We start from the raw sequence: 576,716 nt of genomic DNA on the forward strand, positions 1-576,716 counted from the left end.
CAAAATAATTGTTAAATTTGGACGAAGACATTTTCAACAAATTGTCGGCACTGTGGGAACGAATTGTGCACCTCTCATTGCTGACCTCTTCTTACTTTCATATGAATTGGAGTTCCTTCAGACACACGTCAAAAACAAGAAGACCAAAGAAGCCAGGTTATTTAATTTCACTTTCCGATATATTGATGATGTTCTTTCCATTAACAATCCGAACTTTTCTGATTGGGTTCTATTAATATGTCCCCCTGAAGTGCAAATTAAAGAAACAAATGACACGGCTCCCGTCACCTCCTTTTGAGAATTATACCTCGAATTTGACCTGCAGTCATCTCAGTACCGGAATCTATGACAAACGAGACGATTTTATTTTGAAATTATCAATTTCCCCGTCCTTAGTAGCAATATACCAACTTCACTTGCATATGGGATATACATTTCCCAACATATTAGGTATTTAAAAGCTTGCAGCTCCTACTCAGACTTTGTAAAACGTCACCAGTGTATAAGCAGAAAGCAAGTTGATGAACAAGGGGTATGTCAAAGAACGTCTCGTCCTTTTCCTAAAAATAAATTAATCGGAAGGTACCATGACCGTGTTTAAGAAATAATTGATGCAAGCTATACTTTAATGTAGTTTTAACATGGGTAGGCATTATATTCGTGATTATTTTTGCCCAAGCGATAGTGGTAATGCCTACCCATGTTAAAACTACAATAAACTATAGCTTGCAACAATTATTTTGATTCTGATTAGGACAATAAAGACAATTTCTATGTCCGATGTGTATAAGTGTAGAAGGTTGGTGCAGGCTCTTCCATGAACCTCCCGTTTTTGTTTGTAAAGAAGCAAACTACTGGCACTGTGATTTTTCAGAGGGAGGAGTTTTGAACAGCCGGCATGAACGGTTGTCGTAAATATGTCAATTTCGAAATGCAACACATTATATTCATGATAAATGAATTAGTAACAACATGTGCATCATTTAAGAGTTTGGAAGGGGTTTTTAGCTAATAAAATATATTAAATGCATGCCAATTTGATCAAATTCATTATTCTGCAGTAGCCAATATGATACGCATGTGCAAACAAATTTTATTGGATTTAGAGCATGCGTTTATTCACAAAGCGAAAAAAGGCACGTTATATTAGAATGATTAATGTTCCGTATGAATTTCACAAATATAATTATAAAACAAGATGGTCTTGGAGTATTGATTCTGAGTACTGACGTTGTTTATCACCTTAATAACGTGTTATAGTGTTCTTTTATTTGTTTTTATTAATATTACGTTAACTGTTTGGTCTGTTTTTGGTGATATCCATTTGATCTGTACTTATGTATCCCGTCGTTGTGTTGTTTGTATTAATCATCTTTCATTTTTTCTTATGTGATTTGTCCGTATGACTTTTTGTATTCAGTCTTTCATACATGTAACGTGGCTCAGTACCTAAACATCCCGCCATTGTGTTATTGTTCTATTATATTTTTTGTATACTCTGAATGACAAACTAATTTTCGATCTCTACCTGTGTAAAGTTTACATTCTGACGTCAAACGCGCGGTTCTGCGTCGTAGTTGACGTTCATCTAACCATTCGGTTCCAGTGCTTGAAATATTCCAATCCTTTCAGGAATATGACATTTGTTATCCATTCGTTTAATGTGTTTGAGCTTTTTAATTTGCCTTAGGGATTATTTGATTAGGGACTCTTCATTTTAAATTTTCCTCGGAGTTCAGTATTTTTGTGATTATACTTTTTATGTGTGGATATAAAATACAAAAATAAGTCAGCAATGAATAAGGTTGTTAAATTTGATATATATATAAACTAGATGTGTCAAAGCGACACGAATGGCCCCGTCCCAATAAAAATGAAAAATCTGCCATTTCAATATAAACACATGTGGATGCAAACATGATGGTAGTGTCACATATAAAAAAATCCGCTCAAAATCTGGAGGCGTATAGAAAAAAAATCTGTATAACTGTGATTTTCAATAATTTATCAAAGTCCAAAGCCCGTAATTTCAGCAAAAATTAGCGGAGCGGAATGAAACTTGAACTTGATCTGTAACTCATCATGGTTAACTCACACACCAAAAAATCAGCCCAATATCTGAAGGCGTTTAGAAAAATAGTCCGTATAACTGTGATTTTCAACAATTTCTCAAAGTCCAAAGCCCGTAATTTCGGGAAAAAAAATAATGGAGCGGAACAAAACTTAAACATGATCTGTAACTCATCATGGTTAACTCGCATACCAAAAATCAACCCATTGTCTGAAGGCGTTTAGAAAAAAAATACGTATAATGGTTTGTTGTGGAATGACGGAATGACGGAATTTCGGAATTACTGAATTTCGGACAAGGGTAAAACTATATGGCACCGACAACTTCGTTGCGGGGCCATAAAAAAGAAGATGTGGTATGATTGCCAATGAGACAACTCTCCACAAGATACCAAAATGACACAGAAATTAACAACTATAGGTCACCATACAGCCTTTAATAATGAGCAAAGCCCATACCGCATAGTCAGCTATAAAAAGTCCCGAAATGACAATGTAAAACAATTCAAACGAGAAAACTTACGGCCAAATTATTTATAAAGAAATGAACGAAAAGCAAATGTATAACCCATAAACAAACGACAACCACTGAATTACAGGCTCCTGACTTGGGACAGGCACATACATACAGAATGTGACGGACTTAAATATGTTAGCGGGATCCAAACCTTCCCTTAACCTGGAACAGTGGTATAATAGTACAACATAAGAACGAACTATAAAAATCATTTGAAAAAGGATTAACTCATCAGATGGATATAAATACAATATGCCTTTTGTGCTTCTTTGTTAAATACTTTTTTTGTTTTTATTGTGATTAAGATTATAACACAATAGTTACTGTTGTACCCCTATTTGTTGCATTTTTACCTATAGTGTGTCTCTTTGTTTTGTTCACACATCGTTTTAAATACAATGGATTTTGATGCGACTGTCATACAAGTGAGAGCTTTGGCTAGCTTTCAAACCAGGTTGAATCCACCATTTCTTACTTAAGAAAATGCCTGTACCAGGTCAGTAATATGACAGTTGTTATCCCTTCGGTTGATGTGGTTGAACCTTTGCTTTTGTCATTTGATTAGGGACTTTCCTGTTTGAATTTTCCTCTGAGCTACGTATTTTTGTGATTTTACTTTTTAAACCCGCTGCATTTGTACATCTGTTCTAAGTCAGGAACCTGATGTTCAGTAGTTGTCGTTTGTTCATATGTTTCATAAGTGTTTCCCGTTTCTCCTTTTTGATATAGATTAGACAGTTTGTTTTCCCGTTTGCATGGTTTTACACTAGTACTTTTGGGGGCCCTTTACAGCTTACAAGTCGATGTCGATGTGTTGAAGACCGTACTTTGACCTATAATGGTTTACTTTCACAAATTGTGACTTGTCTCATTGGCACTCATACCACATCTTCTTATATCTTTGTCAGAAACCTGCTTTGTCAAATATGTCATTAGAATCCAAATTCAGAGCTGTATCAAGCTTGCTTGTTGTGTCCATAGTTGTTTGTGATTATTATATGAATTGCACAATTGATAGAAATTGTAAGTAGATTCATAGTTCAAAATAGATACAGCATCAATTTCTAATTTTAAAGAAGAAACTGTGGTATATTGTTTAATTTTGTGAATATAATATGAATAGCACAAATTAAATTGTAAGAAGTATCATAGTTTAAAAATTTACATGGCCAGGATCATATATAGATATACTGTTCCCAGATAAGGCAAGGCATCAAATTATTATTTTCCAAAACAAACAACATATATATAAACATAGTTTGAAATATACTAATAATAAGATCCATTTGGTTTCATCTGGTGATCCGTTTATTTGACAAACACCAATGGCAGTCAGCAGGTTAAAAGAAATTTTGAACATCAGTTGTCCGACCTGCTAGTTAAATGCGTTTTGTTAAAAGATACTTTTCCACTTTTTTGTTCTTTTTTAAAAATGATATAAAATGTTTGTGGTGTATTTAGACCCCATTACCAAGAAATTTGTTAAGCATGCACACGTATAAAAAAGTGCAGTTTTTATCCAACACAATCATAGGTTTGAACATTGTTTTCAATTTAGATGTATATATATATATATATATACAACTCGTTTAAGAATCAACCCAACAATGTTAGATCCGTAAATTTGCTTTTGCAAATTTTTTGTTCTTCCCTCGCCGGGATTCGAACCCATGCAATATCGCGACACCAAATCGCCTGCACTGTAGCCGTCCCGCTAGACCACACGACCACCTGGGCTTCAGCCATGTATCACCATCACTGCTGGTGATCCGATGGATAAATCTGTTGTAGAGTTGTTACTGGCTCAGACGTACTTATATATATACAAGTCTAAATTGAAAACTACGTTCAAACCTATGATTGCGTTGGATAAAAACCGCAATTTTTATACGTGTGCATGTAAAACAAATTTCGTTGTTAAAGGGTCTAAATACAGCACAAACAACATTTTCCAAAAGACCAAAAAAGTGAAAAAGTATATTTAAACAAAACGCATTTGACTAACAGGTCGAAGATACATCAATATATACATATATATTGTTGGGTTGATGTTTAGACGAGTTGTATACACAGAATGTACACAGCCATGTATCACTATTACTGCTGGTGATCCGATTGATAAATCTGTTGTAGAATTGTCACTGGTTCAGACGTACTTATAAATATAATTATTTCTGTGACTGTATCTTACATTAATTTGTAGGATCCTTTACTCTAAATAATTTAGCTGATCTGTAAAAATAAATTCTTCATGCTTTATATATCATGTACTGTAGTACGACCCTAGATAAAAACTGACGTGGAAAGGTAACACCCGGCCACCGAAAGCTTCATTTTTATGAAGCCCAGGCCTCACGGTCATAAAACTTTCGAGCATGATTTTTGTACTCAGACTCGAAAATCAACCAATCAAATTGCTGGATTTCATGTTTCGAGCATGATTTTTGTGCTCCGAGCACTGAGCAAAGTTTTATGCCTTCAAGGCCAGGTGATCGTTGGTCTGGCACGCCGGTTACAATGCAGGCGATGGGTTCGAATCCCGACGAGGGAACAACACCAAAGGAGTAGGGGCATTAGGCCTGGTTTTGGCCCAAGAAAATAAAATGTTTGATAACTTTTTCAAATTGGCACATAATATTTGAAATGCATAGTGTCAAGAAATATCAATGAAAAACATTAAGATTTTTATGTGATGACGTCACAATTACGTCATAATATGTACTATTTTCACAAAAAACGATAAAAAATACAGAATTTATGCAGTTTTCAATCTTTATTTCTGTTGTGGAAACATCATGCGCAGCCAAGAAACAACAAACTAATTTAACAGAAGCTTTATTATAACTATTGACAAAATCTCACCAAATATAAAGTTGTTTCTTGGGTGCGCATATACTTTTTTATAATCTAAAATATACTTAAAAATTTGATGAAAAACATCGACAATCACGAAATTTTACAAAATATGCAAATTAAGTCATGATTTGTTGCCATGGTTACTTGTTCAATGTCCAAAATTGTTTTGTTTTTCTGAATACCTTGTACCTTAAATACTGTACAGTAATTTAAAAATATGTATGATAACTTTTAAATTTGCAGTTTCGAATTCCTAGTAAAAAATGACTTTGCTCTACATGGACACATTCTAAGATACATATTATCACAGACATAGGGACCATAATCAGACTGTAAAGGAATTTGAAAGCTGTCCTAAAATAATCATAGCTATTAAGATTTCAGGACTGTCCTAGACATTTTTTATTCTAGTGTCACTGGTCTCTTGTAGACGAAATGCACGTCTGGCTAACTTATTTATTTACCTTGAGTTTATCTACATGTACACACACAAAAACATTAAGAATGTATCATAAGATTAAACACTAAAGAAATTGACGAAATGGATTTTTAAGCAGAAGAATATAATGCAATAACAATATTAATGTCAATTTAGTCAGTAAGATGTCGTAATACCGTGTTGATTTTGACTGGCCTGCTTGGTGTCAGTAGTAATTTCACTACTTGATCCATTTCAGCATCATCCGTAGAAAATTCAAACTGTTGGCAAAACTAAAATATCAAAGTATTTTTTAAAAGTAAAATCACAAAAATACAGAACTCCGAGGAAAATTCAAAACGGAATGTCCATTATCAAATGGCAAAATCAAATGGTAAAACACATCAAACGAATGGACAACTATCATATTCCTGACTTGGTACACGCATTTTCAAATGTAGAAATTGGTGGATTAAACCTGGTTTTATAGCGCTAAACCTCTCACTTGTATGACAGTCACGTCATATTCTATTATATTTACAACGATGCGTGAACAAAACAGACATAATAGGTAAATTTGTCAAAATATGAGTACAGCAGTCATCACCGTGTCACGATTTCAATCAGAACAATAAAGTTTATGTTTAATGGATAAATAATTTGGATCAAGTTTGGTAATATGAAATTAGAATGTTCTGAGTTTTTTTTAGTTCTTTGTGACCATTGCAATGAATATTTGCTTAACTTATATATAAGCAAACATAACATAAGGAAAACTTACATTCTTTTGTTTTAAAATGAAATGATTTATTTGGTCGACGAAACTACTCATTTTCTTTTCATTTTCCCATTTCTAAAATAGATCATTTGATCAGGTATGTCAACACTAAATCCATTTTTAATTGACTAGAATTGTCAATTTTCTACAAAAGTCGGTGTTTCTATGGCAAACCCGCTTCCAAAGTACTAGAATTTGCTTCTTGGCTAGTGATACCCGAGAGAATAAGAATCCACACTCAGAGGAATAGACCCAGTGGTAGTAACTAGCTGTAACGAGGACAATTTCCCACTGATTTGTATTTGGTTTTTTTCTTCAGAAACAAGTGCATGTGAACGAAACGCACGTCTGGCGTACAAACATATAAGTAAGCCCGGTATTTTCGGTGAGTTAAAAACGAGCTCAATTCTACGAAAATAGACACAAAACACAAAGAATCATCGATTAAGGAGAAAATACAACTGTGGAATCTTTACGCGAAAGCATGCAGAATGAACTAGAAGGTTGTCGAAGTTGATTTAGACACAGCCAGAGGTTATCAATCGACAGTGACCACGGTTCCAAAAAGATAGAACTTTTTATGGGGATAATGCTAAGAGATATGTATCACCTTGTTAGGATAGCTGACATCGTTGATAACCAGATGGTTGAATGCAAAGACGTTGTTTTCGCCATTTACACAAATCCAGAGAGGCTGTTTCCTTGAAAATGACATACTTGCAGCATCAGTCAATTCATAAACTCTGTACTAACACCCTACCCCCTATTTGCCGAATCAGGTTGACCGTGTCTTAAAAAATTACGCGACACAAGTTATATCAAAGCGATACTGTTAACAGATAAAGCCTTACGCGCCCTACTGATTGTAAATTGTATATCAAATGTATGCCATATAGGTCATTGGTGGCTATATTATTTCTCCTTTTAGCATTCGACGAAAGTCGCGGAAAGCAAGACATGTGTTTTGCTCTTCTGGCGAGGTGAGCAACTATTTTTTTTTTCTGTTTGAGTCAGTTTAATAGGAACTACTTGTGATAGATCGATGATATAGATTTAATTACTATCAGTTTGACGACTGTTTATAGGCCATGTCCTCTAGGGCATGATCCAGTGACTTTAGATTACCGTAATTTACAACTATCAATGTTAAGTTTTCTGCCTAAATCAGGTTATTAGGAACTACTTGTGATTGATCAATGATATTTTCTATACAGTTGCATTACTATCAGTTTGATGTCTATTCCAAGGCCCTGTTCCCTAGGTCATGGTCCAGTGATGTTCATTTAATGAGCAATTTTAATGTAATGTTATCTGTCTAAGTCAGTTACGACAAACGAGACATATTTCTCTGTGTAAACAGTTTATGATATATTATAAGCTTATTTGTAAATCTAAATACTGGATTGATAAAGGAAAAACCCCGACGTTAAACGCTGACATAAAAAATGACATAACGTCATAAAATCATCAACAATGTTATCAATACCAACGTGTCAGTCTTTACAAGTCCTTATTCAAGATGAACAAAAAAATGAAAAAATACTGAACGCCGAGGAAAATTATCAACGGAAAGTCAATAAGCAACTGAAATAATATTTTCCCATGAAAATAATTATGTTGTGTATTAGTTTTAGTTATATATACAACATAAATACCATTAAACTTTGAAAGTCTTACTTTGAGGATAAAGAGCTTCATTTCCATTTCAGCCATTTTTTTACCTGAAAAGAACATTCATAAATAGTGGAAAACAAAATCTACAGACTTTGACATGCCTCAATTAAAAATGATGGCATCATTCCGTTTATATTGGTTGGTAACATTGGTATAAGGTTGCATCAAACAAAATTGTTTGCATACACTATTGGACAAGATGTTTTTAAATGTGTATCAAGCCAAAATGTACCTTTCTTTTAAGACTTTAATGAAGTCGATGTGCTGTGATTTTCATATGGTATTTGACATTTCAAAGAGGGGAGAAATATACCAGAGGGACTGTCAAACTCATAGATCGAAAATTAACTGACAACACCAAGGAACACGAATCCCACCAAAAACTGGGAGTGATCTCATGTGCTCCGGGAGGGTGAGCAAATCCTGTTCCACATGTCGCACCCGTCGTGTTGCTCATGTTATTACAAACCCGGTAAATAGTGTAATTCTATAGGTCACATTCATTAAAAGGGATGAAGATTGTAGTTACGACATAAGGAAAATATCCGATATCATCTGTGCAACGGTTATTCCAAAACGGTCGATCAACTCGTGATGGCGTCCGTAAAATTTACGAAAGGATGATTTCAACTTCACCATTTGGAACTCTTGGTTTAATAGTTTTCTTGTGAGCAACAACCTTCTATCAAGGAAAACATGATAGGAAAAACAAGCTCGGAAATATCGTATCAATTAGGATATATATATTCCGTATGCAGGCGCTGCTGGAATGTTGCTACATAGAGATGGAAAGTTCACAATTTCGAAGCTGAAATCATCTCTTTTGTCGTAAAGTTTTGTTTTCAACCGACTCTCAATGACAATTTCTATATGTAAGTCAAGGTATGAGACAGACTTAATTATATCTCTTGTTTCCTTTCCCTCTAGTTGGGTTAGATGCGTTCAAAATAGTCACCTATTTTTTAATTGTTTAACGAGAGAACATCATTTTATAGCGGAAAGTAAAGTTAAAGGATATTGCTAACTTCTTATTCTTCTTCCTAAGAAGTTCATGTATGAAGTCAGCCTCATCATAATAATCAAGGAACAAGTCGGAAAGAAGAAGGACACAATTGGTTCCTATTGGAATGACGACAGGCTGCTGAAAAAACATGTCCTCCAAACGTAACAAATATGTTGTCAATCAAGAAATCAAGCATCCGATAATGTCAGTTTCAGAGAATTTTTCGTTTGAATCAGAGTGATTCTTTACAAAGTAGGATTTATCCCTCCCTAATACAAGAAACTTGTATCTACGTTTGCAATTTTTTTTACGAAACAAATCTATACCAACTCTTTCAATTTGTCTTTTATTTTGGAATGGGGAACACTTATGTAAAGTGTAGAGAAGTCAAATGTTTTAATATTATTGCAAGGTAAAACAGTCTTAGAGTGCAAAAATTGTGTATCTAACTTTGCATAATTTGTTTATATTGTAAATATTGGTTAATAAGTGAGCTATGACATAACTTAAGATTTAGTTCTCTCTAAGGACTCTCTTGTCATACTCCTTTGCAGTTTGATAATCCATAAAAGTACACAAGTACTTACAGCACAATTGCCTGAATTTCAGGAGTTATGATAGGGATATAACGTATTATACTTGTAAACTGTAGGTAAATAATCTATATAGTTCCATACTTTATAGTCACTCTCCCACCAAATATCAATCCTGTATTGCTATTATAAAAGTCCAGGAACATTCTCATTTAAAACATTAAACGTATTACGAACCTCTCCGTTTGAAAAGGGTATTTTCGTAAATATTTTTTCGGCAATGGGCATGTGAATTTTACAGTTTGTTATTTGATATTAAACATATTATAATATATACCTAAGCACATTCTTGGTCCAAAACCGAAGAAAACATCACGATTAAGCTTTTTTATTTTGGCATTATCAGTCATCCATCTCTCTGGTACAAATTTGTCTGGGTTTGGGAAAAGAACCGAATTTCTTGCCATTACGTACATTGAAATAGCAACATTGGTCTGAAATGAAGCACATGCTTTTCACAATTAATGTATCACATGCACAAATATGAATAATATCATAAGACGATTAGATTTGTGTAAACTAAGACCGCTCTTTTTATGTATTAACAAATGGCATTTGTCCATTTTTGAAAGCTGCACGGTGACATATAACTTCTTAAATGCACGTCGTTTGGACAATGTTATTTATTTTTTCAATTGGAATCATACCACATCTGCTTATTTCATATTATTAATTTGCTGCGTCTAAAGCACTTTTCATGTTCTATCTACTATTAGAAATGCCCAAACCAGAATATTTGAAGCCAAGGATGTATAAATGCATTAATGCATGGTATATAACAAAAAGAGATATAAAATGAATCGACAAAATCTATCTTCGGCCATCTATCACATAAAGGGATGGAATCCAAAAACTCTAATAACTTCTAAATTTATCTACAATACAATTGAATAAACAAGAGCACAATGGTAAAGTATTTATAATTGATGATTTGAAGTTTTACTAGTAGTTGCGTATGCCTAGTGCTGATGATAAACGAATGAACAAACAATCGATTTGAAGGACGACAGAAAGCAATTGTGAATAAAACGGACAAAAATTTAGCTCAACATTTCCCGCATTACTAAGATCTACTAAGCTTGTTTCTTGCAACTGAAATTCTAAACTGTTTTTGATTCAGCAAACCAGAGCACAATTTGTTGTTTTGACTAAAGAGGCTTAGAAAAATTTCTTCCCCATGCAATCTTAGCAAACATATGGAATGTATAGACATATAACAATTAGTTCTCATTGACATGTCATAATTAAACAATAAATGTGTATATAAATTTGAATTTTATTGCACCATGTTAAATCTTGTATCTGTGATTTGTAAAAGACAACTGGACCATCATAGATTCATCATATTATGACATGGATATCAGGCTTGTCGATAATCCTACTGGAATGTTTAACCAGACAGAACTAAACGAGGTTACAGGTTTTTCATATGAAAATGATTGGCAGACGGGCATTATGGCATAAGGCACCATCAAATTACAATTATAAACAGATGAGTACATTTACCAACTTTGAGCCATTGCTTATTTTGAAATACTTCTTGTATTAGGGTATGATTAAATGTAGAATAATCGCTGTGTGTATTTTGTCCTCTAGCATCACTAAAGAGACACGATTGTCGAAATGCGCATCTGTAGCAGAAACAAATGTATCGTTAATGTTAAACTGTGGAATGTCAGTTAATAGTTAAATATTTTGCTTGAATAAATATCAATTCACAATCAAGTGACATAATACCCCCTCCTTCTCGTTCCAACCCTTAAAGTAAAATCTTTATTCATTTACAACCGAATAAGAAACAACCATATTCTTGACAATGTGTATACCAAACATTATAACTGAGATAATTTATGCCAATAATGCGGAACTGGAATATCCAATTATCTAAAATCTAGTAAACGTTCCCCTGATAATTTGCACATGTCCTGTCTTTTAAAATCAATGATTGGTGAGTTAATAGTTATCAAAGGTACCAGGATTATAATTTAATACGCCAGACGCGCGTTTTGTCTACATAACACTCATCAGTGAGCAGATCAAAATAGTTATAAAGCCAAAATTGAACAAAGTTGAAGAGAATTGAGGACCCACAATTCCTAAAAGTTGTGCCAAATACGGCTAAGATCATCTATTCCTGGGACAAGAAAATCCTTAGTTTTTCGAAAAATTCAAAGTTTTGTAACAGGAAATTTATAAATAAAGGCGACAGTAGTATACCGCTGTTCAAACTCATAAATCCATGGGCAAAAAACAAAATCGGGGTAACAAACTAAAACTGAGGGAAACGCATAAATATAAGAGAACAACGACACAATACTACAACGTAACACACACAGAAACGGACCAAGCATCAGACAAAATCCCACGAGAATAACAAATATAACATCAAAACCAAATACAAGAATTTGGGATAGACAAGTACCGTGACACGGTGATATAAAAATGACCATATAATTGATATCCATGTCAACACCGGAGTGCTGCCTTCTGGCCTGGTAATACCATTGGGGACGAAAAGTTAAATCCCGAGTTTCATATAATTTCACAAATTTAAACGGACAATTTCTAAAAGTTTTGTAATCAATCATATCAATACAGAAGAACTGACTGCTGAAAAGTAAAATTACTAAAATGCTGAACTCTGAGGAGAATTTAAAACAGAAAGTCCTAAACAAAAGACAATATCAAAAGCTTAAACACACCAAACGAATGCGATAATGCTCCAGAGGAGCCCCGCGCAGTATAGAAAGAAGAATGGATAACAACTGTCATATTTCTGACTTGGTACAGGCATTTTCTTATGTAAAAAATGGTGGATTAAACCTGGTTATATAGCTAGCTAAACCTCTCACTTGTATGAAAGAGGGACGAAAGATACCAGAGGGACGGCCAAACTCATAGATCTAAAATAAACTGAAATTGCCATGGCTAAAAAAGAAAAAGACAAACAGACAAATAATAGAACACAAAACACAACATAGAAAACTAAAGACTTAGCAACACGAACCCTACCAAAACTTGAATCGATCTCAGATGCTCCGGAAGGGTAAGCAGATCCTGCTCCACATGTGGCACCCTTCGTGTTGATCATTTTATTACAAACCAGGTAAATAGTCTAATTAGGTAAGTCACATTGGTGAGAAGGGAACTGGATTGGAGTTACGACATAAGGAAAATATCTGATATCATCTGTGAAACGGATATTCCATAACAGTTAACCAACTCGTGATGGCGTCCGTAAAATTTACCATTTTGAACTCTTGGTTATGGCAGTAGCATCAAATTCTGAGCCGTGATACCCTCGGGGACTGATAGTGGTATCGATCCAGTACTGTAAATTATGAAAACAACACATTATAAATTGCATGCGTCTGAGGCGCTTTTCTGGATTTACCTTTATCAGGAGCGGTCAAAGTCAAATATTTGTAAAGGCAAGAATATATAATCACCTGAACGATATCAATCAGATTTTTTTTTCATTTACTATGTCGAAAACGACAAAGTATCCGAGAGAAGCCCGTTATAATATATAAACAGTAATCAACAATACATCTCCAAGTCAGTCTAGAAATGACTGAATAACATGTCAGAGGTTAAATAGTGCCGGGTCTGGAAATATTGTAAATACATTTAACGTTTGAAGATTCTTTAATAACAAAAAAATCATCACGGATGGGTTCTCAGGATTACACTGGTAGTATTATATAAACTGTAAAAGATAGTTCAGTAGAACAACAATATATTTACCTGAGGTGGTATCATAATACCTTTCACTTCCATGCAGTCTTTTATTATGCGACTTGTAAAGAATCCAACCGGGTGCAATCTACGAGCAAAAGTAGGTTCGATTTAAAAGGTAAAGTACTATTTAAAGAAATAAAGAAGTTATTTTTAAAACAAAATGCATCTAGAAAAGTAAACAAAACGTTATTAAGGATATTGTTACCTTTAAGATAAAAGAAATTATATAAATAGACATAACTCATCGAAATTAGTAACCAGCATTTGTATTATATTTTTTTTTTACACATAATGGCATACGAAAACAAGAAAATCACATTGAATGAGAACTTTTAACATTTTTATTATATTTTTCATAGATTGTAACGATGCTTTATAGGTGACACATTATCACTTGACGTAGAATTATTACAGCAAAATGTATCGAGTGTGTAGGTAAATGCAATTCTTTTGGTTGGCTTGCTTGCTAGCTAAACAATGAAGTCATTATTATGTTTGATATATTACCCTCTTTTAAAAGAAGACTGCCTGATAGATAGACAATCTATCTGTCTAAAGGACTAGACAACTCCGAAAGGACGGTAGTAAAGTTAACCTAGTAATGACCTGACGGTTCAGCTAACTAGCAAGGTATACAAGTCATTACCTTTATATTCAGAATCAATGCATTTTGCTGTAAGTAAATTTTAATTTAAATGCATGGAAGTAAGAATAGCTATAAAAGTTCTCACTGGCGATGTATTGACCTATCATTCACCGGGGAATAACCTTTTATGGTTTTTGATTTATAAACGAGTTTTCTATCATAAAAATGACGACAGAGAAGAATTAAAACAAACTGGTAACGACCAGGTTAGAACCCTATCAAGTGACGAAGAAACAATGCTTGGAAAGTAATCTAGTAGAGATGACGATAGCTCTAACGAAAAGTAAAATAACAGAAAAAAGAGCTACGAGGAAAATTAAACGGAAAGTCCGTAAGCAAATGGCAAATTCAAAAGCTCAAACATATTCAACGAATGGATAACAACTGTCACATATCGCACTTTCAAGGTCATTAATATTTCACAGACAAAGACTACCTGAACATACGAGACTAATACAAGCAAGATGTTTAGGTGGCTAAAAAACCCAGGTTTAATCCACTATTTTCTACATAAGGAAATACCTTTACCAAGTGCAGAATATGAATGTTGTTTCATATTCGTATGATGTGTTTGAACTTTTGATTTTGCAAATAATTAAGAGACTTTCCGTCGGAGTTTGGTATCTTTATTATCACTTATGATTTGTTATGAAAAAATAAGAAACAGAAATCTTACTATTTGGCTAAGATGAGAAATGTTTACATCTCGAACATGTCATCAAATCTGATCGATTTCGGAAATTTAAATAGTAGAATTTATTAGCTATATCAATACATAATTCGCTGTTTATCCTATAGCATTTTGGGTGTTTGATACTAAACAATAAAGGAAAGGGTAATCAAACATGACCCCTTTTGTAATATTATCAGCTTTTAGATAAGTTACAAGCAAAGCTAAAAGAATAAATTGAAAGTACTTGTTTTAATCAGATGGCAAGAAACCAGAAAACAATACTGCTTTAGTGTCCAGTTTAAAAGTTAAAACAAAATTCAACACATTTCTTTTCAGTTATTTTCTTGTTTTGCAGATTCTATAAAAAGGTAATACCACGCTGTATTGTTTTATACTTTTATAGCTATGACGTTAGAGAAAACAAATTCCTTACAGATAGCATTATAGTACACATAGAATTGTCATACTTGCGCCTATCAATAGAAGTGTCTGGCATTTTATACTGTGAGTTTCAATTGTATACTTTAGATAACGGCTCGAAATGTATGACGTTAATGAAGAATCGATATTATATGAAGCATAACAAATTTCGTTTTAGTTTTATATTTGTCTTAATTCAAAATGAATAAATTCGAAAGTTTGAGTTTCAACCTTAACGTTTCCCAAAGAACAGCACTGAGGAATTCTAGTTTATCCAAGTCGGTCTTCTCCAAACTTGGTCGTCCTTCCAATATCATTTCAACTTCAGATATAATTGTATCCTGTGCAGCAGGATGACATGCTAGTTCATAGAGACACCATTGTAAGGTTGTATTTGTCTGAAACAGAAAAGAAGAAAAATAAAGGCCTTATGTCACTCACATTTACAATATCCTTAATGTCTGAATATAAAAAAGATAAGATGTGGTTGCAAATAATACATCTCTTCCAAAGACTGAAACAGTTATTGACAAATATAGGTCACCAAATAGCCTTTAACAATGAGCAAAGCCCATACTGCATATTCAGTTATAAGAGGCCCCGAAATGACAAACGTAAAACAATTCAAACGTGAAAACAAACGGCCAAATTAATTTATGTACAAAAAAAATGAACGAAAAACAAATATGTAACCTAGTAACAAACAATAATCACTGAATTACAGGCTCTTGACCTTGGAAAGGTACATACACACATAATGGGGTGGTGTTAAACATGTTTAGCGCTATTTCAATCCTCTCTATATCCTTGGACAATAGTGTAACAGTATAACATAAGAACAAACTATACAAATCAGTTTAGAAAAACCTCATCAGTTGGGTACACATAGAAATACATCTAACAAAAACACATTGTGGACGTGACCGGGTAAAGAAGTTAAGAAAGTAAAAACATTGGTTGGATGGTTCCATTATTTTAAACTTACTGTGTCTATGCTGGCAACAAGTAAATCTGTCAAGTTAATGTAGATTTCTTTATCGTTAAGTTTTCTGTTCTGCAACAAATGTGACAGAATACTACAATCAGATGTGTCGTTTGAATGCCTTTCAATCATATCCATAGCTGTAATGAAAAGTTTTTATTTGCATTAATCAACGATGATCTCGGGTTAGCCTATGGAATAAAAAGAGAAAACGAATTTTTCTTCAACATCAAAAAACATTATTTGCAATAAACTTAGTTCGCAAATTCATCGAGTATTATTTATTATGTGGCGAACAGAACCTTCAACATTGTCGTCTTAACGCAGCCGGTTCAATTGAATTAAAATTAAACTAAGTATATAATATTTCAGTTTGTCCTGTAGTGTTACATTGAGGGAAAACAAATGAAGATTATTCATATCAAATTATGTCGAATCTTCTTGTTAAGTTGAAAAAGACCCAAAATATAATAAAAAGTTATTAATTAGTTTATTCTTTAACTCTTCCATTTTCTTATTTTATTTACGGTGAGAGAAACCTTACCTAAAAAGATTTTTCCCTCGAAACACATTATACCATGTGAAAGAGAGCCAAAAGATACCACTGTGATATTTCCATGGTTGGCATAAACAATAGGAACATGATGTATATTCGTTCTCAAAAACAAGAAACATTATGGCTCGTTCCCACGGACATTTAATTCGAATTGAATTCGAATCGAATGCGAATCGAATTCGCTTATCGCGTTCACACACTTTCTTTTTTTAATTCGAATTGATTCGAATTAACTAGTTCGAATTAGTCAATTCGCATTAGAAATACGTTTTTGTAAATGCGAATTAAGAGGCTGTCCAAGTAAATATCAGGCTAATCCTATGATATGGGTGGCACAACATAATTTTTTCCCAACTGAATTTTTGGTTCCAATACAATGTTTATATCATACAAAGGATATATATGTCAAAGATATTTTTGAATCAACAGTGGATGGCTCAGAAAATGATTTTAAAGTTCACTAACAATGCAACAAAATGTTATACAAAATGAAGAGTTATCTCCCCTTTTCAATAAATTATCAGTGCTTTCTATGTATTTTTTTTTCTCTTAATTTGTTGCAGTTAATAAAAAAACAAAATTTTACTTTGAGAAAGAATGAATTTGTGATATGAAATAGATGAACAAAATTTTGAAAACAAAGTATGTCATGTGCCATCCACTGCCTGGTTTTTCCATGGACACTCTCTAAAAAGGCTAACGTCGTTTGGACAGTAAAGCGAATTTGACGCGCATTGCAATTCGAATTAGAATTGACGTTAGGACGTTAAACGTTTCGAATTCGAATTAAACTAATTCGAATTAGTTAATGCGAATCGAATTCGAATTACGTGTGAACTCAGCATTAGATCATACAGTTTCATTGGTTGAGAGCACTTTCTATATTCTAAATAAATACACTTTGAACTATGCTATAAACCTCATTAGAATGGAAAATTCAATGAAAGAAATAATGTTTTAACAAATCTTTTTTGCATAACTGGTGTTTTTTTTTCTTCTTCAATAAATGATTCAGTTATACTGTTTGTCCTTGTTTTGTTTTGTCAGCTCTTCAATTTTGTGATAAGCTATGAAATTCTTAAAAAAATATTTTTGCCTCCGTCATCACAGAAGATACATTATTTGTCGAAATGTGCATCGAGTACAGTAAAACCATATCATTAATGTTATCACTAATATGCATGTAAGAATGACTTATTATCGTATCAATTTTCTTCTGTTGATCGTCTGTATTTGGAAAGACATAATATGAAACACTGAATATATATTGATTTTTAATGTTTACATTATTTCATGTTTGAATTTCTGTTTAAAGCAACTTGATCAATGGTGCAATGTTAGCTTCACATGGAGTAAGATAAGATTGATACCAACTTGTTTTCAGCAGAAAATTCCATCTATTGTTGTGACGTTTCCATGCTGGGTGCATCTTCATTATGCATTCTGGTGTCATTAATAACTTCTTAGCATCGTCAAAGTTATTTCTAAAAGAGTAGACAAACAAGAATAGTTTTTTCTCCAAATTATATAATATCAAAAGGAATGAAATGATGAAAGATGATACAGAATGTTTAATTTTTAAATACAAAAATGACGCACTAATAATTCTTGATAGTACGCCCAAATCTCTATTTCATCTCTTCACTGACTGCAAAAAAAGTCTGGTAGCAAAAACAACCTGGAGAAAACAGAGGTGCTGTATAAGCTAAAAGAGATAAACTTAAGACGTAATGTGTGAAAATTGTGAATTATAATTGGATTCCTGAAGGTTAATATAACTAGGTATAAACATTTCAGTCAATATGCACGAAATTTTATTTTTAAACTATTATCCAAGAATGAAAGAAACTGAAAGTATAATCAAATTTGGTAAAACAAACCAACACTAACAACAGATGGAAAAAATAAAAATCATCGAACATATAATTGTTGGAGGAACACTTTTATCTGACATGAATGCAGAATTCTTCTTTTCTTAATCGGTTCCCAAACTAAAAATAGGTAAAAATACCATACTTTGCCTTCTTTGCAAATTCCTGCATTGTCTTCCCATTCTGTGTAAATGTTGATTCAAAAGAATTTCCATACAAAACACTTCCGAATGCTAAAAATCAAAAAAAAAATTATAAACGGTTGAAAAATGACAGAATTGAGTTTTATTTTATTTTCATAGAAAAGACAATACTAGAGCCTGGAAGACCAGTCAGTCTTTCAAGCATACCTGTAACTGATACGAGAAATGATTTTTCCCATATTTAAATTATGTTTCCGAAGTAACTGCATAAAGAATAGTGAGGTGCAAAAGTAAAACATTAAAACAAAAACATAAACATAAACAATATACATACAGTATAATAATTATCTTCGGATATTTTAAAACAATTAAATCCATATTTAGTTCATTTTGATAGAGTCGTCATCATATTGAAATCCACTATAGGTCTAAGACCAGATGTCGATTCAGAATCTTAGATTTGCAATTTATTTGATGTAAGTTAAAAAAAAATAGGTCATCTTAAATTTGTTGATGTTGTCTGTTTCTGTAATAGAATAATCCTTTTCGTTCAATTCAATAACGTTTGTCAGTTTCTGAAAGTACTATAATAGTAATATATTGTAGGCATGTAAATGGCTATTACCACTGAACACTTACAAAACACAACCGACACTTAGAAACACAACTGAACACAACTTTGCAAAGCTTCAAACATATGTCTTATGATGCATTTGCTAAATTAAATTCAAAGGGTTGTTATTGAACACGTCTTGTGTTGTAAAAGTACATTTAAGTTAAGTTCCAATCTTTAAACTCCATGACCAAGAAAAAGCCTTCCACAAATAACCCGGTAAAACAAACAAAAAATGAAAAATCGTACTCAAAAATAGTTTAACTAAAATTATGAAAATTTGCACAGTGAATAGTCTTAGGAATATTCTTTGTTTTTCCATAGCAGTATACTATAGCTGCATGACTATACTGTTACACATATCCTTACTATTAATAAAAGGGACAAACATATCTATAACGACATGTTAAAACTTCTTGAAATTGTATTGTCGATGCACATAGCATGCAACGGTTTTATATATTGCCATGTGTGCATTGGTCGTATTTTTTTCTTAAAGGGGCACTAGTTGTCAAATTAATGTTCACCGATTTGACTCAAATTCTCATATTTGATTTACAACAATGTAAAACATTTATTCAAATAATAAAAAGTCTTAAATAAGCAATAATCCGCGAATGAGCTCGATAAAATGTTGCTCCGTTTCGTGTGTATTTTAGTCTCGACGCCATCTACGAGTAATTAACTGTCGAGTTTACCTCCGATTACCATATAAGCGATATAAACATAAATATAGATATAAATAGATAAGTGAATAATTCATCATCAATGTTTCTTAGCTTATTTTGACAAAATTGAACTATTCTAGCTGCTAAAAGCGATATTTTATTTCACTATTTCACTTCCATTAATGATTGAAAAAAAATCATACTTTAGATTTTTTATATAAATGTATGTCGTAGCTATAGTGCTTCTTTCATGTGGTATTTGAGTATAAACAAAAAATGATGTTATATATGAGGTTCACAAAATACTTGTTCGTAAATACTTGTCTAACCGTCTAATGAGTCGTTATGAAGACGAAAGCGCGCGTCTGGCGTATCAAATTACAAGTCTGATACCTTTGATAACTATTGTACACAACTGATTCTATATAAATTATCATTTCACAATATTACAATTTGTACACAACATATGCATTTTACTCTGTATTAATCTGATATAAACTGAGATATTTTATTTAGTAAAATTGAGAATAGAAATGGGGAATGTGGCAAAGTGACAACATCCCGACCATAGAGCAGACAACAACCGAAGGTCACTAATTGGTCTTCAATGTAGCGAGAAACTCCCGCACCCGGAGGCGTCTTTCAGCTGTCTGCCGACATTCACTGTGCTTTGTTATAGTATCAAATTATAGATCTGGTACCTTTGAACATTATTGGTTTTTTTCCCCGATCTTAATGGAAATAGTTGAAAAATATTTTTTTTTTATTTAATTTACCATTTATTGCAAAATCTCTTGTGATTGGTTCAACTTCAAATCTCCCAAATCCATTTACGGTATAGTCTTCTACTGCATTTGCCAATGTTTTTAATGTAATCTGAAACATTGCACAATTTTGAAAATGATTAGCTCAACAATCATTGGTAAGTGCTTATCTCCCAGATGAAACGATATTCCAGAGCTTGTATTTCCTATCATGATTTTCTTGATAAAGGATTGCTACTCACAAGGAAGCATTATACCAAGAATTCCAAGGGGTGAAGATGAAGTTTTCACCAAAACTAGCAATAGAAGGGGATATCGGATGGCTACCTTCTAAAGAACGACGATGTCGTAACATGATAAGGTACTGGAATAGACTATTGAAAATGGATAATTCTAGGGTTTGAAAACGTATCTTTCAATGGGACTATAGCATATGCTCAAACAATTGGTCAGCAGAAAAACTATAATGACAAACATTGGAGTAATGGAAACTTTTCAGAATAGGAAGAGTTGTGATACAAATAACGCAAAATCAGCACTACTTGAACAGCATAGTCTTGATTGGTTTAAAAACTTAGATAAATATCCAAAACTGTAAAAATATAAAACTTTCCAAAAATAGTTTCTCTGCTGAAGCATACGTGAACCTTAACCTACAACGCAACGAACGGTCGATGTTAGCTCAAGTTAGATGTAGCATTCTACCTCTAAGAATTGATGCAGGACTGTTTAGTGGCGAATCTGAGGACAGCAGACTTTGTAAAATGTGTAGCAAAAATGAAATTGAAAGGGAAATTCATTCCTTATTAACTGTGATCTATATAATGAACTTCGAAATGAACTTTACTCAACCATACCAGGCAAAGAAACATTTTTATCACTGCCACAATGTGAACAATTAATACAATTTTTAATTTATTTTCCAAGAAGAACAGTTATATATATTTTACAAGCATTTACCAAACGCAGACAAGTCATTTGTGTAAATAACTGAACTAAAGGACTCTAATATGAAATGATTTTAAGATTTATATTTTTTAAGTGACTTATAGGTCCAATGTGCCGGGTGTACAAACATTGTATTGACAAATATTATTATTATACTGTATATATACACAATGTCACGTCACTATAATAAACAAATTCGTATTCGTATTCGTATTCCTTTGTAAATTTTCTCTGACTGTTAATGATGTATTTCCACTAAATCCATTGTTGGAAGTGTACTGATTGATATTTTAGTTTTAGATACATATTTTTTTTTATTAGTTGTGTTTGACTTTGAACTTGTTTGTGAGTACTTTCAGATCTGTACGTTGCGGTTTTTTTTTTTTGTTGCTGTTGTAACGAATGAGGAATGAATAAATCAGACGTCCGATATGTTTTATTGTTTGATGTTTTTTTCATCAATGTCAGCCGCTCTTTTTACAAACATATATCGTCCATTTAATCACTGGTAATAATTTTCTCGGAATATTACTCTGAAATGTCTTTTACATGCGAATTAGTTTCTCGTCAGGAATTTTGACCGATAAACTTTAATAATTAAAGTGAAACAGTTTCACCATTATTGAACTATTATCTCACGATTTTACAACAGATGACATACTTCTTCTAAATGCTTAGTTTGATGACCAATCTTCAGCATCATTGGGTTACTTAAAATCCTCCTTTGACATAACCATTCATTATCATTACTAAAATGAAATACCAATAAGATTTAAGATAAATAGCAATGGCATGTTATAGAGATGTGTATATTAACCTAAGGGTTTCAAGTGTTGAAGTTGAAGTCACCTCGTCGAAAAAATTTACGGACGCTATCACGCGTTGGGTGATCATAATATAATATTAGTTTCACCGATGACAACGAATATGTTCCATTTATGGTACTCACAATCAGTTTTCACATCCTCTTTTCCACGAATGTGACTTAATACCAAGTTATAAATTACATGAGCAACACGACTGGTACCACATGTTAAGTAGGATCGTTTTACCCTTCCGGAGGGCATGAACTCACAGGTAAGTTTTTGTGGGGTTTGCATTTGCTCAGTCTCAAGTTTAAAATATTGTGATTGTACACTGTTGGTTTTTTTTCTTTCTTTTTTGTTCTCTGATTAGATCGGTAACAAACATCATTAAAGGGCAATTAATCTGAAAAATAAAAAAAATCGAGCTGATGCAAACTGGTTTGCCTCTTCATTCCTTATGCGTAGATGTTGAACATTTGATGGTGTTTTCCTTAAATAATTTGTTGTGATAATTGTCTCTGAAATGTTTGAAATGTTTGAATTGATATATTTAAGTAGAATAACAAAAATACCGAACTCCAAGGAAAATTGAATTTTTTTTAAACATTTTGAACCTAATGAATTCATTTGGTCTTTTGCGTTAAGATGGTTAATGTAAAAATAAAGAGATATTTAGGAAACTTGGTGTTACTAAAGGGATACTCCAACTCAAAGAAAAACTGACTACACAATGACAAAGCAACTTAGAAAAAAATAGATTGAGTAACGTAAACCCCTACAAAAACAACAAGGGGTTATCTTAGCTGCTTCGGAAGGATAAACTTCTGCTCCACATGCGTCACGCGTCGTGTTGTTCGTGTAAGTTTAACTTCGGTAATATTCGACGATGTAATCATCGATGAAAAGAGGACGAAATTGTGGTTGCAACAATTGGAATGTATAAGTCGACATATTCCATAATGGTTAACCCAAACTCCTGATGTCGTCCGTAAAATTTTTGAAGGGATGATTTAACGTTACAAATTGGAACTCTTGGTTAAAAAGATTCCTTGTAAGACACAATTCTCTATCAATGAAATCACGAATGGGAATATTCTAAACTAGGAGATATGAATATTTATACGCAGGCGTGGCAGCAATGGTGCGACAAAGAAATCATACCACATTTCATAATTTTATATCAGCATAACAAAAAAAAACAAGCAGATAAGAAACAACCCACAAGAAAACGCTACACAGAATACAAAAGAATGTGCAACACGAAACCCCCCTTTTCAGATACTCCAGAGGGCTAAACAGTTCTTTACGCTGGTCGCAACCATCATATTTATTTTGTTTTGTTATCATATTTTATTGAAATCTGTACATTTGTTAGCTCAATACATCGAATACCGGTACCTTATCCCGGCCTCGTTAACATTAGTAAATAACATATATATGCAGATATTAGTATGTGTTGGTAATTTACACATTATAATGACATAATAAAATAAAAATATATACCATAACATAAATAACAATTTGGATGTTCCTTAACAATCTAAATAGCTTAAAATTTACTTTATTTTAAATAACAAAACATACAGATTTATATATAAAAAAAATATGTTTGAAGTAGAAAAAGAAAAAAATCGATACAAAAATCATAGTGAGTTCTGCATTATAGACCCGATATTTAAGAGAACTGATAATTAGAGAGAAAAAAAAAGAAAAAAGAAAAAAAGTTTTGCCTAGATGAATTTTAATTTAAACATCCTATCCTATTTCTGTCATATTTAAACATAAAAGTTTGCTTCTATATGTTTGTACATTTATTTATTTAAGTGTCAAATAATATAGTGAAAGTACTCCACATTTTATCAAAAATTTCAAGTTTCTTGTTTTGTAACAGCAATGTGTTTCTCAATACAGTAAAGATCCTGTATTTTCTTTTGCACTCCAAATAATGTAAGTCTTCTTGTAAGCATTTACAACTAAACATATAATGTCTGATATGCAGAAAAATCAGGTTGGTCACATTTCTACTAAAAGCTTTTGAGACATCTCCAAAAATACAATTTTGAATAGTATAGAGAATACTGAGAAAAATCCTGTCAAATTCATATAAAATATTTCAAAATGCGAGTTTAAATTATTGCGTTTACAACTCAGTCGCATTTTTCGCAATAATAAAAACCTCGCATTAATTTCTGAATTTACAGTACTTATACTTTTGAAAAAAACCAATGTTTAGTTTCATTTAAAAATATTTGTACATTCACATTGCGATAAGACGTGTCACGGTACTTGTCTATCCCAAATTCATGTATTTGGTTTTGATGTTATATTTGTTATTCTCGTGGGATTTTGTCTGATGCTTGGTCCGTTTCTGTGTGTGTTACATTGTAGTGTTATGTCGTTGTTCTCCTCTTATATTTAATGCGTTTCCCTCAGTTTTAGTTTGTTAGCCCGATTTTGTTTTTTGTCCATGGATTTATGAGTTTGAACAGCGGTATACTACTGTTGCCTTTATTTGTACAATCTCACAATTCCAAAACAAGTGTTCAATTGTTTCATCTTCTTTTTGACAAAATGTACAATTTGGGTTATCCGTTATTTTTATTTTATACAATAGTTTGTTTGTGCCTAAATACGCTGATTGATTCTATACTGTAACCATTGCAATTTGGTATTATTTGTCACTACAAAAGGTATTCTATAAAAAAAAATTCCATTCCCCTTTTTCACAATTTATAATTTATCCCATTTTCTTGGCCCATTTGATATAATATTATTCTTGATTAGTATTGAATACATATCTTTTGTTCCTCTTGAGCTTCTCAACAGAATTTTCAAAAAGGATGGAATAAATGGAGTCAATAACTTATAATCATCAACAGCATAATTTTTGCTGCTTTTTTAACAGCAGAAATAATACTGTTATATTTTATTGCATTTTCTTCAATATCAAAATTTTCTTTTAACTGGGCAATGGAGAGAAATTTTCCAGTTTCAGACATAATGTCATTTATGGAACAAAAACCTTTGTTAAACCATTCTACATAAAAAGCTGGTTTATTACCAATTTTTATACATCTATTGAACCACAATGATCATGACAAAAAATAATCCCATGTATGGGTTTCTTCTTTAGTAACAATCATATCCCATGCATCAATAACATCCTTCCAAAATTTGTTTTTTACATTATTCTTAATTTGGGATAAATATTCGTTTCCACATTTGAATAGTCTATCTCTATTTACTGTTGACAAAAATACATTTTTCCATTTACATTCTGAACGAAATAGTTTTCTAACCCATGTTGACTTCAAAGCTATGATAAATAGGTTAAGATTGATCATTTTTAAACCTCCCTCACAATATTTTTTTGTAATATTTCTTTCTTTATCCTGTGCACAGGTGAATCCCAAATAAAGGTGTAACAAAAAGTAAAATCACAAAAAAACTGAACTCAGAGGAAAATCCAATCGGAAAGTCCATAATCACATGGCAAAATCAAATGACAAAACACATCAAAAACGAATGGACAAGAACTGTCATATTCCTGACTTGGTACAGGCATTTTCAAATGTAGAAAATGGTGGATTAAACCTGGTTTTAAAGCGCCAAACCTCTCACTTTGATGACAGTCTCATCAAATTCCGTTATATTTACAATGATGCGTGAACTAAACAGACATAATAAATAAAATAGTCAAAATATGGGTACAGCTGTCATCATCGTGTAACAATTTTAAAAGGAACAATTTAACAGAACACAAAAACATCTATCTACAAACACATTCATTGATTCGCGTGTCTGACGTCAGAAAATTGTATACGTCACATATATTTCTCGTTCAATGTATATACAAACAAATTTAATTCATCTTTTTTATAATCACATCACTAAGATTTTGTAATGAGATTATTAAATGATTTAAGACAGGTAGAATTAAAGTTTTTACCACAGTTATTTTACCAATAACAGTAAGATTTCTTCTTGACCAAGTTTTAATTAATTTCTTTATGACCAGAAGTCTCTGCTCAATTATATCAACAATTTTATCTCAATCTACATCAAAATGGATTCCCAGTAAAGTAAAATCTGTTTTACCCCAGGATAATTTTTTTTCAGGACATAAAACATCATTACTATACTTTTTGTTCCCAATCCAAACTACTTGCATTTTTGTGAAATTAATATTAAGCCCTGAAAGTTTAGCATACCATTCTAATTCAATTAATGAGACTTCACTTCCGTCTAAAATTAATGATGTATCATCGGCAAACTGTGACAACTTATGTTCTACTCTCGTCATGTTCGGTGGGCGGGCGGCCGGGCGGGCGGCCGGGCGGCTATCAAATGTTGTCCGTGCATTAACTCATGAACCATTCAACCAAAGCTTTTAAAATTTTAATATGTTATTACTGACAACTATACGAAGGTCAAGTTCAATAATGGCGATTTTGACTTTTACCGTTCAGGAGTTATGGTTCTTGAAAGATTGAAAAATGGAGTTTCCAGTCGTGTCCTTGAATTTACGCATGAACTGTTCTACCAAAGCATCCCAAATTTTAATATGTTGTTACTGATGACAGAATGGAGGTCAAGTTCAATAATGACGATTTTGACTTTTACCGTTCAGGAGTTATGGTTCTTGAAAGATTGAAAAATGGAGTTTCCAATCGTGTCCGTGCATTTATGCATGAACTGTTCTACCAAAGCTTCTGAAATTTTAATATGCTGTTACTGATGACAAAATGGAGGTCAAGTTCAATAATGACGATTTTGACTTTTACCGTTCAGGAGTTATGGTTCTTGAAAGATTGAAAAATGGTGTTTCCCGTCGTGTCCGTGTATTTTCTCATGAACCATTCAACCAAAGCTTTTGAAATTTTAATATGTTGTTACTGATGACAAAATAGAGGTCAAGTTCAATAATGACGATTTTGACATTTACTGTTCAGGATTTATGGTTCTTGAAAGATCGTAAAATGGCGTTTCCATTCATTTGATATTGACGATTTTCACTTTCACCATCCATCAGTAATGGTTCTAGTGATATTGCCAGGACACAAATAAATGTTAATAAATCCGGTTTGCTGTCGTTGTGACAGCCTCTTGTTTTTATTTCCACGAATTCTGATTTCTAAAAATTCTGCACACAGTAAAAATAGATAAGGTGATAAAGGATCACCTTGACGGCAACCACGTCCTACCTTAAAAAAATCTGAAAGATTACCTCCTTGATTAACAGCAAATGAAATATTTTTGTAGAACACTTTAACCCAGTTTATAATGTATTCTCCAAAATTTTGAAAATCTAAAACACTATAAAGAAAATCCCAAGAAATACTATCAAAAGCTTTTTCAAAGTCAATCAAAAGTAATAAAACAGGTATGTCATTTTCTTCAGTAAATTGTAAAATGTCATAGATTAATCTGATATTATCCCCAATATAGCACCCACTAATAAAACCAGTCTGATCAAGATCAATCAGTTTACATAACACTTTTTTAAATCTACTAGCTATAACTCCTGAAGGTGTAATACCACCAAATTATGGTACGTCACATCCGGTTGTATACGAAAGTAGGTCGAAAAAAATATTCCCTTGATTTTGACAGTTGTAGGTAATTAATCCTACATTTTATTGCAGTAAAACCATTTCTGTGTCATAAACATATGTCTTGGGTATTTCAAAACACCATTATTTTTTATTTGGGATTTCTATAGAAAATTTTGTAATCTTGAGGTTACATGGTGACTAAACCTTGTACACAGATACAATAAGGGGAGAAATTTGATTGGTTAACTTCCAATGATGGTTATTTTCTTATATGCAATGAAATGTTATGTGAATTTTTTTCTATAGAACTGGACAGGATAAAACTTTACTCATGCCAAGTATTTCTTTATTTAAAACAAGGATAAATTCTGCACATTTTTTTGAAGAGTGCAAATTTAACAAAGACTAATAGGGGAAAATCTATGGTGGTATTACACCTGAACCAATTTTGTAAACAGTATTTAATAATGATATAGGTCGCCAGTTTTTAAGAAAATGTCTTGGTTTATTATCTTTTGGCAAACATGTTATAATCCCTTGTTTTTGAGTAACCGATAATTCCCCAATAATATATCCATAATGTAATGCTTTTGCAACAAATGACTTTAAATCTCTCCAGAAAAACTTAAAAAATTCAGTTGAAAAAAAACCATCAGATCCCGGTGATTAATCATTATTCATCTTTTGTAAAACACAACTTACTTCATCAATAGTTATTCCCCTTCTAGACTCGTCTATATCTCTACAGATAATTTATTAAAATTAAAATCCTTTAGGTCCCTTTCCAAATCACTGGCTTTACAACAATTGACCTCCCTTTTCTTGTATAAATTTTCATAAAATGTTGTAACCTCAGTCAAGATATCAAACTGGTTAACAACAACTTTTCCATCTTCTAACTCTACTCTTGGGATAAGTTTGTTTTTGAATTTTTTTTTATTCAAGCCCACAAATATTTTGATGGTTTTTCACCTTCCTCGACCTACTTAACTCTAGACCGTTTAATTCTACTTCTCAATTTTTCTTGTCTTATCATTTCTAATTCTTGCTTCTTACTTTCTAATATTTGCCACGATTTTTTATTTAAAGCAGCTTTTAAAACTTTAATTTCTTGTAAAAGTTTTTTTTCCTTTATATCCCTTTGTTTTCTCTTGTAACTAGAATACGAGATAGTTTTACCTCTAATTTCTAATAACAATATCTCAAGAAACAATTGGTTATCAATAGTTAAATGGAGATCATCATTACAAATTTCTGCATACTTTCAAAATTATAGACCAATGCACCAAATTGTTTTTTTCACTTCTAATTTTTTTTCTTTAACAATATCAATATATTCCTTGTCATATAGTAGAGAATTGTTGAACTTCCACAGTCCTTTACCACGTATAAAAGGGTTAAATTCTAGATCTAGAACCACAATGCAGTGGTCTGAACGGTAGCTAGACTCTATTTTACAATTTGATAAATTTGATAACAGAGAATCTGAAATTAGAAAAAAATCTAGTCTAGCTTGTTTAAAAGGTATATCTTCTTAATTCTGGAAAACTTCTCTGAAAGGATCTACAAGTGACCATTGTTTATAAATCGTCTATGATTTCTAACAATTTATCTCTAGCATTAGAATAATTTTCCTAATGCTTTCTCTGAAAGTATCTACAAGTGACCATTGGTCTATAATTTCTACATTTTATCTCTAGCATTAGGATTATTTACATGTAAATAATTATAACAATCAATATTTGGATACAATACTAAATTAAAATCGCCACAAAGTATAAATAGTTATCAAAGGTACCAGGATTATAATTTTGTACGCCAGACGCGCGTTTCGTCTACATAAGACTCATCAGTGACGCTCATATCAAAATATTTATAAAGCCAAACAAGTACAAAGTTGAAGAGCATTGAGGATCCAAAATTCCAAAAAGTTGTGCCAAATACGGCTAAGGTAATCTATGCCTGGAATAAGAAAATCCTTAGTTTTTTCAAAAATTTATAAAACTTTCATTTCCAAAATCTTCAACAGTGTTCATAATCTTGTCATAAAAATTAGGACTGTCTGTATTAGGACCATAAACTGAGACAAGAGTTATCTTTTGTTCACCAATCACAATATATAGTGCTATGTAATTACCATTTAAATCTCCCTTTTCTTTAAATACTTTAAATTCAAAATTATTATTCAATAAAATTGGAACTCCTCTTGAATTTGATAGGTAAGACGAGAATGAAATTGTAGAAAGGTCTTGACCAGATCTTTTGTTACCTCATTTAGGGCATACGATACAGTTTTGATCCCGTATTTAAAGTTTGATGAAAATTTGCATACAGGCTATTGTTTTGCCTGATTAAATCAAATATCTAATAAAAAATATACCTTCATGTGTTACTTTTTGAGTTAAATGAGGTCGAAATTTTGTATATTTGCTCAAAATTCGGATTTGTTGCCGTATTTTTCCTTTCGAAAGAAAGACATAACTTTTTTGTTTAAAAAGATAAACACAAATTGTTTTTGTTAAATAATTTGTTATTTCTGTATTTTATAAGTATCCTAAAAATTTATGCAATTTTTATTCAGAAATAACTCATATTAATCAAATGGTTATGAATTGAGAATTTTTTTTGCTGTATATTTATCAAAATTAAAAAAATTGCACTATTTACAATTTTATCAAATTTGGTCCACATAATCTCCCTGCAAAATGAAACAAAATGTCGTTTTAAAATATTGGGGTCCATGCACTCGTTTTCAAATTATATCAGTTTGAATGATAAAAATCAATCGAAAAATGCATCTTTTCCCGATATGTCACAGTTTGACGTCGCAACGTTAGCAACGTCATTACCTCCCCTGTAACTGTATCGTATGCCCTTAAGGTCATCTTTGGTTGTTACATCTCTCAATGAAAACTTAATCTCTTAGAACATCCTCACCCCTTCTCGTCCAATGAAAAGTCAGGTTTTTTTCCTCTAATTTTCATATTACATGGCTTTCCATGCACTATGAAATGCTATACATGAATGACTTTTTATTGTAGGTTATCTATGAAAGTGAACTCTTTTATAACTGCACTAACGAAGTGTACAATCCCCTGAGGCATTTTCCTTTATGAAAAAAGTTTACTGATTAAAGATGAAAGAGAAAAGATTAAAACAAAAACATTTTGAATTTTGCAATTTTTCATACATTTTCTAATGGAACACATATATAGAATATGATTCCAAAAAAAAAATGAAATGGGGATAACGATGTAGGTACAATAATATTTATATACTTGACATTTGAGTGAATTTTTTTTTTTTTTTAGTCTTTCAAGAAAACAATGCCAGACTGCTGGTAAATAAAGCAAAGGATTTTTTTTTCTCCAAAAAAACACAATACATGTAAATTTATCATTAAAAAGTAACCATCTAATGTTGAATGGTTTGAATTCAAATATTTATACAGTGAGTTTAATAAATTAAAAAAAAATCAAATTTCAAAAAGGGGATTCATATAACATTGTGTGCTTTTTTGAAATAAAAAATCTCAAGATATAAAGTATTTTACCTGAAACAGAAGAAAAACAATTTATCCTTTTGGTCCTCATAAACTATGTCAGAGCTCATTACCTATGTTTTACATTCTCTTCATATAAAAAGTGAACTCTTATTTAGGTTTGAATATAACATTAAGAAAGGATCATTTTGTAACGTCATTCGAAAGTGTGAATTTGTTCTAAATTGATCAGCCAATACTTGATCATGTTTCACGATGGGCTTAAATCTTCATAAAACATGACCAAGTATTGTCTAACCTATAAATCAAGGTCTTTTTAAAAGTTAATTAAACCATTGATATCAAAACTACTGTTGGATTCATTTGAAACTTCTGAGTGAGTTCTTTTTGCTGAAGGTTCTCTAATAACTTTACTCTCTTTATTAGCGTCCCTGTTAGCTTGCAGCAGGGTTTGAACACTTTTTACTGGCTTTGTCTGACTAGAAGGTCTATGTGAAATTCTATTTCCGCCAAGCATTTTGTCAATATACTTTTACTTTACCTCAGTTGTGAGTTCTGTTCAATTCTTTATCTAGTTGTAATATTGAGAATTATAAATTCAAGATTCTTATCCATATCTAGAACTAACCTTTAATTATAATGGTTCATTTGCAACAGCGAAGAAACGTCTCAGCGAACAAGCACAGAAAGCTCTTTTTAGTCTCTATACAAAGATACGCAACCTCTCAATACCTGTCGACTTACAATTACAACTGTTTGATGCACTTGTACTTCCGATTCTGACATATGGATGTGAAATATGGGGACTCGGAAACAATTACATGTTGGAAAAAATCCATCTACAGTTTTGCCGGAATGTGTTGAAAATTAGATCGTCGACACCAAATTTTATGACATATGGAGAACTTGGTCGTACACCAATAGATACCGTAATAAAATGTAGAATTGTGTGTTTTTGGAACAAACTTCTCACCAATGAAAATAAACTTAGCAGTATACTTTATCAAATTATGTTCAACTTAAAATATTATCACACTTTCAAATGGATGGATTATATTAAATCGATCCTAGACAATGCCGGACTAAGCTATGTTTGGACTCAGCAATCACCATTAAATATAAATCAACTAAAAATCGTACTGACAGAAAAACTAAAAGATTCATTCATTCAACAATGGCATAGCCAAATTGACCACTTATCCAGAGGAGAATTTTATGGACTTTTTAAAACAATCTTTGGCTTAGAAAACTATCTTTTAAAATTAACACCATTCGAACGTAAATATATTTCAAAATTAAGATGCTGCAATGTAAAAATGCCAGTAGAGCTGGGAAGATAGTATAACATTCCAAAAGAAGAGAGGACATGTAATTTGTGTTTAACTGCAATTGGCAATGAATACCATTATTTATTTGAATGCAATTCTATATTAGTAAAACATATCAGAAATCAGCATATTCCAGAGTACTATGTGAAATATCCGAGTGAAGCAAAAATGAAAGGACTACTGGCATTGACTAATATTAACGTACTTAAAAATGTGTCTTTATTCATTTCAAAGTTAACTAAAATATTATAATATTAAAATATTACAATGTGAAGTAAAGTAATTTTCTATATATTTCATTTCTAAGTTGTTTTATTTATTTCTTTAATTGTATGTGATTGTATTTTGTAATTTACCTCTTGTTTCACATGTCAATGTGACGGAGTGTTTTTGAAATAAAGCATATTGTATTGTACTGAGAATATCACAAAACTTTTAGGTCAAATAATTAATAAATTCCAAAATCTTCGTACATGAAAATTTCACAAAGTATAGTCCATTCTCATATGTATCAATTTCTCACCAAAATATGTAAATCTACATCTAAAAAACATAAACTTTTGCAAAAATTGTAGGAGCTGAAAATTAGTGTGTCATCAGCTCGGCAGCCATCTTAATCCTCTCCGCAACCATCATATTGTTCATGGCAAGTACAAATCAGGTAATAAATCCCATTCGATGTTATACCATTTAAAAATACTGAACAACCATATATATATATTTGTCATCATCATAAAGAAAGCTGAATTAATATTTTGTTAACAGAAAATAGTTTATTATCCAATATTTCATTAATCAAAGTTCATTTTTGAATTGTTGTCAAGTGACAGTCCAATGACGGAAAGAAACTGCATAAACTGGGAGTAACCAATTTCAATTTTTTTTTTTATATATAGCACCAAAAGCCTCACAGTTGAGATCACGAGTAAGCCTCACAATTTAGAACATGAGTAACTCTCACAATTTAGATCATGACTTGTTACTTGTATAACAACAACATTTTCTGTTTCGTATTTAATAAAAACAAAATCAACTGATTGTTTTGCATAGTTTCAGCTCATTTAGACGGGCCGATTTAGACGTAATTATGAATAATTTTGAACTCGAAGGTGGAAAATTTTGGATAGTTCTTCGAACAAATGATGTTGATTTCGTTGGTTTTTTTTTATCTATTTCCTAATTTAAAAGGAAGATGTTTTTTTACATTAGAGTTTCATAATCTAACAATTCTATGTTGTATAGTCAATGGTGAGATTTCGGAAGCGTTTAGTATGTTACTTTTTTTTTTAGATTTAATACATTTTCCTTTCTTACGCCAGTATTCGGTTAGCTTTTTAGATTATGCCTATTAACTGAGTAGCTAGATAAATGAAATGTTCGCAGCTTACCTTATTAAGAGTCCCTTTGGGTATCCTTGGTCCTCTCTGTGTCGCCTTAAATGTTTGAAGTCAACATGTTGTGGGTATCTACCTTCAGCAGCTTTCAATTTCTCAACATCATCTGCCTCAAATAAAAATACCATTTTCTTTCCAAAAGCTGAAAATGTGTAAACTGGACCAAATGCCTTATATTTTTTCATCAACATTTCATGGGCATTTGAACCAAATATACTGATAAACTCACAAACATCACCAGTTGTATTTCTTAAAAGCTTGGTCGTTAATGATTCCTTTCTCTGTCTTTTGCATGGGGGTGAATTTGCTTGAAATCGTGTAATATTTTTTGATGAAGATTTCATTCCATTTCTTTCTTGATGGGTTTCTATCTGGACTAATGAAGAGATGGCAGTCCTATATTCCGTTATATTGTGGTAAGGTTTTTCTTCGTAGGTTTTAATTATAAGAAAAGAAAATAAGTTGTTCACGATTCTCAAAAAAGTATAACTCATCAATTCGAATATCTTTTGATGAAAAAAGTTGAGTCCAGACTTCAAAACAAGTACAAGTAGTATTATTGCAATACTTCCTCGAATTATATCGAAGTTAATCATTATAGAACTTTACAAACCATGTATACATGTGAAATATGTTGCATCTAACTAAACTTGATATTTTGTTATTTTTCACATTTATGCGGGTTTAATCAAATCCTTTCAATTCGAAGGCCACCAATATGTCATCAACATAGCGAGAAAATCCCGCACTTGTAGGCGGGCTTAAGATAGCCTTAAAAACTGTGAACTAGTTCATTGAAAATGGAAGTCACATTAACTCCAAAACATATAAATGAACTAGAATTAAAAAACACAACATGTGTATCCGATCGATTCATTATCTACACTGTCTACTTTTTAATGTTTGATTACGTTTTTCTCTGATCCTGATTCAAATATTAGGGGCTTTGTCAGTTTGAATTCTTTTGTTTATAATACTGTACTTATACTCATTTTAAAAAAATGTCGAGTTTTTAGTTCACCCATGCTAATTTTTTTGGTATTTATCATGTATATTGCAGCTGTAAGGGTTTAAATGAACGTTTGTAGCATTTACGAGTCAGGACATTAATAATAAACACGATTTAGATCTACTTTGATAAGATTAAAGTAGATTTAAGTCCGATTTTTGCGTAATTCATGTGCGTACAGTGTCAGAATAACACATTTCAAATGATTTTTTTGTTAATTTCTGATCGCCTTGGTATCGGCATAAGGTATTTTCTTAGAATGTTAATAATAACTCGAATGAAAAATCGTAGCTTTGCTATTATTATATGTAACATTTTTTTTTCTACAAACTAGATGCAATCCTGTTACCGCTACTTAAATCAGCCGTTGAATTGTTCTCCCTGTGAATATTGAACTAGTCAGTAATGATTTCAAAAGTGCAAAGTAAACTAAACATTGAACACAGCACGTTCCTTGCATAACAGGGAAGATAAAAGAAATTTTAAGACATTAGGTGAAAAAAATGGGGGTACTTTTTTTGTCATGTCTCTGCTGGTACCAACATATTGATTAATTAAACCAATGTTATACTTATAAAAACTGCAATAACGTGTTGTCAGAGACATATACTACATTTACAGTTTAGCATTTACAGGTGCAATACTGCTAACGGTAACAGGATAGACAAAAAAGGTGACAGGAAAGAACTCACTATATAGTGATATATCATTAACGTACGTTCCTGGTAGCAACAAAATAAAGACAAAAATAACCAAAATGCGAGTGCTTTACATGATGTTGGGTTTATTTGAAAGAAAGAGAAAATGCGGAACATTATATATTGCTATCTTATACTTGCATAACTGGTTGCTATTTTTATAGAATTTGAAAACCAATTTTTAGAGGCATTTTTCAGTACAACATGGAAAAATGGCAGACAATATATTATTTCACAGAGTGAATATATATAGAAGTTTTTACTCCCTATCAAAAAACTGTTTCAAAATATTCTTGTATGACATAATCAAGATTGCATCTTTTTATATGTTGTTCTATAAGTATTGTTTGTTTTTATTTGCCAGTGATGAGGGTTGTTTAAATAAGAAACTTAAAATCAATTTTGCAATTTCTAAATCGACATTTTTTGAAAATGACCCACTTGTTTTCACACAGTCCTTAAAATTATAAGCAGAATTTAAAATAAAATCAGTGGGTTCAATAATAAGCAACTCTAGATGTTTTTTTGTTCCACAATTGCATTTGTAAAGTGACACATTTGCAATGAAGATGATGGTGTATCCTGAAATTAATATTGTATGCTGGCGACGGCAGATTAATGACATTAAATTGATTTCATGAAGTTTTTCAGTGCATAAAGAATCGCATAGGCTAGATTTATAAAAAGATATTCACGAGTACTTACCAATTAAATAAAGGCAACTACCAACTGAATTCTATAGTTACGAAGTGGTACATTGAAACTTAATGTTGATGTTGGTCGTTTCTCTGATTTACCAAGAGAAATGCGGATTTGTGTATGTTGTAATATGCAATGTGTTGAGAATGAATTCCATTTTGTATTGGTATGTCCTGCATATTCCATTAGAATATTTTTTTTGCCACGCTATTCATGGCCTAATATTTTTAAATTATCTTGTTTGTTGAAAGCAAATTCTAGATCTCTAACAATTAAGCTCTGTAACTATTTGAAGAGTGCATGGAAAATTTATTGTTAGCGAGATCTCAACCCTCCCCAACCTGGGATATTGGTGTTACAGTACAACAGAAAAACGAACTATGAAAATCAGTTGGATGGATACAAATAGAAATACATTAACAAAAACGCAGAGCTTTGACTACCACGAAGTTATTGTGTCGCATGTATCAACTACTACTGAGCATGCATGATGATGGACTTTGTAATTCTATAAGTAGTTGAATCACATCAGGTGTACTCTGATAATATAGGTTTTAGTTACATATGGAATTGTCAACAAATATTGAGAAGATATTAAGAAAAATATTTAAGATAGAATATATGATCAATATGTGCAGAAGTGGCATAGTGGTATTCAAAATTCATCTAGAGATATTTATTACTTCTTTTTTAAATAAAAATATTATGTCCTTAGAAAGCTACCTTATACGCATACTAACGTAAGTAAACTCCGTATTTGCACATGATATTATGTTTCCTATAAAAACTAATGGAACAATTGCTAGAATTTTACACAATTAAATTAGGTATAATATACATGCCCTTATCAAATAACTAGGCTCATCATCTCTTGCTATTTATCTCAATACTTTATAAGCTTTCAAATTTTTTCTTGGATTTAACTATTCCTCTGTTGTTTTTTTTCCCCTGTTAACATGTGATATACTATATACAGCATGCAGATGAACAAAAATAACCCAAAAGAAACGATTTAAATTATTTGTGTTGCCATTTTCCGTTATCGTTCAATAATCCGTGCTGTTTTCCGTTTCCCTCTTTTAACAACACAAAATCGAAAGGGAATTACAATATCTATTGTTTCTTTGAAATGCAAATATGAGCAGTCTCCGATCGTTAAAATACATTCCTGAATACTACATGAAACCTCAACTGAAATCAAATTCAGTTGTGTAACTACATGCAGCGTGGGATATACTATATTGACTGAGTAAAATAGTCCCAGATGCAACTTAAGTTGTAACATTTGTAATTTTGTTAAGTAATTGTTTGTATACTATGTATTCGTTCATCGCTGCTCTGTTAGTCATCGTAATGTGTATAGCATTCATTTGTCTTTCTGTTGTTATAGTGTAAACTGTCTTTAAGAAAAAAATAAACTTCAAAATGAAGACATATTGTATAATAAATATGTCACTGATGAAAACTTGATACACGAAAAGCTAAATGTGTTTATATATATATATATACATATATACATATACATACATATATACATTGTATACATATCTAAAGATTCCAACATGCACAGTTTTGTATGTTCTCGTAGTAAAAGCAATGAATGTAGTCTAATGTTATAATTATTGGCTAAGAAATTTAAAATACTTTAATAGCCTTGCATCTCAAAGTCTAAAGAATTTTGTCACCTAAGAAATCAAACAGCAGGTAAATTACATATATAGTTTATATATGTAAAAGTGGAAATGCCGTACATTAAAGCAAGTACTTATTGTGGAAAAAAGTTCTGTCTGATATGCCACACCCAAATCATGGAACTCACTGCCCGGAAATTTCAAAAATGAAACTAATTTTAATCAATTTTATATTAGAAAGCTGATTTAAATTAGAATTGGAATGCCTGCAAATGTGCCTGTTATAGTAGAAAATATGTTTGTTTCATTTTTCCGTTACCTTTAAGTTTGTTTTTTTTTTAAACCTGTACCCGCACATCTTTAATGCGATGATTTTTTGGGGGATATTTTTCTAAAGTCTGTCATCTTGATTCTGTTGTTAACTTTGCATGAATTGCTTAACCGCAATTCATTGTCTTGTGAGCTTCTGTTCTATGTTTTACAAACCCGACGTCACTCAATAATGATAATTTAATTTATCTTATCGTTATGATGAGCCACGAGCATCACTGAAGAGACATTATTTGTCGAAATGCACATCTGGTGCAGAAAAATTGGTACCGTTAATGTTATTACTACCACTGGGTCGATGCCTCTGCTGGTGGACTGTTAGTCCCCGAGGGTATCACCAGCCCAGTAGCCAGTACTCCGGTACTGGCATGAAAATACGGATTTTTTTGTGTTATTAAATTTGCTGTTAGAAAGTGTTTAAAATTACTGTTAGTTAAGGAATGTATCTCCCTCATGCAAAGCTCCGATTCCTTTCACTGATTTGGCTATACTTTTTGGAACTTTTGGATTATAGCTCTACATCTTTTATATAAGCTTTGGATTTTACATATTTTGGCCACGAGCATCACTGGCGACATTATTTGTCGAAATGCGCATCTGGTGCAGAAAAATTGGTACCGTTATTGTTATTATGAATTGTCAATCATAACATGAATATAACTGTTGTCCCCTGCTTAGGAGGAGGTGAAAGAAGGCCTACAAGATACATCTCCAGACTTTTTCCTTGACCGTACCCGTAGTTCTCTGTCTTTCGATCATCTGCCACATTGGTATGCTCGTTCTGTGGGTTGACAAGTAGTCAGACCATCAGCTGAATCCGCGGTGACTCTAGCTTTTCACGATTTTATGGTACTACAGTGAGATATGTTTTTTTATGTTTCAGTACACTGACCTTCCGATATGTATTACTGTCGATGATTAAAGTCATAAGAAATGTTCTTCTAATTCTTGAACCAATGCATACACACATCATAAACTTAGTCTTCTGTGCATTTTTTTCGTGTAAATTTCGTATAATGGTCAATTTTTTTTTCAATCGGTCAGTGTTGTTGTGAAAATATGGCAGGTAATTAAAGTTCGTATTTTGAGGCCGAAGTTTAACGATTGTCACCTGTTTGTCAACAATCGACAAAAAATCAAAACAAAAAAGCACGGAAATTGAGCACGTGTTTAACATGTAAATTCAAATAATAGTTTATTTTAAGGACATCCATACGTATTGTGATCACCGGATTTTTACGAAATGGGTCACACTGAGGTCACTTTCTTATGACTTTAACGAATTGACTCCTCGGCTCGTTTTAGTGTGCAATCAAAATTAACTTATTTATTAAACTTAAGTGAACAATATTAATAACCAAATTTTACCAATGGTATATAGTACTTGTGCAAGTATTAACTTACCTGTAAATCTAATTAGGACCAAATATAAAATCGGCGCAAATGAAAAAGTGAAAATTTTAAAAATCGGCGCAAATGTCATACGCCCTATTAATAGACATGTTACGAAAAAGTATATTCTCGACGCTGAGGTTGACAAATTAGACTTCAAATTAAGAGACGGTGTCAAAACATTGATTATAATTTAAACAGGTAAAATTCAAATCTTGTGCGTCTTGGTCATTCAAATCACATTTATCTAGAACATCATAATGTAACATCCTATATGGTAATTGCTTTTGTAATATCATTGCTGGCTATCATAAGACATGAAAAGTGTATTCGTACAGGAGTGGGTGGGCTAGAAAAAGGAGGACTGAGAGCTATACAAGTTCTATGATTCTAGATTGATAATATATACATATTAAGCTAAATAGATATTAGTTTTATTGTTGTATTACAGTTCCTGAAAAAGTTCATTCTGTCGCTTCACTAATCATACACTGAGCTCTATAGTCTGGTTGATTTTTTTCTCTCGGGTGTCTTCATATTATAAGCTTCCAATGATTTAAAGTTTTTAAGTGCTTTATAGCGTGTTCGACATTGTCGTTGTACATATATCCGACACTCTGATATAGACAAATTCATTTGTTTACATTTTCTTCTTTCTACTCGTAGTTAAGCTCTTAGTTGGTGGCGTCTGTAGGGATAAACATTTGGAAGAACACATATGACAGACAGTAGCTAACGACCACCACTGAACTACAGGCCCGTGACTAAGGACAGGCTATTGAAAAGTATTGCGGGCTGTAACATTTTTGATTTCCTGCCTTTTTATCGCCCTATTCTGTCCGGACTTTTATTAGTTTATTCGGCTTTTTTTTATATGAATTTTTCATCAGCTTTTTTTGTGTAAATTTGCTCATTCTGCCATTTTTTTACACTCGAAACTACTGTCTGGCCTTTTTTTAAATTGAATCATAGCCCTTCCCCTCCCTGAAAAAGGTACCTCCGTAGAGTAGTAATAGGTACACATCCAACGGATTTTATATAAAAACCCCATAAATATTTTTAAAGAACCCCCTAGCATTGTTATCTTAAATAGAGAAAAGACCCATCGATCATCGGTGTTAATTTTCCTATTGTTATTTTTTTTAAGAAACGGTTGGCGAATTTCCTCGAAACATTTCAGGAATTTATAATTACATTAGATGTATGTGTCATTATAATACGATATTCTGATTGGCTAACTGCACATCACGTGTTATTCCGTAAGCAATTGCATTACACAATAAAACTTATCATTCATGATGACACGAGGTCCCTTTATAAAGTGCACAGGAAAATTTAATAAAAACATGATGTAAGTCGTGTTTTCATTATCCTAGCTAAAAAATGTAATTATAAGTATTGAATGCTTCTTTTTGTAACTACATAGGATTGTAAAAGCGTTGACCGTGCGCACATTTTAAGAATGAAGCGCTTCCGCGCTTCATACAAAATGTACTTCGGTCAACGCTTTTACACATCAATAAAGTTACAAAAAGAAGCATTCAATTCTTAAATAAAATACAAAATATCTGCATAAAATGATGTTATGGTGTAAATGCAAAGTCATTATGCAATGCATTTGAAACGCTGCAGGGATATTCAACCAGTGAGTAGTGGGTCATGTATTACACTAACCTCTTACCGTTCAGAACGCGCATGAAATATTTGCCATTGGATGTTAAGCAACCAACAATCAATAAATCACAAACCCCTTATTAAGAAAATACAAATTGAGCTGAAACTGTTTAAGTTAGGACAAAGTTGTAAGGAAATAAAGGGAAAAAATACATGTCTTCGAAGCTATATATACGCGAGTAGATTTCCTAAAACTATAATTCAAATGATGTTTCAAGTTGAAAGTGTAAAAAAAAAATCCTGTTTAAGGTGTTTTAAAACAGACCCCGTTAAATAAAAAAAAAATAGGTGGTAAACAAGTGGATCGAAAATGCATACACTCATTTTTCATAACTTCATAAAGTTACCGTAACATTCATATTCACGAGTAGGTATACAATAGATTATAATACCAGATTATTTGAAAGACCTGTTAAGGTCTCGCCGAAGAATTCACACACGTATATACCCCGTGTCTCCTATGTCCCGTACATCTACTGTGTTTACATGAACGTCCCCCCTCGCCCATTTTTTGCATTCTTATCTATTTCTCATATTTCTTATGGTAAAAATGTTATTGAATATTCGTTCCATACGTAATTGCCTCCAAAAGGATTAATGCAGGTTTTTAAATTTTATCCAGCAATTGGGTGTCCTACTATACAGATACAGCCCTACAAATATCGCTATGCTGTATCTGTATACTATACAGATATCGCTTTAAAGCTCCGCCCACTGCCGGACTGAGTATTGTTTGAACCTGTGTGACCTCATAATGTGTATTTCAGTTGCATTCCAATGACGATGACAATTGTCGATTTCAAAACTTGAATGTGTATGATTGTGTTACAAAATCAATTTCAGCATGCATGTTTAGTGAATGTCAAGTCTGAAGCGTAGGACAACTCGTACATTTCTTTTTCAAATTTGACAATGTTTTGTTATTTGTTTTTACTGTTGATATTTAAGAATTGAATGCTTCTTTTTGTAACTTCATTGGGGTGTAAAAGCGTTGACCGAAGTACATTTTGTATGAAGCGCGGAAGCGCTTCATACTAAAAATGTGCGCACGGTCAACGCTTTTACAACCCTAAGAAGTTACAAAAAGAAGCATTCAATACTTATAATTACATTTTTTTAGCAATGATCATGAAAACACGAATTTTATTATTGTTTTATTTAATTAACCGGTGCACTTTATTGTGGGACCACGTGTTATCATGAATGAAAAGTTTTAATGAGCAATGCAATTGCTTACGGAATAACACGTGATGTGCAGTTAGCCAATCAGAATAAGGTATCATAATGAAACATACATCTAATGTAATTATTAGTTGTTATGTTAAAATTGATAATTATTCACCTTGAGCAATGTATTATTGTTGACATTCGAGATTCTCTTTTGAGAACCCGTCTTCAGCGTAATGTGTGATTTTGATATTACTACGCGGGCCTCAGGGGATTACAAATCGAAAATAAATGCTAAATATGTTAGTTTTTTGTCTTTCAAAACACAAACAATATACAGAATTAATTGCAGGATAAAGACAATAACTGTTTAGTGTCTTTAAATATCAGCTGTATTTGTACTCGGCTCGAAACAGGTGTAGTAGCTCGCTAAAAGCTCGCATACACCTTGTTTCCAAGCCTCGTACAAATACAGCTGATATTTAAAGACACTAAACAGTTATTGTCTATATATTCAATGTATACACAGGTAATCGTTTGTGTTTTGACACAACCCCACATTTAAAGTGTAATTTGTCAACATCAGCGTCATGAATATTTCTTTTCGTATCATGTCTATTGATACACATCAGTCCCCCTTGTAAATTAAGCGTGGGACAATCGATGCAGGATTTTATTCAGTTCCAATATAATTGGTAAGTGGACTATATGCTTTAAGAATATGTATATATAGAAACGTTTCTATTCACACTGCTAGCTTTACGTTTTTAGCAACTAAATATATAAATGTACGAATTATCGTGAACCGTTTAAATATAATTATGGATGAAAAGTATGTGTTTACTTATATACATTAGTATATATTACTCATTCAAAGTACACAAAATATTCTTAAAAGTTAAGAGATAAAGGAAGATGTTTCTAAAGAATAAAAACATCAGGAAAACCTGTTTAAAAGTGTGATTCAACAGGTTGGGAACAACCCCTCACCCCTCAATGCAATGGCTATCGCTTTCATAAGGGGTACATTTCAAGTGATAAAAAAATATATATTTTTGGAAAAAACACTTCTTAGTACAAAAGGGCACATATTTATATTATTTGAAGAAACTTTCCCAATAGAACTATATACATCTATGTGGTATTATATTGTCAATACATGTCCAAGAATTTTGTATTATTCACGGACTTGTTTCTTCGCTATTATAAAAAAAAAGTGGTTCCCTCCTTTAGCAAAATTGTTCTAAATATAACGAAATATGATTCGTCACAATGTGGTCATATTCTTAAATCTCAGGAGAATTCTCTTGTAAATTTGCTACTGTGGATTCATTATTATTCGTTGGATTCCAATTTTCGTGGTTTTCGTTTCTTCCAAATATACTGGTTTGTCGGTACTCCAGAGTAAATTATGTGTTGTAAGTACGGACATAAAAAGGTTAAATGTTATGATTAAAATTTTTGATTAAGATATCAAAACTAGAAAAGGGGCGAAAAGAGTGGTACCTGTAAACTGCAAAACGAAATAAAAGCGGAACGAAACGAAACAAAATAAAACGAAAACATACTGATACTTAAAAGTTAATGTTTAAAATAAAACCACAGCCAGACAGTTGTAAGCGGGGGAAAATTGGATGACAAAATAAATTTGTTTTAGAACAAGACTCACGGCTCTGATAATTGGATATAGGAAGATGTGGTGTGAGTGCCAATGAGACAATTCTCCATCCAAATAACAATTTATAATGACCATTTTACTTGCTGGTTTTCCCAGCACCAATATTTTAGGAGTAACAGTAAAACTGATCAACTCGCAGTAGCCTAGGTCAAATAGTATGGTTAGATTGAGTATGTATTTATATATTTTCTACTGAACTTTAAGCAATAAAATGGCTCAATACATGTTGTATTATATTTGATTTCAATATTTTTTCTGTTTTGCTCTACGAATCCTTACTTTCTGCAATCATGTCGGCTGATGAATATATCCTTCAATGTACATTTTGAACTATCCCATCTTTAACGTTTAAATCAACTATTTCTGTTCTCTATAAATGGTTGGCCATAAATATTTAGCTTTGAGTGTTCCTGAAGAAGGTACGGATCCAGAACAGCCCTTCGGTCGTAACTTTTAACGTTATGTTTTCATTTTTTATCGATTGCATGACGATCTTTTAAATATTGCTTTGTATCAATGATTTCAGTTCCAAGTATTGGTACGGTAGGAACACTGAATTCATGATGTCACAATGAACGTTGTGCTAGTCTGGAATGTGGGAGGTTTTTGATATCCTTTTTTATGCTGAAATTAAGAGTAAGATCACACATAAGTAGCTTGGAGCTAGGATACTGTTATAAAGTATCTACATAAACTCATCATAGATAAATAACAGGATGTAAATTTTGTATTTGCGCCAGACGCGCGTTTCGTATGTAATAGTTGCCGCTGTATCTATCTATCCATTTGTAGGTGGCGGCATTTTGAAAAATATTTTCAAAAGTTTATATCAGCGATAAATGGTAATCTTTTTGGGAATCTGATATATAAATATTGTCACTTAGGTGACACTTTTTTTTAACCTTTTTTTTTGGCCGGATACTTCCACGAGAGGCTTCAATAATGGTACATAAACTATTCTTATCCCCAATTCGATAAGAAAAAATATCCTGTGCACGCATAGGACAAAATAAAATATTTTGAATTCAGATTTTCCCCATGCCTTATAGTGTTGAACATTTGATTATTAATAGTGATGAAAAACTTTATAAAATTATTAGCGCTTAGCGCGAAAATTTTTTTTCTTTTCGCCCATATCCCTATTTTTGAAGTTAAATGGTTGCTCCCTTAGACAACGTTTTACTGTGCTTATTGCTGTGTGTTTGTTTATTCTACATTGGTTAGAGGTAGAGGGGTAGGTTTGTGCGCCTGTCCCAATTCAGGTGCATCTGACCTTTTTAGTCTTGTAGGATTTTAATTTTATTTCATTGTTATATTTCGGAGTTTAGTAGGACGTCTATTATCACTGAATCATCACTGAACAAGTACACTTATTTGTCTAGGGACCAGCAGAAGCAGGCCTAGCACAACGTTCATTGCGACACCATAAATTTAGTATTCTTCCGTATCAGTACTTGGAACTGATATCAATCATAAAAGGCAGTGCAATTGATAAAAAAGAAAACAAAACGTTTAAAGTTGCATGCGACTGAGCGCTTTTTCTGGATCTCCCTTCATCAGGAACGTCAAAAGGGCGAATAATACTAGTCAGTTGGCTTACTGCGAGTTGGTCAGTTTTCACTGTTACTTCTAAATGTTTGGCACTGGGGACACCAAATAGCTCTGAATTATATTTGTTTCAAACTCTCACCTTGTATTAGAGATTTAAATCAACTTATTTAATGCCGGTTCAAAAAGGTTTGAATATTTTTTTTAATAAATGCACAACCTAAAAATTTCTGGACACTGTTATCCCATGTGATGGCTAATATGTTTTATAAAAAAACAACTTCTTTTTATTATTCATTTTGTAATAAAAATGATTTGATATATTTCGTGCTATTTATTCCAAACTAAGAATGATTATAATCAGAGCCGTGTTTACAGGTACCCCTCTTCTTTAGCCCCTTTTCTATTTTTGATATTTTAATCAAAAATTTAAAAAATCCAACTTTCAAAAAGTGAAAAAATCAAAATTGCACATTAGGTTTAATATGTTAAAAGTTTTATCAAATTTCTAAACTATCAAATTTAAAAACGATATTTAAAATTTTAATTATTTGGTTAAAATTTCAAAATTTCAAAACTTTTACACAATTTGGAATTTTGATATTTTAAAACTTTGATCAAATTTCCAAAAATCTAAAATTTGAAAACTTTTTAAAACTTTAAATTGATAAGTGTTACACGGACCGGGTTTAATCAAATCCTTTCAATTTGAAGGCCACCAATATGTCATCAACACAGCGAGAAAATCCAGCACCTGTATGCGGGTTAAAAACCTATGTACGAATTCAGTAAATTAACTCCAAAACATAAATGAACTAGAATTAAAATACATAACATGTTTATCAGCTCGATTAATTATCTACACTGTCTATATGCTTTTTAATGTTTGATTATGTCTTTCTCTGAACCCTGATTTGTGCATTCAAATATTAGGATAAAATTGAGAAAGGAAATGGGGAATGTGTCAAAGCGACAACAACCCGACCATAGAGCAGACAACAGCCGAAGGCCACCAAGGAGACAATGGCAATGACAATTAAAACCAAGGAGTAAACAAAGACTCACAAAACCAAAGGATATTTACATCACCAGTTATAAATAATAATTAAGAAACAACACGAACTCCACTAAAAACTGGGAGTGAAATCAAGTGCTCCGGAAGGGTAAGCATTTCCTGCACCATATACGGCACCCGTCGTGTTATTTCTTTGTTCAGTTCGGTAATGATGGAAGGTTATTATGACTGAGGAAGAATATCAGATATGATTTCTGACACACTTTTGTCATAATTGCCAATCAGCTAATGATGGCGACCGTAAAATTTCGTGATAACCTTAATTTGATTGATTCATAGCCCTGTCTTAGTAACTTTTGAGAAATCAGTATTCCTCGTTCAACAAAATCAACGTACTTTGAGCTAGCCCTAGAATAACGTATCAATTGAGACACATATACGGTGGAGATCACTTCTAACCTCTCATTAAATCTGTCAGGAGAACTGTTCTAGAACAGTACGTAGAACTGTCAGCCTGACACCTTTTAGTCAGTTCTAGGTTAGAACTGTTCTAGCTAGAACTGATTTGGTCAGTTCTACCTAGAACTGATATTGGACAGTTCTACCTAGAACTGATCCTGACAGTTCTACCCTAGAACAGTTTTAGACAGTTCTAGCTAGAACTGACCAAATATTTGGTCAGTTCTACGGTTAGAATTGATTTCTAATTCTACGGCTAGAATTGATTTTTATAAATTCTACGGCCAAAATTGATTTATAAGTTCTACGGCTAAAATTGATTTATAAATTCTACGGCTAAAATTGATTTATAAATTCTACGGCTAAAATTGATTTATAAATTCTACGGCTAGAGTTGATTTATAAGTTTTAAGAACTAGAGGGACTGTAATATACAAGTTACAGCAATTTTGGAAAAAATAATTGTTCGCATCAATTTATAGCGCCAGCATGCAGGGGCCGATCCAGCCATTTTCAAAAGGCTGGAAAAAGGGGGGGGGGGTTTCCAACTATATGCTCCCATTCAAATGCATTGATGTTAAAAAAAGGTGGGGTTCCAACCCTTGGACCCCCTCCCCTTGATCCTAAATATTGAATCATAAACAAATATCAGTAGTTTTTATACTTCAGACTGAGTCGTGTAATAAAATCTTTTGACTGCATCAACCAAAACTTACCTTATTTGCTTTTTATTATGTAAATCTATATAGCTGCACAGCAATTCAGTTATAATTTTAGGTCGAGAGGGACTGTATATAAATAACTGCAATATTGGAAATCAATGACCACAAATTTTTTTTCGCATCAATTGAGGGTGCCAGCATTTCCTATTTTTATTCGAAATATTGCATCAGAAACAAATATCAGTAGTTTTCATACCTCAGACTGACTCATGTAACAAAATTATTTGTCTGCATCAATCAAAACTGACCATATTTGACAGCATCAACCAAAACTGACCATATTTGACCACATCAACCAAAACTGACCATATTTGCTCTTTTTTATGTAACTCTTATAGTCGCATAGTAAATCTGTAATATTTTTATGTAAGGATGGGGTGTATAATCATGATAATACAAATGGTCTATATTATAGGGTTATTGCATGAATATTGGGGAATATTGTTCCGAGTAGAATTTTATATTGCACGAGCTTATATTTTTATAGCAGGATGGATTGTTTTATATAAATGAAAGCAATATTGGAAAACAAAATTATGCTAGCATCAGTTTATAGTGCCAGCATGTCCTCTTTTTAATCAAAATTTTGAATCGTAAACTAATTTCAGTAGTTTTGATATCTCAGACTGACTCATGGATATAACAAAATTATTTGTCCGCATCACCCAAAACCATGAAAACTGACCATATTTATAGCTTACTATGCGGTATGGGCTTTGTTCATTGTTGAAGGCCGTACAGTGACCTATAGTTGTTAATGTCTGTGTCATTTTGGTCTTTTGTGGATAGTTGTCTCATTGGCAATCATACCACATCTTCTTTTTTATATTTGACAGCATCAACCAAAACTGACCATATGTGTCAGCATCAACCAAAACTGACCATATTTACACTTTATAATGTAAATCTTAATATATATATATAGCCGCATAGTAAATCACTTATAGTTACATATCACGATGGATTGTATAATTCAAATGACAGCAATATTGTAACACATTGGCTACAAAAAAATTTCCACATCAATTTAGAGTACCAGCAATTTTCTGCAAGTCCTCTTTTTATTCAAAATATTGAATTGTAAACAAATTTCAGTAGTTTCGATATACATACATGTATCAGACCGAGTTGTTTTAACAAAATTATTAGACTACATCAACCAAAACTGAACTTATTTACACTTATCATGTAAATTTATATGGCCTCAGTCATTGTAAACCAATATTATTTCTATGTCAGGACGGATCGTATGTCAGATAAAAATGACACCAACTTTGGAACACAATACACCTTATTGCTAATCCTGTCTGACCCGGCCTCTTGAACTTTTGAAGCATACAACAATCACTTTTCCATTGTGGCGTCAGATATTTTGTTTTATGACGTCAAATTTTTACGGGAACCTGTGTGATATCCAGTAAATGGCAGACAAATAGCGATAAGGTGTATTTATACCATATCTAAAAATTTAGCGCGCCGTTATTTCCTCTCTGTATCCATAATAATGAACCGTCACTAAAGTGACTTTTTAAGTCCGTTAGTTTGTGCTGAGACTACAATATAGTAGTAAACGTATAGTAGTCTCAGGTTTGTAATGTTTTTTTTTTTTTTAAACAAAACTATTTTACAGCATCATCCAACACCCACATGACTGATTCATATACTTTATTTTAAAATAAAAAGTATATGTATGGGAAGTTCTCTTCTTGGAATAGTATACTGTTGATATAATTTGAAGAAGGCAAAGAAAAATGCATGATTTTGTTTGTAGCCGAACGTCCAGGAGCAAATGTTTCATTCATGTTCAGATGAGTATATTTTTCTGAGTTCCAGACTCCCTGATATCATTTATAATTGTTATGGATAAGTCTGGCTAAATTGACGAGATGGTGCAAATGTATATAGTTTTTTTACGTTATAATACAACACTTTTTTCATTAATATCCCATAATTCATCCACTGTACAATTTTCGTTTGAACATTTGTCAAAACAGAATCTTAAATTAATGTAAATCCAAGGCAAACAAGGTAAATTCCGATTAAAATTCCATGAATTAAATGCAGAGTTATATTTATGAAGAGATTTAATGTGTTACTTGGCCTGTCTAGCTGGGCTCGACGTATACCCCTAGGGTTATGTATGTAACAGGTGTAAATATGTGTAGATATTTACCTTATGGTTTAGCTTCCTACAGGGATTTATCTCGTCTATTTGTAGATAGGTTTATTCCGTGATCATCCAGGTCAAGAAGAGGCTGCATCCGGTCAAGCGTGACTCTTGTGTCATGTCTCCATTCGGGGCTCTCCAGTCTCTACCAGGCCATACACGTCACCATTCGGATCTCTCCGCTCTTTACCAGTAGATCACACCAGACAGAGGAAACCCCCTAGAACTACTGGGCAATTACACAACACCCCCCTCCATCTTAAAAAGGAGGAACTTTAGTTCCGACAAGGGACACTAGAGAACTTATAACTCCCCTGGATAAGACTGGCAACGTCTTTTACTAACTCAAGCATGACACAAGATATATTTAAAAAATAACCCCCCCTGAATCTAGGATATGGATTCAAAAATCATTTAACTTCCCTAAAAAATGAAGGAACTAAACAGCAAAACTTAATAGATTCGTAACCTTTCCACAATATGGGAACAATGGGTAAACCTACAACTTAACAGCTTATTAAAAAAAATAAAAAATTATCCTACTCTGACTTTCTTAGCCAAAAGAAATACTAAATACTACCAGTTAAAAAACACAAAATTTTCAATCAACTACTGTCCTCAAGACAAATTCATTAATACCGCCCTAAATTTCCAATTAACTACTGCTTCACAGATTATTTCCCCTTTAAAGACATCAACCCGACAAGGAAGGACAAAATATACAAAGAAGGCAATACTCCAAATTGGGATAACAACCCATGACCATTAAAAGTTGACCTATGGTCCAAATCCCACCATCACCAAATTAACTCCTACACTACTTATACTAATATTTACATTGGTCATGCTGGTAATACCAAGTCCTGTCGGTTGATCTACTTCCAACGAATTTTACACTGTACATGGGATGTGAGGCGAACATTTAAAATTTCTAATTGTTATAACTATATACTTCCAACAGTCATTTCACTGAATATAATTGTCCATATTTCACACTGTCCAATCACGGTGTTATCTGTATATTTATAAATCCACACATCATCTATTAATCCATAGTTCCATATACATAATTAACTGTTCCTTCACATGAAGATATATAAAAATAATGTCACATATAAAATAAATGTTCGATACTAACACAGAAATGTTCCTCATTTTTGTTATGATCATATAATTCATTAGGTTAATCCGACCTCACATCCCGTAGCTGTTACACATAGTAACGCCCATCAAGGGCCAGCTGTTGAGCTGTTGAGCTGTCCTAGATTTATCTTTACAACTTGGTTGAATCTAGGAAACGGACCTCTATGGTTGGTCTAGGCGGCTCCATCTCCACTATGTCTTGTAACATTATCAATGGATCAATCATAATGTCCTTGAAGAAAAGTGTTGCAGCCCCATTACCCGGGAACCGCTCCACTGCCAGAGTCCTCAAATTGTCCAAAGAGTGAACCGGCAGTATTCTCCTGATGCTTCCCCAGACTAGGAACACGATACACCTATCCCCAGGATTCTGTCTGACTTCCTTCTCCTGAAGATGCTGTTCCTTGGACGATACATTTCCCTCTAATATCTCTGCCTTAGAGGATGTAGCTACCTCTAGGGCTTTCTCCTGAGGTATTTTCTCTGCCTCCTGGGCTTCTTCTTGAATAGTGGCCACTGCCACGGCGGCACATAGCTGTGCAACCACAGGGGCATCTGGGATGATGCTTTTCTTGTGCACAGATGCCGAACTATTGGACTCAGCTCCTGCAGGTACCAAATTACTCACTACAGGTGAGGCCATGAACAGCTTGTTCATGTGCTGCAATACCTCAAGGCTGAGGTTGTCCTCCCTCTGGTTATACCTCTCCGTGAACATCATGTCTTGATGTGTAGGAGTTAAGAAGTGCAACACACTTGACATCACCCGCCAGTGTAGGATGCACACAGGGCTGCTGATCTTGCACACAGGCGCTATTTTAAACCATGCCTGGGTAGGCCACCCCATCTCCCTACAAACTGTGCAGAACACAGGCATATCCTCTCCCGCCTGGGGATATCCAATGGGAACTCTAGCATTTCTTCTAAGGAACTGCACCATGTCATCATAAGTGGCAGAGGTAATACCGGTTTACCACTGGGCCAAGACCATGACCATATGACCCCTGTATCGATGGAAGGAAGGGTCCCTCATATGGTGAGGCTCCTGAGTGGGGGCAAACATAAATGATAGGTGTTCCCCCAAGACATGACTCTTGACGCTCCTAGCCATCACTGGACACCCACGCACCGGGCATCTCTGGTTCCGTTGACTAATCAGGTAGGATCTCTCCATCTTGCCGCTTCTAGGGCACTTGTAGTCATAGAACTCATCTGCCTTCTGGTCCTCTTTTGACATAGACAAGGCTGTCTCTTGGGCTGGAGTCAAGGGTGCCTGTTCTACTTGAACTTTTAAATTGCTTGTAGAGGAGGCCTCCTCCACTAGCACGAAGCCAACACCAGACACTAATTCATAGGTACCACCAATACCCTCTATGGTGGTACCTCTGCCTTTCTTTGGGGTTATGGCTAATGTTTGCAAATTATTATTTACATCCGACATACCTCCCAACTTGGGATCTTCCTCTACTTTGCTTCCCTTGCACGACATTCTGGAAAGACAAAGATAAAAAACATTAACATTCACATATAATAAGTTACGTCCCCGTTGTTACAGGGGGTAACTGTCTATCAATTAAAGAACAGTTTGGGCAAGTCTAGATGTTTATCTCTTCCACTTCACTGACAGATATGCCTACGCAGGTAAGATGGAACCATTCCTTACACTGGTCACATTGGATCATGGTTTCACCCGTGTCAGGGCCCCTACATATACAATACTGCTTAATGTTTGTCTTTGTTTTTGGGGCAAGAACATCTATGCCTAGATTAAACTGTTCATGACAGGTTTTTAGCCATGCAGGAATATTTCTGTCTTTGCAGAGCTTTAACCGGTCATGATTTGTGTTAAAGACCACCCTCTGTAGTTTTACCTTGTATACAAAGGGAGTAATTTTACCAATAATTATACCGGGCCTCTTCCAAGGTGAGCTTAATTTTTTACTTTTCCCCTTAATTTGGGCAGTATCTAAAACATACACGAGGTCACCGGGCGCGTATTGCCGTTCTAACACGCGAAGGTCATAATCTTTCTTCATCCTAGCCTGAGTAGTCTTTAATGTTTTCCAAGCTATTTCATGTGATGTCTTCATAGCCTTTTCAAGGCCTATTATGTACTCTTCAGTCCCAGTGTACTTGTGATCTTCAGTAGTACCAAACATTAATTCAGCAGGCTGATTGGTCTCCCTTCCTAGCATTAACTTGTTAGGAGTGTATCCAACACTCCTGTTTACACTAGCCATTAAAGCCCCTGCTAACTGAGCTAAGTGTTCATCCCAGCTATCTTGCTGTTGGTCCACAAAGCATCTTACAGCATCCATTAAACTTCTGTTCTGGCGTTCTACCTGGCCATTAGCTGAGGGTCTGTATGGTGTAGTCCTGGCTTTATGTATCTGTAGGAGATCACAGACTGCCTTAAACAGGGAACTCTCAAAATTTCGACCTTGATCTGAAAAAATTTCGAACGGATATCCAAATCTCGAGAAAAATTCATTGATAGCCGCCTGTGCTGTAACTTCAGCTGTTTGCGAAGGCACAGGAATGCACTCGGTCCATTTCGTAAATTGGTCAACTAACATTAGTATATTCTCATGTCCATTTTTGGTCTTAGGTAGTGGTCCCATAAAATCTAAATGTACTCTCTCCATAGGTGAACCAGCACGATAATTTTTCATAGGACATCTGCCATACCTGTTAGGTTTCTTGTTCTTGTTACAAACTGAACATGTTGCAACAAAGGCTTTAATATCAGATATCATTCTATACCATTGGTATCTTGTTTTAACCTTAGCCATTGTCTTAACCATACCCTGATGCCCTGCGCTAGGTAGCTCATGACAGAGCTCCATCACGGTGTCCTTTAGGCTGGACGGAATTACTAACCGAACACTTGCTCCTTCATCTTTTGGATAACTTTTTAGGATGCCATTATCGTCCAAAAAGAATTTCTCTTTATTTTTCCAATAGCTCTTGACTGCTGGTGAGGCTGAAAACAAGGTGTTCTGACTTGGCTCTACTTGATCTTTTAACCAATTTAGTAACAATAGCAGGTCAGGATCTTCTGACTGTTTAGTCTTAATTTCTTCATTTGTGAAACCTTTAAAACTTATCCCCTCAGATTGTGATATGGATGCCACATGGCAAGCTGTATCATCATGGATAACGATATGTGCAGTTGTTGGTAGACATATCAAATCGATATGAGTCGAGAACCATGTATCGTCTTCCTTCAGTTGATCAAGAATAGGTGCTGAGGCCGTAAGGTCGAGGTTGCAGTCCACATTAGGAGAATCAGGGACTGTCTGAGATTCAGTTGTTTCAATAGCTTGTGGTGTAGCCAAGGTCTCACTTGTTGTTCCAAACAATTGTAACATGGCACTAGACACATTTTTGAACTGTTTCTGTCTTTTTCTGGGTTTTACCAATGGTATTACTTCGTCTATATCTGTCAAGAATCTGGCCCAGTTCCTATGAGCACGTTGACAATACACCCTCCACAAGGTAATTGCTTAAGGCTGATATTTGGTTTGTAGTGTAAACACTCCTTTAATGTGTCTGATGGTCGAGACAGAGCATCCGCGTTTGCATGGAAACGCACTGGTCGATGTTTTAATCATATCATATTGACTTAGTTCTTCTAGCCATCTGGCTAATTGTCCTTGTGGCTCTTTGAAATTTATAAGCCATGTGAGACTGCTGTGGTCAGTTCTCACGGTAAATTCTTTGCCTAACAAATAGTGTCGAAACTGACAGGTGAATCTTATTACAGCCAGTAATTCCTTTCGTGTAGTGCAATAATTTTTCTGCTCGGGTGTCATAATAAAACTACCATAGGCTATGGTTCTCTCCCTTCCCTTTTGGACTTGTATTAGCTCAGCTCCTATAGCATTCTGGGAGGCATCTGTATCCAAAATGAATCTATCTGTGTTATTGGGTAAAGCCAACACTGGAGCTACTGTTAATTTATGCTTTAAGGTGTCAAAAGCTAATTGTCTCTGATGTGTCCAAAAAAATGTTTTTTTACCTGTAACTTCATACAAGGGTGCTGAAATCTTTGCATAATCCTTGATAAACGAACGGTGATAATTCACAAATCCAAGGAACCGTTCAACATCTTTAGTACAGGTAGGCACAGCCCAGCCGCTAACTGGTTGTAAATGTTGCTGTCCTATTTTAAGTCCTTTGGTGCTGACACTCCGTCCCAAAAATTCAACGGAGGTTTTAAACAAGGCACATTTCTTTGGTTTAAGTTTCAGGCCATAGTCCCTGAATCTTTTAAGTACGTCTTCTAGATTGTGAAGATGTTCCTCAAAGGAAGCTCCTAAGACTAAGATGTCATCCAAAAGGCAAGGACTGTTTTCCATGTTAGTCCCCTAAGGACAAGGTTCATTACTCGGGCATAGGTCCCTGGTGCATTACATAAGCCAAACGCCATTTTAACACATTCAAACAAGCCATACTTGGTAACAAAGGCTGTTTTCTTCCTGTCTTCCAGCTTGATGTTGATTTGCCAATACGCACTATTAGCGTCCAGTTTAGAGTACCAATTGTTTCCAGACAAGGTGTCCAGGCACTCGTCTATGAGAGGCAAAGGAAATAAATCACGAGACGTAACTGAGTTCAATTTTCTATAGTCTATGCACCAGCGTACTCCCCCGTCCTTCTTCCTTATTAACACTGGAGCTGAGGCCCATTCTGACATGGAAGGTTGTATGACTCCAGCGTCTAACATTTTTTGTAAATGAGCTTCTTCCTCATCCACGAAACAAGCAGGGGTTCTCCTCATTCGGTGTTGAATAGGCTTAGCCTCCCCTGTATCAATGGTATGTTCAATGGCGCTGAAGCTTCCAAGATCAAAATCTTCTTTGGCGAAAACATCTTTATACTTTATAAGCAATTGTCTTAGTTGTGATTTTTGTGAAGTTGACAATACAGAACAGGAGTCTTCGTACAAATCTTTTAAATGACTTGGTATTCCCGACTTGGGACTGCCTTTTTCCAAGGTACTAGGGGTAGTGCAAGTACCAACACTTGGCACAGGTTCTTCGTCCATTGATTGTATGACCCTGACCTCTTGTGTATATCCTACCTCATCACCCTTTGGAATTTTAACAGGATTATCTGTTATGTTTAGAAAACATAAACTTGGTTTTTGACCTTTTGCACATACTGTTCTAGGGACCAGTAAAGTTGTATTGCCTTTAGGTTCAATAAGGTAATCTGTGGCCATGTCGGCTGACTCTAGGTCAATACGAAGAGCTGAATTTGGTGGTACTATCACAGTGTGTTGAACTGTAACTCTGTTTACTATTGGAGAATTAGTTGTAGTAGTTTCTCCTCCTAATTTCAAATTAACTTGTGTATTTCTTAAATTCATCTTTTTAGGAGGTACATCCAGAATAGCTCCATGTTTAATTAAGAAATCTGCTCCTATCAGCATATTACAATCTATCGGTGCTACGTGTAATGTTTCTTTGAATGATAGGAGTTTAATTGAAAAATCAGTAGGGTTAGTTATCCTACATGTTATCTGCATGTCTCTTCCTGCACCATGCATGGTTGTTTCTCTTATAATATAAGGTTTCTGAGTCAAGGTGTCAAAAACACTGTCCTTTAAGATGGTTACTTCTGATCCAGTATCAATCAAGGCATTAACTTCCTTGTTTTGAATTCTAACTACACATCTGAACAAGTGTGCAGAGCCTAAAGTACCGACAGACGTACCTCCAGTTGAGGTCTTTTCTTCCTCATCATGCACTAGGTTGTCGTCATCAAACTCTACTCTCCTTTCATCTTGATTATTCTTTTTAGGCGTCAATTGTTTTGTTTGTTGACGATTATTATTCCTCCATAGATCTGGACAATTTCTTTTGTAATGGCCTTGCTTATGGCAGTAAAAGCATTCACCGGTATCATAGCCCCTTCCATTTTGTCGTCTGTCCGTGGAGTTATTTCTACGCCCACTACCTCGGCCATAATTACGTCTTGGTGAATAATTGGAAGATCTGTTGTCTTGGTTTGGTGACCTAGAAGTTGTACCAATTTCTTGCCTGGCAGATTTTTCCTGTACTAAGCTGGTTACTGTCGACATCATTTTCTCCATATATTCTTCCATACGAGAGAGACGATTATCCATATTGGACTTAGTGCTTCCAACACCAAGGACTACCGGTGAATTATTAGATTTTTCTGAAGTAGACTCAGGCTTACCAGGCTTTTGAATCGCGCTGACTGCCTTTCTGGTATGCTGACACCATCGTATCATGTCCAAGGCTGCATCCATAGATTTGGGTTTTGAAATGCAGGCTTCTGTTCCTGCAACAGTATCATTACACCCCTGGCAGAATCTCAAGATTGCTTGTTCCGTCATTAATTGTTCGCTATACCTGCTATAGGCTCTTGTGGCGAGAGACAGGACTCTTTCTGCCCACTCCTCCAAGGTCTCCTTTTCACCTTGAGCACTGGTCTGAAATTGAACTTGTGAGGTTTCTGGCAGTTCTTGGTGACCAAATCTTTTATTCATGTTTGAAATGATGTCGGAAAAACTGGCTGTTTTGTTATTTTCTAGAAGTAAGGTGTAGTACTCACTAGCAGCATCCTCTAAACACCAGCAGAGCTGTTCACGTTTTTGATCATATGTCCACTCGGCAATTTTAGCATAGCCAGCAAACTTTGTATAAAAGGTTTCCAGTTACCTTCCCCGTTGTACCGTAGTGTTTTAGGGATGGAAGACAAAAATTGTCTTTTCTCTATTTTATCTTTCTTCTTCCTACTACCCCGACTGTGTCTAGAACGTCGCCCATCTGTGTCCGATTCTGATGGTGACTCAGTAAACCGTCTAGGACTATTACGAGTACGGTGTAAAGGAGAACTCCTTATACTCCTAATTGTTGAAAAATCTTCTCTGTTGTACTCAGGCTCTGACCTCCGCTTATTTCTTGTATGGCGGAAGGCTGACACATCTGACGTGTCAGAATCATCTGTATACTTATATCCAGGATCACTTCTTCGTTGTCTCCCATAGTAATCGCTGTTATACTCCTTAGGTCTCGCCGAAGGTTGGTTGTAATATGGTTGAGGCTCTCCTGATCGTAGAGGTTGTTGTTGAACGCCAGGAATAGGTAATTGTTGGTAAGGCGCCTGTAATGGTTGTCGCTGAAAGCCTGTAGGGTTAGACTGACCTAAACCAGAATAGGTAACACTAGGTATGTATTGTTGGTTGTAAGGCGTAAAATTTGATGGTGCCTGTTGAGGCGGTCCACCTCTAGGAGCTTGAAACATTGATGTTGGGTGACCAATCATCTTAGGTTGTTGAATGGTGGGTGCAGAACTGGGTGGTTGGAACCTGGATTCTTGATAATTTTGTTGTTGATGGACAATTGCACTAACCTGATGTTGTTGAGGCTGCTGTTGAGGCAAAGAAACTGGTGGTGCAGCTCGATGTTGTTGTTTTTCAGGTTGGACAGAATTTTTTACCCCTAGTTGAAGCTGATCTAGCCTTTGTTGTAGGCCTTGCACTTGATGTTGAATTTGTACATTTCGTTGAATATGCGACAAAGGTTGTTGTACTCTGTTGACACCTTGTTGTTGGTTGGTAGGATAACTCCCGTGCTGTTGAAAAGATGGTAATGTATGATGATTGTAGACATCATCAGGATTTTTCATGCTTGGTAGTTGACTTTGGTTGGCTTCTAGTCGGTGTGGACTGTTGTAGCAATGTTGATATTGGTTGACGTCTTGTTGACTGTGGTCAAATATTGGTTGATGAAGTTGTGCAAATTGTGGTGATGTTGTTGGTTGACGGTCAACAAGGAATGATTGGTCAAGAGGACTGTTGAAATCTTGTTGAGGTTAATGTTATCATGTTGAACCGGTGGTTGAAACGGTTGGACACGTTCAACTGTTGGCGTGTCAGGTCTGTATATATTTCTATATTGTATCATATTCTCACCAGTTGACAACCTATGATATTCCGGTGAAGCCTGTTGAAGATGGCTGGCTACTCGTTGATCTTGTTGAAGATGGCGCTCCTGTTGAACACTTGATGAAAAGTGAACCTGTTCAGGTGTAGGCGTATGTAAAAACCTTGGTTGTTGGTGGTAATTAATAAGTGGTTCAGGACTATATCTCGGTGGCCTCTGTTGCACCTCTTGTTGACGGTGGCAATCCTCGACTACAGGGTGTGGAATATTCCAGTCAAGGGTAAGCGGTGAGAACACTCTGTCATCTGGTTGTTTTTGAGCATCACGGTCATGTTGACTGTCTGGTTGAGGGCGAACAACCATGTTGGTTCTAGGTGATGGAGTACGATAGTCGCTTCGACAAACATTTCTATCTGAGTTTAAACTTTCCGAAGATAAGCTTTCTTGTGGTGGTTCACAAAGCGACTGCTCGGACAAGGTTGAATATGTCGAAAGGTGTAATTGTCGTTGTAAAGGACATTGTTCAAAGCTAAGGCAAGTTACTTCCTCTGAGCAATATGATGTTTCATCATCTTGTGTATCGCATTCTTCCAACCATCGAATGTTCGCGTTGAAATCTTGCAGATGTGCTATCTGTTTCTGATCTTCTGTCCGTGTATCTCTAGGGCAGGGCAATAAGGTGGTGCCTCATCCTGTAGGATGCATGAAATATTTGTACCCATTAGATCTGTACCGTAACACTCCTCTGGGTCTATATCAATAATTACGTGGTCAGACTTTTCAGTGGACATACTCACAGATCCTGGTCTACCACCATTTAACTCACTAACTTCTGCCTGAGGTCGCGGTGAGAAATCTATAAGGCCTAGGGTACCTTCTGTTACTTTCATGTACGGAATTTGGGACAAAACCTCTTGGTCAATATGTGTCCTTTTTTCCCTGATGTCCATGATTCTTGTTGCTATAGCCTCCCCTATGCCAGGTATGCAGGTAAGGATAACTCTAGGACAAGTGTTAATATTGATCATATACCCCTTACGACTCTGCATAATGACTTATGGTTTATATACTCAGTTTAATAAATTTATTTGACTTTATTTCAATATAAATCAGAAACAAGTATATATATACAAAACAATAATAGTTTTTATTCAATAAAAAGTCAAGTCAGTATTAAAATACACAACGGAACAATGTAAAGACACTCGCTCTTCTGTTTGTTTACATCCGTTTGTTTACATCCGTTTATTTACATCCGTTTAGTACAAGATGGCGTCCAAATCTCGCGGCAAAACACCTCGCGTGACCTCGCTATAAACTTAGAAACTTTTCAAAAAGTTTTTCCCGGCCCAAAAAGTACTCTAAAACGATGTATCTATCTAGCTTTTAACCCAAAAAGTTAAACATAGGACCTGACGATACCCCCCCAAGATAAAACTACAATTCTCAGGATTGACTGTCGGCACTCCAAATTTTGGAGATGCCAAGATGGCGTCCAAATCCTCTGCAGGACCAAAATTTAAACCACCCGCAACTACCAGTAAAGTGTTACTTGGCCTGTCTAGCTGGGCTCTACGTATACCCCTAGGGTTATGTATGTAACAGGTGTAAATATGTGTAGATATTTACGTTATGGTTTAGCTTCCTACAGGGATTTATCTCGTCTATTTGTAGATAGGTTTATTCCGTGATCATCCAGGTCAAGAAGAGGCTGCATCCGGTCAAGCGTGACTCTTGTGTCATGTCTCCATTCGGGGCTCTCCAGTCTCTACCAGGCCATACACGTCACCATTCGGGTCTCTCCGCTCTTTACCAGTAGATCACACCAGACAGAGGAAACCCCCTAGAACTACTGGGCAATTACACAACAGACTGTTAAAAACGGGGAACGAAGAAACGTAAAAAATGATGTTTCCTATGCAATCTTATAAAAATATTTCTCCGATGAGTTGGATAACCTTCTATTCACTTCGATATTTGTACATATAACGTTTGATCAGTAAAAAATGTAGAAAATCTGCTATAGCAAAGTAATTGGAAGTGATTTATTTCTTCTAAATTCTAAAGTGCCCTTACTGCAGTGACGTCATTTAGAACTGTTCTACAGTCCTGACTGATTTAGTCAGTTCTGCTGACAGTTCTACGGTTAGAACTGATTTGGACAGTTCTACCTAGAACTGATTTAGACAGTTCTACCCTAGAACTGATCCTGACAGTTCTACCTAGAACTGATTTAGCCAGTTCTACCTAGAACTGATTCTGACAGTTCTACTTAGAACAGTTCTAGGGTAGAACTGTTCTAGGTAGAACTGTTCTAGGACGGGTTAGAACAGTTCTATGACAGATATTCTGACAGTTCTAATGAGAGGTTAGAAGTGATCTCCACTGTACTCCATATGCTGGTGCCGCTGGATGTTGCTACACAGAAATGGAAAGTTGACTACAGGAAAATTAAAATCATCTCGTTTGTCGTAAATTTTGGTATTCAACCTACCATCAGTAGTCATTTCGAGAAAAAGGTCTTCATATGAAGCAGATTTATCTGTGTCGGTAGCATCTTTAATTTCAAGTTCACTTTGATATATTAAATGTAAGTGACCACTGAATCTATTATTATTAAGAGACAATACATCATCAATATACCGAAAGGTGAAATTTAAAGACTGGGCTAATTTATTTTCTCCTTTCTGTACAAGCCCTTGGATTAATTCTGATTCTTTTTCTCCTTTCTGTACAAGCCCTTGGATTTAATTCTGATTCTTAGTAATATAAAAACAAATCTGCAAATTAGAGGAGCGCAATTGGTACCCATTGGGATTCCAATAGTCTGTTGGAAGACCAAACCTCCAAATTCAACAAATATGTTGTCAATTAAAAAGTCCAGCATGGCAGTGATATCCTCGTCGGTATATGTTTTCCTTGACTGTATGATTTTTTCACAAAGTAAGCTGAATTCCAGCCCAAAACTAGATATTTAAAACGTCTAGTGCCCTTTTTGTTAAAGAAACATAAGCTGACGAGTTCTTTCAGTCGAGCTTAAAGTTTAGTATGAGGAATAGTGGTATAAAGAGTTGCAAAATCAAAGCTTTTAATGTTGGTACAATGTTTTAATGATTGAGATTGTAAATTCACCAATAACTCTTTTGAATTTTTCAGTATCCACATCTAATTAACACTACTTCTTGAATATGCCGTTTCGGAATATTTCTGAAGTCCTTCTTTGACTGCAGTGAGTATGGCAGTAAGAACTTTAGAAATGGGTTTAGTGGAACACTTGAAAGAACCTGCAATATACCTTTCCTTTTAAGGATTCTTGTGAAGCTTAGGAATCCAATATAAAGATGGAAGATCCTGGTCTTCATCCTTTGGATTAACACCAAAGGAGATTAGAACCGATTTGTGGGTTTCCAGGATCTCCTGCTTCGTAAGCGTACTTAGTGTATATGTAGGATTTCCAAGTGTGTTATTTATCCCCAGTTCTTTAATCAGGCAATCAATGTAGTGTTTCTTGCATACAAAAACAATATTGTTTGAGGATTTGTCATGGAGGCAAGACAACTCCTCTATGACGTGAGGGTCTTTAAAGATGGAAGGAGCTTTGGTGCTCATTGACCCTTTGAATTCTTTTGTATAAAAAAATGTACTTGATTTTACCTTAAAATCGTAAACAGGATTTAAAACTAGAGGCTCAAAGGAGCCTGTGTAGCTCACATGATATTTTTATTTACAATTGATGCGATTTGTGCAAGCAAATATTAGTGGCTTTGTCAGTTTGAATTCTTTTTGTATAAAAAACTACTTTATTTTATCTTTAAATCGTAAACAGGATTTAAAACTAGAAACTCAAAGGAGCCTGTGTCGCTCACATGATATTTTCATTTACAATTGATGCATGAAATAATGCAACCGTTAATAGATAAAAAAAATTATTACCCGTTATAGTTACAAACGTTCAACCCTGAAATCGTCATTCAAACGCCAAAAAGGAATCCTATCAGTAATTCATTTTGTTATCAATTTTGTTTTTATTATTTTTTTATTTTGATTAAAGATAAACGAATACGTATAAGTTATATTCTGTAATGAAAACCAGTAAAAGGGGTTCCTTTTTGACGTTTGAATGACGATTTCAGGGTTGAATGTTTGTAACTATAACGAGAAATAATTTATCATTATCTTGTCTGCTGAAAACTAGTTCGTGTTTTAAATAAAATATGGAAAGATACAGTTGTCTTCACGAAAACGTTTCAGAAATGTGTTATCACAATATAACAATTTCTAAATGTAACAGTTAAAAAAAAAAAGATGTAATTGTTTATGATGGTGATTTTTCCCATGTGAGATTCCGATATTCAGAATCATTTTGTTTATTGCTATAAAAAATAAGCTGACATTTTTGTTTCTTAATGTACGTTGTAACTTAAAACATTTTTCCGTCTATGCAATGCCATAACAATGTATGGCATAAAGCACATATATCAATAAATCAAATACTTTGAAATAATCCATTAAAGCTCAGAATAAAGGTTTATAGACTGTCATACAAGTAAGAGGTATAATTATAAAAAAACGGGGTATCTACTTCATTGTCAAAATACGGAAACGCCTGTACAAAATCAGGAATTCGTTTGGTGTATTTGAGCTTCTGATTTTCCCATTTGATAAAGGACTTTCCGTTTTGAATTTGCCTCGGAGTTCAGTTTTTTTATTATTCAACTATTTATTACAGCGTAAGTTGTAACTATAAATATAAAGTTAAAGATATATTCAGGAGAGCCATATAATATTTTTTAAAACATTCTTATTTAATCCGAGATTAAAACAGTTTATCAACAACATGAAGTTATAATGCCTTCAGTCAACGTTTCAATAATACATCCAGAATGAAACACAACCTTAAACTGTTGTACAAAATATGCAATCATAAAATTGAGAATATAAATGGGGAATGTGTCACAGAGACAACAACCCGACCGAATGACAGAAAATAGCCGAAGTCCGCCAATAGGTCTTCAACATAGCGAGAAAATCCCGCACCTGAAGGCGGGCTTGAGATAGCCCTAAAACTGTGTACTAGTTCAGTGAGAATGGAAGTCACACTAACTCCAAAACATATAAATGAACTAAAATTAAAAAAAACTTAGTTCATGTTTATCAGCTTGATTCATTATCTACACTGTCTCGTTTTAAAATGTTTGATTATGTCTTTCTCTGATCCTGATTTGTGAATTCAGGAGCTTTGTCAGTTTGAATTGTTTTGTTTATAATACTGTACTTGATTTTTCACACAGCCCTTAAAATCGTAAGCAGAATTATAATAAAATCATTGGGTTCAATAATAAGCAACTCTAGATGTTTGTTGTTCCACAATTGCATTTGTAAAGTGACATATTTGCAATGAAGATGATGGTGTATCCTGAAATTGATATTGTATGCTGGCGGCGGCAGATTAATGATATTAAATTTATTTCATGAAGTTTTTCACTGCATAAAAAAATCGCATGTGGTAGATTAAAAATATATATTCACGAGTATTAAACAATTAAATAAAGGCACCTCCCTACTAAATTATATAGTTTGCTTTTATGATGTGCTTTCGCCAAGGTTGAAATCGGTCTAACTAAAACCAGTCCCCGTATCCACTTGCGTGCTTAACCTTCAATAACTTCTGGATAATCTTTCTGAAACTAAAACTTTTGAATTTCCAACCCTGTATACCCCCATTTCCCATTGAAATCAGTAAAACGTCGTATAAAAGAAATTATCCATATATAATGCTTTTCAACATAAAAATGGTAGCATACGCTATAAAGCTATTACTTTGGGATACCTTATGGCATATTTGTAAATAGTGAAAGAAAAAGTAAGACATGCCACACAGAGGAATAAGTGAATAGTAAGGTAAAGATTCTTATTGACAACATCTTTGTGGAATTTGGAGGTAGATTTTTTCATCATATTTTCGGCATTCCTAAGATCACGAACTATGTGACTCACCTTGCCGACCTCTTCTTTTTTCCATACGAGTCAGAGTTCCTTCAGACACTTGAAAAAAGGCAATATGATTAAAGAAGCCAGATCATTTAACTAAAATTACATTCAAATATATTGATGATATTCTTTCCATTAACAATCCAAACTTTTCTGATTGGGTTCCATGGAGTCTTCATTAAGCAGTCTTTAGAACTGAGGGAGTCGGACAAGCTTATGATGGTGTTTTTTTACATAAATTTATAATTGAACTCTTAAAATATTTTATGAAATCCCTAGGTGCGTCTTTTAACGAATTTCATATCCCGACATCCCGAAATTAAAAAAAAAAATATTCCCGCATCCCGTAAAGATCACTCCCGAAATCCCGAGCTTAAAAAAACCCGATCCCGACGTCCGAATAAGTCCTGCCTCCCTCTAATCTCTACCCTACTTTCATTTTGGCCAAACCACTACTTTCACTTTCAAAAATATTTTTTTTATGCCCCCATTTATGGGAATTATGTTTTCTAGTCTGTTCGTCCGTTCGTTCGATCGTCCGTCTTTCTGTCCGGCTCCAGGTTAAAGTTTTTACTTTCAACAATAAATTTTGATGTCTCATTTATGGGAATTATGTTTTCCAGTCTGTTCGTCCGTTGGTTCGTTCGTCCGTCCTTTTGTCCGGCTTCAGGTTAAAGTTTTCACTTTCAACAATAAATTTTTTTGCCCCATTTATGGGAATTATGTTTTCTAGTCTGTTAGTCCGTCCGTCGGTCCCGCTTCAGGTTAAAGATTTTGTCGAGGTAGTTTTTGATGAAGTTGAAGTCCAACCAACTCGAAACTTAGTAAATATGTTCCCTCTGATATGATCTGTCTAATTTTAATGCCAAATTAGAGATTTTACACCATTTTACGGTCCACTAAACATAGTAAATGATAGTGCCGATGTGGCATCCGTATACTATGAACACATTCTTGTTTCCACATGTTTTACTTATTTCAATATATATGCAACTGGTATGACCCCTTAGATAGTAAATATTTCAGAAAAAGTAGACAGAATACAGAAACAACAGACACATCCTCGTTTTTAGACTTAATTTTACCTCCAACTTTATATAAGCGGTCATCTTAGTTCCATAATCTCTGACAAACGGGACGATTTTAATTTTGAAATTATCAATTTTTCCCACTTTAATAGAAAAAAAACAGTAGACCAACTTCACCTGGGATATACATTTACCAACTCATTCTGTATTCAAGGGCTTGAGCTGCTACTCATACTTTATAAAACGTCATTAGTGTTTAAGCAAAACAAAAGGTATGTCCTAAAAGGATTCGTCGGAAGATACCAAGACCTGGCTAATAAGTATTCCATATCAACTTCACAAATAGTACACGATGGTCTTGAAGTCTAAATTATAGGAACTGACGTTGTTTGTCATTCTAATTACGTGTTATAGTAGTGTTCTTTATTTGTCTTTGTTTACTTTTACTGTTTAGTCCAATTTTGATGATATCCATTTGACGAGTCTCGATACTTATACATCCCGTCATTGTGTTATTGTGCTACAGTAATTTTTTGTATTCGATTTTGCTTATGTGCTTCGTCTATATGCCTTTTTGTTTTTCTTGTTGACATATTTTTTTGTTTTTATAGTGATTAAGATTATTAAACAATTTTGCCTGCTGTACAATGTACCCCTACTTTTGACATATTTACCTATTGTGTGTTTGTTTTGTTCCCACATTGTTGTCAATGTAGTTGAATTTTGTGCGACTGCCGTACAAGTGAGAGGTTCTGCTAGCTCTAGAACCAGGTTTGGTCCACCTTTTTATACATAGAGAGTGCTTGTGCATAGTCAAGAGTATGGCGGTTGCTGTCCATTTGATTGATGTGTTTGAGATTTTGATTCAGCCAATGGGATAGGGACTTTCCGTTTCGATTCCTTCGGAGTTCGGTATTTTTGTTATTTTACTTTCAAAGCTGAAAAATCATAATAAAAAAAAAACATCCATGTTAATCGATTCAAAGAGATACTTGAAAAAATTCTGAACATTTTCATTAAAAATAAATATTTAATTATGTTTAAAACATTTTCATTTGAAATACATATTCAATTATGTTAAAAAAAAAAAAGTCGGACAAAGATCTTTGTCTGTAAAATTGATGTTCCATAGGTTTGGTTTTTTTTTTTATTAAATCAAAATAACGATGTTGAGGATACTTCACATGCAGATTTGTTATTCCGGAGTGTGGTGATGAGATACTGTAACTATATAATATATTAAACGGTAGAATTAATGAAGAGTTATTAAATGTGTTTGTAAAATAAATTGTCCTTTTTTATGCAGATACCCCCACCGCTACTTCATTTGAACCGCATTTAAAAAGTCAGAATGCGAATATATATGTTCAAACTCTTTAAGTCATTTTTACAGGAACAACAAACAAAAGTACTATGTCCATTGGACCTGCTCTGATACAATAACTGCCCTTGATTGTTTTACTAGGTTGCATTTGTGTTTGCTATAAAGATTCCGTTATCGTCAAGTTATCGTAATTCCAATGGGGACTACCTGTGCACCACCTATTGCTGACCTGTTTCTGTATTTTTTATGAGTTACAATCTATGACTGAAATCAGCAAAGTCCCATCGGCACAACATCTCTTACAAAAATTTAATGACACTTTTACATATTATGATGATATATAGGCTCTCGATACTGACGACTTCAATATGTACACTACAGTGAGTTATCCTGCCGAACTGACTTTAAATAAAGCTGATACAATAAAATAGACCCTGCCCTTTCCTAGATCTTGATATCTACATCTTTAATAACCTTTATACCAAACTTTATGATAAAAGAGATGAGTTTTTATCTTCTATTGTAATAAAATTAACGGTACCAATTTTCTTGCACCAGATGCGCATTTTCGACAATATATGTCTCTTCTTGTAAATTATCCATCTTTATATGGGGACCTTCCCTTATCACCATCTTATGGTGTTATATCTAAATCAATTCGCTCGTGTATGTAAGAACGTATTTAATCTTAACGAAAGAAATCTCTTTATTACTTACAAATTATTTCACCACGGTTTACAATTTCACAAACTAGTCAAAACATTTTACTAAATTTTATCATCGGTACAAGGACATCATTCGTAAATATACATCAACATGCAGACAGCTTATTCACATCCAATCTTTTATTGTAATATTCTTCACAAAGCACACAAATGTTGGCATTCATCTTAAAAGCTAACCAAACTTTTAAACAGACTTATTGAGAATGGATATAGCTACGATACTGTTGTCAGGTCATTAAGGACGGCATATATTTGTATTACTTAAACGTAATATTGGTTCCCTCATAGGGTCTTTGCATTGGGAATAAATACATTAATTCTACAAATCAGTTGTTGGCATGATATGGTTTATGTTCATCTCATGTATTTTATGATGGTATGATATTTAACCCCTACCGTGAGGGGTTGTGCTTGATTCTAATATGTTGAAGCCGTTATCTGTCAATCAGTTTAAGTTAGGTCTGGAGGTGGCATGTCAGTACCTGCTAGTAGTCCTTTGTTGATTTATGTATCATTGTCATTTTGCTTATTTTCTATTTTTAACCTATTCTAACATCGGGCTCGAACCTCTTTTTTACTGAGTGTTACTGTGAGTTTTACTATGTGTTTCTTTATTCTACATTGCTAGCTAGAGTATAGGGGAGGTTTGAGATTTCACAAAACATGTTTAACCCCGTCACATTTTTGCACCTGTCCCTAGTTTATCTATATGTTTTCGAGTTTAGTATGACGTCCATATTTACTGAACTAGCGCACATTTTTGTTTAGGGGCCAGCTGAGGCCAACCTCCGGGTACGAGATTTTCTCGCTGCGTTGAAGACCCATTGGTGGCCGTCGGCTATTATCTGGTCTTTGGTCGGGTTGTCTATTTTAAATATTCTCCATTTACATTCTCAATTTCATGTAATAATTAGAAACTGAAAGTCACTGTCGATCAAATTTGTTATATGGCTGTGAAAGTTTAGATTTGTATATATCGATGTTTAAGAAAGGGTCAATCGCAATTATTTTAAAAATTTCTTTCAGTTAAATCAAGTATACAAAACTACATAGTTGTGTGACGAGACAGATTATACCTTTAGTATATAAATGTTCAGTTGAAGATGTTGGTCAAAAGTACTGATAAAAACAAGAATGTGTCCAAAATACACGGATGCCCCACTTGCACTATCATTTTCCATGTTCAATTGACCGTGAAATTGGGTATAAAATCTAACTTGGCATTACAATTGGAAAGATCATACCATAGGGAACATGTGTACTAAGTTTCAAGTTGATTGGACTTTAACTTCATCAAAAACTACCTTGACCAAAAACTTTAACCTGAAACTCTCGCTTTCATTTTCTATGTTCATTGGACCCTGAAATTGGGGTCAAAAGTCTTATTTGGCTATAAAATCCAAAAGATCATATCATAAGGAACATGTGTACTAAGTTTCATGTTCATTGGACTTCAGCTTCATCAAAAACTACCTTGACCAAAAACTTTAACTTGAAGCGGGACAGACGGACGAACGAACGGACGAGAACAAGGTAGTAGACATTTTGAATATTTTGGATGTATCAAAAGCATCGGGACCAGATCGTATAAGCCCACGACTTCTAAAGGAAGCATATGGAATTATGAGATACCCTTTGTGCAGGTTATTTAACCTATCTTTATCAGTTGGCAAATTTCCTTCCGACTGGAAAGGTGCTAATGTTACCCCTGTATTTAAGAAGGACTATCCAAGTGACTATAGAAACTATAGACCGATCTCATTGATAAGCGTTATCGGGAAAGTCATGGAAAGATGTGTTTTTAAGCATATTCATAATTATTTCATAGCTAACCAGATAATCACACCCAACCAATCAGGATTCACACAAGGGGACTCAGCCATTAATCAATTGCTGAATATCAAAAAATGAGTTTGGGAAGGCATTAGATGACGGGAAAGAAATTAGAGTATTTTTTTGTGGTATAAGTAAGGCATTTGACAGAGTTTGGCATAAGGGGTTGTTACGGAAATTAGAAGCTATTGACATTAAAGGTTCTGTTTTGGCATGGGTAAAAAAATTATCTATCTGATAGAAAGCAAAGGGTTGTAATTAATAGTGTATCATCCGAGTGAGGCAATATAAGGGCTGGAGTACCCTAGGGGTCGATCCTTGATCCTCTTTTATTTTTGATATTTATCAACGATATCATATCTGATATACAGTCTACTATTAAGTTGTTTGCTGATGATACAAATTTATATTTGATAGTAGATGACCCCCGAGAATCAGCAAACAATTTGAATAGTGATCTCGCAAAAATCCATAGATGGTCTTTAGATTGGCTAGTGACCTTTAACCCTCAGAAAACCGAGACCATGACAATTTCACGGAAACTTCACAAATCCTTAACATGGACAAAGTAACTGTAACTGAGGTATCAACACATAAACACCTTGGATTACATATTTCAAACGATGGCACTTGGCATAAACATATTGATGTAATAACCGAAAAGGCATACAAACGACTGAATGTTCTACGGAAATTTAAATTCATCCTTGACAGACAAACACTCGAGACAATATACCTAACATATATAAGACCATTATTAGAATATGCTGATGTCATCTGGGACAACAACACATATCTCTGATTGATAAGATTGAAAAAGTACAAACAGAGACTGCCAGGATCGTAACTGGGGGTACTAGGTTGGTGTCCCTAGAGAGATTATATCTCGAAACGGGTTGGGAAAAGCTTAAAGATCGAAGGGATTATTAATTTATTTTTACAAGATGAAAAATAATATTACTCCGGAATATTTATCAACCTTAATCCAGAATCCCATGCAACCATACATAATCATAATACGAGAAACTCGTTCCTAATCCCCCCTGTTCGAACAAGAACAACTCTGTATTCAAATTATTTTTTACCGGCAACTGTACGTTCATGGAATTTCCTCCCTGAGAATGCTAAGACCAGTATTTCGGTGGGGCATTCAGGAATTGTGTCCAGTCTCGGGCGATTAAACCTCCAAATTATTTTTACATTGGTAAACGATTAGGTCAAATTTATCACACAAGACTTCCGTATGCAATGCAGTTCTCTAAATCATCATCTTTTTGTTAAAAATATAGTGGCTTCGCCACTTTGTTTATGTGGTGCTATAGAAACTACAGCGCACTACTTGTTGCACTGCCCCCGTTTTCACATTATGCGTGAACAGCATTTTTATAATTTCAATATAATACATTTTTTGTCGGAAGAAATCTTGCTACACGGTTCAACGGATTTCAGCTACGAACAAAACATCGCAATATTCTTGGCAGTTTAAACATTTATACTCAGAAGCAAAAGATTTGTCATATGATAGCACACATTTTGTTCAACAAGTAATACTTATATCTTAAATAATTGTGTCCGTTCAGAAACATACACTTTATTATTGAATTTCCGATGTATATTTTTTTCTTCTTTCTTGTGTGTCACAACCTTATTATATGTTTTTTTTTCTTCTTTCCATCTAGTGTAACATTGTTATTTTTTGTTTAAACATTTTACTCCCTGAGTATTACAATATGAAGTGTTCTTATGAGGAAACGGATTAATATAAGCTAACAGCTTGTTTCTGGATCCTATTAATTATTTCACATGTATTATTATGTAAATGCCTATTTGTGTACATTACTGAATTTAATTAATAAAATATGTTTACACTAACGAACGGACGAACGAACGGACGCACAGACCAGAAAACATAATGCCCCTCTACTATCGTAGGTGGGGCATAAAAAGATGTGTTATGATTGCCAACAAGACAACTGTTCACAAGATACCAAATAACACAGAAATTAACAACTACAGATCACCGTACGGCCTTCAACAATTAGTAAAGCCCATAGTTCAGCTTTTATAAAGGCCCCGAAATCACAAATGTAAAAAACATTTCATACGAGAAACTAACAGCCAAATTTATATAAAAAAATAACGAAAAACAAATATGTAACAATCACTGAATTACAGGCTCCTTGAGACAGGCACATACGCATAGAATGTGGCGGGGTTGAACATGTTAGAGAGATCTTAAGCCTCCCTTAACCTGGTATAGTGGTGTAACAGTACAACAGAAAAATAAACTATGAAAAATCATTAACAAAACACACAGAGCTTTGACTACCACGAAGTTATTGGGTCGCATGTATCAACTACTACTGAGCATGCATAATGATGGACTGTGTAATTCTAAGTACTAGTTGTTGGATTGCGTCAGGTAAACTCTGGTAATATAGTCTAAATATTTGTCGACAATTCCATATGTAACTAAAACCTATAATAGGTTTTAGTTACATATGGAATTGTCGACAAATATTTAGAAGATAATAAAAATAGTTTGTCCTTAGAAAGCTACCCTATACGCATATTAACGTAAGTAAACTCCGTTATTGCAATATGCAGTTTCTTATAGAAACTAATGGAACAATTGCTAGTAGTTTACGCAATTAAATTAGGTATAGTATCCATGCCCTTATCAAATAACCAGGCTGTACGTAGTGAGTAGGCTCATTATCTCTTGCTATTTATCTCAATACTTTAAGCTTTCAAATTATTTCTTGATTTTGATTATTCCTCTGATTTTTTTTCCTGTTAACATATGATATACTATATACAACATGCATGTGAACAAAAATAGCCCAAAAGAAACGATTTAAATTATATTTGTTGCCGTTTTCCGTTTCCGTTCCATATTCCGTTCTGTTTTCCGTTTCCGTCTTTTAGCAACACCAAACCGAAAGGAATTACAATATCCATTGTTTCTTTCAAATGAAAATATTAACAGTCTCCGATTGTTAAAATACACTCCTGAATATTACATAAAACCTCAATTGAAATCAAATTCGGTGTAACTACATGCAGTGTGGGATATAATATATTGACCGAGTAAAATAGTCCCAGTTGAATAAATGTAGTCTAATGTTATGGGGTAAGATACTTTAAAAATCTTTAACGGCCTTGCATCTCAAAGTCTAAAGAATTTTGTCACCTAAGAAATCAAACAGCAAGTAAATTACATATATTATTTTATATATGTTTATTTGAAAATTCGGTAAATTAAAGCAAGTACTTATGGTGGAAAAAAGTTCTGTCTAATATGCCACACCCAAATCATGGAACTCACTGCCCGGAAATTTCAAAAATGAAACCGTGAAATTTTAATCAAAAGTAAAATCACAAAAATACTGAACTGACTTTGAGGAAAATCTAATCGGAAAGTCTATACACGCCTGGTAAACCATCTAATCTCAACCAAATGTTGAGACGGTAAAAAGTATTCTGGCACTTCCTGTTGAGCTTTTCTGGTTAAAAATATCCAAAATAAACATAGGGTAGGTCGACTTTTCATCAATTTACTGAAAATCAATGATTGTTTTGTAAAATAGTAGAATGTCATGCCATAGATATATGATAATTGTAACTAATATGTCTCTTCTTGGTTCAAAATATCTGAAATTGAAGTCACAATCACTTTTCTCCTACGGATTATCATGTTTACTTTCTTTGAATCCGATAGAACTGCTATGATATTAATGATTTAGCAAGAAAATATGTCAATTATTTGTGGGTTTTTTAATGCTTTACGATAACCACTTCTGTAAATTACAAGAATATTTGATTGTCAAGCATAGTCTTAGCAGAGAAATGAAAAATTCTAAATGGTTGTGATATAAAGGTATTGGTTGAGTCTTTCTGTCACAATGTTGAGACTTTCTGGTTACTTTGTGTCATGAAATATGTTACTGTTAAAAACATTGGCACTTAGGTTTCGAAGTTTAAATCAACTATGACTGACCCAACACGCGTGCATTATTATTATATAAAGATAAAAACTATCAAAATAGCTATACTAGAGTTTATTACAACTAATCAAAATGTAATTTCTATTGTAAAAATATAGTTATTTCCCAAAATGAACAAAGAAACTTTATCAGTGGGCGGTACTATTCGAGTTTACCTTTTTAACGGTTAACTTGATTTATGTTTTCTGTCTGTGGTAAGTAAAAATCTAAATACAGATACAATTTTAAGAATTGCTGATAGAAAAATGCATGCCTTTCAAGTATAAATAAGATTAGTTTATAATATATATATATATCAATATTATTTGGAAGAATTCGATTTCCAACAGACATTGTTCAATGCCGAAAATGCGTACCTTTTTCCATCGGACAAAACGGACGTCGACTGATAAAGCAGACAGTCCGACACTGAGCGAAATGAAATAGATATCGACAGACGTCTAACGGATAACAACATGCGGCTTACGAACATGAACGAATTAAAAAAAAAAAAAAAAAAAATCGGTTCGGCGTCCGTTCGCGCTATCTGGTAAGGTGTGACCGGAGTTTTAAGCACAAGTCACACCTTATTGGATAGCGCAAACGGACGCCGAAAGGATAACTTTTTTTTCAATCCTTTCATGTCCGTTAGACATCCCTTAGTTTTCGTTTCATGTCCGTTCAGCATTCGATTTATCCATCAATGTCCCTTCTGTCGGCGGAAAATTTTGAGCATGTTCAAAACTTTGAATTAAGGGACGTTCAACGGATGAAGTATCCGTTGTACATCCGGTAGGCGTCCATTTTTTACGGTATGTGTCCGTTCCGTTTCCGTTTTTAATCCGTATCTTCATTAACGGACTCCCAACGGATATCAATTTTGTCAACGGATATCCTTTTCTTTTATCCGTTAGGCGTCCGTTCGTGCTATCCCGTACGGTGTGATCACAGCTGAAGTGAGAAGTAAACACTTCTAGGCTTAGATTTAGAATAATGTGTTCTTAAAAAGGGACAAATATTAACTGTGGAACAATACCTTGTGTATACTATAAATATAGATATAAAAGAAGATGTGGTATGATTGCCAATGAGAGTACATGGTCCTAACTTAGGACAGGCACATACATACATAATGTGACGGGGTTAAACATGTTATAGCGGGATCCCAACCCTCCCCTAACCTGGGACAGTGGAATAACAGTACAACATAAGAACGAATCATAATCAAAGTGATGGAAATCACTCATGGAAAGATTAGAAGAGTAGTTTGAATTATTTCATATTAAGGTATTGTGGGGAAAAATGAACATTTATAAAGTACATGAAGTACTAATATCTATTGCTGAAAATTGCATTAACAGCAGGTCTTTAGAAGGAAACTTGCTTTTCCAGTATGAGAATAAAATGAGCTCAAATTAAATAATACTAGAACACACCGGTGATATCGCGGGTCTGTGGCTGAATTAAAGAATATAACTAAGCGTAAGCCTCATTTTAGTATTGATATTGTCATCTGATAAAGTCATGCCGATTATAAGATGCACAGTTTTCTCTGCTTTCAACATCTTTCTGTTTGAAACCGTCGACCTGGAACTTATCAATTATTGGTATTATTAATTTTATTTGGAAAACAAAAGTCCCTGGAAAGGAGTATTTTTTAATCAACAGCATTGTCCTTAATGAGTTATAATTAAAGTTGAATTCTTTGATTCGCTGTTTTACGTCATTCCGGCTTACAAATTGAAAACTGTACATGCTGTACCTATACGCCTTAAGTCCAGAATTATATTATTCGTATTGCCATCTTAAAAAGTCATACTGATTAAAATACTACAATCGGGAACAATGTGACAATGATTGAATTTAGTAGTGTCAACCCTGTGATTACGACCCGTGTATATAGCAAAATCCTAAATACAACGTTTGGTGGTGCGCCTGTCAGATGCGGAACGTACAGATAAGGTAATAGGTAACAAAGGGGTCTGGAGTGGTGTAATTTTTAATCAACAGCATTGTACTATATTAGTAAGATATAAAGTTGAATTCTTTGATTCATCGTTTTTACGTGATGACGGCTGATAAATTGGACCTCGTAATTTTAGTATTATAGATGGGTCTCTTAATTTGAACAATTTTATTTAAACTGCAGTTTATATCTTATCGAAATTATGTTACCTGTTCTGAACATGTTTCAAAAAAACAATAAAATGCAAATCAAAAATTCTTCTAGTAAATGTTACCAACTATCCTTGTAAGACATAAATCTAGACCAACAGCTAAACACTTTAAAGTGTCAACAAAAATAATATAAAAATGTTGTTTTGGGGCATTTTGTTAGTTGAAACAGAGGTTTTATGACACTGAAGATTAAAGTTTTAGAATGTCTTTTGATTAATTTTTCAGCACAGGGCATTGAAAATGTACTTTTTCAAAGTAAACCAATTAAAAAACTTATTTCATTGAAATGTGGATTCTTTCTTGATTGCAAATATATATTTTTCACTTCTAACATGTCTAATAAAAATTCAAATGACTAAAATAGACATATGATTGATGGGAAATAAACTAATAAACAAAGGTTTGTTAATTAAAAATTAAAATTTTTTAAACTGTTTCAATACAATTCCTGATAAAAAAAAAAACAGTGAACTAATCTAAATTGTTGATTAATTACAGATGATTATTGGAAATTTATCAAGTAAATTATAGGCCTTACTTGAATACATTTTATATATTCATATTTATATTCATATTTCATTTTTATACGACCGCAAAAATTTAAATTTTTTGGTCGTATATTGCTATCACGTTGGCGTCGTCGTCTGCGTCGTCGTCGTCGTCGTCCGAATACTTTTAGTTTTCGCACTCTAACTTTAGTAAAAGTGAATAGAAATCAATGAAATTTTAACACAAGGTTTATGACCACAAAAGGAAGGTTGGGATTGATTTTGGGAGTTTTGGTCCCAACATTTTAGGAATTAGGGGCCAAAAAGGGCCCAAATAAGCATTTTCTTGGTTTTCGCACTATAACTTTAGTTTAAGTGAATAGAAATCTATGAAATTTTGACACAAGGTTTATGACCACAAAAGGAAGGTTGGGATTGATTTTGGGAGTTTTGGTTCCAACAGTTTAGGAAATAAGGGCCAAAAAAGGGCCCAAATAAGCATTATTCTTGGTTTTCGCACAATAACTTTAGTATAAGTAAATAGAAATCAATGAAATTTTAACATAAGGTTTATGACCACAAAAGGAAGGTTGGGATTGACTTTTGGAGTTGAGGTCACAACAGTTTATGAATTAGGGGCCAAAAAGGGGCCCAAATAAGCATTATTTTTGGTTTTTGCACCATAACTTTAGTATAAGTAAATAGAAATCTATGAAATTTAAACACAAGGTGTATGACCATAAAAGGAAGGTTGGGTTTGATTTTGGGAGTTTTGGTCCTAACTGTTTAGGAATAAGGGGCCCAAAGGGTCCAAAATTGAACTTTGTGTGATTTCATCAAAAATTGAATAATTGGGGTTCTTTGATATGCCGAATCTAACTATGTATGTAGATTCTTAATTTTTGGTCCCGTTTTCAAATTGGTCTACATTAAGGTCCAAAGGGTCCAAAATTAAACTTAGTTTGATTTTAACAAAAATTGAATCCTTGGGGTTCTTTGATATGCTGAATTTAAAAATGTACTTAGATTTTTAATTATTGGCCTAGTTTTCAAGTTGGTCCAAATGGGGGTCCAAAATTAAACTTTGTTTGATTTCATCAAAAATTGAATAAATGGGTTCTCTGATATGCCAAATCTAACTGTGTATGTAGATTCTTAATTTTTGGTCCCGTTTTCAAATTGGTTTACATTAAGGTCCAAAGGGTCCAAAATTAAACTAAGTTTGATTTTAACAAAAAATTAAATTCTTGGGCTTATTTGATATGCTTTATCTAAATATGTACTTTGATTTTTGATTATGGGCCCAGTTTTCAAGTTGGTCCAAATCAGGATTCCATATCAAGTATTGTGCAATAGCAAGAAATTTTCAATTGCACAGTATTGCACAATAGCAAGAAATATCTAATTGCACAATATTGTGCAATAGCAATTAATTTTCAATTGGAGTTATCTTTCTTTGTATAGAATAGTAGTTGATAATATATGTTGGAAATTTGCCAGACATGACTATGATGTCATTTTCTATTTTTATTTGCCAATAACTTTATGTAAATAACTTCACTGGAAATTTGCCAATATAAAATGTTGCTGATGAAGCTTTTTTTCCTTATCTTATCTAAAATGTTTTTAGATAATGTATGTTGGACATTTGCCAGACATGACTAGCTGTCATTTTCTATTTTTATTTGCCAATAACTTTATGTTAATAACTTCATTGGAAATTTGCCAATATAAAATGTTGCTGATGAAGTTTTTTTTATTGTTTTATACAATAAACAATGTATATTCACTTTTACTACTAACCAATCTTTACCATTCAGTGATAACAAGCACTTTATTTTACATTTTAATATTTTATGATGTATTTAAAAGAGTAGTTATTGTTGCAAACTCCATTAGAAATTTGAATTGATATCAGTTTTGGAAAAAAGGAAACGGGGATGTGAAAAAAAGGGGGGGGGGTTAAATTTTTCTCATTTCAGATTTCATAAATAAAAAGAAAATTTCTTCAAACATTTTTTTGAGAGGATTAATATTCAACAGCATAGTGAATTGCTCTAAGGCAAAAAAAAACTTTTAAGTTCATTAGACCACATTCGTTCTGTGTCAGAAACCTATGCTGTGTCATGATCAACTATTTAATTTTAGATTTAAAAAGTTTGAAGAAGAAATCTTTAATTGATTTGTAAAATCTTGACATTTGTTTTGTGTAAAAAAAAAACCATGTAATGTAAAAAATTTGATCACAATCCAAATTCAGAGCTGTATCACGCTTGAATGTTTTGTCCATACTTGCCCCAACTGTTCAGGGTTCGACCTCTGCGGTCGTATAAAGCTGCGCCCTGCGGAGCACCTGGTTTAAAGATCTTGTTAATCCATTAATCATTTATCTTTTAGCTTTAATTTTCAGAATCACTTTATGTTAAGTAGATCAAAAGTAAAAGGCAATAAATAAATCTATCATCCTTATATATATCAAACATATAATATACACATTTGTGTATTCAATTATGAGGTCAAATACTTGTGTATTATGAATTAGATGTATATTATGTATAATTATGTAAGACTGAGGTTGATAGGTAATGTGGTCAATTTGATTGGCAGTTTAGGAGGTGGGGTATTGTAATTAAAGGTCCACCTTGGGTCTGATTGTTTAGTGATAATGACAGTTGTCAATCATACTAGTATTGAATCAATACCCACTTACCTAATAAAAATGTTTTTTAAAAAAGCCTGCACATCAACAAACTTTAATGACATACATTCTTGAATGAACTGCTCCAATAATATACTATTTTTTTTAAGTTTATATGTGTATTATGTGTACATACATGATAACCATAGGGAACTATATTTCAGTGTGAATACATTTAGTAACAGTAGCTAACCTGTCCTGTTGTTAGGGAGGCCGGTGCCTAAGTACAGATTTAGAACAAGTTCTAATCTTTCCAAAAATCAGTTGAAAAAGGCTTAACTCATCAGAAGCACACAAATACAAGTGGACGTGTATATCAATTTCATTTCAAAAGCACACACGGCGTGTCAATCTAGTACAAAGGAGGGTTTATATTCATGCAACATTTTCATGTACTCGTCTTGAATATGCATGTAGTTAGACAATTGGCTTTAATGACTCTTCAAACATCAATACTACAATCTTTGCAGTTTTACTCCTGTTCATGTTGATTATAAACATAGAAAAAAAACGTAATAAAAAATAACTGACCCACTGACATTTACTTTGGTGAAATTGTTACCCGTTGATATATAATTTGACAATGAAAAAGAGACCCATTCCTGTGGCACGTCCATGTATTCTTTATAAAGAAGAAACCCCATACCACGATATGAGGCTGTCAGAATAAAGGTCTAGTGTTGAAGATTCACAGTTAAGCACTGATTATGTAAATATAGCGAAGGGGATGCAAATTGTCCCGTGCTAACGATTTTTAAAACCAAGTTCTGTAGATAATGTGTAGTGTTGATGTTAACACCACTGTCCAGCACTGCAAATGTAAAGTATAGCAATGTAGATATCGAAAAGCTAGCTATTGAGATGTCAAGATAAGTTATGTAGAAATAAATTCTAGCTTTTGGAGATGTCAATTACATCATTATTGACTTTAGGGGACGACCATTTGATATTCTGGGAGGGGGGGGGGGGGGGGGGGCAGGAGGATTTTGAAAATAGATAACTCAGCCTTGATAATCACAAAAATAAATGGTTTGTTCTGTGGTAGTTTGAAAATAAATTACCTGACTTGCTATGTATAGAAAATAAATAACTCAGCAGGTCTAATCGAAAGTATGAGATGGCACCAGATTTTTCATAAATTCATCTTTTTTCCCAAAAAAAAATCGGGAAACACTTCCCAAATTTTTTAATAACAAAAGTATAAATATTATTTAAATATACTTGAAATGTCTGAAAATTGGTTTCATTTAACTTGAGGTATATTGTCTCAGGAAACCTTACCTCACCTTTATTTTAACAGGGCCGTAACTACATGTAGGAAATTTCAAAACCAAACGCTTGTCTCTATATCAAATTGTGTTCACGGCCTTGCAAGAAGAAAGTTCTGTTTTCCCTCAGACTTATAGCCCTGATTTTTCGGGATCAATGTTTCTTATTTATTTGTCTTTTGTTCATTGATTGCCCTTCTGTATTCTGTTAGTGTTGCATTCCTTTTGTAATCTAGTAATTTTGTTATGAACTTTATCATGAGTTTAAAAAAAAAACAGCAGCCACAGGCCTAACTATGTGAATTCCATTTTTGCTTTATCATGCACATTGATCTTTTGATGTTGTCCCTAGAAACTTCAGTCTTGCACTGAATTTATACATTTTGCTTTGAGACCAAAATATTGTCAAAAAATTATTAAAACAAAACTTCATTTTCAGATTATGAAAGGGTCTTCGGAACACCCAGAAAGCATGATTTTGCATCATTTGATATATATCAAATGGTCATCCCCTATAATAGCTTCTGTGCAAAACTGCATCTCAAACGCTAGATTAATCTCCAGCGGTAGAACTTTAATATTTCTAAAAAAACACACAGTTGTTTACTATTTAGACTCTATTACAACCAAAGGTCTCTTTAGAAGCTGCTGTCATAACTACAGACAAGATTTAAATAACAGTTGGAATGTTTTGACGGATGTATATGTAATAGATACTAAGCTATAGATGAAAGTTTCATTCACCAGAAGATCTCAACATTGTTCCAGAATATCACAACCGATACCAGAAAATCTCAACATGACATACTTTATAGCATATTTTGCTCAATGCAATTATATAAGTAAAGAAAAAGAACAAATTGTAATTTTATGTTTATAAGGTTTCAGAAAAATACTAATTCACTGATATATACGTTAGTTTATCAATGATATCGCTGTCATTTTGTCAATAGCTGGCCACATTTTCCTGCTGGGGAAATGGGTGGTCGGTAAAAGTGGTAACCCGAATTCGGACCCGAACCGGAATTTGCCGGAAATTTGCCGAACCGGAAATCTATTTTACATATATTATGATCTTTGCGTTGCGATTTTTTCTACTAACGTTTATGCATTTGATGTATAATTTAATTCTATCTCATGTTTGAAAAGATTTTTGTCCAAACATCACTATCAAACAAAAATTTAAGGTTTATTAATTTCCACCTTGGTAAAAGTGGTAACCCGAACTCGGCAACCTATTTTTCTTTATATCTCTGTATTATATGAATTCTTGAATGGACACTCAGACTTCGTTTGAAGAAAATCATCTTTCATATTAAAAACACAAAGATTGTTTTCAAGCTGTATAAAACATAACGATTTATTTCATTTCTAAGCGAATAGGGAGTGGAAAACTGAACCCGAAAGGGAGACCACTCTTTTTTTAATAGAATGCGCAGGTAAAATGACGGAATAAAACTGTATCGGATTCCGGATGGACTTTGGTATAAACCTGGGCTCTTGAAAAATTTTACAACGTCGATGGTAATAGGACTATTGTCCGAAAAAAACAGTAAAAATAACAAAAAGACAAACAATTAAACTTTTAAATATATAATCAATCAAACAAACAAACAAACAATTAAATAAAGAAATAAAGAAAGAAAGAAAGAAAGAAAGAAAGAAAGACAGAAAGAAAGAAAGAAAGAAAGAAAGAAGTAATTAAATTAAATAAACAAACAAACAAACAAACAAACAAACAAACAAACAAATAAATAAATAAATAAATAAGTAAATTAATAAATAAATATTTATGATAAATATTCCGCCGAATTGTATATTGTGTATAATTATGAATTACTGGAATTACTGGAAATAACAATATAAGAAAAAAAGTTTAAAGAAATTCATAACGGAAAGCTTTCCACCCCTACACTATTTTATTTTACTTTTTTATCCTACATCGATCTCAGTTTGGTGTTTTCCCTAATGGAAAGTATAAGCATGCATATCGAGGCTATCTTATGATTATATAAGCTGTAATTTAAAAATTTAAACAAATCTTCTGAATTTTTATGGCTCTTGACAAAAGAAAATGTAACTCTTCTGGAAAAACTGAGCTGTTATATTTGTTACTGTTTTGAATTGAGGAGATCAGGTTGGAATATTGAGACTAAGTCAAGTAAATGTTTTGAGAATGAATGCATATTATGTAATTTTATTGTCGAGTCTGTGACAAAAGTCGCAGAAAGCTCGACATAGGGATCGTGGTCCGGCGGCGGCGGCGGCGTTAGCTAACTTCTTAAAAGCTTTATATTTTAGAAGTTGGAAGACATGGATGCCTCATGTTACGAAGATTCTGTCAGTCACGTGTCCAATGTCCTTGACCTCATTTTCATGGTTCAGTGACTACTTGAAAAAAGTAAAGATTTTTTGTAACGTTAAATTCTCTCTTATTATAAGTAAAAGGAATTCTTTATTTGGTATGTGCATACCTTGCAAGGTTCTTATTTCAGGTCTGTTGTGGACAGTTGTGTCATTGGCATTCATATCACATCTTCTTTATTTATATGTAAGATGAAACTGGGGCCTATAGTGTTGCATTGGTAAAATAAGAGTTTTATCTTTGCTCATATTCAAACGTATGTTATTTGCAGCAATAAAATAAAATAGTTGAAGTATTCAGTATTGATATGAAAGATGCAAGAGATTTTCCTATGAACTTTTAAGTATAAAACCGTGATACTTCGAATTAGCTCCATCAAAGCATATAATGATTTTACCGATTACATATTTAATTTTAACTATTTACAGTTAGTTAGTTCAATTCTAATATAAAACGTTGTTTTATTTTTTTACTTATGTTTTTTTTTTCCAAATAGTTTACAATGTACAATTATAATATCAAAATTATTTATTACCCTCTAATCTAAAACTATAATAATTATTTTCGACGTTTAGAGAAGGATATCTGTTGAGTTGCGTTGTTTCTGCTTCATTCATTATCTTCGATTTAATATTTCGAACCATCATTTTTTTCGGAAATAAAACTGTCCTAAATTCGTCAAAACATATTAAATCATCGAGATAAAAATATATGCCCACAAAGTTATAACAACATTAGCAAAATTCCACTGTTTATGATCTTCACACTAAATCCTTCGGATGTTGGATGTGTTATAAATAATAACTTAGTCTTAGATGCATGATTATTTATTATTCTTCAATAGCTTTTAGCTAGCTTTCAGTACTTTACTCCCTGATCTGTATTTACTATTTAGTGTCTGTTTGTTTTCGAGATGTACAAGGACCCTTCAACGTTCACTTTGTGTAAAATTTATTTTTATTTGTATCCACCTGATGAGTTGAGCCTTTCAAACTGATATTTTAGCCTGCTCTTATGTTGTACAGTTACACCACTGTCCCAGGTTAAGGGAGGGTTTGACGCCAGCTAACATGTTTAACATCGCCATATTCTGTATATGCCTAGGCCTAACCAAAATTATGTGCCTGCAATCCAGTGGATGTCGTTTTAAAGAAAAACTTTCATGTTCGGTTACCACTTTTACCGAGGTGGAAATGAATACACCTTAATTTTATCTTTGTTAGTGATGTTTTGACAAAAATCTTTTCATACATGAGATAGAATTTAATTATACATCAAATGCATAAACGTTAGTAGAAAAAATCGAAACGCAAAGAGCATAAAATTCGTAAAATAGATTTCCGGTTCGGCAAATTTCCGGCAAATTCCGGTTCGGGTCCGGGTTCGGGTTACCACTTTTACCGACTACCGGGGAAATGTCAGTCCGATGTCATTTTAAATCATATTGGTCCATGTTATAAATGAGAGAAACCCTAATTCAATTATCTATGGCATGACATTCTCCTATTTTACAAAAAACGCATTGATTTTCAGTAAATTGACGAAAAGTCGACCTACCCTATGTTTATTTAGAAAAGCTCAACAGGAAGTGCCAGAATACTTTTTACCGTCTCAACATTTGGTTGAGATTAGATGGTTTACCAGGCGTGTATAATCACATGGCAAAATCAAATCATTTTATATTAGAAAGCTGATTTAAATTAGAATTGCCTGTTATGGCAGAAAATATTTTTTCTTCATTTTTCTTACCTTTTAATATTTTTTTAAATACCTGTTTCCGCAAATCTTTAATGCGCGATGATTTTTTGGGGATTTTTTTTAAAAGTCTGTCATCTTGATTCTGCTGTTAACTCTGCATGCATTTGTTAACTGTAATTCATTGTCTTGTGAGCTTCAGATCTGTTCTATGTTTTACACACCCGACGTCACTATAATTTACCTTATCTACAAAGACAAATTAAATTGTAAACAAGAGCCATAATTATGTTATTTTAATGAAAAGAAAAATGCCTGGGGTAAAATCAAACGTCCAATCCCGTTAAAAAAATCTTTACAAACAAAACATCGTACTTTACCTCAGGGAATTTATATCCTAAATCTAATTGTGACACATCGTTGGTTACGAGAATTTCATGCTCTGAAAATTAGGTAATGTATTATTGATACACATCAGTCCCCCATGTAAATTAAGCGTGGGACAATCGATGCAGGATTTTATTTAGTTTCAGTATAATTGGTAAGTGGACTATACGTATTAAGAATATGTTTAGAAACGTTTCTATTCACATGACATTGCTAGCTTTACGTTTTCAGCGACTAGATATATAAATGTACGAATTAATCGTGAACCGTTTAAATATAATTTAATGATGAAAACTATGTGTTTACTTATATTCAAGGATATGTTAGTCATTAAAAGTACACAACATATTTTTAAAAGTTAAGAGATAAAGGAAGATGGTTCTAAAGAATAACAAACGATCAAGAATATCTGTTTAAATTTGTGATTCAACAGGTTGGGAACAATCCCTCGATGTAATGGCTTTATGGGGGTACATTTCACTGATTGATAAACAAAAATACTTTTGGAAAAAATACTTTTTAGTACAAAAGGGCACATATTTATATTATTTGAAGAAACTTTCCCAACACAACTATACATCTATCTGGTATTATATGGTCAAAACATGTCCAAGAATTTTGTATTATACACGGACTTGTATCATCGCTATTATCAAAAATAGTGGTTCCCTCCTTTAGAAAAGTTATTCCAAATACAATGAACTTTCCCCTTTTAAGTTGTAAATGTTAACTTTTTTCTTTTTCTTTTTAACAAACCCGTTATCTGGGGACAGTCCCTAATTTAAGGATTGTCCCTCATTTTGGAGGGGGATCCAACCTGTTCAAAGATTTTCAAAGAAATAGGATTCGTTACAATGTGTTCATATTCTTAAATCTCAGGAGAATTCTCTTGTAAATTTGCTACTGTGGATTCATTATTATTCGTTGGATTCAAATTTTTGAGGAGTTCGTGCCTAAAAACTTTTCCAAGTATAATAATCGATAATGGTTTGTCGGTACTTCAGAGTGAAATATGTGTTGTAAGTATGGACATAAAAAGGTTAAAGGTTAGGATAAACCTTTTAAACAGTTCAATTGGTGTCCTAATGAATCCTTTAGAAAAGTTTTTAGTAACGTTTCAATAAAGCTCATTACAGTAATGATTAATGAATCTGTTAGTCAAAAATGATGTTTTTATGTTATTAAATTGTATTCATCGAACCGTACGGGGCAAAGCCGTATTCACAGTAGCCGTCCTGTTATAAACAAGATACGCATGAGAAATATCACATACCAAGTCCGTTTCGTTATGTTCTTACTTTAAATAGATGTTTATCAGTTTGGGGAAGATCCTCTTAAAAGGGTACTGTCCCCATTTATGACTTTTATACCCCAAATTAGGTACCAATTTACAGTAATCAGTCAAAGTACTGAATTACTGAACATTGGATGACCGCAAGTTCTGGTGAATGGTCAAAAACACATGTCTCAGAAATAGATCACATCTCTGTACCTGAAACTGAGATTAATGTTCAGAGATGTATTTTTTTGAGACAAGTTCGTGCGTGGATGATGAATAAATGACAGGAAATTCAACCGCACCATAATAACTATTATATTGTAGTGATACAAATCAGTATACCTTGGACTATTATACTAATATAATAATAGTCCCAGAGTAAAAACTGGTTTGTTGTTATATATTATATTAATATAACAGTCACATGTATATATAATTTTCATCCATTTGTATATCATTCTATTCTACTATTCTAATAATAGTGTAGTGCAAGTGCATGGTGGATACTCTTCTATAAAAAAAAAAAAGATTTTTCTAAAAGATTGGATTTGAGAAGCCATTCATATTTCCCAGCAAAAACAATTACAGAGTTACCGGTCCTTGTCGGGAGTGTCGCAAAACGATCTTGAGATATTCTTCCGCAAGCTTAAACACAATTTTTCGGTACGTGTGCATAGATATTACCAATGATTTTTTTACTTTTATATATATATATCAAAACATTTTCATATTATTAATTTGTGTTTTAAAAAAAATATTTATAGGAGTATCCAGTGAAAAAATGAATTTACTAGAACACGCGATAAGGAATGTTATTTTGCACTAGATTTATGTCTGCGGATCTATAATTTTGATAGATCGGTTAAAAACCCAAAACTAATTTGCATAATGGAAATTTAGGCGATAGCAATACATCGGAATGACCTCAGGGTCATCTCAATATAAAAATCATTTTTTTATTGCATCGTTATCATGTCGCAAATATTCATTTCAATGGCATAATTTCTCCACTTTTAAATCATATTTCAAATCACGAAACCACAGCTGAAAACAAAGATAATGGCCTCTAAAAATCCTACTTTTGGAAAAGGAAACCGCTTGCATAACAATTATGTGAAATTTGACCAGCAAATGATATACACCGTTTCTTTTTCTTTACAATTTCAGTTATACCACTAATTTGTATTCGTCCTGAAAATGCATAAACTATTTTTTAAACAGTTAAAGAAACATTATGTTCACAAGGCTAGTAGTAAGACTTATAATACTTTTCCCGGGGGACATGTCAATGAAATTAAGAGCGTCTACCTTTTTAGCTCACCTGGCCCGACGGGCCAAGTGAGCTTTTCCCATCACTTTGCGTCCGTCGTCCGTCGTCGTTAACTTTTACAAAAATCTTCTCCTCTGAAACTACTGGGCCAAATTAAACCAAACTTGGCCACAATCATCATTGGGGTATCTAGTTTAACAAATATGTCCGTTGACCCGGTCAACCAACCAAGATGGCCGCCATGGCTAAAAATAGAACAAAGGGGTAAAATGCAGTTTTTGGCTTATAACTCAAAAAACCAAAGCATTTAAAGCAAATCTGACATGGAGTAAAATTGTTTATCAGGTCAAGATCTATCTGCCCTGAAATTTTCAGATGAATCGGACAACCCGTTCTTGGGTTGCTGTCCCTGAACTGGTAATCTTCAGGAAATTTTGCTGTTTTTTGGTTATTATCTTGAATATTATTATAGATAGAGATAAACTGTAAACTGCAATAATGTTCAGCAAATTAAGATCTACAAATAAGTCAAGTGACCGAAATGGTCAGTTGACCCCTTTAGGAGTTATTGCCCTTTATAGTCAATTTTTAACCATTTTTCGTAAATCTTAGTAATCTTTTACAAAAATCTTCTCCTCTAAAACTACTATGCCAAATTAATCCAAACTTGGCCACAATCATCTTTGGGGTATCTAGTTTTAAAAATGTGTCCGGTGACCCGGCCATCAAATCAAAATGGCCACCACGGCTAAAAATAGAACATAGGGGTAAAATGCAGTTTTTGGCTTATAACTCAAAAACCAAAGCATTTAGAGCAAATCTGACACGGTGGTAAAATTGTTTATCAGGTCAAGATCTATCTGCCCTGAAATTTTCAGATGAATCGTACAATCTGTTGTTTGGTACTGCCCCTGAATCGGTAATTTTAAGGAAATTTTACTGTTTTTGGTTATTATCTTGAATATTATTATAGATAGAGATAAACTGTAAACAGCAATAATGTTCAGCAAAGTAAGATTTACAAATAAGTCAACATGACCGAAATGGTCAATTGACCCCCTAAGGAGTTATTGTCTTTTATAGTTAATTTTTAACAATTTTTATAAAATTTGTAAATTTTTATTAACATTTTCCCCTGAAACTACTGGGCCAAGTTCATTATAGATAGAGATAATTGTAAGCAGCAAGATGTACAAACACATCACCATCCCCAAAACACAATTTTGTCATGAATCCACCTGCATCCTTTGTTTAATATTCATATAGACCAAGGTGAGCGACACGGGCTCTTATAGCCTCTAGTTCTTTTATTGATTGTATCTCCTCTATTTATAGCTTCATAGAAAGATGAATGAATATCCGTGTATCATATTTCACTATCATAGGTGAATAAAAGTTCTATTAATGGGATAATTTTAAATCTACAAAGGGTGCGTTTTAGCAAAGACATTATAGCCCTTGTTAGTGCCGGATTAACCTGGTTACCTTTTTTTTTTCGTTGGCTCATTTTTGCCGAAAACTCACGTCATGAATGAGAAGTTGCTTTATAATATATGTGGCCAATAGAAGAATATTTCTGTTATATTGTTTCTCATGGGAAAACATATTGGAAGTATTTGTTTATAACGAAATGAAGGATTGTTACAAAATTAAAAACCCGATATATTATGGCATTGATCATTTGAAAGGACTTTTCAATTAACAGTTATAGACATAACGGTTGTAACAATCTTATCTTTCGGAGTAAATGAACATTTTCCTCATGAAGTTGTGAAAATCCGTAAAGAGCTACTACCAATACACAAAGAAGCACGCAAGCAAAATCTCAAATCAGTACTTAAACGTGATAAATTGTATATTGATGGTGAACTTTTTGACAAATCCAAACACAGTCACTTAATAAAACAGCCTGATGCTATGGATGAAGGGGGCGCTCAAGGTGTTGGAAACGGGAACTAGGACAGACGGGAAGTTTTCTTACCAGATAGTAATATTAAATTCCTAGCATGGAATGTCAACGGTGGTTTGCAGAATAAACTGGATGATGAAGCTTTTGTTAGTTATTTAAAAACTTACGATATTGTTATACTTTCGGAATGTTGGATAAGTAATGATTTTACTTTTGACATAGAAGGGTTTATGTGTAAACCAGTTCCGAGAAATAAATCAAAATGTACTCAAGGCGGTGGATTATGTGTGATGATAAATACCATATACAGTCCGTATATTTCCTTTATTGAATCTATAGCTGATACATTCGTGTGGTTAAAATTCGACAAAGTGCTATTTGATTTTGGTCAGGACTTATATGTATGTGGTGCCTACATACCCCCAATTAACTCAAAGTACCATACATTATACGAGTGTGATATTTTTCGATTAATGGAAGACAACATAATTTCATATTCATCCAAAGGAAAAATATGTCTTGTTGGTGATTTGAACTGCAGAACGTCAAATGCCTCTGACTTCATTGAAGATGATTCAGTCCATATAACGTTACAAAATCAACTACCGAATCTATTTAATTATAGTAATGACCATTCGTTATCTACACGCATAAATCCAGATACTATATCCAATGATTATGGATCGAAACTAATAAAATTATGTAAATCGACAGGATTAAGGATATTAAATGGTCGTCATAAAGATGGATTATCAAATGACTACACATATTGCGGCCCAAAGTCATTTTCAGTTATTGATTATTTTTTAACAACTGTTGATTTATTCAGCACTATTGACAAATTTATTATATCCAGCTTTACGCAGTTTTCTGATCACGCAAGTTTGCACCTAGAAATAAAAATAAAGAATGTGAATTTTACGGATGAATTAATTACTGATTGTGAACCTGATTATGGAGTTGAAAGGAAAACTTTTAAATGGAGGGATGAATACAAATCTCAATGCAAAGAAACACTGGCTAATAATATTGACAATCTCAACTCATTGTGTGAAAATTTAAATTTTGAATCACAGGATGGCATAGATAAAACTGTTTCCGACTTCAGTGAATTTTTAAATGGAATCATGTCTCCTTACTTTAAAGTTAGGCCAAAAGTGAGTACGTCTAGGAAGAAACAGGACAGAATTATGCCCGTAATTGAAGACAAACCATGGTTTAATGATGAATGTAAACGTCGGTATAATCTTTATAAAAAATTTCTAAATGTGTTTAACCATAGCAAGTGTAGTACACATCATCTGAACTTAGTAACAGCAAAACGAAATTATAAATTACTTGAAGCAAAACTGAAACGGAACTATAAAAAGCAACAAGGAAATATGTTAGAAGGCTTAAAGAGACACAATCCTAAATTATTCTATAGAAAATTTTCATCTAAGCGTAAAGTTAAACCTAAAGCTACGGGGAAAGAATTTTTTGATCATTTTAAACGAATAGCGTCCGAAATTAATTCAGAGGAAAATTCAAGAAATGGAAATTCAAATAATGATGAAATACCGGTATATGAGGAATTAGATTGTGTTATTACCAATAAAGAAATACTATGTGCTATATCTAGTTTAAAGAGAAGTAAGAGTCATGGTATTGATGGATTGTTAAATGAATATTTCATCGAATTCCAGGATATGTTGATGCCAGTGTTTAGTAAATTATTTAATGGTATATTGGTTTCAGGACTTTTTCCAGAATCATGGTCTATTGCAGTTATGGTACCAGTCTTCAAACGCGGTGACCCAAGTGACCCGAATAACTTTCGAGGCATAAGCCTAGTCAGTTGCTTAGCCAAACTTTTTACACACATTATAAACAATAGACTAATTAAATGGGCAAACACATATGATACAATAACTGATGCTCAATTTGGATTTAGAAACGGACTTTCCACTGTTGATGCAATTTTTGCTCTGCAAAGTATTATTTCAAAAACATTGTCGGAAAAGAAGAAACTGTATTGCTGTTTTGTTGACTATACAAAAGCTTTTGACACTATTGATCGAATGAATTTATGGTTTAAATTGTCTAAAATTGGTATACAAGGAAAATTACTGTCTGTTATTAAGTCTATGTATTTAAATGTCAAATCATGTGTTACAATAAATGGGTTTTATACAGATTTTTTCAAAAATAATGTTGGTTTAATGCAAGGGGAGGTATTATCGCCCATTTTGTTTGCTTTGTATGTTAATGATTGTGAAATGGAGTTTATAAACAATAATTGTAAAGCTGTAGAGTTGAAAGAATTAAGTTTATTTTTATTAATGTATGCAGATGACATGGTCATTTTTTCGGAAACCAAAGATGGTTTGCAAGAGATGTTAAATGCATTGTATATTTATACCAAGAAATGGAAATTAACTGTAAATATTGATAAAACCAAAATTGTAATTTTTAGAAATGGTGGCGTAGTAAAGGATGAAGATAAATGGTTTTATGATGATGTACAAATAGATATTGTTAACAAATTTACTTATCTAGGTATTGTTCTTAATTTTAATGGAAAATTTGCTGTTGCACAAAAAAAAGTTGCAGAACAAGGTAGAAAAGCTATGTTTTGTTTATTTAGTAATATTAGACAATTTTCATTTAATTATGCCACGTTATTGTCATTATTTGATACATATGTGAGTAGTATTCTATGTTATGGTTCTGAAATATGGGGTTTTCATAAAGCGCAAGACGTAGAAAAGATACATATTGATTTTTGTAAAAGAATTTTGAATGTTAAAACAAGTACACCGAATGTCATGGTCTATTGTGAACTTGGAAGATTTCCAATGTTAGTAACCAGGAAATTACGTATATTTAAATATTGGATAAAAGTATTGAATAATAACAATTGTATATTACATGGTTGTTACAATTATTTATATGATATGTGTTTAAAGAATCCAAATGACAAAAATAACTGGGTTTGTAATATACGAAAGGAATTGTTCCATCTTGGTTTAAATGATTTGTGGTATTCACAAAATTCTTTATGTAAAGATCATATTATTGTTATTAAACAGAGACTTTGTGATATTGTCAAACAAGAGTTTGATGCTACTTTAGAAAGTTCATCAAAATGTTTTTTGTATAGATATATGATATCCAATTTTTCTTTGCAGTCATATTTGTGTAAACCCATACCCGATATTTATAAAAAGTGTATTGTTAAATTTAGATTGTCATCACATAATCTAGCTATAGAGAAGGGAAGGTATTCCAATGTTAATAGAAACCTTAGAACCTGTACATTGTGTATTGATGATATTGAGGATGAAATGCATTTTATTTTATCATGTCCATTATATTCTAATCTGCGTGAATGTTTGATTAAACCATATTATTGGCGTAAGCCATCTGTTTATAAACTGTTACAATTATTTAGCACTACTAATGTAAAAGACTTGTGCAACTTGGGAAAATATATATTTAGAGCACTGAAGCTCAGAAATGACTGTTTTTAGTAAAATGATTTGTAATTCATTTGTTACAAATATTTGCTATTTGGAATTATATTTATATGTATTTATTTTTTGTGTATTTAAAACTTCTGTCTGTTTTGTCATGATCGTATATTTTTGTAATATATATTTAGTATATATTGATTATACATGTACCTATATGTTGTAAAACATTTGGTTAATAAAGAATTTTTTTTTTTTTTTTTTTTGGAAAGATGGTAACTGGCTCGTTTTATATTCTCATCCTCGGGCGTCCTTTTGTTCGTCTTTCCGTCAATCCACAAATGTAACACAGAGACCATACACGCATTTGTAAATTGTTTATTTCATTAAAATGGTGCAATGCTAGACATATTATGGTCTTGGATCCGACTAGTACTACAAGAATTAATAAATTGCTTATACTTTATAGAATAGATATATTCCTTTTCCATGTTATTCATGTTTATGAATGTCAAAAGGATTAAAAAAACTTTTCGGCTATAATTAAACCATTTATCTATAATGATTACACTCACTAAAAGTGATGTTTATTTTCTTGCAGATGAAAATGCTTTTTATCAGTTTGGTATTATGTAAGTATTTTTAAATCATATATTACTTGTTCCATGGAAGTAATATTACAGCAAAAATTAAAACAAACCGACAAATTTTAATCGATTTGACGCAGATGAAGCCTTTGAAGTGACGACGTTGTTATTCCTTTTAAATGTTACTTCCATCAAGGAATTGTATATTTAAATATATACAATTCCTTGGATTAATAGATAAATATAATGTGTAAGTCCTAGCTGAGCAGTTAAAAATAATGATGTTAATTGGAAATAGTGCATCGACAAAATAATACACATGAAAATGAATAACCTGGCCTGGTCAGAAACTGAAAATTACTAACTTTGTACAAGACAACTTACGATAATGGTGCGTGTAACACTTACCAATTCAACGTTTTTAAAAAAATTTTAGATTCTTGGAATTTTGATCAAAGTTTTAAAATTTGAAATTTTGAAATTTTAACCAAATAATTTTGAAAAAAGTTTTAATACGATGTTTAGAATTTTAATATTTTAATTATTTGGACTCCCCTAATCAAATGGTTGTCTTCTTATCGTGAAAGAACATTTGTGTTTCGTTTATCTAATAAATTATTCATATTGCCAGTGTTAGTAGCAGTTGAAGCTCAATACTGCCCAAGTTCATGGGATAAAGTCTACAGATCATATAGTCGGTTTGGAATATGTGTAAAACGTCTACCGAGAGTCGTCACTTGGCAGGAAGGAGAACAAATGTGTAAAGATTTGATTGGTACACCCTTGGCATGGAATGAAAGTTTATTATATGAACCACAAACCCAGGGAACATTTACATTTACAGAGAAAGGTTTGTGTTTTTTTAAAACTGCTTAAATTAAGGAACAAAATGAGGACTAAAAACAAACTTATTCACGAAAATGCAGGTTTTTTTTAATGGTTATAGAATGGTTTAATTTTCAGGCGGGAAAAAATATTGCTTTAAATTGATTGAGAGATATTTTTCACTACATCTATTGAAAATTTGTTTTATTCTGCTAGATAACTGTTGAAGTAACATAGCTTTTTGTGGATAAAGAAATATTATCAAAATATTAAATTTAATATACCCTCAACCATATAGTGTCGACTGAGTGAAGGGAAGTCACCAATCCATAGTCACTACGAAGGCTGGTTTTTTACTATAAGACATAATGATCAGCAAGACAAGATCTACAAAGAAGTTAAATTTCCAAAATAGTTGACAGAATTTTTATAGGATTGATTGTCCTTAAATGTCGACTTTTTTTATCCTCTTTTGTGTTTTGGTAAAAAAACTTCAGGAAGGTAGAAACTGTCAACAGAGAAATGCCAAGTAATACAAGATCAACAAATAATGATGACTAAGATACACAAAGACATAAGTGAGCGTTCATATGCTCTTTTGCACCTCTAGTGTCTGTTCGTCATAAGATTGTCATTTTAAAGATGTTGTTATATGTACCCGATAACTTGTCTTTCTTCATTTAATTAATTAAACTCAAATACTTGGAAGTCGTATACTATTACCAAATTTCATTGTTAAAATACATTTTTGTTTAAAAATCTTTTTTTAAAAGGTAATTACAATCTGAACGCGGGTAGGCCGGCAAAAAGCTGCAAGTTATCTAGTTGACTCATTGGATTGCTAATTTTTAACATTTTTTAATCATTCATCTTTTCAGAGATTTGGAGTTCATTGGTACTGAAAAAAATGAAGTTATTTCATAGTGGAGCACCAATGACATCCATTGGACTGTCCCCTTTTAACACGTAAGGTTATTTGATAACTTTAATAACTGACAGTGATAATAACACCCGAAAAAGCAATCACACATTTAGTTTAACCGTTACTACGCAAAAATGGTAACTGTACCGAGTTTCTCCGTATAATCTGCAATATCCACTGAACTTTGTATTATTCCATGTTTAATAGGTTTCAATAAGCTTTTGGGTGTTTGTCTTGTCTATACTAAGCAGTGGAGCCGAAACTTAACGGTTTCCGGTGGCGTCGTTATCGATTTGTGTACTTTAGTGACAAGGTTAGTTTAAGGGGGTATTGGTGTTTTTCACCATCTTGGATTTCAAAATAGCAGAACACAATAGATCTAGAATTTCTTAGTTTTATCGCTCATTGTTTTACAGAAGTAGAATACTTTTGCTTGATTTCATTTTTTTTTTCAAACATTGTGTATTTAGGACGGTGAACTCAGAAATATTATTAAAATATTATGATTAAAAAAAACTTTTGGAATTATTTTTGTTGTGTTGTAGCAGGAAAAAACGTACTGTGACCCCATTAACTTTGATATTCAGAAAGCCTTTCATAAGATCTATACCTTCTATTCCCATTATGATTTTTTTTATTCCATCTGACCACTTTATGTACTAAGAGTCATACCAAGTTGCAACATGCAAGTATATTATTTGGTAACGATGTCAAAATGGCGACTTTGAAATGTTTGTCTCAGTTTCAATTTTCATAACCACGTGTAAAATAATTTGTACCGATCACAGACCTGTACATGTCTCAAATTTACCTTATTTTAAAGCCTCGGTCACACCTTTATGGATAGTACGAACGGACGCCTAATGGATGAAAATAAAAGTTGTCCGTTGACAAAATTGTTATCCGTTGGGAGTCCGTTGATGTACTGACCGAATAAAACGGACGTGTAACGGATGCATAACGGACACACACCGGATATGCAACATACGAGAAACGGACACGTACCTGACAGAACGGATGTCGAACGTACATCCAACGGACGAGTACCGAATAAAACGGACACCTAACGGAAGCGTACTGGATAAAACGGATGAACAAGATATACGGAAAAATCAAAGGCGACAATAATAAAACATGTAAATCGCATAAATATTCAAAATGTTTCTGTGTTACTGGTTTTGGTTTGTTCTTCAAAATTCCGCCAAAGGGCAGTGTCTACCCTGAATATGAACTGCTTGATTGTGAAGACGTGCCTATACTCTACGATCGATTATGAATAATAAGAATTCATGAACCTTAACTCAGTAAGAAATTTGACATACCAATAATTGGCATTTCTGACGCAAAATTTTCAATTGGCATTTATCCGTTTCAGATCCGTTCATCTGTTTTATCCGTTATACGTCCGGTAGAAGTCCGTTTCTCATCCGTTCAACATCCATTTTATCCGTTAAACGTCCGGTAGAAGTCCGTTCAATGGTGAATTTGTCTTCCAGACCTCCAACGGATGTATAACGGACACGTAACGGATACAAAACGGAAACGAAACGGACGAGTACCGTACAAAACGGACGTCTTACGGACATCTTATCCGTTGGACGTCCGTTCAAAGTTTTGAACATGCTCAAAATTTTCCACCGGACAGAACGGACGTCGACGGATAAAACGTACGCTTAACGGACATGCAACGGATATGGACGGACGTCTAACGGATAAGAGCGGACGTCTAACGGACATGAACGGATTGAAAAAAAGTTATCCGTTAGGCGTCCGTTCGAGCTATCCGGTAAGGTGTGACCGAGTCTTAAGGGACCTCCACCATTCTGTATCCTTGGGGGACTTTTGTATATTAAGGACACATATAATAACGAATAAGATAGTTTTTGCTGTAATATTTTGCACTCAAATAAAAATAACGTCTGCCACCTCATCGACAAGAAAAAGAGAGAGTTAATATCAGTCCGGATACGGAATAACCCTTTCCGAGTCCCGAGTGATACAGATACCAGACTGTGAACTAGCAACCATTATTTATAACTAAAATATGTATATAACAAGGACACAGAAGCATGATGATTTATTTATCGTGGAAGGAAGAGAAGCGACACACAAAATGAGGTCTTCTCGTTTAAAATAGTATAGATAGGATAACTATATTTGGTATGTGCATACCTTGCAAGGTCCTCATGCACGTCAGACAGTTTTTACTTGACCTCGACCTCATTTCATGGATCAGTGAAGAAGGTTAAGTTTTAGTGGTCAAGTCCATATCTCAGATACTATAAGCAATAGGTCTAGCATATTCGGTGTATGAAAACATTTTATGATCTATATGTCAGTCGCGAAGGTTTTATTTGACCTTGAACTCATTTTCATGGTTTATTGCTAAGTGTTAAGTATTTGTGTTTTGGGTCTGTTTTTCTTAAACTATAAGCAATAGGTCGGCTATATTTGTTGTATGGAAGAATTGTTAGCTGTACATGTCTTCCTGGCATGGTTCATCTGACCCTGACCTCATTTTCATGGTTCATTGATCAATGTTTTTGTTTTCTTGGTTAAAGTTGAGTTTATGTGACAGTTGTAATAATGCTTTATATTTGGGACTATCAACATAATATCAATAATTAGTAAAGAAGGCGAGACAATTCAGCGTGTGCACTCTTGTTTATATTGGTACTATTCTATTCTTTTCACAGTCCTAACTCACAGTCAAAAGCCATACAGTGGGATACTGACCAACCAACTTTGAACTCAGGAGAATGTGTCAGTATCAATTCGAACAAAACTGCACGTTTTAGTTCCTGCAGTGAGCAAAAGTTCATGTACTGTCAAAGATACCGCGTCAATCCAACAGTTAGTCAAAGTATGTTGAATTCATTTTTAAAATATATCTGCTTGATCTTAAAACTGAAAACCGCTTATTTATGAGTTTTTTTTTTTCTGCCTCTGACGAATGCCGCAGACATTCTACCTCTATGAAGCAACATTCCAGCAACACATAACTTTTTAATGATCTATTTTCCATTTGATAATATTTCTCAGAGCATTCGTTTCTTGTTAGGATTTCATTGACAGAATGCTGTATATATAATAAAAAAGCTTTTTTCACGTTCATGATTTATCTTCGAATGCAAATTTTTCCAGATCTTCCTCGTGATTGATCGAGTGTGATTAATACTAAATAGATTTGACGAAGGCGTGGGTCACTGCTGTGTTTCTTTTTTGAAATATTATGTTTCAAGCTTTGATAAATTATAACTTTCATCTCCGATTTTTTGATTTTCAATGACGAATCATCAACAGTGGAATTGAATGGTAAAATGATGTAGAATAAATCAGTTAAAGGGGCACTAGCTGTCAAATTCATGTTCACGGATTGTGCATAAATATTCAAAAAAGTTTCCGTGTAACTGGGGTTGGTTTGATCTTTAAAATGCCGCCAAATGGTAGTGTCTGGCCTGAATAAGAGCTGCTTGATATTGAAGACGTGCGTTTACTCTAAGATCATTTATGAATAACAAGCATTCATGATACTCAAAAAATCTGACATACCAATAATTGGCATTTCTTACGCGAAATTTTCAATTGGCCGATTATCCGTTTCATATGTGACCGTTTTATCCGTTAAACGTCCAGTAGAAGTCCGTTTCACATCCGTTCAACATCCGTTTTATCCGTTAAACGTCCGGTAGAAGTCCTTTGGTGAAACGGACCTCTAACGGATGAATAACGGACAAGTAACATTTACAAAACGGAAACGGGAAGGACGAGTACCGTAAAAACAAACGCCTACTGAATGTACAACGGACAACTCATCTGTTGAACGTTCGTTTAAAGTTTTGAACATACTCAAAATTTTCCACCGGACAGAACAGGATTCGATGGATAAAACGAACGGTGAAAGGACATGGAACGGAAATGAACGGACTTCTAACGGATAAGAACGGACGTCTAACGGACATAAACGGATTAAAAAAACAAGTTATCCGTACGGCGACCGATCGTAAATTTAGTATAAATGTATTCAAGTAAAATATCGCGAATTTTTCCTTTAAACGAATTGATAACAACTGTCATATTCCTTACTTTGTACAGGCTTTTTGTCTATGTAGGAAATGGTTGATGGAACTTATTATATAGCTAGCTAAATTTCTCACTTGTAAAAGTAATTTAAATTGACCGGGGCCTATCATATGCATATTCAAATTATAACTCTAAATAAAAACTCTAAAATGAACAATTTACAACTTTTTTGGCTTGAGAATTTGTGTCAGCTTTTTATGTGTATTTAAGTCCTAGACACCATCTAAATAACCGTCGATGTGACCTCCAAAGACTGCCGACGGTCATATAACCTGATAAAAACTTTAATATAGATATAAATCATCGATAGTGAACTCGTGCAATTGATTTTTTCATGGTCTGTTTGATTTTATATTATAGGTAAAAATATATGTTTATCATCTTTTTACCTGTATAAGAATGAGGTTTCTTTTTTATGGATCGAATAAGTCAATCAAATGTTTACCCTTGTATTGCTTTTAATGTTGACATTCTTTTCGTTTTAATAAATGAATACGCATTATTCATGTATAACCCAACTTTAGCAAAGATGTTTAATTGCAGGTCACATATACAAACGGATTCAATGAGGTCGAGGTATTATCACTTGCAAGTGAATAATTAATCAGCGATGTTTTTTGTTAGCCTATTTTGACAAATTGGACCAAACTGGCTGATAAAAGCGAATTTTATTTCACTATTTCACGATTATTAATGATTTTTTATAAATATTTCGCAGCTAATATGCCTCTTTAATAGGCTCCTCTAAAACACCTAGCTCGGAGATCAAATGAAGGTGTACCATACATGTTACGATTCACCTTAATTTCCGAATGAGCCTTTGCTTGCTTCACGCAGATGTTTCTACATAAAGGCGCATTATTATATTATAACACAAAAGAATAAATAAAATTTGATATTAAACTAGCTTCACAAAAATAAAATTTTCCAACAGATTTTGCAAAATTGAGTTCTTGCCCACAAATAACCACTTGTACCAATTTTAATAAAAATAAGAATAAGAATAGTTATTAAATCCAATGAAAGATCCCGTTTCCGAGCATAATATATATATATATATATATATATATATATATATATATATATATATATATATATATATATATATATATATATATAATATTAATTATACAGTAATTTAAAAAAATATATTACATTAAATATAAATGATTAGATAACTATACTCCATACTAGATGGTGTTTGAAAATAGATAAAACAGAAAAGGTTGTCTCTCTAATACATAAAAATAAACTACATCCTTTCTACATGTATATTTAGTTACATTTAATACATTTACCTGAAATATGTCTCAGTTATATGCAATACTTGAAAAAAGTATTGCGACAACTTTTAGCTTTTAGTAAGATATATTATTACATCGATTCATTAAATATACACTTAGTGTGTAACCTCAACTAATCAGACATATAAAAAAAAACAATGTTATACACAAGTAATTAAAATACGTTTATAAAATTTGATTTATAACTGGCTTTGTGCGTCTTTACATTTCTTTTTGTGTGTTAAACATCTATTCATTTGACTCTTATTTTAGTATCAAGATTTTGTCCTGATGGCTTCATTGGAAATATATATTGGGAGTCATGTTACAAATTTATGAACGAATATTCAACCTTCTTCGAGGCAAAGGCGAGTTGCGAGTCAAGAGGAGCAACACTAGTGAATGTACCTGAGAGCATTCTAGTAAATAAGACTTCGTCCAATTATCGTTTCCTGGTAGCTGCAGAAGAGTATTATTACAATATCTTTTTTGCTAATACCGACATGAATTGTAAGTACTGAAATAAAATATTATGATACATGTTTTCCCTAGTCAAATTCATCAATGAATTATTATTAAAGGAAGATTGTAAATGTAAACTTTTTGAACTTCCTTAAAAAAGAAGACTGCGATCCATGGAGGAGGTGCGAAACCTCAGCTCGTATGGTCCTTGTGCTATTGTTTTTTACAATTTGCTTATTCTTTAGTTTTCTATGTTGTGTCATGTGTCTGTTTATATTTTTCATTTTTAGCCATGGCGTTGTCAGTTTATTTTCGATTTATGAGTTTGACTGTCCATCTGGTATCTTTCGTCCCTCTTTTGCAACATGTCAAAAAATATCAAGAGTAAAAGAGCTATGATTCCGAATTTACTCTTGAAGTTACTGTTTCCGGCTGGTGTAAATCAATAAATATAAACTGTACTGTATACGTTTACTTTCATGATTGGATATTTATATAAAAAAAATATTAGTTAGAGCACTATTTTGACAAATTTACATTTGGTGTGAAAAATCATATTCATTATTAAATTATTGTACAATTCACCCGAAGTTGGGTGACAATAATTTACTATGTTGATAAATTCAGCTTTGTTTTAAAGCATCTTCTTGTTTGACTTGATAAGCTTGTTTTTGATTTATTACTGCAAGTTTGCCAAGAGAATTCAAATAATTAAACGTTTTTTTTTAATTTAAATATACATCTTAAATATGTGCTCCAGATTTTGTCGTGCAAGGCAATACAATTTGTTTCTGTCATTATTTCTATGGTCAATTTTTCTTTTGTCAGAATTTGTTGCAATTAAAAAATGTAATGTTCTAAGGCTAGAGATTTCAAATGTAATAAACATGATCTTTTAATGTCTTTTTCACTGTGTATTCATACTTTGACCTTGACAAATACCTTGCTTACGTAATGTGCGTCGAAAAAAAAAAATTCTCCGTTTTTTGGTGAAGGAGTTCGAGACAAAAAAAAAAATTTACTTAAACAACGTATGAAATGGTGGAAAAAACACATTTTTAGTAATTCATTCACATTGCTACAACGCAATGACGCCCAATGACATCTTCACTACATCTAAAACTAAGAAAATTGCCAAAACCAGCAGGAAAATTACATGTGAGTGTTTTTGAAGTTACATTATTTTGGTAATAATTACACCTTATATAAGAATCCGGGGTTTTGATTGGTTGATAACCAGTATATTTTTCACCAATTTACTGTTATCAAATGAATATCGTTTATTTTTTAACGCAGCCGTGGTATTTGCGAAAAGGATATGCCTTTTTTACCCTCTTTGTCGTGGTATTTGCCAAAAAATACTCTATCCGACTGGACGCTTGTAACGTCACGATCATCAATGCGTTTTTGAACATTAACATTCCGTGTAATTAAACAGATATAGCATGTTCTTGGGGGGTATTTGCGAAAAATACCAGTCGAGAGAATGTTAAATTTCACGAGCCGTAAGACGAGGGAAATTCATTTTTAAGACTGGTATGTTTCGCAAATACCCCTCCTTAACATGATATATCTGTTTAAAAGAATATGGCTTCGTAATAATGTACATGTACAAATAGCATCCCAGATTTCATTCACACGTTCTTATTCGTAATTGGATACGCAAACGTCAAGTTATTTGATTAGAGATTTCTTTTGACAAACAACAAGATTACAATAAGATGTAGGCTATTTTTTTTAATGAGATATACCAATACCACAAGGCAGAATCCTAGAATTTAAACAATAAAATACTGCAGATACAGGTTTCATTTCTGTAAATATTGACAATGCAATTTCTCATAGGAACTCCTTTTACTGCTAAAACTGTACCACTTTTACTATGAAGTTTTGAAAAAAAAATCTTATCCTAGAATTGAAAGTTCATATGCACCACATTTTGTTTTCAAAGGTCAAAATATAGGGCTGTGCGGCATATTTTCCACGTTTATATGCCCTGAACTTCTCATAGTTTAAACTAACACTAATTTTCTTAACTATCCCTACCTCGAATGAAAGGTTACAACAGATTTCAATGTAAACAATATGCGCATGTATATTTACTGGTAACATTCCCAAGTTATGTCTCTGTGAGATGGAACACAGAGAGCATAACTGGGAACCAGTAGGTAAACAATATTAATTTTCTATGAATATTCAAGATCTCCCCAAAAGAGGCGTGTTTTGAGAAACAGCTGTATTTACAAAGTGCAACCTATAATAGATTAACAATTTATGTCTACCCCTTTGAACCGTAAACTGTACTTTATAAAATTCATAAAAAAAAAAATGTGCATCCTTCAGACCATATATAATGCATTTAAATTAAAAAAAAAAAACCTCTTACAGGTTTCAGTTTCATAGACCAACGAAAATTAGGCTTAAAAGATGGACGAAAGCTACCAGAGGGACAGTCAAACTCATTAATCTAAAATATACTGACAACGCCATTGCTAAAAATGAAAAAGACAAACAGACAAACAATAGTACACATGATACAACACAGTTAATAGTTTCTGTTACTGATTGGAAAGTCAAAGTTAAATCTTCAAAATTCTATTCTTTAGTTATAGGGTGACAAACTCAAGATATTATTCGAAGTATAGTACTTAGTTGCTATTTTTTTTAATGTACTGCAGCGTTCGTTCTCGATTTTTAATGCCTTCAGTAATTATAAAATTTCGATGTATAGCTATATTTATACTAAAACATATTTTACAGGGATGAACTTTTGGTATAAAGATCCGTTGGCAGACTCAAACACTTGTGATAAAATCGCTTATAATGACGGAGGCACATTTAGCTCAAGTGAAGACTGCAATACGAAATTGCCGTACATGTGTGAAGTAAAAGGAAAGGTTGAAACAGGTAAATATGACTTTTGTCAAACCCAAATAAAATCACAAAAAGTTCTTAAACGAATTTTATAGGTAAAACTTTTTGACTCGTTAGAAAAAATACGTGTATGTGAACATGGCATCACCCCAAGACTCATTTTTTTATTCGTTGTTTGACTCTAAAGAATTAATTTTTTTTTAGTTGAAATCATATTTTATGATTTGTATGTGTATTATGATTTTTTTAAATTCGTTTTATTTTTACATTTTAGACAAGCAGATGTTTATAAGTATAAGTGTGATACCCTGGACGGATGACAGAATCATGCACACGTTATGTAATCTTTCAAGACCATTATTACCAGGAGAGAATATATATATTTCCATTAATTATAGACCCATTTCTAGAGATCGCATAATTGCGCTGGACGATACAGGATTAAAATATTTAGGCGACCTCTCCTCTATTTATCCACGCGTGGTTCGAAATGGAATTCATCTATGTGAAGTCACAGGATTGCATAACAAACAAACATGGTCGGCAGAATTTTTGTACCAGGAACCAGGTATGTTTAAAAATCCAAAACCAAAACCAAAATATGTTTTTATATCCATTTTTTTTCCACTTTTTGCTCTTATTCTCTTTTTGCACACTGAGACAAAAATGCTACAATAAAATATTACAGTAAAGAAAATGCCAACAATTTGTGTTTGCACTTTAGTTTCAGTTTTATTTCAGACAGTGCGCAAATGTCCATCTCCCCAAGTGGTTTGAATATTTTCTATGCTGTGCTGTCAAAATTATAATTATTATTATTATTATTATTATTATTTTTTTTTATTATTTTTTCCTAAAGTATATACGTCATTGGTTTTATTGCCTATCTTTACAATATAAATGATATATCTTTTTTTATTTATTGATAACAAAATTAGTGTTTAGATCGAAAACTAAACAATATTAAAAGGTCATATAGTCTTGGGACCGTTCTTTCACTTATAATTGTTAACGTTTTTACATTTTGACTTGGATGGAGAGTTTTCTCATTGGCACTCATACCACATGTGCTTTTTAATATCAAATTGGTAACCTTCAGGAAGAAGTTTACTTAAATGATCGAGCGGATTAAACGGTTCGTATCTGCTTTATATTTAGAATGTGATATCCCGTTTGTAATGAGTTATTAGGTACAGCCGTAATTCAACTTCTAACTGTATTTGGATTTTTAAAGTTTTTTTATTCGAGCATCACTTGACTGATGTGTCTTTTGTATCCTGGTATCTATGATGAGTTTATTCGAAACTAAATCTTTGTATCTTTTAACGAATAGAACGCCCGCTACTAAGATGTGAGATATGACAGTATTTGTCTCTCCCTTTCAACTACAACTAAAATATAGTACTTGGAGTTTATTAAGTTGGTCACCTCTGTAATACTTCTGCCGTTGGAAGACACCATATTATATGACCATGTGATGTATTCACTATAAAATTGAGAATAGAAATGAGGAATGTGTCAAAGATACAACAACCCAACCATTCTGGCCACCAATTCATCGAGAAACTCCCGCACCCGGAGGCGTCATTCAGTTGGCCCCTATTCAAATATGTATACTAGCTCAGTTATAATTGACGTCATACTAAACTCCGAATTATACACAAGAAACTTAAATTAAAAATCATACAAGACTAACAAAGGCCGAAGGCTCCTGACTTGGGACAGGCGCTAAATTGCGGCGGGGTAAAACATGTTTTTTTAGATCTTAACCCTCCCCCTATACCTCTAGCTAATGTAGAAAAAAACTCATAACAATATGCACAGTAAAACTCAGTTTTAGAGAAATCCGCAACCGATGTCAAAATACGAAACAAAAGAAAATAAAGACAATGACAATGATACATAAATAACAACAGACTACTAGCAGTTACTGACATGCCAGCTCCAGACCTCAATTAAGCTGATTGAAAGATTACGTCTTCATCATATGAATATCAGGCACAATCCCTTCTGTTAGGGGTTTAGTATCATATAATCATGAGATATATGAGAAGAACATAACCCGTGTCATGCCAACAACTGGTTTTAGAATAAATGTGTTAAATTCCGATGCAAAGACCCTATATAGTTATCAAAGGTTCCAGAATTATAATTTAGTACGCGCGTTTCGTCTACACAAGACTCATCAATGACGCTCATATCAAGATATTTATAAAGCCAAACAAGTACAAAGTTGAAGAGTTTTAAGTGAATCAATATTAAAGCCAAAATATGCAATCTTTAATGACCTGACAACAGTATCGTAACTATATTCTTTTTTAATAAGTCTGTTTGAAGGTTTTGTTAGCTTTGAGGTGAATACTGACATTTTTTTTGCTTTGTAAAGAATATTACCATAAAAGATTGGTTGTGAAATACCTGAACGTATAAGATGTCTGCATGTTGATTTATATTTACGAATGATTTCCTTATACTGATGATAAACCATAGTTGACAGTTTGTTCGATCTTTTTGCATTTTAATGAAGATGATACGGCATTTGACACAAAATATGTTTCACTTGGTAACTGTGGCAGGGCATCAAATTAAGCAGCCATTTTAAAATATGTAACCTCCAGTTCATTATTTGGGTTAACGTTAGTTAACGTTTATTTTGAATTATAAACGTCTTATTGTTTACCAAAGACTTTTTGTTGCGATAAATTCCTTATTTTTTAGCTCACCTGGCCCGAAGGGCCAAGTGAGCTTTTCTCATCACTTGGCGTCCGGCGTCCGTCGTCGTCCGTCGTCGTCCGTCGTCCTGCGTCCGTCGTCGTTAACTTTTACAAAAATCTTCTCCTCTGAAACTGTTGGGCCAAATTAATCCAAACTTGGCCATAATCATCATTGGGGTATCTAGTTTAGAAATTGTGTGGCGTGACCCCGCCAACCAACCAAGATGGCCGCCACGGCTAAAAATAGAACATAGGGGTAAAATGCAGTTTTTGGCTTATAACTCAAAAACCAAAACATTTAGAGCAAATCTGACATGGGGTAAAAATGTTCATCAGGTCAAGATCTATCTGCCCTGAAATTTTCAGATGAATCAGACAACCAGTTGTTGGGTTGCTGCCCCTAAATTGGTAATTTTAAGGAAATTTTGCTGTTTTTGGTTATTATCTTGAATATTATTATAGATAGAGATAAACTGTAAACAGCAATAATGTTCAGCAAAGTAAGATTTACAAATAAGTTAACATGACGGAAATGGTCAAATGACCCCTTTAAGAGTTATTGCCCTTTATAGTCAATTTTTAACCATTTTTTGTAGATCTTAGTTATCTTTTACAAAAATCTTCTCCTCTGAAACTGCTGGGCCAAATTTAACCAAACTTGGCCATAATCATCATTGGGGTATCTAGTTTAGAAATTGTGTGGCGTGACCCCGCCAACCAACCAAGATGGCCGCCACGGCTAAAAATAGAACATAGGGGTAAAATGCAGTTTTTGGCCTATAACTCAAAAACCAAAGCATTTAGAGCAAATCTGACATGGGGTAAAAATGTTCATCAGGTCAAGATCTATCTGCCCTGAATTTTTCAGGTGAATCGGACAACCTGTTGTTGGGTTGCTGCCCCTAAATTGGTAATTTTAAGGAAATTTTCCCGTTTTTGGTTATTATCTTGAATATTATTATAGATAGAGATAAACTGTAAACAGCAATAATGTTCAGCAAAGTAAGATTTACAAATAAGTTAACATGACCGAAATGGTCAGTTGACCCCTTTAGGAGTTATTTCCTTTTATAGTCAATTTTTAACAATTTTTTGTAAATCTTAGTTATCTTTTACAAAAATCTTCTCCTCTGATAATACGTGGCCAAATTAAACCAAACTTGGCCACAATCATCATTTGGGTATTTAGTTTTAAAAATGTGTGGCGTGACCCGGTCAACTTACCATGATGGCCGCCATGGCTAAAAGTAGAACATAGGGGTAAAATTCAGTTTTTGGCTTATAACTCAAAAACCAAAGCATTTAGAGCAAATCTGACATGGGGTAAATGTTCATCAGGTCCAGATCTATCTGCCCTGAATTTTTCAGGTGAATCGGACAACCTGTTGTTGGGTTTTACAAAAATCTTCTCTGAAACTACTAAGCCAAGTTAATTATAGATAGAGATAATTGTAAGCAGTTAGAATGTTCAGTAAAGTAAGATGAACAAACACATCACCATCACCAAAACACAATTTTGTCATGAATCCATCTACGTCCTTTGTTTAATATTCACAAAAACCAAGGTGAGCGACACAGGCTCTTTAGAGCCTCTAGTTTCCAAATCCTTCTGTTCTGTTTACCAATGAAATGATTTGCAGATAACTAATCGTTGCATTATCATCTTCTTTGACCCGTCTCCACTGCCCCAACCCAAGTCTAGGTGGTAATACATCTTATTCTGTTCATTCATTTTGTTCTGATTATCAGGTCTCTCCAATTTTCAGTAGAAAAAAAAAACACATTTGATTTTGTTCTCACTATCATAATTTGGGTTTTTTTTGTGTTTTTTTTTTGTTTCGTCTGAGATGGGTTTTTCTTTACTACAAAATAAAGGATTTTAGGCACATGACAGCATACATTGATTACGGTTTTAACATCAACCCAGCGTAAAGTACCAAAGATTATAATAAGAATTATCTCTCGTGACCTTCTTTTATCACTATTTCTCAATAAAGAAATTGATCCATTTTGACCAAAATAATCTAAAAGTCATCTGATGGGAATTATTTTCCTTTTCAAATGTGGCATGTCAAATAACTCGTACACTGTACGTCATAGAGATCTCAAGTATTTGAATATGTCGTCTTTGATTTAATAGAAGATTCAGAAGAATGTCAAGGTTATGCTCTTAATTTTTAGTTTTCTCCCATTCTAATTACATATAAAAAAAACTCTTCAACCATACTAGAGTCTTTTGATTTGATATCCATGTCATTTGACCTTTGCTGTCACTTAATACTAGTACATGGTAAATCCATAGAGTCTTTCCATTAGATTTGGAGACGTATGACCTGTTGAAATATCAACGTAAATGATCTTGTATAAACTTACACTTTTTCATGGTAAAGTATCTAAAACAACTTTTTAATCAGCATACCTAGACCTTATCATTTCAAACCTTCTGTAAAACCGGAAGTAGCTTATCTCTTATATCTGACAAAAGCATGAAAACATGAAGACGTGGTTTCTTATCAATGGTTAAGAAAGTTGATGATGAACAGACCTTGTTAGATCAAGTGGTTTTTGATAGGCACTTATATGTCATATAACTAATGTTAATACATAGTTCGATTTTCATTAAACTCAGTAGGCGTTATTTAAGGATTTTCTAAGCATTTGTGTTTTCTTTACTAATTAAACAAGTTTCTTATCATTTCTCAATCAGCTAGTTGTGAAGTTTATCAAATGTTCTGAGCAAGAGGTTTAATTACATCAGCTCCAATACAAATATATATATATATGTCTTGTTAATTTGTGACCACTTGTGGTATTAGAGTTCCTGTGTCCTTCGTTAGTATGTACATAAACCTAGGTGCAGTTTAGCTCCTCCAATTTATGAGTATGTATACCATTAAAAAGTTGTTTACTACAATGCAGTGTATGCTGCCTTGAATATCCTGTTATTTCAATGCAAATTCAAAAGTTGTTAGACTTAATTTTGATCATAAAATTGAGAATGGAAATGGGAAATGTGTCAAAGAGACAACAACCCGACCATAGAACAGACAACAGCAGAAAGTCACCAACAGGTCTTAAATGCTGTGAGAAATTCCCGCACCCGGAAGCGTCCTTCAGTTGTCCCCTAAATATATATATATACTAGTTCAGTGAAAATGAACGCCATGCTAAACTCCAAATTAAACACAAGAAACTAAAATTAAAAATCATACACGACTAACAAAGACCAGAGGCTCCTGACTTGGGACAGGCGCAAAAATACGGCGGGGTTAAACATGTTTATGAGATATCAACCCTCTCCATACCTCTAGCCAATGTAGAAAAGTAAACGCATAACAATACGCACATTAAAATTCAGTCCAAGAGAAGTCCGAGTCTGATGTCAGAAGATATAACCAAAGAAAATAAACAAAATTACAATAATACATAAATAACAACAGACTACTATTGTATTAGTTAAAACTTGACATCCACCAACCCCCTCCTTGCACAAATAATATTGCAATGACAAGGGATTTATTATCAGCACAGTTTACAGCAGACTTTATTTATTTCCCTTATGAAATTTTACCACTGTTTGTTTAAAAGTTGTTTTAAAAATTTCACTCATCCAAAAAGAAATTCTGGGGATGAATTCTTAAATTTTATACACCAATTCAACATCAGCACTGATAGGTGTCCTTATCGCCTTTTTATAGCCTTCCTTATAGCCTCATGAACACGATAGCCTCATGAAATGATAGTCTCCCGCGTTTATTCAGAACTTTCTATCCAGTTTGATTAATGTGATGTCAAGCCAGGGGCCTTAACTATGCTATCACTATGTTTAAGTACACACATTGCTAGGCTCTTGGTTTAAGCATGGAGCAAAAAATCTGATATTTTAGGTGATTCACAAGGACCAAATTACTTATGAATATATATAAAGTAAAGGGTTATTTGAGTCTTTTGTAGACTGGTATCTATGATGAGTTTATTCACTACACAGAATTTTTCAAGGAATTTATTTTCAATACTGAATAAGATATGACAGGACTTTGAATTAGGTTGATCATAAGGTTGATATGAACACGTAATCTTTAATTTTACAGATCATGTGTTCAAATGGTGAGTTTTGAAAGAAATCAGGGATAATTTAATTATCATCTAAATTACTAGAAACTCATTATATGTGTGACTTTGAGAATTTTGTTAATTGACATATTTTTAATCAAAAAGTTAAAATATAGGAACTTTTTTAAGGAAAGAATCTGCAAGGAGGTATCAGTTTTATTGGATGTTTACTCAGTTGCTATCACATATTACCTATTACGTAACAGACAACATCACAGCACATTATAACTGTAATTTACACTAGTAAATTCACAATCAACAATTATGAACAATACTGTTAAGGAAAACATGGAACAAATGACAGTAAAACATATTCAAGACTATTTCTGAGAGTTTTGTATAAATAAGGTCTTAACACATTTTTTGATTTTGTTCCGATTATTAATAAAAAAAAAAAAAAAAAATTAAAGCCCTTTATAATTTGTGTGGAGAAACCTTCAATTTTCTTCCTGAACAATTTGAATTCAATATTGCTATAACATATCTTCTCGGAAAATTTTGACCCAATTCTAGTTGTTAGTGCTCCTCTGAAACTTGTTCAATTAACATCAAAATTTGTAGCCATAATAAGTCAACTTGTTCGATATATATTGGGAGAGTAAATTTCATTTGGGACGAGAGCGAAGCTGAAACTAGTTTATCTTACCGATGATCTAAAAATTTGGTATCATGTATAAAAGTGATCAAGTCCTCAATACAGTAAGTATCAAGAACCTACTTCAATTGGTTTATACAAAAACAAATGACAGCAATAACAAACTGTTAGCTTTAAATGTGTTTTAGGAATTTATTTCAATCACCCTCAATTAAATCGTATATTAAAACCTTTAGATGTAATGATTCATCAACACTGTTGTTTTTATAAAGGGACGTAACACCACTACTAATGGTGTATTGAAATAAGCCCCACATACTAACCTAATATGGAATATATACGGTATTCACGCGGTTGCTTTTAACCAATTATATTTCTAGAAATATATAAGAGGTAAGATAATAGATTATACATGTATAAATATCAGTGGTCTGAAAATACATAGGACAAAATTGTTGATGTTTGATATATATTCGTAGACATGTGATCATTGCATTCTTCGAAAAATTCCAATGAGCACGAATTTGTATTCCGCCCCTTTTCACAATTAAGTTTGGCATTTATTACCTCTTAAAAAAGTATCAATTATTAAAGTTGATTTTACTCAAATATAGACCATTTATTTTGTTGCTATTAGTATTACTTTTTGTATGTTTGCCAGAATATGTATAATCAGAAATAGTCGGATTCTTAAACGACAAGAAAAAGGCATATGCAAGACATATCAATTTTTATTTTGCAGTGACAAAGTCAATTTGGTTTATGGGATCAATAGACTATGCACCGTCCATGCCACCTACTGAAATTGTTAAGTATAATTTAGCAACAGAACCTGAGCTTCAACAACAAAAGGAATTAACCTCACCTACTGACTATTTAAATCAAGAGTGGATGAATATAGTTCAGTCTTTGGGAGAAACCTCATCAGGGTACTATAATACAAGGGTTGTTGGGTTCAGGTATATACATTTATGCTACAGTCAGTATGAAATTTAGCAAAACAAGGTCTGAAGAAAAATTTAAATCAATGATTTAACATCGGGACAATTCCACCTGCAGTTTGTCCCGCCACATAGACTACTCGGTCATCTCGGTTATATGCATATCTAGACGTATGGAATAGTGCTGTAGCAAGTGCTAGTAAAAACAAATATCAATGAATTCAGATGTATAATGAAATTATTCAATCTATTCACTGAGTTTAGAGATCATTCCTTTTGACGAATTAGTATTTCGAACGTGCATCTGCTAGAATAGTGACCTTCCCTTCTATGTGGGGTGCTTTTAACTGAATTTGACTTTTAGGGATGATTACCAAAGGTCCCAAAATTTGGAAAATAGTTATCATGACCGAGTTCCCCCTTGTTTGAATATATACTGAACCATAGTTTAACCGGTCGAAGAATATTCTGATCCCTAATGTCTATGGATGGCAGAAAATTTTTACTGACCGTATAACTGCCTCTATTTCTAAGTAGTTGCTGTGTGATTGTTGTTCTTGATTTGTTCAGGTCTCTTGAGCAAATTTGGATTCCAGATGACCCTCTCCCCCGAAAAACCATGAGTGACGAAGCGTCTGTTATTATGTTTTTTCTGGCTTTCCAAGTGTTGACTACACCTGCCCTTTGCTGTATGTAATCTTATTCTTAATCTTAATGTTTTAGATCTAGTGTAAAGGGAATAACTGTATTCATTGATTGAGTCCAAACGTTTAGAAGATGTAACTGAATTATCCTCATATAAAGACGGGTACTCGGAAGCGGTTACTTGTGAATTGTTTTTTTTTTAATTTTTTATTCCTGTCTTCTATAGGCATTACTATATCTTAATCAAGAATTAAAGATCTCCTATGTACATATTTTTTTTTATTTGGGACCAGAGCCGATTTCTTACGTAATATAATGAAAAGAGGGATGAAAGATACCAGAAGGAGAGTCAAACTCATAGATAGAAAATAAACTGACAACGCCATGGCTAAAAATAAAAAGACAACCCTAGTTTGATAAGAAGATTAAGCACTGTCCCTCGATCTAAAACTAACACAATGAACCAATCGTCTAAGTATGCAATTAATCAAATACTCATTAAAATCAGGTATTATGTTACTACAGACACCACCTTTGTAAACACTCGGTGCTGATTTTTAATCGAAATATGCGCATCCACACCTTTTAGATGAAGGGAAATTGCACAATCTCTTTGTTTTATTTAACTAATCAACGTTTTCAGTGTTTCCCTTTCGAAATGTTGTTTGCTGAGATACCTGTTTAGGGGTTTTGTGTTTATCACTGCCCCGTTTTTGGGGGTACACGAATATAGGTGCTGTTAAAACCGTTCATTATACTATCCTTTGATACAGTATAGTGTCTTTTTTAATTATTTCTTTCACTTGTGTGACTTAAATTCCAAAAATTTGTATGATTAAAATTCTAGACAATAATCTTCTTTGATCAAGTTTATAACCCACTGATCGTTTGTTATCTTGATTCATTCTGTTGAAAAATGGCTAAGCAGCCCACCCCTTTACAGGTATCTCCGGAAACAATAACGTACCCTGACTGTTGCTTACCTTCGAGTCATCTCTTTTGATTGGTATGAGAAGATGAGTTTGTTATTTTGTCCTGTTTTATTCGGACCTTGTAAATATAATGCTCTTGTAACCACGATTTTTTTTTATATTTTCAAAACCCCTCAGCGGTTCTCTAGCTGGTTCTCTTTTCTGTCTCTTTACTCAGTTATTATTAGAACTGTGATTAATGACTGAAAAAAATCCTTTATAAGATTGTTTCTTCTGGGTAGTACAAACAATTCAAGTATCAAGCTTTCATTGTTTTGCTCTGTTCCATCTTTCAAGGTCTGTTCAAGGTCTTTACCGAACATTTCCGCACAAGATAATGGTAAATTAGTAAGTCGAGTACTTTATTCTTTTATTGGTCCTAAACGAGTGTCTTCCATTACAGCTTTGAATAATTGAATATTGAAAGCTCTACTATGAGTTACCTGATTAAAGGATTTGGTAGACATAGCAAAAATATTCCTTAATTGTCAAGTGGTAATCAATTGTCCTGAGATAATGATTTTCATAGAGTACCTAAGGCTTGTTGCACATACGATGCGGACATAATTCCAATCTTTGAAGCTATCTGTCCCTGATATGAAAGTTTTTCTATCCCTTTCAATAAAGGGGTATGTAAGCTACTTTTTTTGCCACTTTAAAACAAAGCTTCCGTTCCATGGAGCAAAGTAGACACCATATCATCTAAAACTGGTGCCTGTTCGACAGATTTGAATAGTTTGAATAATTGAATTTTGAAAGCTCCACTATGAGTTACCTGATTACAGGATTTGGTAGACATAGCAAAAATATCCTTTACTTGTCAAGTGGTGAATCAATTGTCCTGAGATAATGATTCTCATAGAGAACCTAAGGCTTGTTGCACATACGATGCGGACACAATTCCTATCGTTGAAGCTATCTGTCTCTGATATAAAAGTTTTTCTATCCCCTTCACCAAAGGCGTATGCAAACTATTTTTTTGCCACTTTAAAACAAATCTTCCGTTCCATGGAGCAAAGTAGACACAATATCATCTAAACCTGGTACCTGTAAATGTTCGACAGATTTGTCATGAAAAGGGAAACACGTTTTATATTAATCATTGTAAACAGTCAGTTTACCTGGATTATAATAATGCCAAATTAGATAAGATTTCAATCTGACTTTTATCTAATATAATACAAACAGACTAATTTTCTGTTTTTGTTTTAGCATTTTGTCCTGACAAAGAAACTAAATTCTTAATTTTCAGAAGCATAATTTTCAGCAACTTTGATTTTATTAAAGATTAAATATTTACAAAATCTATCTGACTTGGGTGTATTGTTATTAATAAGGCAACAGTAGTATACCGCTGTTCAAAATTCAAAAATCGAAAGAGAAAAAACAAATCCTGGTTACAAACTAGAACTGAAGGAAACGTATCAAATATTATAAGAGAACTACGACACAACAGAGACACAACACCGAAATGTAACACACACAGAAGCGAACTATAATGTAACAATGGCCATATTCCTAACTTGGAGTTGAACCTGGTTTTGTGGCATGCCAAACCTCCCGCTTTAATGGCAGTGTTAATTATAACATTAAATTGACTATATTACACGACAGGATTACAATAAATAAACAGGTAAATGGGAGAAAATATAGGACAGAGAAACAAACAAATAATAGCCACCAAAAGGTAGCAGGTTAAAAAATATTTTTATACGCCAGACGCGCACTACGTCCACACAAAACTATGCTCAGATGTAAAAAGTTTGAAGGCCATAACAACTTCAAATTTGAAGATCGCCGAGGACCAAAAGTTTCAAAAAGTTGTGAGGCCAGTGTTATCCGCCTGGGACAAAAACGTCATTATTATCAAGAATAATACATAGTTTTGCAAACAGTAAATTTTATAAAATTACTATAAAATAGATATTCATGATTAAATTTAAGTGGTGACTAGCTATAGAATAAAAACGAGTACATTACAAAATCACAGCCCTGTTAGCCATAGTCAATGCAACGCCCAAAGTGACGTCACATTTAAACTTCTAAAACGTGTTCCGAAAATTAAGAAAGTTTTGAATGAAATTCAAGATTAGATTTGTATGACTTATCTAACTTATATTAATAACAGTGAAAATTATAATACTATAGGGTTATTGCATGAATATTGGGGAATATTGTCCCGAGTAGAATTCTATATTGCACGAGCTTGCGAGTGCAATATATGTTCTACAAGGGACAATATTCCCCAATATTCATGCAATAACCCTTTTATTGTAAAGCAATATAATATTTGACAGTAAAAATTGGTTTAAACTAAGATTTAAACGTTGATGACGTCATGAATTTTGAAAAATTATTGGACTAGTGCAATATTATAGGGTTATTGCATGAATATTGGGGAATATTGTCCCGAGTAGAATTTTATATTGCACGAGCTTGCGAGTGCAATATATGTTCTACGAGAGACAATATTCCCCAATATTCATGCAATAACCCTTTTATTGTATAGCAATATAATATTTAAAAGTAAAAATTGGTTTAAACTAAGATTTTGTCGTTGATGACGTCATGAATTTTGAAGACTTATTGCACTAGTGCAATATTAGAATTTATTGCACGCTAACTTTTGGTAACGTTCTGTGGGAAATATTATATTTCTATACAATAATAGAATTTATTGCACGCTAACTTTTGGTTACGTTCTGTGGGAAATATTATATTGCTATACAATAATAATTAATATTTAATTGTAGTAGTAATTAGATAATTAATTGTATTATTTAGCTTTGTGGGTGTTTCTTTTGATCAAACTGCAAACCAATAAAATAGTGTAAATTTCGTTGATCCAAAATTAAATCTACGAAATGAACTGCATGAGTAGTTGTCCCCGACACAACACACGAATACAACAGAATCACGTATTAACATCAGCATGACTAACAAATCCAAGACGATTGACAAAAAATTATGTTTCGTTTTTTTCGAGGGGTTAATGCAATTTAAAATTATTGGCCTGAATATACCACTGCAACAGTTTGTCATCGCAATTCCTCTGAAACCACACAAGTGAATTTAAAGAATCTTAAGGACATACTGCGTAGTTGTACATATCGACAAGAACTTATGATTCAGGTTTTTTTTCTCGGAGATATGCCCCTTTGAACTTTCGGTTTAGATATACTACGGCAACTGTTTGTAATCGCAACTCCGCTGAAACCACACAACATAATTTCATGAGACTTAGTAGTTATATACATAAGGATATAATATGTTAATGTGCATCCACAAGAAAATTTGTATCAGTTGATTTTGTATAGTTATGAGTCTTGAGCTTAGGAATCTGGTGAGTTTTTGTTTGTTCAGTGACAATGTGGGGTATGTGAGCGTACTCACAGAGGTTCTTTAATGATGTTATGAAATGAAATTCATGGTAGGCGTACAAGAGGGTTAACCTGAATTATATATGATATAATGTTATACCATACTTGAATTAACCATTTATGTTAAAGACATTCAATATTGATTCAATCATGATCAGTAAATCAAGCGAGACATGGCAGCAATCTTATGATTCTTGGTGTCTTTCAACCTTAAGTAAGTATTCATGATATGAGTACTGTTAAGACGAAAACGTATGACAACCTCAAAAAGAGTCTTTCTATTTGTAGTGACAGTGGAAATTCAATGAATTTTGAGATCATGCTTCAACTTTTTAAACCGTATTCGATGGCTTTAGAACAAGTTATTATTTTCGACCTAAGAGAGAGAATCGTGCAATATTTCCAGCTAACAAGACGTCGTAGAGAAGTCTCAAATTTTGGTTTTGTTCCATCTTCTTTGATTATCCAGAGCACACGTAAGTTTGTAAATTGAAATATTGTCAGGGAGACATTTCTATCGTCGTTTAACTTTCGTAGTGATTATAATGTCATTCTTTTCTTGACAAGTTTGTTTCGTTAAACACTGCTTTCTGAGTTAAATTCAGGTTATTTAAATTTATCACAGAAAACTCGATTTTGACCCATTCTTCTTTATAGGTGAATCTCTTTTTTAACTGATAACTTGACGAATCGAAACTTCGTACGATCTTGAAAATGTCTTTCTTTTGCCTTTTCCATTTTTGGTCGTAGTATACCTGTTTGGCCACCATTACTTTGTGATTGTTTGTTTAAAGATATTTTTTCTGAAAAATGTGTTATGGACCATTATTGGATAGTATGTTAAAAACTGTTCTTTAACACTAAACATACCAGACATATAATTTGGTATGCCGTTCGTGCTTGTCGACTACAAATGACTGATCATTGGCGCTCGAAACAATGCAGTTGGAAGCCAGTTTAAATATGCATAAAGTGATTACACAGAAAAAATATAACAAAAGTATTATATTTTTAGATACCTAAATGTATATGCCTGGCCGAAAGTAAAAATAACAAACATATCGAACTCCGAGGAAAATTGAAAACGGCCAAATCAAAACATCAAACACACGTTAAACGAATGGATAACAACTGTTATATTTCTTAATTTGTACAGGCTTTTTGTTGATGTAGGAAAGGTTTGGATGGAACCTGGTTTTAGAGCTAGCTAAACTTATCACTTGCAAAAGTAATTTAAAGTAACCGTTGCACCTTTTATAAATGAGATAACCTATCTAACCTTTTCAATTCCAATGTATTTTTTGTACTACATTTCACTATTTTGTTTTGTTATTTATTACAGAAATTTGCGGTGGAAAGGTATTTATACCTGATTTGGGCACTACAGTTAATTTTTTACCAGTTAAGTTTGGATTAATAGCTATATCTTCAGAAATTTGCATAACAGGTTTGAATATTTTATAGGAATTCATGATACTGATTAGTGTCCACAATATTTTATCGATAAAACGCCATTATAATGCATTTGAAGAAACTTATTGACAACATGAATATTCATAACATATAAAAATAAAAGTATATAATTAGTTATCAAAGGTATATAAAGTTAGCCTGAATGTTAGTTAACACATCATAGAGACCATGATAAAAATTGTGTAATCCAGACACGCGATCGTTTATAAAAGTCTGATTAGTGACCTCGAATAAAAAAGTTAACATTTTGTTAATTTTTATACTCCCGTTTACGGTATACTGTTGTCCGTCCGTTAATTAAAAAACGGGTAATATTCCAGGTTTCAGAAACTAACACACAAAAGCTTTTAGCTGTTTTATGAAACTTTGATGAATTATCTATACCTATTGGAATGAGTGCTTTTCGATGTGTTAGATTTTACGTTTCCAAGTTTTCCAAGACTTATCAATAACGCTCGAATTTAACGAAGTTAAAGAATGAATTTAAGAAATTAAGTAAAACATAATAAAAAATAAGAACATTCAAACTGTAAAGCTCCTTATTCCAAAACACCCGATAACCTACGGAACAGCATAATAACCATCCCTTGTCTTTTTGCGTTCCAAAGTGAAACTCTTACTAAAGTTGGGCTTTTGTTTAGTTGTGAGGGATTTATAATACAATGCTAAGTCTGGTCGTAATTGGGGCGTTACTTTCGATACCTGGTGTAAAGAGAGTGCCACTCGACTGAACCCTTGAATCAAGGCCTGTTGCTAGGTAAACTATCTGTTTCTATAAATGAAACTAGTATTCCAGTGATAGATAAAATTTCCCGCACTTCACCTGGCCAATCTCTACCTGGCAGGACGTACCTATTTTATTGTTTAATTGTTCTTGTGATAAGTATGCATGCTATATAAAAGATGTCTTATGATTGCTAATCAGTCAGCTCTCCACAAGAGACCAAATAACTCAGAAATTACTAGCTAAAAATCACCGTACGACCTTGAACAATAAGTAAAGACCATACCGCATAGTTGGCTATAAAAGGCCCAAAATTACAAATGTAATACAATTCAAACGCGAAAACTAACGGCCTAATTGATGTACAAAAAATGAACGAAAATCAAATATGTTACACAGCAACACACGACAACCACTGAATTACAAGATCCTGAGTTGGATCAGGCACATACGTACAGAATGTGGCCGGGTTAAACATGTAAGCGGTATCCCTAACCCTCTAACTTTGGACAGTGGTGTAACAACACAAAATAAGAATGACTAATAAAATCAGTTGAAAAATGCTTAGCTAATAAGATGTAAAAATAGAAATGCATCCAGCAAAAACATAAAGTGGACGTGGCTGTGGACGTCCCATCAATAAAAAGACACCGAGTACAGATCTGAGAGTATTCGCAGTTACTGACTGCTAGTTTAAAGCCAATAACATCTAATAAAATCAATCATGCATCTATAAGACTAAAATTTAATTACCAATCACTACACATCCAACATTCAATGAATTGAGTGTAAATAAACAGTCAGAGAAAAAAATATGATATGTTTGCTTCTTGGCGTTAAGCAAGCAACAATCATCAATCGACCTTTACAGCTGGTCAATGCGTATTTATTTAGTTATTTGTTAAAATTTGGTTTTGATGTAATTGTGAGGTGGTTATATCCTCATCTGTTTGTCTCTGATGGATATTTATCACCTTGTGTATTATACTATATCTCCTTAATTTTATATCATACTAGAAGAGGAGCACGAAATCGCGGTACAATTGGGCAAGTGTTGAAACAAAGAGTTTTTAAATTTCGCGGGCAATACGTCGACTAAGCATTTGTGAAAGCGTATAAGACACGAATCGATAACGGTCTCCGAATTAGGTTATCCTCAAACAATTGGCGTTTTCTGTAGAAAAATTATGTTTCCAAGACAAATGTAGGCAGTAAAAACGCTACATTTATACCTCATATCATACCACAAATATTTCCAACTTTGTATGGATTCAGAGAACATGCTGCTCAATGATATCGGTATCTTCCTTTAGTAGTATAGATTCTTTAGATTATGGTATTCTTTTAAATCAAAAACTCCCGTACACTGTAGATGGCTTTGGTACTAATGACATAGGCAATGTTGATATATCGTTTCAGATAAGCAACCCCTTGCTACATCCAGATGTGTTGGTGGTATTGGAATTACTACAACATTTGTTGATATACAAGTCAACCAAAAATGTTTATTTGGAGATCTTTCAACGTCTGCAGTTACAGATACTCTCAGGAATTTGACTGAGGTATTTATACTAGTTTATACGAGTGTAAGAGCAGAAAATAGCCACTATAAATGGTTGTTCAACGCAGCGAAAAAATTTCGCATTAGATCCCAGGCTCCACCCCTAAACAAAATGTCGAAATTATGAAAATATAGATTTACGTCTTTACATTAAAAAAAAACATGTAATGATGTAAAATATCTCTAAATAAACTATTCCTTCTGCTAGAAAAAATACATCAAATAATCAACGATAATTCCTGCATTTACAGAACAATGCATTTGGTGTCCTCTAAAATCTCGTTTGTAGGACTGCTGAAATATAGAGACGAATGATTTTCACCCTAGGGGTGAATGGGGAAAAAACTTTCCGGCAAGTTGGGCATCCGTTTAAAGGTGCGGGATGTATGAATAAGCAGACACATGGAAAGTCATTTTATTTACTTGTACATGTAGTTTCAGCAGATGATTGTTAGCAGTTTTTCAAGAACTTTTGAAATGAGACTATTGTTTGAAGTTTGCACATGTTGATTGCAATTTAGTTTGTTGCATTTTTAGTACTTAGCAGCTTGTCAGAAGATAAAAACCGAATGAAGCCAATATGTTTGTAATGGTATATGCCAAAACTCACGAAGTTTTACTTTAACTTTATATAAGGTATGAATACTCATTTAAAGGGACCCGTGATCGAGGTTAAGTTTTCCTTACCATGCCCATATTCCATATTCTATCAGAAATAGGTTATCTTTGACAAGAGTATGGAAATATTGGATTTTCTTTCAGTAGGATTCAACTGATCTTGAATTAATTTTCTGGGTTTATTGGTCAACATTTTTTTTGCATGATTATGTCCTTATCTCGTATGCTCTAAGAAAAAAATCAACTATTATAATTGGTATATTGAATATTAAATATCTGTCTGGCAGGCTTCATCTTTTCTGGACTTCATTTTCATGGTTTATTGGTCCTGTTAATTTTTTGTTGTTAAATCTCTTTGTTCGATGCTATTAGCAATAGGTTTACTGCAGTTCAAAAACGGAATGATTGTCAAGTGTTCATGGTCGTTTTGAAGGGTCATATGAAATTGAACTCATTGACATGAATCATTTGTCTTAATGAATTCAACTATGAATTCATGAGTTCATGAATGTCAGATCAATGATGTGTATTTCCAAAATTTCAGTACAATTTATTTATGATTGAGTAGTCTTAATTACTCAGCTAGAAATGTATTTTATTAATTAGAAAAAAGTGATAATTACTGACCAGGAAAATGAAGTTTTCTTTTTATTTTGTGTTGGTGTTGTTTTTTGATTGTTTGTTTGTTGATAGTTTTTTTTTGTGTTTCTTTTTTGTTGGTGTTTTTTAGGTCTTTTTTCATATGACAGTAAAAAGTAAAATAACAAAAAAATACAGAACTCCAAGGAATATTCAAAACGGCAAGTCCTTTGACAAGTGGCAAAATGAAAAGCTCAAACACAACAAACGAAGTCATATTTTTGACTAGATACAGGTGTTATCTTATGTTTTTGACTTGGTGGATTAAACCTAGTTTCATATCTAGATCAACATCTCACACGAATGACAGTCGCATATTATTCCATTAAATTGACAACGAGTGAAACAAACATACAAACATACATAATTGCAAGTTAATTCTGTTTTCATTTGACCCATATTAATGCTAAATAAAGGAATTCTTCGACATAACGTTTACGTAAAGGTATGAGTGCTTTCTTAGAGACTTGTGCTTCAAATGTATTATTTTTAAGTTTTTGAATCCGTTCATTTTTCTTCTTTGCAGGTTAATATTGATGAAAACACCGTAAACAAAGTTCTAGAAACTGTTAAGAATTTGACATCTGACCCAACTCCACTTACAAGTATTGATATCATAAACACTGCTGAGATATTAGTGAAGGCATCTAATGTTTCAAATTTGAATGAAAGGGTAAAGTATGATTAAATTTACAATGAGTGTTATTTTCGTTTATTATAATTGAACATAATATTCTAGATTGTAGTGCACATATATTTTTTTATATGATCAATAAATGTGGTCCATGTATTTTTTTCTTATTATTCCGTATCAATATTAACATGCAAACAAACTCTATAACCGTTACACATATACACAATCTTTCACTGGCTTCCTCCTTTATTTTCCGTTTAGCTTTTACGTTTGACGCCATTGATTGATTTTGATTTGAAAATTACAGAAAAACATGACATATACGAATGATACAAATTTGTCGTTTAGATAGAAAGTTCACAAATATTTTTGGAAATATGCTTAATTTTGTTACGATAGTTGTCATACATTTATCCCCTCTGAAAATAAACATGTTTCCCTTGTTACATATCAAGAGTCATTATTTTCTAAAGTAAAACCAGCGTTAAGCAGTCAAAATAAATGCTCTTGGAGAGTAAAAGATAAACGTGTAAAAACTTTACTTATTGGAATTTTGGGTCCCCAATGCTCTTCAACTTTATAAGCAAGACCTTCATTTAACTTTGATATAATACAATCAGAACTTGAGACACATCAAATGCAAATGAAAGATATTCTTTTTCTTCAATAAACATGAAAAGTATGTGTATATATAAAATCAAAGCTTTATAACTATTTTGATCTGAGCATCACTGATGAGTCTTATGTAGACGGAACGCGCGTCTGGCGTATTAAATTATAATCCTGGTACCTGGATAAATTTTTGTATGAGGTATTTTTTTCAAATTTGAAAGATGCTATATTAAAGATGAAACAAATACCATAGCTGAGTATTTAGCCCATTCATTCGAGTATTATTTTTTTTTATGGAATATTTCATATAAAAAAAAGATGTGGTATGATTGAACATTAGAAAACTATCCACCAGAGAACAAATCACGTAGATTTAAGCAATCAAATGAACAAATTCTGTTTAGTTTATTTGCACAGCTTTCGATTTAATGGAAGTTCTGTTGGAAACCATTTTATAGATTTCTCACAATTATAACCTCAATAAAGAGGGTCAACGAAAACCGTATAATAATTCAATTAAACAAGTCGATTATGATTTTTCGAAGATAACTCAAGATCTAGTTACAGAATGATGTGACCATCCTAGGTTGTCAGCTTACAATTTGCTGAATTTTAATTAATTGTTAGTTATTCCATATAATGGTTGACTTTTTATCATTTTAAGAAAATATCATAAAAATACTAAGGAAAATTCAAAAGGGGAGTTCCAGAAGTCCACAAAAATGACAAAATTAGGCATTTTCAATCAATTAAACGAGTGACAAATTATTTGCTCAGTGCCTTAATTCTTAAGTAAGAGGTAAAAACAGACATAACATTCATTGTGACTTTGGGTTTAGTAGTTAGAGATCATTTGTTACTTTGAGATTTTAAAAACATTATTATCTTACATAAACGTAGTTTGACTAATTTCACAAAACCTCCAGAAGAAAAAAGTAAAATCGAGGGCTAAAGATGGAAACAAAGAAAAATGTATAAACAGTAGATCATTTATAGATAGTTTTAAAGATAAATTTTAAAGATATTTTAAATAGATATAACGTTATTGTTCGGTTTTAATTCAAAAACTGCAATATACCAATTCAATTTGTTTTCCAAGTGCCCATCACACCAATTAGTTCTCTAAAATAATGGTGAATTATTTTTTAATCAAAGCAATCTGATATTTAATATTGCTGCAAAAATGGATCATTTCAGTATTTAATATTGACACAGTTTAGAACGGTCTATTTTTAAAGAGGATTTAATTTATAAAAAAAAAATAGTGACAAGGGTACAATGTATCAATTTACCTGTGAAATATAAACGGCATTCGGGATAAATATATAGTTAAAAAAATATGTGCATTAAATGTCATTCTCTAGGTCTTCTCTAAACGAAATGAGATAGAGTTTTTATAAGACAAGTTCCCTACAAGCACCATTAAAAAATCAAATGACCCGCTCTTTTTTCGTTGTCCTTCATTTAAAAAAAACCTTTCCCATCGCACAATTTACATAAATTTAAAGACAGAGATATGTTATCTGGTAAACATGTACATCAATTATCGACAACTGTAATTTAAAAATGAAACCATATGATCCGTATTCAACTGTAACTTTCTTGGATTAACGACATTAGAGTTTCCTTATTCTTATTAAATTGAACATCCGAATTCCTATCAATTTGATACCAAAGGTGCAAATTTGTCTGCACCAGTTGTGCATTTCGATAATAAATGTCTGTTTACTTTTGCATGAGGCCAGAATATGATAAAATCCAAAACTTGAAGAGTTGTTAAACCAAAAAGGAGAATCAGTATAGCTTAAACCCATCAAGGAATCAGAGTTTTGTATGAGGGAGATATATTTCTTAATTTATAATAGTTTCCAACATTTTGTAACAGATAATTTTAACATATAATAATCAGTATTTTCATGCCAATACAAAAGTAATGTATATTGGACTGGTGATATCATCAATGAAACTTTTAATAAATAAAAATTAAAAACAATACATAATTCAAGCAGTTTTCCTGTTCAGGACTTGCAGTAAATAACTGGGCATATGCATATTTGAAATGACAGACACTAAAAATACTGCTTTTTTAATTATTTCTCTATGGTTTCAAATTTGCTTGTGTTCCAAAGCAAATAGATATTGATGAGCTGTCTTTTTTTCTAGGCTTTGACAGACATCCTTGATACAATAAATAGTGTTTTGAGTGTCGAACCAGAAACAATTAAACTTGCCCAAGAAGATGGCAGTGCAACAAACAGGTACTATCTATAAAAAAGAACAACCAATATATTAATCATGTTTTAGAACTTACAGTATGACTTTCAGTACAGGGTAATCGCATTTAATAATAATCAAGTTATTTTATTTAAATAATATTGCATTCACCTTTTATCAAAATCCAGAATTTAAGTTCACACTATCTGTGAGTCATGGTATCCATAACTTTTTTCTTTTTTTTTTATTTTAGAGATTATACTATTTGAATTATTACTCGACCGGTATGAACAAATTTGTACTCATTTTCATAATGCAGTTTGAGGGACAGATTATTTAATTTCATCCTGTTTTGGACTAGATCATTAATTTTTCAGTTTTCAACCGGAAATAAACTCACCAAAGGTACCAGGATTAAATTTTGTATTTACGCCAGACGCATGTTTCGTCTAAAAAAGACTCATCAGTGACGCCCAAATAGAGTACAAATTTGAATCTTTTTATCCGATCTTTATATTATTTTTTGTATTATTTAAATTAAATCTAACTAGAACACACCCGCGAAATCGCTGGCATATGCAACTTGTGAACTATTGTAGGATGATTTCTTGTCAAAGATATTATGTATGGAGAATTTCGTAAAAGGTATGAAAAGCTCTCTCACTTTTTCCAAAGTCCGATATTTGTTTCCTTTCTGTTAAATTCAATTATTTCGTGTTTCTGGCCTCAGACCACAATTAATATTCTCCTTTGCTATAAATGCTTCTTTTGGTAAAAGTCAAATGAAATAAAAAATTTGCATCGTTTCAAACATGAAATAAATGTAACTGCTTATATATAGACCATAATTAGTCTAATAACGCTTCAGGTTAAAGTTTTTGGTCGAAGTAGTTTTAGATGAAGTTGAACATGTTTTACTTATTTATGCAAGTGGTATGACCCCTTAAATAGTAAACATTGTAAAGAAAACAGAAGATAGAATCAGGGACTTTCTATACTAACATAGAAAGTCCCTGACAGAATACAGAGAGTCTCTCTATATATATTAAAGTAGTATAATCGTAGTTTACATGTAGATAAACGCGAAAAATAATTGTCTTCTCTAAGGAGGTATAATAATTGTGATTCTTGCGATCTAAACACCATGATATGGAGAACGCTCTGAATGGCTTATTTATTATTCATTTTTATGCCCCACCTACGATAGTAGAGGGGCATTATGTTTTCTGGTCTGTGGCTCTAATTTTAATTTAATGCCAAATTAGATAATTACCCAATTTCACGGTCCATGGAACATGGAAAAGGATAGTAAGAGTGGGGCATCCGTGTACTTTGGTACTTTGGACACATTCTTGTTGTTATCTATCATACGATTGTTTGTACTTGTGTCACGTGTTTTACTTATTAAGTCTCCCAAACAAAGTTTGGAGACTTATTGTTTTTGCTCAGTTCTTATTATTTTTATTATTCTTCTTCTTTTTCTTTTTCTTTTTCTTTTTTCGCCACTTTAAAAAATGAACTTGTCCGCAGTGTTTCTCCAAAACCAATTAAGATAAATAGATTAACAAAGTCGGTTGTCAATTAAAAGATTTTTACTTTTTCTTGTACAATTTTAAGTGAAGATCTTCTACATTTATCAACACAATACGCACGGCATGCCATATAAAAACTGCATAGTAAAACATTTTTAACCATATTAAATGATTTCTTTTCAAACTTTGGTTGTACATTTGGATATTTTGGAACTGTATAAATGTTTTCATATCATTTTGAAGTTGGCTTATTGGATTAGTAAAAATATTTTGCGTTGTGCTACATAGATAGATACTGACATTACAATTTCCGTTACGTTGATCATATTTTTGCTGAAATTATCAAGAATACAAAAATATACTTTCGAAATTTACCACATGGCACTGACTCAGAATACATCTTATATGAACAGCCACTAACAATCAATGTTTGTCCATTTCTTGGTTTGAATATTTTCTTTTAACACAAAACTATATAAACCATTTACGACTAATGACATGATTTACAAATGCAAGTTAAATGAAAAAGTCTTCAACAAAATCAGTCATTGCCCACTATAACATATCTTTATAACTAACTTACATATGATGATTTTGTATGCCATTTATACTTGTTTATTCGTATCAAGCAATGTATCTTAATAACATTAACGGTACCATTTGTCTGCGCTCTATGCGGGTTTCGACAATAAAAGTATTTTCACTGCTGCACGAGGACTTTATTGGAAAAATCCAAAACCTATTTAAAATATGAAGAGCTAATAAACCAAAAAAAAGAAAAAAATATAGCCAAAGCAGGGCATGGAATAAAAGCTATGCATGGCGGGTATACATTCCCTAATTTCAAATAAATTTTTCAAACAGCAAATTTAATTAACACAATATATTTAGTGTCTTGCATGAACCGAATTACTGGCGTGACATCCTCGGGGACTAACAGTTCACCAGCAGACTCTACCCAGTGATAGTAATAACACTCGAGCATCACCGATTCTGAAGAGATTTTTATTGTAAAAATGCACATCTGGTGCAATTAAATTTGGAATCGTAAATTTTATCATTATATTTTTTTTTCTTTGAATAGAATATTAGAAGTTATCAACACCATTCCCCGTTTCCTTGATTTACAAGGACAGCCTGGAATTAGATGGGTGAGGGAAAATATTCTGATGGAGGTGTACGATATATCTGCACTATCTTCCACAATCGTTGGTATACAAATCGAAGGAGAAGGTTTTCCGTTAGCATTGACCAACAGTACAATACAGAACTTGATAAACGGATCAAATGTTAACTTAGAAACAGTTGACGCTGCTATTATTCTCCCAGTTGAATTAATTAATAGTGAGTTTATTTAACGGAATACATGTTCAGAACAAATTAAGATTTTTTTTATGAATAAGCTAAAGTACTGAAGTATTATTGTGGAACCAATTCAGTGTTTTTTCCAAAAGTATTTTCCGAAATAAATTCAACCAATAAGCAGTAAAGGTATAAACGTTGTATGTTTTAGAGAAAAATGATGCATTAGACATTACATTGATTGAGTTGGAATAGTTCTATACAAATGTTGCTTTGAATATAAATTTTAAAATCGTCATTATACTGTTTTTCAAAAAAAAAATGTTTCTCTGGTATCTTTCGCCCCTCTTTTACACAATCCGTTTTTTGTCACGACTGTTCAAATTGTTACATGATTGAATGTGTATGTGTTGGCTTTAAACTAGTTATATAAAGCTTTATCTTCAATAAGGTAGAAAAGCTTGGTATTCATGCATTTCTTGATGGAAATTTGTCTCATTAGTCTTCTTATTCTTCTACTTATTACTTTGGCAAAAGTTTAACTCACTGTGTATTATTATATTTATTTATTTATTTTTTTTGTGTGAGAACAATTATAGTCATAGTAAGAATTTGAATGAATCTGTTATGAAAAATTTTTCCCATTGGTTTACACACAAGATAAACAGTAAACTTACATTTTCCAATAATTGAAGTTTCTTTTATCATTTATCATGCTGGGCGTCGCTATAAGTCAAGATGTTGTATCTACTTGCAACTTTTCTAACCTAAGAACAAAAACTGAATATTCATTTTTAAAAGACCGATTATAGCAAATCAAATTGCTTCTCGTTCTTTTTTGCAAGATTTGTTTTCAACCGCATAAAATTCGTCATCTCATGTCGTCAAAATTGGCTTTTGATGTATCAAATTCATTTTGTACCTGGATTATTGACTAGCATCTCCTTTCCTTGCAAATGTTCGGTACTGATACTTGTTTGTTATAATAAATTTAAAGACATTGTAATTCTTTGTGCTCTTTTGATTAATTAAATGACTTCTGTAATTTTTTGCCTTGAAGTACTTGACTCTAAATACTGGAACTGTGACGTGCAGTACTTTATTTTTGTAAAAACGCAAATTGCGCATTAACCATAGTCTTTATTTATACATTATTGTGTAAGGTATTATATTCCTCTTAAATTACAGAATTTCCAAATGCCACAAGAATATCTTTCAATATATACAGAAATTGGAATTTGTTTTCTGTACGATCAGATGTCCGACAGTACCTACCAAACAGCAGAGTCATTGCATCAAGTATTTTTATAGATGGAATTCCTGTTCGTTCTCTCGACGAATACGAAGTTCAAACTCTGTTTTATCCGACTGCAGTAAGTAAATTTTCAGAATTTAATGTTCTGTTACTATAGAATTAAACTGATTTGTCGATTATATTTGTTCAATTTAGTCTATTTTTAAATTTCAATTGATGCTGCTTTTATTTATGTCCAATTGTAATATAACGTTTCGTCCCCAAGAGAATCACCAGCCCAGTAGTCAGCACTTCGGTGTTGACATGAATATCATTATTTGGTCATTTTTTTATAAATTAACTGTTTGCAAAAGTAGGGTAAATTCGAAATACTAATGATTTTCTTATCCAAAGCATAGATTACCTTCGCTGTATTTGGCACAACGTTTTGGAATTTCGTTCCTCAATAGTTTTAAACTTTATACTTGTTTGACTTTTTAAGCTACTTTGATCTGAGCGTCACTGATGAGTCTTATGTAGACGAAACGCGCGTCTGGTGTATCAGATTATAATCATGGTACATTTGATAACTATTGTATATTAAACAAAACGTTGCGCAAATGTTTGACAAGTTTTTGACCATTTATTATTTTTAAGTAAAAACACTGTATACCAACACCATCTGCATGTCTTTATATAGCATGAGTAACGCTACAAAAAAATATTAAGCCGGCTTGAAATTTTTCAATCGACTATATGTAAGAAAGCAATACCTTTACTGATGTGAAACCTATGACCATTAAAAATAGCCATCCTTCAAATTTATCAGGTCTCTGATCGTCTCAAAACGACAACATAACACATAAGAAAAATATATATAAAAGTCTACGATCTGTGCTAGTTCAGCGGCTAAGTCCAATATGGCACAATTGATCACTTTGTGGTGAAAACATGAAACTTTGCAGATTGTGAGTTATGATGATGATAACCATTTTTGGATATGGAGCCATCTAAAAAGAATTCACAATAGATGCATGACTTTTTCATTAGTTGTTAGTGGCTTTGAACTAGCTGTCCGATAACTGCGAGTACTCTCAGATCTGTTCCTAGTCTCTTTTTGTTGTCGGGATGTACAAGTACCCGGCCACGTCCACTTGTATTGTTGTCCATCTGATGAGTTGAGCCGTTTTCAACTGATTTTTATAGTTCGTTCTTATGTTGTACTGCTATACCACTGCCCCAGGTTAGGGGGAGGGTTGGGATCCCGCTAACATGTTTAACCCCGCCACATTATTTATGTATGTGCCTGTCCCAAGTCAGGAGCCTGTAATTCAGTGGTTGTCGTTTGTTTATGTGTTACATATTTGTTTTTCGTTCCTTTTTTATATAAATAAGGCCGTTAGTTTTCTCGTTTGAATTGTTTTTACATTGTCATATCGGAGCCTTTTATAGCTGACTATGCGGTATGGGCTTTGCTCATTGTTGAAGGCCGTACGGTGACCTATAGTTGTTAATGTTTGTGTCATTTTGGTCTCTTGTGGACAGTTGTCTCATTAGCAATCATACTTCATTTCCTTTTTAGCTCACCTGGCCGAAAGGCCAAGTGAGCTTTTCTCATCACTTGGCGTCCGGCGTCCGTCGTCCGTCGTCGTCCGTCGTCGTCGTCGTCCTGCGTTAACTTTTACAAAAATCTTCTCCTCTGAAACTACTGGGCCAAATTTAACCAAACTTGGCCACAATCATCATTGGGGTATCTAGTTTAAAAAATGTGTCCGGTGCCCCGCCCAACCAACCAAGATGGCCGCCATGGCTAAAAATAGAACATAGGGGTAAGATGCAGTTTTTGGCTTATAACTCAAAAACCAAAGCATTTAGAGCAAATCTGACATGGGGGTAATATTGTTCATCAGGTCAAGATCTATCTGCCCTGAAATTTTCAGATGAATCGGACATTTCGTTGTTGGGTTGCTGCCCCTGAAATGGTAATTTTAAGGAAATTTTGCTGTTTTTGGTTATTATCTTGAATATTATTATAGATAGAGATAAACTGTAAACAGCAATAATGTTCAGCAAAGTAAGATCTACAAATAAGTCACATGACCAAAATGGTCAGTTGACCACTTTAGGAGTTATTGCCCTTTATAGTCAATTTTTAACCATTTTTCATAAATCTTAGTAATCTTTTAGAAAAATCTTCTCATCTGAAACTACTAAGCCAAATTTAACCAAACTTGGCCATAATCATCATTGGAGTATCTAGTTTAAAAAATGTGTCCGGTGACCCGGCTAACCAACCAAGATGTCCGCCATGGCTAAAAATAGAACATAGGGGTAAAATGCAGTTTTTGGCTTATAACTCAAAAACCAAAGCATTTAGAGCAAATCTGACAGGAAGTCAAATTGTTGATCAGGTCACGATCTATCTGCCCTGAAATTTTCAGATGAATCGGACATTCTGTTGTTGGGTTGCTGCCCCTGAAATGGTAATTTTAAGGAAATTTTGCTGTTTTTGGTTATTATCTTGAATATTATTATAGATAAGAGATAAACTGTAACCAGCAATAATGTTCAGCAAAGTGAGATCTACAAATAAGTCAACATGACCAAAATGGTCAAGTGATCACTTTAGGAGTTATTGCCCTTTATAGTCAATTTTTAACCATTTTACGTAAATCTTAGTAATCTTTTAGAAAAATCTTCTCCTCTGAAACTACTGGGCCAAATTAAAACAAACTTGGCCATAATCATCATTGGGGTATGTAGTTAAAAAAATGTGTCCGGTAACTCGGCCAACAAACCAAGATGGCCGCCATGGCTAAAAATAGAACATGGGGGTAAAATGCAGTTTTTGGCTTATAACTCAAAAACCAAAGCGTTAAGAGCAAATCTGACAGGAAGTAAAATTGTTGATCAGGTCAAGATCTATCTGCCCTGGAATTTTCAGATGAATCGGAAAATCGGTTGTTAGGTTGCTGCCCCTGAATTGGTAATTTTGAGGAAATTTTGCTGTTTTTTTGTTATTATCTTGAATATTATTATAGATAGAGATAAACTGTAAACAGCAATAATGTACAGCAAAGTAAGAACTAAAAATAAGTCAGTGCTACCAAAACAGTCAATTGACCCCCTAAGGAGTTATTGCCCTTCATAGTCAATTTTTAACAATTTTCTTAAAATTTGAAGATTTTCAATAACATTTTCCACAGAAAGTACTGTTATAGATAGAGATAATTGTAAGGAGCAAGAATGTTTAGTAAAGTAAGATCTACAAACACATCACCATCACCAAAACACAATTTTGTCATGAATCCATCTGTGTCCATTGTTTAATATTCACATAGACCAAGGTGAGCGACACAGGCTCTTTAGAGCCTCTAGTTTATATTCACTTCACGGATTTTTTTTTTTAAATTTAGACAGAAACTTGTCAATATCCTAAATATATGCTATCCAGAGAAAAGTTTTGAATATTTTGTGTGTGGTACTGATAAATGGACTGTTAACAATGAGATACAGTCTTAGATTAAAGTTAGTTGCACATCAATTACTTTGACCAACCTTCATAGAACTTTTATGAATATTTTATATTATTTTATGATTAATATTATGTCTGATGCAAACTATAAAAAAACATATTTCTTTCATTTCCAGTACTTTTCTGAAAAATATACTTTTTTTTACTGCTAATATATAGACAGCTTTTTTTCTTCATTAATTTGTAACCGTTTATGGATTGCGAGAAGTGAATTTCTTTATAGCATCTAACGAAAAATATTTTTTTCTAAATTTTAAACTTTCTTCTTGGGTAATTTGGCATAACTGGAAGCATTAGAAAAAGGGACGCTAAAAATGTTTTTTTAATATATTTTTCAAAAATGTATGATACAATCTATATTTAGAAAAATTAAAACAAAAAAAAAAAAACACTATTTGATGAAACATATAGTCACGGTACTTGTCTATCCCAAATTCATGTATTTGGTTTTGATGTTATATTTGTTATTCTCGTGGGATTTTGTCTGTTGCTTGGTCCGTTTCTGTGTGTGTTACATTGTAGTGTTGTGTCGTTGTTCTCTCTTATATTTAATGCGTTTCCCTCAGTTTTAGTTTGTTACCCCGATTTTGTTTTTTGTCCATGGATTTATGAGTTTGAACATCGGTATACTACTGTTGCCTTTATATAGTGACAATAAAATTAAATGGTCGCATCTGTGATACTTTTGCATTTAATTGTTGTATTCATTAGAAACGTCGCACGATACTGGTGTCACCTAACGTTACACACTCAAAGACGTAAGCCAAAATAAAAACGTTGGAATGCATGTTGTTCAGATGGCTTTTTACAATAAATTTTAAAGGATTGATTTGTTTTTCCTAAGAAAGAATCAATTGTTTTTTCTTAGATAAAAGATGTTGAGCTTTAGTTTTATTAACAAATTAAAAATAAAAAAAATAACTTGAATTGAAACCATTTGTTTTATATACATTTTAATTATAAAGGCAATCGATTGCTTTTTTATGGATAAACTATGCACTGCAAATGCACTCATCTTTGCACTCCAGAATGTCAAGGTGAAAGGACTACGGCATATCTAGCATGTCAGTTCTGCACAAATATATGCAAGGGAATTAGCGGGAACAATTATTATTGCTGGGTTTTTTCCTATTAATTTGTATTATGGCAGATCCGACTATTATAGTCCGGAAAACACGTCAGTTCCGCGAGAAAATCTCTCCCAACCCCTTCTCTATGAATCGGTAGAGCTTCAACATAAAACATTTTTTAAAGTGTTCTTATTAAGCAACAAAATGAAATAGCCGTATTCCAAATCGTCTGTGAAAACCGCAATAATGACAATTAGACGGAACGTTAGAAGTATATAATTTTATTAAATAACGTCAAAACTGTATGTGGGAACATTGTATCGGACATTTTAGTTTTATCTGATATCTCGTATATTAGATTTAATTTATGGGAATTTAATATCAAAATAGAGATAATTTTTTGTACTTTTATCCATTATAAATTTTTTTATGTAGCAAATGCCACTGTATTAAATAAACATCATGAAAAAACAGAAAACGTAACCCTACGTTTAATTTGGTTTGAAGGGGACAAAATGTCGGACATTGCTATTCAATTCGAATAATAAGAATTTATTTTAAAAATTCCTGATTATTGCATGAGGCGAAAGTGTGATCTTTGTACAAAATACTAGTATAAGAATTATTTACTTTCGCCATGGGGATTGCTCTGGGATTCCCTTTTTTTGGGACAATTTAACAAAATTTACGGCAACCTTTCGTGCATGGGACACATAATTTGTATCATCTTGATCCCTTTTTTTATATTTCCGTCTTTTCGAGAGAAAAAAATCGACATTACGTCATCGCCCAATTATGAATTGCTTGTTCTAGACAAACTTTTATATCGTTTGGTAATAAAATTTATATGTTTTTTACGGTATTCAGAATTTCACAAAACTAAAAGTGTAACGCGGGACAAGGAAATCATATTGCAAAATAAAGGTTTTATTGAGTTTTAATTAATGAAAATGGTCTGTTACATATACAAAATTGCAATAATCTGAAAGAATTGCAATAATCTGAAAGAGTTAAAAAGCTTTAAAATGATATACAACACTTTATAATATCAATTTTTATGTTTAAAAATTAATAAGATGAATGTGTCTTGTCCGTGATTTTACCAAAGTAACACCAGTAGCGTGCGACGATTCTTAGCATATGATACCAATTCGTATACTGCATATTCTTTTATATCAATAGTTATGTAAACAAAATTGAATAACTGTGATCACAAATTGTATACAACTGTTGTGTGTTCTCGTTTGGCAAGAATGTTAGCTTTATTTATTGGTTGAAAAATGATAACTAATCTTCGCTTGCAGGACGTCGAATCTTCCGTATGTGGATATTGGAACTACGACCTCTATGAAACATCTGGTGGATGGGCCACCGACGGTTGTCAGTTGAATAAAACAGAATATGGACGATATGTTTGTGTTTGTGATCATTTGACAAATTTTGCAGTGATTGTGGTAATATTAAATGAATTCTAAAAACTTGTTTTCGATCATTGTACTTAAGGGCATACGATACAGTTACAGGGAAGGTAATGACGTTGCTAACGTAAAATGATATTTTCGCGACGTCAAACTATGACATATCGGGAAAAGATGCATTTTTCGACTGATTTTTATCATTCAAACTGATTTAATTTGAAAACGAGTGCATGGACCCCTATTTTTTAAAACAGCAATTTGTTTCATTTTGGAAGGAGATTATGTGACCCAAATTTTATAAAACTGTAATTAGCGCAATTTTTTTAATTTTGATAAACATGCAGCAAAAAATGACGTTTTTTCCTCTATTCATGAACATTTGATAAAGATAGAGTTATTTCGGAATAAAAATTGCATAATTTTTAATGATACTTATAAAATACAGAAATTACCGATTATTTAACAAAAAACAATTTGTGTTTATCTTTTAAAACAAAAAAGTTATGTCTTTCTTTCGAAAAAGAAAATACGGACACAAATCTGAATTTTGAGCAAATATACAAAATTTCGACCTCATTTTACTCAAAAAGTAGCACATGAAGGTATATTTTTTATTACATATTTGATTTAATCAGGTAAAAAGTAGCCTATATGCAAATTTTCATCAACTTGTAAATACAGGTTCGAAACTGTATCGTATGCCCTTAATATTCTATCCTCATCTACATTTAAACGACTAATGTAAAGCGTTTCGTATTTAAAAGAACTTTTACATTCCTTTCGACTTATATCCTCATAATGTTTTAATTTTTTCAAAACTTCCCTATTCAACAAAAAAGAAGTATCGATAATTTTACACGTTAATAAGCTAACGTGAATGATCAATTGTTTGTTTTAAGGTTTATGACCCCTTCTGTAGCCATTTGGTATGAACTTTTTAAACTTCAATATTATCAAAACTACAGATATAATGAATAAAAGAGATCGGCCATTTTGTACATATACCAAGGGGAAACTTGATGCAAAGCATTATTATTTAACTGTTTTATTGCATTTAATAGAAAAAGACGACTTTTTGGCAAATAAACCAAGATTTTTATAGAAAATCCACAGCCGTTACTATAGAGATTTTTGTTATAAAATTTTAAACATGCATTACTCACTTTCTATGATGTGCTAGCGTTTATTGTTTACAAACGTTCTAAGCAACCTGTAAATTCCAAAACACTTCGTGCTGAGTCACTAAAGTCAAACGCACCCTAAAAGGTGAACTTGATTTGGTCCATATTTATATTTGTTTTTACCAATAACTACATTGCTAAACTTGTTTTAAGGAAATCAATGATAGCACTGCATGCAATAATCCTATATCTATCAGTAATAACTACATTGCTAAACTTGTTTTAAGGAAATCAATGATAGCACTGCATGCAATAATCCTATATCTATCAGTCACCAAATTGCCAAATATGAGAGTACAAGGATTAAAAGCTGTGGATTTTCTATAAAATTTCCATATGTTTAGCATTGAATCAACACAAGGGTTAATAATCCTTAAGAAAATGTATTTCACAGAACTGAATTAGACAAAAACGTGTTTTAAATCAGTATGACCATATAGTTGTCTGAATATATGATATTGAAGTCAATTTTGAAGTGTCACAAATAATGTCTCTGTTCTTTTATATTTTCAGAATATTGGTGGCCAAGATAATTTAGTGGAATCACTAGCCATGGACATTATATCTTGGATTGGCCTGATACTTTCCATAATTGGATTATTGCTTACTATAGTTTCATTCATTGTTTTTAAGTAAGAAATTTGCAATCTTAAATTTTCGGTAATCAGATTTTTGCAAACTTTTTCATAGCTGAATGAATGTTAGCAAGTAATTTGTATTCAAGGATATCAAAATTGAATAATGCGTAAGTAATCGATTTATGATTTTCGTCTTAAAAAAAACTCATCAAAAATACCAGCTAACATCAGCCTCAGCCGTTCACAATATTATGATTTTAAAACTATAATGGAAAATTTATGGATGAGTTATCAAAAAGGCCAAGAACGTAGTTACGGAGCGATAAGTGATCACCACTTTTACTGTAGTACTAAATGTTTAGTTGTTGCTCAGATGAGATTATTTGAGTTGTTTTAGTTTTCTGTCCTGTTGTGTTAGATCAATAGATACTTAGGTGTGTGTGTGTGTGGATTTTTTACATCTCCTATGTTTTAACAGTTTCTAGTATATCTTCATTCCCATAAAGCCAATGCATTAAATCGGTACAGAGACAACAAATACAGACATTTAATATTTAAAATATGCACAAACAATTGAGAGAGGTTACATTAGTTACAAAAAAAGGAGAAAAGCTTCTTCACAATTGTCTTCTTGTACTTGACATAATTTCAGAGAATTTAACTGTATTTTGACTTTTTGTAAAATATGCAGTCATTGTTTTTGATGGAAAAATTGCATTCAAATATATAATTGTATTCGTCACCAATCTACACTTACTACCAATTTAAACACAAAAAAAAACGAAAATGAGGAAGGTATCTATCGTGGATAGACGAAAATAAGTTAATGCTCTCAAATATTCAACAGGATCATACAGTCACTCTGTATTTGCGAAGTCTTGTTCTGTGTATTATATAACAGTAATTTTTTTAACGGTGATCATGATTCTTGTCATATTTTTCTTATGATATTGCTGTAACAAGTTATGCATATCATCAAAGAAAACACTAACGTATTTGCTACATCATTGTAATGTTCAACAATGACTTGAATAGAAGGAGCAGACAACTTCCGGTGTTTCTGGTTATTTCGGAACTAATAATGATGATGTTAACAAACACATGGCATACTTTTTAAATACGAAAACGAAATAAAAGTAATATCATTCCATTGGTAACTGAAAAAAAATATAAGTGTATTTATTTAAAGTCAGAACATTTAAAAGCATATAGTAACCTAAAACAGTATGGTGAAATAAAAATAGTTCTGTTTGAACCGCCACTAACAACACTTTCCGTATTAATATTGCAGCTTGGATAAATCAGTAATAAGATGAATAATATTGCACCACAACAATTATTAGTTGCCTAAAGATGTCATTTTAACTGACTATTTGGTACTGAAATATTTAGAATATCAGCAATGTGATTAAAGGTTTAAAACGGTTAAACAGATTTCCTTCTACGTTATATTTGCTTTCAAACCATAACGTTGCTTAGTGTAGACTAAACAGATTGTCCAACTTCCTTTTGATTTTCAAGTGATACTATTTTGTAGTGACTTTTGTTTTGCTACTTAAGTGTTAAATACCACAAGCTACAATGTTAAGGACAATACCACGTTCGATTTTATCAGGTTTTAATGGGATGAGTTGGTACTTCCAAAAGTTTTCTATTCTTATCATGTTGTTTTTGTAAAAGAAATCGGAATTCCAACATATCCATATATAGTAAGGACAATCAGTTTCAAATGAATTAATTTTTTATCACCTACATTCAGTGCTGCATATTTTCAACAAGTCGTGTTTTTACTTTAATCTTTCGTTTTAGCATATTGAAGATCATTTTTTGAAATATTTTAATATTTTAAAGTACACGTCTTTGTATATGCCCTCATTGTGGTGTCGCCTTTTTTCTTCTAAAACAGTATTAACTATTACTAATGAGTCCATCATTGTTTTCTACGACCCGGCATCCCTCTTTTAGTCAACTTCTCTGACTTGTACCCCTCCGAAATGAATGTCTCTTTAAACAAAGAGATATCGAAAGGAGAAAGGATTCGTGAACAATGGTTATTCATATAAAGAAATATTTAATTCGTTCATTGTTTCTCCACCTAGTTTCAAACAAACTGAGAAATAGTAATTGCCTTGTTATGAAACCTGTTATTTATTTTTCTCGTTATATGTGTTTGTGAATTGGAACCGACTCCGCAACAAACATGTTCAGATGTAACGCATGTGGATTTAGTTTCGCGGAGAATCAAGGAGCCAAAATTAATAATTATTAGATTGGTCATCAATTATTACAGAAAATTAACAAATGTCCCTTAACAGAATTTTGGAGAAGACGTTACTATGTTGAAAAACTTGTGTCTAATCAATTTGTCATTTTTGAACAATAAAATATGTTTAAACTAAACTAAAAGAATTTACTTACATTAGAACCTGATCCTTAAAAGCATTTGACTTCAATCAAACCTTATATTACATTTTTAAACAAAAGTTTAAACTTTTGAACAGATTGGCTTTGGGGGCTTATGAATTTACAAATTTACAATACCAAACATACAAAAATTAGACAAGATGTTTTCGCAGACTTTTTCATGTGTATTTTTTACTGTATATAGTAGTGCATTATTTCTTTTCCGTTCCATTTTTTTCTCAAATGTATAACATAGTCTCCCTATCAACGTGGGCAACAGTAGTTTATCCGCTGTTCAAATGTTGAAAATCGATTGATAGAAAACTAATCTGGGTAACATAGTAAAACTGACGGAAACACATCAACTGTAAAAGCAAGAAATTGACTATTGTATTTCTTAAAAGGGTTATCCCATTGAAATAAGTATATTATCATTTTTACTTACTAATTGAGACCCATTGTGAAATTTATTATTCATCATGTTTTACTGATACGCTTTTTATCTCTATTTTCAGACAACTTCGTAAAGGCCGAGCACAACAAACTCTTTTCAACCTTGCTTTATCATTGCTCTGTTTTTTAATAATATTTATAGTGGGAATTGGACAAACGCAAGACTTAAAAGGGTGTATAGCAGTTGCTGTGTTGCTTCATTATTTCATTCTTGTTGCATTTATGTGGATGTTGATGGAAGGGATTCTCCAATATTTGAGATTTGTTAAGGTTCTTGGAACCTATATTCCAAACTTTATTCTTAAAACAGCTGTTCCTGCATGGGGTATGTCTAAAATGAATGATAGATAATGTAGTGCTTATATTTAGTTATATAGATGCAAATACAACTATCTTTTTCGTTTCGCAGAACAGCAGATACATTTGCTGGACGGTTCCTCTAGTATGAGTGCAAACGTAATTATCAATGGCGAAGATAAACGAAACGCTTTTCATTCCGCTAATGTTCAATTGTAAACAACAAAATAAATGAGTGGGTTATTAAACTGTTAAATTAACTAATCAAAGATATCAGGATTAAAATTGTGTGCCCCTGACACGATTTTCATTTACAAAAGACTCATTTAAGACACTCGAAGAAACAAAAGTTAAAGAAAACGGAATAAATAACAAAGTTTATAGCAAACGAAATTTACGTTAATGTGTTCTGCAGATGATCTGTGTAATGTCACGTACAGACTTTCTAACTACTGATAACCCTCAATGTTAATGCTTGTTGTTTGTTTTTCTTCATATTTCCAGTTACAATTTTGCGTGAAATCATTACCCTTTAAAGAGATGTTAAAAATATAGGTGTTTTGATGTTTTGTTTTTAAATTTTGACAATTCAACGTATGTTATTTCTTTTTAAGGGATTCCTTTGATACCTGTGATCATTGTATTAGCTTATGATCATGAATTATATATTGGTGGAAACAAGGCGTAAGTACAAATTTCATCATTGTCTGACATTGACATGTATTGGGTTATAATCATGAACTATATATTGGCGGAAACAAGGCGTAAGCACAAAATTTATCATTGTCTGCCATAGACATGCATTAGCTTATGATCATGAATTATATATTGGTGGAAACAAGGCGTAAGTACAAATCTTATCATTGTCTGCCATTGACATGGGTAAGCTTATGATCATAAATTATAAATTGGCGAAAACAAGGAATAATTTAAATTTTTATCATTGTCTGCCATAGACATGCATTAGCTTGTGATCATGGATTACATATAGGTGGAAACAAGGCGCAAGTACAACTTTTATCATTGTCTGCCATTGACTGTAGTAGGTTATGATCATGAACTATACATTGGCGGAAACAAGGCGTCAGCACAAATTTTAAAATTGTCTGCCGTAGACATGTATTAGCTTATGATCATGGATTATATATTGGTGGAAACAAGGCGTAAGTACAAGTTTTATCATTGTCTGCCATTGACATGTATTAGCTTATGATCACGAATTATATTTTGGTGGAAAGAAGGCGTAAGTACAAATTTTATCATTGTCTGCCATAGACATGTAGTAGTTTAGGATAATGAACTATATATTTACACGTTTTCCTGAATATAACACCCAACATAAAAAAATGATAAGAATATGATCAAAACCGAGATAAAAAATATATTTCATAGATGTTATTTGGTTTTCATATTTTTACTTTATCTTTGTAGGTGTTGGATGTCGCTTTCTGCATTCTATTATGCATTTATAATACCAGTTGGAGTTATAATTTTGGCCAATATTATTATTTTCATAATGATACTTAAAAACTTATGGGGCCGATCAAAAGGACTTCAGTCAAATCAGTCAGAGAAAAAGAGAGCAATGATGAATCTTCGTGCTTCATTGACAGTATTAGTTCTTCTAGGTAAGAACAAATGTAATTTATACTACATTGTATTATGCAATTATGAGAAGGGAGAAAAAAACTAGTAAAATCGATAAATGCAAAATGGCAAAGCATCTGTCACTCTAAAATCGTCCGCAGATTTTTAACTTTAAAATTATATTAGATAAACACTTATATTTCGATTATATATCAACCTATTGTGTTGTTTTTACGTTTCGAAACTCATGTTTTAAAACTACCGATGTTATTTTTCTGGTTTCAATCCTTTTGTGTCATTCTCACATTCACTTAAATATATTATGTGTAAATATTCTCTCGTCTCATTTTGATTGATTTGTATTCATAGTATTATCATGTAATGGCAAGAAAATACCGTCACACCAATTGCCTATGTTTAGCGTAAAGAAAATCGAATCCATCAGATGTGTTTCTGTTCCAGACCGTATGAGTATTTGGACCGTACGCGTACGGTCTGGACCGTATGCGTACTTTTTCAAAATACTCATACGGTCTGACTAATATTAATAAGTTGGTCAATTTTATTAAATACAAATGCATATTACAGATCAACATAACTGAACTCTCAAATTAATATAAAAAAGTTCAATTGTTATTGAAATAAAAACTCTATATTCTAACTATTTAAAAAAAAATCACGCTGAAATTGAAGACATCTGAAGTAAACACTATGGGAGGACAGTTGTTTAAGAATGTTTAGCAACTTTACAAAAAAATGCAAATGCAAAGGAACTTGCATGAACTGCAAACATGTACATTTTTAAATGTAAAAAATATTATAATACTTGTTGTAGCAAGTGTCACTTTGGGCGAGTGCACCAAAATAGGATTCAGATAAATTAAATGTTTAATTGCATTTGTACGTTTGTTCAGTTCAGTTTATCCATCTAATTGTAATAATAACAATTTGTAAATCTAAAAATAAAGATTGTGATAAATTGTTTAAATATAACCCATATGATCCAATCACATGTATGGTCAGCTCTTACTGGACCATACGCGTATATTCATACGGTCCCACCGTACGCATATGGTCGGACGTACGAGTATACCTATACGGTCCGGACCGTACGCGTACGGTCCAAATACTCATATGGTCTGGAACATTAACAAGTACAAATCTGGATACAGCAAATGTTCCTTTGCTTTACATCATTAATATTCAGTGATGGAAATAATTATCCAACAATTTTTAAATAGAAGTAAAATTCGATACAGATTGTCCAATTGGAATTATCGAAATATATTGTTTATATAATTTTCTGAGTATGTTTTTTGAGAAGTCGCAAACGATTCATTACTGATTTCTTTCATATTGCTTTTTGGACTTTACTTATCACTTGATGTCCTTCGTCCATCGTCGTCCGTAAAATGCAAGATTTGTCTCTTATCATGAAAACAGCTACATGCAGACAAAATTCTACATGGACGAAACTTTTCAGATTGTTAAGAACTACCACCTGTCTAGTCATATCAAACATGTCAGACGACTCCTAATAGGAGTTATTGTCCTGAATGATGAAATTTACTTTGTATACATGTTTGTCCATATCTTGAAAACAATCAGAGATAAGATAGAGACCTTAATAAGCAAAAAAGATCAGCAAGACAATATTAATAAATAGGTCAGCCGATATCGACAGTCAACTCCCTAATATGAGTTATTGTCCTTTATTGTTGATGTTTTCCAAAGTTTTGTGTGTTTTGTTTATTTACTTGAAACTATGATAAACAGATAAAACTATAAAAGCAAAAATGGTCAGCAAGACATAATCTACAAATAAGGAAATAAAATATTATTGCTGAAATTGTCAGTTGACTATTTTACAGGGGTTATATATGTCCTTTAAATAACGATTTTTTTCCATTTGTATGTGTGTTTGACAACTATGTTGAAAACTGTTAACATATATATTGAAAATATGAATACCAAGAGTGGTAGGTGAAATTAGATCTACCAGTAAGTCTATATTGCTGAAATTGTTTGACTCAAATCACCTTAAATGATGTTAACTAATTTGTTTGGTATTTTTGCCTATTATCTTAACGAAACTATAACAGATGGAGAAAATTAAATGATCAACAAGACGATCTACAAATAAGCCAACAAATCCTCGCAATATGCAATGATTGTTTACCATGTGTTGCCTAGTGTCATGAAAACTAAAATATAGAGAAGTAGAAACTTTAAAATGTAAAAATGATCAGCAGAACAATTTCTACAAATACATTTACATTACTGCATCCTTTATGAGAATTTTACACAAAATAAAGGCATCAGTAATATACTGTATACCACTGTTCAAAAAGTTGAGATTGTTGAAGACACTGGCTCTCTATAAAAATCATAGGTACTGTAAATTCAGAAATTATTGCGTGCATTTATTATTGCGATTCTGTCAATTTACACTTGAATGCGATTTTAATTTTTACGATTTTGAGAAAAGTCATGCTTAATTCAGTTAAAATATTACAATATGCGAGTTTTAATTATTGCGTTTACAACTTAGACGCATTATTCGCAATAATAAAAACCTCGCAATAATTTCTGAATTTACAGTACTTAAAAACTAAATCTCATTTAGTTGTCTCTCTCGATCAAACGAACGATAGATTCATCGCGTCGTAAAACTCGATGGTTAATTAATTGCGTAGTATGTAAAATGTAGAGTATCTATATTTTTCAGGATTAACATGGATTTTTGGATTTTTTACAATAGAGAAAGCAAGTATAGTCTTCCAGTACATTTTTACTATTTTGAATGTCTTACAAGGATTTATTATTTTCATTCTTTTCACTGCAAGAGAAAAGAGAGTTCGTCAAAATTGGCAGAAACTTTGTTGTAAACGAACAACAAAAGAAAAATATTTGCAGAGCGACACAAATACTGACCGCAATAGAAGCAAAGATAGAATCTTAACAAGCAGTACAAATGACGATACAAAGTTTAGTGGGGAAGATCAGAATACTAGTAGTTGTATTTAGTAGTATAAACGAACTGGCATTTGCAAAAGAAAAAAATACTTGAATCTGAGATGTAGCAGAGTGTCATGATTTTTTTTCGTTGAGAAAAAACTACCACATTATCCAACGACAATTATATTTTTGGTTTATAGTTTGAATAAAGCTATAAAACATAATGTACTATATAATTACATAACTTGTACTTTTTGTTACATTCTATTGTAACTGAACGTTTAGAAGTTTTTTGTTTCGATGATGATTGTTCTGTGCATACAAATGTATATATTTTTTTAAAATACATTCCTTTTCTAGATTGTTGTCTCTCAATTGGCCAAATAGTATAATATCTTATTTATAGAAATGTTTAATGAACCAAACATGCTTTTAGTTTTTTAGCTTGATTTGTAAATAAAAAAATATTATTATGGGCTCTTTTTTATATAGCTAAGCGGTATGGTTTGATAATGGTTGGAAAATGTACATATCTGTCTGGCCGGTTTCATTAAAAAAAAGTTTAATTGTTTCAATTATAGGTTTTTGTAGTTTTTCAGTTAATCAATAACAGTACGAAATTGCGTTGTCAGTTTGTTTTCGACTTGTGAGGTAGAGGTTCCCTCTTGTACTATTATATTATTCATTTATGTATTCTTGCATTTATTTGTACTGTATTCCTCTCATACAATGTTGTCATTTTAGCGTTATATTTAAAATTGCCATAAGTCGTGAGGTTAAGCTAGCCACATAACCAGGTTCAGCCCACCATTTTTTCTTTAAATGTCCTTACCAAGTCGGGAATATGACAGTTGTTATCTAATAGTTCGTTCCCATGTATGTTGCATTGTCGTTTTTAGCTCACTTAGCCCAAAGGGCCAAGTGAGCTTTTCCCATCACTTGGCGTCCGGCGTCCGACGTCGTCGTAAACTTTTACAAAAATCTTCTCCTCTGAAACTACTGGACCAAATTTAACCAAACTTGTCCACAATCATCATTGGGGTATCTAGTTTAAAAAATGTGTGGCGTGACCCCGCCAACCAACCAAGATGGCTGCCATGGCTAAAAATAGAACATAGGGGTAAAATGCAGTTTTTGGTTTATAACTCAAAAACCTGGCAGGGGTAAAATTGTTTATCAGGTCAAGATCTCTCTGCCCTGAAATTTTCAGATGAATTGGACAACCGGTTGTTGGGTTGCTGCCCCTGAATTGGTAATTTTAAGGAAATTTTGCTGTTTTTGAATATTATTACAGATAGAGATTAACTGTAAACAGCAATAATGTTAAAAAAAGTAAGATGTACTAATAAGTCAACATGACCGAAATAGTCAGTTGACCCCTTTAGGAGTTATTGCCCTTTATAGTCAATTTTTAACCATTTTTCGTAAATCTTAGTAATCTATTACAAAAATCTTCTCCTCTGAAACTACTGGGCCAAATTAATCCAAACTTGGCCACAATCATCTTTGGGGTCTCTAGTTTAAAAAATGTGTGGCGTGACCCGGCTAACCAACCAAGATGGCTGTCATGGCTAAAAATAGAACATAGGGGTGAAATGTAGATTTTGACTTATATCTCTGAAACCAAAGCATTTAGAGCAAATCTGACATGGAGTAAAATCATTCATCAAGTAAAAATCTATCTGCCCTGAAACTTTCAGACAAATCGGACAACCTGTTGTTGGGTTGCTGCCCCGGAACTAGTAATTTTAAGGAAATTTTGCAGATTTGGGTTATTATCTTGGATATTATTATAGATAGAGATAAACTGTAAACAGCAATAATGTTCAGCAAAATAAGATCTACAAATAAGTCAACAAGACCAAAATTGTCAATTGACCCCTTAAGGAGTTATTGCTCTTTATAGTCAATTGTTAACAATTTTCATAAATTTTTGTTAATTTTTGTAAATTTTTAGGAAATAGTTTCCACTGTTATTACTGGGCCAAGTTCATTATAGATAGAGATAATTGTAGCAACAAGAATATTCAGTAAAGAAAGATCTACAAACACATCACCATCACCAAAACTCAATTTTGTCATGAATTTATCTATGTTTATTGTTAATATGCACATAGACCAAGGTGAGCGACACAGGTTCTTGAGAGCCTCTAGTTTTTTGTAGCACTTCAGTGTTCTGTTGTGTCGTTATTTCCCTGTAACACAGCAACCTGTTGATTTTCTATGGATTTTTTTTCCAGATTTTGAAGAAACAAATATATTGTTTTTGACCCTGAGAAAAAATGTTTGTTTCACCCTCAGCTGCCACTATATAAAATTGAGAATGGAAATGGAGAATGTGTCAAAGCGACAACAACCCGACCATAGAGCAGACAACAGCCGAAGGTCACCAATGGGTCTTCAATGTAGCGAGAAACTCCCGCACCCGGAGGCGTCCTTCTGCTGGCCCCTAAACAAATATTTATACTCCTTCGGTTATAATGGACGTCATACTTAATTCCGAATTATACACAAGAAACTAAATTTAAAAATCATTCAAGATTAATTAGTTATCAAAGGTACCAGGATTATAATTTAGTACGCCAGACGCGTGTTTCGTCTACATAAGACTCATCAGTGACGCTCATATCGAAATATTTATAAAGCCAAACAAGTACAAAGTTGAAGAGCATTGAGGATCCAAAAATCCAGTTGTGCCAAATACGGCTAAGTTAATATATGCCTGGAATAAGAAAATCATTAGGTTTTCGAAAAATTCAAAGTCCAGACGCTGTGGGGTTAAACATGTTTTTTTTTAGATTTCAACCCTCCCCTATAACTCTAGCCAATGTAGAAAAACAAACTTACTAATACGCACAGTAAAACTCAGTTCAAGAGAAGTCCGAGTCCGATATCAGAATATGAAACATAAGAAAATAAACAAAATGACAATAATACATATTAAATAACAACAGAGCAGTTACTGACATGCCAGCTCCAGACCTCAATTAAACTGATTTAAAGATTATGTCTTCATCTTATGAATATCAGGCACAATCCTTCTTGTTAGGTGTTTAGTATTATACCATCATGAAATGTATGAGAAGAACATAACCAGTGTCATGCCAACAACTGGTATTAAAATACAGGTGTTTAATTCCGATTCAAAGACCCTATAAAAGAGGGACGAAAGATACCAAAGGGACAGTCAAACTCATAAATCTAAAATAAACTGATAACGCCAAGGCTAAAAATGAAAAAGACAAACAGACAAACAATAGTACACATGACACAACATAGAAAACTAAAGAATAAACAACACGAACCCCAAACAAAAACTAGGGGTGATCTCAGGTGATCCGGAAGGGTAAGCAGATCCTGCTCCACATGTGGCACCCGTCGTGTTGTTAATGTGATAACAAATCTGGTAAGTAGTCTTATTCGGTAGGTCACATTCATGAAAGGGAAGGGGATTGTAGTTACGACGTAAGGAACATATCCGATATCATTTGTGAAACGGTTATTCGATAACGGTCAACCAACTCGTGATGGTGTCCGTAAAATTTACGAAGGGATGATTTCAACTTCACCATTTGGAACTCTTGATTTAATAGCTTCTTGTGAAAATCAAACCTCTATCAAGAAAATTATGATAGTAAATGCAAGTACGGGAATATCGTATCAATTGGGAGATATATACCCCATATGGAGGTGCTGCTGGAATATTGGAATATAAGTGAATCAATATTAAAGCCAAAACCCGCATTTTTAATGACCTAACAACAGTATCGTAACTATATCCCTTCTTTTTTGAAAAATAAGTCTGTTTAAAGGTTTTGTTAGCTTTTGAGGTGAATACTGACATTTTTGTGCTTTGTAAAGAATATTACCATAAAAAATTGGATGTGAAATACCTGAACGTATAAGATGTCTGCATGTTGAGCGTCACTGATGAGTCTTTTGTAGACGAAACGCGCGTCTGACGTATATACAATATTTAGTCCTGGTATTTTTGATGAGTTTATTTACAACCACTGGGTCGATGCCACTGCTGGTGGAGATTTATTTCCCCGAGGGTATCACAAGCCCAGTAGTCAGCACTTTTGTGGTGACATGAAATATCATTGATATGGTTATATTTATAAATTAACTGTTTACAAAATTTAGAATTTTTGAAATAATAAGGCTTTTTTTACCTCAGGCATAGATTACCTTAGCTGTATTTGGCAAAACTTTTAGGAATTTTGATCCGCAATGCTCTTGAACTTCGTACTATATTTGGTCTTTTAACCTTTTTGGATTCGAGCGTCACTGATGAGTCTTTTGTAGACGAAACGCGCGTCTGGCATATATGCACAATTTAGTCCTGGTATCTTTGATGAGTTTATTTGAGTTATATGTAATGCTAAAATTGAAAGAAAAAATTGTTTTCGACTTGTCGCCAGAAAATTTGATTGTTTTCGCCGAAAGCGAATAAAAAAAGTTTGTCCGAAAAAAATTCATAGCCCCCCCGTCCCCCCTTTCCCAAGAAAATCAAATGGTTGCTGTCTTATAGTTGATATGTTTCCCTTGGTTTAAGTTTGTAACCCAGATTTGTTTTCTCTCAGTCAATTTATGACTTTTGAACAGGGATATACTCAACTACTGTTGCCTTTATTTGTATCTTTCGTCTCTCTTTTACAGTTACTATAAGCAATAGGTCAAAAACATTTGGTGTATGGGATGATTGTGAGGTGTACGTGTCTGTATGGGAGGGACCATATAAAGTTAACCTCATTTTCATGGTTCATTCTTCAATGATAGGTTTTTGTGGTTTAATATGCCAGTTTATCAGAAACTACAAGCGATATGCACTATATTTCGTCATATGAATCTCATTTTCAGTAGTTGTCGTTTATTGATGTGGTTCATAAGTGTTTCTCGTTTCTTGTTTTTACGTTTACAAATGTGACTTGGATGGAAAGTATCTCATTGACACTCATACCATATCTACTTATACCCATCTATGTTATAATGATAGTTATGTGTATGGAATGATTGTAAGCAGTACATGCCTGTCTGGCATGGTTCATCTGACCGTGACTTTCATAGCTTATTGATAACAGGGGCGGATCCAGTCATTTTGAAAAGGGGGTTCCAAACCCAGGACAAAAAGGGGGGATGTTCCAACCATATGTCCCCATTGATTTCAAACGCATTGATTGTACAAAAAGGGGGGTTCCAACCCCGGACCCCCCCCCCCCCACCCCACCTGAATCGGCCGCTGTGATAATGTTAAGTTTATGTGATACTTGTGATTAAACCTTCATAGTACAGACTAACTTTCAACACTAATTCAATCAAAAGTAAACGTGTGGTTCTGAAAGAGTTTTACTATAGTGCTGAAAGTGGCGTCAAACACCAACAATCAATTCATAGTATCTCTCAAATACGCAGCTAACTCCCATATTCGTTAGAAGTGGCAAACAGTCACCCTAGTTCAATACACACTAAATGTACTGAAATGTCAATAGGCTTAAACCTACATTGTAGTTATAAACAACAGCACAACATAACGCACCTCGTTAATATCAGTGACCTAGAAATCATACATTCTTTGAACTTGTTTAACATCTACTGACGACAGAGAAGACAAACGGTCGTATCCGTGACAATGGTATTCATATACAATTATTAAGGACGCGCCATATTAGAAAAAAAATGAACAGAGTATTCTTTTCCCCATGATTTCATTGTTTTGAGCTATCAGTAAACCTTGATTTGAGTCGTCTGGATACTAGCCTTTTTTATTTTTAATGTTCTATCGAATACATGATCTATAGTTTTCCATTCCCTCGTCATAAAATCAGACATTTAAAGTATTTCATGCCAAAGATGATATTGTTGTAAAAGCTATCAATTATACATATTACTAGTAATTGTTTATCCATTTATTTTTGCTATTAGCATACAATTTCATTATTTTTACATGTGTTCCGTGCGCAACAAAACCCAAACTGATCATAATAGTAAGGCTCAAGACAGTTATCACTGTTAGTCAGGGCAGTATCTGGACAAACGCATTTGTAATCCTGACTACCAACAGCTTGACATTTGGCTGGTTCGTTACAAACGGAAGCCTTGGCACATGGATCAGGATACGTGACTGTACTTTGTGGTTGAATCGTTGTTGGTATTGTTGTTGGTTTGGCTGTCGAAAGAGATGTTCCTTGCTGTCCGGTTGAATGTTCACAAGTTGAACCATCGTATCCGTGTTCACACTGACAACTAAAGGAGTTTCCGTGTAACAAGCAAGTTCCATGTTTACAGGGATTTGAGTCGCATGCGTTTATTTTTACTTCACAGTATGGTCCTGTGAACCCGATAACGCAGTTACATACATGACCAAGGATATTAGAGGAGCAAGAACCGCCATTTTTGCAAGGCGATGATGAGCAATGGTCTGTGTACTGGCACCTTTCTCCTGTAAATCCGATAGTGCATACACATTGAAAATCCTTCGACAATTCTAAACACTTTCCTATAAATTATATAGTCAATAAAATGTTAGTACTCAAATAGATTTCCATAATAATCAAAATTAAGTAACACTATTTATTTATTCAAACAGCAAAAAACAATCATGCACGATCTACAAATTCCAATAAAACCATCCATTAACCCCTAATGATTTTTCTTTTAATGGTCTGACGCGGTTTAAAGCACATACTAATCTCTGACAAGTACTGCTGATTTCAATTAATAAATCTTATTCTTAAACTTTATTTATGAATGATGTTTCTTTCTTTAGTGGCAGTATTCAACCAACTGTCAGTGTTACCTAAGCTAGCTTCTAGAAGTAGGGAGTAATTTTAAGTTGCAAGTTACGAAGGAGTCTGGCCAGTGGTGTTGGTGTATGGTATGATCTGTTTCGATATATTGTTGTGATTTATCCTTTATTTCTTGTGTAATACCTTATTTTAAATAATTGACCTTAAATGGGTACTTTTTGCTTATTAAAACTGTTTTGCATTTTCAAACTATAACGTATAAACGGAAAGAAAAAACTGTAAACAGTGATAATGATAAGAAAATCGAATTCTTCAAAAATGTCAATGATTTTTACTTTTTCTAATTGCCTTTTCTACCCTTTAAACAAGAATCATCATTCCAAACTAAAAGACAAATTGAAAGAATTTGTCTTGTTTTGTTTCATAAAATAGATAAAAAACAAAAAGATTAAAAAAAAAGGATTGCCATAGGAAGTGATAACTTCACTTTATTTCAAACAAAATATTCTCTGAAACTGACACTATCAAGAAGCTTCATATATGTTTGACAGATGCTTAATAGGAAACACCGATATTCATTATAAGTAATATACTAGTACATCAGACTTACCTCCGTTACTACAAGGGTTTTGTGAGCAAGGATGATTTACACTACCGTTGCTACCGCAAACTTTACATTTCACTACAAGTAAAAGGCAAGCAAGTATTTACATACATATCTTATCGGTTGTTGTACATGACTGTACTAGTTTGTATTCTTTCATTTAACAATGCGGTATACAAAAAAGTAATACAACGAGACGAATAACTCATTCAGATAAGTTTATTTTTATCTTATTTGAAATATTATCTATCCATCTTGTGAATTTTGTAATTTGATACGTCTATCCTCCAAAACATCAAAAGTGAAATGTGTTTTTATCTTCTTTAAAAATTTTCTATGTGTATATGTGCATACTGTATGTTATTTACTCATTTAGTCATTATATGGTTAATTGGTAGATATACATGTACTAAATGGTTTAAAATTACGTGTACCTTCTAAGTGATCTAGTCGATCTTGCACATCCTTGAACATTTTCAACAATTTATCCATTTTATCATTTAAATCTGATGTGTTCGTTGACATATTATTCACAGATATCTGAAAATACAAGAAATTGGGAGTTTATGGGGTATTACAATTACCATTGATATTCTTGTCTTCATAGGTTACGTATTAAATATAACCTTTTCAATACCTACTTCCGTAAATCATAGATCACATGAATTTTTATGAAAACCAATTTGGCCTTGAAAATAATTATGTACCTTGTAGATTACTTCAGTTATTCATTTCTAGCATAATTTTTGGGGTTTTTGTTTGCTAACTCTCGGTCGCGGTAGGTCTAGTCATTGTTCTCAGTTCCTGGTGATATTGTCGGTACAGATTCAGGCTGAGAAAAGTAATGATACGGTGTAACACCACTAATTCGGGCCCGGCCAGGAAGCACATACCAGAAAGAAGTACATATTTAACACAAAATAGTTCCTACGAATGGACATAACTTTCAAAATATTTAGAGTATTTTATTAATTTTGGTATCAAATGAAAGCTGCATGACTGGTGATCATTGTAGAACAATTTTTGACTGATAAATTTGAATAATAAAAAAATGGCATGAAATTTAAAAAGGAGGGTACATTTTGCCTTTTTGTCAGATCGGAAGTACCTGTTTTGGTACATCCGAAGTTCCGGGAACCAGTTCTTTCTTATATGCTATGTAAGGTATGTTGATTTTTTCAGTACAGGATACCAGAAGGTGTTGCTTTGACATGCAATGATTGTCACTTTATTTGAACTTAATATAAAAGAGCTGTGACCACTCGAAATTGAGGAATTTAACATAGAAAGCAATGGGGCCATTAATTAGTGGTGTACTTCCATACGGACATTAGTACTGTATGTGTAGCTGGAATAAGCGATATGTATGATTTGACAATCAAGTAAAGGAAACATAATTTAATGTTGCTAAAAACTTTTAAAGTATTAAAGCTTACTGTAATAGCTTGAATTAATAATATAGTATGAATAACACCTCCACGCAATGTAGATATAAAATATGTATCTCTTATTATTGAGATTTTTTTTTTTTTTTATGTTTATTTTTGTGTTTGTATTTTGTAAATGTCAGTTGGTATCATTTCTGTATAGGAATTTACACCATTAAAAATATTTGATTTGATTAGATTTATAAAAAATGAATTTGGTCTAAAAATGTCGTTTTCAATGCAATAAAAAGATTTTTTTTAAAGTGTCTGTATATATAAAGTCCATGGTTGTATTTCCTTCGACAGTTGCATTGGTATGTGTACATACACATGGCTTTATTCTGTATTTTTTAATAACAGAATTGTAAGTCGAAATTTAACTTTTTTAACGAAAGAATAATGTCAGATTGATTATATCTTTTTATCTGAAATACTGTCTGTTTGTTTACATTTTTGAACATATTCACTCGAAAAAAAGTTGTCACATTCGAAAAAAACCGATCAAACCACTATAAAAACCACGATCCTAGCCAGACACTATACCTACCGTGATGTTAGAAAGTTATTATACAAATAACTATTGAGTATTTTCAGTCATAATATTGAATATACCCTTTAAATTCTTGTATATAAAAATATAGAACAAAGCCCTGTTTTTAGACATAAAAATGCAAAATTCAAAAAAATACATTTATAAAATATATATTTCCTTACAGTGTCAGGCTCTTGAAACTTGTTTTTCTAAATGTTTTTTTTTGTTGCCTTTTTTATTCACGATCGATAGTTATTCCTAAGCTGTTGCTCGCATTAAAATTAAACGATTTAAAAGAGTTGTTTTTCTTAACCTTTTCGTACATTTTTACATCAAGAAATAATCAAAGGGGATATTTAATTTAATTAATATTTTTTCTAAGTTATGATTTTATCTCGATTTGTATTTTAATTTCTGTTAAGTTTCTTAATTAATACTAATATAAGTATGAAAATCTTGCAATCGTTGTGAACCATGACGGTACTTACTGCATCAGAAATGTTTTTCTGTATGTCTCGTATCAGGTCTTGGTTATCTTTAAGTTCCGCAGTTTCGACTTGAACATTGTGTTTCAGTGTTAACAGTTCGTGTTCTGTATTAGATATTCTAGAGTCAAACTGCTTCACAGCTTCTATTTCTTGTTTAATTGTACAAAATTCAGTTTCAAACGCTGGAAAAAAACAACCCACAAAGACTTAAGATACTAAAATGATCGTACGATAGATTGCTTCATGCCGCTTTCACACTAAAATGCTATATATGGCATCGAGTCTGACTTATATGCTGTAAATATAAACCAATGTTATAAATTATATTCATAATAATTACGCCTAAAATAAATAGTATGCAGAGCTTTAGTAGCGATTATGACACAACTTTAGGTTTGTGCAACCATCGAAACCTTGGAAACTGCAGGTTCACTTCGTGGGTATAAAAGAGGGACGAAAGATACCAAAGGGACAGTCAAACTCATAAATCTAAAACAAACTGACAACGCCATGGCTAATAATGAAAAGGACAAACAAACAAAAGCACACACGACACAACATAGAAAACTAAAGAATAAACAACACGAACCCCACCAAAAAACTAGGGGTGATCTCAGGTGCTCCGGAAGGGTAAGCAGATCCTGCTCCACATGTGGCACCCGTCGTGTTGATTATGTGATAACAAATCCGGTAAATAGTCTAATTCGGTAGGTTACATTCGTGAAAGGGAAGGGGATTGTAGTTACGACGTAAGGAACATATCCGATATCATTTGTGAAACGGTTATTCCATAACGGTCAACCAACTCGTGAAAGCGTCCGTAAAATTTAGGAAGGGATGATTTCAACTTCACCATTTGGAACTCTTGGTTTAATAGCTTCCTTGTGAGCAGCAACCCTCTATCAAGAAAATCATGATAGGAAATGCAAGCACGGGAATATCGTATCAGTTGGGAGATATACCCCGTATGCAGGTGCTGCTGGAATGTTGCTACTTAGAAATGGAAAGTTCACAATTGGAAAGCTGAAATCATCTCTTTTGTCGAAAAGTTTTGTTTTCAACCGACCCTCATTGTCAATTTCTAGATGTAAGTCAAGATATGGGGCCGACTTAACTGTATTTGTAGTATCCTTTATCTCTAGCTCGATTGGATAGACGCGTTCCACATAGTCACCAAATTTTGAATTATTTAGTGAAAGAACATCATCTATGTAGCGAAAAGTAGAGTTAAAGGATATTGCTAACTTCTTATCTTTCTTCCTAAGAAGTTCCTGCAAGAAGTCAGCCTCATAATAATAAAGAAACAAGTCGGCAATTAGAGGGGCACAGTTTGTTCCCATTGGAATACCGACAGTCTGTTGAAAAACACGTCCTCCGAACGTAACAAATATGTTGTCAATCAAGAAATCAAGTATAAGACAGTCGTTACATTCGATTTTTATCTCGAGCATAATCGATTTATAACAGGACATATAATTATGTTAATTTTCAACAAAAAAATGAACCAAAGATAATTGTGCTGTGTCTGTTCTGTTTTGTCCACTGGAATATAAAGCTAAAGATCAATACATGTATGTCCATGGTTTGCATGAATTATTCCTTAAAATAACCTCTGACTAGCAAAAATGTGAGTCATCCCATAAATTCTCAATCCAAACTTTTTCACTTTTAATTTACAATTTCTGTTTTTGTGAACTAGTCAAATCCACAGTTGGATGATATCTGAGTCTAAGGAGTGGGCCGCCATGTTGACGTGGTGACATTTATAGATATAATGATTCAATATAGACGAGATCTATCTCAAAACCCAGTCTGTTTATACTGTTACCAAATTATTTTAGCGACGTTTGCGAGTACAAAAAAGACTCGTCACGAATAGGAATAATTTTAACAAATCGACACAAAGTCAACTAAACAAAGTATCCGTAAAATAAGTTGGTTTACAGTGTGACATCAACATAAGTTAACTGAATTCCTAGGGTATTGTAGATCTAAGATATATATTCTTTTATTGTGGTAAATAACTATTATATCAAGGACGACTAGCTTTGAATAAAACTGCTAGAGTCTCGCTAGAGTATGAAACTTCCATTGTTGAACCCTTTCAGACTAGTAACTGTCACCTTCAGTCTACTATAAACAGACAAAATGCAAATAAACTTAACTTACAAGATGCAGTTATTGAGCACTTGGCTGTTTCACCATAATATATTTCCAAAACGATTACAAGTAGTAAACAAATTATATGAAAGGTTTTCATGATAGCTGTTTACGATCAGACTATAAGTGATAAGGTTTATCTAAGTGTATGTAGAGCTACTAGATAAGGAATTAAATTATGTCACTTATCTAGATCTAAAAATCCATTCAACGAAAGGCAGTACAATAGTCATTTTGTGAAATTTTGAATTTTATGTCACGTGCTTTTGAATATTCTCTGAATGATGAAAAATGTTCTTATTAGACGTTGGTTGTAGGTATAGGCGAAAGACCTTTAGATTTTGTTCTGATAAGTCACCTGCTTCTCCCTTCACTTCTTTTAGTCAAAATTAACTTTTGTTCCTCCTTCTCCCTTCACTTCTTTTAGTCAAAATTAACTTTTGTTCCTCCTTCTCCCTTCACTTCTTTTAGTCAAAATTAACTTTTGTTCCTCCTTCTCCCTTCACTTCTTTTAGTCAAAATTAACTTTTGTTCCTCCTTCTCCCTTCACTTCTTTTAGTCAAAATTAACCTTTGTTCCCCACCATTTTAATATGTTATTTGGTATATTACAAAAAAAAGTATACCAAACAGTTATTGCGCTTTTTGGAACTCTCACTGTTTAATTGAATATTTCTCGGTTATCAATCTGAACATTGTTGTCCTGTTATTGTATTACCTTCATAACCAAAAAAGATATGTACATTCTGATTTTCAAATAATGCTGTATATATCCTCAATTTTGGCAGACAACTTATAGGAGTTAATTCCCCTTCCTTTTTAATATGCATAAATGTCAAGGTCAATGGTCAAGGTTATGTTCTTAATTTAAACCTCTGCATGTTATCGTATCTCATTTGCATTTTCTTTTCTCAACGATACCAGGTACAAATGACTTGCTTTTGTAATCACGTAGGAGTACCCAAATCAGTGGCATTAATGCTTGAATTCACATCCTTAAAAATCGTATAACTGATGTTATGGTCGGTTGAAAAACTTTACGACAAAAGAGATGATTTCAGCTTTCCAATTGTGAACTTTCCATTTCTAAGTAGCAACATTCCAGCAGCACCTGCATACGAGGTATCTCCCAGATGATACGATATTCCCGTGCTTCTTTTCCTATCATGATTTTCTTGATAGAGGGCTGCTGCTCACAAGGAAGCTATTAAACCAAGAGTTCCAAATGGTGAAGTTGAAATCATCACTTCGTAAATTTTACGGACGCCATCACGAGTTGGTTGACCGTTTCACAAATGATATCGGTTGGTTCCTTAAGTCGTACATTGTAACTACAATCCCCTTCACTTTCATGAATGTGACCTACTGAATAAGACTATTTACCGGATATGTTATCACATAAGCAACACGATGTGTGCCACATGTGGAGCAGGATCTGCTTACCCTTCCGGAGCACCTGAGATCACCCCTAGTTTTTTGGTGGGGTTCGTGTTGCTTATTCTTTAGTTTTCTATGTTGTGTCATGTGTGCTTTTGTTTGTTTGTCCTTTTCATTTTTAGCCATGGCGTTGTCAGTTTATTTTCGATTTATGAGTTTGACTGTCCCTTTGGTACCTTTCCTCCCTCTTTTCTATTAAGAGACAATGATCGCTTTAATAATGCTAGTAATACCAATTATGAACACTTTCCTGGATCTTGATATATGTTTTTAACGTAAAGCTTAATGCTAAAATTTATGATAAGAGAGGTGATCATCCTATTGCTCCCTTGTCACCACCTTATGGTGTTTATATATCCCAACTTGTTCGATTCACTCGTGTAAATAACAGCGTATTTGATTTTAATGAAAGAAATCTCTGAAGTAAAAAAAATATTACATCCGGGATTTTGACATCACAAACTGGTTAAAACATTTAATAAAGTATATCATCTGTACAAGGACATCATTTGTAAATATAAATCAACATGCAGACATATTATACGTTCAGGTCTTTCACATCCAATCATTTATGATAATATTCTACACAAAGCACAAAAATGTCGGTATTCGCCTCAAATGCATGATAGGCAATGCAAGCTCTGGAATATCGTATCAGTTGGAAGATATAACAGGCGCTGCTCAAATGTTTCTACATACAAATGAAAAGTTCAAAATGGGAAAACTGAAATCTATCTCTTTTGTTGTGAAGATTTGTTCTCACCCTTACCTCATTTTCAATTTCTTTAGGTGTAAGTCAAGATATGAGGCAGATGTTAAAAGTTTTGTGAGACAGACGTGTTGAACTTTTGAATTATTTAGTGTGGACTATTTAGTGAGTGAATCTATATAACACAAGTATAAAGTTAGCTTCCATTCATTCTTTCTTAGACGGTCCTGTATGACAATTGCCTCACATAAATAAATGAACAAGTCGACAAGAATTGGTGTACAGTTAGTGGCTTCCAAAATGTGTTGAGAAAATATGATTTGACAAGATAGACCATTCTTGGTAGAAATAAATTGTTCTGGATTTAGAAAAAAAATATTGGTCAACCATATTACACATACTGATCTAGCAAAAATGCAAAAAAAATTAAGTTTTTGGAGGATGGTTCCTGGCTGAAGTGGATGTTCCCCATTACTAGGTGCTGTTTAGGAATTTGGAGGATGGTTCCTGGCTGAAGTGGATGTTCCCTATTCCTAGGTGCTGTTTATGAAATTAGAGGATGGCTCCTGGCTGAAGTGGATGTTCCCCATTACTAGGTGCTGTTTAGGAAAGTAGAGGATGGTTCCTGGCTGAAGTTGATGTTCCCCGTTACTAGGTCCTGTGTAGGAAATTAGAGGATGGTTCCTGGCTGAAATGGATGTTCCCCATTACTAGGTGCTGTTTAGGAAATTAGAGGATGGTTCCTGGCTGAAGTGGATGTTCCCCATAATTTACTAGGTCCTGTTTAGGAAATTAGAGGATGGTTCCTGGCTGAAATGGATGTTCCCCATTACTAGGTCCTGTTTAGGAAATTAGAGGATGGTTCCTGGCTGAAATGGATGTTCCCCATTACTAGGTCCTGTTTAGGAAATTAGAGGATGGTTCCTGGCTGAAATGGATGTTCCCTAATACTAGGTGCTGTTTAGGAAATTAGAGGATGGTTGCTGGCTGAAGTGGATGTTCCCCATTACTATGTCCTGTTTAGGAATTTGGAGGATGTTTTCTGGCTGAAGTGGATGTTCCCTATTACTATGTGCTGTTTAGGAAGTTTTTGTTTTGAAGAAGATAAATGAAAGTAATTATGTTTATTTGTTTCAGTAGCCAGTTTGATAAACTGTTATCACAGAGATATGTCTCCCTTTTTGGTAATTTCGATAATGCAAATGTTGAAATAAAAAATAGCAACACTTTAACATGTAAGTTTATCAAATATTCAAAGTCAATGAACTATGACTGAAGGTACATGGCTAAACAATCTCCATGGAAATGAGATGGGCCAATGCTAATACAACTGCACACCAAATACCATTGACTTATTATAAGTTGTTCTCTTTAAACAAACCTAAACACAAACTAATACATGTAAACTAAGCAAAATTTTAAAGTCAATAAAAAAAAAACTGAGGGGAAGGGTAAAAAAATATCCATGGTAATGAGATGTGCCAAATTTATTTCAACTCCATACCAAGTATCAATGACCTACCACTACTGGTTCCCCATAAACTGACCTAATCACAAACCAACACATGAAAACTAAGCAAAAGTTTCAAAGTCAATAGACCATGACTGAGGGGGCAGGGCCAAATAATCTCCATGGAAATGAGGTATGCCAATGCTTATAATATACAACTGCATACCAATCATCATTAACCTATGACTAGTGGTCCCCATAAACTAACCTAATTACAAACTAATACATGAAAACTAAGCAAAATTTTCAAAGTCAGTAGACCATGAATGAGGGGGCGGGGCCAAATAATCTCCATGGAAATGAGATATGCTGATCCTTATACAACTGCATACCAAGTATCATTACTTTACCACTAGTGGTTCCCCATAAACTGACCTAATCACAAACTAATACATGAAAACTAAGCAAAAGTTTCAAAGTCAATAGACCATGAATGAGGAGGGGCCAAATAATCCCCATGGAAATGAGATATGCTGATGATTATACAACTGCATACCAATTATCATTACTTTACCACTAGTGGTTCCCCATAAACTGACCTAATCACAAACTAATACATGAAAACTAAGCAAAAGTTTCAAAGTCAATAGACCATAACTGAGGGGGCAGGGTCAAATAATCTACATGGTAATGAGATGTCCCAAATACTTATACAACAGCATACCAAATATCTTTGAATTACCACTAGTGGTTAACCATAAACTAGACCTAATCACAAACTAAAACATTGTTGCCGCCGCCTTTGGAAACAGCATGCCTATGTCTCGCTTTTTGACTCCGTCAAGCGAGACAAAAACTAAGCAAAAGTTTCAAAGTCAATAGACCATGACTGATGGTGCAGGCCCAAATAATCTCCATGAAAATGAGATATGCCAATACTTATACAACTGCATACCAATTATAATTCACTTACCACTAGTGGTTCCCCATGAACTGACCTAATCACAAACTAATACATGAAAACTAAGCAAAAGTTTTAAAGTCAATAGACCATAACTGAGGGGGAGGGCCAAATAATCTTCATGGAAATGAGATATGCCAATGCTTATACAACTGCATATCAATTATAGTTCACTTACCACTAGTGGTTCCCCATGAACTGACCTAATCACAAACTAATACATGAAAACTAAGCAAAAGTTTTAAAGTCAATAGACCATAACTGAGGGGGACGGTAAAATAATCTCCATGGTAATGAGATGGGTCAATACTAATATAACTGCATACCAAATATCTTTGACTTACCACTAGTGGTTCACCATAAACTAGACCTAATCACAAACTAATACATTGTTGATGCCGCTGCCGTCTTTGTCGCAGACGCAGGAATCACCATACCTATGTCTCACTTTTTGAAGCGAGACAAAAATAGTTCAAACCATAGGCTGTATTCTTATTAGTTAATCACAAACTGAATACTAATCACACTGGCTTAAATGATGTGAACATTGGCCATCATATTTAAGGTAGTTTTTATCTCGATAATCTTAACCACAAGTTACAAGCTTCTGAGAATTACATGATTTTTACATAGAAATGATGCACATACCAAAGCACTGGATACATGTTGGGTTGTAGTCTTGTCCATTAGAAATTGCAACTTCAATTAAATAAAAATATTCATATAATTATCTTATAAATTTAATATTCAAATGCAAGTTTTCTGCATAAAGATAAATTAACAGAAACTCATTAATTATCAAATACACAAAACATCATATCATTATCAATAAACTCACATTTCCCTTACCTAATTGATCCTAAACATTCCAAAGCACTATTATTCTGCTTTAGTCCAAGTATTGGTTTGAGCTTAAATCTATCAGCATATATGTAATAAGATTAAAAAAAAGAAGCAAATCTGCATATTAATTGTGTAATTTCTTTGTTGTTTGTTAAATAAAAATGTGTTATGTTAAGATCAAATTACTTCCATAAGTTATTAGTTGTCTTATTCAAGTTTCAAAGTTATTTCACCATTTTAAATTGTGTAGTATTTGATGTTATACAGCAAGTCACTAGGTTTTATACAGCAACCTACTGAAAGTAGGAATTTTCTCCATTTTTTGTATACAACTAAATCTGTCAAAATTTGTTTATGTATTTAAAACTTTTATTGGAGGGATTTCAATAAGTTTTAAATAACAAAACCTATTTTAATGTGTTTCTTTCTGTCAGCTTAACTAGAAAATAAAGATTTATTTACACTACATAATTCTATACTGTGATAAAAATAGTTGTCCCACTCATTTACATATACTAGCAACTTTACCTGACCATATAGGAAAATAGGTATTTAGTCGGATCTTAACACGTACTTGTGATTTGGTTAAAACCGGTTTTGTTCCAAAATATACGAAGAAATGTCGAAATGTTCAGGACTTAATTAAATCTGTATTTCGGAAGGATGGTGCAAGCATACGATTTTTATTGCGTCTTACACTTTGAGAAGCGAATAATCTTCAACTACTTTATTCAAATATTGTATAAAAACGTTAATTTTGAGCTATGAAAGTCAAGTGGCTCGAGTATTTTTCTGAGGAAAATTTAAAAAATTGCAAAGAAATATTTTTACATTGGGTTAGCTTTCATTAGTCTTAACTATCTATAGATTAACAACTTTTGCTTATATTTATAATTTAGAATCATCATTGAAGGTGGGGGACGATTTCGCAGATAATTAATTACATTGATGTGCCATTTGTATGCAAGAGTGACATTTCCTTGTATTATGTGCCAATTCGAAAAAGTTATGCGAGTATTCTCTCCCCTTAACAGGTTCATTATTTTATAATTAAGTTTAGGTTTCTGATATAATTTTGAATAATTACAAAATGTATCAATTCAATATATTTCAGTTTTTGTTATTGGTGTATCAAAAACATTGATGTACGAATATAATTTCATAAATTTGAAACGTTTAAAATGATTACATACCAATATAAAGAACCGTTCATCATTTTTGAAAAAGACTATGAACGAAAATCGATTTATTTATCTTCCCTTGGTGACAGATTGATTGGGAAATGAACCAGCGTAATATAATGGTAATCACAGAGAGGGACCAGCAAGCAATTTTTAATTGTAGCTTATTCAACGTTAAAACAATTTTCCACTATAAACGAATGTTACTTTATACAAATATAAGGACTTTGTTAGCTAAATCTACAAATTTTATTAGATATTATGATTTTTTATTGCAATAGATTAATATGCTACATATACATTTATGAAAATAATTTTTATTCTTGATTCAGTAAGTTCAGAAATTATTGTGAGCTGTTATAAATGCCAATAATGCAAGTGGGTGAGTATCGCAGTAATAAGAACTCGCATATTGATATCTGCTACATATATCTGAATGCGGATTTTCCTTAAATCGCAATAATAAATCCACGCAATAATGTCTGCATTTAAAAAACCCAACATTAGCAATATTACACTTTCAAACAGATATGAAAGTATTATACATAACATTTTTTCTGATGATTTCCAGATGATGTTCAAGAAAAAACAAATAAAACATAGCAAAATGTCATGTTAAAATCATTCTTTTTTAAGAACTAATTAATTAAGTACACCACTTTTAAACTACCATTGAGGATTATTATTGTATCCAAAATAAATATAGTACGCCAGACTGCTCGTTTTGTGGTAGGATGAAAAGTTAAAATTGTTTTAAACCGTTTGACATTTTGAACCTATAAAAGTCCCTCTCATTGGGCACAAAGAAATTCCTTACAACCTTGAACACTGATTGTCTGAAAAAGGGCATAAAATGACAAGTTATCTAATAAACATTTTAAAGAAAAATCTTACCATAACAATAATACATAACCTATCAATATATTTGATGGATTTTGGGGAAAACAAAGTGAAGTTACTGTTAAACAGCAATAAATATGATGCAGTACTAGGACTTAGTCAGAACATTTAGCCAAAGCTACTATTTATTTAAAATGGCTTCCAGGCCATATAATGATAGAAATTAAGACAAGAAAAAAACAAAATTCCAAAAGCAGGAGGATTCCTGTTCTTTAACAAATCTAAACAAGACTATTTAGCAATATATTGCACTCTTTATCTATAAGACTAGAACATAAATATGTCTGTTTTCTTGCATCCCTACTGACCTTTAGTCTGATCACTGACTCTAACAGAGTAGATTACAAATCCATTTTTCACTGGATTCTTCATAATAAGTTTGACCAAAAATTGATTGAAAAGTTGCCAAACGTTTCAAAAATTACAAATATACCATCATACATTGTACGTGCTGCAATTATATTTGTGAAAATCAAGATTGGACTTATAGAAAACAATTCACATTTTCCAGATTTTGTTGATAAACAAATAAAATAGAATTTCAAATTACTGATGTTTTTTAAGACAGGAGGCAGGAAACCGGACATATTAGTTGTTGTCTAATATCATTTTAATAACATCTACAAATGTACTAAAAATATCAAATATTTATACTTGAAAAAAAAAATGACTTATAAAAAATAGCTTACAAATTGTATATCACACAAATTATGTGCCTATTCAACTGAAAGACATTGCAATTTGTTAAATGAAGCTAAAATCCAGTATTATCAAACTTCTGTCTTTAGTAAAGTTATTTTAACATTGTCATGCACTCCTTGTAGCAGTAGTTCACCATCATAAGTAATAATCTTCTTTCTCTTAGCTGCCCGTAATGTTCCTACCATTGCTTCAAAAAGGTTGGCACAATCATCATCATTAAACAATGTACCAAAGGTTACTTCATGTTGTTTGTCAGAATCTGAAATAGAACAGAATTAATCAAAATGATAGGCAGTCTCTCTAAAGCTGTAAAGAAACTTAATTTCAAGAACATAGTAAATCATGCATTAAACAAAATTTGCGCGATAGTCCTTAAAATATAAAAAATTTATCAGTTTATGTTGAAACCTATTAACATACAGATAAACACTGCCATATGAATATGTATGTAAACAAGGCTGTGTTGATGGTCATACTTTGACCTATAATTGTTTACTTTTTACACTTTGTGACTTGGATGGCGAGTTGTCTCATTGCCACTCATACCACTTCTTCTTATCTATATATTTATATATATGTACTCTCAGACTAAATGACAAAACATTAAAATTAATAATGATTATCAAATGCAACGCTTAAACTATATGCTTACATGAATATTTTACACATGCATGTATAATATTGTTAAACAAGAATGTGTCCATAGTACACGGATGCCCCAATCGCACTATCATTTTCTATGTTCATTGGAGTGTGAAATTGGGGTCAAAATTATAATTTGGAATTATAATTAGAAAGATCATATCATAGGGAACATGTGTACTAAGTTTCAAGTTGATGTAACTTTAACTTCATCAAAAACTACCTTGACCAAAAACTTTAACCTGGACTTCGCACTATCATTTTCTATGTTCAGTGGACCATGAAATTGGGGTCAAAACTATAATTTGGCATTAAAATTAGAAAGATCATATCATGGGGAACATGTGTACTAAGTTTCAAGTTGATTGGACTTCAATTTCTTCAAAAACTACCTTGACCAAAAACTTTAACCTGAAGTGAACGGAAGCACAGATGAACAGACGCACAGACGGACGAACGGACGCACAGACGAACAGAGGCACAAACCAGAAAACAAAATGCCCCTCTACTATCGTAGGTGGGGCATAAAAATATTATGATGAAATGTAATGTGTAATTTAATGAATTACTTTAGTAAAGTAATTGTAATTTAATTAATTACATTTCAAAAACTGTGTAATGTGTAATTAGTGTAATTGATCATTTTTGCAATGGAATGTGTAATTTAATTAATTACATTCCAATGTAATTGACCCCAAGTCTGTTCAATATAAAAGTCAGGGTAAACTAAAACTTTGTTAAAGCCTGTTTTCAAATCTTTGTTCTACTTTAACAAATGCAGTACATGAATTAATTTGTGATCTTATACATGTAACCTACAAAACCATTATCAAGGTCAATGATGGACAAACAGTGTGACAGCTGCATACCCCCTTAGATGCATCCTGAAAGAGTCACTAATTTTCAAGGATACTTTTATTCTAGTTTAGACTTTCTTTTGCTAAATAAAATTGTCATTTACAATGTATAAATGGAATGACATTAACAGAAACAAAAATAGCAGATAAACCTTAAAGAAACTGAATGTTGAATGATCAGAATCAGGAACAAAAATTTACATAATTAATTATTTCATGACCTTACAATAGCAACAATTGGGAAGAAATTGAAAAAAAAACAATGGGGAATGTGTCATTGTGGGCACGAACATCAAAAAGACCAGTAGGGCTGGATGCAAAAAAAAGTTAATTAATCCAGTAAAAAATAAATTACAAAAGAAAACCAGATGCTCTGCAGGGCGCAGCTTTATACGACCGCAGAGGTTGAACCCTGAACGGTTGGGGCAAGTATGGACACAACATTCAAGCTGGATTCAGCTCTAAATTTGGATTGTGATTAAATAGTTGACACAGCATAGGTTTCTGACACAGAATGAATGTGGTCTAATGAACTTAAAAAAATTTGTTTGCCTTTGAGCAATTCACTATGCTGTTGAATATTAATCCTCTCGAAAAAATGTTTGAAGAAATTTTCTTTTTATTTATGAAATCTGAAATAAAAAAATTGACCCCCCAATTGTTTTTCACATCCCCCTTTCCCTTATTTCAAAACTGATCTCAATTCAAATTTCTAATGAAGTTTGCAACAATAACTACTCATTTAAATACATCATAAAATATTAAAATGTAAAAAAAAGTGCTTGCTATCACTGAATGGTAAAGATTGTTTTAATCTATCAGTTGGTAGTAAAAGTGAATATACATTGTATATTGTATAAAACAATGATTTAAGTTGATTCAACTACTATTCTGGACAAAGAAAGATAACTCCAATTGAAATCGAATTGGAATTTCTTGCTATTGCACAATATTGTGCAATTATATATTTCTTGCTATTGTGCAATACTGTGCAATTGAAAATATTTGCTATTGCACAATACTGTGCAATTGAAGATTTCTTGCTATTGCACAATACTGTGCAATTGAAGATTTCTTGCTATTGCTGAATACTGTGCAATTGAAAATTTCTTGCTATTGCACAATACTTAATATAATAATTTTGGATCCTGATTTGGACCAACTTGAAAACTGGGCCCATAATCAAAAATCTAAGTACATGTTTAGATTCAGCATATCAAAGAGGCCCAAGAATTCAATTTTTGTTAAAATCAAACTTAGTTTAATTTTGGACCCTTTGGACTTTAATGTAGATCAATTTTAAAACGGGACCAAAAATTAAGAATCTACATACACAGTTAGATTTGGCATATCAAAGAACCCCAATTATTCAATTTTTGATGAAATCAAACAAAGTTTAATTTTGGACCCCGATTTGGACCAACTTGAAAACTGGGCCAATAATCAAAAATCTAAGTACATTTTTAGATTCAGCATATCAAAGAACCCCAAGGATTCAATTTTTGTTAAAATCAAACTAAGTTTAATTTTGGACCCTTTAAACCTTAATGTAGACCAATTTGAAAACGGGACCAAAAATTAAGAATCTACATACACAGTTAGATTCAGCATATCAAAGAACCCCAATTATTCAATTTTTGAAGAAATCAAACAAAGTTTAATTTTGGACCCTTTGGGCCCTTTATTCCTAAACTGTTGGGACCAAAACTCCCAAAATCAATACCAACCTTCCTTTTATGGTCATAAACCTTGTGTTTAAATTTCATAGATTTCTATTTACTTATACTAAAGTTATGGTGCGAAAACCAAGAAAAATGCTTATTTGGGTCCCTTTTTGGCCCCTAAGTCCTAAACTGTTGGGACCTAAACTCCCAAAATCAATACCAACCTTCCTTTTGTGGTCATAAACATTGTGTTTAAATTTCATTGATTTCTATTTACTTAAACTAAATTTATTGTGCGAAAACCAAGAATAATGCTTATTTGGGCCCTTTGGCAGACGAGACAGTAATCATAATTTGAGTGGTTACATAATTCAAGCAAGGTTAACCCTGCTCTGCAAAGGAGTAGGTGCATTAAGGACCGATTTTGGCCTCAAATTTCAGGTTCATCTGACGAAAGATTTTGACCACTTTTTAAACACTTAAGTGTCTATTCCATTTGAATCAATTAGTTTATGTAGAAGATTTTAACTGATTTAGTCATTAAAAACGATCCAATTCAAGCTCTAATATGAAAAATCTACCAAATATGCCGAAAATTTTTTCAGATGGTTTTTGTCAAAAATGAAAGTGGCCGCATCGGTGTTCATCCTCAACCTTTATATATGTTATATATTACCATCAAATACAACTTACATTTCAATATTAAGGATGAACACGAATGTGACCACATTCGTTTTACACGAAAACTGTCTAAAATTTAACTAAAATGCTAGAATAGTGAAGATTTCAGTAATTTAGCAAGACTTAGCGGTGCTAGTACCAGATATATGTGCATTGTATTGTCAAAAACAGGCTGTATTTATGTAGCAGAATCATTCTAATAAATAACTAAAAGTTCACATTTTAACAATTTTGTAAAACTGCTATATTTTGGGGCCAAAAAGGGGTCTTACTGGACCTACTCCTTTTATCTATTATTTATACAAATGACTTACTTTCTGTACCTAATCTCTGAATAGCATCAATTAAATGTCCAATCTCTTTGTTTACATCCATTTTTTTGGACCTGAAAAATAGAAAGAGAATTCAACATGTTTTATAAAACTTTGGAATTCCAATAACACACCTTTAAAGGGCACTAACTGTCAAATTCATGGTCACCGATTTGACTCAAATTCAAGTATTTGATTAAAGTCATAAGAAACCTAAAGTGTAAAAAAAAATATGATGCATATGTTTTTTATAACTCAATGGATAGTTTTCCTTATAAAACTTATGTACATATACTTTTTTCTGAAGAAAATTCTTTAGTTAGTTCATATTTAGAAGAAGTTTACTTTATTTTCATTGCTTCCAGGAAGCAATTCCCCGACATATTTTCCGTATGCAAAGTGACCTCAGCGTGACCCACCTCGTAAACCGGTGATTGTATGTCCTTAAAATAAACTATCATCTGATTGTACATGTTAAACACGTGCTCAACATGCATGCTTTTTTTTGTTTGTTGACAATCGTTAAACTTTGGCTTCAAAACACGAACTTTAATTACCTGCCATATTTTCACAACAACACTGACCGATTGAAAAAAAACTGACGATTATATACGTCATTTATGTCGTCAAGTTTTACCCGCCCAGGAATTCCCGGTCCCAGGTTTTCCCGGGCTAGGCAATACTCCCAGATATGGGTAATACTGGGCATTACTTGGCAATATGATTTTTTAAGCTTATTTTAACACAAAATAGTTAGACTTGGAGTAATTTGTAAACAGTTTGCATGCATTTGTTCAAGAATTGGAATGACATTATTTTCACCAGTCACTCGTTTATTATGACTTTAATAACATTGTAAAACATTTATCCAAATCATAAAAAGTATACAATAAACAATTTACATGGCATAGTGTGAGACTATGTAGCTTCGTTTCGTGTGTTTTTAGCCTAGACGCCATCTAATTAATTATCGAGTTGGCCTCTGAATACTTCCGATGACCATATAAGTGATATAAACATAAATAAAGATATAAATAGAAAAAGCAAACTCATGTAATATCATTTTTCTATGTCTGTTTAATTCTATATTATAGATTAAAAATATATGTTAATCATTGTTTTTATCAGTGTTTGTATAAGAATGAGTATTTGTGAATCGAATAAGTCAATTAAATGATTTACCTTCTTTTCCTTTAAATAATTACTAGAACACACCCGCGAAATCGCGGGCATTCAGAGCGTAGTTTAAAGTATGTAAAGTGTTGTTGGAAGAATTTTGTAAAATACAGAATGACTGGAGAATTTCAGCAAAAGTATCATAAGTCATATGTTATTGGGGACAGGAAAATGTTTTTTTACCCTCCACCTTTATTTCCAAAGTTCCCAATTTTTGGTTTTCTATCAATTTCAATATGAACATACATTTAGTATGTTATGAACATACATTTAGTATGTTATGAACATTTATTTAAGTAAGGAGCCTGTAATTCAGTGGTTGTCGTTTGTTTATGTGTTACATATTTGTTTTTCGTTCAATTTTTGTACATAAATAAGGCCGCTAGTTTTCTCGTTTGCATTGTTAGACATTGTCATTTCGGGCCTTTTGAAGCTGAGTATGCGGTATGGGCTTTGTTCTTTGTTGAAGGCCGTACGGTGACCTATAGTTGTTAATATCTGTGTCATTTTGGTCTCTTGTGGAGAGTTGTCTTAACATGGCAATCATACCACATCTTCTTTTTTTTTATGTAATCAATGAATTTTGTAAAAGATTTAATGACTGGAGAATTTCAGAAAAAGTATCAAAAGTTCACATGAATAATTTTAGCGCTGATCTGTATATTATGAACATTCATTACTATATAAATAAAGCGTATTTACTTTCAATTCTAAGTTTACTAATCGATCCATGGTGATCATTGATATAGTATACAGACCCTCTCTATTTAATAAACTCTGTGACCGCCGTGGATAGTAAACTTGAAAATGATAGCAGATAAAATTCTGAAAATACACTTTATTCGTAGTATATGTATGTTCAAAGTATACAGAAAAACGCAAACCGGAAGTCTAATCTGACTTAAAATTTCGTACAATGACGGGACAATATCCGGATGCCTTTTTTCTCGTTTTTCTCCTAAAATAACTCAATCTGAATAATCATATGAATGGATGACAAATGCGACTATGCACTGTACCTATAGGACACAGAGGCGTGTTGATTAATTTATTCTGGAAAGAAGAGAAGCGACACCAAAAATGAGGTCTTCTCGTTTAATAGTATAGATACATACTCAATTCACGTGTTATCCATCACTAGCTAAGGGGTTAGATTGAAGTTCACATGAATACGGATTTAATACATTATCAATGTTTCTTCGCTTATTTTGACAAAATTAACCCATTAACCATGTAGCTAGTGCCCCTTTAATGGCTAAATAGATAGCATATTGATTATTTAAATCTTTTCTAGATTGGACTTTATTACAAAGATAATAAATTGTATTTAATAACCATGTCCTGAGTAGGCCCGTCACATTTTCAAAGATTAAAATTTAAAGTTCAATATCTTTTCGATGTCATAATCACACGTAATTTTTTTTTCTGAGACAAGTGCATATGACCATCCACAAGAACTTGCGGTCATCCGATGTTCAGAACTTTGATTCAGAATTGGCACCCTGCCCTGATGAAACCTAGATGCACTGGCTGTTCTGGAAATTTATATAAGTGGGGGCCCACTAACGGCCTAAGAGGGGGCCCGCTTCAGTCACGCTTCAGTGATTCCCTATATACATGTAAGCAGCCAATTTTTTTCCTAAAATCTGCCTCTTAGCTGGAACACTGTATTTTAGTATATTACAAATCAATTATGAGTATTTTAGTCTTAATCAATGAATATGAATTTGACAGCTAGTGCTATTTCTATGACTATCTTGTCTCATGAGTTTTCATGCTACATATATATATATATGAAGAATGAATTGTGACGTCTCTATCATTATGCTTTTGAAAAGTAATTGTTGAGAAATACGTACCATTCAAGAGAACTGTAAAATGGCAATACTTGGCAGAATGCAAGCTTAGACACTAGTCTGATGTCCCAGATTAGTAACATTTTATTTCGGACTAGAAAGTTTCAAATGTTTGTTTCGACACACAAGGAAAATGGTAGAATATTGTCCCTGGGATTATAGTAGTTTGAAAAGATTTTGTTGCTGACTACAAGAGCCAAGCTGAGTTCACTTTGTGAAAAAAAGTATGGCAGAATGGAAAAATATAGTTGATAACGACCTGTGGACGAAATGGCAATGTGGCCGAAATGTCTCTTCAGATCAATGAAACTTTTTGAGACTACTGCAGTCGTGTGGAGCAGGGACTTGTGTTAGTCCTATAACATATGACCTCGGGGGCATCATTTACCGGTACCTCGATTGACCGAGTAACACTGTTAAAGTCATAAGAAACGAGTGACCGGTGAAAAATAATGTCCTTCCAATTCTTGAACCAATGCATACAAACATCATAAACTTAGTCTTCTGTTCAAGAATTTTTCATTTTTTTCGCATAAATTTCGTATAATCATCAATATTTTTTCAATCGGTCAGTGTTGTTGTGAAAATATGGCAGGTAATTAAAGTTAGTGTTTTGAAGCCGAAGTTTAACCATTGTCACCAATCAACAACAAATCAACAAAAAAGTATGGAAATTGAACACGTGTTTAAAATGTAAATTCAGATAATAGTTTATTTTAAGGACATCCATGCGTATTGCGATCACCGGATTTTTACGAGATGGGTCACTCTGAGTTCACTTTGCATACGGAAAATATGTCGGTGGAATTGCTTCCTGGAAGGAAGCAATTAAAATAAAGTAAACTCCTTCTAAATATGAATAAATTAAAGAATTTTCTTCAGAAAAAAGTATATGTACATACGTTTTATAATGTAAACTATGCATTGAGTTATAAAAAACACATGCATTATTTTTTTTATTTTGAGGTTTCTTATGACTTTAATATCCGAATAACACTTTAGATTTTAATATTAGCACATATTGGTAACTTTTAAACATTGATTATTAAATAAGAGTACATTATCGATGTATTTTATAACTTATAAATGATTTACAGAAAGAAGATAAGTTCATAAAAAACTTTTTAAATTTAGCGTGTACATCCAATATGGTGACCACGGAAATCACAATGGCCACCATATTTGATTTATACGCTAAATTTAAAATGATCTTTATGAACTTATCTGCTTTCTGTAAATCATTTTAAGTTATAAAATACATCGATAATATATTATTCTTTAATAATCAATGTTTAAAAGTTACCAATATGTGCTAATATTAAAATCTAAAGTGTTATTCGGTCATTACAAGTGTTATTCGGATAATAAAAGTGTTATTCGGATAATAACAGTGTTATTCGGTCATTCGTGTTACCCTTATTTACTAATTTCTATTTGCTGTTCTGATATTTTATTTTTACTATCAATAGTCCTATAACATATATGACCTCCGGGGCATTATTTACTGTTTCTATTTGCTGTTCTGATATTTTATTTTTACTATCAATGTGCCACCAAAAAAAATAAAATATCAGTATAAAAACGATAAAAATTGAATAAGAATGCGAAGTCATATGTTATAGGACTAGGACTTGTGTCTTCGGTCAGTACTGAAAATTATCTTAGTAAAGAAGATTGGATTCTTTATTAAATCAATCGGTGTACGTAGAAGCTCATGTTCTATGTTAAATTATTTTTGATATATTTGAACCTGAGTTAAAGATTACTTTACACACTAACTTACTTTACTTAAGTTTACTTAAAAACAATGTGTACCAAACTGTGTGCGATACACCCTAAACCGGAAATTTACAGCGGAAATTGAACGCATGCGTAAAATCGGCGAGAGCGCATGCGCTACAATTAAGGCCATTTTGGTAAAAAATTGTTATTGATGGATTTTGTGCATTTTTATACCTAACCCCATGAAATAATTAATTAAATGACGAATTTTGTGTGTAAACGATGATCTTAGATTTGCAGAAAAATGAATTCAAGGGGACCGATGCAGCCGTATTTAAGTAATTCACTGGCAATCAGACAGGAAATTCAGCGATTTGAGTCGGTGCACCCGAGTATTTATGCCATCTATGATCTTATAGATGCTATTCCAGACCCTTTGATTCAACAACAGATACGAGAACATGTAGTATGCATTGAAGGTAGGTTTTGGAGTTTATTGAAGAGTTCATGGCATGATAGTACTACCAATTTTAATTAAATTATGCAAATTAATGTGGATTTAACTAGCCCGTAGGAGCTATTTATTTTGTAAACAAACGACGGTGAAATCTACATTATGTTGACATGTTGTTTGTAAATTGCCATGCACACCGACTTGGACAATCAATTGATGTAACTCACCTCTTAGTCCTATATGTACATCAATGTACATTTCAAAATGGTTTACCCTCATATAAAGATATTGGCAGTGTACGATGTACATGTAGTGACATTCATTTTGCTCATGTAAGGTTTATGCACCCTCTAGTCTAGCAGGCGAATACAAAAGTTTTATTTTGATTCGGTTAACAACTAAACATATAACATTAATACTAACAGGCGGGTTTAAGACACCTTAGACTCAAAACTTACAAGACATTTCAGACTGTCTATGAAGACAAATTATACATTTGTATCTTCAATAAGTCACCTGCAAGGGACTATAATGCCTACATGTACAAAACGTACTCTGTCAAAGTATATAAGTGAGTTTTGACTATGCAAATGATACATATGCACATCTTATCGCTAATTGTCTGCCATTACTGAACATCTACATCAGGGTTGGCAAAGTATTACCCACCCGGGAATTCCCGGGCGGGAAAACCCGGGTTTTCCCGGGCTGGGCAATACTCCCAGAAATGGGTAATAGTGGGCATTACTGGGCAATATGATTTTTTAAGCTTATTTTAACACATACATGTAATAGTAAAGACTTGTTATAGTTTCATAGTATAACAGCTAAATATATACTTTTTATACAGATAACCATTGACAGTCATTTCTAGAAAATTCAATTTCATTCTCTTCTCTATTAATTTTATATGTAGGCAGAATACAAGATTTGAACATTTAAAGATACCTTTTAATTACTAAGTATTGTTTCAATAATCCAAACTTTGAAAAATGCATTTTATTGCAGTGTTTAAGTGAATTGTTAATTTTAATTGTTATACATTCATATTGCTAAATAAACACCCTACAGGGTCATGCCATTAACACTTATAAAATTGAAAGGACTGATTATTGTTACATAAACAAATCTGTGTTCTAATCTGAATAATTACTTATTAATTAGTGACAGTACATATTTATTATTTTATATGTGATGTTTTTTTAATACATGTAATTGTTAATTCTTAATAGGAGCTATATTCATTTGAAAAAAATGATTTATTTGCTTTCTATTTACAGTTTGCCAATCTAGACAAATGCTAAAGAAACAAAATAGGGTATAAATATTTTACTAAATGTATTGCATTTGTGTTTATCACTGAATCCTCTTTAAAATTCTGACCAATTTTTTATTACCCAGTATTGCCCAGTATTACCCACTAAAACCCAGTAAAACCCGGGTTTTCCCAGTATTTCCCACTGGGCTGGGCAATACTCATAAAACCCGGGTTTTTGCCAACCCTGATCTACATTGTACATTTAACTGTCAAACTTTACATGTACCAATAAGGGCGCAAGAAATAGAGTAATTTTGTAAGATAATGTGAATTGTTTATACATTTTTGTAGCTTTTGATGTACATTTAAGCTCCCTTTCTTTTTTTTAAAATTTAAGGTTTTATGTTTCAGATTTATGGGGGTTTATTAACTAAAAAAGATGTTGTTTTTTTTCAGTTTTCAGACAATAACTCATTACTATTACTATTACAATGTACATGTACTCAAAAATGCTTCAAGCAGGTCTCATTTTCTTTTGGGTAATAGAATATGTCTAGTGAAGTAAGCTCCCTTTCGATTTTATAAATTTAAGATTTTTTGTCTCCCAGTTACAAAAATGTGAGGTTTTATTCATCAAAAAAGGGGGGATTTTCCCGTTTTTGAATTAGATCTGAAAAAAGTTTTAAGCAGATCTCATGAAACTTTTAGTTCCATATACATGTACTACAAAGGGAAGGCTTGTATTGAGTTTGGTGGTATTTGATCAAAATCCAAGTAAGTTCAGACAGTATCAAGCTTGAATATTGTGTCCAAATTTGCCCCAACTGTACTGTCTGTACAGTGTTTGACTTCTGTAGTCTTATCAGGCAAAGCCTTTTATTTTCACCTATAACGTGAAATCAAACTGACCAAAAAATTTCAATTGCACGAGGTGGCAATTTATTTATATCGCAGAGTTCACGAAAATGGTTGGTCCTGTCGGTCAAAATGAGGCTCGGACCAGTATTTTGAAAGCTAGTGCCGGTCCTGATGACCGATGTAAAAATGGCTGTTGCAGTGTCTTTTTTTATCGGTAATTAGTTGTACCGCAATACATATTTACCTCGGTCATCAGATGTACCTGCTGGTAATTTCCAGTACTGGTTTCCTATTATAAACAAATGGAAACCTACGGAAACCAAAGCACCGATCTACACGTGGCCTGCTAAATTTGTTCATTAAGCCATCCCAGGCAAACAATCGATGATGGAGATAACAAATACTGAGAAATTGATTCAGATGATGAAATAGATAGTGAAGATGACTTTAAATAAGACCAATCAGAAAAAAAGAATTGGTTATTCATTGTTTATTTGCTGGTGGCTGTGAAAAATCAAACTAACAATAAGGCCACACCAATTTGATTCCTTGTTCGACGGACCCGCCCGCACCTATTTTTCTCAAAACAGAATTTTTTTATTTTTTTTATATTCCCGCTTCCCGCATCCGGAAATGTAATCATGTCCATTTCCCGCACCGTTTTTTTTTGTTGTAAATATTATAAAAATATATCAACATTTGTTTTTAAAATCACAGTCTAACCTGTATATAACGATTTTTAACATAAAAGCACACCACCACACTTCTTAAATATCTGTGAGAATATTTGTTTCAGCATGAAACCTATTTATCCAAAGAAGGAGTGCTCCGATATAAATTTATAAAAGCGGAAATATATACCAGTAAAGAACAAAAAAATGGTTTCTTTCCCCCTTACTTATATTCCCTATCAAAATATGTTCGTTGTTAGAATAAAGTACAAAGAACTTCTGAAGGATTTGCCTTCAACGGCAATTATATTGTATGCTGCCGAAACAAAACTATCCATAGCCTCTGCATGTTTATGCACCTGTCCTGATTGATTCAGGGGCCTGCCGTTCAGCAGTTATCGTTTATTGATGTTGTTCATTGGTATTTTCCCGTTTGGATATATAAATTAGATCGTTGGTTTTCCTGTTTGAATGCTAATAATTTTGGGGCCCTGTATAGCTTGATGTTTGATCTGTATCAAATCCCCGTGTAAAAGGTCGTACTTTTACCTGTGTTTGTTATTATCAGGTTAAGAACAACCCTCCCTCAGACAAGGGGTCATTTTACTGATGTAGAAAAGAAAATAGAAATACCGAGGATTTGTATAGTTCTTCTATTCAAAACCTTTGAAAACTTAGAATTTTGTACTCAAAAAGAGGAGAGTTACATCATATTTTAAACAACTTTTTCTAAAAGAGGGGTCCACTTATTTTGAATAATATTAAACTGTTAAAGTAAATGTGTTAACATGGTTAAAGTCCAGGAATATTACAAAATTCTTGGACATGTTTTGACCATTTAATACGAGATAGATGTATAGTTCTTTAAGAAAATATGAGCCCTTTTGTACAAACAAATATATTATAACTTATATTGATCACTCATAAAACATGAAAAAAAGGATATTTATAATATTAAGGGGTTGCCCCAAACTGTATATGACTTAGATGGAGAATTGTCTCATTGTCAGTCACACAAACAAAGACCAGATTTAAATATTTCTTGGTGAACAGGGAAAAAATACTTCAGAAATTAAAGAAATGTCAAAGTACAAGTTTTAATATTGTTGAAACCTACTATTTTATGTTTACAAAAAAAAATTATAATCGCTCGCCTTTACTTTTCCAGCTTCGCCTCAAGAATTTGCAAAATAAATATTTTTTTATTTGAATTTTCAAATCGCTCGCTCGCCCCAAATTTTGGAGTCCAAAAATCCGTAGAACAAGAAATTAAATTGGTGTGGCCTAATAAAGTTATTTTAGATAAAATATGTTATTATTTTTATTTTAGGATAAAATTGACAGATTTTTTTGGACTGGCTAAAATTTTGTAGGACTGACAAATAATCTTGCTTTATCGGTCCCATGATCGACGGGTCAAAACAAGTTTTCGCGAAACTCTGATATCGGGTTATGTGACCATTGGAAGTATCTGAGGTCATCTTGACTGTTAATTAGTTGGCGTCTGCACTAAAAAAATACACACAAAATTCTGATATAAAGTAACAGTACATGCTTTAATTTGTTGATGTTTATTTGGATACCCTTTATATTATGTAAAAAAAATTAAATATATGTATGGTATTTGAGTCAAGTTGGTGAATATGAATTTGATACATTGTAGCTACAACTGTAGTCACTAGTGCAAGCTAATTTTATGCCACATTTATGGGCATTATGTTTTCTGGTCTGTGCGTCTGATCTTTCGTCCATTCATCCGTCTGTCCCGCTTCAGGTTAAAGGTTTTTGGTCGAGGTAGTTTTTGTTATACGACCGCAAAAATTTTAATTTTTATACGACCGCAAATTTTGAAAAAATTTTCGTCGTATATTGCTATCACGTTGGCGTCGGCGTCGTCGTCGTCGTCGTCGTCGTCGTCCGGCGTCCGAATACTTTTAGTTTTCGCACTCTAACTTTAGTAAAAGTGAATAGAAATCTATGAAATTTTAACACAAGGTTTATGACCACAAAAGGAAGGTTGGTATTGATTTTGGGAGTTTTGGTCCCAACATTTTAGGAATTAGGGGCCAAAAAAGGGCCCAAATAAGCATTATTCTTGGTTTTCGCACAATAACATTAGTTTAAGTAAATAGAAATCAATGAAATTTAAACACAATGTTAATGACTAGAAAAGGAAGGTTGGTATTGATTTTGGGAGTTTAGGTCCCAACAGTTTAGGAATTAGGGGCCAAAAAGGGACCCAAATAAGCATTTTTCTTGGTTTTCGCACCATAACGTTAGTATAAGTAAATAGAAATCTATGAAATTTAAACACAAGGTTTATGACCATAAAAGAAAGGTTGGGTTTGATTTTGGGAGTTTTGGTCCCAACATAATAAGGGGCCCAAAGGGTCCAAAATTAAACTTTTGTTTGATTTCATCAAAATTGAATAATTGGGGTTCTTTGATATGCTGAATCTAACTGTCATGACTGTGTATGTAGATTCTTAACTTTTGGTCCCGTTTTCAAATTGGTCTACATTAAGGTCCAAAGGGTCCAAAATTAAACTTAGTTTGATTTTGACAAAAAATGAATCAGTTAGGTTCTTTGATATGCTGAATCTAAAAATGTACTTAGATTCTTGATTATTGGCCCAGTTTTCAAGTTGGTCCAAATCGGGGTCCAAAATTAAACTTTGTTTGATTTCATCAAAAATTGAATAAATGGGGTTCTTTGATATACCAAATCTAACTGTGTATGTAGATTCTTCATTTTTGGTCCTGTTTTCAAATTGGTCTACACTAAAGTCCAAAGGGTCCAAAATTAAACTTAGTCTGATTTTAACAAAAATTGAAATCTTGAAGTTCTTTGATATGCTGAATCCAAAAATGTACTTAGATTTTTTATTATGGGCCCAGTTTTCAAGTTGGTCCAAATCAGGATCTAAAATTATTATATTAAGTATTGTGCAATAGCAAGTCTTTTCAATTGCACAGTATTGCGCAATGGCAAGAAATATCTAATTGCACAATATTGTGAAATATCAAATTTTTTTTAATTAGAGTTATCTTTCTTTGTCCAGAATCAACTTAAATCTTTGTTATATACAATATACAATGTATATTCACTTTTTACTACCAACTGATAAATTAAATAATCTTTACCATTCAGTGATAACAAGCAGTTTTTTTACATCTTAATATTTTATGATGTATTTAAATGAGTAGTTATTGTTGCAAACTCCATTAGAAATTTTAATTGAGATTAGTTTTGGAATAAGGGAAAGGGGGATGTGATTAAAAAAATTGGGTTCAATTTTTCTCATTTGAAATTTCATAAATAAAAAAGAAAATTTCTTCAAACATTTTTTTGAGAGGATTAATATTCAACAGCATAGTGAATTGCTCTAAGAGAAACAAAAATTTTAAGTTCATTAGAACACATTCATTCTGTGTCAGAAACCTATGCTGTGTCAACTATTTAATCACAATCCAAATTTAGAGCTGAATCCAGCTTGAATGTTGTGTCCATACTTGCCCTAACCGTTCAGGGTTCAACCTCTGCGGTCGTATAAAGCTACGCCCTGCGGAGCATCTGGTTTGGTCGTATATTGCTATCACGTTGGCAGCGGCGTCGTCGTCGTCCGAATACTTTTAGTTTTCGCACTCTAACTTTAGTAAAAGTGAATAGAAATCAATGAAATTTTAACACAAGGTTTATGACCACAAAAGGAAGGTTGGGATTGATTTTGGGAGTTTTGGTCCCAACATTTTAGGAATTAGGGGCCAAAAAGGGCCCAAATAAGCATTTTCTTGGTTTTCGCACTATAATTTTAGTTTAAGTGAATAGAAATCTATGAAATTTTGACACAAGGTTTATGACCACAAAAGGAAGGTTGGGATTGATTTTGGGAGTTTTGGTTCCAACAGTTTAGGAATTAAGGGCCAAAAAAGGGCCCAAATAAGCATTATTCTTGGTTTTCGCACAATAACTTTAGTATAAGTCAATAGAAATCAATGAAATTTTAACACAAGGTTTATGACCACAAAAGGAAGGTTGGGATTGATTTTTGGAGTTGAGGTCACAACAGTTTATGAACTAGGGGCCAAAAAGGGGCCCAAATAAGCATTATTTTTGGTTTTTGCACCATAACTTTAGTATAAGTAAATAGAAATCTATGAAATTTAAACACAAGGTTTATGACCATAAAAGGAAGATTGGGTTTGATTTTGGGAGTTTTGGTCCTAACAGTTTAGAAATAAGGGGCCCAAAGGGTCCAAAATTGAACTTTGTGTGATTTCATCAAAAATTGAATAATTGAATTGGGGTTCTTTGATATGCCGAATCTAACTATGTATGTAGATTCTTAATTTTTGGTCCCGTTTTCAAATTGGTCTACATTAAGGTCCAAAGGGTCCAAAATTAAACTTAGTTTGATTTTAACAAAAATTGAATCCTTGGGGTTCTTTGATATGCTGAATTTAAAAATGTACTTAGATTTTTAATTATTGGCCTAGTTTTCAAGTTGGTCCAAATGGGGGTCCAAAATTAAACTTTGTTTGATTTCATCAAAAATTGAATAAATGGGTTCTTTGATATGCCAAATCTAACTGTGTATGTAGATTTTTAATTTTTGGTCCAGTTTTCAAATTGGTCTACATTAAGGTCCAAAGGGTCCAAAATTAAATTAAGTTTGATTTTAACAAAAATTAAATTCTTGGGCTTATTTGATATGCTTTATCTAAATATGTACTTTGATTTTTGATTATTGGCCCAGTTTTCAAGTTGGTCCAAATCAGGATTCCATATCAAGTATTGTGCAATAGCAAGAAATTTTCAATTGCACAGTATTGCACAATAGCAAGAAATATCTAATTGCACAATATTGTGCAATAGCAATTAATTTTCAATTGGAGTTATCTTTCTTTGTATAGAATAGTAGTTGATAATATATGTTGGAAATTTGCCAGACATGACTATGATGTCATTTTCTATTTTTATTTGCCAATAACTTTATGTAAATAACTTCATTGGAAATTTGCCAATATAAAATGTTGCTGATGAAGCTTTTTTTCCTTATCTTATCTAAAATGTTTTTAGATAATGTATGTTGGACATTTGCCAGACATGACTATGATGTCATTTTCTATTTTTATTTGCCAATAACTTTATGTAAATAACTTCATTGGAAATTTCCCAATATAAAATGTTGCTGATGAAGTTTTTTTTATTGTTTTATACAATAAACAATGTATATTCACTTTTACTACCAACCAATCTTTACCATTTAGTGATAACAAGCACTTTATTTTACATTTTAATATTTTATGATGTATTTAAAAGAGTAGTTATTGTTGCAAACTCCATTAGAAATTTGAATTGATATCAGTTTTGGAAAAAGGGAAACGGGGATGTGAAAAAAAGGGAAACGGGGATGTGAAAAAAGGGGGGGGGGGGGTTAAATTTTTCTCATTTCAGATTTCATAAATAAAAAGAAAATTTCTTAAAACATTTTTTTGAGAGGATTAATATTCAACAGCATAGTGAATTGCTCAAAGGCAAAAAAAACCTTTTAAGTTCATTAGACCACATTCATTCTGTGTCAGAAACCTATGCTGTGTCAACTATTTAATTTTAGATTTAAATAAGAAGAAATCTTTAATTGATTTGTAAAATCTTGACATTTGTTTTGTGTAAAAAAACCCATGTAATGTCAAAAATTTGATCACAATCCAAATTCAGAGCTGTATCACGCTTGAATGTTTTGTCCATACTTGCCCCAACTGTTCAGGGTTCGACCTCTGCGGTCGTATAAAGCTGCGCCCTGCGGAGCACCTGGTTATCAAATATATATATGTACATCTTTAAATTGTGAATATATGTACAATATCTTTTACTAAGACCTTCATAGGCTAATGATGACTTTTTATACGACCGCAAATTTTGAAAAAATTTTCATCGTATATTGCTATCACGTTGGCGTCGGCGTTGGCGTCGTCGTCGTCGTCGTCGTCGGCGTCCGAATACTTTTAGTTTTCGCACTCTAACTTTAGTAAAAGTGAATAGAAATCTATGAAATTTTAACACAAGGTTTATGACCATAAAAGGAAGGTTGGTATTGATTTTGGGAGTTTTGGTCCCAACATTTTAGGAATAAGGGGCCAAAAAGGGCCCAAATAAGCATTTTCTTGGTTTTCGCACCATAACTTTAGTTTAAGTTAATAGAAATCTATGAAATTTTAACACAAGGTTTATGACCACAAAAGAAAGATTGGGATTGATTTTGGTAGTTTTGGTTTCAATAGTTTAGGAATAAGGGGCCAATAAAGGGCCCAAATAAGCATTTTTCTTGGTTTATGCACAATAACTTTAGTTTAAGTAAATAGAAATCTATGAAATTTAAACACAATGTTTATGACCACAAAAGGAAGGTTGGTATTGATTTTGGGAGTTTAGGACCCAACAGTTTAGGAATTAGGGGCCAAAAAGGGACCCAAATAAGCATTTTTCTTGGTTTTCGCACCATAACGTTAGTATAAGTAAATACAAATCTATGAAATTTAAACACAAGGCTTATGACCATAAAAGGAAGGTTGGTATTGATTTTGGGAGTTTTGGTCCCAACAGTTTAGGAAAAAGCGGCCCAAAGGGTCCAAAATTAAACTTTGTTTGATTTCATCAAAATTGAATAATTGGGGTTCTTTGATATGCCGAATCTAACTGTATATGTAGATTCTCAACTTTTGGTCCCGTTTTCAAATTGGTCTACATTAAGGTCCAAAGGGTCCAAAATTAAACTTAGTTTGATTTTGACAAAAAATGAATCGGTTGGGTTCTTTGATATGTTGAATCTAAAAATGTACTTAGATTCTTGATTATTGAAGTTTTTTGGTCCAGTTTTCAAATTGGTCTACATTAAGGTCCAAAGGGTCCAAAATTAAACTTTGTTTGATTTCATCAAAAATTGAATCCTTGGGGTTCTTTGATATGCCAAATCTAACTGTGTATGTAGATTCTTCATTTTTGGTCCTGTTTTCAAATTTCAAATTCTACATTAAAGTCCAAAGGGTCCAAAATTAAACTAAGTTTGATTTTAACAAAAATTGAATTCTTGGGCCTCTTTGATATGCTGAATCTAAACATGTACTTAGATTTTTGATTATGGGCCCAGTTTTCAAGTTGGTCCAAATCAGGATCTAAAATTATTATATTAAGTATTGTGCAATAGCAAGTCTTTTCAATTGCACAGTATTGTGCAATGGCAAGAAATATCTAATTGCACAATATTGTGAAATAGCAATTTTTTTTTTAATTAGAGTTATCTTTCTTTGTCCAGAATAGTAAGCAAGAAATATCCTATTGCACAATATTGTACAATAGCAAGAATTTTTTTTAATTGGAGTTATCTTTCTTTGTCCAGAATCAACTTAAATCTTTGTTATATACAATATACAATGTATATACACTTTTTACTACCAACTGATAAATTTAAATGATCTTTACCATTCAGTGATAACAAGCAGTTTTTTTACATCTTAATATTTTATGATGTATTTAAATGAGTAGTTATTGTTGCAAACTCCATTAGAAATTTGAATTGATATCAGTTTTGAAAAAGGGAAACGGGGATGTGAAAAAAAAGGGGGGGGGGGGGTTAAATTTTTCTCATTTCAGATTTCATAAATAAAAAGAAAATTTCTTCAAACATTTTTTTGAGAGGATTAATATTCAACAGCATAGTGAATTGCTCAAAGGCAAAAAAAACCTTTTAAGTTCATTAGACCACATTCATTCTGTGTCAGAAACCTATGCTGTGTCAACTATTTAATTCTAGATTTAAAAAGTTTGAAGAAGAAATCTTTAATTGATTTGTAAAATCTTGGCATTTGTTTTGTGTAAAAAAAAACCATGTTATGTCAAAAATTTGATCACAATCCAAATTCAGAGCTGTATCATGCTTGAATGTTTTGTCCATACTTGCCCCAACTGTTCAGGGTTCGACCTCTGCGGTCGTATAAAGCTGCGCCCTGCGGAGCACCTGGTTAATATTGTAACAGATTATTTTTTACTGAAGTATACAAATGCATGCTTGATAAAGTAAACCAAACTATCTTAACTTGTTAGATATTTATTAAATAAGAATAACAAAAAGATTCATTTATTGACCATAAAAACAGTTCAAGATTTTTATACGACCGCAAAATTTGAAAATTTTTTTGTCGTATATTGCTATCACGTTGGCGTCGTCGTCTGCGTCGTCGTCGTCGTCGTCGTCCGAATACTTTTAGTTTTCGCACTCTAACTTTAGTAAAAGTAAATAGAAATCTATGAAATTTTGACACAAGGTTTATGACCACAAAAGAAAGGTTGGGATTGATTTTGGGAGTTTTGGTTTCAACAGTTTAAGAATTAGGGGCCAAAAAAGGGCCAAAATAAGCATTATTCTTGGTTTTCGCACAATAACTTTAGTATAAGTAAATAGAAATCAATGAAATTTAAACACAAGGTCTATGACCACAAAAGGAAGATTGGGATTGATTTTGGGAATTGAGGTCCAAAAAGTTTAGGAATAAGGGGCCAAAAAGGGGCCCAAATAAGCATTTTTCTTGGTTTTCGCACCATAACTTTAGTATAAGTAAATAGAAATCTATGAAATTTAAACTCAAGGTTTATAACCATAAAAGGAAGGTTGGGATTGATTTTGGGAGTTTTGGTCCCAACAGTTTAGGAATAAGGGGCCCAAAGGGTTCAACATTAAACTTTGTTTGATTTAATCAAAAATTGAATAATTGGGGTCCTTTGATATGCTGAATCTAACTGTGTATATAGATTCTTAATTTTTGGTCCCGTTTTCAAAGTGGTCTACATTAAGGTCCAAAGGGTCCAAAATGAAACTTAGTTTGATTTTAACAAAAATTGAATCCTTGGGGTTCTTTGATATGCTGAATCTAAAAATGTACTTAGATTTTTAATTATTGGCCCAGTTTTCAAGTTGGTCCAAATCGGGGTCCAGAATTAAACTTTGTTTGATTTCATCAAAAATTGAATAATTGGGGTTCTTTGATATGCCAAATCTAACTGTGTATGTAGATTCTTAATTTTTGGTCCCGTTTTCAAATTGGTCTACATTAAAGTCCAAAGGGTCCAAAATTAAACTAAGTTTGATTTTAACAAAAATTTAATTCTTGGGCTTCTTTGATATGCTGAATCTAAACATGTACTTTGATTTTTTATTATGGGCCCAGTTTTCAAGTTGGTCCAAATCAGGATCCAAAATTATTATATTAAGTATTGTGCAATAGCAAGAAATTTTCAATTGCACAGTATTCAGTAATAGCAAGAAATCTTCAATTGCACAGTATTGTGCAATAGCAAGAAATTTTCCATTGCACAGTATTGCGCAATAGCAAGAAATCTTCAATTGCACAGTATTGTGCAATAGCAAGTATTTTCAATTGCACAGTATTGCGCAATAGCAAGAAATATCTAATTGCACAATATTGTGCAATAGCAAGAAATTTTTTAATTGGAGTTATCTTTCTTTGTCCAGAATAGTAGTTGAATCAACTTAAATCATTGTTTTATACAATATACAATGTATATTCACTTTTACTACCAACTGATAAATTAAAACAATCTTTACCATTCAGTGATAACAAGCACTTTTTTTACATTTTAATATTTTATGATGTATTTAAATGAGTAGTTATTGTTGCAAACTCCATTAGAAATTTGAATTGAGATCAGTTTTGGAATAAGGGAAAGGGGGATGTGAAAAATATATTCAACAGCATAGTGAATTGCTCAAAGGCAAAACAAAAATTTTAAGTTCATTAGAACACATTCATTCTGTGTCAGAAACCTATGCTGTGTCAACTATTTAATCACAATCCAAATTTAGAGTTGAATCCAGCTTGAATGTTGTGTCCATACTTGCCCCAACCGTTCAGGGTTCAACCTCTGCGGTCGAATAAAGCTGCGCCCTGCGGAGCATCTGGTTTTCATTGTAATCAGAATGTAATCAAAATGTAATCAGGATTACAGGTCATTTTGAAAAGTAATTGATTAAATTTTATAAATTACATGTAATCAGATTTTTTGCTGATTAATGATTACAATGATTACTTGAAAAATTGTAATCAATTACAGCTGATTAACGATTACAATTACAATTACCTCAAGTCTGAGTCAGGAGCCTCTGGCCTTTGTTAGTCTTGTATGATTTTTAATTTTAGTTTCTTGTGTATAATTCAGAGTTTAGTAATAATAAAAATAATAATAATAATTCTTTATTTAAAGAGGGTTACACAGTTAGCTGTAAAGCTAATCTTCCCTGAGGCCCTCATGAAATACATTGAAATATAACAAACAATTACAAAATATCAAACAGACTCACATACATGAATAATGAAATAAAAAATTGTTATGAAATGTATATATACAATTTTCAAAACAGGTAAAAGTTACAAATTCATATATGACATTGGCATCAACAATATCATAAGTTTGAGTAAGTGTGTGACAATTATTTATATGTATATAAAAAATGCACAGCTTCTTAATGTTCCATCAAGTAATTTTTTTAATCTTTTTTGAATGAGCTTGTACTTGAGGTGGATTTTTTCAGGGATATTGGTAAGTTATTCCATAAAATAGATCCTGAATATATAAAAGATTTCTTATAAAGCTCTGTTTTGGCTTTTGGAACTTGTAAATTTTTGCAAGAGGCATTTCTCAAACAATATTGGTTTATTTCTGGCATTGACTTTTCAGTGAGATATACAGGGGCTTCATTCTTTAGGCATTTATGCATCAAAACTGATTTGTGGTATGAGATTCAGTTCTCTACTGTCATCCATCCAAGCTGTTTAAACAGTGGAGCTGATGATGAAAGTGGATCAGCATCTAAATTAAGTCTTGCAGCCCTTTTCTGCAATTTTATTATTCTGACTAGCTCATTTTTAGCACAACCACTCCAAATAATACAACAATAATACTTATAATTACTACAAACTCAGATCAATTACAAATTTGGGTAGTGTCAATTTTGATGTTCTTCAGTTATGTTCCTATATAACTTTATATGACATGCAAGCAGGGGCATCATCTGTGCCGCATGGACACATTCCCCATTTATTTTAACCTATTATTAATAAACATGTTAGCTTCAGCAGCAGCAACCTACAATCAAAAAAGTTCTGTAATCAAAATTTGCCAATTCAAGGTTTATCTAGAATCCCTATAGCTAGTCTCAACAATATTCTAAGGAAGGGGTTGTTGCTCAAGTAAACTTTTGTGATAACTGTTATGATTTATAGAATCACACAAATAATGCTTAATCAAGTGGTTGTCACTAAATTTATAATGTAAAACAAATTTATTTTGGTCAAAAAGCATCAATAGTTAGCTTATATCATCACAACTGACTCTGTTTATGTAGATAAGATTTGTACAAATGTTACTTCAGTAAGTCAGATTAAGAAAATTAAAAATCTTAAATCCATTTGTAACCCTTTGTGAACTTACTCCTTTAGAAAGTGTACTATGCAATTTTTGTGCATGTGCATGTAATATATTTACATGCACTTTCCACACTAAGGACTTAGACCCCGTTTACACTTGTACGAAATTGAATGGATCTTGAAAAGACCAGTTGACACCTTTCTATTGCACAAGCAAGATCTATCGAGAAGATCGATCTTATTTAAAGGGGGACTATCTGTCAAATTCATGTTCACCTATTTTAATCAAATTCTAATATTTGATCGATTACAATGTTAAACATTTATCCAAACTTTTAAAAGTCTAAAATAAACAATTAACAGGGCATGGACATGAAAATACATAGCTTTTTTTGTGTGTATTTTAGGCTAGACGCCATCTAATTAACTATCAAGTTGACCTCTAAAGTCTTTCCATGACCATAAAAGCGATGTAAACATAAATATAGATATAAATAGATTAAGCAAACTTGTGCTGTTGGATTTTTCTATGACTACATATTATAGGTGAAAAAAAAAATTTATTATCGTTTTTACCAGTATAAGAAAAAAATGTTGTGGATCAAATCAGTCAATCAAATGATTTACCTTTGTTTCACTTTTAATGTTTACATTCTTTTCCTTAAAATAACTTTACACATACAATTCACGTGTTATCCATCTCAAGCTAAGGGGTTACATTGAAGTTCACATGAATACGGATTAAATGAGGTAGAATTATTCACTGGCAAGTAAATAATTCATAATCAATGTTTTTTTAGCTAATTTTGACAAAATTGAACCATACTGGCTGCTAAAAGCGAATGATCATTTCTCTATTTGCATTTCATTAATGATTGAGCCCAAAAAAATTTGTATTTTTTATATATCTCGTAGCTAGTGCCCCTTTAATCCAGTGGGTTTACACAACAACATAAAAAGAACTGGTCTGACATTATTACTTTATATTTCGTAAACAAATAATCCTAAAAATAGAATATTAAAAAAATTTCTACATCTCGCACATACTTCATAATGATGTAAAAACTAATTTGCTCATTGGGATTTCCTATGGATTTGATAATTATTATTTTGGTTCATACATGACAAGTCATTAAACAAAGATATGTGTGTAGACTATCGCTAGAAAACGAACGGTCAATGCTTTAGAAGATGAGGATTTGCAGAAATAGAACTTATCTATTGAGAAGATAATCCCAAAACAGCGGGATCTGTGTTTACTTTTCTTATTCCATTCATTGTTTTCAAACACTTGTGTTTTTGCTGCCAAACATGCACAGATTTATTTTCATATATAATAAATATAACATTCACCTGAAAAAAGATCTAAGTTTTACACCTGTTTACTTTGACCAAAGATCGATCTTAAAAGGATTGATCTCAGTAAAGATTGACCTTTTTAGCTAGTGTAAATGGGGTCTTAGTCTCTATATACATTTTTGTATGTGCAGGATGATAACTGTTTGTGGATTATTTAAAAGTTGAGCACCAACATGACTAAGGTTAAAAATTAAAATTGTCTTCTACATACACCTTTTTATTAATAAAAAAATACATTGACTTGAACTAGTCTGCCTAGATTAAGTCTTGATAATTACATCAGAAGTTGAGAACTATGACTGAAATATGCACATCATTATCCAAGTTGTCATTCATAGTCTTTGAATTGTCTCCCCTGCATTAGTTTCTGAATAATGATAGTGTTTGCAGTTTTTTAAATCCTAATAAATTCATGGCATTTTTGCTTCCCTCAAGTTGAAAATATGCTGAAATGCAATATTTACAGAATTTATTTTGACTGAACAATACAAGTAGATTTTTATGTTCATTTAAATCTGTTTTGGTGGAGACATAAGTAAGTTAGTTTTCATTTTTAGCTCACCTGGCCCTCATCACTTGGCATCCGTCTTCCGTCGTCGTCGTCATTAACATTTTACATTTATGTTCCTTATGAGGTGCTGACCAAGTGTTGTTACTTTGTAGCCGATCCATCATCCAAGATGGCCGCCAGCGGGGAACTGAGTTTAATATAGGACCCTATGGGAAATGCATACAAATGACTTCTTTTAGAGAACCACTGAATGGAATGAAACCAAACATGGCATGAATGTTCCTTATGAGGTGCTGACAAAGTGTTGTTGCTTTGTAGCCGATCCATCATCCAAGATGGCCGCCAGAGTGGGGCTTAGTTTAACATAGGACCCTATGGGAAATGCATACAAATGACTTCTTTTAGAGAACCATTGAATGGAATGAAACCAAACATGGCATGAATGTTCCTTATGAGGTGCTGACCAAGTGTTGTTACTTTGTAGCTGATCCATCATCCAAGATGGCCGCCAGCTGGGGACTTAGTTTAACATAGGACCCTGTGGGAAATACATACAAATGTCTTCTTGTAGAGAACCACTGAATGGAATGAAACCAAACATAGCATGAATGTTCCTTATGAGGTGCTGACAAAGTGTTGTTACTTTATAGCGGATCCATCATCCAAGATGGCCGCCAGCAGGGGACTTAGTTTAACATAGGACCCTAAGGGAAATACATACAAATGACTTCTTTTAGTGAACCACTAGTACTGAATGGAATGAAACAAAACATAGCATGAATGTTCCTAATGAGATGTTGACCAAGTGTTGTTACTTTGTTGCAAATCAAACATCCAAGATGGCTGCAGTAGGGGGACTTAGTTTAACATAGAACCCTATGGGAAATACATTCAAATTTCTTCTTTTAGAGAACCACTGAATGAAATGAAATCAAACATAGCATTAATGTTTCTTATGAGATGCTGACCAAGTGTTGTTACTTTGTTGCCAATCAAACATCCAAGATGGCTGCAGTAGGGGGACTTAGTTTAACATAGGACCCTATGGGAAATACATTCAAATTTCTTCTTTTAGAGAACCACTGAATTGAATGAAATCAAACATAGCATTAATGTTTCTTATGACATGCTGACCAAGTGTTGTTACTTTGTAACCGATCCATCATCCAAAATGGCCACCGGGGGGGGGGGGGGGGGGGGGGGGGGGGTGTAGTTTAACATAGGACCCTATGGGAAATGCATACAAAAGTCTTCTTTTAGAGAACCACTGAATGGAATGAAACCCAAGTTAGCATGAATGTTCCTTATTAGGTGCTGACCAAGTTTTGTATCTTTGTAGCCAAATTTTATCTTTTTTATATGATTTCAAAACCCCCAGTAGAGCCAGGTGAGCGATACAGGCTCTTCAGAGCCTCTAGTTTTGGAAACAAAATAAATTTGAAAGCAACAAATGGCACATAGCAAGCAGGGTTGGTGCATTCATTGAAATACATACATGATATTTCAAATTTTCCCCCCTGATAATCACGAATAATTGGTCAATGCATAAATGTTTGAAAAAAAAACACTCTTAAAAACTCTTGCCCAATATTTTACGCCAAAAATATCTTTATATGAAGTAGCTTATTAACCAATCATGCATTCCCCTTTGCACACATTATCTTCCTAAACAATGCTTTAATTTGTCAATGGTCTGCTACCTGATCTTACACATGAAAGATTATGGTCAAGCTTTTGGACAGGTTTATTTGATTCTGTCATTTTTCACTAGCAGAAGTTGCTTGACGTTTCTTAATTAAATTGCTTTGTCCTGAACACACATGCAATAATTACCACTGGTCTTTACACAATCAATTTAATATAGTACAGTTATGCCCTATTGAAATGTTATGCAAAAGTGAACTTTCAAGCATTTATAACACATGACAGTTATTTATATATTTACAATGTATACTGTATACATGTATAATGTGTACATGTATGTGAATTGTAATTATATATAATGGTTTATAATTACATGTTAATCAATCTGTGTGTGTACTGATTATGTGAATTGTGTAACAGCATTAAGTGGTGACAAATCATACATGTCACAGATGCTAGAAGTTTTATTTAAGTAAGCAATGTAGAAATCAATACATAAAGCTATTATGTGTAATTTACAATACTACCAACATTTTTAGCCAATATTGGAGGAGGATTATAATTGATTGGCCATGGAAAATTCATACTGGAAATCTAGACACAAAATATATATTATATCTTACTATTGAAGTAAATTTGAAAAAAAATGTATGTCAGATTGATTCACTTAGTCTGGAAAACTATGAGATGAACAATGTTTGTCTGCTGAATTTATTTAAAGGCTTAAGGAGGCAGAAAATAGAGATATTTTGCCACCTGTAATAACTATAATCTTAAAAGGAATGATAATGATTATATGTATATATACAATGTATAAATGGTATACGAAGTGTATACAACTAGGGAAACTAGAAAAAAAGATATGGAAATGTTCACATTTGTATATTATTGACTTTTAGACAGTTTAACATTAATTATCTTAGAAAATATTCTGTAATATGGATTTCCACTATTTAATTCTGAAACAGATGCTGTATATTTCGATTTCTATCATGAAAAGCTGATGGATTAAATTTATACACAAAAAAACAACAGAAATTGTAAAAGAAAAATGAAAAAATTGCAGCATTTTTTAGTTTTCTACTTCTCAGGAACTAGACCATGTTATTGTTTATGGATATAATTAAGCTTAATAAAAGCAAGTTGACTAGATGTTCAGAAAGAAACAAGTGTACATGTCCTAATGAAGATTATAAAACCATTGATTAATCTAGGGAAAAAAACCATGTGTATTCAGTCTAAATATTGATAGAATTATTATTCTAAAAAATTTAAACTCTCAGGAAGCTAAAAGTACACAAGCTGTGGTCAAACTAGAATGTATAGAGTTTGTTGTTGGAATGATTTTTTTGGGGGACGATGATAAATATGTGAATACTCATGTTTTTCAATATCGGCATGTTTGGAAAAATTTGTGGAGTTTATATGAAAGCAATAATTAACTCTGGTGAGTAAAATATATTGTTTGTACTGTCCATTAGCTTTTTTCTGGAACTTCTAGGATCAGTATACAAAATATTTAGCATTGAATATGACCAGTATTTTTATGAGATAAAGTTACCAAACTTGCATTGTACCAGTATTATACACACATGCCCATATATATATGTCGTGTACATGTTATGATTTTGTACAGGTTATTACTTGTACAAACTTTTTATACAAGTAATTACTTGTATGAAGCCATCATACAAGTTATTACTTGTATAAATACAATTGTACAAGTAATTACTAGTACAATTTTTACTGAGAAAAAGATAATAAACTTGTACAAATTATTATTCTTACTTGGCCTATTTGATGTTCTCATCAAATCAATTTAGGGCTAAGACTTTAAACTTTCAACATTGTGTATAATTTGTATACTAAATATATAAGCAAAACTTTCAAAAAATTCAAAAGTAAAGTGTAAAGATTGGAAACAATAATATAATGTAAAGGACACCAAATTAATTACCTAAAAGACAGCACTTCAAAGATGTATCTTATTCCAGTATGGTGTTTTTAATGTAGCAGAAATTGAAAAACTCATTCGCAAAGGAGACGAAATTATTTAGTATTGTACAGTTGATGAACTTTACCTTTTGATTAAAACAGCACATTCCAAAAGATGATTTAAAGATTTAGAAATTGGAGACTATGTTATAATACCAGTGCAAACAGTAGACCGAGGTCCGAATTGGACTGTTGAAATATCAAAGGAGTTGTTCTGAACATTGCCGAAAATGGATAAAAAGTAGGAACAAAATTTGGAATAATGATTGGTTTAATAAGTCAATCAAATCGAAAATATTCAGAGAAAGGATTTGACAATATTGGATATACCAGAGAATACTGAGGTTAACGTCATCCAAGCAGTACAATTGCTTTTTTTAAGTGGTGACCAAGGCCATGTTCAATGCAGCTGTTGGGATGGCTTTACGACAGGCACATGTAAATGCAATAAATTGAGCTTATTGTGTATTTTCAGATGTCTTGCTTCCTTGTCTAATCTTGTGCAAACAAATTATAGGTTATTTGATCTATTAGGCTTTACTGTTGTTTCCAAAATATGATATTACATATGCAATTTTTATACGACCGCAAAATTTGAAAAATTTTTCGTCGTATATTGCTATCACGTTGGCGTCGTCGGCGTCGTCGTCGTCCGAATACTTTTAGTTTTCGCACTCTAACTTTAGTAAAAGTGAATAGAAATCAATGAAATTTTAACACAAGGTTTATGACCACAAAAGGAAGGTTGGGATTGATTTTGGGAGTTTTGGTCCCAACATTTTAGGAATTAGGGGCCAAAAAGGGCCCAAATATGCATTTTCTTGGTTTTCGCACTATAACTTTAGTTTAAGTGAATAGAAATCTATGAAATTTTGACACAAGGTTTATGACCACAAAAGGAAGGTTGGGATTGATTTTGGGAGTTTTGGTTCCAACAGTTTAGGAATTAAGGGCCAAAAAAGGGCCCAAATAAGCATTATTCTTGGTTTTCGCACAATAACTTTAGTATAAGTAAATAGAAATCAATGAAATTTTAACACAAGGTTTATGACCACAAAAGGAAGGTTGGGATTGATTTTTGGAGTTGAGGTCACAACAGTTTATGAATTAGGGGCCAAAAAGGGGCCCAAATAAGCATTATTTTTGGTTTTTGCACCATAACTTTAGTATAAGTAAATAGAAATCTATGAAATTTAAATACAAGGTTTATGACCATAAAAGGAAGGTTGGGTTTGATTTTGGGAGTTTTGGTCCTAACAGTTTAGGAATAAGGGGCCCAAAGGGTCCAAAATTGAACTTTGTGTGATTTCATCAAAAATTGAATAATTGGGGTTCTTTGATATGCCGAATCTAACTATGTATGTAGATTCTTAATTTTTGGTCCCGTTTTCAAATTGGTCTACATTAAGGTCCAAAGGGTCCAAAATTAAACTTAGTTTGATTTTAACAAAAATTGAATCCTTGGGGTTCTTTGATATGCTGAATTTAAAAATGTACTTAGATTTTTAATTATTGGCCTAGTTTTCAAGTTGGTCCAAATGGGGGTCCAAAATTAAACTTTGTTTGATTTCATCAAAAATTGAATAAATGTGTTCTTTGATATGCCAAATCTAACTGTGTATGTAGATTCTTAATTTTTGGTCCAGTTTTCAAATTGGTCTACATTAAGGTCCAAAGGGTCCAAAATTAAACTAAGTTTGATTTTAACAAAAATTAAATTCTTGGGCTTATTTGATATGCTTTATCTAAATATGTACTTTGATTTTTGATTATGGGCCCAGTTTTCAAGTTGGTCCAAATCAGGATTCCATATCAAGTATTGTGCAATAGCAAGACATTTTCAATTCCACAGTATTGCACAATAGCAAGAAATATCTAATTGCACAATATTGTGCAATAGCAATTAATTTTCAATTGGAGTTATCTTTCTTTGTATAGAATAGTAGTTGATAATATATGTTGGAAATTTGCCAGACATGACTATGATGTCATTTTCTATTTTTATTTGCCAATAACTTTATGTAAATAACTTCATTGGAAATTTGCCAATATAAAATGTTGCTGATGAAGCTTTTTTTCCTTATCTTATCTAAAATGTTTTTAGATAATGTATGTTGGACATTTGCCAGACATGACTATGATGTCATTTTCTATTTTTATTTGCCAATAACTTTATGTAAATAACTTCATTGGAAATTTGCCAATATAAAATGTTGCTGATGAAGTTTTTTTTATTGTTTTATACAATAAACAATGTATATTCACTTTTACTACCAACCAATCTTTACCATTCAGTGATAACAAGCACTTTATTTTACATTTTAATATTTTATGATGTATTTAAAAGAGTAGTTATTGTTGCAAACTCCATTAGAAATTTGAATTGATATCAGTTTTGGAGAAAGGGAAACGGGGATGTGAAAAAAAAGGGGGGGGGGGGGTTTAAATTTTTCTCATTTCAGATTTCATAAATAAAAAGAAAATTTCTTCAAACATTTTTTTGAGAGGATTAATATTCAACAGCATAGTGAATTGCTCAAAGGCAAAAAAAAACTTTTAAGTTCATTAGACCACATTCATTCTGTGTCAGAAACCTATGCTGTGTCAACTATTTAATTTTAGATTTAAAAAGTTTGAAGAAGAAATCTTTAATTGATTTGTAAAATCTTGACATTTGTTTTGTGTAAAAAAAACCCATGTAATGTCAAAAATTTGATCACAATCCAAATTCAGAGCTGTATCACGCTTGAATGTTTTGTCCATACTTGCCCCAACTGTTCAGGGTTCGACCTCTGCGGTCGTATAAAGCTGCGCCCTGCGGAGCACCTGGTTTATAATGATTTATGTTTGAAAATATATGGTACAAGGGTTTTATTTTATTTTTGCCCTTAACGACTTTGTCACTGTGCACCAGTAGTCCAAATCTAAGTGGCAACAAGCTGTTGAGCTTAATTCTCTCAAGGTGTCATGTTAGCTTAGGTTGTTAATTTGATTCCGTCGTTTGTCTGGATTTTTCTAACATTTCAAAATTGATGCTTATACACACTTGAAAAACGAAAAGAAAAACAAACACAGTATAGATTAAATCTGATTTCAAAATGCATTCGCTAAATGAGACGAAAAAAATAAATAAATAAGAGAAAATATTTAAAGAAATAAAATACTGGACAGTTGACAAAAAAATCCCAGACTTACAAACTCAAAGAATGGTGGTTTTTAATAAAAACATTTAAAGCAAAAGAAGAAACACATACAACTCAAAGATATTGTGTTGTACAAGTTATTATATTTTTCTCAACAAAAATTGTACGAGTAATTACTGGTACAATTTTATTTGTACAAGTAATAACTTGTATGGCATCATACAAGTAATTACTCGTACAAAGTTTTTGTACAAGTAATAACCTGTACAAAATAATAAAATGTACACGACATATATATATGTTATATAGAGGGGTCTAAATACAGCACAAACAACATTTTCCAAAAGACCATAAGAGTGAAAAAGTATATTTTAACAAAATGCATTTGACTAACAGGTCGAACAACTGATGTTCTTAAACCCTGCTGACTGCAGTTGACAATCACAAGATGTAACAAAATGGATCTTAATACTAATTCTATACCAAAAGAAAACAATAAACTTGCGGTAAAGATATTATACCACAAACATGAGGTGCAAAAATTTGTACACCGTATCCAGATTTCGACAATTAATGTCTCATCGGATCAGTGATGTTAGGAATAGAAAGAGTATTTGGAAGGTCATATAATTTACCTGTTTTTAACCAGATTTTTATGACAAAAATGTCAGTTCTTGATTTGGGGATGTATGGCGGCGGTTGGGCGATCCGGCGGGCGGCAACCAAATGTTGTCCGTGCATTCACTCATGAAACGATCAACCAAAAGCTTTTAAAATTTTAATATGCTGTTACTGACAACAAGTTCAATAATGGCGATTTTAACTTTTACCGTTCAGGAGTTATTATTCTTGAAAGATTGAAAAATGGCGTTTCCAGTCATGTCTGTGCATTTACGCATGAACTGTTCAACCTAAGCTTTCCAAATTTTAATATGTTTTTACTGATGACAAAATTGAGATCAAGTTTAATAATGACGATTTTGACTTTTACCGTTCAGGAGTTATGGTTCTTGAAAGATTGAAAAATGGCTTTTCCAGTCATGTCCGTGCATTTTCGCATGAACTGTTCAACCAAAGCTTTCCAAATTTTAATATGTTGATACTGATGACAAAATTGAGATCAAGTTCAATAATGACGATTTTCACTTTCACCATTCATCAGTTACGGTTCTTGTGATATTGCCAGGACATAAATAAATGTTAATAAATTCCGGTTTGCTGTCGTTGTGACAGCCTCTTGTTAGGATAGACATGAATTTCAAATTTCAGAATATAAATTCAATTCATATAACCAATTTCTAGTTCTTTGACTACTTTTATTCAGAAACCTATAATGTGTCAAATATTTAATAACAATCCAAATTCAGACCTGTATCAAGCTTGAACATTGTGTCCATTTTTGCCCCAACTGTTCAGAGTTGGACAGACCTCTGCGGGCTCACTCAGCCAAGCATTTTATTGAAATAGACATATGCATTCGAGGGAAAAATTCATAAACTTTGACTTATCATCTAAATATGTTTATCCTACCATAAAATTCACATTCATCCAGTTTCATCGATATATGCAGTTATAAAGAAGAAAAAGATAAATTAATAATTTTATTTATTGACTTTTTACAGTGAGTCAGTATGACATATTTTATTGCTGGCATGCTGGGAGTGGAACTAAAATCCTAAAAGTCTTTTTTGTTATGTTATGTTAAAAATGTAATTTAAAGCATGTTGATTATCATTTTTCCAAGGTAACTGTAACCACCTGACTATCCAACAATAAAAATTCCTTAGGTAAATTTAATAAAGTTGTTATATTTTTGAATTTTGACACAATTTTTGTCTGTTATATATATTGGGATGGAGATTGTATAAATAATGATTTTATTCCTCCCCCCACCCCACCCCACTAGTTATGTTTAAAAAATATTTGTACCAAAGCTTAATTTTCTTTTGTGGTCACTAATTTTCATTAAATTGGAAAAAAATGTATTTCTGTGGATGTACATTTTTATACGACCGCAAAATTTGAAAAATTTTTCGTCGTATATTGCTATCACGTTGGCGTCGTCGTCTGCGTCGTCGTCGTCGTCGTCCAATACTTTTAGTTTCTGCACTCTAACTTTAGTAAAAGTGAATGGAAATCTATGAAATTTTAACACAAGGTTTATGACCACAAAAGGAAGGTTGGTATTGATTTTGGGAGTTTTGGTCCCAACATTTTAGGAATTAGGGGCCAAAAAGGGCCCAAATAAGCATTTTCTTGGTTTTCGCACTATAACTTTAGTTTAAGTGAATAGAAATCTATGAAATTTTGACACAAGGTTTATGACCACAAAAGAACGGTTGGGATTGATTTTGGGAGTTTTTGTTTCAACAGTTTAGGAATTAGGGGCCAAAAAAGGGCCCAAATAAGCATTATTCTTGGTTTTCGCACAATAACTTTAGTTTAAGTAAATAGAAATCAATGAAATTTAAACACAATGTTAATGACTACAAAAGGAAGGTTGGTATTGATTTTGGGAGTTTAGGTCCCAACAGTTTAGGAATTAGGGGCCAAAAAGGGACCCAAATAAGCATTTTTCTTGGTTTTCGCACCATAACGTTAGTATAAGTAAATAGAAATCTATGAAATTTAAACACAAGGTTTATGACCATAAAAGGAAGGTTGGTATTGATTTTGGGAGTTTTGGTCCCAACAGAATAAGGGGCCCAAAGGGTCCAAAATTAAACTTTGTTTGATTTCATCAAAATTGAATAATTGGGGTTCTTTGATATGCCGAATCTAACTATGTATGTAGATTCTTAATTTTTGGTCCCGTTTTCAAATTGGTCTACATTAAGGTCCACAGGGTCCAAAATTAAACTTAGTTTGATTTTAACAAAAATTGAATCCTTGGGGTTCTTTGATATGCTGAATTTAAAAATGTACTTAGATTTTTAATTATTGGCCTAGTTTTCAAGTTGGTCCAAATGGGGGTCCAAAATTAAACTTTGTTTGATTTCATCAAAAATTGAATAAATGTGTTCTTTGATATGCCAAATCTAACTGTGTATGTAGATTCTTAATTTTTGGTCCAGTTTTCAAATTGGTCTACATTATAAGGTCCAAAGGGTCCAAAATTAAACTAAGTTTGATTTTAACAAAAATTAAATTCTTGGGCTTATTTGATATGCTTTATCTAAATATGTACTTTGATTTTTGATTATGGGCCCAGTTTTCAAGTTGGTCCAAATCAGGATTCCATATCAAGTATTGTGCAATAGCAAGAAATTTTCAATTGCACAGTATTGCACAATAGCAAGAAATATCTAATTGCACAATATTGTGCAATAGCAATTAATTTTCAATTGGAGTTATCTTTCTTTGTATAGAATAGTAGTTGATAATATATGTTGGAAATTTGCCAGACATGACTATGATGTCATTTTCTATTTTTATTTGCCAATAACTTTATGTAAATAACTACATTGGAAATTTGCCAATATAAAATGTTGCTGATGAAGCTTTTTTTCCTTATCTTATCTAAAATGTTTTTAGATGATGTATGTTGGACATTTGCCAGACATGACTTTGATGTCATTTTCTATTTTTATTTGCCAATAACTTTATGTAAATAACTTCATTGGAAATTTGCCAATATAAAATGTTGCTGATGAAGTTTTTTTTATTGTTTTATACAATAAACAATGTATATTCACTTTTACTACCAACCAATCTTTACCATTCAGTGATAACAAGCACTTTATTTTACATTTTAATATTTTATGATGTATTTAAAAGAGTAGTTATTGTTGCAAACTCCATTAGAAATTTGAATTGATATCAGTTTTGGAAAAAGGGAAACAGGGATGTGAAAAAAAAGGGGGGGGTTTAAATTTTTCTCATTTCAGATTTCATAAATAAAAAGAAAATTTCTTCAAACATTTTTTTGAGAGGATTAATATTCAACAGCATAGTGAATTGCTCAAAGGCAAAAAAAAAAAAGTTCATTAGACCACATTCATTCTGTGTCAGAAACCTATGCTGTGTCAACTATTTAATTTTAGATTTAAAAAGTTTGAAGAAGAAATCTTTAATTGATTTGTAAAATCTTGACATTTGTTTTGTGTAAAAAAAAACCATGTAATGTCAAAAATTTGATCACAATCCAAATTCAGAGCTCTATCACGCTTGAATGTTTTGTCCATACTTTCCCCAACTGTTCAGGGTTCGACCTCTGCGGTCGTATAAAGCTGCGCCCTGCGGAGCACCTGGTTTCCCCTTGTAACTAACATTTCACAAATATTTAGTGTAATAATGTATTTTTCTCTTGAAATACCTTGTGTAGGTGGGGTCAAATTCAGACTAATTAACAGATCAGCAGTATGTAAATTATTGTTTAATAAACACCCCATTACATTTAAAACTGTATAGAGTATATAAGCTGTTCCAGGTTTGTTTGTTATTTGGAATTGATTATAAGACTGAACTAGGATTTTTATACACAAAGATTAGAAAATTATTTTCATTATTTACAAACAGCCAATATAAAATTTATACTTTTTAAATATCTAAATGATTAAAATCCATGGTTCACCTAAATCGACTAATGAATCTACATGTACAGTACTCTGAAGAAGAACAAAAAGCCTAAGAATTTGACAAATGACATTATGACAAACACAATTTTTCAAAATGTTTATTACAAAGTTCTTGCTTATTTTTAAAGTCCATGAAGTGGGCTAGAATCATTTACAAAAATTTTTACATTCTGCTTGATGATAGTACACAGGTTTTTCCAAGAAAATGCTGCAAACTATCAAACATAACTTTGAGTTACAAGAGTTTCACTAAACATGAATTTTTAACCGGATTTTTGTGACAAAAATGTCGGTTATTGATTTGGGGATGTACGGCGGGTGGGCGGGCGGGCGGCAATCAAATGTTGTCCGTGCATTAACTCATGAACCGTTCAACCAAAGCTTTTAAAATTTTAATATGTTATTACTGACAACTATACGAAGGTCAAGTTCAATAATGGCGATTTTGACTTTTACCGTTCAGGAGTTATGGTTCTTGAAAGATTGAAAAATGGAGTTTCCAGTTGTGTCCGTGCATTTATGCATGAACTGTTCTACCAAAGCTTCCCAAATTTTAATATGTTATTACTGACAACTATACGAAGGTCAAGTTCAATAATGACGATTTTGACTTTTACCGTTCAGGAGTTATGGTTCTTGAAAGATTGAAAAATGGAGTTTCCAGTTGTGTGCGTGCATTTATGCATGAACTGTTCTACCAAAGCTTCCCAAATTTTAATATGTTGTTACTGATGACAAAATGGATGTCAAGTTCAATAATGACGATTTTGACTTTTACCGATCAGGAGTTATGGTTCTTGAAAGATTGAAAAATGGAATTTCCAGTCGTGTCCGTGCATTTATGCATGAACTGTTGTACCAAAGCTTCCCAAATTTTAATATGTTGTTACTGATGACAAAATGGATGTCAAGTTCAATAATGACAAAATTGACTTTTACCGTTCAGGAGTTATGGTTCTTGAAAGATTGAAATATGGTGTTTCCCGTCGTGTCAGTGCATTTTCTCATGAACCATTCAACCAAAGGTTTTTGAAATTTTAATATGTTGTTACTGATGTCAAAATAGAGGTCAAGTTCAATAATGACGATTTTGACTTTTACCGTTCAGGAGTTATGGTTCTTGAAAGATCGTAAAATGGCGTTTCCATTCACGTTGTTGCATTTACTCATGAACCATTCAATCTAAGCTTTTCAAATTTTAATATGTTGATACTGATGACAAAATGGAGGACAAATTTGATATTGACGATTTTCACTTTCACCATTCATCAGTAATGGTTCTTGTGATATTGCCAGGACACAAATAAATGTTAATAAATCCGGTTTGCTGTCGTTGTGACAGCCTCTTGTTACAAGTGGCAAGGTTTGTTTTCCTGAATTTCTTTGGCAGAACCGATGTGTGGATTATATAACCTATATGTAACGATTTAGTTTATACAAGGCAGATTAAGATAGTAGTTATTTTGAAATGAGAACACACATCAGTGTCAAAGATCTTATGTTTTACCTGATCTTATGTTGTATACTAAGATGTTGTATGTTTATCAATGATACAGTTATCCAACAGATTCTAAATGACATGAATGTACTTGTATGTTGAACTGTCATCTAAGAATTAATAGAACCATGCTATACTGTTGAGGCCAATTATGACAGAAATGTGCCCTTTGAGTAACTAATGTACAAAATCTTTTAGGGTGGCATTACTGTTACATCTTGATACTTTCATCATGTTAAAATACACACAAAAATTGTGTATATTTTAGTAAAATAAAATAAATTGTTTCAGAATTGCTACACAAATTAAATCAAATATTACGAGGGGAAAAACATGCAAAGTACATGACGTATTGAGTGTTGTATTTTTAAAAATAAAGTGTTTCTTCAAAACATAAGAATTTGATTTTGTGTGATCTCTGTATACACAGTAAAGGCTCATGGGAGTTTGTAGTATGAGCAACAGGTGAAACCTAAATTTATCTGTTGATAAGCAGTGGTGTACAGGTGATTAGGGAAGGAATTCACTTTTTTTTATTTCAGTCTGCTTCAGAGGGAAAATGACTATCTTATTATAATCTTTTAGATACAAAAAGATACTTTAAAGCATGTGCAAAAGTGAACTTTTAATGCAGTTTCAAATACAGATACAAGTAAAACTAGATTGTTGATTGAAATAAATTAAACTTAATTATAAAAAGTGATTAAATTAGCCTTTGATTGAGAACAAGAAAATTGTTGGATTAACTTTTGAATACCCTGGATCCTAACATGTAGAAGTTGGACTGTTGATCACTTGGAAAATGCAGGAATGCAATTATTTCAGGATTCAGTTATCAGTGGAATAGTTTTTTGCAAAGTTAGATAAATCATTAAATTGATAAGATATGATGAGCAAAAGGAAATTAAATGTGAGGTGTATGATACAAGTCTTGGTGAATTTTGTGGATTGGATACCCTTACTGTTAATGATGACACAAGTGAGGTTCAAAGAGGTTAAAGTTGTATGTGCTCAAAGCTAGTTCGAGAAGTTGATGTTTTGGCATAGATTTCTTGCTAAGATTTAGACCGTTTAATTCTCAAAGTGAAAGGAAACCACAATGTTTGTGATCAATAATGTTTGATAAGAAATGGATAATTAGTTAACTGTAATGTTTGGTTCCTTTAAACGTTTGACTTTACCCTATCGTAGAACAAAAACTGATGGAGCAATAGTTACGCATAAGTATAGGTCACGTAAGTAAATACAATTTGGCAAACAAACTAACAAACTTCAAGTGATTAAAAACACTGGGCCAATTTTCACTTGATTTTTTATACGCCCGTCGTCTTTTAGACGGGACGTATTATGGTATACCGTTGTCCGTCCGTCCGTCCGTCCGTCCGTCTGTCCGTCCGTCGTCCACACTTCGGACAATAACTCAAAAACACTTTCACCAATTTCCATGAAACTTAAGTGAATTGTTTATATCTATTGACGTAAGCTCCCTTTCGTTTTTTTTTAATTTCAGATTTTAAGTTTTGGATTTATGGGGCTTTATTCATAAAAAAAGGGGGATTTTCAACACTTCGGACAATAACTCAAAAAGGCTTTCACCAATGTCCATGAAACTTTGGTGAATTGTTTATATCTATTGATGTAAGCTCCCTTTCAATTTTTATAAATTTCAGATTTTAAGTTTTGGATTTATGGGGCTTTATTCATAAAAAAAGGGGGATTTTCAACACTTCGGACAATAACTCAAAAAGGCTTTCACCAATGTCCATGAAACTTTGGTGAATTGTTTATATTTATTAATGTAAGCTCCCTTTCAATTTTTATAAATTTCAGATTTTAAGTTTTGGATTTATGGGGCTTTATTCATAAAAAAAGGGGGATTTTCAACACTTCGGACAATAACTCAAAAAGGCTTTCACCAATGTCCATGAAACTTTGGTGAATTGTTTATATCTATTGATGTAAGCTCCCTTTCAATTTTTATAAATTTTAAATTTTAAGTTTTGGATTTATGGGGCTTTATTCATAAAAAAAGGGGGATTTTCAACACTTCGGACAATAACTCAAAAAGGCTTTCACCAATGTCCATGAAACTTTGGTGAATTGTTTATATCTATTGATGTAAGCTCCCTTTCAATTTTTATAAATTTCAGATTTTAAGTTTTGGATTTATGGGGCTTTATTCATAAAAAAAAGGGGGATTTTCAACACTTCGGACAATAACTCAAAAAGGCTTTCACCAATGTCCATGAAACTTTGGTGAATTGTTTATATCTATTGATGTAAGCTCCCTTTCAATTTTTATAAATTTCAGATTTTACATTTCCGTGTTATGAATTTTTATGCTTAAAAAAGGGGGGATTTTCCAATTTTGGGACAATAATTAACACTTTCACAAAATTTTATGCAACTTTGATAAATTGTTTATATCTATTGACATAAGCTCCCTTTCCATTTTTATAAATTTTAGATTTTACGTTTTCTTAAGTAATGAATTTTTATACTTAAAAAAGGGGGATTTTATGAAACTTTGGTGAATATATTAATGTAACATCCCTTTTGATTTGTATATATATTTCTAGTTGATCATATAAATTCATTTAAAGCATAAAAGACAAGTTAAAAGAGCAACGGGCGTATCATGCGCTAAAGCGCAGCCCTTTATTTTCTTTCAAAAACATCAGCAGTTGAATGAGAAACCATTGTTGCCTGAATTTCAAGCAATAACTGATTCAAGAAAGATAAAATGAAAAAAGTGTATAGAAATTAACTATATATTCATTATTTTTTTTTTAACTACATAGGAATCCCTGTGTCAGTCCGTCTGTCACACTTTTAAAACTGAACTTATCTGTCTTAAATTAAAGTAGATCATAAGTCAGAGAAAACTGTTGCCAGAACTTTGTTCGACCTTTAACTTTAAGAAGTTAATTGTTTCTATTTTCAGATTCATTTGTAAACAGCCAGGAATGGACATTGAGCAGATCAGTACCAGACCTCAAATTGGTATGTACAAATTAACAATTGATAAATCTTTTTTCAAATGTCTTATCAAATGAATGTTTGCAAAGAATTTTTTAAAAAGGTATGCACAGTTAAACTAAGTTGAATGCAGAAGAGAACATTATTTCTTAATAACACTCTTGAAATCAAAAAGTATTTTAAGTTTCACTGTCTTAATTTTTGTCTCGTCTGTGACTTGTGAAACATAGGGATTAGTCCCGGATTACTATAAGCATCTAGCAGCAGCTGTGACAACAGTGTAATCTAATTATAAATGCTTTATATATCATTAAGACCTCGATGCTAAGACTTTTATCCAAAATTAAGTTATAAGTAAAGCATTGAAGACATTTGAGAGTGTGCACTCTTACAATAAATTTACTTAGTATTTACCTGTGTTCCTATAAAAGCAAAATCCCAAATGTGATGTGGCGGATTAACAGGTTATTACAAATGTATAAGTTTTACCTGTTGATCTGACATTGTACAGTACTAGTACCAGAAATTGGTCAATCTTTTTGAAGAATACAAGGCAGACAACTTATGTTTTCGATTTCCTTTTTATTCAAAGATATTTGATAAGGTTAGTAAAATGGGATTAATCACCTAAAATTTATTCTATAATTAGGTCTTTCCACCTTTCCGTGGAAAGACCTATTGGATTTCTTCTGATTATTAGGTCTTTCCACCTTTCCGTGGAAAGACCTATAGGTTTTGTTCTGATTATTAGGTCTTTCCACCTTTCCGTGGAAAGACCTATTGAATTTGTTCTGATTATTATTATTATTATTTTTTTTTTTTTTCTTCCGCCTAATTTTTTTTCTTGCGTATTATTGATGTTTCAAAAGATGTCCCTTAGATATTTGGAATATGGTATCGTATAGTTTATACGCTTTAAAAATTTACAACTGTGTAACAAAATACTTTACGTTGTAAGAGTTATCTCCCCAAACACTGTTTTTCTTGTGGCCACTACTCCTTCGCAACCGTTAAAGATTACGACAAATTTATTTTACCAAATTGCTCGTTACATCTTCAGGATTAGGATATTCATTTGGACCGAAGCTTTACGGAGACTCCATATGAGAGTTATTCCCCCTTTTCCCTTAAATTAAGTGATATGCATTTCTAAATGGTAAACCATAAGTGATAAAGACATAGGGTCTTTAGATTTGGGGTCCTTGGTCGAAAATAATAAAAATGAGGTCAAGATCAAAGGTCAAGGTCATATTCTAAATTTTGATTTTGGCTTATTTTCATTTATTTTCAAATACCTTATGACATATCGACAAATAATTTTTCATAAATTGTTAGTTGCGACATGTCCTTACTTGTATATTTTGATTGAAAGGGTGCGCAGACAATAAATAGGAGTTTTTGCCCATCTTACATTTAGAATTACGCGTAAAGTGATATTACTAATAAACCAAACATATTAAAGACCTTGGGTCTTTTGGTTTAAGGTCCTTGGTTTGTGAACTTGAAATTGAGGTCAAGGTCATAGGTTAATATGACGTTCTAGATTTTGACCTTTGCTTTAAATTCATATAAATACATCATACAGCCATAGGAACTAACATTTTAAACTGATTTTTAATATTTCAATATCAAAAAAGATCTTTTCTAGTGGAAAGACCTACAATTGTTCTCTGAACAATTGGTTTTTAATTATTATTATTATTTTTTTTTTTTTTTTTCTTCCGCCTAATTTTTTTTCTTGCGTATTATTGATGTTTCAAAAGATGTCGCTTAGATATTTGGAATATGGTATCGTATAGTTTATACGCTTTAAAACTTTACAACTGTGTAACAAAATACTTTACGTTGTAAGAGTTATCTCCCCAAACACTGTTTTTCTTGTGGCCACTACTCCTTCGCAACCGTTAAAGATTACGACAAATTTATTTTACCAAATTGCTCGTTACATCTTCAAGATTAGGATACTCATTTGGACCGAAGCTTTACGGAGACTCCATATGAGAGTTATTCCCCCTTTTCCATTTAAATTAAGTGATATGCATTTCTAAATGGTAAACCATAAGTGATAAAGACATAGGGTCTTTAGATTTGGGGTCCTTGGTCGAAAATAATAAAAATGAGGTCAAGGTCAAAGGTCAAGGTCATATTCTAAATTTTGATTTTGGCTTATTTTCATTTATTTTCAAATATCTTATGACATATCGACAAATAATTTTTCATAAATTGTTAGTTGCGACATGTCCTTACTTGTATATTTTGATTGAAAGGGTGCGCAGACAATAAATGGGAGTTTTTGCCCATCTTACATTTAGAATTACGCGTAAAGTGATATTACTAATAAACCAAACATATTAAAGACCTTGGGTCTTTTGATTTAAGGTCCTTGGTTTGTGAACTTGAAATTGAGGTCAAGGTCATAGGTTGATATGACGTTCTAGATTTTGACCTTTGCTTTAAATTCATATAAATACATCATAAAGCCATAGGAACTAACATTTTAAACTGATTTTTAATATTTCAATATCAAAATAGATCTTTACTAGTGGAAAGACCTACAATTGTTCTCTGAACAATTGGTTTTTAATTATTATTATTTTTTTTCTTCCGCCTAATTTTTTTCTTGCATAGTATTGATGTTTCAAAAGATGTCGCTTAGATATTTGGACTATGATATCGTATAGTTTATACGCTTTAAAAATTTACAACCGCGTAACAAAATACTTTACGTTGTAAGAGTTATCTCCCCAAACTCTGTTTTTCTTGTGGCCACTACTCCTTCGCAACCGTTAAAGATTGCGACAAATTTATTTTACCAAATTGCTCGTTACATCTTCAGGATTAGGATATTCATTTGGACCGAAGCTTTACGGAGACTCCATATGAGAGTTATTCCCCCTTTTCCATTTAATTAAGTGATATCCATTTCCAACTGGTAAACCATAAGTGATAGAGACCTAGGGTCTTCAGATTTAAGGTCCTTGGTCCAAAAAAATGAAAATGAGGTCAAGGTCAAAGGTCAAGGTCATATTCTAAATTTTGATTTTGGCTTATTTTCACTTCTTTTCAAATACTGTATGACATATTGACAAATAATTTTTCATAAATTGTTAGTTGCGACATGTCCTTACTTGTATATTTTGGTTGAAAGGGTGCGCATACAATAAATGGGAGTTTTTGTCCATCTTACATTTAGAATTATGCGTAAAGTGGTATTACTCATTAACCAAACATATTAAAGACCTAGGGTCTTTTGATTTAAGGTCCTTGGTTTGTGACCTTGAAATTGAGGTCAAGGTCATAGGTTAATAAGACGTTCTAGATTTTGACCTTTGCTTTAAATTCATATAAATACACCATAAAGCCATAGGAACTAACATTTTAAACTGATTTTCATATTTCAATATCAAAATAGATCTTTACTAGTGGAAAGACCTACAATTGTTCTCTGAACAATTGGTTTTTAATTATTATTATTATTATTTTTTTTTTTATTCTTCCGCCTAATTCTTTTCTTGCGTAGTATTGATGTTTCAAAAGATGTCGCTTAGATATTTGGAATATGATATCGTAAAGCGTATGCACTTTTAAAACTAACCACTGCGTAACCAAATACTTTACGTTGTAAGAGTTATCTCCCCAAACACTGTTTTTCTTGTGGCCACTACTCCTTCGCAACCATAAAAGATTACGACAAATTTATTTTACCAAATTGCTCGTTACATCCTCAGGATGTTCTGTTTTATTTTGACCGAAGCCGTATAGAGACTCCATATGAGAGTTAGTTCCCCTTTTGTATTTGAAATTTTGAAATGTATTTTAAACTGGAAAACCATAAGTGATAGAGACCTAGGGTCTTTTGTTTTGAGATCATTGGTCCAAAAAAATGAAAATTAGGTAAAGGTCAAAGGTCAAGGTCATATTCTAAATTTTGATTTTGGCCTATTTTCACTAATTTTCATTAACCTTATAAGATACCGACAAATTATTTTTACTAAATTGTTAGTTGCGACATGTCGTAACTTATATATTTTGGTTAAAAGGGTGTGTAGACATAAAATGGGAGTTTTTGCCCCTCCTATATTAAGAATTAAACGTAAAGTGATATAACTCATTAACTATACATATTACAGACCTAGGGTCTTTTTATTTGGGGTCCCTGGTTTATGACCTTGAAATATAGGTCAAGGTCATCAGTAAATTTGACGTTCTAGATTTTGACCTTTGCTCAAAATTCATATTTATACATCATTAAGCCATAGGAACTGACATTTTCAACTGAATTTTAATATTTTCATATCAAAATAGATCCTTATTGGTGGAAAGACCTTATTATAAATGACATTTTTCAGGGAATATTGGGCAGTGTTCATAGTGGGAAGTCAGCATTGGTGCACAGATATCTAACTGGTTCCTACATGCAAGAAGAATCTCCAGAAGGTGGGTTCCAGAATTTTCCATTAAAGTCAGATGGATTTATTAATGTCTCCACTGAGACAAATTATTAAGAATTAAAGATGGACAGTCTGCGGGCTAAATGCTTCTTACTACTTGATTGGAAGATATAACTGAGACATTAATAATTAAAGTTTGTTGATTGGTTGGGACAATCTAAATCTAGTATATGTCTTTCAATCCTGTAGAGTATCGGATTTGTACTCTGTATTTTAGCAATTAGATTTTGCCTGGTCACCAATAATGCATATCAGTACACAGGTTACATTTATCTATAATTATCCGAATCTCCTGAAGTTTTGTAAACACACACATTATTGTTTCACATTTAATCCAGTCGCTCACTGTTATGTACATTTTATACACGAAAAACATAAGAAAACTTGAACATGGTTGTGACTCTTCACGTTGAGAGAATAAATTGTTTGACAAATATGTTAAACATTTACAACCATGACAATGTACGATAAGGACCTTATTTGACACACAACATTACACAATATACTGCTTCATAACGTGTGGTAAAATTTGTTGATTGATATGCAAGGCTATTCTGAATGAATTAGTCCACAAAGCAAGAACACTTTCCACTTTCGTCAGCTAAGAGACGGCTAGCTTTTTTCGAAAAGCTATTACTTGTAGTTTTTACCAGTCCATAATTATCTGACACTCAGTATTTTTTGTAAGCAAATACATGTACTTATAAATAAACAACCTCCTCAATTTCATTTGACACTGATGGATGTAGTTTCAATCACCTAATGATAGGGCAGACATCTTTTGTCCATCTTTTGTTTATGCCACTCAAAACAATCCACTAATATTATTACTTAGGGAAACATTTTTACAAAAATTATTGATTTTGGCACCTTCTGTCATGTCTGTGCAGGGAACGAAAAAAAAAAGGAAAAAAAAGTTTATTATATTGGGTGACATGAAGTGTGTTTAAATTTAATTATTATTTTTTAAGAATTGCAGTACATGCAACTGTCTACATTAGTAATACATATTAAGTTTTTTTGGTCCACATCATTTCTAGTTAAACTACTCTTCTTATCTTTCCACCAGTGATTTTGATTACTTTGATTATATGTTACAATTAGTGTTGTCAACGGTTAGTTAACCGTTTGAACGACCGAATACCGAATACCATGTCTCTCAGCTCAGGGCAAGATCTTTATAAGAAAACATAATTAGTATATATATGTTTTGTTAACAGTAACTTTAAATCAGTAATATAATTATGTTTTACAATTAACTTTATTATTTCATTTTTGTTCTTATATTGTGTAGACCTACATCTGAATGTGCAATCTCCGTCGTGCAAGGCTTTGTCATACTTTAAACGAAATGCTTACTCAAAAATGGTGAATTGCAAACCTATGTGAATGTAATCAGTGTATAATTGATAGTATGAGTAACAAGCTTTGTCTTTATCATTTCAAATCGAAACACTTCACATTATTTTCGAAGACAACAAGAGCAAATGAAAGAATCATCGGTTTCAGACATATTAAATTCTACGAGATCAAGAAAGTTTTTTTTTATTTTTCAATCTGAATTTAGTACAAACGCCATAGTTGATACGGTGTATTTGATTATAAAAAGTCAAATCGCCAGAAATCTTCACAAACAAGCCTTATAATAATACCAAAGGACACTGAACTTCAATTCAGCTTATTATAAAAACGTAAATGTATGACTTGGATGGAAGGTTGTCACATTAAGACTCATACCACATCTTCTATATATACGCGTATGGTACTATAGATAAGGCCTTCAAACATCAACATAAACTACCTGTTAACCGGTTAATCAGTTGAACGATTATCCGAGTAACCCATTAAGCAAAAGTGTACTATTTGACAACACTAGGCCACAATTAAAAATATTTTGGTTTGCCCAAACCCTACCCAAAGGTTGAGACCGTGGGTAGGTATGTAGGCATTTTCTTTTTTTTTTTCTAAAAGAGAAATTGAAGTATTGGGTGTTTATAAGTCTTCATGCCTATCTGATTAAAAAAAAACTTCTTCAAATCAGGACAATAAAAGAATTTGAGTAGGCAGCTTTTTCCTGGGTAGGTAGCGTTTTGGCAAACAAACCTATTCTTTTTTATAGCCTTAGTTACAATGCAAATATTGAAATCCAGATTAATTAATCTTTTGATAGGTGGTCGTTTCAAAAAAGAAGTAATCATAGATGGTCAGAGTTACCTACTCTTGATAAGGGATGAAGGAGGATCACCCGAAATGCAGGTTTGTATTATAATCAATACTATAATCAATACTAAAGAGTTATTGAGATTGGATGGCAGGTTGTTTGAAAAAAGGATGTTATTTATTCCTTATTTTTTCTGTAGTGCTACCATGTCGTCGTCGTCATCCGAAGACATTTGGTATGGAATTGTATGGATCTCTTTGAAATTTAAGCAAAAGGTTCTTTACCATAAAAGGAAGGTTTTTTGGGGGTGATGGTCCCAACCGCTTAGTAATAAGGGACCTAAAAGTAGCCTCAAACAAGCATTTTTTTGGGGGGTGGGCCATTTTTGTCCCCCTTTGACGGTGTCAGCGCCAACATAAATGGAGTCAGCAATGTATTAGTTTGTTATTAGGTCTAGTTTATGATGAACTACAAGTGTTAGGTCAATTATATTTGGTATGCAGTTGTATTAGCATTGGCACATCTCATTTCCATGGAGTTTATTCGGCCCTGCCCCCTCTGTCATGGTCTATTGACTTTGAAACTTTTGATTATTTTACATGTATTAGTTTGTGATTAGGTCAGTTTATGGGGAACCACTAGTGGTAGGTCAATGATATTTGGTATGCAGTGGTATAAGCATTGGCATATCTCATTTCTTTGGAGATTATTTGACTCAGCCCCCTTAGTCATTGTCAATTGACTTTGAAAATTTTGCTAAGTTAACATGTATTAGTTTGTGATTAGATCAGTTTAAGGGGTACCATTAGTGATAGGCTAATGTTAATTGGTATTTAGTTGCATAAGCATTGGCACATCTCATTTCTAGGAAGAAGATTTGGCCCTGTCCACTCAGTCATGGTCAATTGACTTTGAAACTTTTGCTCAATTTACATGTATTAGTTTGTGAGTATATACAATTAGATCAGCTTATGTTAAGTCAATGATATTTGGTATGCAATTATCATTTTTATGGAAATTATATAGCACCCCCATCTCTTCATGGTTCTTTGACTTTGAAACTTTTACAATGTTTACAAGTTAATGTTTGTGTTTTGGTTTGTTTAAAGGGAGTGACTTATAATAAGTCAATGGTATTTGGTATGCAGTTGTATTAGCATTGGCAAATCTCATTTACATGGAGATTGTTTAGCCATGTACCTGTCATGGTTCATTGACTTTGAATATTTTTAAAACTTTTGTAACATGATATTTTAATTTCAACATTCGTTGGCTGTATAAATATTTTGATATGAGCGTCACTGATGAGTCTTATGTAGACGAAACACATGTCTGGCGTACTGAATTATAATCCTTGTACCTTTGATAACTATTTGCTTAATCAAAATTACAAAAAGGCAAAACATATCTCTGTGTTAACAGTTTATTTATTTCAAGATTCAAGAATTTTATTTATTTTTTTAAAAAGGGGGGTCAAATTTTTTATCTGTAAGAAATAACCAATTTTCAAAAGAAAAATTGGGGGTCACAATTGCTAAATCTTTGTATATAGCCTGAAAACTTGTTTACTTAGTAATTATGTGTTCAATATTTAATTACTATCCAAATTCAGACCGGCAACAAAATTGAATATTGTTTTCATTTTTGCCCCAACTGTTCAGGGTTGGACCTCTGACGTTGTATCCAATTGGGATCGGTGATGCAGTTTATTTTACCTATATGTAATTTAGTATGTATTATACTGGAACCAAATAAAGCAACAACGGTTTATGTTTAAACTTGAGATTTTCAACCTGATTTACAAAGGAAAAATAGGTTAGTGATTTGGGGATGTACTGCAGGAATGCAGGCAAGCGGCTTCCAAATAGTGTCCTTCATTAACATGAAAACACTTTGACAGTTTTTTTTCAAATTAAGATATGTTGTTTCCTGCAACTAAATGAAGATCAAGTCCAATATTCACTATTTTAGCTTTTCTAGTTGATGCTATATAGCTCTTTCCTAAAAATTCACCTTTACTAAAGTTTGTCTCAACCAAATGTTATGAAACTTATACACAAGGCTTATTACCACAAAAAAAAAAAAAAAAAACAAGATTGAATTTTGGTGGCATCATTTTAGAGTTTACAAATGGAAAAATTGTTGTGTTTTTATATTTTAAATGTAAAAAAAAAACGTATTCACTTTGCTAACTACCACAAAACTCAGATCCAGAACAAATTTGTGTAGAATCACATTTACAGTTCTTGAGTTATGTCCCTTTATAACTTTATATGCAAGCAGGGGCATCATCTGTGTCCCATGGATACATTCCCAATTTATTTTTGTTATTGATTTATTACAGTTTACACACTGGGTTGATGCTGTGATATTTGTGTTCAGTCTTGAGAATGAGATGAGTTTCCAAACAGTGTACAGTTATTTTGCCAAAATGGCCCATTACCGCAATGCTGCAGAAATCCCTCTGATACTAGTTGGCACTCAAGGTATGTTGCTATGATTTTCACACCATGCAATCTACTAGAATTAACATGATCAAACCCTGTAGGTTTTTAGCTGTTATTGTATTAAATCAATAATCTACTCCCCGCATAATCTACTCCCTGCAGCTTTTGCTTTATTTAATAATTCGTCAAATATTTTTTTTATACATCTACAAAAAATGTTTAGGATAGTATATTGCTATAACATCATCTTCGTCGTCCTTGTCCAAAGACATTTGGTTTCCAGACAATAACTTTATTTTAAGTGTATGGATTTCTATGAACAGTTGACAATATTTTTCCTTACAAGATTTAAGAAATTTTCAATTTTCCAAAGAAAAATTAGGGGTCACAATTGAGTTTTCTAGCTTTTTGTCGAGCCTTCGACTTTAGTCGAAAAAGCGAGACTAAGCGATCCTACATTCCGTCGTCGTCGTCGGCGGCGGCGGCGGCGTCCACAAATATTCACTCTGTGGTTAAAGTTTTTGAAATTTTAATAACTTTCTTAAACTATACTGAATTTCCACCAAACTTGGACAGAAGCTTGTTTATGATCATAAGAAAGTATCCAGAAGTAAATTTTGTAAAAATAAAATTCCATTTTTTCCGTATTTTACTTATAAATGGACTTAGTTTTTCTGCGAGGAAACATTACATTCACTCTGTGGTTAAAGTTTTTAAAATTTTAATAACTTTCATAAACTATCCTTGATATGTACCAAACTAGGACAGAAGCTTGTTTATGATCATAAGATAGTATCAAGAAGAAAATGTTGTGAAAATAAATTTCCACTTTTCCGTATTTTACTTATTAATGGACTTAGTTTTTCTGCGAGGAAACATTACATTCACTCTGTGGTTAAAGTTTTTGAAATTTTAATAACTTTGATAAACTATCCTTGATTTGTACCAAACTTGGACAGAAGCTTGTTTATGATCATAAGATAGTATCTGACAAGAAGAAAATTTTGTAAAAATAAATTTTCACTTTTCCGTATTTTACTTATAAATGGACTTAGTTTTTTTGCCAGAAACAAAACATTCACTCTGTGGTTTAAGTTTTTTAAATTTTTATAATGTTCTTAAACTATCCTGGATTTCTACCAAACTTGGACAGAAGCTTGTTTATGATCATAAGATAGTATCAAGAAGAAAATTTTGTAAAAATAAATTTTCACTTTTCCGTATTTTACTTATAAATGGACTTAGTTTTTTTGCCAGAAACAAAACATTCACTCTGTGGTTTAAGTTTTTAAAATTTTTATAATGTTCTTAAACTATCCTGGATTTCTACAAAACTTAGACAAAAAGTTATTTCTGATCATAAGATATTATTCAGAAGTAAATTTTGTAAAAAAAAAATTCACTTTTTCCGTATTTTACTTATAAATGGACTTAGTTTTTCTTCCAGTTAACATTACATACAGTCTGCAGTTAAAGTTTATAAAACATTTATTAGATTCATAAACTATCCTGGATTTTTTTACCAAACTTGGAAGCTTCTTTCAATCAAAAGACAGTATCGTGAGGGAAATTTTTATTGATGTTTTTCCTCATTTTTGTTGTGTCTGCGATTAACAGAAAAAGTAGGCGAGACACCGGGTTCCGTGGAACCCTTACGAATTTTTTTAATGAGCTGACAATATTTTTTAATGAGTTGACAATATTTTTCCTCACAAGATTGAAGAAATTTTCATGAAGCTGAAATTTTAATGAGCTGACAATATTTTTTAATGAGTTGACAATATTTTTCCTCACAAGATTTAAGAAATTTTCAATTTTCCAAAGAAAAATTAGGGGTCACAATTGAGTTTTCTAGCTTTGTATATAGTGTGAAAACAAATTATTTTGCAACAGCACAGTGTTTTGCACCAATGCAAGAAATCTTAAATTGAATATGAATTCAAATCATATAACCAATGTCAAGTTCTTTGACTACATTTATGCTGTGTCAGAAACCTATAATGTGTCCAACATTTAATTACAATCCAAATTCAGACCTGTATCAAGCTTGAATATTGTGTCCAAATTTGCCCCAACTGTTCAGGTTGTACCTCTGCTGTTGGTATCCAGCTCCTTGGCGTAGCAGTTTATTTATTGTATAAAATTTTAAGTGGTCTTATAAGCTTTTGGAAAGAAATGAGATCACAGGGTAAAAACACTTGCCAAAGCCTGTAATTTCAGCAAAAATTAGCGAAGCAGAACAAAACTTATACTTGATCTGTAACTCATCATGGTTAATTCACATATAAAAAATCAGCCCAATATCTGAAGACATTTAGAAAAAAAATACAAGTAACTTTTAGTTTTTGTAGTGGGTAGGTAGGTAGGCATTTTCTTTTTTTTTCAAAAAAAGAAATTGAAGCATCAGGTGTTTATTAGTCCTCATGCTTATCTGATTAAAAAAAAAACTTCTTCAAATCAGGACAATAAAAGAATTTGAGTAGGCAGCTTTTTTCTTGGTAGGTAGGGTTTGGGCAAACAAACCTTTTCTTTTTTTATGGCCTGATTGTCAACATTGTCATTTGTAGTTTAGATGTTAAACTCTGATTGTTTAGGTGTGCTTTAACTTGACCCAGCCTTATTTTGAAAATGGTACTAAAAAGTCTTCAATTAAACTATATAAGGTTTTATATTCAACTTCACTCTTTAAGTTTGTTGTCTTTACTTTTTTTGTCCCCTGGGCAACAAGTTGAGGGGAACATGAAATTAACCCCTGTCTGCCTGTCCCTCCATCTGTCCATCCGTCCATCCAGTCATGTTACCACTCTCATGTGTATTGAATAGATGAAATGTGTGCAACACAGGGGACAGTGGAATTCTGTTCTATTATTTAGCTTGGGGAAACATTTCAGGCCTTGAGATTTTTATACTAGTCTAGGGGCTTCCACACGTTTTTTTCCCTGGTCAATAACCTGTCTTTAGAAGGTCTTTCAGACTTTTTCTTAGCACTTGCATATTGCACATGATGTCTTCATTACTCAGTACTATAATTCTTAAAGTTAGAGTGACAAGATTGTTGTGTTTATCTTAGATAATTATGTTGTACTCTCTATTTGAAATTATATAATTTGTGTTGTGTTACAGCCTTAGAAAGATATTAGGCTTCGGATAAGGTTATTGTACACAGGTGACTGGTTTTGTCTACATGATAAAATCACTCAACTGTAAAAAAAAATCACTACACATTATTTTAAAAAGAAAACAAGCTGGTTGATGTTATACTTAAAACAACTACTAAAGTTTCTATTATTCTTCACATATTCTACATAGGCAGATTAAGAGGGTAGACAGGGGGCCCAGGCCCCCCTTTTCTGGGAAAAAAATTGGTTGCTTATATAGGGAATCACTGAAGCATGACTGTGGTGGACCCCACTTATGAAAAATTCTGGATCCTTCACTGTTCTAGTGGTGCAAGCTGGCAAGGAAAGCTGAAATTTAACTCAACTTAACTTTACATTCAATTTCAAAAAGGAAACTAAATACATGCAAAAGTCAGCATAGGATTTATGATTATTTCTTAAAGAATTGGTATGCCACCCCTCTGTTGCTGTATTGCTTTAGTCCTTGGTGAGCCAAATAACTAAGTTATAATGAGAAATTTATTGAATCTTCCCTTGTAAACTTATGTGTATTGCTTGAATAAACAATATTTAGACAGAAAGTTGTGTTAGGGATTTGATTTGGATGAACAAAGCTGTTATTTTGGAAGCTACATGCATTTACATTTCAAGGCATATTTCTTTCTTCCCTTTCTACCATAGATAATATGACCACTTGTCTGTTCCTAAAAGACTTAGATCATGGATTTTGTACCAAAATTATGACCTATTGTGGCACCAATATGTCTACTTTGACCTTTTATGGCACCAATATGTCTATTATACTTTTCAAATTGAATTTAATATATTTTTTCTCTCACATTTACCAGAAATCACTTGGCTTTTTGAGATGACAAAACATTTTTTTTTATATTCAGGAATAATCAATCAATTATCTTTACATGAGTCCATTTTGGCCTTTATATCAGCTTGGGTGCAAATAGTCTGGGATAGTGTTTATCTAATAAGTGAAAAATTTTAGCCAGAAAGGGAAAGGGTTAATGTCTCAAAAAATCAAATTTAATTCCCATTGCAGAGAGAGAAATTGATGAATTAAATCCTGTAGAATAAAAAGTAATGTTGTGCATGTGTTGGGAGAAATCATATGTTGATTAGCAAAAGATAAACGAAAATACATTCCAAAATCTGCATTGCATAAAATGATAGGTATCAAGCTGTGACATGCTTATGTCAAATCTTCAATCAATTTTGATTATGCATCATGAAAACTGTAATCATTAAAATGAGAGGGCAGCTAAATTCTTGGTGAAATTTGAACCATTCTTCTAACTGATTGATAAAGTTATCTATGTATCCAGGGGTTTTTGTAGTACAACTGTTTAGTATGAAGGTTACTGTGTTCTTTCATGTCATTTCCAAAAAAACGTTTTAACCAGCAACAGGAAATACTTAATGCTTGAATCAGTAGACGCCTCATTGTATGGAATTGTAAGTTGTTTTATTGTTATTTGTTCTAGAGATTCTTAGATGGCATTTATCTTTACACAGGACAAGATTTATGTTATAAGATTTGTATCACAAGTTTTTGTATTAAAAGACATTTGTACACATACAAAGATTAATCTGATAAGATTGTAAACAAACAATAATATTGCTCATAGTTTTCCTTGTTCAATGGAGAAAGACGTAGTTCTAACAGTCTCTACTATATTGTTTCTTCCTCTAATGAAGTTGTTGAAGAAAAAAACTGTTACTAACAGTATTCTGTCTGCATATTGGACTTTATTTTAACATTCTGGGCAACTAGATCGAAGGAAATTATATGTCCATTTAACCAACTATAAATGCAATTTATAATAAGCACATTTTTTTTTTCTGACATCTGATTTTTGATTTCCAGCTGTATGTTGGTGTTTATTTATTAAAAAGATCTGTGTATAAGATTTTTAAAATGAAATTAGATATAAACTTGATTTCAGTTGTCCTGTGTTAGAGAAAAAATATAAAAAGCAAAGCAGTTATAAAAGAAGATATCATTATGCAATTTATTAATTGAGTGCATACATTTTGTTTTAGAAATAAATCCCTTGAATCTGGATATTTTTCTAAAGCTCTTGAATATTAAAGTGAAGCAATGCATTAAATTCATGCCTGGCTTATTGATTGAATTACACATGTTGTCACTCACTATAATTGAAATCAAAATCTATGCATTGTCATTTGATATTGCAACACATATATATTAAATTGAACTGTCTTAAAAGTATTCTAATTAGATTATGTATTATATTTCTCTCACCCGACCTAAAAGCCAATGTGAGCTTTTTATATGAATTGGCATGTATTTAAAACTTTTTCAAAGTTCTTCTCCTCTTAAACTACTGAACCAATGTCAACAAAACTTTGGAGTGAATGATCCTATCTAGTTTAAACTTTTGTGTTTTATCTCAGTTTAAGCTTATTTTTAGCTCACCTGGCCCGAAGGGCCAAGTGAGCTTTTCCCATCAATTTGCGTCCGTCGTCCGTCGTCGTCCGTCGTCGTTAACTTTTACAAAAATCTTCTCCTCTGAAACTACTGGGCCAAATTAAACCAAACTCGGCCACAATCATCATTGGGGTATCTAGTTTAAAAAATGTGTGGCGTGACCTGGCCAACCAACCAAGATGGCCACCATGGCTAAAAATAGAACATAGGGGTAAAATGGGGTTTTTGGCTTATAACTCAAAAACCAAAGCATTTAGAGCAAATCTGACATGAGGGTAAAATTGTTTATCAGGTCAAGATCTATCTGCCCTGAAATTTTCAGATGAATCGAACAACCTGTTGTTGGGTTGCTGCCCCTGAATTGATAATTTTAAGGAAATGTTGCTGTTTTTGGTTATTATCTTGAATATTATTATAGATAGAGATAAACTGTAAACAGCAATAATGTTCAGCAAAGTAAGATTTACAAATAAGTCAACGTGACCGAAATGGTCAGTTGACCCCTTTAGGAGTTATTGCCCTTTTTAGTCCATTTTTAACCATTTTTCGTAAATCTTAGTTATCTTTTACAAAAATCTTCTCCTCTGAAACTACTGGGACAAATTAATCCAAACTTGGCCACAATCATGTTGGGGGTATCTATTTTAAAAAATGTGTCCGATGACACGGCCATCAAATCAAGATGGCCACCACGGCTAAAAATAGAACATAGGGGTAAAATGCAGTTTTTGGCTTATAACTCAAAAACCAAAGCATTTAGAGCAAATCTGACATGGGTAAAATTGTTTATCAGGTCAAGATCTATCTGCCCTGAAATTTTCAGATGAATCACACAACCCGTTATTGGGTTACTGCCCCTGAATCAGTAATTTTAAGGAAATTTTGCTGTTTTTGGTTATTATCTTGAATATTATTATAGATATAGATAAACTGTAAACAGCAATAATGTTCAGCAAAGTAAGATTTACAAATAAGTATTTCGGTCAGTTGACCCCTTTAGGAGTTATTGCCCTTTATAGTCAATTTTTAACCATTTTTCGTAAATCTTAGTTATCTTTGACAGAAATCTTCTCCTCTGAAACTACTGGGCCAAATTAATCCAAACTTGGGCACAATCATCTTTTGGGTATATAATTTTGTCCGGTGACCCGGCCATCAAATCAAGATGGCCGCCACAGCTAAAAATAGAACATAGGGGTAAAATGCAGTTTTTGGCTTATAACTCCATGGATTTCTCTAGCATTCTACAGGGTCCGGTTTTCGGACCCATTCCCAACGACAAAAACCCTACATTTTTCCCAATTTTGGGAGCAAAATTCCCAAATGATCACAAAATTCATTTCCATCTTTATTATTAATGACAGAGATGTTTATTGTATTCAACCGCAAGCTTTATGTCAAAAATCGCCAACAAGTAATGTGTAAATCCAAGTTGAAACATATTGAACATTTTTAGACAAACAATATTGACAAACAATGGCTGCCATAAATAAACAGGAAGTGTGGGAAAATACTAAAACCAGATCAAATCGGGAAACGGACAAGTATATAATTCCGGGTTTGTCAATCAAAAACAGTAAATAAAAAAATTAAAAGAACGTAACATGTGACAGCTGACTTAGCAACACTAAAATTGAAAACTAAAAGATATATAAAAAAAGAAAATAGAAACAGGATATATTTTATACAGAACTCAAAATATTTCAGTTCACAAATTTTCAAGTCAAATCAAAAAAATGTAACAATCCTCAAGAAGTTAGAACTCATTATTTTGATACTCAAATGTCATGTTGTTATATTTAAAAACAAAGAAGGTGTAGTCCTTACTTTATTTTCACCAACAAAAAAATGTTTAATGAATTAAACACACTAAAACTAACATCTGGTATATTGGTTGTTTTTCCCAATCTCATTGAAAACCGCATTAAAAAATTCCCAAAACTGGCCAGGGTCCTTTTTCCCAAAAACCCAGATAAACCCCTGAACTCAAAAACCAAAGCATTTAGAGCAAATCTGACATGGGATAAAATTGTTTATCGGGTCAAGATCTATCTGCCCTGAAATTTTTAGATGAATCAGACAACCCGTTGTTGGGTTGCTGCCCCTGAATAGGTATTTTAAGGAAATTTTGCTGTTTTTGGTTATTATCTTGAATATTATTAGCTCACCTGGCCCAAAGGGCCAAGTGAGCTTTTCTCATCACTTTGCGTCCGTCGTCCGTCGTCGTCCGGCGTCGTCTGTTAACTTTTACAAAAATCTTCTCCTCTGAAACTACTGGGCCAAATTAAACCAAACTTTGCCACAATCATCATTGGGGTATCTAGTTTAAAAAATGTGTGGCGTGACCATAGGGGTAAAATGCAGTTTTTGGCTTATAACTCAAAAACCAAAGCATTTAGAGCAAATCTGACTGGAGTAAAACTGTTCATCAGGTCAACATCTATCTGCCCTTAAATTTTCAGATGAATCGGACAACCCATTGTTGGGTTGCTGCCCCTAAATTGGTAATTTTTAAGGAAATTTTGCGGTTTTTGGTTATTATCTTGAATACTATTATAGATAGAGATAACCTGTAAACAGCAATAATGTTCAGAAAAGTAAGATTTACAAATAAGTCAACATGACTGAACTGGTCAATTGACCCCCTAAGGAGTTATTGTCCTTTATAGTCAATTTTTAACAATTTTCATAAAATTTGTAAATTTTTACTAATATTTTCCACTGAAACTACTGGGCCAAGTTCATTATAGATAGAGATAATTGTAAGCAGCAAGAATGTTCAGTAAAGTAAGATGTACAAACACATCACCATCACCAAAACACAATTTTGTCATGAATCTATCTGCTTCTTTTGTTAAATATTCACATAGACCAAGGTGAGCGACACAGGCTCTTTAGAGCCTCTAGTTCTCATTAATGTAATTAGATGTAACAATAGACACTACATATATTAAGTTGAAAGTTTATCATTAGAATGTTCAATAAATCTATCAATGGCTTATGATGTTATGTGTGTATATAGATGATCCAGTTTATTCTTTTGTATTTTGCAGATGCCATCAGTGAAAGCAATCCCCGTGTTATAGATGATACCAGAGCCAGAAAACTCGCCAATGACCTTAAAAGATGTTCATATTATGAGACATGTGCAACATATGGTTTAAATGTTGAAAGAGTGTTTCAAGATGGTACTCTATTAATTTTATGCCCTGCCTAAAGTGTTGGTTTTTTTTTTTTGGGGGGGGGAGGGGGTGATAGTATTTTTTCTTGTCTACATCTGTCTATTTTTCATGATACAGTATTACCTTTCAGATTATAACCCATATTACAGTTCTTCCCATTTTTCATGGTTCACTTAACATAGAAATAGGAAATCGGTACATTCTAAGGATGATATTTTTGGTTAAAGGGGCACTAGCTGTCAAATTCATGGTAACCGATTTGACTCAAATTCTCATATTTGGTTTATAACAATGTAAAACATTTATCCAAACTATCAAAAGTCTAAAATAAACAGTTTACAGAGCATGGGGTAGATAATATATAGGTTCGTTTCGTGTGTATTTTAGTCCAGACGCCATCTAATTAACTATCGATTTGACCTCAGATGACCATATAAGCGATGTAAACAAAAATAAAGATACGAATAGATTAAACCAACACATGCAATTGGATTTTTATAGGTCTGTTTGATTTTATTTTATAGATTAAAAATAAATGTTTCTCATTGCGTTTACCCGTATAAGAATGATTTATGTGCATCGAATTAGTAATTAAATGATTTACCGTAGTTTCACTTTCATTGTTGACATTCTTTTTCTTTAAATAACCAGTACACGTACAATGCATGCGTTGTCAATCTCTAGCTAGGGGTTAACTTGAAGTTCACATGAATACGGATTTAAAGAGGTCGACTCATTCACTTGCAAGTGAATTACTAATTATCAATGTTTCTTAGCGTAATTTGACAAAATTGAACCTTTTTGGCTGCAAAAGGTGAATTGTTCTTTCACTATTTCACTTTCATTATTGATTGAACAGAAAAAAATCAAACTTTAGATTTTTTATATATTTCGTAGCTAGTGCCCCTTTAAGGTAAAATGAAGATCTGTCATACATCTTCTTCCTGTTTTTTGCTACATTGAATGAGTTGAGTATGCTTAACAGAACAAAGCTTGCTATCTTGTAAATACTGTTTAAGTTTATATGATACCTTTAGTAAAACTTTCATCTAAAACTTTGACCATGGAATTCAATCATTATCATTAAAACAGGCAAGAAAGACACTTACTTCCATGTCTGGAGTCTAGCATTTTCACAGGTTATATTTTTGTTTTATTAAATATATTAAACTGATCAAATTTGTAAAGCATTTCGTATTTTTTGCCTCTTCTAGCACACGGTTTGTAGTTACTTGATTTCTATATTCACTTATGATGTAAGGTCAAATTTTTCATTAATAAATTTGCCATCTTTGTATTTCAGCTTGCCAGAGAATAGTCCAAACTCGTTACCCATCACTTTCATCATCACCAATGCCAAGTGTTCCTATGACCCCAGTTCATTCTCATAGAGCCTACTTCATATCCCAATCTAATGCTAGCAAACCATTCGATACACACAGTACCAGTAGTCAGTCAACATCAAGTTCTGGTACCCTTGTCACAGTAACACCTACCAGCAGTACCAGTAGTATTGTACAGGTATTCAATTACACATGATTTGAAATCCAAAGACTTCATACAGAAAATTAAGATATATCACTGAGTTAATGACAGATAATTTGTTCATGTTATACGTACAATAAGCCTCAATTTAACTTTTGACGCTAGATACAATACAAATAAAAAGATGTGGCATGATTGCCACTGAGACAGCTCTTCACTGGAGACCAAATGTTTTAGATTTTATCAGAGGTAGCCATATGACCTTCACAGATCAAGTTCAATTTAGATGGTGTCACTTAAGCGGTTCTTGAGTTATTTTCTTTGTTAATCAAAAAATAGCAGAATTTGATCTATATTTACAAGCGAGGCATCTGTGTCCTATGGGCACACTCTTCACTTATTTTGAAACATTTTGGTAGCAGGGGAGATGGTATTAATCTGTGAGATCTTCTTAAAGGCTCTGTTTGGTGATTATTTTAACCTAATCTGTAAATGTTTTTGTAGAGCCAAAGTAACTTAAAAGAAGAAAAAAGTAAGGAAAAAGAAGGAAAGTCAGAGAAACAAGATAAAATTGATAGAAAGAAAGAAAAACAAATGAAGCAAGAACAGAATCAGTTAGATGAGGTAGTCATAATAATATGTTCAATATTTCCAATCTACTCATTAACAGTCAAAATATTACTTGCAAAGTTGCATTTGCATTGTTAATGTTACAAAACATATTTTGGAAGTTCTTTATTTTTTTAAACAAGAACTTCATCGCAATATCTAAAGATTAAAATAAAGAATGGAGTTAGGTATTAAACTCATTTTCTCAGCATGTTTAGTTATTTAATAAGAAAGAATGTCAATATTGAAAGGTGAAACACAGGACCCAAACAAAGGACCCATGTTGTTGACTGATTCTAGTATTTGTTTATCACTTGGCTTCCATCGTTTCTTCTCTGTACCTGTGAAATAAATAGGCTTATTAAAACAAAGATAATTTCGAAGGTAGAGACTGGAGTGATTGCCAACTTCAGGTTTTCATGTGACAAGTAAATGGGGGGTATGAATATGATGCGTTAAAAACCTTTTCTGAAAAGCTTTTATAGTCAATGTTAGTGGGACAACAAAAAACACTTTGTTAATCACTATAACAAATATTTTTTATCTCAAGACTTTTTGTGAAACGAGGAGTTGAACTTATTTTTTATGTCTGAAATATTTTTAATAGGATAAATGGATTGATACAAGTTTATAAATGAAGTAATGTCATCTCCAATTTTTTTAATGTATTCATGAGGTTATAAATAGTGCTTATATTGTCATTTAGTAATAATATCATTTACTTCATTAATTGGTTTGCCATGGTTTTGGACTATATTTCATAAAAACAGAAAAATGTTATGACTACCTTTACTTTAAATCAGGTCCTGTCTACACATAAGTAGTCATAATACGTGTACATTTCTAAGAGTTGCAACTGTTCGTTTTAAAGATTTTTTTTCTGTTGTTTGGATAATGTGTAACTTTAGGGTACTATGCCCGCTTTAAAATGAACTTAAATAGCTGGGAAACAGTTTCAATTTTCTTCAATAAAATCATGCAGGAAGTTTTTCACCTTAAACCAATTGTGCTCATTACTCAATACTTTTAATTGAAAGCAAGCTAAAAACTTTTTTAAATAAGAAAAAAAACCATTAAATGTGTGAATTTACAGGACATTTCCTATTAAATGTGTTAATTTACAGGACATTTCCTAAATAACTTTTTTGAGGGTTGGAAAATACAAGATTTTTGTAAATGAAATTTAGAAGCCTCCTTTTGATAGCCACAGTTGTTTATAAACATCTGACCCCCTTGTTGAACTTTACCTAATTCAAGTAACTCATAATTCAAATATTCAAGTAACTCATAATTCAAATATTTTTTCCTCTGAATTTTTTTGATGGCACATTATATTTTATCATGCATAGTTATTTTTAGACATATTTTCAAATAACAGGTCACATCAAATCATTATGTTATTAAAAATTTGGTTTATATATAAGGAATTTATCATTGATTTTATTGCAAGAAAAGCTTTAGGAAAAGCAAGGAAAAGAATTTTCTTTATTTTATTCTGTTTGTACAATTTTTTTTTATTTATTCTACAATTCTTGTCTCGAAATTCAAATCTGTATCTTAGATACTGTAAACAATAAGTCAACTATATTTGGTAAATGGAATGCTTGTAAGATGTACCCATTTGTCTGGCAGGTTTCATCTGACTTTGTTTTCTTTTCCATGGTTTATTGGTCAATTTTAAGTTTCCACGATTTTTGGGGTTCGATTAGATTCTATAAGCAATAACAATTTTTAACCTATTAACTATTTTTTTGGTGTAGAAAATGATTTTTAGGTGTACATATCTGTCTGGCAGGATTCATTTGACATTGACCTCATTTTAATTGTTCATTGGTCAATGCTCAATTTTTACAGCAAGATCTGTTTCTCATATACTATAAACAAAAGGCTAAATATGGTATGTTTGTTGTGTGAATATGGCAATCATTGATAATGTAAAGGTTATATGATACTTGAAGTAAAATCTTCATATTACACAATTTTAACATAAATTTAATCATGATAGGTAAAGCAGGCAAGCCATTTTAGTGTGATCACTCTAGCAAATATTGTGGATAGAAAACATTATATTTGATTCCCCTGATGCTAACCATATGACAATTTTAAAGGTTTGCCCTATTTAATCTGTATGTAGGAACCGTTCTCTAACTTAACTTTGCCTCTACCAAATGAAATTAAACTTGTACACAATGCTTATTACTGCCAAACTCAGATCAAGTTTCAAATTTAAGGTGTTTTCAAGTTATGTCCCTTTATAAATGTAAAAAATGCTGAATGTGCCTTTACCATATTCTGACTTTAGTGTTGCCAAATGTTTTGAAAATTATCACCATTTAAGATCATTTACAGTAATTGGCTAGCCAAACAACAAATGAGATGCATGACTGGCAATCTTGCAAGACCACTGCAAACACAACTTTTTATTAAAATTGAAATTTCCAATATCATTTTCACTTTCTTTCATTTAAAGACATGGAATACTAAATCACATTAACTTAATTTTATGTTCAAAAAATTTGAAAGTTCTTATTGTTTTAGTGTTATTCTAACATTAACAATCAAGGTACACATTCACTTCCTAGAAAGACAAGTTTTTTTTTGAAATATGTTAAACAGATAGTTTGGCAGAATTTAACATACATGTATGCTTAGCAATACATTTTATTAAGAAACCAGGTTGGTGCAAAAAGTTTTTAAGAATTTCAATCTTAAGGTTGAGACAAAAGTCTTTTGAAAGGAAAAGTGATAAATAAGGTTTAAAAAAGATTCATCTTACATACTCCATATTCATATCAAAACCCCTCAGTTTAGTTTTTTGTTTTTTTTTACTTCTGGACTTCATAAACTAGAATACACATTGTAATTGTGGTTTGTGTAAAGCTTTATCTGTTGTACTTGGCTTTTCAATCTACCCATTTATTTGCCATTGCACCTTTTGAATTTATATTGCAGAGCTAGGTTACTCCTTTTCCCCAAAAAAATATCAACTTTGATGAAAGGGGAGTAGGGACTGGTGCAGGGAAGAAGATTTTTTAACTTTTTCGATTAATTTGTAAATATTCATGGACTATGTTTTGATTTAAATGTTATAAACTGACAATCCTAAAAGGATCATTTATATAACAGTCTAATTTGATTTCACTCTAAACAAAAACAAAACAAAGTAATTACTTTCTGACAGATATCAGCATACAATGGCATTATACTTCATTGTTTCAGAATCTAATGCATTCTAGACAGGTTTTTGAAGAAAAAAAACATATACCAAAACTGGATTGGTTAACTGCCTAAAAAACAATGGAAATTCAATCAATGAGTTAATGCTAGTTTCATTTCAGTCTGATTAAATCAAACCTGTCAGCGCTCCCGTTTTCTGATATGTCCCGCCATATATAAATAAACGATAGCAAGTGAGATGTTTGATTTTAATCAGACTGGTTTCACTTAAGTGTACAAAGAAACTTATGACAGCCCTTTAGGTTCTGAAACAGTGCATTATAGTGCCTGCCTCCTACTCCCTGCAAATTCATATTTAAAAAAGAACTGGCAGCTTAAACAGAAAATATAAAGATCAACAATTTTGTTACAGGTTAAAACACTTACATCAATGTTGTAAAAAAAAATTCTGTGTGGTGAATTTATTACAATTTATTTTTATGCTTCACATTTATTTTCTTCCCATTAGACTAATGCATGTTGCATGTTTTGTGGATTTTGTCATTGTAGGCTGACAGATGGGAAATAAATGATATATCTACCTCAACACCACTATCCTCACGTAAAAACAAGAAAATGTCTGTTATACAGAAGTCCAATTCATTCAGTGTAAGTCCACATTTGCTTGTGAAGTAACACATCTTCCTGTGATAATTAGAGATTAGATTGTTTAATACAGCATGTTAACCTGCATATAAAGATTACCTCTGTATAGTGTTCTATAGGAGTTATCTAGGAATTCAGTCAGAATGTCACTTTCCATTTTTATCATGCTTTTGTTACATGTGTGTGAAAAATAGCACAAATATTCATGAAAATACTCATTTCAACACAAATTGTCTTGGTAGCATTTTCCCATCACTAATTATTGATAAGTACTGAAGTATTGAAATTTTTTGGCAGTCTATGATATGAATATTGTCTTATTTTATCTGTATGTGGCCTTGCAGAGGTGATCTTTGTTATACAGAGTGTTGTTGCTGTCCTGCCCCAACAAATGGCTATAGCTCTGTTAGTATGTGTTGCTCTTTGTGGTGTTAGTAAGAAAGAATGGAAGACTTTTGAAAGCTAGATTAAAAAATTCTTTTTAAAAAGTAACATAATATTTAAAAAATTTTTTTTTTAACATTTACAACATTGCAGGAACAGGTTCTAGATTCTAGATTCTTGATTTAAACTATGTTCTTGTTTAAAACCAGTGGATTTGGATATATTTGTTTATGCCCCATCAATGGAAGGGGGCATTGTGGTCTGCTTGTTCGTTAGGTTATTAGGTTAAAGGTAGTTTTCCTTTTGTAATTTTGGTTACAAGTAACACTTTTTATGCCCCACCTACGATAGTAGAGGGGCATTATGTTTTCTGGTCTGTGCGTCCGTTCGTTCGTTCGTCCGTCTGTGCGTCCGACTGTGCGTCCGTTCGCTTCAGGTTAAAGTTTTTGGTCAAGGTAGTTTTTGATAAAGTTGAAATCCAATCAACTTCAAACTTAGTACACATGTTCCCTGTGATATGATCTTTCTAATTTTAATGCCAAATTATAGTTTTGACCCCAATTTCATGGTCCACTGAACATAGAAAATGATAGTGCGAAATTCAGGTTAAAGTTTTTGGTCAAGGTAGTTTTTGATGAAGTTAAAGTTACATCAACTTGAAACTTAGTACACATGTTCCATATAATATGATATTTCTAATTTTTATTCCAAATTAAAGTTTTTACCCAATTCCACGGTCCACTGAACATAGAAAATGATAGTGCGAGTGGGGCATCCGTGTACTATGGACACATTCTTGTTTTACACAATAACACATGAATGTAACTCCTTGGAGAAGTTATGGCAAACTGCTCTCTTATTTGGCAAGATTGTTTGTAATCATTTGTAGTAGACATGTAAAAAATATCATTTCATTATAAAAGCATTGGTAGGCCATACTATTTTGCCATAATGATTTCATAAATTTTACAGGAGCTATATTGACTTTATCATTTTGATTTTACTTTTTAAATGTTTTGAAACTTATACACAATGCTTATTACCACAAAACACAGATCAAGTTGAATTTTGGTTGCTTCACTTTAACCTTTCTAGAGTTATGCCCCTTTATAAATCAAAAAATTGCAACATACAACATTTTAAAAGGACATAACTCAAGAAAGAGAGAAGTGACGCTATCCAATTTTGTACTTCTCTCGTTCTTGAGTTTTGTCCCTTTTAAATGTTGTATGTAAGCTGGGGCATCATCTGTGTCCATGGGGACACATTCTCCATTTATGTACTATAGTAATACAATGCCATCTTGTGAAAAAAGAATTCTCTGAGCCTGTTTGAAAGAAAGCTTTCATACATGTTAAGATTTTAAGTCATGATTAGTTGTATACCATACTTTACAGTCATTTCGAGTTTATAAGGGAGTTAAGGATTTTAACCCATTTTATTCTTTTTTCTTTTATAACAACTAAAAATGAACTCAGCACCTCTAAAAGTATTTGCCAGTGACTAATACCTTTTTGGATAAGGGTGCATTGTACAAGGGACTAATGATAAAAATCAGAATATATTATTTCATTTTAAGAAAGACCTCTCTGACAAAGACTTTTATCTTTGGGTGTTTTTTTCATTCCTATTAAAAAGTAAACGACACTCAAATCAGCCAAGACAAGGAAACCCTCCTAGATCTTTTTAGAAATTGGTTCCAAAGCATCAAAACATGTTGTTTAGTGTTAGCTAATGAAGTGTTAATTGTATGAAAGGTTAATCTAGATGAATATTTGTTAGGTATATAGAAGAGAAGTTAAAAAGCTCCTTTAGAACCCTGATGCAATGTAAATCAAACTTCATTAAATTTCCCTTGGTTTTGTTTGTTAAAATATAAACTTAGCTATAGTCATGTAAACAATTCTGACTCTTTACTTTCATCAACTGTTTTCATTTTCTCATTTGGCTTTGTGATCTTTTTGCATGCAATGCTTGTTTTTGTTCATCCCCAGGGAGCAACAGAGCTGCGACAACAGACACTGCATCCTTCCACAACCACACCTATTTTGAGTCGGAAAAATTCAAAGTTTTTAAAATCGTCTTTCCTAAGTGTAAGTGATACAAACCACAGTTATACTAGAGTGGTATAGTTAAAACAATGCTAGTTCTAAAATACTAACAGTATTTAACCAATATATAACCACTCTTACCACTAGTGTACATAGAATCTCTGTTCATATTGGTTAATTGTTAAGAATGTTTCAAATTTATAGTATTGAAAGGAATAGGATGAATAGAATATAGATATGATCATTGTAGGATATTTAGTTTTAAGGAGTAATCTGTAAAGACAAATTTATGCAGATATGTTTGGTAGGTGGTTGATATAGCTCCCTGACTGATTTTTATTTTGGGGAAAAATATCAGTAAATGTGGCAAACTTTGGTTTGTTTACCTATTCAAATTTCACTATCATCTAGGATTTAAGTAACTGAATATAACCATATATTATATACAAGTATCATATTGGCGGACACTACTTCTATTTTAATAGTTCTAAAAATGAATAACATATATTAGTGTAGTCTGAATACATTGTTCTCTAGTTTTGTTCAGGTAAAATGAGGAACTCATTGATCAATAAAAATTCTTGAAAACTAAAATTTTATATAACTAACTTATGTATGTGTGTGTGTGCAATATTTCAACTGCAGTGTGGGTGTTGAGGCTTCATGTATAACTATTTTAAGGTATCATAAGTGATTTCTCCATGTTAAACTGGAAATTAAGAGAATTAAACGGAAAGTTATAGTGGTAGCTTATCTAACAGCAAAATGTCACCAAAACCATTTTTTTAAAATTTATCTATCAAGATTAACTAACAGATAGTTTCTTTCACTTGTGACATATACTATTTTCCAATCTAATCTACCTTTTAGAATTCAAACAAAAGCATGCATGATTGGCAATGAATCATACATGGTTTTCTCTAATTCTTAGCCTAGTATACTAGCTATAATTATACCCAGGATTTTGGAACAGTTGGTAAGAAGTGATAGGGAAGTATGTTTGTTAACTTGTCATTCTGACCAAGTGTATCTGCAACTGCTCCTGAACTGGTTGATAAAATTCTGTTAAATTTTAACAGTTCATGCAACTTCTTACATGAGTTATTGTCCTGAGGTAATCAAGTTTCCAATAATTTTTTTTATATTGTCTTTGCTTTGACAAATTTAAAAGAAATAGAGCATCATTGAATAGCAAAAATGATCAGCAAGATGTGATGTACAAATAAGTCAACACTGACATTTGTGCATTTTTGCCTATTATCTTGAAATCTAAAATAAATAGATTAAAACTTTAATAAACAAAAATGCTCAGTAGGATACAAACTTGACTGAATTTGCCATTTAGATCTTTATAGAATTATTGCCCTTTAATGATAATTTTTTTTACAAAATAGTGGGAGATGCAGGTGAGCGACACAGGCTATTCACAGTTTCTAATTTATCTTAATATATTCAAGTATAAAGTTGTTTAGCTATTATATATTAGGACATTATAAATAAATTTCAAACTTTGCCTAAATCACTGATGATACCTTTACTTATTTGTGTAACATTTTTTGTTTAGTTTGTAGTTTGTGAGTTAATTGCTGTTTTGACTGTCAATGTCAGTTTGAATATTGTTAACTCTTATTGCATTAAAAGCTCTTTAGAATTTATTATTTTTACTTATATTATGTTATATATTTTTTTTTTTTATTGTTTATTCATTTATTCATTTGAAGATCCAACATGTGTTATTTTTCATCAAGATTTTTATGAATCTTTATGAAAATATTTAAGATATTTTTATGATATTCTCTCTGTATGTCATTTCAGTTTTGCATTAGTATTAGTGGCTATGCTTGGGTAAAATAATAGTGGTTATTTCTATAGATATAAATCAAACCACAAGTGTACATATCTTCTAATAGTATCTGAACAGAGCTTTAAGTTGGATCATATATCTTCTAAACATTTTGTCTGCAACACAGTTTTCAGTCACTGAAAAAAAAGTTCATAAATTTTTTTTTATAACCTTAGATCAATAAATTGATTTGAAGCTTCATGTTTCAGAGCAAGGGTCTGATTTGTGTACACAATTTTTTTGGTTTTTGGCAGTAAGCCGCAGTAAATAATTTTTATATTAATAATTAAGCTTAAAGGTCTAACATATATATATATAAAAAGTAATACATTTGTGTACTGAAATTAAATTTTGTTAGACGTGATGTTGAAAATTATACTGAATGTCAACAATATTGCTTTTAAGTAATATGTTTTTGTAACAATTTTTAGGAAAAGCATAATAATGTGCAATGAAAGAAAACTTGACAAAAATATCATAACTACAGGGGTCATATGATACCACTGCTTGTGGATATTTTGTTTCCAAAGGTATCATAAGCTTGATAATTAACACCCCTTAGTTCATGCAATATCATTGATGTGGTCTGATTTCAAACCAATTTTGTATCTCCCTGTACACAAATTTTTCATCCATTTTTATATCAAAAGCATTTCCTGGCAAAAGAGACAGAAACAATATTGCTGGATTTCTTATTTAAGAGGTCCACTTCATACTAGTTTGTTATATTCAAGCAGGGTATTTTAAAATTTATGTCCCATGCTTTATGAAGCTCATTCACCCTTTATTATGAACATTGATAGAAAGCAGTTTAACACTATTTTTTTAGTGGAGGAGTCATTTAGTTTTACCCTTGTTCATCTGTCCGTCTGTAAGTATGTCCCAAAGTTGGTTTTGGTTCTCTTACTTTAGTTTGCTAAACCAAATGTTATGAATCTTTTACACAATGTTTATTACCACAAAACTCAGATCAAGTTTGAATATTGGTGGCGTAACTTTTACCGTTCTAGAGTTATGCCCCTTTACAAATGGAAAAATTGCTAAATTTTTCGTTTCTGTTCTCTAACTATTGTTTGCCTGAACCAAATGTTTTGAAACTTATACACAATTCTTATAACCACAAAACACAGCTCAAGTACACATTTGGGATGCATAACTTTTATTGTTCCTGAGTTATGTCCCTTTACAACTTTATTCACAAGTGGGGGCATCATCTGTGTCCTATAGACACATTCTCTATTTTTTTAATTTTTTTTCGTTCATAGTGAAATGACTTGTATGATTATGAAAAATGTATTTTATCTTAAAACTGCTGGAAAAATGTTTGGCACTAAAATTTAAAGAATGATGACAAAAAAAGAGAAACATATTGTAATAAAGCTAAGGTAACTTCATAAATAAGTATCTGTTGTAAAAACAATGTTTTTTTCAACGACCAACTGACGTAAATCGTTCACATAAAAAAATCTAAACCAACAAATTAAAACCCCTGGACTTATGTGTGTGATTTTAAAACAGAGAGATTTATGGTTGCCATTTTTGCTTCAAGTAAAATAATGAGGTATCAATTCATGTTTTATATTGTCATTAACTTTGCTGAAAAGAAGTGAAAACTAGTCCTACTTATTTAGATGTTTGAACGCCATTATGAATTGATAATGAACATGCTTTCAGATTCCAGTTGTATGATAATAACTTATTTGACCTGTTTTCTTGACTTTTTTTTTTATTTTACTTGCATCTGTAGGACAAACTGGATAAGTATATGATGGAATTACATATCCATGAAAATTCTCCTTTCACTCCACTTCTGAATCGAATGACTCGTGTACGATCCAGTCTGGTTCTAGTAAGTCACATCTTGGCGTGTATTATGCCTTTTTTCCTTTTTCTTTGCATTTTTCATAAGTGCTGTATTTCTAGTTATTTATACCACATTTGTATTGCAGTGGAGATTTTCCCTTCATATTGCTATAGCTTGTATTGCAACTTTATGCAGTGCAAGTTGGTTATTTTAGAATTTTTAAGCATTAGTTTTGCTTTTCCTATCCCTTTTTATTCTATGCTTTTCTAAATGCCTGAAAATATAATGCTTAATGATTTTCTAATTTTGCATTTCAAATTAACAATATATATAGAAAGGTTTATAGGTTATGATGATTTTTATTACAGTATGTTTAATGCTTTAAGAATTTTTAAATTATTCCTATGAAGAATACTTCCCTAGAAATGGTAAAAAAAAAATTAAATTTGGATGAAATACTTAACAAAAATTTCCAACTCTGTGTTTAACTCACTGAGAGCAGCAGGAATATAGGCATGATATTACACTGTCTTTCCCTTCTTTTTCATTGAAAGCATGACCAAATGTACAAATATAAAGTTTTTATCTTATTAAAGATTATATATATCCCACATAAAAATATATAAACATATACTATATTGGTACTTAAGAATATCCCAAAATAGTATATGCTTTAAATTATTGAGCAATCATACATATACTTTATACAAAATTATTTCGAGTCCAATAAATTGTGCTGAAATTGTATGTAGTTTTACATGCCATTTGCACAATTTTTTTCTTTTCTCTTGATAAGTGTTATACTTTTATATTTTATGTTTTATGAATGAATATCGTTGTGCTGTAGTTTTTTAATTTCCTTAATTTTGTTTTTGCATATTGATTGCGTTAATATTTGTTATACCACTTTTATTTTTGTTGTATGTAATGGTGTTGTCATTTTCATTGTACATCTACAGATACTCTCATCTCTCATCTCTCATCTCATTATGCTTTTGTAAGCTTTATTATTATTCATCACAAACTTTACAAAACTCTACAAAACCACAATCAAACTTAGATAAACAATAAATTAAAGGAGGTGTAAGTTTTTACTATAATATTACATTTTTAACCCCCAAATGCCAAGAAATATGAGCTAAAAATCTCACAGAATGATAAAAATTAAATTTTCTACCATAGAAGTAGTAAAAAATAATGAAAAAGTCAATGTCGAAGGACCTAAAATTTGTTTGAATTAATTAATGATAACCACAATGATCCCGACTGCCATCAAACATATTTGTGGCCATAGCTAAGAAAAAATAGCAACATTTTTTTCTTCTGAAAAACAGGTGAAATGTCAAGTTTTAATTAAAAGTTGTTTAATTACATAGCATCACTTTAGAAATATGGTTGAACAGTTAATATCAATGTTACTCAGAGAAATTAAAAAAAACCAAAAATCTGTAAACAACCAATTCCTTCCTAACATTCAGGAAATTAATTTGTGACAGCCATTTGAAAGAATAGTTAATAATCCCAGAGACGGATTTAGGGGAGGATTTTGGGAAAAAAATGGGTTGCTTATATAGGGTATCACTAAAACGTGACTAGAGTGGGCCCCCAGTTATGAAAATTTCTGGATCCGCCAGTGAATCCCAATTGAAAACGAACTTGTAAAATAATAATATGGGTTAGAGAATCAAAACAGACATGTGTTGTCATCTTATAATAAAAAGGTATGATCCAGATTTCTATTTCTGGACAATTTTGGAAATTATGTCAGCTTGTATGCTTAATAGTTTAAACAGCCATATTTGTGATGTTAGTTGCAACCTTAGTTTTAGTACAAGTACATACTTTTAAAACTCTTGTTTTCACCAATAACTTTTGATGATTGATACAAACATAAGATTCCAAACTACATTTATCATGAACATAATAAGTTGGTCATTTTTTTGTTTTCTCTCAATAAATGTTCTTCTGTGGGAGAGCATCTGTTGGCAGTGCCAACTTTCACATGTTTTAGGATAAAGTGTTTTGGATATCTAGTAATTCATACTAGAATTGTTCCATCCTCAAAATATTTGGGACAGTCCCTTAGAGAACTTAGAAAGGTGTAGTCTGCAAAAAAAATATAGATTTATTTTTTCATTGCTTTCTTCCCATGAGAAAGTTTCTTTGTTTGCTTTGGATTTTGTTTTTCAGCAAGAAAACGAAAAAATCACATCATAACTTGATGAATAAATAAATTTTCATAAGATTTTTTCGCATGACTAGAATAGAACCCAAGATAAAAATGTGTCTAGCAAATTTATTTTGTTACTTACAGCATTTAACTCAATCAAACACAAAAATCTATCAACTCTTACTCCGAATACCGTAACATACACTTCTTCTCTCTTGTTAACATGCTGTAGTTGTATCATGTTGCACTAACCTGTCCATTTATGTAACACTTGTATTTCTGCAAGCAGATCTGAACAATGAAGTATAAATTGATGAGATTAAATTAAACACCATATGTTTCATAAAATGTACAATGTAAATGGGTCAACTTCTGTGATAACCATTTACCACATCTTCTTTTTTTATATTTAAGTGATCAACTCTAAAACTAACATATTAGTTAGTATCAACAGATTTTGCGATACATTTCTAATGATTTACATTAAACCATTTATACACGTTCACAAACATATTTTTGGGTTCGTATAATGCTATGATGTTGTCGGCGTGGTTGCTGCTTCGTTGTATTTGGTTTCTGGACAATTACTTAAGTGAAAGAGAATGGATCTCTATGAAATTTAAGAAGTAGGTTCAATACCACAAAAGGAAGGTTGCGAATGATTTTGGGGGTTATGGTACCAAATGTTTAGGAATTAGGGGCCAAAAAACAAGCAGTTTTGTAGTTTCAGGACAATAACATTCGGCTAAGCAATTTATTGGTTATTATTTTAATTAATGACTGATGAGCAATTCAGGCTCTTGGGTGTTTTTGTTTAAGGATGTTATATTTAAAAAAGAAGAGACATATTTAACGAAAAAAATTAATTTAAGGAAAAAACCAAACATCAAATTTAATAGTCACTGGATAATAGAGATTTGCACAAGCATGAAAATTGTATTTAAGGATGAACTCAGGTGAGGTTTTGGAATTTGTGTCAGATGTTCGGACTGTTTGTTTTTTTTCCATACGATACAAGGTAGAATATTTTGCCCCATAACAACTATTTATCTTTTAATATAAGACTTAATAGCTCATAAAAGGTCATATGACAAAATGTAAGCAGATTTTTGATTTTCTTTCTTTTGATTTGAGATCCAAATAGAACCAAGGCAAATATAAGGTAAAAGTCTGAGTCAGCCTTTTCCTGCCATATTTTTAAAATCAAATATCTCGAAAAGGAGCTCCATGACCTATCAATATTTTTAGCTAATTCTGATCCTTAACCAATACTCTACCAGCTTAAAGTATCAATTAAAAATTCTTGATTTATTTAATTTCACCTAAGACCACATCCTTAAGTCAAGATGTGTGCAGCTGTACTGATTAAAGATAATTCAGATGAAATAATATTACATTAAAAAATATTTAGGTACAGCAAATGGCCTTTCATCAGTGTCAATTATTTTGTTTGCATTTTGAAAAAAAGAGATAAACACTGATGAAGGTGATTTGTTATGCAGTAATATTTTTCAATACATAGATCCTATTTTCCTCCTAGTTAAAAAGAGGGAATCTGTATATTGGTTTACCTCATCCACCCATCTGTATGTATATCTAACCATTAAGCCGTCGTATGAAAAATTTGTGCTTTTACAGTATGATAAAATTGTCATTTTTATCTTAATCTTCCTGTTAAGTGAATACTTTTATAATCTTACACATACTGTTCCATGTATACTTATATAATCTTACACATTCTGTTCTGTGTATACTTATATAAGCTTACACATTCTGTTCTGTGTATACTTATATAAGCTTACACATTCTGTTCCGTGTATACTTATATAGTCTTACACATACTGTTCCATGTATTCTTATATAATCTTACAAATACTGTTCCATGTATTCTTATATAATCTTACACATACTGTTCCAGTATTCTTATATAATCTTACACATACTGTTGCGTGTATACTTATATAATCTTACACATACTGTTGCGTGTATACTTATATAATCTTACACATACTGTTCCGTGTATACTTATATAATCTTACACATACTGTTGCGTGTATACTTATATAGTCTTACACATACTGTTCCATGTATTCTTATATAATCATACACATACTGTTCCAGTATTCTTATATAATCTTACAAATACTGTTCCGTGTATACTTATATAATCTTACACATACTGTTGCGTGTATACTTATATAATCTTACACATACTGTTCCAGTATTCTTATATAATCTTACACATTCTGTTTGTGTATACTTATATAATCTTACACATACTGTTCCGTGTATAGTTATATAATCTTACACATACTGTTGTGTGTATACTTATATAATCTAACACATACTGTTCCATGTATGCAATTTTTGTTACATTTTTCTTAGGAACTAGAAATCACAGTTTCAATTACTTTAGGATTCAAGCTTTGTGTGAACATGCTTCACTTTATGAAACATTTCATTACAATTCTGTTAATGAGGTTTTAGGCAGTTCAATTTCATCTTCATTGTTCAGAGTGAATGTTGTGATGTAAATAGCTATTTAGATATTTATTTTACTGACATGATTTTAAAACATACAATGTTTGCAGGATAAATCTGATTCCAAAGATCTGCCAACACCAAGCAGTACACCGACCCAGAGTCGGAAAAATAGACGAAGATCCAACTTGTTTAATAATGTAAGCAAATCGTTTGGTTACAGCTGTCAGTTTAACGATAATGCCACTTTTTTATATTGTTGATTGCATGTGTGTTTATTTTATTCTTTTGGTTGCTGGAACAGGACATATTCATATAATCATATTCAATGATTTGCTATGCACATTTGCTTGAAAGTACATCCAAGTATAAGTGGAAGAAAAGGTAAAAAAACAATATGATATAGAAGCTTGTCCGTTGATTCAGACCTTTTGTTAACCCTTTGATACAATCACCTGGACCAAAGGGCTAATGTTACTTTTACCATCACTTGGTGTCTGTTGTCTGTTGACTTTTAAAAAAAATATTTCATTTGAAACTACTGGGAGTAGGGGCAATACGGCCTTTATTCAAGTTAATTGGTCCAAATATTAGTTTTAATTTAAAAGTCATCATATATATTCTTAAATTTGTCCTACTTAGATGAAGAAGGTACAAGAAAATAATAACAAATTTCACATTTAACAAGTTACTATTTAAACAAAACATGAAAAATTTCTATGTTTTGTAAAAATTTTTGATTTATACTGATTTCCATCAATTTTGAGTACATTTTAGATAAGCAAAGTATGTGCTCACACAAGAAACAAAGTTCAAATGGAAACCAGCAAAAATGCTGTTTTTTTCATTGTTTTCATGAAGAAATTGCATATTATGGCTTTATTGTGACCTCATCTGATAAAAAAATCTAATGTTTTTCATTTATATTTCTTGAGTCTATGCATTTCAAAACATTATGTGCCAACTTAAAATAGTGTTAGAACATCATTCATATAGTGGAATTTTTACAATTACAATTAAACCTACTAGCAAATGTAGATATTTAATATCCTTCAAACAGAATATAGCAGTTAATTGCTTCTTCTCAGTAAATTTTAGCCTCTTTTTAGTCATTTGCTAATAGATTCTAGTAATTTTACAGTTTTAATCTGGCCTGCAAAGAAAGTCTGAAAATGATGGACAAGGATTACAATTAAGGTTAGGCGGCAAGGGCAGCTAAACTATTTGTATGAAGCTTTATATTTCAGAGGCTAGAAGACCACTATGCTTTATACCTTGTATGCAGATACCTTATGTTACGAGTCTTTTCCTTTGATAGTAGGTCCATTTTCATGGTTAAGCATGTTAAGTGACAGCCTTGAATAAATAAATGTTTTGTTTTTAAAGTGAAATACTCTCTTATTTTGAGAAATAAGATAAATACGTTTAGTAAGGGTTCTTGCAAGGTCTACATGCCTCACAGGTTTTTACCTGACCTCTACCTCATTTCATGAGGTAAAGTATGTTTCTCAGATACTATAAGCAGTAGGTCAACTATATTGGTTGTATGGAATGATTTAAAAAGTGTTCATGTTTGACTGGCTTGTTTCATCTGACCTTGACCTCAATTTCATGGTTCATTGGACAATTTAAAGTTCTTGTGGTTTGGTCTATTTCTCCAATATTACAAACAGTAGGTCAAGCATATTTAGTGTATGGAATAATTGTAAGGTGAACATTCCTGTCTGTTAGGTTTCATATTACCTTGACCTTATTTTCATGGTTCTTTGGTCAATGTTAAGTTTATTCGAAGGCTCGAAAATGAATGAACAGATGCAGGAAGTCAACTTCTTAAAAGATTTGTTGCCCTTAAATGACAATTTGTGTGGACCCATGTGTTTGCTTTTGGCTCTACATCTAATTTAATCCTTGAAATGAAGTATAGATATCTCAAATAATTCTCTATATATTATTGTTATGCCCCTGCTGTAGTGGAGGCAGCCCTTGTTCACCTATGTTCCTAGGCCAGGATTTTTTAATTTGTTGGTTTACGGATCCGCCGACCCGATTTTGCCGATTTGCAGAATAAAAATAAAATTGACTTTTCATGCTTTTTTATTCCCGCCGACCCTAACAAATGCATTATCTCTGAAAAATAATTAAAATATCCCTTTTTTTATGAAATGAAATGCATTAATCACTAACAGAATTGACATTTTCTGTTGTGAAAAAATAAAACTTCAAGGTTACGTTTCTAAAAATAAACAAATCAATTATTAATGACCTTGAAATGTCGTTTGCGTTTATTTTTAATACAGATAATAAAAAAATATCGTCCATTTGGATAAAAAACGGGAATGCATGACAACAGATTTACCTGATATTCTCGTTTTTCCAGTGGACGAGTCTATTACGTTTTTGACACGTGTGTTGAAACTTATTTTCCTACGATGTTTTTATATTATTTTTGTTCTTTATCAGTTTTCGTGCTTGAAGATCATTATTCACCAAGTTTTCTGGAATTGATTAAGAGCTACGTGAATCTGTTTTTCTTGTTTGTGAAATGACGATTTAATTTCGTCTTTGTCCGTGCATCCCCCTTTTTTTACGGGAAATTATTAGACAATGTTATGCAATGTTTATTGCAGCTGAGCAATAGTATTTCATCGAACTAAAAATTTAAGAATTATGACAAAAAAAGCATAACAAACATATTATTAGAAAGGTGAAATATATATTTATTTTGCATATCAGTTTTATGTCTTGAAAGATATTTTTTCTTTTTTTTTATCCCGACCGACCGACACAACTTTTTCATGGAGAAAATCCGTAAACCAATAAATTAAAAAACCGTGGCCCTATATATGTATGTCTGCTTGCCCAAAGTTGGTTTCCTTTAAGTTTGCCTCAATCTAATATTATAAACTGATACAAAATGCTATTTACCACAAAACACAGATTAAATTTTAATTTTAGTGGTATCTCTCAAACGTTCTAGAGTTATGCCCCTTTACAAATTGAATTTTTCAACTACTTTCTCTAACTGAAGGTAGACAAGGGTGTCTTCCTCCATTTTGGATTTTGAAATACCAGAAAACAAGGTCTAGATCTCTAAAAAAAATTGCAAATTTTGAGATTAGCAGGTAATTCATGTGTAAGATTTTCATTATAATATAGAAAATGCCATGTTTTACCATATTTATGGTTGTATTTTATAAAAAAAACAAAATGCTTTCGTTTGATTCAACTTTTTCCAATTTTGCCAAATAAGGGGAGGCAACTCAAATATAAGAGCAGATAATTCAGATAGTGTTACTTTTACAAAAGAATGTGTTAGGAATTTACCCATTTCGTTGTGTAGCAAGAAAACAAGTCTGGCGACCCAATTATTTCTTTTCCTTATCTGAAAAGCATAATATTGGAGCTATCTTCTCATATTTTATCTCAAAATTCTATAGTGTAGTTTTCGTTTGATAGCGGAAAATTGGGTTTTCCATGCATAATCTATACAAAATCTGACAATTTTGCACAACCTGTAATGTGAAAATAAGTCCTGTGACCCATTCTTTTTATTGATGTTTTTAAACATGCAGGATATAAACTACATTTTGGCAAATTATTAAAAAATTCTATGGATTATAATTTAGACACCCCATCTACCTTAAGTTAGTCTCAACCAAATGTTAAAAATGTTAAACACAATTCTTATTATTCAAAACTCAGATCAAGTACAAATTTAGGTAGTGTCACTTTTACAGTTCTTCAGTTATGTCCCTTTATAACTTTATATGATATGCAAGTGGGGGTATCATCTGTGTTCCATTGACACATTCCCCATTTATTTTATTTTTCCTAAGAAGATTTAAGTCATTTAATCATTTAATTGCCACTCATATATAATTCAGTTTAATTTGTATTAATTTGATTTTTCACCAGTTAACTTAGTTTTAAGGAAAAACCTGGGAAAATCTTAAAATTTATTATGCATGGAGGGAATTGTTTCTTACAACAACAAAAATCAGTAATAAACAATCTATAAATGCTATTACATGTGTATTTGAATAAAAATAATTCTGGCAATTACACAATGTTACTAAAAACATCAGTACACACCAGAAGAAAAACCAAAGAATGGAAACCCCTCACACCAGAAAGTTCATGTACAACTCTGGTAAAGATTTTCAGCAAAGAAAAGGTGGCATTGCAGAAAAACTGACAGTTGAACCCTTCTTATAATGTTATAAAATTAAGGAATAAAGTGTCATCATTTCAGTGAGGTTTTAACTAAAATAACAGGTTAATACAAGTAGCTTCTTATCTAGGCATTTTATGTTAAAACCTTGACAGAAGTTCTAAATCCACCTACAAGTAATATGTAGCATACTTCTCTCATTTTTGTCCAAATAGCATGAAAATCTGCATGTTAATGTTGGTTGTTGATGATATGGCATGGAAGTAGTTTCAATTCTTCGTCATTCCTTTATATAAATAATTTGTTTCATGTGTACTTGTATATATTTTCTCCTTTATAATGCCTACATATAACCTCCTTAAATCCTACTGGAAGATCAGAACAATGAAATATACAAATACTTAGCATGAATGAATTGGTACAAAATGCATATAAATGCCAAAACAACGGAAACAATTGGATGACCCCTTACAGATATATATAGCCTTTTATCCACAATTTTTAACTATCCAAAACTGTGACTGTCACATACTTTTTCAAAGATCTTATCTGAAACTACTACGCCAATTTCAACCAAACTTGAGTGAATGATTCTTCTGGTATCTACCTGTAGATATGTTTTCCATACGCAGTGAACTCAACATGACCTTTGTGATAAAAATCCAGTGATGGCAATAGCATGGATCTGTCATTGAAATAAATTATCATCTTATTTTTCATGTAATACACAATATCCATACTTTTTTGTTGATTGTTTACTAAGGTAATGATTGGTAAACTATGGCTTCTAAAGACGAAAATTTATTAGCTGCCATATTTTCACTTCATGACAGATAAAGACAAATTTTGTTGGCTAAAAAATGATAAAATCGTGCACAGAAGACTTCAGTTAGTGATATATTCATGCATTGGTTCAAGAATTGGATCAACATTATTTTTCACCAGTAATAAGAAACCTCAAATTAAAAAAAATAATGCATATGTTTTTTTATAACTCAAGGATAGTTTTCATTATAAAACTAATGTACACATACTTTTTTCTGAAGAAAATTCTTTAATTTGTTCATATTTAGAAGAAGTTTTTATTTTAATTGCTTCCTTCCAAGATTCAATTCCCCGACATATTACATATGCAAAGTGACCTCAGTGTTACCCATCTCGTAAAAATACGGTGTTCGCAATATGCCTGGATGTCCTTAAAATAAATTATTATCTGATTGTGTTAAACATATGCTCAATATTCATGCTTTTTTGTTGATTGTTGACAAACAGGTGACAATGGTTAAACTTCATCTTCAAAAAACGAACTTTAATTACCTGCCATATTTTCACAACAACACTGCAGATTGAAAAAAAAAATTGACGATTATACGAAATTATGCGGAAAAAAAATGATAAAATCGTGCACAGAAGTCTAAGTTTATGATGTTTGTATGCATTGGTTCAAGAATTGGAATAACATTTTGTTTCACCAGTCACTCGTTTCATATGACTTTAAAGGCAAAAATATCAACAGTACCAGATTTTTCAAAGCTGTAATATGACCAAACAATTGAATGTATGACACCTCCAATTATGACGATTTTTACTATTCTTAGTTTACTCATTACCGGTACCTCAAACAGATAAACATAATAGATAGGTACAAACAGTGCACTACATAAATTATCAGCAATATAAAATCTACAAAAATCCATAATTGATTGCAATAAAAGTTATATCTGTTTTTTGTTTAGTGTTTTGTACATTAATTTAAATCAGGCTGTAATTTTTCTCACTTAAATTTTTGATTGGGTACAATTTTAGAAAATCCACGGATGTAATTGATAACATTTTCAGTTGTATCTCAAGGTACAATGTAGAAGGGCTATATAGTTTTCTGTCAGTATATTGGTTTCTGAAAGGATTACCTGAACAGTCAACAGTACGTTTTTACATTTGACAGCAGTAATTGCAGATGAGTCACAAAGTTCCATGGAAATCTTTACAAATTTGAACTTTATTTTATTTTATTATTTAAAAGTTGTTTTGATTTGGTTTTGTATTTGCACAGAAGAAATAAATAGCTTTTTTTCATAAATATATGACAATTCTATTTCTTCTGAATTATGTGCAAATGAATGTTTGATACAATCTTAATTGACTAGGAATGTCAGTTTACCTGGTGAAGGTTGGTGGTTCTCCCCAGGTACACTTGCTTCCTCCACTAATAAAATATGACTTCAATGAGATAGAAAGAAGTGAAAAAAAAAAACCAAAAAACTTTTGTAAATATAGCAGCAATTTGTTTTTCAATGTTCTATAGAGACTTACTCTTAGATTCCACTTCCTGCAATTTAAAAGCTTTTTTTGAAATATTTGAAGGTGAAAAGCTATTGTTTATTTGCAGAAAATCAAAATAAGCACCATACCCACTAAATGATTTTGTAATTTCACCACAACATCGCAACAGATAACTTTTATGACTAACAGGAACATTTAGAAAACAGAAACTGAAACTGTCAGACTTTTTTATAGGAGTTATTGCCCTCAGATGATGACTTTTACCTTTTTTTTCATGTTTACCTAATATTTTGAAAACTATAATAGTTAATGAGAAACTTTAAAAGGCACAAATGATTAGCAAGACAAGATCTTAACTTAGAATTGAAAGAAATCATAATATGACTCCTTATTGGAGTAATTGCCCTTCAATTATACTCTAGTCCGCAACATTAGGTAATGTCCTTTGTTGAAGATGCACATAGACCTAGGTGAGCGACACATGCCCTCTAGAGCCTCTAGTTTACTTTTTTCAAATGTTTGTGTGGCTAGAAAACCATATTAGTTATCAAAGGTACCAGGATTATAATTTAATTCGCCAGATGCACGTTTCGTCTACACAAGACTCATCAGTGATGCTCATATCAAAATAGTTTAAAAGCCAAACAAATACAAAGTTGAGGAGCATTGAGGACCAAATTAGATAGGTATTGATTATAAACAGATATACAAGATATAAAAAAAAATGCTAATATGATTAATACCATTGGAAGACTACTGTACTTAAAGCAGTAATTGCCCTTAAATCATGATTTTGTTTTACATGTACTTACTTTCGAGTGCTTGGCTACTATCTTTAAAAATTATTATGGATGGGATGAACTTGCAAAAACCTAATAATTGGCATAATCAGTACTACAAGATTTAAAAACTGCCAACATTTTTTACCTTAAAAGATGCTCCTTTTGGCAAATTTTTAACACACTTGAAGTTAGCTTTTGGTCACTTGTCCGTTGTAAAAAAAAGTCTTTCCCTGAACTTATTGGGAGCAGAATGTTACCAAAATTTGCCTGAATGTTCCTTATATCAAATATTGCATTTATTTTCAAGTTTTGTAAAATATTTCCATTAATGTTACAGCCGAAAGGAAAAGAAGAAGAAAAGAAAGTTTCAGAAGAAGGACAGAAAGTTGGTAGTGGTAGAGCTATTCCATTGAAGCAAGTATGTTGCATTTCTATTTAAGAAGATTGTTCTTTAACAAAATACTGTAGCTTTGAAATTCATTAGAAAGATTATGGTTTATTTGTTTATGTAACACATTGAAAAGGAGTTCTAAAGCTATTTTCAAAAGTGTGTGGTTTCTACATGCAAAAATAGGTAGCAAAAGTGATACATTTTTGTACTTCAAAAAGCAAGACATTGAAGCTTTAAGGTAATGAAGTGGATATAATGATAAAACCACGATAAATCTACAGAAAAAAAATAGCAAAACCAGTGATGATATGAATCATAGAGACATACAGTTGTCTGATATTAAACTTAGTCCTTTTCAGTAAAGGTATGATATATTGAAAGAGGTCTGATTTCAGCTAGTGGCAATCTTCAACAAAAAGTTTTATCTATTTTAAAACCCTATAGACAGAAAAAATATGGTAATATGGTTAGAAATACAGTTATGTATGTATAACGTGAGAAACTAACCCATTGTTACATTTATGAAAGAATTGCTTGTAGGAAAAGAAGATGTTGCTGATAGTTTTTAAACCTGATAAAAGTGCTTGATTTTTTTAGGGTTACTTATATAAGAAGAGTCATGGCTTAAACAAGGAATGGAAAAAGAAATATGTTACACTGAGTGATGATGGGAAATTGTCTTATCACCCAAGTCTTCATGTAAGATATGATACAGTACTTAAGATATATATCTGCTTCATAAGCACTTCTTGTTTGACAAGATTTTAGTTTGTAGTTATTATTTACTATGCATTGATTATAATGTTCAATATTTCTTAGTTTCTTTTTGATGGGATTTGATTTTTATGCTCCTCTGCATGACAATGTGGGCATTATGTTTTTCAGTTTATGCATCTGTCCATCCTTTTATTCCATCCACTTGTCCTGGCATCCACAGGTTCAGGTTAAAGTTTTGGTTTATTTCAAGCTGGTCACATTTTACTTAAAAGTTAGTAAATTGTACTTTTTCATTGTAAAGTGAACATTTTGATATGTACACCAAAGGAGTATGTTCATCATTGAATATTGGCGCTATTACTCTGTCCAATTTAAATTCAGAAATAATAGTAAAAATAAAAATCTGATGACAAAATATGTAAAAATATCTGTCAAATACAAAAATCAAAAAGTTCTGCTCTTTAATGAAGAAAATCGTTATTTGGTGTCTGTATAGGTAATTCAGAAATAGAACAAACTTTTTTTGGTGCATGCAGTAATGTTTCAAACTATGTCAAACAATAATTCTGGTAAAATTAAGATTTGTTTATGATTATTGAAATGTATAGCAGGTTTGGTTAAACTGGTCATTAAAACTTTCCACTGAAGATGTGTGACTCAGTCTTCCCTGTGTCTGTATCAATCTACTCAGCTTTTCATTAAGTTGCATACTGCAACTTTGCAACTCAAACATATCAAATTGTAATGTGAAATATAAGCTGTCCGTCAAAAAATAAAGCCTTTTAGAACTTTTTCGTTTAACTCACTCCAAAAAAAAAATCCTATTGTGACTCACAGCTTATATTTTACAGTGTTGGTATGTAGAAAACTTGATAGGTTACAACTTATAACTGACAAATTAGATTAATTTAGATTATTATACAAATTGTATTTACAGGATTATATGGATGATATTCATAAGAAAGAGATAACATTGATGCATACCACAGTAAAAATTCCTGGATTACGACCAAGGACAACAAAAACCATCCCAAATTATCCAGCACAGCACCCAAACCAAGAGGCTAATGGAAGTATAAAAGGTGAACCAATCATATTGTAAATGTTAAATGTTTTTGTTTTGCTTTTGTGGTCTATATATATGTTTGCATAAAGGGTTGACAAAATAATCACTATTGGAAAGAGGGTCAGAAGAAAATTTTATTAAACTGGGATAAATAATAGTCATGATCTCTGTCTCTTTATTGTCTTTGTTTTCCTTCTGCCTGTCAGCACCTCCTCTGAAACTAATGCATGAGACTGCCATTTTTGCATCTTGCCTATTTATGTTGTGCTTTTTCCTAAGAAGTGGGTCAATCTTATGAATTGCAAAATGAAAATGAAAGAGTTTTCAACTAGCACTGGGTCAAGCTAACCCGCCACTCTTTATAGGAGTTATCACCTTAATGGATGTTTTCTGATGAATTGGATCATTTTCAGATCTCCAAGCTGGTTGCACTGTGTGAACTTTTAAAATCACTTGGCTTCCATAGTTGATCAGTTGTCTGTTGTCAGATTTTTTTTAAAAGACTTCTCCTCTGAAACACCTGGATGTAATGTTACCAAACTTTGTCTGAAAGTTCAATATAAAAATAATGAATCTTGATTTTTGATCCCTAAATAATCATGGCTACTGCTTTAAATAAATCATAGGGTAGACCAGGGCTAAAAAATATTTGAGCCAGCCCGACATTTTATATCTGATCCCGATTTTAATCCCTTAAGACTTAGTCTAAAAAGGCAATTATTGTTATCAGATGGCCATTCCAATGATTGACATTACATTAAAAAAAAAAAAACGATTTTAAACTTTACTTTGATATGAATTTGATGTTCAGATGTAAACTGTTAAATTGGCAGTGCATCATTCAAAGTGTGCACATCAGCGTGCTCATATCTGCCTTAGACTCTTCATTTGTGCAAAATAACATTGTCAAAAACTTTACTTTCGTTTTAAAACATCACATTTTTCTAACTGGATGTTGACTTGACAATGGTAAAACATGGACCATAAACGGATACCTAAAATCCATGTATGTTTACAAAGCATGACTGAGCGAAGAAGCTCTTTCCACGTTATTTCTTCAACAAAATACTTGAAATGAACGTTAGATACAAGTATCAATGATAATTTTAGCATTTTTGAAGAAATATGGCCAGATGAATAATTAAATTTCCCACCTATGCACCTGGCACACATGTTCTAGTTCATACGACGTAGTTCTGACGATTTTTCATTTAAAACCTCTTTAAATTTTCATCAAATCATGTTGATAAACTAATTTCTTATAATTTTAATCTTTTGGACTAAATCAATTAGATACAAATTGCTGAAATATAAGAAAATAAATAAATAAACTGATCAATTTACGATGTCCGGTAGTCCAAATAATTATGACGTCTGGCAAGGCTATTTTAATATTTTTCTGAACCCAAGAAGAATATTAAAATAGCCTTGCTAGACGTCATAATTATTTGGACTAGATGTCCGGTACTGAAAATAGTTCACCTGTCAACTGAACTGGTAGATTTCAGCTGTCCAACTACTAATTAGCCTTGATTAGAATTAGAAAGCATTGAAGTGTTTTGATAGTAATTAATCATCATGTCACTTTTATGACCGGAAATGCGCAAAGGGTTGGATCAAAAAGATTGTGAATTATGTTAAATGAACGAAAAAGCCTTGAAAACTAAAAAGTATATAACCGTTTCATGCTTTGCTCAACCGGACTTTTACCAGACATTATACAAATGTCCGGAATATATGACCGTTTTGGAAGCCCTGGGGTAAACCTATGTGAACCGTATGAAGCAACATTACCATCAAAATAAGATCTACAAATGTGTCAATTGACATCTTACCCTTGAATGGCAATGCTATTTGTTTCTCAGATACTATATAAACTGTAGGTCAACTATATTGAATAAATAGAATGATTGCAACATTTCTGTTTTGATTAGTTAATTACTCATAGGTATCTCACCTTTTCTTCTACCTTTTTTTACAGTCGGCTGATTATTGATTTTTGTTAAGATCATACTTCTTGCCCGTTCAAAAGTAAACAAGATGAAAGATGTCATACTGTTTAATTCCTTTAAATTTGTGAAAAAGTAATAGATTCAAACTTTCAAATGACAGTTGTTAAGTATTTTACTGTAGTGAATAAGCTCAAATATTATGACCAGAAATATCCCTTTTGATTTGGTTAGCATATATTGAACATTGTGCATTCTGACTAACATTATTGTGTTTTGTTTTTTTATCAGTATTTTAGTTTTTTTAGATGCATGTTGTGTATTTGTGTGACACCTGGACATATTTATTTACAGGAAAATCAAACAAAGATAAAGAGAATGTACAGCTAACAGGCTTTGATGTAGTTAGACAACGTCATTCTTCAAACTCTGATAACAATTTTACTCAGCCACAAGGTGTGTTTTACATGCTGCAGGTTTCTTGTTTAGTATTTATTGAAAAAAAAATTTATGTTAAGAAATTCGCAAAACCCTGTGTATCACCAGTATCTTCTGTTGTCAGTGTAAAAGTATAAAGTTGAATGCCAACAAAAGAGAGAAGACTATTTATCAGTATAATACAGAAACAAGAATAAGAAGAAAAAAAGAACACAAATTCCCAGGGTGCAATATCTGGTTTATGAAAAGTTGTGCTCTATGAGATTCTATGAGGGTTAAGCAAAGTAATTGATGTCTTAAAATACTTTTAAAACAGTCCAATTATTAAAAATATGGGGGAAAACAAAGAATTTGAACTTGGCTGTCTTTGGGAGTCATGGGGTCATTGATTTTGCTGTTTCTCCACTAAGTATGCTGCAGTAAGGAGTAGGAGCAGAGACTTGTTGTCGTTCACGACCCAGACTCAGGGTAATGTGTCCTTTAAGGTTGTTAGTCTCTCTACAGACTTTCAACACTGTTCAAATTCCTGCTTAGTGAATTTTGCCTAGAAAAATGCAGGGTTCATAATAAATAAGTTATATCAAATCAACATGTTCTCTTTATATAAATTTAATTCATCCATCCAATTGAGTTATCCAATTATAATGAGTCATAGATTTACTATATAGGTAATGACATAAAAAAAAACCAAAGGTTTTGAAAGGTACTTAAAATTTGGCCGTTATATTAGAAAATGCATGCAACTAGGAATATAGATGAACTAAACAGGATTAATAATGAAATTATTCCATAATTTCTTCATATGTGGATATACAGTTGAAGTCAAAGGTCAAAGGTTACAGCATATTTTCCGAAACAATAATGTACCTTGTATTGTCACTGTTGTATTTTCAGATTCAGCTGGATTGGAATATTAAAAAAAAATCTTCAGAAGTTCCACCTTTAAATTCAAAGTTGACAATACACATGATACAAGCATGAAACAAATCGTAGAAATATATATATATACATTAAACTACCTCCTTAGTTGCTATTTGCTGGGGTCTAGTCATTATTTTAATGATTCATTTATCTCTTGCTGATTTTCTCTGCTTGGTCTATTAATTAATTCTGTATTATCTAGGATAAAATGTGTTCACAAAATAATGTCTGCATGGTCAATAATGATAGGAGTTGACAAGAAGTTTACATGACATTCTGATTATTATGTAAATAAATGGATGACATGATATTGATAAAGGAAACTCATTGATGCTAAATGAAGTCATAGGACCTTCATAGGCCTTCTTATTACTACTTTTTGATATCTCATCACTTGTTTGAGATCTCTTATTTAGCTAAGGGTGTAATTTGTGTTGAATAACCTATTCTATTTGCGTTTTTTGTAGTCAGCAACTCATTAAAATCATAGTTTAATAACCAAATCTATACATCTATAAGTTTTAATTATGTTTTAGTTATTCCAAATGGTGATAGTTTGAAGCTGGGTGTCAATGGTAGCAGTGTTGGTTCAAAAATAGAAACACCAAATGTAAAGAAACGGCATCGGAGAGCGAAAAGTGGTGGTATTAAAAATTTTGGTCCTGGAGATGGTGAAGGTAAATAAGAAAGGATTTAAAAGTACCCTGTAGTTATTCTGTTCTTGATTGAATAGTATTCCATAATACAATTATTGTCTTCTGATGAGGTCAAAATGTGGTTTTATTGACTTTTTAGCAGACTGGTAAACAGATAAAAGTGAAGCAATAATCTTTTCAACCAATCAAAATACTAAAGATTCAATAACAAAACCCAGACCGTTTTAAAATAAGTGTAAGGTATAAATGTGTAATAATGTATTGTTATTGTTATTTTAATTTCATATATTTGCACTATACTACCAAAGCTACATACATGTAAGACATCTTCTGTGTAAACAATTTATTCTTTTGTAAAAGGTAAATTTTCAGTATTTATCGATATAGGAAGATGTGGTGTGAGTGCCAATTAGACAACTCTCCATCCAAATAACAATTTATAAAAGTAAACCATTATAGGTCAATGTACGGCCTTCAACAGGGAGCTTTGGCGCACACCGAACAACAAGCTATAAAGGGCCCCAAAATTGCTAGTGAAAAACCATTCAAAAGGGAAAACCAATAGTCTTGTTCCATATAAATTTTGCTGTATGATTTAGAAATAAGCACATTCAATACATGGGAATTGTACATTCATCAAATAATATGGTATTTAATGCTCAGTCCTGCACTAGATTTTTATTTTAATCTATAATGAAAAACTTTTCCTATATTATTTTTCAGATTCAGATGGCTATGAATTTATGATTATCTCATTAGAAAATAAGCAATGGCATTTTGAAGCTACCGATTGCAATGTAAGTACTTTAACTATATAGATTCTTAGATAAGATAACTACAAAGTTCTTTGTAACAATTTGTTTTTTTGAACGGGAAATAATAAGAACTGACTTCAATAAACAATATATTTTTTTTTGCTTTTTGAGATTGCTAAGTCAGAATAATGTATCCTCAAACTGTTAGTTTGTGAGCCAGCACAATAGAAATTGAAGAATAGAAATCTGGTAAAGAGATTGATATACTTATCTATAATACTAAAATTACGAGGTCCAATTTGTCAGCCGTCATCGGGTAAAAACGACAAATCAAAGAATTCAACTCTATATAGAACTAATATAGGACAATGGTGTAGATTAAAAATTACACCACTCCAGACCCTTTTGTTTTCCACATAATTAATATTGCCAATAATTAACAAGTTCCGGGTCGAATCCGATACTGATACCAATAGTATATTCACCTGTTAGCTATTACCTTATCTGTACGTTCCGCATTTGACAGGCGCACCACCAAACGGTGTATTTAGGATTTTGCTATATACACGGGTCATAATCAAAGGGCTGAAAATACTCCATTCCTGGATACCCAGGACCTTTTGTTTTCCAAATAATTAATATTACCAATAATTGATAAGTTCCAGGTCGAAGGGTTCAAACAGAAAGATTTGAAAGCAAAAAAAAACTGTGTATCTCATAATCGACATGACTTTATCAGATGACAATACCAATTACTAAAATAAGGCTTAGGCATAGTTATATACTTTAAGTCAGTCACGGACCCGCGATATCATGGGTGTGTACTTGTAACTCATTAAAATTGTCCTGTCTAGAATATGCATATAATATATGCTTTAGGGTTTTAATTAGCTATCATTCTAGTAATAATATGATTTAGGGTGTTATTTAGCATTTATACCAGTTATCAAATCTTTATGGTGTTATTTAGCATTTTCTTAGCATTTGTTATAGTTATATGCTTTAGAATGTTATTTAGCAATTAGATGAGTTGTCATATGATTTAGGGTGTTATTTAGCATTTATTCTAGTTGTCATATGGTATAAGGTCTTATTTAGCATTAAGGTAGCACAATACAAAGATTTTTTCACTCCCTTTCGTACAACTTTTAACTGGTGTAATTCATTTCATCCTTCTTTATATTTTATAAATGAGGTACCAAAAGAAAGAAGAAAGATTAATCTTTCAAATTGTGATATTTCATTATGACATAATTATTATGTAATTAGTTGCTATATTGTGATGTCCACACTTGAATGAATTTAGCCTCTTTGTTCTTCATAGCATCCCAAAATATTTTATAGATTCTTGTACAACACAGCTTGACCTCCAAAACCGTGTCTCAGATTTCCAAAAACATCAATAGAACAAATTTTATACCCAATTGAATTTAGTGGTCTCTTATGAATTGATGTTGCAAACTTCATTGAAGATTTTTGAGAGAATGAAATACAATAGGAAAAATCTGAGACACAATTTTTGTATTGTGCTACAATAAATCTTATTATTATATGATTTACTGTCTTATAAAGCATTTATTGTATATGTCTTTTAACAATTAAATGATGTGATACCCATATTTTTATTTTAGGAACGTGATGAATGGGTAAATGCAATAGAACAGCAAATACTCAACTGCCTACAGGGCAACGAAAGTAGTAAATCCAAGAAACACTTAACAGCTGATCCTGCTGGTGTACAGACGATTCGGGGGGTGCGTGGAAATCAGGTCTGTGCTGACTGTGGGACACCCAGTAAGTACAAATTACAAGTTGTATTTTTATTTCAAGTATCTATATTGGGAATTCTAAGTAATAGTTTTTGCTAGAGTCAAAATATTAAAAATGGTTACCTCCCTTGAATTTTTGTATATGAATTCTTTTGCCAACTTTAAGTTATTTTAATGTGTTTTATTATAATAAATAATACATTGATTGCAACACCTGCACATGTTGATCATACTGGTTGTTTAAGATATTTTGCTGTGGGGTAAAACAAACAATTTGCTACAGATTTAAAATAAATGAACCATAGATTTAAATTGTACTGTGTTCTTTCACTCTAAAACAGAGACTAGGAAATTTTATATTAAGAGGAATAAATTGGATTTTCCATTTTTATTTTGGAATAATCTTTGGTAGCTTTTGATGAATTTTCATCAACAGCTTTTAATGTTTTGAATGGCTATAGCATTTCTTGATTTGTGTATTTAAAAAATCAGGTAGATATCAAGACATTGGGCCCATTACAGCTTGCTGTTCTGTGTGAGCAAAGGCTCCATGTTAAAGACTGTACTTTGACCTATAATGTTTTTTTCTTACAAATTGTGACTTGGATGAGACAGTTGTCTCATTGGAACTCATACCACATCTTCTTATATCTATTGTTTGCATGGAAATGGTTGATGCTGTGTTTGTTACAAATGAAGTTGAATGCTAGACATTGTTTCTTCTTTGATATTGCCGGATCACCCTCAAAGCTTTATATACTATCCAAAATAATTCAGAATACAAAGATATTTTGTTGATCTGTTCTTCCTTCTGTCCCTCCCTCTGTATGTCTGTGTATCCATAAACTAACAAATGATAACTTGGGTATTCTATGCTTGATTAGAATGAGGTTCATAAAGACGATAGCAGGAGAAGCCTATAGATTTCATGCCTACAAATAGAATTTTTATTTGAAAGTTTCCAAATGAAAATTTTTAACATATTGCAGTATTGCACACTATACTTAAGTTTTCTTAAATCATATTAGTAATGTGTACACTGTTGTTGCGATAATTAAATAAAAATTCATATTTTTTTTTGTGTTTGTGAGTTTATTTTGAAAATTTTCTGGTAGGATTTTCCCTAAATATGGGACTTTTTATTGTCATATAATTTGATTTTGAATGTAATGTGTCTTCTGATTGGATGACGTTGTTTTGTTTATCAGGTCAAAGACATAATTTTGTCATGTGTTTGTCATCAACGTTTTTTCAGGGTTTACTCCAGTTTAAAATGGAATTTAGAAATGACAAATATTTTTTCTGTCTATTTCGAAATAACATAAAAATGTGGTGCACAATTAAAAATAACTCGCTACGTGGTTTAATCAGTGTGCACCACTTTTTTCATAGAAGGAAAAAATATTACAGTCATTCCTTAAATAAAAGGCAATATATAATATCCTCATAACAGGACCATTTAATTATATGCAGATTAAAAACCTAAATATATATTTTATTTAATTTTTAAAACAATATCAATGTATGAAGTCGGAAAAAAAGACATTTATTTGTTTATTGTATTTATCAAAGATATAGATTTTCAGTTCAAAATGTACAAAATCACAGCTGCAAAAAAATGATAATAAAAAAATTGTTGATTCTGAGTAATGTTTTACAGTTTACTTGGTGGGTTTTATTGTCCTGCCTGGGACAAAAGTTTTTCAATACAGAATGTTGGACTCAGGGATTACAATCATTACAATCTGGTGGCTGTGACAAAGTAAACAAAATGTATAAAGCTTTCATATACCAGAAGTTAAATGCTTCAAATGATTTATGCAAATGCCTTGTGATCCAAAGTTTTCATCTGTTTTATGTTTTTTGTCATTCACCTGATTTTTGTTCAGTGGCTGCTTGAAAAAAAAAGGTAAAGTTTTTATATTATGCAAAATACTCACATATTATAAATATCAAATATCAGATATTTCCCCAATCTTACTACTAATATGTGAATTCATTGCTTTTTTTTTTGCTTTTTTTCAGACCCAGATTGGTCTAGTCTTAATTTGGGTACTTTACTCTGTATAGAATGCTCAGGGATCCACAGAAATTTGGGAACACATTTATCTAGAGTTAGATCTTTAGATTTAGATGAATGGCCGTAAGTATTATTATGCTGTATGAAGAAAAGAAATGTGAGGTATACATACTTGAGAAGCAACTCATAGACTAAAATAAGGAAATTATATGTAATTTGTATTCTTTTAAAAAGTAAATGTTAAACTGGTTAATATTAATGTAAAGTAGATCTTTCCTAGAGAACTTTTTTTATTATTGGTAGATATAATTAATTGCTGTGTTCTGAACAGTTTGAGAAAAAAATACATTAAATAAATATATACCAAGTAAAAAGATCTAAGAAAAATACTTTACAAATTAAAAGTTCATTTGGTTTTTACCATTACTTGATCAGTTTAAGATAGTGATTTCAAATTTCTGACTTTGTGGGAGATACACTTGTGAAGTGGTTTTGTTTTGCAGACCTGATCTTCAGAGAGTAATGCTGTCCATAGGTAACAGTACAGCAAACAGTGTTTGGGAGGCCAATATTAAAGGTCGACCTAAAGTCCTACCATCCTCATCAAGGTCAGTGTCAAAGGTCAATTAAGGTGTTTGTGTTGATAATAGAAAACAATAATGAGTTGAGGTTACAAGTGGAATACTGTAAAGATAGTAAACATGTACACAAAAAAAAAACATATTTTAGAGTTGTGTGACAATGACACCTTTATGGACACAACTACTCTGATGCCTATGACAGAAAGCTTTCAAACTTGCCAGAATTGTTTGCCACATGGTGTAATTGACAATATGGTACCATAGTATTTCTAACCATTTTATTGGAGAAGTGGAACTAGTGTCACCATGTGCTGTCTACAGCTACAAATGCAAAAAGATAGAAATATATGTTTTAATGTACAACTCTATATTGTATGTTGTAGCAGTCTTGTTTTCAAAGGTTCAGTTCAAAATGTTTTTGTATCAACATTGTTATATACATGTTAACAGTATAGATGAATCTAATTTTGTCTTTCAGAGAAGAAAAAGAAAGATGGATAAGATGTAAATATGAATCTAAAGAATTTCTGCCACCTGCTCCTTATGTAGATATTCCTTTAAATCAGGTATTTATTTTTGATCTTACCAGGCTTTAAGGGCCTGTAGGATTTATTGCCATTGTAATTTAATACTTCTCTTTGACATGCAGAACAACAATAGCTTTTTTAGTTCACCTTTCCTAAAAGGAAATGTGAGCTTTTGCCATCACTTGGCGTCTGTCGTCGTTCGTCGTCGTCGTCGTAAACTATTTCAAAGATCTTCTCCTCTGAAACTACTGAACCAATTCAAACCAAACTTCATCTGATTGATTCCTAGGGTATCTAGAATAAAGTTTGTGTTTTAATTCCCATTTCATCAAAAAACATGGCCGCCATGGCTAAAAATAGAACATAGGTGTAAAATGCAGGTTTTGGCTTATATCTCAAAAACTAAAGCATTTAGAGCAAATCTGACATGGGGTAAAAATATTCAATAGGTCAAGATCTATCATCCCTGAAATTTTCAGAAGAATCAAACAACCCATTGTTGGGTTGCTGCCACTTAATTGGTAATTTTAAGGAAATTTTGCAGTTTTTGGTCATTATCTTGAATATTATTATAGATAAAGAGAAACTGTAAACAGCAAAAATGTTCAGCAAAGTAAGATCTACAAATAATTTCATATGACCAAAATTGTCAATTGACCCCTTAAGGAGTTATTGTCCTTTAATGACAATTTTACACAATTTGTTCATCATATTTGCTAACTTTAAAAAATCTTCTCCTCTGAAACTACTGAACCAATTTCCACCAAACTTAAGCTGAATTATCATTAAGGTGTCTAGAATAAAGTTTGTGTTTTATTTTCTGTTTTGTCAAAAAATATGGTTGCCATAGCTAAAAATAGAGGTTCATTGGTCAATGTTAAATCATCAATGATTTGGTCTTTTTATCAGATACTATAGCGATAGTAGAACTATATTTGGTGTAGGGAATAATTGTAAGGTGTGTATGTCTGTTTAGTAGGTGTAAGTTGATCTTGACCTAATTTTCATGAATCATTGGTCAAAGTTATTTTTTTATGGGGTTATTTCTGAGATACTTTTAGCAATAGGTAAACTTGATTTGTTGTATGGAATGAGTGTATGAACTACATTTATGTCTGAAAGGGTTTATTTCGCCTTCATCTCAAGTACAGTTAATTTAATGTAATGCTTGGGGTATACAAAGGTTTTTTTATACTTTCATCATAAATTATATTATGAACACGAGACAAACGAGACATTCAGTGTGTCCACTCTTGTTTTTGCTTTTGAAGAAGATATGACAGAATCGAAGAACCATTTATATAAATTGAAAACCCAAAATAATCATTGATGGAAGATTTAAGCAAAAAATTTAAGGTGAGCGATTCAGGCTCTTGAGAGCCTCTTGTTTACCATCTATGCTAGTTTTTTTTTGTAGATAATAAGCTGATAATTGATATATATTTCTATGTGAGAATTTACATATCATACTATTTAGTTTAATGGATTTGCAAAAGTCTACTTACTAAACATTAGAAAATGTGTGCTTTGGGGAAAATTTAAATGGTCCCACAAAAGCCATGAAAATTGGTATCCCACAAATTATTATATATTCACAGAATATGAATTTTGATGTATTTATATACTTCCTCTCTAGATGATGGAGTAGACTACTTTACCTATGTCTGTAAATCGTTTCATATTTCCATCTCATTTGCTCAGGAACTTAGCCTTTTAATTACAGCAATTAATTGATGCATTAGTACGTGAAGATATACGAAACATAATACTGGTATTAGGCCATAGTCATTCAGATGATATCAACTCTCCATATAGTAAAGATGATGGAAGGACAGCACTACACATTGCTGCAGCCTTAGGAAATGTGGTGTTTGTACAATTACTGTTGTGGGTAAGTACAATTAATTCAAATATTGTTTATCTTATTGTTACATGTACCTATATATAGACAATCGTAAAGCATTCCAAACTTATATTTTATTTCTCAATTAAATGCAATATTCATGATAACATTTGCTTCTCATGACATCTGCACAACAGTGCATTTGAAGAAAAAAAATATATACAGAAAAACTTGTTAAAATTCGTTATTTCATGGTTTTAGCATATAAATGTAATTATAAGAATTAAATGCTTAATATATAGAAATTTGCATTTTTAACACTCTCACACTTGATTTAATTTTGACAAAATTACAGCTACTTAGAAAAACATGAAAATTGTACTAATGAAGACTTTTGTTATAATGTCAGCTGATATGCAGCTAGATTTGATACATCAATGTATAATGTTGACTTATAAATTAATTGACCTTTTGTTGTAATGTCTAGTTATTATTTATTAATAATTACATTGCTTGTATGCTTCATCATAATACATTATTTTGATTGACTTACAGCAATCTTGTGTCGTTCTGAATTAACTTTCATTTCAAAATGAATTGTAACATTTATAATGAAACAAGCTTCCACAATAAAGTGCACAGATAAAAAAAGATAAGCTTGGTAGAAATTGTGTTTTCATGATCCTAGCAAAACAATGTAATTTTTAGTATTGTATAAGTAATTTTGTCTGATTTTAAACGCGTTGACCTGCCCACATATTCACAATGAAGCCCTTCCACACTTCATGCAAATTAACTTTAGTCAGTGTTTTTACACCCCAATACAGTTACAAAAAGAAGCATTCAATTCTTAACACAAAATATGACAGAAAGTAAGACATTGTTTAATAAGTTAGTTTGCAGGAAAAATGTTTAAAATACAACATTCATTTATTGTCAAGCCTTCGACTTTAGTCGAAAAAGCGAGACTAAGCGATCCTGCATTCCGTCGTCGTTGGCGTCGTCGTCGGCGGCGGCGGCGGCGTCCACATATATTCACTCTGTGGTTAAAGTTTTTGAAATTTTAATAACTTTCTTAAACTATACTGAATTTCTACCAAACTTGGACAGAAGCTTGTTTATGATCATAAGAAAGTATCCAGAAGTAAATTTTGTAAAAATAAAATTCCATTTTTTCCGTATTTTACTTATAAATGGACTTAGTGTTTCTGCGAGGAAACATTACATTCACTCTGTGGTTAAAGTTTTTAAAATTTTAATAACTTTCATAAACTATCCTTGATTTGTACCAAACTAGGACAGAAGCTTGTTTATGATCATAAGATATATAGTATCAAGAAGAAAATTTTGTAAAAATAAATTTCCACTTTTCCGTATTTTACTTATAAATGGACTTAGTTTTTCTGCGAGGAAACATTACATTCACTCTGTGGTTAAAGTTTTTAAAATTTTAATAACTTTCATAAACTATCCTTGATTTGTACCAAACTTGGACAGAAGCTTGTTTATGATCATAAGATAGTATCAAGAAGAAAATTTTGTAAAAATAAATTTCCACTTTTCCATATTTTACTTATAAATGGACTTAGTTTTTTTGCCAGAAACAAAACATTCACTCTGTGGTTTAAGTTTTTAAAATTTTTATAATGTTCTTAAACTATCCTGGATTTCTACCAAACTTCGACAAAAGCTTGTTTCTGATCATAAGATATTATTCAGAAGTAAATTTTGTAAAAAAAAAAATTCACTTTTTCCGTATTTTACTTATCAATGGACTTAGTTTTTTGTCGAGCCTGCAACTTTTGTTGCAGAAAGCTCGACATAGGGATAGTGATCCGGCGGCGGCGGCGTTAGCTAACTTCTTAAAAGGTTTATATTTTAGAAGGGGAAAGACCTGGATGCTTCATACCTTGTATATAGATGCCTCATGTTACGAAGTTTCCATCAGTCACATGTCCAATGTCCTTGACCTTATTTTCATGGTTCAGTGACCACTTGAAAAAAAAGTTCAGAATTTTTGTAATGTTGAATTCTCTCTTATTATAAGTAATAGGATAACTATATTTGATATGTGCATACCTTGCAAGGTCCTCATGCCCGTCAGACAGTTTTCACTTGACCTCGACCTCATTTCATGGATCAGTGAACAAGGTTAAGTTTTGGTGGTCAAGTCCATATCTCAGATACTATAAGCAATAGGGCTAGTATATTTGGTGTATGGAAGGACTGTAAGGTGAACATGTCCAACTGGCAGGTGTCATCTGACCTTGACCTCAATTTCATGGTTCAGTGGTTATAGTTAAGTTTTTGTGTTTTGGTCTGTTTTTCTCATACTTTATGCAATAGGTCTACTATATTTATTGTATGGAATGATTGTAAAGTGTACATGTCTAGCGGGCAGATGTCATCTGACCTTGACCTCATTTTTATGGTTCAGTGGTCAAAGTTAAGTTTTTAAGTTTTGGTCTTTTTATCTAATATTATATGCCAAAGGTTAACTATATTTGGTGTATGGAAATATATTATGATCTATATGTCAGTCCCGCAGGTTTTATTTGACCATGACCTCAATTACACGGTTCATTGCACAGTGTTAAGTTTTTGTGTTTTGGTCTATTTTTCTTAAACTATAAGTACATGTAATAGGTCAACTTTATTTGTTGTATGAAAGCATTGTTAGCTGTACATGTCTGCCTGGTATGGTTCATCTGACCTTGACCTAATTTTCATGGTTCATTGGACTTTGTTTAGCTATCTTGGTTAATGTTAAGTTTATGTGACAGTTCTAAAAAAGCTTTATACTTAGGACTATCAACATAATATCAATGATAAGTAAAGAAGGCGAGACATTTCAGTGTGTGCACTCTTGTCTTCCAGTAAACAGTCTGCAGTTAAAGTTTATAAAACATTTATTAGATTCATAAACTATCCTGGATTTTTTACCAAACTTGGAAGCTTCTTTCAATCAAAAGACAGTATCGAGAGGGAAATTTTTATGGATGTTTTTCCTCATTTTTGTTGAGTCTGCGATTAACAGCAAAAGTAGGCGAGACACTGGGTTCCGCGGAACCCTTACAAATTTTTATGTATACCCCCATCCATACCTAATAAAAACCCAAATGCAACCATACATGGGAAAATATTGGATACAATAATGGTTTTATCGAGTTAACAACAGGGTACCAGTGGTAAAAATTGCTAAACTATGATAATCAGTGTAAAAGTTATATTGTAAGAACTGTTTTAACCCTTTCACCGATTGCTGCCCAGACAGAAGCTACTCTGAGACGATGGCTTCCCTGGCTACTATTACTCAAGTGGGAGATCTTCATAATAAATGTCAATAAAAACTTATTTAAAGTTATTTGTGTATTTATTTCATTCACTAACACCATGTTCACAGTTTTGTTCATGTTTTGATAATTTTTTCCTCATAAAATATTCAAATTTTCAAATTTTCTGCATTATCTAGGTGAAATTCTCAAATTTTTTTAACCCAAAACGGCAAAATTTTGAAAAATTTTATGAGGCTGTACAAATTCCTCACACTGAAAGATGTCCATTCCAAGGGTATTCATCAAAGAAAGATAACTCATGTTTTGAGCGGGAAATATAAAAGAGGTATTCCGTTCCCGGTAAAACGGGACTCATCGTCAGCTGTCTGAAGCGTGAATCCCGGTAAACAAGGACTCATCGGCGAAAGGGTTAAAGCCCCTGTTTAAAATAAAAAAGAACTGTATATCTAATAAGTTACAATAATTGTCTTTACAGTATAGTGCCAATGTGAAGGTCGTTGATCATGAAGGTAGAAATGCATTATGGTATGCCAAGAGTTCTGGATCATCAGAATGTGTTGAACTATTAACAACTAATGGATGTCCTGAAAATCCAACACTGCCACGGAGACGAACTAGTGTTCAAGCAGGAAAAAATGATGTTTTTGAAAAATTGCCTGCCAGTGTTATTTGATTTGTTATAGTGTTTGTTAGGCTTACTCAATTATAAACAATCATAAAGTGCTGTGATGGGGAATTTGTCATTTAATTATACATTAACCTTGAGGATGTCAATGTCAAAATTCTTTGTTTAAGAAATCTCATTTTTAATGAAGGTGTCTACATTTAGGGTAATCTGTGTTTTAATTTAACAAATAAGTAGTACAAAATGTATACAACCTATTTGAGTATGTTACTTTATTAAAATAGGTCTTTAGGATTAAACTAATTATCAAGGTATATTCTTAAAAAAACTCATCTGGTGTACTGCTAAATATAAGTAAATCTTTCTTTATAAGATTCATGGTGTGATTACAGATACATTATTTGAGTGCAACACCTAGTAAGAATTTTGTGATCAATGCAACATTTTTCTATAAAAAAAGTTAATGTAATATTCATTCAGAATGTTGTGGTTAAATATATTTTTTTTTTGTGAAAAATAATTACTAGACATTCATCAAAATAACAAAAGAATCCTACTATAGGTAGAAACTACTCTTTCAACTGGTTAAGTCTGAAAATTTGTTATTTTGTGTTTAATTATTTTATACTTAATATTTTGTGTTGAATAAAGGAGTAAAAATACATTTTGACTTTCAGGGTTGATGTATGATTAAATGAGAAAGTCCTATAGTATTATATGATTTGTCAGGGGTCAGTGCAAAATTGTGCAATTATCTATTGAAAGGTTGTATAGTTATTCATTTATTTATTATCATTAATTGCTCATAAGTTGAGATTTCATTTGTTCATTTGTGGAGAAGAACTAAGCTTGTTTCATAAAACTCTTTGTAAAATTAATCATTCAAATCTGAAAGCGTTATATAAATTTGCAATTAAGTTTTAAAATTTCAAACAACAAAACAACAATTTCTGTAATATTTTCAATAATGTGCATGCTGCATTTATTATTAGATATTTTGAATATTATGATATGCATTGTTTAAGGTTATGGATAACTGACAAATATTCTGCACTCGTGTTTATTTTAAGTTAGGGATAAGAAACAATGGATATATTTTGTTTTACTTTCACATTAAATTTCCTTTGAAGCTTACTAACTCTGTTTAACATGTCTTGGATCTCTTGTTGAGAAATTGCAATTCTGTGAAAGTACAAATGGTAAAAGAATATCAGTTAAAATGGTATCAAAGCCTACACAATCAAAGTATGTAGTCCAAAGTGAAATAAAAAGATGAGTCATATATATGTCAATGAGTATCAGTAATATAAACCACAATGGAGAAGGTATGACAAGGCCACTTGTAAGGCCCCTTGAATATTAAAATTAAAAAAGGATAATAAATCTATTGAATAGCATTCATCAAATGATCACAAGACATTAGATTGTCAGACTTTGATCTAATTAAACACCCTATCTTGCATTGCTCCTAGGATCTGATATGTCTTCATGCGAAATAGCAGAAAATACGGGTGATATGAGATAAGTTTTTAATTAGATTGATTAGATATCATTATGTATATTATCAAGTTGTGTCTTGCACGTTGCTTTCTGGCTTTAAATTTCTTCCATTTGACGCAACAAAGCAACACTGTAAATTGGTCCTCATTTTTTGCTCAGTTGACCTATAAGGCTATATGAGATTTTGCCATCACTTGACATCAGCCAAAGTAGTCTGCATCTGTTGTCATAAAGTCTTTAAAAAATCTATGAAACTACTGTCAGAGCAAATGTTATCAACTTTTCTTGAATCTTCCTTAGTTTTGATATGAGCCAAGGCCTTACCCAAAAAATTAGTTTGCTTCATTAATCCCTAGTTTTGCAATTCATGGGCCAAATAGTGGCTCTTGTTAACTAGTCTCTTTTATTACTTACTCACTTTGGAAAATAACATGAAATTTATCAAGCATAAACAAACAGCCAAGTTATATTAGAATGCTCTTTGGAAAAAGACACCTTTAAAAAAAGATTTCTCAGCACTAAATCTGACAAATCATATAAATATGTAATATTAACCCTTTTACTGCATATCTTTAATGTGATTTTATCTATATTTTTTTTTTATATTTATTAAGATCAATATTTATTTTGATTGTTGTACTAAGTCAAGAATTTTAACCAAGTTGATATTTTTTTTTTTTTTTACATAATCTGGAAAAGGTCCTGAGTTCTTTTCAGTGAATTACTAAGTACCTTTTAATTTTGATGTAATGGTATGATACATATATGTCACTGAAACAATTCGTGTTCATCCAAGACATCTTGGTTGAAAAAGTAAAATTATACTTTAAACTTTAGCTGAAGATATTCATACTTTAAAAAGTTAGTTTACTTCTGCTTAGGACCCTATAGAAATAATCATAAAAGAAAACACCCTGAAATGGTTTGATATAAAGTTTGATGCGTAAGAATAATGCCTAGTATATTCCTTGAAAAAAAAATGCTGTAGTCTAGAAGAAAAAAATCAAGCTTTATAACATGCCATGTCCAATGCAAAGTTGCACAATTTTTAGTGATATTCGCATGTTTTTAAAAACTAGTTAACCCTTTCCATACTACTTGCCAGATTGTAATAGGTTTAGTCAAAAGGATATTATAAATTCAAAGAATTATTAATCATGAAGGAAAAGGTATATCAGAAACTATATAATTTACACCTAGAATTTGTTATATAGAATACCGGTAAATGGAAATAAAAGATTTTTTTATCTGTTTTGCTTAATCATACACATATTTTATTTATTATGGAGATTATGTCAAATATTACAGATCAGCATAAAAAAACAAACTTTCATCAATTAACTCTGAAGTAAAATGTAGTGACCTCATTGTCAAACTCCTACCCACTGAATGGCTATTTATAGATATTACAAATATACACATTATGTGGTGTTATTCATTCAGGAAAAACTTATAATGTTAGTTAAGGATTCAGAAAAAGATGTTTTTGCTAATCAAGATCTAGAAAAAGACAATAATATTTGTTATACATGTTACTCGCAATTCATCATCATGTCAATTTATGTCAACATAACTAACATTTAATATCACCTGGCTTAAAAGGTCAGCACAAAATAATGTCAGTTATAACAAATTGTAATTTGATCAGAATCTTGAATGAGCTAGAATAGTTACAATCAAGGTGCAGCAAGATAAATTCTTAGATTAATATACAATTTTTTTTTTTTTCGAAACCATAAGATACAAGTTTTCCAAATCAGGAATGTCTTCTCCAAATTTACAGTTGACTCATACACTCAAACATTTATTGTCATTACCTTTTTCCTATTATATTTTGTTATTGAGTTTTTTTGTATTGCCTGGTGAATAATTGCAGATGAAAAAACCTGCAAAATTAAGTAACACTAAATTTCAGTAACAGAACAATTTAGGTGTAAAAAAATTTTATTTTACGGAAATCTACTGAAATCACTGCTTTGTTTATAAAGTCTCATGGTGGTAACAGAAGTGCTTTGGAATAGTGCTTTTCCTAAAAGTTCAATTGTTGGAATATTTCAATATAAGGTAGAAATACAGTTTGATCTGCACTTTGTTAACCAAACAGATTTCATTATGTTCCAATGAAATTTATTACCATAGCATATGAAATCCAGAAATGTTTGTCTATATATTATAATATATCTGTATTCATATATACTATTATTCTATTTTGAAGAAAAATAAGTTGACATATTGAATATTTTCATATTCTGTTTGTTTATTATATTAAACCTGAAGTCTCTGGTTGTTTATACAGACTTTAATAATGTACCTTTTTTAATCATGATTATACATATTGATGGAAATTATGTAACAGGTATCTTAAAGAAAACAAACGCCTTAACTATTTTTATTGTGATATCTGTTTTAATAGTTGAGAAATTTTAATAGCTTTTGTATACAATACCAACAGGTTGATATGAAGCAATATTTCAAGGTTGAGAATTTATTAATTTCATTTTAGTTGCAATGAAAAGATATCCATTCTCATAAAAGTGCAAATAACCTATAGTCTGTCATAACTTAATTTCATGCTCATGCCTCAGCAATTTTTATTTTGAAGGTTGTATACATTTCTGTTCATATAAATGTGCAAATGAAGTATAAATGTAAGTGTGGAATGAGCATATAATGTTATGTCGGTGAAAGTAAATGAGTGAAAGTTTGTGAAGTTTTAGTAGCATGCATACATATGAGCAGCCTGGATATCCTTTTAAATTAATTGTATAAACAATAAAAAAATTAAAACAACAAGCAGTTTCTGTAATGTTTAGTAAAACAACGTAAACTTAAGTGTTTGTGATGCTTTTCATCAGTGATTTTTCCATGTGGAAAAAAAAGGTCTTATTTACTATACTCTGCTCCAAAGTAGTGGGATATACTGTCTGTCCTTGTCTGTCTGTCAGCCTGGAAATGCAATATCTATGTTGATGGGTTTCATCATGGTTCATTACTCCTCAACTTATTGTGACCATAATATTTAGAAATTCTAGCACATAATGGCCATGTTTGAAATTGTTGTTGCATTTTTAACCGTATTTTGGTGTCAAAAATGTCGGTTATTGATTTGGGGATGTACAGCGGGCGGCCGGGCGGGCTGGCGGCAACCAAATGTTGTCCGTGCATTTACTCATGAAGCGTTCAACCAAACATTTTAAAATTTTAATATGTTGTTACTGACAACAAAATGGAGGTCAAGTTCAATAATGACGATTTTGACTTTTACCGTTCAGGAGTTACTGTTCTTGAAAGTTTAAAAAATGTTGTGTCCGTGCATTTACTCATGAACCGTTCAACCAAACCTTTTAAAATTTTAATATGTTGTTACTGACAACATAACGGAGGTCAAGTTCAATAATGACGATTTTTACTTTTACCGTTCAGGAGTTACCGTTCTTGAAAGTTTAAAAAATGTCGTGTCCGTGCATTTACTCATGAACCAGTCAGCCAAACCTTTTAAAATTTTAATATGTTGTTACTGACAACAAAATGGAGGTCAAGTTCAATAATGACGATTTTGACTTTTACCCTTCAGGAGTTATGGTTCTTGAAAGTTTAAAAAATGTTGTGTCCGTGCATTTACTCATGAACCGTTCAACCAAACCTTTTAAAATTTCCTATTAGGAGTTTTGGTCTTTGTAATATTGATAAATGCCAAAACACAAATAAATGTTAAAGAATCCGGTTTACTGTCATTTTGACAGCTCTTGTTTAAGGAAACTTTGAACTTGTATTAGTGCTTCCTATAATTTGTTAAAGGGTTTTATGGTTCACATTCATACCTCATCAACTGGCTGATAAATTCCTACCCTTAATGACCATGTATGAAACTTGAGTTATGTTTTCAGGATCTGCAGTTCAGAGCACCCTTATATTTGGTATCAACATTCATCTTTTAATGCCCTTTTCAACTTCCAGTTTACCAAATACTGAAATAGAAGTATAATTAGTAAGCTCATAGTTCAACTTGTTCAGTTTACAACATCATCACCATGTTATGTGAACTTGAGCTACATTCTCTCCAGGAACTAGCTATCTATACAAGATTCACTAAGTTGTGGCCAATGAATCACAATCACAGTAATTTTAAAAAAAAGAATACAGCATCTATTGCCCAATGTGTCCAGAACATGTTTTACCACACCACATTCTATATGTGTCTGTCCCAAGTCAGTAACCTGTAATTCAGTTGCTGTGGGATATATTTGTTTTTTGTCATGCCTGCAACTTTTGTCACAGAAAGCTCGACGTTAGGGATAGTGATCCAGCAGCAGCTAAGGCGTAAACTAACTTCTTACAGTAAAAGCATTATATTTTAGAAGGTGGAAGTTCTTCATACTTTGTATATAGATGCCTCACTTGACTAAGTTTCTGTCTGTCCATTGTCCTTGACCTCATTTAGGTAGGTCAGTGACTACTTGAAAAAAAAAGTTACGATTTTTTGTAATAACTACATTTGGTATGTGCGTTCCTTGCAAGGTCCTCATGCCTGTCAGACAATTTTTACTTGACCTTGACCTCATTTCATGGATCAGTGAACAAGGTAAAGTTTTGGTGGTCAAGTCCATATCTCATGCTATAGGCAATAGGTCTAGTATATTTGGTGTATGGAAGGATTGTAAGGTGTACATGTACAACTGGCAGGTGTCATCTGACTGCGGCCTCATTTTTATGGTTCAGTGGTCAAAGTTAAGCTTTTGAGTTTTGGTCTTTTTTTCTTATACCATATGCAATAGGTCAAATATATTTGGTGTATGGAAATATTTATGATGCTTATGTTAGTCTGGCAGGTTGTATTTGACCTTGACCTCTATTTTATGGTTCATTGCTCAGTGTTAAGTTTTTGTGTTCATTTTCATATGCTTATGAGCAATGTCATTAGCATGCATGAATGTTATAAAATGTAAATTATTTCATGATCTTTTACTTATATATTCAAACAAATATAAACAAATCATTTGTGACTTTTTGTCTTTTCATGGTTTAGTTATAATAATTAAATTTGTGTGTTTTGGTCTGCTTTTCTGATACTGTATACAAAAGGTATTCTATATTTGTGTATAGAATGATTGTAAGGTGTACATGTCCAACTGACAGGTATCATCTGGCCTTGACCTCATTTTCATGGTTCAGTGGTCAAAGTTAAGTTTTTAGAGTTTTGGTCTTTTTTTCTTATACTATCTATATGCAATAGGTCAAATTGTGTTTTGGTATGTTTTTCTTATACTTCAAGAAATAGGTCAACTATATTTGTTGTATGGACAGATTGTCAGCAGTACATATCTGCCTGGTATGGTTCATCTGACCTTGACCTCATTTTCCATGGTTCATTGGTCAATGTTTAGTTTCCTAACTTAAGTCTGTTTCTTAGATACTTTTAGCAATAGGTCAACTATATTTAGTGTTTTGAATGAATGTAAGGTGTACATGTATTTCTCGTTTGGTTTATATGACTTTGACCTCATTCTCTTTAGATCCGATCATTCAATCATGTTGATTGTATGTGATAGTTGTAGTAAAGCATTTTATTTAGGAATATCAACATAATATCAATGGTAAGTAAAGAAGGCAACAGCCTGTGCACTCCTGTTCTCTTTTACTAATTTGTACATAATTTAGGTCGTTAGTTAGCAGAGGGTGATACATTGATAAAAGTACATGATAAATGATACACATAATTTGTACAAAAAATTCTTTATTATACATTATACAGTTTGTAAAACCGAAAGTAAAGGCTATTAATTTTACAATATCAACATTGATAAAAGTACATGATAAATGATACACATAATTTGTACAAAAAATTCTTTATTATACATTATACAGTTTGTAAAACCGAAAGTAAAGGCTATTAATTTTACAATATCAACACATAACATAACATACTACAGAAAATTAATTTAAATATACAGAAGTCAATAATATTCACAAATTAATTACAACCTTACAATGCATAAAAGATAGTAGAAATAGAAATTTAGGAAACTGACATATCATGAAGTTAACTTGAACCATAACCTTTCACTAAAACTTATACAAACCACTGCTATAATGTTTTTAACTATTTAAACACCAGTACAAATTTACAATTTTTATCAAATATAAAAATGAGATGTGGTATGATCTCCAATGAGACAACTAACCATCAGAGTTAAATTGAAGTGGTAGTACAATGTAATAAAATATAGGCTGACATAGGACCTTCAACAATGAGATGAATCCATACCATATTGTTGGGTTCAAAAGTCGCCCGACATGAAAAAATTGCAACAATTTGAATGAAAAAAGTTGCATTCTAATTCATAACAAAATAATTTACAAAATACAAATATGACAGACGTGAACTAACAATCACTTTTATTATATGGACTTTTCTAATATATATATATCTATTAAAAAATTAACTAAATTGTTTAAAAATCATATCTATAAACAAAGTTCCTTTGCACTTATATGAACAAGTTTTCCTTTATCAAGGTATGTAATTCCTTGCTGTTATCCATTTGAACAATGAAAGGGAAGTTAAGAATTCATAAACAGATATTTTAAAGTTCAATATTTAGTGCATTTATACTTGAAAGAGATAATATGACTCAAGAGATTTTAACAGAAGTTTGAATGAATAACCTAAAACAAATAATATATATGTATTTATGACAAATATATTATCCTAAATAATAAAACTAAAAGGACAACAGAGTTTCACATATTGTTCATAAAGCATAATTGCTAAAGGGATATACATTTATGAACACAATGATAAAAGAGAGTTATTGCTGTATTATGCTTCAATCTTCATCTGCTACACTTTCATACCTAAAAAGTATAGAAATAAATTCCATTATAGGCATACTTGACAAACAAAATCATTTATCAATGATCATATTTCTATTTATCATATCAGTTTAAGTGAGGTTAGTTTTCCCCACTTGTTCATAGGGGGCTGCAAGTTAAATTTACTAAGTAAAAACCTGTTGTCTAAACTAGAGCCTACAAAGAGTCTGTGGTCTTGCTTGGGTCTATGCATATCTCTAGCAACAAATATTGTACACTTTAATTATCATACCTGAAGACACCTGACTATTTCATCTATGCTTACCTGTTTCAAGATCTGATCTTGCTGATCATTTTTGCTTTTTTATAATAATATTCAAAATAATATGCAATATTACACATTAATCTGTATAAATCATCACTTAAGGGAAAGAAATGAGTTGAGTGACAATTTCAGTACTGTGACTTGTAGATCTTGTCTTGCCTTTGCCATCTTGAAGATTCATTTAAGAGCAATAAGTCCTATAGAAGCCATCTGACAAATTTGATGTACATAAAAGTACTTTCTGAACAAAACAATTCGGTCCTGTCAGACTTTCTTTATTGATAGCGGTTATTATGATAACACAAATTTTAAAGTCAGCTAGGTATCAAACGCTCAAGCTCCTCCTATCTTGGCAAGCAATCTACCATAATATCACTGAGGCTGTGAATGCATGTTTGAATTGATGCTACCTTCACTTTATACCACAAACTATGTAGAGGGTATAACAGGACATGTGACTACATATCCTAGGATACTTTTTCTTACTTTGATAATCTTTTCCGCAGCTGTTTTAGTTGATCATTTTTAGAAATCAGCATCTTCTTTAAATTTCTAAATGGATTTGTTTGACTGACCTTCTTCTCCAATTCCTGTAAAATAATCAAATAATAAATTACACTCTGGGAAATGATATATATAACTATAGATCATAATTTGTAAAAGTAGTCACTATTTAGACAGTGTTAAACATGTTCTGGTCCCAGACCACAGGTTATTGTCCATTGATTTTCGTTATCCATGAATATAGTCCCTAGTATGGACAGTGTGTTAGTTGCCAATTCTTTTTATACCACTTCCAGTGTTCTCCCCAGGCCGTTTTAGCGTCGCGGTACCGCGACGCTATATTTTTTCACCGTGATGCTATAATAATTCCCGCGACGCTATAATTATTTTGAAGATGCTATTTTACTTGTCCTCAATTTTGAACTTTCATCTATTATGGATTATGATCATAAAAATTATATCACCTTTAATTGTAATCCCTTTTTTAGTCGGACACTAAAGGCAATTAAGAGATTAAATAGCCAGGTTTTAATTGCCCTCAGGGTGATAACTGTTTGGATGCGAATATCCCAAGCTGACACTTGTGACATGACTAAACCACGTGTCTGCAATTACCAATTTCGACATGGAAAAATGCAATCACAAAAACAATTCGAAATCTATGTTTTGTATTACGAAATTTCGAAGATTAAAACGATTTTTTTTTTTTTTTTTATTTTTATTCAACAACAAATTGCACTTTCCGCTGTTAACAATATACCTCACCAGTCCAGCATACCAGTGAAGAGTCCCTGTTTGTTAATACCAGAAATCCAGGTTTTTTTTCTGGTAAGCATCAATATATTAAATCAACATTAGTATTATAATCTAACAGCTAAGTTATAAAATAATCAGCAATGAAATAATAAACAAGTAAATATCAGCGAGATTTATTTGTTTACCTATACATATAAATAGGAAAAAATACTATTTGGATATCATCTAGCAATATAAATGATTTTTGAGTATAGTTTCCGGAAACTTTCCATATTTTCTCCGTTAACGTGTGCATTGTTTTTCTATCGAATAACTTCCTGGTTTGAAACAAAATTGTCACACCGGTTTATGCGACTTTAAAAATAGAACAAACAGTTGTGATATAGCATTATAACAGGTATGTCTAAATCAAAATTTATCAATAGTGTAAAGAAGATCAAGAGTAAGACTGGTTTCTTTTTCAAATCTTCTTTTTGTAACGGTAAATTGATATAAATAGCCTCGATATTAATCTTAACATGTGGCGGTGAACAGTAAAATTTATATTACTTCATCAGTTCCTGATGTGTAATTTTAAAAATTTATATCTTTAATTAAGTTCTTTCATTTATTTTTGCTAGATCATATATTTCTCAAACAAACAAAAAATTATTTCAACAATTTGAAAGCTTTTTCTAGGAAACAATTACAATGTGTAGTCTTACATTTTGCCTGTAATTTGTAACTATACATAAATTCTGCTTTAAATACAGCATAAACATTTATAGCTTCTGTTTTCTGTTCAGACATGTAGTAAGCTTTATATATACAAAACATTATTAATGTAATCAAATAATTTATTTCATAATATTGTTCATCATTAATTTTATAACCAAATACTAGATTTTTCAATGTTAGAATATTATTATCAATATTCAGTTTTCCAAAAAGATTTTTAATTTTACTAAAGAAGTCATCAAGAAAATGACATTTCAGAAACATGTGATCATAATCTTCAGTGGTATTGCAAAAATTACAATTTGAAGTATTGCAGATATTCCACTGTTTTAATAAAGTTTTACAAGGTAGAATAAAGTGTAACAATTTCCAACGAAACACTTTATACTTATTTTCTTTCAAATAATGGTGAACAAATTTCAATATATTACAGACTGAACTCTTAATATACTCAATATTTAACACTGTTTTCCATCGGTTAAAACCAACAGGAATTTGAATCTCATTCTGAATGAATGTGTTATAAATTTTTTTTGTTTCTAACTTGTCTAATGTTTCTGTATAATTACAATTATTCTTAATAAATAAAACATAATCTGTTTTTACTTGAGTTTTCTTTGAATTTTCTTGTCTTAAAATGTTTATCCATTCTTTTGGTAAAGCTTTCTTCAATTGAGAAAATTCTGACAACCAATTACATTTAATATTGAGTTTTTGTAAAATATATTTCTCTGATATGTTACCATTTTCATCTATAATGTCATTTACATATATGATTTTGCTATTTATCCAGTTTTGAAATATAAGGCTTTTTTTTTTAATCTTGATAAATTGATTTCCCCAGATTACTTGTTGTCGAATAGTTCTAAAGTTTTCTGGTTGCTCTATTTTTTTGTTTTTTACCCATGCTTTTAATATATTCAAATAAAATTCTGGCAGCTTATTTAAACCAGGAATTGAGTTAGTACCATCAATGTTCATATGAAAGATAAGGAAATTCTTGCCAAATTTATTAAAATAAAATAATGGTATTACTTTCCAGTTGGCAAAATCTCCATATATTAATCTTTTAATCCACCCAATTTTTAAAGATTCTATGTATTTATCTATGTCAATCATTTTTAAACCACCATCTAGCAATTCATAGCTTAATACATTACGTTTAACTTTTTCTGTTTCGATTTTTTTTTTTAAAAGGTCGTTTATTTGTACAACTCTCCAAAAAATACTTTCTTTCTCTTCCGGTAATCCGAGAGCTAGAATTTTGGTTTTGAGCTAAAATCAATTTTATACTTCTTTAAAAAGAGATCATAATTGGCTTAAGTTTATGTTTAATTCATTTAATGGATTAAAAGCGTCTTATTCATTCACAATTTTTTTGTCAAACAATGTTTATTCTCGGACTCATTTTCGTAAATGTTTCTACGGCCGCCATTGCACATTTTTGTGTAAACTACGGATCGATTCCGGACCAGATATGACAAAAATCCGCATTTTCACGATAATGACAACAGACGGACGGTAGACAAAAATATACCAATAGAGAAAACTACGCATTAATAGACTATTTGTTAGATAACTTTGTTGAAAATACGTATCATTTTGATGTAAAGATAAGAAACAACAGGGACTAATTCATTCAGTGCCATGAAACAATGAATTTCATAAACATGATAAAAAAAAGTTTTTAAATTGATATTTTTTTTTGCTACTTTTGCTTCTTTATCTTTACTTAATATAATATAAAAAAAATAGTTAATTTTGTGTACTAGATATTTAGTTTTGTATACAGGTTGCACTATAATGAACCATTCATTCATTTGACTTATTGTTGGGTAACTGAAAGCACATATTTATTTTTATTTGGCACAAGAGGAAAAAAATAATTCTGTAACTATAAATGAATAAAGAAAACATAAACTGAAACAACTGTTTTTGTTGTTATAGTTTAATTGTATTCTCAGTTATGAATTGAACAATATAAACTAAAACATATAAAGGAAATAGAGCAGCAACGCAATGCGACAAATGACATTAAAAAAATACAGTTATTTTTTTTTACGCAAAATGTGATGCTATCCAAAATTTCTGGGGAGAACACTGACTTCCAAATTTATTTCTCTATGTTTTATGCCTCACATAGCAAGTAAGGGGTTGAAATGACACTTTTGGGTCAATGAATTTTAAAGTAAAGTGGTGATTTGGTTCAGCTGAAAAAGGTTAAAAATTAGCACTTTGGAAACTGTCAAGAAATTTCAAGGACCCCTTTAACATAAAATTATCCATATTTTGAGTTAGAGCTGATGAAGTCTTCTTTAATTTTGATATAATTTGTACCAAAAGTAGTACAACACACTGTTAAAATATTATTGAGAACTCACAGGTAGCATTTTTTTAATTTGCATTTATTGTCTAAAAAAAAATGCACTGTAAGATAACTGTGGACTTGGACCGTCTGTAAAAGTTCTTGGTAAAGATATGTGTAAAAACTTTATTTGTTCTTTCTAACTTTCTTGTTTTGAGCACAAGAGCAATATACATTGACTAGAGAGTTACAGACTATAATGCGTCCTTAGGTAAATCTGTTTGCTATGTTAAATGATTGTAGATCACTTAAGATACTCAATCTTAACTGTGGTCCAATGAAGTATTTATTAAACTTGAGGCTGACTCCCTTTTTTTTAAAGACAGTTTTAGTACCTTAACTATATTCCTACATGGAGTCATATAATTGTCTTAAATAATTTGGAATGCAAGTTCTTATCTTCTCAGGGCACTCTATGTCCTTTCTTTAAAGAATTCAGGTTCTTGAATATAGAATATGTCATGAATGATTTTTTTTAATTCAATGAAGTAACAATAGAGTGGCTTAACTACATATTAGACATAACAAAAAAAGTTAAGGTTGACAACAGGTCTAGATGTAGAACAGGAACAAAAATAGTTTCCTTTTTCAATTACTGTAAGTTTAGAACTTATTGTGTGAATTAATTATTGTAATTTTAGAAAAAATCTGCATACAGGTATATTTAAATTATATGCAAGTTCTTATTATTGCTATACTCAACCAGTTGCATATTCACATTAATAACACCTCAAAATAATTTCTAAATTTACAGTATCTGATTGAATTCATTGAATTACCATAATAAATCATCTAGTTGATTTTTCTACTTATATACCTTTTGATCATGCAGTAGATTTTGTTGTACCTCTTCTATCTTAAGTTCTACATGAAAAACCTTAATGTTATTATTACCTTCTCAGCTAATTCTAGCATTTCTCTAATCCGTAATAATTCATGTTTAGTAGATACCAAGTCATTGTCCACATCACCAGCTGAAGGACTACTTTTCTTACTCTAAAAATACAAACAATACACATTTTGTTTTATTGACATTTGATCAACACTAGAAACCTTCAGAGTGTAATGAGCTGACGAATTAATTTTGTGTTATCTAGATAGTTAAGTTATATGTTTAAATATTCAGAACAGCTATAAGTTAAGAATAGACAGGGAAATTTACTCTGGTCAAATTTTCACATTTATGTAGATGCCGCAAAAACAAAGTGAAAATTACACACGCAATTAAAAAGTTTTATTACAATCAGATTTATTTCTTATATTGCTTATTTTGTAGGGTATATTTGTGTTAACTATGACAAACTAACCCTAAAGCATTTTAATTTGTGTTTGATTGAATGGTACTGCAAAGAACAATTAAATGGCTGTAGTTGTCAAAAACTGTACCTCCGTCTGCATAGGTTGTGAAAATATTTTGCTTTCTAAAAACAATAAGACAACTTTTTTTCATTTATTGACAAATATTCTGACAAAAATCATTAGAGGACATATAATAGTACATTAAGAAAAGTATGAAATAAAAATACAGCTACCACACAAGAAATTGGGACTTTTAATTATTTATAATACTCAAACTTAAGACTTTTTTCTTGCGAACTTAAAACTAATTACCTTTTCTAGCTCTAACTCTAGTTTTGCCATTTTCTCTCTTGTTTCTTCAAGTTCACTTTCTGAAACCTGTGAGATAGAATACCATAAATATTAAAGGAAGTTATCATCCAAAAATAAAAAGAATTCAAATCAGACAAAAGACATATTTACCCAACAGGTAATCTATAGACTAAATATGTTTTTACTTAAGTCAAGGACAATGACATATATACCAAAGGAATCTTTTGAACACTAGCCATCTATGAAAATAATTTATATTTTATTTTAAATTACAACATTCTTATGTGCCTAAAATTGGATATGAAAAATAAATACATTGTATATTCCATTATCAGTACTGAAACTCTTTGCTAAACCTCAAAGGACTTAAATGTTTTGACAATATTAGTTTCCAGTGAGGACAATTTTCATTACTGTTTTGACAAATTCTCAATAAGAAAATCATTAACTTTTCTATGTTGTAACATTTACCTTTCCACTTGATTTTACAGCTGAAGCTAGTTCTTGTATTGCAGCCTGTAAAAATGTGAGAAATATTGTTATTATATAATACATTAAATTTGTCAACAATGAAGCAGAAGTTTTAATTTAAAATTTTCATGCATGCATGCAAGAAACATATATATAACTAGAAGATGCCATCGAAATTGCTAGTATATGAATTGGATTTTACCTGTATAGATATACAATATTGGAACAGTGTAGGAAAATATAAAATTTATTTGTACCAACTTATACTTAATTAAGAAACAGACAAAAAAGCAAGGCTTGCTGAGTAAGTTGACCATCGAAATGAGGGAAAGGTCAGATCTCAGACAAAACTGCCAGTTAGATATGAAAACATTACACACGCCCAGGGTACAGGATTTTCTCACTGTGTTGAAGACCGGGTCACCCATTTGTGGTCTTCAGCTGTTATCTACTCTTTGGTCAGTTTTTTTTCTCTTTTGACATATGATATTTCCCATTTCCATTATCAATTTTAATACAAATAGTTGACTTATTTCTTACAGAATCTGATAAGAAAACTTAACACAAAACTCAATATTGACCAACAGACCATGAAAATGAGGTGAAGATCAGATAAATTAAACTAGAAAAACAGACATGTACACCTAAAAATCATTTGAATACAAATATAGTTGACTTAATTATTACTTGTAGTAATCTTAAATAAAGGGCTGCGCTTTAGCGCATGATACGCCCGTTGCTCTTTTAACTTGTCTTTTATGCTATAAATGAATTTATATGATCAACTAGAAATATATATACAAATCAAAAGGGATGTTACATTAATATATTCACCAAAGTTTCATAAAATCACCCTTTTTTAAGTATAAAAATTCATTACTTACGAAAACGTAAAATCTAAAATTTATAAAAATGGAAAGGGAGCTTATGTCAATAGATATAAACAATTTATCAAAGTTGCATAAAATTTTGTGAAAGTGTTAGTTATTGTCCCAAAATTGGAAAATCCCCCCTTTTTTAAGCATAAAAATTCATAACACGGAAATGTAAAATCTGAAATTTATAAAAATTGAAAGGGAGCTTACATCAATAGATATAAACAATTCACCAAAGTTTCATGGACATTGGTGAAAGCTTTTTTGAGTTATTGTCCGAAGTGTTGAAAATCCCCCTTTTTTTTATGAATAAAGCCCCATAAATCCAAAACTTAAAATCTGAAATTTATAAAAATTGAAAGGGAGCTTACATCAATAGATATAAACAATTCACCAAAGTTTCATGGACATTGGTGAAAGCCTTTTTGAGTTATTGTCCGAAGTGTTGAAAACCCCCCTTTTTTATGAATAAAGCCCCATAAATCCAAAACTTAAAATCTGAAATTTATAAAAATTGAAAGGGAGCTTACATCAATAGATATAAACAATTCACCAAAGTTTCATGGACATTGGTGAAAGCCTTTTTGAGTTATTGTCCGAAGTGTTGAAAATCCCCCCTTTTTTATGAATAAAGCCCCATAAATCCAAAACTTAAAATCTGAAATTAAAAAAAAAACGAAAGGGAGCTTATGTCAATAGATATAAACAATTCACTTAAGTTTCATGGAAATTGGTGAAAGTGTTTTTGAGTTATTGTCCGAAGTGTGGACGACGGACGGACGGACGGACGGACAGACGGACGGACAACGGTATACCATAATACGTCCCGTCTAAAAGACGACGGGCGTATAAAAACAGACCGAACCACAAAAACTTTAACACCATACATAGTTGACCTACTGTTTATTGTATCTGAAAATGGACCTAATCACATTGAACACTTAGGCCCAAGTCAAATGAAGGAAATTTTAAAAATTTAGAAATATACCATATATATCTATCTTATTACTCATGATGAATGGACAAGCGAATGGACAGACAAACTAGTGCACAGACCAAAAAAAACATAGTGCCTCTAAGTGGGGCATAAAAACTACTGTGAAAGTACTTTAATTTGTGGGGTACCAATTTTCGTGGATGACTTTATCCACGAATTTAAGTGTCCAAAGAAATAAAACAAGCATTGTCCAAATCAAGACATGGAAAGATCCCTAGGCCATCGGTATGTTTGACTACTGATATGATCCAGAGAATATATTGAATAATGCCAAATCTGAGAATACTTTAATAGCAGTCACAGAACTTCAACCGCATGCAGAATTATACCCATTTAATCTTTAATAACCTAAACTACAACTATTGATCTTTTAATTCTCATAAAAACTTTTTTCTGGTATTGATATGCTAGTATGATAAAGTGTTCATTTTATATCCTCATAGTTCTCGTATATATGGGAAATAATAATTTCATGCTGAGCTTGATTTTGATCAGAATTATTTTAAAAGTCAAGATGTGTTTATAGAATTTGTTTATGTTACTGTTTTCTTTAGGTGACATGTTTATGGCCTAATTAACACCTTTGATGGTCTTTAATCTGTTGATCACTTTATCATGGGTTAATTAGTGTTATCACTATGATTTACACAGGTCAATGTTTACTCTGCGTTTTGCATTTGTGACGATCTGCATTTTATTTGCGCCTATTTTTTCTTTCATTTGCACCGATTTTTGTTTTCATTTGTGTCGATTTTTTTACAGGTAAATTACAGGTGAATGTTTTTTTTCATTTATCCTATTATATTATATTATATTATATTATATATATGACTGTTGTCCTGTGCTCACCACGGGAGGTGGAAGTAGGATCTTGAGCAGGATAAGTCAATTTTAAACACACTATGTTCACATACTTTAAAATAAAGAAGCAAAAACTTTAGATAAAAGCACTCTGTTTATACTAAAATGACAAATTAAAACTATATTTACATTATTAAAATTCATAAAAACGAAATACATTAAAATCATAAATCTGTTCTTGCCGAGTAACACTAATCTAATATATTTATTTCTTGTGATTTAATCTCTTCTATTTTACCAATATACCTTCAATTTATAGAACATGTACAAGTATTTACTCACCTGTGTTAAACTGTAAATGCAATAAGGAGCAAATTTAAAAACGGCGCAAATGAAAAAATGAAAACGGCGCAAATAAAAAAATGAAAACGGAGCAAATGAAAGAATGACAATTTAAAAAATCGGTACCTGTTTACTTTGCAATTTCCTTCAATCCAGCCTATTTGTAACCTTTGTTTCTAAAGGCTTTAATTTATCAATTATTGATTTTTTAGAAAACTTAAATTCACGAACTTATACATCCACGAACATGTAAATATAGCTCAAACCACGAAAACTGATACCCTCGAATTAAAGTATTTTCACAGTAATTGAAAAGGGAATAACTCACTAAATATATCAATACAAAAAACACAAAAACACTAAAGACACAGTACAGAACTGAGAAAACTGAGCTTAAAACTGAAAGCTAGTTGAAATAAGCCAATTTAAACTAATAAAAAATCATGTATTTTTAAAAGACAAAAATATCAATCAGTACACATCCTTTATCAAATGGACTTAGTTAACAGTCAGAAAAAAAAATGTATCATGAGGCTTCAAATAATAAACTGACTGTCATCCCAAGAAACATATACTACAATTACCTGTCCTCCTAGTGACACCAACTTTTCTTTAGCTTTCATATTTTCATTCATTAATTTGTAATTTTCTTGTTCTAACTCTTCTATTTTCTGCAAAAAAATAAAAATATTCTGTAGCTTATTTAATCTAATCAATAATAAATAAAAATTGTTTTTGATATAACTGAAAACAATGTCAAACCAGAGTTAGCAACTGTTACATTTTATCATTTAAAGAAAACACTTTTGCAAAGGCAAGATGATTGGAGTTCAATGATCATTTGTTTTTCGCTTAACTGATTTATGACTTTATATATTTTTACACTACTGTTTCCTTTATTTATCATTCATTCTCTTGATCTTTTCAAAAATATAAAAATATGTATGTGATACCTTGTTTAACCAGATGCTCTGCAGGGCACAGCTTTATACGATTGCAGAGGTTGAACCCTGAACAATTGGGGCAAGTATGGACACAACATTAAAGCTGGATACAGCTCTGAATTTGGATGGTGATTAAATAGTTGACACAGACAGCCTAGGTTTCTGACACAAAATGAATGTGGTCTAATGATTTTTTTTTTGCTTTCAAAAAATGAGCAATTCACTTTGCTTTGGAATATTAATCCCCTTAAAAATAATTATTTAAAGAACTTTTCTTTTTAATTATTGAAATCTGAAATGAGAAAAATTGTACACCCCAACCCCACAAATTGTTATTTAGCCCCCCTTTTTTCCCCAATTTTTTCACCTCCCCCTTTCCCGTATCTCCAAAAAAATATCAATTCAAATTTCTATTGGAGTTTGCAACAATAACTACTCATTTCAATACATCATAAAATATTAAAATATAAAATTTCCTACAGTCATGGTTAAAATCAATAGTAATTAATAGTAACTTCTAAAAAATAATTACAGCTGGTCATCTCATTTCTTAATACATAATTTTCAAGTAGTGTAAGGGAGGTAATCAAACATAACATAACAGTATTCTTTAAATAGAATTGGATTACGTCCCTTACACTGCTTTTATATTGTCTAAACTGTCCTTTAAACAGAACAAGAGTGCACACACTGAAATGTCTCGCCTTCTTTACTAATCATTGATATTATGTTGAAAGTCCTAAGTATAAAGCTTTATTACAACTGTCACATAAACTTAACATTAACCAAGATAGCTAAACAAAGACCAATGAACCATGAAAATGAGGTCAAGGTCAGATGAACCATGCCAGACAGACATGTACAGCTAACAAAGCTTCCATACAACAAATATAGTTGACCTATTACTTATAGTTTAAGAAAAATAGACCAAAACACAAAAATTTAACACTGTGCAATGAACCGTGCAATTGAGGTCATGGTCAAATAAACCTGCGGGACTGACATATAGATCATAATATATTTCCATACACCAAATATAGCTGACCTTTGGCATATAATATTAGATAAAAAGACCAAAACTTAAAAACTTAACTTTGACCACTGAACCATGAAAATGAGGTCAAGGTCACATGACATCTGCCCACTAGACATGCACACCTTACAATCATTCCATACAACAAATATAGTAGACCTATTGCATAAAGTATGAGAAAAACAGACCAAAACACAAAAACTAAACTATAACCACTGAACCATGAAAATGAGGTCAAGGCCAGATGACACCTGCCAGTTGGACATGTACACCTTCCAGTCCTTCCATACACCAAATATACTAGCCCTATTGCTTATAGTATCTGATATATATATGGACTTGACCACCAAAACTTAACCTTGTTCACTGATCCATGAAATGAGGTCGAGGTCAAGTGAAAAATGTCTGACGGGCATGAGGACCTTGCAAGGTACGCACATACCAAATATAGTTATCCTATTACTTATAATAAGAGAGAATTCAACATTACAAAAATTCTGAACTTTTTTTTCAAGTGGTCACTGAACCATGAAAATGAGGTCAAGGACATTGGACATGTGACTGACGGAAACTTCGTAACATGAGGCATCTATATACAAAGTATGAAGCATCCAGGTCTTTCACTTTCTAAAATATAAACCTTTTAAGAAGTTAGCTAACGCCGCCGCCGTAGCCGCCGCCGCCGGATCACTATCCCTATGTCGAGCTTTCTGCAACAAAAGTTGCAGGCTCGACAAAAACCCTTGTTTCCCCCCTTTTTTGCCGTTATTTGCTACATGATTTGAGCCATATCCCCCAAAACCATTCCTTTGTAGTATGGAAACTTGTGGTATAACTTCAGAGAGATTTATACATTTAAAGTAAACTTAATTAATCCAGCCTTTCTTTGTAGTAAGAAACCTTGTAATATAAGAGAGATCCATACATCTTAACACAAGTTATCGTCTGTAAACTAGAAAAATGCTTCTTTTTGGCTTTTTTTTTTTACCCCTTATTCCTACATGTTTGGGAAAATTAACCCCAAACTCAATCACAGCCTTCCACTTTTTTTATGGAATCTTGTGGTACAATGTCAAGAGATCCATATAGTTACACACAAGCTATTGTCCTGAAACTAGAAAAATTCTTGTTTTTAGCCCCTTTTTGGCCCTTAATTCCTACACTGTTTGCCCCATAACCCTTAAAATATTTTTAACTTTGCCGTACGATTTCAGAGCAATTGAAATACTTATACACAACTTATTGTCCTGAAACTAGATAAATGCTTGTATGGGCCCCTAATTCCTAAACCTTTGGAACCATAACCCCCAAAATCAATCACAACCTTCCTTTTGTGGTTATAAACATTGTGTTAAAATTTTATTGATTTCTATTATCTTATACTAAAGTTATTATCCGGAAACAATCTGTCATTTTTAATTTTTGTGGTTGTATAAAAAGATATCAAGCATACCTTATAATTATAATTAATATCAATTCAAAATGAATTTTATCGTAAATCAAAACATTTTATTTACCATGTGTAATAATGACGTTCCTCCTGTTTCATTTAATGGTACTAGTTTAACATTCTTCAATACACTATTTAAATCGGTATCTCTTTTTGTTCCTCTAAAATTTTCTTCTTCAAATTCTGCAATGTTCTCTAAAAGGTCTCTACAATTTATAAACAAAATTTGTCAAATAATAAAGAGTTCTTTTTTTGTTTGTTCTACTTGCTCAAGTATTGGTGGAGACTTAAAATAAATAGAAACTAAAACAATAACATCTACAGTACATGTATTAAAAAAAAATCATTATACTTTGCCCACGATCTGTATTGTATTTCAAGGGTTCAAAATATTATGCATGGAAAGACATTAATGCAAGGCAAACCTTTATTTGATTACATTCACATCATTTTGACTCTAATGGATCTTTGTCTCATTACACCAAATCTCCTTTTATTTTTTTCAAATATCTACTATCTGAGATTTTAAACCAAGTTACCACATGACTAGAGATTTACTATCTGCTATCAAAGTTTTTTCTTGCAAGTAGAAATCCTTTGTGGAGATTAACAACAAGACTATTAACAGTATTCAAATGTGATGTATAAAATTGAGAATGGAAATGGGGAATGTGCCAAAGAGACAACCTGACCATAGAACAGACAACAGCAGAAGGTCACCAACAGGTCTTCAATGCAACGAGAAATTCCTGCACCCGGAGGCGTCCTTCAGCTGGCCAAACTGATATACAAATAAAATATACAAACAGAAAAAAGGGGATTTTATTAGAATTGTTTAATTATAATATCTACATGAAACCGCAGTGAAATGGCATTGATAATTAAATGCATGCCTTTAAAAGTTTAATCACTATAACTTACTTATTTTCTAATTCTGAAATATCTGCTGCAAGTTTAAGATGCCATTTCTCAGCTTGCTGAAACATTTGTCTCATACACAAAATGTTTGTATGAGAAGTGTTGATAAGTTCTGACTCCACCTCTCCTCTCACCACAGACAATAAGCCATCTAACATATCTGTCACCTCATCTATAGTATAAGTTGTCTCATCAAGTCTGTAAAATACAAGTTGTACTCAGTACATGCAGTAGGAACTTTTATAACTTAACAATTATTGTTACTATTAAGCTTGTTAAGGAAAAAAAAAATCAGAGTAAATATGAGAAGGGATGATATTCTGGTATTAGATCGATGTATTTGTATGTTATGATCTTTTATTATTGTAAAAACACTTTATGTCTCATGTGAGTTTACCTGAGAGAGTAATTTTCAATCAATCTAAGTATTATTTAAGTTACGTAAAGCTGACAATTTGTTCATTTCAAAAATAGGTACAGGAGATTAAAAAAAAATTTAATACACATCCAAGCTCATAAAAACGTGTGATTACAATTAATTGTTTTCTAACCATTTTAAATTAATCTTCATAAACTATAACAATGTATCACTTATTATTTATCATGTCATAAAACAACACAGTGGTCAGTGTCCAGAAACTTAATTACATGTGTATTGTCAGTATAACTCTTCAATCCATTTAAATCCCTAGCTCATTTTTTGACATATGAGTATAAGATAAAGATAAATAATGAATTTTGAATGCTTTTGAGTCAACCGGAGTGGAAATACATTTATATGGAACAAAGTTCAGGACCAGGTGAAAACTTCAACTCATCAGAAATTCCTAGTCAACGTAGCTAGTTCAAGACAACAAGTATTTGTGATAGATAAATAATAAAATTAGTAAAGTATTTTGATCAATATACCTTTAATAATACCTATATTCCTACAAGAGCTTACCTGCTAGTCTTCAATTCTTCAAAACACATTTCTACTGCTCTTAATCTCTGACCTCTTTGATATCTAGAAAATCTCAGAAAATTTAATATCTGAGCTGAATGGTGTTCATTTATACCCAACTTGGTATCCTACAAATAAAGAAGTCATACACAGTTACAGTAAACACTCAACAGCCAAATTTCATCGTTAGTCTTGCCCTGAATAATTAAATATAAAAAATGTAACTTCATAAAAAGTTTAAGCCTTTGAGCATGTTTAGATGTATAGTTTTTCTATGAATAGAATTGAGAACAGAAGTTCTCTTTACTAATTTGCATAAAATTTTCCCTTGTTGTTAATGTCATTCAGACTCTCTGGACTATGCCAATAACAATCAAAACCAAGGAGTAAGTACCCGGCCACATCCACTTGTATTTTTGTCCATCTCTGATGAGTTACATATGTACATTGTAAGCCTTTTTCAACTGATTTTTATTGTTCGTTCTTATGTACTGTCCCAGTTTAGGGGGAGGGTTGGGATCCTGCTAACATGTTTAACCCCGCCACATTATTTATGTATGTCAGTATGTGCCTGTCCCAAGTCAGGAGCCTGTAATTCAGTGGTTGTCGTTTGTTTATGTGTTACATATTTGTTTTTCGTTCATTTTTTTATATAAATAAGGCCATAAGTTTTCTCGTTTGAATTGTTTTACATTGTCTTATCCGGGGCCTTTTATAGCTGACTATGCAGTAAGGGCTTTGCTCATTGTTGAAGGCTGTACGGTGACCTATAGTTGTTAATGTCTGTGTCATTTTGGTCTCTTGTGGACAGTCGTCTCATTGGCAATCATACCACATCTTCTTTTTTATAAACAAAGACTAAAAAATCAAAGGACATTTACATCAAGAGTTATAAATAAGAAACAACACGAACTCCACTAAAACTGGGAGTGAAATCAGATGCTCTAGAAGGGTAAGCATTTCCTGCACCCAATACGGCACCTGTCGTGTTATTTCTCTGTTCAGTTCGGTAATGATGGAAGGTTATTATGACTGAGGAAGAATATCATATATATGATTTCTGACACACTTTTGTCATAATGGACTACATGTATACCAGAGACATATATATATACACATTTGTATATCAGTCTCTGACTATACATTTGCACTTATTTTCTTGTGTATTGTCTATTGCAATTGTGTGAAAATCAATGTTACTGATTATGCCTATAATGGGTCTTCTATTGCCTATTGGAAATAAAATTTATCTTATAGTAGAGAACTCAATAAAACATTTATTTTAAGCAGGAACATTGACCAATTGATACCAGAGGCGGATTAAGGGAGGGCCCACCCTTTTTGGGAAAAAATTTGGTTGCTTATATAGGGAATCACTGAATCGTGACTGGAGCGAGCCCCCTCTTAGGTCAGTCAGTGGGCCCCCACTTATGAAAATTTCTGGATCCGCCACTGGATACTGACATTATTTTTAATTTTATAGGCCAAGCTTGTGATAGTACCAGTTTGTTATGGGCCAAATATTATGGAGTCATTTAAGGTATCCCTAATGAGAGAGGTCTAAGTTTCTATTTTTAAACTGAATTTTCCCTAACTTTCAATGTCATTCAGACTCTGGACTAAACATATAAAATTGAGATAACTCAATAAAACATTTATTTTAAGCTGCAATATTGACCAATTGATACTGAAATTATTTTTAATTAATAATTAATTGCAACATTTTTATTGTCATTTGGCTGTGAAAGGATATGATATCAGAAACTATTCCAACAACAGAAATTGACCAGTTATATACATGTATTTAAGGTTTGGAAAATTAATGTACAATATAGATATACCTAAAACAAAGTTCAGTGGATACTACATGTAATACAACTGCAGAATAAACTTATTTATACTTTTGGTATTTGTTTGAATTTTTCTCCAAATGACCGTACTCCAAATGACCGTACTCCAAATAACCTTTTGACATCAAGCAACAATAACTGTTTAATTATGAAGTCAATCTTTTTTAATTGTCACAATTGTAATGCCAAAGTTGACTGGAACTTTGTGTGATCTTATGTAATAGTGGAAAAAATAGCATACATGTACAACTTGTAGAACTTTGTACAAGTGTAAATATATCTATTAAACAAGAGGCAGTCAGAGACACAGCAAACCTGATTTTCCTGCAGAGGTCAAACCCTGAACAGTTGAGCAAGTATAGACACAAAATTTAAGCTTAAACAAATCCGAATTCACCTTATCGCTATTTGTCCGCCATTACTGGATATCACACAGGTTCCAGTAAAATTTTGACGTGATGAAATAAAATACCTGACGCCACAATGGAAAAGTGATTGTTGTATACGTCAAAAATTCAAGCGGCCGGGTCAGCCGGGATTAGCTATAAAGTGTATTTGAAATGTGATTGAATATTTGATACAGCATGGGTTTGTGACACAAAATGTTGAACAGTTCATGAGTAAAATGCACAGACACAACTGAAAACACCATTTTTTAAATATTTCAAAAACCATTACTCCTGAGGGGTAAATGTGAAATGGTTAACATTTGGATGCTGCCTGTCATACATCCCCAAATCAAAAACCGAAATTTTCTTGGAAATCCTGCTAGATATGACAAAACCTTATGAACAAGTGTCATTTCTATAATACAAGTTGGTTAATTGTGTTATATTATGGGGGCGAAGTCCCCTATTACAGTAGAAAATTCAATAAATAAATAAATAAAAAAAAAATCTGGTAAATTTCCTGTATTTTTCATTGTACTAATGATCTCAAAATCATTCAAAATTTTTTTTTGGCGCGTTTTTGAATTTCCAGATCTGTGCACAGTGGCGGATCCAGCCATTTTAAAAAGGGGGGTTCCCAACCCAGAGTAAAGGGGGGGTTCCAACTATATGCTCCCATTCAAATGCATTGATCGGCCAAAAAAAAAGGGGGTTCCAACGCCCGGAACCCCCCCCTGGATCCGCCACTGGTGCAGAAATCTACTTCCGTGTCCGGTCTTGTTTGCATGAGACTTTGAATAAAATGTATATTTATCAGTCTAAGAAAGAATCTCAATACTAACTCATTTTTAAAAATTGTTTGTTATAAAAAAAACAAATCCCTAACAACAGAACCAAAATCAGAAACGTTGCGGTATTTCCGTTTCTCTTTTTAACGCGGTCTCACTAATTAGCGACAAGAAGAATAATTTTAGCGACATGAAGCGACAAGAAACTATTTAGCGACAAGAAAACATATTTTTTTTAATCAAAATTACAAATTCTAAATAAATATTAAATAATAAAAGAATATGCAAAAGAAAACAATTTTAGCGACAAGAAAGTTAATATTGATAGAAAAACAATTTAACATTTTTTTATCATTTATTTATTATGTATAACAGCAAGTATTACGTTTTACCCTGTCGTATTATGACATTACTTTTAATTGTGGTTTAGAAGTTATCAAAGGTATCAGGATTATAATTTAGTCCGCCAGACACTTGTTTCGTCTACATAAGACTCATTAGTGATGCTCATATAAAAATATTTATAAAGTCAAACAAGTACGAAGTTGAAGAGCATTTAGGTTCCAAAATTCCAAAAAGTTGTGCCAAATACGGCTAATTAGAACAATAATATATTTATCTTATAATTTATTTTTTTTAAATTGCGAAATACAAAGAAATGAAATCAAACAACAGGAAAACCAAATTAAAATGTGAATATTTTTCATTATTTCATTTTGTGTATTGACTCATTTAAAGATATTTATCATGTTTATGCATATTGATTGAAGATTAAAGGAAATTAATGACAATCTCGAGTTTTCAACAATTGTTCACTATTTACAATGATTGTATATTCTGGCGTGTGTAACTGTATAGTCCGGCTGAGGCGTGTGTTAATTTGATGTTATTGTAGCAAAAAAACAAGGAACATGCGCCTCGTTAATCTCATTTGATGTTCCACATTGTGTGTACTGTTATTACCTTAGGTTGAAGCCACAACCAATGTTGTTCCTATCAAGAACAATGAATTGTACTGTTAGAAAGGAAAGAATATTTTTATATTTTTGTTTCAATAAATCCATCAAAGGAAAGTTGAAAAATCATGTTTTTATTTCCATTTTATAGCGTGTGCATTTCATTTGCTCTACCAAGCTGACTGAAGCCATATATTCAATTTTTACTTTTAAAACTGCATCACATTGACATAACAAGAGTACAGTTGAATGAAGAGATTATATTCTATTATGCCCACTTTATTTTTATTTCCATTCGTTTATTCATACTCTGACTTTGCTGAAAACAGATACATACATTATCTTGAACATATTCTTTAAATTTAATTTTAAAAAAAAATTCACAATCCCTTTCTTCCTCACAAATGTTTACTTTCTTCATCTATCAATATTGTAACCGGAGAGCACAAATTTCATTACAAAATTGCTTGTCTCCACCGGGACTTGATTCCCGGGACCTCTGTGTTACAAGGCAGCACGTATACCGACTGAGCTAAAGAAAGCTCAGTCTGTATACGCGCTGCCTTGTAACACAGAGGTCCCGGGTTCAGTCCTGGTGGAGACAAGCAATTTTGTAATGAAATTCGTGCTCTCCGGTTACAATATGATAAAAAAATATATCAATTTATTAAAAAAATATTAAATGCATATTTTTTATTCATGTTTGATTTAAAAAAAAAATCATACAAACTTCGTCCACATTCATAGGTAATGCCTGCCTCATATTAAAGTATAAAGGTGGGTTTTTTTTATAGAGAGACAAGTGTCTTAGCTTCAATCTTCAATCTTTGTCGTGATGACAGAGTAATCTCTCTTGTAAATTATCCTCTCTTGTAAAATTATTAATCACTAATGTAGTTCCTCCTTTGTACTTTAATATATATTGTAGGTGGCGCTTTAAAAATATTAAAAAATTAATGTATGAAGCGAAAAAAAAAGAAAAAAAATTGTTACCGTAATCAGATAATTGAAATGACATGAAAAATTTAAAAATATTAAAAATTAAACGAAATTTGTATCAAATTATCCACTAAAACGGTTTGTTTCCTCTATGTACTCCGCTAATAGTTGAGTGATATTTTCTGCATTTGGCAAATTAATTGTTAATAAATTGTCTAAATCTGTTGGAAATTGTCCTGTTATGAAGTAGATTTGATGAAATAATTTGTCTCTGGCATCTGAATACAGATCACATTCAAAAAGGTAGTGTTGTACATTTTCTTTTTGTTTGCAGTGATCACAGGTTTCCGAGTTGATGTGCTGGTTTATTATAAATTGGTATGCATTTAATTTAGAATAACCTGTTCGTAAACTGTTAATTATGTTGTACATTTTTTTTGACGGGAAGTCTTTTTATACTTTATTTTTAACTTCAGGATGAAATCTAAAATAATGACGTCCAGTATTACTGTTTTCCCATCTGCGTTGCCATTTTTTTGTTACTGAATTTCTAGCAGCTTTTTTTTACATCTTGTTTTGTAAATACTATGTCATCAACTGCTAGTGTTTCTGCTTCTTTTGCCAGGGAATCTGCCTCATCATTTCCTTTTATGTTAGCATGACCTGGTGTCCAGTTTAAGTTGATTAAAATTCCATGTTCGTTTAAATTTTTTATTTTTCCTTTGATTTCGTTAATGGTTTGATGATAGCTGTCACTTTTCCAATTAAGAGTTAAGATACCTAATGCGGTTTGACTATCCGAAAATATAGTTAAAGTATCTATTTGTGTTTTTGAAAAAGTCTGAGCATAGGATACAGAATCACAAAATTCAAAGGGATGAGATTAAAAAAAATTGACATGACTGTGACAAGACAAATTGAGCATTTAAAATGCACAGGCCTACGTCACTGTAACTTAAAGTTTATTTTTTCTCCAGTGCTAGTTTTAACTCAATATACACGGTCTTGTAATTACCATGTTTTCTGCAAAAAAAGATCGGACAGCAAGTTGTGGATTGTGGACGGATGCGACGAATGTGAAACTCCGCATCAAACGGAAGTTCGTATTAATAAAGAAAAAAGTCAATGTTATTCATCTTTTATGCATAAAACTATCAATAAATATTTTACCACAAAATTATTAAGATAAACTATCTGTCATTATAATTTATAACAAGTTTTCATTTGATCGAAATGAAAAATAAGGTTTTATTTATTCACTGCAAAATGGCGGCACAGGGTAAAGAAACATGTGCCGAGAAAAGAAAAACATTCAGACCCCTTTTTAAAGCCATAATGTCACAAACATTTCACAAATCATCCTTAAATTATCCCGTTATGCGGTGTATTTCATTAAATTTCACCGATCTTGCTCTGAAACACTGTCTGACAGTACCATGTGGTTATGAACGTTGGACGTGTCCTTTCGTTTTTTGTTGACATGTCAAACAAGATCTGCAGTCACTATAAGACTAGCATGGTTGTTCTATTGATTAATAGCCAGAAAAACATTTATTTAATCTCCACATAGACAGTATGATCCAAGCACAGGGGTTCGTATGGATTGTAAACATTGTAATTGTAACAAACCCCTGTGATCCAAGTGTACATGGACAGTTTTGGGAAATCCCTTTAAAGGGGACGATCACAGGAGATTGAAAGACTTGGCAATAAAGGTGTATAATTCTGCCAAACTCGAAAGAAGCTCTACTGTGATAGTCAAGTTAGGCACAATTATACACCTTCATTGCTAAGAATTCAACTCATGTACGATCCCCATGCATTATTTGGTAGGTCTGGCCTCTGGGTTCTATAGGTCTGCATTCCATCCCCGAACACATTAACACCCTGCATGTTTGCTCCTTGGGTCTGTTCGCACTGTTTTTTTTATTAATATACCAGTTGATTTATTTTACGTCTTAAGTGAACTTTAGAAACTTTTTACTTTTCTTTCATTTTGATTAATTTTAAATTTTTGATATTTTTTGTGTGGGTTGTACATTCTTTTATATTATTCTATTTAACCGACAATCAATGTTTTCATTTTACACGCCACTGCTCAGAAATTGTATTTATGTGATTGTATATTTTGCTTTTACCTTATGTATCTTATTTTTTGTTTATTCATGTTAAGCGCTTAGGGTAATTTTTCAAATTATATAATGCGCTATATAAATATTGTATAATAATAATAATAATAATAATAACTTTACATCATTAAAATGTAATTTCGTATTGGCTCCTTAGATATAGATTTTGAGCATAAAAGTAATATATTTATATTTTCATAAATAAAATTAGATATTAGGCAGCAACCATTTGATTTTCTGGGGGGGGCAGTGATCTGGAAGGCTTTTTTTCTCTATGGGCCCAGGGCCCCTCAAAATTAAATTCAAGGGGCCATTTTAAAAAATAATGGGCCATGTTGTCAAATGAATGGGCCATTTGAATTGACTACAGTGAAAAAAAAATTAAAAAGTGTATATCTCGACAAAGAGATGGTGGTACTTTATGATTCTAAGGCAGCAACCATTTGATTTTCTGGGGGGGCTATGGCTTTTTTTGAAAAAAAAGTTTGTTTCCAGTTTTTGGAGAAAAAAATAATTTGTTTTGAATTCTGAAAAAAAAAATTGTTTGTTACCCCTTCAGCTGCCACTATATGTAATGCTAAAATTGAAAGAAAAAAATTGTCTCGACTTGTCGCGAAAAAAATAGATTGTTTTTCGCCACAGGCGAAAAAAAAAGTTTGTACAGAAAAAAAAACCATAGCCCCCCCCCCCCCCCCCCAGAAAATCAAATGGTTGCTGCCTAAATAATATCATGGATATTGTGCCTGTGATTTTGTTATTTTAATTTCAAAGAATGTAAAATAACTTCTTCCAAACCAGACAATATTTAAGATAAACTTTATTTACAATGTTTCTACTGGTACTGTTGTCTTGTTCATGTTCATGGTTTTTTTTACATTAAATTTGGGTCTTCGGCGATACCATCCTTATTCCCGACGTTCCGTATTAGAGGACGTTTCTGGCATTTCCTCTGCACTTCTTGTATTATTATAACTTCATCACGATGACAACAATAACAGTAGAGAGTATCATTAATTGATAAAACAAAACAACAATTCGCTGAAGGCATGTTTACAAAATGTCAAAACAAGCCAAAGACCAAAAAGTGACAAGGACAGTTAGTCGCCTTTTATGGAGACAAAAACTATATTCATAAAAAGGCTTTGTGGTTTTTCAATCGAAATAATAGCTAGCTGAACTAACTGAAAAAGATAATGATTAGAGACAAATCTCCTCTGTACTAGCCAAATTTTACAAATTTAAAGTTCTAAAAGATCATAGCATGAATGATGATTAATTACGTTTTTTGGGTAATCAGTTACACCCCATGGTTCTTCATAGGAAAATGCCTGAGACGTCCCAAAAATATATAGGTGCTCCTATCATTGGAGGAACATTACACAGTTGTGTACACACACATGGCGGCAAGAAACACGATCGGAAATCAATTTGACGATATCTAAACGTAGCGAAACAAAGTGAAATATACCGTGCTCCACGTGGGCGCTTAAATAAGTCACTCTATGCGCAATTTCTGGTCGATATGCGCTATAGGCGCAGGGCACACGTCCTTCCCGATCACTGGGGTGGGGGGGGCTATGAATTTTTTTGGAAAAAAAAGTTTGTTTCCCCCTCAGCTGCTACTATATGTAATGCTAAAATTGAAATAAAAAAATTGTTTTCGACTTGTCGCGAAAAAAATAGATTAGGCGAAGAAAAAAAGTTTGTCCAGAAAAAAAATCCATAGCCCCCCCTGAAAATCAAATGGTTGCTGCCTTAGATAAATTTCTCTTCAGATGTACAACATGTACAATGTATTTATAAAAATGTTTAAATGAATGTCACTCAATTATTAGCTCACCTGTCCCAAAGGGCCAAGTGAGCTTTTCCCATCACTTGGCGTCCGACGTCGTGATCCGTCGTCGTCCGTCATCGTTAACTTTTACAAAAATCTTCTCCTCTGAAACTAACGGGCCAAATTTAACCAAACTTGGCCACAATCATCATTGGGGTATCTAGTTTAAAAAATGTGTGGCGTGACCCTGCCAACCAACCAAGATGGCTGCCATGGCTAAAAATAGAACATAGGGGTAAAATGCAGTTTTTGGCTTATAACTCAAAAACCGAAGCATTTAGAGCAAATCTAACATGGGGGTAAGGTAGCACTCCACAGTTAGAAAATAAAATTAAAAATGAGCCACAATATGTTTTATCATCTCCTATTCCTGGATTTCTAATACATTAACCTAACTGTTTGTATTGTACATGTGCATATGTATGTACTCAGTATCTTCCATAGATTTGATTTTCAAAAGTTACAAGGGTGAAAATTAATTCCTTTTATGTGTATCCATGGCAACATTCTACATTTATTTACCATAAAATATTGCAAAAAGGGGGAGGGGGGGTGAACATGTCACATATCCCCCAAAAATTTGGATCAAACTAGAATTTCAATGCCTTTGAGTGACACCTTTTTAAAAACTGTTTACACTAATCTCCCTAATGATCAAATAAAAAATGGGTGTCTTTCGCCTCATTTTTTCGTAAAATCCAATCACAAAGTTCGTGCAATAAAAAGTTGGAAAAAAACATAACAATAATTGCCGGACCAATGTATGGTATGGACATGCAAATACGGACTGTCATACAGAAAACAGCCTATATTACATACATTACATAACCTTGATGTTCATACATGTATAAACCCAATACAAAGGCTATTTTAATACTCAGCTATCCAAAAATGAATTTTATTGCACACTAGCTCTCATATTTGAAAAATCCACAGGGGCCAAAATGCGAAACTACACACCTAACTGTGGAGTGCTACCTAAAATTGTTTATCAGGTCAAGATCTCTCTGCCCTGAAATTTTCAGATGAATCAGACAACCAGTTGTTGGGTTGCTGCCCCTGAATTGGTAATTTTAAGGAAATTTTGCTGTTTTTGGTTATTATCTTGAATATAATTACAGATAGAGATTAACTGTAAACAGCAATAATGTTCAAAAAAGTAAGATTTTCAAATAAGTCAACATGACCGAAGTGGTCAGTTGACCCCTTTAGGAGTTATTGCCCTTTATAGTCAATTTTTAACCATTTTTCGTAAATCTTAGTAATCTATTACAAAAATCTTCTCCTCTGAAACCTTTTGGCCAAATTAATCCAAACTTGGCCAAAATCATCTTTGGGGTATCTAGTTTAAAAAATGTGTGGCGTGACCCGGCCAACCAACCAAGATGGCTGCCATAGCTAAAAATAGAACATAGGTGTGAAATGTAGATTTTGACTTACAGTACGCCCAGAGAGTTTGTAATCGCGAACTTTTATCACCGATTTCCGAGTGTAGCGGTGTGACACCGCGAATCACGGATTCTACTCCCAATTTCCTCCAAAGATTCTCTCCCAACACCGCGTGGCTGTTAATTGGTTTATTGCCCATCGGATGAACTGAAAATTAATGACGCGTGACAACATAATCGGATTAGCCAGATTTATTACCTTTGTACATTTAATCGATCTTTATTGCACCTGTGTGCTTTAAAATACGTTATTTAAATGTCCATTCATTGTCAGATAAAAGTGTGACATTTTTATTTAAAATAAGATAATTATTCTTGTATGTATATGCCCATGTCATTAATGTCATATGAAATAAAACGTAAAAACGTATAAAAATACGAATAAAACACTTATTTAGTATTTTCATTATAGTCCGATCAGGTCATAATTTTTGTTTTTTCAACAAAGTTTCAACAAAGATGATTTTACCACAATTAGAACCTTTTATGACCTACTCAGTGAGCAATATCCGGTTCATTAATAGTTCAATATTATATAATTAATATCAACTGGCTTAACACAAAATGATGTTTTTACGGTAATTTGTCCAATCTAAATCAAGCCCTAGAGTTAATTTATCGGACCAACAAGTGAACTCTGTTACTTTAAATTTATTTTGAAATGTAAAATATTATGTTTCACTACCTCGGTAGATTACCGACTTGAAATATTTGAATTTAAAAAAGAAACTGTAAAGTGACAAATAGTTTTGTATGCAATGTGGCAGCCCTATATTCATAAATACTGAGATAATTCCCCGCCCAGACACAACACAATAATCACAACCTTATTTAATTATATGAAGAAATAAAATCATGTGTTTTTTATCTGTTATGATCTGTTATTGATCTTTTATTATTTAAAATAAAATTGGATTGACGCAATCCGTATTTTACTGCTCGTTAAAAGTCCTCGGCGAAATATAAAAAGAAGTATTTCAACAATTTATACTATAGAATATTAAAATGAAATTATATCGTACAAGAAAGAAATATGTAAAAAAAAATGTGGATCGGATTTTTACGATCGACACATTTTCACAGAGGATCTCTACCAACGCCCATCAGGAACTGAACGACATGCATCCTGTTTTCATCTACCATTAATGTATAGTGTTGACTATGGACGTATAAATGATGTCCAGGTTTATGCCCTCTGTTGACTGAGAAACGTATAAATAAAAGGCTGATGTTCGTTTATTCAGAAAAGGAATAAAATTAGAATCCGGTTAATCAATTGTAAAAGGACCTTCTAGAGCCTCAATCTTAACGCACACAAATGTCAATCTGATTACAAAGCAAGTTTAAACCTTCAATGAATTTTCCCACGGTTATCCAGAAAGGTCACCTGAGTTTACTGTTACATGATACTATTTCCCGCCAAATAAAAATCTCGTGGACAAAATTGTTGTCACTATTTTTAGCATTCAATATTGTGAGCGAAGTCAAGTTCAAGTTCAACCACGCACTGTTGATCACTGAGATGCGTGTTGTCTTCCCACGGCAATTAATTGTTTTAAAAATATTTAAGATCACTGTTCTAAATACAACACAAAAGTTTACATTCATTGTGCGTAAATGAATATTATGCAACGACGAGTTGATGCAGCTATAGAAGTATTCCTGTTGTAGCCGAAATGTATTATATCCTAAAGTATCGTCTTGGTACCTGTTTTGACGCGGACCAGAAATGACGCACCGATTTATTTTTGGGTTTTATATTTCTAAACAAAAGCCGTGACGTCATCAACATTTACCGTACATAACATGTTGGTGAAGGTCATCTGACTACAACAAAGATGCCTTAAACTCTGCCCAGAAATGTTATTATTACTTAAAATATTAAAGATGATGCAAATTCCGCCATTTTATTAAGGTCAAAAACATTCTACCCTTCCCTGGATGATTATCAGTCCTACATCCACTTTGGCCAATAAAAATATGTAACCACATGCTTCCCCATGTTGTGTTTTTGAAATCACATGACTGTCATGTGACATGGTTTTACATTTAAGCGGGAATCACAGTAGAACAAATGGTTGTCGCTTATATAATTTTATATGGTTTATCATTTTTTTTTCATTCAATGTATGAGGTAAACATCGATATATGTATTATTGTCATTGTTGTTTTATGAATGCAATTACTTTTTATTTTCAAATATATGGAATATATATATCAATTTCATAAATTTTATACAATTTTATGATAAAATTGAAAGAAAACAAATAATTATAAAATTTTGTTCTATTTGCCCCATGATCATTAAAGTGTATGAAAATTTAAAAAGTTGTAAATAAAATAGAATTTGTTGAACAGTGTTAACTTTAAAGAATCCAGATTGAAGCAATTTTTCGATTATCAGGCACGAACAAGTGTTTTTTACTGGTTTGTTTACAGTGCGTCATTACTGGTACCCAACATTTTTTGACAGTCCGTTTGTAATCTGAGCAAACATGATTTGTATTGCTTTTAATATTTCAAATATCTACTGTTTAATGATTGAAATATATTAACAAGTAATCAATCTATTATTCCATTCCGTTTTTCTACTTCTTTTAAATGGTTGATTAAATGCAGAGACAAACACAACCTTAGGTGCGTCATTACTGGTTCCTCTGGGATAATGCTAATCGTGAAGAGAAAATGCCGTAGACTTATTAAGCATAACGAATGGTGAATAGTATTTTATTTTTTACTTGCATATACAAGTTTTAAGACACGTAATTTTCTTTAAACTCACTGCTCACATTTTATACCTTCAGCGTTAGTTTCCGTTTATTTTCACGCAAGTATGTCTCTTTTCGTAAGTTATATTAATTGCCGATAAATAAAAAACGAGGTCATAATCAAGTATAGATTTTTTTTATAAAACTTTAATGCAATTGAAAGCATTAACAACAACGTTTTGGATTTTAAAACTTTTATTTTGTAATCGTAAAATGGAAATGGCGTAGAATTATTAGCATAACAGATAAAGAATTATTAGCATAACAGATAGTGAATAATATTTTCTTTTTTACTTGTAGTATAAAAAACTTTGAGACGTGTAATTTTTCTTTAAACTGCCTTCATTTATTCAGCGTTAGTTTCCGTTTATTGTTGCACAATTATATCTCTTTTAGTAAATTAAATATTTATTAACTGATAAAAAAAACGGAAGTCAAAATCAAATAAAGTTGTTTAAAAACTTGATTAAAATGTACAGTGTAATTGAAAGAATTAACAACAATGTTTTGCTTTTTTATTTTAATCTTTCATTTGTTTCAAGCAATCAGATATAACCTGATAATCAATAGACAGGAAATACAATTGTTTAATTACATTAGAAATCTCACATACCTTGACTGTCGCGTGCCGGCATAGATCAGACGGATTAGGGCAATTAATTACCTGGTGTCACACCGCGTCACACCATAATGGGAGAGATGTCGCTAATACAATAAACAAAAGGTAGCGGATTTACGCGGAAGTCGGAGGAAATACTCCCAAATTTCTCCGAGAATTTTGGGAGGGATGTCGGAGTTTCCTGGTGTTACACCAGGAAAAATATCGGAGTATGGAGTTTGGGATTACAAACTCCTTGGGCGTACTGTATATCTCTGAAACCAAAGCATTTAGAGCAAATCTGACATGGTGTCAAATCGTTCATCAAGTGAAAATCTATCTGCCCTGAAACTTTCAAATGAATCGGACAACGGGTTGTTGGGTTGCTGCCCCGAAATAAGTAATTTGAAGGAAATTTTGCAGATTTTGGTTATTATCTTGAATATTATTATAGAAAGAGATAAAATGTAATCAGCAAAAATGTTCAGCAAAGTAAGATCTACAAATAAGTTAATATAACTAAAATGGTCAGTTGACCCCTTAAGGAGTAATTGCCCTTTATAGTCAATTTTGACCAATTTTTCGTAAATTTTTGTAATCTTTTACAAAAATCTTCTCCTCTGAAACTACTTGGCCAAATTAAACCAAACTTGGCCACAATCATCATTGGGGTATATTGTTAAAAAAATGTGTGACGTGACCCCGCCATCCAACCAAGATGGCTGCCATGGCTAAAAATAGAACCTTGGGGTAAAATGCAGTTTTTGGCTTATAACTCAAAAACCAAAGCATTTAGAGCAAATCTGACATGGCTAAAATTAATTATCAGGTCAAGATCTATCTGCCCTGAAATTTTCAGACAAATCGGACAACCTGTTGTTGGGTTGCTGCCCCCGGAATTAGTAATTTTAAGGAATTTTTGCAGATTTTGGTTATTATCTTGAATATTATTATAGCAGAGCTCCAGATAAGCTGCGTATTTGCGTAATCACGCAATACAAATAAGAAAAAACCCAATGCAATTGCCCATTGTAGGGTTCAATAACCCAATTATTTCAAAGGAAAACCTAATTATATACCAAAACCATGAGTTCTCAAACCTTTTATTGGCTACCGTTTGCGTTATTTACCCCTATCTATTTACAGTCGTTGGGTAAATCTATTTATAATATTTATAATTGGAGATGTCCTTTCGTTCTAAAAATAGATCCTTGCATCAAGTAGCTGAAATGGGTCCCTGTTGGAATAGTCCGTTGCTCAGGTACACATGTTTTTGAAAACATTCCGACCTTCTCTGCGTTTATCCAATTAGCGTGTGTCATGTTGTCATATTTTTCTCGAATTGCTCGGGGTTCATCATAACATATATTGAATTAAAACGAAAGTGAATGTCCGGTAAAAATATTGAATAGAAGTACATTTTCAGCTTCTTTTGAATAGCTGGGGGAAAGTTATGATGATAACAAGACTCAGCCAGTGTTTTTAAGAAGCGTCCATCGAACGCAAGGGCATGTTAATGTACCTTAACGAGAACATTGCTAATAAACACAGGGTTTCGTCAAAAACAAAATCAGTTGGAAAAAGTGAAAGGCCAAATCAATTATCATGATTATGACATGTTATGTAGTTGGAAAGCATCGGAAACCAAAAGTTCTAATAAGGGACAACTTAATCCATATTTATGTAAATTGAATAAAACAAAAATATTCAAGTATAAATTAAAGTTTATTTACTATTATTTTTTTTCATTTTACGGTTAATGATTGAATATAAAGGTATATATGTAAAATAAATAATAAAATAAATTCTGAGACGAGTGCCTGTGAATACATATTTCCGTTTTTTACAGTTTATATAAGTTGTGAGAAAATACAAAACTGGACATGCTGGAAGAAGGTTTGAAATGGGACACAAATTAAACCTACAAATGCTAGTCAGTGAATGAACCAAATACAACAGCTATTGCACATATACAAAGAAAGAAACATATTTAAGATGGAAAAACATCTGGGATTGATATTGCCTAAATATTCAATATTGTGTTGATGAAAAAACCCAATACATTAAGGAGCCTAGTGGTGAAAAACCCAAATTGATATTAATTTGAGGGGTGAATTGGAATTGATAATGCAATTAAAAAACTTTATCACCCAATTACAAAAGATAATGGTGGGTAAAAACCCCAATTTTTGAATTCTTATCTGGAGCTCTGTTATAGATAGAGATAAACTGTAAACAGCAATAACGTTCAGCAAAATAAGATCTACAAATAAGTCAATAAGACCAAAATTGTCAATTGACCCCTTAAGGAGTTATTGCTCTTTATAGTCAATTGTTAACAATTTTCATAAATTTTTGTTAATTTTTGTAAATTTTTAGGAAATATTTTCCACTGTTATTACTGGGCCAAGTTCATTATAGTTAGAGATAATTGTAGCAACAAGAATATTCAGTAAAGAAAGATCTACAAACACATCACCATCACCAAAACTCAATTTTGTCATGAATTTATCTATGTTTATTGTTAATATGCACATAGACCAAGGTGAGCGACACAGGCTTTTGAGAGCCTCTAGTGATTTATAACTCTGAAACCAAAGCATTTAGAGCAAATCTGACGAGGTTAGAATGTTAATCAGGTCAAGATCAATCTGCCCTGAAATTTTCAGATGGATAGAACAACCCATTGTTAGGTTGCTGCCCCTGAATTGGTAATTTTAAGGAAATTTTGCCATTTTTATTATTATCTTGAATATTATTATAGATAGAGATAAACTGTAAACAGCAATAATGTGCAGCAAAGTAAGACCTAAAAATAAGTCAACATGACTAAAATGGTCAATGACCCCTAAGGAGTTATTGCCCTATAGATAGAGATAAACTGTAAACAGCAATAATGTACAGCAAAGTAAGACACCCCCAAAGGAGTTATTGCCCTTTATAGTGGTTTTTTAACAATTTCCATAAAATTTGTAAATTTTTACTAACATTTTCCACTGGAACTACTGGGCCAAGTTCATTATAGATAGAGATAATTGTAAGCAGCAAGACTGTTTAGTAAAGTAAGATGTACAAACACATCACCATCACCAAAACACAATTTTGTCATGAATCCATCTGCTTCCTTTTTTTAATATTCAAATAGACTTTTTATATGACTACATTTATTCGGTGTCGAAAACCTATAATCACGATAATGTGTCAAATATTTAATAACTTTGTTTTCAAAATTCCAATAGTCAAACAAGATCTGCAGTCACTATAAGACTAGCATGGTTGTTCTATTGATTAATAGCCAGAAAAACATTTATTTAATCTCCACTTAGACAATATGATCTAAGCACAGGTTTGTTACAATTGTCGTGATTATAGGTTTCTGACACCGAATAAATGTAGTCATATAAAAATAATTGAGTGACATTCATTTAAACATTTTTATATATACATTGTACATGTTGTACATCTGAAGAGAAATTTATCTAATATCTAATTTTATTTATGAAAATATATAATAACTATCAAAATTCAGACCTGTCCATTTTTGCCCCCAACTGAACTGTTCAGGGTTGACCCTGCAGTTGTATCCCACTACGCTTGGTAAAGCAGTTTATTATTAAACAATAAAAAAAAAATCATTATTCTATACTAGAGTAATGTATACTAAATAATTCAAGATTAAAAAATAATTCAAAATCTTGTCTTGAAAAGGGTGTGTCAACGTTCACAGGGTGAGACTATGAATGTGAGTGAACATGATGTGGGGAGTGTGGCCAGGGATTCATCCACATTGAACCCAAATCAGTAGACTGTAATTGGCAATAAATGTTGCCAATGAAGGCTCACCTATATTTCCTTATTCATAATCTCGATTTAAATAAAAAAATATCATCCACTAAAATCTCTGTACAATACATTGTACTTACATCATATACATAAATAAGAAAATGTGGTATGAGTGCCAATGAGACAAGTCCCAACTAAGGTACAATGTGTTAAAAGTTTACAATTAAAGGTTAGTATATCCCAAAATCTGTCTGACTGACAAAATGTCAGACAAAAAAGTAATCTGTCAGACATTTTTTTTTTCTTTAATTGAAAATATAAATTTCTTTTTCACCCTAAAACAATTTCACTTTGGCACAGGCTGATAGGTCAAAGTACAGCCTTCATCACATAGCCTTGGCTTACACAGAACAGCATGTAAAACAATTCAAACAGGAAAACCAATAGCCTAATCCATATGAAAAACACTTATGAACCACATCAACCATGACAACCACTTAGCAACAGTCTTTTGACTTGGGACAGGTGCATACAAATGCAGCAGGTTTAAACATTTAAACAGGTGCCAACCTTCACCCTAACCTAAAACAGTTGTGTAACATTACAACATTGAACGACACCACAAGAATTCCCAAAATGATGATTGAGAACGTGGAAATGACACAATGAGCTCATATGCAACTGATTATCTATCATTTGATTTTAATCCTGTTTTTGATTTTGCTGCAAAGCAGGCAAATAAAATTGAGAATGGAAATGGGGAATGTGCCAAAGAGACAACAACCCGACCATAGAGCAGACAACAGGTCTTCAATGCAACAAGAAATTCTCGCAACAGGAGAAAACATATTTATGTGTTTATTTTTTCATCAGATTTTCCCTATTCTTCTTTTAGGTAAAAAAAAGAAGATAAAGGGGACCAAGATGGCCCTGACAGATTTTCTGGCAGATGGTTCATCTAATCAAGCACCTCCAGCCAGAACTGATTGGGCTGCAGAGATGGAGAGCAATGACATGGAAGGTTATCTACATTTTGAATATTTAAATGTCAAACTTGAAAGATGTGAACCAGTATCTCACTGAAATTATTTTGAAATATTCCAAAAAATTCTAAATGTTTATTGTTTTAGGGTATTCCTTATTGTGACCATTGGAATAGATCATCGAGAATGGATAGATTAGTAGATCATAATTAATATTAGTATTGGGATAGATGCCACATTGCATATATTAAAATCTTATGAACGTAGGCTCCCAGAGAAAAAGCCCAAAAATATGCACTTGGTATTAACAAATGAGTTAGCACTGCAAGCTGATGTATAAAAATTCTAATCCAAGTATTCACTTTTAACAAAGCCATCATCCATCAGTAAAAAGAAAACAAATAACAAAAAATCTTGTACTAGCACAGTTTTTAGAGTTTTAAATGCATGAAGTTAGCCATCACTAGGGTGCACCTTTTATCCTTCTATTTACTCAATAGTTAATTCAATAGACTGTAAATAGGGCATATCTTTGATAATTTATGTATTTTTGTAGCATAATATTAGTTTCTGAGTTTCTGGGTTATAAATACATTAAGGGGTATCAGCTGTTATTTATTAATTTGATCAGACAATTTCTTCTTCAATTGTGAGCAATATAGAAATTGTCATTTCAGATCTAGACATGGATTTTTTAAAGCCAAAGATAGACAGATCCAAGTTGCCGACAGCTCCTAAATCAGCTCGTGGTCCTGATGTAGATATGGATAAAGTTCCTTCAGTTCCACCATTTACAGCATTTATAGGAAATCTAGCATATGAAACTACAGAAGATAACATAGCTGACTTTTTCAAAAAACTTAATGTATGATTGACTGAATGTTTTTTTGGATGGGGAGGAGATTGAAAAGTTGATATATTTTATCCATTCACAATTACAGTTAATTCCGCTTATTTGCATAGCCTTTTGTCAGACACGATGAATTTTGATGCTATTTAGCAGAGTATGCTTATATCCCAAATGCAAAATTACAAAGTCAAATAAGATCCATATGAAAAGAAATCCCATTAGAAAGATCAACAGCTGTGATCTAAAGAAGATCTACACACAGTATTGAAATCTGATATTTGTTAAATGGCTGATTTCATATATATTATTGTCTTTTAATTCTTTCAACATAGTTTATAAACTAATATCTATACCCACACCGTAGCAAATAAACTTTACCCTTGTCTGTTTGTCCATTCGTGCGTCCAGAAATTGGTTTCTGTTCTCTTACTTTAGTTTGCCCATTAACAGGCTGCTATAACCAAATGTTATGAAACTTATGCATAATGCTTATTACCACAAAAAACAAATCAAGTTTGAAGTTTGGTGGCATCACTTTATCCTTCTAGAGTTAACCTATTTAGAAATGGAAAATTGGTTGAATTTTACATTTCCATTCTGTAACCTTAGTTTGACTGAAGCAAAAGTTGGGAAACTTTTAGAGTGCTTATAACCACAAACTCAGATCAAGTTTGAGTTTGGTTGGCGTCACTTTCTAGAGTTATGACTTTTACAAATGGAAAACTTTGCTTCTGTTCTCTTAACTTTTAACAAATGTAATGAATCTTATACAAAAAAAACTTTTTACAAAAAACACAGATCAAGTTTGAATTTGAATGCTGTCACTTTTACTGTTCTCAAGTTATGCCCCTTTACTAAAGGAAAATTGCTGATTTTTCGTTTCCTCTCTTAACTTCAAGTTTGCTTCAACCAAAAACTAATACATGATGATTTATAAACCACAAAACTCAGATCAAGGACAAAATTGTGATGCATCACTTTTACTATTCTTGAGTTATGTTCCTTTATAATGTTTTATGCAAGTGGGGCATAATCTGTGACTCATGGACACATTCATCATCATTTACTTAAATTATGGAACTTCAATTTATTTGTTAACTTATAGATCAAGAGATAATTTTTTTTCTTTTATGTAAATTTCTCTCATTATATTTAGGAATGTGTTAATAATATTTGGGATTTGGAGTCTTTGAAACTTCTACATGTAATTCAGATAAGTTTCAAGATGTTTCATCAGAGATCAAGGTGAAGGTAACATGAATAGGTCTATTTCTCAAAACTCTAAGAAGAGTTAACTGTATGTGGTTTATGGAATGATTGCAAGGTGTACATGTCAGTTTGTCAGTTCATTGGTTAATGGTAAGTTTTTGTTTATTACAGGTTTTAAATGTAAGATTGCCAGAAGACAGGGGCAGACTTAGAGGATTTGGTTATGTGGAATTTGCTGACAGACAAAATTTATTGGATGCCCTCAACATGAATGAAGAGGTATTGACATAAAAAATAAACTGATTTACTGGATCAGTTGTTAGAAGACATAAAGTAACTATATATCCTTTATTTTACTCTATATAAAGTAGCATTGGTATCTCTTAAACAGTTTTTGGGTCAAGATTGCATGAAATGCAATCAAAACCCTATGAAACTGACTTGATATCTAAGTCTTCCAAGGCTTATCACCACTACCTTTTTGATACACAAAATTTTGTGCATTGATTTTAAAATTCTGTACATCCTATCCATGAACATTTGCAGAAATATATCACTGTAACATATGCTCAGATAATCAAGTCATAAAATGATATTACACTTGACCAGAAAATTAAATAACTTGCAAAATGCATGAATCTGATATCTGTCCTGAAAATATAATTTATGTCATTGTTAAACTCATCTTTTAAAAATTGCAGTTATCTCCCTTTGTCCAGATTTGTAATTGAATATATCAATTAAACTTAGTTAATATGTATATTATGTTATAATGAACATATTTAGGTCAAAAATCGTGTATTTTCCGGTTAAGAAATTTTGCTCCAGTTTTTTTTACATTTGTTATCTTTTCTTTTCAGAATATGATGGGTAGGAAAGTCCGAGTAGATTTAGCAGATCAACACCAACAAAATGGTAAGATAAGAAAAGATTATTGATTATGGTTTAAGAAAAGATACTAACTGGTCAGCTCCTAGTCTTTGCATTAGTATCTCAGTAGAATGACACTTTTGAACAAGCACATAAACAAATCTGGAGAATTTTTACACTTTTCTCACTCAGCATCTATATATGATCGAAAAGCTTACAGCTTGAAATCATTATTAAGTAAGGTATTCTCCTTTTGGTTATCTGTCAGACTAGTCTACACTTATAGGAGGGTAGTTTACCTAACCTAATAAGGACTTCACAGTTCAGCTAGCAAGCAAGCTAACCAAAGATGTTATCTTTGCCTACACACTCAATGCAATCGGCTGTAATGTCTATACTTAACATAACTAATTGGTATTCATATTCATGATGAAAGATAGTTATGTTTTCAAATTTAGTGTCAGAGAGCAAAACACATACAGTTTTAATAGTAAACAATTATTCAACAAAATAAGTGTCAATACACTGAGGTAAATTGTACTTGATGTTTGACAGTGTATCAAAAGAATACTGTACCTGTATGGTCAAAGATGAATGAATGTTTTTATTAATTTAACAGTTAATATTTTTAAACAGAGAACAAGAAAAGTGGTGGTTATGATAGACAAACAAGTGGTGATCCTGATAGAGCAGAAGGCAATTGGAGGGCACCTCCTAAAAGTTTTGATGGTAAGTACTAATTTATTGCTATATATATACACAAGAATACTGAAAATAAGAGTCAAGTATCAACTTATTGCAGAACATGTTTCCAAACTAGTAGATTTTAAAAAATATCAATATATTAAAACATTCATTAGAAAAAATTCATGCTGATCAGGTATATCAACTTCAGCTAGTTAAGGAAAAATTAACAATATCTTTCTTATAAATAATTGGAAGACTCAGTACAAAATGGCTCCCTTTAATCTAGAAAACATTAGATAAATGTAAAAACATATATTTGAATATTAACAATAGAGTTATTATGTAAGACTCTTAACCACAGTGATATTCTATTTATAGACTCTAGAGTTATACTTAAAGCTACAATCTCTGTTCTACTATATACATTTGCAAATTGACTGTCCATAATTTTTTTGGTACATTGTACATTGCGAACCTGACTGGTTTTGATCTAATAAACACACTCTCAGAGAGGTCAGAACCGTGCTTCATGTATTAGCTCTAGAATTACTGTAGTTATCCAAGTAGGATTGTATGGTCTAAGGAACCATAGTTATCCAAATAGGGTTGTACAATCTAAGGAACCATAACTGATTTAATGAGTCATTCACAGTTTCACTATGTAAAAGTATGAACTTAGACTGTAACTTATTGAAGTTAATCTGAGTCACCATTTTGGAGGTCAAACTGTGTTATACAAGAACCTATCAAATATTTTAGGATGCTATGAATAACAAAGAAGCTAATTTCATTCAAGTGTGGACATCACAATCTAGCAACTAATTACATAATAATGGATTATGTAATAATTATGCAATTAACACCATTTGAAAGATTTATTTTTATGCCCCACCTACGATAGTAGAGTGGCATTATGTTTTCTGGTCTGTGCGTCCGTCCGTCTGTCTGTCTGTGAGTCGTTCGTCCGTCTGTCCCGCTTCAGGTTAAAGTTTTTGGTCAAGGTAGTTTTTGATGAAGTTGAAGTCCAATCAACTTGAAACTTAGTATACATGTGCCCTATGATATGATCTTTCTAATTTAAATGCCAAATTATAGTTTTGACCCCAATTTTATGGTTCACTGAACATAGAAAATGATAGTGCAAATTTCAGGTTAAAGTTTTTGGTCAAGGTAGTTTTTGATAAAGTAGAAGTCCAATCAACTTGAAACTTAGTATACATGTTCCCTTTGATTAGATCATTCTATTTTTAATGCCAAATTAGAGAATTTATTCCAATTTCACAGTCCACTAAACATAGAAAATGATAGTGCGAGTGGGGCATCCGTGTACTGTGGACACATTCTTGTTCTTTTTTCTTTTGGTACCTCATTTAAAATTAAACTTGGATGGAAGAAATTACATCAGTTTGAAATTGTCTGATTTGGGGTGAAAAAAATTTTGTTTTGTGCAAACCTAAACCACTAGTATATTTAAACTTTTTATGCCCCATTTATGGGCATTATGTTTTCTGGTCTGTGTGTCGTCTGTCCATTCATCTGTCCTGCTTCAGGGTAAAGTTTTGGTTAAAGTTTTTGGTCGAGGTAGTTTTTGAAAAAGTTGATGTCCAATCAACTTGAAACTTAATAAACATGTTCCATATGATAATGCCAAATTAGAGATTTTATCCCATTTTCACGGTCCAGTGCACATAGAAAATAATAGTGCTGATGGTCAATCTGTGTGCAGGGGTCACCACACTTCAAAATTATAGGGAGAAGTCACTTCTCCCTGGCAGCCAAACAGGGAGAAGTGAAGACCCAACAGGGAGACTTCAGGGAGAATCGACAGATCACGTTTATACTTTTTATGAATAAAATTTTTTGTTACTTTTCTAATCATTTTTTCATGACAATTGCTAAGGAAGTACATTTTGTAAGTCCTTGTCTTGCCATGCTTGTAGTCTGAAAAGAAATACTTTTTTATTTACATGTGGTCCTATGCAAATTGTCAAAAAATATCATGACATAAGGACCATAAGTTAGTGGCATAAGAGCTATGTTTATTCTGATAGGTCTGAATGAATTGAAGATTTGACCTGGATCAAATTATGCTGCATTTCAAAGATTTTAAAATTAAACCAAGTCCAAGAACCTTTTAAAACAAAAATGATAATCAATTAAGAAAAGTTAAAATACGGTTTCATAGCTAAGATCATGATTCAATATGCATGTGTTCTTAAAATAATATTTAATAAGAATTCAGAGAGAAAACTGTTTGACATACATGTCATGCATGTGTTGAAAACGTAAAGTAAAACTGTTAATTTCAAATCGTGTACATGTAATCGCACACATTTGCGGTATTTTCATGGAAATGCCGATTTCCAAAATCAAGTTGCCGTTAGAAATGTATGTTATTGATTCTAAAACACTTCACAAGTGTTTAAATATAACTAAATCACAAAAAGTAACATCGGAAAAGTCGTATTATTCATAACCGGAATTGAATAAGGTGCGATCCACGTCATTAATTCTAACTTTATATTTTTGAAAAATATACGACTTTGGAAGTAAATATTGCCGTTCCTTATCAAATTGATGAGCAGATATTCATTAAAATACTGTTTAAAGGACCTTTAGCTGAAACAAAGCACATGTATCAGTCTGTAAAACAAAATCCTGAACAAAAAACCGACTGCGTTTTGTAGTTTATAATTGTTGTGCTGGTTCCCGGCAGTGTACTAAACTACATACGTAGTAAAAATACAAGCGAATACCAGTTGATAATATTCCGTTTTTTAAAAGAAATCTGAAATTTTTTATGGGACATCACATTTTGTCAGTAAATATGAGAACATCAAAATTAATAGTGCATTTTAATATGGATAAGGTAAATGATGAGAGATGAAAAGATGAAATGGCACCATCTACAATTTTCAATAACAAAGATGGCGGACAATAAACAATCATAACAAAATCGAGATTTTTCTTTTTTCTTGCTTATAGTACACCCGGGCATGCAATTTTTACGTTGATGTATGATACTATCGCGGAGAAATCAGTTCTGACTTTGGGGAAACATGTTTTGTATTTCAATACCTATTGGTCGTTTACGTTTGAATCGAGAATTTATCAAAAATCATGAGGCAACATTGGGGAATTTTACTGAAAATCGAGGGCAACATAAACTTCTCCCTGGAGCTTCTCTAGAGCGAAGTGGGGAGACCTAGAACAACTTTGTCGCTCACTTCGCCTGGTGTGGTGACCCCTGGTGTGTATACTTGGGACACATTCTTGTCATGAAATATTTTTAAATGTGTTTTTATTTTTTCAGATTTTGACCGAGGCCCTCAAAGAGGAGGTTTTGATGATAGAGGGCCACAAAGAGGAGGTTATGATGACAGGGGCCCTTCAAGAGGTTTTGATGATAGAGGACCATCTAGGGGTTTTGATGATAGAGGATCATCAAGAGGTTTTGATGATAGAGGACCATCAAGGGGTTTTGATGATAGAGGACCATCAAGGGGTTTCGATGATAGAGGACCATCAAGGGGTTTTGATGATAGAGGGCCTTCAAGAGGAGGGGGATATGGAAGGGATAGGTATGACGACAGAGGTCCACCAAGAGATAGATATGATGACAGGCGACAAGGATATAATGATAGAGGAGGTAGAGACTTTAATAGATTTGAAGACCGAGGCCCTCCAAGAGGAGGATATGACGACAGAGGTCCACCAGGGGCTGATGGTAAAGGCAATTTATTCACTTTTCTTTTCATTGATATTAAGGTAGCACAGTCTAACAGTGATTTTTTTTAAGATATTTTTTTTATCACATAATTTTGAAGTAAGTATTATTCTGCACGGTTTGTAAAAATCCAAAAATCGTTATCATATCACAACAGGGACTAAATTGATAATGAACTTATGTAAATAAAAGCACATGGTAATTTATCTTAGTATATAAGCAATTTAGGAAGGGCTAATATGTCAATCATCTGTTGATGCCAGTGTCCAGCTGTTAATCACTGACCACAAGATAAATGGTGTGGTCTTATCTAATTGTATCATGTGTATTGCAACAAAAGTAATTTATATTACATGGAAGTAAACAAAGAAAAGGGATAAGTTATTAAAAAAAAGAAAATCTAAAGGGAAAAAAACTAACCAAAATGAACAAATATATATATATAAGGATAAAAAGAATTTGGCTCTGGATCTATCTTCTGTTAGGAGTTTTAGGTACTTTAACCAATTTTAAGTTTATGTGAAATTTTTCAATTCCATAAAACTATGAAAATCATGTAGGACACTCTATTTTCAGGAAGGGGCCAAGTGAGCTTTTCTCATCACTTGGCGTCCGTCGTCCGTCGTCGTCGTCGTCCGTCGTCGTTAACTTTTACAAAAATCTTCTCCTCTGAAACTACTGGGCCAACTCAAACCAAACTTGGCCACAATCATCATTGGGGTATCTAGTTTAAAAAATGTGTGGCGTGACCCGGTCAACCAACCAAGATGGCCGCCACGGCTAAAAATAGAACATAGGGGTAAAATGCAGTTTTTGGCTTATAACTCAAAAACCAAAGCATTTAGAGCAAATCTGACATGGGGTAAAAATGTTTATCAGGTCAAGATCTATCTGCCCTGAAATTTTCAGATGAATCGGTCAATCGGTTGTTGGGTTGCTGCCCCTGAATTGGTAATTTTGAGGAAATTTTGCTGTTTTTGGTTATTATCTTGAATATTATTATAGATAGAGATAAACTGTAAACAGCAATAATGTTCAGCAAAGTAAGATCTACAAATAAGTCAACATGACCAAAATGGTCAGTTGACCCGTTTAGGAGTTATTGCCCTTTATAGTCAATTTTTAACCATTTTTCGTTAATTAAAGTAATCTTTTACAAAAATCTTCTCCTCTGAAACTACTGGGCCAAATTAATCCAAACTTGGCCACAATCATCTTTGGGGTATCTAGTTTGAAAAATGTGTGGCGTGACCTGGTCAACCAACCAAGATGGCCGCCACGGCTCAAAATAGAACAAAGGGGTAAAATGCAGTTTTTGGCTTATAACTCAAAAACCAAAGCATTTTGAGGAAATCTGACGGGATAAAAATGTTTATCAGGTCAAGATCTATCTGCCCTGAAATTTTCAGATGAATCAGTCAATCGGTTGTTGGGTTGCTGCCCCTGAATTGGTAATTTTGAGGAAATTTTGCTGTTTTTGGTTATTATCTTGAATATTATTATAGATAGAGATAAACTGTAAACAGCAATAATGTTCAGCAAAGTAAGATCTACAAATAAGTCAACATGACCAAAATGGTCAGTTGACCCGTTTAGGAGTTATTGCCCTTTATAGTCAATTTTAACCATTTTTCATAAATTAATCTTTTACAAAAATCTTCTCCTCTGAAACTACTGGGCCAAATTAATCCAAACTTGGCCACAATCATCTTTGGGGTATCTAGTTTAAAAAATGTGTGGCGTGACCTGGTCAACCAACCAAGATGGCTGCCACCGCTAAAAATAGAACATAGGGGTAAAATGCAGTTTTTGGCTTATAACTCAAAAACCAAAGCATTTTGAGGAAATCTGACATGGGATAAAAATGTTTATCAGGTCAAGATCTATCTGCCCTGAAATTTTCAGATGAATCGGTCAATCGGTTGTTGGGTTGCTGCCCCTGAATTGGTAATTTTGAGGAAATTTTGCTGTTTTTGGTTATTATCTTGAATATTATTATAGATAGAGATAAATTGTAAACAGCAATAATGTTCAGCAAAGTAAGATCTACAAATAAGTCAACATGACCAAAATGGTCAGTTGACCCCTTTAGGAGTTATTGCCCTTTATAGTCAATCTTTAACCATTTTTCATAAATCTAAGTAATCTTTTACAAAATCTCCACTGAAACTACTAGGCCACAATCATCTTTGGGGTATCTAGTTTGAAAAATGTGTCCGATGACCTGGCCATTCAACCAAGATGGCCGCCACGGCTAAAAATAGAACATAGGGGTAAAATGCAGTTTTTGGCTTATAACTATGAATTCAAAGCATCTAGAGCAAATCTGACAAGAAGTTAAATTGTTAATCAAGTCAATATCTATCTGCCCTGAATTTTTCAGATGAATTGGACAACTGGTTGTTGGGTTGCTGCCCTCCAATTGGTAATTTTTAAAGAAATTTTGCCGTTTTTGGTTATCTTGAATACTATTATAGATAGCGATAAACTGTAAACAGCAATAATGTTCAGCAAAGTAAGATCTACAAATAAGTCAACATGACCTAAATGGTCAATTGACCCCTTAAGGAGTTATTGCCCTTTATAGTCAATTTTTAACAATTTTCATTAATTTGGTAAATATATGTAAATTTTTACCAAATATAGTTCTCTGTTACTAATGGGCAAAGTTCATTATAGATATAATTGTAAGAAGCAAAATCGTTCAGTAAAGTAAGAACTTCAAACACATCACCATCACCAAAATACAATTTTGTCATGAATCCATTTGTGTCCTTTGTTTAATATGCACATAGACCAAGGTGAGCGACACAGGCTCTTTAGAGCCTCTAGTTTTAACATGTCTTTGATTACATAATTTTAATGTTCTAGCTAATTTCATAGTATATTTCTTTTTAAAATACAAATTAAAATCATTCTTTATAGTGATAATAGTGATGTTAAATATTGATTATATGCAGCTGGTCATTTCTGTTATTCTCTCATCTTAGACTGTCTAGATAGAGGCGGAGCTTAGTCTATATTTAATTACTTCATCACAGATGCCACGTTAGTGTTGGTCAGTGCACATATAATTCAAAATTTACAGTATTAGAGCATCAAAGACACAAAGTGTGTGGTTATATTGATAAAATAATGGTGTCAGAACACTCCTCAGGTGTTCTCAGTGGAACTTTTGTATTAATGATGCATTTATAGGGGTTCTTAGGGGGAAATTCAGTTTTTAGGTCGTTTCTCAGAACGATTTTTCATGAGAATTGTTAACAAAAAATGAAAATAGAAACTTCGTGGGTACCCCTTTTGGTTTGACTTTGATATATGTGATTAAGGAGAGTATTTTCTACAATACCGCGTCCCAGTTTTTGGATAATTTGTTTCTAAATGAATTTATAGGTGTCCAAAGATGAAAGGTGAAATGAGGTTTGGCACCCAGCAGTTAAATCAATATATCTTCTTACTGGAGGCATATATCAAAAATCTGAGACACATTTTTATACGCCCGTCGTCTTTTAGACGGGGCGTATTATGGTATACCGTTGTCCATCCGTCTGTCCGTCCGTCCGTCCGTCGTCCACACTTCGGACAATAACTCAAAAACACTTTCACCAATTTCCATGAAACTTAAGTGAATTGTTTATATCTATTGACGTAAGCTCCCTTTCGTTTTTTTTTAATTTCAGATTTTAAGTTTTGGATTTATGGGCCTTTATTCATAAAAAAGGGGGGATTTTCAACACTTCGGACAATAACTCAAAAAGGCTTTCACCAATGACCATGAAACTTTGGTGAATTGTTTATATCTATTGATGTAAGCTCCCTTTCAATTTTTATAAATTTCAGATTTTAAGTTTTGGATTTATGGGGCTTTATTCATAAAAAAAGGCGGATTTTCAACACTTCGGACAATAACTCAAATAGGCTTTCACCAATGTCCATGAAACTTTGTTGAATTGTTTATATCTATTGATGTAAGCTCCCTTTCAATTTTTATAAATTTCAGATTTTAAGTTTTGGATTTATGGGGCTTTATTCATAAAAAAAAGGGGGATTTTCAACACTTCGGACAATAACTCAAAAAGGCTTTCACCAATGTCCATGAAACTTTCGTGAATTGTTTATATCTATTGATGTAAGCTCCCTTTCAATTTTTATAAATTTCAGATTTTACATTTCCGTGTTATGAATTTTTATGCTTAAAAAAGAGGGGATTTTCCAATTTTGGGACAATAACTAACACTTTCACAAAATTTTATGCAACTTTGATAAATTGTTTATATCTATTGACCTAAGCTCCCTTTCCATTTTTATAAATTTTAGATTTTACGTTTTCTTAAGTAATGAATTTTTATACTTAAAAAAGGGGGATTTTATGAAACTTTGGTGAATATATTAATGTAACATCCCTTTTGATTTGTATATATATTTCTAGTTGATCATATAAATTCATTTAAAGCATAAAAGACAAGTTAAAAGAGCAACGGGCGTATCATGCGCTAAAGCGCAGCCCTTTATTCTATATAGTGTATGGTTGATTAAAGTGATGAAAACAATTTTTTACTACCATTTGACCTGAATGTGCCATTTTCATCCAAGTTGGAAGACCACTTTTTTGGCAATTGAGGAGCTATAATTTGAGATTAATCATACCAAAAATAAATTTATCTACAGATTAAGAAGAATTAATATTTCAGCTTTATAATGAGATTAAGATTTTTAAAATCCATTGAGTAGTTTTGGAGAAATTAATCTTTAAAGACTGTTGGTTGGAGTCAGAAAATTGTGACTTTAGTGCTACCTCAATTCTACATATTTTATTTTAGCAGAAGTATTACATTTTTAGCTCATCTGGTCTTAAATATGAAATCACTTTGCATTCCATATTTTTTTGTCAAATAGTCATTGTAAAGGTGATGTTAAGAATGTTAATACATAAGTGTTATAAAACAATCGATTTTTTTTTTATGTTTTCAAATATTTAACTTTTTAAGACCATAATCAATCAGAAAAATCAAACCAGAAACCAAGAAATCAATACCTTTGATAAAAGATTCAACAAAGTCCACCAACATGAACACTGGTGTATATTACATTTGTTGGGCTTATTTGGCCCTATCAACTTTAAAACTTAAATCCTACTATGATTGTGGGTATATAATTGTACCCCAACACTAAAAGGAGCCGATATTGCAATCACCTTGTCAGTCTCTTCTTTCCTCAACAAATATTTTTGTTTATCTTTTCTCAGGGAATATGGAACAGAATTACTTCATTTGTGTTAGCAGATTGACAGTAATAACTTGTAGAGTTATTTGTGTTGACACTATATAGTTCAACTTTCAATATGCTGAGTGATAAAAAAAATCACGTAAATTTGTATTAATATGTTCATTTGTATATTTTTAATTTATTTCATTAAAGATGGTGGACGGAGACCATTCGGTAGCGGTTATAACCGTGACGATAGACATGGAAGCAGGTATGGATAAGACTTTTTAAGATATACATATGTAACTCAAAGTTGTGAATTAAATATGGGTATGTTGTCTGCTCTATGGTTGGGTTGTTGTCTCTTTGGTACATTCCCCATTTCCAATTTTATTTTATGGAAGTGAAGAGTGAATCTACTCTGTACACCCTCACACTTATGAGGATTTTTTATAAAATTTGTAATCAACAAGTAATCATTTGAATGTAATCTAGTCATTAGTCCAATTTTTCTGATAATTTGCAATTCATACTGGTATATGTTGATTTTTCCTGCACAAATAATTGTTTGCTTTAATTGTACTGGAAAATTGAAGTCTCCTGTTACCCTTGCTTCTATGCTGAGCAAGTGGTAATGAGGATATGTCTTTTTGCATAACAGTTCATTTTGGGGTTCTCTTTGAGGTCAGCGTTTGAACTATGTCAGTTTCTTTACAAATTAGAGACAATGATTTGGATTAAACAGCTAGAGTTTCAAGTGTCTGTATTTGAAGTCGCTGGGAAACAGGAGAAAACCTCAGTGAGTCACGTTTTTTGTCTTGTTTCTAATATCGTACAAAAAATTTTTATATTTTCCGACAATACACATATATTGGATATATATAAAACTAAGCTTTATAAAAGAGATGTAGTATGATTGCCAATGAGACTATCTTTACCAGAGACCAAATGACACCAAAATTAACAACTATGGGTCACTGTACAGCTCTTCAACAATGAGCAAGGCCAAAACTGCATAGTAAGCTACATAAGGCCCTAAAATGACAAACGTAAAACAATTCAAATGAGAAAACTAACTGAATTTGCCATCTTGTGAGACACAATTTTGGTTCCTGCAATATACCAATTCCTTGAAATGAGTTGTGCAGCTGTCTTTTTTTCTTTTTTTTTTTAAACCTTGGCAATTCAATCACTTTTTATGCATCATTTATCTGACATTTTTTTATGAACTTTTTATATTTTTATAGTTATAGGTGAACCTTTTATCTTTCTTTCTTTTCAGAGCAGAAAGACAGAGTCCAACCAGAGGTAATTCCTATATTTTTAGTAAGATGAATGTTAATGAAATACCATTTAACCCCAAAAGAAATAGTTAGCTCACTGTTATGAATTTAAAAAAAAACCAGCTTGGGATCTCTCCATATGGCTGTAATAATGAACATTCACCTGAACCTTCAAAACCTAACTAGATTGATTTTGGGGTTATGGTACCGACTGTTTTGGAATTAGGTGCTAAAAAGGGTCCAAAAATGCATTTTTATAGTTTCCAGACAAAAAATTGTGTAAGTGTATGGATATCTCTGACATTGTACCACAATGTTCCATATAACAGCTGGGATTGAGTTTGGGGGTAATTGCCCCAATTTTTATACGCCTGTCAAAATTTTGACGGGACGTATTATGGTATACAAATGTCCAGTGTCCGTCCGTCTGTCCGGCGTAAAAAGGTCGCACCGTAACTTGAAAACGACTTATCCAAATTTCATGAAACTTAATATAGTTGTTTCTTATGATGGTCAAATGATCTGTATACTTTTTGGTGAAAATAAGATTTAAACTTTTTGAGTTACGGCACTTTATAACTAAAACAGGGGTGTGTTTTTTTCACATGTCGCGCCGTATCTCAAAAATAAGTTATGATTATTGCTTAAAACTTTACACACTTCTTTGATATATTAATCTAAAGATCTGTATACTTTTTGGTTTTGATTCAAAATTTTATTTTGGTAATATTTAGTTTTTGTAAAAAAAAAACAGGGTGGGGGGTTTCACATGTCCCGCCGTGTCTCTAAAACAATATATGGTTATTGCTTAAAACTTTCTCATAAACTATTTATGATTATTGTATAAGACTTCCACATAAGACGTCGGACGTATCATGCGCTCATGGCGCAGCTGTTTATTTTTTTATAGTTTCAAGAAGAAATTTTCAAATGCTCAATATTGCGCAATATACTAAATAAGATCTTTTACAACACTTATTTTGTGTCAGAAATATATCATGTAAAAAAGTTAATAACAATCCAAATTCAGACAGTATCAAGCTTGAATGATCAAATTCAAAAAAAATCCAAATTTGGCCCAAATGTTCAGGGTTTGACTTCTGCAGTGGTATAAGGCTGCACTCAGCAAAGCAGTTTATTGTTTATTAAAATAACAATTTGTATCTGTAAGGCATATAGTTTAATTATGGGAATAAGGTTCAAGAATTTTTTTCTGAAAGCAATGTTACAAGATCCTGATAACTCCTACAGTGAACCATAGACCTATGTGCTCCCATGCTCAACTTTTTATACGACTGCAAAAATTGAACATTTTTTGGTCGTATATTGGTATCACGTTGGCGTCCTCCTCCGTAGTCGTCGTCGTCCGAAGACATTTAGTTTTCGCACTGTAACTTTAATAAAAGTAAATAGAAATCTATGAAATTTAAACACAATGTTGATGACCATAAAAGGAAGATTGGGATTGATTTTGGGTGTTTTGGTTCCAACAGTTTAGGAATTAGGGGCAAAAAGGGCCCAAATAAGCATTTTTCTTGGTTTTTCACACAATTACTTTAGTATAAGTAAACAGAAATCTATGAAATTTTAACATAAGGTCTATGACCACAAAAGGACGGTTGGGATTGATTTTGGGAGTTTTATTCCAAACAGTTTAGGAATTACAGGCAAAAAAAGGTCCCAAATAAGTATTTTTCTTGGTTTTTGCACAATAACTTTAGTATAAGTTAATAGAAATCTATGAAATTTTAACACAAGGTTTATGACCTCAAAAGGAAGGATTGAATTGATTTTGGGAGTTTTGGTCCCAACGAAAAAGGGGCCAAAATTAAACTTTGTTTGATTTCATCAAAAAATGAATTATTGGGGTTCTTTGATATGCCAAATCTAACCGTGTATTCAGATTCTTGATTTTTTGTCCTGTTTTCAAATTGGTCTGCATTTAAGGTCCAAAGGGTCCAAAATTAAACTCAGCTTGATTTTAACAAAAATTGAATTCTTGGGGTTCCTTCATTCCTTGATATGCTGAATCGAAACATGTACTTAGATTTTTTATTATGGGCCCAGTTTTCAAGTTGGTCCTAATCAGGGTCTAAAATTATTATATTAAGTATTGTGCAATAGCAAGAAATTTTCAGTTGCACAGTATTGCGGAATAACAAGAAATCTTCAATTGCACAGCACAGTATTGTGCAAAAGCAAGAAATTTTTTAATTGCACAGTATTGCGCAATAGCAAGAAATCTTCAATTGCACAGTATTGTGCAATAGCAAGAAATCTTCAATTGCACAGTATTGCGCAATAGCAAGAAATATCTAATTGCACAATATTGCCCAATAGCAAGAAATTTTCAATTGCACAGTTTTGCGCAATAGCAAGAAATATTCAATTGCACAGTATTGTCCCGTTTTCAAATTGGTCTACATTAAGGTCCAAAGGGTCAAAAATTAATTTTTGTTTGATTTAAACAAAAATTGAATATATGAGGTTGTTCAATATGCTGAATCTAACCATGTATTTAGATTTTGTAATATTTAGGCCCTGTTATCAAATTGGTCCACATTGAGGTCTAAAGGGTCTAAAATTGAACATTATTTGATTTCATCAAAAATTGAATTCTTGGGGTTCTTTGATATATGCTGAATCTAACCATGTATTTAGATTTTGGATATTGGACCATAATAGGTACATTCAATTTAAAATTTCGAAATTTTTAAGCTTCTTAGACCACATTCATTCTGTGTCAGAAACCTATGTTGTGTCAACTTTTTAATCACAATCCAAATTCAGAGCTGTATCTAGCTTAAATGTTGTGTCCATACTTGCTCCAACTGTTCAAGGTTCGATCTCTGCGGTCGTATAAAGCTGCGCCCTGTAAAACATCTGGTTGTATATTAAAATAATAATTTGCATCTGCAGTGGCATCATTCGTGTCTCCCAGATACAATTATATCTCAAAGAAAGTCCTACATCAACTTTGTTATAATACTGTTATTTCAGAAGTGAAGTGAGGGTGCATCACTTTGTTCAGTTTATTTGTGGGAATAAAGTTCAAGAAGATTTTTTTTGAAACCAAATTCCAATGTTACTTTGTATTTTCAGAAACACCAGCAGAAAGGCCTCGATTGAATTTAAAACCTCGTACTAAAGCACCAGAAGATGCCCCAACCACAGATAAACCTCCAGCAAGGAAACCCTCAGCAAATATATTTGGTGATGCTAAACCTGTAGATATAGTAGCTAAAGAGAAAGAGAAGGAGAGGGCTGCCCCAATGTCAGATAAACCTCCAGCAAGGAAACCATCAGCAAATATATTTGGTGATGCTAAACCCGTAGATACAGCGGCCAAAGAGCGAGAAATCGAGGAAAGGTTACGTAGGGGAAGAGAGGATGAGAGTAGAAGAAAAGCTGATGAAGAAAAAGAAAACACTAAGTAAGCCTAGAACAAAGATATGGTAACATATAATGAGTGGAACATCACCATTGATTTTGAGGTCAATACATCAAAGGTCAAGGTCGTAGTTACATAAATTAGATGAAAAGTTGTTTTTAGATGCCAAATCCAATACTACATGCAATTGCAACTAAACTTGGATATATAGTCACATATTATGAAGGAATATTCCTATTAATTTTGAGTTCTTTTTGTCCAAGGTCAGGGATAGGGTGGATTACTTTAAAATGTAATCCATTAAATTACAATTACTTTGCTTATAACATGTAAAAGATTACATTACAATTACACCTTATTTCAAATGTAATCAAAAACTATTTTCATATATATATATATATATATATATATAAGATCAGCAAGTAATCATATGAATGTAATCTAAAAGTAATCATGATTAATAACATTTTTGCAATGTTATCGATTACATTAGCATTACTTGTAATTAGAAACGGCATGATTACTAATTACATAGGATTACACTTCAAAATGTAATTGATTACAGCTGATTACTGATAACGATTACCCCATGCCTGTCCAAGCTCAAGGTCAGAGTTTCTTTTGATAGACAGCAAAGTGTTTTCATGATGCTTAATCAAATACTACAAATGCCACTGCAACCTTACTTTGGTGTATGGTCACTGTAAATAAAAGGAATATGCCTATAGATTGAATTCACTTGGCTAAGACAATACTTCTGTATAAATTCATTGCAGAAACAATGAATTGTACCTTTAAGTAAACAGAAAAATGATATGCCATCAGGTCACTTTGTCCCTTTTAAAGGGAGGGGGGTTGTTAATTGTTTATATGAGCTTACTCACTATATAGGTTCTTTGATGTATAAAATCATTCAATAATTATTATTGTGTTAAAATTTCTTTACAAGGTATCTGATAGAAGTGTATTTTTAACATATGGAAATGGTCAACTTGTCAGTCATTCCTACACAAGAAGAGTTACTGATTTTCTACTACTACACAATAAAAAGGGACATGTACACTGTCAGAAAAAAAGAAGTTGTATGACACTTTACAAAATTCATCCTCACAGCAACACTTTGCAGTTGTTTTATACATAAGCAACTTCCCTGTTCTGAAAATTATTCATATAATGATATTACTTCTATACTAAATAGTTAGATAGTTCATACAAGTGTTTGTTGTAGTAGTACTAGTCCTGGATATCGACCTCGTCAATATAGTGGAGAAGAAGGCGGTGGACGACAGAGGAGACTGAGTAGTAACAGTTCAGGTAAAGGTAGACCAGGTCAGTAGATATAGATCTATAACGACCTTTATTTTAACCTTTTATACTCACCTTACCCTTAATTTTATTACATATAGTTTATAACGCTTATTTGAAAATCTAATCCTTGTATTTTCAATGGCTTATCGTTCATTTTTAGCTCACCTGGCCGAAAGGCCAAGTGAGCTTTTCTCATCACTTGGCGTCCGGCGTCTGTCATCGTTCTGCGTTAACTTTTACAAAAATCTTCTCCTCTGAAACTACTGGGCCAAATTTAACCAAACTTGGCCACAATCATCATTGGGGTATCTAGTTTAAAAAATGTGTCCGGTGCCCCGCCCAACCAACCAAGATGGCCACCATGGCTAAAAATAGAACATAGGGGTAAAATGCAGTTTTTGGCTTATAACTCAAAAACCAAAGCATTTAGAGCAAATCTGACATGGGGGCTAAATTGTTCATCAGGTCAAGATCTATCTGCCTTGAAATTTTCAGATGAATCGGACATTCCGTTGTTGGGTTACTGCCCCTGAAATGGTAATTTTAAGGAAATTTTGCTGTTTTTGGTTATTATCTTGAATATTATTATAGATAGAGATAAACTGTACACAGCAATAATGTTCAGCAAAGTAAGAACTAAAAATAAGTCAGTATGACCAAAATAGTCAATTGACCCCCTAAGGAGTTATTGCCCTTCATAGTCAATTTTTAACAATTTTCTTAAAATTTGAAGATTTTCAATAACATTTTCCACAGAAAGTACTGTTATAGATAGAGATAATTGTAAGCAGCAAGAATGTTTAGTAAAGTAAGATCTACAAACACATCACCATCACCAAAACACAATTTTGTCATGAATCCATCTGTGTCCATTATTTAATATTCACATAGACCAAGGTGAGCGACACATGCTCTTTAGAGCCTCTAGTTTTATATAAATAAGGCCGTTAGCCTTCTTGTTTGAATTGTTTTACATTGTCTTATCAGAGCCTTTAATAGCTGACAATGCGATATGGGCTTTGCTCATTGTTGAAGGCCATATGGTGACCTATAGTTGTTAATGTCTGTGTCATTTTGGTCTCTTGTGGACGGTTGTCTCATTGGCAATCATACCACAGGGCCAAGTGAGCTTTTCTCATCACTTGGCGTCCGTCGTCTGTCGTCGTTAACTTTTACAAAAATCTTCTCCTTTGAAACTACTTGGCCAAATTTAACCATACTTGGCCACATTCATCATTGGGGTAAAAAATAGTTTAAAAAATGTGTCTGGTGACCAGCCAAACCAACAAAGATGGCCCCCATGGCTAAAAATAGATCATACGGGTAAAATGTATATTTTGGCTTATAACTCTAAAACCAAAGCATTTAGAGCAAATCTGACATGAGGTTAAATTGTTTATCAAGTCAAGATCTATCTGCCCTGAAATTTTCAGATGAATCAGGCAACCGTTTGTTGGGTTGCTGCCCCTGAATTAGTAATTTTAAGGAAATTTTGTCGTCTTCAGTTATTATTTTGAATACTATTATAGATACAGATAAACTGTTAACAGCTATAATGTTCAGCAAAGTAAGATCTACAAATAAGTCAACATGACCAAAATGGTCAGTTGACCCCTTAAGGAGTTATTGCCCTTTATAGTCGTTTTTTACCAATTTTTTGTAAATTTTTGTAATCTTTTACAAATATCTTCTCCTCTGAAACTACTAAGCTAAAGGAGTATGTCCGGTAAGACCCCTTTTTGGCCCCAAAATATAACAGTTTTACAAACTGTTAAAATGTAAACTTTTAGTTATTTATTGGACAGTAGAATGCTTCTGCTACATAAATATGGGCTGTTTTTGACAATACAATGCACATATATCGGGTACTAGCACCATTAAGTCATGCTAAATTACTGAAATCTTCACAATTCTAGCATTTTAGTTAAATTTTGGACAGTTTTCGTGTGAAACGAAAGTGGCCGCATTCGTGTTCATCCTTAATATTGAAATGTAAGTTGTATTTTATGATTATACATAACATATATAAAGGTTGAGGATGAACACGGATGCGGCCACTTTCATTTTTGACAAAAATCATCTGAAAAGTGACAATTTTTGGCATATTTGGTAGATTTTTCATATTTGAGCTTGAATCGGGTTGTTTTTAATGACAAAATCAGTTAAAATCTTTCACATAACGGCCTAGCCACAATCAGATGTGCATTTTGTGTTTCACATGAAGTCAAAAATGAGTATCACCTCAGGGAAAAACTCTTTTGATATTTTGGTTCAAAAATGGTTTAAATTATGAAAAATTGCCATCGTTAGGCTAACACTGGAAGCATTTATATAATTAGATCCAGTTTTGGAAGAAATATTTAATATTTTTATTAAATAAATGGTGTTTAAAAACTGTATAATTTTCTTTAATGGTTGCCTTCAAGACATTGTCACCAGTGTCAGATTTTTGGTCAATGACAAAGACAACAAAATATGTTTTGAATTATTGAATATCAAACATTTTAATTGAAAAAAAATTGACAAGAACATGTTTAACTCACAGTTATTTCAAACAACAGTAGCTTACTTTGATCATTAATCTTATCTGATAAAACTGTATCTAAACTTATCTATAGATAACAAAACTTCCAAAAAAAACCTTTCTTTTGGTGTATAGAACATTAAAATAACTTGATGCATATTCGTACAATAAACAATCAAACTTAGCAATACAATTTATATGTTTTGTCTACGGACAAGACATTGTATTCATATTTAATGAAATGAATTATTAAAACCTAATTTTGATATTGCTGAAAGTGTTCTCTTGAAGAAAAAAAACATACATTTTATCAGGTTTATCTATCAAATGATGCTTAACTTCGAGGAAAATGGAAACAAATACATTTTGATAATGTCTACGGACAAGACATTTTATTGATATTCAATTAAATGCTTTCAAAGATGATTGTTAAAGTTAAGATTAAAAGTTACTAATTAAATTTTAAGTTGTGTTTTTTAAATTTTGGAAAATATAAAAATGTATCCACAATTCTTTACATATCTCAATAATTTATTGATTAAGCCAAAATGAAGACACATTCTTTTAACTGAAATCCATATATCTGACTGTTTAAAACAATCAAACTATTATTAAAACTCAATTTTGACATAGTTGAATGTGTTCTCTTGAAAAAATAACATACATTTTACCTATCAAATTATGCTGAACTCAGGAAATTGGATACAAATATATTGTGGTGATGTCTACGGACAAGACAATTTCAGTTAAAAAAAAATCTGTTAGAATTAAATGTGACTATATTTATGTTGAAAATACTGAGTTTTAATTTGAATGGATAACTTTCATCACCTAAAAATAAGATTTAAGTTCCATAGCAGACATATAATTGAATTTAATACTTGTTATGTACAAGTGTCTTGTCCGTAGACACTTCCTCATCTGCTGTTAATACTGAAATGCAAAAGATAAGTTAAAGAGAGAGAAATACTTTTTCTTCATTTGATTTAGTTAATCTTTTAAGGTATGCAGCAACTGGAATAAACAATATTGGAGTAAAATAAGGTATGCTTTTTATGACTGATAATCTGACACTTTTTAAAATCCACTCCTGTAAAGTAATTTTACAAAAATTGAGAACACTTAAATTACCATTTATTTATTAAAAATAAGATATTTCTAAGTTTAAACAACACATAGGACTTATTAAGACCCATGAAGCCAAGCAATATTGATAAAAAGACATGTCTACGGACAAGACATTCTCACATATTTTTGAATTTTTTCCTCTATTAATAGATGGTAGAAAAAAATGTTAGTAGTGTTTTCATATCTACAAAAGAACAGGAACTTAGCAATGTAACATTAATGTAATTATGCTTCCAGTTTACTAGGGAATGCATGTCTACGGACAAGACATTTTTTCACTTTATTTGTATATCCAACTTTAATGGCATATATCTCCAGCTAGGGTACTGCAATTTTGATAAATGAGGTATTTTTTTATAATGTATATACTAAAAGAGAAAAAAAAACACATAATAGCATAAATTTGATTTATTTTTCTCTTTTATCACTACACTGAGCAAGCTAAAATCAAAAGTACAAAATTGCATAACAAGCGCATAGTATTCAACTTTTTATCATAACTTTGTAACCACTGAAGATTTTTTGTTGCAACAACCAGTAAAAGAAAGATGAATAAATTGTCTGTAACAGTGAACCAATAATGTAGTTCAAATTAAGTTCACTTATTAACTATCAAATGATAAAAACAGCGAAATTTTAAATGAAACAACATAACGTGAAATTTTGCCCATTTTCAGCGTGTATTTTAGTGGTTTTTTTTCAAAACGGTAACACCTATACATAATATTTGATATTCATTGTGAAGCCCTACATTCTCTTCTTCAGTTCAAAGATGTATTACTTATGTAAAGTTTATCTTCTTGTCTTTACAAGCCTATAACATAGACCCAATATGAAATGCACATCTGATCTTGGCTAGGCCGATAAATTAATTGTTTCAAATGAAATAGACACTTAAGTGTTTAAAAAGTGGTCAAAATCTTTCGTAAGATGAACCTGAAATTTGAGGCCAAAATCGGTCCTTACCGGACCTACTCCTTTAACCAAACTTAGCAACAATTATTATTAGGGTATGTAGTTTAAAAAGTGTGTGCGGTGACCCAGCAAACAAACCAAGCTGGCACTCTTGTTTTTATCTTTTATCAGTGACTAAACATTTTAGTTTTGTGTATAAAGTTGTTGAAATTTGATAAGTTTAGTAGCACACAATTTTGTATGACAACTTGTTTATGATGAAGTTTCAATTTTGATAAAACATTGATGAATTACTATGAAAATTGCTTTGTTGTTATTGAAGGACCTCCTCCTGTTACCTCTCCTGGTAAGCCTAGACGTGACAGTGATGTATCTAATCATTCACAAGAAGTATTTTCTGGTGGTGAGGAAACAAAAGAAGAACCTCGTAGTCCAGTCTCTCCAGCTCATAGAGATGAGGCTGCCTCAAAATTAGTGCCAGCTCCTCCCCCACCAGTTAATATCTGGGAGAAGAGAAAAGAAACAGTAGTAAAAACTGCAGTCGTATCAGTGAAATCACCAATGGAGTCCCATACTCACATCAAGTCAGAAACACGGTCTATAGCAGATGCACCTGTAAGTATAATTACACAATTATATAGGTCATGAGACAAGTTAACTGCACAAAACTAAATCCATATATCAGTGAACTACTTAAAATAAAAAAAATTACATCTATTGGTCATCAAAAGCTTCCAGAGCATCTGAGATCACCCCTGGATTTTTTAAAAGGTTTGATTTGCTCTTTAGTTCTTGTCGAGCCTACAATATTTTGTCGCAGAAAGCTCGACTTATGGATAGTGATCCCGCTACGGCTGTGGAGGCGTTAGCTAACTTCTTAAAAGCTTTTATAATTTAGAAGGTGGAAGACCTAGATGTTAAATTCTCTCTTATTATAAGTAATAGGATTACTATATTTGGTATGTGCATACCTTGCAAGGTCCTCATGCCCGTCAGACAATTTTCACTTGACCTCGACCTCATTTCATGGATCAGTGAACAAGGTTAAGTTTCAGTGGTCAAGTCCATATCTCAGACACTATAAGCAATATGTCTAGAATATTTGGTGTATGGAAGGACTGTAAGGTGTACATGTCCAACTGGTAGGTGTCATCTGACCTTGACCTCATTTTCATGATTCAGTGGTTATAGTTAAGTTTTTGTGTTTTGGTCTTTTTTTATTATACCCCCGCTTTAAAAAAGGGGGGGTATACTGTTTTACCTCTGTCTGTCCGTCCGTCCGTCCGTCAGTCAGTCCGTCCCATGAAACTTTCGTCACATTTTTCTCAGGAACTACACATCCACCCTTTCTGTAATTTGGTATCAACATTTATATATGTCAGCCATACCGTGTGATGCGTTTTCAGATTCATCACTTGACAACTTCCTGTTTACCGAACACTTGTATGATTTTACACATGATAGCCAAGTTGAAAATTTTCGTCACATTTTTCTCAGGAACTACAATACAAGGATTTCTGAAATTTGGTTTCAGGGTTTATCTAAGTCAGCTATACCGTGTGATGCGTTTTCAGATTGATCACTTCACAACTTCCTGTTTACCGAACACTTGTATGATTTTACACATGATAGCCAAGTTGAAAATTTTCGTCACATTTTTCTCAGGAACTACACATCCACCCTTTCTGTAATTTGGTATCAACATTTATATATGTCAGCCATACCGTGTGATGCGTTTTCAGATTCATCACTTGACAACTTCCTGTTTACCGAACACTTGTATGATTTTACACATGATAGCCAAGTTGAAAATTTTCGTCACATTTTTCTCAGGAACTACAATACAAGGATTTCTGAAATTTGGTTTCAGGATTTATATAAGTCAGCTATACCGTGTGATGCGTTTTCAGATTCATCACTCGACAACTTCCTGTTTACCGAACACTATTAATATTATCCACTTGCGGCGGGGGTATCATCAGTGAGCAGTAGCTCGCAGTTTCACTTGTTATAATACTATATGCATAAGGGCAACTATAATTGGTGTGTGGAAATATTTTATGATCAATATGTCAGTCGCATAGATTTTATTTGACCTTGACATAATTTTCATGGTTTATTGCACAGTGTTTAGTTTTTGTGTTTTGGTCTGTTTTTCTTAAACTCTAAGCAATAGGTCATCTATATTTGTTGTATGGAAGAATTGTTCACTGTACATGTCTGCCTGGCATGGTTGATTTGACCTTGACCTCATTTTTAGGGTTCATTGGTCAATGGCTACTTTTCTTGGTTAATGTTAAGTTTATTTGACAGTTGTAATAAAGCTTTATATTTAGGCCTATCAACATCATATCAATGCTTAGTAAAGAAGGCGAGACATTTCAGCGTGTGCACTTTTGTTATGTTATGTTTTGTAAACTGTTTTTTTGACATAGCACTGTCAGTTTGTCATAACTACTGAGTTTAAATTATTCCTTTTTGGTATCTTCCAACTCTCTTTTCTGTCGAAGTTTGATAATATTCTATTTAGGTAGTTGATGTCTAACAAACAAGACTGTGTTCACATTTACAGACGATTGTGTTGAGTGTGTAGGTAAAGATAATATCTTTTGTTAGCTTGCTTGCTAGCTGAATTGTGAAATTATGATTAGGTAAGGTATATTATGCTCCTTTCCAAGTAGTCTAGTCCTACAGGTAGATAGATTGGTTATCTGGTAGACTTGTCTACTCTTAAAGGAAGATAGATTACCTTATCTGAAAATGACTTCACGTTTCAGCTATTAAGAAGGCTAACCAAAGATATTACCTTTACCTACACACTCAATGCAACTGTCTGTAAACTTTTTATCAGTAAAATACAGAGAAATGAAAAAAACAACTTTTCCTGTGGATACTTTATAGAGTCTTGATCATAATTTATAACTGTACTGTGTAATACATTGGGTAAAACTTCTTGTTCTTTCACTTATAACAGTAAAAAGAACAAAATTACCAGTTCCAAGGGAAAGTTTTTCATGTTTAACATTATCAAAAGTTTTAAATAAGATAGGATTTTTATGTGTACACATTAACCTTAACAATGCATACTGAGTAGAGGTTGATTTCATTAGTACAAGAGTTGTTATTATTCCAGAGTTCTTCATCTTCATCATCCTCAACATCACAGTCTCCAGAAAATAAGGCAGCACCTCCACCTAAGGATAATCCCTGGACAAGACGGCAATACAATAAAGAATCAGGTTAGCCATACTATTGACACCAACACAATTCAATAAAATTTGAATGATTTAAAAAAAATAATTAAGAAATTAAAAACATTTGAAGTCCTGTATTTGAATTATAAGATTAATGTGATGTAGTATGTTTTTATGCCCCACCTACGATAGTAGAGGGGCATTATGTTTTCTGGTCTGTGGCTCCGTTCGCTCGTTCGTTCGTTCGTCCGTCCGTCCGATCGTTCGTCCGACTTCAGGTTAAAGTTTTTGGTCAAGGTAGTTTATGATGAAGCTGAAGTCCAATCAACTTGAAACTTAGTACACTAGTTGCTTATGATATGATCTTTCTAATTTTAAAGCCCAATTACACTTTTGACACCAATTTCACAGTCCACTGAACATAGAAAATGAAAATGGGAGTTTCAGGTTAAAGTTTTTGGTCAAGGTAGTTTTTGATAAAGCTGAAGTCCAATCAAATTGAAACTTAGTACACTTGTTGCTTATGATATGATCTTTCTAATTTTAAAGCCCAGTTACACTTTTGACCCCAATTTCATGGTCCACTGAACATTGAAAATGAAAGTGGGAGTTTCAGGTTAAAGTTTTTGGTCATTGTAGTTTTTGATGAAGTTGAAGTCCGATCAACTTCAAACTTAGTACACACGTTCCCTATGATATAATCTTTCTAATTTAATTGCAAAATTATATTTTTCATCCCAATTTCACGGTCCACTGAACATAGAAAATGATAATGGGAGTGGGGCATCCGTGTACTATGGACACATTCTTGTTTTTAAAGTGATAGATATGTAGAAGCCAGTTGGCCAGTTGAGGCACCTAAGAGTTCTGATTCTTCAAAGAATATTTTGTGTTAGTTTCTAATGATTTGTATGTAATGTTTTTGGTACCTAATTTTTCAAACATTAAAAGCATTACTAAAAAAATGCAATTTGTCATTTAATTTTTGAAATGGTTTTTCTTATCAGATGAACCTGTTAGTAGCAGTCCTATGGGAAAACCTTCAGGAAGAGGTGAACGTTCAGCAGGTTCAAGGGGTCGGGGTAGAGGTCATGGAGGATATCCTGATAAAGGCAGAGGACAAGAAAGTAAACCAAGGTAAAAGACTGATAAATGTGTTTGCTAAAATTGCTGCTATATCAGTGGCGGATCCAGGGGGGGGGGGGTGGGTTCCGGGGGTGCGCACCCCCCCTTTATTTTTGCAGATCAATGCATTTGTATCGGGACATATGTTTTGCACCCCCCCTTTGCCCTGGGTGCCCTGGGTTAGCACCCCCCCCTTTCGAAAATTCCTGCATCCGCCCCTGTATATTATTTGATTCTAGTAAGTTACCCAAGCTTGGTGTTATGATTTTACAGTATGTAGCACTTCTAGCCTATATTGGTGCCTCTCTTTTGTCTTTCATATTCAATCTTTGTCTATGAATGAAATCTACTGATTTACTGTAACCATAGGAAAAATAAAAGAATAATAATTCTTTATAAAAAAATTCCTTATTTTATTCTAATTGGATGAAAAAACTTATCCATTGTACAAATTATTGATTCTAATTATTCAATTTCTAAACCTTATTTTCTCTGAAAATAGGAGGCCAATTCCTTTGAAACTTCACTGGAATGCTGATTAAAAGAGTCAAAATAGTAAAATGTTCATCTTCTCTGAAAGTACATGATTGAAATGCTTCAACACATTTTAAGTTTATTCTTAATTATCAATTTTTTAACTTTTCTTCTACAAATCTAAAAGTTGAATTCTTTTGAAACATTGTTTAAATAATTTTTGAAAAAAGTTGAACCTAAAAAAAATACATATTTCATCTTTTCCTATGAAAATATGTGATGGTATGCACCATATTTCTAGATACATAATGTAAAATAAGTAGAGGTTTCATTTGACAAAGCATAGATTTATAAGTAATTTTGACTAAAGACTGATTTATTTCATCATTTATAGACATGAGAAGAAAATACCCCAGTCTATTGATGAAATGCCAAAATATGAACCACAAGTGCAGAAGGTAAGTGGCTTTTATATAACCTCAAACAATTTTGTGGTCGTATATTGGGATCACATTGTCTTCAGCATCGTCCGAAGACATTTGGTTTCTGCACAATAACTTAAGTATAAGTAAATATAAGTCTATGAAATTTAAATACAAGGTTTATAACCACAAAAGGAAGGTTGGGATTGATTATGGGAGTTATGGTCCTAACAGTTTAGGAATTAGGGGCCAAAAAGGGGCCCAAATAAGCATTTTTCTAGTTTCCAAACAATAAGTTGTGGAACGGTGTATGGATCTCTCTGATGTCTACCACAAAGAGTTGGTGAGGAGTGGCTATTGGGGGTTATGGGTCAAACTGTTTATGAATTAGGGACAAAAAAGGGGGAAAACAAGGGTTTCCTGGTTAATTGACAATTACTTAAGTAAAGTTTTGTGTTTGGATTACCTCCCTTATACTGCTTTAAAATTATGTATAAAGAAATGTTGTATTGTCTTGAGATGACTAGATGTCAATTTATTTTTATGCCCCACCTACGATAGTAGAGGGGCATTATATTTTCTGGTCTGTACGTCCATCTGTCTGTTCGTTAGTCTGTTCCTCCGTTCGTCTGGATTCATGTTAAAGTTTTTGCTCAAGGTAGTTTTTGATGAAGTTGAAGTCCAATCAACTTTAAACTTAGTACACATGTTCCCCATGACATGATCTTTCTAATATTAGTGCCAAATTAAAGTTTTGACCAGGGCTTCCAAAAAACATTTGAGCCAGCCGGACATTTTATATCTGATCCCGATTTTAATCCCTTAAGACTAAGTCACAAAAGGCAATTATGGTAATCAGATGGCCATTCCAATGATAATGACATTAGATTAAAAAACGATTTTAAACTTTACTTTGTTTTGGATGTTTGGATGTAAACTGTTAAATTGGCAGTGTATCATTCAAAGTGTGCACATCAGCGTGCTCATATCTGCCATAGACTCTTTATTTGTGCAAAATGACATGTCAAAAACTTCATTTTTGTTCTGAAAATCACGTTTTTCTAAAACCGGATGTTGACTTGACAATGGTAAAACATGGACCGTAAACGGATACGTAAAATCCGTGTGCGTTTGCAAAGCATGACTGAGTGAAGAAGCTCTTTCCACGTTATTTCTTCAACAAAATGCTTGAAATGAACGTTAAGATACAGGTATCAATGATAATTTTAGCATGTTGAAGAAATAAAGGATGCATAATTAAATTTCCCACCTTTGCACATGCGCACACGTGTTCTAGTTCATTCGACGTAGTTCTGACGATTTTTCATTTAAACCTTTTAAATGTTTTTATCAAATCATGTAGATAAACTAATTTCTTATACTTTTAATCTTCTGGACTAAATCAATGAGCTACAAACCGCTGAAATGTAAGAAAATAATTGTGAATAGACCAATCAATTTATACAATGTCTGGTACTGAACATAGTTTACCTGTCAACTGAACAGGTAGATATCACCTGTCCAACAACTAATTAGCCCTGATTAAAATTAGAAAGTATTGAAGTAGGGGTTGTTTTGATAGTAATTAATCATCATGTCACTTTTATGACCGGAAATGTGTAGATGTTAAAGGCAAAAGGTTGGGTCAAAAAGATCGTGACTTATGTTAAAATGACCGAAAAAAGACTTGAAAACTAAAATGTATATGACCGTTTCATGCTTTGCCCAGCCGGACTTTTACCGGACATTAATCAAATGTCCGGAATATATGACCGTTTTGGAAGCCCTGGTTTTGACCCCAATTTCACCGTCCACTGAACAAAGAAAATGGTAGTGCGAAGTTCAGGTTAAAGTTTTTTGTCAAGGTAGTTTTTGATGAAGTTGAAGTACAATCAACTTGAAACTAAGTACACATGTTCCCTATGATATGATCTTTCTAATTTAAATGCCAAATTAAAATTTTGACCCCAATTTTACGGTCCACTGAAAATGATACTACGAGTGGGGCATCCATGTACGATGGACACATTATTGTAAGAAGTTACTATTAAATGCTGATTAAGAAATATTAGTCAAGGTTATGTATGTTATTTTTTATTTTAATACTTTTGAAATGTATTTAAATTGTGTTCATTTTTCCCCAAACTGTTTAGGGTTGGACCTCTGCAGTCGTATCCAGTTGCGCTCGGCAAAGCAATTTATTATTGCTAATAGCAATGCATTATTGAAGACAATTGATTTAATTTTAAAAATATGAAATGCTTATTTTTGATAAATTAAGTTTCTTATATTTAAATTTAGACAATCACTGGATTTTGGATGATTAAAATGGAATGCATGATCATGAGAAATATCTTAAACATTTCCATGCATTAAATTCTCCATCAAATTATTTATTTTGCATGCTATCTTATGGACATATATTTTATTGTGATACCTTCACTTCGAAAAGTGTGTGCATACCTCGGTCCATCATAAGTTTATTTTCAAAATAATGTTATGTTTCCAAAAAATAATTTCTGAATAAAGCTGTATGTTAAATGAGAAAGCAAAAATATGTTGATGTAATAATCAATAATTCCTGCAATCCTATAAAGTGTTCTGTATTTACTACTTTTTTGTTCTTATATTTTGTTTCAGGATTTTAGACAAAAAAATAAATTTGCTGGCTTATTAGATGATGAGGATGAAGACAATGGTGAAGACTCCACATGAAAAGAAAAGACGATTCAAAAGTAGATATTAAGAGACTTCTCTATAAAATGAGCATTTTATATTTGTGTTCTTTTGGAACATCACCAATGTAATTCTATGACAAGTCTTTAATTTATTGATAAAATGGAGCCATTTTCATTGTATATTCTTGTATGTGTGTGTACTTGACTGCATTGTCTAAACTCAGTACTAACTATCATGTTTATCAGCAGCTGTCATAAAAGTGCTTTGTTATAGAAGGAACAATTGTATTTTGTTCCAGTATAACAGTTCAGGTTTAACATTTGCCAGAAAGCTTTCATATGTGGTATATTTTGTCATCATATTCTCATGACATTGCTATATAATCATTGTGATTCGTCAGTGTTTGCAGGAGACTTTGACCTTTTATTTTACTATTGTTACACAAGGACACCTTGAGAATGCATCTCTTCTTGCACCCTTTGCCAAAAGGCTTTCATACTTTGTAGGATTGTTTTGTCATAATGTGTTACTTGCCATACTATACTGTCACTTTGATATGACAAATGTTTAGAGGTTATTGGACTTTGATCATTTTTGAACTATGAAAAATAGTTGCAACAGCTGCATTTATGAACTGGTAAAGTTTGTACTTAGGTCAGTTTAAGTGGAACAACTTGCGACAAGTCAATGATAATATTGTGAATATAGTTGTATGAGCATTCCTATGATTATTTGGCACTGGACATGATTTTAAAAGTTTTGCATAGTTTATAATGTTAAAGTGTTGTCATTATGACTTCTATATCTGCATTATACTTTTGTAAAGTGATACCTTGTAGTGTTGATGCCTACCACCAGTGGCTTTTTTATCAGAAGCATCGAGGTCACAAACTTTAAGTTCAACTTTATACAAAGTCAGATAAAGGCTCATATAAAATTTCATTACATGTACCTTAAAGAACATTTGATACACATGTTGTCAACCCTAGAAGGCATAAATAAGGTTGGAATGATATTTGAAATGGATTTATATTACTTAATATTTGTTATTCAAGCCTTGGTTAAGTTTGATTGAACATGTACGTTAGTTGAATTCTCAGAAAATATCCGTTATGTCATTTTTTAACAGATTTTTATTTTTTTTATATTTGTACTACAATAAAAGTTCCTTTTTTTTTTTTTTTTATCATATTCAGCTTTTCAATCTCAGTTGTACATCTATAATTGCTTTCAATTTCACGAAATTTAACTTGCTCTTTGTATAAAGCTGTGTCTGATGTAGCCCTTTTAAATGTGAAAATAAAAGACATGCTGATAACCTTTGAATGTGCTCATCTTCAAAATAATGGAACCCTTGAATTAATTTTCAATCAATATTTTTTATATATCTTCTTATATCTTATTATTCATTTGAAACTGATTGTGTGGACACATCATATTGCTTATAACATGACATGGAAATTTTTAAATGAAAGGCTATTAGCTAAAGCGATGTTATGTCCGATTTGAGGAATGGTATATGTATAAATCATTTCTGCTAAATTCTTTTAATAAGATCATTTATTACTTTTAACATGTTGACCTGTAAGAGATGAATCTACATGTATTATTTCTATGACATCTCAGATAAAGACATTTCCCTTTAGTTAAACATTCCTCATTAAATTATGACATCAATAAAATAATTTCTGGGTTTAAAATTAACCTTGTATTTCTCAGGACCATTAAAGTTTGTCAGAGCATTCTTAATTGTATTATCATCATAAGAAATTATTTTCATAATATTAATAGCATGTTGAATGCTCATTGATCATGTTTATTTCAATTATAAATTTACAGTTAAACCTCTATAAACACTACAATAGGAAAAAGTATTAGAAGCATGAAATTCGTTTATTGACTTTTTTTATAAACATTCTTTCTAATTAATACTTGTTCCTATAATTTTAAGGGGAGTTAATTTATTTTGTAATACATTTGTATATTTCATTGTCCAGTTACATTATAATGCTTTCAGTATGTTCTTAATACATACAAGTCTTGACTTAGTTCCATCATATTTTTGGGGTATCTGGTTGATTGATACATTATACTGAATGAATTGTATGTTTCTTGAATAATTTATTTTTCCTATGTGTGTTATTAAGCTGTAACAAATGATTTTGCTGATTTATGATTATGAATTAAATGAATATTCAAGAGTTTAATCTGATAATGTACATACAATGTAAATTTTCCTGCAATTAGGGAAAATTTGAATAAAGTATTTTAAAGAATATATTTTGTTGTTGGTTTTGTTCAAGCAACTAATGTAAAACAATTTGTCAAAACTAATTCAGAACTTATTTGACTGAATAAAGTGAAGGGTTATCAAACCTTCCAGAAACTAAAACCAGTTTAACTTTTCTTTCAGGATACGGGGACAAATCTTATTTGCAACTCACCTTGCAGTGGGAATGAGAAACTTTCTTCAATTCACAACCTACTTAGTGGAAATTTTAAGACATTAGGTACTGGAAGACATGATTTCTAAAAAAAGTATCAGCAACATTAAGCTATTGCTTGTGATGTTGACCATCAAGCTAGAGATTTTTATTATGACACACCATAGAGTAGTGATGAGAAATCACACTATCTTGTGTATTTGTCTTTTTTATCCCCCCACCATAGCGGATTAAGTTTTACCCTTGTCTGTACGTCCCAAAATTGGTTTTGTTCTCTAACTAGAGTTTGCCTCAACCAAATGTTTGATTTTTGGTGGAGTCACTTGAATTGTTCTAGAGTTATGCCCCTTTATAAATAGAACAATTTCAAAATTTTTTGTTTCCATTCTCTTACTTACGTTTGCCTCAACTAAATGTTATGAAACTTGTACACAATGCTTAATACTAGACAGGTGCAAACAATTGCAGCACGATTAAATGTTTTAATGGTACCAAACCTTCTCCTTTTTCTGAAACAATAGTATAACATCACAACATAGAATTTACACACAATAAACGAATAAATTTGATCTGTGACACAATGTAAATAAATTGTTAATAAAAATAAGGAATGATATAAAACCACTGAAATGTTTAACAATTTTAGAAAAACATAAACTATGAAAAAAATTACTTCATACTCGGGTAAATGAAAATAATTTTGTTGTGAAGTATACTTCTATCTAATAGTATATAATCTTTCGTTAGGGAGTTAAATTTGGTGGCATCACTTTAACCGTTCTAGAGTTATGCCCCTTTATAAACTGAAAAATTGCAAAATTTTCAGTTTTTGTTCTCTAACTTGAGTTTCAAATTGTCTCAGCCAAATGTTATCAAACTTATACACTGCTTATTTTCACAAAATACAGATCAAGTTTGAATTTTGGTTGGGTTACTTTAACCATTCTCCAGTTATGCCCCTTTATCTGTTTTAGCCATGGCATTGTCTCTTTATTTTTCGACATGAGTTTAAATGTCTCCCTGGTATTTGCCCCTCTTTCATAACAATGAATGATGTACTCTTGGAAACAATGCAAACACTTGTTGTGTCAGGAGACAATCAGATAAAATGATTGCTCTGGGGGTAAAAACAGAATTAATCCAGAAAGAAAATTATGAACCAGAAATTCCTGTGGATGAGTGTTGATGAATGCGAAAACATACATACCAGAAGAAAAACAAGAATGTGTCCACAGTACACAGATGCCCCACTCACACCATCATTTTCTATGTTCTTTAAGATTAAAGGTATCTCATTGTAGTCATTTTAAATGTAGATAAGTGTGCCATATTTTTGAAGTTGGTTAGTTGTAAAAAATGTTTACAAAAATATTAAACTCATTGATAAATTCTGAAAGGGGGAAGTTAATAAAGACTTACAAAGCCAAACACTTAAGACTTTATCAACAGATGGAAATTACTGAATAAAAGACATCTGACATAATACTGACTTGGGTCAAGTGTTTTACAGACAGTTTATGAATTTGTTGTGTACTGATTAATACTAGTCTTGGAGAAAATGATTTATTTATTAGTTTGAATTTGCTTTGATTTAGCTTGAAGTGTTTGATGTTTATTGCTTTTTTTATGCTAGTTATTTTTTTTTGGCCTTGGGACCAATCTTTCTAGTTTAGCAGTCTAAATGAAGTTTGTTCTTATGTTGTACTATTACTCCACTGCTCTATGACAAGGGGAGGGTCACAAATGTGTTTTAACCCCACCACATTTTTTGTGTTTGTTGCTTCTCATCTAGGAATTAAGACCATGCTGACTAGATCTGACTATTCTAACATTTCAGTATAAATATATATGATTAAAACATTTAAAGTATTTCTCTTTATTTCCTAATTCATCAAAGAAATATGCACAAATGCCACAATTGTTTTTAAATAATACATCTTATTGTACACTTGGCTGATATTAAGAACATACCATTGGATCTTACTGTTCTTTAGAAAAGAGAAGGCAAGGTTAAGGAATTGGTAGATAATATCAGAAAAGTAAGTCTCCAAATCTCTGTAAGTTATAATGTCTTCATCATCTTTCTTTTATCATGATTTGGTGCGATGTGCACCTCTTTCATTCAAACTTTATTTATTTCCAAATAACATATTTATCAAAAGACAGTCATTCAATTACAGTGTATTTTACCGCTATTGCTTATTGTTAACTAAATGCTCAACAATTTTTATCTATGTATTAAATAATTTTCAGGAGTAACTTTATAAATTAAACAGTCTAGCATGCAAACTATAAAAATGTGATACAGGATAAATTTCTTATTGTTTTAATAAAAAAATCATCTTCTTTTATAAAGAATATCACATATTACAGACAATATTACATGTATAATAAAAAGTGCCTGTTAACTGATGGATACTTTATACATGTATTAATGATCCAATTCTGAGTAAACTTGCCTCAGTGCAAGGAAGCAAATCCTGGAGGTCAAATCGGCTGTAAGTACCATCCACAAGGATCATTTTCTTCCTGTTAGATTTTGACTCATGAATGATTCTTTAGAAGATTTTTTACATATTTTAAACAGAAAAAAAAACTCTGTTTTTTTCATTTCTTTTCTATCGCTTGATCAAACAGAATATTTGAATATTTTTCTATATATTTACATCCCATAGACTCATATGTAAAACTTTGTCCTACTTTATACAGACAAACAAATTGAACTGTGATTATCAATACTTATTTGGTTACGCCTACTTGATTTGAGACAGCAGGCATATTGTTTGGCTGATAGGCTCCCATTTAATAATATTTTGCAAGGAACCTTTCTGTATTTACACTAAGATAAGAGATTCAAAGAAGATCATTAAGTTCCATCCATTGGTAAAGCCTTGTTTTTACAATGACATCCATGTTTGGTATAAAATCAGAATTATGTTAACAAATCAATGAGAAATAATTTTGCCATATTTGTCCTTAGTTTGCTACAGCTATTCAGAAGATTTTCTAAAGGTCAATTGAGGAGAGATGTCAAGTGGCACCAATAGATCATATAGAATATTGACAAAGAGATCTTAGATCAGCCATAAAAATATTTAAAATAAAAACATAAAACCATAAAAATTTCAAGTACATGTAGCAGGTGTACAAGAAACATTTAAAAAACGACTCTTGTTCTGACAAATGACAGTTAAAGAGTTAGAGTCAGTTGTTTGAATTATATATTAAAGATGTTTTCAACATATGAGATTTAACATTTCAAAAATATTCTACATAATAGTTTAATATCCTCTCGTTTACAAAGGTACTTTTTAAGCTACAGGCAGTGTATGTACTGACACATCCCTTTTGTAAAGAATAACAACAGTTTAATTAAACACTTATCACAACACAGGTAAACATGTTCTTATATATATATATATATATATATATATTCTTATATAATAAAAGGCAGTATCCAGATACCCATCATACAATAAATACAATCATTTGACAAAATAAATTGAACACTAGCATGGAACATTAAATAGACTATTTACATAATAAAGAATGTGCCTAGCATTATTTGTTATAACTATGAATTTTCATCTTCTACAACAGAGGGCTGCTCTGTAGAATCTGATGATAACAACAGATCTTTCCATCTTTGTTCAAAATATTTCCTCATTGTGTGACCAGCTTTTCCGACATCTGATTCATCTTCGTTAAAAATCATACAGTTATTGAACACAAGTCTGGTATCAGATGCAAATTCACCTCTAGTTTTATACCTGTAAAAAAAAATACAGATGAGAGTTGATTCAATAAAAATGAAGAAAAATCTTTACTGCCTTGATAATTGTATCATCTTGAAACTTAATGAAGACTGTAAAGCTCATTCTGATAGTGGAAGATTTTTCAATACTTGCCAAAACACTTTGCATCTTCATTCAATAAACACATCTTAACCCTTTCAACGCTACACAAAAAAAATAGAAAAATGGCTGCTGTTGCTGCATTTTTTTTGTGTTCATTCATTAGAACAGTATATTCCTTTTCAGACTGCTGTATCTTTTTTTATTATAAGAGATACAGAGAAAGTTATTGCATGAAAAATGCTCAGGAGAGTATGAACTGTAATGTTAGGCAGTTATTGCAGTAAAATTTTTATCAGGTTACCTGTATTTTCAGGTAATTAACAGGTAAAAGGTGTAATTTATTACATTTGTGTTGAATTTTGAATAAATAAAATTGAGAATGGAAATGGGGAATGTGCCTAAGAGACAACAACCCGACCATAGGGCAGAGAACAGCAGAAGGTCACCAACAGGTCTTCAATGCAACGAGAAATTCTCGCACCCGGAGGTGTCCTTCAGCTGGCCCCTAAACAAATATATACTGGTTCAGTGATAATGAACACCATACTAAACTCCAAATTGTACACAAGAAACTAAAAGTTAAAATAATACAAGACTAACAAAGGCCAGAGGCTCCTGACTTGGGACAGGCGAAAAAATGTGGCAGGGTTAAACATTTTTGTGAGATCTCAACCCTCCCCCTATACCTCTAGCCAATGCAGAAAAGTAAACGCATAACAATACGCACATTAAAATTCAGTTCAACAGAAGTCTGAGTCTGATGTCAGAAGATGTAACCAAAGAAAATAAACAAAATGACAATAATACATAAATAACATCAGACTACTAGCAGTTAACTGACGTGCCAGCTCCGGACTTCAATCAACTACTTTTAGTCTTCATCTATTTTGTTGTTTTATCTGCCATATAATAAAGCAGACACCATTTGCTCGATTCCGTAGCGTATTGCACCATACACAACCTATTATGTAATTGTGGCACAAATCAGTGGCTCCGTCCTCAAAATTTTAAGTCAATCTCTGTTTTCCCCCCTTTTTCTTCGTCTCGTAATGATCGATCAAATCATATTTTCCACACGAATTAAATGTAATAAACACATTGAGATAACAAGAAACCTTTTAACTAATCCTCGTTGTCAGTTTTGCCATAGAAATGCTGAATATTTCCATATTTACAGCTTCGTTTCCAATTTCCGCCATTTGCATAAATTTGCCAAAATATTTGTTTTCATTTTCCTTCAATTTTCCTTCTACTGCATGATTTTACAATAAAAATTGTCGGGATTTCAAGCGCAAATGAGACCTTGTATATCCTCGATTCATACAAGGAAAAATTAGAGAGGACCTGAATAAAAACCGAATGGTATGAGTCCTGATGAAAAATCCATTGTTATCGCGGGATATGCGAGAAAATATCAACTCTCATTTCTAGGTGTAAGACATGAAGCAACATAACTTAGTCACCAAACTTCAAATTTTAAGCATTAAAGACTGAAAGTAATTATACAGAAACTCATTGTCTCTAATTTCAGCCTTTTTAGAGAAACTGTGACCTTCATTTTAAAATGATTTCCAATCAATTATATGTGATCATATATTTAAGTTGGGTTCTAATCCCATGCAAGGCTCTAGAGTAACAATCCCTTTCTGTACTACATTGTAATATCAGTCCATATTTAGTCATTTTGACCTTGATCTAAAATGCATGCCCTTACTCTCAAATCAAAACCAACAAGGTTGTTCCTTTCTGTGCTTCATAGAAATCTGCTGACAGACTTAGTAAGTCATTTACAAAAAGATTCCTTTGTCCAAAATTTGTAGAGCCCTAATGATTGTTCAGAAAGTCTGAAGTAGCTTCACCTGTATTGGTATTAAAATAAATTTAAACTTACAAGCTATCCCTGAGTTTGTTTTTCATTGTAGTGAAATCCATTGGATTTTTTATATATTTTTTGTAAGTTGGAAACTGCTTAAAATTGACTGGTTTTAGGAATGGCCATCCATCCTCATGTTTTTCCATTTCTGTCAATACCAATCTACAATCAAAGAAAGAAATAATACAGCTGTTCTGTAAGACATGAATGCCTCTCCATGAAAAACAATTGAAAAGACGGGTTTTTTAATCAGTAAATTTGATTAGGAAAGAAGGGAAGCTCTTGATCATATTGATGCATAATTGAATATATCAAATTTTTCAAACAATTCAGGATTAATGAATGTTCATTTTTTAGGTTGGTACTTTGAAATAAACTAGTTAACAGAGATTTTACCGTAACTGAGATTTCAAATGAAGTTCAACTCATCAATGTCTTAAATTGCTTTCAACTACTAGTTCTTTTTATGAAATATTCAAAGCTAATCACTACTTATTTCTATTTCTTTAGTTAATGAGAGGCCATTACTACATTTGTAATGGGAATTGTAATGGAACCCATTCAAGGTGAAATTTGGAGTCTTGAAATACAAGAAGACATATAAATTTCTACAGGTTTCTCAGAAGAATCTTTTAAAAAGGATTGAATAATTCGTAAAAATACAAAGGATTATTCCACCATCAAAGGATTAGAAAATAGTCTGTAACACAGGTTGTAAAGTACACATCTGTTAATTTATTTAACATTTCAAATTTGACCAACCTGCATGCTGTCATGTTGTCTGATTGCTCTGCTGTCCTTAGTTTTTCAACATTTTTACCACGTTTCTTTTCAACTGGTATTTCAACAGCTTTTGTTGAGGTCTCAGAATCTTTTCGTTCTCTGCGGACAAAACTTTCTCTACGTTTCTTTGGACTTCTTTTCTGTTTCTTTTTCATTCCCTTAAAGTATTTAAAAACATTGGATAAAATTGTCATCTTGCACAATGAAAGAGAATTCTTTGAAAACAACATACTCGTTTGTTTTCAACATTGGTTTGAATCATCTTAGGATCCTAACAATGTCTATTTGATTCGATTTCATTTTTGCTATACCCCGGTAACTGTTTATGGATTTGTAATTTTTGCCGGTTTGTTTTGCTATTTAAACTTATTTTGATAGAATTCATTCAGTATTATTACAGAAAATAAAACAGATAAATGAATTTTTCCCCCTGATTTTTAGTTAAAAGTTCAACAAACTTAATTAAAGGTGTTTTCTAAATTTTACCAAAATCTTATTGTTATTTTAATTGATATTAAAATTGAGAATGGAAATGGGGAATGTGTCAAAGAGACAACAACCCGACCAAATAAAAAACAACAGCAGAGGGTCACCAACAGGTCTTCAAAAATTCCCCCACCCGGAGGCGTCCTTCAGCTGGCCCCTAAACAAATATATACTTGTCCAGTGATATATAACAAGTCAAAAAGGGTACAACATCATCATTAAATAACTATAAAATGAACAAATATTAGATATTTCGGATAACAGATATCCTTCTTCAATAATAGCACGATGTCAAATGAATCATGTCAAAATATTCAAACTGAGAAACTTTTTCTAAATCTTGAAATTTATACAATTTAAGCGAACACCACAGACGCTGATACAATTTTAAAATTTCCATGTCCGAAAAGTTAAGTCCAATTTCTTATAACCTCGTTTTGTCAAAAATCAGCGAAGTTTATTGTAACCATTTCGTGACAGCTTCCTCAGAGGAGCAAATCCACTTGACTCTGAGAGCTTGACTGTACGGGATACTTTTTGTACAGTGTTTAGCTTTAGGAAGAGAGGTACTGATGTTTTATCTGCGGGTTTACAGTAGAGGTCTGTTGATATGACACAGTCCTTTATAGATGTGGTTGTGTCTAAGGAAGATATCTTAGAGTCGGAAATTTCATACGTAAATCTAATTGAATAGTGGGTGTTGTTTGCATGTCTGATGAAATCATCCAGTTTTTGTTGGGGTTCAATCCATTTCATGTCAACATCATCAATGAAACGGAACCAAGACAAAGGTTTGGATAAAGATGCTGCAATAATTTGTTTTTCTCATTTGCCCATGAAAATATTGGCGTAAGACGGTGCCATTTTCGTCCCCATCGCTGTCCCATTTATTTGAAAGTAATGATCACCAATAAAGATGAAATTGTTACATTTCAGGAGTAAGCAGCTGGACTAAACATTCAGTAGGTGGTTCTAAAATGTTGCGTGAGTCCCATATTTCCCTACAAGATTGCATGCCGTCATCATGAGGTATGTTGGTATACAATGAGGTGACATCTAAAGTGACAAGGAGGGTTTCCGGAGGAAGAGGGTTCATGGATTCCATTTTACGAAGATAATCTGTAGTGTCTTGAATGTGGGAAGGAAGATTTTCTACATGAGATCTTAAATGAAAATTGACGAATTCCGAGATTTTCTCAGTCGGATGGCCGTTTGCGGATACAATGGGTCTACCAGGGTTGTTAACCTTGTGTATTTTGGGAAGAAGATACAATCCACCAGGCTTGGCATTCTCTGGTTTTAAATAACCAATTGTATCCTCATCTATGTGACCGTCATTGTACAAGGTTTGTAACGCAGTGATAATTTTGGAGCTAAACTTGGAAGTAGGGTCATAGTCTTATTCTTCATTCTTATAAAATCTCTCATCAGAAAGCTGACGCACTGATTCCGTGATGTAGATAGCTTTGTCCATTATCACAACGGCACTGCCCTTGTCTGCTGGTTTTATCACAATATCATCTCGGTTTCTCAGCGATTGTATGGCTTTTTTCTCGTCAGGAGAGGTGTTATGAAATGACGAGTACTTGTTGCTAGCTAGATGAACAACATCCGATTTGATTTTGTCGATAACATCTTCCAGTGTAGCAGATTTACTAAGTTTTGGAATCCATGAACTCTTCTTTTTAAAATGCGGTATTATGATTTCTTCCTCCGAGTCAGACGTGTCTGAGTCTTCCTCATTATCCACCTCTTTATCCTTGTTAGCAAAATATTCTTTGATTCTGAGGGTTCTGGCAAACTTATCAAGGTCATCTCCCAGTTTCATATTATCTATGTTATTGGGAGTAGTCTAAGGGTTTGAATTTTTGTCCTCAAATAAAAGCTGTTCAATTGCAGGATGGTGCAAGTCATATGGTAACAGACGTTGTCTAACTTGTCAACAAATACCAAATACTCAAACATTTACTTGCCACTCGACTGGGTCTGTGTACACTATATTTTGCAATGTAACTTGCAAAACCCAGAATGTTGTATACCTCCTTCAGTGTCGATGTGGCATGCAGTATGTTGGCGAGACAGAGCAGCCATTCAACAAACGCATGAATGGTCATTGAAGTGACTACACTTGCAAGCCCGACCTACCCGTAAGTCGTCATTTGAGATTGCCTGGGCACACACAAGCTGATCTCAAAAACCTTACCATCACAATCATAGACCACAACGAGGGTTGGTCGAAGGTCGACAGAGTCGCTCGGGAAAGATTTTGGATAAGAAAGTTACGGACAGTAACCCCAGAGGTCATAAATAAACAAGAATGTGTCCCCAGTACACGGATGCCCCATCCGCACTATCATTTTCTATGTTCAGTGGACCATGAAAATGGGGTTAAATCTCTAATTTGGAATTAAAATTAGAAAGATCATATCATACAGAACATATATACTAAGTTTCAAGTTGATTAGACTTCAACGTCATCAAAAACTACCTCGACCAAAAACTTTAACCTGAAGCGGGACAGACGGACGAACGGACGAACGGACGAACGAACGAACAGACGGACGCACAGACCAGAAAACATAATGCCCATAAATGGGGCATAAAAAACATAGAAAAGGTCCTTCATTTTACTGTCATCACTTGTTTCCAGTAACTCCGGCTTTAGTACTGGCTTTACAGTTCGAAATTCTTTTTTAAAATACCAGTTTAAATTACAGGGCTTCATTCATTCAGGATGGATGTATAAGTGGGTAGCCACATTCAATTATTTTACCTCATTAGATCTAACTTATTTTTCTAATCATTATTAGACTGCTATTCGTTTGGGAGGCTTTAATATGTAGTTTCTGTTGCAATTGCCCTACCGTTGTCAAATTTGAAATATTATAAAAACTTGGATCGGTTAGGACATTTCTGATTTTTTTGTTTGAGGACTGCCCTCAATGCAGTTATAACATCTAAACTGTCACAACTGGAAATTTAGAGTTGTGCCAGTTCACATCGAAAATAACTATTTTCATTTGGCATATCTTTGTAATCTTTGCAATATATATATGCCAATTTATTGAAACTTGACATTAAAATAAGTTGTAGACAGCATATGAGTTGTACACCATCAATTCTTCATACAAATCTTTGATAATTGCAGGACATTTTGTTTTTAGGGGCAGATACTAAACCGGCTTTTGCCTCCAGCTATACAGGTGGAAAATAAAAAATAATAGTTTACCTGATTTGCAATACAAGAAGGGCAAGCATATTTTCTGGGCATCCGAGGTAATGGTGGATTTAGACAGTCTATATGTATTGCTCTTGGACAATGATCACATTCAATTATCTTCCCATTCTTTCTTCCACATACTATACAGCAAGGTTCACCTGTTGCCTGTATAAGAAAATGTAAAATAATTTCAGACAAAATTTATCTTTATATTCTATTAAAACTATATTTCAGCTGAATTAAGCAGACCCTTTTGGAATTCTCGACTCAACTTCATGGATAGGTAGGTCTTTTGTAGGCATCACATTTGTCAGGCATACAAAAATTATGCCTGGTTGCTGCGATGAGTTTATTTTCAAGAATTTTGACTGCAAATTAAAGTCTGAGTAGTGGTAATGAGTTAGGATAATTAGAATAATATGAGGTAGATGTGAAGTATACATAAATGAGACAGAGTGAGGTATATGTCAATGAGACATCACCCAAATGACCTCTAGATTGTCAAGATAGCTGATGATTTTTAAGTTATTCAAAGCAGATTCAAATTACTGAGGAAATATCTCACACTAATGGATAGGGAAGTATGGATGCAAAAAGTGATATCAAAATATCTAGACAGGTATCATGTAATGATTTAAAGTATACCACCATTTCATTTGATCATTAAACGTTTTATTTTTGAAAATGAAGGATGAAGACTAAAATGATCAATACATTTTTGAGGAAACTGTTTCAGCAAGATTTTCCCTTGGTGCAAACCCATATCCAGTGAAGTTTGTTTAACTGAGTAAACTATGATAATTCATTTTTAAACTACACTTACAAAGATTTGCATACTGTTAAAATATATATTTAAAATTTAAAATTTGGATGCTTTACAAATAATGTAGATGTTACCATGCGTAATGTGAAGACGTACCAATATCAATAGAACAAATCTCTTTCAATACTATGGATTCATTTAAATTCGTTGAATACCAATTTTAGTGGATTTCGTGGGTACAGGGGAACCATGAATTTAAATGTTCAACGAATTACAAATTTTCTATAGGAATGTATACATACTTTACCAAAACCAAGAAATTTTATATCCACGAAAATGCAAGTATACTTCAAACCAAGAAAATTGATACCCATGAAAATAAATTTATCAAAATATATGTTAAGTATCTGACTTGAATAGATGATAAATTACCTTAGATATACAAGCATAGCAGTACCAATCACCATCTGGTATGTTGTCCATCTTTGGCTGAAATATAAAGTCATAAAAACTGAAAGAAAAGATAAGTAGATTTGTTGTTTTAGTAGGATTGTGGGAATAATGGTGACTTGAGTATCATTCATTCATTGGTGGAGTCATTCAGTTTATCTACATGTATAATCCCTCATTGACAGTTCTTGGGTGTGTAAAAGCACCAAACCACTTAAGGGTTTTGATACACTATTTTTTTGGATGTTTTTAAGTTTTGATGCAATAAGGTGATAAGATGGTTGGTTGCGTCATAGTTTTACAATTTTTCCTAAATGTTTTTAATTTGCTACAGAGGAATTGAACCTTTTATAGTTGAATCTGCTCTCTCCTCCTGAATAAAACATTCTCACCATTAAAGAAAAGGTTTTTTTTTCAGAAACCAAATTTATAAAAACTAACCTTAAAACAGTATGTATGGTAACCTTTATCACAGCCATCACATAACAATAATTCTGCTTCATTATCGTCTTTACGGCAGATCTGACATAACTAAAGAAAAAAGAACAATTCTAATATTTTACATAATAATGATGCTTTTAATATGCAAATAAGCTGGGGTTTATACATTTGGACTCCTTCAATTAATGTGATTAAAAAATGTCATTGATTCACAATTAGTAGAACATGCTACACATGTCACATAGCTGGCATGTCAGTAACTGCTAGTAGTCCTTTGTACATTTATGTTCATCATTGTCAATTTTGCTAAGTTTCTTCTTCCTTATCTAATATTGTACTCAAACTTCTTTCAAACTGAGTCTTACTGTACTCATTGCTGTGTATTTTTTCGAATCCACACATTGGCTTGAGTTATAGGTGTGTTGAGATCTCATAAAACATGTTAAACCCCTCCTCATTTTTGCACTTGTCCCAAGTCAGGAACCTCTGGCCTTTAATAGACAACTTTCGATGCATTTTCATCAAAAGCTTTGGATTTAGTGAACATCATTCATGCTTTTAGGGGAGTCGTCACTTCCGTTCTAATGTTGAGCAAGTGGTTGGAAAACTATCATGTTATATTGCATGAATTATTCAGCAAATTGAATTCTCATAATTTACAATCAGCACTGCTGTCATTAGGGGATTGTGTTTAAGTACCTACAGAAAAAACATTATTTCTAGTTTATCCTGCACAATGACGATCACTTAGACGCTTAATGTACATTAATAGTGCAAGGATATAGTCAATCCCCTCTATCTGGTAAATGACATCATAAAGAGGCGCATAATTGACGAGCTTTTTCCAGTGAAGGACAAACTCGAAAGTGGTTTAGTAGTTTTGTATGTTATTTTTAATTTTGGTTCATTTATATGTTTTAGGATCTTTGCTAAACTAGTATACATTTTTTTAGGAGCCAGCTGAAGTCCTATTAACTAATTTGAAATAATGGACTTCATGAGACAATCAAAACATCTTCTCCTTTATCCAAACATGCTACTCAAAGGAAGGGTGATAATTAATTTGACATAATGGACTTCATGAGAAATTTAACACACCTTCTCTATTATCCTGATATATATATATATACTACTTCAAGGAAGGGAGATAATAAACTTGTAATACCGACCGTGCAAGGGCTGTTTAGCCAGTCAAGGTTGTTAAAAAACTTCCATCATATCATAACTTGTCATAATGGACTTCTTGAGACAATTAATACATCTACCCATTTATCCTGATTATTTTTACAATATAATTCACTTACCACTTTCATGATGGACTTTTCCCATGATATTGCATTATTAAGCTGATAAACACATAAAGTCAACTGAGCAGGAGATTTAGACAAAGCCACAGCATTCCTCCAAGTTAGAAGACCAGATGGTACTGGAGCAGGAGTACTAGGTTGTTCCTCCTCATCTTCATCTCCATTTTCATCACAATGACTAGAATCATGCCCATCGTTGAAACTAGATGCAGATATGTTGGCCATATTTATCTGCTGACTGCAAAAAAAACAAACATCAATTATTAAAAAATCTTAATGCATCATTCAATATTTAGCATAAACATTTTGTGAAATAGCTTTCCATATAAGATAACAATCAACCGCAGACACTTCATCATAAATGTTTGTTTGTAAAAAAAATGTTTTTTACTTAACAAGCAACATGAAGGGATCCACAAATGGAGTGAGCAGGTTCTTTTTATCCTTTTGAGCCACCTTAAGATCTTCCATACTTTTTGGTGGGGTTCATGTTGCTTAGTCTTTAGTTTCTATGTTGTGGTCTGAAGACTGTTATATGTCTTTTTATAAAATTAAGATAATTTAGAATCCAAGACATAAGGAGCAGTTTCAGGCAATATTACTCTGCCAAACACATCACTGTTTGCATGATAAGACAGAAATTGCCCCTTAATGAATTAGTTGGCAATAATATTTTACTATTTCTTTAAATAAGTTAACTTACTTTTTACACAATGGAGGTTTAAGATATCGTCTTTCTATGTTTGGCTCAAGGTTGATTAGTTTTTCCCTGGCAACATCCAGAGGATATTTTTCATTCTCTTTTAGATTTTCATGGAATCTATCTACCAGCTTTATATCAGATTCATCTGAGATTCTTTGTGGAACTTTCCATCCCTATAACATTTAAAATAAGTTTTCAATTCTCGATATTGTGAGTGGAGTATAAATAAATTAATGTTGACCTGAATAAATATATATATTAGGCACGATATCATAAGACCTTTCCAAATGACATATTACAGATGATCTCATCTGTAAAACCAATCTTCACAAGTGAAGCTATAAAAATGGTTACAGCTATTACACATATTTCAGATGCATATAAACTTATTAAAACATATCTACATACAAAATATAGTTAACCTGTAATTAATAGGTTTGATTTTTGTTATCTCATCTTAATAATGCCTTATACCTTAATACAAGGTTATCAACATAAAGAAGACATTGGGCAAGGAATTTGTCAGGAAGGAACAAGAAGAACTTTTAAACAATTCCTTTAAATTGACATGACTTAAAGTGTGGCATATCAATGGATAAAGTTTGTTAAGAAGTCATCACTACCGCAATAAAACTTTTAGTCAGAAAAATTATTTTAACTTCAAAACACATTTATTTTCTACAGAATTTTACTTATTATAACATACAAGATGTACTCACTTCAAAAGGACTGATTGATGTCCAGTAATAAAATCAATTCTGGGAAAGTAAAGGATACATGATGATTTTGGAAGCTAGGGGGAGTTCCAACACAGAATAAAGGGAGGGTTCCAATCATATGTCCCCATAAAAAAGCATTGATTGTAAAAAAAATATTGAGTTCCAAGCATAAGAAACCCTCGCCTGGATCCGCCACTGGAAGCAGTGCTGTCATACATAGTTGGTAAGGAATAGATAAATCTAATGTTTAAATGAGAAATTGAGGTTAAGATAATATGATAGACTAGCTTCTGTGAACAACGTTGGCCAAACAATTGGCTGATTTCACAAATGTTAAATACCCGGTATCTTAAAATAAGGAAATGTTTAAAATTATAGATGGGAAATAGCAAGTCACATATATATTATATAAATTTTAGTTAAATTGTAATTATGAAGTACAAAAACTAACTTTAACTTGAAGACTAGCAGATGCCACCCTTTCCTCCAGATTTTCCACTGCATCCAGCACAGTCAGTTCAACCTGGTGAGCATGATCTATAACTGATTCCTCAGATTCCTTCCTTTTTTTCTTCTTTCTTTTTTCTTGTTTCTCATCCTCATTATTATCTTCTTTTTTGTCTTCATTAGTTTCCTTATTTTCCTCTTCAGAATCAGAGGAGTCAGAGGCTTCAAGGGATACAACTGAGAAAAAGATTTGCATGATTATAAAAGAAGATATAAGTAGTTTTGCAAGTACTATTTTTCCTGGATTCAGAACAAATTGTATTTTTATTGTTACTGCACTTGATTCTGTGGTGTTCACATTCTACATACACTTAGCTACAAAATGTGTCATACTTTCAACATCTTAAATTTGAATCACATACCCCTAAATCAAAATAAGTTCACATAAGATTTTTTTAAAACTTATCATATCTATCGGGTAAAAAGAAGATACCGGGGTATTTGATTTTAATTAATACTTATTTTTTTTTAATACATCCATCCATATACCAAGTTTTACAGTTGTAGTTTTCTTGGTAACCGAAAAAACTGATCTCTATGTAAAACTAAAGTCAGTGAAACATATATAAAGGAAGTAGATCTCTGAACATGTCTGTTAAATCTATTCTGTTCCTGTCTAGAGTCTGAGGGAATATTGAGTTTATATTTGCTATTGTCATCTGTGTTTTGTTGAAAACGTATGTGAATTTGGTTGTAATATGTTGTTAAGTTTCTATCTTATTGTCATATATCCCTTTACCCATTTTTTGTTTAGATAATTGTGTAAACCTCAGAAATACTTACTATGTTTATCCCCTTTGCTGCAGGATTCACAAGCATATTCTTGAAATTTCTGTAATGTTTTTTGTAGATTCTTCTCCCGAATTCCTCTGGGATGACAACATCTCATCAACTCCTTCACTTGATTCTGATCTATTACTCTCCACCAGCCTTCTGTCATTACTAAATTAAACCAAAATCAACAAAGATTGACACTACATTTTACAAGATAATAAAAGAAAAGTGTTCAAATGTCCCCTGCCCTAAGTATATTTTTTATCTTACAAAGCAAGTCTTTCAATTTTTCAATCACATAGAAATATCATTCAGGTTTCCACAAGATATAAACATAGATATCATTAATATCATATTAAACAATATCATTTCATTGTTTGAGATTTTAATTTTGGTATTTTCCACAGTATGAGTATCTCAAGGTCCACTATCATTATTCATATATAACAAAAGAAATAGATATTGACTTGATAATTTTACTCACCTTTTTCAATGGGTTGAGGTTCATCATAAGTATTAATTTCTCCTTGATCAAAAATGCTTGGAGTATTTGGTTCCATCTTTGGTGTATTAGGAATTTTGAAAGAATTATTTGTCTCTGAGATATTCAAATTCTGTTTTATTTCACCCTCGTCCTGATTTGAATTTGTTAACTGTCCTATTTGGAATGATGAAAAAGCTGGACTTTGTATGGGAAAGGCACTAACAGTTAATGGTGAGAAAAATGGAAGTGAATTATAAGAACCATGCATTCCCAATTGTGATGTGACCTGAGCCACTGATAAATCTTCACAAGGCATTCTTGGTAATATACTAAACCATGGCTTCTGATCGTCATTTGATGTTATTTGATCTTGGGCTAACGAAAAAGTACTGAATATAGATGATGATGATGATGATGTTTTTACTGGTTCACTTTCCTTCTTAAGTAGAGTGTCAATACTGAGAAAGCTTGACTTTGAGTCAGTGGAAGGTGTTGATGATTTTGGATGTTGGTGGGCTGGCAGTGGACTAGCATTTGATTCAGTTGTTTGATTTGAAAATGAGTTGAAGAACATATTGAATGGAGATGGTGAATATGGAGTGATCAACGGTGATGAATGAGCATGTGGTATGATAAGATTAGAGTCCTCACTCCGCTCGGACTTTACTTTAGATAAATTGCACAAATCACTCAATTTATTTGAAGTAGGACTTTGTAAGAAAATATTTTTTGATTCTGTTTGTAAACTTATTGCACTATTATCTGCTGAAGTAGAAATTTCACCATTGCAGGATTTCATTTCTACATCTGAATTTGTGTTTTCAGCTTCATTATCTTTTTTTCCTGAGAAATCAAGACTTTCCTGTTTAATATTCACATTATCAGATACTTCTGAAGATCCTAAACTGGAATTTTCTGAGCTTTTTAATTTCAGAAGCTTTGCAGGAGACAATTCATTTTCTTCCTTAATATCTTTAATGTTTGCTTTTGTATCTTCCACTGCCATGCTTGTTGATTCTGATTTAATTTCACACTCCTGTTTCATGTTTGTTTCTTCAAAATGACCAGATTCTAATCCTTCCACATAAACTCCTCCTGCTTTCGGGAGCACCCAGTATCGTCGTTTGTATCTATCTTGTCCTAATGTTATTGCACGAACTCTATGAGATGCTTTGAACACTTTTGCTCTATGTTGAGCATGTTGCTAAAATACATAAATATGTTATCTTTTAACTCTGCTAAAATATTAATACTGTGTGTCACACTTTCTTAAGAGATTGATTTCAGTAGGTAAAACATTTAAGTTTAGAAATAGTATATATTTAATGTATCAAATATTAAAAATACATGCAAACCTTTAATAGAATAATGTTCTCAATCTTTATTTAGTTTTCACAAAATTTTCAAAGTCCGAAGCCTGCAATGTCAGTAAATATCTGTGGTGGTGTAGAACCAAACTTAATCTCGATTTGTAACTCATCATAGAAGAATCACATTAGTACTAACAAGAATTTGTCCATAGTACATGAAATACGGATCAAAACTCAATTTGCATTAAAATTAGAAAGATCATATCATAGGGCACATGTGAACTAAGTTTCAAGTTGATTAGTCTTCAACTTTATCAAAAACTACTTGGACCAAAAACTTTTACCTGAAGAGGGACAGACAGAAAAACAGATGGCCCTATAAGTGGTGCATAAAAGTCAGCTCAATATTTAAAGTTATTGAGAAAGACGCCTGTATAACTGTATGTTGTAGAATGAATTAAGAGAGAATGACAGCATATACCTTTTTTTTTTTTTTTCTCAACAGTCTTTCTTAAGAGAACGATAAAAACAGTCTTATTTATTCATACAGTAAATATGAATTATCTCTAGTATGTTTATCTAATAATCTGTTTATTTAAGCATTTAGAACAGCTGAAGTAGACACAAATTATAATGTCCTACCTTTTGTAACTTCTCAATCTTTTTCTCACATTCTTCAAAACTAAGATTCTCATCTTCCTGCAATAGACCATAATAAACTGAAAAAGGAACTCAATATGGTTTACTTAAGATTAAAGCTTTACCTCTAAAATTGAAAAAAATGGTTTAAGAAATAAAAGGCCAAAAGACAAGATAGCCGAGGATAAAATCTTACATCAAAGGATATAGTTTTGTTAAAAGTCTTTGACTTACCACCTCCTCTTCATTGTCTTTTACAGACTGATTTTCATCATATTCATTTCCACTTTCATCATCTTTTTCCTCTTCTTCATCACTGCCTCTTTTACTAACACTCATACATGTACTCTCATCGCCATCTTGACAAGTTAGAATACTGTCGTCACCATCCTTTGTCAGGACTGAGTTATCATCTTCTCTAACTGGCTTAGTGGGAGACCGGAACTTTTTTCCTTGTTTTACTCTTAACCTTGAAACACAATTTTAGACTACTGTAGTTATTCTATTTTAATTAAGTCATACAATTAAATATACTGATATCAAATTTCCGATCTGTAGATATACTGTAGACTTGTAAAACACAAATTATATGTTAAACTGTATAAAGTTTAAAATCAGACAATAGAGAAAAAAATATATAAACCCTCCATTCTTCTTGGTAAGTTTATGTAATTTATATGAGATGTCAGTGTACAATTTACTAATAATATCAAATTGTTGATTACACATATAATGGTTGTTGTTTTTTTTTTTTTAATTTATCTCAACTGGTTACTTTGACCACAGTCCTTAGATAGTAATTTTCCTATCTTTATTCATCATTATATGAGTCAAAAATATTGAACAAGATGTAAAGCTTTGATTTATCAGGGGTTAAGAAATTTTGTTAAAGCTCACTAGCCCAGGGCTAATTGGTAGCAAGATTTTACTAGCCCTGTTGAAAGAATTAATAGCCCAACAAAACTGACCTACTAGCCCGAGTATGCCGTTTCCTGCAATAAACAATGAATTCTATAAACTTGACAATTTTTATCAATTGTACAGTGGATTTTTTGGCAAATTGGATACCCAAAACTTACAGCAACAAATATCCCATTAGCAGATATTATATTCAATTCGCTAATTGAATACTCATTAAATATACATGTACTGTAAATATGACTTGCTCAAATCTCGAGATGGCACAAGTCTTGACCACTTCTATACATGGTTATATAAAAGCATGCCTGGCATAAAAGGATTGGAGTAATTTTTATCAGATACATCATCATTTTTGTGTAAAAGAAATATCAGCTGGTTACATATTATGATCATACTTGTTTTCAGTTTAAAAAATTTGATTTATCAAAATAAATCAAATGACCACAAATATATATGTGAATAATATCATCATCCATACGTTGTGTCTTTTATAATAGTTTTATAAAGGAAGTACAGTAATGTCCATGGTAAGCTAATTGTGTGCTATTAATAGATTCCAAACTGAGCACAGTCGCTAAACTGAAATTGTATTTGTTATAAATTTTATTTCTTTAAAAATCAAATTCATTTGAATATCAATGAAGATAATCATAATCATAATGATGAAATATCATTGCATCAAGTTTAAGTTTTCTGAAGACTGTTAATGTATAGGTCATGGTTCTAGAGGCTTCTTCAGAGTATGTAAACAAAAACAAAATGGCTACCATAACATGTGCACATGTTACAAATTTATATCTGACAACAGTCGGGTGTCTGCTGTTAAAAGGGGTTCACATTTATAATTCAAGAAATTATTCAGAAGGAGGTACAATCTGGTTACATTATATTTCTCTGGTTGCATAAGCAATGTACAATACCCCTGTACTGAAAAATTGATATTGAAAGTATGGGATCCTACAAAATCAGTTCAAATTCTGGGAATCCCAGATGACGTAGTCAAATCTGATTGGCTAAGATATAATAGTGATAAGGGGATTTTCCACTTTATATTTTGGAAACGCGAAGATTTTTTGTTACCAGTCCGTCGGGCATATTGGGTTACAAGTTTTGGTTGCCCGAGGCCTTAATGTTGTAGTCCCGGGCGTCGGGCTAGTGGATTTTTTAACCCCTGTTTATGATATAAAGAATTAACTGACCTTCTTAGTTGTCCTTCTATTACCCATTTGTCTCTTCGAATGTCACCCATGTGATCTAAATTCTTCTCTATTTCACTGAAAAATACAAAATTTCATTTTAACAGTGTAAAGAAACTTTCGATAACCATAACAACTTATCACGAGTTTAAGTCACAAATCTCACATCTATGCTGATAATACTGACTAAACTTCAGTACCCCTTTACAAGTTAAGAAACACTCTTGTAAGACATTTAAATATATTTAAAATATAAAACTGTTCAAAGGAGATCCATATTGCAAATTTGCAACAAAAACTAACACAGATTTTTTATTGACTGCATTATCATTTCAAGTACAGCACACGAAAAAAATATCACCAAACAAGCAACATGCAGACTTCTTATACGTTCAGGTATTTCACATCCAATATTTTATGGAAATATTCTTTATAAAGCACAAAAATGTCAGTATTCACCTCAGAAACTAACAAAACCTTTAAATAGACTTATAAAGAAGGGATATAGTTACTATACTGTTGTCAGGTCATTAAAGATTGCAAATTTTGGCGTTAATATTGATTCACTTATAGGGTCTTTGCATCGGAACTAAACACATTTATTATTAAAATAAACCAGTTGTTGGCATGACACTGGTTATGTTCTTCTCATATATGTTATGATGGTATGATACTAAACCCCTCACGGGGAGGATTGTGACTGATATTTATATAATGAAGACATAATTTTTCAATCAGTTTAATTGAAGTCTGGAGCTGGCATGTCAGTTAACTGCTAGTAGTCTGATGTTATTTATTTATTATTATCATTTTGTTTATTTTCTTTGGGTACATCTTCTGACATCAGACTCGGACTTCTCTTGAACTGAATTTTAATGTGCGTATTGTTATGCGTTTACTTTTCTGCATTCGCTAGAGGTATAGGGGGAGGGTTGAGATCTCACAAACATGTTTAACCCCGCCGCATTTTTGCGCCTGTCCCAAGTCAGGAGCCTCTGGCCTTTGTTAGTCTTGTATTATTTTAACTTTTAGTTTCTTGTGTACAATTTGGAGTTTAGTATGGCGTTCATTATCACTGAACTAGTATATATTTGTTTAGGGGCCAGCTGAAGGACGCCTCCGGGTGCGGAAATTTCTCGTTGCATTAAAGACCTGTTGGTGACCTTCTGCTGTTGACTGCTCTATGGTCGGGTTGTTGTCTCTTTGGCACATTCCCCATTTCCATTCTCAATTTTAAGTATTTTTCAAGATTGCAGTAAAATTTTTCTGCCATTTTTTTCCAAACATTATTCTTTCAAACATTTTTTTCAAGATAGTTTCTAAGATTAAAGATGAAAAAGAAACAATACAATACGATGTCAATAGTTCATATTTCTCTTAAATAAATTACTTTTCCAGCAAATTCTTCTTTAATCTTTATCTTTCAAAACATATTGGTGAGTTTCAATAAAGCTAGTTATTTGCTTGTTCTTGTATCTGCCTTAATTAAATGTCTATAATGGTTTACTTTTATATTGTTTGACTTGGATGGAGAGTTGTCTCATTGACACTCATGCCATATCTTTTTATATCTATTAGTATTTCACACTATCACCATTTAAATACTTAAATGGTAACCATGCAGACTGATGACACTAGGAACATTCATCATTTAAAATCATTGGAATAAAATGTGTATCTCTACTCTCTGTATACACTCACCTTGAAATAGATTTCCCACATAACAACTCATTACAAAGGAAGGCCAAGATTGAAGCTCTTTGGTTTTGATGAAGTGATTCTAATGGTTTCTCTTGTAACCAATCACTCATCTGAAAGAATGTAACAAACTTTTAATCTAATGATTCAGCACTATTTTCTTTTTTTTTTCTTTTAGAGATTTCTGAAATACAAAATAAGCCGATTTTTTCTGAACAAAAAAATTGTGCATTGGTGTAACATGGAAAATGAAATTTCATTCGTTCTAAAACATCTTAAACATCTAAAAGCTTCAGTTTTTAATTTTAATCATATCATAGAAGTATTAAGTTCATTTTACATTGAAAACCTTTAATCACTTCCAAAAACTGATGTAACTTGAGGCATCAAAATTTTATTTTTGTGAAATCTCCGGTATGCTGAAGTAGATGAAATTAAAAAAATAATAAAACACTCCTGAAAACATCAACACACAAAAATCTGAGACACCCAGTAGTAAAGTTTCAATTATCTTATATCTCTCCATTCAGTGACATTTAATATCACCGTTTGGTATGAGAGATATTTGGTCTCGCACAGTTACCTCATTTGGTTTACCATTCCTTGCAGTGATGAAGATACAGAGAACCTCAGATACAACACCATCACTAATATCAACATCTATAATCTTCTGTCCTAGTTTTGTAACTGCCTAAAATAATAATTCACATCTAATTGTAGTCATAGAATAGGATGTCCTAAAATTTTCAATTACATTTATAGTCCTTCCCTACACGCTTGACATAATGCTGCGCTCACTCACCGAAAATATTGTGGCTCGCGGCTGATATTTTATGATTTCAATGTGTAGAAAACTCAATAATCTATACTTATCAATCTTTGAACGAGTACAATTTTACTTAATAAGTTTTCAATTTAAGATATCTTTTGTTATCTGAAACTATATTTTGTGTTTTTAAAACTAAAACTGATGCAACACTCATAAGCATGCAGCATTTCAAGCCAAGAAATTTTTTATTAGGGCTATTCCAGAAAAAAATGTATGGGGGGTTGGAAGGCACATTGTATTAATAATACATGGATGATGGGTATCAGAGCAACTTTTCACACTATAATGCACTATAAATCTCAATTACAATTGTCTGGGTGGCGGGTGCTGACAAAAACTGCCTTCCAACCCCCCAACCCCATACATTTTTTTCTGGAATAGCCCTTATTTTTTTTTTTTTTTTCAAGAAGGCAAATCATCAAAACATTACTTAAATAATGCAACATTCAGTTTTTTACACCATATTGTTATCTTCTGGTGATGAATAAGCATCAGTGAATCTGTAAATTTTGAAACATCATGAAGATGTTATTATATTACACATTTTGCCCAGGGTGTTGTAACTATTTTCTCCTTACCTCCTTAGGATTTGGAACCCCAGGATCCATGACAGCATATCTAGTAAGATGTGAAGTCAGAGCTATATAGTCTTCCATATCTTCCTCATTTTTACCAATAACAGCCTCCTGAAGTGTCCTCAATGTGGGCAAGGTATCACTATCTACTAAAAGTAAGTCAAGGTTAGCACAACAATTACATCTTTATATTATATTAACTTCAACAAAAATATTGTGCACCTTTCTGATAACATTTTAAATCTAATTGGTAAAATAACCTATGCTTAAATTTTTAAAGATTTTTGCTGTCGTATAAAATCCATCAGGATAAAAATTATGAAATCCAAAATAGCACTAAGTTATTATACTACATACAAATAGCCAACAGCCAGAATTATTACTGTAAAGCACTGACCAAAATCTAGCAGGCCCCATATTACAAAGATTTAAATAAAAAAAATAATTGTAGAAAGTCTTATAACAACAACACTTGAGGGACTGCTGCATAAAATTTATTGATCGACATGTTTCGGTGCCTAGGGCACCGTCATCAGGATACAAATAATGCATTTGAACATGCTTAAGTATACAATCGGGTTGTCTTATGACGACGTCATAGTATAATAGTTGTTATGAAAGAGGAAGTGAAAGTGAAAGTATAAATAGAAAATGTATAAATAGATTGTCAACATAAAAATGAAAGTAAATTAAAATTGTTTGTGTATCAACTCTGTGTTGTTAATGTCTTAACTAAAAATGTTGTATATTGAGTGTACAAACACATGTCTGTCCCACAGTTCTTCCGGTAGCTCATCTAAACAGATAGTATCATCACTGCTGCTGGTTGTCAGGTCTATGTGGTCTTCTTGAGTAAGGTCCATGACATAACCGTAATCGTTTGTTATGTATTTCGGAATGTTTTTTGGAATAGAAGTGTCGGAATCTGAAAGGTATAAGTCCTGTTCCAATGTACTTGTTGATGGTTTTTTGTATTCATGCGGTGATTTTCCTGCTTTTATCCTGAATATAGGGGTTTTCCCGTTCCATTCTTTTTTCTGGACGGCTTCAAAGGGGGGTCTCCATTTTTTTACTGCTTTCGCCATTTCCCGAGGATTTTGTATGAAACTGTTGTAATCTTCTTTGGCCTTATCTGGATGTTTTGATTTCAGATGTGTGATGGCATTTGATTTCCTAGTGAAAGTAGCATCACAATGTTTGCATTCAAACATTGTCGCGGCTGGTTCGTGAAGTTCTTTGTGGTGTCTTCTTAATGTTGAAATACTGCAGAATGTTTTCGGGCATTTCTGCAGTATTTCAACATTAAGAAGACACCACAAAGAACTTCACGAACCAGCCGCGACAATGTTTGAATGCAAACATTGTGATGCTACTTTCACTAGGAAATCAAATGCCATCACACATCTGAAATCAAAACATCCAGATAAGGCCAAAGAAGATTACAACAGTTTCATACAAAATCCTCGGGAAATGGCGAAAGCAGTAAAAAAATGGAGACCCCCCTTTGAAGCCGTCCAGAAAAAAGAATGGAACGGGAAAACCCCTATATTCAGGATAAAAGCAGGAAAATCACCGCATGAATACAAAAAACCATCAACAAGTACATTGGAACAGGACTTATACCTTTCAGATTCCGACACTTCTATTCCAAAAAACATTCCGAAATACATAACAAACGATTACGGTTATGTCATGGACCTTACTCAAGAAGACCACATAGACCTGACAACCAGCAGCAGTGATGATACTATCTGTTTAGATGAGCTACCGGAAGAACTGTGGGACAGACATGTGTTTGTACACTCAATATACAACATTTTTAGTTAAGACATTAACAACACAGAGTTGATACACAAACAATTTTAATTTACTTTCATTTTTATGTTGACAATCTATTTATACATTTTCTATTTATACTTTCACTTTCACTTCCTCTTTCATAACAACTATTATACTATGACGTCGTCATAAGACAACCCGATTGTATACTTAAGCATGTTCAAATGTATTATTTGTATCCTGATGACGGTGCCCTAGGCACCGAAACATGTCGATCAATAAATTTTATGCAGCAGTCCCTCAAGTGTTGTTGTTATAAGACTTTCTACATTTTTGTGTTTTATCATAACGACCCTGCATACCCGAGGTATCCACTTCAGGGACTCTAACTTACTACAGACTTACCAGGCGTTGGTTCACTTTCGTTTGTAAAAAAAATAATTGTACATACCAAAACCAAGAGCATCTGAAAAATTATGCAAAAATTCCAAAACCATCAGGATATCAGCAAATGCAGTCCCATTCAATTCTATTCCTTTTATCCTGGGATACTCTGGTAATACCTGGAAAAAAAGAGAAAAAAGATGCATACAAAAATGCTAATGTAATCAAATGTAATTAATCATGCTTTATTACAACAGTTGTATTATAGCAATAACTGTAGTTATATATCAATAAGTCTAGCTGCGTTTTATATTAATCATAACTCTAGTCATAGTCAATAAAGTTCTAATAGAAAGTCCATGTAAATGTTTTATAGCAAAACTTAGCCATACAGTATATAAAACATATTCAACCTTTTTTATACCCCATGATAGAAGAGGGGCATTATGTTTTCTGGTCTGTGCCTCTGTCTGTTCGTCCGTTCATCCGTGCGTTCGTTTGCTTCAGGTTAAAGTTTTCAGTCAAGGTAGTTTTTGAAGAAGTTGAAGTCCAATCAACTTGAAACTAGTACACATGTTCCCCATGATATGATCTTCCTCATTTTAATGCCAAACTATAGTTTTGACCCCAATTTCATGGTCCATTGAACATAGAAAATGATAGTGCGAAGTTCAGGTTAAAGTTTTTGGTCAAGGTAGTTTTTGATGAAGTTAAAGTTACATCAACTTGAAACTTAGTACACATGTTCCCTATGATATGATCTTTCTAATTTTAATTCCAAATTAAGTTTTGACCCCAATTTCACGGTCCACTGAACATAGAAAATGATAGTAGGAGTGGGGCATCCGTGTACTATAGACACATTCTTGTTTCAAATTAGAAGTTTCACATGCATTTAAAATTTAAGTTTTAATATTAGATTGTTTTTTACTGGTATATAGTTTCTTTATTCAACTAGTATTTATTGTTAAAGACAAAAGAAATATATATATATACCCTGGCTTCTTTTAGCTGCATGTCATCAACAGGTCGCCTAAGTTCTCTAAGTAATTGTAGCTCCTGTCTTCTTTGCTCCTACAAATAGAAATTCATGTTCAGACCAAGTACCATATTATTATAAATAATTGAACAACCAGGCCAAACTAAGTAACTTCTCATATAAAGACTATTTAAACCAAATTTAATAATATCACTATGAAATAAGAAAGCAAGTAAGAGACTTATTTATAATGATTTCAAGTAAATTGGCAAAACTCTGTTCAATCTATTTACAACTTGTTTAAAGCAAAGTCGGTTTGGAGTTTGACATATGCAGACACCTGTTTATTGTTGAAGACTATATGTCTCAAGCTTTTGGGGTTTTTAGTTAATATAGAATTGATGTATGCCACCATATCACCTTTTTTCATATTGAGTTAACTTTTCTCCTCTCGGTAGTTATGTTAGGGGGTGTTTGATTCTTCAAACACAATTCTTAAAGTTATCATTTACACAAAGTTTGCTAGTAATTGGCAATTTACATGTATTTTTGTCAATTTTTTAAATGACAGTGGCCATTTTTATCACCATTAGGATTTTAATTATAATAATTATTCTTAAAGGGAATTGTTACCATTTTTCTTTCTCTTGAAATCTTCTTCTCAGCCATTCTGGATTCTTTTATTCTATCTTTCTCCTATTAATATAAATTAAATCACGGCTCACCTTTATTCTATTTGCAATACAAAAAATCTCCTAATTTCTATTTTTAGCAGCTTCTGAAGTTCAATTAATACAGTAGCAGAAGATCAAGTATTTTCTTTTATAGTTTCTGATGATATTAAAGTCTCCAACTGTTAATATGAAAGCATTTGCAAAGGAAAATGAGCTATGGTCGGGTTGTTGTCGGGTTGTTGTAGCTTTGACACATTCCCCATTTCCTTTCTCAATTTTATTGATATATATTAAAGCATACACATTCTTCTGTATTTGGCAAAAGACAAATGAAGATAGTATAATTTTCTATCATTACTAAGTTCCAATTTATGACAGATATTAGGATAATATTTAGTTGTATGGTGGGTATAGTTCCACAGTAAATTTGCATCAAAAATACACTGTAGAGTAATTGATCAACAATCAAGGGTAATGGGATCCCAAGAATTAAGCCCAAAAAAATAAGGAAATTAGAAATTTTGTGTTTTCACCTTCAACAAACTGAAATATCAAAAAATGTAAGTCATGAAAGTTTATTTGCTAGCATATTTTATAAAGTGCCGTTTGGTATAAAATTATATAATCAAGTAGTAAAAAGCTAGTCTGTAAGTCTTTTACAGTTTTTTAATCATGAAATTTCTTACCGCCTGCTTCTTTTGTGTCTCTAATGCTTTCACCAACAGTATATGCTGACGTCTTCTTTCTCTATCCTGTTAAGAACATTATAATGTTAATACTGATCTGATAACTAAACATAGGAAGAATTATCTTTTGCAATAAAGTGCCCTTCCACTAGATGTGAAATTAGATAAAGCTTTCCCAAATGTATGTCTTTTGGTTGATGTGACATATATATATATATATATATTAGGCACACACCAAATGTGTTTATTTACCACCTTAGTAAAGGACATAACTCTAAAACTAGATGTCAAATATCAAAACTTAGCAAAAGGCCAAGAAGTTAAGTTTTAAATACAGATCCTTTCCCCCTATAACCCCTTTTTTTCTAGAAGAAATTGGGTGGATGACAGTAAAAGATTGAGCCAGTGTCACAGGGTATTGCAAGGTGACATTTACAAGATAACAAATTTCAGAGAGCTCTTCTTCATAGTTTCTGAGAACAATGTGATGAACAGACATGGGTCAAACAGTATATTCATCTCCTTCCCATCTGGGGTGTTGTAATAAGTTAAAAGGTATATCAAATTTTACCGTATTAACTTGTTCTTTCATCAATAAAGCCTGCTGCCTTTTCATTTCTCTATCCTACAAAAAAGTCAACTATTATTAACAATCATTATTGCTTTTTAAAAATTCAAAGTAAATAAAATCCAAACTGACATTACATTATATAACCATTTAACAATTTGATATACATTGTACTTAAAAGAGTTGTATTTTCTAATGTTCCAGGAAAATTAATGAGTTGATCATGATCAAACATTTTAAAAATTTCAATTACTATAGTTTTACTAAAATCAAAATTTACATAATTACATTGAAACATACAAAATATAATGTTACAAGTAAAGCTAAAGGGACTTTGCAGGTCTGCATCCCTAATGATACAAATCTAGCAAGATTATACAAGGAATTCAGCAATATTTTTGATTGACAAGAACCTTTAAATGATCAACTGTGACAAAATCTGATCTCAAATTGATCTAGCAGGTCTTTTCAAATGTTTATTTCCATCACACTCAAATATTAAAACAGTTATCAGTCAGTCATCACTTAAAAACCTAAAAGCCTCCAATGCAGTTCTTAATGATATGCTTAATAGCTCTGATATATATAAACTCAGATCTTCAAATAGTGCATATTAACTATACAACTTCTTCATTTTCAATATTGGTTCATATCTTTTACAGAGCATTCAATACACTTCCTATACATTCAATGAAAAAATACAAATTGAAAGAGTACCATGGCAGTATCAATCCACTGACAAGTTTCCAATAGACACTGGTCATCTATAAACAATGTTCATTAAAACCAACAGTCCAGACTTCAAAGACACAAGCAATGACAACGAAAGCCTGATTCTGGTTTTTATTAAGTATAAATTTTGGCTTTTTGGTACTATGAAACTTGGTTCATACAGTTGCTCTGACAATTCATGTTGTATGACACTACATGTATTACAAATGTAAAATTTTTACAAAGGATATTGATTAGTGTGAGATAAAATCTCTTTTGTATCTTGTCTAAATTTCATTTCATAAATCATTATCTTTGGCAATAAATCTAGAACTTGCTTGTAGCTAGGTGGGTAGAGGTTAATACTAGTAGACTAATTAACTCTATTAGGTAAAATGTGGAGTGTTTGATTTCGATCTCTTTGTAAGCTCTGCTAACTTGATAAGGTTGATCAAATCGCAGGCACTTATTTACAGGATATTGATATCGTATTTGTCATTGTTTGCACTGAATACTAAATCCTCCATTTTAACTGGATACGTTATCTTAATATTTGTGTTTTTTTCCAGTTCCAATAGTAAAATTAGGGTAGAAATTTTGAAAATTTTATAATTTGTGTAAACAAAGATAAATACAATATCAATTGCCTGTATGCAAGAGCATGTGGAACAAATCAAAATACATAGTACAAGAATATCTGATTAAGAAAGAGATATATTTTAGGATAATTGCTTACATATACATTCATTATATTACAGCCTCATCAAGTTCATTTTTATCCTAGAAAATCACCTTGAGCATATGAATATTAGTTTTTCTTAATCAAGAACAAAAAAGAACAACCTTATTTGCAAATGACAGGAAAAGGGCATTTTAGATAAACAGGTGGAAATGTTTAGTTGGCCTAAAATATATATGTCTCTCCTTCATCTATAGCAAGCAAAAATTTCACTCTATGAGAAGAAAGGTACAACAAACAAGTAAAACTGGAAAGGTATTGGTAAAATGTATAATGAAGGGGATTTTAACAGTTGCAGAGGTTTTACACAATTAATGATACGAGAGGGTAGCAGATTGGTCCCATGAACAATTTTAACCTATAGTGCACTGGAAAGGTCTTATGGCAGTCCAGATTATATATGGTCCTTTGGAACAGTCAGCTAAAATTCTTAGATTTTTCAGCCCTAATGTATAGATTGTCCTGCAGTATTTGGTACAATTTTTAATAGTATAATTTCCCAGAGTTAAACCCTTTGAACCATTGTCATGGTCAGGAAGAGAATAAATGGTTTGACATAAAACAAAATTACAATAAAGGTCAAGGTCAGAGGTCATCTTCATTTGTATATGTCTGATTGTCTGGAAGATCCACACCCATGTGAAAATATCAAAAGTCTGTGTACATAAGGATAAAAAGTTCTGGAAGGTAAACAGAGGTTAATGTCAAGGCACATGAAGGTCATGATAATATTTAATACTGACTTATGGTTATTCATCTTCAAGCCATATTAAAAGATAAAAAAAATTGGCCCATAGAAAATGAGAAGAAATACAACTAAAACAAATGTCTCCTTTTGTCGAATGAGAGACATAATTTTTTTTACAATGTAGTAATATAGGAAGGATTTCTGGAGAACAGATCATGCACTAGTTCAGATGAAAATAATATAGCTGTAATATAAACTGAATATAGTACTTGATTTATTAATGAAAATAATAAAAAGTACTACACCCTTAGTAATAATACAATAATAAGCCTGCTACAGAAAGAATATATATATTAATGATGTCCAAGCCATAGATTATACAGAAAGTTTATATGCAAATTAAAAAACAAGAATGAAGCTATGATTGTCAAAGTAAAACAGAGAGTTAGCATACAGATAAATACATGGCACCACTTACTCTCTCCATATGATACCACAGTAAATTGGTCTGGAAATTATAACATAAATAATGACATATATTGTTAAAAAATAGGGAATATCAGAAAACAAAAAATGATAACAAGACAGTTATTGAGTCATCATGAACAGGATTTCAAAGCTCAATCAAGTCCCAGCATTTTATACTACATCAAGCTTACTGCAGCCTGATGTTCACTTTTGTTTTTAGTAAATAACATGCATTGATAAGGTTTTTCCAACAAGTATATCATGATTCAACAAATACATAAACACAGGTGACTTGATGTCAATTCCAACCCATCTAAATACTTGTGCAATATATTACATAAAAATGCATCCTAACATTGTGATTACTGAATTTGGCCATATGATATCAGTTGTCTTTTACTCAAAACTAAAATTGCCAAATCAGGGTATAGATTATAGAGTATATAAATATAGTATATGTCAATACACTTGATTAACAGCGCCTGGTGATGTTTCATAGCCTGACCTTCATCAGAGGCAGAATGGTAGGAGGCCTCTGACGAAGGTCCCTTTTGGACTGAAACCGGTCAGGCTATGAAACATCACCAGGCACTGTTAATTATGTGTATTGGCATATACTATATTTTTATGCTTTCATATTTTCCCAGCTGATTCACATAATTAATATGGCTTCTACTAACGAAAGCAACATTTGGAGCTTATGTGTTTAGAGACTTCTTATGTCAGTATAGTATAGATTATAGAGTACTTTAAGCAAGAAGTAAGAGAAAAACTCACTTTCACAATGTTGGTTCTTGAAATTGTAGGGGGTACCCTTATTTTTGTTCAAATACTTTAATTTACCTTTAATATATGCAATTATAATTCAAAATTTCATTATATAAGCTGATAAATATCAAAATTAAATGCTTCATATTAAGATACCCTTTCTTTTCATAGCATTGCATTATGATGTGTAAACTACAAAACATAATTTGTTTTTCATTCAGATTTGGTGTTTCATACTGCTGCATGTGTTTTGTTTTAACTACCAAAGATATATTGACACTGACTTAAAACCATGGGAAACAAAGCTGTGTGGTTGTTCAAAAGAATGTTATCTTGTAACAAGAGAAAATTGTGGGCTGTTATAAAATAGTGCTGTAAGTTAGTACATAAATCTGTGATGTGAAATCTATAATTTTTGACATGTGTGCTCCCAGACATTCATATAAAGACACAAAGAAACATATATACAATGTATATGTAAAATATCTAACCTCTAATATCTGTTGAGCTCTTAATTCACGCTCCATTCTCATTTGTTCATGTCTCTGAAGTTTTTCTTGTTCTTTCAACAATCTAAGCTGTTCCTGTTGTTTCCTTTTTTCTAAAGCTGTTAAACAAATAGAAAATAATTCAATTCCAATAATCAGTATCCAAATGATATGTAATATTATCAACACTAAAAACACTTTCTCCTCTACATTATCTACAGTATTTTGGAACAACACTTTCTTCCATAAATGGTGGTTTTAGTAGAGAATTGGAATGGTCTCAATAGTGTGTATGCATGTGCTTGCTTCAAGTAGGAATGAATATATATGTAATCTCTAGCTAAAACAAAACACATTATCTTAAAACCAGTATTTTCTACTTCTCTGCTAAACAAGCAGCACATGATGTTTTGGAAAAGAGCACAGATTCATTCAGAATGATACGTCCAGTTTTGTTTGTGTGTATTTCTATTTCTATACTTCAGCATTTTCTGTACAGATTTTTATTTTATTATTTCTATATAACTTATTGTATTCCATTATATATAAAATTAACTTTGTATCCAGTAATGCTCAACAATTATGACTAGTGCTCTAACAACCTTTAACTAATTTTAAATTGTGACAGAGCTTAAATGTTGATAGGGATTGGGTATAAGCTAAGTTTGGAGTGTTAAAACAAATCTTTGATAAGCTATGTTCTTTTGCAGTACAGTTTCACTTCCTTGACAGTTATGAGTTACCTAATTTGTATACTGCACAAGTATTACTTAATAATTCATATAAATATAACTGCATATGACCTTGACATGATTGGAATGACTATACAATATGGGTTGAAATTTTAAAAACCAGAAAAGACTTTTAAGAATAAAATAACAAAAACTGAACAATTGATCTATGGCCTAAAGATTTATTTAAATTCAAACATTGAGATCCCCCAGTTTTATATCTATCCATTGGTGTGATAGTACCATCATAACTATGTTAATCTTGTCTAACTTTATGCACAAAGTGAAATTTATCAATCACTTTCTCAGAAAAATTTGGTTGGATATATAGCAGTTTGAAAAACACTAATTTTGATAACTGAAAAGCTTAATATTTCCTTAACAATACAACGTAATTAAAAAGTTTAGCTGATTTTCCAAGGTTATCTCCCTGTAGTGTTAGGTACCACCTTAAGGTTTTTGTAATAGCTATGGTTTGAGGACAAGTTTGTCCTAATTTCAAAATCTCTCCAATTTAGAGAATTACTATTTGTTCATTTTTCCTTAAAAATTTCCGTTTCATATGTTATAGTACAATATAATTGTTTCATATACAAAAACATATACAAAACTTTGACCATCTGACTCAAACAGGCTTTGAAAAGTATACACAACAATTCATGCAACATCACTGTAATAGTTATAATAAAATTACTGTAATAGTTATTTAAGGAATGACTGTAATATTTTTTCTGTCTATGAAGAAATAACATAAAAAATGTGGTGCACACTGAATAACGCGCGTAGCGGGGTTATTTAATAGTGTGCACCACATTTTTTATGTTATCTCGAATAGACAGAAAAAATATTACAGCCATTTCTTATAATTTAATTCTAAATTCCATTTTAAACCGTAGAAAAACATGAAAAAACGTTGATGACGTCACGGTCACATGACTAAATTCTGTCTATGGGCTCATAACAAAATAACGTCAGCCAATCGGAAGACGCATTACATCCAAAATTAAATTATAATAAAATCAGTAATAGTTATAATAAAATTCTAAGGATGTTCACTACTCAGATAATCAGTTCCTTTGTCCAGGTAGTGATTTTTAAAAAATTATAAAAGCCTTGGGTTTTTTTCACAGTTAAATGTATGAAAAATCTACAGAGTATCATTTTTCTTCAACTTTTTAAGTTGCATTATTATATACTCTCAATGTTTAACAAGCCTTTTATAAGGTTGTTACAAAGTTTTTGTTATTTTAAAACAGAGGAGCCAACATCCTTCATGCCACAATTAAAACCTTAATCATGCATGGTTATGTTTGTGATTTACATGTACATACAGTCTATGAAGCTTCAAAGTCAAGTATTACAAATGAAACACATTTTTGACATTTGTACATACAAATGATACACATTTGTACATTCAAATTTAATATGGGATATTTGTTTGACAAATTCTGCATCTTTTGGAAAAGACTGAATTTCTCCATTTTGCTGAAGACATCCCCAGTCTTGAATTTTGACTCATATGTGAGCATTAGTCTGTATGCCTATCTGTTGGCATTTGAACATGTGACATTGCAATATATGCAATTGTAATGTTAGTTTCAAATTTAATGACAACAAATTTGCATACCTTTCATATGCTTGATACTATGAGCCATATCCTTGAGACGCTGTTTTTCTGATGTCTTCTGAAGCCTATACTCTGCTGCCTTCTTTGCCATATCTTGAAAAGAATGACTTCATTCATTTGAAGGTATTTTTTTCTACTTGTACTTTTTACACAAAGATTCAAAGGATTTAGTAACAATGAATTCATCTGGTTTATTATTATTATTATTATTATCATTACATGTATCTATGACTATAGCTCTCCAAGTATATTTCTTCAAACCACATACACATTTAGCTTTGTAGACTAATTGATTTTTCATGGACTTCACCTCATGTGAAAGCCCTAGAGCCAAAAGGTTGCATTTTGTTATTGTTAAAAGCATCTAGACTCATGCATGCAAGTAAAGTCATGTGTAGCAGTCTTGGACCAAAATACAATTTCTTCAATATATCCATACCATTTAATGGGAAAACAAACCTTTCCCAGATGTAATGTCATTTGCCAGTAATATATTAAGCAAGACATTACAACATGAAACAGACATAAATATAACAATATGTAGAATGATTGATGTGTTTTTGATGAAGGAAAAAGGCTTTTACAGCAACACACTTACCCTGCTGTTCAACTTTCTTTTTAAATTTTTGTTCCATCATTTGTTTAGCTAACAAAATTTGTTTATTCTGTTTCTCTGATTTCTTCCTTCCTCTTTGTTCCTTAAGTTTTCTTAGTTTCTGTCTTTTACTTTCAATGAGAGTCATTCTTTGAACAATTTCTGCCTGTGATAATTTAACTATCTCCTATAATGTATAGACATGCTGTGATAATTTAACTATCTCCTATAATGTATAGACATCTTTTCTAACGTACTAGGATCAGGTTTGAAAAAAAACATTTTCATTGCATCTTTTACTTTCACCTCTTTTATTAGGTAAAATATACAGAGCAGAGGCTTGTTTTTATCTTTCAAGTGAACCTGAGTTTATTTTTAGTCTCAGAGGTTCAAATTCTTCAATCTTGTAGTACTTTTCTTATATAGATACATCATGACATTTATGAATTACTATTGATTTGGGACCAACAAATGTGATATGTTTTCTTTGAGATTGATACTTACATTTTCTTCTCCTCTTTGTTCATAGAATTCACCAACATTTACTCTAGTACAGAAAGAAAAATTTTCCCTCCCAAGGTTGGTGATCACATGTTTGTCAATATACTGAAAATAAACATCAACTGCATATAAAATGAAATAGGAGATTTCTGAGTTATTTACCTAACCAGAAAGTTTGTCAAGTATTTCACCTTCATGACATCATGTAAAGGATAAAGGGGCACAGCTGTATCTCTGCACTATTATGGTATTTCAAGCATCTTCAGAATTTGTCATTATGCAGAATAATCTAGAAATGTTCCATGGGTACATAATTACAATTCCATACTGCCTGCAGTGCTGATTAACAATTATTAAAATTAATTTGCCTTATACTTTGTGCTTTATTATTAGCATGAATTTTTTAGTACTTCATTCTTATATTTTTATAATTTTATGACAATTTCATAAATCACAAGTGTACTCACTCTCATTACATCTGGAATTGTTTTCATTTTTTTGCCACAAGGGGCAAAGTAAAGAACTTCTCCTATAAACCCTCTCTTTCCAATGGCAAGTATTGTGGTTGATCGTTTCCAGCCTCTTTCTAAAGGTACCTTTAATTCTCTTTCATCTGTCTGAACTCTTGGTCTTTTACTAGTTGAACTCGATCCATCATAATCTGAAAATTGTTTTAAATGTTGTAACTAAAATATACTAAAAAACATAGCATTTCAAGAAATTAAAATTAAATGTAGTGGTATAGCTTTAGTTTCTTCATGCAAAATAATATGAATATGGGCAATTAGTAAGTGTGTTTATTACATTATTCCTTAACTTCAAAACATTGGTAAGATAAAGGTTAGGTTTTCAACAATGGTCAGTAGTTTTTAAAAGAGGACATGATCTTTCCTATATTTTTTCTATGGAAAATTATTTTCACTAATGAGTTTAGGCTGTCTTGAAGATGGTCATTATTTTTATACTAATTTCTTATATGTCTTTTGGATAGCATGAAGCCACAGACATTAGCTTTATTTGACATCCATTCATACTTGGTCCATTTGACCATCCATCCTTATTTCATAACTGCTGTAATTGAACTGAGATGACAGCTTGAAGTCCAAATTTCAATCATGGTACATATATATGTGCTTGTCCACTATACTGAACTTACTAAATGTCAAAATGGAAAATAATATCAGGTAGGAATGGGAGTAATATGGTTGCCACTGACAAAGATATATAATTACATCAAAATGCATCCGTCAAAGTCAAATCAGAGTTCAACACATAACATTGAAATTGTTCATACTCAGCAGTGGTGGTTAAACCATTACTTTAATTCTATAATTAACCATTTTCCCTTCTTCATATAAAACTTAAATAATCATATGTAAAAAAAACACTATCAAAACATATTTCTAGAAAAATCTTTGATGTAAACTTCAATGAAGTAGGTCTTCCTGAAACCTATTATTCTATCAAAAGATTTACAAACATTACAAAACATGACAAACTAAAATGCAAAAAAAAAAAAAAAAACTTATAAAAGTTCAGCCTTACAAGAAAATGCTAATATGCTATTTCCTGTGACCTGCGGTACTTAATTTGTATTAATATAAAAACAAGATGGCGTTGAACTGCCAATGAGACAACTCTCAACCAGAGATCAAATAACAGAGAAGTTACCTTCTATAGGTCACTGTGTACAGACTTCAACAATTAGCTAAACCAATACTGTATAGTAAGCTATAAAAGGTTATAAAGCTCACCTTCAGACATTTCATCAGCACTCCTTTTCATTGCTAGATTTGATGTGTCACTCTCTTCATTTCTGTCTTCTGAATCATACTCAATAGCCTGAGATCTGTCACTATCACTTGAATCATCCTCATCACATGTTGTATTTTGCTCTGATTCAGTTCTTATTCGTGTAAATATGTTTTCATCACTTTTGTTATCTTGTTCGACCTCTGTCCGAATTTTATTGAACAACGATTCTGCAAATAACTTTGATCTTTCTGTGGGTGATGGCACTGGAGGAGACATTGCTGCATCACTGTGTTTGTGACTTGGTGATCCAATATCCATTGACAGATTGGTTGGTGAATCTACACGTTTTCTGGTTGGAGATCCTAGTTTTGATATGTGATTGTGAGATTGAGATCCTGATTTAGTTTTGTGAGAAGACTGTTGTTTATGAGAAGGTGATGTCATTGTTTGTCTACCAGTAGGGGAAGACAACCTGGGTTTGACAGTTTGTGATGCACCATTATTGTCTGAAGAAGGTAACTTGGATGCTGCTTTTAATTTATCAATAGAAGCCTGAAAAAAATTGAAAATACAGTGGTTTCAGTTGACACTTGTTATCATTGATGCATATTAAGCCTTGACTGTGTATGGGTTTGCCTGTTGCAGATCCTCCTCAGAGGTATCTTATCACATATCTTAAATTCTGTATTTTGTTAATTTCATCTCTGTTAAGGTTCTAGGCTTTTAAAAGCATGAAGAAGCCAAAAAACAACATGAAAATGTATTTGAAGGCCAGCTTGAAGGTTTTTTAGGACTATGACAGCCATCTTGCACGCAAAACCCCCATGGGCATTTTTAAAAGTTGGTAGTTATGTATTTCATCTTAGCAGAGATGAAAAGTGCAAATAATTCTCAAAGAATTTGTGTATCTTAGAAAAGTATGTGTTTTAAACTATAATTCTTTAAAATATGATGGTTTTACCTGTAGGCTTTTGGATTTTGGTTTAAATGTACCAGAAGTTGACTGGCTTTCAACCTGTTCACTTGATAATGGTTTACCAAGATTAGCATGAGCTTCTAACAACTGATTAATTTTAGCTGAAGTTTCCATGTCCTTTAGTTCTTGAGCTTTTTTAAACATTTTGAGCTGAATCTGTTGTTCTTTAAGATTAGCCTCAAACTGTTTCTTTAGTTCTTCCTGTTGTTGTTTATATTCCTGTCAAAAAAGACAGGTTCCAAACATTACATATAGCACTGTTATTGTCTGACAATCAAAATTATAAATTAGGCTTACTGTATATCTTAACACGACTGTTCTAAGTAAAACAGCTTCTCTCAATCCCATTCTTCACTAAAGATCTCAAAATTTATAGGAGTATCTTAAAGAGCTCTCTCAAAAGAAACTTGATTAAAACATTAGCTTCGACCTCAAATATTTATTGTCATATAAACTCATAACAAAAGTTTGTGACAAATTATATAAACATACACAGAATACATTTCACAAACGAAACCATATAAAAACATTAGCATTGGTAAAGGATTGTTACTTACTAAGTAGAACTGCTATGAATGTGGTAACAGGAGTCATTAATTCAGGGTTTTTTTACGGTACAGATGTATATCATATACTTATACATTTGTATATATCAAGGTTCAAAAAGGCTCAGTTGTCAATTTTGCTTGAATTTGAGCCAAATTCCTAGCTAGCTACATATTTACTGTCAAATGCCAGCAAACAATGTTATCCCTCAATGCAATAAATGTAAACATGTTGTTGTATTATTTGTTTGTCAAAAGCATGTTTCTGGATTAACGTTCAACAAGAAGAGTTAAACCCAAACAACCTGCATCTTCATTGGTTACCCTGCTTAATACCACCAAAGTAAATCGCTCTATATTACAATATAACTCAGTCTTATAATTTGCTTTATTTGTATTGTGTTTGAACAATAAAGCGTCATGATGCTTTGAATTGAGTCTTAATTTTTACCATATAGGGCTAAAAATAGTAGAAAATTATGTTCAACGTAGAACTTGTATCTGTCAAGTATGCTTTACTACAGTATTGTGTTCATATTTGCTTTAAATATACACATGTTTTACTTATACTATATGCAGGGTCCATTATAGTGTTTTATACTGTTTGCCTCTAATAATATAGTGTACATGTACCCTTAAACTGATTGTTCCAGTAACCCTCTTTAGCTCAACAATTGAAACAGTATACATGGTATATCTGATACATATTTTATCAGTAATACATTTACCTGAATTTCTTCTAATGCGATTCCCTCTTTAGAATTAGACTTAGGTGGTCTCCCCCTTCCTCTCTTCATAGGCTGAAGTATAGATGGCGTTGTACTTTGAGTAGGTTTACTTTGGACTCTCTGACGAATCTGGTCAGCAATCAGCTTCTTTTTCAGGCCATCAATATGAATTGTTGAGCCTGCATTCTGTTTTGAATCAAAGAGTGAAATTAGTCTAAAAATGTTCTCATCGTTTGTTTTTAAATAAACAATGCATGCTCTGTTTCTTTAGAGTAAAATTTATCTACTGTGTAAAATTATCTTAGATTGCTCATAAAAAGTATTGCTTAATCATTCCAAGAATACTTGTAATGAGAATAGTATGTTTAAATCTATTATTGCATCAAGTTTACTGTAGATTCATTTATTTTTGTGGGTGTCAATTTTCATGGTTTCAGGAAAACCTACATATTCATGGATATTTGATTTTCGTCGTTTTGGCACTCATTCCTTTAGAAAATTTGTAACTCATTGATCATTTAAATTTGTGGTTCATGTGTACCCACAAAATCCACGAAAAATTGGTATGCAACTAATATTAATGAATTCAAAGTAACTAAAATTTATTAAAACAATTGGTTGCTTCCTTACTTTTGATTTGTCTTCTCCTTTAACATTGGAACCATCATCACTTAGATAAGAACTACAAGAACTGATGTCAGACTGACAGTCATTATCTACCACACCATTCTCTTTCTGAAATATTGTATATAAAACAAAATTAAAACTCATACATTATCTTTTACATTTTTAAGCCAATCTGTGAATCTTCTCAGGAAATATGTATTCCAATTTGGTTCTTATCAAATGATAACATATAATTTTGTTAATAACTAAAGTTTTTCAGGGTCTTTTCTTGCTCTCATCTGGCATTTACCTGAAACAAAATTTTTAACATAAGAAATATTCAAGTAGATTGAGGGCTTAAATTAAAGCTGTACAATTTATTTTAATAATTTGTCAAAATGTAGTTTATATAACTCCTTTAAAAAAAACCTGAATAAAAAATATTATGATTTACAAAACTTTTTATCAAGCCATAGATTTTGAAAATTTGTCATATTTTCCATAAAGTATATACATGTTGAGCACTTGTCCAACTAAATGAGCATAAAAAGCATCACATTTTAAAAATAAATTGAGTTACTCCCCTTTGACTTCCATAACTATTTGCATAGAAATTTTTAACTTTGTTTAACAAGACACATGCTTTCCCTTGAGGCATATTGTATTTAATAGTTTTCCTAGTGATACTTCAAATTTTGATACTATAATAATAAATGCATAAATTCAAAATTTCACAATCAAAGATAAAACAAGTGAAACTGCGAGCTACTGCTCACTGATGATACCCCCGCCGCAAGTGGATAATATTAATAGTGTAAAAATATGGAAGTGTTCGGTAAACAGGAAGTTGTCGAGTGATGAATCTGAAAACGCATCACACGGTATAGCTGACTTATAAAAATCCTGAAACCAAATTTCAGAAATCCTTGTATTGTAGTTCCTGAGAAAAATGTGACGAAAATTTTTAACTTGGTTATCATGTGTAAAATCATACAAGTGTTCGGTAAACAGGAAGTTGTCGAGTGATGAATCTGAAAACGCATCACACGGTATACCTGACTTATATAAATCCTGAAACCAAATTTCAGAAATCCTTGTATTGTAGTTCCTGAGAAAAATGTGACGAAAATTTTCAACTTGGCTATCATGTGTAAAATCATACAAGTGTTCGGTAAACAGGAAGTTGTCGAGTGATGAATCTGAAAATGCATCACACGGTATAGCTGACTTATATAAATCCTGAAACCAAATTTCAAAAATCCTTGTATTGTAGTTCCTGAGAAAAATGTGACGAAAATTTTCAACTTGGCTATCATGTGTAAAATCAGACAAGTGTTCGGTAAACAGGAAGTTGTCAAGTGATGAATCTGAAAACGCATCACACGGTATGGCTGACATATATAAATGTTGATACCAAATTACAGAAAGGGTGGATGTGTAGTTCCTGAGAAAAATGTGACGAAAGTTTCATGGGACGGACTGACTGACGGACTGACGGACGGACTGATGGACGGACTGACGGACGGACTGACAGACAGAGGTAAAACAGTATACCCCCCCTTTTTTAAAGCGGGGGTATAATTACAGCCCTTCTTACATTTGCTCTAGTCTAAATTAAATATGTTACTGCATCAAAAACAACTTGAGTTTAAGTATTGGTGCTCATGAAGTAGTGCAGAATTGACATATCTCTAATTTAACTACCAGCCTGACGATAATTCACACAAAGTTTACTTTGAAAATCCAAAAACTTAATTGTAATTTTAAATGTACATGTACATTTGAAACCAAATCAGATTTGCAACTTTAATTTCCTACCAAAACCTGTTAAAACTCATTCAATACACGCAATTATTTTCAACAAGTTTGGAAAAAAAAATAAGTTGCTAGTAGTGCAGATTCATTTATTTTCTGGGATACCAATTTTCAAGGATTGAAGAAAACTTGTTCTTTCGTGGATATTTAAATTCATGGTTTAGTTATAACAAGGAATTCCACGAATATTGGTATTCCACTAATAATAATGAATCCACAGTAATATACTGTTGTATAACTATCATTGTTGCTATCTGATATTTTGATGTGTTTTTATTGTTAGCAATACCTGCTTATTTGTTGATAAATTCAGAGGAGATTTGACTGGTTGAGATACTGTTGAGGTTCTAGAAGAAGAGTGTGATGATGACACACTTGATCCATTGGTCTTAGTTGATGAGTCAGTTTTGGGAGGTCGTCCCGTTGATTTCTTAACTTTTCCTGACAAGAGGCTGACTCCTGTTGATCCAGCTACTACTGGTGTTGTCACTGTTTTCCTACTGATACTGTTTGAACAACTTGATGTTGTAGTAGTTGCTATGGTAGTTGTAGCCTTGGTGATGGTATTTTTATGTGACACTGTTTTAGGAGATGATTTTTGTTGAGGTGATCGCATGGATGCTGAACTATACAAACTGTGGTATGCAGATGCTGTGGAAAATGAGAAAACCAAAACATTAATATACATATCTATGTCAATAAAATACCTTTTAAGAATGCAAATTTCAAACCTATATTATATTAAATACAAATATTATATATAAATATTCACAATTTATAAATATCTCAGAAAATATATGTCTTCTTTTTTTTTTCAGATTTCATTAGTATTTTTATTGTATTATTCAAAATTATCAGTCAAAAGGCGTTCTACAAGGGTCACCAGTCCTTAACCTTGATTTGATACCTAAATTATTGATATATATTCTTCGCAAACACATATTTACACCTTTGCTTAGGAGCTATTTTGTTTTAAATATGTTATACTTTATGCTATGTTAATCCTGAGCTAATGGTGCTACATTTCAAAACGTCTACATTAATTATTTGCCCTATACATAAGTAATTTTTGACCATGTTATCTAACATTTATTTTGATTTGCCCCTTGGTTGCCTAAATGTTGTTTTTTTTTTCATGCTTCAATATTGTTGTTATAGCTAGAATGTGACAGTCAATGCTTGATTTCTTTGCCAGATTTATTGTATTGACATTACTCCATGACATAAAAAAGAAGATGTGGTATGATTGCCAATGAGACAACTGACTTTGTTCTTGATTTCACAGGTGTGGCCTGATCCTCAGTTTGCTAAGAATTCCACCAAAAGCTGTGTTAGGGGCCATCTTGAAATTGTAGTGAGGTTTTTTGCTCCATATTGAAGCAAAAGATCTTAATATTTGTGTGATTGAGATCTTTTATTGGTGATTATTATTTTGCTATTTACAGTTTCTTTACTAAGTGTCAAACATTATGTTTCAAAGGTTGAAAAGTTAGATCATTAGTCCTACATTTTAATTCATATTGTGGTTTGCCTAAAAACTTAAATCCAAAGGAACAAAAAATGATGTCATAAGAGTGAGAAGTGTTTTCAAATAGAGCTGCGCTTCCAATTGTTATTTAAGTAAGACTTTGAAATTACAACTGTATAAGAAATACATAGGAGCAAAAAGTAAACAGTTGACTCATAATAAAGTCAAACTTGAGTTATAAACTGAAAAAGCTATAGCACATGCCTAAAAATATTTGAAACATTTCTGAACTTGTGACTTTAAACAAATATTTTGATAAAAACCAAAATCCAGCAACATTTAAGCAAACTGCAATGAACAGTAAAGCACTATTTACAATACATTTATTCCATGATAGCCAATAAACAACCATGCACTTTTAAAGCTCATAACAAACATATGCTTTAATAAAGAAATGTTCTGCACACAATTATGAGAATTGATGAATCAATTTTTTTTTAAATATTAAGCAGTACGTATGCATGTCAGTCATGAAACTATGAACAAGACAGTTTGGTTATTTGTTTCATAATGAATGCATACTGGTAGACAGACTACTGTAAAAATCTGCATATTTCAAGTATATTTTCATGTATCATAAAAATAGTCCTTTGCAAAATAGTTTCCAAAAATTGATACATCATGCAAAGTCTTAAACAACATCAACAGTACAACCCTTACATGTGCCATCCTGCACAGTACTGATAGTTGCAGTAGGAGTGGGGATAGTTATACTCAAAGGAAGGCCATTACAAGCCAGGTCCAGATTTAATGGTGGTGCTGCTAATATGGTACTCAGAGTTCCTGAAAATTTAAAACCCCATGAAAAAATGCACAAAGAGAATTTTTTTAATATGAAGCATATAATTTTTTAAAAAAGATGGCTATAGTCACTGCTATACTGTCCTTCAATCAAACATGTTTCCTAGCAGAAGACTGTTGCAAATGTATGAAATTTCAGTGTTTAGACAATCCTCATCATGATACGATTGTTTGTAATCATGTGTAGGACCAAACACTAGGCCATTTTGATTAGACAATTTTACTAGGAATTCTGGTATTTTGATATTTATTAGCATATGGTACTGTATTAAGGTAAAATGTTAAATTGTTTTTAATATTGAGTAGTTACGTAACACAGTGTCCATTTCAATTTGACAAAGCTTGCAAGAGCAGTGATATTGTTGTCTTTTTTCAAAACTACCTCTACCGTTTTTTATTGGGAAAAATGCATATTTTTTATTGAAATTGGGAAATATTATTCTAAACACATCTCCGATTTTTTGCTGACCTTTGCTATCTTTTTTGCACTGTTTTTTTTTCATGTATATTTTGGTTGTCAGACATTTTCAACCCGGAAGGTACTTTTCGGAGAGGGAAAGAAACAGTTCTAAGCAATGATGGTACTTAATGCATTGAAAACCACATGTGTTACAAACACCATGATGATTCTGATCAGAAAACCGGATCTCAAAAGTGCTTTATAATATCAAAATAATAACATGAATACGATATTTACAAACATTACTACCAATGCCATCACTGTTTGGGGAAAATGTAGACCTTTTTGGGAGGAATTTTAAGCCATTTTTTTTAGTAATTGGGAATTTTCTCTAGGGGAAAAGGCCGAATTTCGGCTGTTATTTGAGGCAAACAATATCACTGAAGAGTTATAGACCTTTCATTAGACATTGCCTACTATAAGACAATGACACTCTTAGATCTTTTGTATAACAATAATTGGTCACTATTCAGTGTGCCTTCACATGAAAATCTAGTGTAATGCCAAAAATTTTCACAACAGTACCTACAATTTCAAAATGACCAGATACCATGGAAATTACAAGGAATACAAAGCTCTAAACGGGGTAATAATATATATTTTTGGAATCTTTGTACAGCTATCTATTCTCGAAATTTTCACAATACATTTTCAGCTGCAGTGAACTTACGATTTAGGTGCAGCAGTTTAGCTTTTTTTTCTGGTCAAAAAGAATATTTTCGTTTTAACAGACTGTCACTGGATGTCAGATAGAAAAATTGGGCACAGGACGTTTCCACTGTTTTACCTGTAAAACGATAGGACATTTGCGCTTCAAATACTATGGACATTTGCGCTTTAAATTTTGATTCACCTGTATTAATTTGACCAGACATTTGCGCTGTTAACCTATAGTCGTCTACCTGTAATTTTAATGCAAAGTAATCATTACGTTAATAAATTTAACTTATATTTGTCATTAGTACGACAAATGGTCCAAAATCCTTCCATGCCCACTATAATGAACAGTTCTACTTGACTCATCCTGCTATATTTTTATCTTTTTGAAGAGAATCCTTGAACAACAGTCAGTGAATTACATTAAGATTCGTTACATTGATGAACAGGCACCTGAGAAAGATAAAATTAATTATTATTTGAAATATGGACAAAATACCAGGCAAAACTGATAATAAGACCTTAATTTGTTCACTCCTTGGGCTTCAGTTATCAAGCTAAACTGACCTGTAATGACTTTTCTTTTTTTTTTTCTTTATATTTATTATAATGTTTACTTTTAGCTGTAAATAAACTTTAAAACATTTGAAAATGTGCTATAAAACAATTTTTAATCATAAAGAACAATATGATTTTAATTCTTGAAGGTCAGACATGCCGGTCCCAAGCCCGTATAAAAGGGGCGGAAAGTCAAAAAAAACAAATTTTGCAAAAGCGCAAATGTCCTTTATAAAAAGCGCAAATTTCCAAAATAAAAAGCGCAAATGTCCTATGAAAAAGCGCAAACGTCCCACGCCGGAAAAATTGACAGACAGGACAAAGCAGTACATGAACACTACTTTCTTTCTCTCTAATTTACCAATAATAGTCAACATAAACTAGTGACAAAGGTTTTACCTGAAGAAGTCACCAATGAGGATGGATAATGGCCCATTAAGCCATCAAACAATGAAGTAACTGGAAAGGCTGGATGTCCCATCAGAAATGCACCAGGAATGTGGGCAAGATGGGCAGCATATGGAAGTCCAAAAGGAGACACACCTGCAATAAATAAAATATATTTCACGTTCTACAAACAGTAATCCTTATAATATAATTGAAAAACAAACAACATCTACCCCAAATCCTGTTTGGATGACATTTTATTCAAATCTGATTTGTAAAAGTAACAAACTAATAAAGATTAATATATTTTCATTCCCATGACATATGCATGATGTTTTTAAAGGTGCCAAAATCGATCATCAAGTTTCACTGAATTTACTGTTATTTTAAATTCATACATTTTTTGTTTACATTTTAAAATGCATTAGTATAGGAATAAAAGTATCATAGTAGATGATTTATCCCCATCATTTGGGACTTGACCATCAATTAATTCATGTTAATAGAAAATTTTAAAAAAAACTTACAGATAAAAATTTTAATTCCTAATTCTAAAACTCATTACTTCTTGTAAACAATCATGTCAATCACATTTTATTAAAAGATCCTATCTTGGCTCATATTCACAAAACAGTCAATAAATTCTGAAACTTTTTCAACTCTCTTTAAAGTCTTACCCAAGAGATTAGCAGCTGCATTTTCAAACAAATTATTCCTTGTTGGGCTTCCAGGATCATCTTTCTCACCCTTATCCATGTTGACAAAATAATGTCTTTCTTTCAATTCTGAAAAGACAAAAAAAATCATCAGTACAAATAAAAATGTTACATATACATCCTATAATAGTCCAGTCAATCTAGCAAAAATTTGACCCTTACCTTGAAGTAATTGCATCAGAAGATTTTTAAGTTTCAATCTTAAGCATTGTATCCCAAATACACACAGAAAAAAAGACCCATAAAATCTAACTTGAGGAAAACTAAACTATCATATATTACATGAATTTTAAGAAAATCAACCAAAACCTGACAAAAAAAAATCGAGGAGATCCACGCGTAGCCTCTGGCTGTTGGCAATCCTCTTTAAATAAATAAAGAATTAAATTAAAAAAAGACTCATTTTTGCAGAGTTATCTCCCTTTCCAATGTTACTTTCCATTAGAAATTAAAAATGCAAAATTGGAGTTTACCTCAAGTTAGATTTTATGGGAATTTTTTCTGTGTATACTTGGGGATTAATGCTTTAGATTAATACAAAAACAGTTTCTGTTGCAACTAGTTTGAGGTTCAAGATTCCAAACTTAGTCTCTGTTTGACTGGACTAAGTACAAGTGTATAATTGTATACATAAAAACCACACTATATTGTTGTATTCCTCATTTATGCTAATTAACTGTAATAACTCAAATGAACTGAAATAATTCAAACGTCAGTTCTAAATTAAATATATGAGTGCAAAAATTAAGACTAATCATATTGACAGCTGTTTAAATTGTATACAACACAACTATTTCAATCTATATATGCTGCATGGAATCCAAATGATTTCACCTGATCAGGCATTATATTATTATGCATAATTTAGTTTAACTATTTTTTTAAATAAGAAAATATATGATCACGAAAATTAAAGATTAAAATAATGGAGATTTTATAACTATAGTTCAAATTAGAACTGGAGTTATCTCCCCTGGTGAATCTGATTCAATAGATAATTTTATAAGCTTCTTTAGTCAAGTTCTCAGTGTTTAGATTCCATTGTGTCAATTAGATATTGTCGGAATCTTCTTCAGGACACTGTTTTATTGATTTCATGAAGAAAGATTTCTATAATTGTCATAACACTTGCACAATGAGTGGCTAAGACATATCGTAGAATGGATTTTCTAACTTTACAATAATTGATGTCAAGAAATATTTTTGTACTTGATTCTGAGAATAATTTTTCTGCATTCTCGACTTTATTCAACCTGTATTTTGTCCTATTCTAAGTGTGTTAACTGTTAAAAATTTAGTGTAAATTGAGGAAAATGATCTCTTGACAAATAACAATACAATTAATATATATAATAAGTCCTGAAAAAAAATAGAATAAGGAAAAATTATCTTATCACTAAAATCTTTTTTAAAAAATCTTCTGCATAAAGAAAAGATGAATACTGTATGCTAAGCAAGTTCAAAAGTGTTGACATCTGAGTTATAGTTTAACATGAAGAACATGAATTCACAGCAAACTACAAAACTTCTTTGTTCATGTAACTGTGACACTTTATATTGAAACCTGTATCTTTAACACTGGTCTATTACCTTCTTGCCTCAGTAAATGAAGAAGAGAAAAAGACACCAGTTTATTTCAAAAATTTAAATCTTTTGTGACCTCTATAATTGAAGTATAAAGCAAAATTTTACAAATACAATCTGACAGAGACATATAAATACATATACATTTAGTATACATGTCTCTGAATCTGATTAAAGATATAAAGTCTTCCAATAAATTTAAAATAGACTATAATACAAAACACTTAAAATTAGTGTAAAATCATTTACAAACATAGATATTAAGAGGTTTTACTTTGGAGTTCAGTTCATATTTATTGATTAAAATGTGACTCATTATTCACATTTAAATAGTGATGATAAAACTACTGTATGAACATTATACTTAAATATTTATTATTGAAAAATTCTTTTTTACTTTTTACCTTAGAAAGTTGGCTTGCTGCTATTACCTATACATTAATTTGGTTTGATAAGTGCTCAACACAATAAACTATTGAAACAGAGATATGTCCTGCTTTTATATAATTTTATCATAATGCAAATGTTGAAATAAAAATGGCAAGACTTCAGGCCCGTAGCCAGGAATTTCCAAGGGGGGTTATTTGGACTCATGAACTCGACTTTAACAGTCACAATTTGAACAAAGCGTTGACTTTAACAGTGCTAATTTGGTTTCAAGGGAGGGTTCAGGGGGGGTCGTCCGAACCCCCCCCCCCCCCCATGGCTAAGGGTATGGACTTACTTTAACATGCTAAATATTCAAATTCAATAAACCACTACTGAAGGTGACAGCCAAAAAATGTCCCCAGAAAAGAGAAATTCCAATGCAAATATAACTGCATAACAGATACCATTGACTTGTCTTAAGTGCTTGCCTTAAAACTGACCCAAACATGGTCTTCAACATGTAAACTAAACAAAAGTTTCAAGGTCAATATAGAATAATATTGGGCAGGGCCATATAATCTCCATGGAAAATTGGATGTGCAAATGCTTATACAATTGCATATACCAACTTTCATTGACTTACAATTAGTGGTCAATCTTAAACTGGCCTAAACACTAACTTTTATCATGTAAACTATGTAATAGTTTCAAGGATGCATATGTTTATTTTTTACCAAGAGTTGTGAATGCCCCCTGGTAGTTATGCTTTGTTATTTATTTTTATTTTTATTATTTTTTTCAGAAAAGAAAAAAAAAATTGGCCAATCATAATACAGAATTACATCTGAAAGCCATGTTTTTCATCAAATCATAAGAAAATGATAATGAATAATTTATATGGGACCTTTTATTGATTATATCCTGCCAAGTTTAGTCCTAATGTTACAATTGCAGAAAATCTGTAAGTTAGCAAACAGCTGACAGATAATGCAAGCAGTGTCATCTATGGCCAACACTAGCATTGTTAGACAGAGAAGCAAAAAGAAGCTGGACACCTCTGTCACCTGGATGTTGACAATCACCTTTTGAGGACATTTATGCAAGTTGTTAATTGATCCCACATCTTTGATTACAAGAGGCATGACCTTCATGATAACTTGAACTAACAGTGATGCATAAAATAAGGTCAAATCATCCTACTTTAGTAACCTGTACTACCTAAATACACTTTTTTTTTCGTTTACATGTTGACAAGATTCTATTTGTTGAAATAGAATTTTGATAAAAACTTGAATCAGGACAGTGTGTAATAGGTAAAAATCACAGTCATTCCTGTTGCTTACTTATATATAGAAATCAATTGTTCATCAACCGTACCTACAAACAATCTTATTACAGTACATATAAGGTTACAAGCTTTAGTGAAAACATGAACCAACAAAAGTGAAGCTTAAAAGGGATATTAATACATTTGAATCAACTTTAAAATAATAGTCATTCTCCATTTTGTTGAGAAAAACAGTTATGAACATATACATATATTTCAAAAATCCTGACATTTTGGAGATAGATTTCATTCAAAACTTCACAGAGTAAAACAGTGAAGCTGGCAGGCCAACAAGATGAATCTTATGAATTCCCCAATAATACACATCAACAGTGTAAGAAATAGGTTTGCAGGTGCAAACATCCCTAGTGAGAAATATATTTCAAAAGTTTTTCATTTTAAAGTTTTGTACATGATAACAATACATACTTCAGTGTAGAAAGGATGATGAGGTATCAACACATTAACTGGTTCTATAGCTCTATGTTAATTCAGTCAAAAGAAAAATTAACATTGATGAAAGAAAATGCACACAAAAAATCAAATACATTCCATCAACTACAGCTTGATAATGTTTAAAATATATTTAGATTCTTGCCAATTATACAATGTACAATGTACAAAATCAATTATTTTTACAGAGATAAAATGATTTTCTACATAACAGAATAATATGATGGCCTCTCTCACTCAGGTGTATCCACATTTTCTCTTTAAATTCAAACAATTGATCTATTTTATTCTTTGTCAATAATAAAGGTAAAATTCCAGTTAATCACATTCTTGATGAAAACTAAAAAAAAAGTTCACATTGTATAGATTATTTAGTAAAACCACTTTAATACATGTGTGTAGAGATATGTGGTTTATGTGAATAAACAAAACAACCAATTCAGATTCTGTAGTTCCTTCCTGCTCTTCTGGTAGAATAGTTCCAAATTATTCTTAAATTATAGACAAGCTAATGACTTATATGTGCCCATTTTTTTTAAAGCATATATATATATATATATCAGGTGCCTGAATCAACAACTGGCAGTTTTAACATTTTATGCATAATATGATGTGTATATGTGGATTAAATTCATAACTTTTAGCTATTATTTGATATAAAATCAGAAAACCTCATCAATTAACTGCTGGTTTATCTAGGAACATGTACGGAAACCTAAATATAATGGACCATGGAGAAGTTCTGGTTCTAATGAACTATGGTGAATAGTTAGTTGTCTTATTGGAAATCGTACATCTCCTTAATTTTACATGTACCATGAATTCTAAAGAAATCTGTATGTTACAATTTTTTCATAAGTTAAAATCTAGGGTCAAATCAACAATTAAGATGTCTTGGGCTGCCACATTGACCAGTGGCAGATCCAGAAATTTTTATAAGTGGGGGCCCACTGACTGACGGCCTGCTTGAGTCATGCTTCAGTGATTCCCTATATAAGCAACCAATGTTTTTCCCAAAAAGGGGGGGCCCGGGCCCCCTGGCCCCCCAAAATCCGCAGCTGGATCCCAGATGAAATAAAATAACACCTACCTCAAAAATGATCCAAATTTGATTATTTTTGCAGAATTTTGTTTTATCTTAAATTCATACATTTTAACAAGCTCACTTACACTGTTGCATCATTTCTGTTTAATGTTTTTATAGAATAGGAATAACAGCTAGTGCTGTAGTTGAAGAGTTACTGTTTTCAATTGGGGATTTGACAGTGGCAATTCCTTACATCAGTACTGTTATTTCTTAAATGATGACATATAAATTAGCTGTTTCAGAATCTAGGGTTTGTGGTTAAACCCCCAAAAAATGTAAAGTGTTTTATGCAAAAAATAGTATTATCCCATTTTTTAGGGCATATATATATCAGGTGTCTGAATCAACAACTGTAGAAGTTCTAACATTCTATACATAATATGATATGTGGATTATAAAGGTCTTTACTGCTATTACTTGATATAAAATCAGAAATCTTCAAGCAATTTATGTTGACGTCAGTTCTTATTTAAATACAGTTCTGCATTATAAGATGATTTTAAAAAAGCATATAAAAAAGACATCTAAATATAGATTTGTATAGAATGATATTGAGATAATTGAAAAACCATTGCTTTTTGTCCATTTGCCTAATACATAGTACTTAAATTTGTTTGTGATTTTCTAAGCTTATTATTTTCCAAACATCTAACAATCCAATATGATAGTAAATGAACGACATCATAGTTACAACTTGATCAATTTTCTCACTCAAGACCAGCTCATCTTTAAGCTTAGTAACGAAAAATGGAGGAAAAAAGTGTGATCAATTATACTTTTCATGGAACAAGAATATCTGATATATCTCTCTATGACAAATTAATCAATGGCAGTGTTGCTTTTCAACAATTGTCTGGATAAGATGTAGCAGAACCAAGTTTATAATGTTTTTAAAATTAATATGCAGTGAATAGTGATTTACAAATAAGTTAAATGTATTCTACATGACATGATCAGTAGATATTGTTCTACAACAAACCCCTAAGGGTACCAAAGTTATTTCAATATAAATGATTTGAATTAAGCAACTTTTCTACAAGTAAATTTGGCCTACATGTTCAATTGCATAAACTCAAGGTGCATCATGTTAATTCTTTTTCCTGGGGTAGAATACCCATAGATTTTCCTCTCATTATTTACGTCCAGAAAAGTAACATAACTGTGAAAAAAATCACATGTAGAAGGTAAAAATATGGCCAGATATTCTATCTTTACCAGTTATTTCCACCAAGATTCTGTTATTAAATAAATAAACTTTCTTCATAGATTGAATAGACAAAAATTCCACACAATTCCTGTTTTCAAGCATCTTAGTATAAGTGGCCACACTTATTTATATTATCACCTATTTCTATGATTGCAGGTGAAAGAGATTTATTTACCTGTGACAGGTGGTCAAAACATTCAAAAGATAACCTGGTGTTTTACATGTTAGTTTGTTATCATGTTAATTTCATTGACAACTTAGGATTACTGAACCTTATTTCTTTTGTTGTTACATACAATGACATACTGACATTACCAATGGAGTAATATGTAAAATTTCATGAAGATTTCAATTCTCTTTTTTTTTATTTTCTTTATTTTTCTATTTTTGCAGGACTTTTTAATATTACTTCCATGTTACAACATAGAAGGAAATGGAATGACTGAATGGTGATATTTAATGTTTAGTTGGCAAACATTTAACAACATTCAGGATAAAAAAAATGTTAATATTCATGACAAAAACAGTTTTATTTAGACTTTCCAAATAAACTTGACCTGACATGAATAAAAACTCTTCTTTGTGTTTAATTGACAACACTGAAGAAAATGTTAAGGTATAGGTAGGCACATTACTAAACATGGACATGTATGTGAGTAATAGTGTTCAAAGCCTACCAGAACTTACTCTTTTGAGCAGAAGCAGCATATACCAAATATTATAACATCTCTTCAATTATTTATTCATTTTGTGCATGAATACTACAATTTTTCCCTAAGGACTAATTTACACAAAAGACAATACTTGCAAAGACATATGGAGATGGCAATCAAAGTTATGAAAAACTACTAAAACCATTGTGTATTCTTCATGAGATATGTCTATTAAAATGTTTTGTTTTACTTATTCAAAGTTTTTCCCTTTTCGATTATAAAGACATAAAAAATTCTTGAAAAAAATCAGTAAATTACCCAACATCTTCTTTTATTCATACGTCGACAATATCTACTACACAAATTTTCCACAAGGATGTACGGTATTAAGCATTAATCTTGGCAAATTTTGATATAAGTAGATCAAAACACAGAGCTGTTCAAATTATGTATCTTGTGTACTGCATGCATGATTCATTATATGTTACAAAACCAATCTGTGATTATAGTTATGAAAATTTATAATGAATTATCTTAAATTATTTGTAAGAAGGTAAATGTTTAGGCCAAACTTTCAATTGCTAAATACAAATGTACACAAAGAACATGAGCATCATTGACAAATCAAAAGTGCATGGTTCCCAATAACTGATCTAATCACAAACTAAGCCCATTCCATTGTCAATAAATTTGAGGGGGACAGGGGCCAATAATCTCCATGGAAATCAAATGTGCAAATGCTACTTCAACTGCATACCAAACATCATTGACATATCATTACTGGTTATACTGTTAACCTGACCTAATCAGTCTTACTTCATCAAATATGTTGAGGCAACATATGAGATGTAGCTTTATATAGTCATCTTGCTTTTTAGAGAAGAAAATGTGACAATAAAGCCACTCTTTTGGTCTTTTAAGTTTGATAATTAAAAAATATAAATCAATCAAAGAATATCTTCCAGATGTTTACAAGACATTGGTTTTCAATTTTTTGTATTATTCTATCATGCATCCAGCTTCATTGACCTTTTTTGGTAGTCTCCTGGTTGCCTCCAGTTGGGAGGTCATAGATTAGAACCAGCTGCCGGATCCAGTGGTGGATCCGGAAATGTTCATAAGTAGGTGCCCAATGACTGCCTTGTTTCTTGTCCCCCCCCCCCCCCCCAATATGAAATAGTATATATAGAACATCAGCATGCAGAGTCAAAAATTACCTGAGCAAAACAGAACTCCTTTACTTTACTGCACCATACTGTAAGTCTTTAAGTTCCTTCTGCCTGTAAAACAGGGAAATGAAAATGTGTATGCTCTTCATTATAACAAACAAACAGCAAAAAAGTTCTCAAGCAAAATGGATTTAAATAAGAATCTTACACACTTTTTGTTCAATTTAGGATTGGTTGGTTGAGAAATACAAACTATATATAACCCTAAGAATCAATCTGGCCAAGTTAGTTAAAATTGGTTTAGTTGTTTCAGAGGAGAAAAAAAAATGCTGCACTGAAAATATTAGTTGCTTACATCTTGGTCATTTGGTATTTGGTGGATAGTTGTCTCAAACTATATAATATGCCTGAAAATAAGATGAAAAAATAGTTGCCTCACATCAAAACATCAAATTAAAACACCTTTTTAGTCCATTATGTATCTTTTTAAGGAAGAATTCCCAAATCAATGCAACCTTAGTCTCCATAATGATCCATAAACCTAAGCACAAACATTTCTGGGGACTCTATCAACTACATCAAAATTTACCGCACAATAAGTGCATTGTTTCTGCAGTCAAAAATGTAAATAACAACATCAAAAGTACAATACATGTATCATCAATTGACAGCATAAATTTGTGATTCTATCAATAGAAAGGAACACACAAATGTAAAACAGATGAAAAATAATAAAATAACTTGCATGGCTTTAAGCTAGGCAAGTTTAAAGTTATACGCTATGAGAAATATGTTATTCAAAATGAAATTAATTTAGACCTTTTACTCTTTAACCTTTATATGTATTGTTGTATTCATTGTCCGTCATTTTGCTTTTGATGTACGGTATTTAATTTGTGTATTGTTTCTCTGTATTTAGAATTTTGATTCCCCTTTGAACATAGTTTATTTGATATTTTCTTCCTGTTATTGGAATACCATTTTTTCTTTTCTTTATTTAAATCGTCACTTGTAATAAAAACTCCTTTCAAATGTGTACAAGAAATCTTCCACATCTTACTACCTTTCAGACATTGCAAACATGTGACAAATATTTAGTATCTTCATGCTATTATACAAATTATTTCAATTAATTATAGTAATTTTATAATTAATATCCCAAAACAGACCAAGTCACATAGTTTTAAAAATCTTACATAAACACAAAGGTTTGTTATGACAGTTTTATTCTGGAATACTAAAATCTTCCATGTATAATTGGACTTGTTTGTATGTAACATAAAAATTCTGTGTAATATATCACTATATTCTCTTGTCAAATCATATACCTTTAAGGGTTATAAGCAAATAATTTTTCTCAATGTTTACCTGTGTAAAAACTAAACTTAAATCTTTACATATGAAAATCAAAAGAATTTATCTGAGTCATGTGTTAAACATTAAATCAGGTCACTCTTAAATTTTATACTTAAAGATATGTTTTCTTTTGTGTAGTTTTAAAAATTTCTATGCACTTGTATAAAATTTTAAATATTTATATCACTGACTAACAGAGTAATTGAAAATGCTAAATCTGAATTGGTGGATAGAAGGAAATAAATTGAAATATCTAATTCAAAACATACATATAGATATACGGGTAATTGAAAACCACAAAAAAGTTATCCCTTGAAATAATACAACAGAAAATCTCTTTTTTATGCAACAGAAAAATCACATGTAAATGTTACAATGATAAACCTGTGAAAAACATAAATTTACATAATTCATAACTTGATATCAAATTTGCAATTTCTTTAGCAGGTTTTTGTTTCACTTATCTAAGGCCTAAATATGCAATGTTCCGTTGTTAATCAATACAAAAGAACTTTCTTCAGTCATCAATGAAAAACAAGATTTAGTTTGACTGTGGTTAAAAAGGGAGATAACTCCACATTCTCCTCTATTATATTTAACTTATCATTATTTTAACAACTTATTTAAATTCTTCTTAACTGTCCTTTATACTGTCAAGAATAATTATGTGTAAAATCCTGTTCCAGCATATGAGCACTTGTTTTCATGATTATGTATATAAAAGTTAACAGGTTATCAAGATTACTTACAAAGATGTGTTTTTACCTGTGTTATAAATTAACATTTAAATTTTATATAGTTTGTACATCATGAACTAGTACCTTTGATAACTTACATGTCAAATATAGCCTTTCTTCAATGAATCTTTGTGGATTTATTGATTTTGAAGTTCTATTCAATGTAAAAACATCTTTATGAAAAATTTATAAATTTAAAACGAATCTTACTGTTAAGAATTGAAAAATAACTCAAATATCCGATGATCACTTAAGAATCAAATTTAAAACTTTGTTGACACTATATAGGATCAGTTTAAGTTATAAACAAAGGTAATTTATGATTAGAAGGTTCTATTATTTGCTCTCTTAGCCCTTATGAACCAAATATTAAACAATTATTAAAATAAAATAGAACTTCAACATTAAGATATCTCCTGAATAGTCCTGATTATTTATCCAATTTACTAAGATGATATCAGCCAAGAGAATTAGAAAATGCACCTTAATATTCAATATAATTTTTATTCATAGGTCAAAAAGTATGATGCAAATAAAAAATGTATTTTACCAAAACAAGCCAAGGAAGATGTTCCATCAGGCTAACTTAGGCATGTACTCTCAAAGCTAAATGACTGTAGGTAAACTCAATAATAAATTTTTCCAAGACCTCAGACTCGGTCAATACTCATTTAAGTTTGAAATGTGAGATTGAGTTACCTACTTGAGGAGGGAGGCTTTTATGATCCTTTCAAATTAACTGTGTACCTAATGTCCAAATAATATAAACCATGATAACCTCAATATTCTTCTTTTAGTGCCTTTCTCATAATCATTCAACCATGAAATCAAGGTCATATTCTTCTTTTTCCAAAGATTTAAATAGTCCATATCTTGTTGTATTCAACATATTATTCTCAGTAATAACCCATCAAGGGCATCTGAGTTCATTCAAGGTTTATTTTGCTTAACTTGTATGTAACTGTGTCTTTTTTTATGAACTATAAACAACTATCGTGACTATTGTTTCTTTCCAATTTTACATTTCAATGTAAATGACACATAAGAAAAATATTGGAATACTGGAACTGCAAATTCAGAAATTATTGTGAAGTTTTTATTATTGCGAAAAAATGCAATCGGGGGCAGGACATTTTAGCGAAAAAAAATTGAACTACTAGGGGACATTTGAGCGCTGACATTATAGGCCATTTTAGTGCTGGTTTAATCTGTTCTGTATTTTCGGTAGCCCATTTTAGAGAAAACTTACCTGGTTCAATAATACTCACTAAGCTTTAGGCAGAAGTTCAGTGTAATTCAAAACGAACAAATAATGGTCCAGAGTCGTTCAATGACCATTATAATGAGCAATGTTATAGTTGTCCCCCAGCTATTTGCGTTTTTCTCGATACTTTTATCAAATTGCAAACAACATATATAAAAATACGAAGCATAGACGAATGTGCACTAAAATCTAAACAAAATAAAGAGAAAGACCAGTTCCTAATGCAATCCAACAGTAGTGTACAGGAGTTTTATCCAGAGTTTATGATATAAATTCCAGACTAGAACAAACTTTCCACATTTAATTAAATCTTTTAGACATTCAGTGCTGTATTTTAATGGACATCATATGTTTTATATTGTGATGTCTTGAGTCTATTAAAGTTTTTAATTTATTATATATCATAATGGGTTAAAAATATTTCGCTAAAATGGGCACTGACACTTTTAATTTCACTAAAGTAGGTTAAAATACAGGCGCTAAAATGGGTTCTACTTTGGCCCTAAAACGTATGATTTTTTCGTTCAAATGTCTTATCAATGCGCTAAAATGTCCTCTGCCGTTATAATCTCAGTAATTTAAACTCGCATTTTTAAATTTTGTTTATCAAATAAACAGGTTTTTTCTCAATGACAATATCACAAAAATTTAAATATACTAAAATGACAAAATTGTAATAATAAATGCAAGCAATAATTTTTGAATTTACAGTATTGGTCTTCAGATTACGTTTGTGTACACTGCATTGTCTTCAGATTAAGACTTTTATATCTTTTCTTTACTTTTTCCAAAGGTGAAAACTAACCTTAGTCTTCACTATCACCTAAATTGTGATCATTTATCTAAATATTAATAATACATGTATTCTACTATTCCTTTTAACATAAATTTCGATTCTTTCAGATCTTGATGATAGCAGGAGATGATGTAAAGTGATATATTCTTCGCATAAAATCATTTTGTTAATAGTTAGAAATTTTCTAAAAATATATAGTTCTTAAAATGTATTACACTAATGAGGTTTCAGATTTATTTTCACATCTGTCTACATTTACCCAATGAATTTCCATGGCATTCATCAACAGTAATAATCAAGTAGTGAGAGAAGTTCTTTATATTCTAGTACATGTAATACTGGTAAAGAGCTCAAGGGCAAATATATTTCATATTTGATCATCAAGTATAAATCTTTAAGTAAACCTATCTAAAGTAACTTAGTATAGAAAGAAAAATCAATCCAAATTAAATCAAAATTTTCATACACACACACACTTTTCAAGTCTCTGTCATTAATTGATACTATATACATGTTTCGAACCATGTATCAATTCAAATCACAATATTCAAGTAAGATCATATAACTATAAAACCAACCAACTTAGCTTCCTCCAGAGATACTATTGATTACACGACTAATACATTACCAGTCATCAATAAATGTATAAGATACACAAAAATTAGCATGATCATCAGTGTAAGAAAAAATAATGAATAATCTTTAGTTCTTGCCAGTAATTATTAATGAGACTGAAATTGTGCAGGAAAACTGACAGAACAGATATTATATTTTGTATGAGCATTTTCACAATATTGACTGCAAGGTTTTAATGAATAAATACCAGATTCAACCATGATATTAAACGATTTGACCATGTGCTGACTGACCAAACTGACCATACTGTTACTCAACTCACAAGGTCAGTTTGACATCATGGTCATTATCTTTTCTTCTGGACTGTTACAAGACCATCATTAATTTTAAAGTAACAACATGGAGATACAAACAGTATCAGTTACTATTACTAGGTTTAATAAGGCTTAACGTTTTCATGTACTTTTCACACAAATTAAATTTATACTGGTAAACATTTTCTTCCAAAATAAATTATTACGGGACACCTGAATCCAAATCTCATGATAAATTGGAAAAATCATGAAATCAAACATCCAAGGAAATGCAATTTTTCCGCATTCCAAAAAATTGGTAACCATGAAAAATAAATGAATGCACAGTAACTTGTTAAATGAAATGCAACATAGAAATGTGTCCCCTCATATTCATAAGCACTATTGATCACAGGTGCATTAGCAAGGACAATAACTGTAGTATATAAATGTTTGAGTTCAGCCCCTCTGTATTATCAGACCAGCAAGGACAAAAACTGTAGTATATAAATGTTTGAGTTCAGCCCCTCTGTATCATCAGACCAGCAAGGACAAAAACTGTAGTATATAAATGTTTGAGTTCAACCCCTCTGTATCATCAGACCGTGCAAGGGCTGTATATCTTGTCAAGGTTGTTAAAAACTTCCATCGTCATCCTCTGTATCAAAAGAAGAGGGGTAGCAGGTATAAACTTCAATTATTGTAGGTTGAAGACTAATTTAATAGGGCAAGAAGTTGAATGAAAGTTTTTAAACACAAAAATAGACTTGCTAGAAGGAGAAAATAAAATTAGCAATATACTTGGTCCGATGTGCCACTGTCTACATTGTATTATAGTATTATTGTGATGAAGTAAGTTAGTTTTTACAATGTAGCGGTCAATTTTTCATTTAGATTTTTGTGTAAAATAAAATCTAGAGACAAGCATGTATACATGTCAATGGGAAATGAACAGTTTACAAAGAAATACTAGAAGACAATTAAAAATGTTCATGTCTGTACTTTACCACTAAATGGTCGTATAAAATATTTCATTTGTTTCATCCAGAATTATTAAGTTATACCAGTTTTTGAATCGCCTTCATCACAAACAGTATTAAAACAGAGATACATCAACTTTGATATAGAAATATAACTGAATTTACCCAAGAGCTGTTCTCTAAAGAATATATTTACATACCAGCTAGATTATGCACAGCATTTATTTTCCAATAAATATATTTGGATTATAAAAAACTAATTAAGAAAATACTATTCCAGATATATTTCTTTTTCTGTCAAAGAAAAAGAAAAGACCATCTCTAATTCATATAAAAATCAATGTTTTCATCTCTGTAAATCTTATAAAATCTGCTTCAGAAATCTTGCAAATGCATCTTTTAAAAAAATTGCATCAAATGTTTCAAAGTCAGTAAAAATTCACAACCCTAACAATTTAATTCATCAAAAATGGCTTCCATACAACTTACACACTCGATAGACTTAGAAATGAGATGTTATATTTATCATCTGAAGAAAATTTACTTTATCCCTAATTTACACCAAAAGTCATGTAAATAACCTTCCTAATTTGCATAAAATTGTCCACAAAGATAAATTTGTAATCCTACCTACCTTAATTTTGTTAATTTTCACCCTAATTCACGACACAACTAGACAAAGGATTGTCGGCAAACAAACAGTGCGAGTTTTAAATATGGTGGTTTGTTGTAAATGATAATGGATCGGGCAGGGAGAATTAATCGTCAATAATATTCCAACTCAAAACCCTGACAAATTTTCGCTAATTTGCACGCGCTTTTCTCACATGTAAATAAACAAAAATAGCACTTGTTGGGTATCATTGGAAAGCTTAAAACCTCTTCTTTAATGTTATGCAATCAGAATTTTAATTGTAGCTTTCTTTTATCAACAATTGACTAAAATCTACTCACTACTGTTTCAGTGAAAACTGACATGTTTTGATACATATTTATCAATAAACGAAAACTACATCGAAAACAAATGTTTTGTGATCTTTATTACAACTGGTGAAATTATTAGTTTGTTGGCTCAATTTTTTTTTAATCTTGCTTTAAAAAATACCTAATTAAGAAAGTGGGAATACCAGTTAATTTGAAGCTTCTTCTTTTTCAAAGTAATGGATGATTTCTTGATTGTTTATAGGTTGAACGCATGTAGATCGACTAAATTTGGTGACGTCATAAATATTTGCATATTTACAACATTTGACACGCGCAAGGTATTTGAAGATAATGCATTATTTTTTATAAGGTCCTATTTTTTATTAACTTTACTTCTTCACATTAATATGAACGAGATATGAACAGACGACACATTTTGTTTGCACCTATTTTTAGAAAGTAATAAAAATAGATACATGTATAAGAATTAATCTACAGAATACCTGAGATTTATACACGATGTCGATATATATATATATATATATATATAACTAGTTTTTATTATTGAGAAAAATGGTATCATTTAATGGGATGGGAATAATTTGATAAAAATAACGTCTTTCTCTATTAAATTAGGTTATTTTTTTAACAATCATTCAAAATTGCAAATACAGCGGAGACCTGGGATTAAAAAAAAATGTTGTTATATATAATCTATAATTAAACAGACCTCAGACGATTATTTTTTATCTCACATTTGAATAGCCAGAAGGATGGTAAAACTGTACTGTCTGACTATTTTTTTGGCAAAACTGAGGTATAAGTCCTATCTACTATGATAAATGTAGACACAGAGCTTGGCATATAAAATCAACCATATAAAATACTCAATCAGTAATTGTATATATTCAGACGGTGCGCATCAGGCGCTCGTCCCCCTATAATAAGAGGGGAACATGGAATATAGAGGTGAAAAGTATAGTCCATTTGTTTGTCTGAACATGGTCTTCGAACGAGTCCTTACTCTCAAACGGCATACTTCTGGAAATGCGCCTGAAAATATGATGATTTTTAAACAAAATCACATTTATGAGTTATTTCTAAAAAAAAATCTCTCTCTCAATCATACGCTTATACTCATATCCTTCAGTAAAATGTCCAAATCTTGACCCTATTTTAAATGAATATTCAATTCGAATTAGATGTGCAAAATATACTAATGCTTTATTCCTAGTATACATGCATTTTTCTTTAAAAGAGACGCGAAAGATACCTGAGGGACATACAATCTTATGCTAAAGTAGCGGAACATAAACTAACAACGCCATGGCTAAAAAAGAAGAAAAAGAAAAAAAAACTACTGACAAACAATCAGGGGCGGATCCAGGATTTTGGAAAGGGGGGGCGAAGTTTTGAAAGATCGCCGAGCGGAGCGAGGCGAAAAATTTTTGGGACGTTTTTGGGGCTAAAAACATAAAATAAGTGTAATATTCACTTTTCAAACGGTTACTGGCGTGTGGCATATATATTTTGAAGTTGCTGTAAAGTGTAAGGGTTGGATATTTTCGATGCTGTATTCCGTCTCTATTAATTGTCTATCATAAAATGATAGTATGGATCCAAAGCTATGAACTGATAAATTTGATTTGGGACTTGTCAATAGAAAATAGACATGGAAAATTCTCGCTGCTTTGTTGTAAGTTAAGTTACCATAACTTGACAGATTTCTTGTTGTAGACAAGATGATACGCCGGGGTATTCAATGAAATTTACAATACGGCCGGCACAATTTTTTTACATAGATAAGGCCGTTAGTTTTCTCGTTTGAATTGTTTTACATTGTCTTATCGGGGCCTTTTATAACTCACTATGCGGTATGGGCTTTGATCATTGTTGAAGGCCGTACGGTGACCTATAGTTGTTAATGTCTGTGTTATTTTGGTCTTTTGTGGATAGTTGTCTCATTGGCAATCATACCACATCTTCTTTTTTATATATACAAGTTAAAAAAGACAAGCATGAAAGCAATTTCTTATCCAAATGTTTGGTTGATATGTTTCATCCAACACCATTAAGGGAAGTGAGGGGTTCCAAATCAACCAAAGGCTAAGAATAAGTCTGAAATGACAACGAATTTATGAATGACGGTCGACAAATGGAGACATAAAGGCCACACCCATCAGGCAGGTTGCAGTCTGGTCTTGAAAAAAAGTATTTAATATATCAGTTCGGCGAAACAGACATTCCGTTCAGACATGCAAACCCCTGCCACCAAAAAAATGCCCGTTTTTATTCATCATGTTCATTTAATGCTAAATAATTCTGTTGGAAATTTTTGTTTCTAATAGCAAAAACAGTGGTGGACATGATTATTGTTGTCAATCCAGATACATCCAGAATTTTTGTTTAAGGCAAAAATCAGAGTTATTTTTTTTTTCTCTCAAATATCTCAGACTGTCTCCTCAAATCAAATGGTTCGTACCTTAGACTTTAAATATATCTAGAGCTTATACTGACTGGGGATCATTATTCAGCTATGTTATTTTAAAATTGGCTGGGGCGTTTGGGGTTAAACATGTTTTCGTAGGTAAATAATATTGCCGTGGAACTTTTTTTCATGTGAGTGTAATAGTCTACAGATTGTTTGGCCAGTGGAATAGTGAAATAGAAGTTAAAACGTTCTTGCTCAATCCTGTGTCGCTTTGAAGGTGTCATGACTGTCATCCTCACCCTAAGCAATGTGTTACTGTAATTTGAATTTCAAAATGACTAAGCGACGTTTTTTTCGACGCACTGTTCAACTCCACTATAGAGAATGACATGACTTTGACAATCAGTAAATTCCAGCGAAAAATATCTTTATAAGTACAGAATTGTCATATAAAAATTAAATACTACAGTACACGGGAAATAGCAAAGTTCACGAAGTCTAGTTTGATTAATCAATTTACCAAAAAAAAAAAAAAAGCCCGAGCAAAGGGGGGGCGTACGCCCTCCACGCCCCCCTCTGGATCCGCCACTGACAATAGTACACAAAACACATCATATACAACTAAGACTTAGCAACACAAACCAACCAAAAAACTGGTGGTGATCTCCGGTGCTCCAGAAGGATAAGCAAAACCTGTTCCACATGTGGCACCCGTCGTGTTGCGCATGTATTGTACAAACCGGGCAATAAGTATAACTCGGCAGTGTAGTAGTAAGTCATATTCGGAAACTGGGGACGGGAATGTAGTTAAGACATTAGGAACATATCCTCTATCATCTGTGAAACGGATATTCTGTCTATAACGGTCAATCAACTCTTGATGGCGTCCGGGTCGTAAAACTTAGGAAGGGCCGGAATCAATGATTACAACTACACCACTTGGAACTCTTTGTTTAATAGCATCATTGTGAGCAGTAATCATCAATCAAAGAGATCATGAAGGAAATACAAGCCTTGGAATGTTGTATCAACTTGGAGATAATAAAAAAAAAAGGCAGGCGCTGCTGGAATGTTGCTACATAGAAATGGAAAGTTCACAATTAGGAAGCTGAAATCATCTCTTTTGTCGTAAGTTTACTTTTAACCAACCCTCTTTGTCAATTACTAATACTAAATGTAAGTCAAGATATTTATTGTCTCCTTTATCTCAGGTTCGATTGGATAGATGCGTTCAACATGATCACCAAATTTTGAATTATTTAATGAGAGAACATCGTCTATATAGAGGAAAGTAATGTTAAAGGATACTGCTAACTTCTTTTTTTTTTCTTCCTATAAAGCAGTTCCTGTGTGAAATCATCCTCATGCAGTAGTTATCATAGGTACCAGGATTATAATTTAATACGTCAGACTCGCGTTTTGTCTACATAAGACTCATCAGTGACACTCAGATCAAATAAGTTATAAAGCCAAATAAGTACAAAGTCGAAGAGCATTGAGGACCAAAAACTTCCAAAACGTTGTGCCAAATACGGATAAGGTAATCTTTTCCTGGGATAAGGAAATCCTTAGTTTTTCAAAATTTAGAGTTTTGTTACAGAAAAGATATAAAAATGACCATATACAATGTAATTGATATTCATGTCAACACCGAAGTGCTGACTACTGCATGGGCTGGTGATACCCTCGGAGACGAAACGTCCACCAGCGGTGGCATCGACCCAGTGGTGTAAATAGTTATCAAAGCGGGTACAAGGATTATAATTTAATACATCAGACGCGCGTTTCGTCTACATAAGACTCATCAGTGACGCTCAGATAAAAAAAAAAGTTATAAAGCTAAATAAGTACAAAGTTGAAGAGCATTGAGGACCCAAAATTCCAAAAAGTTGTGCAAAATACGGATAAGGTAATCTATTCCTGGGATAAGGAAATCCTTGGTCTACGAAAATTAAGAGTTTTGTTACAACAAATTTATAAAAATAACCATATAATTGATATTCATGTCAACACCGATTGCTGACTACTGGGCTGGTGATATCCTCGGGGACGAAACGTCCACCAGCAGTGGCATCGACCCAGTGGTGTAAATAGTTATCAAAGGTACCAGGATTATAATTTAAAACATTAGACGCACGTTTCGTCTACATAAGACTCAGCAGTGACACTCAGATAAAATAAGATATAAAGCCAAATAAGTACAAAGTTGAGGCGCATTGAGGACCAAAATTCCAAAAAGTTGTGCCAAATACGACTAAAGTAATCTATTCCTGGGATAAGAAAACCCTTAGATTTTCGAAAATTTAGAGTTTTTTTTTACAGAAAAGTTATAAAAATGACCATATAATTGATATTCATGTCAACACCGAAGTGCTGACTACTGCATGGGCTGGTGATACCCTCGGGGACGAAACGTCCACCAGCGGTGGCATCGACCCAGTGGTGTAAATAATTATCAAAGGTACCAGGATTATAATTTAATACATCAGACGCGCGTTTCGTCTACATAAGACTCATCAGTGACGCTCAGATCAAATAAGTTATAAAGCCAAATAAGCATAAAGTTGAAGAGCATTGAGGACCAAAATTCCAAAAAGTTGTGCCAAATACGTCTAAGGTGATCTATTCCTGGGATAAGAAAATAAGGATTTTCGAAAATTTAGAGGTTTTTTACAGAAAATTTATGAAAATGATCATATAATTGATATTCATGTCACCACCGAAGTGCTGACTACTGAGCTGGTGATTCCCTTGGGGACTAAAACGTCCACCAGCAGTGGCATCGACCCAGTGGTGTAAATAGTTATCAAAGGTACCAGGATTATAATTTAATACATCAGAAGCGCATTTGTATACATAAGACTCATCAGTGACGCTCAGATAAAGAAAAGTTATAAAGCCAAATAAGTACAAAGTTGAAGAGCATTGAGGACCCAAAATTCCAAAAAGTTGTGCAAAATACGGATAAAGTAATCTATTCCAGGGATAAGGAAATCCTTGGTCTTCGAAATTTTAGAGTTTTGTTACAAAAATTTTATAAAAATGACCATATAATTGATATTCATGTCAACACCGATTGCTGACTACTGGGCTGGTGATATCCTCGGGGACGAAACGTCCACCAGCAGTGGCATCGACCCAGTGGTGCAGTAAATAGTGATCAAAGGTACCAGGATTATAAATTAAAACATTAGACGCGCGTTTCGTCTACATAAGACTCATCAGTGACGCTCAGATAAAATAAGTTATACAGCCAAATAAGTACAAAGTTGAGGACCAAAATTCCAAAAAGTTGTGCCAAATACGACTAAAGTAATCTATTCCTGGGATACGAAAACCCTTAGATTTTCGAAAATTTATAGTTTTTTTTTACAGAAAAGATATAAAAATGACCATATAATTGATATTCATGTCAACACCGAAGTGCTGACTACTGGGCTGGTGATACCTTTGAGGACGAAACGTCCACCAGCAGTAGCATCGACCCAGTGGTGTAAATAGTTATCAAAGGTACCAGGATTATAATTTAATACGTCAGACACGCAGTGACGCGCAGATAAAGAAAAGTTATAAAGCCGAATAAGTATAAAGTTGAAGAGCATTAATGAGGACCCAAAATTCCAAAAGTTGTGCCAAATACGGCTAAGGTAATCTATTCCTGGGATAAGAAAATCCTTAGTTTTTTTTTTTTCGAAAATTTAGGGTTTTGTTACAGAAAATTTATAAGAATTACCATATAATTGATATTCATGTCAACACCGAAGTGCTGACTACTGGGCTGGTGATACCGTCGGGTACGAAACGTCCACCAGCAGTGGCATTGCCCCAAAAACGCGAACAATGTTGTATACAAATAGATAGGAAATACGAAAACAGATTTGAAAAACATTGATTAACAAAATTTTAATCTGCTAACCGAGTTCCCTGTGCGCATAAATGAAGCGTTGAACATGTCTGGCTTGTATTATAGATCATGTTTATTAATGTATATTTACCGCATACATGTGTCAGCTGAGCGTTGCTTTACCATTAAATCTTGAAATCTTGAAATCTTCTTAGTATCGATATTGACTAAAAAGCCGTGGAATTATTAATACTTTAGTTTAAACATATTTATTTATAGTGGATTGGGAAACAAGTTATTGCAACTTACTGAATCCCTTTCCACTTTGCGGGTGCGAGTGCCGCCTTGGAGCGCCATTAGCCTGCTTTTATTGATACCTTGTCTAATTTGTTCACGCATAGCTAAGATTGCTTGTCCAGATTTGGATTTACTTTTTGCATAGTTCTGTTAAAAGATTAAATTGGGTTTTGCAGTTTAAATATTTTGACCTCTTGCACCATTGAAGGTAATATTACGCACATGTAGTAGTAAAATAAATTGGTACCGTTAATTTCAAGTCCCTTATATAATTCCTTTGTCTCCTAACGTATTACTATCCTAGTAGCCATGTTCTTCGGTACTGCCATGAAGATACATATTTTTGTTTTATTGAACATTTGACGTAATAACATTTTAGAAATTATTCTATCATGATTAAAAAAGGGAGGAAGGTATCTTCCTCGTGCATATCTCTGATTCCTTGTCCGGGTTTGGCTATACATTTGGTCCTTTTAGTGGATTCGTCAGTTCTTCAGCGTTTGTATATAGATTTTGGATATTCAAACATTTTGGCCTCGTGCATTACTGCAGTGACCTGCACAAGGTCATGTTTTCTCTGACTCTGTGACGTCTTTACATTATATCCATTGGATGTTGGGTGTGTAATGATTAATAATTTTGTCTTATAGATGCATTATTGTTTTTATTAGTTTTTATATAGACTTTGAACTAACTGTCATGCAGTAACTGCGATTACTGTCAGATCTGTACTTAGCGTCTTTTTTTTGTAAGGATGTACAAGAACCCAGCCATGTCCACTCCGTGTTTTTGTTAGATGTATATCTATTTGTATTTATCTGATTGGTTAAGCCTTTTTCAACTATTTTGTTTTGTTCGTTCTTATGTTGTACTGTTTCACCACTGTCCCAGGTTAGGGGGCATTGCCATGTCAACCCTACTACATATGTATACATGTATGAACCTGTCCCAGTAAACGTTAGCCTGTAATTCAGTGGTTGTCGTTTGTTGCTGTGTTAAATATTTGTTTTTCGATAATTTTTTGTACATTAATTAGGCCGTTAGTTTTTCTTATTTCGATTGTTTTACGTTTGTCATTTCGGAGCCTGTTATAACTGACTATGCGGTATGGTCTTTTCTCATTGTTGAAGTACTGTGACCAATAGTTGTTAATTTTTGTGTAATTCGGTCTCTTATAAAGAATTGTCTCATTTGCTGTGAATCTTACTACATCTTCTGTTTTATAACTATAATATAACTTTCATTTAATATCTGGCAAGATTTGTACACATTAGAGTGCTCATAAGGCAATTTTCCATATAATTTAGGACATAACTCTCTTAAGAATAATTGACCAGCACTGATTTTCGTACTCGTCCAAGACAAAAATAATATAAACCTGTGAAATAAGTTTCTTAAAAACCTGCAAGAATTGTTCAGATGAGAACGATAAAGATTTAATTTTCCATATAATTAATGTGTCAAAGGGGGCATATCTCTTTGAAAAATATTTGATCGGCACTAATTATCAAACTCGTCCAAGACATTGTTGATATAAATCTATGATTTAAGTTTAAAAACAAATCTGGCAAAAATTGTGAGAGCTCTTACAATATCGAACGGACGGTCGGACGCCCGGGAATTTTTCCAATTACCATCTTGCGGTCCCGATATCTGAAGTTACGGACATCAGTTTAACTATAGTGACTATCAGAGTACCAAAAATCTACCAACAGCACAAAATTTTCAAATGAGAAGCAGGCCATTATAATATATAACCAAAAAAAACAAAAAACAGGCTAATGATTCTGTACGCTAGACGCGCGTTTCGTCCACAATATATAGATACATTGACGCTCGCCGAGAAAAAACAAGCAAGTACGAAGATGAAGAGCTTTAAGACCCCGGAATTCTGAATGGTTTGGACAAATATAGCCGAAGTAATTTATTCTTGGGTAAGAAAATCCTTAGTATTTCGAACAATTCAGTCTTGTGAACAGTTAATTTATAAATATGACCATATGAGTGATATTTTCTTAGTTTAAATATATTTATTTATAGTAGATTGGGAAGCAACTTATTACAACTTATACTAATCCCTTTCAACTTTCCTGGTGCGAGTAATGCCGTGTAGTGGTATTAGCCTGCTCTTTTTCGAAATCTACAATTGTGTCTTTTACGTACAAGAGATATTACTCTGTCTTAAGGGCCAGCCATTTATCGTCCCCTTCCGACGGACTATCATCGTTTCTCAAGACCATACTCGCAAATGGTGTTAAGGGAGAGCCGAAAATTCTGTGGCCGAAATTCTGGATCGAACCAGGAACCTTTGTGTTTGAAATCCGATGCACAAACAACTTCATCACGGCCAGTCGGACATGTTAAGCTTACAATCATACACCGAATATAGTTAATCTATTGCTTAAATCATCTAAGAAACAGACAATCTTAACAGCAACAAAAGAACCAAGAATATAAGGTTAAGATCAGATAAATCCTACCAGACGAACGTGTGAATCTTGCAATCATTCCGTACACTAGCTATTGTGAGTCTCGTGCACCGTAATATTTCAGCTGAATCATGAATCTTGACCTTGCAAGGATCGCATATACTAAATATAGTTATCATTGTACTGCATAATAGATCAGCATTTCACATGACAAAAACTATACATTTTTCAAGTGGTTGATGAACCATAAAAATGAGATGAAGGACAATGGACATTTAACACAGAGGGAAACTTGTTAACATACTGTTATGCATACATTGTATGAAGCATCCAAGTCTTCTACCTTCTCAGTGAAATATAAAGCTTTAACATACAAATAGCTTACGCCGTCTCAAACGCTACCAGACTACTTGACACACAGCAAGCTCAGGCTATTCGCAGATGATATCATTATAACCAGACCGATCAGATTCTACAGTGACTGTGATAAACTCCAAGTAGATCTAGACGCGGCAGCTAGGTGGAAGAGGGACTGGTTGATATATTTCCATTCAGATAAATGTACTGTGCTATCTGTCACCAAAAAGAAACAACCTATACACACGTCTGTGTCATTTTGGTCTTTTGTGGATAGATGTCCCATTGGCAATCATGCCACATCTTCTTTTTATATACAGCACAACTACATTTTACAAAATGGTCATACAGTCACTTGAATCAGTAACATCAGCTAACTACCTTGGTATCACAATACAATCAACCTTTAAATGGGACAAATAAAGGCAACAGTAGTAAAAGCTGTTCAAAAATCGCAAATCTATGGACAAAAAACACAAGAGTGCACACACTGAAATGTCTCGCCTTCTTTACTAATCATTGATTTTATATTGATAGTCTTAAATGTACAGCTTTATTACAACTGTCACATAAACTTAACATTAACCAAGAAAACCAAACATTGATCAATGAACCATGAAAATGATGTCAAGGTCAGATAAACATGATAAACCATGCCAGGCAGACATGTACAGCTAACAATTCTTCCATACAACAAATATAGTTGACCTATAGCTTATAGTTTAAGAAAAACAGACCAAAACACAAAAACTTAACACTGAGCAATGAACTGTGAGAATGAGGTCACGGTCAAATAAAATTTGCTCGACTGACATATAGATCATAAAATATTTACATACACAAATATAGTTGGCCTATTGCTTTTTGTTTTAGAAAAAAAGACCAAACCTCAAAAACTTAACTTTGACCACTGAACCATGAAAATGAGGTCAAGGTCAGATGACACCTACCAGCTAGACATGTACACCTTACAATCATGCCATACACCAAATATAGTAGACCAAATGCATACAGTATAAGCAAAAAAGACCAAAACAAAAAAACTTAACTATAACCACTGAACCATGAAAATGAGATCAAGGTCAGATGACACCTGCCAGTTGGACATGTACATCTTACAGTCCTTCCATACACCGAATATACTAGACCTATTGCTTATAGTATCTGAGATATGGACTTGACCACCAAAACTTAACCTTGTTCACTGATCCATGAAATGAGGTCGAGGTCAAGTGAAAACTGTCTGACGGGCATGAGGACCTTGCAAGGTATGCACATACCAAATATAGTTATCCTACTACTTATAATAAGAGAGAACTTAACATTACAAAAAATTTTAACTTTTTTTTCAAGTAGTCACTGAACCATGAAAATGAGGTCAAGGACATTGGACATGTGACTGACGGAAACTTCGTAACATGAAGCCTCCATATATAAAGTATGAAGCATCCAGGTCTTCTACCTTCTAAAATATAAAGCTTTTAAGAAGTGAGCTAACACCGCCGCCGCCGCCGCCGCCGCCGTAGCCGCCGCCGTAGCCGCCGCCGCCGGATCACTATCCCTATGTCGAGCTTTCTGCAACTAAAGTCGCAGGCTCGACAAAAATCGGGGAAACAAACTAAAACTGAGGGAAACGCATTAAATATAAGAGGAGAACAACGACACAACATTCAAATGTAACACACATAGCAACGGACTAAGCATTAGACAAAATCCGATGAGAATAACCAATATAACATTTAAATGACATTACATCCAAAGGTAAAACATCACTGGGTTTTCTAACACGAAATTTAAAAAGAACAACCCCACACATAAAATACCAGGCGTACCAAGCACTCGTCAGACCCAAAACTTAAATACTCTTGTTCTGTTTGGGACCCTCACACAACCGAACTGGTATCCAAACTTGAGATGGTCCAACAACGAGCTGCTCGGTATGTCTGCAATAAATATCATAATACGAGTAGTGTTACAGACATGCCCACAACATTAAATTTAACATGACTAGCAGAACGTAGGCTACGCACAAGATTTGTAATGATTTACAAAAAATCATACCATCTTGTTGCTATTCCATCAGTCATACTCATACAAGCAGACTCAAGAACTAGAAAAAACCATCCACTCTCATATAGATATTGGATCATATAGGCATATTCAAAACATACAGATATTCATACTTTCCGTACACTATACCACAGAAGAAGGGCTTGTACAGAAAGGAGAAAAGAAATTAACCCAGTCTTTTAATTTCACCTTTCGGTTTATTGATGATGTACTGTCTCTTAATAATAATACTGATTCACTGATCACTTACATTTAATATATCCAAGTGAACTTGAAATCAAAGATGATACCGACACAGATAAATCTGCTTCATATTTAGACCTTTTTCTCGAAATGACTACTGATGGTAGGTTGAATACCAAAAGTTATGACAAACGCGATGATTTTAATTTTCCTAAAGTCAACTTTCCATTTCTGTGTAGCAACATCCCAGCGGCACCAGCATATGGAGTATATGTGTCTCAATTGATACATTACTCTAGAGCTAGCTCAAAGTACGTTGATTTTGTTGAACGAGGGATACTGCTTCCTCAAAAGTTGCTAAGACAGGGCTATGAATCAATCAAATTAAAGTCATCATTCAAGAAATTTTACGGCCGCCATCATGAGCTGATTGGCCATTATGACAAAAGTGTGTCAGAAATCATATCTGATATTCTTCCTCAGTCATAACAACCTTCCATCATTACCGAACTGAACAAAGAAATAACACGACGGGTGCCGTATACGGTGCAGGAAATGCTTACCCTTCCGGAGCACCTGATTTCACTCCCGGTTTTTAGTGGAGTTCGTGTTGTTTCTTATTTATTATTTATAACTGGTGATGTAAATGTCCTTTGTTTTTTTTTAGTCTTTGTTTACTCCTTGGTTTTGATTGTTATTGTCTAGAACCAGCTCCCTGTGGTACTAGTTTAAGCACCATCCATTTATAGCTTCAGGGAACAGCTCACTTCAGCTGTTCACTGTTCTATTAATTAATAGCCTTCATTTAAATTCTACATAGTTTAATAACAAATTTGATATTTTTATTGCACTTTAATTACATTTTGTTTAAATTGGGATAACACATTTATAAATAGTCACAGTATGTAATTATCGGATGTCGATGGAATACTGTATATCAAAAGGAGAAGAAACGCCGGATAGTAGTCCTTATCATTTGCAGAATGCAAGACATAGGGGAGACAAAACATTGTTAATAATGATAAAAAAAATATTGAGAGGGCTTGTTAACAGTAAAGACTGCTTAAAGTTATCAGTAAAAAGTTAAATTAAAAGAATTGGTTGTAGTTGATTCAACCAAGGATAGTAAGATTTTACTATACAAATTCTTGATTAAACTACAATTGTATACAAAGAAAGATAACTCTAATTTTTAAAGATTACAATGACACATCGTTCGTTTCATAACATTATAACATTATATTATGTATGTAGTCTTAGTTATTGGATTCAGTTATGGAGCTACCCGTTGATCATACGGGGAGGGGAAAAGGGTGGGGGCTGGGGCTAGGATGAAACTTGAAAAAAAGCAGGACAGCAGTTTTGAGTGAAAAGGCAGGATGAGCAAAAAGTATTATAAGCTTTTGATTGCATTTTATGCGATCTTTACCCAAAACCCGTAAGATGAACCCAAAATGAACATACTGTCCAAATTAAAGACAAGAGTGCACACGCTGAAATGTCTCGCCTTCTATACTAATCATTGATATTATGTTGATAGTCCTAAGTATAAAGCTAAGCTTTATTACAACTGTCACATAAGGGAACTTAACATTAACCAAGATAACTAAACAAAGACCAATGAACCTTGAAAATGAGGTCAAGGTCAGATTAACCATGCCAGGCAGACATGTACAGCTAACAATGCTTCTATACAACATATATAGTTGACACATTACTTATAGTTTAAGAAAAATAGATTAAAACACAAAAACTTAACACTGTGCAATGAACCGTGAAAATGAGGTCACGGTTAAATAAAACCTGTGTGACTGACATAAAGATCATAAAATATTTCCATACACCAAATATAGTTGACCTATGGCATATAGTATTAGATAAAAAGACCAAAACTCAAAAACTTAACTTTGACCACTGAACCATGAAAATGAGGTCAAGGTCACATGACATCTGCCCACTAGACATGTACACTTTACAATCATTCCATACAACAAATATAGTAGACCTATTGCATATAGTATGAGAAAAACAGACCAAAACACAAAACTTTAACTATAACCACTGAACCATGAAAATGAGGTCAAGGTCAGATGACACCTGCCAGTTGTACATGTACACCTTACAGTCCTTCTATACACCGAATATACTAGCCCTATTGCTTATAGTATCTGAGATAAGGACTTGACCACCAAAACTTAACCTTGTTCACTGATCCATGAAATGAGGTTGAGGTCAAGTGAAAACTGTCTGACATACATGAGGACCTTGCAAGGTACGCACATATCAAATATAGTTATCCTATTACTTATAATAAGAGAGAATTCAACATTACAAAAAATTTGAACTTTTTTTTCAAGTGGTCACTGAACCATGAAAATGAGGTCAAGGACATTGGACATGTGACTGACGGAAACTCCGTAACATGAAGCATCTATGTACAAAGTATGAAGCATCAAGGTCTTCCACCTTCTAAAATATAAAGCTTTTAAGAAGTGAGCTAACGCCGCCGCCGCCATATCACTATCCCCATGTCGTGCTTTCTGCAACAAAAGTTGCAGGCTCGACAAAAATTAATGTTAGTTAACCATGCTCAATTTTTTGCGTTCGCCAACAGGGACATGGTTAGCAGATTATAATTTTGTTGATCTATGTTTTTAAAATCTGTTTTTTCGTATTTCCTGTCTATTTGTATTACATTATTAAAAAACGTGTGTAACGTTAGCATCAATATTTCTTTGTTTTCAGCAATGTGCAGTTTTATACTATCCATATCCATTTACTGATAAATCCATAGAGATTATCTGGTACAAAAATCAACCAAAAAAAGTCATGTTCTACTGACTTTGAAACTTTTGCTTATTTTACATGTATTAGTTTGTGATAAGGTCAGTTTATTGGGAACCACTAGTGGTAGGTCAATGATATTTGGTATGCAGTTGCATAAGACAGGGGCGGAGCCAGTCATTTATAAAAGGGGGTTTCAACTATATGACCCCATTGATCGTCAGAAAAAAGGGGGTTCCAACCCCCGGAACCCCCCTGGACCCGCCACTGTACACATTGGCATTTTAAGTATCTCATTTCAATGGAGATTGTTTGGCTCCGCCCCCTTAGTCATGGTTTATTGACCTTGAACATTTTGCTTAGTTAACATGTATTAGTTTGTGATTTGGTCGGTTCAAGGGGAACCATTAATGGTAGGCCAAAATTAATTTTTGAGGGGGAGGGCCAAATAATCTCCATGGAAATGAGATGTGCCAATGCTAATGCAACTGCATACCTAATATCATTGACTTACCACTTGTGGTTCACCATAAACCAGACATAATCACAAACATACATTGAATGCTGTACATTGACCTATAATGGTTTACTTTTAGAAATTGTGACTTGGATCGAGAGGTGTTTCATTGGCACTCATACCACATCTTCCTATATCTATTGTTGACATTATGATCATATACTCAAGTAAGGTTGCAATTCAAAATGTCATATTCAGTTTAACATCCAGAAACATCTATATTTCACATTTTTCCCTACTTTTAGCAACATTGACCTTGACCTTTGACCTGGTGATTTCTAAGTTAAAACAGACCTAACCCCAATATATCCAAGTGAAGTTGAATTCTGATATGTGGTAATATATTACCAATTTGGAAATACTTTTTGGCACAAATTGCAGTCATTTTTCATCATCTTTGACCTTGAACCTGAACATAACAATGAATTAATCTCTCATTATATGTTACCATTTATCCAAGTAAGATTGCAATCCCATATGCAGTACTTTATAAAGCATCTACAAGCCACTTTTCTGAGGATTTTATTCTGGAAATACTTTTTGGCACAAATTACAGTCTATTTATAGTAACTTTGATCTTAACCTTGGAGATATTGAAATCAATATCAATAGGAATTTGCCTCTCAGTATGTGTGACCTAGTAAGATTACAATACCAGATGTAGTACTATATTTCATTTAGCATCCAGAAAACACTTTTCTGCACTTCTTTTGGTCTACATTTATGAATAGTTACTATGACCTTTGACCAGTTGACCTCAAAATGTGTATCAATTTTCCTCTATTATATGTAAACATATAGCCATGTATGGTTGCATTCAGATATAAAATGTTCAAATTAACATCCAGAACCAAAAATAACTGACATATGGGTCAAAACCAATATACCCTTTGCTAGGGATAATTTAAATTATAACCCTGGTACCTTTGAAAACTATTGTAGCAAGGTTTCAAAAATAGTGTAAAAAAAGAAGTTCAACAGATGAATCATATACTCTACATGTGGACAGTCAGATGGACTGACAATACATATTAATATTATTTAACCTTGATTTTTTTTTATTATCAGGGCATCCCAATATCAAATGACCAACAGCAATTTATTTTTTTCCTTATTGAATAAGTCTACCTAGCCATTTCAGGAGATCTGAAAGACGTTTTTCTCTAGGTTATTTTTGCATTCTTTACAAAGATGACTCTATTTTAAGATTTCTTTCAATCATATTAAAGCAAATAAGATATCTTAATTATCATATTTCTTCTATCTTCCATACAATGTTACATATCGAACTGGTATTTAGAATCTTACAAAAGATCTGTGACATTACCAATTTGCTGTTTCTTGACCTTATTTGAATAATCATGCCATTTATCATAGGATACTAGTCACTATCTTTTTCTATAAAGTATAAGTATTCTACACTCTGTGCATGTTCAAGGGGTATAAAAACTTAGGAAGATTTTTGAATGTTGTGTAATGTCAGAAGTTTTCTACAGAGCCAATAATAATTAATCTTTTTATTTGTCACGAACGTTCAACAATTAATATAAAAACATTATATGTTATATATCTATATATATCTGTAAATTATTCAATGAATACTTGATTAGATACAACAATATAAATTATAGTCGTAAATTTAATCAACTTTTCAAACTTTTTCTTTCAATAAACTATAAAAAAAAAAATGTTAGAACACACAGAATAATAAAGACCACCTATGTGGAGTTATTGTAGACATATTAAATTTGAAATTTGTCTTTTGGGGAGATTATGCCTTATTTTTACTTTCAGTGAGGTGGGGTTTGTCAGGTATATATATCACCTGAAATCAACGCTTCAAGTAAAGGGGTTTGTAAAAAAAAGTTATCAGTATAAACAATAATTTTAAGGATTACATTCCAAAATGATCACAACTTTAAGCACTAAGATGTTGCTTTATCACAAAAGCACAATTTACTCTGAAATAAGAAAATTATTAATTGTCCATTGAAACACATCATATTTATATGAAGTACAACATATTTTATATATGAAAGCCCTGTAGAACAGTGGTTATCTAAAGGGAAGAATCCCATGCTTAGAAAATATGCATAGAATTTCAAAACTCACTATGTTTGATTATGCATGAAAGAGAAGATAAAACATAGTTTATACTAATTATGGCGAATACAATATAATAAAAATGAATTGTTGACATAGAGATATGTCTGGCCTGTTGACATCAAACTCAGAAAAAAGACAATCTGATAGACAGCAACATTGTTGAACAATTGCTCCAATTGCGGAAAAAATGAAGGCCATATTTTTCTAATGCAAAATTCAGAAATAATATATCTTTTCAACTTATGGAAGTGATTCTGGCACTCTAAACTTGTACTTCTCTTTATGCCTCAAAATAAAATTTATATCAGCAATGCAGGTACACAATTGTTGAGTTTTGTGAAATAAACAATAATATTAGTGATTAATTTTGTCATTTCGAACCCTCTGAGACATTATTTAAATCAGAAATCTTTGCAAATAATTATCAGTATCAACTTTATTTACATACATATCATAGTTCCTTTTTTTTCAGACAAACTTTCCAAAGATAAATAATATTTTGTATTTACATTGTGTCATAGATCAATTCTATTCGTTCAGTGTATGTTCACTTGTGTTTATATGTCTTTTGATTGAGTTAAGCCATTTCAATTGATATTTCATAATGTGTCTTTCTATGTTGTGATGAAGCACTATAATTTCCGGCAAGGGACTGGGTGAAGGTTGGTACCTATTAAAACATTTAAACCCACTGCATTTGTTTGCACCTGTCCTAAGTCAGGATCCTGAATTTCCTGATGTTCAGTAGCTGTTGTTTGTTGATGTGGTTCATAAGTGTTTCTCCTTTCTCATTTTTTATAGAGATTAGACCGTTGGTTTTCCTGTTTGAATGGTTTTACATTTTTGGGACCCTTTAATGATTACTGTTCGGGGTAAGTCAGGATCCTGAATTTCCTGATGTTCAGTAGCTGTTGTTTGTTGATGTGGTTCATAAGTGTTTCTCCTTTCTCATTTTTTATAGAGATTAGACCGTTGGTTTTCCTGTTTGAATGGTTTTACATTTTTGGGACCCTTTAATGATTACTGTTCGGGGTGAGCCAAAACACTGTGTTGAAGACCATACTTTGACCTATAATGGTTTTCTTTTACAAATTGTGACTTGGATGGAGAGTTGCCTCATTTGCACTCATACCACATTTTCTTATATCTACTGATTCAGATTTCTCATGCAAGTGTAAAAAAATGTTGTCCTTAGCACATTGCAACATTTTTTCTGCTTTTAAAAATCTTTTCGTTAACCTTGTTTTGTCAAGTCTTCTTTTCCAAAAATGGATATCTTCTTCTATGATTCAAATATTGCAGTTGCATAAAAAAGACTTTCCACTGGGAATGAGGAAGAAGGGATTGTAATCACATGATAAACAACTACAATGCACATAATGTAAGAGGACACATTTCATGTAAAATTAAAACAAAATATAACAAATCAGTTCAGATTGCAGATTCTCAAACCATCCTACTGTTAATCTAGACGTTCTATTCATTTGACATTATGTCAAGAAAACTGACAGACTCAGCCAAATTAAAGGACTAAATACATATTGACTTTTTATAAAATCCTGTACATGAACTAAAAGGACAGAGTCATTGACCCTGCAGATATCGTTGTATTAACATTTTAAGACTTCTATTTGGTGTTAGTTGTTTTGTATTAAGAGTTCCATTTGTCATTGGACTTGTAGTTTTTCCCTTCTCCATCCATCCAGCTATAGCAGATCTTTCATATGTATACCCATCTGAAATTTATTTACATAAAATCATTTAACTAGAAACCACAATATAAATTTGATAACACACTATGTAAAAGTAAAAACATAACAAGAGGCTGTCACAACGACAGCAAACCGGATTTATTAACATTTATTTGTGTCCTGGTAATATCACAAGAACCATAACTGATGAACAGTGAAAGTGAAAATCGTCAATATCAAATTTGACCTCCATTTTGTCATCAGTATCAACATATTAAAATTTGAAAGAGCTTAGGTCGAATGGTTCATGAGTAAATGCAACAACATGAATGGAAACACCATTTTTTTTTATCTTTCAAGAACCTTAACTCCTGAAGGGTAAAAGTCAAAATCGACATTATTGAACTTGACCTCCATTTTGTCATCAGTAACAACATATTAAAATTTGAAAAGCTTTGGTTGAACAGTTCACGAGTAAATGCACGGACACAACTGGAAACGCCATTTTTCACTCTTTCAAGAACCATAACTCCTGAACGGTAAAAGTCAAAATCGTCATTCTTGAACTTGACCTCCATTTTGTCATCAGTAACAACATATTAAAATTTGGGAAGCTTTGGTTGAACAGTTCATGCGTAAATGCACAGACACGACTGGAAACGCCATTTTTCAATCTTTCAAGAACCATAACTCCTGAACGGTAAAAGTCAAAATCGTCATTCTTGAACTTGACCACCATTTTGTCATCAGTAACAACATATTAAAATTTGGGAAGCTTTGGTTGAACAGTTCATGAGTAAATGCACAGACACAACTGGAAACGCCATTTTTCAATCTTTCAAGAACCATAACTCCTGAACGGTAAAAGTCAAAATCGTCATTCTTGAACTTGACCACCATTTTGTCATCAGTAACAACATATTAAAATTTGGGAAGCTTTGGTTGAACAGTTCATGAGTAAATGCACAGACACAACTGGAAACACCATTTTTCAATCTTTCAAGAACCATAACTCCTGAACGGTAAAAGTCAAAATCGTCATTCTTGAACTTGACCTTCATTTTGTTGTCAGTAACAACATATTAAAATTTTAAAAGCTTGGGATGAAAGGTTCATGAGTAAATGCACGGACAACATTTGATTGCCGCCCGCCCGCCGTACATCCCCAAATCAATAACCGACATTTTTGTCACAAATATACGGTTAAAAATTAAGGATGTATAAAATATGGGGTATAAATTAATTAGACAGGAACCTGAATTAGGGAATCATTAAATAACCAGAATACATCTACATGCAACAGGAAACAAAAAGTTTGGAAATTTGAGATTGAGAAACATTGTATTCTATGAGATGTACTTTTCAAATATTTTTTTATGACATAAACAATCAGAAAAGGAGGAATTGGCTAAACAATACTGGTTTCTTAACTTAATTCCATAAGAATGTTCTCTACTGAAATTCTATAAAACAATGCTTCCATAAATGGACTCTTATTCAATAAATAATGTGCACACAAAAAAATGGACAAAAGGAGACAACTCTAATTTACTGATAAGATGTCCAACTTTAGGAATAGGGTAAAGCGTAAAATTACATAAAATGCTTTAATTTTATGTCTTTAAACATATTTTAAAAGATTTAAACAAAATTTGAACATTAGTATGTTTAACTAATATATTGCAGTGGTTAAGTTGTAAATGGACTGGTGTTACTTATCTTATGTGAAGAAATAACAAAGCTAGGTACACACCTTCAGCTATAACAGGGTCTTTCATAACCTCCCTGGTAATGGGACACAAAAACTCATCAGGTACACCAACGTCTATCAAATACAAATATTATAAATATTATATCTGTTTGAAAATGAAAATACACAACTGTATTACAGAATTATTAACATATATGTGGGATAAAAATTCTATCCCTTGTTATTCCAATAGTTGTTTCTATTCTTAAAAATCTTGAAAAATCATGCAGAACCTACCGTACATTTTTAAGTAACCCATTATGCGGTGAAAGCGTTTCATTATTTTGTTGTTGTTTATGTAAGTCTCCTAGAGATACCAATTAATTTTAAGAAGAAAAGGTCAATAGAAAAACTATGAAACTTGAACAGAAAAACAATTCAGGTTACAACTTATAACCTAATACAACAAGAATTTCATGAACAATATATACCATTCAAGGAAATACTCAAAACTTTTACTATTCCACTTACCCAACATATTAGTATCTTTCACAAATTTCACTGGTCCACCTTGTTGCAAAATTTTCCTGGCACGTAAAATTTTATTTCTATGCCCCATTGCCTCTAAAAGACAAGAAAAATATAAATTATATCTAAAATATATCAATATCATTTTAAAAATAAAATGATTACAGATATAAAAAAAGTCTATAAACAGAAGGAGAATTGAGCTTTGGTGTCAATTTGGTATTGAAAGTGGATATTTGGTTATCTCTCCTGTTTAGCAAAACAAGATACCATAAACAAGATAAAACTAACATGTTTAATCCAGCCACATTCTGTATGTATGTGCATGTCACAAGTTAGGAGCCTGTAATTCAGTGGTTGTTGTTTGTTGCTGTCTTACATATTTAATTTTTATTCATTTTTTTGTACATCAATTAAGCTGTTAGTTTTCTCTTTTGAATTGTTTTACATATGTGATTTGAGGCCTTTTATAGCTGACCAAGCAGTATGGGCTTTTCTCATTGTTGAAGGCCTTAGTGACCTACAACTATTAATTTCTGTGTCATTTTGGTCTCTTGTGAAGATTGTCTGATTAGCAATCATACCACATATTCTTTTGATAGATAATAAATTAAGTGCTTTATATATATATATGGTAAGGAAATAAGTCTATAATTGAAGATCATACCCATCCCTCTGTATGCATGAATTTGAATGAAATAATTTTTCCTGGATGTTTTTATCATATGTACTTTTGTAGCTTAATAGACTTTAGTGTAAGGTATTCCTGCTTCAAATTTGTTTTGACGTCTTTCATTTCCAAGGTAGTACCTCATTAATTGAAACATTCAAATTTTCCAGGTAAAATTTACAATTAATTATAGGTAACTCAGATTGTAGTACACAAATGGTTTGCCTATAAGATGTAAGTTCAGACTATAGTTGAAAATTTTAAAATCTCATGTTATACATAAGTATTTCTAAGATTTGTCACATTTGAGATTATTGATCAGTAGGCACAAAAAAATTAAGACTAATCAATGCAATTTCAAGAATACTGCATGTAAATAACAATTTAATTGGTGAGATTTTAAAAAGCCACACTCTTCCTGCTACCTTTACAAAGTAATGAAAATTTTACTGTTTTATTTTTAAATCACAGTAGTTTCAAGGGACACTTACAAAAGAGACTGCGTGATCACACTTGCTGTATTATTTTTATGGCAAAATCTATCAGAATTTATGTCCTATATGCTCTTAAAATTTGTACTTTATTTGTGGCTTTTAAACTTTTTTGATTCAAGCATCACTGATGAGTCTTTTGTAAAAGAAATGCACGTCTGGGGTCACAAGTTTAATCCTGAAATTTATGAAGAATTACTAGCATCACTCTCATGCTGTAGTACATGTGTTCAAATTATTTTTGAGGAAAAGACAATTTATGATAAGGCCCGTTTTTGGCCTCCCTATTTTCTCATTTTTCTCATTTTGTTTTGGAAAGCTACTATCATGTTAAAATATTCCCTTAGGTTTGAAGTTTGCTTGGATGAACTTAAAAACCAGTAATTTTAGAAAATGGGTGAGGTGAGGGGGGTATAAAAGGGCATCAAAAACGCCATAAGAAGGAAAAATTACTATTTCTGGCCATTGTTTCTTAAAATTTAATAGCGTGTGCCTACATGTCCTGGAGAAAATCATGGAGATTTAGAGAGAAAAAAACAGTTATCATGCATTGGAATAATAAAAATCCTGTGTCACATTGGCGCATGCACAAAAAAACTTAAAATTTGTTGTACGGAACACCTGCAGTCATTAATAATTACAATATTTGAATAATACCAGAAAGTTTACCCCCTCACTTCATCCAGTTGCTAAAATTAGTGGTTTTGAAGTTCGTTCAAACCCCAGGGAATATTTTAACAAAATAAATAACTTTCATAAAACAGAATTTGAAAAATGAAAAAAAGGGGGGTCAAAAACAGGCCTTATTGTACCTTGTCCTTTGTTAGCCAAGTATTTTCAGGGCAAAAAAACATGTGACATACCTAATCCAATCTGTTGTAACATACTATCTGTTATGACTTCTAACTCTGTACCATCAATAGCATTCTGTTCAAATGAAGGTTTATATTGCTCCAGTCCAATGTCTTCCAACCATTTACAAACTTCCTCCACCGACCATTTATTGACTGGTTTTACCTCTTCAGTGTCACATTGTGACTGATTTCTTTCTATATTTTCTGATAAAAATTTATGTAAGGTTTAGTTGTTATCGTGCCATAAATACATTTATAGTTTAAAGAAAGTACATTGCATACAACCTCATAGAAAAATAAAATTAACCTAGGCCTGTACCCACAAAATTGGTAACCAAAGAAAATAATGAATTTGCAGTAACTTGAAATGTTTTATAAAATTCTACATTTATTGACTGCTTTTGATTAACAAGAACAGTCATACTGAATTATCTCCCCTGCTTGACTAATTATAGCTGAGGGATATGATGAATATCTTCGAGGTCACAGTTCATTTTACATCATAAAAACTGAATATATTTATGAGGTGAAAGTAATTATAACTTAATTATGTCAAATTATACAATTAAAACCTTAACTCAATGATTATCTCATAACGTTCATAATACATACTGAATAATTCATCTTCATTGGTGATTTTCCATATTACAGCAGTTCTGTCATTGGAACCTGATACTAGAAACAGTCCATCATATGAAAAAGAACAGCTTGTTACATATCTCACATGACCTTCTATCACATGTAATGAGTTTCCATGTATCTGTAAAAGAAAATAGATATTATTATGAATGATCATTCAATGACATACAGAATTCAAGCTCTAATATTTTAATTAACACAATTTTCTTGCAAACAAGTCCAATTGGTAAAACAAGATATGAAGAGCAAATTTGAACTTTTCCTGAAGACAGTTCCCACACATGAAGAAACAAGATCTTCTGGAGAAATGAGATCACATCAGCTTTTGATGAGGTTTGTGTTTATTAGGACTTTGGTTTGCAACCTTGTGTTTGTATACTGCTGCTTTTCTTTTTTTTTCCCATTGCATTGTCAGGTTTTTTTCAACAATTATATGTATTTGTATGCCTACTTGCATGCAGACATAACTACCTGAATACTTAAATATGATATATAATTATTATATGATAATAATGAATTCTTTATTCAAAGAAGATAAAAACAGTTAGTTTCAACAAAATAATTTTCCCTGAAGACCTCAAATTCAAATCATTATACAATCAACCAGATGCTCCGCAGGGCGCAGCTTAAAACGACCGCAGAAGTCGAAACCCTGAACAGTTGGGGCAAGTATGGACACTACATTTAAGCTTGATACTGCTCTGAATTTAGATTGTGATTAAATAGTTGACACAACATAGGTTTCTGACACAGAATGAATGTGGTATAAGAACTTAAACTTAAAAACTTAAAAATTTTAAATTGGACATTTACCTATTATGGTCCAATACCCAAAATCTAAATACATGTTTAGATTCAGCATATCATAGAACCCCAAGAATTCAATTTTTGATGAAATCATATAATGTTCAATTTTAGCCCCTTTAGACCTCAATGTGGATCAATTTGATAACCGGGCCCAAATATTAAAAATCTAAATACATGGTTAGATTCAGTATATTGAAGAACCCCATTTATTCAATTTTTGTTGAAATCAAACAAGGATCCCGATTTGGACCAACTTGAAAACTGGACCCATAATCAAAAATCTAAGTACATGTTTAGATTCAGCATATCAAAGAACCCCAAGAATTCAATTTTTGCTAAAATCAAACAAAGTTTAATTTTGGACCCTTTGGACCTTAATGTAGACCAATTTGAAAACAGGACCAAAGATTAAGAATCTAAATACACAGTTAGATTTGGCATATCAAAGAACCCCAATAATTCATTTTTTGATGAAATCAAACAAAGTTTAATTTTGCTGATTTTTGTCATAAATTGTACCTCATAGCAATACAAAAACAGGTCCGCAATAAGTGGTGCACAATTAGTCCCCATTGGAATTCCGATAACCTGATATGATATAAGGAATCTCCAAAGTGAACAAAAATGTTATCTAGTAAAAATTCAAGGGCAGATATAGTATCAAAGCATGTCCAATTGACATAGTTTTTTTGTTTATTGCTACTAAAAAATGACCTAAAAGAGTTTGAACATATATATATATTCACATTCTGACTTTTTAAATGCCCATTTAATTAGGTATGTGAATTTTTTCTTAATGAGAATGTGAGGCAATGTGGTATATAGGGTAGAAAATCAAAACTTTGAACAGATTTGAAATCACCAATATAAGCATGCAATTTATCAAGTACTTCAAACGAGTTCTTGACACTCCAAAAGTAATTAATTCCACTATTTTCGAAGGCCTTATTTAAACAATTTATTATCAGGTTTTTGATTGTACCAAGTGTACTGGTAAGAAGAATAGAATTTAGTAGTGGAACAATGGCTTGAAGACGAAATAAATCTATATTTGTAAGATGTTTTGTGTAGCTTCGGAAGCCAATACATAGTTGGGACTTTCATTGTGTTTGGTTCTTCTTGTAAAGCGGTAGCTAAAAGTTTATGTTTGTTATAGATGTTGTTTTCTGAAAATGGAGTCAGTTGGAATGTTGGTGAATTGGTGATTTCTTTTTTCAGAACCTCAATGTAAAATTTATGTCAAATAACAATAATATTATTAGAAGTTTTATCGGCCGGGACAAAAACAAATTCCTTGGCTAGTTCTTTTAGTTTATGTTTGATATGAGAAATAGGTTTATTGTGGTTATTGTTAATAGTAAAATGTTCTTTAAAATGTTGAATATGTATATCAACTACAAAAAAAATGTATGTTCATTACTGAATAAAAAAAAAAAGAGTCTAAAGATTTTTTGTCAGCTTTTTCCCGTTATATCCATTTCGAACAGTTATCACGGAGTGAGTCGTGGATGATATTATTAGCATGTATCAAGCCTTACTTACTGCATCCCATAGTCTCACAGTCTTATCTATTGATCTGAAATTAAAAAATATGTATTTTTTAATAGTATAACATTTTCTTATAAGAAAAAAACACCCTATATCATGTTGTATATATGTTTTACCATATTTTAAAACTGACTTTACTGTCTTTAATAGCAATGTCCTTTTTCTAGTTTTTAATCTGCTATGATTTGTAAGTAATCTTTTGAACTTTTACTGAATCATATTTCATCAATCTTTACAATGCAACCATAAACATTTACTTCAATATATTACTGATTTGTTAAAAGTATATACTCTGATATGGGCTGGTTACCTATTAAGCTAAAATATTTAGCTTTGACCAAGACATAAGAAAAGTAACACAAAGTCTGTCTCTACAGAACTAAACTTACCCTGAGGCCAAAAGACTTCCATCATGTGAATAAGAACAACATGTTACTGGTCCTGAATGACCTTTCAAGGTCAATTGTAGGTTAATTGAAACAGCTGGAATAAAAAATGTGTGCAAATGAATACAAAATGTAATATATATATATATATATATACAACTCGTCTAAACATCAACCAAACAATGTTAGATCTGTAAATTTGCTTTCGCAAATTTTTGGTTCTTCCCTCGCCGGGATTCGAACCCATGCTACTGTGATATCGTGACACCAAATCGCCTGCACTGCAGCCGTCCCGCTAGACCACACGACCACCTGGGCTCTCAAAAAAGAGCTTTCGGTGGCCATATGTTACCTTTCCACGTCAGTTTTAATCTAGCGGCGTACTACAGTACATGATATATAAGGCATGAAGATGTTATTGTTACAGATCAGCTAAATTATCTATAGTAAAGGATCCTACAAATTAATGTAAGATACAGTCACAGAAAATAATTATATTCATAAGTACGTCTGAGTCAGTGACAACCCTACAAATATATATATATATATATATATATATATATATAAAATATTAGTAAATTTATCATCGACCATTATATGTGTAACTTAGGAAGAAACTTTCTTCATATGGTTAGCATGTGAGGATTCCAGACAATATTTGACAGGAAGCATTTAAGAGAAAGATCTCTTGACCATATTCAGTTTTGTAAAGGGCCACAATTTTTTTCTCTCCCCAAAATGCAAAAATGATGACCGCCAGCCGAAACCCTGGTAAAGGACTAAATCATAAATATATATGAATCTTGCAATCAGAAATTACAAATGGTTCAGATGTCATAAGTTTTTTTGTACCTATGATTTATAGTTCTTTGATAAGTGTTTTACCACAGCAGTAAGTTTTTAGCTCATACTTCTATGTCTAGTTTTAAAATTTAAATAATTTTCCTGAACAGCTAGTAAAATTATGCAATATAAGAATGGAGCACTAGTATGCCCAGATTTCTGCAGATTGAATTAACTCTCTGGGCATGCTAAATTTTAGATTTTGTTATTGTAATTAACATCACAAGTGTGGTCATACATTTAAATGATGGCAAAAAGAAAGTAGTCTTTGAATTTATTCGTACCAGCAGAACCAAGAACAGCCTGGAAATTCCACAATTTGATGAGATCATCTTGCCCTCCACTGGCAAACATAAATGTAACTGTTCCATTGTCTGATGAAACTGCTGGAATAAGAGTACAGTTTTTTTTGTATTAAATTGACACACATGTATGTAGGTTAATAGACAAAAATATATTTCACAAATAAAAATATCATGCACAATAAGGATTACTCTTACCAAGTTTCTTTCAATCAATTTCAGAGATGATATTCATTGAAATAATACAGTGAGTATCTAGAAATAAATGTATTTAAGGATATAACTCAAACTTTCAATTGACGCTTTGTACATTATCATGAGACTTACATAATATCTGATGTTTCTATGCTTACATTTTGCAGACCCATAAGTAGGAGAAAATTGGCAGCAGCTGACTCCAAGGTCATGACCTTCATCAATATATTTCAGACATTTCCCATGACCAAATTTAGCATCCCAGATCTGAAGGTCACCATTGCAGCTTCCTGATACTATGAAGTTACTGTCTGGTGAAAAATAACATCCTACAACTGATGCTTCATGTCCAGCAAAGGTTCTATATAAAAACAAAAATTGTAAGTCTAAACAACAAAGGTTTTGCTAAAAATATCACATAAACTTACACTTTACAATCATTTCATATACAATGTACTAAATATAGTTGACCAATTGCTTTTCATATCCAAGAAACAGATCTAATCAATTAAAATTAACATTAATACAACTGCAGAGGTCGAACCCTGTCAGAACAGTAGCGGCTGGCTAAAAATAAATTTGGAAGACCTGGTATGGACACAACATTCAAGCTTGATACAGCTCTGGATTTGGATTGTGATTAAATATTGGAAACAGCATATGTTTCTGACACAGAATGAATGTGGTCTAAGAACTTAAAATTTTTAAATTTACCTAGCATGGTCCAATATCCAAAATCTAAATATATGGTTAGATTCACAGCATATCAAATAACCCCAACAATTAAATTTTTGACATGTTTGATGAAATCAAACAAAGTTTAATTTTGGACCCTTTTGACCTCAATGTGACTAATTTGATAACAGGGACCAAAAATCAAAAATCTAAATACATGTTAAGATTCAACATATCAACGAATCCCAAGAATTCAATTGTTGTTGATAATCAAACAAAAGTTTAATTTTGAACCCTGATTTAGACCAACTTGAAAACTGGATCCAAATAAAAAAATCTATTTTAAATACTTGTTTAGATCAGCATATCAAAGAATGGACGTTACAACCCCAAGAATTCATTTTTTGTTTAAATCAAACTATGTTTATTTAGGACCCTTTGGACCTTATTCATGTTAATGTGGACAAATTTAAAAATGGGACCCAAAATTAAAAATCTAAATACACATATAGATTGGACATATCAAAGATTCAATAAAATTTCAATAATTAAATTTTTGATGAAATCAAACAAACTTTTATTTTGGACCCTTTGGACCTCAATGTGGACCAATTTAAAAACAATGCCCAAAATCCAAAAAAATAATACATGGTTACATTCAGCATATTTAAGAACCTCAAGATTTCAAGAATAAAACTGTTGAAATTGGTCAAGAAACAAGCAATTTATACAAAGTATTAGAAAAGTAGTTTTTTTGGTCCCTAATTCCTTAACAGTTAGTGCCATAACCCCCAAAATCAATCCCTAACTTCCTTTTCTGGTATGGAAACTTGTGGTACACTTTCAGAAAGATCCATACACACAAGTTATAGTCTGGAAACTAGAAAAATGCTTATATGGACCCCTTTTTAGGCCTTTATTCCCTAAACTGTTGGCATCATAAACCCCAAAATCAATCCCAACCTTCCTTTTGTGGTTTCAAACCTTGTGTTTGAATTTCATAGAGAACCATTCAATCAAACTCAAGTTATTGTCCGGAAACTAAGTGTCTTTGGACAAAGTGGAAGACGACTACAACGTTATACCAATAAACGACCGCAAAATTAATTTGTGGTCGTATTAAAAAACCTTTTCAAATCTGAAATCAAGATATTTTCAAATTTGTGTCACACAAAATATTAACCCTAGTATCTTTGATTATCTTTTTTCATACCTGATTAATTTTTTACTTGACACTTCCCACATACATAATAATTCATCATCTGATCCAGTTAAAATGTAATTTGAGTTTGGAGAAAACCGGCAGACTCGTATACTATTCTGACTCTCATGATGTAATACAGCATTCTTTTTACCAGTTTTTACATCCCATAAAATCAATTTGCCATCAGTTGAACATGTAGCAAGGGTGGTTCCAAAGGGAGAAAATGTGCAGCAATGTACATAATACTGATGTCCACACAAGGGTGAATGTTTATGTTCTGTGAAATCATCTGTGTTCCATAATCGTGCCGTTTTATCAGCTGATGCTGTGGCTAGTAAATCACCATTAGAGAATGCCACACAGTTTACGTCTGATGAATGAGCTCCTATTGTATGATACAAGCTTGTCACAAGCTTGTTTGACATCATCAAACATTTCTGGAAAAATAATGTAGATAGCTTAATAAAAATCTTTAAATATTTGGGTCAATTAGCAGATACATTGTCACGTCATTCACAGCCATTGTAACCTCTCTGTTCAATTTTTCAACAAAAGTGGCCATGATTGAACAAAGATCAAATTGATGGCAATACATGTATTAACAAACAAATTGCCCTAAGTTTTGAAACATTTTGTACAGTAAGTTGCAAGGCATTTTAGTTGACAGTGGACTCTAAACCTAATTATATAAGTATTAGTTATAAATGCAAGTTTCAATTTTACAGACAATAAGCAAGATTTTTTCATTGCTTTATCTATAAATATATAGCTAATGATTATGTAATAACCTATATACATATAGTATACATGTATTTACAACATACAATGTATGACATAGGAATTTTAATCTAGCTGAATAGTGAAAAAAATTCTTTTATTATCCATTTGAAAAATTTCTCACATGAAAAACTCATCATTTGTTATGCCAGACAATTAATAAGGTAAGTGTTTTGAACAATTAAAAAAATTATAAAACAGAAAAATATACAGATGATGATCAACTTTATCATTGATATTTTACGTCAAGATAGAAAGTGCTTTACTCTTGGCATGGGCTGATGATATCCATAAGGAATGAAACTTCAACCAGCTGTCAGAGGCATCATCCCAGTAGTTATATAAAAATCACAAATCAGATCCTGTCTTATTCAATGAAAAATGCTCATATAACTATAACCAGATGCCCGCAGGGCACAGCTTTATACAACCACAGAGGTCGAACCATAAACAGTTGGGGCAACCGCAAGTATGGACACAACATTCAAGCTTGATACAGCTCTGAATTTGGATTGTGATTAAATAGTTGACACAGCATGGTTTCTGACACAGAATAAATGTGGTCTAATGAACTTAAAAAAATTTATATGCTTTTGAGCAATATTAATACACTATGCTGTTGAACATAAATCCCCTCAAAAAAACAAATTTGAAGAAATTTTCTTTTTTTTTTTATATTTCTGAAAACTGAAATGACAAAAATTGCCCCCCCCCCCAAAATTTTTTTTCACCTCCCCCTTTCCCTTATTCCAAAAATAATCTCAATTCAAATTTCTAATGGAGTTTTTAACAATAACTGCTGGTTTAAATACATCATAAAATATTAACATATAAAATATAATACAGTCATCGTTAAAATTAATATTAATTAATAGTAACTTACAGCTAATCATCTCAAGACAATCATCATTTCTTAATACATAGTTTTCAAGCAGTGTGAGGGAGGTAATCAAACATATATACAGTAAAACCTGTATAAACCGCCGGCTACAGGACATTGGAAAAGGGCTGGTTTGGACAGTGAGCCGGTGTATTCAGGTTTCAGTTTTGACCGGAAGTAAATGACTTGTGACGTCCGATATTTTGCATGTAAAAGTTCTCTGTGATTGGAAATTATATCTGATAAATTAGAATTCTCTCACTTCGGTTTTCATTGTTTGTATTTGCATTATAGCACTTGCGTTGTTTGGATTGTGAGACGAGAGTTGTTGATTATCTTCCATGATTGTTAATTTGAAACGTTAAAAAGCCAGAATATTATCAAAGGTAGTTTCATCACTATCGAAACATTGTAGTACAGTGTATAATACCCATTGATTGTTGTCATCCGGGTGTTTTTCATTATCAGGGTCATTGGTATAGAGGTCCACAACAGGGAACCAGGATTTTGAAATCATGATGTAAATTTCTTACTCCGCAATTTAAATTTGTTTATCCAAGTTACAACGTAAGTTCTATCCCAGATATATTTGATGTGTCTTTTCGTTTAATTGACAAGTTTATAATGTTTTTATAAATATTACAGCTCACTACTATACGATTGTAAGTTCACAGTTTTGATTATCCTGAAAAGCCATATTGCATAAACAAGTATGTTTTGATTGCATATCGATCATTAAAATTAATTAGACAAATCAGTTTTGACAGGTAATAATTAATGTAATTAAGAGTATTGGGACTGCATAATAAGACCGGAATTCAGAATACACAGGGTCCGGTTTACAAAGGGTATTATTTTAACAAAGACTTTAAAGGGAGAAAATGGGACTTTAATTTTTGGCCGGAATGTACAGGAAACCGGTTTATTCAGGGTTCGGTTTACTCAGGTTTGACTGTATATACATGTATATATAACAGTATTCTTAAATTTTTGGATTACCTCCCTTACACTGCTTTTAAATAACCCCTTGTTTTTCCCCCCTTTTTGCCCCTAATTGCTAAATGATTTGAGCCATAACCCTCCATTACCATCCCTTTGTAGTATGGAAACTTGTTATTTAAATTCAGAAAGATGTATACACTTAAACACAAGTTATTGACTGGAAACTACAAAAATGCTTATTTGGGCCCCTTTTTTGGCCCCTAATTCCTAAACCTTTGGAACCACAACCCAGAAAATCAATCCCAACCTTCCTTTTGTGGTTATAAACATTGTGTTAAAATTTTATTGATTTCTCTTTTCTAATACTTAAGTTATTATCCAGAAACCATCAGTCTTCGGATGCTGACACCGGCGATGTCAATATAGGACAACTTTTTAATTTTTTTTGCGGTCATATATATATATATATATATATATAATGAGTTTAGAAATTTTTACACTTTCCATTAAACCAGGATAAATATATATTGACATACTGTTCCCAGATTAAATTACTGCAGGTCTTGGAATAAAAAAAAAACAGATGCTCCGCAGGGCGTAGCTTTATACGACCGCAGAGGTTGAACCCTGAACAGTTGTGGCAAGTATGGACACAACATTCAAGCTGGATTCAGCTCTAAATTTGGATTGTGATTAAATAGTTGACACAGCATAGGTTTCTGACACAGAATGAATGTGTTCTAATGAACTTAAAATTTTTGTTTTCTCTTAGAGCAATTCACTATGCTGTTGAATATTAATCCTCTCAAAAAAATGTTTGAAGAAATTTTCTTTTTTATTTATGAAATTTCAAATGAGAAAAATTGAGCCCAATTTTTTTAATCACATTCCCCTTTCCCTAATTCCAAAACTAATCTCAATTAAAATTTCTAATGGAGTTTGCAACAATAACTACTCATTTAAATACATCATAAAATATTAAGATGTAAAAAAACTGCTTGTTATCACTGAATGGTAAAGATTATTTTAATTTATCAGTTGGTAGTAAAAAGTGAATATACATTGTATATTGTATATAACAAAGATTTAAGTTGATTCTGGACAAAGAAAGATAACTCCAATTAAAAAAAATCTTGCTATTGCACAATATTTTGCAATTAGATATTTCTTGCTTACTATTCTGGACAAAGAAAGATAACTCTAATTAAAAAAAAATTTGCTATTTCACAATATTGTGCAATTAGATATTTCTTGCCATTGCGCAATACTGTGCAATTGAAAAGACTTGCTATTGCACAATACTTAATATAATAATTTTGGATCCTGATTTGGACCAACTTGAAAACTGGGCCCATAATAAAAAATCTAAGTACATTTTTGGATTCAGCATTTCAAAGAACCCCAAGATTTCAATTTTTGTTAAAATCAGACTAAGTTTAATTTTGGACCCTTTGGACTTTAGTGTAGACCAATTTGAAAACAGGACCAAAAATGAAGAATCTACATACACAGTTAGATTTGGTATATCAAAGAACCCCATTTATTCAATTTTTGATGAAATCAAACAAAGTTTAATTTTGGACCCCGATTTGGACCAACTTGAAAACTGGGCCAATAATCAAGAATCTAAGTACATTTTTAGATTCAGCATATCAAAGAACCTAACTGATTCATTTTTTGTCAAAATCAAACTAAGTTTAATTTTGGACCCTTTGGACCTTAATGTAGACCAATTTGAAAACCGGACCAAAGGTTAAGAATCTACATACACAGTCATGACAGTTAGATTCGGCATATCAAAGAACCCCAATTATTCAATTTTGATGAAATCAAACAAAGTTTAATTTTGGACCCTTTGGGCCCCTTATTCTGTTGGGACCAAAACTCTTAAAATCAATACCAACCTTCCTTTTATGGTCATAAACCTTGTGTTTAAATTTCATAGATTTCTATTTACTTATACTAACGTTATGGTGCGAAAACCAAGAAAAATGCTTATTTGGGTCCCTTTTTGGCCCCTAATTCCTAAACTGTTGGGACCTAAACTCCCAAAATCAATACCAACCTTCCTTTTGTAGTCATTAACATTGTATTTAAATTTCATTGATTTCTATTTACTTAAACTAAAGTTATTGTGCGAAAACCAAGAATAATGCTTATTTGGGCCCTTTTTTGGCCCCTAATTCCTAAACTGTTGAAACCAAAACTCCCAAAATCAATCCCAACTGTTCTTTTGTGGTCATAAACCTTGTGTCAAAATTTCATAGATTTCTATTAACTTAAACTAAAGTTATAGTGTGAAAACCAAGAAAATGCTTATTTGGGCCCTTTTTGGCCCCTAATTCCTAAAATGTTGGGACCAAAACTCCCAAAATCAATACCAACCTTCCTTTTGTGGTCATAAACCTTGTGTTAAAATTTCATAGATTTCCATTCACTTTTACTAAAGTTAGAGTGCGAAAACTAAAAGTATTCGGACGCAGGACGACGACGACGACGCAGACGCCAACGTGATAGCAATATACGACGAAAAATTTTTCAAATTTTGCGGTCGTATAAAAAAACAAAACAAGAATGACATCAGTTTTGTTTATATTCTTCAGAATTTCCCATACATTTGTAGTTTTCAATTATTAGAAAAGAATTGTTTGGTAGTATTTTAAAGGTATTTGTAAAATATTTATGGCACTAGTGTACACTGGTGAAAAAACAAACTGTTTAGTTTCATGGCAGTGCTGTTGATAACTGTCAAATACATTTTTTTTTTGGTGTACATGTACATTCCTTGTTTAAACACAGCACAATAAGGTTAGAGTGTTCTTTTTAATAACAACTAAGGGTTTAACTGATGATTGAAAAAATAAATTTAATAATCAATACATGTTAAAACCAGGTGCTCCGCAGGGCGCAGCTTTATACGACCGCAGAGGTCGAACCCTGAACAGTTGGGGCAAGTATGGACAAAACATTCAAGCATGATACAGCTCTGAATTTGGATTGTGATCAAATTTTTGACATTACATGGTTTTTTTTTACACAAAACAAATGCCAAGATTTTACAAATCAATTAAAGATTTCTTCTTCAAACTTTTTAAATCTAAAATTAAATAGTTGACACAGCATAGGTTTCTGACACAGAATGAATGTGGTCTAATGAACTTAAAAGTTTGTTTTTGCCTTTGAGCAAATCACTATGCTGTTGAATATTAATCCTCTCAAAAAAATGTTTGAAGAAATTTTCTTTTTATTTATGAAATCTGAAATGGGAAAAATTTAACCCCCCCCCCTTTTTTCACATCCCTGTTTCCCTTTTTCAAAACTGATATCAATTCAAATTTCTAATGGAGTTTGCAACAATAACTACTCATTTAAATACATCATAAAATATTAAGATGTAAAAAAAACTGCTTGTTATCACTGAATGGTAAAGATTATTTAAATTTATCAGTTGGTAGTAAAAAGTGTATATACATTGTATATTGTATATAACAAAGATTTAAGTTGATTCTGGACAAAGAAAGATAACTCCAATTAAAAAAAATTCTTGCTATTGCACAAATAGGATATTTCTTGCTTACTATTCTGGACAAAGAAAGATAACTCTAATTAAAAAAAAATTTGCTATTTCACAATATTGTGCAATTAGATATTTCTTGCCATTGCACAATACTGTGCAATTGAAAAGACTTGCTATTGCACAATACTTAATATAATAATTTTAGATCCTGATTTGGACCAACTTGAAAACTGGGCCCATAATCAAAAATCTAAGTACATGTTTAGATTCAGCATATCAAAGAGGCCCAAGAATTCAATTTTTGTTAAAATCAAACTTAGTTTAATTTTGGACCCTTTGGACTTTAATGTAGAATTTGAAATTTGAAAACAGGACCAAAAATGAAGAATCTACATACACAGTTAGATTTGGCATATCAAAGAACCCCAAGGATTCAATTTTTGATGAAATCAAACAAAGTTTAATTTTGGACCCTTTGGACCTTAATGTAGACCAATTTGAAAACTGGACCAAAAAAACTTCAATAATCAAGAATCTAAGTACATTTTTAGATTCAACATATCAAAGAACCCAACCGATTCATTTTTTGTCAAAATCAAACTAAGTTTAATTTTGGACCCTTTGGACCTTAATGTAGACCAATTTGAAAACAGGACCAAAAGTTGAGAATCTACATATACAGTTAGATTCGGCATATCAAAGAACCCCAATTATTCAATTTTGATGAAATCAAACAAAGTTTAATTTTGGACCCTTTGGGCCCCTTTTTCCTAAACTGTTGGGACCAAAACTCCTAAAATCAATATCAACCTTCCTTTTATGGTCATAAGCCTTGTGTTTAAATTTCATAGATTTGTATTTACTTATACTAACATTATAGTGCGAAAACCAAGAAAAATGCTTATTTTGGTCCCTTTTTGGCCCTTAATTCCTAATCTGTTGGGTCCTAAACTCCCAAAATAAATACCAACCTTCCTTTTGTGGTCATAAACATTGTGTTTAAATTTCATAGATTTCCATTTACTTAACCTAAGGTTATTGTGCAAAAACCAAGAAAAATGCTTATTTGGGCCCTTTATTGGCCCCTTATTCCTAAACTATTGAAACCAAAACTCCCAAAATCAATCCCAATCTTTCTTTTGTGGTCATAAACCTTGTGTCAAAATTTCATAGATTTCTATTAACTTAAACTAAAGTTATGGTGCGAAAACCAAGAAAATGCTTATTTGGGCCCTTTTTGGCCCCTTATTCCTAAAATGTTGGGACCAAAACTCCCAAAATCAATACCAACCTTCCTTTTATGGTCATAAACCTTGTGTTAAAATTTCATAGATTTCTATTCACTTTTACTAAAGTTAGAGTGCGAAAACTAAAAGTATTCGGACGCCGGACGACGACGACGACGACGACGACGACGCAGACGCCAACGTGATAGCAATATACGACGAAAATTTTTTCAAAATTTGCGGTCGTATAAAAATAGTACATGTACAAATCCTAGATGTTGAGCATCCATATGATAATATTATCGAATAGTCTTGTCTTCAGAAAAGGGATGACAGTGCCTCTTTCGCTAGTAGATTTATAAACGCAATTCAGTAGAGTTTATGGAAAACTCATATTAAGAAGATAGAAATATGGGTTCATATGCCATGAGGTCCAGCTTCTACCAACCGCTGTTTGCTGAAATTGTGATTGTTTTGGGAAAAAAGACAAAAGTCAAGGCTCAAGCTCTGTCTGACAAAAATAACAACTTTAACTTATCGACTGAATGTGCCATTGCTACTGTAACAATTAATAGTTTTCCCCGTTCTTACATGATTATGTCTGTCTGTTTGTTTACTTGTATTATTAAATATCAACTGTAATAACTAGGCATTGCAAAATCGATCTTAGCAAGGGAGATCACACATCTAAACAAAACATCACATGAATTCACCATTTTGGAAGTTATGACGTCATGATCATGTGACAAGCACCTGTCAAAGCGGGTATCTTCAAGCCCGAAAGACGGCGAAGAAAAGCTTTTGTACAGTTTGTGAATAACGCATAGAAATATTCTTACTTCGTTATTTCAAATGAAATGAACTGCAAACTACTGTATGTTTAACAAAGACAACAAATGAAAATTGTAAAGACTTTTGCTATTTATATATATATCCATTTTCTTTCAATAAAATCAACTGGTATTATTTTAATAACACAATTGATTTACGGAGAAGATATAACATGTTTATTGTTTCTGTTATTGAACATTAAAGAATCTGGCAAAGACATTTTTGTAGTTGCCCGGCTTTTAAAATATAATTTCCGCCATGATCGCATGTGTATTAATCTGCATCTGATTCAAATCGAAGATCAAATAATGTCTCTGATCAAATCTACAATTCTGTATATCCAAGATATTACCGCATTACAAGTGAATGTAAAAATTAATAACAAGGGCTTCAAATATTGACATAAAACTGATAAAATTTAACAGTAAATCAAAAAGATCACCCCTTATCTCGGTAATGGAACGATCGATCTTCTATGTTGAACAGTGGCCAAGGGATCTTTACAACTGAACTATTTCGATTAACTTTCTTAAGGTAACTATAAATATGACGGAAGACTGAAAAAAAGAGCGTCAAGTAACCTTGGTTACGTGGAAAAAAATGGCGACTACGGATACGGACAGTGTCCATGATCACATGACCAGGCTGCGGATGAAAATGGTCAATCAAGTAAGTGATGGATTTTATTTTTTAATTCCTTTTAACTGCTGGAAAAAGATTTAATGAAACCCTTTGTTATACTATTTATGCTGTATGAATGATGTGTTGTTTGTTTGATATGTTTTATCTGAGACTTATAACTAATACATTGAAGAACTGAAAATTTTGTCAAGTTCTTAACTAAATTTTCAGTATCCCGCAGATTACTTATACAGAACTTTTGATCTATTAGTCCCATGTTTGATGTCTTGTGTTTATTACATGTATATGTCGGCTTAACACTCGATCATGAGAGCATATGTCGTATTGTTATATGTATATCCGACTTTGACATGTTTGAATTAATCTTGGTATAAATGCATATTTATGATCATGCAGTGGCGGATCCAGGGGCGGGGGTGGGGGACTCCTTTTTGTACAATCAATGCATAAGTTAATGGAAACATATAATTAGAACCCCCCTTATTCTTGTTTGTGAACCCCTTTTTAAAATGGCTGGATCCGCCCCTGTTTATGATTCTTATTGCTATTATAGTAACACAGAACAATGAAATCCAGTACAATCGTTTCAAATAAAAGTTAAATAGGTATAGGAAGATGTGGTATGAGTGGCAATAAGACAACTCTCCAATCCAAATAACAAATGTACGTTTTCAATACTGACGACTGTTCTTGATGTTTTGGGTGGATTTTTTTTGGGGGGAGGGGGTTGGGGGGGGGGGGGGGTAAATTCATCAGAGAAATATATAAGACAAGTATTTCAAGTTATGTCTCTAATTTTTGGTGCAATCATTGAACTTAACTAGAACATATACTCTTTTAACTTTAACATTCAGTAATGGATTAAGGGTTTTACATGTACTGATGGTTTATAGTTTCGGATATAACTTAGGGGTAGGACCAAAAAACCTGAGTCACCCGATGTTGTAACTCATCACTGCCGGATTTTTACAGGACTATTGGGGGGGGGGGGGGCTATTGTCTCTTTCAGAGTAACTGAGTCAAACCTGTTTGCTCAATTGTTAGTATTCTGTGGGGTTTTTTTTGTAGCTTTTCGTTTGGCCATAAAGTTGCCCGTCTTTCGTAGACTGTTTTTTTTTATTGTACTTTGTTTCTGAAATTTGTTATCTAGTAGAACTCATAGAAAACACGGTGCTGATAACAGAAACAATCCTGAATATGAAGGACATTGAATATTCAAGTAACTAGGGTCACAACACAGTCATCGACTTAAATACGTTTTAAAATGGATAAATGCCCCATATTTAAAGTTGAGTTTAAGTGCGCCCTATCCATAAAACTGAGAAAACCATATTCTTTACAAGTGTGATTATGATTGTGTTTATCGAATAAACATTTAATAAAAACCTGCAATCATCAAATAGGCGGAGAGGAAATTAAAAAAAAAACTTTAAACTCCTAAATGACCCTTTCATCCTCAATCAATAGGAAAATATTTACCAACTTTGAAAACTTAAAACAAAATATTTGATTTTACCGCGAAAACAAATGCTTTAAAGGAAAAACATATTAAATTCTTCGACTAAATGGAAGCTTCAATAACCTCTCATATTTGCTGCACAATAAACAAAAGTACAAAATACTTAAAATGATTTTACGTAAATAAAAGATGTAAATTCTGTAAGTCATCTTTAGAAAAGGTAAACTGTAACTAAAAACAGTTAATATGTATAGATGTTGACAAGGAATATCAAACTTATTGACTGAATGATAATGCATTTATAAAGTTTGCCTTTTGAAAAAGATTGTGTAATATAGAAGTGCTTTAAAGCGTTTTATAGTCATTTAGTGTTGATTTGAAAAGATTGAACGTTATATTTTGAATACGAATACATGATTGATGAGCTTGTTGTGTACAATTGGCCCCGTCCATCAAAGTTCATCTCAAGTCTGTTTGGAAAAAAAAAAATGTTTGTTTGTTTTGTACAACATATTCAGTGGTTCCCGTTGGAAACTTCGATTTTTACGATTTTCAGATTTTCTTCACAGCAATTTTGGAATTCGATCTTTAGTTATTTGATACCTAAGGAACTTCTAGTTAAAATTCAAGTTTGATTATATCGATCTTTACGAATTTTTGAAAATTTATCTAAAAATAAAAACCACTTAGCCTTGAAGATTTGAATTTTTTGTATTTCTAACAAGTTCCTGTGAGACTTTAATTGATGAACATCAAAACAATCTTCGTGCATAGTTTACGAAAACTGAAATTTGCTTTACGTATATTTTCATTTTTTCATATTATGTAAGCAGAAAGGGATACAGTGTGTCAATTTTATGACAAACATTCGTTATACAATTGTCAAGTTGTAATGGTATAGGGGGAGGGTTGAGATCTCACAAACATGTTTAAACCCGCCGCATTTTTGCGCCTGTCCCAAGTTAGGAGCCTCTGGCCTTGGTTAGTCTTGTATTACTTTAACTTTTAGTTTCATGCGTACAATTTGGAGTTAAGTATGGTGTTTATTATCACTGAACTAGTATATATTTGTTAAGGGGCCAGGTGAAGGACGACTCCGGGTGCGAGAATTTCTCGTTGCATTGAAGACCTGTTGGTGACCTTCTGCTGTTGTCTGCTCTATGGTCGGGTTGTTGTCTCTTTGACACATTCTCAATTTTAATTTTATTGAAATGTAAATTTAAGCATTTCCTACTTTATATGTGATGTTTGGTATCAAAAATCGTCATTTCTCATGGGTATAATTAAGTTTCAATGTAACTTGATCAGGAAATTAGAGTTTTAAACTCTTTATTTCAGTTGATTTTATTTGAGACATTTATTAGTCTTGTTGCGTAAGTATGTAATATTAATTGATTAAGATTATGTCGTGGGACACATTTTTTGAAAATTCTCAATCTTTTATTATTATTATAGACCCTAACCATTTGAATCTTTATAGAAATATTACGTTTATATCTATAAATGTGTAGACCGTATTGTTTAGATTCTGTGTTTGGCAAAACAGTCACCGTAACCATGGAAACAAATGTGTAAAACATTTCAAAATGCTCCGGCCTAACTTAATGAAACTTTGTAATGTTTACTGGCATGTGTAGAAGAGCCATTCGACTTCGGAATTTTCAAAATGACTGCCGTTACCATGTAAATAGTAAAAATGTGAAAAATTCAAACTTTCAGACACTTTATTTATATGTAAAATCTTCGTTTTAAAGTTTAAATCTAAATGCTGTTTCCAGTCAATTGGCAGACCAAGGTGGCATCCGCTATTGCTTGCAATGGCAAATCTGTTTTATATATATTTCATTGGTTAAAAAGATCTTTTGAAAACGACCACTTATTATATAAACAGAGACCTATATGGAGAATAACGTAACGGGATATGACATTTGTTTCGACCTTGAACCCTAACAACTCAAAATTTTCTACAAGATTTGTCGTTTGTGATTTTATTTTCAGGTCTAACCCGACCTGGATACTCGTGTTCAAAATCGTCCTGGGTCACAGAAAATCAAATCATCGTTCGTCCCCTTTGGAAATCCACTGGTTGCCCATTTTGGAAAATCCACGTGTTGTCTATTTAGGAAATCAACTAGTTGTCCTTTTAGGAAAATTAACTGGGTGTCTTTTGAGGAAAATTAACTGGGTATCCTTTTAGGAAAACGAGTCAACTGGGTGTACTTTTAGGAATTCAACTGGGTGTCCTTTTAGGAAAATAAAATGGTCTTCCCCACAGGAAAATCAAATGGTCGTCCACGTAGGAAAATCAAATGATCGTTCACGTAGGAAAATCAAATGGTCGTTCACATAGGAAAATCAAACGGTCGTTCACGTAGGAAAATCAAACGGTCGTCCACGTAGGAAAATCAAATGGTCGTCCACGTAGGAAAATCAAATGGTCGTCCACGTAGGAAAATCAAATGGTCGTTCACGTAGGAAAATAAAATGGTCGTCCATTTAGGAAAACCAAACGATTGTCCACTAGGAAAATAAAACATCTGATTATAGGGCACACGAGTTAAAAACTTAGTTTGTAAAAATAAAATATTCTAGAATTTTTTCAATGTTTACTAATCTATTGAAATAAGTCCCAAAAGAAAGATTGCTGTAAAATTATCTCCGTTATAAATATATGAAGATGTGGTATGATTTCCAACGAAGCACTCTCCACCGGATACCAAATGACGTAGAAGTTACATATATATTCGTAATTTAAAATGATAATCTCAGAAGTTGTTTTCAAATATATATCAAGTAAATGCGATCCTCTTTTTTAAAAAGAAAACTAAGCAATAACATTGGATAGTATACGATTTTTATCCTTACATTGTACTTGCTTTGTTCCTGAAACTTTCCACTATAAATAATTTTTCTGTAGTTAACATCTTGATTCAAACTACAAACTTTACATGTTTACTGACTTATCAAAAGACAAAGACTTTGGACAATAAGAAAGGAGAAGGTAGTGTCAGTTGTCTTCATGTGTGGTATAAAGATTACCCCGAGAAATTGAAATATTGAAGTCTGATAGAAACGAATACTTCATTGGATTTAGTAAAATGACAATAAGGGACATAAATTTCATTTTAATTTTTCGAAATATCTGTAGGTTAACATTTATAAAGATTTGTGAATGGCAGGTTGTATTTCGTTTTCTTTTACCATGGTGTTGTTCGTCTTTTAACCATTTTCCTTAAATATTTTATTTGAGATTTAAACTTATAAATTCGAGAAATGCCATCTTTCAGTCCTTAGGGGAAATTAGTACCAATAATGTCTGCTGAATTTTGACATTAGAGTGCTTTATATATTTCAAATTTTCCGACTTTAATCAATTTGTTAAATGTTTATAGAAACATATAAATATATAATATTGCAAAAGAGCATAACAAATGCCGAAAAATGCGTTACTTAAATGGAATTTTAGAGGCAAAACTACAGTACTGTTATTGAACATTAAAAAATATACCATTTAAACCAAGAGTAAATTTCCCTGTTCTTTTAAGGTTTGTCAGAACTTTATTGTCTGTTAAATAAGAGAGAAGCTGTATGAATGTCAGTCCACAGTAGTACACATATTGCCTTTATTTGTGAGTTTAAAGAACAATTCATATGTAGATTATTATACTGTTATCAACCTAAGAAATAAGATATGGACATTTGACTTTATATGTGTTTACCATGATAACAATAACTACGATAATAACAAAACAACACATCATTAAGACAACCTTGTTTGAGCCTCTTTTAGAACCCTTTATCGGTTTAAATGAACTTTTGAATGAAATTGAATTTTAATGCGTAGTATATAGCAGTACGTATCTTTGTATCTTAAGAAAGAGAATTCATCATTATTTGAAATATGACGGTATTATTTGTACATTTGTTGAATGCATGTCATGGTGAATATTATAAAATACATACAAGAATAGTTCGTAAAGTAAATAAGCGAGAAGAAAGTATTGAACAATGAGCGAGCTCTTTGAAGTTTTAATATTGATAAATAAACTTAGATTTGGCTAACATGAATAAATGTTCAGACGACGAAGAAACAAATTAAAAAAAAAACAAAAATTGAATAATTACAGTCTGCACGGGGCACAGCAATAGACATAAACAGTAGAAGAGGAACAATGTCAAAAATGTCATTTAAAAATAGAATATGAAATATTAGGATGAGTAAAGCTTTAAGTACCCATCAACACTTTTATAAGAAGGATGAATCTATTGTAACTATTCTACCTCTGTTTAAAAATTACAAAAAAAATAAATTAGAATATAGAAGAATGCCTCTCAAATTTTCAGTTTGTAGCATAATTGAAAGTTCCCTTAAAATAAATTCAATCGATCGAGAAAGAGAAAGAGAGAGTCAAAGATTTTATCGCATCGAAGTTGGACAATAAGTTAAAGTTGTCGAAAATAGCAATATATCACCAAATAGTGAAAAGTAGACAGTATACTTTATACCATATGTTTAGCACACAAATTAATTTTAGCTTTTTCATCAACAGAACTAGACTGTGGAATACTAGTGTTGTCCCCAACCATTAGCCTTAGGTTTGCAATGTATTTCATGAGCTCGTACAGAACAAGTGAACCTGATATCTCATATTGTTTAATCCACAGGTCTTTAATCACATGGCGGGTGACATGAGAAGATATTTAATCGAGTAAAGGATTACATTCGAGGGTATAGCCCGCAAATAATGGATGACTTTAGAAGTATATACAAATAATATTACTGATGGAATTTAATTTATTATTACGTACCCATAACAAGTTGAAACAGAACATGAAGATCCAGGGGGAAATACTGACCAACTTGAAGTATTAAAATAGTTTATGGCTTAAAACAAAATTAATATGAATATCACCCAGCAACCAATGTTACAATTAACAGTTCGAGAAATATACAATTTGACTGAAATTATGCATATCGGTTTTGATTTAGTGTCAATTTCGGTCATAAACCTTCCAACTGTTTAGGTTTTTATACATTATTAGCTCTCAAATGGCTTTCTGCGTTCCTGATGAAGGTGAAATCCAGAAAATCGCTTCTAACGCATGAAATTTATAGCGGCGTTACATATTTTAGCAGCTACTAACTATTTGGTCCTGATATATGATATGCATCATTTTGATTCATTACTCCTACTATCACTACTGCCATTACAACAATCTCCAAAAGCAACAACTCTCATTCGAACAGAAGTCACCTGTTAGGCGGAACAAATATACGTTGACAATCCACCCTCTAAAGTCTCTTTTAATAGAAAAAAATGAACTGATTGACTCGTAAAAACATTCAGTTGATTATCGATCGAACATAGTTACTCTTCTCTGGATAAAAATGAACGAGGAATTTTGAAAAAAATATGGTTGACATGCTCAAATATTCCTGGATACCAGAAAACATGGCTTGCTATGATCTATTAGAAGATAAAAACGTTTTTTATTTGGATTTAAATAGGGATCAGAAAAATACCACCTCAAGTAAATAGATTAGGTCCCTATGTTAAATAAACATTAAAGCTGAGGACAAGAAGCACTTTAAAAATATTTGCAAGACTAAAGTGGTTGTGTGTGTGAATTTCAAAAGTACTTTGTATTATTAATCGTCAGAAACCTAGTATATGAAGTTTACTTGACATCCAGAAACATTTGATTTTTTTATATTAGAATATCCTTAACATATTTAGTGTTAACTTGAAAAATAAATCCAATTGATATTGCTGATTATCATGGTGCCTTTCAGCCATTCAATCCATCTGTATCATGAGTGTATAATAGGGAGGATTTCATTTTGTATTGAGGACCAACTTTAATTTGATCATAAATCATTTTAGGATTATTCAGGTGATTTTCTTTAGATGTTTCATGAAAATCATCTCATAAGTAGTAAACGGGCTACTATCTATAACGATACTGTAGTTAAGACATAAAATGTTATAATTCCATGTTCCGACCAAAAAGCCGTATATATGGTTGGAATGTATACCAATCTAATTAAAAACCGATCTCTCATCGCTCCTGTTCCTGATATGTCGCGTGGGATAATGGTTTACTTTTTTTTTAATTGTTATTTGGATGGAGAGTTGTCTCATTGACACTCACACCACATCTTCCTATATCTATGTACAAAACAACAAACAAAAAAACAAGTATGATAGTCAACAACCAACGATAACCACTAAATTACAGGGTCGTTACTTGGGACAGGCATACATAGAATGTGACAGGGTTAAACATTTTTGCAACTCTCTTATTCAGGCGGAAACCCAGTTGAAATAGAACAAAAGAATCGAAGCCCTTCGTTAGAGAAGGCGATACATGCTTACTGTAATGTTTACTATAGTTACAAAAAAGTTAAAAGAAACAAATAAAATGACAATTTTCTTCTCAATTCGAAGTGTTTTATTTGAAAAACACCATTTGCATAAGTTTTCAATTTATCTATTACATAGTTAAGCAGAACAATTCGTATCAAGTCGACGACATGGGTATCTATCAAGTTGGATGTAGAAAATGCGTAACCTCTGATTTTATTTCTTTTTACCACGGACGGAGAACATATCAATCTATTAGTTCAGTAATTTTCGTGTCTGCCCTTCCCTTATTTGACTCAAGAAAAAATTCCAAAAAATGGGTAACAATTGTATCGAAAAAAGATAATCGAGTACACATTTTTATGTAAAGGCGTGTTTGAGTTAAATATTTTGCCTTGAAAACGTACAAAGCAAGACTATTTGATACATCATCTCGCTTCAGATTCTATCATTTTTATATATCAAAGCTACAGGTTGACGTTATAACATAAAAAAGATAAACAGTACTTAAAGATGAAATATATGGGTCAAGTGAAATACCTATCTGGTGAATCACAAAAATAGAGTAGGTGTGTTCGAATAGCTATTATTTTACTAAAAGTACTTGACGACAGTCTTTCAAGTTAGATGATGAAAATGCCTATCTTCAAAAAAAAAAAAAAAAAAAAAATTGCATGGGATAACTAGGGTTTATAGTCTTCAACCACTAAACAAATCTAGTCTGCCCTTCCTCGAAATATTTAATTAGAATATTTTTAAATGTTTAAGAATTTTCGAAAATTCCACCTGACAACCGATCAGACAATAGTTTTAAGTTGAATCAATGCAGACAAGATCATTAACTGATGCTCATTAGCTAGTAGATAAATTTGTCTTTTAAAATACAACTGACATATAAGGATCGTAATGGTGCTATGTGGATAAATTTCTCGGTTTTCAACAGCAAAATTGGCAGCACATCATCGCTACAATGGCTTCCATTTCTACGATTGTGAAAATGAACTGGCGTTATTGGGAGATAATTTTGACGAAATAGAATCCTGACTGTATTAGTTCAAAGCTGACTTAGCTACAGGTGAAAATGAATATTCAATTCAGTAGACTCCCCCTTAAAAAGTAAAATGATAAAAATATCGAACTCCGAGGCAAATTCAAATGGAAAGTCCCTAATCAAATCGCCAAATCAAAAGCTAAAACACATCAAACGAATTGATTACATATGTCATATTCTTGACTTCGCACCGGCATTTTCTTATGTAAAAATGTTGGATTAAACCTGGTTTTATAGCTAGATAAACCTCTCACTTGTACGACAGTCACATAAAATTCCATTAAATTGACAACTCCAAACACACCATCACACACACCATCACACACATCATCTCATTATACCAAAAGTCTTGAAAAGGTTTTCTCTAAACCATTTCAAAAGAATTTCAAAAAACTTTTATGTAGTTTTCGCAGATATTTTCTTTGAAATGTATTATAGATAAGTGGCATTTCATTAGTGATTTCTGTTGTTTTCCTATTATCACTGTTTTAGAATTTAAAAAATATTTCAATTCAGTACAACCCAGAATCATACTGACTATAGTTTATAGAAAAATTCCCATTCCGTCTAGAAATTAAGTACAATCCGAAATTCTCCGAATATACAAAGGACAAGGTACGATAAAGCCTGTTTTTGGCTCCCTATATTCTCATTTTTCAAATTCTGTTTTAGTATAATAATCCTTTTTGAACTGGATTAAATAAGAATAAATAAGAATTCATATTTCTACAGTTGATATTGGATTTCCGATTTGTACTAGGGGGAATCTATTGGGTAAGTAATTATATTCAGTAGTGCCTAACTTTTGTTGAAAGAGATTATAATGATTTGGTGCATTGTAATATTTTGTTTGTTGAACCCAGAATGCTCTGCAGGAGATGAACAAATAATCGTTTTAATTTTAATAAACATTGATTTTTATTTTAATGCGTCATATTCAGTACATATCATTTTTAATGTGTTTTTTTAAAATATTTGTTGCATCGATAATTTAAAGACCGATTCTTTAATGTTAAGTTATGCAATGCACATTTACCAAAAGAGTTATTAAACGTTTCATAGTCCATTAGCTAGTATTATTCTTATTTCATATCATTTTTTCTATCAACTAGGTTTTTGCATTTTGAATTTAATTACAAAATGACGTCATTCTATTAGTTTGGATGCTGCCTATTTTTATTTTTTTTGAAACAATTTACACGGTTAATAAAGCACTAACTGCACTCAAAACACAACGAAAGGTAGCTAGTATGTGTGAATGACATTGCTCAACATATCGTCGTCTGTAAAACAAAAGGGGGTTCGTTTTGGGTTTCTATAGTAAATGAGGTTTAAAAAATCAGATTGGAAAAGGCGACGTGTAATTTTTTAAAGCTGGAAAAGCTAAGAAGATAATACGAGCGGATTGTGAAAAGCTAACTATCACGAATTTAAATGACACAACCATTATGTAAGAATTAGAGATACTTGGGGGATTTGAGCCCACTAAAACTGCTCTCGTCCACATTGTTGTGAAAACGATTCTAAATGTCTTATAGTTATTTTTTTTATTATATATATCTTTTTACATTTACATTGCAGTAAAATTATAACACAATAATTGAAATCGCCAATACCACTAAAAACCATTTAAACTCCATAGAGAAGTTATGTTTATGAATAACGATCAAATTCATTTGCGCCATTTCCAGTTGAGACCGCTACAAAGAAAAAATACATATAGAAAGACATAAGTGTCAACAACGACAATCCACGTACGTGGCTTTCTAGCTGATTTTTTTATGTTACGATATCTTTTTTGTTTAATTGTTAATTTCTCAAAATATTATTGCTGTTTTTTCTATTATCATATGACTACTTGAAGATTAATTTCTTTTATACAGAAAATCGCAAACGAAAGAGAAAAGTTGAATAGACCTAGCTCGACAGAAAGTAAGTTACATTTTGCCAAAGTAGCTAAACATAGTTAATTTTTGAAATAAGAAGCTCGCATGAAAGTATTTGGTAAAAAAAAATCCCTCCATGGAAATGAGCGGGGAATATAGAAATGTTGTTATCCGTCCGTCTGTTAATCCGTCCGACATGGTAAGCGTTCTCATATGATTTAAAAAAATGGGGAGTTATGTTCCTGGGAAACGAACATATCTTGGAAATAGAAATTTTAAGCTCTCGCGCCAGCATAGTTGAAGTTTTATGGGATCAAAAGTTTACGCCTGCAATATATTTGCTTAGTTCGAAAGTCAATCATATTTGTGGACCTTAATTAATATGTCCCTCAGTATATACTAAAAAAAAATCAACGTTGTAATATTTGGCATCTTCATTTTTGATTGGAGATTAGTGACATTCATGTCATACGTAGTATATCAGACGCTTCATCTGGAAAATCAATGTTGATCGACTATTTTAAGTGATAAGAAAATTTCAGTACTCTGCTCTCTGCCTACCCCATAATAATGTTGTTGCCATAGCAAAAAACAATGATATATCATTCTATTTTACTTAAGAATGACACATACATGTAGATAAAAAATCTTTTGATGCCTTAATAAAAACAACCATTAAATATATTTTAATGTAATTAGATAATCTTATAATTCCAGAGGACATGTCCATGAGACAGTAAACCAACTACACACACATATACAATGGCAACCGTTAACAAGTCAAACAGGCAGCGCAAAGTCGTGAAAAAAATGCAAAATTGTATAGTGCTCTGCCATCAGAACAAATTTCTCGAAGGACAAACAACTTAGTAATCATTATAAACGATCACTGTCGATAAAACTAGTATTGAAAAAGTCAAATCAGCAGTGGGGTTTAAATACCCTATGCTCTTTTTGCTTATTTGGACCAAGAACCAAGTGAACTTTTCTCATCTGTTGGTTTCCGTCGTTGTAAATTAATACAAAAATCGTCTCTGAAACTGCACACCCGAATTTAACTAAACTTGGCCACAACCATTATTAGTGCATCTCGTTTGAAAAAGGTGTCCAGTGACCCCGCTAGATAACCAAAATAGCTGGCATGACTTAAAAAAGAATATAGGATTAAGATGAAAGTTTTTTTCTTTTATCTTGAAAAAGTTTTGCATAGAGAAATTCTAACAGGGGAAGATATGTCCAAAATGGTGACTCGAGAGATCTATCATTTTTCCTCTTCCATCAAAACTGTCAGCTGATTTTTTATAGGAGATATTTCCCTTAAATTACACATTTTTTTCATTTTACCTATTATCTTGAAAATTATTATTGCTAAATAGAGAAACTTTAAAAAGCTTAAATCATCAGCAAGAAAATATCTTCATATAAGATATCATACGCGAAATCGTCGTGAGACGACTTTTAATTGGAGTTATTGCCCTTTAATATAGATTTTTACTATTATTGCTTTTGTCTTATAACAGAAAAACTATAATAGATATATGAAAACTTACACAAGCCAAGATGATCAGCAATATTGAATCTACAAATAAGTCAAGAAGCCGAAATTGTCGGTTGACACATTATATGAGTTATCGCTCTTTAATGTCGATTACAATGATATTTTCCGTCTTTGCCTGTCATCTTTAAAATTATGATAGAAAGATACACACTTAATAATTAGAAGACCAAACATGAAAAGTAAGACAAGATCTTTAAGTGAGAAATGTGGACTTATTTTTTGGATTTATAGACCTTTATACCCTTATTTTTTTTTGGACAACAACTAATGGTAGGCAGAAACTGTAAACAGAAAAATGACCAGCCATACAAGATGATAAAAAAAAATATTTTTCATAAATATTATTCTTGTCCTCAATGTTGGATGGGTCCATGGTCAAGGAGGATGCACATAGACTGAGGTCAGCGACACAGGCCCTTTAGAACCTCTTGTTTATTACTCAATCATCCTATAAAAGTATACATAAATTTATATTTTGTTTACCGAATTGGCGATTTATAGAAATATAGCTATTATTCATCTATCAGTTCTGTATAACATTACATTGATTTGATGTATACCTAATATGTTATAGGTGCAAATGATGTCGATGAACAATTACGTCTTCAGCAGGCAATGTTAAGAAGACAAGAACTACTAGACAAAATTAGGGTAAACTTTACTGATTACAAACAGTTGCTTTCTTTAAGTTAAAAAAAATCTGCTTATATATAAAAAAAGAAGATGTGGTATGATTGCCAATGAGACAACTATCCACAAAAGACCAAAATGACACAGACATTAACAACTATAGGTCACCGTACGGCCTTCAACAATGAGCAAAGCCCATACCGCATAGTGAGCTATTAAAGGCCCCGATAAGACAATGTAAAACAATTCAAACGAGAAAACTAACGGCCTTATTTATGTAAAAAAATGAACGAAAAACAAATATGTAACATATAAACAAACGACAACCACTGAATTACAGGCTCCTGACTTGGGACAGGCACATACATAAATAATGTGGCGGGGTTAAACATGTTAGCGGGATCCCAACCCTCCCCCTAACCTTGGACAGTGGTATAACAGTACAACATAAGAACGAACTATAAAACTCAGTTGGAAAAGGCTTAACTCATCAGATGGACAAAAATAAAAGCCATGTATACATGTTTGTATAGATATTACAAATGATTTGAACTGTTCTATCTTAAGCCTGGCTAAATTCAAAGTTATTAAAGATGTGGATTTGCATTTTATACTCAATTGGGTTTTTTTTTCACGATAGTTATTTTGTGGTTATAAAACAAATATCATGCCCCATTTGTGATATTCTAATATGATAAAATATTGAGTACTTCTTCTGTACTCTCAGAGATTGGAATATCTCACAGGCACTTGTTTCTGATATTTTCTCTCCCTTTGTGTCACTTATAAGCTCTATCAATGATTATATTTTCACCTGTTCTATTAAGGTATATATGTTTTTGAGAGACAAGTGCCTGTGTCCTGTATCTAAAGAAACTAAAATGCCACAATTTTAAACGTTTCAAGATTACAGATAATGTTAAACCTTTTCTTTAATAAAAACCCGTCTGTTTGGGGTAAAGATGATGTGTTATTTTCCCTTTGGTATAATGCAGAATGCACGAAGTCTCTAATGATAAATATCTAACAAATTTGCAGTTTGCAACCGCCTGAATGTGTTTTGCATTTTTGAGAAATGAAACAAATATGCCATCAGTGCAGTTGCTTGAACTTAAGATGATTCTAGGACTTCTTGAATATTACATATCTGGTGAAATATATTTCATTTTTCACAAAAACAAAATAACTTAATTAAATCATTTCTTTTGTAGCGTGAACAAATAGTAAATCACACCTCGGTAGCGGATAACCGTCGACCGAGATCATATAGTGCTAGACGGCGGTATACTCCGTCCCCCGTACAACCTCCGCCCTCACGACGCTCACTTCCAGATTTTAACAGAAACAATGGAGATTACACATACCGAGAACGAGATAACTACCAACAACCTTTCTATGGTGATAATAAAGGTGAGGTTAACTACCAACAACCTCTCTATGGTGATAATGAAGGTACAGTTAACTATGCGTATTTAAAATACAAAAGGTCAATAAAAGTGTACTACATAATGATTCGCCTAAACCAAATATGTAAAGCAGATCAAAGAATCATTGTAAGATCAGTATTTAAAAATGTCATGAAAAAAGTTAAGGACACGCTTCATTATGTGTGCAATTTAACCAAAGTGTCTAGTTAGTCAATCAAAATGGATTATTATATGTTAAAAGAGATAATATAATGTTGTAAATGTGCCCTCATTTAGGTTTCGTCTTCGATATGTATAGAAAGTTTAATAGGTATAGCAACTCAACAATCAACAGACAATTTTTCAGAATTGTCACAAATTTAGAAAAGCGTGTTTGAAATCTATATATTTTTCTCGAAATTGGCATAGATCGACGACTTCAAACTACAATCTAGCACAAACGTGACAATTTCAGTTTTTATTAATTGGCATCAACCCATTTATCAGAAGCAACATACTTTCTGCCAAATCGTTTTATATGCCTTTTTATATCTCAACTAATATGTTAAGCACGATCTTAGATCCTAAAATATCAGAAAAGTCGTCTAATCTGGAACATTTACGATATATCCTGTTACCTATGTACCATTTTGACTAAGTTTGGACTCGCATGATCGGTAATGTTTGCATAAAAAGTATACTTTACTTTGAAAACAAAGATCTGATGCCATCAATTATTTGTCCTTGATCATAAATCAGATCAATCAAAAATACCTAATAAAGATCAACCGGTTCCTATCATATTTTATACCTACTAGTATACCATCCTAAATGCGATTAAAAACATGGGGTAGCAAGATCTTAATATTGACGAATTCAAGTCTAAAACTCCTAATTGCAACTCATTCATATTTATCCTATTAAACACGTTATTTCTGGCGAACTTACCAGTATGACATTCTAATATATTCAGTCGAGATATATGCCAGGCAATGGACTAAACGCAAGAATGAATATGACTCTCATCCCAGGGGCTATGGGATCTACATCTTTCTTCAAAGACTCAAACAGTCCAAAACACATGTCTTACCTCCGTGACAAATATGTTGTTTCCCTCACAAATAAGGCCCAGAAGAACATCGTTGGTATGTGTAAATCGGATAACGGAACCAGGTACATGTATTGAAAATTCACTTGGAAACTCAGCATTTACTCCCTGTAAGGAAATCCCGGACAATCATAGGTCTGTTCTATGCTCCTCTGGAATTTCAACCCAAAACGAAGAACTTGATAATCTTTTATCTTTGCTGTGTTCCATGTTTTTCGTTCATTATTTTGTACATAACTCAGGCCGTTAGTTTTCTCGTTCGAATTATTTTACGTATGTTATTACGGGGCCTTTTATAGCTGACTAGGTGGTATGGACTTTGCTCATTCATGAATTCTTTACGGTGACCTATATTTGTTAATTTATGTGTCATGTGTCTTTTGTGGAGAGTTGTCTCATTGGCAGTCATACCAAATCGTATTTTGAAAATACTTACCTAACCTATTGTGATAGTATTTGACACCAGTATATCCCATTCTTAACTTACAGATATTTTGAAAAACTCAATAGCCCAACTTTGTCGCATAAAAAAATGGCAAATGTAGATAATTGGAAGAGATATGTTATTCTTTTCAAAAACCTTTTTAATTCAAAAACATTCTGTAAAACTGACATCATCGAAATGCTTGAATTTTTTTATTGACAATTGTGTTTGGAGGACGTATTTTAGGAGGGAAAATCGGCATTCTTATAGAAACCAACTGTGCTCATTTAGCAGACTTGTTCCTTTTTAGCTCACCTGGCCCAAAGGGCCAAGTGAGGTTTTCTAATCACTTGGCGTCCGTCGTCCGTCGTCGTCTGTCGTCGTTAACTTTTACAAAATCTTCTCCACTGAAACTAATGGGCCAAATTTAACCAAACTTGGCCACAATCAGCATCGGGGTCTTTAGTTTAAAAAATGTGTCCGGTGACCCGGCCAACCAACCAAGATGGCCGCCATGGCTAAAAATAGAACATAGGGGTAAAATGCAGTTTTTGGCTTATAACTCAAAAACCAAAGCATTTAGAGCAAATCTGCCCTGAAATTTTCAGATGAATCGGACAACCCGTTGTTGGGTTGCTGTCCCTGAATTGGTAATTTTATGAAAATTTTGCTGTTTTTGGTTATTATCTTGAATATTATTATAGATAGAGATAAACTGTAAATAGTATTAATGTTCAGCAAAGTAAGATTTACAAATAAGTCAACATGACTGAAATGGTCAGTTGATCCCTTTAGGACTTATTGCCCTTTATAGTAAATTTTTAATCATTTTTCGTAAATCTTAGTAATCTTTTACAAAAATCTTCTCCTCTGAAACTACTTGGCCAAATTAATCCAAACATGGCAACAATCATCATTGGGGTATGTAGTTTAAAAAATGTGTCCGGTGACCCGGCCAACCAACCAAGATGGCCACCATGGCTAAAAATAGAACATAGGGGTACAATGCAGTTTATGGCTTATTACTCAAAAACCAAAGCATTTAGAGCAAATCTGACATGGGATAAAAAATTGTTCATCAGGTCAAGATCTATCTGCCCTGAAATTTTCAGATGGATCAGACAACCGGTTGTTGGGTTGCTGTCCCTGAATTGGTAATTTTAAGGAAATTTTGCCTTTTTTTGTTATTATCTTGAATATTTTTAAAGATAGAGATAAACTGTAAACAGCAATAATGTACAACAAAGTAAGACCTAAAAATAAGTCAACATGACCAAAATGGTCAATTGATCCCCTTAAGAAGTTATTGTCCTTTATAGTCAATATATAACAATTTTCATAAAATTTGTAAATTTTTACTAACATTTTCCACTGAAACTTAACTGGGCCAAGTTCATTATAGATACAGATAATTGAAAGCAGCAAGAATGTTCAGTAAAGTAAGATGTACAAACACATCACCATCACCAAAACACGATTTTGTCATGAATCCATCTGCGTCCTTTGTTTAATATTCACATAGACCAAGGTGAGCGACACAGGCTCTTTACAGCCTCTAGTTCTAATAAATATCTTCTCATGAAGAATGAATAGAAATCTAGCATAATCCTTTAAATTTATGTTCCGCTATATAGATGGTAACATGTCGGTAAAATATTCAATGTTTAGAACATTTCAATTTGATACATCAAATACAGTTAAGTTATTAATATTCATATAAAAATTGACAAAGAGGGTCGTTTCAGAACAAAACTTTTCAGTTTTGAACTTTCCATTTCTATGTAACATTCTAGCAATGGCCGTATTTGGAGTATGTATCTCCCAGTTTACAAGTATACAATATTCCATGGCTTGCATTGGATGTGTACTGATAGCTTGATATTTATGTATGGAAAACATTGATATATTTATTAGCTATAATAAGTTTTGAACTAGCTTTCTGTTGCTCCGAAAAATTATGTATCTATTCTTTGTGTCTTTAGTTTATTTAATTATGTGCTTTGTGTCGTTCTTGTGAGTCCAGTATTTTTTTAACTGATTTTAATATGTTTATTTTTGTTGTGCTGTTAAACACTTGCTAACATGATGTACCTCGTGTTTTGGTCGACATCGTTTTTTCCGTTTATTGTTTTATATATAAATCTGGTCATCAGTTGTTGTTTTTGGAATGTTTCATTTTTTTGTCATGTCAGTGGCCTTTTATAGCTTACTTCCTCTTCCAAGTCAGGAGTTTGTAGTTCAGTGTGTTGTTGGTTCATGTCTGCCATATTTCATTTTCGTAAACTGCTTTGTTACACATTAGGCCGTTATTTTTTTCTCAATTGAATTGTTACAGATTTGAATGTCGGAGCCTTTTTAAACCGACAATACGGTGTAAGTTTTTCTCATTGTTGAAGGTCTTCAGTAGCCTATAACTGCTTACATCCAATAGTTGTTTCATTGGCAATCATACAACATCTTATTTTTATACTATACGGTATTGGCTTTGCTGAAAGTTGATAGTTACCTAACGAATGCTTACATTCTCGTCATGTTGTCTTTGGTGGATAAATTTATATATAGTTATTACATTAGCAATCCTATCACATCTTTCTATGTTTATAAGGAGAAACACTATGTATGGAGGAGGTTACCTTTATTTTCTAATTTTAAAGGTCCTCGTCAATGAATTAGCATGTTATTTGTATTACGCCATTATTGGAAATCTTCCTACTGTAACCTGTTTATGCAGTTGACATCATCTTTTTTCCCTGCGCAACATCTCATGGGCCACAACATGTTTGATAGTTACTGTGATTGCTAGTGCATTGAAGTAAATGAAATTATAATCGAACATGTGGTTTTTAACAATACAGATCGATCTCTCGCCTAGAATTATGTATTTTATTAGTTCTGAAATGAATGTGTAAAGGAATTGACACACCTTAGTTAGGAGTTTGATGCGTTTTCTGTTATTAAAAAAAAGAGATAAAAATAAAGCAATGAAATGAATTAAAAAGTATTTTTCCAACAGCCCAAACGAAACCCTGACTTGCATGTATAATTAAAAGCAAACTCGTTTAACGTCATTAACCTCTAGTTGATAAGTAGAAATAATCCCCAAGATAAGATATTTTCCTATAAACATTTTATTGTCTGGTTGTCGATCACTATTGTCGAATAAGTTGACGGACAAAAAATTAGGATTGAAAGTCACACATTTCCCTTGTTTTATGTTATTCATGTCTGTATAGATGTATATGTTCTATGCAACTCCTGTTATATCTGGTTCACGTCAGTACCAAAAAGTCATCAGATTAAGAAGGCATATGAAGTAAATACTGAACAACAATCAGAGGTCTCCAAACTTATTTGAGAGACTTGATAATTCGAACTAAGATTTACTTAACTCAAAATATATCATTTGAGAATTTATCAAAATGCCTATTTTAAAATGTTCGTAACAGGGAAAAACTAAAAAGTGACATAACATGTAAATGCGTTTTGTTATTTTTATTCTTTTTTTTTTTAAACATTTTTGGTCTTTTGTAAATTGTATTTTTGTGCTTTATTGAGACCCCTCTTCCAACAACCTGCACACGTATAAAAATTGCGTTTTTTATCAAACGCGATTATAGGTTTGAACGTTGTTTTCAATTTAAACTTGTTTATATTTTTTTCGTTTGGGCTTATATTATTTTTGCCCTCGTGTTTATATGATTCGTTCATCTTATTTCGACTCTTCAAAATTCAAGAGTCTATCCTAAATTTAGGTAAATTATATGGCCTTCCAAATACCGTTTCGATTCCTAACATCACTGAACAGACATTAATTGTCTAAATCCAACTATGGTGTACTAATTTTGCACCTTTTGTTTGCGGTATACCTTTTTTCTGCAAGTTTATTTTTTTCTGTTTCGTATTAAACTTATAATTAAGATTCATTTTGTTGCATCTGGTGATCCGATTATTTGACAATCGCCAAGCCAATGACAGTCAGCAGGGTTTAAGAAAATTCGTTGTTCAACCTGCTAGTTAAAAGTGTTTTGTTAAAATGTACTTTTTCACTTATTTGGTCTTTTGGAAATGTTGTTTGTGCTGTATTGAGATCCCTCTACCAAGAAATTTGTTTTGCATCCACACATATAACAATTGCGATTTTTATCCAACGCAATCATAGGTTTGAGCTTTGTTTTCCATTTAGACTTGTTCATATAATTATATATATATATATATATATAGATGCTCAAATGTATAAGTGATTTTGGAAATGGTGTATACATACGGAAATGACGATTTCCTACAGAAAATCGGATTATATATTTCTTGAATTAGACTTCTCCGATAAGAAATTTAGTTGTTGAATTGCTGGCTTAGGGTCGATGTCCTGCGGGAGGTAAAAAATGTGCAAAGGTCCAACTGTTATATCATCCAGTGATAGTAACTGGTAGTCAGGCACATTTTACCCTCGTGATCTACAAACAGCAGTGGAAGGTACCAGTTTAGAAGTAAATCAAAATTGATTCATGTGGTAAAAAATAGTCTTCTTTTTATTTCACGAATGAAGATAGTCTTAGTCTTTGCTTTTTTTATTAGTTGTCATTGACCTTTTGCTAGGTGATACTGGTTTGTTTATATCAGATGTTTATAGTTTGTTTTTATGTTGTTCTGTTGCACCACTGTCCCGGGTATTGGAAGGTGGCTGTAAACATATAAATACAAACGTATTTAACACCGCCACATCATCAATGTGTTTGTTCCAAGTAAGATGTCTGTAATTCAGTGGTTGCTGTTTGTTGCTATATGATGATATTTGTTTTTTTTTCTTTCGATTATTGTTTTGTGTATAAATTAGGTTGTTTTCGCGTTTGAATCGATTACATTTGTCATGTCGTTATTTTTTATAGATCGCTTTGTCATATGAGATTTGCTCTTTGTTGAAAGTCTTCCGTTGACATAAAGTTGTTATCATCTACGTTTCTGATGGATAGTTGTCTCCTTGGGAACCATACATCATCTTCTTAATTCTGATATAGGATGAGGATGGAATTCGATTTTACTAAAAAAAAACATATTTGTTAAAAATCCGAAAAGTATTATAATTTAGAAATGAAGTTATTATGAATATTTAGAACGTCGTAATCATTTTATTTAGAACCACAACGTAAATATCCTTTGATATTTCCGATAGTTTACTTTTCGAGAGTTAGTAAATAGGTATATTAATTACATCTATGAACATATAAAATAGGTATCCCTTGGCAATGTGCAGTAGAATAACCCTCCTTTTAAATATTTTTCACCTTTGCTTTGGTATTTAAACACCACAAAAGTATGATTCTTCAATAAAATGAGAAAATTCTAAAGAAAATTTGAAAAGTTATTATTAATACGAACTGAATTTGAGTAGACTATTATATTTGCTGTTCGAATTCTGTATTAAGTATTCATATGAAAATTATGTATACTTATCAGAAAAGTATGTAGACCAAAAGAAATCTATTGATATGATGTTTAGAACTGTTTATATAATTTGATCTGTTATAGTGTGAAACATTTGAATTGTCATTGTGAAAGACAACCCTTTTGTATTTCCCTTTACAGTACATAAACATCTATATATGTATTGAAATTCTTGTATACGTATTGAAATTCATGTATACGTATTGAAATTCATGTGAAAAGATCCTTTTTCGTTTTCAATTTCGCAAATGAGATTTAACATATAGGAAACTATTGTACCGGAAATTATTTATTTAATATGATTTTGCTATGGTGATGTGCTTTATACACTTACAAGACGTTCCATTCTGGTCGGAGTGAGATGTGAATTATTTAAGGAGTTGCAGAAGTTATAAAACAATAGAATAATAGGCTATTCTCTAACGTACATTTTCATTAGGAACTGTGTCAAAAAATATTTGTTAACAATGAAATGGAACAATGGTTAATCGATTCAGGGAACGCCGTCATCGAGGACTGGGCCCGAAATGAGCCTCAAGGTAACAATTTATCTATACCAATGAATACAACGTAGTTCTGTCTTTGGTTGGCTCTGTGAGTTTTTTCTTTTATATTTTGTAGTTTTATAGTTTTACATCATACCAAATTTTTGATTAATTTCAGATTTGAAGGGGCATACAGCATACCTGACTTAATTTTTAATGGTAGTAGTTTTGGGAGGGGTATTTTTTCATTAGTCATGGACTTCTAAGAACAAATTTCTAAATATGAACCGATCATAAACATAAATAGTTCTAACCATGTCATCCAGCTACTTTATTTTTTGTCTATTGGTACGCAAATTAGGATTTGTATGTATAGCCGGTCGTTCAATCGCATCCGGACACTCCTTACATTTTGCTTCCTTTTTTAAGGTAGGACTTGTCTCGTTACAGGGATGAAAAATTATAAGATTTGAGAAAAAACGACTTTTTTTACTACTTATGAATTTGTTGACCCCTTTATGATTTCATCTTAGGAAAAACGAGTTTTTTATATACCCCTTTATGATTTCCTCTGAGGAAAAACGAATTTTTGGTTTTATAACTTACAATGAATACATTTGTTTGTTGCTTTCTAAATGTTTTCTCTACTGACAAAGGTTCTCGTTAAAATTGTTCAGTGCGGGAACATTTGTTGCTATATGGTGATATTTTGTTACTTCAACCTGTTTCCATTTCAGTCATATGATGATTCGTTGACCTATCTGTTTATCGTTATGTGAGTGTTTGTGTGGTCTCACAATAATTAGTTATCAAAGGAACCAGGATTATAATTTAATAAACAATACAATTCATATGGCATGCCATCACTAATGACAATACTTATTTAGTTATTTTAATATTCTAAAAAATAAATACATGACAAACAAGTAATTTGCAACCATTTAAGACCCCCATATTTAAAACAACAACAAAATTAACAAACCAAATAAGAACAATAACAAATCCAATAAAATAACATAATATTAGGTGAATAAATTGACCCATTGGTTGTCATAATAAGGAATAAAACAAGAATGAATGAGGTATACACTGCTAAATGGTACCTATATCTATTTCTACTGTCTGCCGAAAACATCTCCATTAAAACATGGTAAATGGTCTTGAGGAAACGATGATAGTCCGTCGGAAGGGGACGATAAATGGCTGACCCGTGTTAAGAGAGAGCCATATCTCTTGCACGGTAAAGACACCCTTGTAGATTTCGAAAAAGAGTAGGCTAATGCCGCTACAAGGCAGCACTCGCACCCGCAAAGTGGAAAGGGATTAATATAAGTTGCAAAAACTTGTTTCCCAATCCACTATAAATAAATATGTTTAAACTAAACTAAACATGGTAAATTTGTCATGACTTTGATAATCAATTTGGATGATGTCAGTTGCAGAATGTGTTTGTTTGAATCTCAATTTGGTTGAAATAAATACAGATCTTGTGTTTAATTTCGTTTGCAGGACATGTGATATGTATTCAATCAGATTGTTTGTATCCGAGAATTTTAAAGTAACATCTATTCCCTCATATAGACAAACATATTGTTATAACTTATAAACACACTGTAAGAAAATTCTGTACCTACTAAGTCTATAAGAAAATTTTACAGTATATTTATAATAGAATTCTGTGAAATGTTAAGGTACCTGAATTTATTTGCTTCTCTTTCATGCATTTTTACCAAGAGTTTACTACGTTACAGACTACAAGTATTTTTAAGCAGGACACATTTAAAACAAAAACAAAAAAACAAAAAAACAAAAAAAATCATTATCAAGAAATTTCGTCTGGAGTTGAGTAACTGCCTGATTTCAAGATGTGAGCATACAAGAAAGATGTATTTTGGTTCGAAGTGTTCACACGAATCCTCATTTGAAAACAATCACTATTTATCGCCTTTATGTTAACATTGTTAAGATGTAACCGCCCCCCCCCCCCTAGGACTATCACTGACGCTGGAATCAAATCTCTGGTCTTGCTAAATCAATTGAAGACCACCAAAACAAAAACATCCAAAATTTGTGCCAACTATTTTTTATATAATGATTTACTTTTTGTTTCAGAAATGTCACAAGTGAAACACGTAATTAAACACACAATTGCCACACCTCGGCAATACCATTTACCTCCAATAATGAATGCACCACAGCAGCCAATGATACAACAACAACCCTCACCCCTACAACACATTATACAACAAGTACCTGTTCCGCAAGTGACGTACCAGAACCTAGTACCCGATAACAACCAACAGAAGTCGTCATCAATGTTTAATAAAGGAGGTATGTAACAAGTTTGTTTGATATTAGTGCTAAATTTAGTGAAACAAGTAAATAAAGATAAAATGAAAACAAATATGTATGCACAATTAGCAGTGACACCGCTTGGAACAATTTCTGTACTTCAATGAGTAAAATTGCTGATTTATTGACCAATTCAATGGACTATTAACGTTAATTAATTTTGACATACAACTTAAGTTTTAACAACAAATGTCCTTATAACTTTTAAAATTTTAAAGAAGTTTTGTTCTACAATGCCATGTTTTACTCAATCTTTCTTTTTTACATAGAAACTGTCTATATCTGTGAAAAATGTAAATGTGTTTATCATACTTGTGATTTGTGAATGCAGCCTTGGTATACTGTCTCTATTATTTCGTTTAGTTGTTGAACGTTAGAGGTTGCACTTTGTAAATACAGCTGTTTCTCAAACCCCGCCTTCCTCTTTTGGGGAGATATATAATATTCATAGATAATTTGAATTGGGTCCCATGATCTCTATGTTTCATCTCATAGAGACATACCAGTATAAAAAAGACAACATATTATTGCGGTGAAAAATGAATTCTGAAGTAGGCAAACAGTAAAGGTTGGGGTAGCACACAATTTTAGTATAAGTTTTAACTGTAACAGTTCATGGCATATAAATGTTGAAAATATGCCGCACAACCCTATGTTTTGACCTTTGAATAAAATAGTAGTGCATATCAACTTTCTATTCTAGGATATAATTTTTCATGAAACTTCATAGTAAAAGTATCACAGTTTTAGTCCAAAGGGAGTTCCTATGGGAAATGGCATTGTCTATATTAACAGAAATGCAACCTAGACGCGGTTTTTTGTAAGAACTTCAACATTTTGCGACCTGTACCTATACTTTACTTTAATTAAATGCCTTTTTAATATTGAGACAGCGGTACAAACAGTATGTCTTACTATGACATTGGTTTTTCTTTAAGGATTGAAAGGTCAGTTACTCATTTGTCATATCACATGTCAATAAGTAAATAAATAACCACTTAGAGGTAAATAAATCGAGTGTATAGTATTAATAACTAATATTTCCATTGTTTTATATAAGATTAAAACAGTCATAGGTATATGTATATAGTATATCATATTTGTTTTTCTTTCATGGTTTTGTACATAAATGACGCCTGTTAGTTTTCTCGTTTGAATTGTTTTACATTTGTCATTGCGGAGTCTGTTATAGCTGTCTATGCCGCATGGGTTTGATCTATTGTTGAAGGTCATACGGTTACACATATTTGTAAACTTCATTGGCAATTACACCATATTTTTTTTCATATCTAGAGATCATTGTTAAAAAGAATGAAATGTGGGTTTATTGAAGAAAAAAAATTAGAGTTATGAACTGAAAATGATAGTTTTTCTATCATATATTTCTCCCTGACATTTCCAGTTTGCAATTCATATACAGACAATGTTATTTGAGGCAGAGTGAACTACATTTTATGATTACTATGGGTTTTGATTATTGTTGAAGGCTGTACGGTGACCTTTTACAGTTATGTGTTACTTTCTTTGTTATTTGGTATCTGGTGGGAAATTGGCAATCATGCCTCATCATCTTATATTTATGATTACTTATATATATGATGTAAGTGTAAGTCTTTTTTGAAAATCTAAACATAGGAATCCTAGCGGTTCCTCTGGATTGTCCATATGCTGTTCAGTTGCTGTTTTTTTTCCCACTGATATTGAATTTATTTAAATCATGATTGATATAGTCAACATGCAATATCCTATAAGAAAATGGTAATTTTTGTCGGTTTACTTCAACAAGAAATATTGATACTAAAATCATTAAATGAGTAGAATCTTTGTCTTTCTGCGCGTCAAAATGGGTACAATGAAGGTTAACAATTACATTCATATATTTTTTTCCAAACTTTGTTAATTAATTTTTCTCAAATTGTCATATACATAAGCTTGTTGTTACAACCCATTACACGATAAGTAACTAAAGTTGTTAAAATGGTGCGCAAAGATAAAAAGGTAAGGCTATTTAAATAATATTCAGTTCTCTTCTTTCTGTGAAATGTTTTTTGATACAAACACATCGGCTTCATGTGTGCTCCTTTCATGAACATGGTCACAATCATTTTTCATAAACATAGCACGAATACAGCTATCAAATATAAACGTCAGGTGTGAAGGTTTTAGATAACTTTCTGTTATAATAGTAAATATTTAGACCAGTAATGAGTATAGCAATATGTCCAATTGTGGTTTAGTTTGAAACAAAGGTTTCCCTTTTATACTTTGCATTTGGTCTGTTCTGGAGAGTTGACAATAATTAACACATCTTTTTTTATATTTCATAACTTTATTAAAAACTCTGAGAACGAACAAAAATAGAAAAGAAAAATAGAGTGAGACATAAACTAAATTCTTTATAACTAAAACATATGTACATTGAATTTTTCAAAATCTGAGATATATATCATATCTGCAAAAAGGAAGTTTCAATAAAAACATGAAACAATGCAGTTGGTAAGATTTTATGGAATATACATGCTATAATGTACAACTTAAGTACGTTTTTTCAGATTTTATGGATATGATGATGATTCAGCATCAACAGGTTAACCAATTAGTCATGCAACAAATGATGATGAAACAATTTGGTGGTCAAAACAGACAATCTTATCCATGCTACCCTTCTTATTATTATGCAGAACCAGCACAGCCTGTTTTGGTACGTTTTCGACGTTTTTATTTTTTTTCTTGACCTCTTTTACAGATTTTATGGAAATGATGATGATACAGCATCAACAAATGCATCAAATGGTGATGCAACAAATGATGATTAGTCAACTTCCGGGTGGTAACCGGGGTAACTCATACCCTACAGCAATAATGTCAGAACCCGCAGCACCTGTTATGGTACTTATTAATAACAATTTTTTTCCAGAACAAGTGCAAAATATTGAAAAGTAATCTCAACGGAAAAAAATACATAACTAATAAAGGATTAAATTATGAGTTTAAAGCAGCTACTGTGTAAAGTTTCAGTGCTGTTGAAAATTATTTTGAAAATGCGATCCAAAAACCTATATAACAAATTTCATTTGATTAATCTAAGCTGCATATATTGATTATTGTTTTTTTTTTTAAATAATAATCTGCGTTTTGTACACACTTTGTTCAAAGTAAGCTTCGAAATGTCTTTGACTTCTGTCTCTAATGAGTTTGTCTAAGACTACGTTTCCAAATCAACATTTGAAGCAACACGGGGATTGAATTTCTAATTTTCTAGACAAGGTGACCTTTTATGGCATTTTTAATTGATTTGTTTCAAATAAAAACAAAAACACCAACGTCAGTTTAGTACTGGGTGACAAAATGTCATTTGCTTTGTTTTAGATGGCCCGTCCAGGAGGTGGACAAGTACATCACCATCATTACTCAATGACCCCACAGCCTATGGCTGCTCCAATGCAGCAACCTGTAGTCCATCATTACCAACCTTTACCGCCATTAGAGGGGTGAGTATAATCGGTATTGTAAGAGTTTACAGTTACCTAGTAGGTAGATTTTTATGACAAGCTGGAAAATAATAATTTAAACATATGTATTAAAAATATCCAGTATTATATAATTATACAGCAATTATGTTTTGTAAAGACCTTCCAAATAGCTCTTATATAAAATATATAACTACCTGAAACTTTGTGAATGTACTCGAATAGAAAAAAAAACTGCTTTGAATCATATCATTTTTTGTTGCTTTTACCAATCTTGCATATCGGACTAGTTTAGCTATAAATATTCAATTCACAATCTTATATAAAGGACCAGTGTAACTTATAGCTATCACATGTCGCTTTTCGTTTATATGTCTTCTTTGAAGCAAGACGACTAAGCTAAATGAAACTAATATTGACCTAATAGAACTTCGGACTTCGGACATAGTGACACTTGTGACCAAAGTTATCATAACATTACCAATTCAATATCTGTTGATAAATTATGAAATTATTATGCACCTAAAGTTGAAACTCCATGAAGCAAAGTTGACCTCAGATGAATTTTTCTATTTTTGGGCCCTTTTTAGCCATTATGTTTTAGATTTTGTGCGTCCTTGGTCTTTACATGTTTGAGATTGAGCATTAACCATGAAGAATATCATGAAAATCGGTTTTTACATACGAAAAATAATTAAGAGTGATTTTCATTTGTAAGCGAATTTTCGTTATTATCATAATGTTTTAGATATACGTAAATTGACAAACGTCAGTTTGAGATCTATAAATCTTCATTAAAAATATTTATCTATTAGATAACGAACTCTTAAAATTACTTTCGAAATTTGTATGTAAATGAATAGTTATTAGTTAGTAATTAAAAGTTGTCTATTATGTCTAAAATTAAAAAAATATATAACAAGTAAATAAAAGGTAATGGGTTGAATGAGTTGACCATGAAATTGACTGGTTTTTTTGTTCTATTCACACTATAAACAACATGATTTAAATAGGAAAGGATATCTTTTGAGTTACTAGAACCACAAGTGCCAACAATTGGCTTTTGTGTTCATAAACTGTACTTTGCATATGTTGGATTGTGAAATAGTATTTACTGTAGTAACTCTATTTTATTACTTCAAGTCTTGAGTTCACATAACCATTTATAGAAGATACGATTAAATTTGATTTTTTATTATCTATTTTTGAAGATTTAAAGATCTTAAACTAACAAGTCAAATCATAATAATCTCAACAATGTCAGATTTGTCAGCATAACAGTCCAAACCAGTACTAAGTACCACGATGTTTACAGTAGTTTTGGCTGGAACAAACTTTGACCGAATAAAATATTATAGTCAAAATAAGTGTTTGTTCAATTGTGAATCTTTTGTCAATAAAACTTTCAAAAAATATAAAAACGAAAATATTTATTTTTAACGTGCTTCATCATTTTTTTAGTCTCTTAGAATGTTTTTTTTTATATTTTCAGACGAATGATGTCCCCAGCCAGGGGTGAGTTCTATGAGCCTATGTATTACCAATGATCACCTATACTGTTTGCATCAACCACCTTGGTAGAGTATTGAATTCTTTAAACTAAGGAATTTGCCCAATTATGAATGCAAAATACTTTTAAAGAGAAAATCAAAAAATGAAAACAGAATTTGTTTGGCATCTACTTTAATAGTAAACTGATTGGAAGTGATAAAGCAAATACAATCGCACATACCAGTTATGTTCTTTATACTGTCGAAAAAGTCTTACCCAATAATTTTCTAAAGCCTTTTTACTTTCCCGATTACTTTTTTGGATGATAGTGACATTTTTTATTAACCCATACCACGTTTTTTTTACCTACTCAATGGGAAATGATTTGTTTTAAACTTAATGGAATATTGGAGTTCAAAGGATTGTTGTATTCTTGACTATTCACTTCAAGAATAAAACAATTTTGAGATAAACGGTATTCTTATTATTAGCAGAGCTGTGATAAGGTTTTTAAAATTGCAAATAACGTCAATACGTCAACCCTATTTTTTACTTAAAAAAATAGTATGTATAGAAACTCATCATCAGGATTGAAATATTATATTTGAACTTTATACTCAACCATAACTAAACTTTCTAATTTCTAATCATACATGTTTGTTTTTGTAAGTCCCAAATTTCAGCAACTATACAGCTTCCATCTTTAGTCCAAATCCAGTATAGCAATGATATTGTCTCAACTTGGCTAATACCTCTCTGATGAATCAGATATTCAATAACAGCAAATGCTGTTTTGTTTTGTTAAGGTATTAATTGAGCAGTTCCCTTTACATATAGCACATCCAGAATGAAGTCGTAATTGTCTTTTTTTCAATAATAAACTTAGTTTCCATTAAATAATAATGGCAAAGGGTAGAACAAACTGTATTCAGCAAGTGACAAGAATATGTCATATTCTTCGGGATCCGGCACTATAAATTTTGATGTAGCTAGTTCATCACACATTTAAAGCTTAAACTTTAAAGAGCGATGGCAAAAAAAGGTAACGAAATGAAAGATCTTAACAGCAAACGTACAACAACACATGCGCTTCTTATAATGTTTGCATTGAAAATGAAAGGAACACAGTTTGTTAAACTTAAAGAGTTGTTTTTTTTTATATAAAAACTCTTAAATTGCAAAAAAAACCCCGGAAATTAGAATATATAATTATGTATCTATTTTACCTGCAAAAACTGTTTAAACTAATTAAAGTACAAGACTTGGTTCGTGGTAAAAGTTTGCTATTCTTTAAACACGAAGAGTATGAACAACTTTGACTAGAAATTAGCAATAGTTTCATTTGTCTGGTTGATCGCAAAGTCAACTGTGATATATCAATACTATTTTAATGAATGCAACTCAATCTACACGAAAATCACGTGGTTTGAAATATTTGAATAAGAAAAAACAAAGACGTTCAATTAAATATCGAACCATTATTCGTGTGAATCAAACGTATAACAGTATTTAAAAACAAAAACCACTAATAAGTTGTTGTGTTTCAAAGATTTTTAAAATTCTCAAATGGCAAGACAAGAGTGAAAAGTATTGAAAAATTCAAAGACACAAACGTTAGATTTACATTTTTAAAGTTAGTATGCAACTGTATTGTTTGGCAGTTATGCAGCGAATAAGCATAAATATAATTGAAGTTGAAAGTCTTCTTAAGTACAATAATCAAAGGCATAAACAAGAGATCATACTGTGTCCCCTCCTTTCTCGAAAAAATAGTTGGAAGGGATAAACTGAATTTTCATGTATTGCAAAATATTTCATATCCTACATTTTGACACTTTCATTTATCTAAGGTCTAATAAGTTTAATGAATCCTTTTACACATTTATCTCTGTACACTCCAGTCGGATATAACTATAATAAAACCCAATTTGAATGGAGACTCCCGACACCCTTCATACCCTATTATTATTTATTTTCATAAATTAAGAATTTTTTTTAGATTTGTCTAGCCAGAGACGCTAAAACGGCCGATTTCCTTGTCCCTTGGTTTGTTTTTAATCGATTTATTCGATTTGTTGTTGTCTCTTTGACATTCTCAATTTTATTGAACAACGGTAAACTACTGTGTCGCCTAAATTTTTACCATTTAGGTAAAATTGATGCATAAGTTGTTGTTGAACCTTACAACTCTTTGATTGTTAATCACTGTGTTTCTACTAGTTAGTTATTGTTGAGAAATTTTGTCACTTATAACACGTGCTACTAATATGACACTTGATTTTTCAATCCGCACATAATGTAGTCACTATTGACGTGTATATCATGCGTAAATGCATAACTTTATCACTATACATATGAAACGATTTAATGTCAATTGATACAGCGGGATACCAAGTTAGTCTTTATAAAAACGCTTCAAAGATCCAAGGCTTAAAAATTTGGTGTACCAGTCGCGCGTTTCTTCTATTTAAGACTAAAATCACAACACTTCTAATTCTGTATTTAAAAAATATTAATGGAATTAAAAAAAAACCACTTTTTAGTTAAATTTGAAAATAGCTATCTCTTTATACAAGGTTATAAATGAAATCGGAATCTAAACATGTGTTAAATTTGAGTTAATATTCATACCAATAGAAATAGACTTCATGACTCACAACGTGCACCTATATTAATGATGTTTTCAATATAAATATAACGTGGTAAATTGTGAATACAAAATCATTCACTTTATCGGGATTTAAAATGTCATTTTTGAGAATTACTATTCTTTGTTCCCCTTTATTCTGTCATTAAATAACAAAATATATTCAAAATACTCTTCACATCTTTCCAGCATTTCCAAAAAAAATCACAATCATATGCTTTTGCGATTTGTTTAAGGACTTTCCGTTTTGAATTTTCCTTTGAGTTTGGTACTTTTGTTATGTTAGATAAAAAAAAGTCTCCGTGTACATTATCTGATTTGTCATCTCTGTTCAGGTGGTGGCTTATTGATTTCATTCATCTGGTGTCTGAAATTTATTTTTCTTTTGATTTTATTATTCTGGTGTCTTAATTTATTTGCATTGAAAATGTGTGAATGTTGAGATGTTTGCGCTAAAACACTTGTTGAAATCATAGATATTCAATTTACTTTCGTATCAAGTGTTTAAATTCATAATGAGAAAAAAATGTAAAGTGAATTTATTGGCATATAGTCAAAGCAGTTTTTAAAAAGTGGAATATTGAAAGTGGGTACACTACTTCAAAATATCTTCCGTGATATTTATCAATGGACTTTTCAAAAAGGAAATTTGAATAAATGTTTCCAACACTAAAACTGTGTTTCTTATCTTTTCAGCCCATACCACTCCAGGAAACTATTTTACCAATGGTGCATCAGGGTCTAATTACTATGTATACCATTGACGTCAACTTTGAACTTTGAAATGTATTCCTGAGATGTGTCAGCCACAGAAGAACATATTTTAACAGAAATTTAGATTTGTAAAAAAGATATTTCTTTTTATGAAGACAGCTGAACAGCTCTTTAATATCAAACTTTCGAAAAGAAGTTAAATTGTGGGTAAAGTGTAATCATTATAGGTCATTGTGTAGATTACTTTTGGTGCTATTGTGTAGTAAAGGGTAAAAGATTTCCAAAGTGGTTGTGGTATGACTGTTGGCATATATTTGTATGCAATGTGATCATAAAGCTAAGGCTCCTTTATTTATTTTGCATTTGCAGATATCATAATGTGTAACGTAATGTTTAGATTTTTTACATTGAAATTTGTAAACGTAGATATTTAAAATTTAGAATATGTGATCCGAAATCTGTGATTAATTCAATATTTATTTTCATTGTCAATGTCCAATATTTTGGAAATAATAATGATAATATGCATAATATGTTTCATTGAGAAATCTCATTAACTCACTTTTCAATTTTTGCAATAGAAAGAATAAGTGAATAAATTTAACTGTTTTTTATTAATCCTTTTTTACTTGTTAAAATACTCAGAAAAATGAATCAGAATGTAATGATTTCAATGGACGAAACTGATAATTGGTTATTTGAAAAAATACTCTTAATTGATTAACCATCCGTTAATGACCATCTAGGATATATGAATCAAACCTAATGAATGATTTTTTGGGGGAAATTTTCATTAAATATAACATTCACACTCATCATGCAAACTTAGCTGCACCGGCTTTTATCTGTTTAGAACCAGTTTGGATAATTGTCTATTTTGTTTCGTTAGGGTGTTGGCTTTCAACTGTTACTCAAGGGGTTCTCAATGGAGTGATGTTCTCCTTTAAGTGAGCTGGTTACAGTTACTATTTTTGTTTTTGTTTTAATGATAATTTCATTAACTAATTAGTTCAATTTATAAAATTAATCCCATCGATGACAATTGATAATGAACCTTGCTCAAGACATTTTTTGTTGATATGAGTTTTAGTTAAACTGCTTATTTCGAGTAGCAAACAAGATAATATTTCTCCATTTAGTTTTGTTAATACTTATATATTTGTATATTTTTACATTTTATACAATTATTATTGAATAAAAACCCAAGAAAAAATAGTTTGTCTATTTGCTTCTTTTATTTATGTTTAAATAAATGTTTAAGAGTTGTTTTGCTGTCTTTCCAAAATATCTTTATGATCTTCAGAAAACCTACAAATCTACAATGTCTGGCAAATCTCAGGAATACATATGCTTAGTTCTAACACATAGAATTTGTAGGATGAATCATAACTCGACCGGTTATGTTCATATTATAGTTTTATAATCATTGAAGTTACGAAATATTTTGTTCCCCTTTCAAAGACAGCAAAACCAGATATAATAAATACAACCGTGTTTCACAGGATAAATGTTACTTGTTTCATGTTATTTATTCACTTTCGATGCTAAAACCGCCAACTTAATAACCATTCAAAACATTGTTATCCCTGAATACAATTGACTTCATCAACACGTTTGTACTCGTTCAATCGTCAGCTTGTGTTGTCAATGACATCATATAACGTTTGTACTCGCTCAATCGTCTGCTTTTGTTGTCAATGAAATCATATTACGTTAATTATTTAAATCTTACCTGATGGTTTCACCGCATCAGATTTTTGCTGGATTTGCAAAAGTAAACAAATAGAAGGTTTTTTATGTCCCTTTGTGCCGCGTGTAATAGGATAATTGTCTCAGTCCATCTGTCCGTCTAATCGATACTCAGAGACAGTATGAAGGAATGCTTTTATAATTGGTAGGATTACTCGCCATATTCTTTTTACTTTATTTAATCGTACGTTTCATTCGACAAAGTCAAAGGGAGTTATGGGTTTTTCAATTTTGTTTACTATCTGAAATGTAAACAATGTCAACTAGTGAACACATCTCTGATTATTCGTTACAGAAAGCTATCACACTTTCGTTTCAATATGATATATTATAACACACATAAATCCCTCACTTATACAGCGGCTGATAGATCTGCCTATCTTATTTCATTCTAAGTTATTTATATACTTTTCGGTATTAATGTCACATAAGTTTATATGTATCCTATGGACAATCACACTTATTATCTAGAATTTCTTGATAAACCCAAACCAATTTCTATTGTACGATTTAAGAAATGTTCGTGGGTTACAAAACAAATACGGATTTGTTCCATCTGACAAAAAAGCCATAATCCAGTCTTATTCTCCTCATTCAATAAATAACACGGTATGTTTACTTTTTTTGTTAAAAATGTCTATTGGATCGAGATAAGCCATTCAATTGACATTTTACTGTGTTTCTTTCTATGTTGTAATGTAATACTAATGTTTTGGGTGAACTTTTGCGCCTGTTAAAACGTTCTACTCCGCTGTATTTGTTTGCACTTAAATTAATCAGGTGCCTGTCGTTCAGTGGATGTCGTGTGTTTATGTGGTTTATAAGTGTTTGTCGTTTCTTATATATATTAGACTGTTGGTTTTCCTGTTTGAATTGTTCAACACTAGTCTTTTGGGGGCCCTTTATAGCTTGCTGTTCGGTGTGGACCAAGGCACCGTGTTAACTTTACAAATGAAGACCAGTAAAAACATCGGGAAATTTGTACCGCAAAATTCTAGATGGGAAAACTCTTAGAAAGGTTATTTAAAGAAATATGATCATATTTTATGTAGATGAATTGTTTACCAACGGCAATACTTATTCTGTCCAGGTTAGTTCGAATTACAGTATGAAAGTAATACGATAACAAAGGGACTACCAAAAAACATTAAAAGAAGTTAGTCAAACAATATCGTGTCTAAATAAAAAAAGACGAAAAGACAAACAACAGTCTACAAAATCTCAGAAAGGAAATTGGTCTTTTTTGTGTCGTCGGGTAACTGTCTGACTGACAAAAAAACCCCAGTTTCCTTTTATTGATTTTGTTACATGATATAAAGAATTTAACAGCACAAAGCCCATTTAAACATGCCAAACCCCAAGGGATGCATTTCCAGTTCAACTAGGAACAATTCTAGGGTTACCAACGACATGATCACATTTTTGTGTTGTTACGAAACGAGAAAAAAGCTGTGGCAAACCTTTTGGAAAATATTTCCGTGGTTATATAAGACACATACAATGAATATTCCTTAACGTACAGCCAAATTTTTAAGGCGTTTGTTAAATTTTCAACTAGATGAAGTTTAATAACTTCCTAATAAGCGTTACACGGGGGTACATGATCAAAGAAGAGTAAACCTTTGAATAGTTACTGATATATAATCCACATATAGATGTGTTGCAACACACATATTTTTCAACTGACTCTAACTCATAATACATATAATATAATTTTGTTATTATTTCCGTTATTATATAAATACAGTATAATTAAATTAAACGTACGATTACGTTGTCCATTTGTTTGATGTGTTCTATCATTTTATTAGAGAATTTCCGTTTTGAATTTTATTCGGAATTCAGTATTTTTGTGATTTTACTTTTTACATTGTTGAATAACATCCTTATAGTACGTTAATTATATCAATCAGATCATTCAATGTAACCTTATTACCCTTGAAATATTCATTCCCCGAGGAACCAAGCATCCGATGATTTTTTATTCGATTTTTTTTCAATAATTCAGTTGAATATATTTTGTATTAAAACTGGGCGTGCAACCAGTGAGTGTGTTGTCATCCTGGGCTAGTTTATTAAAGTAACGTGTATCATTTACTCTAAAATCGATAAGTTTATATTTTGCTAGAATTTTTTTCCTTGCGTTGCCTACATTTACTGTACATCAGTTCAAAGTTTTTTGTATTTTAGTGGTTTTTTTATGCTATATTGATAAATAGAGAGAGCCCAGACAACCTTGTCTTACACCCAAACTGTTGCTTGTTTTTACAAGATTACTATATAAGTTATTACAGTGATGTTGATCTTACCAACTAAAGGTTTAACAAATTTCGAACATTTTGTTGTCCTGCATTCTTATTTGGAAAATTGTGAATTGATAATATTAATGCAATGATATTTAAAAATCTGAAACATATATATACTTCAATAAGGTGGTTGATGCATTCATATGATTAGTATTTTACTTTTGATGTATTATTATGTTTTCCTATTTTGATGTTCATGATTTTAGCTGCATACACTTTCATGAGAATTACGTTTTCATCTACTCCTCTACAAACGACGCACTTTCAGGAAATTTATGTATGCCCGATTAAAAAATGTAAAACAAGCACATGCAAACACAACTTTTTTTTTTTGAGAACTCATTAAATTGGACATGGATGCACATAAAAATCCTACAGTTCAAAACTAATCAGCAAATTTATAATTCGACCACGAATCGTATTAGATGCTGACTTGTATACGTTAACCGCGTATTTTTTTTAATGGAAATATGGCACCCTGAAACTTTCTATTGGAGTTTAATGTGATGAAAGGATGAACACGTACTTGGTTTGTAGTGGAAAAAAGTCTAATGTAATGTAGTCGAATATGTATAAATACTGCTTTGCATATTCTACTGCCATAACCAATTAATGACAGCTAATAAATTAAAAACCCTGTCACTATGCATTGTCATGTTGCTACGCTCTGTTACGCATTTTCCGCACAGAAAATATTTTTCTCGTCACACTGAACGGAGACTGATATCAATAAGTGATAACACAAACACTTTATTTGTTTGGCCTGTCCTGCAATGAGCTATTATAATTCAAAACTTCCGTAGCCTGTTCGTTAATGATATACCATAATTTAAAATTTTAAATTTAAAATCCTATACTTAATGGAAAAATAAAATAAAAATATAGGGTCACCGTTCAGTTAAGCTCTTAATCTGCCTTCGAAAGTAGCATGCATTAATGTAAAGGCATTTTTTCTTCTGTTGAACTTATAGGAGAAAAAAAAAAGTAATATCGAAATAAAAAAAAAAGAAATTACAGAAATCACTTAAATTTTACAATAGTTTAGTTTAAGTACAGTTTATTCGAAAAAAATAATAAAATATATGTCACCGATGAGTTAAAAAAGTAATTTCAATTTTAATGCCAAAAAATGGCCTTTGTTTCACCAAAAAAAGATAATTTGGAGCCTTTTCAATGATATAAATATTTTTAAAGTCATCTGGGGCCAAAGCAGTCGATTGATTTGGTCGATTTTTGTACCATATCATAAAGTAACAACTAATAGTGTAATAAATAAAATTTGAAATGAAAAAAAAAAATGTTTCAACATTTGCTGATTTTTTTTGTACCCCCGAGCCACCTTAAAATACCATAATCTGTATTTTTCGTATTGAATCTCTTTGGTTTATTGTGTATAATTTCACTTACGTTTATTTTCCTTTAAACTGTTTCTGGCATATATTAAAAAAAACTACGTTTAGGGCTTTCTGATCAGTAACGAAAATAAAGTACATGTTAAAATGACTATTAAACCCCGTATGATAAAACAGACAAATATTCGAAATAAAGATAAGCATATTGAAAACACTCATTTCCTGATGATAAAAAATACTTGCAAATTGCAAAACATTAAGGATAAGATATGAACAATTTATCAAAAACTAACATACAAAAAGTGACTATGATCTTATTCTCAAACCAGTTGATGCATACTTTTTTATTATTGAATTATAATGTTTATGTGCAATTTTTACTTCATCTGTAAAGCTTTAACAGAAAGACGAATGGCACCTGCACAAACACGCATAGCAGAACCAAGGGCAAGGTCATTATCACCTCCACCAGTGGGTAAGTTATGCGGAACGTACAAAGAAAGATAAGTTTTTAATTGTATTCGAACTGATCAATCTTTATTGAATTACATGTATTTTGTTTTACCTGGAAACTGTCCTAGATCAAAAAGGGGGTTTAATGTTATGAACATTGTCAACCCCAAACAAAAGTGTTAGTGTAATTCTATCGAGTTTTTAAGTAATTTACTTTTGTTGGGACATGATAACATTTCATGACATTTCTTCGCAGTTCTTTTGGTTTCAGATTTACTTACAACATTTGTTATTTGATGTGTCAGTTACTATGAATTTCAGTTTCAGGTCGATTATGCACCTGTGTTCATATCGATACTTCAGGGACGATGTAATTTTTGCCTTGCTTAAAAGTTTGCTCGCAACAATAAATCCCTTATGTAGCTACATAAGTTTATAATGAAATGAACAATCAATTACTAATAACATGTTAATCTATTAGTAATACGTTGGTAAAGGTCTCTGATAAAGTAGAGAAAATATGAAAACAACACTTTTTTTTATTAAATGCGACCTATGCGTTTACTGGCTATAACATATTTCTGGTTTGATTTTTTTCTTAAACCCTATAAAAGAGGGACGAAAGATACCACAAATCCGGCAAATAGTCTAATTCGGTAGGCCATGAAATGGAAGGGGATTGTAGTTACGACGTAAGGAACATATCTGATATCATTTTTGAAACGGTTATTTCATAACGGTCAACCAACTCCTCGTGATGGCGTCCGTAAAATTTACGAAGGGATGATTTCAACTTCACCATTTGGAACTCTTGGTTTAATAGCTTCCTTATGAGCAGCAACCCTCTAGTAAGAACATCATGATAGGAAATAAAAACACGGAAATATCGTATCAATTGGGAGTTGATTCACCTCATGTATTGGTCAACCGATTTCTGATAAAACTTATGAAGATTTATTCCTCATATACCTGTTCGGTTAGTTTTTTTGTAAAGAGCAGACTACTGTTAATGACGTACATATAGTGAGAAAATACGATATCTATAGTAATGCAACGTTTCCCATGTTTCTCATTTCTTGAAGTATCTGTTTTGTTTGCCTGATATGGGATGTCGAAGGTTGTCTTCTGATTTCTTAAAGTTTTACTTCATATTTAAGCAGATAGTCACTATCTTATCATTCGTAAATATGTATTTTAAGCAAATGTTCACGTATTTTTTCAAGTTTACTATTTTTGAAGTTGATACGGAATGATATATAAAAAAAATATGAAAGATCACTAGTTATGATATCGGTATCAGTCACGGTTACAAGGGTTTTATCAAACCTCCTATACATGTTTTACGTCATGTCACGTGGGGGGAAAACGGCTAATTTAGTTGTTCTGGAGGTACATGTATAATGTAAAGTGTATACGATATGACTTTTTTAATTTCACACCTGTGTATCAACCCGAGACACCAATATAATCCCAACTCAAGCCCACTCTGTATCAACTCTCAACCAATATAATCAAACAAGCAAAGCTTTTGTCATTCGATTGTTGTCTCGGGTGTTATTGAAAAAAGTCATATGATATACTCTATAAAGCGAATTACTGAATGAAAATAACACTTGATGAATATGTTGAGTCAGATCCTAGTTTTTGCTGGTTTGATTATATTGTTATTTATCAAGTGTTATTTTCATTCAGGAATTTGCTTTATAGAGAATATCATAAGGATTTTTTTCAATATCACCCCATTGTCAAAAGCAATTAAAATGAACACGTATACTTAAATCATACAAAATTTATGAACAAAGTCAAAACATTTTTTGGCAATTAATTAAACCATAGATGACTTTTATCAAAACAGTAAATTTTATTTTTTTTCGAGCAGCAGCAAAAAGATCGGTAAGAAAGAAACATCCATTTCCTGGTCCAAGTAAGTACATGTTGCATATTATTTGTAAAGTACAACTTTGTTTAACTATTTTGTAAAGATATTATCTGCAACAAATTAATACATATTAATCTTTATAAGAAACAAAATCATGTCTCAGAAAACCGAAGCATTATCATTACTTTATGTGTATCTTCATGAATTTTATGAATAATGATTTGGTTTTAATATATAACTATTCTGATATCATATTTGAAATTAATGTTTAATGTAGCCTTAATTTTATGATATATTCTTTTTATTTTCAGAAAGACTTCGGAAGTTTCGTCACATTGGTTATGCTGCTTGGTTTATAGCTTCACTAAAAAAATTAGCAGAAAAGGTAGAATCTACTAACACCCACAAAAGGACACATTCTGTTAAAAATAAATTTCAATCATGTAATTAACGTTAAAAGCGATTTCAGATCGGATATGAATTAATAATAAAATAAATGCTACCACTATTTACGACAAATCAATTAATTTAATTAAAATTAAAACAGCATTAAACGAATAAAAAACATTATGTTTGTTTAAAACTAAGTACTCAACTGGAAATTTATAGCCAAAAAGCATAAAAAAAAATAACTATATTTTGCGTATATTCATGGTAAATATACAATAGATTTGGTAAATAACATGTACCAATTAATCATCGAGTTGTACTTATTAACAATATTACTATAAACCCTATTCAGAAAAGTTATTTTTGGAAAAAACATTGCACATACAACTACATAACTACTTTAAGACATAGAAATATACTTCTAACGTCTTGAATTGTTATTTTTTTTACGTTTTCCCTTGAAGATAATTGCAGATTTTTTAGATATGGTAATGCCCCGTGTTTTTCGTCTGCAATATTTACATTTTCTATTAAAAGAAATACTTATTCAAAGAGTTTATTTTGATTATAGCTGTCACAGAAAGTGATAGGAACATACGTTCGATTTGAAGTCCATTACTATGATTGACTTCTGATATAATTTATATTGGGCAGCCGGACGGGTAAATTATTAGTCAAAGCGTACGAATAAAGGCTATTTTTTCCAACAATGTATATATATTGTATACGTATTTAATGAGAAATCATCAATTACGATAGATAATGTAAGACATATTATCACGCCGTGCTTAGGTGTCGTCCCTCCTCTTGGCAAATACCATATGGGAGTGAAAACTTTTTGGTTAACCTAAGAATTAATTAAAAACAAATATAAACTTATGTCTTACTTTATGTATAGTTAAGTGATATCTTACCTAAGAAAAATGAAAAGTTAATATAGTTATCTGATATCCTTATTCCCATTTCCCAAGACGACATAAAACAGCTTGGGAACTCAAATGTTGAGACTACCTGATTTGGAAATTAATTTTATAAAAATTATAAGAGGACGAAAATCCGTTGAAAATGTGCTCTAAATATTTTTAAAGAAATTATGAATATGAATCTTGAAAACATGGTCCCCATTATATATATGTAGAAGGATCATTAAGAAGATCGCATCTGTAAATCGAATAAAATAGGTTTATCAGTTGTATAGATCATTTCCTAAAATTCATTACATACATCAGAATTTTTTTATTTGTTTATGAAAACATATGGTGGAAATTTTAACGAAAATTTATGTTAAAAAGTAAAATCACAAAAATACTGTACTCCGAAGAAAATTCAAAACGAAAAGTCCCTTATCAAATGGCAAAATTAAATGATAAAATACATCAAACGAATGGACAACATCTGTCATATACCTGACTGAAGAACTATTTTCAGGCTTTCAAATTCATCATTTGTTTTAATATATGCTATTTACAGTCGACAAAAGGTTAGTTATGTGTCTTTTGTGGTTATATTTAGCACAGTACACATTACATGTACTCACCGTCTGAATTTGATTTGATACTAACAAATGTGTGTTTACAATTAATCTAGTTCTAATAGTATTACTTTTCATAAATACTAATAAATGTTAATCTAGTACTCATAGTATTAATTTTCATAAATACTAATAAATGTAAATCTAGCATTACTTATTATAAAGTGCTTACATTTTAAACACTTTCGTGTAATCTAACATTATCTTAATTATCTACATATTTCCTAGAATAGTTTTTAATATAATTATAACAGATAATGTGTACTTAGCTTTAACATAGTTCTAACAAATGGTTTAACAATTAATCTTAAGACTTAATGAATTATTTTCATAAATACTAATAAATGTAAATCTAGCATTACTTATTATAAAGTGCTTACATTTTAAACACTTTCGTGTAATCTAACATTATCTTAATTATCTACATATTTCCTAGAATAGTTTTTAATATAATTATAATAGATAATGTGTACTTAGCTTTACCATAGTTCTAACAAATGGTTTAACAATTAATCTTAAGACATAATTAGTTATCCTTTAAAACCATATATAGTTGACAATCTGTATTGTATCTTCAACAATCAAATTAATTTCACAATACGCCTAAAATCAAGGTTTTGAGAAATGAAAACAATTTAATGTTGAACCCCATTTTCTTTTGTAAAATGAAATATGTTTCAGTTCAACTTCATCAGGGAACGGTCGAACGAAAAAGTTGAAGCTGGTAAAGTATTTTCACGTGAATACAAGAGGAATTATACGATAAAGAGAGACAAAGAAACATTAACTTCATATTAATCTTATCTAAACTTTAGCTGAGGCAGTAATATTATTACCATCCATTACTATTTCCTTCCTCAACAATAAGCTGCATTGAGCAAAGTATTCTAGACACATTATTGATTAGAGACAGCCATTAAACGACTATTTTTTCAAAAATAGTTAAATACCAGCTATCTTTTCCCGAGCTGAGTTGCAAGTCAAGGGTCCAATCTTATATTTCAAATCTGAGTGATGTTTATTGTTTTTGTCTATGGTATATGAAAATATAATATTCATGTCAATAAACCTTGAGTTCCGATAAAAAATCATTGCTATTTACATTTACCCTCATCTCGAATTTGCTGGCTGCATACATTACATATTCTATTTTTGCTGACCATAGGTCTTTCTATCTGTTTATGCTATGCATTATAGTTTGATGCATTTGGTTCACCCTTCATTTTCATGGTTTATCATAATTAATACAATTGTTATAATGATGTCATTAGTTGTATATATTTTGCATTTCTTTGAAATTGCAACAGTGAACTAAACCTAAATTCGTTTTTTTGTTATACAAACCTTGTTTTGTACTAATTACAATGCCTTTGGTTATAATGTCTTTAATTATGAATTTTAGAATCAAGGAAACAGACCAAGTAGTGTATTTTTATTTGGTATTATTCTGAAAGAAATTGTGGCAGCTTTACATAGAATTTATTTAAATGTAAGTATAACGTATGTGATTAGCTTCCCTGTCAAGCAATCTGTTTACGCTTTAAAAATGAGAAATATTCAAAGCTTTTGCATCTCTGAATTAACAGAATAATGGGGCAAGATTTTATATATTTGCGTAAATGTATCATAACTAAATTATTGAAATCCGAACAAAATTCTAAACACAAGTCCTCATCAAATGGCAAACTCAAAAGCTCAAACACATCAAACGAATGGATAACAACTGTCATATTCCTAATCTAGTACAGGCATGTTCTGATATGTCTAAACTTGTGTCTGATCGTTGCTCCTTATTAAATCCAAAAAATATCTCTGGGTTTTACAAACAAATGAGCAATTGGAGTAATTAATAAAATGTCATATATACCCAAAGTGCACTATTTGAAATATGATAACAATGTGTACGGTTATATGAATACGTAAAGTATGATGCTTAAAACAAAACACTTCAGCACGCTAACGAAAAAAGCAATAGAAAGCATAGATATCCTAATTGAAATTTTCCTTCCTTTTGTTTCTATGTAATGATTGACAAGATATCGTCTCCAAGCTCTATGACGTTGAAATATTGAAATAATGATAGAAATCCAAAATACAGGGTATCGTTTTCAATGAACACGACATATGTCTGGAATAGCATTAATAAAATGTACACATATAAGTAAATCATTTTGAAAAATATACACTGATTGACAAAACATGAATAATATTTTTACCAACTGCTGATTTTGTTATAATTGTCAAAATGTAGATTTTTTTATATTTAATTCTGGTTTAATCTAATTTGTCTTGAATATATAGCAAAATAGATTGATTATGTCAATTGAACAAGCATTTGTAACAATTATTTTTTTTGCAGCCAAGTGGCAATATTTATCCAGTCTTAGCTGATATTATAAGTCCAAAAGCTTATGATTTAACAAATTTGTTAAGAGGAAGAACAAACGAACGAGAAACTCAGGTCATGATTCAGGAACTGCAATATGTAGTGGAAAATCTTGTTTATCACATGACAGAAATTATGGTATGACATTATACTTGAGGGAAGTTTTGCGGTGTTTATAACTGAATTCAAAACTCATGACCAATCCTGTCTTCCCTACCCCACACCGAAGCTAACCAATTTATTCTTATCCTTTAAAAAAGGTAAAATCACAAAAAATACCGAACTCCGATGAAAATTTAAAACAGATAGTCCCTTATCAAATGGCAAAAATCAAAAGCTAAAACACGTCAAACTAATGGACAACAACTGTCATATTCCGGACTTGGTACAGGAATTTTCTTATGAAAGACAGCATATCGTTCAATAACCTTTAACAGAAAATGGATAACAAAGCTGTTTCCTACCCTGTCCTTTGCGATTTTGTACGCTATAGCTTTTAAAAAACTTTTAATCAATCCATGTCCACGTGTTTTAAATTGACTGATGTCTTTTGCTAAATGAGTATTCTTTACTAGTCTTTGTCCTTAAAATTCTTAACCAGGGGGTCTATGATACAAACATCAGCAAATAACGTATTAAGCATATCAATATAAATTCTTTAGGAAAAGCCAAATTTAATTATTGCTGCAATAAACATGAGACTTGTTTCAGTCTCTAAACAACTCATGTCCCTAAACAAGAATACATCATAAATTCATCGACACGTCGGTTAAAGTCAAATAAAATTTTTGTCCGGTTTATAATAAAATAAAAATTAAACTATTCACATCTGTCGCATTATTGACTGCCAACAACTTAAACCAAGTTTTTCCCTACTGAAATGCCAATGGCCTGAAAAAATTGTCACAAAATTGTTATATATATATATATATATATATATATAATCCCGGCGAGGGAAGAACAAAAAATTTGTGAAAGCAAATTTACAGATCTAACATTGTTGGGTGGATGTTTAGACGAGTTGGATATACTTAATGTACACAGCCATGTATCACCATCATTGCTGGTGATCCAGTCTGTTGTAGAGTTGTCACTGACTCAGACGTACTTATTAATATAATTATTTTCTGTGACTGTATCTTGCATTAATGTGTAGGATCCTTTACTATAGATAATTGAGCTGATCTGTAACAATAACATCTCCATACCTTTTATATCATGTACTGTAGTACGCCGCTTAATTAAAACTGACGAGGAAAGGTAACACGCGGCCACCGAAAACTTTATTATTTGAAGCCCAGGTGGTCGTGTGGTTTAGCGGGACGGCTACAGTCCAGGCGATTTAGTGTCACGATATCTCAGTAGCATGGGTTCGAATCCCGGCGAGGGAAGAATAAAAAGTTTGCGAACGCAAATTTATCGATCTAACATTGTTGGGTTGATGTTTAGACGAGTTGTTTATACATAATGTACACAGCCATGTATCACCATCATTGCTGGCGATCCGATGGATAAATCTGTTGTAGAGTTGTCACTGACTCAGACGTACTTATTAATATAACTATTTTCTGTGACTGTATCTTGCATTAATTTGTAGGATCCTTTACTATAGATAATTGAGCTGATCTGTAACAATAACATCTCCATGCCTTATATATCATGTGCTGTAGTACGCCGCTAGATTAAAACTGACGAGGAAAGGTAACACACGGCCACCGAAAACTTTATTATTTGAAGTCCGGGTGGTCGTGTGGTCTAGCGAGACGGCTACAGTGCAGGCGATTTGGTGTCACGATATCTCAGTAGCATGGGTTCGAATCCCGCGAGGGAAGAACAAAAAATTTGGAAAGCAAATTTGCAGATCTAACATTGTTGGGTTGATGTTTAGACGAGTTACATATATATATATATATATATATATATATATATATATATATGTATATATATATATATATGTATATATAAACGAGTCTAAATTGAAAACTATGTTCAAACCTATGATTGCGTTGGATAAAAACCTCAATTTTTATACGTGTGCATGTAAAACAAATTTCGTTGTAGAAGGGTCTAAATACAGCGCAAACAACATTTTCCAAAAGACCAAAAAAGTGAAGAAGTATATTTAAACAAAACGCATTTGACTAACAGGTCGAACAACTGATGTTCTTTAACCCTGCTGACTGCCATTGGCGACTGCCTAACATCGTGGCCACAAGTTAATTGTTTTCTGTTTAGTATTAAATTTATATTAAGATCCATTTTGTTACATCTTGTGATCAATTTTATTTGGCAATCGCCAATGGCAGTCAACAGGGTTAAATAACATCAGTTGTTCGACCTGTTAGTCAAATGCGTTTTGTTTAAATATACTTCTTTACTGTTTTGGTCTTATATATACAAATATATATATAAGAAGATGTGGTAGGATTGACAATGCAATAACTCTCCACAAGATACAAAATGACACAGAAATTAACAACTATAGTTCACCGTACGGCCTTCAACAATGAACAAAGCTCATACCGCATAGTCAGCTATAAAAGGCCCCGAAATGACAATGTAAAACAGTTCAAACGAGAAAACTAACGGCCTAATTTATGAATAGTTTTGAATTCAGCAAATACGGTTACAGAAGCTTCCCGATGGTCAAATCCCGTATATTGATTAGGACAGACACGAGTATCATTTTAGGATTATACTAATTTTGAATAATATTGAATAACTGCAAAATAGTTAAAGATGTTTTAATTTTTTTTGTTACTGAATATTATAAAAATTCTTGACGTACACAACTCTTTTTGAAATAAAATATTTGCATTTGTTTGTTCGCGGTTTACTTTGGCCCAGAAGGGAAGGTACACACATTAAGTGATATATCATGAATGTATGAGAAATCACTGACCAATCTAAAATCTATGTATGTTTTTTTTCAGCCAAGCACCGGTGTTTTAGGAACCCATAGAAAGTCTGCAGTATATGAACTTATCAAAGATGGGAAACGGTTTCCTGATGGTTATTTTTGGCAAGTAGAACTGGTAAGTTAGGTAATATACTCTTTCATTTCATTCGTGCTCAGTCTTTCGTTTTTGATGTAGTGTAAATTGCTTTCCATGATTTTGTCTGTTGCTTTCCGACTAAAGCGTTTTATTTGCCCTTTTTTATCTATCCTTCTCAATCACTCCATCTAGATAAAGACAAAGTACAAGATACAATGATTACGTAATTGGGTCGTGTTTCGGAGTTTTATGAAATGTAGCATGCATTTATTACTCGTTAAACTGAGTCTCAATGTTGAAACTTGATTAATATGTAGCAAAATTATTGATCCCGATATACAATTGATAAATATTTGTGAAAGCGATTCATAAAAAAGAGAAAAAGTTAAAAGCAGCAACAAATTCTGTTGTGCCTTTGAGATGATATTTCTTAAAATTCCGTTTACAATTGTTATAAAATAATGTGTTCTTACTTTTTAGCTCACCTGGCCCGAAGGGCCAAGTGAGCTTTTCTCATCACTTTGCGTCCGGTGTTCGTCGTCGTCGTCGTCGTCTATTATTATTGTGTTCGCTGCCATAACTTCTTTTATTCACATCAATCAGTTTGACTATTTTTTTTTATTTTTCAGTTCTGATTGAAAGTTGTTCTGTAAGCTTTTTATGAACTTATAGTATGCAATTTTTATTATCAAGTAAAATACGCCATTTTCTTCTTAATTTATTTTTACGAATTCTCATACCAGCCTTGACTTTCATATAGCAAATAAACAATAGAATTAGCGAACAATGGGGAAAATGTTAGCTTTGCAAATGAAAACCTTCACAGAAGTGGACATCATTTTAATTCAAACCATGTTAATATAGAATGTATGGTCTTTATAAATCTTACTCTTCATATTACAGGACAGACTTCAGTTTACAGAAAATGGACGGACAGCAGGAGTTGGAGACGCAGAAGGTTTCTTATTAATTGTCGGAATTTATATATCTAGAAGTCTCATCACAACAGTGAGTACTTTTTTTTTATGTTTTATGGTAGGCTGACTTCGACAAATTGCACCAATTTATATATTTTGTATACATATACTTATTTTTAGAATATGTCAGGGGTAAAGGCAAGGGGAGTAAAAGGAACATATATTTTGTATACATATACTTATTTTTAGAATATGTCAGGGCTAAGGGCAAGGGGAGTAAAATGAACATATAAAAAAAATTATTTTGTATACATATACTTATTTTTAGAATATTTTAGTGATAAAGGCCAGGGGAGTTGAAACTGATGTAATCCGTAATAGTTATTTATTTATTACAAAAAATGTTTAAGTATTTTTGTTGTTGTATATCTTTTATACTTACATTTATTTGTGAACTATGTTTGTGTGTAAAATTCGTTTTCAATGAAAGATTACTTTTATTAATTCTTTAAGTTGTTAATGAAACCAGTTGACTACGGACTGTCATCTCAACAACTGTCAGATATAGCAGAAAGAAATCTGAAAATTCTTGCCACAACTTTGTTGTATTTAGTTAGACGTGTCTCGGGTTCAAGAGGAAGAGCAATGATGGTAAGTCATTATTAGTCTGGCATCTATGGTAAGTTCATTTCGAAACATTTGGATTGGCACTCATACCACATCTTCTTATATATCTATTTATGCTTTTTTTCACCCCCGCCTTTTTTAACATAATGTTTCCAGTTTCTAGATAGTTAAACAGTTACAGAACAAACATTTGTATACCAGCCTATCCCCACACTGTTAATATTTGTAAATTCTCTATAATTATAGAGATAATTAGGAACTGCAAATACTACACCATGCACATACAATCACTTTTTTTTTTATCTGAAACTAGACTATTCTTAACATACATGAATTCCATTACATCACAATTACACCAATAAACAATTTTCTATGTGCTATAATAGCGTGAGCATAGTCTTTGTCAGTACACACGTGGTCTATATTCTATTGTGTATATCTGTTGATTTAGCCTCCTAGTTAGAGTTCTAAAAAGAGAGGGCGATGTCTTACCAATGTCATCTTACTAATAAATAATAATATTATTAACAAATTCAAATTTTTAATTGAATGCATTGAAAGTACCGCATCGCTTTTTTTAATTTTGTAGCCAATGCCCTCGGAAATATCTAAATACTTATATACTGACGAAGAAATGCGACCTGTATACGGTAAAATGGCGAAATCGTTCAATTATGCGGAGGTACGTATTCTGGGTATGAAATTATCAGGACACAAATCAACGGATGGTATTATCTTATTTATACGATCCTGCATGCTTACGGTTTAATTTATAGAGTGGTTTCAGCTGTAGAGTCAAATATTTAATAATGTATTTCACTTCGAATTTTATTTTGACTTTTTAAATTTTTTGATTCGAGCGTCATAGATTAGTCTTTTGTGGACTAAACGCATGTCTGGCGCAGATACCCAATTTCTATCTTGGTATCTATGATGAAAGGATTAAAATGGGGAATATGATAAAGAGACAACAACTCGACCAATGAGAAGACAACAGCCGAAGGCCACAAATGGGTCTTCAATGCAGTGAGAAACTCCCGCACCCGGAGTCGTGCTTCAGCTGGTCCCTAGTATGCTAGTTCAATGATAATGCATGTCATACTCAACTCTGAAATATAAACAAGAAACGAAAATTAAAAATCACAAGACTAAAAAAGGCCAGAGGCTCCTGATTTGGGACAGGCGCAAAAATGCGGCGGGATTAAACTTTTTTTTTTAGATCTCAACCCCCCTTTTATGCCTATAGCCAATGTAGAAAAAAAACATACACACAACAATACGCACAGTAAAACTCAGTTCAAAAGAAGTCCGAGTTTATTTCATGGTTTATTTAAATTAGATATAAAAACTAATACTTTATTAGGGTTGAGATCTCATAAACATATTTAACCCCGCAGCATTTTTTAGCCTTTCCCAAGTCAGGACCCTGGTCTTTGTTAGTCTTGTATTATTTTTAATATTAGTTTCTTGTGTATAATTTTGAGTTTATAATATAGTTTAGATAAATTGTAATGTATGTTAAACAGAGATAAATCATGGATTTCTTGTTAAAAAAGATACCCTTCACTAGAATGCTGGACTAGTGAAGAAAATTGTTAACAGCAAGCAATATATTGTTGAATGCTGTTCTCTTTTCTATGGCCGGTTGTTGTCTCTTTGACACATTCCCCATTTCCATTCTCAATTTTATTTAATCAGTTTAATTTTATCAAAATATCAAAAGTCTATTTAAAGTTAATAAATGAAAAGTCTAATTCTAAAGGAAACAACAAAGCATTAATTCTGTTTAAAATGTGTTCATTTTTAATTTTTGTTATACAACATGTAATGGAATGTGATATAAGATTTGTTTAAATAATTCTCCAAATAAGCATTGTCCTTACTTTTTTATAGTATTAAATTATAAACCTAGATTTGTTGACATATTTTGTTGTCTAAAGGTATTTAGATGCAAGTTAGAAGCAACATCAGCAAACAAATATTCAGAAATCATTTTTGGCCACTAGGCCAACAACAACAATTTATCAAAACTCGTAAATATGTTTACTAGTATATACAAATTGAAATGAATAAAAACCTATTGAAATAGCATAAATTCCAAATAAAAAGAAAAAAGATACGCTAGCATAAAAGGCATGACGATCCATTGTTTTCAACCTTTATCAATGAAAATTTTTGACGTGTGTCATTTGCTGCTTTGTTAAGAAAAGATCCGGTATGTAGTAATGCAAACTTTAAGATACCGAAATGAATTTGATGTACAATATATTTACAAGAATGCTTTGTTAACTTTGAGATTTTTATTTTAGCTATTTATACTCAAAGTTTTTGAATGAACAAGATAATATGTAATAAGCTCTGCGATGTAAAAGTATGCTATGCTGTATTTGTTTTTCCAGGGTTTACTTAGAGAGTGGGGTCAGGAATACATGAAAAGACTGCGGGCGGCACCAGTGCCAAATTAGAATGACGATAGCTTTTTGAATGGTCAATTTCACAAGAAGTATATTTTAAGGATAGTGCTATGTGTTGCAAATTAAGACAATTACCTAAACTATTTACTCGACAAATTTGCCATTTATGGTAAAAATACCATCGCTTGTCCTTTGCTGTTTGCAATTTTTGGTCTGGTTGTTATGTGATTTGTTGTAATCTTGCTGTGAACCAGTTCGATAAAAAAATATTATTGGTTACCAATCTACTCCTGTTGTGCATAATTGAAGATTTCAATTGGTTTGCACTCTATTTAATATAAAGTCACATTGTAACAATCTTCGTAAAAGACAGTTGACCAATGAAAAAAACATTAAAAAAATGTTGAATCATCTTCTTCCAATGTTATTTCGTGTTTCTAGTTATTAATGATCACAAATGAACACAAACTGTTTTATCTTTTTTATTTGTAATATTGTATAGAAAACATGTCTGACATATTCATGAAATAATTTTGAAAATCAAATTGATATAAACCGATTCAATAACATTTATATGAATTCACAGTTTTATTGATTTATTAAAAGTTTTATTTTTCTTTATTCATCCTAATTCCACGTTTTCATTTTATTCCCAAACGCACGATATGATCTGATGGATAAATATTCCAAGGATTATCATATGTCATTTCTCGGATAATCATATTGAGATTTAACAATAAATTTTACCAAACATATCTCAATTTATCTTATAGGATTTTTTTCATCGTAGCGTATTACCTTCGTCTCAATTATTGCCACCATTATTACTAAACAAGATAGCAATATGAAGTACTCTAACTAATTAATTGATCTTCCATACTAAATTTTAATTGACAATTTGTACTTTACAATACCGGTATTATGCACTTGTTTCACCCGGTTGTAGAATATTTTACGTCCATTTATATCTTTTTCAATGATTGATGCGTTTTTTTAAGAATTAAATTTAGATATTTAATAACGAGCAACTCTAACGAGAAATAAACATTATGATATTCATATGGTTATCTACTATAAGCTTAATGCTACTTTGTTTCATTTATGACAACATATTAAGAAATTGCTTATTATGCAGTTTTGGTATTTATTGTCTTATTGTTTTACAGTTATTCAAACATTTTTAAAGAAAACTGTACTCACAAGGAGATATTATTTGTAAGAAGGGCAAATTTCTCGTTAGAGTTGCTCGTTATTAAATATCTAAAATCACCCGAAGATCAGATAAGTTGACCGTAGATGAATTTGGTATGATGTATTTAGGTTTTGTTTTGATAATTAGCTTCCTTCTAACGTTTCTATATATGTATATATATATGTTTGGCTTTAAGCTGCTTTTATAAAGATAACTTCAGAAAAACACTTCCCAGGAATATATCAACTTAGCTGTAAAATTTGGTAAATATTTCGGAATTTTTGTTCCTTCATTTTTTTTCAATTCATCACTCTACTTTGGCCTTTTAAATTTTTTGGATTCTAGCGACACTGATAAGTCTTTTGTAGACGAAACGCGCGTTTTGTTTAAAATATTTTAATCCTGGTATCTATAATGAGTTTAAACCCAGATGCATACAACTTACAATTGTTATTTTCTTTGACTGAACATAATTTCAATACTAATATTACTAAGACTGTTTCTGTCAAATGTTGACTGGATCATGTGGTTTAAAGGGATAGTCAATAATGTTAAAATACTATTGGATTTTATATGAAATTAATACTTGAAGGTTTCATTCCAATTTATAATATACTTTAGTTTATTTAGCCTTCATTGGTTATATAAATTGACGCCATAAAATAAAGCTAGTCACTGTAATGTATCAAATCAGTATATCGTATACTATAAAAATTTTAAAAAAATGATAAAAAACATAAAATAAGAGTAATTCCTTGATTGAAGTTATACTTAGACTATTATATCTTTTTTCTAATTCTTTTTATTTTTTACATTGAATGCTTATCAATTACAAAGGAAAGACCACTTTTGTGTCCGTATAAATTAAAATATCACATGTATTATACATCGACTATATAGTGGACACTTGCTGTGTATATTGGTATTTTACTTCGTTCACAGTTATGGTGTAAGCACTTTGGCATAAGTCTTATAAGTGCTACTAAATTTTCTTTCTTTAACTCTTTTAGCCAGTTTGTATAGGACATTGTAAACTACTACCATTTCCATGCATTATTTTATTTTCAAGCTATTTTGCATGTACCTCGAGGTGACTCGATGTTTTGTAAGTGTGTGTATTAGTCCTGTATATTGCAATTTCGGTTGTTTTGATACATGCTTTTTCGGTCAGTAGCTTTATCAAAATTGATTTTCAGACAACCAATAGTACTTGCCCTTTTCATACATTGTTTCTGTACTTGCAGTTATCCCTTTATAGTATTTGTACGCCCTTATGTTGATGAAGTCTTCTAAAAACCTGAAAACTTAAATATTGTGCATTACATATTCTGAACACAGCTTATCACAAAGTGGAATGTGCGATATCATCCATATGACGTTCAAAAACACAACTTGTAAAAAACAAGTAGTAATGTAGGGTAATTTAGTTTAAGATACATGTATATATGTTTCAGGTCTAAAATGTATGGTATTTGAGGAAAAACTGTAAAAATAACATAACATCGACAACACAGATGATTTATTTAAACTCAAGAAGAATTCATCAACATAATCATTCGCCACTCTTTAGTTAACATTATGTAGTCAAAAGGGAGTTATTTTACAATTTTTCATTTCTTGGGCCGAATAATGGTCCTTTTCGTCTCCTTTGTATATATAGTTTAGGATAATGCTTAAAAGTCCGAACATTTGTAAATCAACTTGTATTGTTAGCTGGTCTATTGATCATACAATCCGGTTGATAAGACTACGAACAATAAGTCTGAACTTCACGTACTAGTATATAGATTAATTAAGTACGATCAGGTTTACAAGTTAACCCACTCTGTGAATTAAGGCCATCCGCAGAACATCATTTAAGACGTTCTATTTTATTTTCGAAGAATAACAACCATGTCAAAGAAGTACAGTAATTTGTCACTGGACGTTAAAGTGTATTGTTTAAATATTTAATGCTGTCTACATGTTGGACTTTGTTAACGTTCTCATTTTTTTTCGTCCTAATATGATTGCTTAAAGTACTGTAAAATTTGTTTAGCAGATAAGTAACATACATATTTATTTTTGTATGAACTCTAATGATTGAAAGAAATGATTAAATGAAGCTTGAATTATATTCTCTTTTAAATCAAAACTAACATGGGCTCACAAATACATTAGGATTGTTCCTTTGCAAAGTCAGGAACCCGACTGTTCATTTTCTTTGAGTTGTGTTTACCCTCAGTGTATTGCACTTTAGTCTTAAATAGGTTAATGGCTTAACAAAACTGTCTATTATGTTAAATTACTATTGGATTTTTTATGGCATGAATAATTGGTTTTTTTTTCAATTCACAATATACTTTAGTTGAATAAAGACTCAGGTTTTTGTGATATACATGTATTATATATTTTTTTCTGTTATATTTAGTCTTCTTTCGTTATATAAATTGGCACCATGATAAGAAGCTAGTCACTGTAATATATTTAATCAGTAAACCATACATAATGAAAACGATAAATAAATAAATAGTATCTTCTTGTCTAATTTAGGTAGATGTACATTTGTAACATAATATTTTGGTATTGTATTGTACATAGTTGGTTGACCTTTATATATGAAAAAACTGTAATCACCAATTGTATATTTGTCTTGTAAATTGACTTTAAAATTCGTTTTTTATTTGAGACCTTGTTAAACTGAAGGACAAATGTGCATTTTAATTTGTATTTGACTTCTTGGCATGTGTTTTAAGTTCCGGATCAAACTACTAATTGACATACTAGCAATGAACCATTGACAATATACTTAATTAATTTGATTATTCCAGCACAATTTTCTTAAATTGTTTACCAAGAACGCCCAAACCCACACATTTGAAAGTGAATGATGTATGAATACTGCAAATACTCAAGGAGCTATATAGCCAAAAGATTATGCAAATTCAACTAAAGTCATCTATACCTGAGGGGTTTGTAACCTTTCAGAAATGTTATGGTTACACAGAGATTTTAACTTATTAAGTATTGGTTCACTGATCAATCGAATGGTGTCATGAAAATCATATGTGGTTGTCTTTATTTGTGAAAGCATTTCAGAAAAAGAAACGAAGAATAAAAAGACAGAACCCCTCCCTCTCCAAAACAATTCCACAAGAGCTTATGATGAATAGACCCGTTTGACATGCGTTTCTTATATACACTGCTGATGGAGTCATCGATGCCAAGAACAGGACATTTATATTAACCTAACTAAAAAAACATCAAGCTTTAAAAGAGCAACAAACGACTAAACCACGAATAATTTCTATTTTGGATTTGTTTAATTTGACAGGCATGTTTTATCTGTATAGTATAAGAGGGTGTTTGTCGAACGAGTAAGTGTCATTAAAATTGCATAAAAAGCGAAAATGCAATTAATACAAATTTTGGCAATGTTAAAGACTACAACGCGTATATAGTAACAAGTTTTCAGAAGATGTACATATGATGTACAGAAGGAATATTTTGAGAAAACAATTCAACTGAAAAATATATCATTATATGTTTTAGATTCTTGTAACTACACCGTACGCAACATTTAACGATACTTTGATATTTGGTTATATGTACGTTCAAAATCAACAACATGTTTTATTATATTAAAAAATAGCAAAGTTACATGCATACTATATAAAATATAAAATAATATGTAATGATTTTTTATGATTTTTAAGTTACTATAAACCTTAAATCGGTAAATTAACGTATTTATTTTTCCATTTCTGTATATATGTAATACTTGTTATCAAACGTGTCTGTATTTGAACATTAATAAGAAATAGTCTTATTCTCCTAAAACAGATATATATAATTGTTATTATCACAAATCAAAATTATTCATTCACTATTTATTTCATAATAATAAATTATTTATTTGTTAGTTGTCTTTTTATGTGTTTTCTACTTAGATTTTTGAATGCCTTAATTCTACAATACATGTTTTTTTAATAAACCATTGGACAGAATATTGCAAATCTTGTTTTCAAGTTGTAGGATTTGATATATTCTTTTACTATGGCCTAGTTGAGCACTTTGTGGGCACGATAGTAAACACAGTGTCTTGTCTATTCGTCTTTGTCTTTCTGTTCCGTCTGTCCGTCCGGCAAATTTTAAATTTGATGGATCTTGAAGAAGGTAGATCAAGAATTGCACGTCGGATGCTGTAAAATGATTTACTTTTTTCACTATATAGTCAACATATATTTATATAACTAGATTATTAGAATATAAAGCAACTTTCCAGTATGATTATTTATAGGTATGTAGTTGGGCATACATGATATTAACGAAGGTAAATACGATAATATTGAATTACAAGTCTCGTATTAAATTAACTTTTCTAGAATACACGACATTCAGTATCGTACGTTTTTCCTACAGCTGGATTAGTCCTTCATGCATTGACATGATCTACATTATACATCATCGGGTATAAATAAGTAAAGTAGGGAAGTGTTTAGAGTCATTCTTGGCAGATAGTAATTATTTCGTTTATCCTTCAATTCTTTTAAAATTTAATTTATTTCACGGATAAAAAATTAATAAGAGAATATTTAAGAATGAAAAGATTTGGGCATACGACAAGAAGACAGCTATTAAAGTTAAACAAAAAATATATAGGGGCTGACAGTGACACATGTCTTTAGAGATTATTTCCTTATGTTTGTAGAGTGATATTTGTATTGGTTTGCTTGCTTTATTTGCATATATAGTGGGATATATTATAGACATATTTGTGCAAATCGTTATACAAGCATAAAATTTGGTATATGGGTGGACTAAATGATAATTAAAAAAATTCAGCCGATGGCCATAATTTTTTTTCATTTTATCAAGATGGCCACCGCTGATTTTCCAAATGGCGTCATATCCAATTGGTTACATTTCGTAAATCTTTTAAAAGATGTGTAATAGGTATAATCCAATGTATGTTTTGATAAAACTTAAATTACAGTTCCTAAAGTACAAAAAAAAATAATACCTACTTGAAGAAAAAAATGACTTCCGGTCCAAAAAATGGCGGCAAAACGTGGAAAATGTCAATTTTATCATTTCTATCAACTTAACAAGAGATATCACTGACTTTGTTAAGTTAAAATGCATATATAGTTTGTTTAGAAAGACAGGTTGCTAATCTCATAATTATCTGACAGCTACCACTACATAAACATGTACACAGAAGGCCAGAACGGTAGGATTTATAGTTACAAACACAGCTGAATTTCTTGCATTCCCATTTCAAAAAAAAAAATGACACGAGGATCAGCGGACACCAAAGAAGTCCATTTTTGTTTCCAATTGTCATTGTTTTTTTTTCTTTAACCCAACTCCTGTGTTTATCACTTGGTATATGAACCTGTCGAATGCCTACATCCGGACAAGCCCAAACATGTCCACCTTGATATGGTTCTCTTTTGATGTGCTCCAGAAGATTAAAATCGTTTGCAAGGAAGCAGCGGCCTTATGATGCTATTCCGCCTACCACAGGTAATGAGAATAATTTTGATAATAATCATGCCTCCTTAACAGCAAACGTTGATGTTTCCGTACATGACGCAAACAAATACTTTTATGATTTCCACGTCTGTATCTTCATACAAAATCGGGTATAAACGTTTGTTACATCTGAGAATACTTCCAATGTCTGTATAGCTGATCTCTTCACTTCCCGATGAAATGCCGACACATTGTCACACACACTAAATGCATGGAAGAAAGTAAAAGCTGCTACACGAGGACCAAGCGCATTTGATATGACATGTACAGGAAGCCATCGATAGTGTCTTTATTCCTTCAAAAACCTATCCACAATTTGTCCACACCTAATCTCGCGAGTACTGCAATTCCTAATTACTACTACATCTATGTCAGTACTACTTTTTACAACCATTTTTAGCAGCATGCTTATCATGGACAATCATTTGTGTATCTGCTTTTTCATGGTTATAAGGGGATAGGGTATTGAAATTGTAAAGAATATTTTCACCTTGAGTAGCATAAGCATTTTTATTAGTCTCTAAAGAAGCAAATCTGTCGGCAAGAAACTTGAACAATTCCATTTTGTTGTCATCTTCACAGAGAAAACTGCTTCAAACCCCTAGCGTTCTATCATAACCAACAACTTTCCGTCTAGCACCAGTAGCCTTTTGTTTTCGTCCAAGCCTTTAAGTAATAAATTTAGTAAACATCAATTCGATGTCTACTCTTGGATACTTATCAAAGGAAGATTTTATGTAAGGCAGTATGATATCATTTGCATAATCATCAAATATGTTTGCCCCAAACGGTGGCAACAAATTAACCATTGCTGCCCCACCAACGATAAATGTGTCAGAATTTGGATCAAATGATGGCAAATCGCAGTATACCCTTTTGCTGCGATTTAATACCACAATCCTGACAAAAAGGCAGAAGAGCAGTTTAGTTTTGATGGCTAAAGAAGAAATGAAAATTCTAGAAAAGAAATTGCAATCAGTGTTCAGGTTCTCTAGCTTTGTTTTCTAACAAAAAAGTTTTCAGTTTTATTTTACGGCTTTTATATGGAAACTTGTTTTTCATCTGGTTAAAAAAAGCAGATTCTCCTTCGCTTCGCATTTACTTCAAAAGATCGTACTGTTTGGAACAAATATCTTTTACCTACTTCTGAATCAACAATTTCATTTAAAGAGTAAATTTTGCACAAATCTGACGGCTCTTCCAGAAATGGATTTCCAAACTCGTTAATCACGTTAGAAAGCCTTTAAAGTGTTTTCGTACAGTTTCATGATGTCGTTCATCATCTGATCAATTATATTATAAGAAATCAACCTGCTGGTCTTATTGTACAGTAAAAATGACCATTTGCAAATTTCATTGCCACCTGTGGGTGATGTTCGTGAAGGGAAGCCATCAAGTATTATTTACACGATCAAGACCAAGATTGGTATCATGTTTGATATGGACTGTTTGTAAAGTACGATATATGACAGGTGAAATGAGCGTTCTACCGAAGGCACATGAAGTTCTTAATTCATAATTGAACGCCAGAAATTAAACTGTGGTCGATATGACTCTCTTTCCTTAAACCCGTTGATCACGTCCTTGAAGTCACAGAGTCATGAACTATGTTTTCTGTGTTTACGCTTTCATAACGGCTGGCATTATCAATTCAAGCAAAACACATGCATTTATCTGATCCGCGTGTCTATTCCTAATTACATTTGAACATACACGAAAAGCATCTGCCATTCTAGGTGTTGCAATATCGGCCATCCACTATCACGCAATATATCACTCAGAATTTTACAACAAGCCATTTTATTGTACAATCCACCAAACATGACGATACACTTAAGTTGTCCGTACAAATCTGGCCATTCTTACTGAAATTGCTTCGCCAATACCAAAGGGTTTATCTGCAGCTATAATTGATGTTAGAAAGTTAACCACCTTTTCCACCTTATCCACTGAATGCTTGATCATTGCCATTGAAAGAGCGTGTTTTCAAACAGTGGCATCAAAGAAGTAACACTTTATACTCAGAAGAGCCTAGATTCTTAGAGGAATGTGAATGACGACAAAGATATTTTTAAGAAATTCAAATCCTCATCTGTTAGTTGAACTACGATTTCCATCATTGTGCCCTTGTAGTGCGTGTAATTCGTTCTTTATTTATAAATAGTTTGCGCATGCGCAAAATACGCATGTGTATCATAAGCTTAAAAACTGTTATCAAACAAATTCATAACATTATTAAAAATTCAAAGCTCTAATAGTTATCAAAAGTACCAGGATTATAATTTAGAATGTCAGACGCGCGTTTCGTTTACATAAGACTCATCAGTGACGCTCAAATCTAATTATGTATAAAGCCGAACAAGTACAAAATTGAAGATCATTGAGGTTCCAAAATTCCAAAAAGTTTCTAAGCATTTGATAAATAGTTCAAATGTTTGTGTGTGACTTTGTAATATTTTCACGCATGTGCAAACCCAGAGCATGTCAAATATTCATTTCTAGTATATACGTCACATGTAAAGAAGGTATACACCAAACTTGATAATATTTTTTACTCAAAGAAGGTCAAAGAAGACGTTTTCCAGAAAAAGAAGTATTTCAATCTGGAAAAAAACAGCCATTTTAGAAAAAGTGGTGGCCATCTTGAATTTTCATCCTTCTATCATCATTTGCACAATTCCCTTGATTTTGCTTGCTAATATCTTCCACTAATATGTTTGCTCAATCATTATAATTAAGGTTAACATCTGCAGAAGAGGGGGAAAGATACCAGAGGGACAGTCAAACTCATAGATCGAAAATAAACTGACAACACCATGGTTAAAAAAATAAGACAAACAGACAAATAAAAGAACACAATGCACTACATAAAAACTAAAGACTAAGCAACACGAACCCCACCAAAAACTGGGGGTTATCTCAGGTGGTCCGGAAGGATAAACAGATCCTGCTCCACATCTTGCACCCGTTGTGTTGCTCATGTTATTACAAAACCGGTAAATAGTCTACTTCGGTAGGTCATATTCGTGAAAAGGGAAGGGGGTTATAGTTATGACATAAGGAACATATCCGATATAATTTGTGAAACGGATATTCTATAACAGTCAACAAACTCGTGATGGCGTCCGTAAAATTTAAGGAGGGATAATGTCAACTTCACCATTTTAAACTCTTGGTTTAATAGCTGTCTTGTGAGTAACAGCTCTCTATCAAGGAAATCTTTATAGGACATACTAGGCCGGGAATATCGTATCAATTGGGAGATATCAATTGGGAGATATATACTCCGAATGCAGGCGCTGTTGGAATGTACTACATAGAAGTGGAACGCTCACTATTGGGAAGCTGAAATCATCTCTTTTGTCGTAAAGTTTTCAATTTCTTAATGTATGTCGAGTTATGCGGCGGAGTAAACTATATCTTTCCTTTATCTCTAGGTCGACGGGATAGATACGTTCACCATAGTCACCAAATTTTGAATTATTTAGCGGGAAAACATAATCTAGCGGAAAGTAAAGTAAAAGGATATTGCTAACTTCTTATCTTTCATTCTTAGAGGTTCTTGTATGAAGTCAGCCTTATAATAATACAGAAACAAGTCGGCAAGAAGAGGGCACAATTGGTTCCCATTGAAACACCGATAGTTCGTTGAAAAACACGTCCTCCAAACGTAACAAATATGTTGTCAATCACGAAATCAAGCATCTTGATAATGTCAGAGTTAGAGATTTTTTGTTTGTTTGAATCAGAGTGATTATTTACAAAGTAGGATTTATCCCTCATCCATAAGACAAGATACTTGTATCTACGCTGACCATTCCTTTTTAGAAAACAAAGCATTACCAACTCCTTTAATTTATCTTTTAGTTTGAAATGGGGAATAATTGTGTAAAGTGTAGAAAAGTCAAATAATTTAAGAGACATTCTCTGTAAGCATTAAAATGGGTTGGCCACGGCTATGTGCAGATTTTATTCATTAAATAAGTTGACTGTTGTATGAAGCTTTGAAAAATAAGTCTAGTTTTGTATAAATGTCTCCTTGGTTACCATAGCAACCACATCAACATTTGATATAATTCAACTTGGTTAATGAGAAAATTGCAATTTTACGTACTTTTAGACCCCGTCTGAATAGAAACACTGTGTGATATTTAAAAACACTTGTATTTTTTAATTGTTCTATCATTTATCTTTAAAATGATATAGTATAATATTAGATTATTTGTAATCTAAATATTGGAATCAGTGGTTATATAAGGAGGGAAACCCTGTATTTGAAGAAATATTAAATATCTAAAATTAAGGTTTTTTTGAGGGAGTAAAATGATAAAACGCAATTTTACACAACCTTGTGAGTATGCTCTACTTAAACCTTAGTGTGTTAGCTAACTTTAGGGGAAAAATTGTAATGAGTAAATTTGATAGTGAAATTTAAACCTCTTTTAAAAATAACAAACACTGCCATTTTTTTCAAAATTTCCACTTTCTAATGACTGACTTCGAAGCTTTGCCAACTATTTAATATAAGTAATTTGACTTTCAAAATGTATTTGTTCAAGAACAATACTTAAAGTTCAGTTACAGATGAAAAAACTGTGAAAAAAATTGTCCACATTTAGCTTTTTAGTCAGTCCTTTTTATGGAGCTCGTCAGAAAAAGTCAAATTTCAACATGAATATGATGACAGAACTTTCAAAACATACTTGGTAATACATTCCTGCTTTTTTAAACAGTTTGAAAACAACTTACTTACTTTATCAGAAGATTTAAAACCCTTATCCACATTTACAGAAACTGATATATATGAAATTTTAACGGGGGCTGGAATATATCCAGATTCATTTGAACATTTATGTGCTCATTTTTCATTTTATTCGAGAAATAATCAAAATAGGAAAACACGTAAATTGTGTGAAGTTCCAATATCACTCAAAAAGCCAAAATGTAACAGAGAGAGGGAGGGAGACCACATCAATCGCAGGAGGAAGACCGTTAGATATTGTCAAAGTTCAGAAGATAAGAGAACATGGAATCATTGTTCCAGTAAATACTAGTAAACATTTAATCAGAGTTTTCTATTATTTTTTTTTAACTTCCAAATCACAAACTTGGGGTACAGGGGACAGGTATCGTAGATGTTTTGGGGTAAAAATATATGCCAGTCGACTGTTATGTGTTAAATGTTGTGTTAATAGCGCTATTACTATTAGTATTAACACAATGTAATACGCATATCAGTCGACTGGCATATCAAAATATTAAAATACTTTTGCAAGCGTCCCCTGAAGAGGACCCCAAAGTGAACTGATACGCAAAAAGAAATATCCACATTACTACATGCTCAACACGGAAGCGGGATAACTGGAGAAGTTATTTGTATAACTGAAGAACAAATAAAGCATTTTTTTTGTGTACTTGTTTTTGATAAAAAAAAAAAAAACTTTACTAATTGCAGGTTAAAAGAGTGAATCTATATTGAGCTGATCTGTAACATTAACATCTCCATGCCTTATTTATCATGTACTGTAGTACGACGCTTAATTAAAACTGACGAGGAAAGGTAACACACGGCCACCGAAATCTTTATTATTGTGAAGTCCAGGTGGTCGTGTGGTCTAGCGGGACGGCTACAGTGCAGGCGATTAGGTGTCACGATATCTCAGTAGCAAGGGTTCGAATCCCGGAGAGGGAAGAAAAAAAAAATTGCGAAAGCAAATTTACAGATCTAACATTGTTGGGTTGATGTTTAGACGAGTTGTATATCTATAAATATATATGTTGTATCCGACTCTATGAACCTTATAGTTATGTATATTTTTTTAAGAATTGGAAAGAACAAACAACTTAAATGCAAGGTTATTCAAGTTTTTAAAAAAAATAGTTAAAATTTACTGGAAGAGAAAAAATAAACAAATCTACCCTTTTAAAGTTATTCCCCAATTAATATCAGTGGTTGGTTTCATTTGGTATTTCACCATCTTGCATACTTAAAACCAAAAAATTTTACAAACAGCTGCATGATATTATATCTATAAAGGCAAAATAAAAAAAGTAAAGTATAGATTAAGCATCTTTATTTTCATCTGGGAATACCATCGATGTTAACACCGTGACAACCCCATATGACAATAGTTTTAATTGTCAATATACCCACATTCTTCTCCTTCTTATGAACTATTGTTTTTTTCAATACTACAACCAGACTCTATTCATCTACTGACATGATTTTCCTTTTTCTCTTTGAATATGAAAATAAGTGAACAAGACCAATGATTAGAGTTATATAGAAAACCTTCTTGTCGATTATCTTATATTAATAAAAATGTCATGTACCATCGTGTAAACACATCATTTGTAATTTTTCGCTTAGATCGACGATCATTATTTACTATGACACATTTGTCGCATACGTTTAATGCTGAACATTGTTCGAGTTTCATCTCCGTTACGGAAGAGTATATTGTGTCTTAAACCATGCATTATATAGCAATAGTTTTCATATGCACATTTTCTCATTGTCGTTAAAGACTGCAAGGCGAATAATTAACGATTGGAAGTTTCCGAACAAAGCTTCGAGTCGTTATTCCAGTCACCTTTCTACAAACTGTCACCTGAATATATTTGTTTAAAAATGATTTAGTTGAGATGGAAGATAACTAAAGCAAACGGCAAATTTATAAGATGAAGATGAGGGATAATTAAAAAGACGAACATCAAAAATCGGATAATACGAAAAGGCCAAGACAACTTAAATGACCGAAGATTTAGCACACATGCATGTCCATGTAAACAATTCGCTCCCCCGGAAACGAAAGCTTTCATTTAGCAATACGATCTTTCATAAAACTGGGATTGACATCAGCCATGTGTTCTGGAAGGGAAAATTATTCTGAAGCGAATTTAAAATCCGTTATTGTAATGAAATGGGGTCAATTATTCAGTTTCATCTATACTTGCTGATAATAACTGGATTTGTATTCTTAAACACATAATGATCTATTCAAATCACACATAGCCACCGAAATTTACAGCAGAATTCATTAAATAAATGAATTATACAAAGCAATTTATTTGATTCTTTTCGTTTTTCCAGCAAGCTGTATTATGATATGCTTAAATTTTACTGGTTTGAAAGTCTTGGGGAAAAAATATGACTATAAAAAATAGCCAATCAGAAAGTATGACTTGAAAAATATGACTCGAAAAATATGAATTGAAAATTAACCAACAAGAATCTTAGATTTCCTCTAACGGCCATGTTTTCCATTCGATTGGGACGCAGTTAGGAATAGTTATATTCATTCTCGCTTCAAGAGGACTTCAAATTAACGGAGTTGTTGTAGTAATTGAAGATACAAAATAATTTTTCATAGGGTTTCTATGTATCTGCCACAAATGACAAAAGGTTTGCCTCGCAATTAACTAGTTGACTAGTTGCTCGTTCTGTTGATGCCTATTTATTTCGATGCTTCCAAATCTGTTTGACCTCCCAACCTTTTGGTGTTACCCCTTCATCTAGAAAAAATGTGTGCAATGGAATCGAAGTCATGTGTTGAAACTAAATCATGTTTTGTTGTTGCAAATATATAACAGCAATATCTGAGATAATACAACTTAAAAATAAAACAATTGTAAGAACGCATTAATATAAATGTAATGTCTTTTTCTTCAAGAAAACAACTGAACGAACAATATAAATGCAAATTGAAAATGAAGGTCGTTTTATTGTTTTCAGTGTTTATTCCTGTGTTGCACCCTTGCAACATTGTCCCAGGTTATGGGGATGTTTTAGTACCTGGCCATGCCAAATGGATATTGCCGCTATATTACCAAAAAGGGGCATTAACAATGGAAGGTCAAATAAGCCTGAAGGAGTTGGACTAGCCCCCCCCCCCCCCCGAAAATACGCTGCAATGTAAAGAGACGATTAAAAACAAAAAGTAAAATGAATCTAGAGACAATTTGGCAAAGGACAATAACCTTTCCTGGCCACCGTTTCACAAAGCCTTCTTAACTTACGATGATCGTATCAGTTTACGATCGGTTTACGTGTGGTTCTACGTTCCCGTTACACGTGTTTCATAAAGGCATCGTAAAGAACTACTAAGTTGATCGCAAGTTACGTCGTGTGTATCATCGTAAGTGTATCGTAAACCGAGAAGAGTGCTTTCTTTCACGTCCGCACTTTTATCGAGTATGGCATGCCAAATAAACATTTTTAAAAATAATTATTATGGAAGGCGAATTATGGAGATAGTTTTATATCAAAATTAATACAACTAAAGAATTTTAGTCCGTTTTCAATATTAATTCAAGATATATGACGCTTACAGTCATAGAACAAAAGTGAGTTCCCACTCAAAAATTGTCCGATCATTTCAACTAAAATCGGTATTTTTCAAAAAAAATATTACCAAGTAAGTCTATGAGTGATTTTTATAAAATAGATACCATAAGATGCAGAAATGTCTGAAGTTTAATTGTTTATTTGGCTATATTTTTAGTGAGGTTTTTTTTTCATTATTGAATGGGTTAAACACAAATGAATTTTTTTACGATTTTTATTTGGTTAGAATACATAGCAAACTTTGCCGTGAGTCAAGCAATATTTTTCTTTGTGTTCACCTCGTCAGTAATTTAAAATACATATATTAACAACACTTTGTACCAATATTCTTTTTGGAGACAAAAAAAGTCAAATATATTCAACGAAACTATCCGACACAGTGAGGGTCTAGATTAGGGGCAACGAGGGGTGGGGGGGGGGTGCATTTCTTTCTTTGTTCTGTAATTCTTTTAGCCATTCTTATCTTTTCAGCATTAAAATATGCTTATACTTTAAATTATGTGCCCCTTTAGAATTTGCACTACACAAATGAAACCATTTATCAATTTTGTTAAATGTCTGATTGAAACGAAACACAGAAAAGTATAAATATTGTAACTTAACTTATTTGTAATAATTTGGATATATGGGATAACAATTTAAGCAGTAGATTAGGTGAAATTAGTTATATTTGATCTTATCTAGTTTGTAATATATGAGGAAATAGTAATGAGAAGCTAGCACTGAGCATAAAGTTTTATAACATATACAGCATAATTAGTTATCCGACATTAAGAGTTATCTGGAATCTTACAAAGTAAAAATTTTATCACCAGAACAGGTTAGATTTATTATTGATAGCCCAATATAAAAAAAAATGCTTATCAATATAATCGTTTTGGAGGATTTTATAATTTTTTTTACTTTTATTCGTAGTGAGAGAAAAAAAGGTTTTCCCCAACCCCCAAAAAATCAAAAACAATGTCATCCGTCTTCGAGCATTCGTCTTCCAGACCTATATAAAAAATATATTGTTTTTTTTTGTTGTTTTTTTTTTAAATTGGAATGAATTATGGATCTCTCAAATATGAAACTGAGGACGTAGGAATCATTCCGGCGAAAGAGACGTTTGTATTCTGCAACTCCCTTAAAATTATCCATAAATTTTGAAATTATAAAGAAACTAAGGTTTCAACTCCATTAAACAAAGTTGATCTTCGTCTGCATGATTTGGCTATTTATTCGGTTCTTTTTGGTCTGATAGCTCTTCAACTGTTTCTGTTTTTTGTGCATGCTTCGTTCCAAAAATCGAGAATTATAGCTCTTTGATTGTATGACTAGTTGTTGTGTGTTTTTTTTTCCAGCTGTACAGAGCTTTTTGTTGTCAATGGTTATTTTTGTCGGAACTCGTTCACGAAATTTCATTGTAACATGGATGGTAAATTTTCCTTTGATCTTCTGGTGACTTAACTCGGTTATTTTTAGCAGAGTGCGTTAACTGAATGATTTTTTAGTTATTTCACTCTCCAATCCCGCCGTAGAGAACTTCTCGTTTGAAAAGCAAAGAATGGGAGAAGCTTAAACCAGTGCATTAACTACCATCTCAAAATTTGTTAATGCACAGTCTAGCTCCGCCTCCTTGGGGTAGTAATTAGGGAGCAACCATTTGAACTTCATGGGGGCTATGTTTTTTTGTCTCAGTCGGAAATTTGTTTTCGCAAAAAGATCAATCTTTTTTAGTTTTTCAACGCTTTCAAGTTTATATTTAACACTATAAGGTATGGGGAAAATCTGGATTCAGAATTTATTTTTTGTCATCTGCTTGACCAGAATAAAAAAACTGTTTATAAAATCTGGGATAAGAATATCTTTTTAGAAGAATAGGAAACATACCCCCCCCCCTCCAGGGCCCCCACATAAAGTTCTATTTTCGTGTATTGGACAAGCTTCAAACATCTGTCCCTGGACCTTACATGAATTCGACACGCAATCAATTAACCGATCTTCCCCAGTTTTGGGGAACGAAAGAACATTTTGATTTATCTTTATAATTGGTATTAGGGATATGTTTCCTTTTTATCACAACGTCCTTTATTCTCTATTCTGTAAACCTCATTCACAACCTCATATATCTTGAGTTATTTCAAATAAATATCTGGTATTCAAGCGCCTATTAATGGGATAGGATGCTTAATACTATAAGAGTATCCACAAGTAGAGTTTCAATGGTCTCTTTTAAAAGTCGGTGCATGAGAATATTATGCTACAACCAACCAACAAAAAGGAAAGTTTCTTGTAGTGTGACGTAAAGCGGGAAATACGCGTTTATGTAGTTAAAAATTGGTAATTTTAAATTAGTAACTTTTTTTACATTTAGGCTTCTTCCTTTTTTTCCAAATTTTTTACATTATTTGGAGAATTGCGATTTAATGTTATTTTTTTGTATCATTTGTATCAAATTTTATTTTTATATTAAAACTAGAATTTGATCTGTTGTCTCACAAGGAAACAGCTGTTTTGACGTTTTTTTCTAGAAAAAAATCCTAAATATTCTAAAAACTTTTCACTCACATTTTGTCGGCTTCAATTCAGTGAGTAATATTGAATTTCATGCTAAATACAGAAACTTACCAGATTAAATTAACGCGACCTATTAAAATAGTCAAAACAATAAGTTTTTATTCCAATTACAATTGAACTTTTTATATCAATTTGAGATTTATGTCATGTTGATCTGTAATTATATATTTATTTGTATTAAAACTTGACCAACTTCTTAAAATCTGACGGACCGTACGCGAACAGTCCGACGTATGCCGCGTATTTTGAAAAAGTACGCGTACGGTACAAATACTCATATGGTCTGGAACATAGACATCTATTGTTGAAAACTATACTATACTATGTTGCCTTCTGGATGTCCCGCCTTTGTTTGTCTTTGTCATTTGGTTGCTGTCTTATTAACGTATAAACTACATTTCCAACAGTTTGTACACATAACTTTAAAAATGGGAATAAAACATCCTTCTTTAAACGTTTTATCGATTACCACTGTGCCTGTAGTGATATAATTATAAATAGATTTCAGAACGCGGACGTGATAGAAAGCCTATTTATTAAATTGTGAAGACGTACGCCGGTAGGAAATAAGATTAGTAAACAATGATTAATACCTTAGATTTGCATTAAGTTAGTTGCTTGAATATACAAATAATCAAACGAAGAAAGACTTCAAGTGTAGTTCTATAATATTGAAGATTCTTCTTCGTCTTCTAACATTTGAGGCATCTTGAAAAAGAATAAAGAACGCTGTGCACAGCCATGTTAGATGGATTAATTTATTTTCGTAGAAAAACTACGATGGAGTTACGACTGGGTATAGCTGTAGTAAGTTACGCCAGGATTTACGCTTTATTTACGATCATCTTAACTTACGACGGCTTTGTGAAACGGCTGTAAATCCTACGATTTATTTACGATGGACTTACGATGACACGTAGACTTACGAAGGCTTTGTGAAACGGTACCCTGGTCATCTTCAAAATGTTGGTCAAACGCACGTATCTATAATGAATTCTTGTCTTATACTATATGTCGTCAATATGTTTTACAACTACATTTGTAAACGCTTTGCAAATCAATTGTGGTTTCCAAAATTGTTTGCTAATGTGCAACAAATTGGTTGCGCATTTGTCAAAAGAACATCATTAACAGATATGATCATTAGGAACATCTAACGAGCTACTGCATTTTGGTTATTATGTCATAGAAGTTGGTATAAAAGGAAGTTATAAAGAACAGTACGATATGAAAAGTAATACCAGGAAACGTTAGAAAAGGCTTACGGAAACAGATGAACTATTTAAACAAACATACCAATAAAATGTTCGATGCATCAGACGCAATTCTCTTTACCCAAGAATAAACAGATATTAGTCATGTCAACTATGTTAAGAGATATAACGGCGGAATGCATCTAACATGTATGTTAAAAGAAAACAGGTTTCTTTTCATAATTATTCATGACAGCCGATGTCAAATTATACAGTCACTCCGTGCCTTAGTAGAGCACATAGATAAAGCTGGGTTTTAGTAAGTTTTATAACGCTTAATCGTAAGATTTATCTTTGATGTGTTGTGGATTATTTACCAAAGTGTTTTCTTGTTCTTCTTTGACATTTAAGTTTCATGTGTATTTCATATTTTCATCATGGGATGATGTTTGTGACTCCAAGAAAAAATGAGTTAAATTAGGAGCAGTTACTGCAGATATTTGATTTAAAAATTCAGAAAATTAACCCTGTATACCACCATTCCCCATGTGAAATTGAAATATCGCCTAAAAGAAATAATCCACAATGCCTTTCAACATAAAAATGGTAGCATAAGCTATAAATTTATAAACATATTTCGTTAATAGTGACAAACAAAAAGGTAAAACATACTACACAGAAGAACAAGTGGTCAGTAAGCTGGAGTTTCTTATCGACAACATATTTGTTGAATTTGGAGGTAGACTTTTCTAACAAATTGTCGGCATTCCTATGGGAACAAACTGTGCGCCTCTTCTTTCCGACTTCTTCTTATTTTCATATGAATCGGAGTTCCTTCAGACAATTTTCAAAAACAAGAGGATCAAAGAAGCAAGATTATTTAATATCACTTTCCGATATATTGATGATGTTCTTTCCTTAAACAATCCGAACTTTTCTGATTGGGTTCCATGAATATATCCCCAGAACTAGAAATTAAAGAAACAACAGACACGGCTTCCTCCGCCTCATTTTTAGACTTATATCGCGAATTTGACTTACACAGTCATCTCAGGTCCAGAATCTATAACGATTTCAATTTTGAAATTATCAATTTCCCCCACCTGAGTAGCAATATACCAACTTCCCCTGCATATGGGATATATATTTCCCAACTTATTCGATATTCAAGAGCTTGTAGCTCCTACTCAGACTTTGTAAAACGTCACCATTGTCTGAGTAGAAAGTTGACGAACCAGGGGTATGTCAAAGAACGTCTATTCCTTTCTCTAAAAAAGTTCATCGGAAGGTACCAAGACCTTGTTGATAAATATTCCGTATCAACTTCATAAATAATACATGGTGGTCTTGATGTATAGATTCTGCGTACTGAGGTTGTTTATCATCTTAACAACGTGTTTAATTGTTCTTTCATTTGTCTTTGTTCTATTATTTATATTACTTTTACTGTTGGATTGTTTTATGTGATATCCATTTAACGTGGCTTGGTATTTAAACATCCCGTCAAAGTGTTTGTATTGTGTTCCATTTTTTGCTGGTGTGTTTTGTGCGACTTTTTGTATTTCTTTGGTTCTTATAACGTGACTCTGTACTTTAAAAGATCCCGTCAGTATGATATTGTTCTATTTTATGTCATTATGATATATTTCTATTATGAATTACAAAATACGTTGAACCACAAACGTCAAAGTTATTCAATCGCGTAGTGGAATGAACTATTTGTGGATTCTAATAAACTCTATATAACTTTTGGACTATTTTAAATCGCGGTCTATTTCTGAAATTAATTCTTACATACTTTTGATTTTTTAACCCTGTATGCTAACATTGGCTATGTGAAATTTTAAAATTGTTTGTATATACATTGAACGACAAATATATGTGACGTATAAAATTTTCTGACGTCAGACACGCTAATTAATGAATGTGTTTTTAGATAGATGTTTTTGTGTTCTGTTAAATTGTTTCTTTTAAAATTGTTACACGATGATGACTGCTGTACCCATATTTTGACATTTTTTTTATTATGTCTGTTTAGTTTACGCATCATTGTAAATATAACGGAATTTGACGAGACTGTCATCAAAGTGAGAGGGTTAGCGCTATAACACCAGGTTTAATCCACCATTTTCTACATTTGAAAATGCCTGTACCAAGTCAGGAATATGACAGTTCTTGTCCATTCGTTTTTGATGTGTTTTGTTATTTGATTTTGCCATGTGATTATGGACTTTCCGATTAGATTTTCCTCTAAGTTCAGTATTTTTGTGATTTTACTTTTTACCATTGAAACAATATTTTTCAAAGGAGATGTTTTATCACTGAGATGGGCAATAGTCATGAATCAAAGAGAAAAGGAAATTTTCAAGTTTGTTTCATACATTCATTATAAAAGCCGGATTATAGAAATGTTATTTCACTATTTGTAGTCAGTTTGGTTCAATTGGTTTACAACCCACTTAAATAGGCACAGACTAAATACAGGAAACATGTTTGACCCACTTTGATGGACGCAGGACAAATATAGGAAAGCAGTTTACGACCCACTCAAATAGGCACAGACTAAATACAGGAAACAAGTTTGACACACTTTAATGAACGCAGATTAAATACTAGAAACTAGCTTAAGACTCACTAAAATGGACGCCGACTAAATACTGGAAACTAGTTTACGACCGACTTGAATGGACACAGATTAAATACATGAAACTATATACAGTTAGTTTACGACCCAATTAAATGGACACTTACTTTATTAAATTTAATACTGGAAACATGCAGGATGATCCTACTTCCCTGTTTATATTCTTTTCTGAAATTCTTTAGGGTAAATAAATTGTAAGAGATCGTTTTCAATTGAGTAATTGAAACAAATAATATTTTCACTCCTTAGGAATGATCTCTAATACAGCACATGGTCATGTTATTGTGGTAGGAGTAAAAGTTCTGCTTTGCAAAAGACCGACACACTATCCACTTTTTTGAAATTTCAGCTAAAGATACAACAGAATGCAACTAGACATGTTATAAGTCTGGCAAATGTTATTCTGACAACGGACCAACCAGAAATTTCTCGTTTTGTTCAGAAATGCAGACATGATAATTTATCCGGAACCATTATGTATCACTGAGAGAAAAAGTTATTATTATTTCTAACAATGGATTTCAGTGCAAGTTCAGTTCTTGATGGATCTTCAAAATCTCCATTATCACATGTTTATTCTGTGGTCTTTGCAATTGAAAACAACACCACAATGCACGGTGCATTTTTGTTTACAAATTAATACTTTTTATCCTCACTTTGTGTCCCATTATATGTACCACTAATTTAATAAAACATAAGTTAGTTTTATCTCATTGTTTGAATGTTTTAAAACATGATATAAATTAAAGATGGTGGTCCCATTGACGTTCAGTTTACAGTGACAAGCTACTTTCAGAGGTCTTTTTTTACGCACCAGGAGTGTTCTAAGAAGAAAACACTAAAATATCACATTAACTAAGTTGCTTTCAAAAATAAGAAGATACTAATAAAATTGACGGTACTAATTTTCTTGCACCAGATGCGCATTTCGACAATATATGTCTCTTCAGTGATGCTCGTGGCCAAAATATTTGAAATCCAAAGCTTATATAAAAGATGAAGAGTTATAATCCAAAAGGTCCAAAAAGTATAGCCAAACCCGTGAAAGGAATCAGAGCTTTGCATGAGGGAGATTCATTCCATAATTTATAATAATTTCTAATATTTTGTAACAGGACATTTTAATAACACAAAAAATCCGTTTTAATGGAGCCAATAAAATCATAATTTTTTATCACAATCATAACCTAATGACAAAAACAAAATACAAGTAATTTGGGCTTTCCTCTTTGTTGAAAGTCGTACGGTGACCCATAGTTTTTAATTTCTGTGTCATTTTGTCTTTTTTTTTTTAGAGTTATCTCATTTACAATCATACCACATCTTCTCTTGTATTAGTAAACGTTTCTCTGGAGTTACATATAAAACTACAGATTGACCACAAGCAACCCAAATACAACCAAGTTGAATTCTGATTTTCCAGAAGGGCCAGTAATGTTCAGTTCAACGAGAAGACTTTAATATAACCATTCCTTTCCACGAGATGATGGCAACATTACAATACCGTAAAGAACCATGGCTTCAGTTGCGTATACGTTATACTTATACGCAACATCAATATCTTAAACAAACCTTAATTAGAAACACAAGCCCTGAAACATTGTATTTACTGATAGTTATATACTCCAAATGGAAGAAGATTATTTAAGTCATCTCAGCATTTAATTGTTCATATGGTAGTTAATTCCTAGCGATCCATTTTTTGTATTGAAAACTCAATTAATTTTTTATGTGTGAATATAACAATTTTAAATTTATTTCTTTTCACGTAATTTCTTATTTATTGATACAAACTATAAAAAAGCTGTCTTAATATGATTGACAGAAAAGAATCGTGGGCAGACAACATATTAAATCAGTGCCGTCCAATGACCTTTTGAAATGGCATATTTAAAGAGTCACGTGTGTGGATGTCGTCCATTCTGCTGCCTCGTTGGGAATTGAACGGTTCGAGTATACTTCAGGTAAGACTGTTTTTATAACTTTCTTGAAAAAAATGTTTTAAAAACAATAAAATTTCTATTCATTTAATTATAAAATGTATGTATTTATTATTATTTTGTAATTTTGCTCAGCGGTTGATATTTTTTTTAAGAGAGTCATCGGTATCTATAACATTACTCAACGGAAATAAAACGATAGTGTCGTCTAATGAAAAAAGGCGTTGAAAAAGTGTTACAAATGACAGTTTTTGCTGTAAGTTAATTGCGCTTCTGATGGTTTTTACAGTTTTAAGTGTTTGGTATCTCATCCGTTATGGCATATTTTTCTTTTCCCTAATGGAATCTGACAGATAATTTTTATCGAGTAATTGTGTCTGTCTTCGGTTAAGTATAGACAAATTGTTTTACATCCCCCATTTTAGAACTAATGTTCCTTTGATTGTTTTAGGGAGATTTGTTAAATAAATACATATCCCTCATGACAAGTTTTAATTTTTCAATTTTCCGTGTTCAAGGTTTTTTTTCAAAACTTGAGCCTATTTGTAAAAAAGCCTAAACAAAATGTAGGCTATTTCTTTTTTTCATAACTTTGATACTTAATAGAACTGTGTTTTCGTATATACAAAGCATACTGTTGGATAAGTTGTTATCTTTTGAATTGTTTTTGAACGAAAGCTTACTTGAATAACATCACTGAAACCTACGTTTTTCCTTGAAGGTAAAACTTACGATAAATAGTCTTTTCTTTAAAAATTCATTGACAGCCTTAAATAAGTATTATCTTATACAGCACGTTATTAGATAACTACCGAAAAGAAAACGAAGTTATATATACATGTACCTGTATGATTGTTATCTACGTGAACTAAGTAACTCTCTATTTAAGTGTTGGGGTAAAATCTAATTTGTCATTCCGTTTGAAAATTAGGATTTTCTTAATAACTGCAACTTATTTGATGATTTATAATATTAATTGGACGACAAACATTTAGCTGTCTGGTTTGATAAACTAAAACTACACATCATAATTTGCGTTGGAGTTCCACCAACATGTAATGTTTATTATTTTAGTGTTAGATCGGATTATTTGTTGTTGGAAACTTTTAGGTAGAGTAGAGGTGAAAAGTTTAATAATGTGTAATAAATAACAAATTAAAATGTACAATTTTTACTATCTTACATTAAAGATACAAATAAACTATTTGTAAACTATACGAAACATAGTATGGTACGTTGTCCTCATCATAACTGTCTGCGTAACTCTATATTTGACAACCTCTACCATTTTGTAAAATGTATAAATCTTCGTGTTTATGATCAAAGTTAGAACGTTAGATATGGAAAAAAATATCCTTTTAAGGATCCACTTTGTGTAGTAAATACTACTAATGTTATGAACACTTATCAAAGATATAAAGTTAAAGACTGATAAATCAGTGATCAATTATGAGTTTCAACTATTATTTAATTATATGGTTATTACAGCGACTTTCAAAATTTAATTCCTAAAATTTAAATAAATTCGAGAAAACAAAAATAGAGTGGAGAGAGATGTAATGTAAAAAAAAACGAGACTTACTAGGAAAATAAAAAGGGGTCGCTTAACCTAAAATAAACAAATCTGCTGGTAGACTATTCGTCTTTGATGGTGTCATCAGCTCAGTAATCAGAACTTCGGTACTGATATGATTTATAAAAACCGTTCTAAAATAGTCCCGATGAGCATGTGAGGTAGGATCTGTTTACTCTTCCGGAGCACATAACATCACCAAACATTTTTTGTTGGGGTTCATGTTGCTTTAGTTTTCTGTGATGTGTTTTGAATACAGTTCTTTGTGACTTTTGCTTTTATTGCCATTCATGCTTGTTACGATCAACTATAAAAGAATACAGCAGAAGAGAGACAAAGTATATCAAAGTGACATTCAAACGCATTATAAGTTAAACTTAAACTGACAACTCTAAGGCGAAACAAGACAACAACAATATACAGAACATAACATAGAAAATTAAAGACTGAGCAACCCGAACCCAAACAAAAACCGCGGGTGATCTCAGGTTCTTTGGAAGGGTAATCAGTAACTGTTCCACTTGTGACATCCGTCATTTGATCTTGTTAGTAAAACCCCGGTGGTAAGTCTAATTCAATAGGTCACATTTGTGAAAAAGGTAACAAACTTGTATAATTTGACTTCTAATATGTTTTGTTGGTTTTAATCGCTACTGACACAAGTATTACGAGAACGTTAGTGTTGCCAATCTGTATGACTGTTATGTTCATCCAAATGTTGTTTCATTACTTCTACTGTTGTTTCATTATGTCTACTGCTTAAATGTTCCTCAAGGTGTATTGGCAAGAAGTTCTAGTTATATAATATTTCATTTTAGTGTGTTCATATCAAAATAATTCAAAATGTTGATTTCAGCACAAAAGCTTTGAACTGGGATTTTTATCACAAATGCATTTTATTTTTTATTATTACAATTGAGATCAAACTGGTATGCTAATGTCGAAACAGGTGACTTACAGAAAAGTTGAAACATGTCGAAAACAAATCAAGACCACCCAAATTTGCGATATCAATTTTCCAATCATGCAAAAACTCTCATCAAAAGCCAAGGTAGTATAACACTACACTGTTTCTATGAATATTTTCCTCTAAAATTTGTTATCACCACAAAATAAACGCTTTAGGTAGCGAATATAATAGACTTTACGGGATGAATGAGGTCATTGGAAAAACAAGACATATACAAAAATAGACTTATAACATTGTAAAAACGATCATATCAAACATGATACGTATTTGGGCTATTTGGTTCAGCAGTATAAATTGACTAATGATAATGTGAAGCCCAGCGTCAGTGAAGAGGAATAATGCATCAAAATCTTCATTAAACATTAGAGACATGGAGTTGTATGATACACGAATAGTTGTATTTTAATTCCTTTGCAACGCTCTTCAAAGATACCTGGCTGAATATTTTTAAGCCAATTGTACATTTCCTCTAGATAAAGCAAAAATCCCAAAAGTTGTGCTAATATTGCTTATGTCTTTAATGCCTGAGGTTAATCTCAAATGTTTTTAGTTATCTAAAATTTAATGAACGGAATAGGCAATATCAATGATTTGTCATATCATCAAGAAAAGTGCTGACTACTAGGCTTGTTATATCTAGTGGTCGAGATGTCCATCGACAATGACAACGACTCAGTGATTGTAAAAACTCTTCAGACATACTAAGCTTATGATTTTTACATCAAGCGTGTGTTTTCGTTGACATTAAACTCATTGCTGGTGCTTGTAAAAGTAGAAGACTTAATCAAAGACAAAGAGCATTGCAAACCAAACTTTCCCAAAAGATATGCTAAATACGGCTTATTTTATGTGTGGGATTATGATGATCTTATTGTTTCAAGTTATTCAACTGAATTGATGATACCCTCAAGGGGGGGGGGGCATATTTGCAGTGGCATTAACCCAATAGTAACAAAAACTGATCAAAGATACCATGCTAATATTTTATTCGACTATGTGTCATGCCAACAAGACGTAAAAGAGCCATATGACGTACTGCCTATAAAAGACATTTTTCGTTGCTTTTGTTTTGTATTATATTACAAAAACCTGATATAGTCACTTGACTATCCTAAGTCAATAGGGTAACTGGTAGGTGTTTTTTTTTTAAGTATGTTTGTGCGTCTAACTTGCTATGTCACGAAAGCTTTCCTTTCATATTTCTTTAAATGTGACGTAAATAAAGGCACCAGTAGTAAACCGGTGTTCAAAAGTCATAAATCGAATAGTTATCAAAGGTACCAGGATTATAATTTATTACGCAAGACGCGCGTTTCGTCTACATAAGACTCATCAGTGACGGTCAGATCAAAATAGTTTTAAAGCCAAACAAATACAAAGTTAAAGAGCATTAAGGACTCAAAATTCCAAAAGGTTGTTCAAAATACGGCTAAGGTAATCTATTCCTGGGATAAGAAAACCCTTAGTTTGTCAAAAAAAATAAAGTTTTGTAACAGAAAATTGATAAAAATGATCACATAATTGATATTCATGTCAACACCGAAGTGCTGACTACTGGGCTGGTGATACCCTCGGGGGGTCGAAGATTGGTAATCATTCTTAGAAAGAAGGTGGAAGGCACCAAAATGATATTCAAACTCGAACGTTAACATCGAAATCACCATCGCAAAACAACGAAAATTAATTGGATAGAAAGATCTATGCTAAGTGGATGTACGTTTGGCGGAAAGAATAACCATATACATATCAATCCTAAGGTTCATGTTGGCAGAGTGGGACACTCTCTGCCCGTAAAATAACCCCAATTACGCTACTGGACATAATCAAACAATAATTGATCAATCAAATAACATGAAACTGAACAGAAGTTTTAGTTTTATTCAATTAATTCTTATTTCTAAATAGTAGTCATAAATATTTGTCAATTTTTGGAGATTCGTAATACAAAAAAAAGAGATCATAATACCAAGACAAAAATCCACATTATTGGTGGGGTTCGTGTTGTTTATTTTTTAGTTTTCTATGTTGTGTTATGTGTACTATTTTTTGTCTGTTTGTCCTTTTAATTTTTAGCCATGGCGTTGTCAGTTTATTTCCGATTCAGTAGTTCGACTCTCCCTCTGGTATCTTTCCATTTTTTAATTTATATATTCATTTTCCGTTTTTCATTTCATCTTCCTTCTATATATGAATAGATTTTTTTTAGCATTGCCTTGTGCCTATCTGATGCATTTAATCGGTTCAAAGTTTGCAGACATGTTTGTCACATGGTACTCTCCTTATTTTATGTCTGGGTGATTTGGTGACAATTTGCTGTTTAATCGTCTTTTCATATGCATTTTACTAACATCTTAAGTAGAAAAATCGTGTCGCACCCGGAGAATACTTATCTTTGAATCAACAGACTCCATCATTTATAATGTGCGTATTCTGCATTTATGGCAATCCTGATTCAGTGATTGAGTTATTCATTTATAACAATTTATCAAAGTTTTTGCACTTTCTGATAAATTTTGATTACAATCTGAAATTTAAATTACATAGTAATTGTTCATAGTTGCTTTGACGGCTTTTTTCGTGTTCGGTAATTTACGCTGAAACAAATTTGATAACCATTTGAATTGTAAATTTAGAGACGCTATTAGTTTCTTTCAATTCCTATTGAAATGAAAATTACAGTTTTACTTAAGTCGTTACAGAATCTCATAGTAGAATTTCGACTTGTCGTGTAATGCAGCAGTCATTTGTGTGTATCATTAAATAGATTCACTTGTTCATCGCCATGTCAAAATAATTATCAATAGACATTTTATTTATTAACACTAATCTAGATTAAATTCATACAACAGATGAACCTCTTTTTTCAATATTGGAAATGTCTCTTTCATGGTGTAGAGACAATGATGGGAGAAACCTTAAATGGCTTCGATCATAGTATGTTAAACACTTCAACGAATTTCTAATAGATCACTTATAGCTGAATGACTTTTGTATAGAGAGTGAATGAATACCACACTGTGTACATTTACGGTTTCTTACATGGGGATCACAGTGGGATTTCAAATTAAAACACTCAGCTTATATTGAAAATTTGATATTGTAATCAATTATATAAATAAAAAGATAGCATAAACAGTAATTAATGTGTGTCTATTTGTTATATATTAAATGTCTGAAAATATTGGTATGTCTACAGTGGATGTTTAATTTCCTCCAAATTCATTTGATAGATATTAACGTCCGAACAACTCATAGCGTGTGTTTGAATCAAGAACAGTAGGTGGATAAGTAAAACCCGTTTGTTTTAATTACATATAGTTTAGATACCAGAAAAGTCACTCCTTTTGGAGTAAATGTGATTCCTTTAGTTTGTGTTAATTATCTTGTCTTGTCTTCGTAATTGATATATGTGATTTAATCATCGGTAAACTAGTGTTGTCGTGATTTAGAACATACACTAATGTAAACAAACTACTTGGTTTATATATACCAATATATATACATATCTATAATACTCAATTTTATTGAATATAAAACAAAGTACCAGCACAACGTCTGACTGAAAACAAATTGAAAAAACCTGAAAAACTGCTGAATATGATGCCATGATTAATTACGTATGAACATAAACTAACATTTTCCTTGCAAAACTAAAAAAGAAAACTTTGGCATTGTTTTTAACCCACTTATTTATATTGCCATATTTATTTTTTTATTTTTCTTCTTTAACTAATTCAACATAATTTTAAAACAGGAATGGTTTGAATTTCAAATCATTATGAGAATTTTCCGCAAAGATATAACCCATTAAAGTTTCACCCCTAATAATCTCAATGGCAGTGTTTTTGTGTTGTTTAAATTTTTGGGAAGTATATGCTTTTTTATACCGACATCGAAACCATCACCAAGAACATATTTGAACAAAACACATGTTATATCTCTTATAGTCTGTATTATCCCATCGTAATAATTGAAAAAACTATTTCTACAGCTAAAGACAGAAGACTTTTCTCGTAGAAGAACTATACATATCTTAAAAAGACTGACCGGATATTAATAAAACTTCCATATAATATTCAGTACTTATTTTACACATCCTAATCCGTGTTTTTCCGATTATTTTTCGGCTCTCTATAGTGAATCATAGACTTTTTGATAAATTTATGGTGGATTGACATGATATATCCGTTTTTTTTTCTTTTTTAAATAACTAACAGGAAATCACAAGAATTTCATGGAATTTTTAGTAATCAATGTCCCTATGCACCTATTAATTTGTTTTTTTTCCTGGATTGTTTTTTTTTGTGTGCGTTAGAAGCAAAACATTGGCTTTTCCATTTCTATACAAATGGATAACGGGTAATGATATTGAGATTTCCTGTTGTCCTCGTATTTTTTTTAGTGAAAATTATTTTAAAATATGTTATGTTTGCTTTGAACTCGATATAAAGTTTGGAAAACAAAGATGTCGGATATAAACCATTGAGACAGCAACTTAATGACACAAATAACCAAAATTAATATAAGCAATACAAATATATATTATCCTTCATATTTCCAATGAAATATCTAACTAAGCATAATCATGAATACTGTAAAAAAAAAGTATGACAAAAGTACTAAACTCCAAAGTAAATTCAAATAGGGGGAAGTTAAAAAAAAAACTGACAAAAACTCTATATCCCATTTGATAAGAAAACTTCTCGGTTCAAATGAAATATTTGCAGTATATGTGACCATAATATCATTCCCACGTACATGATAAATGTGCGTAACTCTGTAATAGATAGGAATTTGAAGATATATATAACTCAATATCAAATAAGTGTGGTAGCTGCAATGAAAACAAAAAAAATCTTTCAGATTCATAGATACCAGGATACAGCATAACCAACACTTTGAGAAGTTTTGTTTCCATGACCCCTCCTTAATTCTGAAGTTTTCAAACCTGATAGTTTTGTGTTCCTAACGACCCTTAGAATTTTTCATATTTACAAGAATTGAAGCCAAAGCCATCCAATCTAATAATTGCATGTTTAAATTTTTCATGGATTTTTATTTGATATAGCATATTGATGTCTTGAATATTTTAAAGTTAGCAACTTTGGTTCAGTTTAGCTTGGATACTATAAACATTATTGAAATCTTCTGTTAAAAATCTGTAAATATAAAAAATAATATATGATTGCATTTGAACTGAACTCTAAAGTAACTTAGTCAACTGCTTGAAAATGTCAAGATTTTTAAAAGACTGTTGTAAATTGATAGTATAAAAATAACAAAACTTAAAAAGCATTAAGTAAATGAAAGGTCCGTATCCTTATTTTTGAAATGTAATCTAGCAAATTTGGCGGGAACTGATTCTTTATAGATTTCACATACATTTAACATCACATATTTTTCTGTCGAAAATTATAATAGCGAAAGTTATTAGATATTAAAAACAGAGGTTTTAACTTAATGTAAAAAAAAAAGGAATAGAAAAGTACGGATTAGTAAGCAAAAATTGTGTTGTCACTACATGGTTACAACTAGTGGATTCCGATTTATCTGACAAAAAAAATAAACAATAAGAGTAGAGAACATTCTGAAAGTGCAAAACTATTGCATTCAAGATTAATTATAACCGGAGAATAGACCATTGAAAGCTGGAAGCGCTTCACCGCTCTCATTGAGTTAATGGCATGGGTTGCATGTTATCAGGAAAACTTTTGTCATTTATATAAAATGTAAGTGTGAACTATTAGGCAAAGACATGAAAATATCACAAAACCACCTTATCCACTGGTAAAAAAATTTAGAATTACTGATTGACTTCGATGTGTATGACGTGAGAAGATGGGCAAACTCCAAGTCAAGTGATCAAAACCTATTAATTGAGTAACTCACTAAGGAGGAGGTTATAGAAATTCAAAGATTAATCTTGTCATAGTAATTTAAAAAGGGAGAGAGAGGGAACATTGTGTCTGTGAGTGATTTGTCAAGGAGACGAGATAAATCCAGTGGAAAAGGTCAGTTTTTGTTTTGCTTGTTTATTTGTATTTTCTTGGGGGGGGGGGGATTTTTTTTCTATTTCATACCATGAATATCTATGGCTGACTTTACGAGAGATTGTCAAAGTCTAAAATGTAAGCTGCAAGGATTTCATTTTTAGTACTTTACCTGAAAAGAAAAAAATAACGAAATTAAAATAATGACTACAAAGAGTTTTACCCAATATACCAAACTTCACATTAACAATATGAAAATTGGAGTTGTTTCGGGTGTATTGAATGATAATTCAATAACTGCTAGAAACTTTTAAACTAGTTCCTTACTGTGTCATTAATTACTGTCAGTTAACCTAAAGTATTAACAACTTCAATAAAGTGGACAAATAAACAAGTCTTGTTTATAAATTGGTCAACCCGAGACAGACTACTGATGTAGAACTGATAATATCCTTGCTAAACTCAGTTTGATCAAACAAAGCATTAATGACTTAGAATGTAGAAAATGTGATAATGGAAAGACAATTGTTTTCTGTCATGATAAATGGTTACTGATACTTGCTATCATAGATAATAGTTTGTGACATTTTCCTAATCAATTCTTTATATACAACTGTTCGACGTTGATAAACGAGTTTCGTCGACGTTCTAAAATTGTTTGTGACGTTTAACAATAACTCACACTGTAAATGATTTCAGTACGATTTATTTATTTATATTTATATGTCAAGGCATTGAATATTCAAATCTGTATAAACAGAACAAAAAAAGTGAATATGTACGCATCAAAACAGGGTTGCAAATATCACTGACTTTTGAATACTTAGAACAAGTATAACAGACGTTTTCTCTAAATGTTTCTTGTGAAAACTTAATATCGAGTCGTATTTCTAAACCTACCAATTCGATTGGAATGTCATTTATAGAACTAAAACATTGAAAATTCTAAAGTCTATAAAATGTTCCTTAATCCTTAATGAGGCACTAGCTGTCAAATTCATGTTCACCAATTTGACTCAAATTCTCATATTTTATTTATAACAAAGTAAAACATTTTTCCAAACTATCAAAAGTATAAAATAAACATTTAACAGGCCATGGTCTCAATAAAATGTAGCTTCGTTACGTGTGAATTTTAGCAATGACGACATCTAATTAAATTTCGAGTTGACCTTATATGACCATACAAGCGATGTAGACATACACATAAATATAAATAGATTAAGCAACTCGTGCAGTTGGATTTTTAAAGGTCTACTAAATTTTGTATTATAGATCAAAAATTAATGTTTATCGTCGTTTTTTTCTAGATAAGAATGATTTTGGTGGATCGAATCAGTCAATCAAATCATTTACCTTTGTTTCACTTTCAATATTGACATTCTTTTCCTTTAAATAACCGTACACGGACAATGCGTGAGTTATTCTATCTCTTACAGATTTAATGAGGTCGACTTATTCACTTGCAAGTGAATAATTCATTATCAATTTTTATTAGCTTAATTTGACATAATTGAACCATTTTAGTATCTAAAAGTAAATTATATTTTCACTATTTCACTTTCAGTAATGATTGAACCAAAAAAAATCATACACTAGACTTTTTATATATCTCGTAGCTAGTGCCCCTTTAACGAACAAATCGATGACCGCAAAACCAAGTGTTCGAGATGAATGAAATCTTAGTAATTGATTTGCCATACCAAGCAACCGATGACTAGTCCCATTTAACTAATGTCTTCGGATATGTCGACTTCCTCCGTCAATGACAACTGACAGCAATGACCTAGCATAGAAAGCTATATATTGGCGTCCAACATAAACAATTAATTTTCCAGTCATTTTAGCACGTCAATTGTTAATTAAATACTATCTTATCATATGTGAAAATAAATATTGATGAATAAAAACAAACTTTATAAAATACTAGGTATATTAAAGTTTTCAAAGACATCTCCAATGGCAAAGCTTATCACAAACTTTATTAAGGACAATTACATGACTATCCTATAAGGCATGTTGTTAGCCATAGACTTTAGATCAGAATGGCTAAAAGATAGTACTAATATGATTGGTTTAAAGACTAACAATAATGATATCAGTACTTTATTTTTAGTTATGTCCTTATGTCATCTAAGGACAAGCCTCAGTCATAAGATACCTTTGAAATCCAGGGCCCTGGTCAAATCAAATTTAGAAACAAGCTCTAAAGACATTTGATACTTTGACTTGACTTAAGTTTCAAAGTTGAAACTTAGATAAGAACAACAACATTTTATTATAAGGGTTTTACAGTGACGTTTTATAACTAATAATCCCGGAGGCCCTCACTAATGAAAAATATAAACAAAAAATGCAAACATATTAGACACATGGCATGTAATAGTATGAGAAATGTTGCATTTTCTCTGCAGCTACTAGTCATAGAGTTTTTGTTAACTGTACCATTTTGCATTTGGTTATGAAATACATTGCGTCTTCATAATAAATACATAAACTTGTAAGACTATCCTAAGTGATGGGTTTTGTAGATGCTACTGACTAGAACTCACTGTCCAAACTTTCTTGTATCTCATAACTGGTAATGGGACAGTTAATTAAGAAATCTGAATTCAACACGTATACGATTTATAGGACAGTAAAAAAACAAATCTTATTCGGTTAAAAGATTATAGTATTTATCATTCAGAACCAAACATTTACATTTATGGTTTGTTTAGTTGGTCTTTTTTGTCAGGTATTCACCTTAATTCATTTATAAAAAAAATCTTTTTTTCAAAAATTTACGGAAGAAATTGCATATCTTTTATAAGTGAAAGGCATTGAGTATGGACTGTACAACTTTATTAATATGAACGAAGTCTTACTAACATACATTTGAGTTAAATATACCACATTCAGTTTTTAGTTTCTGCTTAATATTTTTAATAAGAATAAGGTTCAATGTTCAGTTTGATCGAAGTAAACATTATAGGATTTACAACATTTCTATAGAGATTATTAATGGTGCTAAACTCATAATCTGGATAAAACGATAGACTTTTTTGTACATTTTGTGAATCAGTGGCCTAGTTTACACATCGATAACCTATAGACAGAAATGTGTTTAATTCTTATAATTATTAACCCAAACAGAATTTTACTTTCTTATTATTGAATACATTTTTGAAGCTTTACTGGCCATTATTTCTTTTTGTTAAGCTATAGAAGAGAAGTAATAGTTCTGTAGAGCCTTTTTTTTTATTATTTTAGTTAAGAACTTTCGACAAAAATAGGCTGTCAAAGTGTAAATCAAGAGAGACATTCTAACAAATCATTACAAGTCAGATATTTTTTTTTATATGCAAATCATATAAAAGTCATACAGAAATCAATATATATTAGAATAAGGAACAAATGGTATCCAACTTTTAGTCAAATCGGTTATGAGATACCTTTAGCTAGCTGGACAAGTTCCGTGGATTTGTATGAAAATATTTAGAAATATTTTCGTATCATTATCAAATAATGGTATTGTTTAGTTAGTCTTTCATTGTTTTATGTTCCTTTATTGCTTTACATGCTACTTTACAATTGTCGATGTATCCAGAAGATTTTCATTCCGTTATTGTCACAGCGCTATACAGCGGTATATAAAAGAAAAGTGAGACCATTAAGCAAGATAAACATGCCAACATTGTTGCTTTTAAAAAAAAAAGAAACTTGTTTTATACCCGTGACGAAAAGTACTAATAAACTCAACAAGCATCATATATTCTTAAAAACGTAAATTAACAACTCACAACAAAAGCATACAAAATCCAATTATTTCCTAAATATAGTGTTATAAATACATTTGTACTTTTATTTATACATCAGCTCGTCAAAAGCCATACAGCAAACATGCCAACATGTATTCATAACTTACATTGATTGATATATGATACAATTGAAGGCGACCCAATCTCAGAACAAAAGATGTTTCTTAATTTGATATTAAAGAGATGTGAAATGATTGTCAATAAGACAAATATCCACCAAGGACTTAAATGACAAACAAAAATGTGAACATTTTCCGTTCACCTATTGACCTTTACCAATGAGCAAACTATACAACGTAAAGTTAGTATTAAAAGGTCCCGATATGACAAAATGTAAAGCAATTCAACCTAGAAATGAATGGCCTTGGTTTGATTAAAAGAATAATTGGAGAGAAAAAAATATGTCAAATTACAAAACAATAGGGACAGACACACAAATGTTGGAGTCAATATAAAATAAGGAAATGAGGCATCAATTGAAGTTCAAATGGTATGGATTTAGAAAAAAAAGGTCACCATACGACCTTCAACACTGAGCAAAATAAAGGCAACAGTAGTATACCGCTGTTCAAAACTCGTAAATCTATGGACAAAAAACAAAATCGGGGTAACAAACTAAAACTGAGGGAAACGCATTAAATATAAGAGGAGAACAACGACATAACACTAAGATGTAACACACACAGGAACGGACTAGGCATTAGACAAAATCCGATGAGAATAACAAATATACATTTAGCATCAAAACTAAATACATGAATTTGGGATAGAAAAGTACCGTGACACTTCTTATAGTAATGTGAATTCACACTCAAATATAAGAGAAAATAAACGACACAACGGACACACAACGTTAAAATGTAACACACACAGAAACGAACTATATTATAACAATGGCCATATTCCTGACTTGGTACAGGACATTTTTAGAACCTGGTTTTGTGGCATGCCAAACCTCGCACTTTAATGGCAATGTTAGATATAAGATTGAAATGACAACATAATATTACAGGACTACAATACAAATAAATAGGAGAACATATTAGACAAAGAAACACATGAAAAATAGCTAACATAAGGCATCAGGTTTAAAATTCAATACGTTAGAAATGCGCCTCGTCCACACAAGACTCACCATTGACGCCCAGATATAAAAGTACAAAAGAAAAAAAAGTACAAAGTTGTACAGCACTGAGGATCAAAAGTTCCAAAAAGGTTGTGCCAAATACGTCTAGGGTTTTCTGCTTGGATAAGAACATCCTTATTATTTAGAACAATTTATGCTATTGCAAACAGTAAATTTTATCAAATGAATATAAAAGATATACATGATAAAACTGAAGTATTAACTAATTACAGAAAACAAAAACCGGATACATTACAAAGACCAACACAAAAAATAGACACACCTGACTAAGTCAAGGAAGGCCTCAACGCAAAAATTGAAACAAGTGACGTCACATACGAAGTGGTGAAAAGGCACAAAAATGACGTCATATTTGAAATTCTGAAACAGCACAAAAATGACGTCACATTTGAATGACTAAAACTATATCTCAAAAGTAAGATAGAATTAGGATTGATTGAAGATTATATTTGAACTAAATACTGATATTACATTTAATAACAATGTACATTGCAATACTTATTAATAGCAAACAGAGGTAGCAATTAACTAAATAGCTATGTCCGGTTTGTTTTGAATCTAACTTCAAACGTAAAACATCGTACAGATTACGTTGAATAATCAAATCTAATAAATGAAGGCGGTGATTAATTTTCTTTACCATGACACATGAATATAATAGAAAAGACGTCAACACATTTGACAAAATCCGATGAGAACTACAAATATAACATCAAACTAAATACATGAATTTGGGATAGATAAGTACCGTAACACGCTTATAGTAATGCGAATTCACACTCAGCAAAACAGTCACAATCGGGAATAAGTCACGTTCGGTAATTAAAAGATTAGACGACGTAATGACAAACCACAATCTACCATGTGGTAAAAATGTCCTTAGCTGGTTTGGTCAAAGACACATCGTATGGATCAACCAATTCGTGATGGTGTCCATAAAATTTACAGAGTGTCAATTTTAATCTGTCCTCCTCATAACTTTGTTGGAGCAGTTTCTGTGTAAGGAGCACACTCCTGTATATGAAGTCCGTATAGTGTGAACAAGCACGAGAATAACGTATCAATTGTGATATGTAAACACCATACGAAGGGGCAGAGGGTATGTTACTGCTGAGAAATGGGAAATTGATAATTGGGAAGTTGAAATCGTCCCGTTTATCATAGATTTTCGTGTGAAGTCGTCCATCTGCGTCAATATTGAGGAAAAGATCAAGGTATGAAGCATTCCTTCTAGTATCAGTAGTATCCTTAATTTCAAGTTCGCTGGGATATATGAGATGTGAGTTTTGGCTGAAATATAGGTTATTCAATGATAGAACATCATAAATATATCGGAAAGTAAAATTAAAGAATTTCGCAAGGTGCTTTTTCTTTTTGTCTTTTAGAAGGTTCTGAATGAATTCTGCTTCATACGAGTACAAAAACAAATCGGCCAGCAGGGGTGCACAATCAGTACCCATTGGAATACCGACTGTCTGTTGAAATATAAATCCTCCAAACTCAACAAATATATTGTCGATCAAAAAATCCAGCATTTTGATAATATCATCTTCAGTATATTTTCTGGAAGAATCAGTGTGATTCTTCACAAAATATGAATTATTGTAATCCAAAACAAGAAATTTGTATCTACGATTCCCATTTTTATAGAAAAAGCTCTATTTTATGAGATGGTGAAGTCGATCTTTCAACTGAGCATGGGGAATAGTAGTGTATAGCGTAGAAAAATTAAAAGTCTTTATGTTTAAGAGTGTGATCGAAGATTAAGCAGTAGATATTTCGAATTTTTGAGAATCCACATCTGGTTAACACCACTGGTAGAATATATCTCATCACAATATTTTTTGAGCCCATCTTTAACTGTAGAAAGAATAGTAGTCAGTACTTTAGAAAGATGTTTAGTCGAACATTTTGAAGACCAGGCTATGTACCGTTCTTCATATGGAGTTTTGTGTAATTTAGGTATCCAGTATAATGAAGGTAAATTTTCTTCGTTTTCTTTGATGTTGATACCAAAAGAAGGAAGGACAGATTTATGATTTTGTAAAATTTCGTCCTTGGTAAATGATGTTATAGAATATGTAGGGTTATCAGTAGTTTCATTTATTCCAAGCTCTGTTGTGAGACATTGCAAATAATGTTTTTTACATATGAAGACGATATTATTGGAAGCTTTATCTGCTGGAACAACGACATATTTGTCATGCAAAGAGGATAAAGCATCCACAACATCCGGATTCTTGAAAGGGCTAGTAACTCTTGTACTCATATTACATCGTAGTTTTTGTATGCGCCTCTGAATGCATGATCGAATAGTTTTGATCCATTCAGACAAAGTGTCCAGTTCTGGTTCGTCTGGTTCGCGCTTTACCCATTTTCTTGCATAGTCCTCAACTGCATTCATCAGTATTTTGAAATTCTTTTTCCAGTTGATGGGCTGGGGGATTCTATATTTTGGTCTCTTGGCTAACAACTCTGTTAGTTGTTCAATGGTAACGATGCCAAGGTCACCAATAATAACATGACCAGCTGGACTATAATTGTATTGTGACGATGCACATGAGCAATCGTGTCTTTGAGGTTAAAGGCCTCTAAAACTCTCTTGTGGTTGAAAACCTTGGATGCAACAGACTTGATGTAAGTATAAGAAATAACAGGTGTAGTTTTATTTTTGAAGTAATCAGGTATGGTTTTTGCACAGATTTTTGATGGAAAATATTGCTAATATTTACAGCATCTAAACCTTTATTGGCGAATTCTACCTTAAAAAAATAACGTTTTTCCTCATTATTGGATGTAGTCGATACAGATTTGAATCAATCGTCTATGCTTAGCAATGTCCATGATTATTGCAACTATGGTTAGCAATGTCCATGATTATTTTAACCAAGCTTTAAAAGGCTTCGGCATGACAAAATGCGAAACAATTCAAACGATGATGCCAACGACTTCATTTAAGACACACCATAAAAAAAACAGATATAACAGACAGCAACTAACGAAAACCACTGACATAAAACAAAAATTACCGATCTAAGAAAAATCACTCATAAAAATAATGGGATGCTCAACCCCAGACAGCACAAAATAAGAAATATCTGTCAAAATAACTGGGAAAGGGCTGATTTCATTAGATCAATGGTATTTTTAATTTTTTTTACATTTTGCTAATGATAGACGATAAAAAAAAGAAAAGAAAATTCTATAATTTATCCAAATTTAGAAAAATAAAACTTTTTTATAATTGTTTGCTTCCAGTAAACAATTCGACGCTATGTTTTCCGTATACGGTGAGTTTTCTCAAACGCAAAATGAATGGATTTGTCATTGAAATTAATTATTATCTTATTGTACATGTTAAACACATGATCAATATTCATGCTTCACTGTTGATTGTTTAGAAAGTTGACAATCGGTAAACTACAGCTATAAACACGACAATTAATTGGCTGCCATATTCTGACGTCATAACAGACCGAGGGATTTTTTTTGTGTACGATTATACGATATGAATGCATAAAAAATGTGGAATCGTCTTCAAAAGACTAAGTTTATGATAAATACATGCATTGGATTCGTGAATTTTGACAAACAATTTTTTTTACCAGTGACTCGTTTCATATGACTTTAAGTGATAAGCAGTTGGTTTGATTCAAAATATGAATAAGTGTTTAAAAATCAATTTGATTCAAAACATAAATAAGTGTTTAACAATTGATTCTAAATGTAAATAGTATTCAATGCGAAGCCTTGTTCGTTACGTTAAAAATGGATGCGATGTATATGATTTGATAACCGATGTTGACTCAACCAAGGGTGAATCATTTAATACCATACGAACATACTTTGAGCTTTTAATTTCGGCATTTGATAAGGGACTTTACAATTTTAATTTTTCTTGGAGTCTGGTATTTTTGTTATTTTACTTTATACTAACTTTTCTAAATATATATAATAAAAAAATGTTACTAAAAAATAAAAAAAACATTAAATTTAAATGAAATGATATATAATATCATATGGAAGGGTCGTGAATTTGGCAGACAAGAATTGCTTCCGATAACTTGCCATCCCACGACATTTTAAAATGAAGTGGAGTACAACTCAAATAGTCAATGCTATCATATTTGCCCAACCTGATGCAATGTCTAACCATCGACCACGTTTGGTTGGCATTTCACGATTTAGTCTCATGAACACACAACGAGTTTTGTTGTCGGTTGTAACTTTATTTGGTGACTTAAAGTCAGACTTTGTCAGATTTCATATTCAAGTAATTGAAGAAGATATGATCGGTTTTGTATACATATTGATAAGAGTTAATTAGCTATCAAGACGATTTTGTGCTTTATGAAGTATTACTGAATGGATTTGAAAGAGGATTAGTAAGCAAAGCATAATAAATAGTTCATAAATCGATATATCCGACTAAGTGTTAAACACAAATTTGCATACAAGTAATGAACGGTATTAAAACTTTGATTTTTATGTTGAATTTATTGGTAGGATTGTGTAAGGCGACTAATTGCTAATTAAATATTGATCGTAGTTTTAGTGGGAGTCAGTTTATCAATAATGCTTTTTAACACGAAGATACACATTATTTAGTTAGATTAAAGACACTATTGTAAATTGTGATGAAATTACCAACTGAGGGGTACAATGTAAACATTTGTTATATCTTTTGTTGATTGAAATTGGAGAAATATCAGGACAAAAACCGTCTAAATATTGAATTTTACGCACTTAATCAATTTAAAATAATTAAAATGGTGTTGTATTCAAACAATAAAGTTTTTACGTAAATTTACAACTGTTTACGAAAAATATTTGCTGTATAATTATCGAGTTTGTCAAACATATTTAACTTGCTAAATAGATTTGTTTTACCGAAATTAGTATTGTCAGAGTCCAGAACTTCTCGTGTTGTTTAATTTGCAACACTTGTCGCAAATAACAAATTAAGAATGTAAAGGTATTTTTAGTAGACATGGGATATAATATATTTTAGATCCAAGTAGATAAATCTAATCTCGGTGATGTCTCAGTAAAGACACTTAAAAATATTCATTTCAAATCAGGCCTACATTTAAAAAAAAATCTTGCCAACGATATCACTCAAAAGTTATAAACATTTCAGTATATTACGACCATTTTATCTTGTGCTTACGTCTATTAGATCTCTGACAAATATGTTAATGAGTTTAAATAAGTTTCAAATAGAGTGTTAGTATTGAATTTATGCTCTCGGTTTTCTCCAGTGGAGTGTTATACAATTTTAACTACTTAAGAAAATCAAACATCAACTTAAATGGACCATATTGATGCACAAATTGAATATAAAAAAAAACATAACCAAACCGTACACAAACTGTGCATTGATTGTTGAATATACATTTCCTTTTGATCCTTTTTTTCCAGATGTTCATATGCATCAAATCAACTAAAGAGTATTGTTTATTTAAAAAAATTAACGCTGGACATACGCAATTAATATGTTATATCAGTGCGAAAAATAATGTTATAGTGGTGCATGGTTGTTGCATCTGTTTTGGTTAAATGAATGAAAGGACTTTCAGTCAACAATCAATGCCTTAAAAGGCAGCACTTTACCAAAGACTGTTTTGAAAGAAGGATATCCAGTGTATTTTTCCAAATTAACCTAGATTTGCGTTAAACAAGAATCCTCGTTCGTGTACGCAACAAGATTTCTCGCTTGTGTATGCAACTAAATACGAACTGAAAGCTATGCCTAAATAATGCAATGATCAAAGTTAAGTTTTTTCATTGTGATGATATATATATATTTACTGTCTGATTCAATTGATTTATGATAGTTTTACTCTATATATTATCAGAATGATCTATTTAAGCTTATTTATATAGAGCGTACTTTAGCTGTAATCATCATTCATCCATCCGTTTCTAAAAATAAAAACATGTTCATCGTAAGATGTCTGAAGTTTTAAAACTAATTATAAAGTCAAATGTTGCAACAAACAAACACTATATGACATTATTGAAGTATGAGAGAACGACCCTATAGTTGAAAGATAACAAATCTGAATAATAAATCAGTGATTCCATTGAACTGTAAAAACTAGTTCATTTCAGAGTAGCTATATTATATCTAACTGAACTCTTAATCTTGCTGTCCACAGCCGTCAATTACAAAGACCATATAAACATGCCATTTTTTATGTTTCATATTTAATCATGAATTATCACAAAAGAACCTGTCTTGGGATGTCGGCATTAAAGTTTGTTTTATACGGGATTTTTTTACCTTAAGCCTTGGGAATTTCTGATGGAAAATGTTTCATTTTATTGGAATTTCGTATTTATTTTGATTTCCGACCCAGACTTCCTTTCTTTTTCATTTATGAGTATTGATGTGCTTGATATCTCTTGCATGAAAAATGTAACTCATAGAAATGTATTTCGATAACATTGATTTACATAAGATTTGAAAGATGCGAAAAGAACAAGGTGGATGTAGGTGAGACAAAAATCCAATGAAATACTAATGACATAACCAATATGTAAAATAACAATGCTTTTACCAAACACGACACAAATGTAGACCTGATTTACTACCAAATTGTCGATATAAGTACTGTCGTTTCCTAGAATATCATATGTCTTATAATCAATAAGTCGTGATCAATTACGTTATTTTTTTAAATTGACACCTAGATTTACAAACTAACTTTTTTACTACACAGGTATTTGTTACACAATGACTTTCCAAAATTGTGGTGCTTACATTTTTCCATCAGAGGTTTTAACTTCACCATAATATGCTGTTAAACAAGTCAAGAGATGCGCTTTACATTTTCTGTTATCAAATTTCTAAAAATATAACGGCTAGACAAATAAACTGTTCGAAATGATAATCATCGGCAAACATTAGGCCACAGGATCATCGCTAACATTGGATAATATTATATATTTCTATGGCAATGACAATTGATATGACAATGAAAATATATGTAGTCTATTATCATGACACCAGGTAAAAAAATACAAACAAGAAAAATGGGCATACCATACTGAGCGCATTAGAAGACCATATCAAATTATGAAAGGTCTAATATATAATACAGTCATTTTAAATGATGTATTGAAGGAGATAAAAAAAAACGCTCAATTGCCGTACCGTCACATCATATCTTGGTTCACAGGCTGAACATGCAAAAGATGTTTCATTGATTTTTCATTTGTCTGCTTTAATTCAGAAACAGAAATTGTCTGCCTTTATTTAAAAATTGTCTGCATGCCTCCAATTTATAATTTATTGCGAATGTTCTGATATTACACACATTATGTGTGCAAGTGTAAATACATATCTTATCCTAAAATTTTGGAGGTCTTGTTTGTATCTATTTCGGTTGATGGACGTAAATGTCTGCGTTATTTACTTCTCAAATATTTTTGTTTCGAGCGTATCTGACAAATGTATTTGGAATCGTTATTTTGTCTATCGATTCAAGTTGCATAAACATATATTCCAATTATGTCAATACCATGTACTTATTTTATTTGACTGCAATCTGTTCTACGTAAAAAAAATATGTAAAGAACTATCCAGTAGATCATCATTGATCTCTAGAATTTCATCAAATCTACAAAATAAGAAACCATCAATGACTGTATGTATTTTTCATTGACCACCAACGAGTACAAATAACATAGTTGTATTTTCAAATGCATTTACGAGATTCCATGAAGAATATACAGTCAACCAAAAGGCAATAATGATTAATTATTTAAGCAGTTTAAGGGATTGCCTTATTTGCCATCTGATCATGTCGAGATGGTCATGCTCTCTATGTGAAAGGACCTGACATCAACATTAATATGGGTTTTGAATGGCTATTCTATGATCATGTGCACTTATAAGGTGTCTACAGGAAATAGTTATCAAATATGTAATCTTCTATAAAATTACATTATGAAAATCTCTTCTCCTTGATAAAAGTCATTTACAGATTTTGCACTCATATAAAGTCGTTTACATCGGAAGACTTAAGTGATTCTGCAAAAGCATTTATAAAATTACGATATATATAATGGGAGTCACATAATTTACTATTTATATACTTCTGTGATGTGATCTATATATGTTTGCACGCCTCCCTCAATTTGAAACTCATGCCAAAAAATTAAGGACACGTGTTTTATGATAAGTCTAAACTTTATGACCAACAAATACTACAAATCATTGCTACTAACATTTCAAGTTTAGTACTACGAACTTCCAAAAAGTGTATTTGTATTATATCAATTAATGTACTTTTATGTTATACGAAGAAATCATATATTTAAACGCATATTGTATACATTCGATCCGGGATTCAAATAGATACGAAATACTTTTAAGATGAACAAAAGTCAATTTTAACATGTTATGACGTCATAGGGACATAATAGATGACATTGCAGCCACAATAATGATGCTATTATATCCAATATTAAAATACCATAATATTAAAGGATTAAATTTATTTTTTTTATTTTTGAAATTTCAAGAATTTTCATTGCTTCAGTCATAATGACATTATAATTTCATACTATTTGACTTTAACATTATAATCACTAGTTATTCGTCTTATATGATTTACAAAGAACGAATCTACGGTAATTCCAATTTCATCTTTTGTTTTGTTTATATATTTGATGTCTTAGTATAGTTCATATATTACAGGTTTTGTTGCCTTTCCATTTTAAAGAAAAATAAAATAATTTTAAAACATGCAAAGAAAAAATAAATCTTAATAAAATTCATCCATAACTTAAAGAGGCTGCTATGACCTATTCTCTTAGCATTAGCTTAGATGTGTTTTTTAAGAGTTTCAATTCAGATTGAGTAATTTTAGAGAAATAAAGAACAACATAGTCCATTAAGGGAAGTAGGAGATGACAGTGCTTTCTAGAGATATGACTAATGTTTGAGATATTGATATTGAATTTCAAATTAAGCTGTGGTTTCGGAAATGAAAAGTATCCATCGTTCACCTCTCTTCGACAAGAATCATTAATTTGGGGAGTAAATTTCCTGGAAAATTTACACAATGAGTAATTTATTACATACTATATCAGATTTAGCTTCTTTAGACGTCATCAATATCACGAGTTTTATAAAAGTAAATCAAAAGCTGAAACTTTATCAGGATAAAACTTTGTTAATGGACATATATTGACTGAGATGAATCTATAACGACATTAAACGTTAATTAAATATAAAAATTAAAACTGTCCTTTTTTGATTATTTATCAAATTTATTTCATGTCTAAAGTTGCATTAAGTAGCAAATGACAATTGTCCTATTTTGACTATCTATCAAATGTATTCCATGTCAAAATCTGCATGAAATAAAAAGTGGCAGCTGCCCTATTTCTACTATTAATAAATGTATTCCATGTCCAAACCTGAATTCAAAGGCTCATTTTTGTTTGTCTTTTTCATTTTTAGCCATGGCGTTGTCAGTTTGTTTTAGATTTATGAGTTTGACAATCCCTTTGGTATCTTTCGTCCCTCTTTTGTTTTGTATTATGATGTATTAGGTGTGTGCGTCTCTAAAAGAAGAAAAACAGGATAACAAAAATACCAAACTTTGAGTTAAATTCAAAGTGAGGGAGTCCATAAAAAATCAAACAACGGAACGAGTGAAAACAACTGACACATTCTTGATTTGGTACAGGCAGTTAGCTAAACCTTTCACGTGTATTGCGATTGTTTATAATTCCGATATATCGACAAACTTGATATAGCAACCCAAACCGGCATGATAGGTTAATGTTACCATATTTGGGAACTAGCAACAACAAATTGTATAAGCATAAATCACAGACATACTAAAAAATAAAACAAAAATACAAGAAAATCCGAAGAATTTTCAACAAAAATGTTTATACAGATGATAATATACATATTGTATATCATATCATGTAAAACAGCTAAAATGTAAATAGGGTAAACAGTATGGAAACATAGCTGTAAAAATCCTGTACGTCCGAATTGAATGGCAAGACCTACCCTCACCAATACCACTCAAAGTCATAGCCCCGAAACATGGATGGATCAATAACGAGTCACTTCAAAAGTCATAAAACCAAAAGAAACATAAAAGCACAGGGACAAATAAAGGAATATTTGAAAAATATATATAGAGATGCATTTCTAATACGCTTCGAACGCACAGTCGTGTTTTTAAAAAAAATCTTCTCAAATGTTGTTAATTTCAAAAACGTATACATCAAATAAGTTATGTCAGAAAATATCAACTGATAGAGAAAATGAGGAAGACTGAGGTTTTTCGCTTCTACAACAGTTTCGTGCATATATAAAATAGAGAGGTTTTTTCAAACAATATTTTATGTTCTGCAGCTGAAAAAACAGGCTACAATTATAAGTTTTTCAAGAAATCAAACACGAAAAGAAAACGAATTTCCCCATCCCTAGACGATCCCTTGGTGTGAAGAAAAGTGACATGACATGAAAACGACATTGCACGATATATCAATATGTTACTAACTTTGGTAAATAAAGACAGCAGGAAGGGTGCTAGCTACAGTATTAAACATATCATCGTTTGACAAACATGTATAATAATGATTGAAATTTGATACATATTTTACGAGCAATCTATATTAAAATCCGACATCTTCATCATGTGAATTCCAGTTATGACATACAATTGATTTCACGTAGAATGTTATTAAGTTCAACTCTGACGAAGGTTTACTTTTAGATTTACTTTTTTTTACATCATAAAATTGCAAATTTAAGAATTCAATATTCTGTTTTTGTGATATTTGTACAAAAATGAAAGGAAGTTACCATCTTAGTTTTAACAAGAAGCAGTTTACCAATCTCAAATGTTTTCATCTCGTATTTTTTTCTTTTCTTCAAAAACAAAGCATTCTATTCTCAAACGTACCTTCTTAAAAAACAGCATTCAACACTTTAATTAAATATGCAGAGTTCGGATAGTTAGTATGGTGCATTATTTGAATTATTCATGCAATCAGTCCTTTACAGTTAGTTTCGGAGTTTTGCATTGTCTTTTGTGTGTTCAATGTGATGTTTAATTTTGTACTTTTATGATATTATGTTATTCTCTTTTCAGACAATGGACACAAAAACAATATTCATTTATGGATTTGCAGTTTTCTTTGCAATTATAAAAATTGCTTTAACAGCTGAAAGTAAAGTCGGTAAGTATTTTTCATATATCATAACTGTTCATTTCCTTGTATGATTTCTTGTTTGACTATTGTTACCGGACTTATCATGAGTAGTTGTATAGATCACCTGCCAATCGAAGCTTCATATGAGGTCTACGAAATGTTTTTTGTTTTGGTTTTAACTGTGATTTGCATATTTCTGTGTGAAGTTCACACGGTACTTTTGAATAATTACTTAAATTATTGGTTCGATGTGAACAATATACTGTCTTTGATATCCGGTATATCGAATAAGGCACGAAATATTTTGAAATTACAATACTATACTGATAATGTGGCATACACTCTTACTGTAAGCTTGCACTTGAAACTACCATACCACACTCTGTGTTAAAACTCAGTTGACATTACCTTCAAAAAAATGTTTTAACGTTTTCATATGGCATATTTTAGGTTAAAACATTGAATAATGACATTCGTAACCTTATCATCATACAGTGACGTGTCAACACAAAAGAATAAAAATAAAAGAGAAAACATTTAAAAGAGAGGCGATAGATATCAAATGGACATTCAAACTCATTAGTCGAAAGTAAACTGACATTGCCATGGCTAAAAAAGAAAAAGGCAAACCAACAAATAACAGTACACAAAACACAACACAGAAAACTAAAGACAAAGCAACATGAACCCAATCAAAAAGGTAAGAAGATCCTGCTCCAAATATAGCATGTGAAACTATAAAATAAAGAAAACAGACTGTTGAACTTAAACAAAAAATATTAACTATTCATTAAAGAAGGTAAATCTGGCTACATTAGTATACTTAAATTATTGACCTTTCTAAAGGACCAAGGGGATCTAGGTGCTCACATTTCTATTCTCAAATCAACTTTACTTATTCTGTCAATGAGCACCACGACAGGTGCCACTGTTTACTTACTGATTTCTCATCCTCGATTTGAGGATTGTGTGTGTCGCTCAGTCTTGAGGTTTCTTTGTAATGTTTTGTAGACTGCTGTTAGTCTTTCGTTTTTATCTTGTCTTTTTGACCATGGTATAATATTTTTTCTTCGACTTTAATTTGTTTTAAAAAAAAACTCTGTAACACTTCCAACTCACTCAGATCTGTTCTTAATGTTGTTAGATTATTGTTTTAGTTTTTTTTTGTTGCTTTGTTTTAGGGGGTGTTGTATCGATCTGAGGATTCGATTCCTTTTCATCAGATTTTTTTTTATAGTTCATTATGTTGTCCTGTTACACCACTGTCCCAGTTTACGGAGACAGTTTGGCGTCCACAAGCTATTTTAAGACTGCTACATTCTGTCTGTGTCTGTAAGGAGCCTGTAAGTCTCTGGTTGTCGGTTTTTGATGTATATGTTAGCGGCAATCAGTGAAATTAGACATTAAGCTTAAATCCTATGCAATAAGCTAAAACGCCTAGGCAGTAAGTCTATTGCATAAATGATGTTAGGCATTAGTCTGAAATCCTAGGATTAAAGCTTAAATCCCGAAAAATGTGTGCAGGCATTAAGCTTAATGCCTAAAATATAAATTCCAGTAAATAAAAGACATGTATTCATTTAAATAAAAATATGTTTGTAATATAATAACATTATCAGAACTGCATTGGGCCTGTGTATCAAAACTGTCCCAAGATCGGTCCTATAAGATATTCTTAGGACAGAAATTATGATAAAGTTAGAACCAACTTAAAACATGTCTTAGTATGCACATCGAAGCTAGGATGTCCCAACCGCTGTCATAAGTATTGGCATAAAAGAAAATAGCAAATGAAAAAATTGAAATATTGCTTCAAATTTAACCAACAACTTTAATTAAAAACCCGATTAGTTATTAGAAAATAATTATTAATTTTAAATTAAAGGGTTATAAATATGTAATCAGTAAAATCATTATAAAAGTATGCTTTGACGGAGCTGAATTCGAAGTGTCACGGTTTTATATTTAAAAGTTCAAAGGCAAATCTCGTGCATCTTTCATATAAATACTGAGTACTTCAACTATTTTGTTTTATTACTGCAATTAACATACGTTTAAATATGAGCAAAAGAAAACAATCTAATTTTATCGATTCAAAACTACAGGGTCCAGTTTCCTCCTAAATATAAAAAAAGATGATGGTATGATTTTGCTAATCAGAGACAACTGTCCAAAAAAGACCGGAAATAAAATCACTTATGAAATATGTTATCTATATTAAAACGCATCAAATCATAAATTAAAAATATGAACTTGATTGAAATTTGTGTTAAAATCATTTTGTTATCACAAAGTATGGAACTGTTAACAAAGAAAATTTACTTATCCAATAAAAAAAGGAAAATGGTGTGAGCAAAAAATCACATCTTAATTTTGTCTACTTTTGATCAGTTCAAACCAGCTCGACTAGTGAAGTGAACAAATTTTCAAATAAATGTTATAATTATTCTAAAGAATCTCCCTCCTTTTTTAATTGGATACAATCACTTTTTTTTTTAAATATTTTTAATATTTTGTTGTACCAAAAATTCTGTTTTTTAACTGCTAAAATTACTAAATAAACTACTATAATTTAAAGATCTGTCAAATGAATGTATATTTATACATGTAATATTAGAAATATAATTAGAAACGACTTAATATCAAGAATAAATCACCAAATATGCATAAATTCCAAAGTTTACTTATTGCCTAAAATTATGTTCGGCAATAGGATGAATAATCATCATCAGATTTCAGGAAATAAGCTTAATGCCTGAAAATTTCAGGCAATAACTTAATGCCTAGGCATTAGCTTTTTGCCTAGGATTTAAGCTTAATGCCTAATTTTTCTTATTGCCGCTAACATATATACTATTTGTTTTTGATTTGCTGTTTTGAACATATTTTTTCTCGATTGAATTGTTGGCTATTTGGCATATCTGAATATGTTATAATCTGCTATACGGCATGTGTTTCGCAATTTGTCTGATGGCCGGTATGATGGCGTATAGTTGCTTTATTGTACCTCACTTGATCTCTTATTGGTAGTTGTCTGATTGGTTATCATAACTTCCTCTACGACTTTCATATTCTCACGATTCATATGACCACTGTAAGTAGCTTTAATCTGTTTAAAAACAAGATCATGCAGGCATTATACCCGTATTACAATTCACAAACACTAGACTGTATAGTCCATTTCATTTCTTCATATTTATTTCTAATTCCGAAATAAATCATCAGGCAGCGCATAATGGATGGACTTATAAATTCAGCAAAAATAAATTAAAAAGACCAGCGTAATTTTAAAAATCTCAAGTAATTTGTTTTTGAAGATTTATCGAAATTAAACGAATAATACCCAAAATGAATATTTAAAAGCCACGTATTCACTGATTTTAATACGCATCTAAGCAAATATCATTGTAAAGAAGAAATGGTTAATCTGGGATTAAGTAGCGATGATAAACAAATAAAGTTCCATACATATACTTTCCGATAATCTATTCAATTCTTATGGAAAACGGATTTAAGACTCTCTCTTTTTTTCATTTTAAATCTCCAGTAAAAGACATAAATCATACTTTATGCATAGATAATTATCTTTCAACAGTTGCATGTGGAAACATAGTCTAAACCAGATAAAATAAAACAGAAATGAATCATAGGTTACACCATCAGAATTTTTAATATAGAAATAAGATAATGTGGTATGGTTGCCAAATAATACTTCTTTCCATCAGAGATCAAAATATTAGGAAGTAAACAACTACAGGTCAACGTTTGGTCTTCAACTATTAGCAAAACTCATACCGTAAAGTTAGCAATAAAAGACCCCAGCATAACAAAATGTATGTAATCCGGTCAAGCGGATTTTGATGAAGTAGAACACTAAAGAGCATGCAGTCGTTTCACAGGATGTTGGGTTAATGACATACCTTTTTGCATGGTCTCATTTGTTCCTTCTATTTCTATACTCGCGACATATTGTAAAGACAACATTATTCTGTCTATTTTGAAGACTGTATGTTGACCTCAAGATTTCTTTTAATTGTTTTGAACGTTCTTTGAGTGCCGTTTCGTTGACTTTACCCATAACTCCTTTTATTTATTTGCATACTATTAAACCATTACAAGTCTTCAGTCAGAAGTATTTCTGTCTATTAAATGTGTTAAGGTCAGTCAGGCATGTTATTCTTTATCAATTTTGCCAGTGGTCTTGTCTAAATTTTCAGTACCACAGATAAGCATCTCGTTTTTTCTTATTCTTTTAATCTGTTATAAATACTGAAGAGAATATTTTAAGTCTATACAAAACTGAAATTTATACTATTCTCCAAGTCTTAGGAGAAATAAAAACTAAGTGGATAAGATTTGATATCTTTTAAATTGTCAGGTTTAGACCTTTAAGATCTGTTACAACTCAAAGACGTACACTTCCTGGATCTTTTTATTAAAGAATAATGGGTAATCTCTCTTGAATTTGGTTTCACTCACAGGCTCAAAATCTGAAAGATTTTTTAAAGCCTTCAGACATCGGTGTAACAAAACACTACAACGATAACTAAAGATTGGGCAAATAGAACACCACAAAAAAAATGGGAGTAATCGCAGGTGTATCTGAAAGGTAAGCAGATCCAGTTTCAGTACGGGCACCCGTCGTGTTGCTCAGGGTCAGTCGAATTCCGTGACAGTCGGTTGTGATACAATCGAGGACAAGTACTAATACATGATTATCGATAATCTTATGATTTAATGGTATTCGGCGCCTATCATCTTTATTATACACACGTCTGTTACAATATATCAAGCTTTACATCTTTTGTTAAGATTTTGCTTAAAATGACATCGTTTAAATGTCTACATAAAAATGTGATAGATGAGGATAACTTACGAGAAAATTTTGGTAGTTAGTGGCTCTTTTTTATTGGAGAAAATTACTATCAGTTTTATTTACTTTGCTGCACCTATCTTCCTATTTCAGATCACAACGTAGTACGAACTACATGTATATTACAAAGATCACTAATATCGTAAGCGCTTTTGAATTTCAGTTTGGAAACTAAAAACTCTTATACTTCAAATTTGAATTAAATAAAGTTACCGAGGGTTAACATCAGCAATTTTTAGAGGGAATTTGAAGATAGGCCTTTCTCTGACAACTACAGTCTTTGTTTATATAAAATGAAATTTATGACAAAAGTTAAAATCAACAATGTTTCGAACCATATAAAAACAGCACTATCTGAATATTTTTAGGTTATAATGATAAGTTTATAATATGGAAAATCAACATTGTAAACGCTTTCGTATCAACATTTCACATTGGTTATTAAAAGCACTTCTGGTGCAGATAATTCGAACCGTTAATGTTATTACACCAACACTATATTGGATGAGTTTGAAACGCAGAGCCTATTTATTATTATTCTGGTTGGGGACTTATGTCAATTGAATGTGAAAACTATGAAAAATAAGTAAGCACCCGCACGGCTATAGTTCTCATCGAAGTTAATTGAGTTTAAAATTCGAAGTTGGTCACAAATTTTGGAAAATTATGCCCCTTTTATGAGAGTAATATCATGTAACCTCCAAATACTTCATCTCAGTCAGGGTTCTACTCCTAAAATTTTTTCTACATTGTACTTTTTTTCAATCGCGAAAATGGAAGCTATTGTAGGGATGACACACTCTCAATTTAGCTCATGAAAAAAAAATTACCTGATATTCTTACATACTATGTATTTCAATAGACAAGCGTATCTACTAGCTATTAAGTACCATGACAGAGGTTGAAGACGATTGAACCTTGATAATATAGACAAAAAATGACATTTCTTTTTAAGGATATCAATTTTTAAGGTTCTTGTAAAGAGGCTGATGTCAAGTGGTTTTTTTGTATTAAAATTTGTCACTCAAACACACCTAATATGTTATCATAACTCATTAGAAATTTGTTTTGCTTGAACCGTATATTTTATATTTTAGTTATGTTAATCTTTAATGATATTGTAAATATAGGCTAAATATGTATGAAAAAAAAGAAATGGAAGCGAGATTGTGTTTAAAATATTGTTGCTTTATACGTTCACAAGACAAAACAGTCACCCAAACACACTTGTACATATAATAGAGTACATAACTTTCTCTTTGATATAAGATTATTTCCTGTTTTCCCGCAAAACTGTTATCGAGGGGCAGAGATTGTATTTAATGCTATAAAAACATAGTTATTTTTTTATTTTTCAGTTGAATTTTTTTTTGTCGAAAATTGTCCTTATGCACAAAAAAAGTTAAACAATTATTTGTGCATACTATAATCGAATGGTTAAGTAAAACATTTGTCTTCAATAAAAAAAAAAAGCTCCATACTATGAATTAAGTATAAAACACGTATATGAGAGGCAAACAAGTCTTAAATAACTCACCTGAATTAAATTTTAAAAGCCCATAGATACAAATGTAAACAATTTAGTTAAACCAAATTGGACATTTTTATCTTCACTAATAAATAGTTCATTTCTTTTATTTAACTTCAAACAAGATATAAGCCTGATCTGGTAAAATACCTGTTGATAAGAAAATGGTGTGGTTCCCAACTTTTTTACTGTCCTTTCCTACAGCTTGCCAATAAACTCATCATAGATACCAGGATTAAATCCAAATGATGATAATTAAATTAAAGAATCAAAATTAAACAAAATATCATAAACCTTTATTAAGAAACCCTCAATCTAATTAATGAAATAAAAATTTGAAATATATTTATTACGTTGAGGAATATTCCTGAACATGAAAGACATTGCCAAACTATATTCTTCATCTGAAAGGGTTAAATCTAGAAGTACAACTGCAAAGTGACATCTTTACAATTGCATAACCCCTAGACTTCAATTAATCATCAATAACAAAGATGCAATGTACGCTGAACCTCTCTTCATGAAGTACATATTTGTTCCCGCAGACAAGTGTTATCAATTGTATGCCATGTGCTATAAATACATGTTAGATGAATTGAAAATTGGTGAACACATATAGAATCTTACCAACAAAGGAGTAACACTGCTACTCATAAATCATATTTAACCTCGTAGAATGTTCTCATGACCAACAATCACCATAACCTGCGTGTACTGGTATCTAGAATTACAAAAATAACAGTAAAACAACAATTGTTCGCAACTTATAACAAAAATGAGACTTTTGTTCAATAAACAATTGGTATGTTTCAATGACATTATCTATAATGTGTATCTAAAGTTAAAAAAAAAGGTCTACAATTATACTGTGAGAAAGTTCTTTAGACTACTGGAATTACATGCAACGAAAGGCTTATTCTGTAAAAATCATATTAAGATAGATCATATTTAAAAATAAATTTATTTTTAATTCAAGCCCATTGAAAATATCAGGAATCAGAACACACCGCTCTGTATTACAACAATACCGACAGAAGAAAACTTGTTATCGAATAGTGACAGTCAGGTGTACCTTTTTATATTCTGGCGTTTTTTATTTGTCTAAAAAAATAAAAATAGGTATTACATAATCTAGCTTCAAATTCAATTATGTTTATCTATGTAGTCAACATGTTGCTATAATAACATTAAAAGTTCAAGGGACCAAAACTGAAGTTGTAATCAATTGAATTACCTTTCTAATGAGCCATAACAACATATAAGCCGCGTTTGACCAACATAACTCAAACTCGTGCTACTAAAAATGTTACACGTGAGATGTATTTCCTACTTGGAAGAGTAATAAATTTTCGTTCACTTAGTTTCAATCAAAATGTTTGCATATCAAAAGGGGTACACACCTTTAACAAATACTCCTTAAGATTTTTTGCTGAGAGCCCTTGGCGAAAGATTTATCTTGTCGATCCTTTTTATGCATAGCTTTTTTTTAAAATGGCGCTTGTTATTTTGGTTTGTTTTTCTATTCAACCTGTACCATTTAATTCCACGAAATATTTATTTAGATTTTTTAGTGTTTTATGAACTGTTCGAAAATTCCTCCTGACAAGCAGTCAGGTAATAGTTACAAGTTTAAAACAAAAAGCCTTACAATACAATAATAAAGCTTAATAGGTAGTGTATACATTTGCATTTCAACATACAACTGTCATGAAAGGATTGTAATGATGATATGTGGATACATTTATCGGTTTTCAAGAGTTAAATTGACAGCGCGTCATAACTACCATAGCTTCCCTTTTTGCGATCAAACAAATAAGGTGGTGGGATAATTTTGATAAAGTAGAATCCTGACTGCTATAATCTTATGAAAGAAGTAATTTAGTCATTAATTACGGATAATGTTTTTTTCGAAGAAGCAAGACCTCGCATATATGCAGACCGACAATGTCCTCTCTATAAATAACCAATACTTCTGAAGTTTATAATTTGAAGAAAAATTAATTTGATCAGTAACGTCGTTCAGGCTGATATTCAGTTGAAATTAAACAAAAGAAAGGGAACTCTTTGTTAGAGAAGGCAAAAATGGACAGGTTAATATATTTGAATTGTTTACATCTGTTTCTGTGCGCTTTACAAGTGTGTAGAGTAGGTGCTTAATTTTTTGATTTATTTTTTTTCCATCTTATTTGCTTGTTTATGCTTAGTTTATAGTATGGATCTATATATATGTGTGTGTGATCAGCCCTGGTTTTTGGTTCGTGTTGCTGAGTCTTTAGTTTTCTATGTTGCGTCTTGTGTGCTATTATTTGTCTGTTTGAATTTTTTTTAGCCATGACTTTGTCAGTCTATTTTCAATCTTTAAGTTTCTACCTCTGGTATCTTTCGCCCCTCTTTTGTAACCTTCTAAACTATATGAAGATTTTGGCTAAAAAGTCGATTATGTTAGGTGCAAAAACTTGCGTTTTTCTTTTTCTGCATAATCTTAAATTCCATCGAAATAAAATGCACAAAAAGATAAAAGATCGATCTGTTTAAAACATTAATTTGCATATGTGCCCTTGGCAATAGGTTTTTTGAAATAAAATCTTAAACATAGGACATAATCCCATCGAAAAGAGAAATCGGAAACACATTTATGTCCAGTCGTTTTTGAGTTGATCGTTTTGTTTTGAAAACGTATAAAGCAACAATATTTCAGAAACCAACTTGCCTCAATTTCTATTATGTTTGAAATATTGAGGCTACATTTTGATAGAAAAAACATTGAGAATTCACAATACTAAAAAGAAAATATATGGGTCAAGCGTTAAACCTTTCCAAGGAGTTATAACAACAGAGTAGACGCTCTTGAATGATATTTTCTTTTTGCATATAGAATAACAAAAGCCCTTGGCGTCAGACTTTACAAGTCGATCTTAAAAATGTATAATATAAAAAAATCTAATTTTTGGTGTGTTTTATCTAAAGTTATTCGGTTTCAACCTCTTAACATTTTTAGACTGACTTTCAATGAAATATTTATTAGGTATTCGTTTAATGTTTTTGAAAATACGAAAATTCAACCAGACAAAACCGATCAGACAATAGTTTTATGTTGACGAAATGCGTAAAAGTACACAACATGATGCTTATAAGCTTGTAAATACATTTGTCTTTTAAAAAACAACTGTCATGAAAGAGAGATAATGATGCTATGAGGATAAAATTATCGGTTTTTACAAGCTGAATTGACAGTGCGTCGTCCTTACATTGGCTTCCATTTTTGTGATTATAAAAATAGGTGGGGTAATGGAGAGATAATTTTGAATCCTGACTGCGCAATATATATATATATAGCGTTTATGTTTAACCGCTGATTCATTTTTCATAAGTTTTTTGGAATTTTGAATCCTCAATGCTCTTCAACTTTGTACTTGTTTGGCTTTATTAATATTTTGATATAAGTGTCACTGATGAGTCTTATGTAGACGAATTCGCGCCTGGCTTACAAAATTATAATCCTGGTACCTTTGATAACTATGCAGACTCTAATACCCATCCCGAAAAAAAATTATGAAATTAATATACAAGTGCTTTAAGAAAACTTATAATCTAATCAGTCACACTGATTTTGATTGCTACCATAACTTGGTAGAAAAATACCCAGTGCCTCTGACATTCTGTATTCATGATTCTACCGATGAAGTTACAGTCATTTAGAAGGTGCAAGGCTATTTTGCATTCGTAAATTTTAAATGGAGTCATGATAAAGTGTACATATACAGCTTTCCTTAAAGAGCTTGGCTTTTTTAAATGTATAAATATATAACCATGTCATCTATGTACGATGAGGGATGACTTTCAAAAATATTTTTCAATTATAGCTGAGAACCAGCCAGGTGAAAGCCATTGTTTCTGAGTTTGAGAAATGGGACATTTAATATAGATGATAGTAAAAAATCGCATGAGCAGATTTATTTTTAAAACCTCATTATCTCGTAGTATGCAGTCATGTCAACATCGTGTGTTTATTATGCATCCGCCGTGGTGGAAGGGGCATAAAGTTTTTTTACCCTTGTATGTTCAATAAATAAAGGCAACAGTAGTATACCGCTGTTCAAAACTCATAAATCTATGGACAAAAAACAAAATCGGGGTTACAAACTAAAACTGAGGGAAATGCATAAGTTATATTAGAGGAGAACAACGACACAACATTCAAATGTAACACACACAGCAACGGACTAAGCATTAGACAAAATCTTAGCATAATCAAAAAACAGTAGTATACCGCTGTTCAAAACTCGTAAATCTATGGACAAAAAACAAAATCGGAGTAACAAACTAAAACTGAAAATACATTAAATATAAGAGGAGAACAACGACACAACATTAAGATGTAACACACACAGAAACAGACTAAGCATTAGACAAAATCCGATGAGAATAACCAATATAACATCAAAACCAAATACATGAATTTGGGATAGAAAAGTACCGGGACACGTCTTATAGTAATGTGAATTCACACTCAAATATAGGAGAAAACTAACGACACAACGTAAAAATGTTACACACACAGACACGAACTATGATATAACAATGGCCATTTTCCTGACTTGGTACAGGACATTTTTAAATAAAAAAAAAATGGTGGGTTGAACCTGGTTTTGTGGCATGCCAAACCTCGCACTTTGATGGCATTGTTAAATATAACATTAAAATGACAACATAATAATACAGGACTACATAACAATTTAAATAGGAGAACGTATTAGGCAAAGAAACACATGAATAATAGATAACAAAAGGCATCAGGTTTTAAATTCATTACGTCAAAAACGCGCCTCGTCCAAACAAGAATTACCAGTGACGCCCAGATATAAAAGTTGGAAAGTCAAAAAAAGGGGTTGGGGTACAAAGTTGTAAAGCTCTAAGGATCAAAAGTTGAAAAAGGTTGTGCCAAATACGGCTAGGGTTTTCTGCTTGTGATAAGAACATCCTTATTATATAGAACAATTTATGCTATTGCAAACATTAAATTTTATCAAATGAATATAAAAGATTTACATGATAAAACGTTCTAACTTTCCAAAATTAGTTTCCGTTCTCTAACAATTCTTATTATCACAAAACACAGATCAAGATTGGATTTTGTTGGTGTCACTTTTATCGTTCTAAAGTTCCCTTTACAAATGGAAAATTGCTGAATTTTTCGTATCCGTTTTCTTACTTAAGTTTTCCTCAATCATAGGTTATAAAACATATACACAATACTTATTACCACAAAACTTAGTACACATTTGGGTAGCGTCACTTTTATAGTTTTTTTATATATGCTCTATTATTAATATTAATCTTATATGCATGTCCCATTGACACTCGACTCATTTATTTTTGTTTTGCTTTGAGGTGTATTTGTTTGGAATCAAAAATCCACATCTGATTCATACAAGCACAGTTTTTGAGTGCTGATTTATCAGATTAAAACAGGTTGGATGATCATTTATGGACCATTTTGCAAACCCAGTAATACAATTTTGTTGGTAAGAAAACTTATTAAGAAAAACGTATAATTTTGGTATTCACAAATTGAAATTCTAAGGGATATAAACACAGACTTTTACAGATTTTCCTCTATAGAAAGTGTCGTAGAATACAAAATAGAGAATGTAAAAAAGAATTTGTCATAAAAACAACCCGATTAAAGTGCAGAAAACAATCCAATGCCACTTGTGGGTCGGAAGTATATTTTGGGATTTCAAGTAAATTATCAATACCTAATTTCCTTATAATAAGCATTCTATATAATGTCAAACACAAACAAAACGATATATTTCGGTGTTATGTCTGAGGTTGTTTGAGATTAAGATTTTGCCATTTGATACGGAACCTTCTGTTTTGTATTTTTCTCGGAGTTTAAAAAAAGGCAACATCAGTATACCGCTGTTCGAAATTCATAAATCGATTGAGAAAAAAACAAATCCGGGTTGCAAACTAAAACTGAGGGAAACACATCAAATATAAGAAGAGAACTACGAAACAACAGAAACACAACATTAAAATGTAACACACACAGAAACGAACTTTAATATAGCAATGGCCATGTTCTTGACTTGGTAGAGGACATTTTAATTTTAAAAAAATGGTGGTTTTAACCTGGTTTTTTTTGGTTTTTTTTTTGGCATGCCAAATCTCCTGCTTTTATAGTAATGTTAAATATAACATTAAAATGACAACATTACATGACAAGACTACAATACAAATAAATGGGAGAACATATAGGACAGAGAAACACACGATTAATACTAATAAGTAACAAAAGGTACCAGGTTTAAAATTTAACAGGCTAGACGCGTGTTTCGTCCACACAAGATTAACCAGTGACGCTCAGATGAAAAAAGTTCAAAAGCCAAAACAAGTACAAAGTTGAAGAGCATTAAGGACTAAAAGTTCCAAAAAGTTGTGACTTATACGGCTTGGGTTTTCTGCCAGGGATAAGAACAACCATATCATATATAATAATTTGTACCTTCGCAAACAGCAAATTTTGATAAAATGTAAAATATAAATCAAAAGGTAAAACAATGAAAATACAAAAAAAAATGGAAACCACATATTTACCAGTGTTTGTTTCCATGGAAACCACATATTTACGAGGCATGTTCAGATAAATTAATATTTATGTCAACAAGATAGATGTTCAGATATTGAATGTTGATCGAAAATACAATTTTGAAGTTGAACTCATTTAATAGTATTACAAGGAAAGTGCAAAAGATAATAACAAGAATTTTTCTTTAAATAAAAGTATTTATCACACTATTTATTTTTTTTTAAATTAAAAGTATTTTTGGCAATTACTTTTTATAGCAGATATACATCTCTTGCAAAAGGAGACAGAAGATGCCCTGGGGCCAATCACATATAATAAGTAGAAGAAAAACAGACAATAAGGAGGCCAGTAGAAACCTTAAAAAAGAATAACAAAATGTTACTGGTTAAATATTTCACTTAAAAAAGTGGTACAAATATATATTAATGTGATATTTGTATTCCGAAATTAATTCTCCAGAAATTATTTCATTACAATGAGCCTTGTATCTTTAAATTCTAGATTTAAGTTTGGACAATGAACTTTCTATGCAGAAAAGACTTGATCCATCACAAGATGCCGTTGATTCTTACGATTTTACTGACGAGGATTTAGTTCAATTGATGAAAAGAGGAAGTTTGTTACGATTTGGTAAAAGAGGAAGCCTTCTTAGATTTGGAAAACGTGGATCAATCCTACGCTTTGGAAAACGAAGCTCACTGCTTAGGTTTGGAAAACGTTTTGGACACCAGGACGATAACGGAGCATGGCAAACATACTTAGATGAAGATTTGAAGAGGAACTCTATTTTACGATTCGGTAAAAAGGCAGCATTATTTCGATATGGAAGAAGTGCCGAGAAGGCTCCTCATACTCCTTTTCGATTTGGTCGTGAGGAGGAATTAGTATAAATTCTTCAGACGAACTTCTTATTGAATATAATATTGAATTGATTATAATGTGCAACAGCTTGAAATTGGATCAGACGTAAGAATACTAGATTTAAAGAATCATCTCTGCTATATTTCGATTGAAGTAACATGTTCAATTTAATACAGTCTCATTAATCTGACCGGATTGTTAATATATTAGAATTACTCAAAACTAATGATTGATTATTAGAGAATTTATCTTAAATCATAATCACATACACTACGATAACGAAAGATGCAAAATAAGGACCATTTATAATAATTTCATTTGAAAACATAGAGCAAATACTGATAGATGCTTTCAACGCATTGTAAAAGTTTGAAAATCTTCCGTTCAATATAGTTCACAAAATCGAATGTTCCTGAACTTTTCTTTAAATTTCATTATTTATTGCTCAAGTCTTTATGAAAACAAAAAGTTTAATTAACTGTTAAGTTACAATGTGGGCTATAGGTGACATTTACAATCTCTATCACACCACGTGATTTTAGTTTGACTAATTATGAATGGGGAAAGGTAATGATGGATGTTAACTTAGTTTTTTGGGGAATATTTCAAATGAAACATTCTGTCACTCGACTTTTAAAATTTCATAAGTGATCCCTTGTTTTAAGTTTATCGTTATCGTAGTCCAAATTTGAAGTAACCAATACATGTGTATATATATTTATATATATATATGCTGCATACCATTCATGTTGATATGTCTATGAACGATACTGATTTTGTAATGTCGATCTTACGAAGGTCATTTGTTGTGCCGAAATATGTCTTTCCTCACGATATACTAGTAATGAAATTTCGTTTATATTTTTATCAGTATTGTTGCACACAACTTGCACATTATTTTCTGTTTGTGTAGCATCGTCATTAACTCCGATCTGATACAATTTAATTTTATGAATTTCTCATTATAAATATTCCAATTCTGATATGATACTACATATTTTAGTCTGAAAGTCTTTACAAAAAACGACATTCATGTTTGAAAAAAAAAATCTTTTATTTTTAATTAGTATTGGATTGTTTGAGTTCAAATTCTTCATTAATTTACTTAAAGTATGCTGATGATGATATTACTTATATTTTACACTTCCTGCATTGTAACAATGTCTCTACTTGTATGTTTGATATGTTATCAATGATGTCGTTAAGTGACAAAGTCATTATTAAAATAACCATTACAAAAACAAAAACGACAAAGATACTTGATCAGAAAACATCATAAAAAACAATAAATGTCAAATGTTGTAGGTAAATTGAATATGTAAGTGAGATAATTGACTGGAATTAATTTAGCTGATTGAATATTAAAAGAGTTCTGAACAAACAGCAATCGATTTAATTATAAGCTTCTAGTATTCTTTGGTGGTTAAATTAACGGGTTTCAAATGCTGAAAACAATAGATAAATGAGAAAAGAAAGGATATATAACACCGAAACAAATATGCATGTCGGAAAAAATCGAACTATTCGGGAGCAACATGAACGCTTAAGGAAAACATTATGGTTACAATGTACCAAATAAAATTACATGGGCGCAGCCATTTTATGAAGGGAACATGACATAGAGATAAAAATAGATGGCTCTCTGTGATTGGTTGTTATATCTTTTATATATTTTTCTTCTGGAAAGCATTATGAATGAAGTTTCATGCAAGCACAAATTTGTCCTTAATGTATAGTATGAAGGGCCGGAAATATTTTTTTTATGTTGCTCAAAATTAGGGAAATTTTTCTGCGAAATCGTCAGGTATCGTGAAAAACCCCAAAATTCACCAAGAAAAGCCATGGGACCATATATATTTGAGTGCGGTAAAATCGCAAATAGATATCGAGCTTCAATTAGACAACAGCAGTTTTTCCATAATTAGTTTATTAAAAGCGCCTTTTAAGGAGATAATTGCTAAAAATAGCATTGCCGGCAATGGGGCCACCATTTAGTACTTTATATCCTTATTTGTCAATATACAGACATTTAAACCTCTGATGGGAAGTTTGTTTGACTTTTCAAACTTTTGAATGTTACTGAACAATTTAAAGCAACTACTTAACTACTTAGTTAGTACATTCGATCGTGTGGATTTTGGATAGCTGCGAACGAGACAAGTATAAAAAGTAAGGTGTTAACAGAAATTGTTTATCTTGAACATTGCCGAATGACATTCAATTGACAACTCAATTGATCACAATTGGCAGCAATATAAAAATGTCCCTTGTTTATAAATGAGCCTTGATTTTTATATTCCTTGTTTAGAGTTCTTCGTCAGCTAAGCAACTAGAGACGTCTCTTCAAATTATACAATGCAGACTGTCAAAGTGCATGATATGTCGAAGTATTTGCAAGTAAACTTGGGCATAGATATGCAAGATTAGTTAGGCACTGAACTATACGTACGTTTAAGAAAATTTTAAACAATTTACACCGTAAATTCACAACAGAAATTTAAGTATGACCATGATGAGAAATTCCCATAGAAACTGTTAAATGTTAATCAGCAATAAAGTTATGTATAAGCCAACAATTTTATTACTTATTTAGTTCTGGTGTTTCCAATTAAGTTATAACGATGCTCGTTATAGATAAAAAGTAGTTTAAATATTGATTGTCCTTTGAGCAATGGTGGTAAGCCGATGATCGTAACTTAAAGTTACGACCATCTGAAGATGGGAGACAACTCTAGGGATAAATTTTTTCTTTTCCGATTTTCGTGCAGTAAAAAAATGTTTCAGTCAAACCGCTTGTCTCATACATACTAATCGTCAGTACGTTGATATTGAAACAAAATTTGATACATAAAAACATGCCAATTTTTGTAAAATGATCATTCAATAATTCGAGCATGATGGTCGTAACTAAACAAACAAAAATGTTCAGGATGGTCGTAACTCTTTATTAAATAGGACCGAATAAGACAAGTCAATAGTTTTAAACGTGTCTTTTGTTTTATGAATATATTATATGATATATTTGTGAAGTTGATTTCACTAAATGATAAAAACTAAAAGGGGTGAAGAGAGGGCTACCTAAGTGCGAAAGGAAAGAAAATTGGAACAAATCGAAAAAAAAAACAATATAAAATGAAATGACCAGCCACTGTTACTTAAAATATAATGTATAAAATCAACCAAGAGGCAACTAATTATAAGCGATTAAGTTTAATAACAATATACATTTCTCAAAAGTGGAGAATTCATTTTAAAACACAGCTCTAGTTATGATCATTCTTAGTTACGAATTAAGAAAGGCGCTTTTAGCAAATTTGACATCACATGAAATACCAGTTTCCTGATTTATTTTCATATATTTTGCATGAATTGAAAAAATAAACTTTTTAAAAACTAGTATGTACTTTAAGTCGAAAGAGCATGGGTAACAAATCAAAATAATGTTATGGGAGTCGTTATCGAGATAAGACCATATCCGCGAATTCGCAGGTCCGTAATCGAATTAAAGAACATACATCTTATTCTTAGCCTGGATTTTGAGAAGTCGTATTGTCATTTGGTATATAGTAAAGCTGATTATAAGGTGCAATTTCGAAGTTCAGGTATAATTATTACCCGTGGTTTTAGAAAATTCTGAATACGCCTATTGGTACCATGCTATCCGCTATACATCTTTGTCTTTCTTATGGAAATTACCATGAACCCTGGACCACAGGTTTTTTATTCCCAATTCATAAAGGGAATGATGCATCCAATCTTAATAACTATCGAGGAATTACAATTATTGATTCATTGAGGAAGTTTATTTATAAGATGCTTGATACACCTCTTTGTAAATTCTTAGATAAATATCATATCATTGATGATAGTCAAATTGGGTTTACCAAAAAAAACACGACCATCTGACCATATTTTCATTCTAAAAACTATAATAAGTATTGTAATACAAAAGAAGGTAGATTGTTTGCCTGCTTTGTTGATTTCCAGAAGGCTTTTGATACTGTCATTCTCCCAGAGATAAAACTTAAGCTATTGGATATAGTTAAAGAGTATGGTAAGAGATCTCTTTAGAACTAAAGTTGGAGTAAAACAGGGAGACCATTTGAGTCCAAATTTGTTTAAAATTTTTAAAAATGAACTTCCTGATTGTGTTAAAAGTTCCCCTGGTCCAGCTGTTGTTTATTCACGACCAGTCTATTCTTTACTATATATATGCTGATGATATTGCCATTTTTTCAACTTCAGCAAAAGGACTTCAAAGTAAACTTGATGGATTAAGATCGGTGTTTGAAAATTAATCCCATTAAAACCAAGGCGGTTGTATTTAACAAGACAGGCAGACATATCAAACATGATTTTTATTTTAATAACAGAGTTATTGATTGTGTTAAACATTGTAAATATTAAGGAATAACTTTAAGTGCATCTGGATTTTTTTCCTTCGCTCAGAGAGAATTGTATAGTAAGGAGTTAAAAGCCTACCATAAGCTACGCAAGGACTTTCTGTCACTGAATCCAAGTTTAAAAAACAGCCTTCATGTTTTTGAGCATACAATAAAACCTATTCTCTTATATAGTACTAAAATTTGGGGATATTTCAACCCTTTCAAAAAAAAAACATCTATGACTACAAATGTAGATCAGGCTTATACTAAGATTCTTTCAGAAAGACTACGCATTGAAATTTGTAAACATTTACTTGGTGTTACCAAAAGAGAGACACATTTTTCTAATCTTTCTTAACTCGGTAGATTCACTTTGTATTTTGACATTGCAAAGTCTATGATCAGATACTGGCACAGGCTTGGCAATTTGGGATCATCTTTCCACCACTAGAGGATGCATATTTAGAGTCAAAAATTACTACACGAGTAAAAAAATTCCTTCACAGTATGGATCCGTAAACTTCTTTCTAAAAAATATAAAAGGGGTTAGCAATTTACATTGTTTACAATATGCTGATGATAATGTTTTTTTTTTAATTTCAGCAAAAGGACTTCAGCAAACACTATTCAAACATAGCTTGTAGCCAGGATAATATTTAAAAGATAGAACTTTATGCTTCAACTCAGCGTGCTGGTCTTTTAAATATGAGTACATTCATACAATATAAACATATACCATAAACATTATTTTCAACCTGCATATGTATGTGATAGTTGACGCAGTACATTTAGTTCTACCTAGTAATATTATTTTAGCTACAAGGCTGGCTATAAACTACTAATATTTGATCTTACTCTTAAATTCAAAGCGTGTAGCATTGTAAAATATATACCTGCATATGTATGTAATATTTGCCGCAGTACATTTAGTTCTACCTTGTAATATTATCCTGGCTACAAGCCTGTCTACAAACTACTAATATTTGATCTTACTCTTAAATTCAACGCGTGTAGCATTGTAAAATATATATCAACCTTATTCATACTTTCTGGGTTAACACACTGTTCAGTGCGACACCATGGATTAAGTTTTTATTCTGAACCAATACTTAGAACAAATATCAATGATATACCGCAAGATTGTCATGCAATCGATAAAAAATCAAGACAACACGTTAAAAACACCAGGCATTTGTTGATTTTCATTAATCATGATTCACAACAGTCGAATATTTGAAAGCCAATGGTTTATAAAAGCTGCAATAGCTGATTAAAAAGTTAAAGAAGATTGTTCAAAATTGTACCTTCAATAATTTCATCTGCCTACATGATTGCAGGTAATAAAAAGTCGTAAATAAAAAAAAAATCTGAAAGCAAATATTCAACAATTTTATGCCTTAACGTACAGTAAAAAAATATTAATACTCACCCTAACATACTATTTGGCTTAATGCGAGTTGATTAGTTTTCACTGTTTCTCCTAAATGATGGTTGTTTGGAACATATCAAACATGTATGTTTAATAATTTGTTAACTTAATTTCTGCATACCATTATCAGAGTAACAATTGAAATAATATTTTTTGTAGTAAACTTTATATAACAACTGAGTTCATTAACATGGTTATGCATGTGCACAGTACTTTAAAAATAGTTTGATAAAAGTTCGTCTAAATACTTGAGTTGCGGTCATCTTTCAAAGTTACGATCAACTTGTGTCGGTTACGACCATCATCCAAAATACTATAGTTGACATTACGACCATCACAAGTTAAAGTTACAACCATCATGCTCGAATTTTTGAATGACTATTTTACAAAAATTGGAATGATTTTATGTGTCAAATTTGGTTTCAATAACAACGCACTCACGATATGTGTATATGAGACAAGCGGTTTGACTCAAATGAATCTTTTACTGCACGAAAATCGGAAAAGAAAACTTATCCCTAGAGTTTTCTCCCATATTCAGATGGTCGTAACTTTTAGTTACGACCATCCGCTTACCACCAGTGTTGAGAAAAGGATCGTTCACATGTTTATCATTTTTTTGTCACTAACTTGGGTATAAATTTTCACAATAAAGAATTGAATTTCAAGGAAGAATTTACCTTAATTATAACAAGACACACGTTTCGTAGGAGGGAATATGTTTGTGTTTCTAAAAAGGAATTAAAACAAAACATGTATTATTTTTTATCTTTGTTGTCGAAGCAAATGAAAGTGAAAGAATTTATTGACCCGCAAGAACATATAGCGTCTGTGGCTTGTACCAATTCTGGAATTTGGAAGGTTTTTTCATTTGTTCCGTTGATTGATAAAGTCGAGAGGAAAGTTTCTAATCAAACTTTGTCTGCATGCAACAACTTTCACAATTATTCCTCATGATCATGCATCGTTAAAATGGGGACTACTCTACTTAAATTATAATTCAAGGATAAACCTTTTTTGTTAATTGGTGGGAAAAAAGAATATCAGGTTTGTTACCGTACATTTCCCATTGGTGTAGTGTTATACTATTTTTCCAATCAATTTTATGTTTCCGTGTATCAGTCAATTCAAAAATAGAGATACCGTATTAACAGACGTGAGCCATGTTTTGATCTCAATTGGTCATTTTGATCTAAACAGTCCTTGTACTAAGACTGAAAAAAATATTAACAAGGCATGTTCAGTCTATCAGTCAATTAACATATTCTCTTCAGTAAATGTAATACAGTTTAGACAATTCGATATCGGCCAAGATTTTTTTTCTATGTTCAGAATGTTCCGTTTTTTTTTATATATACCAGTAGAAGACAACCTGATCGTATGAAACAGTTCTGAATTGACCGCAAGCTAAATGCCAGAGTATTGAATTTACAACAAAAAAACCATCTAGAAATTAACTTTAACACTTAGCAACGTGTAAACGATTTTAGTTTCAGATTTTTCAAATGATGTCCAGACCAAAATGACTATTAAACCTAAAATGCATTTACTAGTGTAATTCCGTAATAAATCAAACAGCGTTATGAGGTTGAACTACGGAAAAAATACTTCACAGGTTCTACGGTTGTCATCGTGCTTAGAAAAATCGTAATTATGATGCAGTTTCTCAACTTCAGGAACTCTATGTACGTATGTATTTATCTGTTTCTGAATAAAGTATTGTTTACACTAACTGCAGGAAACAACAAGTATTGTTACAGTTACAATTATCGGCTTTAATCATCCCCTGTTTTTATTATTACCTTGTTCACATCACTTGGTATTAAATATGACTGAAATTGCTTAACATGTGAGACCTGTATATCAAGAAATGATATTTTTGTTTTAGAAACACGTGTCATTCTTCTGCATTGTAACCACTACATTGCATCTGTCCAACATGTGTTGTCCTGCTAGTAACCGTTCGACCATTTGCCATGTCATTTGTTTGTTCTTCGTAATGTTGTTTTACAAATGTTTCGAGCGTAACTGATGGAAGTTAATACAAAAACGTGTATCATGCACACTGAAACAGTATTATTTGTTTCAAATACTACCATATACTTATTACTTTAGATTATGAATCTTCAGTCCTTATGGGTGCGAGCAGCCAATCACTCATACCGTACGTCGAAACTAGCGTTATTTAAAAAAAATACATGTTAATCTACTTTTAGATTTATAAAATATGTAATTATACTTTGACGATTTTGGCACTTCACCCATTTTCCTTTTAATGGAGCTAAAGTATTTGCCTTTATCGTCATACACATCGCATATATCACCCCGCTCAGTCGCTTCTTTATTCTCGTAGAACGGCTTTAATACGAGAGCAAACATTATCAGCGACATCACAATGTCTGAGGAGAAGTTATCAGCGACGTCACAATGTTGAATGAGAAGTGATCAGTGACTTTACAATGTACTACGAGCCACCGAGTCAACACACAATGATCACAAGACACATGTCAAAAGAAAGCAAATCGTTCAGAAAACACAATGGACAAATTTCTGTTGTGAATATAGTTGTTTGTTTTTCCAGTTTGAGTTGACCATTAGGACTTGAAAACGTGTAAAAGAAAAATATTATACACATACAATTACAGAGACTACCAAAAGCAATAACATTGAATTTTGCAAGTGAATTGTTCGCCCCTGAAGTTATCACCAACCCATGCAAAAAGCCAGTTCTTGTTACTGGTTTAAAAAAGAATGTTGTGTTTTAAAAATGTGCTGTTTATTTGAATATATCTCCCTCATGCATAACTCTGATTTCTTCCCCGGCTTTCTCGTTCAGTTTTTATAACAATATACACATTAATAACGCATAGTTAGTACAGAAAAACACTTACATTTGTGATTCTATAGTATCAGTATCGTATAAAATTAGGACGATCAAATTATCGAGCAATGTTAAATTAGTTTCTACATAAGCTTCGCAGATAATTTATTTTGTCTCATTTTCCGTTCTACTAAAGTAAACTTCAAAATGAAAAAAAAACAACAAAGAAGATGATATAAATTCATTGCATTTGAAAGCGATTTCACAATATAACTTTTAAACGATTCTTATAATCATTATATTGAGTTAAATATACAAGTTATATTCCTCTTGTTTATCATCATATTATACAATTATTATTTGCCGTATAGTCTTGTAGTCCACACTCTTGTATTTAGTTACCACATATCATTCTTGAAGAGGATACAAAGCACTCCAATTACTATTGGTGCAATATAACTGTGTACATCAGTACTAAACAAGTACCGAGACAAAACAAATTATTTAATAAACCTCAGATACAATTAGTATACAAGAGGACAATACACTAACACTATATTCATGAACGATGTTAGCCAAACCTGGCAATATAAACAAATAAACACATAGAATACGAATATGATATAGCATGCTACAATTATAGAAGTGAAACTAATGAAAAAGTGAGCCTTTTATAACGCCCTTCTAACATACAGTTATTAGCATGATGTACAATCCATGCGGATTACAAATTCTATTATCTTAAGGTATCCACTGTTTCAAACATTCGGTCATAAATTATCATAATTCTTCAAAACCTTTTTTTCGTTCAATCAACGAAACTAACACTCTTTTCCACGTGGCAAGCTGCATATAGGCAAAATACGTATTTGAAAAAAAACCTATTTGTCTCAGAACTTACTTCCTTTATCGAATAACCGTTGTTTTTACATGGCTAACACCATAATGTATATATATTTTTTGTTGCAAAATTTATCCAAACCATTATAGATCTGTACATTGCAATTTAAGGTCTGATACTTCAAGAAAAATATTGTTCGGTATATCATGTCAAAGAAATTACAACTTAATGGAAAACTGCTTTTAAGGAGACACAATCACATTTCAAAGCCCTTTTAGAGAAGAAGTTTAAGCATTTTCTTCTGTCAAATGAAATTATATCTGTTTAAATAAGAAAAGAAATCCTTTCATTGACAGGGCGAATGAAAAGGATGTATGATGCATTAATCGGTTGGTGAACAATTGTTGTATTTGTTTTTCAGTGACATTTTCTCTTTATCATTACTGACAGACAAAACTACGTTATAAAACGATAATCCCGAATTGAATGTGATCAACTAATTATTTAGACGTGCGTTCGCAAGAATATACCACATCATTTCTAGATAATGCGGGCTATCGGAATTCTCTCGCTAAGTACTAATCTTATTAGACTGAACAAGATTTGGTATTTGAGTGTATTTAATTTGATAAGTAAGCATGTTATAGTATTCGGCTGGATTAATTCTGATGCAGATGAAGCGAATATGCTTTCTTTAATGCACATTTGAAAACTTGTTAGTTTTCCTAATGACAGGCATCATGGGACATTCTCAAATCATTAAGTTATTAACATTTCAATGGTGGATTTTTTAAGTCATAGAATTAATTTGCTATGTTATTGATTTTCCCTCTTACTTTCCCTAAGAACAAATGAAAATTAATTTTACGAACATTATTTGTGAATAGGAAGGTGGTTTAGATAAAATGATTTCATACTCATTTGTTTCAATATTTGTTTTGATGTCTTAATTTGAGAGTCTAGAACAAGTCGTATTCACAAATGATGCACTGAACTTTTTCAGCGAGTTTGTTTAAATAAAACCGTTAGGTTCCATTGTTTGTCGTTATCTTCATAATAGGATTAGGGTTTTTATATATCAAATTCTGTTTATGTACGTCCATTGGTAAATGCTCAGTGTATGTTCAAGTTTAGCTTTCTAGGAACAACCAATGTTCCACCCTTTCCTCAAATTTCATATTACATTGTTACTCGGTACTTATTATAAGGGATTTGCTATCAAATTCATGTTCACCGATTTGACTCAAATTCTCATAATTGATTTATTACCTACTAAAACGTATATCCAAATTACAATAAATCCGATTCAAACAGTTAATAGATATAGGAAGATGTGGTATGAGTGCCAATGAGACAACTCTCCATCCAAATAACAATTTAAAAAATGTAAACCATTATAGGTCAATGTACGGCCTTCAACACGGAGCCTTGGCTCACACCGAACAACAAGCTATAAAGGACTTGTTCTGACGACCCCAAAATGCTTGCTGAAAGCATATTGTTATTCCATTATTTCACTTTAATGAATAATTGAACCAAAATTTCTTATTATATTTTTTGCATATCTCGTAGCAAATACCGCTTTAAATGTTCAAACAGATTTTTTTTAATTTGTAATGCATCATTTTTTTGTAGATTAAGGTTATAGTGTAATAGTTATCAAAGGTACCAGGATTCTAATTTAGTACGACACATACGCGTTTCGTCTACATAAGACTCATCAGTGACGCTCATATCAAAATATTTATAAAGCCAAACAAGTACAAAGTTGAACAGCATTGAGGATCCAAAATTCCAAAAAGTTGTGCCAAATACGGCTAAGGCAATTTATGCCTGGGATGATACGGTGCTTTTTGTCCGCAATTCGCTTTTTGTCCGCTTTTGCTTTTTGTCCGATAATTTTGCTTTTTGTCCGAAACTTTTGCTTTTTGTCCGTTGCTTTTTGTCCGTTTTGCCTTTTGTCCGATTATTTTGCTTTTTGTCCGAAACTTTTGCTTTTTGTCCGAAACTTTTGCTTTTTGTCCGTTGCTTTTTGTCCGTTTTGCCTTTTGTCCGATTATTTTGCTTTTTGTCCGAAACTTTTGCTTTTTGTCCGTTGCTTTTTGTCCGTTTTGCTTTTTGTCCGATAATTTTGCTTTATGTCCGATATAAAATGTGTATATTTTTGGCAGGTTTCATTTTGAACTTCAAAATACCATGTCCTTTTAGGAGTTAAATACAGACCATACTCACATTATAAATGATTTGTACATGAAATTTCATGTCTTTTACAATATATCGCATTACCTCTAAAATGGCTCGAAGCACTAATATCCTAGACCCGTAGGTGTTGGTCAACAGAGGGCAAGGAGAATAATCTTGTATATCCCTAAGTCTAAAAAACAACTATTGAAAGCTGGCTAAACTAAGACATACTCCAGGTAGGCCATTATACCAGAAGAAGAGGTAGTCAAACCCTTATAAATGGCTTATAGCACTTATGTCCTGGATCTACACGAGTTTATCAGCAACGAATTAAAAGGGGCATGAGTTTCGCCGGTATATCACGAAGTAAAAATAAACCTCATTATTGCCAGCTCTTCAAACTAAGAGATTCTCCACGTTGGCCATTATACCAGAGGTATAGGTAGGCAGTGTCTCTTAAATGGTCCATGGGCCATGGCACTTATGTCCTCGACCCGTACGAGTTGGTCAGAAGAGGGTAAGGGGAATACTCTAGTATATCACACAGTCCACCAAAAATAGTGACGGCTGCCCAAACTAAGACATTTTTAGGTGCGCCCTTATACTAGATGTTGGAGTAGTCATTCTCTTAAAAATGGCTCATAGCACTTATGCTATAGACCCGAACGAGTTTGTCAACAATGAGTTAAAAGGGGGATGAATTAGCCCGGTATATAACGAAGTTGAAATAAACTGTTGCCCGCTGGCTAAACTAAGAAATTATCCACGCGGGCCATAATATGAGAGGTAGAGGAAGGGATTGCCTCTATAAAATGACCATGAGCACGTATGACCTAGACCCGTACGAGTTAGTCAGCAAAGTGTAAGGTTGGTACCCTAGTATATAATAAAGTCGAACTAAACTATTGCTGGATGGCTAAGAGATTCTCCGCGTGGGCCATGATACCAGAGGTAGAGGTTGTCATTGCCTCTAAAATGGCCTAAATCACTTATTCCCTAGAGAAGTACGCGGTATCATCAAAGGGTTTAAAAGGGAGTTGGAACCTCTGTTTACAAAGAAGTCGAAATAAATTATTGCCGGCTTGCTTAAGTACGAGATTCTCCAAGTTGGCCATTAATCCTAGGTTAAATGTGTGCATTGCCTTTTAAATGGCTGATAAAACTAACGCCCTAGACCTGTACGAGTTTGTCAGCAAAAGGTTAAAGGGGGGATGCGATGCCTCTTTTTACAACGAAAATATAAATTAAGCCGACTGGCCTAACTAAGAGATTCTATACGCGGGGTATTATATCAGAGGATGAGGTAGGCATTACCTCTAACATAGCCATAACACGTATGTCCCAGACCCGTGTAAGTTAATCAGCAAAGGGTAAGGGGGGTACCTAAGTATATCACAAAGTCGAAATAAACTATTGCTGGCTGGCTAAACGAAGAGATTCTCCACATGGGCCATGATACCAGAGGTAGAAGTGGCCATAGCCACAAAAATGGCCACTTATGCCGTAGACCCGTACCAGTGCTTCAGCAAAGTGTTAAAAGGGGGAGGTGGTATCTATGTTTACAACGAAGTCGAAATGAATTATTGCCGGCTGGCCAAACAAAGAAATTCTCAACATAGGCCATTATAACAAAGGTAGTGGTGGACATTGCAACTAAAATGGCCCATACTTCTTATTCCATTGATCTGTACGAGTTTGTCAGCAAAGGGTAAGGAGGGTACCCTGGTATATAACAAAGTCGAAATAAACTATTGCCGGATGGCCAAAAATAAAAGATGATCCACGTTTATCATGATACCAGAGGTAGAGGTGGGCCTTGCCTTTAAAATGGTTTATAGCACTTATGCCAGCAAAAGGAAAGGAGGGTATTCTAGTATATCGCAAAGTCGTTATGAAATATTGCCGGCTGTTCAAACTACGAGATTCACCACATGGGCCATGCTACCAGAGGTATAGGTGGTCATTGCCTTTAAAATAGCCTATAGCACTTATATGGCATATACCCGTACGAGTTTGTCAGTAAAGAGCTAAAATGAGGAGGTGGTACCTCTGTTCACATTAAAGTCAAAATAACTGTAGCCGGTAGGCCAAACTCCGGGATTCTCTACGTGGATCATTATACCAGAGGTAGAGGTTTATTTCGACTTCGTTGTAAACAAAGGTAACACCTTTTATTTTTAACCCCTTGCAGGCAAAATCGTACAGGTCTTTGGAATTAGTGTTATATGCCATTTTAAAGGCAATTACCATATCTATCTCTGGTAAAATGGCCTACGTGGAGAACCTCTTAGTTTGGCCAGCCGGCAATACTTTATTTCGACTTTGTTGTAAACAGAGGTACCATCTCCCCCTTTTGATTCATTATTGTCAAACTCGTACGGGTCTAGGGCATAAGTGCTATAAGAAATTTGTATGGCAATGCCCTCCTCTATCTCTGGTAAAATGGCCTACGTGGAGAATCTTTTAGTTTGGCCAGCCGGCAATTATTAAAGTGTATTTCGACTTCGTTGCAAACAGAGGTACCACCTTAACCTTTTAATTCATTGTTGTCAAACTCGTACGGGTCTTGGGCCTAAGTGATCTGTGCCTTTTTTAAGGCAATGCCTACTTCTACCTCTGGCATCATACCCCACGTGGAGAATCTCTTGGCCAGCCGGCAATTGTTTATTTCGACTTTTTTATATACCAAGGTACTTCCCTAACCCTTTGCTGACTTACTCGCTGGCTTATCCCTTATTGTAAGTAAGTAAATTCAATAAATATAAGACTATATGCCAGGTCTTTCTGACAACCAATTACAAACAAATTGGGGTTTATCTAATGAGGCTTTTCCCAGGATGCAATTGCTCGTAGACTGTATACAGTTGACCAAATAATCCACAAATTCCGCAAAAGGATCTTTTAATTATAGGCCATGTCCATTTAGACATTAAGCAACAAAAGCCCAGCATGACCGATGCATTTGTCTTTAACATCTCCGATATTGATTCCGCGTGGCCTTCCAATTGACATGAGTGTCCATTGGTGTTCATTGTTAAACCTTTGGAGCTATATCAGTTTGTGTGGAAATTAAGAGCACGATGACCTTCCCTTGGTGATAACAACATGACCAACAACCATATCGTGTGTTACCAAAAGCCGTCAGCGATAGTCACACCGACAATTTGCTACCTTCGTGGACAAAAGCCTGGCTTTTCGCTGGATCCTAATTATAACATCTAGTGTTGTCACTACCATTTGCAGATATTTAGTTGCACAACATAACAGAAACATTCTTTGTAAATACTCTATGTTGATATTTTGACATTTGGATGGTTCATATACCAATTGTAGCCGAAAAATGATAATGAAACATTTCTGTTTAATATCGATCTATTGTTGGAATTGTAAATTTTTATATTCAATTTTTGTTTGTTTAAAGATGACCATTTTAAATAAAGATTTTAATTTTTTAAAAAGCAAGTGTTAGACTTGTGCTTTTATTGCCACTCAGTTCATATAACCTGTCATTTTAGTCGAGCCTGTAACTTTTGTTGCAGAAAGCTCGACATATGAATAGTGATCCGGCGGCGGCGGCGGCGGCGGCGGCGTAAGTTAACTTCTGAAAAGCTTAATATTTTAGAAGGTGGAAGAATTGGATGCTTCATACTCTGTATATAGATGCCTCATGTTACGAAGTTTCTGTCAGTCACATGTCCAATGTCCTTGACCTCATTTTCATGGTTCAGTGATCACTTGAAAAAAAAGTTCAGAATTTTTGTAATGTTGAATTCTCTCTTATTATAAGTAATAGGATAACTATATTTGGTATGTGCGTACCTTGCAAGGTACTCATGCCCGTCAGACAGTTTTCACTTGACCTCGACTTCATTTCGTGGATCAGTGAACAAAGGTTAGAATAAGTTTTGGTGGTCAAGTCCACATCTCAGATACTATAAGCAACAGGGCTAGTATATTCGGTGTATGGAAGGACTGTAAGATGTCCATGTCCAACTGGCAGGTGTCATCTGACCTTGACCTCATTTTCACGGTTCAGTGGTTATAGTTAAATTTTTCTGTCTTGGTCTGTTTTTCTCATACTTTATGCAATGAGTCTACAATATTTGTTGTATGGAATGATTGTAAGGTGTACATGTCTAGCGGGAAGATATCATCTGACCTTGACCTCATTTTCATGGTTCAGTGGTCAAAGTTCAGTTTTTGAGTTTTGGTCTTTTTATCTAATATTATATGCCAAAGGTCACTATATTTGGTGCATGAAAATATCTTATGATCTATATATAAATCTCCCAGGTTTTATTTGACCATGACCTCAATTTCACGGTTCATTGCACAGTGTTAAGTTTTTGTGTTTTGGTCTGTTTTTCTTAAACTATAAGTAATAGGTAAAGTATATTTGTTGTATCGAAGAATTGTTAGCTGTTCATGTCTGCCTGGTATGGTTCGTCTGACCTTTACCTCATTTTCATAATTCATTTGGTCTTTGTTTAGCTATCTTGGTTAATGTTAAGTTTATGTGTAATAAATCTTTATACTTAGGGCTATCAACATAATATTAATGATGAGTAAAGTAGGCGAGACATTTCAGTGTGTGCACTCTTGTTTAAATGTGCTTATTTATCCGAGTCCTGGACTGCATTCCAGTGGCTTTCATTCGTTTACTTTTGTGTAAATTTTAAACAGATCAGTATTTTTTCAAATGTTTTACCAATATTTTAGCTGCATGTAACATCTTGAACACTCAGAACAGCAAAACAAAATTTAGATTTCAGAAAAAAATAGCCTTTAGTCATCGACGAATAGCCGATGATTTCAAGAGTTGTTTCAGTTAAAGGATGATTCCTTTTTTTTGTGCAATACTTGCTCTTTCGGAGGCTCGAGGGTAATTTCAGCAAAAATTTTATCATTTTTGTTTTCATTACAAATTTTATTTATTACACTATTAGTTATAACTTTATGAATTGGCTCAAAAATCAACCCAAAAAATCGAATGATTTTGGCCTCAGATTTATTTTTCAAATGTTTATATCACTGTAAAAGCTCCAAATTGTCTCCCTTTAGTGCAATAATGACATTTTGTTTTGGCATTAGAATTAAAATGTCCTTTTCAACTCATCGGTGACCTATAGATATTTTTCAAATATGCTTTACGTAAACTAAACAGTTGTAAAATTAAATCGATTTCTGTAATTTAGTTCTTTTTTTATTTCGATATATATATATCTCTCTATTTCTCCTATTAGTTCAACTTAAAAAAAAGTACCTTAACAAAAATGGTTGCTTCTTTCGAGGGCAGATTGTGAGCTTAAGTGAACGATAACCCCATGTTTTTGTTTGATTTTTCTATTTAGTATATGATAAAAGTTCATCTATAGAAAAACAAGCAAAATCCTACATGTATATTTAAAAAATAATGGATTAATATCCTCCAGTCCCCTTAACGACAAAAAAAATAAATAGAACATTACTTTTAAGTATCACCTACAGTATTTTACAACCTCCATTGGTGATACATTATATGTATTTCTGCTGTTGTTTTATATAAGTTATTGTCCTGAATAAACATCTTTATGCGTTTTTGCGTTTTTGCGTTTCAGTTTTTATTGTGAAATTTCTTCAATCAACCAAGACAAACTTTAAATTTCGCCTTAACGATGTTTTCGCGAGAAATCCATGTATTATTATCGAATTACTACATTTAATCATTGTCTAGTGCCCTAAAATGAGATTTTCCGAGACGCTGGGTTTGAAATGGGATACCCTATTTAATTTAAACAATATTTGCAATCTTTTCAAAAAGATGCAGATGGGAATTTTCGTTCCTTATGAAAGTGTTCGCAAGGAGTTAAATTATAAACTCCTTATAGGATTATCAAAAAGCAACTATTAAGGACCCCCTTGGAATAAAGATCTTCCAAGACAACGTGTTCGAGAGTTTGAGTTTAATACATGACTTTTTAAAACTTAATGGACGGAGCAGGATTATCTTACTCTTCCAGTTAACCATACATCATCACAGTTGCATTGGTTCTTGTTGCTCAGATTTTAAATTTCAATGATTTTGTCCGAGACCACAATTGTCGTCCCTTGATTTTCGTTATTAGTCCCTAGTGATAACAGTGGGTTACTTGCCAATAATTTTTATACCCCTTCCAAATTTATTTCTCCTTGTTTAATGCCTCACATTGTAAGTAGGGGGGGGGGGGTGAAATTACACTGTAAAAAAATTTGGGTCCAGAATTTTACAGGAAAGTAGTGATTTGGTCCAGCTGAAAAAGGTTAAAAATTAGCACTTCGGAAGCTGTCAAAAGATTTCAAGACACCCTAAACACAAAATTGTCCATATTTTGAGTTAGACGCGATGAAGTTTTCTATAATTTTGATATAATTTGTCCCAAAATTAGTACAACACACTGTAAAAGTTTCATTGAGAAAGCGCAGGTGGGATTTTTTAAATTTTCATTTATGTTCTAAAAGAAATGCACTACGAATTAATTGTGTTCTCGGACCATTTGTTTTGTGGACTGTTGTGTATCTTGTTGTTTTTCATTCAGCTGCGGCTTTGTTGGTTTGTTTCAACCCTTTTTAGTGTGATTATCCTTTGGTACACTTTGCCTCTCTCTTATATATGATATCGCAATAATTATATATATGTAAGCGTTCATATACATTTATATGGATACAATATTGAATTAAAATAGATATAATAATTAGATGAGTGAAAAAAAGAAAATGAAGTAATAATTGTACGTGTGAGGAGTTGGCATTCTTATAAAAAAGAAGATGTGGTATTATTGCAAATGAGACAACTATCCACAAAAGACCAAAATGACACAGACATTAACAGCATTAGGTCATAGTCAGCTATAAAAGGCCCCGATAAGACAATGTAAAACAATTCAAACGAGAGAACTAACGGCCTTATTTATGTCAAAAAAATAAATGAAAAAACAAATATGTAACACATAAACAAACGACAACCACTGAATATACAGGCTCCTGACTTGGTACAGGCACATACATAAATAATGTGGCGAGGTTAAAGTCTTTTACACTAGAAATATTTTAGATCTTGTTATATAGACTAATTCTTATTCATTCTGGTCGTAAGTTAGTCTGTCATCCTCAAACGTGTGAGCAATGGTGTACGTACACCAATTTGTAGAATACATGGGATATTCAAAGACTTAAACGAACGTTAAGTCTCAGAGGCATGACTTTTTATTAGTTGTTAGTGGCTTTGAAATAGCTGTCAGATAACTGCGAGTACTCTCAGATCTGTTCATTGTGACTTTTTGTGTCGGGATGTATAAGTACCCGGCCACGTCCACTTGTATTTGTGTCTATCTGATGAGTTAAGCCTTTTTCAACTGATTTTTATAGTTCGTTCTTATGTTGTACTGTTATACCACTGTCCCAGGTTAGGGGGAGGGTTGGGATCCCGCTAATATGTTTAACTCCGGCACATTATTTAAATCTGTGCCTGTCCCAAGTCAGGAGCCTGTAATTCAGTGGTTGTCGTTTGTTTATGTGTTACATATTTGTTTTTCGTTCATTTTTTTACTTAAATAAGGCCGTTAGTTTTCTCGTTTGAATTGTTTTACATTGTCTTATCGGGGCCTTTATAGCTGACTATGCGGTATGGGCTTTGCTCATTGTTGAAGGTCGTACGGTGACCTATAGTTGTTAATGTTTGTGTCATTTTGGTCTTTTGTGGATAGTTGTCTCATTGGCAATCATACCACATCTTCTTTTTTATATGCTCGAAACTTTAGAATAGTTTAGAAATTTATCAAATCAAATAATCCTTGAGTGATGGTTTCGTTATTGAAATTCTAAATTGATGTTTAACCGCGCTAAATATTATATATGATAATCATACGAATAAGTCAGGAACGGAGTTTCAATCTGTAATTCAATAGTTGTTGTTTGTTTCTGTATTTGTTTGTCGTATAGTGTTTTGTAAATCAATGGTTTTCTCGTTTGAATAGTTTTATCATTATGTTAAATGGTGTCGGCGTTTGCTACATGTGGAAGTGCACACATTTACGACATGTTATTGCTTAAACGCACAGTTTCTTCTTCCCGCTAATAATATATAGTCACCATTTGCACTTATATGTGAATGGCCGATTGACAGTCGCTCCAAAATATTTTGCAACATTTCAGTTAAAAAAAAAACTTTTTTAAGTCTGGTAATATTTTCGTCATATTTCCAACAACTTTATTTTTCTTAAACATTACAAATATTACAAATATAACAAACAAACAAACTTCATTTTTGGAACACTATCACAAAGTTTACGTAATACATAGATAAACTGTATTAATCCATACATTTCGGAATTATTTAGCAACTATATCCAAATGACGAGGAAGTTCGAGGTTATTCAAGTAATAAGATTAAGGAAACTTTGGTTAACACAACAGCATTTTCAACAAAGTAGTTTATTTTTTTTTTGACAAACTCGAAAAGAGGGGGAAAAGTAATAAAATGGTTACTTAAGCATTTACTTAATTTCTATCACGAAATAAATGCGTTTAATATTTTAGATACAGATACAATATAGTGCATTCGTAAATGTAAAACACTTTTTAATAGAAAATTTAAAAGAGATACATCAACAGTGTTTATTTTAGAATTGCTCAAGTCTGTAGGGCTTATTCCCGATTGTCCCACTTTTTTTTAAATTAAGAGCTCATATTGTCCCACATGAAAAGTTCTGACTGGTCCACATTATTTTATGAGGCGAAATGTTCTTATCCCTTGTTAGATTGTCTCTATGGTTTTGTTTCAGATATATAAGCCAAAATCTACATTTTATGCAATGCTCTTCTTTTAGACATTTCGGCCATCTTAATTATTGGGCGGGGTCATCGGATACTTTTTTGAAACTAAACACCCTAAGGATGATTTTGGCCATGTTTGCTTTAATTTTGCCAGTAGTTTCAGAAGAGAAGATTTTTGTAAAAATTAATGACGACGACGAATAATGAGAAAATGAGAAAAGCTCACTTAGTCCTATGGTC

At 32.1% G+C, this 576,716-nt stretch overlaps 11 protein-coding genes across 45 annotated transcripts; 5 read left to right on the forward strand and 6 right to left on the reverse strand.

The window, feature by feature from the left end:
- Positions 1-5,259: 5,259 nt before the first annotated feature.
- Positions 5,260-35,131, reverse strand: LOC143063664 (cholesterol side-chain cleavage enzyme, mitochondrial-like). Its single transcript, XM_076235933.1, has 11 exons — positions 34,514-35,131; positions 22,596-22,683; positions 20,999-21,098; positions 18,944-19,031; positions 18,302-18,411; positions 16,375-16,511; positions 15,621-15,787; positions 13,657-13,735; positions 10,187-10,343; positions 8,317-8,360; positions 5,260-6,154 (listed from the first exon to the last, which is right to left on the reverse strand). Exons 1-11 carry the CDS (start codon positions 35,113-35,115, stop codon positions 6,035-6,037), a joined length of 1,692 nt encoding a protein of 563 aa, XP_076092048.1. The 5' UTR covers positions 35,116-35,131; the 3' UTR covers positions 5,260-6,034.
- An 8,622-nt stretch (positions 35,132-43,753) lies between these two features.
- On the forward strand, positions 43,754-146,537 carry LOC143063665 (uncharacterized). Of its 4 annotated transcripts, XM_076235937.1 has the most exons (23): positions 85,835-85,890; positions 87,498-87,678; positions 94,248-94,278; positions 94,865-95,083; positions 95,937-96,024; positions 98,677-98,843; positions 101,620-101,856; positions 104,569-104,715; positions 104,957-105,250; positions 112,847-113,063; positions 118,330-118,517; positions 119,384-119,488; positions 121,658-121,800; positions 123,583-123,729; positions 126,466-126,560; positions 129,133-129,392; positions 130,539-130,723; positions 136,494-136,643; positions 138,302-138,420; positions 141,285-141,547; positions 142,134-142,203; positions 142,951-143,147; positions 145,835-146,537. In XM_076235937.1, the coding sequence occupies exons 3-23, from the start codon at positions 94,248-94,250 to the stop codon at positions 146,131-146,133; spliced, it is 3,621 nt and encodes a 1,206-aa protein (XP_076092052.1). In that variant the 5' UTR covers positions 85,835-85,890; positions 87,498-87,678; the 3' UTR covers positions 146,134-146,537. The 4 variants fall into 4 exon arrangements, with proteins under 4 accessions (XP_076092050.1, XP_076092053.1, XP_076092049.1 ...); XM_076235935.1 differs by lacking the exons at positions 85,835-85,890; positions 87,498-87,678 and adding an exon at positions 43,754-43,814; XM_076235938.1 differs by lacking the exons at positions 85,835-85,890; positions 87,498-87,678 and adding an exon at positions 85,779-85,802.
- Positions 146,538-151,958: 5,421 nt separating this feature from the next.
- LOC143063666 (uncharacterized) lies at positions 151,959-158,169 on the reverse strand. The gene is made up of 5 exons (XM_076235939.1): positions 158,034-158,169; positions 155,865-156,046; positions 153,852-153,957; positions 153,424-153,495; positions 151,959-152,563 (listed from the first exon to the last, which is right to left on the reverse strand). The coding sequence occupies exons 1-5, from the start codon at positions 158,122-158,124 to the stop codon at positions 151,986-151,988; spliced, it is 1,029 nt and encodes a 342-aa protein (XP_076092054.1). The 5' UTR covers positions 158,125-158,169; the 3' UTR covers positions 151,959-151,985.
- A 5,135-nt stretch (positions 158,170-163,304) lies between these two features.
- On the reverse strand, positions 163,305-175,258 carry LOC143063669 (costars family protein ABRACL-like). The gene is made up of 3 exons (XM_076235953.1): positions 175,177-175,258; positions 170,365-170,435; positions 163,305-166,465 (listed from the first exon to the last, which is right to left on the reverse strand). Exons 2-3 carry the CDS (start codon positions 170,423-170,425, stop codon positions 166,275-166,277), a joined length of 252 nt encoding a protein of 83 aa, XP_076092068.1. The 5' UTR covers positions 170,426-170,435; positions 175,177-175,258; the 3' UTR covers positions 163,305-166,274.
- Positions 175,256-271,060, forward strand: LOC143063667 (centaurin-gamma-1A-like). Of its 12 annotated transcripts, none has more exons than XM_076235940.1 (24): positions 175,256-175,594; positions 207,470-207,528; positions 211,854-211,941; positions 214,126-214,211; positions 216,461-216,602; positions 225,200-225,334; positions 226,632-226,849; positions 227,318-227,437; positions 231,149-231,247; positions 233,623-233,721; positions 237,270-237,371; positions 242,088-242,177; positions 249,551-249,631; positions 250,202-250,303; positions 251,259-251,403; positions 253,691-253,792; positions 255,232-255,372; positions 256,075-256,148; positions 257,738-257,900; positions 259,901-260,018; positions 260,399-260,503; positions 260,955-261,042; positions 262,727-262,894; positions 266,618-271,060. In XM_076235940.1, exons 1-24 carry the CDS (start codon positions 175,420-175,422, stop codon positions 266,813-266,815), a joined length of 2,898 nt encoding a protein of 965 aa, XP_076092055.1. In that variant the 5' UTR covers positions 175,256-175,419; the 3' UTR covers positions 266,816-271,060. The 12 variants fall into 12 exon arrangements, with proteins under 12 accessions (XP_076092055.1, XP_076092059.1, XP_076092058.1 ...); XM_076235945.1 differs by lacking the exon at positions 175,256-175,594 and adding an exon at positions 194,360-194,759; XM_076235941.1 differs by lacking the exon at positions 175,256-175,594 and adding an exon at positions 205,657-205,760.
- Positions 271,061-274,097: 3,037 nt separating this feature from the next.
- LOC143063670 (leucine zipper transcription factor-like protein 1) lies at positions 274,098-296,144 on the reverse strand. The gene is made up of 10 exons (XM_076235954.1): positions 296,070-296,144; positions 290,133-290,260; positions 289,193-289,387; positions 288,339-288,477; positions 285,429-285,515; positions 281,830-281,874; positions 281,359-281,424; positions 280,642-280,743; positions 275,892-275,995; positions 274,098-275,122 (listed from the first exon to the last, which is right to left on the reverse strand). Exons 1-10 carry the CDS (start codon positions 296,142-296,144, stop codon positions 275,095-275,097), a joined length of 969 nt encoding a protein of 322 aa, XP_076092069.1. The 3' UTR covers positions 274,098-275,094.
- A 162-nt stretch (positions 296,145-296,306) lies between these two features.
- LOC143063672 (uncharacterized) lies at positions 296,307-341,864 on the forward strand. 5 transcript variants are annotated; one of them, XM_076235967.1, is made up of 16 exons: positions 296,307-296,333; positions 308,510-308,635; positions 309,275-309,462; positions 310,828-310,935; positions 311,517-311,571; positions 312,163-312,255; positions 315,527-315,940; positions 321,359-321,416; positions 322,428-322,453; positions 325,531-325,861; positions 327,048-327,148; positions 332,017-332,309; positions 334,828-334,933; positions 335,896-336,025; positions 336,882-336,945; positions 339,550-341,864. In XM_076235967.1, exons 1-16 carry the CDS (start codon positions 296,321-296,323, stop codon positions 339,622-339,624), a joined length of 2,181 nt encoding a protein of 726 aa, XP_076092082.1. In that variant the 5' UTR covers positions 296,307-296,320; the 3' UTR covers positions 339,625-341,864. The 5 variants fall into 5 exon arrangements, with proteins under 5 accessions (XP_076092082.1, XP_076092084.1, XP_076092083.1 ...); XM_076235969.1 differs by having other exon boundaries at positions 327,048-327,133; XM_076235968.1 differs by having other exon boundaries at positions 327,051-327,148.
- Positions 341,865-343,892: 2,028 nt separating this feature from the next.
- Positions 343,893-404,551, reverse strand: LOC143063671 (bromodomain adjacent to zinc finger domain protein 2B-like). Of its 11 annotated transcripts, none has more exons than XM_076235963.1 (38): positions 404,464-404,551; positions 397,383-397,445; positions 389,447-389,554; positions 388,782-388,925; positions 386,567-386,689; positions 384,668-385,029; positions 382,588-382,692; positions 381,958-382,143; positions 380,670-380,903; positions 379,708-380,260; positions 378,421-378,614; positions 377,957-378,058; positions 377,456-377,639; positions 376,858-376,950; positions 374,503-374,618; positions 373,254-373,283; positions 370,641-370,694; positions 370,070-370,135; positions 369,343-369,405; positions 368,727-368,804; positions 367,798-367,909; positions 365,571-365,716; positions 364,747-364,854; positions 364,167-364,276; positions 362,469-362,543; positions 360,583-360,817; positions 360,352-360,408; positions 358,400-359,603; positions 357,925-358,083; positions 357,086-357,318; positions 355,916-356,088; positions 355,210-355,450; positions 353,906-353,995; positions 353,447-353,503; positions 352,261-352,416; positions 348,525-348,703; positions 347,781-347,924; positions 343,893-345,802 (listed from the first exon to the last, which is right to left on the reverse strand). In XM_076235963.1, exons 3-38 carry the CDS (start codon positions 389,523-389,525, stop codon positions 345,607-345,609), a joined length of 6,441 nt encoding a protein of 2,146 aa, XP_076092078.1. In that variant the 5' UTR covers positions 389,526-389,554; positions 397,383-397,445; positions 404,464-404,551; the 3' UTR covers positions 343,893-345,606. The 11 variants fall into 11 exon arrangements, with proteins under 11 accessions (XP_076092078.1, XP_076092080.1, XP_076092077.1 ...); XM_076235965.1 differs by lacking the exon at positions 404,464-404,551 and adding an exon at positions 404,442-404,463; XM_076235962.1 differs by lacking the exon at positions 404,464-404,551 and adding an exon at positions 403,971-404,205.
- A 16,123-nt stretch (positions 404,552-420,674) lies between these two features.
- Positions 420,675-441,890, reverse strand: LOC143063675 (WD repeat, SAM and U-box domain-containing protein 1-like). Of its 2 annotated transcripts, none has more exons than XM_076235981.1 (11): positions 441,735-441,890; positions 433,811-434,238; positions 432,081-432,283; positions 431,710-431,808; positions 430,586-430,679; positions 430,191-430,224; positions 427,815-427,962; positions 427,212-427,406; positions 425,191-425,283; positions 424,723-424,794; positions 420,675-423,014 (listed from the first exon to the last, which is right to left on the reverse strand). In XM_076235981.1, exons 2-11 carry the CDS (start codon positions 434,227-434,229, stop codon positions 422,863-422,865), a joined length of 1,509 nt encoding a protein of 502 aa, XP_076092096.1. In that variant the 5' UTR covers positions 434,230-434,238; positions 441,735-441,890; the 3' UTR covers positions 420,675-422,862. The 2 variants fall into 2 exon arrangements, with proteins under 2 accessions (XP_076092096.1, XP_076092095.1); XM_076235980.1 differs by having other exon boundaries at positions 431,710-431,811.
- Positions 441,891-442,144: 254 nt separating this feature from the next.
- On the forward strand, positions 442,145-499,197 carry LOC143063674 (uncharacterized). Of its 6 annotated transcripts, none has more exons than XM_076235972.1 (18): positions 442,145-442,643; positions 453,375-453,423; positions 455,510-455,586; positions 456,777-457,017; positions 466,543-466,761; positions 469,335-469,483; positions 470,152-470,273; positions 471,745-471,767; positions 480,906-480,986; positions 482,844-482,888; positions 483,155-483,228; positions 486,167-486,253; positions 487,124-487,288; positions 490,084-490,185; positions 491,050-491,154; positions 491,577-491,714; positions 492,280-492,372; positions 494,090-499,197. In XM_076235972.1, the coding sequence occupies exons 1-18, from the start codon at positions 442,575-442,577 to the stop codon at positions 494,153-494,155; spliced, it is 1,905 nt and encodes a 634-aa protein (XP_076092087.1). In that variant the 5' UTR covers positions 442,145-442,574; the 3' UTR covers positions 494,156-499,197. The 6 variants fall into 6 exon arrangements, with proteins under 6 accessions (XP_076092087.1, XP_076092089.1, XP_076092093.1 ...); XM_076235974.1 differs by having other exon boundaries at positions 442,146-442,643; positions 456,777-456,975; XM_076235973.1 differs by lacking the exon at positions 469,335-469,483 and adding an exon at positions 469,529-469,671 and having other exon boundaries at positions 442,158-442,643.
- An 18,294-nt stretch (positions 499,198-517,491) lies between these two features.
- LOC143063676 (uncharacterized) lies at positions 517,492-557,413 on the forward strand. Its single transcript, XM_076235982.1, has 3 exons — positions 517,492-517,520; positions 542,109-542,196; positions 555,667-557,413. The coding sequence occupies exons 2-3, from the start codon at positions 542,112-542,114 to the stop codon at positions 556,053-556,055; spliced, it is 474 nt and encodes a 157-aa protein (XP_076092097.1). The 5' UTR covers positions 517,492-517,520; positions 542,109-542,111; the 3' UTR covers positions 556,056-557,413.
- The last annotated feature ends 19,303 nt before the right edge of the window (positions 557,414-576,716 follow it).

Source organism: Mytilus galloprovincialis, chromosome 2 (genome assembly GCF_965363235.1).
Source record: "Mytilus galloprovincialis chromosome 2, xbMytGall1.hap1.1, whole genome shotgun sequence".
NCBI classification, from domain to species: Eukaryota; Metazoa; Mollusca; class Bivalvia; order Mytilida; family Mytilidae; genus Mytilus; species Mytilus galloprovincialis.

Bases quoted from the DNA above. Each gene is read 5' to 3' on its own strand.
- LOC143063665 (XM_076235935.1), top strand. From the start codon at position 94,248: ATGAAAATGCTTTTTATCAGTTTGGTATTAT. The intron at 130,724-136,493 runs GTAAGTAAATTT...CTTCGCTTGCAG, and splicing joins CTCTGTTTTATCCGACTGCA to GACGTCGAATCTTCCGTATG. The intron at 142,204-142,950 runs GTAAGTACAAAT...TTATCTTTGTAG, and splicing joins TATATTGGTGGAAACAAGGC to GTGTTGGATGTCGCTTTCTG.
- LOC143063672 (XM_076235967.1), top strand. The intron at 325,862-327,047 runs GTAAGCCTAGAA...TGTTTGTTGTAG, and splicing joins GAAGAAAAAGAAAACACTAA to TAGTACTAGTCCTGGATATC. The intron at 336,026-336,881 runs GTAAAAGACTGA...CATCATTTATAG, and splicing joins GGACAAGAAAGTAAACCAAG to ACATGAGAAGAAAATACCCC.
- LOC143063670 (XM_076235954.1), bottom strand. From the start codon at position 296,144: ATGCGGAGTTTCACATTCGTCGCATCCGTCCACAATCCACAACTTGCT. The intron at 281,875-285,428 runs GTAATTGTAGTA...ACATTTTTACAG, and splicing joins TGGTGTCACTAGGAGGACAG to GCTGCAATACAAGAACTAGC. The intron at 275,123-275,891 runs GTAAGAAAAAGT...TATACTTTTTAG, and splicing joins CTGCGGAAAAGATTATCAAA to GTATGAAAGTGTAGCAGATG.
- LOC143063676 (XM_076235982.1), top strand. From the start codon at position 542,112: ATGGACACAAAAACAATATTCATTTATGGATTTGCAGTTTTCTTTGCA. The intron at 542,197-555,666 runs GTAAGTATTTTT...TTTAAATTCTAG, and splicing joins AACAGCTGAAAGTAAAGTCG to ATTTAAGTTTGGACAATGAA.
- LOC143063671 (XM_076235955.1), bottom strand. From the start codon at position 395,569: ATGAAGAAAGTTTATTTATTTAATAACAGAATCTTGGTGGAAATAACT. The intron at 388,926-389,446 runs GTAAGACTTTAA...TATTTATTGCAG, and splicing joins TGCAGCTGCTAATCTCTTGG to GTGTGTCTCCTTTTGGACTT. The intron at 376,951-377,455 runs GTAAGTGTGTTG...ATTCTTTTCAAG, and splicing joins AAAGAAAGTTGAACAGCAGG to ATATGGCAAAGAAGGCAGCA.
- LOC143063667 (XM_076235940.1), top strand. From the start codon at position 175,420: ATGAATTCAAGGGGACCGATGCAGCCGTATTTAAGTAATTCACTGGCA. The intron at 257,901-259,900 runs GTAAGTACAAAT...GCTTTTTTTCAG, and splicing joins TGCTGACTGTGGGACACCCA to ACCCAGATTGGTCTAGTCTT. The intron at 260,019-260,398 runs GTAAGTATTATT...TTTGTTTTGCAG, and splicing joins TTAGATTTAGATGAATGGCC to ACCTGATCTTCAGAGAGTAA.
- LOC143063664 (XM_076235933.1), bottom strand. From the start codon at position 35,115: ATGATTAACTTCGATATAATTCGAGGAAGTATTGCAATAATACTACTT. The intron at 19,032-20,998 runs GTAAATTAAATA...TTTGATTTTTAG, and splicing joins AAGAGATTTTGCAATAAATG to CATTCGGAAGTGTTTTGTAT. The intron at 16,512-18,301 runs GTTGGTATCAAT...TTTTCATTACAG, and splicing joins GAATTTTCTGCTGAAAACAA to CTATGGATATGATTGAAAGG.
- LOC143063666 (XM_076235939.1), bottom strand. From the start codon at position 158,124: ATGAAAACCTTTCATATAATTTGTTTACTACTTGTAATCGTTTTGGAA. The intron at 153,958-155,864 runs GTAAGTACCGTC...TTGTATTTTCAG, and splicing joins AGAAAAACATTTCTGATGCA to ATATCTGTGAATAATATGTC. The intron at 153,496-153,851 runs GTACACGTAATT...TTTTACTTGTAG, and splicing joins TCGACTAGATCACTTAGAAG to TGAAATGTAAAGTTTGCGGT.
- LOC143063669 (XM_076235953.1), bottom strand. From the start codon at position 170,425: ATGGATGTAAACAAAGAGATTGGACATTTAATTGATGCTATTCAGAGA. The intron at 166,466-170,364 runs GTAAGTCATTTG...GTTCTATTTCAG, and splicing joins TCAGAGATTAGGTACAGAAA to ATTCTGACAAACAACATGAA.
- LOC143063675 (XM_076235980.1), bottom strand. From the start codon at position 434,229: ATGATGTCAAACAAGCTTGTGACAAGCTTGTATCATACAATAGGAGCT. The intron at 427,963-430,190 runs GTAAGTAAGGCT...TTTCTTTTACAG, and splicing joins CTGTGAGACTATGGGATGCA to ATACATGGAAACTCATTACA. The intron at 423,015-424,722 runs GTGTGTACCTAG...AATAAATTTCAG, and splicing joins AGACCCTGTTATAGCTGAAG to ATGGGTATACATATGAAAGA.
- LOC143063674 (XM_076235972.1), top strand. From the start codon at position 442,575: ATGGCGACTACGGATACGGACAGTGTCCATGATCACATGACCAGGCTG. The intron at 442,644-453,374 runs GTAAGTGATGGA...TCTTTTATACAG, and splicing joins GGATGAAAATGGTCAATCAA to AAAATCGCAAACGAAAGAGA. The intron at 455,587-456,776 runs GTAAACTTTACT...TTTCTTTTGTAG, and splicing joins AACTACTAGACAAAATTAGG to CGTGAACAAATAGTAAATCA.